The 576,009-nt window shown below is 41.6% G+C and overlaps 9 protein-coding genes and 1 non-coding gene across 14 annotated transcripts; 2 read left to right on the forward strand and 8 right to left on the reverse strand.

The window, feature by feature from the left end:
- Nucleotides 1-164,220: 164,220 nt before the first annotated feature.
- Nucleotides 164,221-172,316, reverse strand: TOMM20 (translocase of outer mitochondrial membrane 20). Its single transcript, XM_058019881.1, has 5 exons — nt 172,133-172,316; nt 166,961-167,007; nt 166,165-166,246; nt 165,736-165,878; nt 164,221-164,629 (listed from the first exon to the last, which is right to left on the reverse strand). Exons 1-5 carry the CDS (start codon nt 172,254-172,256, stop codon nt 164,585-164,587), a joined length of 441 nt encoding a protein of 146 aa, XP_057875864.1. The 5' UTR covers nt 172,257-172,316; the 3' UTR covers nt 164,221-164,584.
- LOC131082173 (small nucleolar RNA SNORA14) lies at nt 171,169-171,303 on the reverse strand. The gene has a single exon (XR_009114329.1). It is a non-coding gene; the product is annotated as a small nucleolar RNA SNORA14 (small nucleolar RNA).
- Nucleotides 172,317-173,156: 840 nt separating the features above from the next.
- Nucleotides 173,157-180,501, reverse strand: RBM34 (RNA binding motif protein 34). The gene is made up of 10 exons (XM_058020328.1): nt 180,316-180,501; nt 180,033-180,175; nt 178,717-178,936; nt 178,085-178,144; nt 177,486-177,529; nt 176,896-176,979; nt 176,615-176,678; nt 176,465-176,507; nt 175,147-175,265; nt 173,157-173,538 (listed from the first exon to the last, which is right to left on the reverse strand). Exons 1-10 carry the CDS (start codon nt 180,499-180,501, stop codon nt 173,227-173,229), a joined length of 1,275 nt encoding a protein of 424 aa, XP_057876311.1. The 3' UTR covers nt 173,157-173,226.
- A 2,236-nt stretch (nt 180,502-182,737) lies between these two features.
- On the reverse strand, nt 182,738-270,829 carry ARID4B (AT-rich interaction domain 4B). 3 transcript variants are annotated; one of them, XM_058020774.1, is made up of 24 exons: nt 270,658-270,829; nt 269,466-269,527; nt 240,488-240,598; nt 235,951-236,016; nt 235,264-235,354; nt 231,173-231,252; nt 228,797-228,888; nt 226,206-226,314; nt 222,434-222,513; nt 220,755-220,828; nt 219,784-219,929; nt 215,376-215,448; nt 214,245-214,339; nt 213,046-213,143; nt 212,573-212,840; nt 211,409-211,581; nt 201,365-201,610; nt 194,999-195,083; nt 194,067-194,259; nt 191,466-192,674; nt 189,520-189,630; nt 186,637-186,852; nt 185,098-185,244; nt 182,738-184,510 (listed from the first exon to the last, which is right to left on the reverse strand). In XM_058020774.1, exons 2-24 carry the CDS (start codon nt 269,469-269,471, stop codon nt 184,380-184,382), a joined length of 3,900 nt encoding a protein of 1,299 aa, XP_057876757.1. In that variant the 5' UTR covers nt 269,472-269,527; nt 270,658-270,829; the 3' UTR covers nt 182,738-184,379. The 3 variants fall into 3 exon arrangements, with proteins under 3 accessions (XP_057876757.1, XP_057876755.1, XP_057876758.1); XM_058020772.1 differs by having other exon boundaries at nt 226,206-226,344; XM_058020775.1 differs by lacking the exon at nt 201,365-201,610 and having other exon boundaries at nt 226,206-226,344.
- A 953-nt stretch (nt 270,830-271,782) lies between these two features.
- Nucleotides 271,783-294,679, forward strand: GGPS1 (geranylgeranyl diphosphate synthase 1). Its single transcript, XM_058020878.1, has 4 exons — nt 271,783-271,993; nt 275,842-275,934; nt 284,735-284,805; nt 288,469-294,679. The coding sequence occupies exons 1-4, from the start codon at nt 271,978-271,980 to the stop codon at nt 289,228-289,230; spliced, it is 942 nt and encodes a 313-aa protein (XP_057876861.1). The 5' UTR covers nt 271,783-271,977; the 3' UTR covers nt 289,231-294,679.
- A 2,030-nt stretch (nt 294,680-296,709) lies between these two features.
- Nucleotides 296,710-322,054, forward strand: TBCE (tubulin folding cofactor E). Its single transcript, XM_058019394.1, has 17 exons — nt 296,710-296,728; nt 296,919-297,051; nt 299,793-299,877; nt 306,695-306,883; nt 307,905-307,993; nt 308,677-308,776; nt 310,554-310,656; nt 314,693-314,769; nt 315,017-315,112; nt 315,729-315,793; nt 315,878-315,942; nt 316,389-316,541; nt 317,288-317,441; nt 317,977-318,045; nt 319,058-319,117; nt 320,465-320,556; nt 320,805-322,054. The coding sequence occupies exons 2-17, from the start codon at nt 296,952-296,954 to the stop codon at nt 320,895-320,897; spliced, it is 1,590 nt and encodes a 529-aa protein (XP_057875377.1). The 5' UTR covers nt 296,710-296,728; nt 296,919-296,951; the 3' UTR covers nt 320,898-322,054.
- B3GALNT2 (beta-1,3-N-acetylgalactosaminyltransferase 2) lies at nt 321,840-349,804 on the reverse strand. Its single transcript, XM_058019395.1, has 12 exons — nt 349,656-349,804; nt 337,525-337,672; nt 336,153-336,253; nt 334,879-335,072; nt 333,802-333,897; nt 329,190-329,300; nt 328,308-328,386; nt 326,961-327,144; nt 325,290-325,415; nt 323,099-323,258; nt 322,630-322,686; nt 321,840-322,267 (listed from the first exon to the last, which is right to left on the reverse strand). The coding sequence occupies exons 1-12, from the start codon at nt 349,747-349,749 to the stop codon at nt 322,133-322,135; spliced, it is 1,485 nt and encodes a 494-aa protein (XP_057875378.1). The 5' UTR covers nt 349,750-349,804; the 3' UTR covers nt 321,840-322,132.
- Nucleotides 349,805-360,530: 10,726 nt separating this feature from the next.
- GNG4 (G protein subunit gamma 4) lies at nt 360,531-374,310 on the reverse strand. Of its 2 annotated transcripts, none has more exons than XM_058020349.1 (3): nt 374,057-374,310; nt 367,553-367,658; nt 360,531-361,305 (listed from the first exon to the last, which is right to left on the reverse strand). In XM_058020349.1, exons 2-3 carry the CDS (start codon nt 367,646-367,648, stop codon nt 361,177-361,179), a joined length of 225 nt encoding a protein of 74 aa, XP_057876332.1. In that variant the 5' UTR covers nt 367,649-367,658; nt 374,057-374,310; the 3' UTR covers nt 360,531-361,176. The 2 variants fall into 2 exon arrangements, with proteins under 2 accessions (XP_057876332.1, XP_057876333.1); XM_058020350.1 differs by lacking the exon at nt 374,057-374,310 and adding an exon at nt 373,803-373,893.
- Nucleotides 374,311-377,813: 3,503 nt separating this feature from the next.
- On the reverse strand, nt 377,814-455,330 carry LYST (lysosomal trafficking regulator). 2 transcript variants are annotated; one of them, XM_058021812.1, is made up of 53 exons: nt 455,254-455,330; nt 441,875-441,959; nt 440,468-440,666; nt 439,449-439,539; nt 435,345-437,421; nt 432,716-433,748; nt 431,633-431,794; nt 430,856-431,012; nt 428,277-428,503; nt 427,473-427,539; nt 426,569-426,678; nt 425,108-425,531; nt 423,914-424,058; nt 422,974-423,147; nt 421,376-421,536; nt 419,801-419,991; nt 417,997-418,242; nt 416,241-416,414; nt 415,835-415,984; nt 415,075-415,212; nt 413,164-413,362; nt 411,846-411,977; nt 409,119-409,758; nt 408,499-408,676; nt 407,477-407,646; nt 405,882-406,112; nt 404,819-404,985; nt 404,194-404,346; nt 402,804-402,995; nt 402,130-402,308; nt 400,945-401,151; nt 399,507-399,683; nt 398,965-399,041; nt 397,868-398,056; nt 396,993-397,138; nt 396,808-396,904; nt 396,076-396,137; nt 395,672-395,727; nt 394,548-394,700; nt 393,972-394,216; nt 393,175-393,241; nt 392,153-392,309; nt 391,618-391,758; nt 390,999-391,216; nt 389,429-389,659; nt 388,546-388,735; nt 387,545-387,681; nt 386,712-386,810; nt 383,167-383,306; nt 382,770-382,867; nt 381,574-381,730; nt 381,292-381,363; nt 377,814-379,923 (listed from the first exon to the last, which is right to left on the reverse strand). In XM_058021812.1, the coding sequence occupies exons 3-53, from the start codon at nt 440,657-440,659 to the stop codon at nt 379,785-379,787; spliced, it is 11,415 nt and encodes a 3,804-aa protein (XP_057877795.1). In that variant the 5' UTR covers nt 440,660-440,666; nt 441,875-441,959; nt 455,254-455,330; the 3' UTR covers nt 377,814-379,784. The 2 variants fall into 2 exon arrangements, with proteins under 2 accessions (XP_057877795.1, XP_057877796.1); XM_058021813.1 differs by lacking the exon at nt 391,618-391,758.
- A 54,714-nt stretch (nt 455,331-510,044) lies between these two features.
- NID1 (nidogen 1) lies at nt 510,045-552,508 on the reverse strand. The gene is made up of 20 exons (XM_058020136.1): nt 552,302-552,508; nt 545,554-545,853; nt 544,204-544,433; nt 543,132-543,559; nt 542,091-542,240; nt 540,599-540,850; nt 539,277-539,477; nt 537,197-537,442; nt 536,089-536,232; nt 534,894-535,022; nt 531,967-532,110; nt 531,089-531,211; nt 523,150-523,374; nt 522,350-522,522; nt 520,254-520,380; nt 516,802-516,973; nt 515,871-516,028; nt 514,456-514,579; nt 513,143-513,255; nt 510,045-511,692 (listed from the first exon to the last, which is right to left on the reverse strand). Exons 1-20 carry the CDS (start codon nt 552,506-552,508, stop codon nt 511,571-511,573), a joined length of 3,768 nt encoding a protein of 1,255 aa, XP_057876119.1. The 3' UTR covers nt 510,045-511,570.
- Between the last annotated feature and the right edge of the window lie 23,501 nt (nt 552,509-576,009).

Raw genomic sequence — 576,009 nt, forward strand, 5'->3', positions numbered from 1 at the left:
CAGTGCCGTGCTGCCAGGTGGGAAGGCCAACAGCTTTCCCAGGGAAGGAAATGGGAGGGTTGGGTACACACTGGGAAGGATTAGCTCATGTGGATGCCAGTAAGGAGCAAACCTGGCAGGATTAGACACTTTTCTCCAGGCATTGGATCTAGCGTCAGGGGTGGCTTGCTGCAGCCTGTCTGCACATCACACTTCTGCTGCCTGCGGCAGGGCTGCCCAGCTGGGGCACAACCAAAGCAAACCGTGGCATGGGGAAGGCTGCTCTGGAAAGCCTGCCCTGCTGCTAATGCACCTGAACGGGCCAGCTGCAGCAGTGCAGTCCTGCCAAGTGGGATGGAGGTGCTGGGCAATGCTGGAGGACCACACTGGGGTACAGTGCCCATTATCCCAGGATGCACTGTCCAGGCATACAATCTGGTTGGGGTCATCCAGCTAGGGCCCAGGATGAGTCTAGCTGACTCAGAGATAAATAAAAGGGAATTTAAACACACTTCCCTGTCCTTTTTTAAGCAGATCCCAGAAGATGGGAAGGTGTATCTGCCTCTTTCTTTCCTGCCCCATGCTCAGAGCTCATATTCCCAGAAGAATAGCAGTATTTGACAGAGACAAGTCATGTTCACCCAGCAGAGGAACTTTGCAAAAGAGTCACAGGTTGTCTGTTCAACAGACACTGTTCTTTAACTTGCTGACCTCAGGGAACAGCCTTGCCAGGTAAGCCCTCCAAGCAAAGATGAAAAAAACCCAATAGCCTGCAGGGCTACGATTCCTCCCTCCCTTTCTGCTGAATTAATTAGCCGGGCACTCTGTCCCCTCTGGAGGAAGGCACTGGGATTTGGTCTTACCTCTGTGTTTCTGCTCTGTGAAGCAGCGTGTCTGATCATCCCGATTCGCCCTGGAACTGAGATGTGGAATTTGGCTCGATACCCATTGGAAGGAAATTTAAATATTCATGCCTATAGCAATTTCTTTTGCAGACTACTCCAGCAAGCAAATGTGTCCCAGCTGGGATACCTGCTGTGCGCAGCACGGGCAGGAGCATCTCTTTCCCTGCCTGCCTCATCTTGTCCTGCTCCGGCCCATCCCGGGGCTGCTCCTGAAGGCACCAGACCTACACGCTGCAGGACCGGCATATGTGCCAAGGAAGGCACCTACACGCCGTAGGACTGGCATATGTGCCAAGGCAGCTCCGTGTACCCACAGCAGGGCTGGGGCCCTCCCGTGCGGGGGCAGTTCTGGCTGAGTCAGCCGGAGGAGCGCTGGGGCTGCCCCGCTCCCCAGCCCCTTCTCGCCCTCCTGCTGCCCCGGAGACACCACAGGCTGGCCTTGAATCAGGCTGGCTGCTCACGGGAGCTGTCAGCATCGCTTGTGCTGCGCTGCTGGGGCCGGTGCGCCGAGCCCGGGCGGGGACTCAGCGTGCACAGCCCGGAGCACATCCCGCCTCCAGCCGAGGGAGCGCTGCGGGCACGCCGGGCCATGGATGGACGGACGGACGGACGGACGGATGGATGGATGGATGGATGGATGGATGGATGGATGGATGGATGGATGGATGGATGGGTGACCCGCGCTGCCACGTGCGGGATGCAGGGCTTCTCTCTTCCCTGCTCTCATTTAGGGAGAAACTGTTGCGAATTTCACGGACCTCCCTAGCTAAGGCAAACAAAAGGGAAATGAATTCTGAGTGGGGGAACTGACATCAGTAAATAGCGAGGGCATTGCTGAATGCGAGTGGCTGGTTGTTTTCCTGCAGAAGCAGGGGTGGGCAAGGGCAAGCTTAGAAAAGAAGGGAAAAGCAGCAGGGCAAGGGCAGGGATCTCTGCAGAGAGAACTCGGCAGATAAAAGGCAAGAGAACAAAGGCAGAGACGCTGGGGAAATATGACTGAGCAGATGCATTGCTTATCTGCTCCTGCATCAAACACAATTCCTGTGTGTAAACCAAAAGCAATGACTAACCCAGAGCCGAGGACTGGCCTGTGGGAAGGGGTTGTGCTGCTCTAATCAAAGGGCCGAAGTTAAACCATGTTAGTGAAAGCATTGCACACGTGAGCTGCTGATAGAAGAAAAAAAGTCTGGCTTTATGGCTTCCAATATCACAAACACGGTGGCTTCCTGGTGCAAAGTGCTGATCCTGTACAAATGCATGCTTCCATTTGTTCAGAAATTGTTGACAAGTGTGCTGGCTGCCTTTATGCTGGATAAGGCACAGTTTGTCTTCCAACAGGTGGTTTAATGCCAGGAAAAAAAAAATTTGAGAGCCAGAAAAAGCACATGGTACAGAAATTTGGCTCTTCCAGCAGAAATATGCCTGGGAGTTCACAAATAATCCTGATCAATCTTATCCTGGGTACTACCACTTGTCTGAATTTTCACTTAAATCAAAGCAATTTTAGTTTAATTGGCTATTTCAGTTAAATATATGCCAGCGCAAATGTTTCTAGCTCTTGGGTCCCAATATAACGAATTTTCCAAGGCAATGCAAATGGCAAGAGAACTGGTGCTCATGATTCTTAGAGCATTAACACATGCATTTGACAAACACCTGCCCCTGTTTTAGGTGTTAGAGGACTGCTGTGGTGTGTGGGGCGAGCAGAGAGACCTTTCCATGAGGTGCTGGGGCCAGGCAAGGGGTTTGGGCAGGGTGGATGAGAGAGCCATGGCAGGGAGCTGGCAGGCGGGAGCAGCAGGCATCTTCCATCCCCTGAGTGGGGTGGAAACCTCCTTCCCCGGGTTTATTGCTGCAAGGTGTGTGCTCACCTGCTCACTACCCTAACCTGCCCTCACCTGGGGTTTGAACTAGCACGTCTGGCCGAATTTTTGGGATGACTGTATGAATGTTTGTTTCTGCCACCTCCGGGAGAGGAGCAGTGCAGACAGATGTAGGCGGCAACATCTTCAAATTACAGCTTAATCCACAGCAGCTCATGAGTCAGGGCTGTGACTCACAGGCAGAGACAACTTGGCATGAGGGGCTCGCAGCTCCTGCCCTGAGTGCTGCCTGCAGTGCCTGCACTGGGGCTGCACACACCCGCCCGCCCCGCAGCACCCTGCCCTGCCCTGCCCTGCCCAGGCAGCTGTGCTGCTGCAGGAGCCAGCTGCTGCACTCTGGGCACCACAGCCAGGGTACAGCAGCAGTGCAGGCCGTGGGGACACGTGTCACTTCTGAGGCCACCCCTGTATAAATTACTGACAGTGTGGCCTGGAGACCCGCGTGTCCTCTAAATCCTCTGAACTGCATTTCCAGAGCAAAAGGAGGGTGGAGATGTGTTTTTATACCGCTGTGTTGGTTCAAATAACTGTTTTGATAAAAAAATTAACTCCCACACATCCTGCAGCTTCTTGAGGTTTTACTTTTTCTTTCACTCTGAGAGAGATTAGCCTTTGGTGACTGAAGATCAAGAATATTTCTACCCGTACAAATAAGTGTGTTGGTACTCAGAGGAAGTGGGGTTTCTGTGAAGGTCTGATTTTAGGTGAACCAATGATTTCAGCTGCATCAATGTTCCAGGCATTAAAGGCAACCCTGCATTTTAAATGTGTTGCATGCTCAAAAAAACTGTCTACCCTAGGCCAGTCCCAAGGCATGAATATTAATGAAAGAGTTTCCCCACATGAACAACATGTACTGTCACATGCCTTATGCCTGCCTCGAATTTAAAATAGCCTGGTGCAGCCATAGGGAAGTCTCATGTCACTGTAACTCCCCATCAACTGCAGGTAAATGCTGTGGGTGATACTGCTCTGCTGGGATGCATTTCCAAGTAGCTTCCAGAACAGCTCTCCTGTGGGGAATGGACTTGATCTGGGCTGAGTACAACTGGACTTTGAGGACTCCAGGCATGCTGGCTTGGGTGCACAGGGCAGAGCTGTTTGTCTCACTTTTTCCACACGGCTGCTTTATTTTTAAATTCAGCCAGGACTGAATTTCCCAAAAGGACTGCATCTTCATAGACAACAGGATATTAAATTTTAGTGACAGATTTCCACAGTGGTCACTTTTTTTCCAAAATCCACAGAGAGCAGGGTGGCTGTCAGAGAAATGTGCTGAGAACGGGTGCTGCATGTAGCACAGCTCCTGTCCCAGGGGCCCGTGTCCCTTCCCTGTCCTCCCCTGGGAGGAGAAGGGCAGGCCAATCAAAAGAAGCCTCTCTGGCATTTAGTCTGAGTTACGAAAAGCTGATAGCTGGAAAGATTCTTCTGTGTTTTGTCCTTTGAAGGGACATGTTTAGTGTCACTGCCTTGCTTCAGACACCTGCCATATGTGGTGTTGAGAGCAGCTCTAAGTGGGACAGCGAGGTTTCGTTTGCATCTCTGAGGAAACCTGTCTTTTATTCCCAGCACACTGCTCTCCTTCTCTGAGCTCTGACTTGCAAACCTGTCCATGGCTCCTGCATATCTGCACTTCACAGGCAGCATTGCTTTTAACCAGGGAGGGCTGGCCATCAGCAGGGTGGGAGGAAGCCTGCTGCTGGGACATTTCTCAAGGCACTCTTGCCTTGTCCCTTTCCCATAGGCATTTGCCCCAAGCTGGTTATCACTTCTTTGAAGACTGACATACAGTAAGTGTGTTTAATTAGAACAGGGAAGTAGGAAAACACTAATGGTGAGCAAACTGACTGGGGAGGCAAACATCACCACTTCTCCTTTTTGGATGTTCTCCCAGCTCATAGAAGTATCTCGTTGAGCCTGACTCAGCCTGTGGCGACAGATCAGCAACGACCCGCAGAGACGTCCCCCATCACCTCTCCCTCCACCAATCCCCCTGTCCTGTGCCAGCCTGCAGTGGCTGGAGGCAGTGGGGGGTCTGCTTGGGGTGGTTCCTGCTTCCCTGCTTCCCTGCAGGGGGATCTGGCTGGTTCCTGCTTCCCTCAACACAACGAACACCCTGGCCCCAACAAAAAGGGTGAGGCTGCCCTGTGATTCTGTGGCATGCGGCGAGTGACTGGCATTGCCACACTTTCATTACCTCTTTTGTATGCTGTAATATGAATATCTCTTCCTCTTCTCCTCCCTCTGCCCTCCAAAGGTTCACCAAATCTGGGAACAAGCAGTGAAGGGAGTTGTGCCCTTTGCTGCTGCCACTCTGTCCTTTCCTGCCCCCCCTACCTACCCTTGGTGGAGTACAGGCAGCAGCTGGGGGGTGGGTAGGCAGCCAGGGCTTGTGCCTGGGGTTTGCTCCCACTGGGGACACCAGGCCTCCTTCCACACAGCTGCTTCTTTCAAACTGCTTCTGAAGTTTCAGATGGGCTTGGAGGAATTGCAACCAAAGTACTTGGGAGATATTGCAAGGGGACATTTTGTTATAGTGAAAACTGCCTTCCTTCTTCCCCTCTCAAACTTCTTGCTTATGCCCAGCCCTGTTCAGGGGTGGCATGGAGGCTCACATCTGGGACCAAGTTAAAAATAATTTACATTTTGGGTTATTTTCCAGCCACATAATTTCCTTGATCCCCTTCAAGTGAAAGCACTGCATGGGAAGGGAGCAGGAGTGGGGCACTCATGGCATGGGTGGCCCCAGAGGAGAGGTGAGTATGCTCCCACAGATGCCCACTCATAAAACCAGTCCTTGGAGGTTTTAAAGGCAGGCTGCAAGAGGCTGAGATCACACCCATTAATTGTTCCCTTTGCCTGCTCTTCCCTTGCCTGATTACAGGTTGTCTAGACTGGGAAGTGCAGGTTTTGCTCTTGGAGCATGATCAGAATAAGGTGAGACATGCCATCCTCCCTGTGGTGGAAAAGGGATGTCAGTGCCTGCCAAGGAGGCTTTCTTTCTCCTTTGGCTTGGGCTGGCTCTAGATCTGCCATCTCCTGGTGCAGGGCGAGGATGGGGCAGTCCCAGCCTGCACAGGTAGGGCTTGGATCTCCAGGCCCTGAAAAGTGACTCAATGTGCATCAGACTCAGTGGTGGTGTTAAACACCAGTCACTTCAAAGCTGTTGTCAGTTGGTAAGAAAATAATTTAAAATTAAACCAGTTCTGAAACTCTCTACCACAAGTGGTTACAAGCCTGAGTGTTGTAAAACTGGACCGTTTCCTCTTTTCCTCACAACGACTGTGTCCTTGATTCCTCCTTTAGGCTGCTTTGGCAATTCTTGCACAGTAATAAAAAGGCATGACACAGCATATGTTTTGCGGCTCACCTTGCCAAACAAAATTACAATGTTAGTGTAGCTTCTTTGCCTTTGCATAATGAACTCTACAAAGAAGCTGGAGAGAGGGTAAGCATCTGTGCCAAGATAAAAGCAAAAACAAGAAGTACAAAGGTCTGGTTTAAAGCAGTCTCAGTTTAAAGTAATTCTTTTTTGAATGACTTATCTTGAAACTGTTACAGACAGTTAGGGAAAGTCATAGAGTTTCTAAATGGCTGTTATGTTCTAAGTCTGCAGCTTCATTAGCTTATATTAAGAAAAATAGATGCAACTTTGAGAGCTCACCAACGTGTCACAGCAGAGCATCATCTGCACAACACATGCTGGGGCCAGGAGGAAGTGGGCTGCAAAGGAACTGCTTATTCACCATTCCTTAAAGCTGGACAGACATTATTTGCATTTTTAATAGCATTCAGGACAATGATTATGTCATGGTAATTACACTGACTGACAACAAGGGGAATTTGGTGTGTGGGTTGAGAGAGAGTGGTGCCCAGTCATGCCACCTTTTTCATCACCTTATGGTCACCCCTCAGGGAACAGAAATGGGAACATGGACCTCACTGGGAAGTCCAATGGAAGGGAAGGATTTCCTTGTAGAGTACTCTGATGACAGAGTAAAGAGGAAATCCTTCAGCCTATGGATCTGCTAAATCTGTTTCACAAAAAAGGCAAAAATCTGCCCCAACAAGTGTCCTGCATTTATGCCACTACATACCTCTGTTAATATTGGATTCAGGCAGAGTGAGTGGTTCAAATACTGAACATTTAAGATCAGTACCTCAATAATGACAAAGATAAAACTCCCAGCAAAAGATCCAGCATGTAGTTGCAGGAAATCCAGCTAAGGGGAATTAAGGAGAAATTAAGGGGAAAAAGAAGAAAAAAAAGAAAAGAAATGGGTAAGGAAAATTTTATCATTGGCTCTGGCAGGGCACCCAAATCTTGCCTGTCATAAATGAGATCCAGTCATTTGACAGGTATTGGATCTGTTCATGATTTAATCCACTGAAATATCACCTGATTATCCCAACCCTTTTTTGCCTAGATCACCTCTGTGTTCATTACGATATTCTATGGATGACTTTTGATAGATTTGCTAACAATATGAGTTGAGTCAACAACCCTTTTCTTGGTGAGAAATAGCATCAAGGAAAATAATTTAGTTATTTTTAGATAACAAAGAAAAGGGAAATCTCCAAATACAGCGGCAAGATAAGTCAGTGCTTGAAGAACAGCAAGAGGTGGAATCAGTGTGGATGGAAATGTTGTCAAATCTGTAAAGCAGCTCTGTGTCTGACAATACCTATCTTGCATAGAGCACCCTGAGGTGCCCTTCCAGCTCTCCGTAGGCACAATTTCCATGGGACATGTCAAAACCAGCTTCATTCCCAGGCCATCTCACCACAGTCCACATGCCCCTGGAGGCTGAGGGAGAACATCCATGGCCCTGGCCCTGGAGCAGCACATCCAGGAGGTGGCCAGACCCCAGCAGGCATCTCTGGAAAGAGTCAGAGATGCTGCACACTGAGACATGCTCAGCTCATTCCCTGCACAAAGCAAAGACCACTCAAACACCAGCCCCATGTCTTCAGCCCAGCACAGCTCTGTGGGAGCACATCTCCTTGGAGGCAGGGATGGCTTTCAGGATGCTCTCTGGGGTCCACATAGAATTCATGGGTCAACTTCAATGCTTCTGGGCATCAGTGCCCCAGTTTGGATGATTGCTGCTATTTTTGTGGTGGTGGGTGTCTGGCAGTGGTGGCGCTGAGCCAGCTCAGTGCGCTGCTGCACCCTGAGTGCAGGGCTGGCTCCTGAGCTGCAATTGATGGCAGAAAGCTTCCAGTAAATCAAGTGGCTCACAAAAGCATGAGTGACTGCTTTCACATTGTGATTAAAATTACCAAGGGTAAACATTTCAAATGTTCAATAATTTACATCACCACCTGTACTTTAAAGTGCCTTTCCCCATTTCACTCCTTTAACCTTATGGGATTCTTCCCATGTTCTTGAAGCCATTTCCTTCCTCACTTCAGATGTCATTGCAGCTGAACACTCACGTAATAAATAAAAGTACTGTATGGCTGGAGATTGTGCTGGGGATGAAAAACGTAATGCCATTTATTATAAACTCATCTGGGCAGGCAGCTGATCTTAGCATGCACTCTGCATCCTTTCAAAATCCAGACAATTTGTAAAGTACTATTGCAAAATTTGGTTTATATTCCAGCTCACTTCTTATAATTCTTATTTTTATGAAAGTATTTTCAAATGCAATTTCAGTTAGGTTTTTTCCATGCTGGCTTTTCACTCTAATCAGTGTTACCCAAGTTAGGCCTCACCTTCATGGTTTAGTTTGAAAGGTTCTAAATGTAAATTTGGAACTCGTACTGCACATTACTGAGCTGTTTGTTTTTATATTTGTTAACTAGGACTTATTTACTCTCTAGCATTCTTCAGTTTCCTACAAGGTGAGCTCTTTGGTGAACTAATTCTTCAGGATGGACATGAACTGAATTATTGGAACAAACCAAACAGTAGGGAAGAGGTGGGGTAAATTGTCCCTCCAGCTACTTCTGCAAACATGTTAATAGCAGGATGAGTCCTGGGACTGACCTGTGGCTTTCAGTCCTGTCCTGGCAAAGCAGGAGCTCTGATCTGAGTAGGGGGTAGGTGCAGGGGTTTGGGCCACTGGCTGTTCTCAGAGCAGCAGTGGAAAGACTATCTGTTACCACATGCTTTTCCCTCAGGTGAGTTACTTTTAATAGATGCTTTGTTTCAGGAAACGATGAGCTGGCAGTGCTACTTTTGATTTTACTTCAGGGAAGATGAGCTATAGGTTCAGGGGGGTTCTCTGCTTCCAGTAGTGTGATTTCTTTTAATAAGAGTAGGCTGATGCAAATACACCAGTTGTCTAAGCCTCTAGGTATGTATTTAGAAAATAAATACATTACCCATCCATGTCTTTACAGGGAAGTCTTTCAAATCTTCCCACCTTTTTTTCAGTGTTTTTAAGCACTGTACAGTCTGATCCGAAGACCAAGAGCGTGACCAGGAGTGTTCTCTGACTGATGAGAATTGATTCTGAGTTAATAATAGAAGAAGCATGCATTGTGACAGCATTTTGTAAATTTGGGCTTTTTTTCTTTTTCATGAGAAACTGGTTTTTGAGACCCATCCGGGTAGGAGAATTGCAGCGTTGGCACCGTGGGTTCACCCAGTCTCAAACACTTGGGATCAGTTTATTCTCCCTGAGGTCTGAAGGCCTCTGCACTTTCCCAAGGAGCTTCCTATGACTCAAAGAGCAACCATTGGAGGACATGTCACATCAACAACTGCTAGACAAAGAACAGAAATCAGACTGCTTGCAAGGATACCAGCTGTGGATGTATCATCACAGCTCTTCTACAATAGTGGAAGAGTTGTTTTCTTTTTATATAATTATATCAAGAGGAATCAGTTACAAAGTTGGGCTCACGTGGTTGTTTGGAGCATTAAAGTCAACAGGTCCTTTAGCAACCATCCCAGCTTCTGGGCAGATATCCATGGGAGCTTTGAGAGCTCTCCTTAGTTCAGGATGCCCCAGAAAGAAACGTCATTTATACTGCATTAACTAGCTGCTACTTCACCCCTAGTACCATGACTTGATGTAGTGAAGCAAAACTACAGTGCAGGAATGAAATCAATAATGTTATTAAAATAACTTGCAGCAGTTACCAGACACCCAATCTCTCACACCTGAAGGGATGTCAGCAGGAACATGCCAGGGCCACAGACAACAGCCCAAAGCCAACTTGTCTTCACCCCGCTCAGGGAGGCTTTTCCAGAACAGCACAGAGGCAGGCACAGGGACAGTCCCAGGATGGATGAGGGTCAGCTTGGGTGGATGGCAGCAGAGAAGAGAGGATAAGCATCTCCAAAAAGGTAGGTTTTGGCTTGGAGTTTTGCGTAAGAAAGCTTTTCTAGCACTAGTGCAGCTAGAGTGAGACATTACCAGGAGCAGTGCACACTGTGCACTGGAAAAAGCTGTCTGGGAAAGATTAATCTGGTCTTGAAGGCCAGATGTGTCTTGGTTGGCCATTGAGAGGCTGGAGGGTCTGGCTCATTGATGGATGCAATGAAGACAAAACAGCTCTGCTTGGCCTGAATCTCTGTGTTTAAAACCACATTTTATTGTCAATGCATAACTGAATAAAGAAGATTAACTGTATGCTAGTAAGGCCTAAGCCTTCTTACTGTGCAAAGACCATAAAACCATCCTAACACAGACAAACAGAACTGAGAAAGTATTTTAATAACACACTTTTACTGGTCGTGTTTTACACAAATAACACAAATACTTCCACCACTATTAGCCACATCTCCTGGAAACAAGTTCATAGGCAAGTAATTTTAAGTGCTAAATATGCAGGGTCCTCTCTGTCTGGCTCTATTCTGGTACTCTGTCTATGCCCTTCCCTGAACTGACTGCAGCTGCCATCTGTCTAGTTTCTTCCTGGCCATCTTCTCTGAAAGTTTTTATTCTAATTAAAACAGGGGAACTGATTTTGCAGGTGATGGTGACAAGCAAGTGGTGTGAGAGTTATCTTGAAGTATTAGAAGTCATGATTTCAAGAAAAGGAGGCAGAAAACAAAACCCCTCAAAGACAAAACAGTGAACTTTGAGACAGACTTTAGCTAACTCGCAGTGTTAGTACACACAAGCCCAGAGGAAAAAATCCAAGGCAGAAAGAACATTTGGGAAGTTGGCAGTGCCCTAAGGAAGTCGTATGAAAGGCACATAACTACTGTGAGCCTCTCTACTGGGGCAACTTAGCAGAAGTGCAGAGGGAAGATAGTAAGGTATCGACTGGCTAAGTCATGAGTGCCTCATTAGTTTCAAAAGTGCAGAGGAAGCACACAGAAAGTGGAACTATGTCACGTTAGTGAGTATGAAAGAGCAGCATAAGCCTGAAGGAACAACATGAAGATGCAAGTGATGCAACAAACAGTGGGTGTGAAGTGTATGCACTAATAGCAGCAGGAGAGCCAAAGAAAGAGCTGGGTTTCACAAAGAGAAGCAGACACTGAGCTGATGATGTCAAATATCAACAGTGTTTGATATTTTTTCCTTCAGTTTTTGCTCAAAGGTGCCTCATTTAAGACAACCAGCATAAGCAGTCCAAGGGTAAGAATACTGGCTTCAAGAAAGAGCAAAGAGGTCAGACAGTGTCTAAACAAGTCAGACACATTCCAGCTGGCAAGCCCTAAAAGTCTTCTGCCATGTCAGGTAAAGCAGCTGAAGCCCACTCAGCATCATCAGCACAGAAGTCAGGGATGGGGCTGTTTCTGCACTCTGGGAAAGGCAAATCTAGCACCCACCACAGAAAGGGAAGGACAGACAGGAGGAACCAGGAATCAGAGACCAGACAGATTAATTTCAATTCCTGGAAAATTACTGGAAGTGGTTATTGGATAAACTGTTTTCCAGCACCCAGAAGACAACAAGCAGATGAAGAACAGTGAGTACTGATTTGACAAGAACAAATCACATCAAATCAATCTAATTTCCTTCTACAGTAGGTCTTAGATCTTGATTTTAGTGCAGCTTTTGACTTTGTCTCACCTGACACTTTCATAAACCAAGCAAAGAAGCACAGCTTTGAAGAACCTGCTATTAGAAGAGTGTACAGCTGGTTGGAAAACCAGACTAAGAGCAGTTATAAATGTTTCTCTGTCAAACAGGCAGTACATATCAAATGAAGTCTGAAGCCATCTGTTTTGTGTCTGGCAGCACACAGTATTTTCATTAATATCTTTTTTAAAAAAAAAGAAACTAGCAGAGAACACTTATTAAATTAGCTCAGGACACTATGAAGAACAAGCACTTTGGAGAACAGGAGGAGAATGCAAAACAATCCTGACAATTGAGGTAGAGGGATGCGAAGCTAAGCACCATTCAGATGGACAAACGGAGCTCTGGGTTTTTGTAGGCGTCGTCATGGACTACAAGACCAGCTGGAGAACAACCAGCACAGCAGCAGTTCTGAGAAGAAGAAGATCTAGGAATGTCAGCTCAACATGAATGAGCGTGGTCATGCTGCAGTAAAAAATGAAAGTGCTCTAATGAGGTGAACAAACAGAAGTGCAGCTTGTGACAAACAGGAAACCATTCTCTCCCTGGTGTCTGTGTTGTCAAGGCTTCGTTTGAAGTAAGCTCTGCAGTTTTGGCCACTGTAGTTCAGGGAGATTGAGCTGATAGCAGAAAGTGCAAAGGAGAGCAATGGCAATGGTCCAGAAATGGTGCTGAGTGGAAAAGGCTGAATAGTCTAAACCCAAAAAAGCCTGTTAGTCTGTACCACAGTGCAGGGGCTAGGAAGACATGATAGTGATTATCTAGTATATACACCAGAAAGGGAATAATCTCATTTTTAAGTCCATCTGGGCTACTAGAGTCTTAAATCAGAGCACCAGAGTAGGCTGCCCAGAGCTGAAGAATACCCAGTGTTAGAAGGTTTTGAGGACTAATGCAAAATCCCACATGGGGCTTGGGGAGGAGCAGTCAGGCCAGCCAGTGATTCTGCCAGCCCCAATTCTAAAAATTTCCAGGAGCGGATAGTCTTTGGGATTCAACTCACTGCTTGCATCTGAACATCTCCAATACTTAAGGCCATTTTTCAGTGGGGACAACTGAACCAATCAGAGTAATTGTATCTTTAATGAAATAGTTTTGGTCAGAAGAAGGAGGGCAGCAGGAAGGCATAAATTCAGTGTCAATTGAGCCAGTGTAATACAATGGGGTAATATCAGAATTTGCTTGCAGCCTACCTGGTGTTGTGCCATGGACAAAAGTCATATTTTTGTTGCAAGCTTTTGGGAATCTGCTGCTACAGATTTCCTCTTGCAGCTTACTGAGTGACACCATGGCTCTGAATACTCACACTCACTGTCCTCTGTTACCTTGACAGTATCCTCCTCTCTGGTGTCTTTTAGGGACTGTCCTGGTGTTGCAAGTGCTTCCTGCTTCTTGCTCTTAGAAGAAATCCTTGCCTCAAAGGCCTCTTTGGCTGTAATACCCCCAGTCCCTACAGTTCCCTGCCCTCCCTTAGATGTCTAGAAATGCAGCCCTGCTGTCCTCCAATCCAAGCCCTCTCCTTAAAGCCCTTCCCAGGGTTTTATATCATGTGATTTTGTAGCCCTCTCTGCCTACTAATGTCTTCCCCTCTGGCCTTGGTCTCTTCCCAGGACTCTCAATTTGCCACCCTAGACTTCCACACTTCATCACCCAAAATCAGTTGTACATTTGCCTGGCTGCCCACAAAGCTGAGCACTCCACACAGGAAAAGGAAACTACCTCTCAGCTCAAGTAAAATGCAAAGCAGCAGCTCTGGTAGTCCTCAGCAGTCCCATTTGAACCCTTGGCATTCCTTTCTTCCTTCACCAGATTAATTAATTTCTGTCTTCTCATGACCCAGTCTCCTACTGGTACAGCAGAATGTACCAGAATAGGTGGCTAGAATAGCAGCATACGTGGCTAGAAAGGTGCCTCCTGACCTTAAACACCCAAAGATAATCTAAGCAGGGGGGTTGTGGCACAGGTAAAAACCACACACCACATTTTTAAATAAATGCTGCAGGCTGGATCCCTTGAACTTACGGCTTGGATGTGATGGTGCACTGTGTAGAACAGTCTGACTTGGGTATGTTCCCTTGTTTTACCATTTGCTGGGTTCTTGTTAAGTGTGTACTGATTTGACACCGAGCTCCTCGCCGCAGTGTGCACTGTCATATATGTCAGATATATAAACCATTGCCTGGCTGCACTTTTGTTGGATGAGATCTCGCACGCCCCCACACAAGGCAGTGTGCCCTGCAGAAAATGCTGCAGCATCCCCAGCCAGGAAGCTCTGGCAGCAGAAATGTTATGACAGTGCAAACATTTACCTCCGTTGCAGGCGTGATAGGAAGTGACACTGCAAACAGACGTGTTTGAGCAACCTGCTCTCAAAGGTGGGGAAGGTGCTCCTGCTCCTGGCAGAGGGGGCTGGAACTGGATGATCTTAAAGATCACTTCCAGCCCAAAGCTATGATTCTATGATTCTTTGTAACTGGTCAAGGCCTCAGCCTTGGGCACATCAGTTTTTCTTTTAACCAAAAGCAGCCCTGAAGCTCTCTGCTCCCCACAGCCTGAAGGCATCTGCACACAGCCAGTGTCCTAAATGAAACCTGCATCACCTGCCTGAAATCCCCCCAAAATGTCAGCCCAGAAGCTCTGACCCTGTCTGCATGTGCATGTTGATCCTAATTGCATCCAGGGAATATAAAAGCCTTCAGTGCCAGTGCCATGCTGGAAAACATTAGAGAGAATTAACAGAAGGTCCCAAAGAAATAAAAGTGTAGCGAAAGGAAACTATACTGAGGAGCACAGCATTTGACTTGTAAGTGTTGTGGCCTGAACCATAATCCAAAACAGTCCTGAGTTTCAGGTTTCAAAAACTTGAAATTAAAATAATGAAAATTTGTCATTAAAATAATAATTTTGCTGAAGTATTCTTTACCAAGGGCAATCCTCACAGACTTGTTGATTAAGGCAAAATCTATAGATGCTGGCCTGGTGCTGCAGGAGCTTTTAAGGTTGTCATTTTTCTCTCTCACACCATGTTATCTGTCTCTTCCAAGCTTGCTTCCCACCAGTTTTGTTCCTCTGCCACCTCACCCCTCACAGACATTCCTTTTCTAAAAAACAGTGTACAAATATTGTCTCTGAGAGATGGGAGCAGAAACCACTGCACAGCTCAGGGCTGTTTCCCCATGCAGGTACCCCCTTGCATCCCTCTGCAGAGCTGTAGGGTCTCAGGCAGCATGAGGCCAGCTTCTCACCTTTGCTCTTCACTTCCAGCACCCTGTTTACAAAACTCAGTAACACCCCTCAAGGCTAAGGACTGAAACTTTGACACTGGGGGGGAGAGTTATTCATCCTCCACAGCTGGTAAGTGTGCCCACTGACCTGCATCGTGCCAGCAGGTCTGAAAGGCTCAGCACAGACACCTGGCCTTTTCTCCAGGAAAAGCACAGGCTGTAAATATGCCTCCAGGAAGGTGTCAGTGGCAGGGACATTGGCTAGCACCTATGCGTGCCCCAAGGCAGCCTCTGCTGTTATTCCAGCACTGGGGAAATTATGTAACAGCAGTACTTTTTTGGAATCCAGCAGCACCCACCCATCAGGCTGCATTGGATGCTCACATGCAAGGTTGCAGGCTGGGGTTCCTCTTCTGCTTCTGCTACCAGCACAAAAAAATTGAGATGGAAACCAACAGGAGATAAAACACAGACACAGGACTGCTGAAAAGTATCACTTGTAGTAACTCCTAGGACTAACCTTCGGTGTCAGATGAGTGGATGCCTCTCTGGAACATATGAACCATTCTGTGGGTATAACAGCAATACACTCCATAATCCCTTCCGTATTTGGCTTTATTGGCTTATTGTGCAGAGCCATTAGGATCAGGATCGTCTCTTATGAAGCTGTTAATGGGATGCAAATTGCATGAAAGATTTCTCTGCATCAATAGAAAACAACCTAGCAATACATTCTTGCATAAAAATCTGCATAAAAATCTGCTACAAAAGACATACTTTGAAAGAGGCAAAAATCCTGTATGACTAAGGAAGAAATATGCTCTTCACAGGAAAAGGAATATCAGGATTGGAACTAGACATGACCTGTCTTAGAGCTGCTTGGTACCAAAGAACAAATGTGCCTTTAACTACTGAGGTATCCTGAAGATGTGATTCACACTATATCATGAGTAGAGCCAGGTAAAGAAAGTGCAATTAATATTTTATGCACTGAAAAATGTGATTTCAGTCTGACCAAGCCTGAATCTGTGCTGAATTTAGCAAAGAGCCACGGCCAAAATCTGCTATATATATGCTGTAAATATGCAGTATATATGCTATTTGAATTAAATTAGAATTCTAAGCATCTTGCTCTAAGTACTGCATTTCTACTTTTCATGCTAAAGTGATGATTCAAGACTGAAATCTGACTTGTATTAAGGTAGAAACACCTAAAACTAAATAGCATGGAGTGGCAAGCAGTAAGTCAAGAGAAATTATGTGCTTTATCTGCCATATGACTTTGGGATTTTTTCCTTTTTGTTGTGGACATCAGTGTGGCTGGATTCCAGTCCATTGTTTCCAGCAAGCACTCAGCTGGAATGAACCTGTTATTAGTGCTCAGCCTGTGCCACCCAGGCTGGCTGCCTTGCCCACGTGGCACAAGTGGCAGAGTCCCCAGCACCTCCGTGCACCATCCCTCCCTCACATCGTGCTACGGATCTGCCTGTTCTCTCTCCAGTAGTGTGCAGCCAAAAATGTCTGGCACCAGAGCACTGAGAAATACCAGGCCAGGCAGAGCTGCAGATGTGAAGCCCCTCAAACTTGTCACAGTGGCAGTGGGCAGCCCTGGGGATACCTGCTACAATGAGCCAGGAAGACAGAGAAGAAAAGCAGCATTGCTGAAATTCCTTGACCTTTTTCTGCTCAAAACACCCAGGCACAACAGGAGCCCAGCATTTCCCTCCAGGGACAGTACTCTGTCTCAAGCATGAAAGACCTGGCTTCTCCTGAAATAACATCCAGCTCTGGCTTTGTCTCCTGCTGGGCTCAGCTGATATACATGGGGGAGCCTAAATAAAGAAGTGCTGAACTCCTTGCCCAAGCTTTTCCTCACCGCTATCTGCATTCTTTTGCATTCATTAAAAAACAAACAAACCTGTTTCCTGGTAGCAGGGAGGAAAATCACAGGGCTGGGTTATTTGGTTGTTTTTTGGTTTTGGTTTGGTTTTTTTTTTCACTTGCAAAAGGCACTTGAATATTGTGGAGAGAAGCAGCTCTGCAGGAAATAGACAGGGAGAGTCAAGTGGTTGGTAATAGACAAATGTGATGCAAAAGCAGAACAAACAAGAAATCCACGATCTCCATCTCTCAGGAATAGGAGGATGGAAAAAAAGGTGGGAAAAAGAAAAAAGAATTGGCACTGCTCTACCAGCCAGGTCTTAGAGAGGACCCAGCACACTCCCAGTCTGGCCTAGCGAGCTGCTTTGGGCAGGGTGAGTGGATGTCAGCCAGAAAGGTTGTGAAAAACAGTCCCCTTGTTTTGCAGTGACAGTTAGATCTCTGAGGGAGAGCTGAAAGAAACAACGAGTGTAGAAACCCACAGCCAGCAGCAGCAGCCGCCTCCAGAGGATGACAGGGGGACAAAGATAGCACTGGAGGCTGCGGCACTCCTTGGCACAGGGCTGGCCAGAGGCGGGAAGTGCCTCACATCCTCTTCTCCGCATTGTTCTCCCAACTCCTCCGGTGGCTGGGAAAGTTTCTTCCAGCAATTTACCCCATCCTCACCCTGCAGCTGGCCAGCCTGCCGCTATTGATTCACTTCCCCAGGCATTTCTCTTACTGTCATGTTCTTGTGGCATCAAAGCAGCCACTGGGCTCAGGCAGGGGGGTGGCGCAGACTTCTCACTGTCAGAGGAAACTTTTCCTGCATACCAACATTTTTTAACCACAGGGAATGGCAGTGGCGACAGCAAGGGCAAATGAACACTCAGCCAAGATACAGGTGGATTTAGGAAGCATTACTGCTGCTTTATGGGAGAGGCGACACCTTTCAGAACCCAGCACTACTCTATTATGTGTAAGGTCGTTTTCCTTCTCAGCACAAAAGAAAAATCATCAAACAAAGAGTCCTGGGCTCAGATGTGTAATCGGATCAAATTGTTGTTAATGACCTTCTTTGCTCTATTGTGCCTTTGTTTTCCACCCCAGCTTGCACCAGAGCAGGTAGTGTGCTTAACACTGCCATCAGGGTGACCTGACTTGGAGCCATCCTGGTTTTATTCTTCTCTTCATGAAAAGAGTGGATCCTTGGAAGAGGGCTGACATCCTGCAGGACAAGTCTGGGTCTCACTGCCAGCAGGCTACGGATGATTGCTAACGTGTCGTGTCAAGATAAGTACAGGCTGTGGTGTGGTGGACTGGAGGCTCTGAGAGAACGGCGTGCAAGCACAGAGCTTTAACGCTAAGGTTACAGCTAAACATCACCTGGGGCTGGCTGCTTAAGTAAGGCAAGTCTTGTTTAACTGCGGGAAATAACATCTTGTAATAGCAATCTAATTACGATGAACAGTACCCAATGTAAAGGTTATAGTTCATGGATTAACAGCGAGAACTGACTCTGTGAACTGGGAGCTCATCTGGAACTGGCTGAAGGGGAAAAGGACATGCTGGTAGTTAATTATTTTGGGCACCAATAGGATGCAGTTATGGAAAGACAATGATGATCCCAGGATGTGCTGGAGAGTGTGTTCAGCAGAGGAGGTGGAAGACAGAGATGCTGACATGCACAGATAGATACTGAGATGCTGAATGCCATAGGGAGTCGCCCAAGGGAACCTCCCTCCCTTCATCCCCATGTACAGGAGAAAGCTACAAAACCACAATAACATTTCTCTGTATGGCACAAGAGAAACTGATTTGCTCATGACTGTGAAGCAAAACGTCCCTCTCTGGCAGAGCAATTCTGGACCAGCCCAACAATCAGAGCACTGGGTAGAAGAGCCACAGTGAGCTTTGTGACAGCCAGGTTGGATCAGGACAAAAGCAGTGAGAGGCACTGTCTGCCAGAGAAGAAGCCAGGATTCAGAGGGCATTCATCTTCATCCCATGAACCTAGGGAAAAAATAGAAGCTGAAAATGGAAAATTTGTGTGGCTGTTTGAACTGGAAGGAAAAAAAAAAAAGTCCTACTAATGTGTCACTGCAACCCTTCTAGTGCTGGATGTAGCCAGCCTTTGATCCCAGGCCTTTCATGCACTGCTAAAAGGCACAATGGCTGCAAGTCCTCTCTTGTGGTATTGCTTACTTGGCTTAAGGGTGCACGGCAGGGTAAAGGGTATCTCTTGATGGCAACAAGGGGGAAGGAAGAAAGAAAGAAAATGAAAGATTTCATGGCAAAGACCACCAAGTGCCATGAAGGGCAGGCAGGTGGCAGACACTGGTGCTGGATGTGGGCATACTGTGGAGGTGACCTTGTGTGGCATGTTTAAAAATAGCAGATGCCACCGTACTTCCCACTCCGCAGGCTTTATGCTCCCTCCTTTGATACATCCCCTACAGCACTACATAGGTTGTAAGTAATTCAAAAACACAACTAATTACTTCAGGGAGATGTTTAAGTACCCGAGTCTTCAGCAGATACAGGACACTTACAACGCTGCAGGCATTGTAATGCAAGAGCAGAAAGTCTCCTGGTGGGTGCCTGTGCCAGAGGAACCAGCAGCCCAGCACCGGTGGCACAGGGAGGTCACCCGGCAGCAATCCCCACAATCGGGCTCTTGTGTAGGACGTGTGAGAAAGCTCTCCCTTTCCTGTCGCACGCTGCTGAGTGCTCTGGCAGCTGCAGGCCCCCTCCAACACCCTGGCAGGCCTGAATGGACAGAGCTGCCCCAGAAACACCCAGATGTGTGCTGAGCTTCTCGGGCTTTGCTGGCACACCATGTGCGAGATCAGCATCGGGCCAGGGCAGTGCTGTTCAGTTAATTTGGTTTTGTGATCTAATTTCCTTACTTTAACTCTTTTTGTCCCGCCAGCATCTTGAAAGGAAAGAAAGAAGAGATTCAAGATGCCAACATCTTCAACTCCTTTACAGTGTCTCTGTTTGATATTCGCTCCCTGACCTGTGTTTCTTGCTGTAAAAGCTCCCCATTCCCATGATTTAATGCACATGCCAAAACAAGCTGCCAGTCACACTGGTCTTAATGCAAGGTGGCTCCAAAGCCACTGCCTGCCAGCAGAATCTGGCCCTCCATGGCAAAAAGGTTGCTGTGCAAACTCAGAGATGAGCAGTATTGCCTGACTTATGACATCTCAGCCATTTCATCCATCTTGCTCCCTCACTCCAGAGCAGGAGCACACCTTTGCAAGCCACAAGTCTCTGCAGCAAGGTCCACACACATGCCAGTTGTTGGGATTCAGTTCCTGCGGCTTTTAGGAAGGACCACAGACTGGAAAAATCACTGGGCTGTGATTTTTCTCTCTCTCTGCTAATGAGAGCTTATGAAGGACCTATTTATTTCCCCTTCACTGAGAGACCCTGGCAAAGCTATGGAAGGTGACTCCAGGCAAGCCACGGAGCACGGCTTTTTGACCCCGGATACACTGCATCCATCTAGTTCACTGCTCCTCTGATTCAGACCCAGCTTCAAGCACTGAGGGATTTTCCCAAGAATGTGGAATTTTTATGGCTCTGTCACATTTTGCTACAGGCCTCCAGCTTGTCTAAGATTCCCCTGTCAAGTTCCATTTTTCAGGCTCTTTGTGCAAAAGTGATACTTAATGGAGGAGCCTCTCCAGTGTGTGCACAAGCAAGGAGTAAAGAATACACAACATACAATCCATAAATAGAGACACTTTAGGGGCTTTTTAAACATTCATGCTTTTTGCATAATTGATGACTTTCCATAACAGATATGGATGATAAACAGCTTTAAATAAAATGAAAATTTATCGTATCATTCATCAGCATTACGTTAAACTGTAAAGTATGGGAAGAATATTGCCATGTTCTCAAATGAAACTGATGGAAGTGAGAATTATTCAGGAGCTGTATCTTTGCATTCATCAGGGTTTTTGATGAGATTGCCAGCAGCCAAGAAGCTGTGCTAGAAGCTAGGAGCCAGAGAAAGAATTGTGTCATTGCATCACCACCCTAAGTCACCGAGCACCTCCTCTGCAGCTCCAAAGGACCAAAACTCAGCCTGTTGTCCAGGGCAGGACATACCATTTAGTGCTTCTCTTCTCTAAAGTGGACAGCTATGGATAACCAAAACTCCCAGGCCCCCATTATGCTCCACAAAGGAGGTGGGCACTTCCAGCAAGAGATTTGCCCCACTGAACATACATATACATATATATATATGTGTGTGAGATGCCTGGTGCTCCTTATGCTGTGAGAGAAGAGAAAGGATGATTAGCTTGGATCATTGTGTGACTTTCACACTTCTACAGTCAGCTGAGATGAATCCCACCTCTGAGAAAGACAGAGATTTGCCAAGGGATTTTAAGTCACTCCAAATTCCTTCAAAGCGGGGAGGTCCTGTGTCAGGAAAGTAAACAAAATTTCTTAGTTGTGATGGCAATGGGTGTCCCGAGGCACTTCAACATCTCAGCACAAGCTGCTGAGGAACCTCCTGTGCCGTCAAGCTTCACGTTCCCCGTGATTTTTCAAAAATAATTGACAGAGGCTCAGCAGGTCAGCTAACTCTCACAGGGTCCACCCTACTGCAGCCTGCTTGTGCAGATAGGTTTGATTTTCCCAAGTATTCCCATATCATCTCTTTGCTGATATCTTTGTTGACAAGGTCAACAAAGACAGACCATACAACCAAACATAACAAACCCAGCTTCAAAAAAAGTTAGGAACCATTAAAAAAAAAGGTGTTCTTTTTCACTACTCGCCTGCAGCTTTTTTAAACCTTTGGAGCAAGGATTTCACATCACAAGCTTGAGAGTCAAGGGGTAGGAAGTGCCTTCCCTCACCAAAGGCCAGCCAGACTGTGAACCCCAGCCCTGAGCCAAGGGCAGGAGGTTCGGGATCCTGGACACAACCACAGCTGTCACCATCTCACCCCCTGCCACCCCACCCCCTTTGGCTTGGAGGGAGCTATTTCAGCTTGTCAAGCCCTTCCTCACCACTCAGAGCCTGGCTCCTCTACCACAGCCAGTACAGCTTTTACTGCCCAGCCCCAGTGTGACACTGCAACATGAATTTCTATACCTGAAGGAAGCTGGGTTTACCATCAATCCGCACGGTTTTAACAAAGAGCAAAGTGTCCCTAACAAACTTGCTCTCTTTTATTTCATTTTATTTTTTTAACCTGAATTTGCAAAGCCTGTCCCTGACCTCGCAGGACTGCTGCTCTGGCTCCTCCCAGGCAGGCAGCCCGTGAAGCATCCTGCTGACTCCGCTTTGGCGGGAGTTCATGCCAGCAGGTCCTCCAGCAGGACCGGGGCCGAGAGAACAAAACATCCAGCCCAGCAGGCCTGGCTCCGAGCACCAGCCCTGAACTCTTGTGCAATCTTCCTTGAAAGGAATTCAACTTGGCCAAGAGCAGAGCATTTGCGCATGGCCTGAGAGCTGGATTGAGTACCATAAACAAAAGGAAACAAAAAGAGAGGAAGAGCGCTGAGTCCCAGGGCGAGGAGGAATGCAGGCATCTGACCCAGGCCAAGCTGTGCTGAGCACTGTGACAGTGAATGCCTGCGGCACAGGGGGTGCAGTGTGCGAGGGGACCAAGGAGCCGGTGGGGAGCCAGGACCGGGACTCGCTCCTGCTGGGTTGGGAGCACAGGGCGGAGGCGCTCATGGCCCCTTTGGCTCCCTACCAAGGAGCTGCAAGTACAGGGACACAAAAGAAGGGAAATGGGGTGAGAGGACAAAAAGGGACTGGAATTTGACCACAAAAATGTATTTCTCTGGGGTCAGTTCAAGGTGGTGGGTGAGGAACAGGGACACCCCTGCACCGTCAAACAGAGGAGGACAATCAGAGAATCAGCTGCAGAGCATAACTTCCATGAAAGACAAGGGGTGCTCACACCAGTTCTGTGAATGTGCTGGAGGAAAAGAGACTGCTTTACATGAGGTATCCTCAGGGATATAACTTGGGCCAATCCAGCTATTTTGACTACAAAGGAAGTTTTGCTCCACCCAGCTCAGGCACTCAGCTGGGTATAAGGCATCCTGTGTGCTGGTGATGCTCCTTGGGGGTCAGGATCGAGAACGCCCTGCTCAAACTGACCTGCTGCTTGCCCTTTGGGAGTTGGGAGTGAAGTTCCTTCACCCAAACCTCTCTCCTCCTCCTATGCAGGGAGCATGGCCAGGGGAAAGGCTCCCTGTAGCCAGGGTGTTTCTATGCCTCAGCAGTCCTACTTGGCCAGAACAACCCCTTCAGGCCATTAGTAGTTGGTGTTAAATAGAGCATCCCTGCAGCTGTGTTTTCCTGTGCCAGCCACTGAGCTCACCCTCCCTGGCCCAGGGCTGGAGAAGCACATAGCTGTCAGGCAGCCACTGCCATTGCAGCCCACGGAGCCTCAGCCCAGCACCAGGGAGGCTTTCTCCACCCAGAGACACTTTGCCCATGTATGGCAGAACCAGGCCAGTGTGGGGCAGATGGCAGCAAGAAGAGGAAAGCAGTAAATTATTAAAGGATTAAGACTGACCTACAGAGATAGAGAAGTGAATCCAAGACATCTAGTTTGCCTAGAGGAGTCAGGAGCCCACAAGCAGCTGGCACATTGGGAAGCAAGCCTAGAGCCTAGAGACAAGCTGCTGAAGCCAAATTCAGGGCAAGATGCACTTCCTAACAGCAAAGTGCATTAGGCAGTGACGAAGTTTCCCAAAGGAAGCCCCATCACTTGAATCACTGGAAATAAGGCTGGACAAAATACTGGATCATGTCCAAGAGGGGATAACTCTTCATCAGCAAGAAGAGAGTAGTGAATAAGATGAATACTTGAGTGTTTTCCATCTCCATGAATCTATGTATCTAATGCACTCAGGGCTTTTTCAATGTCTGAAAAAAATGTAAGTGCCTTTCCTGTGCCATCAGCACATCTCAGAATGGAGCCAGGATGGGGAGAGGCCTGGGTGGGAGCACACAGCCATCTTCTTTAGTGCCTAGGAGCAGAGGAGGCGAGCAGCTCTTGGGGTTTTTTGCAAGCAGGCAGGGAATCTGAGCAGCGCTCTGGTTTCTCTGCCCTCCAGCATTGCAGCAAGCCCCTTCCCCACAGCCAAAGCCCCAGCCCTGCTCTGCAAAGCACTCCAGGAGCTTTGTCCTGCACATGGCTGGCTCTTGCCTTGCTCCCTCAGAGAAGGGAGCCAGAGGAGCCCACCAGATACAGCCCAGCCTCTTCATCTGGAGTGGGTAGGTGAGGGTCACCACTGCACCGGGGTTAAGGTACCAGGATTGAGGTACATCAGTTTTGTTTCTTGGTGCCTTCTGCTTCCCATGAAATCTCTGCCTCGGGAAATCTGTTCTTCCCTGGGGAAGCCCCCCCTCCAGCCTTGGTCCCTCCACAGCCAGGCTTACGCACCCAGTGGAGGGCAGTGCCCATCCTGGGAAAGTCACTCACGGCATCATGGCCTCTCTCCTGCCAGCTGATTCTGTAATTATTTGGGTGCTGCTAATTGCTAATTAATTCCAGAGCTATGTTATTAACAGGTGGACCGGGGTGGCATGGCAGCAGTGCCTGGTAAGATCACGTACTTCACCATGGGGAAGGGCACTACAGAATTTTTGAGGCCATTGACTAGTTAACCATTAACAACTGGTAAAATCCCATGTCCCTGCACAACAAGGCGAGTCCTCTTGGCGCTGCTAGAAAATCCTATTTCTAGTGGGTTATGAAACAGAGGTTTTGATGTGCTGCCAGGTTTGATGTGGAGCTCTGGGAGCTGAACACTTGCTGCACTGTCAGCTGCCGGCCGAGAGCCGCTTACATAAAGCTTTCCTAGCAACCCCGCTCTGCCGTCTACATTTGTCTGTCCATCTGTCTGTCTGTCCACCTCTGCAGTGGAAAAACTGAACGACCCAATGAGGAACTGGACCGACCAGCTCATCCCATGCTGACTAACATCCAGTGGTCTGCGGCAAGCCTTGAGCTGGGGAGCTTTTCCATCACTGAGCAACACCTCATGCAAAGCCCACCATCCCCTTTGGGCCCCTTCCCTGCGTCTGCATCAACAGGAGGAAACAAGCATCACATCCTGTGGCCTGCGCCAAGGAAAACAGGAGCGCTGCCGGGAGGGAAGGAGGTGTGGGAGTGGGGAGGCAGCCCTGCTGCCCCAGCTGGCCTCGGCCTCCCCGCCAAGGCTGCTGCCCACTGCCTGCTGGGGGGAGATGCTGGCACATCCCTTGGGGCTCCCTTGGGAATGGCACATGACTGTTGTTTGACTGGCAAAGAGACCAGGGGGAAAGAAGAAAATGCCCAGGACAGAAGATGTCCAGAAGGCAGAAAACCAAATGGTTTTGCCTGTACACCTCTGTCCCCACTCCCCATGGCTGGCAGCAACTAAAAACCCTCCCGAGCAAAGTCCTTCCTTTGCAGGCAGGGCTTACCTCCTGTGCTACCCCACAGCAGCCCCCTGGGCCCCCTTGCACCCCTGCAACCCAGGCTGGGTGGTCGCAGCCCTGTGATTTTGGGGGACCAGCAGGGACTGCATCCCACTCCAGGGCCCTTTAAATCGGCGCCCAAGCCAAGAAGCTTTCTCTGTGGAATTTCATAAGGAAGCACATGACGAGGGCAGTTGGAAACCACAGCTCTTCGAGCACTGATTACAGCCTACTGAGGAAAAGGAGATTTTTATCTTGCAGGAATTCAATTATGAGACCAGAAAAAAAAAAAAAAAAAGAAAAAAGAAAAAAGAGGTAAAAAATGCAGTGCATCTGGCTTGGTTAGCCTGAGATTTCTGCACATTGGGGGCTTTAATTTAACAAGAAAGGTGTGCAGGCATTACCTAAATCATCGTGCTTGCTGGTGTGTGCGCGGTGGTGTTTTTTTTAACAGGGGGAAAAAAAAAAATCCACCCCCAAAGTCACCCTGCTGGCAGCTGAATGCAGCAGGGATGATGTCATTGGAACAGTTGGAGGAGAAAAGAGAAAAACAAGTCTGTGTGTGCTAATCCTGTTTGCTGCCCTAAAGGGAATGGAAAGCCGCCAAGGCGAGGAGTTCTGGGAAACCATATAAGGGTGCCAAACAAGCGCCGCCGCCAACACGGGGAACTGACATCTTTGTTCTCCCCAGCTCGGCAGCCGGCCAAAGGCCTCTTTTCGGCGCTGCAGCATGATTACACTGGACATCTGCCAGCTGAGCGCTGAGCCCCTTTTCTTCTCCGTAAGCTTTTTGCCAAACATGTAACAGTTGCCATGGCAGTCGCAAGTAAAGTAGGGAAAAAAAAAAAAAAAAGAAAAAAAGAAATATCGCGCATGTATAGATAGAGAGGGAGATAAAAAAGCCAGCAAGAAAGAGGAGGCACGCCTTGCTCCAGATGCGCCACATGTGTGGGTATAAAAAGCAAGCAAACTTATTAACCAAGGATTTCGGGGACGGAGGGAGGGCGCACGGGCTGCAAGGTGACGTGAGGATAAAACAATAAGTTCACACAGGCACACGCACACCGCAGCGGCCGGCGGTGGGCTGACCCAGTGGTCTCCTCCCCTGCTGCATCCGAAACTGCAGGCAAACAGGGTTTAAAATAGAACAACATGGTGGCACTTTCACTATTGCCTGCCTGCCTTTTTTTTTTTTTCCTCCTTCTCATGTGTTAAAAAAAAAAAAAAAAAAAAAAAAAAAAAAAAAAAAAAAAAAGAGAAGAAGCTGTTCTGAGGATGAGAAGGGGGTTATTTATAAGCTCTGCATAGCAGAGGGAAGCAGACAACCCAGATCTGGTGGCATCTTAAGGCGGAAAATCCCATTTCAGCCTCTGGTTCAGGCCAAATGCTGTTATTTCAAGTTGTGCTCTAAACAGTTAACAACCAGCCACCCAGCAGTCCAACGTTTATAGCAAGCATTTCATATAATATGCAAGGGCTGCCAGACCCTGATGGGCAGATCCACGCACATAATAGAAGAGGTGTGGTCCCCACTCGCTTTCTTTTTCCACCCTGAGAGGCATGGGCTAGTTTCATTTTACAAAGAGGCTATATACAAAAAAAGTTCACTGCCCAGTGAGCTGGAGTTCATCTACTGTTTATAATCATCTCTTCTCCCCACGCCCACCCTTCAGGCACTGGGGCAGTCGCTGGGCAATGGTGGCCGTGTTTGCAGCCAGCCCAGCCGCCGGTGTGGTCGCAGTGTGTCTGCAGGGAAAGGCCAGATAACACTGCCCAGGTGGGATGCAATGCCCAACCCATTCCCAGTGGGCCATCCTCTGCAAACCCCTGGACAGGCTACCCACCTGCCCTGAGGACATTCACAGAGTGTAGGACATCGCTGCACTAAAAGAGCATCCCCAAAATGTAGGAACTGCTGAGCAAACCTGGTCCGAGCAGTCCTGGGCAGCTGCAGCCACTCAAGGACCAGCCCACCTTGAGCAAGCAAGCACTGGGAAGGCAAACAGCCCCCAAAACAGAACTGTGAGCAGGTTGGGTCTGGCCCCCAAGAGCCTGCAGCCATTCCTCTGATGGCGCCACTGCAGCATTGTGGGCATGGGGAAGAGGTTGGCTGAAATGCAGAAAAAGGCAGCCAGGCACAGTCACAGGCAGTAATGAAGGAGACTGGACTCTCACCCTGCCTCACTGCTGCCTTCCTGCATGGCAATAAGTCAGTTAGCTACAGCTTGCTTCAGCTTCCCATTTGTAAAAAGAAAGGATGGTTTTCCTCCCTATCTCAGAGATGGGCTAAGCATCTTGAATCATTAATGTCTGTAAAGTGCATTCATTTCCTCAGATGGAAGCTCCTACTGATGTGTGAAGTATTATTAGGATTGTTATTGCTAATAAATAAGGAAGGCAGGGCAATTTTATTTCTTGATAGACTTACACAGGGCACAAGAATGCAGAAACTGGGGGAGATGTTAATTTGTACCAAAGGTGACCCCCTTGCCAGTGCTAAGCTTAAAGGCAGCATCTGTAAAACACAGAGATAAACTCCCTGGGATCCTGGTGGGTTTCCAGCCCACTGAAGACCTCCCCAGGAGTGCTGACCCCCTGGCAGCTCCTGTGGGGACAGTGGCAGGAGCTCTTGGCCACCGGCAAGTGCAGGCCTGCTCTGCAGCCCTGGCCTGAACTCCACCAAATATTGTGGGTGGCCCAGAGGGGAAAACCTGGGCAGGAGGTGATTTCTGCCTCTCTTTAGATGCCTGATGTTTTTCCTGGGGTGCATCTTATCTAAAGAAAGGGTGGGCATTGAGGCATCATAACCAGCAGTCTGAGCAAATGCACCCCCAGTTTTGCAGAACTGAGCCATAGCAATTGCTGAGCCAAGAAAAACTGTTTTCCTACACAGGCAAGGGAGAAGAGGGAGGGAGTCTCCTCTGCAGAGCAGTTCAGTACTGTGGGCTAAAGCCAGTGCCTACTGTTTCCCAGTGACCACCAAAGCTCCTCAGGCACCTGCATCCCTCGCTTAAAACATGATGAGCCACTAGGGCTTTCCCCAAGGTGGCAGAGCAAGCACCAGGGGAAACCATCACTTGTTTCCTTGGTGCTCGGGTGGGCTGTGTGGGGCTCCACACTGCATCTCAGCCCCCATCTAAGGGATAACCCTCCCACTGTGTGAGTGTTGCTAATTGGAGGGTTGTAACCTACAGAAAATTGTGCCAGCACATTTTCATATATTAGAGCATGGCTGTAAAAAAAGAAATTTCAGGGTGGTGGATTAATGTTACTTGGTTCTGGCCAAGTTAATAAAATATGGCCTGAGTTACTGCCAGGCTGCTTAATTCACTTTTATTCAAAGTGGCTGGGTAATTTCCCTGAGGTTGGCTCAGCAGGAAGCAGAGTCAGCTCTGGCTTTGTCTGCTCCTGCGTGTCACCTTCCTGGCTGGCAACAGTGGCTGTGTCCCCACAGGGCTGGGAGAATGGGGAGCAGGGGGACTTCCCTCCAGCAAGACATCGTGTCCTGGGGGCTGCAGGGTGACATCCATCATGTCCTGAACCTGGAGGGAGCATGGGCTGGGAGCACGTGCCTGCACAGCCTGCAAGCTGCATGCAGTGTTATGAATGGCACCAAAGGTGCTTTCCTCATGGCTGCCCTTCCTGCAGGTTGGTCCAGGATGGCCAGTGCAGCCATCAGCCCCACCAGCATTTGAAAGAATCATACTGCCACCCCAAAAGGCAAGCCTCAGCTGTGCAGGTGGTCAGAGGCACTCTGGCACTGGGGCTGGGCAGCAGGGGCACTGCAGCCTCCTGCAGCTGCTCCCTGCCCAGCAGGGACGAGAGGAAGGGCTGAGCATCTTTCCTCAAGGGTTGAGCAGCACCAGCAGCCTCCATGCTATAAAGAAAACCTTTCACATCTCCCCACCTTGCACTTCAGCTCCACTGGAAGTGATGTTTGCAAAGGCAGTGCTCTGCCTGTGTGAGCTCTCCTTCTCTCTGACATCCCCCAGCTGATTAGTTGCCCCCTTAAATTTTGTTCCTTTGCCCACCTGCCTGGCAGAACTAATCACTGGCACACACTGTGGTACCTGGCACTAAAAATCAGTGTAGAGGTGCATTCCTGTATGTGCTCTGAATCATCAAGAGGTTCCCAAGCTTTGAATGGGAAGCAGAACACGTTGCTTTCTAGATGGACAAATGAAATTTTACGCAGTCCACTTGCTTCTGAAACGAGCTCTGAATCATGCAGAGGGCGAGGTGCCAGGAGTGGCTCTGCTCTCATCCTGGCTCCATTACTTACTTACTGTGTGGCCTCCAAAAAACCTCTAAGGGGGAAAATCCTGGTCCTTCCTCCTCCCCACCAACATCCCCAAGGCAGGGGGGGACACTTGTGGGGGGGCACAGGGCTTCATGCACGGGGGAGCAGAGGAAGGAAATACTTGTCATAAGCTGTGATACCAGCTCCCCAGAAGAACATGGCTTTTCTGCTTTCCCTGCCTTTTGCTCCCCTCCTGGGCTCCTGGCAGAGGAGGATGCTCCCAGTGCCAGAGGGTGCCACAGGGTGCTGGGCAGTGGGGCTGGGAGCCACAAAATGAACCTTGTGAGGCTGATCAAATCTTTTGAGCTCAGAGAGGTAGATCCTCCTGCTGCACTGATAAAAGCCTGGATTCCTAGGTAAATAGAGTGCATTAATATTTATTTTAGAAAACCTGGAATTGTGATTTAATATTGTAGAAAGGGCTATTCTTACACGGCGTTTGCAGAGCTTCTTCTAATGCAATATTTTCTAACTTCAGACATGGTAACCCAGTAGGCTCCATTACCATGCTAATACTATATAAAAATGATCCTTTATTATAAATCATAGTGCACACCAAAAAGGATATAAATAGAGCCCCAGTGCGGCATTGGCATGCCTCATATTTCTCCTGGTTCACATTAAATGAGCCACTAAATTACAGTGTCCTTCTTTATAATATCATCCTCTAAAGCAGAGCATTTTTTGTGTTACACAGGGCTGCTGCAACAAGAGAAATTAGCATGGCTGGTTTAATTCAGCAAGTCTGCCATGCATGTTAGAGGCAGAGTGTTAAAATGAGCTAGAATGAGAAATTTCATTGTCCTTTCAAAAAACTCACCACTCAGAATGTGTGCTTTGTGTGGGGCTTTGCTGAGGCCTGATCCACAGGCTCCCTGCAGGGGTTTAGCTGCTCCCTCAGCTCCAGCAGCAGGGAGATGAGGGAAAAGGAAGGACACCCCACCCCATGGTCCTGCTGCTGCTCTGAGCTTCCTGGTCCTTGGATGCCCTCGGGGGAGCCTGGGGAAATTTGGTTGCCAGAGAGAGGCACCAGCAGGGCAGAGGGGAAGATGCTGCAGGGGGTGGAGGAGCCATCTTCAAACTGGTTTTGGTGTGCTGCTGGTTTGTCTGCTAACTGCACTGGAGTACTCCTGATTTACCTGAATCCAGGTGCAGGCAGATTCAGGCCCTTGCTAAGTGATGCTGGCAATTTTTTTACTTTTCCAGTTCTCACCTGCAGAAACAGGGAGATATTTTGCCCACAGGATTAATGCCTACCTGTTTGTAGCAGCCCAATCTTCTCCCTAACAGCCAGTGCTACAGAAATTCAGGGAGTTATTGTTTGTATTGCAAAATAAAAATACAGTGTTCAGACTGGGAGGGGGGATCCAGCTTGACTGTCATCTCTAATGATGGTATCTGACTGCACTGTAGAAGAAAACCCTCCTGCAGTCCAAGGAGCTGCATATGCCTTCAGGGACACATAAAGTAATTCAGGTCAAAAATGTAGGTTGTTTTATTTAGCAGACAAAGAGGTGGGGAAAGCAAAGAAGGAGAGGGAAAGAGGAAACAGGCTGCTGCAAAAATACAATCTCCATAAAGAAGTTTTCAGGATTTCCCCCCAAAATTTAAAGTGAAATGGAGATATCTGAGTTTTGATATTTCCTTGCTGGCCTTGCTAGGTCCCAGCTCAGACTGTCAGGGACCCAGATCAGTTCCCTGCAGGGCAGAGATCAGGATTAGCAAATGGAGTTAATGGCTGGATGTAGGGAGGCAAGGTCCTGGCATAAACGGGCTACCAGACCCTCTCAGGGGCAGCAGCTGGGCCAGAGGAATCCAGGAGGCCCAGAGCTGGCAGGAGCAGTTGGTAAGGAGTGAACCCAAGTGAAAGTTACCCAAGTGTTCATTCTCTGCAGAGCTGGAACGCTTCAAGGAAATGTTCAAGCCAACTTGTGTGCGGCAAGGAAATGTGTGCCCTCACCCATGCTGGGAGGCTGCAGGCTCTGTGGCCTATGAGGATGCCTAGCAAAGCAAACTGTGCTGTGAATAATCAATGGAAACTGAAGGTTTCTATTACCTGCAGTGCTCCATACTATGTGAGATAATACAGAAATGGCAGACAGCCTCCTGGAAGTGAAATAAATCCTTCAGAGTGCAGCCCTTGGCACCATACCACCTCAGCAAAAATCCCACAGCAAATTGGGGTTTTGCAAGCTATGAAAGACCCAGGCTCAGTGCTGAACTGAGGAAGCTGCCAGGACCACGTCTTGCTGCTTCCAGAAATATCTGTCTCCCCTTGGCAGGGCAGGTTACAAATCCCCTGAAGTTCAGTGTGCAGACCCCATCAGTGGGGAGGTAAAAGCAGCAAACCTCAGCTGCTGAAGCCTGAGCACAGCTCTGCCTGCTCCTCCCACTTCTCCCAAAACACAGGAGCTGCCCTATGGAGAGCACAGCCTCTGACCTGCTACAGCTGCTCAGGCACCCTTCCAGTGTGGATCCTCTTTGAGCTGTAAATCCCTGGCTGGTGGCTGCTCAGCAGATGAGCAGACATCTCTGGACAGGCACATTCACCAAAATATCGCTGCTGTCAGCAGAGTGCCACGTTCAGGAGCACTTGCAGGGCAAGGAGAGAAAAGGTGAGACTGATAGTGAAACCTTCAGCCCCGTCCATCTCTGTCCTCCAGAGCCCCTGGAGAAAGGCTCTCACAGAGAGTCAATAATTTCAAGACCTTGAGTTTAAAATTGGTCTTGCACAGTAGAGTTCACATGTGAAGCAGCAATGGGCTCACTAGAGACAGGCTGAAATGGGATGTCTTTAGCTATTCCCAGGGCAAAACAGGCTATGATCTGCACAGCCTGGACCACAGTCCCCACTCTCTTAGAGCCTGAAGAGTTTTGGTTAGCCCATGACAGTGACAAAGGAGCACACAGGAAAACCTGATGGTGTTTGGATCTTGTAATTCAATACAAACCCACTTCTGTAATTTAAGAAACACTTTATAATAGTAAAAAAAAAAAGAAAAAAGAAAGAAAAAGAGATGATGACGTATCATTTATCACAAGGAGACAGTGGTATGCTGCAGTATCCCTGAGCAAAGGATGGTGCTGTCATCATTAAGGTGGTGAGCTAGCATCTCTTACAAGCCCAATTTTTTTTCCTCCTTAAAAATTTACATGCAAAAGCAGAAAGTTAGCTATAACACTGATAAAGGAGGTCTAGTCCCAAGGTGGAATTTTTGGTCAGATCTAAAGTAAATCAAATATAACACCTTAAAAATAGCATTCTTCAGCAAAGCCCAGAAGCCTCAGTGATTTCTTTCTACTTTGCAACCAGAAAGACAACCAGGGTAGAGAGGAGGAGCAGAGAAAGAGATTAAAACAGCTTTAATTTTAGCTTTAGCTCTTGTCTCATCAAGAGATAGTATGTGACACCAAAAATGAGTCCAATTAAAAATGTTTATAACTTAAAGTTGTTTAATTAGCACCTTCAGAAGTTTCTCGATGTTTCCCCACTAACTTCCTCTCTCCTGATGTGCATACATGCAGTGGCAGCTGGTCCTGCAGGGGGAGGGTAGGGCTGCTCCAGCCATATCCCAAGCCTGGATTTTAGTCCTTTGAGAGCACTAAAAGGCACTTTGACTTCCTGGCAAAGCCTTGCTGATGAAGGGTCTGCAGAGGCCTCCAAAGGTGCTGGAGGATGCCCCTTTCACTGCCTCTGATGTTGCAAACAATCAAACGAGATGAGAGACCCAACCCACCCCATCAGCCTGGGCTAAGAAAGTTGCCCTGCAGGAACCTGTGCTTCTCTCCTGGAGCCCTGTGCTGGTGCAGGCTCTCTCCTCTGAGCTGTGTTCCCACCAGTGCTGCAGTACTGATGGCAGGCACAAGGCTGGCCTCAGCCTTTGTGTCCTACATGCAGCACCTGTGCCACGCTGGCCCACGCATGGGAAAAGAGAAAGAAACCTTCCCTCCATCCTCTGGTCTGTTTTACATTCTGGGGAGCTAATGAGAGGTGCACATTCTGCTTCCTGCTGGGAAACTCAGCCCCACACTGCTCCCCTCCAGGGCCACTCCCTGTACCAGTGCCAGAGATGCTCCCACAGACACGGACTGGGGATGGTCAGGAGAACAAACCTTGCCCAGCTCCTGTATTTTGGTTGCCATGGCAATATGCTCATCCCTGTTGGAGTCGTTTGGGGAGCACAGAGGTTCAGAAAACGACAGGGAGAAACGTGAGGGCACAGCACAGTGTGACAGTCACAGGGTGGGGAGCCTGACTATGCAAGAAGGTGAAGCAGGTTTCTTTTGGCCCTGTTCCTGTGGGAGCCCCAGCCAGCCAGCCCCAGCATGGCTTTTGGTGGCAGGTTACCATGAACCAGGGGCTGCTCAGCTGCTGCAGGGGCACAAGCACCATTTCTGGGACCTTGCACAGAAGAGTCACTTCAAACAACAACCCATTTTAAAATGTTTTTTTCCCTCAAGTCTTTTACAGAGGTAGGATGAATCAGGAATATAAGTTAGGGCATTTCCCAGCACACGAGATTTCCTCTGGCATAGAAGACTAAAGTGCTAACTGAATTTCACAGAATTGCAGAATGGATTGGGTTGGAAGGGAACTTAAAGATCTTTTACTTCCAAACCTCCTGCACAGGGCAGGGACACCTTCAATTAGACCACGTTGCTCAAAGCCCCATCCAAACTGGTCATTAAAATTTCCAGGGATGAGGCATCCACAGCTCCTCTGTGCAGCTTGTTCCAGTGGCTCATCACCCTCACAGTAAAGAATTCCTTCCTAATATCCAATATAACCCTGCCCTCTTTCAGTATTAAGTAATTACCCATGTCCTATCACCACATGCTCTTGTAAAAAGTTCCTCTCCAGCTCTCTTGTGGCCTCCCTTCAGGTACTGGAAGTGTGGAAGTTTCCCCTAGAGCCTTCATGGAGTCCTGACTCTTCCTCAACCATCATTCCTAGCCCTTTTGTGGAGTTCATACAGAATATAATTTTTGTTCACATCAATTTGACAACAATACAAAATTTGAAGATGTACCATCCAAACTAACACCACGTCTGGATGACTGAACATCCATCTGTAATGGGATAGAGAGTGGATAAAAGATGTCCATGCTGGATTAAACAGAACACCTCACCTATTAGTCTCTTTCTAACACCTTTGGGACCTGTATGTACATTGTGTCTTATGTATAAATGTGTGTTCTTAGGTCCTAAAAATAAAAATAATTTACTTATTCATTATAAATTTCTGTTTATAGGCTATACCTACAAGAGATACAGCGCCAGGCCATTAGACATCAAAGGCTGCACATTGCAAGCAATCTCAAAAGAGAAGTCAACATGATTTTTCCAGGAGCTCATTTCTCTATAACAACAGTAATCCTGAATTTACATTGTGCCTTTGATCCAGACTGCCAAAGCACTTTGTTCTCTGATGGAGAAACGACATACACGTTAGGATTCAATTTGCTCATCACTGCCGTGGATTGGGAGGGTCAGTCTTCAAAAACATTCAGCAACTCAAACAACAGTTTATACTCATAAAACCAAAGAGGAATTTTAAGTTTGGCAAAGCAAAAGGAATGATCATCTTAGAGAGAATTTTGCTAAAATAAATGGAGCTATTGGTCCTACTAATGTGAAAGTTAAGGTTCACCTAGAAAATCATCTCTGTGGCAATGTTGACCAGGGACAGTGAAAGGTTATTCTGGCTGCTGACAACCAAGACTAGGACTTTTCTCATATATTTCCCATACATTGTTACTCAGACATTAGTGAAAAATTAGCACAGCCTTGGTTCAGGGCAGGGATATTAAGCAGAAAAATATGAGAGATAGGCACAAGTTGGTTCTCAGTAGAAAGCCAGCCTCACATCCTCAGTCAGTCACAGAAGAGAGGCTAGACACTCTGGCCTTCCTGATGATCACACCATAACCAAGATAGTTCCTTTGATGGGTCCTTCTGAAGTATAAATTAACTTAACCACTTTTGATCTTGGGAAACAAGAGACATTCAGGTATTTTGATTGACACAGTCACAGAAGGTAAGGACTCCATCAGTCTTAGCAAGTAAAGCAGTTCAAGAGCAGTGCTGGTGTGCTGTCAGTCCCTTTTACCTGTGACTGAGCAGCCACAGGTTGGAGCATCTCAGGTGCACACCTGCATCTCCTCTCCCAGCACAGTGTCATCCAAGAGGAGCCCAGCTTGCATGCTGCAATCCTCTTTCCTGGTATGAATCATCAAACCAGTTGTGTGGCCTGGCCAGGAGATGTTTCCTTCATCCAAACTGAAATGCTAGTGAGAGACACCTCATGTGCCCTGGTCCTGCCTCCCAGGCTCCAGCTTTGGTTGTACTCTCACTAAGCCCAGGTTCCAGCGTGGGCCACCCTTCCCAAGCTGCAGGGCCGAAGTCTTCACAGGCAACAAGGGAGCAGAGTAGTGGTGTCTGTGCTTTGAGGGGAGCCAACACCCCAAGCTAGACTCATTGGGGCAAAGTGAAGCAAGGGAAGCAAGGTCTCCCTCAGCTGTGCACTGCTGTGGATGTGGGCCCTGCTTCTGCACCAGGGCAGACTCCTACAGCGCACACAGAGAGCCCTGTGTTGTGACAGTGGCTTTCCAGAAGCATTTGGCCTTAAACCTCTGTAAATACCCTATACTTTGGGTTTAAAGCTGCATTGAAAAAAGCCCTTTCCTGCAAGATTCAAGAGATTACCAGTCTGCAGGGCAAACAATGGATTCTATTTTGCTGCAAACTGATGTTCTTTTCTGGAAGTGGTTAACTCCAAAACGATGCAAATACTATTGTCAGCCCCTTTGACTTTCCCTGCTGACAATCTTATCATTCAGCTAAAATCCCTCTCCCACAAACCCACACTGCCTCTCAAAGAGCCAAGAGTGCTTGTTATCCCCTTCCCAGCTGCCAAAACCCTCCAGCTGCCTTATAATTACCCCTGTAATGTGCTTCTGCATATCCAATACATAGATCTGCAGCATACTAAAAATTTAAGGACAGCATAAAATAAAGAAACAACAGATTAAGGAGCGCGAGGGGCGCTGGAGCAACGACACTGTTAATTTTTCTGTTTACTTCACTGATAATAGCTATTTCTGATCCCAAACTGCTGCACAATAAAGTGGCACACTTGAGCACAGCTGAATGTCAGGGATTCATTGCTTAAGGTCAGGAGAGACCATTATGATCATCAAGTGTAACCTATTGCATAAGAGATCCATGGTACCACCCCAGTCATTTCTGAGGCTGGCCTGCAACTTCTTTCAGATTTGCATCAGATGCATCTGTTAGAATGTAACCCAGTCTGAAAGGTCTGGAGAGTTAACTAGGATACTAGGATGTTATAAAAGCCCTTTTTTTGACAGATTTTTTTTTGTTTTGTTTTTGGTTTTTTGTTTTGGTTTGGTTTTGGGGGTTTTTTGGGTTCTTTTTTTTTTTTTTTTTTTTGGGAATGGGGGGTTTGTTTGTTTGTTTGTTACCCTCATATAACATTTAGACAGTCTTTTTCTCCCCTGCATCTGTTTTGCCTCTGCTTTTTGCAGGTTCTACATTTTTCCTAAATGGAAGCACTGCAGCACTGTTCCCAAGTTACCTTATAATTTCTAAGTTATGTGAAGTAGATCACTCTGTAGTCTCCCATCACAGGGAGTGCTTTGTGGCCCTTGTACATTCTCACATATTCCCTCCATGTGCTGTCATTTAGCCAAGCTCACCTTGCAGGGCAAGGGCTCTGCACAAAGCCCTGTTCCCCCACAAAGTCACCAGAGTAGACAGTCCATGTCCTGTGTACTTGGCTGCCCTTGGCAGCAGTGTTCTCTCATCTCTAAAAGGAGATGTCCATGTCACTCAGAAGTTTTGACCACTCTCTAATTATTTTCCCCCAGCTCTTCTGGCAGGTGGATGAGGGTGCCTGGGTGAATGGGGACAGCAGCTTGCTGGAGGCAGGTGAAGAAGCCAGTTTGCATGTGTGGGTCACAGCTCCTGCTTGCCTCCAGCTATCACTAATAGGCACTGTGAGCCTTGCACTCCTTCCTGCCCTTCTCCCAGCCAGCATGAGGGGCCACCTGCCTGCCTGAATCACTCTGGCTTTTGCCAGTTGCTCAAGATATTTCCCCTTCCACATCACTGTACAAAAGCAGGCCAAATGTGTGCAGCTTCTAGGATATCTAACAACACATCAGGAGCAGGCTCTTTGTGCATATTTATTTTTGGCCCACTGATCCTAGTGCCATGCACAGTGTGGAATGGGTGAAGGAATGTGCAAAGATGGTAATTAACTGCAGAACAGAAAGCCAAAGAAACAACTGGAGCATGGCTCTAGGATCTGGATGAGGCATCTGAGAAGGGTTTCCATTTGCCAGGCCTGTTCACCCAACCCTACTTGTGATGCCATCTGGTTTCCAGGGGTATTTTATCAAACCTGAAAATGCAGAATGAGCCCCATGGATATAGTGGGAAATGAACCTCCATCCTTAGAGTTCCATGGATAAACAGCAAGCAGCAGGTAGGTATTGCTGATTCAGCAACCATTTCTGGGTTATGCTCACTCTGCTACAGGACATCATTAGAAGAGGCTGAGATATTTTGTTTTTATAGCTTTTTAACCTTTTCCTTCCCAAAACAGTGTTTGTATTTATTTTGGCACCTTGAATGTTTTGAAGAGAGGATCAATTTTAATTTGTTTAAGCATTTTTCCCCCCTAATCCCATTAAGTCAGTCTTTAATTCTTTCCAGGGCTCCCTTCTGTGGAGCTATTTCCTCTTGGAATCATTTACTTTCTGTGGATTGGGGGAATTAATGAGGCAGATGCTGCTTTCATTCTCATCACTGTAAGCCCAAAACAACTTCAGCAGTTTGCTGGCACAGGTCCAGATTTTACTGGTGTAAATGAGGTCAGAATTTGGCTCACTGTGCTTACTTTTGCTAAAAGATAAGGAGGTTACCAAAAACAAGAAGTCTTGTGCAGTTTGGGAAAGTCCAGTTGAAAGTGGGTGAAGCTCATCATTTCATTGAAAGTCTGAGTTTCTGCATTTTCCCACTGAGAGGCTGTGCTGAGCACCACAGATATTCAGGCAACACAGCACACTGGTAAGCAACCACTCCAGGAAATAAGGACCAAGATTTTGGGAATGTCAGAATTGTCTACAGGAGCAAATTGCAATGGCCCAAACCTAAGTCATGCTGAGGCAAAATTGAAAGTTAAGAAATACAGAGAAAGATCAAGTGTCAGTCAGTTTTCAGGGGTCCCACAGGGAAGGAGGAAGCAAACAGAAAAACTGAGATACAGGCAGTCAGCTCAGAGCTGACATCACAGGTCAGCATGTACTGTGGTGGATAAGATCGAGAAAGACGTAAAGGAAACGTAACTAGCACAGGTCAGGGAGGCAGGGAGCCATTCTGGCCATAGATGGGTGGTCAGAGGAAAGCACTGGCCTGATGGCTTTGTAGCAGTACCCACACAAGGGTCAGCCCAGGCTGGGACCCTCCATGAACCCTCAGCAGCAGCCTGGGGCAGTGGGGCTCCCTGCAGAGCAGCACCCTGCCTGCCTGCCTGGCTGCAGAAAGGGGAAACGAGGAGCGAGGCAGCCACGGCCAGTCAGCTCTATTTCGGTTCCTGGAAATGCACTAGAACAAATAATTAAACAAATTAATCATCAGCACCTAGGAAACAACCAGGAGAAGAGGAACAGCCAGTGCTGATTTGCCAGGCACAAATCATGTCAAATCAGCCTAATTTAATCCTGCAACAGGTCTTGTGGATAGAGATGAAGCAGGATACTTCTTGTATCTTGATTTTGGTACATCTCTGGTACCATCTCATTTCATGTTAAGTGACGTAAATTTAAAGAAACATGCACTTGAGAAATTACCTTAAGTAAGGAGTGCAAAACAGGTTGGAAAAAATGTGGTCAGAAATAAAGTGTCTTTGTAAAAATACAAGAAAGGGTCGAGTAGGGTTCGACAGAGGTCCAGCCACTGGATTATAAGACAGTGGGCATCCTTATCAGATATGTAGATTACACCAAGCTGAGAGGATCTGCAAAGGCCTGAAAGAGGACTAGAAGCAAAAATCATCCTGGCATGTTAGAGAAAAGGTCTGAAAAAAAAAGGAGAGAAGCAAAGTTGGGCACAGAGGTAGGTATAGTCAGCTGCACAGGGACAAAATGAGAGACAGATGATTAGGCAGGTGTGGAGCAGTGCAGCAATGCAGGAACCTGAAATGAATAAAAAGTGCCATTTGTCATACACAAGACACTCACCATATCAGTGCACTCAGACAAAAGCTCTGCCTGTAAAATACACAGCTGTGCCCCAGTGCTGCTACAGCACTTGTTCAGTTCAAAAAAGTCTGGAAGGAAGTGGGATGAGAGGTCTAGAAAAAAGGAATTGGAAAGAAACACTTACTCATAGGGATTGTTTCCTCCAGAAAGAAGGAAACCAGGGGAGAGACAATACTATTTCTAGAGAAGGAGGGAATAAACATCCTCCTGACAGTTCTCTATATCGGTTGGGAGTGTAATTAGAAACAAAATGCCTGGATTGCTGTGAGAGAGGTTAAAGTTAGATGCTTGGTAAACGGGAAGGCTAACCAACACTAAACCCACCTGCCCAGCAAGGATATAAAACCTGTACCCTTGCCTGTTTAAAAGCAGGCTGGAAGCTTCTGGAATATTTCTGAAATCAGCCTCTTGAGGTCCTTTCTAGCCATGTTTTTCTCCAATTTAGTGATGAATGGTGTTAAATGAATATAAATTACCTCACACGGGGACACTGACGTTCAGGCTTGGTGATGAATAGTGATCAGCGACAAAGCTGTCAGCTTGTGGGGAGGCATCCAGTAGGGTTATTACTAGGAACTGGTGTTAACTCCAATTTTATTTACCATCTTCATTAATGATCTAGAAAAAGCATTAGACAGTGCGTTTATTAAAACTGCAACTGATACTACAGTGGGGAGGAGATGCAATCGCCGGCCAGGAGTGGAAAATAACACAAAAGGACAAAAAAAAAAGATATGTGGCATGGGGAGAAAATGACCTAGCTCAAAGGACACACAGAATAATACATCTAGGAAAGATGTAGTCCAAAATTAAGACCCTCTATGGGAGAAAGAGACCCAAATGCAAGGAAACACTTTGCAGGGTTAGCATACAGGAAATTGAACAGGAGTTTACAATTTGTCACGTCAACAGAAAAAGTCTCAGTGTGGCTTTGGGCTGCATGACATACCCCAGGGCAGAGAGATAAGCAACTGTCTGATCAGTGTTGTGCAAGCTTTCTTTCTGGGTGCCTCCTGACCAGCGTGGCTGCCAGGCTGCAGGAGGAGCTGGGAAAACCAGCAAAAAATTAATTGAAAGCTGAGAACATTGGCTTATGGAGAGAGAATGACATAGGTGTCCTGTGGCAAAGCAACACTGGGCTCACGCTTCTAAGGTGTAGATAAGTATGTCAGGAAAGGTGCCCTTTTTACCAGGCACAATTATGACAGGAAAATTGGGCTTTGTATCGATATGAGACATGTTACATTAGCATTGCATGTTTCTGGTTGGCCACAGAGCAGTTTCAGTGATACAGGAGTCTCCTGGGCTCGTCCACTGCTGGCTGCCAGGGTCCAGACTAGCACAGAGCTGTGCAAGAGCTGAGGCATCACCCCAGCACCTGCCTGGGGAGGAGGCTCCTTGGAAGGGCTGTTGCTGCCAGGGAATGGCAAAGCAAAGGATAACACACCCACTTTGTGTGACCAGAGCCACACTGACATTCACTGATAACAGCGTTGCATAAGCAAATCAACGTGATGGGCAGTGTCATTGGAGAGGGAGAAATCTGTGCTGCTCAGGGGGACAAATCAGTAGAGAAAGAGATGCTATTTCCAGGTTTCTAGAGTGGAGAGTGTTACTAACAGAAAGAAAGCACAGATATAAAACTGTACTCGGCAGAGTCCTTTAGAGAGAAGATAAAGGCAAATGCTTTTCTAACTTGTGATTTTGAGCCTTTTCACTCTTTGTCCAGCTGGCTTTTGAGACGGAGGTCTGAGAGTGCAATGGTGTGTTTGTCCCAGCTGATACTGGAGCGCACAGGCTTTGAACAATAAGGCTTTGTTCTTTTGCCAAATACAGCAATGCCTCTGCTGTTGCTTGGAGAAAAAAAGGAGCAAACACATTAGGAAGTCACCGAAAATAAAATGATGGCTCACTTCAAGGCATTCAGTAGCACACTGCAGAGATGAATGAGCTCTGCATGGCATGTGAGTCCATGAGGAGGAGAAATCTTCAGAAAGACACCCCTCAGTTCCCACCACACTTGCAATATGGCAGAGGAGATGACCTTCAGATATATCCCCAGGATCAACAGGCCCCTGAAATGCTTTGCAGGAGAGCCTTGCTGCCCACAGCTTTTGCAGGGACGGTGGGCATTGCCAGCAGAGCATTGTGTGAGGGCGTACTTTGCCTTTGAGGAGCAGGCCCCACAAAGCAGATCTGGTAGCTCTTTCCAGCAGAGGACTTCAAACAAGACTCAGCAGAGTGGCTGACAGGCCAGCACTGCCAGCTGGGAGACCACAGCGAGGTGCAGGGCCACCAAAGGCTGCAGCTTGCCAAGGGCAGGCAGCTCAGCTCCTGTCTCACAGCCCAGTGCCACCAGCAACATAGACAGAGCAGGTGGGAAACGAATTCACAAAGAAACTCAAGGGGAAAATAGGAAGGTGGAACAAGCACAGCGGTCCAGAAGAATAAATTCACTGAACATACATCCTTGATTTTAATGGGGCTTCTAATAGCAGGGTGAGCCCAGCAGAGTTGGTTATCTTCCAGGAAATGCTCCCAGAAAATGTGGAACTCTGGCAAAGCCATTCCTTTCACTTGCTTGACAATGGGAACCAAGGGACCCCCAGTACAAACACAAGCAACATAAAGCTGAGCAGATGTTACCTTGAACTTGTCCTCAACTCATGACGGAGAATTAAGTGATATGAAACCACTGGAGCAGCCCAGGTGGGAAAGATTACTTCACTTGGGTATGAGCTCTTATTGGAGTTAGGGGAAAGAGCTTATAGTTGTGTGTTATATGCTGGGACCAATTACACTAAAAAATGCAGAATACAGCAAAGGGGAGGTTTGGGGAATGAGAAGAGATTTAAACTACATGGCTGTGTTAAAGCCCAGAAAAGAAGAGAGAGAGGCAGAAAGACAGGAAGAAAACAAAGATAAAGTTGTGTAGTGTGTCTTAATACAGGGTCCAGGCAAGTTTCACATGAGCTCATCCAAATGCATCTCAGGCCAGGCCAGGCTTCTCAGGCCAGAAAATGTACAACAAACACCCTGTGCCTGTGCTTGCAAGTGCTGGGAACAGCAAGAACAAAGGGTGGGCTCTTCAGCTCTTTAATTCTCCACCTTATTTTGCAGAATTGCCACATGCTGAAATAGCAAATGATGTATGAAATGAAAAATCACTCCCCAACCAATGCATATAGATGATGCAGAGAGTATTTGGCCATTACTTCTTTGCAGTAATATTTATCTGCATTAATGCCTCATTCAGAGGTAGCTGGAAATACCCAGAATGTGAGAGTAAGGGGATCAGAAGAGAGATCAGGGAGAGAGGAAAAGCAGCAAGGCAGGCACTTAAGGAGGCAGATATAAAGCCTTTCCTGAATAAATCACCAGCTCAGTTCTGACCCAGGTTATTAGCAACCACAAGGCAATATTCTAGGTCCCAATGCAAACCAGTTATCTGTAAAGAGCACATTCATTTAGTGGGCTTCAGAGGAGCCATTGCCATTTGGAGATGACTTGGAGACCAGTGAGGAGCTTGCTGTTGGCCCCAGGCCAGCAAGTGGCAGGGAGGTGTTTTCCTGTGACAGAACCCTCCCTGGCTGGCATGGCAGTGGGGTGTGGGAGCCAGCCCAGCCATGAATGGGGACAGAAGCAGGGGATTCTCCCTGTGACAGCCCCAGGCAGAGGCACATGGCCAGGGCTTGCACCAAGGGGAAGATGGGCAGCCCCAGCTCTCTAGTTTGCAATCTCCATGCAGAGTATTGAGCCCCAGAAGCTGCTGGCCACACACAGCACGGGTGTTTAGCAGAGAACATTTAGTAGCGCTGACTCACCGGTGTTTGCAGCAGGATTACATTTGGATATGCCTTCCCAAAACTGGGAGGGAGGAGTTGCACCCAGCTGAATGCCTCTTGCAAGAGCCCCTGTCCTGGCACAGGAGTGTCACCCAGCAAGATGGACCCAACAGAAAAAGTCTGTAGCAAAACCAAAACCTATGCACTCAGTCAAAGACACAGTTGGCTGGGCTCAATATTTGCAAAAATGGAAGAGCTGAGTACAAATTATAAGGTAAGAGCAAAATACCTTGCACTTTAACAGCTAGAAGCCAAGGGATCATAGAATCCTATAACATGCATTTGGGATGTTCCCTTTGCCTCCTCTTACTCACATTTTACCTCCCCACCACCAGAAAAAAGGAAGTGGAAACTACCAATAACTACTTGTGTCCTCCTAAAACTTCTTTGGCATTGACTTAACGTTTCAGTCTAGGTCCAACTTGACCTTCAGATAAAATGGAGTCAAGAAGAATTGCAAACATTCATCCAAGGACAGGTTTTGGCTCTCTGCCTGGTGTCTGAAGGCAATTTGTGTTGTCTCTGAGTGATAACACATTTAAAGGACACCAAAATATATTTCAAGATAACAGTAAAGAAGTGACCCACAGAAATTTAGCTATGAAAAATGTTGATGGGAAGGTCTGGAAAACTAATCTATTGGAATATTGGCTAGCTTGGTGGGATTCACTAGCATGCAAGATGGGATGATGCTGCTGAATTTGGAGTTACCTTCCCATGCTGCTCTTAACCTGAGAGATCTCACTGACCTTCTGGCTACCTCCTGGTCAGTCCCATAGCCTTTTAGCTGATCATTTGGTATATTCTATTGGTGGACATGAATATCTACTATTTAATGAAGAAATTTAACTGCAAGGGAACCTCAGGTAAAGATTCTGCCTTTATGTGTTTTTTCCAAGTCATGCACATGGGTGACACAATTGTGTGGGACACACATCCAAGACTCACTAGCACATTCACTCTGAGAGCTCTGCAGAAGTACTGCAGACCACCACGACTGTCCATAAGAGTCAACAGAAACCTCTAGGAGAAAATTCAAACTTTCACAAAATCAGTGCTGTAAAGAATTCATGTCTGATTGGTTAAAATCACCTGGCAAGAATACCTGACTACAAAGGGGCCAAAAAGTCTTAGACTAGATTAATTGGTATCTGTACAGACAGCATGGGACACTGAAAATGTGTTTAGTCAGCTTGAATCTTCAGCTTTAAGTCACTTATGCAATGTGGAGACTCCTAATCAAGCCACTTTTGGAAAAAATACCCTTGTAAAACATGTGATTTTTTTTCTCTACCAAGATGATGAATACCATGGAGACTACTTAGACTGTATCTCCACACCTTTTCCTCAGAAAATCCCCACATGCTTGACTCTGGGAATGTTTTTACATAAACCCAAAAAGAAAATAACTTTCACAGGTTCCATAAGTACTAGAAATTGTGAAGTCTCTTCCACACCCAAAATAGGACATCCAAATTTCACTGGCACTCCTTGAAGGGGCAGCTTGTTAAAAGAAAATTGGATAATAAAATGGTAGCATTTGATTCAGCCCTCGCCCTTCCAAAAGCTTCTAAAATATTCTTGATTTGGACATGGTTGGGTGAAACAGAGCCCCAGACGTGGCCAACCCTTTGAGTGGAGGCAGTCTGAGCCCTGGAAAGGGGCTGAGCACTCAGGAAGGCCAGAAGTGGGTGCTCACCCCCCTGCAAAGCAAAGGAGGGCTCTTGCCTGGCACCCTCCTGGCTGTCCCTTCCTGCTGCCTTGGGAGACACTTTTGGGATGCACAGAGCCCACACATCAGACACATGTCAGCAGTGTCTGGAGACAGCACACACACAGACACACAGACACACACACACACAGACAGACACACAGACACACAGACACACAGACACACAGACACACCTCATCTTGCTTGCTGTTTATGTTGGAAATGCCTGGGTTGCTAATAATATACTTAAATGAGGTATCCAATGGCCACTGGGTGACTAAATAATATGAGTGAGAAGTTATTTATTTATTCCTCCTCCTGCAGCTCTTTTTCCTAAGAGTTACCACACTCCAGCAGCGAGGAGAAATCAGAAATTTTGGCAGTGGGCAAGGGTCTCTTTATCTAGGAAAACAGAGCAACTTTAATTCAGATGGAAGTTTTGATGCACCAAGCTGGAGGCAGAGTGTGGCTGCTCCTCGGTGCAGGGCACCCAGGGCTGTGCAGAGCTGTGCCTCTCTCACGCTCAACCCTTGTGTTGCCACTGCTTTTCTGGGAGTCATGCCTGCCACTGGGGTGTGGGAGCAGGCAGGCTGCCACCAGGACTGACTGCACAGACTTTCAGTGTGCAATGACACTGCAGCCATGCACATTGCATCCCTCCAAAATGCCTTTCTCCACAAATGCCTACAAAACAGCACTGGGTGGCTCGGGATGTTTGCAGGCCATTTCTTGGTTTCCAATTGTTCCTCCAAGGTCTGAAGTGGTGGGTGAGTGGTGGGTTGGGACAGCTTCACACCCTGTTGGCCACCTCAGCACAGAGCCCAGGAGCTGTGGTGCTGACACTGGGTGTAGATCATGCAAAGGACTTCCAGCATCTGATTTATGCTGCACAGTTGCTTTCATTTTGTATTTCAGTCAGCTTGGACACTGAGGGGAGATGAACAAGAGATTAAGAATCACAGGCTGTCATCACCCTTCTCCTCCCACTGCCACTGTCCTGGTGCAATGCTCCTACAAAAAGCATCCAGACTACCTTTGGAAGCAGAAGCCTCTCTGCTACTGCCTTCCGACCTGTTTCTGTGCTACCTCCTACTATTGTGCTTGCACAAAAATTTGCACTGAACACAGGTGGAAAGACACATTTGCTCTCAGGCAGTGCAGCAGCAGATGTCAGTGTGTGGACTACATATTCCCCAACTCCTTTTCCCATGCATTCCTCGTGCTGCACGCTTCTCCTTTGCATCCAACATGTCCTGCAAGGGGCTCTGAGTGGAAAAGTCCTGCACAAGACAAATTCCCAGGCAGCTGCAGAAATTGAGAGTCATCATCCTGAGAGACTTTTTAATATGCACAGCAATGCTGGGCAGCACAGTGGATTGGAAGTGCCAGCCAACTCTGCCAACCCTTGTAGCGGCACGAGCAAGAGGCAGCAAACGGTGGCCAGGGGAGGGTGGGCTTCAGCCTGGAAGCCCATCTCCTGTGAACCTATGTCTTCTGGCTCCTTGACTGAGTGATCACTGAACAACACAGCCCCCTCTTTGTTTTGACAGTCTAAATCCCTATAAACAGAGCTCTTGTTCTTTTTTCTTTAACATCCTTTGTGGTTTCATGAAAACGCCGGATGCTGCAGAAGCTGAAGCATGAAAGGTTCCTCTCTCTATCCTGTCCTCCCTGTCCAGCAACCACACTAAAAAGAAACCACCAAAGAAAGTGCTTGCAAATACCTGAACTGACAGCCCTGGTGATGGAAAGCTCTCCAGTTATTCACAGCCCAAACTGAGCCCGGGCAGCAGCTGTGCAAGTTTCCGAGCTGGCCCTGCCAGCGCCGATGGAGGCTGGCCCAAAGGGCCCCACCTCACCACACACTTTCCTCTCTCTTTCCAGCCCTTGGCAGCTCGCTGGGGTGCAGCCATGAGGCAGTGTGGGGGTCACAGCTGCAGCTACCCCAGTCATGAGACCAGGGAGGAGGAAACCATCGTCTTCTCAAAAACATTTCCAAGCCAATGCTGCAAGCAGCTCTGTGGGTGAGAGTTAAAGCTTTTCATTGCTGAAACCTTGGGTTCCTGTTTACCAAACATTTGTTCAGTCTTTATGCATTTGAGTGAATGAGGAAACGAACCACAAAGCTGGGCACAAATGCCAAAGCCTTGCTTAAGTACATAAATCACCCTCGTGCCACTTTCTGTGCCTACTTCAGTCTTGAAAAACGAATCCTTCTCCTTAGATTTGTTGTTTGTCATGAGCTCCTGGCACTTCCTGGTTCACCACCCAGGCACCGTGAGCACAGCCTGTGCTTTCCTGGAAGCTCCATGGTTGCCTTCACAAAGGCAGAGTTGCTAGAAAGCCATGCTCTCTCCTCCCTGCCCAGTGCTCCCACTGCTGGTCCCACCCTCTGCATGGCACACACCCCTGGGGCAGTAAAGGGAGAAAGACCTAAATGCTTTCCAGTCTAAAGGCTGGGCTTACTGCCATCCTGTCCCACACCCTCTAAATAAGCTCCCAGACCTCAAATTCTCTTTAACTGAAGAGGTGATCCTTTCACCATCCCAGACCTGTTTGTTACACCCAGTTCAATCTCCTTGCTCATCAGTTCCTCCAGCTCCTTACTCTTTCCCTCTCAGGAGCAGCCTTTTCAGCCATCTCTTTTTAGCACCTTTGTGGTCAGAGCTGAGCAAACCCCTGAAACCCAGAAAACGCTCAGACCCCAGACAGGGAAGGAGGAACAGATTGTGCAGCTGGGTATAACGGAGAAGAGAGGCCACTCTGCTCATGCTGCAGCCACCCAGGCTCAGCTTCTGGATGCCACGTGGTGCTGCAAAGCCACAAGGGCACTGGCCCCACTGCGGGCACGGGGAGTTATCTGGGGACAGCATCTCTGTTCCACCTGATACAGCTTTCCCTGCATGTCCAGATGAGGGACAGTCATAAGACAAACAATCCTGGCTATTTTCTCAAGCTGATAGCACACGAGCAGGGAGAAAGAACACAGCTGTTCAGCTTCCAGCAGTTCTCAGCCCCAGGAGGTCAGACCCTCCCTCTCAGGAGGAGAGCAGACTTTCAGCTGTCTCTGACCACTGTTGCCTCTTCCTCAAAGCCCTGTTGCCTCCTTTTTGTCTCTGCACAGCTTCCTTGCCTCCTGAGAGCACCACTGGGCCATCTCCCAGACAAGCTCAAGAAATGAAATACACCCACCAGGTGAGCAGAAGGGACTTGCTGAGGCAGAGGACCATATCCAAGGTAGGGGCAGGTAGGTGAGAGGGATTTTACAAAGATTATGGCACCCAGCACCCATTTCACCTTCCCACCTCTTCCCTGAGGTGTAGGGGCATTGAAACTCCCTCTGCCTGCAGCACACCTGAGGTTTTCATCCCTCTCTGCTGTGAGTGACTTACCCTCCTGTTGAAATTCGAGCTGCGTTATGTGACATGCTTTAAAAATTCAGGATGGCGCTTGATGCTCCTTGAATTCATCAGTGGACCGTTATGGTTTGGGTAGACATTTTCATTCTTAATTTTCTGCTTTCTCACCCCACCGAGTACTTTGCAAGTTACACCATCATCTTGCTTAGGAAATGAAGATGCCCAGGACAACTCCACACCCTGCTGTGTGCCTAGAAACCCCTGGAGGATACTCTTGTCTCCCTTATCATATTATGTTGCTGTCCTTGGCCCAGGTAGGAATTCTTATCAGGCTCAGCAGAGTAATGCCATGGTTGCTCACAGAGGAGCTCCAGGCCCTCTCTGCAAGCACTTCCCCAGCCAGGCTGAAGTCTTTGGTGCCAGTGGTGTGGCTGTGCCCTCCCCAGTCACCTGGAGGAGTCACTGGGAGGTACCTGATCTGCGTGACCCTACGTACACCGCCTCTACCATGGGCTACACAACTGAAATCCAGAAGGATTTGGGCCAAAGCATTAAGTGACCCTTTCGCCTCATGCATGAATAAATGTAGCAGAGCATGAGATGGTTTGCTGATGAGCACAGTTTGCAAGGTCCATGTCCTTGAGATTTGCACACAAATGTTCCCTTCCATAACTATTTCTTACTTATTTTCCTAATCAGTGTTAAGACTAGGATTAGTTTGTGCCCTGCCTCAGAGCAGGATTCTTGCACTGCAAGTATGTGCTGTGTCCTGCTGGTCACCAGAGAACAAGAGTGCTTTGCAGCCACAACTAGCAAATAACAATGATACTTTTTAATAGGGAGCACATTTAAATGCAGCAGCCACCCGCAGAGAAAAGCAATACGTGCTACATCCTCCCTTTCCAGCACTGGGAGAGAAAAACAGTTGTAACAATCGTCACGCAGAAGTGACAACCCACTCACTGCTCACTGAGGCTGGCTTTGTGGGAAGGATCCCCCACAAGGCAGCTGGCTTGGCTCCACTCTGGATTGCTGGAGTATGAGCAAGGCCCAGCATAGCTGCCTGAGCCATCTTCCCCAGGCATTATCCCGGGCATATGCGAATATTCAAAACAATCAGGGTTGTCCACGTCCATTTCTAAGAGCCCCACTTCACTTTGAGCCTGCCCCCAGCTCTGGATGAATGGCACTTGGTGGGAGCAAGTACTACACCAGGGGCTCTGTAGCTGTAATTTCCCCAGCTCTGCCCACAGGTATAAATGTAAAAAAACAAAAGCTGCACAGCTCCCACAGCTAGAATGCATCTCGGTTCACACTGAATATTCATTTCCCAGCTTTTGCAGAAGGCTTTTAAAAACAGTGTTTGCCAGAACAGTCCCTGCCTCCTGTGTTATTTCATTTTAGAAGAGCTTGCCCTGTAGAAGATTAAGTAACTTCATGAAGTTTATAACTAACAGGTCACTTGGCTAAATAGACCAAGCCTGCTGTCCTATAGTCTCCTTCACATTTTCATTAAATCTAAAATCAGTTAATATTATGTAATATAAATGCAGTGGTTTCAGAGACTCTAAGCTGAATGAGAATTTTGAATTAAGAGTACAGAACAACCTGAAACTGTCTTTGCAAAAAAAGCCAAAACTGGAGCACCCAAGGGCTCTGTCTGGCCTCATAGAAGCATGGCATTTCCATGAAATGGCTGTGAGCTGAATAAGAACTCTAGGTATTAATATTCAAAGCAGGGCATCACATATGGCTTATGAAACACCTCTTTATGTGGATTAAAGACCTGCTCACAATGCAGCAAGCTTCTCACTCCAACTGGAGCCACTAGGCTCCAAATTCATTACCATAGCACACTTACTGGATAAAAAAAATTGGAAGGCTTCCCTTTCTATTAGCCTTCCTCTCTAACTATTAAGATTCAGCCTCATACCTGACTTGGCTAATGATGAGTCCCCAGAGAGTGAACCCAGACTTCAGAGCAGCACAATGACTTTGAGTAACCTCTGGCTCAAGGTGAGAAGCTCCTGTGGGATTAGTCCAAGTCGCAGCCAGGTGGAAATATTAAATGGCCATCATTATGGGAGGCATGGAGGGGTTTTTCTCAGCCAGTGAGGACAGCAGCTTCTTTCCAAGAATCATGTCAGCTGCTTTGTACTCTTGGCTTCTGTTTACCCACACAGGCTGCTGGATGGTCCCCAGGCAGATTCTACTGACCAGGACAACACGCTAGCATCCCGCTGGCATTGCTAGAACTCAAGTGGGATTGTAGACATTATGGACCTAATTGAACTTAGAGAAAGACCTTAATGCAGGAGAACAAAACCTTCTGTGGATGCTTTTTGTCGAATGGAAATCAGTTTCTGATGGAATAGATGATAGATAGATAGATAGATAGATAGATAGATAGATAGATAGATAGATAGATAGATAGATAGACAGATTAGATAGATAGATAGATAGATAGATAGATAGATAGATAGATAGATAGATAGATAGATTAGATAGATAGATAGATAGATAGATAGATAGATAGATAGATAGATAGAGCAAGCGTACACATGTACGCACACAAGTTTGATTTGGTAACAGTTTTCCTGAAGTGAAGCATCATCTCACACTGCAGTGCAAGTCTTTCTGCCCATGTTCTGCTGCTGAAAAGTGAACACCTCCCAGACAAGACAGAGGATTTGTGACTATGGTATCACTCAATATGCAAGCAGTGACATATAGCACCTGTTGGGTTTATTTGCCCAGCATGTGGATCCTCCAGTTGCTAGCTGTGCTCAGTGCTCCAGAAGAAAAACAGAGGTTTGAGTCTGTTCCAGTGTATCTGTCCTTATTTTCAGAAAACATTTCCCTAAGTAGGCCAAAAATGTCTCTTAAATCCTGAGCTTTAAAGGATACATTTGTAAGTCAACAAACACACGAAAAGGGTGACCAGCTGTTCCACTTTTGGAGGCACTGTCCTAGTTCTCAGAAGCCAATCTGCACTGCACCTCCCATAGAGGAGAGAGGCCAAGTGTCCTACTTTCTTGGTGGCCTATTTGTCCTACCATGAGAAAGTAAGGTGCGTGAGTGCACACATGAGAACAGAAGAAGTCCTCCCCTCTGTATGCCCACACAGAAAGCCAAAAGAGATGTAAAGCCTCCAGAGCGCTTCCAGGTTGAGTCTCAGAGTCCGACTGTTTCAGCTCAGGCTCCTGTCTGGCGGCAATGTCAAGGTGCAGCGGATGCTATTAAAAACTGGTTTCCCTGTCCTCTAATGTCACTTCCACTCTGAAATCTCACCTTGTTAACACATGCAGTTCACTGCTCTGTCTCAGCTAGTGAGAGGATATTATCACTTAGCTCTGATTCAGCAAGACACCTACATTTACACATTGCCTGTGCCTGTTCAGTAGGGCAGCAAGGGACACTCTTGAAGCTCCTTTTAACTCTATTAGGCATGCATTTACACTTAAGCATGGATGTAAGTGCTTGGCTAGACTAATGCCAAGATGAAAAAACATCAAGAGGGCTAAGCTTTGAAGTGAAAATATTTTTTTCATAAACTCCAGGGAAAAAATCTTAAAATACAAATAATTATTTCTGGAAATGCTTGACAAGCACAAAAGTAATATTCTGAGTAAGTATCCTGCTCCTCAGCAATGCTAGTAGCAGGCTGCTGTGAAAATCCAGACTTCAGCAAGGTAGTGGATGAATACAGCAGTTTTCTGCATAGTCTCCACTGAGTTTTAGCCAAACAATGTGCACTGAATCCCTAAATTAGAGAGAAAAGAGGTAAAATTAGAGAGCAAGGGTAAAATTAGAGAGCATCCCTAAATTAGAAACACCACCCACTTTTTCTCCTGCAGCGTTTACTGTCAGTCTCAATCATCTTCTGCTCCTCAGTCAGGCAACCTGGGTAAGAGGCATGGAGGAGCTTCATGTTTGCTTAAAAACTTTAGCACCAGATCCACTCTGTCAGTCACACAGACAGCAGGAGGTGAGGAGGGGGTGAGACCATCCAAGAGCTTCATCCTTCAAACATCTACAGCCGTCCGCAAAAGCTGAGTAAGGACAAAACTTGGGCTTGTCAGGCTGTATTCAGCCTCCCAGAAGTAGTTATCTCTGCTAGCAGGGTTTCACATGCACACAAATCCCTCTTTCTCTGGGTATCCATCTCATACAGGCCTTTTAAAAATCTTCTCAAGCTCAAATCTTGTATGGAAGAGTTGCCTGATCTTTTGTGGGTTACAGCTCAGTAGAGAGAGAAAGCTAACCTGGCAGATCAGATCTGCTGTTTCACACCCTCGGTTTCACACCTCTCCATTCACAAGCTGTTTTGCATTTCTCTTTACTCTGCAGTTTCAAACTTTGTAAACTTTGATCACAAGTTTGATCATAGGGTGGCTGGGATTTGGGAGCAGAAACAAGAACCTCCCCTCTTTCTTCAAAGCATCTATCCATCAATATCAGTGACTGGTTTTTATAAAAAAGGGTAACACACTTTCAGAGAAGATATAGCACCTTCTATGTTTTGACATTTTGGTTTTAGTTAAAGCATAATCAAACTTCTCAAAAATAAGAGGTTTGAAAACACTATCCTACTGCTTACAATCTGGTGAGAAAAATCCAACAACATTTCAGCATTTGCTTCTGAAAGTAGATGCCACTTGTCCTTCACTTTCTGTACAGACAATAACAGTGTGCTTATCCATCTCGTTACTGTAGCCATGAATAGCTGAGAATGGAAAAATCAACATCTGAAACTGGGTGAGCTTCTGACGCTCCCTCCATATGAGAGCTTTAACAAGACTCCCACCCCTAGTGAGTCACTAGCTCTCCCTACAAACCCTGTCTGGGACGGGAAGCGTGAGCATGCATTTTGCACACAGCAAACCCTCTGGCAGGGTTGAGCTTTCACCTGGGGTTGTGTGACGCTGCCTCTGACTCTGCCACATCCCACCTTCGGTCTGCAGCACATCTGCAGGCTCCCCAGAGCATCTGCTGGACCTCCTGCTGAAATGCCTTTGCATTTCCTGCTAACTTGGGGCTTCCTCAAACGAGAAGGATGCTTGAGAAGGAGCAAGCGAGCGCCATGTAGCACCGTTGGAGGGGCAGGAAGGCTGAGGTAAAGGTCAGTTGGTCCAATTCTTGTCAGAGTCCCCTGGCTCTGCGGGAACAGTGCAGTTAATGCACTTTCATGATGAAACAGCAGCTATTAAGCAAAAGACACATTCTGTGGCTAAGGGTGGGAGACTTTCAGAGCCCTGGACCATATGGTAAGAAAAAAATGCCCCCAGAAATTCAGACTTCACAGCAGAATGTTGTCTTTTGTGAAAAAGGCACTTGATAACATCAGGGAAAGAAGGTCACACCCCCCCACACCTTCCTTGATTATCAGCTGATGCAGGAATGCCGTGTGCTTCCAAAGGTGAGGTGCCGCCGAGTGTGGGTGACAGGCAGGAGGGGAGGGATGTGGTGGAGCCGAGCCAGGAGCCCCTCGGGGCAGCCGGGAGTCAGGGCAGCACCCAGCCCAGCCCCAGCTGGCACCAGAGCAGCAGAGACTGCCTGTGCCTGCCCTCACGCTGGCAGGGTGAGCCCCACAGAGTACGGCTTTCATTTGCTTTAAAGGAGGCATTTTTGGCACCCGGTGTACAATATGTGGCTGTTGCCCTCGTGACAACTCCATAATCTCTTCTTTCGCTTCCAGTGTTATTGTTCCAGTTTCCAAGGAGCAGCCAGAAAGAATTTACTCTTCTGGAGTGGGATAATTCCTCATCAGGAAAGAAATGAGTAGAGACAGGCTCGGGAAATTCTTCACTTGTCTATTTTTATTTACGGCGGAGTTCCTGTTATTACCTTGAACAAAAATAGCACAACAGCAAGGCTGCAGCCCAGTTTCCTTTGCCTTTCTGCAAGAGCCCATCAACACCAGCCCTTGGCCACTGCTCCCAGCCACGACCTCCTCCCATTGCCCCTCCTCTTGGTCACCAGCAGCCCCAAGGACGGGCACCAGCAGCAGCCCCACACCTCCCATGCTGGCCTGGTGGCTCCTCACTCTGAGCAGGCTTGGCCAAAACAACACTTAGAGCTCCCAGCAAATCCTGTCTGCAGCTCAGGCTCCCAAGACAGCCTGGTAGCAGCAAATTGGCATCAACACTGGCAGCAGTGAGAAGATCCCAAGAGTGCACGCTGCCATTTCCCCCTCCAGGGTGTCATGAGTTAAACCACAGGGGTTTAATATTCAGCAGCAAAAGCAAACGAGTGGCAATACCCTTCATCAAAAAGTAACATGGTGCTAAAGTACTGCTGAAAGGTGGCACCAAGAGAGGCAGAGAAGTGGCACTACCTGCACAGGTAACAGCCTCCATGGTGAGAGGATTCCAGCAAGGTTACACAACGCCCACAGTGATGCGAAGGGAGAGAAAGTAGCAGCACCTCAGTTATCAACAGATACCATCTTTTGTATCAGGCAAAGTCACAGGCTGGTTTTATACCCTTCGTCTTTAAAAAACAGTTGGAAATTTTCACGGCAAACTCGAGTTTTGGACATAATTTTCAAATCCATCCTGTTTTATCTTCAGAAAAAAAAGGCAAGATCTGCCTTTTAAAAGTCAAGGAGCTGCCAGTTGCTTCTCATTCCTCCCCAGCAAGGATGTACACATAAGACAAAATTTTCAAAGCACCTCCAGGGATTAAGCACCCATCTCCCCATCTCCTCTTGACCATCAATGGGACAAACGCACCCAACTCCCTTAAGCTCTTCTGGAAATCTCATCCTTTGATGTAATTTCAAAGGCTTCAAAGCTAAGGTTTGTCTCTTTGAGGCAGGGAGAGAAGGAGGAATGTGGAAGCATTAAAGCAATTCATCTGAAAGCCCTTTGCCTGGTTCTGCCAGGGTGCAGAGCATCACCAGGGATATCACGAGGAATAGCTCAAGGCAGGAACTCTCCCTGGCTGACCCTGCTGCTGGGATGCCCATGACTTCCCTCTCCTAGGTGGTGGAGCCAGTGCTTTTTTGCGTGGGGTTTGAAGGAAGGAGGCAGTGATGTCTCATACCCACCGAGACCAAAGCAGTCCACAGCCTGAATGCCCTCATCCCTCATGCTCATCCTGCCTGTGGCCAGGCCTGGAGTTACAAGCAGCATGTGTGCCTTGCTCATGGTAGGAGAGAGGACCTCCTTCACCTGGCTTTGCTTCAAGTACAAGCCCTTTCTTCCCTGCACATCTCCCCACCTTTCCCACATCTGTTTTCCTTGACATCAGCCAGAAAATCCTCTTTGAAACATTTTGGCCTCTGAGATAGGAAGTTGCTGCTACAAGCTTCATGAAAATGTGCAGATGGACAGGGTCTCTACAAATCCTCTTTCAAAGGGAAAGAATTATTACACATTACTGAGCATCAGAGAATTCAGTCTTTAGCTCATGGCCTGCTCTTATATAGAGTGGCTGGGTTTGAATGCAACTCTATGCAATGCAAACTATAAAGTTTTTTTCCTATGATTATGGTATTCATAGCACTGCTGGTCTGAGTAGATTCTCCAGGTGCTCATTTTCTTCAATACTATGACAGTTCAGTCAGTCAGCCCTTAGCACTGTGAGAGCCATATAAATCCACAGGAAAAAACCCAATAGTTTTAAATGGTTCTGCTTCTCATTGAAATAGACTAGGAAGCCAAAATGAAAAGTTGTGTATTGTGATTTGCACAGGGAGGGGAGAGACAGAGGGTTGGGGGGATTCCCTTGTCAATTTGTGACCGACTGAACCAGAACATCATCCCACTCTCTCCTTTTCTCTCATTAGGAATACTCCCCAGCAGTTATTTGCTTTAGTTTGGCCAGCAGATCAGTTCCCCTGTTGTGCACAGTGTTTCATCCATGCCTGGCTGGCCCCAGAAGGGAGACCCCTGCTCAGGACTGGTGGTGGCTGCAGCTGCCTGGAGCTCATCCTCCATCCTCCCATCCCACTCCTCGCAGTGATGCCATTCTCACAGTGTGCCTGTTTCTGTTTCCATTGCAGTATCGCCACGAGCCACGATAAGGATGATTTATTTTGGTTACAATACCCAGGCACTCCAGTGGAACAGGCAGGCCCCCTGCATGCCAGATACAGAGCAAAACAAGAAACGCTGAAGGTCACCTCCCTCCTCCCCGGTGAACTTGCCGTCTGGGAGAGAGCCCGTGCGAATGCCTTAGCTATGTAAATACCATCCTACGGCTCGCTAATGACCTCAATGAATCAAGAGGAGGCCTTGTTTACCTTATGAAAACCTCCCGAAATAGCACAGCAAACAGAAACATTGCCTATGCCTCCGGGGTCCATAAGCAGCCTGCTGTCCCCGCTGGTCCCACCTCTGGAGAGAGACAGCAAGGAGAAGTCCCCGGAGGCAGCTTTGCCCTGGAAGGGTGCTGAAGGGAGCTCCCGCTGCTGCATCCTTCCTCCACCAGCGACACAGCTTTCACACTTCCTCAGGGTCAAGAGAGGGAAGCAAAAAGCCTGTGTAAGGAAATGGGGATTAGCCAGCACTGCTGCTTGCTCCACTGTGCTTTGGTGCCCTCCACATAGCAAATCCACCAGAGGTGTCACAGCTCCCGCCGCCCACGGCAGAGATGCCGTGCATCCCCTCTCCCTGGGCAGGGATGTGTGCTTCTTTCACCTCCTGCGGGCTGCTGCCCTGCAGCTGTGGCTACAAAACGTCTGCTGAGCCTGGAAATCACACTGAAGCCACTGGAAGGGCTCACATCACCTGACAGGGCTCACACCCTCGGGAGCGACTGGAGCAGCAGGGGAACGGAGCGAGGGGCTAAGGGAGATGAATGGGTGTATTATTTCTGCCTCCCTGCCTGCAGTTTTATTAAGTGCAACATCTTTCATAAGATGCAAGAGCTGGTTGACATTTCTCAGCAAACGGTTTAAAAAACAATTCAGCCAAAAGTTGCTTTCAGAAGATCTTCTGATTCGAGTAAAAAGGCGCTAACTTTATGCATTTTTCTTTTTGTTTTCACAGAAAAAGTGTTTGGGTTTTTTTACTCTTTCTTATTCTTCGTCATTCCTTCAGCTCAAAAAACCCCCACAAAAATAGGAGATTAAATCTATCATTGAGCAGTAGGTTTTGGAATGATGTTGACAATCATTCAACAATACTTTACTCAGCAGGATTTTTTGTAAAGGTCCTGAGCTGCTTTCAAACTCTTCAAGCAACACTGAAAAAAGACAGGTCTCAATTCTTAGAGAATTCTATAATCAAACCTGGGATCTGGACCCAAAGTTTGCCAAAGCCTGGGGGAGGTAAATTTGGGTTTTTCTCTAGCACTAGCTGTACCCAACGCTGACAGGGACAGGACTCAGCCAGGCAGGAGGGGACCCCCAAAGCACAGCCCAGCAGGAGGGGGCAGGCAGCAGCTCCAGGCTGTGTGACACAGGGACCCTTGAGGTGGAAGAAGGAAGGTGTTTGTGGCAGCAGAGGCGGGGAGGGGATGCCAAGGAAGGAGGGGGTACAGGTGTGCCCAGGGCTGGCTCCCTGCGGGTCAGACCCCGGCTCCTGGCCCATGGTGCAACCACAGCACGAGCCAGGGGCACACTCGGGCAACACACTGGCCAGCCAGAGCATGGAGGGCATGGCTGAAATCTCTGCATGGTAGCACTGAGTCAGTACCACTCCCTTCCCAAAATCCTTGCTCAGGCAGCTGTTCCCAGGGCTGGATAAACAAAAGGCATGAGATGGGATGAGATGAGAAGGAGGCCCAGGAAAAAATAAATTACAGCTATAGAGTGTTAGTATCATAAACAGCTAATTTAAAGAGCTTAACACAAGTCTTCTTGTGGGCATCATAATGGCATGTTGGCTGCATCCATTATGTATGGAAACAGAAATGTGCTGATTCAGCTGTGAGGGCTTTTGAAGTGATGGCAGCTGAATTTGCACTGAGCCTTCGTCTGTCAATTCATCCTTTTAACTGTTTTTAACAAGCTGACGCTTCTTCAGCCTGACAAATGGTTTCTAAGACATCCCTTCTCTTTCAGCTGTTTGTCATTCACCCATGTTTCTTCAGGTACAGACCTTTTTTTTTTCTCTTTCACAGCAGAGCACTTCCTCTTCCTCTCCAGCCCATCTAGCTGTGCAGCATCACACTGCAGAAACTCTTATTTAGCACCAGAAGAAAAGAAAACAGCTGGGGAAAGGTTACCATGTCACATGCCCTCCTCCACAGATGCTATAAGCTGGTATGTTCAGCTCTCAGTATCCGGGGTAATGAGGGCAAAGAAAGAAAAGCAAAACTGATAATACAACATATATGTAAATAAGGCCCCAGGAATGTAATACTTTAATACTTTACCTTTGAAAAAAAAAAAGTTTAAGATGCAGCATGAGGTTATAAATAAAAAGAAAAAAACATTGTACATTATACTTTATAATGGCTCTGAAAGACTTCTGCATTTTTTTAACATGGCACATCTAATCTGCAGCTCAGAGAACGCACCCACAGATAATCGAGAGTTGACTGTAAAAAATCTTTTTTTGAATGACAGCTTGAAAAGTTCATGCACATTTCTCATGACAAATCCCCTAATTATCATTTCCATCAATAGACTGTTAACATATATTCCGGGCACTACAGGCAGCAGAAAAAAACCCAAGTGGGAAGCACCTGAGATTTATCATTCACATTATAAAGAGCCCAAATTTCAAGCAGAGTTGCAAAAGGCCAGCAGTCAGCTTGGACGAGGATGGAATTTCTACATCCACACCAAGACTGCCTACTGGTGTCAGTGTTACATGCCATGATAAGAGAGTTTGTAGAAGTGGCCCTTCAGCTTCATGGCTTAAGCTGAGCTCTAATTAGCAACAGGCAGGGAAGGGGAGAGCCAGTAAGGCAGAGCCTTTCTGGGGTGCTCACGCTCTCCCAAAGGCTCACCAGCTGGCATGAAAGAAAAAAACCTGCCCCAAGCTCTCCCTGTCAGTGCTCGTATGCCTAATAAGATGTGTGAACATAGCCATAAAATAAAACTGAAGTGCATTTTTCGCCACCATCCCCTCAATGAGGAGCCCACCCAATGTGCTGTGCATAGGCAATGCTGTTGGCAATTTCTCTTCAGAGGTGGAGCTTTACAAGGTGGACAATTTGGATTTCAGGAGCACATGGCCCAGCCAGCCACTAAGACAGAACCAGTCATAAAATTTAGATCCAGACCTGTCAAAGTCTTCAAGACCTGACAAAGTCTTTAAGCACATCCATATTTAAGCCTGTGTTGCAATATGGGGTTTGGCTCTGCCCATCATGAAAATACTTGCCTCCAGCACAGTGTTTTCACAGCCTGAGCATGGCATTTTCCCACCACTCTGAGTCACAGAGACCACTTTCAATGGCCTGTGTGTTACTGCGGCACAGGCAGGGTGGTTTCTCAGCTCCTGCAGGCTAAACATTCAGCTAGAAGGCAGTAACATAGCAGAGGAGTGTCTTAGTAAGGTTCTGAGGGCTTCAGAGAAATTTATTTCATGCAGAATGAGTGATGGTTCCCCAGTCTGGTCCAGTCTCACAGGCCACAGGACCCAGAAAGGCAAATGATGATTTGGAAGCAAAATATTTACCTAGCAGAGCAGGGTAAAGTGCAGCAAACCTTATGAAATCCAATACTATACTCCATATGCAGATCTCATCTAATGTCATGGCAGAGAAAATCCAAAAGTAGAGGGATCTTCTAACCAAGTTCCAGTGTGATTTTGTCCCTGGCAGCCACAGGGTCGAAAGGAACAGGCTGCTTCTCACAGTGACCTGTTTACTTTTTCTATTCATGGCCGTGCCTTTCTCTTTTAGGAGATTAGTTAGCTTTTGCCAGATGGAGTCAAAGTCACCACTGTGAATCCAGCTTTTTTTTCCTTGTTTCTTGGAAAGCACCAGTCAGTACCATGTCAAGAAAAACAAACAGAGAGGTTTGCTTAGGATCTATTTAAAGCGAGGCATCAGTGGTAGCTTCAACACAACCCTTCGGCCAGCACTGGTGTTTGTGACAAAACCGGGGCTGCTGCACGTGAGCAGGGCTGGATCATTGCAAAGCTGTTGCAGACCCCATCTTCCACCCAAGGAGGTCAGAGCCATGCACAATGCAAGCAAGAGAGCTCCTCTCCAGCATCTCCACTATCCCACACTGGCCATGTAGGAAAAGTCCTGGACCTCAGCCACTGCAAGCTGACATAAGGTCCTGAAATGTAGCAGACATGCTTAGTGATTTGAGAGAAGGATCTGAATTTTCTGTCCCTGCCAACAGACGTTGAGTGGTGGAAGATTGCTCTGACCCAGGGGAAAGTCTGTGCCTAGCAGGGGGGTGACATGGCAGCATACTTGCCACCACTGGGCCAAGAGTCAGAAACTGTCTGGAGAGGGAGTGGTGGAGCCGACCAAGGGCTGCAGAAGGTCCCATCCCAACGAGGTGTTTACTGCTGGAAAGTGCAGGCATGACCATCCCACGCTGCTGGTATAGATGGGAATCCTACACCACACACACAACACATGCCCACCTCGGCAGAGCATCATGAGGCTAATTTCATTAGCGTCTATAAAACACTCTGACACTGTCCGTGTGCAGCTCAAAGCGTTATTAAACAGCCCCGTGGAGCAAAGCCAACAGCGCTTAGCTTTTGTTTATGTAAGGTATTCTGCTGATACTATACCCCTGGGAAATAGTAACAGCTGTAACCATAGGGTTACAACAGGGGCTTCAGTACCACCTCAGCTCACTGCAGCACCTCTAAAAGCAATCTCACAAATGTCTGGTCCACAGGGAACCTCGCTCTGTCCCACTTACAAGCATGCCAGTGCTTGCCTTTTCCTTCTGCAGCTCATTTCTGTAAAAGACACATTCATAACTCCGAGCTCCTTACCAGTGAACCTAATCCAGCAAGTATCCAAGACATTCAGGAAAAGAGACTTTCATAGCATTGGAATTTTTCCATGCCAGCACTTTTTCACCCTTAGATAAATGGCTTTTACTTACAAGGCTAAAGGCTCTATTCTATTCAAAATACTCCTCAGCTTCAAAGCAGCAATGGAAATTGGCTGTGCACCTGGCCAGCTGATCCAGCCTGGAGTCAACCAAACAGCAAGAGGCGTCTTTCTTCCCTGCAGCACCAAGAGGTGCTGGGCAGTGAACAAGCAGGCTGGAGGGCTGATGTAAATAGGCTAACACTTTATAAATCAGAAGGTATTTAGGCAGGGCCTGGTCAGCACAGCATGCTGAATTTCCAGACTGGGGGCTAGAGCCTGGGATGCACCTGCTGTGTTGGATGCCAGGTCTTGGAAAAGCCTTCTCTGGAAAGATTTCTTTAGACACCCAACTGCTGCACAGGGGCAAAGCCTCTCTGAGCCCTGTCATCTATCCAGTTCACTGGAGCAGGCACTGAAGGACAAAACTCTGCAGCAACTTGGGAACAGGCCAGACCTGAAAACAGCTACACCAAACCCCCTCCACTCACAGATTCCCTCACGTGCGAGTGAGCTCTCCTGCAGATACTGGATGGAAGTGGATTTTATTTTTATCACATGGGGGAACAAAGGCTCCAGCTGATGAGACATGTTTGTCTTTCTCATGAGACAATTGTAGCAAACACCTTGCTGAAAGCAGTCTTGACCCAATTGCTCCCGGCCTTGAACAGCAGAGAAAAGTACAGAGGAGGAGGAAGGGGGGAGGAAGGACACTGCTGGGGGAGCTGGGCATTGAACACAGAAAACCTCATGTTTGCATGCACGGCAGCTTGTCTGAAGTCTAGCCAAGGGCAGCTCCCAGTTCTCTGCAGGGCTTGTGGGGGGACGCTGACACCCAGCCAGAGATATCTGGAAAGTCACAGGAGATCTGTGCCTTCCTCCAAACCCTCCCCTTGAGAGCTCCCCGATGCTGGCACCACCCATTTCTCCCCACCTTGCCCTCTGTCCCCAGCAAGTCTCTCCTGGCTGTTCAGCACTGAGCCCATCGGCAGGAGGTTGCACAATTCTTGGCCAGTGCAGCCTGACCCGAGCAGGGGCTGTTGCTCTCGCTTTCAAGAGCCACAGCCATAAAAAGAGACGGAATTTGCTGGCCCAGGAGAAGCCAGGGCAAGCTGATGCAGTGCAGGCTCCCGAGGTCAGTGGCTGCAGCTCTGTGCCGGGGGAGGACATGCAATGCCTAATGTGGAAATGTTTGTGTTTGGAGCAATATATAGTTACATTTAGCCCCTAGCAGCTGCAGAGGCTGTTTACTGTAGCACACAGACCTCAGCCTATTAGCTGAAGGCCTGACAGTGACCAGATGTGGAGAGGAGCGACTGCGGAGCCTGCAGCCCTATTTATCTCTTTGCCAAGATCCCAACAATATCTTGCCTAATAAGTCTGGCACAGAAATAATCATTTAAAGAGCTAAAAAACACAACATCCAAAGCCCATCTTTACAGCCAGAAGGGGATTTTTGTGAGGCTTACAGTCTAATCTTTCACCGTCCCAAGTGCTTCCCTCCTACTTCACAAACAGCGGGTGATTTATTTCCCAAATGGCTGGACTCAAGCCTCCCCCATGCAATCACTCAACACGGAGGCCGCACCTCTGCAGCCAAACTTGGCCACTTGCAGCAGCTGCACAAGGAGGCAGAAAGGTGCAGAATCCCCCAGCGGGCTCCTCTGGCAGGGGGATGCCAAAGCCTGCAGGGCCTTTCCCCTGCCCCAGGGTGAGATTCCCGGTGGAGAGCTGCTCCCTGGGGCGGGCAGCCCCAGCCCTGCCGCTGCCCCGCAGAGCGCACACGGGAGGGACAGGCTGTACCGTCACCCTGTGTGTCCCGGCAACACCCAGCACGCCACAGATTAGCCTTAATTTGCTGAATTACAAACAAAACAAAGCAACTCTTTAGGTGCTTTCTGAAAACCAGGAGCACTGTATCTTTGCTGGCAGAAGAGCTGGATGTTGGATCAACATCAACACCGAGAAACATAAGTTGCACTCCGCTGATTCACGCAGTTTATGACCTTGGCTGGCAGATAAGGCCATGTAGTATGATTTTCTGTGCTTTGCAGGCTGCAGGTACCAGGTGTCGTTGAAGGTCAGAGTTGAGGAAAGGGCTCTCCCACAGTCAGGAGAAAGTTAGAGAACGATTTTTATGCAACATAAGCTTGTAGATGATTAACAATTTTCTTTCGGTTAACCGAGGAGTTAATAGTTATTCAAAGCACTCCATTGTAATGGGAGTGGAGATGGGGAGATGTACTACATTAACCTTTAATCTTGGACTGTGCAATAAAAATTAAAATGGAATATGGCACATAAGCATGATTAATTCTGCTTGCAAAGGGAGAGGGTGTCAGTGTACGCTTTGCGCAGGAGTATTTCCTTCTAACAGCAGGGTGCCTCGATGCAGGTGAGGATGTGCAACAGAAAGATTACACTCAGTGATCAGTCCTGTGTTTTCTGCTTTTTTTCAAGCTCAGAATCCATTTTATTTCAACTTCCACTTTGTTAACTCTGAGCCTCCCAGAAAACTCTAAGCTTTAGGAAGTAGATGAATCTTTTCTTTTCTTTAGTTTTGAAGGAGAGAAGGGAGAAAGAGGGGCAGAACTCGGCAATTTGAAACTGTGCAAAGGCTATTGTAAATACAGCATCTGCTAGCCTGCTCCCACTGCAGCAGACAACACCAGGGAGAAGGACAGATTATTTCCCTGAAAGCAATTTCTTTCTGAAGCCCCCCTTGCTCCACCCTGTCTGCCACTCTAGTGGGCAGCCACGGGTTGAGCTTGGCACTAAAGACAGCCAGGAGTTACCCTGCCCAGGGCTCACTAGTGCCTCCCAGCCTCAGCCTATCCCAGAACCACTTTTCCTGGGCACTGCACTCCTGTGAATATTCATGGGACCACTGCCATATGCACAGAGACTTGCTAAAGTCAATGACATTGAGTTTATTTTCTGTTTGCAAGCTCAGTGGCAACCCTTTGGAGAGAAAGAGCAGCGTGGGAGACAGGCCCAAGAGGCAGTCTGTGCTCATGGTATTCCCCAGCTTAGCCATGCTTGGCTCCGGGGTTTGGTGGGGTTTCTCAAAAGTGTTGCAAAATCTGGGTCTGCATTTGTCTTTCCCCTTTTGTTCTTACTACTCTCCCAAGTGTGCCAAAAGTCCCTGGCCTGATGTCATCGGTGGGTTTGACCTGGGCCAGCATGAGGGCTGAGGGACTGTGTTTAGGAGGTTGAATCAGAAATGTTTTCAAGGCAAATTCCTCCCACAGTTCAGACACACCTGAGTGAGCCTGCCCATTTGCTTTCCTGAGGAGCTGGCACTTCCTTGTCCCAGCCAGAAGTGGAAGTGTTAAGCTAGAGTGAGTGGCTGGTTGCTTTTATGAGTATTTTCTCAGCCATGGGTGTTTCTGTGAACCACACTGTATCTCCAGCTGTCTGTAAGTCAACATGCATTTCCCAGCACTTTCTGCATTCATTCAACAGCCATGCCAGTATAATGTGTACATTAAGAGGGAAATCAGCCAGCTCATGAGAAGGCACTGGAAGCAGCTCTGCAGGCTGAAGTGCACTGGTTTTCCTGAGAGCCAAGAGGAATGACCCCACACACCAGCACACTCCTGGCCCCCTTGTGGGGGCAGAATTTACCCCTGCTCCCGACTGCCTGCAGCAAGCCAGGCCTCTCAAGAGCAGGCCTGGCAGCCAGAGAGCAGGGAGGAGAGGTGGCTATTCCCCTTGTCAAGCCAAGAGGCACAGTATGCACACAGCCTGCCAGACCACAGATGAAGGGGAATCTAAATACCTCCATGGTGTGCCCACAGATCCCCACACCACACTCTGCCTGCCTTTTGTGCAGGGCCCCTCCATGGGGAGAGCAGGGATCCAGGCTTTACCCTGCTCTTCCTCTGCCCAGGGGTTGTTTACTCCTTCTTTCTCCATAGTCAGTGCTCAGCAGTTTCAAGACAGTGTCTGTTCTTGTGCCTTCCTTCCTGACACCAAGCTGTGTTTTGGTTTCAACAAGCCCCAGTGGAGCTGAGCCCCTGTGACCACAGCAGGGCAGGCAGCTCTCAGCTGAGCTCACAGGGAGCACAGAAGTGTGTGGTGCTTGCAGGCAGCACAAACAAGGCCCTCTCCTTCCAGAGCACATGGCCAGCAGCTCTGATGGGCATTTCCTTGAGGTGTCTCAGTCCCAGTCATCCTGCTGAGACCCAGGATGGATCAGCAGACAGGCAGGGTGGGCAGGAAGGCACATCTCATTTGGAAGTAAGGCAGGTCACACAAAGGCTGCGTGAGCCCAGGCTGAGAAAACTCCACACATTCAGTGTATTTGCCTTTGAGGAATAGGGTTAAGAAAGAATGAAGTCATAAACATAAGGATATACATAATGGCATATCTATAATGGCTCTGTAATTGCCGGGCTTTTGTGCACAGTTAATCTACAACCTGGCTAACCTGCCTCAAGGTAATCAAGAGGCAGTGACAAATGTGTGCCACACAAGCCTCTGCCTCCAAACATTATACAGAAAGTTATAAAGACAGAGTTACCTGCTGGTAACTCATCCTGAGGCAAGCAGGATGAGGCCTTTTATGTTTGCTGGGGCCAAGGTGCACCATGATAGCAGGAGTTGCATCACGGCTGGGTAACGCTGAGCCAACAACGCCCCATGGAGCCACACGGCACAGGACACTGCACCCAGGGAGAAGGAGACCTTGTGCTAGCACTCAGCCCAACTGTGGGACCAAATTTTGGCAGGGCCTTTTTACAAAATGCTCCTATGTGAAATTTGTTTCCAGTGAGAACCAAACATCTGGGAGAATATACATTCCAGAGCAGACTGGGAATAGGAGCAGCCCTAGAGCAGCTGACTCTCATCTGACTGATGACAGAACCAAAGGTCCAAGTTGTGTTCCTGGAGAAAAAACAAACATTGCATTTGCTCTGCATATGTGTAGAAAGCACCTGGATGTGGTATTTGGAGGGAGGATATTTAGGAACATGCCACAGCCAGAGGAAAAGACAACAAAGTGTTGCAGCTCCCAAAGCTAGTCTGTTGCAAATTTCTGCAAAGTCACACACTTAGATTCAGGCCTTAGCCCCAAGCTGGACCAGCAACTATTTAGTAACTGTATGAACAAAGCACAGCCATGCCTCATTTAGGTCTCTCCTCAACCTCCATTTGCTGTCAAAAGTCTCAGAAGGAGCTGTACATTTTTTGGAAAGGAAGGTACAGCAGCAATAACAACACACTGTGAACAAGATGGACTGTCTGTGAAGTCCTTCAGACCCAGGGATGCTGAGGGGCACAGCTGAGTGCCTACTCAGACACACTCCAGTCACTGCCATCATACCTGTGGGCATTTGGAATTCATTTTGCCACACCATGGGAAGCAGCTGTCTCTGTGCAAGTCTCTCCTCAAGACTCCCCACATTGACTTTCTCTTCCCTGCACCTTCTAAGAGTGCAACTTTGCGTCATGAGTCATGCGTCCATCCTCTCCACTCTCCTGCTGTGCCCACATAGATGGTTGTGCATCCTGAAGCCCTGGGAGCCCCCACAGCAAGCACAACAGCGGGGCTGAGGAGTCAAGGGCATGCACACAGCCCTATCTCCCTGCAGCAACACTGACACAACTCCCCTGCACCCAGCCAGGCCTCCACAGGGTGCTTGCTGCACCTGCTCTGGGGACAGACTTATCAGCCTCCAAGGCTGTGAAACTGGTAATCTATAAAAAGTATGAGTCACTGTAAAAAAATCTCATATCCTTCTCTAGTTCAAAGTCTTTCCTAGAACTGCGCCGACTGTGAGGCCTTGAAGACAAAATTGTTTACTGAAATTAAAAATTCCCTGTTCTGGTCTTTTGCAACACCTCTTGAAATGTCAGTATTTTGCTGGGTGTCTCGCATCTAAAAAGTTTCTCAGCAGAAAAGGGACACTAACAACAGAGGAAATGGGAAAAAGGGAGCTGTGGCAGCTGAAAAGTTCATCTATTATAACACAAAGTGCACTCTTGGCTCTTGGAAAAACAACTTCTACTCTATGTGGATAAACAGACAGAAAAAAGGGCAGGGGAAATCAGATGCTTTGTATGCTTTCAGTCCACTGAGGGTAAGAAAGCAATGCCAGCATCATCTGAGCTTGAAACAGTGACTGAAGAGAAATACGACACTTATAACATCTTCAAAAAGAGGAAATTTTTGTCTCCATAGCTCAAGGGGAGCTCCATCTTCCTGGCAGAGGAGAGCACAAAGCCAGTTTGTCAGCCTGAGGTGCAAAACGTTACCAGTAATGAGCCCAGGAAACAGGCCACAGGCAGCCTGGGCTGTGGGCAGCAAAGGTGCTGGGCATAAGCAGTGCCCTGAGGGACACCTGCTTGGAGCTGGATGCCAACAAAAGCATCTGAGCCCTGCAGGCTCATGGGCCCCTTAGGGGAGAGAGCAGAGAGCTGAGGGTGGGCTGGGCTGTTCTGCAGCCTGCCATGGGCTCCTGCTGCCTAGGAACTGAACACTGATGGTGGTCTTGGAGGTATAGCATCGATGTTGGGAGAAATTATTGCCAGGTCAGAGTTTTGCATGGCTGTCACATGCCTAACCAGCAAGTTGTATCTGTAGTAACCTGTTCCATCAATTTCTGCTCTGCTGAAAAGTCAATAAAAATTGACAATACCCCATGGGGTTTTTGTTTTTTGGTCACGTATATCTGAAACGTTTATTTCCCTGGAAGAAGAAGGATAAAGTCAAGAACTTTATTCTCTACATGTAAGTGAAAAAGGCTATTAAGAAAAGCTTTTGTCAGGCAGGACACCCACTCAGCTAGCACTGTGCTTGACGAGATCCTTGGAGGCCCTGCTGTGCAGGGTGTACCAAAGGGAGAGGAGATGCCTAATGCATGCATCTTCATCGCTGCCTCTCTTGGGAGAGGAGCTGAATTCTCCTGCTCTTTCTCCCTGGGCTTATCTGTTGATGGATTACACCAAAAAAGCCCTTTCATAAAGCTCCATTAGAATGCCAGTGCATGCAGCAAGGGCCACTGAAATATTCCCAAAGCCACAGACAAAGCTGACAATCTGCAATATTTTAGCATAAGCTCTGACCCAGTACACAGCAAAACAGACGAATGGCACTTCCCCTAGGGCAGGAATCGCTTCTGAAGCTGCTGACAACTCGCTGTTTATCTCATTTCAGTCCCATTCTTAATCACTGCTTGAGATGAAACTTTTTCTAACCCAGATTCCAGCTTGAAGATCTCCAGAAGAAAGACCCTTGACCTGCCTCCTGGTAGCCTTAGCTGCTGGCAAAGCTGCCTGTCAGAGGCTGCGGTGCTGCTCCTTGCTCTGCACAGGGCAGGAGGGGCGATGGGGCAGAGCCAGGCTCTGTTCCCACCGGCCCATGTGGAGCCTCCTGCGGGCCGGCAGCGCAGCCTCCAGCCAGGAAAGGAGCTCACTGCAGCAGTGGCAGCTCGGGGCAGGCCAGACCATTCAGCTTCTTCAAAGTTCACCTCTGCTTGCTCCTGTTGTCAGCTCCAAAGCAGGAACAAAACAGCAGACGTACCATTTAGTCAGTTTTGGTATTGCACAACTGAAAGAGAACAGGAAAGCACCCCCAGGAACTGAGCCAAGTCAATAATGGAGACAGATTAAGCAATACATACACCTGGCTGTCAGAAGTGTAAGATACTCTCTCTTTAGTAATTACAGAGCAATTATGAAGTTAACAGCAATTCCAATAAGGACATGTATTTCACAATACAATTTTGTTCACGATCCATCAGGATCAGTCACACCAAGGAGATAGAACTCTGAAACCAAACTGTCCTCATCCCTGCAGGCATAATCCTTTAAATGCCAGTCCTCGGTGGGGTGGGATCTTGCACTAAGTAGCAATTAAATTATTAGTTATCAACAGGATGTAATTGAAGCTCTTCTTCAATGCGACTTTTTAAAAAATCCCACTTTTAAGATAGGTAATAGAAACCAAGATGAGGTGCAGAGTTTGTGTACTGAGTTTATGCAAGATCAGTTAATGTGTATTATGATTCTGAAAAACCATAAACAGATTAAAGCTGGGGTTCAACATATCTGAAGTCATCAGTCTGTTCTGTATGGTCTGGATGAAAATCTTAGATTTTGTGACTCTTTATAGTGGTAAAATCACAATGATCTCAGTTTATCTCACCCATCCAAAGAGTAAACAAGGAACAGAAACCATTCTAAGGTCCAGAACTGATCCATGCCTGAATTTGAGATACTAAATCAAACTCAGATCTGCTGAAGTTCACACAGTCTGGCTTGCACTGAAATCCAGTGTTGCTTCAAAGTTCTGAGCTGTGCCTGTTCTAAGAGAACAAACAGCCTACCTTGCTCCAAGTGCTGCACGGCAGCACAGGTGAAGGTCACCTGTGGTGGCACTGCGCTGCCATGGCTTGGGGCCAGGAGGAACGCTGCACCATCACCATTTGCTGAAATTATTGAGCAAGTGACCCAGGCTGGCTGCTTCCCCAGGCAGCCTGACCTGTGCCTGGACCTGCTGCCTGGGCACACGTGGCAGCAGCGCCCGCGGGATGTCCCTCGGTGCCACTGAACCGGATTTCTGAGTGCTGCAGATTCCTGTGCAGGCTATGAGCCTTCCAACATGAGCCTTCCAGCAGCCAAACACCCATCCAGACAGCAGTGACATCTGGTATTGTCCGCTTCCCCCACCTTGCTACCTTTGCAGTACATTGCAGACGAGCCCATCAGCACAGACACAAAAGAAAGGGTGGCCCAGGCTACAAAACTGTGAACATCAAGCATGGACAACCACAAGAGGAAGTGAGCACAGAGAGCATGGATGGCATTGGATGAAGAAATGTTACTAATGTGTGCATGAAACCCACTAATTCTATTCTCTAAGGGACTTTCTGGGCAACAGCAGCCAGCCAGGAAGTCTTCCATCAATACTTGCGTTACACTTCATTGTCTCTTTCTCATATCTCTTTTCAGGCTTTATTTCATTCAAGTAGTGAAACCTGTTGTGGTTTACTTTGATAAAGGTAGAGCCAGTCACTCAGTGTGTTCAGACACTGGGGATGTTTTACTATCTCTAGCTGCATCACCAGCAGGGCTGAAAAGGTGCTATTGTGGTTTGACAGCTAAGGGAATATGTGATTCTGTCAAGAGGTATCCAAATATCTAAGTGCTCCAGAAAGATTAAATAATTAATTATCAGAATTCTTGACAGAAATATAGGCAAGCATTATCCCCATTCTCCAGACAGCAAGAATACTTTTGTAACGAGCCATGGTTACAAGAGTTACCCAAGGTTTGCTCTGAGCCAGTGAACCAAAGCACCGACATTGGGAAAGCCAAAGATCTACATGTCCCAGGCAGAATTTTTACCATCACTACAACTAATGCCCTCTAACAAACTGGTAGAGACAGAGACTTGAGCTCCTGGAAGAGATGTAAGTTGCAATTTTAATACACAGAGCTCAGCAGCATTTGGAAGGTTCAGAGGGGAAACAAGGCAGTCATGGAAAACTCCTACACTTCTATCCCCTTCTCATCTTCATCCCCTTTGATCACTACGTATCACTAAGGCCTTTTGTACTTCAAATCCTTTATAGGCTGAATTTTTAGCAACTAGAGCTAAAGTAATGGTTACAAATACACATGTGTACATGTGTGTATACATGCACACACACACAGAATTGCATCACTGTTCTCCATAAACTTAGCAAAGGCTGCAATACCCCAGATATAACATCTCAGTGCCTTTCCCTCTAGTCTCCTGTTATGTCATCTTTTTGCTTATGCTTTATCTATGTTTAGATCATATCTCTGGGGCAAAGACTACATCCTTTATACATTTCTCTGATGTGCTTTTGAGATTGGAGACACTGAGTCAAAATAACTCAAGTCTCTCCATGAAGAGCATGCTACATTTTTGTGTTTTATGGTGGGTCTCTGGCAGCGAGAAACTTTAAAAGCAAAGAACTAGAAGGACAAGCCATAGATCACCTTTAAATGGCAACATTTCAGTGCTTTGCACTTGCTGTGCTCTTGCCTTAGAAGGAGCTGCACGGCACAGAACAGACACAGGCAGAGTAAGGCAGGGAGAGCTCAGCAGTCAGATCACCCCCAAACCCATTTCTGGAAGCAAGTGTGCCCTGCTGCTGATGTGTGGGTACAGCTCTGCACCAAATTCCTGCAGGCCAAGGGGCTGGACACAGAGCACCTGCACAGCCCTTGGGAGGCTCAAAGGCCATTAGACTGACAGCCCTGCACACAATGTTTTCTTCTCATTCCCTGCTACTGCATTTATTTCCCTAGTGGCTCCCTTTCTTCTAGGAGTTTTCTTTAGCCAGCTTAAAGTTAGCCTTTTCCTCTTGCCTCAGTCTAGATCTACTAGCATTACCTTTTCCTTAAAAACAAAAAATTAGCTTGCCTTGGGTATTGCCTTTTTTACAGCCAGCTTAACAAAACCAGGTGCAGCTGATGTTGTCTGCACACCATTTGGGAGAGCCCTGCCAGTGCTATCTGCCCAGAATATCAGAAATCCATCCTGGTTTGATGGCTGAGACAGGGCCTAGGTGTGACCAGTGAACCCTGTGTTTCACAAGGACCATGTGCTGTGCCAGGGAGGAGACCCTGGCAGTCCACACTGCCATCATTGGATCAGCTCTGCGGGGCCTCAGTGCCGCTCCTTCCAAGTGGGTGTCGTTTGTTTCCTCTCCCTACCACATTTAAAGGCAGCATTCATCTTGTCATATCTTGCAGCAGTTTCTCTGTGGCATGTTGCCGAGGATGATGCTGGGATGTTTATTTCACCCTTTTGTTAAAAAGGATGACAGCTTTTTGGATGAGCTTGCTGCGGTTTATAGAAGCAGAAAGGGAAAAACAAGTTGGTCCAAGGTGGAGGAAAAGAGGTACAGGCTGAGAACATTTCTGAGGCACCTGGATTTGCACTAGGAAGGATTTGCTCCCTTGTGTGAGCACAGCTCCTGTCATCAATAGTTTTGACACCATTGCCTCCCATTTTGACAGCACTGGCTCGCTCACCAAATCACTCTGCAATCCCTGTGCACACAACCTTCTGGAAATCTGTCTTCATATCTTGATGCAAACTGACATAAATGGGCTTTTCTTCACCCTAGTTTGTTTTCTTTTAATATGATACCATTGCTCAATGGAAGTTCTGGGGATTTGGGTTCACTTGGGTGTCTTCTGTTGAAAGAGAAAAGAGGCATCCAGTGGCACTGATGAAATCTGCTCTGGAACAAAGAGAGTATTAACAGTGAAGGGCTGATGTCTCCTGGCACTGCATGGGTCTAAAAGGATGCAGTAGCTTATTTACAGTGTGGTGGCTCCCCCTGCTCTGAGGAAGGAGTTTATGCTGCCTGAACTGGCCCCAAAATGGGTGGGACCTCCCATCCTCTTCCTCCTCCTCCCAGCAAGCATGAAGCTCATGTTAGCCTAGTGCACCCAGCACTTGTCATCCCCACATTTCCCAGAATGAAGGGAGTGTTGGCAACCCAACACAGACCTAATACAGTATCACTGCTGCAAGCTTAAATCTTATCCTGCCTCTCACCCCTGCTCCTGCCTTTCTGCCACCTGCCTGTGTCAGACCAAGGGCTCCTGAAGCTGTGGGGTGAATTGCCTCTGCTCATCCACCCTGTGGAGACTGAGCACTGCCCCACTAAGTCACACACAACAAACTGTTCCTGCACACAGTGTGGCTGCAGTGCTCACATCACACTCTGTGGCACATGAACCAGGGAAAAGGCAGAAAGATCCTCTGGTGATGGCAGTGTGGTTTTAAGTGAGCCCAATGGCAGCCCAGCACTGCAGCCTGAGGTCTGTACATGGCAAAGGATGCCCTGCCCTGCTGCAGTGGTGCAGCTCCAGATCTGGGTGGTGCATGGCCTTGCAGACTTATAAAGTGTGCTTAGTTTCCAGTAAAATCCACACTGCCACCATTGCAGAAAATGTAAAAATACAATTTTGATCCAGTTAAAGTGCTTAGCCTTGATCTGTTTTTCAGACAAGTTTCTCAGGGGAATAGGTCAAGGATAGGTGCATGGGGATGTTGGGAACAGGGACATGGGAGCATGGAAAAGAGCTGAGCGACAGCATTTATAAGGTAGAAGACAACCAAAAGTTAGAGGGATACAGAGACATGGGAAGGAGCTGACAGTACTAAATGGTGGAGAAAGCTATGGGGGATATGGTAGAGCAAATATATTTCAGTGGGGGTGCAGAACACAAAGGACACAAACATATAACAAAAAGGGGGTTTTAGATTCCATAGCTCATGGAACAAAGGACTTCTGAAATCTAGGTAGTTTATACATAAATTCACTGGATGAATCCAGCTACTGCCCAAAACTGCAGGAACCAGATTTATCATATAAAGTCAGCTCTCCACTTAAAACAACTGGTCACTGCCTCTCAACATGAGTCCAAACCAAACCCACAGATCTAAAATACCCTGAATCTTGGGAAATTGTAGTCTGCAGCTGGGGCCTCCTGTAAACAATGCAAACATCAGCATTTCAGACCAGCCAGCCAGCTGCAGGAGCCAAATGAAGACTATTTCCCAAGACATCAGACTATTTGTCTGGCAGTGGGCTACACTCTCACACAGCTCATGTGAAGCAGAGAGTGTTGCACTGTTCACCCCACATCAGCCTACCAATACCTCAGCATAAGGAGAAACAGGAATAAATTATTTATTACCACCATCCGTGGAGAAGATGGGAACCAGCCACCAGCTGGTCCAGCAGCCTGAGCAGGGACATGGACCCAGTGAGCAGTGTTCAGAACTGAGTATTCTCTGCTCCCACGGTTGTTAGTGTTGGCATTTGCAAGTTGGGCAGTTTACAAGACTGGGGCTGCACGCACACTGTGGGAAACAGCAACAGCTTTGGAGAGCCCAAGTAAGCAGCAAGATGCAGGTGGGAGGAAATCCCATATCTTGATGGGGGTACACACGATTAGCAGTTGCCTCTGACGCAGCTCTCCTCGCTGCTGAACTCGTTGGCACCGCAGGATAGGCATCGCTGATGCTCCGTGTGTCGGTCTCCCACTGATCTCAGTAAAACCGAGAGAAAGTTCAGCTTCTTTTAACTCCCAGGGAAGCAGTGGAGAGCTGTGTGGTTTGCAATACTCCATCAGTGGGAGGAACGCTCCAACACCCCCACCAGCAGCCACAAGGAGCCAGTTTCCTGGTCTCTGCAGGGCGAGGAGGGTGGGAGCGGGGATGAACCACTGCCGGCACTGGGTGCATCACCCTGGCTGTGGTAAACAGCTGCCAGCGTGCAGAACCAGTGACATCCTGCCTCAAACGCTTCAGCCCAACTCTGCCTCTTCTGCCCGCTGCTGCGGAGCTGCCCCCGTGCCCCCGGGCAGGCAGGGATGGGCTGCTCATCGCCAAGGGCGAGGCACCCGGGACAGAGGGGATGGGGAGCCAGGGCCATCCTGAATGTTGTCAGCTGGGAACACAGACTGGCTGTCGGCAGACACCTCACCTGGGTCACTCATCCTGGAAAGGCAACCTGAGCATTCGCGTGCCTTTATTGCCACTTACTAAGAGGTAACCCAGCTCTTCCAAATGCAGGGAGAGGGGGTGGAACAGTACACTTAAAGCAGATGTGGGGCTAGGACGTCTCGCTCTGCACGAGTGAGTTGCATCATAACAGTACAGTCTCCGTGCTCTTTCTAAGACATCTTTCCAAGAGATCTGAGAGTGCATGGCTCCAGTTGCCCTTTTGATCCTATCCGAGAGCTATAAGCCTTGTCAGGGTTGTAGCTCCTCTCGACAAGCACACTGAATTCCTATCCCGCCTGAAAAAGGGGTGGTTTGCTATCATTTTCACAAGGTGCTGACTTAACAACAGAGCCTTTGGGCAGATTGTAGTAAGCTCACTGCACTTCTCAAAGACTATTTCCTTAAGTGCAGCGAGCCGTCTGCAGAGAGGTATTGACAGTTCCTGTGCCTTTTCTCCTCTCTACCAGCCAATTTGCATTGCGAGAAAGATGAGATCTTAAAAACGGACAATTAGCACCCTTAGTAATTACCCATACTAAGCATCTCAATTAGAGGAGTGCCCGAGGGGGCCTTAACCAAAGCTGGAGCTCTGCCGTGCCAAGTTTCTTGCGGGGCTGTTCCTGCCCCCAGAAGCACACCTGTGCTGCGAGGGGTAACCCGAGACACGCAGTGCTAACCTGACCTGGTTTGGCTTTCAAAAGGCAAAACTGAAGAACAGTGACCATCAGCTATCACCTGGGAAGCAGAGCCAGTGTCAGTGCAACTCTTCTAGGAATTTACTTTACATGCCCATCAGGTTCATTTTGGGTTTGCCCTGCATGGGGTTTTGCTACTAAATGCCTTGGGAATTACTCTGTATTATGTGAAGTGCACTCCCCCAGGTTTGGTCCCACTTTGCCCCATATCTTTCCTTCTCCCTCAATGGTCAAAACTGAGATTCCTGGGTTTTATATGGAGATGACGAAAACGAAGAGGAGACTCTCTGAGTCTGAACACATGAGCAGAGGGAAACAGTCATCCCAATCTTCACAAGCAAAAGTACAAAAGATAAAATAGGATGATGTCACAGCCCACATCAGTGGAGGACCTGCAGTTAAAGTGAACGGGATTATGGAAAACTTGGAAGCAGCATCTGAGAGAAGGGCTAGGAACAATGCAAAGGACCAGGCTTTGGTGCAAGAGTAGATTGGAAAGACACTAAGTAGGTTTGAAACTAAATAAGGTAACAAAATATTAATGAATTGGCACCAACCAGCAACAAAGAAATCCATTATTTATAGGCAAGACAAATAATTATACATGCAAGGTCAAAGAAGACATTCACACTGAAGTTTCTTAAGAGAGGTGAGAGCAGAGAGTAATTGACTGTCTAGACACAGCCACTGCTGGAACACTGAAATCCTATGATTTGGATGAGTAGGAACAAATGGGCCATATTGGTCAAACACAGCTGCTTCATGCAGGGAACTCCAAAAGCACATCCACAGAGGAGATGGGTCTTGGTGGCACCAGGGTCCATACTGTGGACACCAGGCTGAGAAGTCCTGAAACCAAGTCCTGAAACTTTTCCGAGGGGACCAAGGAGACTTTCACATCAAAGGTTGGGATTCAGCCAGCTTAAGGAAAGCTACATTTGCTGTATGGATCCATACTGATTCTCCAATAAACTCTGCTTTATCAGATAGATTATTGTGTTTGCCACAGCATACTATGGTCCCAACCAGCAGAGGCAGGCAGCTCCATAGCCAGGCTCTCTGAGCACAGGCCCCTTTGTCACCAGCCCCAGGAGCTAAGGAGGAGCACAGCACACTGGATCTGGGGATCAGAGGGAGCTAGGGAAGTGCCAGAGTCCAAGGGTGCATGTAGAGCTTGCATGAAGCAGCACAATCCTTCTGGCTCATCTGACAAGAGATGACACTGCCTTCATTCTGAATTGGACATATTCAGGTGCCACCAGTGCAAATACACTTAATAAGCACTCAGAAGAAAAACAAAGAGGCACAAGGATGGACCACAGTCCCTTACATAGCAAAAGAGCTGCATTTGCTCCAACAAACTTTTTGCTGAGTTTGCTCAAAGCCACTTTGGCTTGCCGCTGCTGCCAGCAAGCCTGCTGCTGTCGCTGGAGGTGCTGGCACGGCCACCCTGCTCTGTTCCCAGCCCAAGCACCCCAGATGGCATGGGGTGAGGTCAGGCTTGGTGCTCGGGCCTGGAGACTCTCCCTTCCTCTTCTCACACCCTCCTGCAGGCACCCTGAGCAAACAGCAAAAATCCCTCACACTGGCCATTTTCCTCTCTGCTAAACCTCCTCAGTCTTCAAAAAGAGACACACACCCACAAATATGAGAACCCAAGTTCCCAAATTTCTGCAGGAAGATCTGACGAGTGTTTGTTTTGGTTTTCAGTGTGGTACGCATGCTCTTTGTGGAACCAGAGGGCATTTTCCCACTGAGGAAAGCATTTACTTTAAAGCCAGAAGGGCCCACAGTTATTTCTGCTCTCACAGTTATGAAATACTTCCACATTGGAGAGGAGAGAGAGAAAATTACCCTCAAGAATGAAAATCAAGTACACATTGACAGTTTAGGAAAAAGTCTGTTATAAATGATGTTGTGCCAGTATATTACCTTCATAAGGACTGCATGGATTTCCTTCACTTAACACTAGTTTGAAACACTGGAGGTGATTTGCTTGACATCTAAAAGTGGGTCAAAGACTCATCTCTAATCTAAATTAGATACACAAGGACAAACCTTACAGTGTTCCCTCACTGGGAACTGAGAGCTAGTGGGCAACCACACGATATTTCCTAAAACTCCAGCCCCTCTGGCAGTACAGAATTAACTGCTCCATGAATAGCAGGTTCATGATGGCACACACACCTCCATGTAAAAATGCAGGATAGGGAAAGGAAACCATACGGGAAAAACTACACACTGAAAGGCATTGGATCTGAGTATACTGTGAGCACTTGTATATCACGTAAAGCAATTTGCAGCTGCAAGAATGAGTGCAGTTAAAGGACTCGGCACAGGGTGGATGCCATGCTGGAAATGGATGGAGAAATCAGGACTAGTGAGCTCTTGCTGTGACTCCCACTGTGAAGTAGCATATGAGAAGCTGTTATGACAAGTGCAGTCTATTGGCCATCACTACCAACCTTTCATACAGCTCATTAGGGAAAGGTCACGGGTTATTTTTATTTTAATTCCCAAGGATATACTTGGTTTGCTTCACACACTTCCACACAGGATTTCAATCTACACACCCAGATCTCTTCACTCTTATAAACACAGCCATACATAGCGTGTATTCCTTCCTGCTCTTTACTTATAAAGCAAAGCACAAAGCCATAAAAAGCCTTCTCAAACTCCAGCTGTGCCACTTTATGGAAGCATTTGAAAAGTATTACTTTTAGTGAATACACTAAAGGTCTCTGGCATATTATTCCCGTTTTGAAAATTGATTTAGGAGGAGATTCTTACCACCCAGTACCTCTGGAGTGGTGCTGTGCTCCAGGGGCAGTAGCAGTGTCCGTGGGACTTCTTGTGGAGGACAATTCAATAGCACCGGGAGGCTCAAACTGGGATTAGGAAGCCTATCAGAATGCTGAACCAGTGGACTTTATCTTCAAACCAGTCTCAGTTGACAGTTGCCCAGGCAAATTCACAGACAGTGTCCTTGGTAAAGCTTTGGTCTCTGTCTTTTTATTATTTCACCTCCTTTTTATTACACAGACCATCACTGTAATGCTTCTGTCCTGGAGGAGGTCACTCTCTTGTAATAACAGGGTATTTTACTTGTTGTAGCCAATTCTGGATCTGGGTATCAACATACTATCTAACATGTGCTTCAGGATACTTTATCCCTTCTGCAGAGAGGATAAAAGGACAGTGTTGGTAAGTGACTTGTTCAAGGTGGTGCAGTAAAGCAGTGGCAGACCTGTGGTGGGGCACTGGGACATTCTGGATTCTTCCATATGGCTCATCAGGACTTTGCGTAGAGGAAAAGTTTCCTTGGTTTTCTTTTTTTTTTTAAGTTAATTCCACATGAAGAGAAGAAAGGACTTGAATAATCTAAAAAATATGTATGTCTCATTGCCTATTCCTCCCATAATGTAAGAATTTTTCCTTTTATGAAAAAAAAAAAGCCTACAGCTTGCCAAAGCAGACTCCCCAACAATTGTCCTAGCATTATAGTAAGTGGCAGCGCTTTGGACCATTGCTGGAGATAAATTCACATTGTTCAGAAAGATAATGGTTACTTGCATCTGGTTACAGTTAATTCCAGCACTGGTTTCCTCCCAGGCAACTTTCTTTCCTATTTAATGTTTGTTTAAACCTTCATTCTGTGGATGAAGTGGTTTTTTGTTAATATGATACTAATTTATTGATTTCATCACTTTTGTCATGTCTGTATTTTTCCTTCTTCAAAACACTTCAGATATATTGTTATAAGGAAGAAAATACATTGGGCAGAAAGTTTCTGTCTGTACATTTTCTTAATGTTCTCTGAGCTATGGCCTTAGAAGGTCACAGACAGGCATTCTTTCAGCTCAAATAATGTCCTTCTCAATCTTCCCAACCTCCACAGATAGCTAGGAAAACACTAAATACCATTTGACACCACTAAACTCCAAAGACCCCATAAACAGAAACACAGAGCAATGAAAAACTCCCCCAAGTATCCCAGAGCCTTCTCCAAAGGCCAAGAGATGCCTCATTTCACAGATGGGAAGATGATGAGCAGAGACACTGTGGGGAGGGGAGAGCCCAAATCAGGCTGAGACCTGCAGGGTGGCACACCCTGCTGCTGCTGCTGCTCAACACATTCATGGGGTCTCACACTCACCCTTCTCTATGCCCAAGAAGGTCCCAGTGATATCAGGGTGTACCAAGGCCTGAAAACCAGCACAGGATGGATGAAAGAGATCCATGTATATTTTGTTTCCTCTCCAACTGCCTAAGGAGTGTTCCAAGAGTGTTTTTCTGCCTCTCCTACATCCAAGATGAAGCAAGAGGGAATGATTTTTTGCATTAAAAGGTATGAAATAGTGAAGACCACTCCAATATTTCAAGGAGCAGAGAAATACGGCCTGTGAGGGTTCCTCTGCAGTGCAATCAGCTGCAGCATGTAGCCACTTCCTGGGCACGACTGTCCAGAATCCCTAGGATAATATTGACCTGGAGACCAGCTAGCAAGGCAGTGAGGACAGGCCACATCCTTGGAGAGTGTGAATCAGCAGAGCAGCATGGACTTGCACAAGCTTTGCCTCAGCTGATGCTGTGGCTGCTTGCAGAGAGGGAGGGGAGGAGGTGAAGCATGCTGCCCTGGGCAGATGCTGCATGTGGGTCCCCTGTCCACAGTGCTTCGTAACAACACCAAGGGTGGGACCCCAGTGGTGCTGGGTGTCTTCTGGGTGCAAGCTCCTTAAAAGTGACCCTCAAGCCCAAGTGCTGCTTTGCTCTTTGCTCTGCTATTTGTTTGGATGGGCACACTGCAGTAAGGTTTATGATGGGAAGCCTGTTGAGAAGCGTGCCTCGGATGAAAGGAAGCTCGTGAGCTTATGCCTTGCTAACTTTGATGTGCACGGTCCACACAGCCCTTGGTTTTCTTTTCTCAGCCCCTGGTTTCCTTTTCTGTGCATTTTAACTGGTCCCTCCAGCTGTCTGGTTAGACCTTCCCCTCCCCTCCAGCCTGCCTTGTGGGCAGAAGCCAGGGAGAGATTTCTCATTCCCAATAAGCCTGGATATTTCAGATCCCACAGCAAAGACCTGGGCTACTCCCTGCTTAACCTTTGTTTCCAGGGCAAAGAAGTGGCATTTTCCCCATTAGGGATCCTGTAAGATGAGCAGAGCAATCAAAACCAGCCAGTTGTCTGCCCTAAGCTTGGGCCATTGCTGTGGGACCACGACATCTTGCATGGCTTGGAGAGGAATGGGGCCATAAGAGGGGCCAAGGCCATATGTTTATATAATGTCTGTTCCTTTAATTGGTGGATGGAAATTTGTCTGTAGAGGTATGTAAGTATGCAAGTAAGGCGTGATGGCTGACAGTTTTCACCAACTGTTCAGACATTTAAGGCTTTTTTAAATCTATCATCTCCATCCCTTGAAGAGAGACACAAGCCTCTCTCTTCCTACTGTTTTCTATTCCGCTCCTTCCCTAGGCACTCCCTCGAGGCCCTGTGTCTCAGATTTATTTCATCTATTTTTGAAGAAGAACAAGGGGCAGGTGGTGCCTGCAGAAGCTGAAAGAGAAAAGATGGACATATCTAGCACATGCCAAGAAAACAAACATGAAATCTCTGGAGCCGCCCAATCCTCTGGAACACTGAGCAACTTGCCACTTTTTCTTCTTGATGCACTTATTTTTATGAGCTCAAAGAATAAAGTATTGGATGTTACACAGCAGCTGCCCCAGGAAATAATTCACTCATTCCATTGCTGCAGACTTCAAGGAAAAAAAAGAGCAGTGAAGGGAGGGGGAAAGCCAGTTCCTTTGCAAAATATCCAGTTTCCCAGCAGCTCTAACAGCGTAAATGAGAAGAATGTTTGGGTTTGGTGTCCCTCCAATTCTCATGGCTTCACTGAGGATTTTGGAGAATGCATTTACTCCTTTGCTAACTGCAAGAACAGATTTATCCTGCAGCCATGTGCTGAATGAGTATACAGGCCTAAAAGGAGTCAGAAAGCATAAACATTTACTTCATAAAAGAGATTCTGCAGACAGGAGGCCAGAGACAGTTGACTCTGGGTAAGCATTTGTGCTCCATTGTAAAAAAAAGTCCAGCAGCCAGAAGGAGACGTGCACACATTTCACACACCGGCCTTTGCCACAGTGGACAGTGATCCAAAGGGGCCCGGGATCACTGGCTGTCTGTTGACTGGCTGTCTCCCACTGAAGTGCAGAGGTTCCAGCATTTCCATCTTTACTGCAGACAGGAAACCAGCCCCAGCTCCGCCTCTCGCTGTGCAGTTCTTCGCCTGGACTTGTGTGGGGAAATGAAAAAATAGCTCCATAACAAGGGAAAACCCTGGAGCTTTGTGTCTCCCATCCAGATGCTGTAAGGAGATACAAGCTGATACTTTAGCCTTTCCCACAATAGGAATATCAATGAGGACTTGTCTCCTCTTTACCTGGCTGTTTATTTCCACAAAACTTGTTAAGAGAGCATAAAGTTGCTGAGATCTCCACCCTCCTGATGAATTTGAATGAAAACTGCCAAATGTTGAAAGATGTTGTCAGGGACTTTCTTTCACACATATGTGAAGCAAGACCCCGTGAGCATTGCTCTTTTGAGAAGCCAGGCTGCAACTGCAGCAGAAGGGAAGCACTATTCCAAGGGGAACATGATCACACTGGCAGTCTGAGAGAGGTTCACCAGCCACCCAGCAACCTGTATTCATTTATGGAATTTTAGGAGTAACCTGTACCCCATTAGCTTTGAGTGACCTGCATTGTTTTCCAACAAAGTGGCAGCACATTTTGATTTTTCATTTCAAATCCCAACATAGAGCAAAGGACAGAGTTGCACACAAAATGAAACATCCTGCACACTATTTATGTTTTTCCTCCAAAATGAATAGTTAGGAGGTTCAGCCCTATCTGCCAGGAAAACTAAGCACAGATGAAGTTTAAAGAGGATGTAGCAAACACCTCTGCAACATCCTCCCAGCCAGGAGCTTGCCCAGGATGGAGGGGTCTGAACCACAGCTGGGCAGCACACCATCAGATCACTGCACCACACAGCTCCTCGGTCAGTGACAATCCTCAAACAGAGCATCATGCCTGCATATGGAAGCAAAATTCTGAGAAAGATTCTGGCTTTTTTTTTTTTCAAGCCATGATATAGAATTGATGGAGTTGTGCTTGTTCTACACAATTGTAATGTTTTTGGTTTTCCCTATCTAGTGTAAATGTTGCTTGGCTGTTCAGACCACAGCTCCTGGCACTGAGGAAGACAGTTTGGGAGCCCACCCACTGAGAATGCTTTTCCTCTGCTACCTGCCAGGGTCTGACTATATGGGGACTGGGGGCACAGAGGAGCCAGTCTTTTAACTGATCACCAGTCTGCTTTTCCCTAAATGTGTGGATGTATTTGATGGGCTGTTTTGAGATCCTAACCATAAATACATTTGTATTTGTAGAGGAAAGCCACCAGGTTTAAAAATAGTAGATTTGGTTTGGGATTTCGACCATGAGATCCTTTATAAGACCTGGACTTTCCAGCTCCCAGGTGATGAAAAACAGTGGCTGATCTCAAATGCTGCTCTATCTCAACAAATTCCCAAGTCGTTTGAAGGACAGTGATAAGGAGCTGAAGGGCAGATGAATCATCAGTATTATCATTACTTGTATACCAAGTTTTAACCAATCTGTTGAATCAGTGCCCTTCAGCAGCACCTCTCTCCCTTTAGCCTTTTCTGATCTCCTCAGTTTTCCATCCAGATGAAGGAGGAAGGGTGCAAATTCCAGGCTTGATGGTAGAAAGGCTGGTGCACAGCGGATGCACATGGGAAGCAAGGGGGAAACTAATCTTCCTACATGCCTGCCCTTATCAGTGAAGACAGGCCAGCACTCTTGAGGGCATTTCAAAAAAGGAGCTTCACAGAGGTGCTCTGAACTATTCCCTGAAGGATCCTCTTTCTCTCTGCCATGTAGCCTGAGGCTTGCCTTTGTGGAAACCTCTTTAGATCCAGTTTCTTGGGGCTGATACTGAGGTTTGCTGTCAAGCCAAGAAAATCTTCCTTCATCTGCTTCTACTCAAGCAGCCCAAGCCTGCCCCAAAGGCAGTGAATAGCAGCATCCTCTGTTGTAAGGCCTAAAACCTGGATCAGCACCAATCACTTAAAGTCATAAAGAAGGATCATCCTACTTGATGAAGCAGGCCTACAGCCCAAGGAAATTGTGAAATCTCCATCCTTGGAGACATGCAGAATGTGCCTGAGCAAGGCCCTGCAAAACCTGATCTCCCTGAGAAGCTCTGAGCAGGAGTTTGGACAAGAGACCTCCAGAGCTTCCAGGTATTCCACAGTGCAGGCTTAAGCAAGAAGCTCTAAGGAAGCAGAGCACCATATGGTACAGCCTCCTCCCCATGGAGAGAGGCCTGGAACAGCACAGGACAGATACTGGTGGTATACAACACACCTAAGGAAGGCATCAATCAGCTCCTGCAGAGATGTGTGCGATGTGAAACCTGCCCAAAGCAGAGCCCTTACCAGACAGCCCACTGCCCTCAGCACTTTCTGCAGCCTCCGTGGCTGCTGTTGAAATGAAGGCAGCTATCACAGCTAACTACTGGTTCACAAGCTGTCATGTGGCCAGTAGTGAGTCTGGGGACTTAAAACAGGCAAGAATATGCAAGACCTGAAAAGAAAACGGTCCTCATGGGGCTGTCACTCTCCAACAGTTAACTCTGAAAATTATTAATTTCAGGAATCCTGGGTTTACAAGCGCCAAGCTTCATGGTTATTTTCAGTCACTGCCAAAATAAAACTCAGTTTCCACATGCATACATTTTCCTCATACTCTCCCCCCTACTGGCCTCATCAACATTTTTTATCAGGAAACTCATTATTTATACTCTTCTGGCAAGGACATTATATTTCATCAGTGTTGCCAGCAATGCCAATTTCCCTCCTTACAGTTCTATCCTAAACTGCTTTCATTTATCTCACCTTGTATTTCTCAGTAAACCAATAAAGCACAAATTCTAAGCCTTCCAGTTTCCCTCTTTTCCCTCCCACAATAGTCATTGATGTCTAACCACAGACGTCTGTGCTTCTTTTCAATAACTGCATGCAGTTGCCTATAAAATATGCACATGATAGCGCAGGGAAATTCCACACACGTTTTCTCCATCTGAAGATATACTGGTTCATACGTTACATTTATATTGGGTCTGGATCATGTCCTGCCATCATTCTGCAGGGAGAAATCCCAAGGCAGTCAACAGAGGCTTTTCAAGCAGATAAATGACAGAACTTGGCCCTACAAGCGGAATATTGTATGATATATTTCCTTTTCTGTTTGCCAAATTGATGTTAAGAAGGGGTTATGCACTTAGACAGTCATCATAAGTTTCAGAAATAATCAGCAGACATTTTTACTGAAACCCCAGAAAACAGAGCAATTAATCAGAATATCACTGCTTTTTCTATGAAGTTGCAGTTGCTCTTATTTTACTGGCATTGCATCACATAGCAGTTTTTCCACCATGGGAGCTTTGAGGTCACTATTAATTTATGGGGGAAAACCTTTTTTACTCTGGGCTTTCTGAAAATACACAAACAAGCACCACTCAGACATGACATAACTGAAGCACAGATCCAAGCCCCTCTCAGGTTCCAGTGTCCCCCGTGGTCCCTGCCAGATGTGCTGCACCCATGGAGAGTGACCAGGGACGATGCCAGTACATTGGACAAGCTGTTCTGTGGGGGCAGGTGGGCTGAAACAAAAGGCAGATAAGATTGGCACTTTGATGTATGCATGCTCTGTGCAGGAGCAAAGTCAAATTAACAGCCTGAGCTCCCCAACAGCAACGGCATTGAAGGGGAATATTAATGCAGTTACCACATCTGCATCTCATTTTCCTTCAGTGTTTCCTAGTCATACTGAGCTCACCCACTGGAGAGTGACATAACAGCATGAGCTGATGGGAAAGTGTCTTGAGATGTATTATGAGGAAAAAATATGCAGAATACACAAATACAGCAGGGACAGAGGGAGGCGAGCTGACCAAACCCTGCATTTTCCATTTATGAAAGATGAGCGGAGGCATTTTTAGGACATCTCCTGTCTCACACACGCCTGAAACAGCAGCAGTGCCAGGCCCACTTCTTAGCCATGCTCCTCTGTTAGAGTCCAGCATTGTTCCCATGGCCTTGCTGTGGCACAGGCATACACACATACACCTCCTGCCGAGGTGTTAAAGCACTAAAGGACACCATTAGCCCCTGTGGAGGATCCCAAGGTGGGCACTGCACACATGGCTGCAGAGCACCCAGAGAGCGTCCCCGCATGGTCCTGCACCAGCACAGCACTTCCTCCAGCTCCTTTGGGCATCTCCTGGAACACATCCACACAGACAAGTTCTGTGCCTTCAGGTGGGATTGAAATGGAGAGGATTGGAGCCACCTTATTCTCAATGACTGGAGTTCAGTGCTCCTTAGATTCATGGTGATAGGTGAATTGCCTTTACTTGCTTGAGGGCATCCGTGCTATCAGGCCCTAAGTCTGCTGTGTCAAAAGTTCACAAGTGGTGACACAATTACCTGTCTGTAGCAGTGGGGCTGTGGTATCTGGCAGGCAGATCATGCAATACCTTAGCACTTAGGTCAAGGCACTAAGCCTTCTTGAATTGCATGAGATGTATCTGGTTTCCTAGAGAAGTCACGGACAAAAAATTAACTGCAGCACTGGAGGTAATCTGGGGGGTTTTAAAGATTTCTGTTGGATTTTATCACACTCAACATTGTGTCTGCTTGAGTTGCAATTAACAGCAAAGCTGCCACTGAGTTTGTTGGGGCAGGTCCACAGAAATGTGAAAAAAGCATCAAGTCTTATTTCCTAGCCTACTTCCCTCCCACTTAGAAGCACATCAAAAGAAATGCTGCAGGATCTGAGGAAATTACAAGCTTGTGGTCCCAGTGCAAGTGAGAGGGGTATTGTCTTTTCTGTCCCCACTGGAGCACCATAACAGCCCATCAGAGCTACCTGTCCACGATGGGAATGAGCCCCAACAGGAACCCGAAATCCTACTCCACATCAGCAATGCCCCTGAGCTGTGGGATATCTCACAGTCAGATCTAATCTGTGCTTGAGCATGCTGGCATGGGTCCACCTACATTGGGAAGAAATGTTGCTTTCAGAAAGTGACACTTCACACCATCTTCCACTACTGGCATCCTTCATCTGGCAGCTCTGGCTCCCCCCAGAAAGGCAGACCACCAAGGACTTCTCCAAGAGCAGATACAACCAGTGCTGATCTGCAGCCTGCCTGTGTCACCAGCCTGCAAATGCCACTGGTACATTTGTTCAAATTGTGGCTGCAGACCTGCCTGCCCCAGCATTTTGCCCTCAAGAAGCAGGGTGCAGCTCTCACAGGGGGTGAGGGCCACACTCAGAAGTGTATCTGAATGTGAGGTCAGGTACAGTGTCCACCGCAGCAGGAGTCAAAGAAGATGCCAGTCTAAAACTCAGTCTAAAATTTCTTTGTTGGTAGTTAAACAAAATTGGTAGCTCTGCAGCATGCTTTTTTTTCCCCTTCGTGCTTTTCTAGCTCAGTAGAGGGAGAGAGAGGTGCCACACAAAGATTATGAGTGACAGGTTGATACAATGACTAAACATCTTTGGCTTATTTTCATTGTTAGACCAACTAAGCATAGCTAGCACATAATAAATCCGAGCTGCAATTAAAGTTCTGCAGCATTTTTACTAGATGGAAGTTCAAATTCCCAAACCTAATTCCTGTTTTAGACTTTGGTATCATTTTAGCAGTGTGACATTTTATTCTTCCCTTTTTCATCACAGATGACAGGAGCTGCACTGGAGGCAGTGATCAGATGGCTCTCCTGCCACATGGCAGCATGAACCTCAAGCAGCAGCAGCAGCTCTGTCACTTAAGAGGTCTGTAGGTTTTGATCCTGGTGGCTCCAAACACAGACTTTATCCTAACCCTGAAGGCTGGTCTAAGCTTTGTCTGGAGCTCAGAAAGTTGGTCTGTCAAATGGCAAAGTTCCCCTTAGCTCCATTCCTGGTGATTTCTTCAAAGGTGCAAGAGTAGCTTTTTATAAGTTTTAAATCCTGATGCAAGGGAAATCAGCAATTGTTTTCCTTCAGGGTCCCAGATTGACAACTATTAGCATTCAAAAATAAAATAAAGTTATGGCCAGCTGTAAAAATACTAGCTAAAGAAGTTGCAGATGTTCCTAGGGGAGCTACTGAAATATTTTGGCACTTTTGCTCTATCATTAAAAACAAAATGCGATCGTCGGTTAGGGCTGCAGCGAGAGTTCAAGTGGACAGAGGAAAACAAGAAAGCATTTCACAGTGCTCATAGTGAATGTGGGTTCAGCCCTGCAAAACCTTCACAAAAGCACTGGCAGGACTCCAGCTCCCAAACCCCACACTTTGCCGTGCCTGTGGCATTTAGGTCCTGGAGCATCAGCGGGTGGCTGCAGAGAAATCAGGATTGCAGCTTTGCTGCACCGACAGTCCCGAGCCTGGGCTAGAGACAGCTTAAAACAGGGCTTGGCACAGGATAAGGGATCACAGCGGGCAGGTAAAAGGGTCTGACAAATACACTGCTGTGGGTAAACTACTTCCAACAGCTAAACTTCTTCAACCTAGCCCAACTATCTCCACAAGGCACTACCCCACTTCAAGTTAGCTCCAATATTGACAATGGGCATCTAGTCTGAAACTCAAAGAAGACCAAATACTTTATAAAAATACAAATAGGGGCCCCCTCAGGCACCCTTGAAATGTTTACTTCTAAGAGCACAGCCTACGCCATTGTGTATTTTGCAGAAAAGTGTAAATTGCTCTGCCTTAGGCCAGCCAGGAGGAAGCTTCATTCCAAGAGTGTATAGTTCCCGCCTCCAAATTCCTACATCTTTGTCTGCATGACTCTTTCTGGCTCATCTCTGGTTTTCCTCTTCTTTCCAGATGCTGTGGGGAAACTCTAAGGATTGCAGGATTCTGCCCTAATTCCCCCTGGGGGAAAGAAACAAGATACATAGCCAAGCTGGTGAGGAAGATGCAATCAAAGCAAGTGGTATGGCCCAGAGATAAGGAGGTGAGTCAATCAGTCACTGTGTGACATGGTAGCACTGGGGGGAAAAAATGGGACTTACCCATTCATAAAAGCCTGCCTTGGAAAGGAGGCAGAGCCAAGGAGCAGCAACTGGTCCAGTGCACACTATCACCTTACTGGGAAAGGGGGAGCTCAGGCAATGCTGAGTGAAGAAGGTCCAGGTAGCAATATACACATGAACTGTGACCACAGAAATATCTGTAGGAGCCGTCTTGTGCTACCACTCACTGGTATTCTGCAAGTTAACAGCTGGGCTGACATTAATTAGAAACATTTTTCCCCTTTTCTAATCTCTAATAGGTCATCTAATCCATGCCAACTGAATTGCAGGGTTTTTCAGAAAAACAGATTGTCAAAAGCTCTTTCGTCTGCTGGAGAGGTTTGAATAATTGGACATTTCTACTGGAAAATTAATCTCTGATCTAATAGACAGCACATAGCTGAGATTTTCCTCAGTGTTCATTTCTGCCCAGACAACTGAGCACCATGCTGTATTCTCCACAAACAAAATGTCCATCCAAGAAAAAGAGGTTACTGCACTCAGTACAGCACTCAGAATCTTGATATGCCACCAACTATGCATGACAAATGCTGGAGAGGAGCAAAGCCTACAGGAGGAAAAGAGTGTGCATGCTCTGGAGAGGCAGAAGGGTCCCAGCCCACAGTATTTAAGCCCAGTTCCAAATTTTCTCAGCGTTTCTGCCTTTTTGGATGGGAGTTTGTGTCTGTGTGCATTTCTGTGAAGGAGACAAGGAGGAAGGGAGGGAGCCTTTTCTTTGTTCCCAAACAACATCTCAGCCTGTCTCAGGCTCACACACCAACATCTAACAAGCAAAGACAAACAACATCACAGCTTCACAATGCTTAAGCTTGATTGAATGACGACAATTCCACGTTAAAATAAAAAAGAACATCAGAGCTTTCCACAGCTGCATCAACATTATCTATTAAAAAAAGCATGACACTACATGAAGCTTTGGCTGTGCAAGCCAAGAACCTAAATCAGCCATGGTTTGGAACGAGGCCATTGCTGAATTCTCGTGTAAAGCGATGCTGCCATATTGCTTACTTTCCACTGAGGTTTTCCACAAATTAACAGCTGTAGCAGACTCCCAGAAAACAGCAACTCTTTCCAAGTCTTTCTTCTCTGAAAATGTTTTTTCTTCACTTTATTCTTCCCCATATGGAAGGGGAGAGGAGGGTAAAAAAAACTCAACAGCCCTATGAAACAAACCCAAAAAAACTCCAGACAGACTGTGAGAAAAATTAATCACAAAGATTGCCTGGAAAGAGAGCGGTTATCTGTAAAATTAAACCAGTGGTGGGCCCAATTTTTCTTTTTATTATACCAGCATGGTGGGATTGAGAATCAAACCCAGGAAAAATATTTCTGGAGCAGCCCTTCTGATTTATGACCATCTCAGCCACTCTGACAAGATCAGAAAACTGCTGGATTCTTTCCAGTTGAGCACCACCAAAGGCCAAATCATTCCTATTTAGGGAAAAACAAAACTTCCCTCTGGTTCAGCGAGAATAGTGTTTGGCACTAAGCACAGAGAAAACCGCCTCGTTTCAGCTGGCTTGCTGAAGTGCAGCTGAGATGGAAAGGTGATACCAGGCTGGTGTGGGTGGCTTCAGATCATACTCTTTCCTCCTGATTGCATCTTGGACATCACTAGGTCCCACACAGGGCGATGCAGAGGGATTCATTATAAATGACAAAAAAGGCTCTTAAAGCAAAAGTTATTTGATTTCTAGCATGCACAGATGGCTGTTGACTCACTTGTGAGAGGAGTGATGGAACTAACAGTCTGGCAGAAGCACTGGGCCTCGCAGCATTAGAAAATATGGATTCACAGAGCTGGTTGACTTCTGAAGATCTGTGAGCTATGGTGTAGTAAAAGGCAATCCTAGAGAAGGGGCTTTCCAGCTGGTGGAGTCCTGGGTTTTGCCTCCTTGTACCTACCAGCATGATGCAAAGATGTGGGTGTCCATGGGTTCTTGGGTGCCCACAGAGAGCAGCACAGGATGCTTTGCATGAACAGTAATATGAGGTCATCCAGGGCACCTGGCACTGTGCCCTTCAGAATCTCCTGACCCCAGGGTCACCTCTGTGCAGCTATGCTGCAGACAGACACTTCAAAGCCTCTGCCAAAGGCAAGTCCTTTTTGGGGAGGGCTGGGAGGGTGATAGCGTCGTGAGCTATCACAGAGAGAAGCTTAGAACCTTGGAAAACCAACTGAGATGAGCCAGGATCACTGGTTGATGCTGTTACTGACTCCTAGGGGGCTTACCCTGTGTGTCAGAGGCAGTAGCAGCCCCAAGGCCAAGGGCCATCACGGGGCTCTGCTGGCTCCTCTTCCCCATGTGCTGCTGGCACGCTCTGCAGGTCGCAGAGACACTCACTGCAGGCAGGGAACAGCTACTGCAAAGCCAAACTTCCTAACTCCAGCCAGAGCAGGATGTGATGGCTTAGGGTCAAATGGCAAACTGCACCACGTGGCAGCTCTCCCAAGTGCACAGCTATCTGGGAGGGACCTCATCTTACTGCCAGTCCCCTGCCCTGAGAAGTCTTTCTGACCCTGTTTTGCTCAGTTTGCCATCTGAAGGCTTGCATATTATACTGCTGATGCAGACCAAGTACAAAAGGAGCTATCAACAGCCCGTTCTCTATTCAGGGAAATCTCCAGATAAATTTTTTCCGAAGTATGAAATTAATCAGCCTGCTGGAGCACAGGATGCTGCTTCAGCTTCAAGTTCAGAACCTCTACAGTCCAGGCAGTCCAGGTTGCTACTGACAGAGTTCCTCAGATTTTCATGTCCATCTCACACCTCTGTGATCCCACTGTATTAGCCAGGTCTCATGTGATCAGCATTCACTTCACAAAACAAGCTCAAAAAATAAATATACCTATCTTATCTTTCAAATATAGCCACTGCCTATGAGTTCCCAAAAACACTCCATAACTGAAAACTGGCACAAACCTACAAGTAATGCTGGAGAACAAAGGACCTGATAATTTCTCCTGACCCAAATTTAAAAAAAAAAAACATTAAAATATCCATTTACTAGTGAGGGGTTCTGTCCTCAGTGCACTCCCAAGCCTCAGAGATGTTCTGTCATACTGTTCACTAATTGTTTTCAGTGTTTGATGTGAGTATTTTTGGCAGTCAGTTTGTCATGAATTGACACTTATTTTGTCAACCTATCTTCAGCAAAACTGCACACCCTCCCTCCTCGTAGACCTGTCAGAAACATAAAGATTACTCATTGCATATTTCTAAGAAGCTCCTGAAGCCAGCACTTGGAGTTTGCATAACAACCATTGTCGACAATCCACCTACAGCAGCTTAAAAATACAGATTTGAATGGGTGAAGAGAGGCTGGGAGTTCTCAGAAGGACAAGTCAGATTCAGGATTTTATTAATAGAACTGGAGGTGTTCTCATGAAGGCAAAAAAAAACCCCAAACCCACTCTCTTGTTATCTTAGCTGTCATCAGCAGTCACCTTTTCAAAAACAGGCAGGCGAGATGCAGAGTATTCCTGTAGATGAGCAAACAGAGAACTGCTGCAGAAAAACACTGAGAGCAAGATGGAGAGCAGCAAGCACCACGGATCCTCTCCCAGGGCCTCCTTGGGAAGTGCTGGGTGTCCACTGCCCTTGAAGAAGGGACTTCATTTATTTTTTTTTCAGTCTGGTGCCACACATGGAGGGTTAAATGCCAAACAAAGGGAACTCACCAGAAGGACACTCACAGAGCTGTTTGTGGAGAGCTGTTTGTGGCATGGGCTCCAGCGCTCTCTCCAGCAACATAAAGCGATTCTATTAACTGGAGTGCACAGCAGGCACTCACCAAAACAGCAGATGAATTGGTGCAGATCAGCAGTGGCTGTTGGTGAGGGCAGGGCACAGGACAGGGAGGACATGGGTGGCTGGCTGTGTTTCTGCCACGCTGGCACAGCAGCACCCTGGCCAGCCCTGCCTCGAGAGCTCGGCAAGGGGCAGCGCAGAAACCTGGCCACCTCCTGAGCCGGGGCTTGCTCCTGGAGGATGACAGGCTGTGGCACAACAGAGAAGGCGCTGCCCTGCCTGAAGGGCTTCCCATGCACTGGTGCCACCTTCTCTCAGGTCTTGGAGGAAAGGAGGGACATTGGGGGTGGCCACAAGAGAGAGTGGCATGGGCAGGAGAGCCCAGGGAACAACAGCGACATCAGAGGCATCATCCAGCCGCGTTAAAAACCTCCACTCCAAAAAAAGTCAACACTGACAGTCTTTTCCAAGGCAAATCCCCAGCCTGTTAGGTTCACCATTAACAATAATCCCTGCAACTTTCTCAGCCTTGCTGTTTACACAAGCGAGAGCTTTCATACATAAAACTCTTAAATGAAAACATTAAAGAGCAGCTGGCGCCTCTTGGAAAACTCATAAAAAGTCTGTTTCCAAACAGTGTCGCTTCTATACCATAAATTTCTATATTTCTCACTCCCCTCATTCCTTATTTCTGAAGACATTTGCATGAAAACAGGAACTTTGTTTATTAAAGAGTTCATCTGCTCCTGCTGTTAATTTTCCACCTGAAGCCAGAATCCCCCGGGTATGACATCATTAGCACAGCTCTGGAAATGATCATGAAGTCACAAACAGAGGGTTAGGGCTCCACTCAGAGAATAAACAGTGAGAAGACAGAACCTCTGTCACTGCCAAACCCCAGATCCTTATCCAGTTTTTCCTGGAGCAACATCCCATTGACTTCAGTGGGATATTGACCAAAATAAGGCTGTCAGCAATTCCTGTTTCAACCATTCCTCCCTTCCTGTTCCTGCCTCCAGGGCATGAGGGATTTGCCCTGTGCAGCAGGTCTGGGTCAGGAGAAGCCCTGCCCTGGCATGATGCTGATCCTCCCAGTACCACATCCCCCCATTGCTCCCTGCAGGCAGGGGGGCACCACCTCATCCCTAGATCAGTTTCTGTGAGCATTCCCCTTTCCAGCTGTGCACCATGACACGTCCTGCTTGCATGAAGCCCATCATGTGGGGATCTCATGCAGCTCAGGAGAGCAGCTGCTGGGATGCTGGAGGCCAGAAGGGAGCCCTGCTGCAGCTGCACATGGGGCTGTGGGGGAAAAGGGCTTCTCCATGCACAGCCATGGAGAGGAACAGCTGTCTAACAGTGCTGGAGTCTGGGGATGACTAAGGGCAACTGCAGATCAAGAATAAATACCTTTACAGGGAGATCTATAGGAGGGAGAGACATGGTTTGTGTGCAGAGGCAGAAAAAAGAAACAGAGGAGCTAATATGTCTCCTTGTGTGAAGATGGGAAGACAAAGTAAGGATGTCTTTTATTAGAACAGATCCAGCAATACTAATCAAATCTGCATTTTCACCTCCTGCTCCATGAAAAGCACAAGAAAATGACTGTGAGCTTAGAGAGCTTCATTAAGTCTCTTTTCACATACAAAATCTCTGACACAGATGAAGCCCTTCCCTCCCATCACCAGGCAAGAACAGCTAGGATGTAATTGCTCAGGCCAAACACTTTTTAATCTGACGCCCATGCACGCAAGGGGCGCGTTTGTCATGTGATAGCTCTCTGCATGAAGCGTGACGTGCCCGTGATGGGTCTCTGCATCAGTGCCACAGTGCTGGGCTGCTGCAGCAGCAAATAGAACCTGGCTGTACACAAACAGCACTCTCCATCCAGCAGCCTGTGGTGAGCTTGTCTCCCTGCCTCCCCACCCTGGGCCACGTCAGCAGCTCAATACCGCTGCTATGGAGCAGACACCTGAGCACAGAGCGCTGAAAATCTACATGCCTGTGAGAATGGCATGTGGCTGAGTGGGACAGAGACAGTCTGGCTTGAAACAAGGTTATTAATATTGCATGGGGAAGGTGGAGGCAGAATATCAGATTGATCAGATACAGTTCTTAAAGGATTTCTTCAGTTTATCCTTGAACTCTAAGCTTTAAAACTTTTGCATACATATTGCTACATCCTTATCCAATGCTGGTGCTGGGATCCTGAACAGTGTTTCAGAGATATTCACTATTTGTTGCATATGAGCATGTAATATTTAGTACAGCAGAGGGGAAAGGAAAAAATATATATACATATTTACTCTCTCAAATAAAGCCTAAGTTTTTCCCTCAGTGAAATCACTGTGATTTGATTGATCACCACAAAACTGCTGCATGGTTGCAGTGCTCTGTTTTCATGACCTGATTTGGGCTTGGCTGCTGGGAGATGCTGTCTGGGGGAGAGTGAGCCAACGAGTGCTACAGCTCCATGGCTCAGCACGACCACCACGTGCCTCTCCTGCCCCAGCTCTGCCACCAGGTCCCACTGCCCCCAGCTCCCTCCAGAACAGCCCACACGCACCCCAGCCTCCCATTTCCTTCAGTTTGGGCCATTGTTACAGCAAGTCCAAGTGTTTTCCTTGGCATGGGCCAGTAGTCCCATAGCACTGTACTTCCTCCACACAGAATAAGTGTTATTTAACAGGTCTGATTATTTTGGAGAGTTGTTCAGCCTCTTTTTTTGAAAAAAAGGAGAATACATTGAAACTGATTGTATTGGCTGCTTGAGCCTATTTTTTCTGGATGGTCCTCACTCTCTTTGTATAAAATGTGAGATGCAGATCCAGGCAACTTTTCAAGAAGGCACACTGCCACTGTCATGTGTGCCTTGTTTAAAGGAGTTGTCACCTCTGTCAAGATAAGCATGCAAAAAAGGGAAACGCAGGCACGCTGGGAAGAGGTGGCCAGTCTGTGCTCCTGGTCACCCCAGTACGCACCCAACTGAGTCAACAGGAATTTGGTCCAAAGCAAGTAACAACAGGAAGAGCTGATAAAGCTCCTCTGGGTGCTGTTATTTATCCCCTTAGCACACCTCCTGATAGCATAACTCTAACCTGTCAAAGAAGGGTTGCCCTCATTTCTTGATGTGGATACAGGCAGACAAAGAGTAAATATTTCAGTGCAACAGAAAGTGTGTCTGACTCATCATATCATCATCATTTTTATGGAAGCCACTGGCTTCATTCTCTTTCCCCAGCCCTTCCCTTAGGACAGTTTACTCCAGGACTTCTGCATTTTCTCAGAAACTCCCCAATGTTCTCTTTGAGAGTCAGCATTGTTAATTTTAAAGAGCAATCAGGAGACGAGCCCTCCCTTGCTCTGCCTTCCAACCCTTGTTTTACCATTTCCTTACTTTCAAGTCCCAGTGTAATAAATGTTCAAGGTCTTCCTCCCACCTGCTTCTCCAAGGCAGTTTTAAATTAGCCATGATTTCCTTCTCTCCTCAACTTCTCATTTTTTCCGAAGTCTGTACTATCAAATCCTAACGCCCTCCTTTCCTCTTTGTTATTTGAGGCAGCCCTGCTTCGTGCTCCTCATTCATGAGGACACTTCCACCCACTCCACTGAGCCAATATTCCCCACCTCTGCTCTGCATAAATGCTTTCATCCCCACATTAGTCTAGCTCTCACTTCCAGCAGTTGCTTTTTATTTCAGAGAGGGGGGTGTGGGTGGTTTTTTGTTATTGTTGGTTGTTTCTGGTGTTTTGCTTTGTTGGGTTTTTTTTGTTTGCATGTGTGTGTATGTGTGTCTATTTTATGGGTAGCCCTTCACACTTTCTGAAGTGAATACTTTCTTGGGAGGAGGGCAGATCACGGCAACAGAAGTGAAGGTTGCTTGCTTGAAAGATCATTTATTCTCTTGAGTATGAAAAAAAACCCTATTGCTGCTAACTTCAAGTGGGCCCACCCTCTTCTCCAGGCATCTTTGCAGCCATGAAAATTACAATGTCACTGGTATTAGCAGCACGAAATGGCAGCAGCTCTCTCCACCACAACTCCCTGCTCCTGCAGGGATAACAACTGAAACTTCAAATTAAATTGAGAAGTTGCCCTTCCAGCCAATGCCTCCAGCAATCTTCCCCAGAGGAAAGTGGGGCCACAGGGCTTGAGTGCAGAGGTAGTGAACCTCCAGGCTGCTGGAGTCCATGGAGGAGTTAGTGCCAGCATTATTTTTTTTACAATGAGGGTGATGAAACAGTGCAATGTGTTGCCCAGAAAAGTTGTGGATGCCCCATCCCTGGAGACATACAAGGTCAGGTTGGACAGGACTCTGGACAACCTGATCTAATTGAAGATACCCCTGCTTACTGCAGAGGGTTGAACTAGATGACTTTTGAATGTGCTTTCCAACCCAAACTATTCCATGGTTCTCTGAAATCTGTCAAGCATCCCCATGGGCAGAGCAGGCTGTGGCCCCAATGCACAAGGAGAGTGACCCAAGGAGAGTTGGCAGAGGCCAAACAAACTCCTGTAAGCTGAGTGGGAGGGCTGGTCAGCCAGGCCATGGGCACACCCCACCACAGCTCTGCCGGTGTGACATGGCCAGAAAGCAGCCTGGGCAGGAACTGGGCTGGGGTGGGTGCTGGGCTCACCCATGGATTTTCTCCTCCTGGCCTGGAGGTGGTTTCATCAGTTTGACAATGTCATCTCACTCCAGCCTTTTGGCTTCCCTGAACTGCTCTGCACCACCACCATAGCAGCCCACAGATGCGTCCCACCTCCTGCTCCCTCTCACTTCTCTGGGCTTTCATTCTCCAGACTCTTCTCAAGTTCTCACTTTATTTCTTCTGTTCCCACACAAGGATCCAGGAGCCATAAATGGATCAAGCTGTGGCAAGATCTAAAACTGTCCCATCTTTAAAAAGCCAGAAGTACCCTGCAATCTGTGAGAACTAGCCAGTCCAGCCACAGCAGTGACATATCCAGGCCTGGGATAAAACAGTTAAACTTGCCTGGTTTCTAAAATCCCATAATACTTGTGTGCACAGAGCTGTTACACTGCAATTTACTCTAAATTGATACTCCATTTATCTGTCCATAGCTTTGGCATCTTGCTGCCCCTGCACTCCTAAATCACCCTTCTTAGACTTTCCTTATTTAATTTTCCAGCTCTTCAAGCGAACCCTTCCACTAACAGTCCCTGAATACCTCTGCATCCTCACCTTTGAAAATGCTGCCCCTGTCTCACTTTCCATGCAAACATGTTAAGGCATGGAGCTGAAATGTCATGCCAGAAAAAGCAAGCCAGGTTGTTTTGGTACATGCAGTGGTCAGCATGCCCTGCTGGAGAGCCTACCAACATGTAACTAATATCCCGAGTTTTGGAGCCAGGCAAGTCCTATTCATTCTCTTGCCCAAACCACAGAGACAAGAACATCCAGCCTTTCCAGCATCTCACAAATCCTGGGATCGACGTGGACATACAGAGAGGGAAAAGCTGAAAAGCCACCAAGCTGCCCAGCGATGCCAGCATTATGATCTGGGACCTTCTCATGCTTGTAGAAGCAGTCATGCCCCTTACTGGAGCGGGGAGGCTGTGACATTTGACTGAAAGTATTTTATCTAGATGCAGTTGAGACCTCCCTCTTGAACATACAAATGAGTTTGACCCACTTCTGCTGAGATAAAAAAATCAGAGGAAAGCCTGGGGAAAATGGAATCTGAACAGAGTAAAAAAGAGACATTTACATACAAGGAATAGCTGTAGCACCAGACATCCTTTTTTTTTTCTGCTAGCTTGCCACACCACTTTGAAAAATCCTTCTGCTGCAGGCTTTATTCCTGTGGTCAGGGGAGCAAAGGCACACAGCACTGCATGTTAAGCATCTCCTGATGCTCCAGTGGTGACAGTACATTTCAAACCTACGGGGTGAAAGCCCCTCTCAGACACCAAGGCAACTCCTGCTTTGCTGTGCTTCTTCATGGGCACCAGAATGAGCACAGAAACCCATCTGCCTAGGGCTGGCATCTTTGATTTATTGATTTATTTTGAATATGTTGTTCTTCTTGCACATCTAACTCCCCCCTCCAAGGGCACAAGACCTTTGCACTTTTCTGATGACTTCATCCTTTGTACTCCACTCCCACAAGCTATAGGTCAGGGATCGGATGACGGACTTGACCCAAAGTGGCTGACAAAGGCTTCTCATCTGCTTGGCATGGCATTCAGAGAAATCGATTCACTGAGGTGTCAGTGCTGCATTGCATTCAGCAGCAGCTTCCAGCATGCCATGAAAGGCACCAGCACATCACTGGGCTTATTGACCCATTCAGCAGAAACTCCAGTGCTGAGCATCCTTCTCTGTTCCCCATGGTCTGAGGGCAAACCTTCCTCCAACCATGTGTGTCATGCTGAGTAGAAAGAATAAAAGTTTCAATTTTGCAGAGTTGCCTTCCCAACACTTTTCACAGGCACTCCTGATATTCCTTCTGTATGAGAGGAATGACATGTCTTTCCAATATCAATGGATATTTAATCCTTCTGCCGTGCAAGTTAGTGTTCAAGGAGATACTGGTCAGCATGGAGACAGGAGCAGGTACAAATAGAAGAAATGTGCCACTGCTATTCTTAAAAGACAAAGCACAAGGGGAAAGCATCTTCAGATGAAGTCATCTTTCCCTCCAGGTTGTGTCATCTTCAGGCACACAGGTCAGGCCTGAACTTCCTTTCTAATCTTGCTCCATCTTGCCACTGAACCAGATTTTATCCCTCCACAAAGTCCATCCACATCATCTTCTCTCATTACCAATACTTCCCTGAGCATCTGGGCTCTCTATTTCCCTTCTCAACTCCTTATGAACTCATTTAGCACTTTTGCTGGTTTGCCCTGTTAATAATTGTCAATTTCTCTGTTCTCTCTCACTTTTTTCCAGGCAGAAGGAGAGAACATGCCTTCCCAGAATTAGCAGCACTGTCCAGGTGTCTCTCATCAGTGGCCAAGTGTTAATGTCCTGCTGGTGTCCTTACCCCTGTGCCCTCAAACACCACCCACTGGGCAATGCAGCACTTTATAAGACCACCTCACAGTGGAAACCAGGTGCCATAACAGTAACATAAACTTTCTCAATTCCAAAAATTTGCAAAGGATTATGCTCCAGTTTTTTTTTTTTTTTTTCCATTAGCTGCTCAGTGTAGCAAAATTAAAGACCCACTTATGATAGATGACAGTAGATCAACAGTGTTCAAATGGAAGTCTACAGATGTTTTTGCCAATGGTGTCTGAATAAAACAGAGACTCCAACAAGGCTATAGTTTGGCTAAGGATCAACCAAAGATATTAGAACTTCTTGAGTGCTTGAATGTTTTAAGGCACATCCATCAATAACTGAAGACAGAGTTAGTTCGTTTCTTGAGATATATTTGAAGTAATTTGCAAAAGCAAGCATGAAAACTGAAAGCACCATGGAGATGTGCTCTGAATGGTTACACTACACTGACTGTGGAAGGAATTCAGCACAGATGAGGGAATATATATATTATGTGTGTATATACACATACACACACACACACACATGTAAAATTCAGTGTGGAGCTGGCTGGCTGGTTCCAGCTCAGCTGTGGTGCCCCAAAATGCCCCATTCTGCAGCCTTCTGAAATGACAAGCTGTCTGTTATGAAAATCACTTTGAACTTTCATATTTCTGGTCCAGAGTCTCCCTCTAGAATTCTCCTATGTATTAACAGCTTTTGCATATGGTAACTGTTTTCAAAGCCGAGTCACACACTCAGCATATCTTCACATTGTGGTTTCACTATGCAAAGTGTCTATGCTCCTCTCTTCTAGGTACTCTATTTGATGCATCCCCCTGCCTTTTTACCTCATGGGGGGCCCTGTCAGGGCTTGCTCCCAGCTCCAAGAGCATAACTGAACATGAGCCCACCCAACTAAACCGGCTGCTTGCATGGAGAAATGCCTCCCAGTCTGCGATGGAGCCTTGTCAGGTTACTGGATAAAAAAAGCCCTACATTCATTTCTCTCGCTCACAGGCTCACTGCTTAGTCAGCTGTTACACCGCCGCATAAAACCTTTGCTAAAAGAGCTGTGGCAGAAAATAGCTGATCAGTAAGTCTGAAGTGTCAGAGCTGTCTGGGTAGGTGGAGGCACTAACAGGAAAGCAGGAAACCCAGTCTGTAAGCTTAGGGCTGGGAGAGAGGAAACCATTTCCATTCAGTACAGAGATTGCGGGGCAACATTGATGGGAGGGCTCAGCCTCGGCCAAAAAGCCATTTTTTTCTCCTCTGTTTTAATAATTCCTGGTTGCTGGAACTCAGCACCCCAGGGAGGAAGTGTGGGCCAGGCTACACTGAATGCTGCTCCTTGCTCCTACCCTTGCAGCCGCAGGGAGGGGAGGCAGAGGATCTATAAACGTATTTCACACAAGTGTGTGTGAAATAACCCACATAAATCACCCTGCGAGACTTTTTTAAAATGCCTGCTACCTGTAACACCAGCCACAATTAGCACACCAACTTATTTACATGTCATAAATCTGTGGCTCACAAAGACCTGTTGTACTGACTTTTCACCACAAACCTGTGAGCTTTGGTAAATTCGTTAAATCAGACTCACCCCTTTCTTATAAAGGGTTTCAAGCAGCTCACAGCAGCATAAAGGTAAATCACAAAGGGCTGCCTTGTCCTCCCAGACTCTGATCACAGCTCTAGCATTCACCCCTTTGCAATTCCAAATCCTGATTAGACCTGGGAATAGATCCTGCACATGGATCTAAGTGTGGGGAAACAATGCACCAAAGATCTGGAGTTTACTAAACCCTTCGGAGCCCCACCGACATCTCTGAGCCTGGCAGCTGTTCCAAGGCAGCTTTCAGTTTTAATCAGAAATTATTCTCCTGACAGCCCACAGTAAAATTAAAGCAAGCATCACAAGACAAAGAGGCTCGACTTTGGTTTGCAAATTTCATGCAGGACCCTTTGGGGGTTCTAGCTTGATTCCAGGAAGAGCAAACCAGCCCCCCAGATGCAGCAGCTGGGCCCAAGGCAGCTGTGCCAATGGATCCTCACACCCTGCGGTATCTGACAGTGGTCCCTGCTTGTGTCTGCACCTCTGGCCAGCCCCACTGGTGGGTTACACTTTGCTGTGCCCAAGTACACACTGCCATGGATGTCACCGCACCAGGTTCATTCCTTCTCCTCCTCACTGACCAAGGCCAGGAGGGAAACGCATCTCTTACAAGCAGCAGGAACCAGAATCTCTCATACCAGGTGTGTGTTGTGTGAGGGAAATCAAAAGTGAGTTATGTTTGAACCTGCAGTGCCCACACAGCTTGACCAAGCCATAAAAAGGCAGCTGTGTCAGTACAGAGACAGCCAAAAGTGTCCATTTGCTCCTGTGTGAGCAGGCATGTGCTTGTAGTGTGGTCTGAGCACTGCCTGGCACACTGAACCCTCACTGCAAATTAGGGATGAGGGATTATTTTTCAGTTTCCCAATTGCAAACCAAGGCCCACAGAGGTCTTGTGAGGATAAACTGAGTTATTTGAACATTTTGAAGGCTGGAAGCGCTAAGAGCCAGACGGGAGGGAGTGGTTCAGAGAAGCAAGGAAGCAGAGCGTACATTCAGTGGAGGAGGTGCTCCAGCTAACACACAGAGAGATCCCTTGCTCCCTGAAAAGCCACTCCAGACAATTCCTGACAGAGTGCACATATTGCAGAGCCTCATGCATTCCTTTTTCCTGGAAAAGCACAGAGCAGCAGTGGTTTCAGCTCTGCCTGGGCTCTGACCACTTCGAGCACCACACCGCCCCCAACGCGCGCCCATTAGCAGAATTCAGGTCCCACTTTGCTCATTCCTTTTCCTACTCCATTCTTGGTGTCTTCCAAGGGCAGATATTTCCACATCTCTCTTCCCCAAAATAAGGCAAAATTGTTCCTTGTCCTTCAAGGGACTTAGTGTACATCACAATTTATCATCTTTAGTCAATGGGGCAGCCATCCTAACCGGCACCATCATACCAGCAGGCAAAACCCCCTAAGAAGTGCAGCAATTCATTTATCTCACCAGCACCACGCTACAAATGGGGATGGTAGGAAGAAAATGATCTGTGGGCTCTCACAGCACCCACCAAACCAACAGCATGTGGAGATACAAATACAGAGCAGCTCAGAGCTCAGCATGGCAGCCCAGTGGCTGGGCGCAGTGAAAGGGATGGATTTCCACACCCCTGTTTGCTGCTGGCTGAATGATCCCCTGTCACACATGGCCATGATCTCCACACAAGCAAGAGAAGGGAAAAATCTATGTGCTGCAGCCAGAAAATACTCTGCAGATGAAATCATGCTACCCTGAGCTAAGGAAGGTGCTAATAACAAGAAGGATTGAATGGAAGAAGCAAAAATTGAGTGTTCTGGACACTCCAGTAAGATTTCCATCTCTCCCCTAAGCACAGCAGGGCAGAAAGGCTGCAGAGTGGACCACCAGTATATCGGCATTTTTCCCACTAATTGAAGTTTCCACTCACATAAAACTATCCGGTGCTAATACATTGCACTTTCATTAAAATCACATCACTTCAGTTCTTTATATTTTTATTGTGGCATATAAATTACACTGTCCAAACAACAACAACAACAACAACAACAACAAAAAAAAAAAAAAAAAAAAAAAAAAAAAAAAGGAAAGAAAGAAAATCCATTATAAAATGAAATTCTGAAATTAAGTGCTCCATTCTAACCAGAGAAAAAAGGAACGTTTTGAACAAAATAATTTGGCCCATATATTTTTCTAAACAAAACTGTATCACAACAAATGCAATCCTACAAAGACCATTTGTATTAATAAAATGGTATTTTTGCAATAAAAAAAAATTGCTGGCAAAGTGTTCAGCTGGGTTTATTAGTGTCATTAAGAATCCTCTCACATTCTCTTATTTTTCAGCAGCTAGCAAAGAGGTACGTTCAGAATTTCATTATTTGAGAATGAGGCAATAGATAAAATAAAAAATAAAGAGCAATTTGTACTGCTATAATGGCTTCCTCTCCAAAGCTTCACAGCAGTTTACAAAAAACTCCATGATTAACCTCCTTTCTTGCAATGTAGCTATTCCCCCTTTTTATGGCCGAGAAGAATATCTCTTGAGAGAGCCTCTGTTCATTTCAAACATCTGTATTCTGAGTGCCAAGGGCGTGATTTACCACAGTTTACTGTGCTCCAAATCAGTGTCCAGGATAGGTACTCAGTATTTCTAGCAAAAAAGACCACAGGCATCTCGCATCAGCTATCCCAGACTCCTGGAATCTGCTACAGAGCTGGAGTGAATTTGGGACAGCAGGAAACTCAACCTCTGTTCCTTAGCTCTGGGCTTCTTCTCAATTTCCATGCTCCAGGGCACAAGAGGCAGAGCCTTTCACCTTGTTCTAGCCTTTTCCAAAAACACACGGGATATTTCAAATGTTTTGTTAGGCAGGAATAAGCTCTCTGCAGAAACATTGACTGAGTCAATTCTCTTTTGTCCATTTTACAGCCTCTGCATTCCTGTTGGGCGACACTTAAAGACTCAAAAGAATTCCCAGTATTTAAAAAACTTCTTATTTTTAATGTTTTCTGGTGCCAAGACTGACAGACATCTGTGCACGTATGGAAAAGGCAGGAAAGCAGGGCTGTTTCTGGGGAAGAAATGCTTCTTTCATTTCCTTCCTTCTTCAACATTGGTTGATATTAATTTTAAACCTGGCTGGCACTCCACAGTAAGGAGAGTGAAAGATCTTGTTATTTCATCCAAAAAAGTATCAAATAGGTGTAGCTGCAATTTTAAAGCAATCCTGCCAAGCCATGAAGTTCCCAAAAGGACGATGGCTTTCCTGGCAGCACGGGGTTTGCCGTATCAGATGCAGCAGACTACCAGATCACAAAGCCTTACTGCTTCGTTCTAGCCATGACCCACATTTCATCCTGTGCTTCAGAAGAAGATGAAAGGCCTTCATAATGCATCCTAAACATTACCATATGGAAAAATCTTGCAGTATTTAAAAAGGATAAGCAAGTAGGGTCCTATAGAAATACTAGGACACTATAGCATTCATTTCTAAAATCCTAGTGGGACAATTATAATGTCTCTAACTTTCTGTGGAGAGGAAGTATATTCCTGATATATTCTGCAGGCAATGGTGATGAGAGATTTTCATCACAATAAGCACAGGACAGAATGCAAAAATATCCAGATGACCAAACCTGTGAAAAATCGAATTTCTGAACTCTACCATTTTTAATGCAGGTAGGCCAGGATTCAATCTCCACCTTAACAATTGTATAATGACAGTAACTATAAGACTCAGAACCAGAACAAGGACCAATGAGGCTATTAATAATAGTAATAAATGTGGCTCTGCGTGAGGAAAACAGCCAAGGAATAAAAAACCCCATCATTTTAGAATATGTTATGTACTCTGTAAAATTCCCACTGCATTTGAACAATGCAGTAGCAATAAAGGAGCAATTGCCTATCTCAGAAAAGAGGCTGCAATCCACCCTGTGTTATCAGATGTTGCCTAGGAGGTCAGGAATGCTCCAAATGGCGCTGCTTCTCCCGGGCTCCCCTTGCCCTTGGGGCACAGGCACCAGCCGGGCGTCGGGAGCCACGGGGCAGGGACTGCCCGAGCATCCCTTGCTCCAGGAAGGATAAGGAAAGTCCATGTCTCTGCCAGGCTGCGCAGGGAAAGCAGGAGGAATAAAAACAGGACCTGTCTTGCAGGAGTGTAACCATGGCATTATCTGCAGCATGATAGCTTTCCCTGGAGAAATGGTCTGTGTGGGAATGGGGGACATGCAGCTGGCACAGGGCCCCTTTTCTAGGCTTCAGTGCCACGAGTCCTGCCTCACTGAGCACCTCTGAGAGCCAGCAACCTTCCAGCCTCCCTCCTTCCCATGCACCTCCAGCTGCCACAAGTCTGCAGATGTACAGCTGCATTTTGAACAAATACGTTTCCTTTCCTTGTACAGTATTTTCTTGGGCAACTCCGGAGAGCAAGCTGTACATTTTGGTCCTTGGTTGCACAGCTTCAATGCCCAAATCTTCCCCTCCTCAGGCAGTAAATGCAGCTATTGTTTTGCCAGTTGGTCGAGTTACTCTTTTTTTCACTCGTGTTGCTGCCAAGGTAATGCACAATGTTACACACTTTAGAAACCAGCCCCGGTTGTGTAATGCTACCCTACCACCACCAAACAGCTTGGGACTGTGTCAGCCCAGGGAAAAAAACAAGCCTGGAAGCTACAGGAGAGAAGATTAAAGCAAAGCAGCAGCATGGTTTTTAATTGTGCCTTAGAATTTCTAATCTAGTTAATGGTCCTTCCAGCCCATCCTGTGTAAAGACACGAGCATGTGGCATGTACTGAAGGAGGATCAACACTGACACACTGACAGATGCGCTTATTGGCACAAGAGACTAGATTAGCTTTTGGACTGGACTTTTTTACTTGTTAGCTAGCCAGCAGCAACTTGCTTTTTTGGAGGGGAAGGGAGGGATCAAACAATTGCTGCAGAGGAATATTAGTTCCCTGGCACTTCATCTTCTTCCATTACAGATTCTCTGCTTGAACATGAGACAATGCTGCCATTCCTTCCCCCTGACTCACTGGCAATTCTTTATCCATCTCTGGTTTGCTGCTTTGGAGATTTTTTTGGCTGGAATTTGATCACCCCCACCTGCCCTTTTATTCTCTCTCCATATTTTTCAACACTTCTGCCTCCTTCATCACATCCCAAAGCTCTGCTGTGCTGTGAAATCCTGTAAGTTAACCAGAAGTTCAATACATCCACCTCAATCTCATGCAATTCTGCTTGCCCATTTGAGGAAGATGAGGAGCGAGTGCCTCGCACCGCAGGAACGCCAGCATGCGTGGCAAAGAGCACAGCACAGAAGGTGGAAAGTGGCTGCCTGCCGAGAGGGACACAGCTAATGTTTAACTGCACACGTATGAAAGCCAGCTCTGTTCACATTCCTCAGGAGAGCTGTCCCACGGCTTCACAGAGGGCTGTTCACACAAGAGGGCAGGAGTAATTAAGGAGAACCAAATTCTAGCTGGTGGGAGAGGTGGGGGATTGCAAAAGTCCTTGGAGCCCATCCAGGACACGGGTTAGAGGTTAGAAGTGCCATGGGTGCTCTTGTTCTGACAGAAGAGAGCTGCCAGAGGTGTCATGCCCTCCTGACAGACTCACAGCTTCTCGGAATCTGAGCAGCAGCTGAGCAGCTGTGTACACAAACATCTCCCATCCAGCCCATGAGTTCCCAGACCAGTCCCCTTTGCCATCTCGCCGTAGTCCAACAACACAGGCAAGTGCAAGGGGGTCAAAATTTGAGACAAGGATGGCACTGTAACTGGATTGCACTTTTTGACAAACCTGAGTTCTTTCATTCTTCCCTACTTTCCCTTCTGCTGAGTCCTGCATTCCATGTGCATGGTCCCCAGCCCATGGGACCCTTGGTCCCACAGGGAGAAGCCACTGCTTGGACACCACATCAGTGCTTCGAGGGTGGTGGGAGCAGGGACTGTGAAGCAGCACAGCAGAGACAGCACAGCCAGGGCTGCCTGCAGAGGGGTGCTTGTGCCTGGCTGGGTCTGTGGCTCTCCTGCAGCCACCCAGCCCCAAGGCTGAGCCTCTCAGGGAAGCTATTCATGGAGCAAAGGCTCGGCCTGGGACACCACCCCTGCTTGTGGCAGCGATGCCAAGGGACACGCTTCCAGAAGCCAGCAGCAGTCTGAGGAGCCCTTGCAAACACCTGGCTCCAAAAGAGGCACACTGGCAGCTGAGCCTGCACCCTCCCATGGAAGGTGAATGCACACTGCTTCCCTAGAGCAAACAAACAGAAGCACACCAGCCAACTCCCTCCTAGCCCACAGGAGTACTGCCAGGTGAGGAAGAGAACAATTCACCCACCCACAGATGAGACTGCAGCACAAACAACCACATAGGAAAGAGGTGAGCCACTTGAAGGGGCCAGTTAGGTAGACAATAACAGCCTGCCCTGCTTTCAGCCTCCAGAGAGCCACCAGCCCTCAGCCTGGGGAACTGTGCTGTGTGCCCCAGGAAGGAGCCAGAGTAGCTGCCAGGAGCCTCATCATTCCCTCTGAGGGCTTAAATAGCTAGCATGCCTCCAGCATGTCCACACACAGGAGTCCTGCTGCTTCACTCGGCCAAACTGCTCCTTCAGTGGTTTTCCAAACACAGTGTATTTACTTTTTAATTGGGTGAGCAGAAACAACTGACCCCAAAGCTAGTGAAGAGCAGGAAGGGGCTCATCAAGTTATATGGCCCCCTTGGGTCAGCATTAGCACTGCTGCACCCAGCTGTGCTCTGGCTCCATTTTCCATGGGAGGGTTCAGGGTCCCAGCCTGCCCCCAGGGCACAGAAGGCATGTCATGGAAATCTGGCCTGTGCCCACGGAAAGTGCAGCCTCCAGTCAGGCTTGTGCTGCAGGCTGTTGCGGGCAGAACAGCACCACTGAGGAGTGTGCAGGGATGCAGCCATGCAGTGTGCCAAAGCAGGAGACACCTGCAGCCCTGAGAGCAGTGCAGCTCCCCAAGGAGGATCAGCAGGCATTTCTCAGTCCCATGTCCCAAATGTCATCACATGGGTTTTGCTGAGCACGGAGGTCTGAGCAGAGAGATGGCTGGCCCCTGGAACAGGAGGCTGGTGATGAATCCTCTATCCAAAACTGCAGGTGGCTGGCCCAGGGCACAAATGGCAGCAAAAGCATTGATCCTTCTGCAGCGAGAGCAGAGGGATGCCAGCTCCAAACCTGACCTGCAGTTCTGAACCACGGGTTCAGCTCCCTGTTCAGAGGCAGGACAACCTGTCCTCAGTCACAGCCCTGCTCGAATCCACGCACTTCAGATCCAAAACAAACAACTCTGAGTTCCTGGTAGGGCTGAGGAGCAAACAGCAGGGCCATCAGCAAGAGCCAGGTGGGAGCTTCTGTCTCTAAGCCTGAGAGAGCTGGGGAGGAGGAGGAGAAAGCAACACAGTGATGGGAACATTGCTCTCCAGAGAAGGGGGGCAGCAGGGGTGGCAGAGACTGCACAAGTGAGTTCATAACTGCCTGTCAGGGACCCACCTCTGCACTCAGGAGATGTTTTGTTGTACCAGCTATAGCTCAGCACCTACAGGATCACCAGCATGACAGCAGGAGCAGTAGGCTGCCACTTTCTCCTGGTGACCCAGGGTGTTCACTCATCAGTACACTTGCACTCACCCACATATAAAAGCCCCAGGCCATCTGCTCTTCTTCAGACTGCAAAATTATGTAGTTTGAAAAGCCCTAAAATGCTGATTCCTCCCTCAGCAGGGACACAGTTCTTCAGAAATACAAAAGCATGAGTCCACTGGGGAAAAAGGATATACTGGAGAGTAAAACACTGTAACAGTCTGTCAATGCCATGTGGGATGCTGCTGAAAGAATTTTGGAACAACTGTGAGACTTTTTGGATGCTCAAACACTGAATGAGTAAAAAAATCATCTGTGTCCTACAGAGAAACATTTTAGAAAACAAAGCAATTGGCTTCTAGCAACATGATGTAACCTTGGTTTTTCCTCCCCTTATTGTAAGTGCATTTCTGGGTGTTTGCTTTTAAAGCTGTATCCATTAATAATGTGCCTCTATATTTATTTAGAGATATGTCAAACAAGGAGCGCTTATCCGTAGCTCCAGGCAACCCAACAATTTTAATACATAAACAGCTATATAAATGAGTCTCATCATCGTCCAACAAAAGCTTCAGCAACAAAGAGCCCCATAAGCACACCATCTCTGCTCAGGATGCTCAGAATTCGGCATCCACTTCAGCGGCCAAGGGGAATAAATAAGCTTTCCAAGGGAACCAGCTTGGGTTATTACAGATCAAATGGAGGAACAAGTTGTTTGCCTTTCCTTACCATAAAAAAAAAAACAAACCCACAAATGGAAAAACATGGGCCAGTTTTTCAAGCAAGCTCGGCACGTTGCCTGCCTAAATTACACTTACATGCAAGTGCATGCAAATGTGTTGTTTCCCTGGTCATATGCCTGAACTGCATCCACATTTTCCTCAAGTGCCTTCTGGAACGTGACAGGACACGCACGAGCAACCTCCCCAGTCCTTCAGAAACCAGAGCATGGGCATGCTGGTGGGAACAGAGGAAACACCTGCATTCCTCCACAGCACAAATGCAGCCAAAATAATGATGAGTCTGAAAAAAGCCCGACCGAAGGCAAAGGTCAGGTTGATGGGACTTTGTGGAGCGGAGGGGGCTCGGCTCAGTGCTTGGCAGGAGGGAGCCTTGTGTTCTTGTGCTTTTAAATGCATTTTCCTGCAGGAGATGGGGGGGAAAAGCCAAATAAAAATAAGCAAACATTTTCAGTTTCTGCTGCAGTTCTGTAAAGGGGTGACTAAACACTGCTGGCAATAGCTCAGCCCCCACCAGAGCCTGCTGCTGCAGGCTGTATCCCTTCCAGAGAGATGGAGTCTGCCTGCCATTGAGGCAAAGGAGGTGCCCAGGGGGGCATAACATGGCACCTCTGTGCCAAAGGCAAGCAACTGTGACCCTGTGCAGTGCTAACCACTGCTCCAGTGAAAATCCAAGCAATGCACTTGCTGATACCTTGCAGGACCTATTGTGCACATCCTCCAACATGAAACACCAACAGTGATGCTTTGGCTGGCCTCGTGGGGAGGTCCTGCTTTTTCCCTGGGGAGGTGCTGCTGATTTCTCAGCTGGGCATCACCCATCACACACGGGACTGAGGGAAGGCATCAAAGACACCATAGAGGTTCAGTTTCCAAACTTGCTTTTCTCTTCCTGGATGGGAGTTACATGCAAAATGTATGAGAGGGCCACAAGAGAGAAGGGTAACAAAACGCTCAGTAGTTCAGCTTAGACATCTGAGGTTTTTAGTCCTCCTCCCTCTGCCTGTCTGATGCCCAAAGGAAAAAATAAAGTGCTTGGACTGGCCAGTTTGGTGTGAGTCCCTGTCCCTCCCTTCCTGCTCCCCCTCACTGCAGCACAAGAGGAAAAACACTTGAAAGGCTAGAGGGTGGCCTCAAGGATGTCTGCTTTGCCTCCACTCATGCCACTCTTCCTTTTGTATCTTTTCTAACATCCAAAGAGGAAAAAGGCAGGACCATCTCCTGTACCCAGGTGCTTTTCTCACACACACACAGACAAGCACATTCCCATTCAAAACAAGATTGCAGTGCATTGAACTTGTCCCTGAATGTAACCCTTCTGGCTTGAACAGCCCTGCTGGCTCCTGCCTTGGGCAAGGTTTCAGTTTCCCTGTGGCTTGATGACGTGATTTGGGCAGGATTTATGAGGCTTACAAAAAAACACAATTAAATCTAAGGGGCAATGAAGGGGATTTTTTTCTTTTTTTTCCCCTGCCTTTTCATTGCTTGCTTCTAGGACTAAGGCAAAAGTTGAATTGGCAGAAGTTCGCTGTGTTGGCTGGAGCCTGAATTTCTAGCCAAAGATGTTTTCTCCAAGTCTAGTTAAATTAATTTCCTTGAGTTTTTCAAACATTTTCTTTGCTCTAAGTGACTGAGAAGCCATTGACATTTCAGTTGAGGAGCAATCAAAATACAGGACCTGAAGGGCCAAAGCCATCCCTGCTGTAACTGCTGTGGCTGGCACTGCAGCTGCCAGCACTGAGGGAAACAGCTGAGGTGGGCATCTTGGAAGATAAGGCAGGTAGGGAGGAGAAGCTGGGTTGGGACTGGAATATCCCCTTTGCTTCCAGCAGAAGAGTCATCCCTTTGGGAAGAGACCCAGCCAGGTCCCTGTCTGACCCTGAAGGCTCGAAGAATGGATGTACCCAAATCCAACAGAAAGGAGTATGACCTCCACTGGAAACTACACATGCTGGAAAAGAAAAAGCCTGTGTCCTAACTTTGTGCTTTGAGTCCTGTTCAATAATTAATAGCAGAGTATGCTGGAACTGTGTCAGCCATGTCATTCCAGGTGAGGAAGGCTGGTGTTTTCTAGGTACCAGCTCTGCAAACCCCCGAGGAGCAGGGTGCCAGGGCAAGCAAGGGTCACACGGTGCTCAGCGAGGCACGTGCGCACCCACAGCCACGTGTGCCCAAGCAAATGCATTTCTGTCTCCTGCAGAAACTAAACTTCACATCTTGTGGGCTGATTTTCTTAATCCAAAAGCAAAGGTCAAACAGAAAGTACGTGGCTTTGGTTTATTTATGGAGAACCTTAGCCATCAGACTTTCCAAAAGCATCAGCAAATTTTGCACATCCATGTTTAAACCCCTCAGAAAGGTGCTGTGCCCTGCCCTTCCAAAGGCCCCCCTGTTCAGATGCTGTGCTGGTGGTGTCAGGAGCCAGGAGTCTGGCACAGCACCAGCCAGCCTGGCACATCCCACAGCAGGGCCATGTCTTCCACCGGGAGAGGGGACACGGTGAACTCAGACACAGTGTATCCTCTGAGGATGTCAGCTCTCTTGAATTATTTACTTATTTCTTATTACATTACTGAAAAGGAGAGTGAGAAAAAAACCCTCCCAACTTGCCTGAAGAGGAAATGAATAGGGAAACTTTGAGATTTCTCATCCCTTCAAAAAGCCCCTTGGTGAGCATGGCTGCTGCAGCTGCCCCCAGGAGGCCTCGCAGCACCTCAATCCCCATACCAACAAGGAAGTACCAACAAGGCACTTAACCACAGAGCCAGTTTCTTCTCTGAGCCTTCGGGTTGCCTCAGAAGTTTTTTAAACAAGACGCTTTCCTGTTTTTGAAACCTGTGCATCCGTATGGTTTGCAGGTTACTCAAATAACCTTATCACTGGGAGCAACGCTGGCATGAATTTCAAAACTGCTTACTGCGGTGCTCCCCTCCCCTCTCCACACATATCTATTTACTCATAGGGAGCCTTATTTACAGTATCTTCCTGCCAACTGCTGACACAGAAGAAAAAAAAGCCCTGGGTTACACATTAAGCTTTATCGTTGAAGTATTCATGCCAGACGGTGTCCAAACAGAGTTAACTGACTGACCTTAGCTCAGGGTAAGCCACACAAGGGGGAAATTTCTATCGCAATCTGCCTGCACGGGCAGAGCTCGTTTCGCACCACCAGCTTTTTCATCTCCTCCCCCCCTTCATCTGGGCTGAAAAGGCTTTTCAAAGAAAACATGGTTTTGTTTTCAGAAAGCCAAGTAGAGCTGGTTCCTTGTAAGTTCATTAAAGGAGGAATTACCAGAAGGAGACGTTTGCAGGTAAACCTTAAGGCATGGAGAGGGCAGCCTGTACAACAAATCCTGATCTAAAATCCACACAGCCCACGAGTCAAATTCAATTCTTCTGTCAAAACTGGGAAAACGAAGATGACTGCCATGCAAGAATATGCCATCCAGAGGGTCTGGAAAATCCAGAAATCAGCTTCACTGTGCCTGTTTTGCACAGCAGCTTTGGAAAGATCTGCCAAACGTAACAGTTTCATTTGACAGTCATCTTTTGGCTTAACTTCTGGGCTGGCTGGTGGCCATCTCCCATTGCACAATGAATGCCTGCAAAATTAATCATAAACTCCCTGCCTGGAACTCCCAGTGCTGCTCTCCTGAAGGGTACCTGCAGTCTGCTCCAAAACCCTGACAGTACCTCAAACCCTGTGTTCATTAATGGCGCAGCCAGCGAGGGAGGACAAACCATCACAAAAACAATCCATGAACTTTATTCTTCCACTCCCACTTCTGCAATCTGCTGGCTGAGCCATTTATCTCTGTGTACACTTCATGACAGCCACACCACAGCCGGGCACAAAGGCGCTTATCTCGACCTCACACTTCACATCCTTTCTTCTCACAGCTAACACTTGGCTGGTGAAGAAAGCTGTACAACCTGTCTTAGGAGAAAGAAGAAGCAAGAGCTGCTCTCAGATTAACCAGTCCTGATCCTCTCTCCAGTAAATTCTCTAACACCAATTCGGCAGGGGTGCAGTAAGGTTCCCTTGCTGCAACACTGTCTGCATGTTGGTTTTGTCAGCAGGGACTCACGGGAATGCAGACACAGTGGGCTTCTTGTCTGTGAGAAGTGCTGGCTGGCCAGCATGGGCACGGGGTGTGGGTGGGACATCACTGCACGGGCTCCCTGAATAAACCACACCCCACTTTACTGCTCCCATGTCCCCTTCTGTAAAATGACTTTCTCCTGCCAAGCAAGCTGCTCTGCACCAGGGAGGGAAAGCCCCTGCTCCCCACTTCCTACCCTCAGCATGCACTTGGGGAATGCCTTTCCCCGGAGCTCCTGTCCCACCACAGGGGTGCAGCCCTGCCTCTGACAATGTTGTTAATGGCTTTGCACCTCTGCTTTGCAAGAGAGGTCTCTCCATCTGTGTACTCACCAGAGTGCTCAGGCTCAGGCAGCTCCCAGGCCCCCTGAGCGCACTCGGCTCTTGCCCAGATTGCACTGGGCAGCCGCTGTCACACTCCCAGCCCTGGGCTTTCCAGCAAGGATGCGGCCATCAAATCCAGGGTGCCATCTTCTCCTTTCCCTGCCACTCTAATTAAATTGCTCATTTTAAAAAGTAAGTGAATTGCATTCCTGCTAAGTTAATTAGTTCCTCCTATGTAGTTTTCTTCTTCCAATAGACTAAATTGAATTGAGCATACAAACACCCCGGAAAATAACAAAAAAAAATCCAAACCCCAAGCAGGATTTAAACAGCTCCAGAAGGGAGCAAGAATGTATTTCCTAACATATCTAATAACAAAACATAAAGGTATAAAACAAATGTGATTAAAACCAGAGGAGCTAGCAGCACACATTTTATTGCTATGTTTTCACTTTTTATTTCTTTATAACAAGGATAAAAAATAACTTGTGCAACCTCCGCCAGGAAGTGAGTGGATCTTTGAACTCTGCCATCTGGCTAGTGGAATCTGTGTTTTTGTTGCCTCAGGTTACAGGTTAATCCTGCCAGTTTTTATTATTTGTAGAACTAGTTGGCCTCTTGGAAGCTTTTATGGTCTCTGTCACAGAGAAGATTGCTGCTGAGCAAAATACACAAAATACCGGGGTCAGTGTGGTGAGGACATTGAGCAGGGAGGGAAAGGGGGGAGGGGGGGAAGGCAGTTCTGGCTAATCTAAAATTATCCTTTTTATTACAAGAGAAGACGTTGCAACATGTGCTGGCGAATTTGCCTCACGCTGCAAGTCAGCGCAGACAGGAAGGCTGAGCCTCCCTGCTCATGGTGGATGGAAGTCAAGCCCGAGCATGCCCAGCAGCTGGGGAGACCCATGTGATGACAACAGCATCCAGCTCCATCTGGTGATGTGCTCCCAGCCCCCCCCGGGCACTTTTCCATCTAGTCTTGCAAGCAGCTGGATCAATTTACTCTAGCCTACGGCGCACTGCACAGGCACAGACTGAAGTTATTACTCATGGAAATCCCCTCTGCCTCAGTGCTTTGAACAAGGAATCAGGTAGCTTTCAACCTCCTGACAATTAATAGCCTTTGGTCGAGGGAGAGCAGTGCAAAAACGCTGGAAGGGATGGGTTTCAAAACAGCTTGCTTAGTTTCTAGTAAATTAAAGGGAGTGGGCGGTTGAGGTACACAGTAATATTATCCAGCCCAGTGTGGTCTTCACTGACGTCAGCAGGACATTTTTTTCCTTTCTTTTTCCCTCTGTCTGCCTTCCTCCTGAAAAGAGACACATGGAGGCTAACGCTGTGACAGAAGCATGGCTCGCATACCCGGAGAACCTCCAGCCTTCCATCAACAAAGGCAGAGCACAGATGCTACTCTGTTGCAAATGAGCAGCACCAAAATATATGCAAGTCATTTCAGAGGAGGAAAAAAGCTGTTGGAAACAGAAATCATGAGGACTTGCAGTATGTCTTTCTCTTCGCGTTGCATGATTAACTGTTCTGACTAAGACAACGCTCTTCCTGTGGCTAAGAACACATCCTCATCTCAGATTTTACTTGAAATAGCACATTTGACCGTGACCCCTCCCCACAACTGCTGTGCCCATCCCAGCTGAGCTCTGTGGTGTTTGCAACTGTGTTTTCTCAGTCTGACTGAACACATCATTTTCTCCGAGGCCCCTGTACTGTAGGCTGGAGGCATTATAAAAGAGCTGCCAGCTTTGCATTGAAAATATGCCAATAAGTTCAGCAGAAACATTTCACTGTGCTTTCAGGAAACGTGGTTTCTGTGCACCATCATGCACTTGCAGCCTTTTCATGAGCTGCTACTTGCATATGGAATAAAAGGTGGTTGGACAGCAAATAAAAAGATGTACGACACTGAGATGCTGCAGGTAGGAAAAACGGACCCTAGGCTTGTAAGCATCACCTTCCAGGTGAAACATAACACTACAGTGCCCACATTTACTGTGTCAAAAATGTGAAACACAGAAAGTATCCAGGCCAGGACTTTTTAGGGTTGCAAGAGACAAAGGGGACTTTTTATAACAAAAATGTGTACTGAAGCTGCTGTGCCAGGTTCTGACTCAACACAGACACATGCATACTGCTCAAAGTGGAAGATTTTTCCAGTAATTGAGTGGACTGAATGAGCTAATCATAACCCACTGAGCAAGTTTTCTTAGTACTCTTTTTGGGCAAGAGAACAGCTTTGATCAGTGTTTGCACTCATTTGACTTTTCCCCTGTTCCCAAACTTTTGTTCCTTTCATTAAACACCCGTTCCATTCGGCTCCTCTTGGTGAAAGGAGCAATTTTTTCCTAAGTGTAGCCACGGGACTTCAGTAAATATCACTGAAGCATTAAAAATCCAATGTATTAATGAAATTATACTGCAGGCATTGCCAAGCTGCAGGATCACCAGAGCGAGAGCAGGAGAAGAGTACTGTCCATGAAAGCCAAAAGACACGGTCATTCCACAGAACACTGCAGACACAGACAGGGCATCCTTGTGCAGGAGGCTGAAGGGGATGTGTGAAAGTGGAAGACCATGAATCACTGCAAACAAATTATGTGATCACCAACTGGCAAATTCTTCTTGTCCTTCTGTATCGTGATCTCCTGCTTTTTATGATGGTCACCCATGCAAATTGATGGCATCCTGCCTGCTGTCCTGAAGAGCATTTTTGCTGCTTGTTATTAAGGTATGAAACTTTACATGCTGTGAAGGTTGAGGAAAAGGTCTTGAACCAAGTCATTTTTGGCAAGAGTATGCTACAATTCCCTCAGGGCCACAGCTGTAGACTGGGCTTTGCTGCAAACACCCCACATCTCTGTGTGCCTGCCTTTGAGAACAAATCAGAGATTTTTACAAGGAAGTATCACCTGTTTGCCTTTTCTGCAAGTTGCCTACTGAGGTCCCTTTGACAACAGTGTCTTTCAGGATTTATTTGCAACTTTCATTAGGGCATTTTGGAGAAAAAACAAAGAAGGAATTAATAGCTATCCGTAATTACAACTCAGCATGGCAATGCCTGTGTGTTAATGGAGCTCATATCTCCAAGTTGCCACTCCTGAGTTTTAGCCACCAACCTCTGCTCCCTTCTTCCTGCAAATGGAAAGTCCCTATTGCTTTACACAGTAGGCAAAGACAATTACCCTCTGGACTTTGAAAGAAAAGGAACTTTGATGAATACATTACTCGGCTAAGCAACACTTTTCATTTAAAAGAAAACACTCTTCCATTTTCACACCCAACAGGTGCAGCCCAGGTGGTAGCCTGCTTTCTTCCAAGGTCTCACCAAAGAGTAGGAACGGCACCCCAGAGCCCTACCTACACAGCTTCAGGCTCTCTGACTGAGCATTTCAATAGCTCAGCTGTGGCCACAACAGCCTGCAGCCCAGTGTGCCTGGCCATGGCAGGTGAGGTTGAAAGGAAATCCACAGGCTTCTCCAGTTCTCTTTTTCAGCTATTTTTGGAGATGTAGTTGAGTCCAGGCCACACTGATCTCACAGCTATCTTCAGACAACCTTTGGTCACCCTGCCATGTGAGAGCAGAGCTTGAGCCCAGGTTTTAAGTTCCAAGCACGGTGGGCCTGATGGTGAGAAACATAGCCCAGATTGCTCAGCTTGGACTGAGGCTGTCAATGTACACTGGTTTTGTAGCAGAGGATCGATGGCAGCTGTGTCACCCTGGCCACCAAACAACCGTGGGCTGGTCATGGATCTGAGCCACTCATGCTGCAGGCAAGGCTGAAGGTGGACCTGAAGGTGCACTTGCCTGAAGGTGGAAACAAGACCACCACACAAAACAATGCCCCATCACCCCTAAACAAATGTAAGCAAAAACATTAACCATCCCATGAGATAGGCCCCTGGAAAATATCTTATGTGGCTGCTTCTCACTGGTCCTGGTGAAAAGCATACAAAGAAGGCTGCACATCTCAGCTGGCAGGCAAAGAGTCCTTTACAGGGACACCCATGAATTATTATTACCACCACTCTCCTTTACAAAGCCTTCAGAAATCTTTCCGAGATGGTATTTTTGTGACCAGACAAAGGTCAGAGTCCCTGCTATGATAAATCAGGCCTGATTCGGAGGCAGGTTCAGCTGACAGAGTCATCTGACCAGGGCAGCTGTGCACAGACCCTGAACCAGTTCCCTTCTTGTGTTTCTGTCAGGCTGGGCATGAAGCTCAGACATCTGCTAGTTCCTGAATTACAGCGAGCACGCAATAACGGACGTGCCCCACTCGGGGAAGCTTGTGTTTATTATTTTCCAAGCTTTGCATCAACTACACACACAACCAGACCGCAGCGTCCGGTCACCAAATCTGCTGCGTGCAGCTGCGTTGGCTGCTAAAATGAATGGTGACTTCGTAAGGCTGTGGCTTCCCTAGGAAAAAAAAAAATAAATAAAAAACATAACTAAAGGAAAAAATTTGCATTTCCCCATTTCTGTCTTGCCAAATCCTTCTCTTCAAGAAACTATGCAAAGTCCCCCTAGGTAGCACCGTACTTGTAAGGAGGGCAGCAGGCCCAGCCATATTGCCCACCAGCTTTGTTCATGTCCAGCAAAAATGTTTGGGGATAGTTCACAGCCACCCAGTGGGGGCCGGCACAGGCACGTATTCCCTGGGGTTTGGGGAGGATCAATGCCAACCCCAAGCCATCACAAGGACAAGTGGCCCCACAGGACTCCCCAGCATGTCCCGGGTGTCCTGCTGAGCACCACCACAATTGGCTCTTGCTATCACGCCAGCCTGGGCCCCAGTGCATCCCCTGCCCTGTTCCCAGTCCATGCCTGCCTTCTGAGGTGCTGTTTGTGCTCCTCCATGAAAAAATGCTGCCCCACTGAGTGGCCCTGGGTCATGCCCTGTGCCACCGCCTGCCCTGGCAGGAAACTGCAGCTGCCAGGCCCCCAGCAACCTGTGGGAATGCTGGGGCACCCCCCAGACCCAAAAATGCCCACATTAGGGTAGGTGGCAGCTGGGGTCCCCCCATAGCCATCACCAGCATTCAGGGTGAGCTCCCAGCCCACAGCTGTTGTCCACAAAGGACATCCCCTTCCTCCATTCCCCTGCCAGCACCACTGAGCTGCACTGCTTTGACCTTTTCAGGGAAATTTGCCTGGATGTTTTGGCTCTGACCCCTGGCAGCTGCATCAGAGGGGGAGCTGAGCCCACTGTAAAGGTCAGAGAGGCACAGCCTGCCCCTCAGGGGGGTGCTGGGCCTGCCAACTCAGCTGTTGTCTTCCCATGACCACGGCTGCTATCGCTGCTTGGAAAGGGCATGAGCGCGATCCTGTTCTTACAGTCTGGAAATCGCAAGGCCGTGGTCTCAGATGGGCTCTCAGAAACAGGAGAGGCAGGGTGCTCTGAGCTGGCTCCTTGTCAGGGAAAACTGAGAAGGCTCTTCACAAGAAGCTGCTTTTAGGGTTGATCAGTTCTCAGAGCTACTTAGTTGTGCATTCAAAGGGCCAAGCCTTGTGCTTCACCTAAGGCATTTGTGTCTGCTTGAAAAAAAAACGTAAAAAGCCCCTGAGGCTGAGGAATTTTAGACACAGCAAAAAACCCCAAAGCTTCAAGCCTGCAAGTACCTCTTCTAACCATACACAAATCGCTTCCATATTTTACAAGTTTTGAAGAGTGTGTGTGATGTGCTTTGTAAATCAGCAAGCCTGACCCTGAAGCCATCCAAAACTCATGATCAAAAACTTCTGAGTATTTGAGGTGCAGGTGACATCATTCTCCAAAGGGTTCCTTCATCTAAGTAAGAAAAAAAAGGAATTTTTGAAGCAGAACAACAGAAGCTCTGAAAACTTGCTTTCTGTGCCAGGAAACATGATGCATAATGGGGACACACACAGTCCCATCAGTACAAGTGAGCAGCAAACAGGACCTATTTTCTGTACTTATGGGACTAAAATGACCTCCAGACAAATACCCCACGACCTGTGAGGGGTAGCACAGGTAGGGAGCACAGGTAGGGCATGGGGACGTGGCTGAGGGGTGCTGCCACCCACAGACTTCTGTAGTGCCCTCACTGTAGCACTCCTGGGTTTCTGCCAACACTGTTGAACAGCTATGATTCACCACGTTGCTGTGTCAAAGTTTCTTGGTACCAATTTCAGGGTAGCATAACATCCCAGAAGGATGGGCTGTGGCCACTACCAAAATAGCTCAGGTTTGCTCCCTTAGCCCAGCAGCAGTCCCAAGGGCTGTGGCTGTGAGACCAGGTCATGCAATCCAATAGGAGCATAGCATATCTGTAGGGCAAAGCACTGGGGATTAAGGATTTTACATCCATGTAGCGCCCATTTTAGAAGGGTTGCATCAGACATCAGACAGCTGCAGTCTGGCTCTATGAACTCGGCTAGGAAGCAGACAGGGAGCTCCCAGAGAGCACTTTCCAGTTTAGTTTCTTCCACCAGAAACCCAGCCTATGTATTGCAAGGTCACCCCACAAGGTGGAAGGTTGTGTGGGAGTAACAAAGGTGTTTGTCCAAAAGTCATCCCCAGCCTGAGCTGAGCCAGTAATGCAGGCACTTCCAGCTCATCTGCCTGCCCTGGGTGCAGGAATGGGAGAGCCCCGGTGCCACTGCCCACCAGATGCTGAGTGATTTGTATGAGCAACCTAGGTAGACCCAGGCAACCTGACACAAGGCACAAGCACAAAGGATGCTGGCTGAGAAGGCGAAGGAGAGGAGATATGTTTAGGAAAACAGTACTGCAGAGGAGGATGGATGCAGTTACAGCCCCTGCCTGTGTACACTGGGATCCAGCGGGACGGGACAGGGTTTTTTGGGCCATCCCATCTCATCTGCATTTCCATCCTCAGCCCACACTGTGCTCCTGCAGGCTGTGGTGAGAGAGGAAGGTGCTCCTCAATGCACATCTGAGTGAAGGCCTGGACGTGGGGGCGGAGGCAGTGGGGCAGGGGCATGCAGCTCAGCCCAGCCTCCTCCGGGAAAAGGCAGTTGGGCGGGCTGGCCTGCAGCCCAGGCATTCACAAAGGATACGAAACCTCATCATTGTGAAAGCAGGAGGTGACAGTTCATGCTAAGGCAAGGGGCTCCAGGGTGACTTCACTGCCAGCATGAGGTACAGCTCGCTGTGTGCCATCACTCTGCAGCTCCTCAGAGCTCCCCTCCAGCACAGCGGCCTCAGCGAGCCTCCAGGAGCATTGTCCCTCATCCACCGGCCAGGGCAGCTCACAGCGTGGCCAAGGACAACCCTTCTGCTTTGAGATACCCACAGGACTTGGCATACCTATGTCTTTATAGGGAAGAACAAAGACAGGAAGATAAAGGCAAACATTTGTGACACAAAAAGAGGTGTAAAATCACTAAGGTGCCAGGTAGTTTGGAGTTCCATGGCGAGGCAGGGCCATCTCAAACAGTCAGATGCCCATGAAATGTTATTTCTGGGCACCACTTCAGAACTGACTTGGAGGGAAGTGTGACATTTACTGAGTCACCTCCACCACTTCCTGCAGCACCTGGCGCTTACTTCAAGGGCTCTCATTTAGATACTGAGAACTTGCTTGCTGTTCAGGCTGAAAATAACACCATTTACTTTCATTTTTTTTTCTGAAAAGCTTTGCTGAAATCATGATCTGTAATGCACCAGCCTCCAGTGCAGCCCCATGTGCAGCCCCCAAGCAGGATGAAAGAGCAGCTTAAAAGCTGTCAGTCACCTGGTCCTTGTCCCAGGAGGCAGTCAGCAACACATAGCTGCTTTCTCCTTGAATCCAGTAACCAGCAACAAGACTTCCGTTTTCCAAGCCACTCAAACCATGCAGCATCCTGAGCACTGATGGAGGTTTTTGCCACTTCCCCTGACTGCCCCAGTAAACTGTGGCCTCCTCAGCCTCAAACATGGGCTGCAGCAGCCACACCATGAACAGAAATAATTTTGAAGGACAGCTCTGAATCTCTGCCTTTATGAAAAGTCATTCAGGGCTCCTGTGTCCCTGCTTGTTCCTGTCAGAGCCCTCCAGGGCTCAGGATGCACAGTCTCAAAGTGCAAGCAATTTCTGAGAAGAGGAATTGAAAAGAAAAGCTAAATCTAATTTAAAAAAAAAAAAAAAAAAAAAAAAAACAAACCACAAAACCAACAACCAAACACAGACAAGCATTTCTTTAGTTTCATATCTAAATTGTTTTCACACATTTCTTCTGCTTTTAAGTACTCCCCTTGCTGAGGATCTAAAACTCTGATTAATTAATTGTGTATACACATTAAGCCTCCCTGTTTTGATATCCCATTTGTTAATAAGAAAATGACAGATTTTCCACCTTGGTATTACAGAATTTACACAACATTTCACATTCAATCCAAAAACATTTGTGGTGTTTCTTTCAAAAGTTGAAGCTGGATGAAGAACATTTTGTCCTTATGAAGACAAAACCTTTCATTAAGGCCATTACAATCACAAAGGATCAGCCACCTAAACCCAAGTGTCTTTGTTGGCAGCACATCCATTAAAACAACTATTTGAACAGGATATGACATGTGAATGTTTAGTCTGTGGAAAAAAAAAAAAAAAGAAAAAGGCAAAAAAAAAGTATCAAATGTAGAAATGTAGAAATGTCAAGGGTGAAAGAGGAACTGGGGTTGTTTGCTGTTAGAAATGTCGCCACTTGCATCACATTGGCCTGTGAGAGCCATGTGTGCAGAAGCACCATGGAAGTTCTAGGAAAGGATGAAAAACCTCCCTTTCTTGTGAAATACACTGTTTTCCCAGAGACCATTCCAATTCAGAGTCAGACAGGAGCAAATGTGCAAAGCTGTGTGAGAAGAGCTGCAAACCCATGTTGTTCTGCCCGTGCATTTGGATGTCACAGCCCCTGTGGCTCTGCAGTGCCAGGGAGAACAGTGCTCGCCCAGCAAAGAGCAAACCCACCCACTCTGCTGGTGCTCTGCTCGCTCCCTTGCTTTGGGCACACTCTAAGGGAATAGCTCATTTGTTTTCAGCCTCTCCTTGGTTTCTCTGGTCTGGGATATCGACCAAAAGGCACAGAAAAACGTCATGTGGACAATAAACTCCCTATTTAAAAGAATTAATATTGCTGCATTAAGCCTCCAGGGTCTGGGAGGATTCATACAGGTACACAACTGGACATTCAGCTCTGAAAAATGAGGCTGGACAGAGCAAGACAAAATTATGTTCTCTCCAGCTGGACATATTTTATAGCCTGACAGTCTGCCACATTAAATGGAAGAGAGGAAAGACCAGTTGGGACGTGCACCCAAACTGAAATCTTCTGATCATTCCTCTTTTTTCCCTCTTTCTGCTCATATACCCGGAGACTTTGAAAACTAGGTGCAGGCTGGGGCTGGTTATGAACAAAAACAAGGAGAGGGTTACTGTGGATATCTGTGCTTGCTTTCTTGTGGGACTTGTCAGAAAAAGAGGCAGGCTGCATTTTTACTGGAAGGGCAGATTAATCATCTAGGAAATGCAAACACAAGAGAAAAGAAATAGAGTCTGTAGAGACACTTCCAGATACATCATGCCCCTTGTCCTGGTCTTGAAGGCAGGCTCAGCACCCAAAGTTCTCCAGGGCTCTGCAAGAGTAGAGCTGCAGGGGAATGGCTGTGTGCCAGAGACAGGCACCTCCCATGCCACTGCCAAGGCAGCAAGATCCTGCACACAGCCACATTCTTCATAAAATTACAGAAAATGTTAATTTATGGCAAATCCTTCCAATTAAAGACCATAAAGCTCCACAGTTAATCAAGCTGATTAAATGAATTAAACTTGTTAAGAACAGTTTTATCAAAACATTTACATTTCTGCTGAGCAGAGATTCATGTGACTTTGAGCTGCAAAGTACACAGTTGCCATGAGAGGACTGAAAAGAGGATTTGGAACATTAACCATGTAAAAAATCAAGCCTACCACTGCTCCTCCTAGCATTCATTTAAACAAAGGAGTTCCCTGCTCCATTAATTTTATAACCATGTCAGGTATCTCCTACTTTCTGGAAAGAGAGGCATTGTTTACCCACAGTGGTAGAAAACATATGGGTCCAGAGGTGGGGAATTCATCCCCACCTTAAGAAACATCTCCAAGCCAAAGTGCTGCCAGAGGTCCTGGGAGAGCAGCACCCCTCATCCAAGCCATGGTGTAGACCCATGGCACTTGTCCAGGAAAAATGATGGCCTGGGTCCAAGAGCACCCATAAAGAAACGTGTCCATAAGAGTACACAACACACACATGTCCACAGCTGTCTGCAAGATTAAAGTAACTGAGCAGGGCATTTTTTCCTTGTATATAAGTCTGCTCAGCTCCAGACCCCACAGACATGGGTACAATGAAGGCCTTTTATGTCTAACTTCTTAATTTAGACACTTGTCTTCAGTGTCACCCATCTGAGGAGCGGTGTAGTGTTGAGAGGAACTGGACATTCAGCCAGCATCCTACATATTTCAGAAGAGAGGTTGGTGGTGACATCCCATTTACCTGTGCCACACCATGACCCACCTGCCCCATGTGTTCCCAGAGCCTCACTTGATGGGGCTGAGCTGGGAGCAGACAGCCCTGTAATAGCTGGACACAGGCTGAGCTGGTATTGAGGGTTTTCTCTGCTTATGCAGAGAGAGAGGCACCCTCTCACAACACTCCACACCTTTTTTAGGATAAATAACATGTGGGGTTTGCTGTCTATCTGCTCACTGTAGAGCAAGTCCTGATGCTAGGACTTACACTGAATGCCTCACTCCTGCACAGCTCAAATACAACAAACCATGGCCAGGAACAGGGTATCTAACCACACAGCAGCAGGCATGCCTGTCACAAATGGGTAGCCCACGTGCATGCAGAAGGCAGGTTAGTGTGGGCTTCAGATCCTTCTCAACTATTTAGCCCACCTCACTGACGGGTTTTCTTTGCTGCTGCAACATGCACTGCTCTCCACAGCAGGCAGTTTGAATGTAGCACTGTGTGTCTGCCCAGCTCTGCATCCACAATAATGTCCTGCCAACTGAGGATTTAAACAGTGAGACTGCACAATTCCAGCTAAGAAGGCAGTGAAGTGGGAACAAGCATGTTTGGAAGATCTGCAGGTTCAGCATTTTGCAGTGAGTTCTGCTAAGGCAAAGACAAACTTGGCATTGGTACTTCATCTTCTGTGCCATATGCTTTATTCATCTGAGAGTTGTTTTTTCCTGCAGGGCAGGGTGGATTGGCAGGTATGGAAAGAAATTCATTAAAATTACTTTGGTTGGTTCTTTGTGCTGGCCACCATCTCCATTTTGGTTTTTATTTCTCATGCCCAGAACAATCCTGAAACAAAGACATCCTCTCCTGGAGCACAATAAATACTCTCAAAAGGAGTGCCTGAAAGGCCATGCTCCTTGGATGAGCCTGTAAAGGCTGCAAGTTGTGGCTGAAGTATTTATAAAGAGTGGTAGAAACCAAGAGACTGATAATAAAAGTAACACATGTTAAGGACCCAAATATACTTACATTCCATGCAACAACTGGGTATTGGCAAAGGTATCATCTGCTTATGTGCAAGCCACTTGCCTGGTTTTGCAACAACAGGTTTCTCAGATGATGCTTGAACTGAGCTACCTATTCAGTTTTGCACTACTTGCCTGATAAATGGCAGCCTTTTTAGTGGAAAGACAGACATTTGATTATTTTAGGTTCAGGGATTCTGGCCAATTCCTTCCCAAAAGTGGCTGGAGTTGAATAGCCAAAGAAAATTTATGCATTTAAACTTGATGATGCTTAAACACTGCAAGTAAGAACATAGAAATGAACAGAAGCCTGAGGGGTACCAGAAATCTCCAGGAAAATGACTTTTCTGTTCAGAGAAACTGCCAGCAGCTCTTGATAGTGACCATTACAAATGTATTTCCATGTTCTATCCTTTTAAAGTATATATTATTTTCAGTTGAAAAGAAGTCTGCATTCATTCTTGAAGTCCTGTGATATTTCTGCACCTAATAGTTTCCAGGTCTGTCCATAGGCTGTAGCAAGTTTTTGTTTATCCACATAGACAAAGCTTTGAAGGGTTCAGACCACAAGAGCAGAAATCAACTAACTCATGAGCCACAGGCAGACAGGGTGGGACATTTGGCTCCCACGGCTTTGGAGAAGATTCCAGTTCACTGCCAGTTTGATGCAATGATACTGAGTAGCCACACAGACAAAGCTCTTTGCCTCTCTCCTCTCCTTAGTTGTGAGGTTAGGTACAAACCCCTTCCTATTTCCACCTCTAATGCCTACAGGGAAGAAATAGTCCAAAAAAGCTTCTTAAGAAAGATGAAAACTGCATAGACATCCTAGTAAATGCTCTTCAGGTAGTGCATGTTTCACAGGTTGGGCTTAGGTGTCATTTACAAATTATGTTGAAATTTAGTTTTTTCATATTCTAATCCACATTGAATATAAAAATGAATTGTCTCCTGCACATACAAAGTGCATACACCATTCCAAAGCTTTTACGTGTCAAAACAGTCTGTCTGTTAAAACCTTTGCCTGAGTTTCAGCAGAATGTGTTAGTGCTGAGAATAACCAAGGGCTGGATTTCTCCAGAAGGGCCTTGTTCACCACTTTAATGCCCTTCCCTTTCCATATACCCAAGCTGTCAGCCTGCCCAGACCCCATGGAATGCCCAGTGTGACTATCAATGGAGATGAATCATTTCCCAAGCTGGGGACTTAAGAACCTGTAAAGCATTTCTTTCTCTTTCTGTTAAAGGATTGTTTTGGATGTAGGAGGAGGAGCATGAGGAGGAGCATGACAGGTTTGGTTTCTTGTTATGATCTCACAAAAAAATTGCTTCTGAAATGGGGGAATGGGAAGGAAAACAGCATCTAACAGCTCCTGCTGGGACATGGGCAACGCAAGGAAACATTTGGAAAAATAATCCATAGCAGTTGCTGAAAAGGGCTTAACAAATGGAAAAGAAGAAATATCAAACTAAATGCGGGTTTATAAAATAAGAGGGCCTCATTTAGACCTGAAGAGAGGTGAAGAACATTGTGTCACTGAGCAGAAGAGAGGTGGCTTTTCTCTGCAGTGTGCTGTTGGGTCTGAGCCATCCTCAAAACGGATAAATCAACTGTAGGCACTTGTGTGTCAAAGAGGTGTTGGCATATTGGAAAGAATTCAACAATGAACAACAATCAAATAACTAAAGGGAAGATTAAATAACTAAATATTACAGTTTGCATAAGTAAATCCCTAAGAGGAAGATAAAATCATTTGAAGATACCAACAACATCAAGGAGCGAGCACTGTTTACAGAGCTCCAGATGAGGTGTAACAAGAAAGGAAGATACCTCTTCCTGCAGAAAGGGAAAATGCACACTGGAGGTTTGAGCTGCCAACCCCCTGCTAGTGACCTTCACAGCCCTCTCAACACCCTGCCAAAACCTCAGTTGGTGCAGAGGTGGCTGAGTGAGTTCCCTGGGCCACTCACAGCCACGATGGCAACACCCTTCTGCAAAGCAACCTGCCACACACACCATGTGTGCTACACACCACCAGGCTCCTGTCCCCCCATGCCTGCACCTGCCACATGGAAAAAGAAAGCCAAAGTTTCCAAAGGCATTTTCCCATCACTGAAATGCCATTTCTCCCCAACATTTGATTTAACAGCAAAGCACAAAGCACCTAGTAGGTCTGCAAAACAGCAAGTCCACCTCTGGAGCCTGCAAATGCCACATTACAAGCACAGGTCAGTACTTGCCTGTAGCAATTGGATAACCGTATGCGTGGCAGCAGGATTTCACACACACCCCTACATGTTTTCTGATGGGGCCATCCACAGAGCCAGTTTCTAATTTCCCCCTGTGAGCTCTGTCTGGAGTTAAAGTTGCTTAACTTTTCCCATTAGTGATGCCTTGCTCGAGCTCAAACACACCATGCTGGATGTCTGCCTCAGGCAGACTCTCCTGGTAATTTTTAGCTAAAATAATTCAACTGTCTCCTAGAATGAGATTAGAAAGATATATGTTAGCTTGCTCTGTTCAAATCAAGAGATCAAGCGTGTCTGGCTTCAGAGGCTGGTACTGATACTCAGCCAGGGAAGGGGGAAGTGCCTTTGCAGGGGCTCTAAGTACCCCCACATGTTGTCAGGTTACAAGTTATACAAAGCCTCACTCTGCATGTGCCTCATGGGGGCTTGTTTGAGTTTGGTAGATAATTTATCTGAGGCCCCCATCTGTTTTGGTCTTGCTGCAGGCCAGGGACACAGGTGCTGCCTACCATCACCAATGCTCAGGGCTGCCATCAGCTGTGGCCTTGAAGGTGAAACAGGGATCCTCTCATCCTGCACAGCTGCAATTAAGCAGGACAAGGACCCTTCCCCTGGGAACTGTCTGCCTTGGGCATCAAAAGATATAGAATTGTTGTTGGGAAAAAAAAAAGTATTTACATATGGATTTTAATCCTGTAGCTAAAAGCAACATTATCATGGCTCCTGTGCAGATGGGACTCAATCAGCAAGTGCTACATCAATCATTTCTAACTGCTGAGTGCTTGACCCTACAAGCTTCCCATACTTTCAATCTATGTTGGGTTTGTGTCATTTCCTTGACTTACATGGCGAACTGAAACAAAAATGCAGGAATCCCATCATGTGACATCACACTGGCTGTTGCATGACTCACTGGCAGGGCTGGCTCTGTTCTCAGATGTTAATTCCATCATGCTTGAAAAGCAGAATAACTGGGAATACTGATAGCCCAACAACCTCTGCTGAGGGAGCAGGCAGAAATGACTCAGCCTGTGCCAACCAATTCCCCAGGTATTTGATGACAACAGTTACTGCACAGCAGAAATCCCTGGGTTTGCTGTACCCCAGGTTCTGCAGGAGGTATGATCTGGTGAGGATACTCCCAAATCTGACTTCTTCTGCTCCTCCTGGTGCTTCTAGCCCGTTTTGTGCCTTGGTCCTGCTCCCATATCCACCTCCACATGTGACATCAGTTCCCCTCTCTGGGCAGGGGGCCCTCAGCCTTTGCACTGCAGTAGGGATCCCTCCCTCCTTCCCTCCCTCCCCCAGCCAGGTCCTAGCCCTAGTCAGCATCACCTAGCCCTTCCTTCATGTTTACCTCAGTATCAGCAAAGGAGCACAGCTGGGAGCACCTCCAGGCTCTGGTGCACAGCACTGCAGTGACCCTGTCAGCACAGAAAAACAATGTCCAAGAGCTGCTGCACTTGCAGCTGGAGGCTGCCATTTCATCATCTGATTTAGCTGCCAGACTTGAACAAGCATCCACTGAGCAAGTGTCTTCAGAGAATTCAGATTCTAACTCTTAAGAAGTTTCTGTTGAGTGGCTGAGATCTGAGGCACTCTTTTCCCTATGGTTTCTTAGTTCAACTTATTTCCTTTTTCCCACATGAAAAACAACCAAAGGTGCATTCCTGATATTTGCCAAATTTCAAGCCTCTCCTGTAGAGGTAAAAATTGCTAGAGTTCATCAACAGATCACTTTAAGAACATGTCTGAATATGAAGGAAAAAATATTGTTTCTCTCATCTCTTTCTTGTAAGCAAACAAAAACATTTTTTGCTGAAGCTTCCCAGATGCATTCAGCCTGAGACAGATACCCAGAACAGCTAAGTGGTAGATAGATAAAGTTTTCAGGGTTTTACAAGCAACTGAAAACTTTGTCTTATAAGAAACATTAGACAGTCTTAAAAACAAACACAGCCCACATCAAAGTCATCAAGTACATGTAATTTTAACTGAGCTTTTGCTGAGTCAGGAGTAAAGATGAACAGAAAATGAATGAATTTTATGGTAAATTCCCCAGATTTGTAACTGCTTTTGTAGTTTTCTAAGAGGACCATGGTGAGGAGACTTGTATCCTTCAGAAGTGCCTGTGTTCTGCCACAAGCTGCCTAAGCAGAGACTGTCTGGGATCTAAATTATCTTGATGAGTGATTCTCCCCAGGACCTCCACTGGCTCTCCAGGAGCCCACTCTGGAACCTGGAGCTGTATCTTCCCACTTTGCCAGCACTCTCAGACCTCCAGGGCAGGCTGCTCATTCTGGAGGGGGCACCATGAGGAAGCAGGTGCCAAGCACATGTGTTGCATTGCTCAGTGCTTGATTGGGAGCTAGACACAGAGAGCTGCTGAGCTGGCCAGGGGAGGAAGGACCTGGGATTTTTTGATTGACTGTGAAAGTGTGGATTATTTAGAGCCTGGAGTAATGGGCACCCTCAGTGAAGGATGCTGCCAAACAGAGGGAAAGCTGTGGGTTGTTATTTTGGATCAGGCCAGGAAGGTGGCATCATTTTGCAATCATGTTATGGCATGAACTAACAAAAGCCTCGGCCCATCTCCCAGTCTGTCACTGCTGAGCATTTCCATCTCTACATCACACACACACACATGTACACACTCTTCCTGCACAGGGCCATCCCATCAATGCCCATTATGGCACCCTACCCTAAATCAGGCTGCTCTTGCTCATGAAGCATGTGTACAGAATGGGCAATCCTCTGTCACCTCATTTTCAAAGCACAGGCAAAGCCTATTCCCCATTTATTTATGCAGACATGAGTAGGAAGCAGGTAGCAGGTCTGCAGACAGATGGGCTCAACCTGTCCTTCCTTCCTTCCTCTTGCCTCCCACCATTTCACAAGAATGCCCACTGCATGCTTGCACCTGCAGTGGTGCCACAGCACTTGCTGAAACATCTCTCCCCCTGTTTCAGGGATGGTTTCACCTGTGACCAACAAGCTGGTGCTGCTGTTTCACAGTGCTGCTCTTCAAGTCCCTCCTTCATAGCCAAACCACGACTCCTCATCCTTGCAGCTGGGAACCTGCTTATTTATTAATCTTTGCTGACAGAAACAGAAAGGAGTGGAGGTGGGGGACAGGAGGCAAGAGAGAAGTGTGTTTTCATTATTGTGCTTTTGATTTAGTCTGGGCAGTATAGAAAAGCTGCCCTTACACCAATGGTGTGGCCACTGCTGGGGCAGCAAGGGCGTGGACAAGAGGGCCCGTGAGCCCTGCAGTGCTGCGTGAGGTGTAGTGGTAACGCTCTGTAAAGGGAAACCCATGCACAAGTTTCCATGTGAATAATGAAAACCCAAGCCTTCTCACTCTTCTCCACATTCCAATCCCTCCTCCTGCTTTCACTATAATTCCATGTTCATCTCTCTCACTTCTTTGTACCCCTGTTTTACAGATATTGCTCCTTTGGCAAAGAGCATCCCTGTGCTGAGATGAGGAGTTTATAAGGCAGAGGGCTGCAACAAATGCCGTGTGAAGCCCAGCCAGCAGCCCCCAGCCCCCTTCTTCCCCTCCTCAGAGTTCACACGGCTTAGTATGCAAGCTTCCTGCTGCCTGCCCAGCCAGCTCACTATTCACAGCAAACTGCGCTCCTCCGCTTGGCTCCCGAAGAAGAATAAGTATAAAAAGCCCTGAAAGTCTTGCTGCTGAGCCAGCAGGAAACTCAAACTGCTCTGAGCATGGGAACCAAGAGAAATGCTGTGGCCAGCACAACAGGTATTGTTTGGGAGGAAATCCCGGCGGCAGACACGACTGCCTACGCACACACAGATATATATGTATATGTTTAGTGAGGGCTTGGCAAAAGGGAGGGTTGGGGAAGTGTACAAGGAGAGAAGAATAGATTAGCAGATATATCCAAGAAAGAATAAGAGAGCTGCTCAGCCAAGATAAACAGTTGTATCACTAGCCAAAGAACCAACCCGTTTGCCACGCATTTGAACCATGTGGGACCTCAAGGTAAAGTGATGAGTCTTGGCCTTGGTCTCTTGACCTTGGGCTCTTGACAAATCTTTCTATGTCCTGGATTTTGTTCACGTCATGAGTGAGTTTATGAGGCAAATAGCATGTTTCTCCCACTTGCTGCTTTGATTTATGTCAGGGAACATTTTTTTATCTGGATTCCCTTTGAGTGAAAGGAAATGAGGAGATGGACTCCAGGAGCACAGCTCCTGCACTCCAACCTCTAATGAGCATCCAGTCCCTGGGAACCAGAGCTGAGGCAGTCTGATGTAAATCCCCTGACACAGCAAGTGTTCAGCACCAAACAGCCAGCTCTGTGAATCTGCTTCCTGAGGCACCACACCAGCTGCTAACCATTGGCACAGTCTATCTGCAAATACGGCAAATTTAAGTGCAAAAGGAGAAGGGAAAAGGAAAAACTTGAATTACATAACTTCTTTTTTCAGTGAATAAAAAAAAGTGAACAAAAGCTGTGGTAAATGAGCTCACAAATGTCACATTCACAGGGATCACAATAAGAAGTTTGACAAGATTATGGTGATCTAAAAGTATTTTAATTATTATGTCTTACAGTCTTTCTTGACAGAGAGACTCCAAAGAAATAAACATGAGAGCAACAGGTCATCCCACCCAACTACCCAACTCAGCACCCCTTGCAATCATTCCAAGGAGAGGCAGCTGTGAAAAGCCCCCATAAGAGAATGTGTGGCCCCAAGTCTTTGGATAAACACCAAAAAGCAGTTTGGAAACCTGGCCGAAACGAGCTGTTCTCCAGAGTCTGTAACACCAGTGGAAAATGTGGCTAAGAGCTTACTTCTGCTATTAGCAGCTTTCCTATAATAGGTTTTTCCTGTGCTATCTGGGAGTTCCAGGCTACTCAAGAATTCTGCAGTGCTCCTACCCCTGAAAATCCTACCCCAGAGTCATGGCTGAGGGAGAGAGAGCTGAACTCTTACTTCCTGGGCTCCCAAATAAAAAGTCCTCCGAAAATAGAGGTATCTTAAAACTCAGCTAACTGCCTTAGTGACCCTGGCACAGGCACTGAGCAGAGATGAAGGCCTGGAGAGCCAAGCACTAGGAAAGGCAGCTGGTGGGTGCAGAGATAACCTGGGATGTTCAGAGCAGCCACATGGAGCCAAGAATGGAAAATGTGACCAGTCCTTTGTGGTGGAAGGGACAAGACTCACACGCAGGAGATTTTAGTCAGCATTGCATTTTGTCAGCATTAGAAGCTCAAAGATTCCAACCAGCACTTCTCCCTGCTACGACCACCTGGAAGAAAACAAAGCAGTCCCCTGGGGTGCAGCAGCCCCTCGGCCCCTGGAGCTGCCCAGTTTCCATCCTGCAGGGTGGTGACATGAAGCAGAGACACTCACTCCTCTCCTCACCTGTCCCCACTCAAAGAGTACATTGATGAAAGGGGATTATACTGCAGTACAGCATTCCTGCACAGCAGATGGGCTGCACTGTGGATCACTCCTGCCTCAGGAGCGTTGTGTGTACACTGCACCCACAGGCACAGCTGCATGGCTTCCCCGTGCCCTTGCACATTTGTAAGTACAGTGCTGGGAGCAAACGAGCAGCCCAGAGGCTGCGGGATGAGCAGAGAACAGCCCGTGCCACTGCAAGTGCAAAGGTCACTGAGTCATCCATGTCCTCCCCCACTAAGCACAGGGACTGAGGGTGCAGGATAAGATAGGAAAGATAACCCACCTCCCCAGGGCTCAGGAGCAGAGGCAAAGAGGTGAAACGCTCCCAGCAGCAGGCTCTCACACACAGCCTTGGCACTGCGCCTCCCTGCCGACCAGGAAAACGGGCTGCCATTACGCAGAGCCCCATTCAGCCTCACAGGCCCGTTGAGGCAGTGCTGGGCTGGGCTGCCAGCGAGGGGACACCCATGAGGGGACACCCATGGACAGGCTCGGTGAGCGGGGCACAGACAGTCCCTGCCCGCCGGCTGCGACATCTGCCAGTGGCTTCATGGAGAAAGGCCCTGTGGGTTTGCCCGTGTTTGTTATGGGAGCCCAAAGAGGAGAACAAAACTGTAAAGACAATACTTCTCAGTTGAAGGGGAACATTTCTTCCCCCATTAATTATTTCCCATGCTATTCCTGGCAGTGACCTTCACCAGGAAGGAAAAAAAAATCAGAATTGTTTTTATATCTTTTATCCGACTTCCTATACTAAAGCCTCTGGCTAGAATGACTCACATTTATATCAGCCATCACATTATATTATGCTGTATCAGTGCTGTGACCTGTCATGTCTTCCTCAGCATTAGGGTTTGCTAGCATTAAACCCGGCAATTTGCAGCTATATTTAAAGACTACCTGCCTCAGTGGCAGTGTCCATAATACCTTTGTTTCATCTTTGGAAGTAATACCATGAGGATTACATTTGAGACTGCTGGCAATCTGCCCCAGATTGAAAGGAAATTTTTCTGGTTCTGTGCAGAGAAATGTTTGCCTGGTGCAGAGCAGGCACCCCTTTTCCAACCTCTTGGGATGAAAGCACTGTTGTGCATCACTGGCCTGTGACGTACCACTTGCCCTGTTAGAGATTCCTAGCATTATTTCTGCTCCCTCTGTGCAACAGAGCTGCATGCTGAAACCACAGCCCCGTGGGGGAATGACCCTCATGGTTCCTCATCAGTCATTGGCCCAGCTTCCCCTGCCCACAATTGGAAGGGTGGAGTAGAAACTCCACTAGAGGAGTTTCAGAGACTGGTGCCCCTCGCATAGAACCTCCCAAAGACAGCAGCAGGCTGGTCCTTGTTCTCTCGTTCCATTTACACTTGGTTTCTTTCTCTGCTTTACAAACTCTGTGCTCACAAAGCATCACCTTTGTCATGAAAAGAGCATAGGCAAGCAGGTTACCTTCCAGGCTTACCTTTTTTTTGTTTTTAAAGGCATTTAGAATGCAGCAATGGCCAGTCTGCTGCCAGAACTGAAGCTGTGCCGTGCCAGGAGCTGTGTGAGTGCACAGGGAGCATCCTAGCCCTCAGCTGCTTCCAGCCTAAAAGTGAAGCGGTCTAAAGGTTAAAAGAAAAATGTCATACTAGAGGTTTTAACATAATAATATACCTGAAAAGAAGCTTGATCTTCATCCTACAGAATCCCAAGGAAAACTAGTGAAAATGTAACCATCCCACAGAGTCTGGACCCTTTTCCCTGCCACAGAAACGCTGTTACGTGTCCACCATTGCTGAAAAATCCCTGACCTGCAGTGTGAGGATGGAACAAATGCTGGCTGCTGGCTGTGCAGGGGCCCTGTTCCATCTCTGAGCTGTGTCTCATGGCATGTTGGCAGGGCCAGTGCAGAATGTACCAACCTCTTTTATAAACAAAGCAGCACCATGAACCTTGGTGTGAAATCAACTAATTTAAGAAAAATTGCAGTAAGTGTGACAAACAGCAGGAGGTAAGGAAGGCTTAAGGGTACTTCTAAAAGTGTTTATTTCACTGACAGCTCCAGAAGACATCATAGTCTGGAACTGGCAGAATGTTTGCAGCAGTCATTGTTCCTTCTAGTGCAGGTCTATCTGATTTTCTATGACACAAGACCTAACCACCGGGCTTGAGGTTGTACCACAGAATCTGAGTTCAAAAAACCCAAGAGAGAGACTTTAAATATAAATATTCAGGTCACTAAATAAATAAATAAAACCTGACACATGGAAATAAATACTATTTTTCTTTACATTTATTGTTGCTTTCATTCATTTACTGCTGCATGGAATATATTCAATGGCTTATTGTCATCTTGAAATAATAGGTATGCATTAATATCCATTGCAAAATTCTCTTCATTTTTGTACGGTTTGTTGATAGAGGAGAGGAAGCGCACAGGCCCTCCCAGGCAAGCTCTTATTCACAGGTACAAACCTTTTTTTTCAGTGATGAATGAATCCTTTCAGAAATGCTAATATCAGCATTTATACATGGTGGCCAATGTAAACAGTAACTGCTGGTTCATTATTCTTTTTGTATCCTTTGCCAATTTACAAATCTTCAGGGTTAGTGTTGAAACAGGTACTGTTTAGTATTGGAAAACAGCAAAAATGTATTTAGTAACCAAAATCTACTGATGGGAATAGATGACATAACTTCAAGGAAGGGCTTTCCTGTGAACCCCACCAGTGTGAGAGAGGAGGAGAGAGAGTAAGAAGATGGGGATTTTGATACTTGGATCATATCTCACTGCTTGCATTTCCCCAGGAGATTTAGTACTACTTCTAAAAGCAGCAGCCAAAAATATGCTTTGATGTATCTTTCATCTAAGGCTATCTGTATTGATAAACTATGTTTGTGCGGGGGAAGCACTGAATCAGATAGGACTTTGTTCCCACTTCTACCACAAGTTCTTGGTGTGTCCTTGGAAAAGCAAAGAGAGTTTGTGTGCCTGACCCCAGCCTCTCTCAGCCAAGCAGAGGAGGGACCACTTACCCACACAGCAGCATGGAAAAAAGTTCTGTGCATCACGAGATGGACAGGTCCCACCGTACTGAGTCCTCCTAAAAGAAGAGAAAACAAATTGACACTGGTCAGATTCAGGCTGCTCTAAAATTAATCATATGATTCATTAGGAAGCAAATTCTTCAGTTCAGAAATTACCAGTAACAATTTTTTCTTCTGGGATTATTGCTCACACAAATAAGTGAAATAAAGGACCATTTCAAAGGTTGTGATTAATTTCAGTGCAAAGACACTGGCTTTGCTTTGATTGCAGGGGAATGTGACTTAAATTAGGCCAGCTGACTTTGTCCTGAGGAGGACTACAGTTTCTCACATGATCTGTAGCATAGCCCAACGGTGGATGGTGACCTCTCTGGCCAAAGCCACAGGGCATTCAATTCTGCCCTAGGACATTTGCCCCAGTAAAGAGCAAACAGACTGGATGGAAATGGAGTTGTCAGAAACTGTTGAGGGCAGCTATAGATTCCAGAAAAAAAGCACTTCCTCAGATCACAGGGGATGACCATTTCTCCTACTTGCACTCTGCTCTCCCAAGTAACTGAGCACTCCTGGATTAAGCTGGGGAGACAGGGGGATGGAGGAGCAAGAAGCAATCTTTTTTGGTAAGGGAACATGTGTAGTAAATAACAGCTGCAAAGGCTCCCTCATGTATTGAAGTCATTATGATTCAGTGTTTTCCTTCCCAAAATCAGGCTTTAATGGGAAGCAAGTTTCAACCTTTCTAAAGGAGTACTCTACAATAAGCTTGTTAAGCTTGGAAAGTACTTTGGGAGCCCCTGGGATGAAAGGCGCTCTAGGAATGAAAGCTGATATTTACGATTATTGCTTGAAAGGAACAGAGAGGAACAGTAATGTAAAATATGAATGGCTGCTGGTGCTAAAAAACATATCATTGACTTGGTGCCAAAGAAGATAGTCCTAGCTCTCAAACCTGGATGACAAGGATTTAAGAGATGCAAAAGGTGGAAGAGACTCCTGCAAATAACATCAAAAGCCAACCTGATTGCAGGGCAAATAGGTGTCTTGTGGGTTTTTCTTTTCTTCCTCCTAAATTGCAGGCCATATGATCTGATCTCTCTCTGCCAGCCAAAACAGATGCTTGTTAACCACAATAAGTACTGCTGCTTTGTACGCAACAGAGGAACCTACAGATCCCTTTGGACATCAGGGGAAAAAATCCTTGGTAAGTGATCATATGTTATGGAGTGGCCTAAGTAGATTCATATCTTATCTCACTCAAAGGACTAAGAGCAGATGCACTCGAGGCTAATGCAAATTAAACTTCTCTATTTTAGAAAGCTGTGAGAGAAGAGAATCAGGCTGACAGGCTCTGCTCCTGCAAACACCTACCTGCATACTTTCAGCCTGTAAAATGCCTGCTATTGATTTTACACTGGGCATCAGGCCCCCTAATGTGGCACTCCACAGCTCCTAGAGAAGATGTTTCTCTATCCAGACCTGCTATTGAGACATCTTTATGTTGGTCTTTTGCTCTTCCGCTTCTCCCTGAGAGGAGCTAAAAGAAAATCCTTTGAGAGAAAGAATTATGAATCTTGACTTCTTCAAAAACAAGCTTGAAAGTAACTCTAGTGCATAAGAAATCTTCCCTATAAAAACCCACAGGATCTCAGGAAGTGATTTTTTTTTTAATATAGCAGAGAATAACACAGCATGTAGCACAGGCTGAATGCTAATATCATACACATTTAAATTAGATATAAGGTTATTATTTTTTTAATGAGCTACTGCAATGAATTAACAAAAAAGCCTGTGCACTCCAATTCACAGGCTCCAAATGAAGACAGGATACCTTTCACAGGCGTGCATCAAGCAGATGTGGGTTAGTGGGCTAGAAGAATTGGAGTGGCTCTAGGGACAAGGATTTTGCTAATGAACACCCCGCCAGGTTAGCAGCCCTCTGTGTCTCTCAGAGCAAGCCTTGCAACCTCTCTGCAGGCCAGTCTCCCACATTTCAAATGCGCCCCACATCAGCCAGGAGAGCAGTATGATTGTGCTCTATGGGTCTCTGAAGGCTGAGCAGAGCCCTGGCCTCACCTCAGACTCTGGATTACTTTGATTGAATGGACACTGACAGGGCTGCCTGGCACTGCAGCTGCAGCACTGGCACACTGTAAGGGGAAGAAGGTCCCCTGGCAGCTTGTGCTGCTGGGGCTGGGGTGCGGAGTGTGCTCCTGCAAGGTCCTTTCCAGCAGCCCTCCTTTCTCTTCCTGGCAGAGTCTAATGCTGATGGATCTGCACTGGAAATAACAGAAAGTCCTTGGCCTTTTTTTTCCCCTTTATTTCTTTTTCCCTTCCCTTTAGCTATTTAGGCCAACTCTGGCTAATCATGCTCTCTAACTTATACTCAGTCACTGCCATGGCAACCATTTCAACATGCAGTTCATAGACTGCCTCTGAAACACACACACCTTGATGCTTCAGGAGAGGCATTAGGAGAGGAGAACTATCATCTGCTACACTGACACATTTTTCTACATATTACCTCTGGCAGCATGAATCTCTTCTTTTAGCTCTGAATAGCTCATCACTTGTTCTGTCCCCTTTTCCTCCCACCAAAATAGGTTCTTTAAAAACTGACACAGATTTATGGAGATGAAAAAGAAATGGTGTAGGAAGAGAAATGCATTTAGAAATTCCACTCTCTGCCATCTGAATTCACTCTTGTAAGAATCCTGAAAGCCTGTGCTGTTACTCCTGCACAGGAAATCCTGAGACCTGGTTATAACACGGTGCTAATAATGCCAAGGTTGTGGGTTTAATCCTCTATATGGGCCATTCACTTAGGAGTCAAACTCAATGATTCCTGTGGGGCCCTTCCAACTCTAAAATTCTGTTTTGTTCTGTTGTGTCTCAGTGGAAAAGGAGAAAGCTTTGGGGGCTTGCTTTCTGGTTTTCTTGGACCCCAGGAGAGAGGCAGCAGCTCAGGAATAGGGCAGGTGCTTCTCCTTTCTCCTTTGTAAAATGGCTGTTCTTTTGAAGTGCAGCTGCCCTGAAATGTGCAAAACCAGTCTGCCTTCGTCCAAGTATAGAGAGCAAGATTTGAAAGCAGTGAAAAAAGATCTACCTGGAGCACATAGGTGCATTTTTCCAACAGCCACCTCTGAGGATCTTGCTCAAGGTCTGCTGTAATTAGGTTTGCTTTTGTCTAGTCATGATGCCTGGCACCCGGGCAGCAGTGAGGGGCTGCACAGGTGTCTGCCATGCTGCCTACAAAAGCACCATTTATTCTGCTCACACTTAACACAGTCTGCTCCCAGACAGTCAGAGGGGAGGCTCTGACTGCCAGCACCACAGCATTAAAAAAATCCTTTTTAGTTTCTTTATGTAATTATAGCTGCTGTGTGGAAGAACCTGATTCCATGTCTTGAATGTTTTATGTGTTTATGTGTGTAGGTTTCTAATGTGTATATATCACATGTAGTGTCATGCTGATCCTTATCAGGTGTAATTACACTATCCATTGCTTTCTTCCCATCTTCTTCTGTGTTTTTATCATTGTCAGGTGGCCACTAGCCACAAACAAGGCCTGCCCTCACCACTACCTCCTACTTGACATCAATAAGGAAATGTTTCTGCTGCTGACCAAGGGAGAAGAGAAATTCAGATCCACCCACGAGTAAACAAATATTGGCACACCTAAAGTAACCTGTGTGGAACATCTGATTTCAGTTTAAGTGGTTTCAGTTTAAACTCAGCCCTCCTAGCCAGAGTAGAGCACCCTCAAACACAGTTCTTCAAACGGAAATGTTTCCTAGGAACAAAATCTGAGAGACAAGGGTCAGGAGTCCCTAAGGCAGGTGGATATATCTCAGCCAGCAGGTAAATAATATACAGCAGTCACCTTTGCCCTGTTATTTTAGTACAGGCACATGCAGACATGCACGCTGCTTTATAAGAACTGCATACGTACTTTCCAGCAAGCATCATTTATGCAAACTATCTTCCACTGAAATCAAGACTCTGAGACTGCTGAAGTCAGGAAACATTGTGTGTTCAGAAAGAAACATCATGTACAGTCTATCAAATCTCTAGGACTCCTTGACTATGTATAGCATGCTTGGGAGGACCCAGATCCTCAGCTGTCCTTTCTAATCTGCAACCTAAAGTCAAGACAAAGGCTGGCAAGAGGAGAATATGGGACACAGCTGACTGCTTTTAGGCCAGATACTTTAATGCTAATGCATTTCTGTAACTGTATAATAATCATGGACAAAATTACAACACATCTGTGAATGGGGAATTCCGTCTTCATGGCATGCCCACCTCACACCCAACTCTTTGGTGAATCAAATTTCTGTAAAGCACTGTCCTGAATTTAGACTGTCACCACAGCTCCCTTTCCCAATGTATCCTAATGTGTCAGTCTCCCTTGGCATGTAGGCAAGGATGCACTCTCACCCCCATGTGAGAGGGGGCATGGAGTCACAAAGGCCAGAAATTAAACTGGAAGTCTTTTCCTTCTTCTGTCATGCATTAGCTAACGTGCCTGACACCAGCCAGACTGGCAGCATCTAGAGCAGAAAATCAAGCCAGTGAATCAGGCCACGAGTAGGGGAGCTCAACCATCCACCTCCAAGCTCTTGGTGTGGTCCTGGGTACAGTTTTGGTCCAGGACCAAACTGCTCTACCAAACTGTTCCCAAGCATAGTCCAGGAGTTAGCATGGCCCAGGATTGTTCCCAACAGGTAGGATTGTTCCCAACAGGTAGTCTGTATGTGACCACTTGGTTTTGGAGGGCAAGAGGGTTTAAACATCTGTCACAGCAGGGCCAGACTGTTACCCAGCCACAGAGCAGGGCACAGCTGCTGCCTGGTTTATTAGCACAGACATGCCACACCAGCCTGTGCCTCAGGATTTGCCAGACACAGTGTCCCTGCCTTGGCTGATCAGGACACACCTCTGAGCCAGCTGTGCTGGTCCTCTCCCCCACTTTTTTCCAGTGCAGTGTCAAACTAACTTTGGCTAGAGCTGCTTCAAACCATCACATCTGACACTGAAGAGGCTGAGCAGAGCAGAGTTGATGCAGCCAGTGCCATGTCCCAGCTGGGAGCTGAGCCTATCCCCAGGAGCATCTCACTCTGCTATGTTCCACCCTACCAAATCCCACCAGGTGAGCACCTGGGCATGCCTGACTTGTAGTCAGGGGGAAAGATGATGCCATGGTTGCTTGTTTCTCCACTGGAAGGGCTTCATTTTGACTTCATACCACAGGCAAGCAGAAAAGGTTCCTCACTGGCTGGCATCATAATGGCAGCAGCAGCAGCAGCCCAAGCCCTGGCATGTGGCCTCTACAAGGCACTCCTGCCCCAGCCCCAGCCTGATGTGTCTTCCCTCACTGCTCCAGCCAAGGAGGGCCTTGGATTTAACCAAGGGGGTGCCACCAGCCAAGGACTTTAATTGCCCAAACAGGCAGTGCATGAACATAGAGTAGGCTCAAACCTGGGCTAAGCATTTGCTACAGACATACCCTCAGCAAGTCTGGCACAACCATGAAATGAAGCTGGATGTCCTGAGGCCACCAGTCCGCCCTTCCTTAGCACTGTATTCCTGGGAATAGAAATCAAACCTTTCAGGGGCAGGAGAGCAGCAGCAGTCAGTGATTTTGATCAGTTTTTGTTTGATAAAAATGAAAATACGAAGGTGCCTGCATAGCCAATCTCCTGAATTTTCTCTCCTGCATTTTCCATCAGAGAAATTGACCTCTTGGGAGGTTGCATTAGCAAGCACCTCTCATTCCTCCATCCCTGCCTGGGTGGCACAATATCTCTTCACAGAACTGAGCTGAGGAAAGCTGACAGTTTACAGGCAGAGCAGAAACCTGTACTGTGCACTCTCATCTCCTTTGGAATCCAGCATTAGGCGCTGTCTTGCTTTCCAAAGAGATGTGAAAGAGATTAGGAAGAAAGTAAAAATATGGTTTTTATATTTTCTTAAGAAACATTCAGGTCTGGTTGTGTTCCAAGGGAGGGCACTGGCACAGGACAGAGATCAGGACTGGCCTAATTTGTATGTTCCCAGGCAGGTCAGGAGAGATTGCAGAGAAAAGCAAACATTGCAAAAACCTTTTGCAATGCAAAACTCTATAAACAATTGCAAATTGTTTGAGTTAAAGCAGAGAAATTGCTTGATTGGGTTTTGAACCCTTTTCCTCCTTCCTAATAACAAGTGTTTTCCTTTTTTGCAAGCATGATCCTGGAATGAGAAGTCTCATAGTTTGGGGATATGTTCACACTGGGAACGTTCACATGACCTTTCAGATCACATTCCTCCTATTTATAAGAGTATTAGTCATCCACTTGGAGAGCAGAACTAATACCATGTTTGTTAAATGACTAAATGCATGCTATGAATAACCAGAGGAGGGTACTTAAAACCACAGTTACATCCAAGAGCACACAGAGAAGCCCTGGCCAGCTAACACTCAGATGGGACACAAAAAATACTACTGCATGTAAAATACATTTGAAAAAAACTTGAAGACAGTTCATTCACAGGAAGGAAGGACTAAATTAATCACATAGCTTCTTTTCCAGAGAGAGTTCACCTAGTTATTTAGACTTATAGGAGACATGACACCTGAAGACTTCAATTTGACAAAAGTCCAGGCAGAACTAACTGTAAGACTAAGAGGGTGGATCACTACTCTGCTGGACCTTGGCCTTTACACTACAGAGAAAACGTCAGGGTTGTGGTACTGTTTGCAACTTTGTCACTGGCAAAACACGAGGCTCAGGAGCTCTGAGTAATGCCTCACATGTTGCTTAACTTAGCTTCAGGGAAAGCACAATACAAACCATGCACGTTATTAGCCCCAACACGTTTGTGAGTCTCAGCCAACATGAGCAAACTTTCTGTGCCTCAGATCTTACCAGTGGCCAACAAACTGTCACAAGCAGTATCAGTTCCTGGGTCAGGAAAAAATGGTGCTTCCCAGGCTCTGAGGACTTCCCTGCTGCACATGCAGTAGTATCAGCACTTTTGGAAGCATTTAGCAGAACGAGATAGACATAGTCAGTACACTCAGACCATTTTTGTAAAAGCATATGAGTGCATGCATCTGCCAGGAGAGGATCTGGAGGAGAGGAGAGGAAGAGTGAAAGACAAAAAGGTGGGTGGAACAGGAAGAAGGGAAGTGTAGACAGCAGACTATGTGCCCCTCTATAAAAGAAACACAGAAGCAGTCTGGGCTGTGTGAGGTGCCCATTTCTGACAGCAGGGAAAATGGAAATGGGAACAGCTCTGCAAAGAATTTACAAGAGTTTTGAATAATGATATGCAAATTATGGGCTGGAATGCAGAGTATTAAAGGGCTTTGAGTTCCCACCTGCCCCTCAGTTTAGCATTTAAGTCCAGTGACGTGCTTTCATACTCCAGAAGATGGTGTTGGGGGGTGCACTACACTTTGGCCAGACTTCCTAAGGGTGAGGTTGGGCATTGCTGGCAGGAGGTGCCCAGCTGCAGTCACCTGGCACATCAGGGAGCTGCCCCTGCCAGCACCTTCCCAGTGCCAGCCTGCCCAGAGGGAGACCAGCGCCACACCGCAGGCAGCTGCTGAAAGGTTCAGTGGGAAGGTGGCAGCTAAAGGTGCAAACATCACTTCCTCATTGCAGCCTCTGTGAATGGCCCTGCCTGTGCAACACAGAGGATGTTTTGAATGGCAGAGCACAGGCAGTGAATCATCATATAATCACTGCTGGTGTGTCCCAGGCTCAGTGTATCATCAAGCCTTCCTTTGGGTCAAGTAACCATCTGGGTCTGACTCACCGCCACCGCACAGGTTTCTCCTGGCGCGGGCCGGCGTGGTCAGTGAGCAGAGCTGATTGAATGTGCTCTCACTGTTCCACCCGTGGCCCGGGAGGGCTGGCCAGGCTGGGTGCAGCTTTCCGTGCAGACCCTGCTAGCACAGAGGGTTCCCACAGATCACGTAGTCTGTTGGGCACAAAAGTCAGGTAGCTAATTGTTAACCATGTAAGTTATCGCTGTTTCCTTAAAAACTCCTCATGGGTCAAAGGGTTAGCACTTTCACGGGCTAGAGCTGTGTCAGTAGCAAGACAAGTCCTCCAAAACACAGAATAATTGAAGCTGACAGGGACCTCAGAAGGTCATCTGGTCTGACATCCCTACAAAGCCAGGCTTGAACACTCCCCTCCTAGTCCTCAGAGTCTGAGCTGCCAACATAGAGGAAGGAGAAATCCCACATAAGCCAAGGAGCACTTGTGCTGCTGAAGTCCCACCCAGACCACAGGCAAGAAATAAAAATGATGGGAAAATCCAGCAACATCAGGTAGTAACAGAAGGCCACTGGAAAGACAGAGTAAACTGAGGGAAAGACCAGCAAAACTAGTATAGGAGAGAGAGAAGGCATGTTTGCTTCCTTTGCTGACAAGATGGAGGCAAGAAGGGTGGTATGGAGACAAATCTCCTTTCTCTCAGTTTGCTGCACATGGTAAGAAGCCACCTCCTGACACCATGAAGGCAAAGTAAGAGTCAAGGTTGTTGCAGCTGGAAGAGGGAGCAGAGTCCGGGCTCCACCCTGCCTGCACAGTTCTTCCTTTGCAGGCCTTGAGAGGGGTGGAGGGAAGGGGCAACCCTCATTCCTCTCTAGGCCAGATGGGAGCAGGGTTCACCAGGTCTCACCTCCACCCTGTCACTAATATCAAATAATAATAGTATTTAGCACTTCCATAATTACCTTTGCACTCTGATATCACAGACACAGCTGAATTGGAAGTCATTAAGATCATCATAATGAGCTTCAGTGGATCCTTTCAGTCAGAGGCATTATTTAGCTGGCCCTCATTTTCGTGGTTACATCTGAATAAGCACTCTGCATTGAGGTGAGGTTTGCCAATGAGACACTTTGGCTTAAAGGCCGTCTCCTACTTGCAAAGGCAGAATAAGTGTCATTATGCATCATGTTTCACCAGACTTCAAAATGCCAAGGAAGGTAAGTCAGCCTACAGCTGACTCCACCTTCAATTTGTAAGAGCTGCGAAACTCTCCCATGGACCGGCACGTGGGGAAGGTCTGCCATGACCCCCAGTTATGGAAGCTGCCTTTCTGGAGGCCTTCAATGCTCAATACAAGCAGCCACCACAACCTCTCACTGCAGGGGTCAATTCAGCAAGAATTGTTACTAAAGCAGAGAGGGCAGAAGGCCAGAAGCCCTGGGAGCAGCTTGCACTGGGAACAGGAGCACTGTGCTGACCTAGTGAAGGGCTGGGCTGCTGGCCAGAGCTCGGGCGGGCACGTGGACACATGGCTGTTGCTTGGCTGAGCATTGCTGGGGCCTGTGAGCAGAACTGAGTCCAGAGCCATCTGCAGAACAGGGATCTGCTGATCCTGGGTCTACTTACAGTCTCACTGCAGATTTCCTCCTTTGGCCTTTCACTAAGAAGGAATTAAGTGCCCCTTTAATTGTGGTTACTTCAGTTCCCTATTCATAAATGCAAATAAAGGCACTTATTTCTCCCATTTTTGTTTGCCCTTTGTGTTTGTGCTGTGAATCCCTTGGGAATCTACAGCCCACATATCAAGGCCTTCTAGGTGTACCTGTCTTATTAACAACAAAAGTAATGTGCTGCTTTTGTTACTGAAGTAGGAGGAAATGTAGGCACACGGAACAAACCCTTGTAATGCTATTTCTCATGTTTAAAAAAAAGAACAAAAAGGTAATAGAGTGTATACTTTGACCAAGAGCAAAGGTAAAATCACAGCAGCTGACTCAGTGTAACATAAAGAACTTAATAGAGTTGGCAACGTTTCAGCCTGCCTTCTCAGGAACATGAACATGGGAATGTGTTAAGAGTAGCATTACGTATCCAGAACAGTGTCTGAATGAAAGAAAAGAGTTAGTGTTGGGCAAAAGTATTATTTTCAGCAGCAAGAAAGTTATGCCGGCAAAGCGTGAGCACAAACTTGTGTTTATTTCTTGGTGCTCAGTTACTGCCAACATTACAAATAAACCCAATCAAGGCAGAGAATCTAAGCCTGCACTGCTGGCCCCAAATACAGCTGAAACACTCTCCCAAAGTGCTTGTGACCTAACCATTCAATCCATCCTCCAGAAGCAGGTTAAAACAGAAGACTTGGGCAAGAACCAAACAAGCTTCAGTGCAGCTTAGAAATACAATTAAGACACAAAGCTGTTTCTCTACTTCAAGACAAACTGGCTGTTACAAAAAATATTGAGGAGCAATGACATTTCCTGAGCTCTGGCTGTATCTGCAGTGGAAAGGAGTTTCCCATGCCATTTCCTTAATTAGCACAAATATGCTGACAACCCTCTCCATGCTGAAATCAAGCCATAGGTCACTAAAAAGTTGATCTATCTACGCATCCAAATTCACCACATGCTGAGCCAACACGTTGCAAAGCCATAATCAGTACCCAGATTATAACATGGCTTTGTCATGCATCCAGCTGCTGAAACAAACTTGGATGTCCCAATATGAAACCTATTTGTCCTGGAGTCAGCAAACAAGAAAAGTGCCAATATAGACATTCAATGTTTTGCAAGTGCTAGGATTGTGTGCTGGCATTTATTGGATCATTTTGACCATTACATGAATTTATAAGTATGACCAGTTGAATTACAGAAATAACATGATCTGAAGATCAGATTCTAAGCTTGCTTAAACTGAAATAAACAGGGAATAACTCATTCAGCATCCAGTAATTTACTTTGGTTTCATCATGGAGAGATCAAGGCCACAGTTACCTCTTTACACAGCTTGATCTGAGCTTTAGTCCTTGTCAACAGCACGTGCTATAGCACAATCATGCAGCAGTTGAACAGAAAAGACAGCTTGCCAATACAGTAAATAGCGTAGTAGCAGCCCTAGGGAAAAGTTTAGCAACCTTATGACAGGTATGGTTTACGCGTGTGAACCTGAGCCTTGTTCCTCAGACAGTTTTTGCCTCGTTGGTAACACAGCTGGCAGAACAAACCCCAAACACAATTTATGCCTGGCCAGCTCCTGGCCAGCTCACAGCTAATCCTGAATGGAAGCTGTGATGTCTAAGCAGTTTCCTCCTGGTCAAGCAGCCCATGTTCCGTGACCGGTTCAGTAAGGTCGCTGCCTGCCGTGCGGACAGGGCACTGCAGCGTGCCAGCGGGACTGCCTGACCCCTTCTCCCACATTCCAGCTGTCCCTGAAGTCGTGCATCCCACAGGACGCTGCACCAGGGGCTGCTGCTCTCAGAAGGCTTCTTCCAGGAATCCACCTCCATCGTTCCTGCTCTATGGCGTCAGTGCCCACATTTTCCCAGAATCACTTGGCACCAGTGTGGCTGGACAGCATGGCAGGTAGCCCTGCCAGCGTAGCTGCTGCTTGGAAAACCTGCCCTGTGCATGTAAGCTGAGCATTTCACTGGGTACCCGCTATAACTCTTTTAGCTGGATACAAGGTCACAGTTGTGAGTAACAAGAATGTCTCTTTGATGACATTGACATAAATTACCTGTACTTTCTTGCCAAATAAAAATCATAAAAAAGAACACCAGAAAGTGATGTCCCATGAAGAACAAATTAGATCCCATTTTGTGTCCCTTCACCTGTAGAGACAGGTTTGAATGTCACTGAATTCTAAACTTGTGACTATCACCCAGCCCAAAATGAATGAAACCAGGCTTATGGCTAAGTCTGTAACTTTCCTCTTGAGCTGTTTTCTTTCCTGAATTTTATTTTACTATATTTATTTATTCATTTCAGTAATTGCCCTTCAGTACCACATCTTTAAGACACAAATGCACTGTCATCTGCCAAAACAATTTTTCCTTAGGCACTGTCAGTAAAAGCACATCCTTCAAATTTATCATGACTCGATGGGACTCCTCCTGAGCTGGTGAGGCCAGAGAGAAAACTATGCCAAGGGCCAGAGACTGCAAGCACTCACACCTGGCCTTGGCTTCCATTTGAGGTACATGCAGCTGAGCCCTCATGGGGGCAGCTGGACACTTCAGTGGTTACATGGGGAAAGCAGACAGATGTCCCTGCCTGCTTGCAGAAGGACAAGAAACTGACAGGAAGCAAAAGTGCTTCCTACTGCTCAGACTGCACCCTGAACCCCTGTTGCTGTTGGACAACCTTAGTCTCCCAGGGAGAAGGGGAGGGATGGATTGAAAGTAAGTCTGACCTTCCTGGAAGAATGGACTTACTGATGCTGTGCTGGGCTGAAATATGAAACCACTGAAACTCCAGGCCTAGAGAGTGGGAATTACCAAAACAAGCCCAGCACGATGCAGTAAAGCAAACTAAGTCTCACACAGCAGCTTCCTCTTCCTATTCCTTCTCTCTGAAAGACACTCTGCACATTTTAACCACATGGCAGCAGTGATCTAGATGCCAAGAAAGCTGACAATGTCCGGCTGTGCGTCAGCACAAGCCAGAGGGACATAAATCACGCAAGGTGCAGGCAGTCAACTGATTCTCCATTGTGCTCAAGCAGTGGCAAAAGTCCCCATCCACACAAAGACTGACACACCTTTGCCTCCCACTGACCTCAATATAAAATTCATATTTGGAGAACAGAACCCCATGATCCTGGCCTCATTTGCACCAGTTTCACACAGTTATGTCCTTGGGAATACCCCATCTTTGCACAAGTGTTCCCAAGACCAAACCTGTCTCACTCAGCATCTCTGAGAACCACTAATATTTAGGTCATTCTTCACTGAAGGAAAAGAAAAACAAACAAAAGCTTGACATGGCTGGAAAGCTGCTTTTAATCTCCCCCAGTTACCAATGAAGACAGATTAAGGAGCTCACAGACAGGAGGGCAGCTTGGAGCCTGCAGATCCTTCACTGAATACATGAGCAAGCACCACACAAAGCTCCCCTGAAGTCCCACAGCTGCTGGGCCCTGGCCAGGAGGCACCACCAACACAAGGCAAATCTCCACAGTAATCTTTCTCTGGAGAGTTTCTGCTGCACTGGCATGGCTGAGCTGCTGCTTTAGAATGTCAAAGTCCTCCCTGCTGGAAATGAGAGCACCACTCACAGCATACACCTCACTTGAGCTGGCATTGGTTTCTTCCCATTTTCTAGCCTTTGCCATGACAGTTTAAAGGTTTGGGTCTATGCCTTGTTTACAAACTCAGCTCAGGACAAAAACTCCAGGTTTTAGTTTGCTGACCAAAGGCTAACAGGCCTGACCTCAGTCATTCGCTCATCAGGGGACTTACTGAAGAAATAGGAAGTGCTAAACCAGAAAATGCCCAACACTGATGGCCCAAGAGGAGTCTTGCTGCTTTTCTTACCTCATAGACAGCACTCTGCCCAATGAACATCCCACAGCACACTACACAGAAGAAATTATCTCTATCCCAGACATTGTAAAACACTGTACTGTGTTACTAGCTGGAGCAAGGATGTGGTGCACAAGTCCCAGACAGCCTTGGAGGCAGGATTACTCATGCATCACAAAACTCAGATGAAGTTGTGCTACTTGCACTGCTGTTGGGCAAGGTGGAGAGAGAGACAGACTTTAACATTTCCAGAAGACTTGTTTTAGCAACTGATGACATATGGGGACAGGATTCACCAAGCCTCCCTTGGCTCAAGAATACAAAATCCTATTTCCCCATATGCCATTTGCTAGCCACCTAGCCAAGTGCTGTTTTAAAGCTCTAGGCTTTAAATTCTTCCTGGTTAATTCATTGTATTGACCTCTGCCCTGTCAGAGGGGCAAAGACCCTTGCTTTGGGAAACCATTTTCCCACAAAGTTATCTGAGCTGGCTCTGCCCTTCCCCCAGAGGTTAATTGTGTCTACAACCAGCATCTTGAATTGATGAGATCCCAAAGAAATAAGTGGCTTACTCAGGTGGAATTCGGTAGAGATAATGGAAGTAAACACCAGCTTGATATTTGAGGAGTTTCTGTGGACAGTTTCATTTGTGCCTACTAGCCTACAGGTGTCCTACAAGCCAAGGATGCTTCAGCTGACTCGTTTTTTCACACCACCCTCGCCTGCTTCTAAAAGCATCTCTCCTTTTGATCACATGGCAGCAGGTACTCACTTGCTTACACACACAGCAGTGCTACAAGTGACTGTGCTGAACACGTGCTGCACTGGTGAGCTCTGCAGTATTATCTGTGGCTGTAGGGCCACCACCCCTCCCACACTGTCTCACTGTTCTCAGTGTAACCCCAGGTTTGGCCCTACTCAAGCCTTGGCCACTTTTCAGAGGGAAGCTTGCTCTTCCTCTCCTCCACCCCTCTGAGCTCAGCAATCAGGAATACAGAGGAAAACTTCTGCTCATTTGCACTTGGGATGAGCAAACAGCAGCCCACACTCCGTCCAGCAGCGTGAATGCCAGGTTATGTGAGGACATGGCAGCAGGACTCACATACCACTGCTGGGCCATGAGCACTTCAGATATGACTCTGCTCCGGAGACTGAAATATAAACAGCAATTTCTGGGAGGAGTGGCTCCATACAAATACTCCCCCATCTTAGTCACAGGCTGAAATAAATAAATAAATAATCAAAGCCATATAATCTCCCAGTTGGCATGCTCAGAGTCATGTGACTGGTGCCAGCCCTCACCCCAAGGTGAAACATGGATCCAAAGACTGGGCCCTGGTTTTGTGGTGCTCCGATGGCACAAAGGGGACAGGCAGCAGCCCCTAACTGGGCAGGCACAGACTTCACCCACCTGGCAGACAGCAGAGCCCAGCTGTGTGCCACCTGCTCCCAGCTCCAGCATGCTTACATAAGGGAAATACTGAGGGGGCGAGGACACGTAACCCAGAAATCCCCACGTGACCAAGTGGATCCAAAGTGAATCTGTCCCACCCAAAACCACGTCTGGGAGGCAAAACAAACAAGGGCCACTGCACAGCAGGGACCTGAAGTGGCTGGGGAACAGGCCTAAGGAAGCAGTTTCCTCTTTCCCTGTGCTTTGGTGAATGGGAATTGTTATGCAGGGAGCCAAGAGGGCACACTGGGGCAGAATCAGTCTAGACTTGCTCTGCTTCTTGTCCTCCTTCCCGCAGCATCTGCTGCTGGCCCCTGTCAGAGGCAGGATAAAGAGCTAAGCAGACCTTGCATCCGGCACAGCACCGCCATTTGTACTCCCCTGCCTTGTGAGCCTGGCCAAAGCTCCTGCCTGTGCATGAAAGATGATGCCAGTGTTAAATATATTCCTCCTCTTTGTCCAAACTAGAAATGGCTCCTCAGCCTACAACATCACCAGGCTATGTTAAAACATCTAAGTATAATCAGGAATGCAGATGGAGGTCCAAGCATGGGTAAGAAACGATGAGACTATTTTAACAGGAACTATCCCAACGGGCTCTGAAAGCTACCCAAAGTGTATCTGCATGTTGCTAATTATATTTACTGGTGGTGGTTGGCATTTTTTTTCAAGCTGAAGATGAGTCAGAAAAAGAAAAAAAAGTCCTTTATGTTGTGGTAGCAGAAGGATGTCTCCTGAGGGTGTATGTAATGCACTACTGTCACGGCATGACAATGGAAAAACTGACTGCTGAGCCAACCAAACCCCCATAAATACCTAATGATATCTCTCTTGGCCCAGATTTTCTACAAGTCGGTGCCTGAACTGCATACAAAATGACAATCGATATGAACGGATCTCTTTTCTCAACAGAGCCAGAATTTAAGAGCCCAGCTGAGCATTATATTCCAGTTCATACAAAGACATCCTTTTAAAGGTCTGTCACAATAACTTAAAGGTGGTGATCCAGCAGAAAAACTGCTAGGCTTCTCCTCACGATCTCCCCCACGCTCCAGCCAAGAGCACAAAGAACAGCTGGCCTCAGCGAACAGACAGTGTTATTAATTACAACATGGTGACACAAACAATGACTGCCTAGGTATGTTATTGGGTCTGCATTCATGTGGGAAAAGAACAACATTTTCTTCCTTTTCTCCTTCTTCTCCTCCTCCTGGCTTGAGTAGCTCTGCCACCTCGTGTACTTGGCAGGGGAGGCAGCCGTGCCAAGCACCTGGCCCAGTTACAGGTATGCGCACAGACACAGGGAGCCCGTTGTGAGAAAACCCAGCCTTAGCAAATTTCTCTGGCCATCGTCCAGCCTCTGCACATTGGGCAAGAGACTCTCCCTGGCCGCGGTTACATCAGTCACCAGCACCTCCCTCCCTCAATGTCATGGCACGGGAAGAGGCTGCCAGGGAGGGGGGGGGGGGCGGTGGAGAGAGGGAGAGTGAGAGAGAGAGAGGCAGTCGCTGTTTTTTTGAAACAGGCTGTCCAAAAAACATTACAACACCCTTGCCGGTTTCCAGTGGGTTTGCTCAGTTCCTCCCTTCCCGTGAAGACCACACAGGCTTCGCGAGGGCGTTCCGCCCTGCCGCAGAAAGGCGGTCTCTGGGGCCCACCGCTCCCGGCAGCCGCTGCGCAGCAGCGTGATTCCCCCCACTTCCTCCAGACACTCTCCCACTTTCCATCGAGGGCCACAACCAAACTCAAAAGCTGATATTTAGAGAGGAAAACATAAGCGTTTTCTTTCTTTTTTCTTTTTTTTTTTTCCCTCCAGAGGGAGACTTTTCATGCTGCTCCGCCGCCAGCAGAAGGGGAGGGGGGCAGGGCTGGAACTCGGAGCATTTGAAGCCCCTCACGGTTCCACTCGGAGCATTTGAAGCCCCTCAAGGTTCCACTCGCTCCTCTCACCTGCCTCTCCTCCGGCAGCAGGTCACAGGGGCCCGGGCTGGGACTGCCAGCGCCGGTGGGCTGGAGCACCGCTGCCGGCACGGCCATCAGCCACATCCCCAGCTCCCACTCTTGGCTACTGCCAAGGGTAAATTTAGAATGATCCTCCCAGCAGTGACTGGGAATTTTTGCAAGGCCTCAGAGCAGACCCTGGACAAAGGATGGCACTTTAGAACAGTCATCTGGGGCGTGGTGTAAGCAAAATCACCCTATAAAATAGAGCAAAACTGGCAAACTTATTGCTCCTGGCATGAATGTACTTCCATATTGATTCAACACTTGAAAAGGCAGTGAATGAGAATGAGGATGTCCTTTCTTCAAACCCTCCAGCAAATTCACTTTCGCTTTTGGCAACCTGCTGTTTTCTCACCCCTCAGCTCCCTCACCCTGACCGCAGCAGCACCTTCCTCCACCGCCAAACCCTCTGCGCTGCCTCCCCTCGCTGCCTCCTCTGCTCAGCCTCTTGCCTGAAGTCCTCAGAGAGAAAGAGCTGAAATTTTTGCCTGCCTGCCTCGGCAAAAGCAGGGAGACATTGCTGAAGTGCACTGGGAAGCCATCACCCATGCGGGGAGCAGAGCTGAGCCCCGGGCTGTGAACCTGCCCCTCAGCCCTGCCTCTCCCGGGACAGGAGCCCGCGCGGGTCTGCGCGCTGGCCACATCGGGGTAGCTGCTCTCAGTCAGAGGCTCTGGAAGGATTATTTGGCTGCAACATATCATATGACTTTGTTCTTAGAGTTACATTTTAACTGAGAAAGTTTAACAAGTATGACTTATGGGCTTCTAAAATTGGCAGCAGAAAAATGAGCTGAGGAAGTCATGGAAAAAAACCACAAGCGAGGCCATTCCATGTTATGCACAATTTCTGGGCTCTTTTTCCAATCTTCTGGTTTTTTTGGATGGTGGAAAATATTTTCCAGCTACACAGGCCTGGCTTCACTGAGTATGTATTTATGCCAAGTTTATAAAAAGCAGCTGCAGACATGGTTGAATGAAAGGATTACACTGCTGTCTGTCTTCCAGAAGGTGCTTCAGTTCACACCCTGTCCCATAGAGCAAGGCTCGCTTCTCAAATCTCCATGAATTTATGTAAGGAAGGACAAAATTTGAACCACACAATACAAACAGCTATGGCTGTGCATGCCAGTGGGCACGCATGTGTGTACACACAGCTCTCTGGATAGCTACTAGCAGTTCCTAGCCACTGCTAACGCTGGCTTTTAGCATTCAAAGTTTACCACCATTCCTCCAGCCTCTCCCCACCCTACAGCTTGGTCCATCTTCCATGAATACAAAAATGGGGAGAGGGCTTTCAGGGTCGAGACCCTGGTCTCAGTGTATTTCTGCTCCCTTCTTCATGCATACCTGCTCTCCAGCTGCTCCCACTGAAATTCAGGCTTCACCAACCTCACGTATTTTCAGGCTGCCAGCCTTTAAGGCTAGGAGGGATTGCTGGAAGCGTGCAGCCTGATCCTCTCTGCAGCACACAACACTGAATTTCAATCAGGAACCCAGGCATCAGAGGCATAACCTTAATTTTCAGCCATGCCTCGTCACAGTCTTGGCCTGATACACTAGTCACAAGAGGAGAGTCACAAATAATTCTTCACTCTCCAAAACCGAATAGCTCCAGGGGGTGGGGGGAGGATACAAACTGAAAGTAAATGTATATAAAAAAGGTAAGATAGGTGGTAAGCTGCAGATCATGCATTACAGATCTGTATCCTGCTGTTTTTTCAGTCAACTATGTTGGAATAACAGTACTGAGAACGACAGTGTTACATCAGGAATATCGGTCAAGACAATATTTCCTGGCAATTGTTTGAGAAATGCTTTTCTCACAGCTAATTTCTCCCAAGAGGCTGTGTTTTCTCTGTTTTTAGAAGGAGAGTGATTAAGAAGGAAGGTTTTCAAACCTCTGCACCCTGCTGCGGGACAAAGAACTGTGGGGGAAAGAAAGGAAAAAAGAAAGAAAAGAAAAAGGCACAACAGCTGTAATGTTCTATGAAATGATTTTGTTCTGTTCTCTTGCCGAGGTGGTGGGTGCAATCATCAGTTTGGCAGAGATAAATAGAGGAAAAGAAGCGAGCCCTTTTTCAGGAGCCGCGGCTGCAGGAGTGCCACATTGCCATCTAGCGACACGGGCTCTGCAGGCCGCAGCAGCGGGGCTCCTGCACCGGTGCCACCGCTGGCCAGCACACCTGGACATGGGAGCCCCTTTCCTTCTCGTGATTTACAGCCAAGCTTGAAAACTGCAAAACTGCTTGCTCTGTTAAAGACAGGTGAAGGAAGGCAAGGGGAAAATGGAAAAATTCCTCCATAAAGAAGTTTAAGATGAACTTGGCTTTGTTAGGAAAAGCTGGGTTTTACACTGAGGCCCAGACAGATTCTCAGCTTCCATTGCTGCTGCTACTGCTGCTGCACACAAAGCTACCACAGCTTCATCATCTTCTGCACTTATCACACAGATGTCTGTGGCAAAATGATGGGCTGGCAGAAACAGTGAGCACTACCTGGTCCCATGGAGACAGGTCTGAATCTAGACCTGATGCCCTGTCCCCAGTCATGTTGGACCAAACAGCTGTGTGCCCTGATGCTATCTGCAGTGCCAACCCTGAGAATTTGACTCCCCTGTGTACATCTGCAATGTACCTCTGCATTTGTATTCTGAAAAGAATACAAATGGTAACCTTTCAACACTTTAAAAAGGAAAAGCCCAAGTGCTAAGCCCTTTAGACAGCAAAAGGCACTCGGTCTTCAGAAGATGCCCAGCAAAGGGCAGCGTATAAATTCTTTTGTATGATCTTCACACAGCAAGTTAAAATGTAAAAAGAGCTTTGGTGTATGAGAATACTGACACTCACTGAAAGCTGTTAAATTGAAAGATATTGGCTACAGCAGACTTACATTTACCCAGAAAACAAAAACATTTCCAGTGCCTAAACCCTGTCAGAAGACACCCTCATTTTGGGAAGCAATGAAAGAAGCCTTGCATCAGGCATCCAAGACTGCCCACAAAGCTCTGCTTCATGGCACATGCCCTTCCCACTGAAATAAATGAGCAGTCTCACACCTTAAAGGCATTGAAAGGTGATTAGCAGCAGACTGTATTGGCTCTGGGGCAAAGGATGATGTGTCTAGATAATCATTAACTCTGTGTCTCTGGCCCCTGATTCTGGTGAAGCCTCACAAGAGCACAGCTACACTGCATCTGCAGGCATGTCACAAAGGGTGATATTCTTTGATATTAACAAAAAATAATGTGGTCTTCCAAGAAAAAAGGAAAATGCGCCGAAGTTCCCCCAAATGAAGATAATCAGTGTTGCTGCAGAGAACTACTCTTTCAGCAGCATGTCTTCAAAAACCCAGTGATAGTCTCTACAAATTCTTTGGTGATTACATATACTATGAGGACCTACAAATACTTTGAATTTACAACACCACGCCTGCATCAATTAATAACAGAGTTTGCAGTGTCACCCCCTGAGACCCACATCCCCTGCAACATTATCAGAAGCTGGGCAGGCAGAATTTGAACACTCAGATTTTGAAAAAGGGAAGGCCATGAAGATTCCTGAGTCTGAGCCACTGCTGGTTCTGTCAGACTGCAGTTTGTTTCTTTTTTTCTTTAAAATCAGGGTGAGATCACTGTTTTTCTTGAAAATGTGCTGCCCAAGGTAGGAGATACCTATCTTTGAAAAGATGTAAAGTCTAATGACAAATATTGTCAGGCCTGCTGAAGATCTTCAAGGGCAATGCGGCAGAGAAAACACTGCTCCCAGCTGACAAGGTCCTAACACCATTCTGGAAATAACCAAAATAAGACAGGGATTCTACAAAGGAGTAATTCTTTTTTCCTTGCTTCACATTTTATGACCAAAAGCATGGGGAGAGCACTGCCCCAGTATCAATCATTCCATCTCAGGGGATGTGTTCCCTTTAACAAACCAACATAACTTATGAGCACTCACTTTCATAGTTGCCCAGAGAAGCCAAGGTGCCCAAGTGGTGCTCAAGCTTAGTGCTCAAGCACCCACTAAGTACCAGACAATCCATTGGTTCTTGAGAGTGGCAGGGCACACCAGTCTCATCATCTGACTTCCTGAACATATGGTTACCACATAACCTGCCAGGCATGTCCTCCTCTGCTTTCTGGAAACCAGCTCCAAAATAGAAAAAGGAGGATAGAGCCAACAGAACTGCTCTAACCACCAAGACTTGGAGGGTCAAAAGCATGCTTTAGAAGGCTGCATTGTTTTTAAGGATGGGGCAGCTGCCCAAAACTGGGCTACAACTTTCTCTCTGTAAAGTACTTCTCCAATCTGCAACTGTTTTATCAGGTTGTCAAGAATTCACAGTTTGCAATCCAACATTTAAGATGGACACTGACTCACTGCATTGCCTTCTAGGCTGTTTCCCTTATTTATGCCTGCTTTAATACCTATGACCCAGCTTTCCTGCTTGCATCATGGTATCACTGAATTTCAGGCACTACAGTGTGGGCTGATTACAAAGTTTTGACAGGACAGAGTTCCTTTTAAAGTTGCTATCCAACAGCAATCTAGATTTCTGAAAGATCGCTTTTTACATTTTCAGTGCAGAAGGCATTTACAAACTGCAGGACTGCCAGCAGAGCAATTAACCCAGTGCTTGACAGCTCATGTTATTGCTTTCAGTTGGGGGGGAAGTTGTGCCTCAAATCTATTCAGTTATTAAGCCTGTAATACTTCCTTCTTTTGGTAGGTTTAATTATTTATAGGCAGATCTATGGTTGATTGAAGTCTGATTTTTCCTGATTACACTAGTAACTAGCACTGCTTAGCCAACTAGTCTAAAATTAATGTGATGTAGAAAAGAAGCAAGCTTCAGAGCTTCAAACAAAATTCAGATGAAACACCCACCCAAAACAATCACACTATCCTAAACCTTACCTTTTCCCTTCCTGTGTCACTGTCCCAATGTCCTGCTCTTGACTGCTTGGGTTTCCATGAGGAAAGGACCATGCAGAGTAAATTATGGGATCAGGAGTCCAGGCTGTGAGTTTGCAGAAGCAGAGACTTCATCTTGACAGATTCCTCAGAGTGCCACACACATCTCTGCTGATACAGAAGTAATAATAATTTCATGCTAAGAATTCTGCCAGTGTCAATGGCCAGTAAATAACATCCCTACAAAGAGGTAAAAAAGGGCCCTTAGTTGTGTCAGATGACTTCCAACAAGCCAAGGAACCTGATGTTAAAGCTCAAACCTTTAAATGGAGAGATAAATGAAACATAAACCAAATAGCAACCCCTCATGGTTATGCAAATTCAGATGTCATTATAGCAAACTGACTAGAACTCCGTTAATATGGAGGCTGTAACCTGGGGTCAGATGGGGCTTCCTTTCTTTGCATAGACAAAAACTTCCACCTCCTCAGCACTGGGAGCTGGCAGTCTTCCTCACGGTAACTTACAGGACCAGGCTGTATTATACCAGGTCAATGTGTGGTGAAAGTAAATCTTCATCACAACCAGACTGTTCCCAGCAGTAATGAAATACTGCTATGAATTGATTAGGTGTGTACTATCAATTAGAAACAACAAGGGAGAGTTTCTCAAAGAACATGCTTGCTCAAGAATCCCTTTTCTTCATTTCTCCATTTAATTAGTCATTGCATTATAATTCAAAAATTCATGCAATAATCATTGTCATTTTAATCATCAAAGCTGAATGTACATTCTTTCTCATTAAATATATTAAATACAACAAGAGATGCTAACCAGCTAATATTTCAGAGCTCCAGGGAAATGCTCTTTTACATACATGCCAAAACAGGCAAATACTGTTTTTTACAGCAAATTTCTGTATCTTCCAGGCTATATTACAGGTGTAACATGGCCAGAGTGACCTAAGGAAAGAGAAGCAGCATGGTTTTCACACAGTATCTTTTATTAAACAGCTTTCTCTAGATGTTGTCATGTGTTGAGCAGACTGAAGAATTTCTTATTAAAAAGATCAATGTTTGGAAAAATGCTGATTGATGGCTACAAGGGTGGAAAATTTCCATTTACTTGTATAGCATACATACATTTTACCCCCCACAAGCAAAGACCAGGGAGAAGAGAAAATCACTTGTGAGATGTAGGAGTAAAGATTCAGTTTGGAGCCAGGGTGCCACTACAATGCAAACAGCTGCCTCCAAGGCGTGAGAGAGACAAAGTATGAGATCAGCTCACTTCATGGCAGCTGCAGGATCACAACGGGGTGAGTAGATTTTGTCAGCATCAGCTGAAATTCAACCAGCATTGAAAATGCATCCTGTCACCAACCTATAATATCTTGCTTCTTTATTTTTTTGGTTGGCTGTCTTCCCATGGCCCATGACAGGCAGAGTCCAACTCCAGGTAAAATCTCAAGATGCAGATTTCACCTCCACCTCTCCTGCAGTTAACTGTGAAAAGTGCATTCCTTTCACTCCAGCTAGCAAAGCTCACCCAGAATAATCACGGCTGGGCAGAGGACAACTTTCCTTGCATGCCTGGCAATCAGACCCAGTTGCATTTTGTTGCAGAGTTTAAATTGTACAATGCAGCTGGCTTATCTATTTACCTGGTTTGTATTGAAAGATGGAGATAAAGAGGGAAATCCTCCTAATCATGACATCACAACAATTTAAACACACAGGTTTTTAAAAAGACAAAATTAGGTATTATCAGTTGAAACACATTCCACTGCTGCTCCACTGAGCCTGTCTTATACACCGTACCAAATCTGTCTGGACAAAATGCTGCATTGCATCACCTCACCAGACAGGAAGATTCTAAAAATTAGGATTTTGCAGGGTGAGCTTGCACAAAATGTGTGTGCAAAACTGCCCTCTGCTGTTTAGATTGAGACCTGCTCAAGTAAATGATTGTGTGACCAAATCAGTTTTTAGCTGTAAGGGTCCAACATGCAAAGAGGCAGAACCATCTGACTTCATCTGTTTTCTGCCTCCATGCACACTAGAAATTTCATACACAAAAGCCACTCACAACTGCCTTGCAGCATGGACCATCCCAAGAGATCCATAGGCTGCAGCAACACTGTGCCAGCTGCAACACTCACTCTGTTAAGCAACTTTCCCACCATGGGTGAGCACCACCAGACACCCTCTCATCCCAAAGACGAGTCAAGAACATCTCAAGGTGCAAGGGAAATGATGAAATTGTGAGAGCTCTGCAGGACATCCATCTGTCAACCTGCTAAAGACAGACCTGACCTTTTTGAAGCAGGACAGGAACTGTATGCCTGGGGTCAAAAGCTTATAGCTCAGAGGCCTTTAAGAGTTAAGGACTGTTAAGTTACAGGAATGATTGGAAAGCAGGGTAGTGAGCTCATCAAAAGATGTCCAGTAAATATTCTTTAAAACTAGCCCCTCCTGTAGGGAAAGAAGAGAAGCTAGATTTTCAAGAACACATGGAAACCATTGTACTTTGAAAAAGCTGCCCATTATCTAGTGCCAGCATGTTGGACAATTTGGTACAAAAAATAACACAGAAGGGCCAGCTGTTTTCTACAGCTTCACCCACACATTCATACACCAGATGTAGCAAACTCTGCTCTGTGAGAACAGCATTAGACATCCACATTTTCTTTGGGAAGTTTGAGTTTGGTACATGCAGAAAACAAGTACTGTTACCCAGACTAGTTCAGTTTCTGGAGAGCCTCTGATGAAAGCTGGCCCAGTCCTCATGAATTAAGCACAAATTTCAGCTCTTTGCAACAGGCTTTGGTCAGTGCACAGAGAATGCTGTAAGCTATGCTGGTCAGTGTAAACACACTAAAAACCAAACCAAAACTTGGGTACAACAGAAACCTTGAAGATCTTTTTGTTCTTTTCACATCAGCCCTTTTTATGTCCATACACTTAAAAACACAGAAGCATGGGTGTGCAGCACAACATGCCTTTGAAACAATCACTAAAAGCACTTAGTGACCACTTCAAAGATTCCCTTGATGTTTAACTCATGTTAACTGTAACACAACAGTCATGTAGGGCCACTGTTCAGCCTAAGGGACTTTAAACACACCATCAACAGATGTACAAATGAAACTTTAGAAAGATTCTTCTGAGTGCATAAATAGCTGGAGCTTTACTTTGATGATGGCTGGCTGGCCTCCTACACAGCAGGGCTGGGACTTCTCCATTTTTCATGTTAAGGGCAACAATAATATTGTGTCAGCCCCCAGGGAAAGGAAATTAGTGCCAGATGATTCAGTGTGTGCCTGACCACTCTGGTTTTGGATTTGATTCCATTATCTAGAAAACTTAAATGTGAGACATCAAAGGTAGTCCTACATGATAATGAAACTAGCTGGGTGGGTTTTTTTCTATAAAAGCTGCCTAAGAAATGTGTAACTTTGAGGACAGAAGACTTACCAACATATAACTAACAGATCTCTCAGTTTCTTTATAAGAAATCCTTTTCGTGCTGAAAACAAGTGCCTTTTTCTTGGAGAAGCACAGAAGGGAAGATGGTTCTTTCTGGGAAAGAGACTAGTAGTTTGACCTGCAGTAAAGTAAGATTACCAATTCATTCTCCAGCAGCTGTGAGCTCCATAGCAGCAATTACTGCCACACGTTTTTTATTTGCACAAGTGAGAAGAAATATACAGCACAGAAATATATTGCACAGCCAATGCAATGGCATTACTACTGCTGATGCAGAAATCCATCATTACCACCATATTTCTGATGACCTGCACTTTGCTGTGTCAAAGCAGTGTCTTTGCTTGAGTCTGAAACATCTGTGGACTGTGCATGCTTAGCTACACCTCTGTCAGCCTGCTGCTCTTGGAGCAACAGCAAATCTGCATTCTAGACAATAGCTTCCAACTCTTCACAATTGTAGTGTTAGCTTCACTGGGACACTTGGGGAGAAGAAAAAAAATTCAAGTCTTGTTAAAAGGATTCAGCTCTATTAGTCCAAGGCACTCAAAAACAGGTATCAGAGCTTGCTCGAGCTCTTACTAACTAGGTACTTCTGGGTTATCAGATATAAGAATAAATTTGCATTTTAGGCTACATTTAAACCTATGCTGTCTTAAATTTTGTTCGCATCTAACTTTGCAGGCTCAAGAAAATGAAAAAAGTTAGAGCAATATGTGTGTCTATGATGCTTATTACAGCAAATACCATTTATAGATATAATCAGACTGTCACCAAACCGTCCATCAAAATCAGAATTGACACACAGGTTTGCTGAAACACAGTTCAGGAGAGCTTTGCTGTAAGCTAAAATGTGAATTCAAATTGTCATCATTATACCAGAGAGTGTAGAAAAATGCTCAGGTTTGACAGAAGGGTGCTACTTTTATCTTGTGCTGTTTGGGTTTGTTTTTCAAGGCAGGATGGAAGATTTATTCACCTTAAAACAATGTTAAAAGGTGCACTAAAAAGATAGGCTGAAGTTACCAGCAAAACAGAAGGTAAATATGTAACACTTCTGTCAGCATAACCAACAAATTCCTACTTTTTACTCTTAAGGGTTAGAAGGGAAAAGAAAAACTCCTTGAAAAAGCCTCATTAAAAACAGAAACTTCTGTAATTTCACAGTATTTTTATTAAGTGCAAAATAACTTTATCCCTGTAAAATAAATTAAAAGGAAAAGAGCACGCTGGCCACTGTCCCCTGAAGAATATGGCTGCTATGCTTTACTTTTACCTTATGCTACCTGAACAATTCAAGCACAAAGATTAAACTACATCCAGTTGTTTAAGACATGTTTGTTGATACCAGCCACTAACTTCAGTATTTATCACATTACAGAAAATTTCAATGGCACCTCAAATCTTTGGAAATAATGTTTTCAAGGGCTTAAGGGGAAAATTCCATAGCAAACCATCTCAGCAGAATGACTCAGTAAGAGCCATTTCTATTCCCAAACCCAGGAACTGACTGCTAGGTCACTATCAACCATACACTTAACCTCTCAAAAATCCTGTGTGAGGCAATTTCTGAACCACTGAGGAGAATCTGCCTTTGAAGAAACTTGTACCAGGCTGAAATGAGACAGAGTTGGCTAGAGTGCTCTCAGTGTATCTCACTTCTACAAGACTATGCCACCTAATACCTTACTCTAGCAGTACCATCAATACTGTCAGCTGGTCTGAAAGACACCTCAATGCATTCTCCTCAAGTTAAAAATGAGTCACTGTGCCAAAAAGATAAAGCTATGTTTTTAATTGTTTCTTCTGCCACCTGAGTGCTGATAGCACAAACTCAGAGAAGAACACAGAAACGCAGAAGCCAGTCTGTTTTGACATTTAGAAGATCCTACCCATTAAAAACTTGCTTTCAGAAGTACACTTCTCCTACTCACTTGAGCCTGCTGTATAGTATTTGTCTTTTCATTGGCAAAGGAAAATTCACCACACCATATTGAAATTGTACATCTAATTCCATTAGCTTTTGCTATTTACCAGTGGGATATAATTGTCTTACCTTATCAGTGTAATTTTATTCTTAAGGCAAATGCCTTTTAAAGACTGTTAACAACCATTTGCTGTGGTCTTAAAGACTACAGACTGAAATATGTCAACTGTCTATCTTGCAACATTTCAAGCTTTCAAAAAACCCCAACTTTAGTGCTCTTAAAATGTGCCCAGGTTCTATTCCAAACAGCTTTGTTTCAGACACCTGTACTAATAGCACTTTCAAGTTTGCCAGTGATTTTGAACTGACCACTTTACATGTTTTTGTTCCTGACAGAAACGGATTTGTCATTCTTTGTGCAGCCAGTCATCTCTTACCATTGTGATCTGCATGTCCTTCTAAGGTGATCTGTTACTGTTTAAATGATCATATATTTATTTTCTCAGGAAATTGCACAAAGTTTTAAACTTAATTAAAAGTATTGGAAGACCAGCCATAACATTAAAAATAAATTTTAATGTTGTCATTTTTAGATCATTTGCTCTGACACCCAAATATTCTGAATTTTAAAGTAGTACTATAGGGACACACAAGTGCAGATAAATCTTTATTGCCATAACTTTGTTTTTTCAAAAATGAGCATTGGGTTTTTTATAGGTCGTAGTTTTATGTCTGTATATGTACAACATTACAACTGCATCTTTTAATAATAATGAAGTTAGTGATACTTTGATAACTCAACACAGTGTATTTATAAAATGAATTCTTATCAAAATACACTTTTCACTGGGATAATAAATAAAATCCTGCGAAACCCACCTACACAAAGTTAATTTTAACTCTGGTAGAACCCGATGTGGTACACAGTCCATTAACTACTATGTTTGCCCCTTTATCCCCCTACTGATGCTCATCTTCTGGGGTAAGAAAACCTTTTTCCCCCCGTTGTGGTGTGACCTCATTCAACATCATCTTCAGCCAAGCACTGTGCATTTACAATTCTCTGTAAGAAGGAGAAAAACTCATTCACAATTACATAAAATTGACAGTAGGCAACTGATTATCAAGCAATGTAATTTTACACTGAACATTAAGCAGTGTAATTACTGAACAAACTGATTAAAGTTAAAAATGGCAATCTATTTGAATAAAGTTTTGAAGTCAGTTCCACAGAAATTACAAACAGTGCAATACCTAACAAAGTCAGATAAACAATATTCTGTCAACCTCAAGTGATGACCTCTGTGTGGTTTCTGGCACTGTTCTCTTAGGAAACATTTTTGTTCAATCCTTTTCCCAACTCTAACATCTTGCATACCTGACACTTTCCAGTGTTACCACTGGGTATATGGACCTTTACCTGAAATGTAACCATGCCTGAGCTGTAAGAAGAGCCAAGAGATACCCAGCACTGAGTCTCTGCTTTATGTCAGGTAACACTGTTAGGGAGTCCCCTTGTACTTCCAGGAACATAAAACATACCATTTATTTCACAACTGACTCACCTGCAAGCACATTAACAACATCACCCACTCTGTATTCAGACTGAAACAGGAGGGTATTTTATACACAGAGCTACTAATGCTTTTATCATCAGGGAAACACCCAAGCCTCCAGAATTGTCATGGGTTCTGGTGCTAGTTAATATCTTGTGTCTAAAGCTGTCCCCAGGAGCAACAGATTCATTTTTATGAACTTCCATAGCATTTACACACACTTGTAGAAATGTAAATTTTAAAAAAAACCTCTCAAGACCCAGTGCAATAAAGTTACTGTTTTTCCAATCCTGCCAACCTGTATTTGGGAAACACTGGATCCACTTATAGTACCAGAGCTGTGGTCAGATGCCTCTGCTTCAAGAGCTTAGCATACCCTATACACAAGAGAAATTTTGTATTTCTATTTTATCCTGGTTGCTACTAATGCTACATGATGATTTTCATATTCACTTTTTAACATCTAAGGTGAAAAACAGCGCTTCTTTTAATCTAACTGAACATATTAAAAAACCAACAGATTACAAAACCTGATACTCAAAACTAATACAGTGGATAAAGTAAGTATTTAAATTTTTTTCCAAACCAGACCAACAGGGAATGCTTCACATACCTGGCTTATTGTAGGGAGCTTAGTTAGAAGCATTTGAAACACTGGTGGTGGAAGTGTCTGCTGTAGAACTTGTAGTAGCTGCTGCGGCTGCCCACACACAGCAATGGCATTGGTCAAGTGATCAACACCCTTTTCATATTCACCTGTATGACAAATCGCAATGTTTTGAAATCACCCATCTTCCACACTGTAACACATTTACACAAAACATCCACTAAGAGTGGGTTAAATTACGGTGAATCAACCCACATGAAGCTCTTCTCCTTCCCTGATGGACTTTCTGAACACATAAGGTTAGAAACAAATATGCAGATTTTCTTAGATGAATTTGACTCCCCAGAATTTCTTGGCGTATAAAAATCATCTTCTAACAAAGGTAGAGAAAAATTATTTTACAACTTACCCTTTGGAGAAAAAAAATATTATTACCTTGAGCTAGTAATTCCTCTCCAAGCTGAATCTCCTCAAGGAAAAACTTCTGAACTGCTTCAGCATCTTTCAGATCAGGCAACTATAAACACACAATAAAATTAAATCAGCCCTTAAACACCAGCTAATAAAAACTTAGCAGAAAATATTCTCAACTGAAATTAAACATGTACACAATCCTATTGTTACACTGACACTGGCAAAAAAAAACAAGTGTCACTACTAAGTTAAATATACTCAGAATGGTTTTGAAAATCAGACTCAGGTCTTATAACACTACATCACAAATCTGTAGACAGACAGCCTGAAATATCTCTTCTCAGTTTATTAAGTACATCATTTAGAAGCAAATATAAATTCTGAGGTGTATTATGTTTATAACAACCATATTTCATGAAATTGTTTAAGAGAAATCTTCTATTTTCTTTCTGGATCCATTGGTAATAATGAAAAGGAAATAAAATACTCATTGCAAAACAACCTATCAAGTTCAGTTATAAGTGTATCCCATCAGTAATTTTATGTCTGAAAAGTCCTTGTTCATATTACAAAGAGAGAAAACACCATCAAATCACACAGTGTATGTTGTACTTTGTTATATAACTCCTCTATCTGACACAAAAAAGAAACAACCATACAATTATTTCTGAATATTAAAAAAACCTAAAGACTGCATATTTGTAGGACTTTGTAATCCTGCAAATTTGTTTGTAAAAGAAATCCTTACGTAAATCTTACAAATAATACAAGTGAAACAACTTTCAAAATAGCCCTGCATTACTGAACACAGCATTACCTTGGAAAGTCCTGCTCTCTCTTTGGCAAGCTTCTGTTTCTTCCTTCCTATAAGAATAAAAACATCTTTTATTTACAATTTGCAATTAAAAAGCCCTTCAGCTTACAGTCTGAAACCATGAACAAATCAAAGTCCCTTTCCAAAGAAGAAACTGTTAATGGATTCCAAATATTGAAGATTGAGCAGAAGACTGCAACCCACTCAGTACAACACAGCATCATTCAGAGGTCTAACGAGGGCTGGCAGCAGCAGCAGCCCAAAATGGCAGCTCTTCTCCTGAGGGCTACAGCAAACAGCAAGCACAAATCCTGAACTGCAGGCACACAGGAGCAAAGAGAATCAGAGTAACAGAGCAATTATCCACATGGCTTTAACAATGAGCCACACAAGAACTGTCGGGAAGTCACGCTATCTAGCTTTGAACTGCACCACCAAGGAAGGGGAACTTCAGCAGGCCACAGCAGATACACACAGGGCACCTCCTCAGCTACTTTATAGCAAAGACTTGGCAACTAGTTAATAAGTGGCAGCATCTCACCATCCCTCAGCAAGAGCAATACTACAGCATGCACTTCTGAAACCTGAGGAAAGCAAACATTTACAGATGGAAGAAACATTTACAGATTTAACTGCCTACATAAAGGCAAAAAGTTGGTCCGCTACATGAAGTTGTACCACTTCAGCAAAATTAATGTAACTAAAATTAAAGTTGCTTTTAAAGCAGCTAGACAGGTATAAAAAGATATCTTTATAGTAGCAGTTCTCCATACAAGAAAGAATAATTATACTAATTATACTGCCAATTTCCTTGGAATAATCATTTATGTAAATCTTCAGTTCATCAACTGAAATAGTCACACCACTAAAACCTCTGAATAAAGCCTGGGGTTAAGCTGTCCTTCCACTCTTTGTCCTCAGCGTGTGCTCTGAAAACTCCTACACTTAGGAAGAACAACTGTCACACAGCCCTGATTTTTCTTTTGATACAATTTTACAAGCTGGAAATACTTCCAAATATGATCAGCAGTTTTACATGGTAATTAAAAATTTTCCCTTGTCCACATGGTGAAGACAGTCAGGAATACTATTCCCTGGTACAGTGACAACCTACCATGTGGCATTTACTGACAAGCTGTGTTCTTTGCAGAAAGGGAGTTCACATTCTAACTAGATGGAACACCCTTTTACCTTAATACACCATCTTAATAACACTTAGCACCTAGATTTCTACAACTAACCGACCTGTGTATGTTAATTTATACTATAGATGGAAAAACGTGTTGGACAGAACTGTAGTCTACTACAATTTTATAATTTTGGAGGGTTGCAATAGTAAAGAATTGCTCCTGAAAGTTAGTGCTTCAATTAGCTCACTCCAACTTTTCAGAAGCATTAATTTGCAGAAAACTTTAGCTTGCACTACCAGGCAAACAAGTTTTGATCATAGATAAAATTGTAAAGATTAAATTTTTTAAAAAAATAATATTTGATATTATTTACTATCCAAACAAGCCACATTGCAGCTGTACTGCATTCAGCAAAAACACCAAAAAGAAATACAGAGAGTAACAGCTTAACATGTGTACATCATTTTGAGGAGAAAATTGTGTTTTCTTGGCATGACTATGATACCTTCTTCTTAAAATGTGACAAAAATTCACCAGGTTAAGCATTCTGAAACAAAGAACAAAACAAAAGACATGCTGGTCACTGGAACTAATGAAAGCTTTTGACCACTGATCACACAGATTTGAAATCATATACTTTAACCTGAAAATAGTGAAGGAATACAAAGAATCACCAAGATTTTAAAACTGAAAAATGATCTACCAAACCCTTCAAGCCTGACTACTATGGAACTTTGTTTTCCTCTTTTTAATACTTTTTTTACAGGCTCTTAAAAAGTTCACTAGCTAAAACAATTAAAAAACCCAAGTAACTCTAAAGGATATTTCTGAATTCTTCCCATAGTGGTTGAGAAGAATTACTAGTTTCAAAGTATCTTTGAAATAACAACCAAAAGTTACATTTATAGTATGACAAGCAAAAGAGCAATGGCTTTGAGAGGTAAAAAACCTCAAAAAGCAAACAAACTAACCAACCCTCCCAAGTTTGTTTTTTCTCAGGGACCTTCATGAAAATGAAACACTTCCTTCTATTCTAAGGAGATAATCACATTTTGGAAAGGGAAAGGCAATCTTTTGGAGTCAGCGAATCTTTATTACCACAGAAACGCAGTGCATGCATCCAAAGCACAAAGCTGAAGTGCAGCTGTCACAGTGCAGGCACAGCTCTTGTCCAGGGTACAAGTTCCACACGAGAACCAGTGGATGACCTGTCCTGCTGGCACGGGATGCAAGGGCCCCTGAGCAGCCCCAGCAGCTTCCCAACCAGTGCCACAAAGGAGCAGAAAACCCAAAAAGCCATCTGCATTTTCAGCTCCCATCTACCTACTGCCCTCTCCTCTCACCCTGCTGCCCAGGCAGAAATTCTGGCTGTCTCTGAACAAAAACATGTGTGTCTGTATTTTAAAGCAGAGCACTGCTGTATTATTCATTCAAGAAAACAAACAGTAAACATACCTGAACTATTTTATTAATGAAATACAGCCTGGGAAGCTCAGCAGCTACAGATGTTTATAGCATTGCTATCTTTTGGTCCCAAGACTAAATAGGTACATGCCCCCCACACTAGCAACAACAAGACCTAAAAAGCCACCCAAGAAAAAAGTCCACACACAAAACCTGCTAGGTAAGATTAAAACATGTGAAAAATCAAAGACCAGTAGTTCTATACACTTTCCAGAAATTTCCAAGAAATCTTTTCCCAGAAACCTAAATCTGGCCTCCTCATTTTTATGACAGGCCTTTGCAGTGCAAACTTTGGCCCAAACCCAGCACCCAGAGATGGCAAAAAACCCAACTGGTTCTTTGTTTGTCAGCACATGCTTGACAAAACACAATGGGCAATCCACTGACACGTGGGGTCTCTTGTCCTTCCCAAATTCCGGTGACTCTGCATCACAGAGGCTGAAAAAGGATCTTACCCTAAGGAGGTTACTGGAAAGGATGTGCTGCAAAGGTGGTTTCTCCAGCTTTCCATCCCACACCCCCAGTACTGCACAGCACATGGAGCATCTTTACACGAAGAACTGCAGCTGGCTGTGCACTGAACCTGTCCTGGCCAAGTACTCTACAGCCCAAGCCTTGCTGGCTCCCAACAGTAAAATGCTGTAATACCCTGATCCCTGGCACCACTGCTGAAGCATCCATACTAAATTATCTGTTACACTACCAAAACCAACCAAAACAAATTAACTAAAGCCTTACAACTACATGCAGACCAGTGCATCACATGCAAGGACTGTAACTCCTGCAATGAAGCCCCCCAAATGACAACTGTGACCCCCTACCAAACCAAAATGCATTTGTTTTCCACTTCAAAGTTAATGTCAATTCTTAATCAGAGCAGTTCTAAGGTTTATTCAGAACATGACTGGAGAGAGGCTCAGATTATGGAAACCTGGAATCCAAAACCACTTTTTGGTGCCTCTGCAATAACCTTACATAATTCAGTGCTTCTCCTGCTGCACATCTGGCATCATAAAAAACCCCATGGCTGATGATCTTGCTGGAAATCGAGTTTGCTTGTGCAAACCAAGCACATACCAGTTAACTGCACTCCAATTTCCCAATTAATGACTTGCACTGCAGGGAAAAAAGGACTTGGAACACACACACACACACACAAGAGGTATGTGCCCAAAATCCTACACACAGGAGCAAGGGCTTGAAGCTGAAATGTTTGACAGACATAATGTGCTGTGGAGGAAGCCTTGGAAAGCAGAATTAATGCACCACTAAGTGACAACAGTGGCCAGGCAAATCCAATCCATGAAGGCAGAACCAAAGCTGGTAAACTACATTTTAATGCCATCAGGTAAATACTCGTTTTTAACCAGTCTGGTTATTGACTTTTCCATCCATAAAACTGCTGATCACATCGTGTTTACTTGCCAGGAAAATTTACCTTAATGATAACTTCTTATCTTCAGATTAGTTACCAAAGGAATAATATACATATTACCCTGACAGAAATAACTCAGTACAAAAAGCATCACCTTACTGCTCATGATTCATTTGTGTTCCTTCAGTACTCATGCCTACAACTGCATTTAAAACCCTCACTGATTATTAGAAGGTTTAAATAAATGTTGAAGATGTGAAATAATGAAGAGCCATGGGAGAAGAGCTCTACATCTTGGATTAATCAACAGTTTTCTCTGGCATTCATTCTTATCCTGGAAGCCAATGGCAGGGCTGCCAGGAGGGTTTAGAATGCAGCTGATGAAATACCTGAGAGCTGCCACCGACCCCCTCCTCACCAGGGCAACTTCACTGTAAGAGATCACACTCTTACCTGCTCGTGTTCCAAACACAAAAAAGATTTTAAAAAGTGGTAAATGTGGTGCCTACAATAGCACTGCTGGGCCTACAGGAGAGCAAGACTGGACAAGAAAAAAGGCGGGGGGAGGTGAATTGGAACCAAGCATGGATGGAATCCAGAGGCTCCCCAACACCCACAGCAAACGCTCTCCGAAGGGATGACCCTGCCTAGGACCTCCTGAGCGAAAGGAGGCTGCAGTGAGCTGGGGTCAGTCTCTGCTGCCATGCCTGCAGCGAGAGGAGCAGAGCAAACGCCCTAAAGCTGAGACATGGGGACTGAGATGAGACAATAGAAATAATCTCCGGCACCGTGCGGGTGGGCGGGCATGGCTGCGCCGGGAGGTGCTGGAGCCCCGATCCCCGCGGCTGCTCCAGAGGGACGGGCCGTGTGTGTGTGTGTGTGTGTGTGAGGGGCCGGGCGGTGCTGCAGTGCAGTGCTGGCCGGATGGCCGGTGGGGACTGGAAGGCATCTCCGCCAGCGCAGGCGGTGCTGTGAGCCCGTGTCCCGGTGCCGGTTCGGGACGCGAGAGGCCGCGGGGCCTGGGCGGGGGGGGCGGGGGTCCGGCCGGGCCCGGGGGCGGCGCTGCGGCCGCAGCACGTGCGGCGTTCCCGCGGCCCGGCCGGGCGGGAGAGCGAGCGCAGAGCCGGGGGAGCGCGGGGGGGAGCGCGCGGCGGCGGGAACGGACGGCACGGGAGCAAAGGGGAGGGGGCGCCCCGGGACACTCACGCTCCCGCAGCCGGTTCTTGAAATTGGGGTCGCTCCGCCTCTTGCGGTCGAAGTAGATGCAGTATCCGATGAAGAGCGCCCCGCAGAGCCCCGCGGCGATGGCGCTGGTCCTGCCCACCATCATGGCGCTGCCGCCGCCCCCGCGCCGCTCCCGCCGCGCGGCCCGCGCCGAGCTCCGCAGGCACCTTGGGGCGAGCGGGCACGGCCAAAGGACCCCTCCTCGCTTCCGCTCACGTCATCAGCCCGCGGCGGCCCAGGGCGCCTCCCGCAGTGCCTGCGCCGAGGCCGGGGCGCATGCGCGGGAGGAGGGCGTGGCCGAGCGCCGTGAGGGGCCGGGGGCGGGAAACGGGATCCCGGGAGAGAGCCCTGGGATCATCGCGTCCGGCCCCTGACCCAACATCACCCGGTTAGCTAGACCATGGCACTCAGTGCCATGGCCAGGCTTCCCTTGGACACCTCCAGGGATGGTGACTCCGTCCCCGCCATGCCCTGGCCAGCCCATCCCGCTGTCTCATCGCCCCTTCTGTGAAGAAATTTCCCCTGATGTCCAAACTAAACCTCCCCTGGAACAGCTCGAGGCTACGTCCTCTCATCCCGTCCCTTGCTGCACGGGAGAAGAGACCGGCCCCCACCTGGCTACAGCCTCCTTGCAGGTGGCTGCAGTGATAAGGCCATCCCTGAGCTTCCTTTGCTCCAGGCTAAAGTCCCCAGCTCCCCCAGCTGCTCCTTACAGCACTTGTGCTCCCAGACCCTACACCAGCTCCACTGCCCTTCTCTGCACCCCAAATCAAGGCAACGATTTCTATTTCATCACAGACCCCGTCTGAATGTGAGTCAGGTTTTTCTACAGCCATTGTGGGTAATCCTACACAACTTCAAAAAAAAGAATTCACAGTTAGCCTCTGCAGCAAGACCTCAGCGGGAGACAGATTCCTGGAACAGGGATAAAATCATGCAGCACCTCCTGCTGCCTTCTAGGAGAAGCCAAATGCCCCTGAGCAAACACCACAAAGGACAACAGCTGTATTAGCAAACAAAATTTATAACACTCTCACATATAAAAAACACTCTCATATACATCCATCTTCATAACACTAGTCAGCATTTTTTCTGGATTTTTTTTTCTCAAAGGATGGTTTGTTTTTCCCAGCTTTACTCCTAGGAGTAGTTTTTAGTCTTTTTGGTTTTGTGCTCTTCTTTAACGGGTTTGCTTTTTCACCAACAAAAGAATCGTTAGAGAAGCTCTTTTCTTTTTTCCTCTTCTTATCAGCTCTGTCCTTGGGAGCACGAGACTGGTCTGGACCTTTCTGTTCTTTCTTTTTGTCCGTCACGCGCTGCACTCGTATCTTTCTTCCCATCAGAACAGAGTTGTTGAGTTTCAGAGCAAGATGTACAGCATCTGTGTTCTACAAAAGCAGATAACCCCTTTAAAAGCAGCTTTACTTCCAGCTGAGTGCTTTCCAACAAAGAGTTACCTGTCTTTAAAACTGGTAAGCAGGATTTTACAGCACAGAGCACTCCCACCACTCTATTTAGGGAATTACACGACATCTCCACTCGGGAACACCAGCACCCCCACAGAGCCCCCACACTGAGGCACAGAGACTGGAAAACAGGCTGTGAAACTGCCTACAATGAAACACCAACGTCTGAGGCAGAGAGAGACAGGGAAAAATAGGGAAAAAAGGCATTGGACTGCAGGAAATGATCTAAGGGAAAATGAGGCTGGGAGACTGGCATGAGGAAGGAAGTCAGATTGAATCCAAAGTGGAGAGCTGGTATGCAAACCAGCTGCAGGAAAGAAGTCCACTCACATTTTGACACACAAGAAATGGGAGAACGTTGAAGTTATACCAAACTAACTCATCTGTCCCTGTGTTCAGTCTTTATCCAGTGTGTACAACACCTTAAATATTGTGTTTTGTATCTGCTTCCACAGAACTGGTCTTTCAAGCTGCTTCCACCTTACACAACAACGCTACCATTTCACTTCCTACCTACACACACACAGACCTCAAAGAACTGCTGAAATGAAAATAAAAACGCTCCAAGGGCAGACCCCAATGCAGGTTTTGAAGAGCTCCCTGTGCCCTGGAGCATGTACCTCAAAGGCCCACACGAACCCCAGGGGCTCACACACACGTAACCCAGGGGTCACACACGCACCCCAGGGGCTCACAGAGGTAACCCAAAGGCTCACACAGGTAACCCAGGGGTCACACACGAACCCCAGGGGCTCACACAGGTAACCCAGGGGCTCACACACGTGCCCCTAAAGGCTCACACAGGTAACCCAAAGGCTCACACAGGTAACCCAGGGGCTCACACACACGTGCCCCAAAGGCTCACACACACGTGCACCTAAAGGCTCACACACACTTCTCAAAGGCTCACACATGTAACCCAAAGGCTCACACACACGTGCCCCAAAGGCTCACACACGTAACCCAAAGGCTCACACACACGTGCCCCAGGGGCTCACAGACAGGCACCCCAAAGGCTCACACACACACCTCAAAGGCTCACACACACACCTCAAAGGCTCACACACGTGCCCCAAAGGCTCACACACATGTGCCCCAGGGGCTCACACACGCACCCCCAGGGGCTCACAGACAGGCACCCCAAAGGCTCACACACACACCTCAAAGGCTCACACACGCAACCCAAAGGCTCACACACGCAACCCAAAGGCTCACACACGCAACCCAAAGGCTCACACACGCAACCCAAAGGCTCACACGTAACCCAAAGGCTCACACACACGTGCCCCAGGGGCTCACACACGCGCACCCCAAAGGCTCACAGACACACCTCAAAGGCTCACACACGTAACCCAAAGGCTCACACACACGTGCCCCAGGGGCTCACAGACAGGCACCCCAAAGGCTCACAGACACACCTCAAAGGCTCACACACGTAACCCAAAGGCTCACACACACGTGCCCCAGGGGCTCACACACGTACACCCAGGGGCTCACAGACAGGCACCCCAAAGGCTCCCACACACGTACCTCAAAGAGGACGTAGCCGAAGCCTTTCCCCAGGCCCGTTGTCCTGTCCCTCACCACTCGCACTCCCACGACGTCTCCGCAGTCCTGGAAGTGCTCCCGCACGGCGTCATCGCGGATGTCTGCGGGCAACACAACGGAACAGAGGCCTCTTCAGGGAGACACACAGCCTTGGAAGCCTGGCCCACACCCAGGTATTTCACATTTACCCACTCAGGGAGACAAACAATACAGAATAAGGAGAGGTAGACAAATATCAGTGGTTCAGAAAAACCCCAGCAAGCCGACAATGCAGACATTATGAAGGGCTATTTGCTCTGACAGTTACTGCTTCTCCAGCTCTGAAGAGTACAATGTAAATCACAAACAACTAAGGCAAACACTGAAATAGATTTTTCAAATTAGTTCATTTATGCTTGGAACACAGCAGAAATTAAGAATTCTGCTATACATTTTTGTAGCTCCTCCTTATGCCAGAATTTCTTTCTAAGAATTAATGCTGATGATAATGAGCTTGAGCTGGCAGTTCTTCAACTCTTCATTGACTGAGCCATGAATTTGAGCTGAATGGGGAAGAAGGGATTTGCAGTTTCCAACCACAGCTGCTATGCAATTATTCTGATAATGGCTGGGTGTATGAGCCTTTTTCCATCTCACGCCTAAGCAGACAAATGTATGTGCCATCACAAAAATACAGGTTATTTTCTCTTTTTGTATGGGTATGCTTCATGGAATCCCCTGACATAGACATAAACATCTCTCTGCTGAGGTTGAACCTGAACTCAACTGTACAGGTTTAACTACAGCAATGGGAATCTCGACATGCTGAGAAAGGTCCAAACTGCTGAAGTAATTTCAGAGCATAGCAAATCACAGAATATATTCTCAGCTGAAACTGCCCCACAAGGATCATCAAGTCTCACTTTTAGCCCTGCCTGGACAGAATCACTCAGCCTGCAGTTCACAGAAAGCACCAAAAGGAGAAGCCATCACTGTCCATCACTTGGAATTGGTTCACCAACAGATACTGGTAACCCTTGAACAGTTTAGAGAGCCATGGCCTATGCAACTTAGTCATATTTATTTAAAAAACACAAAGCAACAACAAGAACTAAAAGCACTTGCAGTGCTGCCTACAATAAAGGAAACAAGGTGCAGAACTGGACAGAAACTTATAACCTCTTCAGGTGTTCCAATTAACAAATAAAAATTACCTCCAGCAAAAGGTATTTATCCACCTAATACCAAGAAATAAAAAGCCTAATGTCAACCATTCCATAAATGCAAATTAATGATGCATAGCAGTCCATTTCAGGCTTACCATATGAAAGATTTCCCAAGAATACAGATCGTTTACTGTCGTGCTGAAGGAAACAAGAGAGAGAGGACAGTAAGTTATTTGTTACAGAAAACAATGAAAACCCCACAACCAAACCAGAAAAGGGAATTTCTAGCCAAACATGTTACTTACTGAACTGGTCTTAGATGCAGTGTCAACTCTGATGTGAAATCCACTAGCAATTTCTGTTCCATTCCTTTTGTGGTCAAAAACAAAAGGTTTTAAAAATGAAATAAATATTACTTAATTGACAATGTCACTGCATAGCAGTATTCCAAATGCAAAGTTACTTTTAAGTTTGAACAACATTTTATTCTGATTCAAGCAAAAGAGGGGAGGTTGTTTAAATTTAGCTATAAATCTATGTGAACTAACATCTTTAACAGGGTATGAGGAACAAAACTGAGACTTACTCCTTCAGAGCCTCCTGGGCATCACATTCTTCCTTAAAGACCACGTAAGCATTGACAGACTTTGCATTGGGGTGCACCTTATGCCTGGAACAGGAAAAGGACCCGTTACTGCTGAAATCCTGCTGATGCTGTGCAGTGCACAGGCACTTCTTGCTGAACACATTCATGCCTCTGCTTGTTCTGGCACACTAACAACTTCATTTCCCTTGCAGGTCAAGCTACCCCTGTACAGGCAAGGGAGTCCCACTGTTGTTTAGCTCTTATATGCACCCCACATCTTGTTTAGCTCTTATATGCACCCTGAGCAAGCTTCCTCAGCCCATAAACACATCCAAAGAAATTAAAGACTTTTAGCATCTTCCTCCTTCCTAAAGTATAAGAAATGCAACCTCAGGTAACAAATTACAAGTATACATGGCATACAATTCTTTATAACTCGTTGAGAAAACTTAATACACACAAAGGTAATGACAAAAGACAAAGAAACACAAAATACATAAAAAAGACCTAATACAGACAAACTTTTAACTACCAACACTTAAACATTGTTTAGGACTTGAAAAATACAGAAAAGTCACAAGGGAACCTACTTGATTGCTGCTACCTTTTTGGATACAGTATCTTCTGCAGGAATCTTAAAGATAAAAAGACTTGAGTTAGGTGGGCCTAGTGTTAACCTATCACAAAGAGTTTTCCCTAAGACAAAGATGAATTCAAGCAGGGGCCACCCAAAGCAACACAGCCAGTACAGTGAGCAAATGACAGAAGTGGCTGGATCTAGAGATGGTCTAAAAAGCCCACAGAGTTAAAGAGCTTGCCTTGACTTTGTCTGACATGTTTCTTGAGTTCTAAGAGGGTTACTGTCAACTATTTTAGTGAGTACCCTGATTTACAGTAATGTGTCTTTGCTGTATGATTTAAAAACAGGTGAGCAATGCCTCAGCCAAACCAGCAATAACGAAGGCATTGCACCTTCAGAGAACAAAGATCTGATCCTGGATCAGCTGCTGCTACAGGAAAAGTGCATCTATGGTGCCCCTGGGGTAACATCTCCAAGGCTTCTTTTAATAGCAAAACCCACATGCCCCAAACCACTTCTGAATTAATGAGGGTACAAGCCTTACAAATACTACAGCCTTTCAACATCAACAAATAATTTTGTTATATAACACTAAAGAGAGAAACATACCAGGGACCGGAAGCGAACAGATTGGATTGGTCCATACTTCTTAAAGAGAGATGTCAGTACCTAAACAGATGATATTGCAAACACTCAGTACACTTTTCAAACTGGTAATGAGAATTATTTTTTAGTACTTATAGGTAATACTGTTCTTACACTGTTTTCCTTTTACTTATAGGAGGTCCCTTAACGGGCTACTAACAAAATGCAAGTAATTTGTAACTGTTTCTGCGGGTTTTGTGGCACCTTCTTCTACAGATTGCCAAAATGGAAGTCGTGCCTTTTACTATGGAAGTATAAATTTAGCATGCTTTATGTAACAATCTGAAGCACTGTTTGCAGATAAAATTAGAACCAGAGTAACTTCGTAAATGCAGTTCTCATTTATTCAGTCATTTTTTCATTGACAAGGAACTGACCAATTCTACTCAGGAAAGAGTTGCTGTATCCACTGCTGCAGGAACTCCAGGAAACCAGAGATTGTCTCTAATGGGTTCTAAGAACAAGCACCATTTCCTACATTCCCAAAAGCAGTTCCAATCACAAGTGTGTGTGACTTCCAGGTGGAAACATCCCCTCAAACTGAGGACTGCTGCAACTCCTTTCATTCCTTTAGCAGACAGAACCCACCCACGTACCTGAACAGTGCAGCTGACAGGCAAGTTTCCAACAAACACCGTTCTTCTCTCTGCTGTTTTATCAGCCACCTGTTTTCTCTTTTGCTGTTTTGCAGTAGCATCTGTGGCTGAATTAACAACACTTTTGGTGATGGCTTGAGAAGCCTTTTTCTTTTGCTTCACTTTGCTCTGAAACAATTTTTGATCCTCCTCTTCATCTGCCTGCTTCAAAGCATTCTCCCTGACCAGAAATGAACAGGCAGGTTACAACTGATGGGAAAAAACCAGGGGATTTGGGGTGAAAGAACGGAAGCCTCCATGATACTTTAAATTACATTTGAGAGCATTATGTTCAACTCCAAAATTTCAAACATTACTTTGTTTATTCTGCATTAAAAAATGTATCTGACTATTCAGTAACATGAAAAACTATTTGCTGGCCCCAGGAGACTGCATTCACTATTTACCAGTACTTCACGATTAAACAATTTGACAGCCTTTAAAATTGAAGGGAAAAAAATAATCTTTGCATTATGTTGGAACTTAGAAGAGATTTAGTCATTTTCATTATGCAGGAGACTCAGAACAAACCCCTGGAATACTGCCATGCACTAACAAGTCTCGCTCTATCCAAACCTGCCAGAGAGCAGGAACAAGGGGCAGATCTGAAGGAGCCTCTGGAAGGCTGCAGACACAAACACAGCAAACAGGTTCCATGGGCCCAGGGACAGGATGAGGGGTGAGCCTTGTGCTACAGTCAAGTTCCCTTCATTATCCGAAGTGCATCGTAGAGTGAGCAGTTTCCAGCCTGCTCTGAAGCACCTCGCCTCAGGTTTCTAAGAGAACAGACAGAGTGACAGAGAGGTTCTGTGTCACTGCAAAGGCCCAGAGGACACGGACAGCTCTGTGCCTGGCACCTCGCTCCTGCTGGAGCCACCTCTGCTGGATAAAGCCAAGGACAGCCAGAGAGCATCTCCCCGAGCCAGAGAGAACTAACTAGATCCATGTGTCTCCATCTCCAGCCACTGGACCTGATGGCTTTCTAGCAGGGCATCTGCACTTCACACACCTAGCGTTTCAAGAAGCTGCACTACCTTCTTCCTTCAGGGGAAAACCAAAGAAAACCTGCACAATCTTAAAAATAGTCTTAAACACCAAGCTGAAGTTGAGTAGTAGACGAGAAGCTGCACTACCTTCCTCCTTCAGGGGAAAACTACAGAAAATATGCACAACACCAAGCTGAAGATGAGTAGTAGACGAGAACTTCGTTGTTTCATCGAACTCCTATTAAAATTAATGTAGATGCTTTAATTTTACTATAAAATGGTGTCACTCACCTCTGTGACAGTTTTTTCTCTGCCTCTGAACGTTCCTTTTTTCTGGCTTTCTTTGCTTTTACCGGAGGCTCTTCTATGTTGGATAAGCTCTGGTCTTCTGACACTTTCTCCCCTTCTTCTGCACGCTTCCTTTTCTTCTTTCCCTTTAAAGAAAAGGTAAGAGAAACAGACTTGAAGGACAAAATTCCAAGAACGCCCTGAAGTTACTTCGCACACTACAACTTATTCGGAGCGCCGCTGCCCGAAGCCCCCGCAGCTGGGCTCACGCAGCCCCGGCACTCACCGCCGGCACAGCCACCAGCACCGGCGGCGCGGCGGAGCTGAAGAGGCGAGCGAGGGGCGCGGCGGGGGCGGCGGCCGCGCCGAGGCTGCCCGACACCTGCCCCACCACGTACGGCTCCTCCCGCCCCTCCTGGCCCTCGGCCGCCGCTCGCTGCCGCGGCGCAGCGCCGCCCCGGCGGGCCCGCATGGCGGGCACCGAGCGCGGCGGGAACGGGAGCGGGGCCGGGCTGGGCCGCGTCACTTCCGATGCGCGGGGCCGGGAGGGGCTCCCGGAGCGCCCCCGCTCCCGCCTGCCCGCCCCCTGCACAGGGGCACCCGGGAACATCCGGCATCGGGAGCAGATGGACACGGTCTGAGGCTGGCCCAGGGGAGGCTGAGGTTGAACATGAGGAGGAATTTCTTCACAGAAAGGATGATTAGATATCGGAATGGATTGCCAGGGAGGTGGTGGAGTCACCATGCCTGGGTTTAAGGAAAGACTGGACGTGGTCCTTAGTACCACGCCTGGTTGACGTGGAGGTGTTTGGTCGTAGATTGGACTTGATCTCAGAGGTGTCTTCCAAGCTAAATGATTCAGTCAGGAGAGGCTGTCTCACTGATTTCCCACCACCCTCAGTTCCAAGGGGAGCTGAAGCAAACCTGACAGCACTTTGGCTGTCTCATTACACGTTTGATGCACTTTTTGAGCTGCCACTGTAAGCAGCTCTGTTGGAATCATCATCCATCATCCATCTGAAGGCTAAACAAGCATCCCAGCTGTTGAAAAGGAGAGAAGTCTTGGGGTCGACACATGCACCATCATCCCTGCCTTGCCTGCTGGATGCCAGGAAAGGTAGTGACCCTCATGGATAGGCTCAGCCCAAGAGAATACACAAATCCTTGAAAAGGGGCAGGTGGCTTTTCCAATCTGCTTTCACACAGAAGAGCAGCACTGTAGTGACACAGGAGGGGCAGAACAGGCTCAACCATCATCCAGTACATTTCAGAGACTTGTGACCACTGAAACTTGGCAAGAGACATACAGGAGGCATACAGCCTCCAGGAACTCTGCCTGAGAGAAAGTTCAATCCCTGTGCCAACAGGAAAATTCCACAGTGTGATGGGAACTACCCAGTCATACGTATGGATGGGTACCAGTGCAGACTGCCAATAAGGGGCGGTGGGAGCACTGCAGAGACTTCAAATAAAGCGTGTTTTCCTTCAGCACATGTCCATCTCAGCTATCCCCAACACAATCAATTGTGGGACACACCAACCTGCATCTGTCCCTCAGCAAGGTGTGGAGAACACAGCAGGGGGTGTCTGCCTTGCTTTGCCTTTGGGATCATGGTCCAAGCAGGTGCTCAGGAGTACGGGCACAGCCCAGCAGGCAGTGCTGGTGGCAAACTGCCTCAGCTGCAAGCGGAGTGCCTGTGCCAGGCAGGGAATGCACCCACGTGTAAAGCTGCGTACAGTACGTGCCCTGAAAATCAACTCAGATTTGACCCACTGGAACATGGGATAAAACTGCCTGGCTAACAGTCTGCCAAAGGTATCTTCCTTTGCTACTTACGGGGATACAAGTGGTTCCATGAATCTGGAGAGCACCATTTACAGACAAACTTCACAGGAGAGGTGCAATGTAACACATTCAGACAAATGTTTTGAGTAGCCACTAAACTGCATCAGAAATATTATGAAAATTAAATAATCTTTGTATCACAGAAAATCAAAAATCCTATTTATGCAAAAACTTGACTTGGGAGCAGGGAGCTGACTAATGATCCCTGTTTTAAAACGGTAAACGAATCCCCCCACCAGATCATCAAGTCAGTAACTGTCACATCAAAGCAAATACGCTGGCACTAAAACTGAGAGCTGATCAAGAACTAGTAGTGAGTGAAAAGCTATATTTAAATCTTGCTTGCCCAGATGTAGTTCCCAGTTACATCCATTCCCCTTACGTCTACTAAAACTGAAAAGCAGAACTGAACTACCATGACTCTGATTCCACTAAACAGATGAAAATATCCTCTTAGTAGCTTCACTGAAAATATTAAAATTACTCCTGTAGTCTTGGATCATCGTAATTTTTAACACAGTTAATGTTTCCAAAGCTTATTTATCATGGGTTGTTACTGTCAGTCTCATCAGTAATCTGTCACTTTGCAGGTGTATTTTGGTCCCCTGAACTACAGCCAGTAGTTTGTTTCAGCTGGCTCTGCCTTAATGATGGGCCATGCTTTCGCCTTCTGCTGAAAAAGAGGATGGATTTGAATTAATCACTAGGAAGACAATAAGGCAAATGCAGGTGCTCTATCTTACCTTTCTATGTCCATTACAGCGTACCAAAGATCATTTGCTGAACTGATTCTGCAGCTTGATGTAACTTTCATGAACACGCTACAGTTGCTTAAATTAACTGTTAGAAACAAAATCAGGGATTCACAAACTATGGCATTTTATTTCAGAGGCCTTTGCTTACATTTGTACAATATATTACATAACTCTCCATTTTCTGCAGAACCTAATATATATTTTATAGCTTTTTTCTATAAGCTTTTCCTTCAATGTCTGTCAACAAATTTTTACAGTCCTGTACAATTCTGAATACTTTGAAACCATTTTCAATAAAATCAGTTATAACCTTAAGCGCACACTACGAAGACTGAAAATGCTTTTCTTAGAAAAGTCAAATGAAAAGGATTCTGACACTCTAGCATCTACAAACAAAATGCTTCAAATTCTTACATGTTGTATTGCCAGAAAACAAAGAAAAACATGCCAGCCCCTATTTCCCCAGGCAAAAGAAGTACACAGAACTACAATTAAAACAGTAAAACAATCTGTACAATAAAGTACTGTGTATTAACAGTGCCAGGTATTAAATAGCTCGAATGAACACTTCCGCAATATACAAATGTCTTACAAAGGTATAGAATTGACAGGAGAGAGCTTGGGATCCATCCAACATAAAATCAATACAAGTGAAAATATTTTGAAGTTGGTTTTGGAATTTGTACAAGGCATTTAAAAAATTAAACATCTACCACTCGGCTAGCTAGTCATTTTAAAAACAACTACCCTTTTGTGGCAGTGTTGGTATCAGCAACCACAAATTATAACCTCACACCTTGCTCCCTCTTGAAGTCCTCTCCTAGAAGCTCGTAATAAAATAAGCATTACAAATGAAATATTTGTTGCTTTAAGGGGAAAAGAAACATTTACAAGAAAACACAAAAATATACCTGTTATAATCCATTATGAATAAATATACACTTTAAACTGGCTGAATACAATCTTTATACATTAAGATTTAATACAGTTTGTTAGCCATTTTCTTTCTTTTTCATAATGTATTTTATCAAAATTAAAAAAAAATACTGTTTTATAGAAAAATGGCAAAGTACAGTAGTTTCATTCCAATTAACGGGTTCTTAAAACCCAGAGTAACCTACTTAAGCCTAATTCAAACCTGTAAACATTAGTCAGTCTTTTTTTTTGTCTTTTAAAAGGAATCCTCATATTTGGTTATCAGGACTGATGTCAGACATCCTACTAACTGCAGGTTTTGAATAGATGTGCTTGACGTATACAATTAAAGCCACTATAAGGTGACTTAGCAGTTAAAAAACAATTAGCTTGTACAAATGAAAATATTTTCAATATTTGTCATAAATAAATGGAAAAATATCAAATGTTCCAGCTTTAACAAAATACCAGGGAATACAGTAAGCCTTACCACATTGATTTAGATCACCCCAACAACTATATACTTATTGTCCTGTCTCTACAGGCAGTGAACAGCCTCCATTTGCCACAGTGGAAGGCCTTCGAGTCACTGGACTTACAATTCCCAGACAAGTTGGAAACAATTATTGCTTGAGGAAAAGCAGTTTGTTGTACTTTTTCTTCATAAAAGTGCACTTAAGTGCAAAGTTAGCTTGTCAAGAAACAACTTTAAATACAAAATAGTGCTTGTCTGAATTTTGTGCCACTGTGCAGTATAAAAAAAAAAAAAAGGAAAAAAAAAAAGAGTGGCCCTCAGCAGCCATTAAGTGCAAAGTGCTTTGGCAAGTCCTGCTGTCACCTGCACTCAACTGACATTCCATTCTGTGATGAACTTGACATAGATGGTTCTGCTAACGTTAACATAACTGCAGCCGTAATGGAACTAGAGGAAGGTGATGAGGAGGAAGATGATGTAGTAGCAGCACCTGTGCAGGAAAAGGAAAACACAGGTTATAGAGATTCATAAATCAAGCAATAAACATGTTTTCCTGCTCAGCAGCAAGCACTGGTACATACTGACTCCAGCAAACAATGCCTTGCAATGGAAAAGACTGGTTTCTTTTCCACTGCCTGGTTTGTGTAGCAAGCACTCAATTTATCTGCTATCCCCTAAAGTCATGGAATAAATCCCTTATCCCAAGGGGAAAGCACTAACTAGGCCCACAAGCAACACTACAGTAAATTTATCTGTAACTTGAGGAAAAATTAGAAGTTATTAATACCCTTTGTTCACTGCTCAGAAAAGTTTATTTTCTGTACATATTTTCCTGCATGAAGTGGTTCTTCCTTAAGAACATTCAACAGATTGCACACCTTGGTAACACTCTTCCCTCTCCACAGTCACTGGGTATCCGATCCTCCTAATGGCCATAAAATACCTGCACACAGCATCTCCCAAAACCCAAACAAAACCACACTCCTGAGGACACACATCTCCCAGCAAATTACCCAGTACCTTAACATAACATGCAATTAAGCCCTCTAAAAGCAGAATTTAGTTTCCAGCACTCACTTTCCCGCTCTTTTTTCTTTAAGCGCTTTCTTCTTCGGTCAATGGAAGCCACCTCAGATTTCAAGGACAGGTAATGTTTCCTGATTTCTTGCAATTTTTCTTGGAGAACTGTTATGCGCTCAGCACTAGTCAGATTTTCCAAGTCAGCTGCAAATGAAACAACCTCTGTTAATTATTGTATTGAAGCATTTCCTAACACTTCTGGATGTCAGTGAAGTGGAAGATACTCCAATCACAGTGATGTGCTTTGGGCTAGCAGACAGCAAAACTAAGAAACAACAGCAGCAGCAGCTGCTCTTTATCACCCCAAATTTGTTCACTTTTTGTTATTCTTTGCAAGATACCGCCATATGCTTTTTGGGGACTTTTTAAGGAACTGGGAGAGGAAAAAGATGCACTCCCTTCTCCATCAGAAGGAAAAGGATAAAAAAAAATAAGAGAAGGGATGAAAACATCAGGGCCAAAAACTAGCTTTGAGCATGCTGCTTTCAGTCCTTGCTGGAGGCTCAGTTTGGCCTGAAACACTGGGAAGGTCAGCCTGGCCTGACTTGTCTTGGTACAAAACAAGCAGGTTACAACAGCAACGTGCACAGCTGTGGGGCGGTTCTGGTGGAGCCCCTGGCATACATGCCATAAGGAAAAACCATACAGGACAACCATGCTGGACATGGCCAGCACAGGAGCTGCCCCTCTGGCTGTCTCCAGATGGGAGATTTCCACAGCATGGCACACAGCAGTGGGTAGCAAAGGCAGGAGAAACCCCTGGCTCAGTCCAGGGAAGCCACACAGGACACACTCCATTCAAAAGCATTTAAGAATCATTTGAACTACTGTGAGGTGCAAAATGCACTACACATCAATCTGTAATGAAGGCAGCACCAAAGTCACAACTATGTTAGGCTGTGGGAAAATGAGGAAAGCTCAAGTGTCTGATTCAGCTACAGCAGGAAATGTGTCAAAGAGCACTCCATAGACCAACTTCTGCCAAGCAACTTCAGCATGTGGAGTGTAGCCAGGGTAAAAAGAAAGGAAGGAGCAAAAGCCCCTCAGATGTGCTGCACCAGGAAAGTGCTCAATGAATCTCAACAGGGCAGTAAGTGACAACAAAGACCTTTTACATTACATACTCCTGAAGAGCACTAGAATGCAACTTGATTGTGAAGAACAAACTGGGAAAAATACGTTTAGAAGGAGACTAATGCTGACATTCAGGGCCGACAAGGAAATTTAAAAAAAACCCCCAAAACAGCAAAGTCAGATTCAATTGGTAAGCTGCACTAATATAAGGGAATTGATAAGCCACTGATCTGTTTTTCAGACAGGCAGATAGATAGGGTCATATAGGATTATGCAGGATCCCTTCCACACTGCTCACCCCTAGCTGGACCAGTAGCTTGACTGAAACAGAGTGGAAGTTCTTAATCCTGGAAATAGCAAACATGTGCTGGTTCAATAATGCAAAATGGATGGGGAAAAATTACTAATTAATCACCCAAGTGTCTGAACTAGAACTAGGTATGTTTTCAAGAAAATACTTACACATCTGAAAGCTCCACTTGTAAACTTTGGGCAAACGATTATTCTGTTCTTTGAGATCAGACTCCTTCTCTCCATTTTTACCACATTTTCCTGGAGACTGTGTTCTTGTGAGTGATTTGGTTTGGTGAGATTTCATACCAGTAGAAACTGATTTTGCTGACTGGGACTTGGACACACTTTCACCAGCAGATAATTCATCACTGTCGCTGCTGTTTGCTGAAGAAACAAAAAGATACTGTTACAAAACAAAGCCCAAACTAAAGCTTGCCAGAAGCAATCTCTGTGCTGATTTTCATACAATGGGAATTTATTTGACCCAAATCCTTTACTTTAAAACAACAGAATCCATCCTGGTGTGGCAGCTTGGCTTGATGCTCTTTGCATCACTGAAGCACAACCAGGTATATAATGGGGACAAAATGAACCACATCTGCCTGCTCATGGGGCTGTACTTTTTCTAGGAGTTCACAAGACTGATTGTTATGGCCCATCTCCTGTTTACCTCTTTCTGACATCAACTTCTAATGCGGTATTCAATATATAAACTTCTATCCCATTTTAGAGCTAACAGTTACAAACAGAATTTGACTGTATTTTTAGGACACATATAGCAGAAATCAGAGCAAACACAGCTTTTTCTTAGCCTTATGTAACCTTTATGTTCATTTTCCTCTACTAAAATCACTATCAATAATATGAACATCTGTGATGTACTCTACAGATTTCTCAGACATGATGATACAATTTTTTCATTTTGAAAAAATATCTTTTGCTGACCCAAAATAGAAGAACTTTACCTCATGCTGAAAAAACTTTAAAGCAACAGGCCAAACTGAACACGGGTTTTTAATCAAATCACTCAAAGGGGAGTAACAAAATAATCTATCTAAAAGACAAGGTTTATGAGTAATGATTGAAAGGCTGAAGTTTTTTAGCATTACTAAAATAAAACTAAGGTGAAAGCAGGCACAAGCAACTGTAATTTAACACAAGTCTAGCAAAGCAGTGGAATAAAATGCCTAGGAAATCTGCAGAATCTCCATTGTTAAGAGTTGTTTATAAAAACACATTGAATTTATATTTATTAAGAAAAATGTATGCCTCAGTTGTACCTGCCCCAGGTGATGACAAAATAAGCCCTGAACCTTTTGGCCTTTATGATCTGGTGATATACACAGGAGCAGCTGAATACCCAAGACATGTAGTGAGAAAGAGCTTGACCAGCTGCTTGTTGGTGTTGGTTTAATGTGGCATTTACATTCTCTGAACAGAGAGATAATTCTCTCAGGTTTTTTCCTAGAGAAGCACAGAGAGGAGAAAACAATTCTTATCTCTACTACTGCTCCTGTTGTTTTGCACATGTGGAATGTGTTAGGGAGATTGTTTACCTGAAGTGATTTGTCAATTGGACTCTGCTGAGGATTGCTTTGTTTCCTTGGCCAATCACTCAAAGCTGTGTCCTGCCTGTCTCGAGACAGTCACGAGTTTTCTTTAGTATTCTTTGTAGTACAGTATCTCTTTAATATAGTATAGTATTAATGTAATATAATATAGTTTTAATAAAGCAGTTGTTCAGCTTTCTGAATCAGTGGAGTCAGATGCCAATCACTCCCTGCATTGAGGGCACCCTGAATTCAATAGTTTAATGCAAAGGCAAAAGCTGAAGCTGCCACACAAGCAGGTTAACAGATGCTCTGGAATTTTGCCAAAAGCTTTTTTTTCCTTCAGCTGAATCACATTTTGTCTATTCATTTTCCTTATTACATCCAGTAGTGCCTGAAGTCTTAACAAAAAGAGCACACACTAATGACTACATGGTAGTAGCTTTGAAGTATCACATACTGATGAAGACAGAGGTTGAGAAAAAGGGGTAAATTCACCAAATCCAAGGGAATAAAGGCAAGGCTTAAAATGGCGTATTGGTTCTGCAAATTCAGTTTGTTTGGTTACTTTAATTTCTGGGGTGAGGGTAGGAATAAGGATTATGAAAGGAGGAGACCAGTAAAATGGAATTAAAAAGGATGAGAAAATATGAAGAGGAGATCAATGAACATGAAAGACAGGTAGGGTGGAAGCAAATACCAGACTAGCAAGACTTTTAGCAAAAGCTGTTAATGGAAAGAGGGAAGGGAAGCTGGGGGAGAGAGAGGAAAAAAAGGCATGGCATATGCTTTTTATCCTTTCTTTAACTCCATTTTTTACAGTTACGTTCCAGGCTTCAATCTCTAGCTGTTTCCTGGTATTTTTTTATTAACAGTGAAATGAAGCAGTAATTGATCTTGTTGTCTCCCAAACACCTGTGCATACAACCCCTAATACACCTCTGCTTTTATTAAGCTGCCCTTACCCAGTACTGTAGTTTCTATTCCAATTAGCTTCTACAACAAAAAAAAAAAACCTGCAAAAGCTGCATTTTTTACTGTAGATGTAACAGCACAGGAAGGAAACAAGAATCTCTATTCTTCTGGAATTATTCTCTCATTTGCTACAGGGTAGAGAAATTAACCTCCAAAATCTCATCTTGCAGGAAATACAGAGTATAATTTCCTTCAGGTCCCAGTCTCCCCTCTAAAGCAGGCAGCTGTCATGATACAGAGATACCTGTCCCAATTCTACCATGTGTAAAATACTCACTCTTCTTTTTTTTCCTGAATTATAAAATATTAAGGAGCTCTTAGAAATAGCCCAGAAATAATACAAGTCATTTAAAACCACTCTGGTGTTTAGGTAGAGCAGTTTCTTCATTTAAACAGTGTTAAGAATTCCCTAATGAGAACATTTTGTCCTAATGCATTCTTTATTAACTGACTTCATCTCCTACAATCAGCTGAACAAATGACACGCTACTTTAACACCTTTTATTTCACACTAAGCTGTACTTACTAGTTTTACTCTTCTTTTTGTTGCTCACAGGTGTTTTGTGGCTTCTTTTCTGCTTTTTTGAGGAGCTGCCTCCTCCCTGAGCATCTTTAAGTCTTTTTTGGCCTGTACAGACTATAATTGGGAAAAGAAAAAAAAAAGAAACAGAATTAAATAAATGCTTGCACTCCTCCCACAGAATACTTCAAAGCTTAAGTTTGTAGACAACAATGCAACTGTTCCTGCCTATGCTTAATGCAGCTCAGTCTTGTACTTATACTGACAAGAGGAGGTGAAAGACAATGGAAGGCAGACGAAGTTTCTTTGCAGAGAGTGCACATGTATGATGATTCCAAATTACTTTCCCCTATGCATCACCAGAATTTCTTTTGAACCACATGGGTTTACTATTTTTTAATACTGTAAATTAAATATGAATACATTTATTAAAAAAGTTATCAAGACCTACTGGGGCAAAAAAATGTTTTTAAAAGTTTGCTGTACTTGAAAGATGTGAGAAAAAAAACCAAAGCCATAATCTGTGATCAGTCATTACATTGACTGAAGGTGTTAAATAAGATCTTAGATCATGTTAAAAAAAAAAATAAAACAACAAGAAAAGAAAGGCAAACAAGGGAAAAATTCTACTGGTATTTGGGACTACAACAGGAAAAAGTTAAAAAGAAACATGGAAGGATTATAGTACATCTAGTAAAAGAGAGTGTTTTAGAACTTCTTCAAACATTGTTTCACAACCATGTGACTTACAGATTAAAAATGACCCCTTGAATAAAACAATTTAAATTAAGGAACCTAATTTTCTGAAACAGGCAACATGCTGACAAAATCAGAGAGGAACGTTAGGTCGAATGCATTTAAAAATACTCTTTTACAATCTTGTAAACTTCTTTCAAGTGGCAATATAAAAAACCCCAAGCAACTTCAGTTCTAAACCTACACAGCTTTAATTAGCAAAGCAACGCAGGTTTATTTATCGAGAGGTACACACTGACCTCTTCCAAACTCTCCCCTTTAAGGAAACACATTTTGTTGTATACTTTCAGAAGATCATTTCCAACAGAACACTGAAGGTAACACAAATTTAAGGGCATTTGGAAAAAAAATAGCTAATTGCTAGCCAAAATCCACTGAGCTAAAAAAACCCACTTCTGTCTCAGGTTTGTACACAAAATGTATTTTCTTGCTGTGTTCATAATTTTTAGCCACTGTGACACAGTGAAAGTAGCTGCACTTTTGATGAACTGCAAAACAGCCAGTCACTTTCAGAAAAAAGCTTTTGGATCTTGCTTTGCCAGCAGTTAAAAAGCAGGCAGCAGTACAGCGACATCATGTGCACAAGTTTTTATTATCCTCCACTCTCTAGTGGTTTCAGGAAAGGAACTTCAATCCAAAAAATCACATATGAAAGTGAAATATAGCTGAAAAGGTCAATGCTTTTATCAGCTTGTCTTGAATCTTATGAAGTTAATGTTCTAGAAAAATACAAATTAGAAATGACTGCCTAAGCACCCTAACAGCAAGAGGGCTTTCTCCCCCAAAACAAACAACTTACAGAGAATGAAATCTTATGCAAGAAAAGCATCTCATGCTTCTAAGGACAGTGCTGAAACTGCTTCCATCTTGCTACAGTAAGTGTTCCTTACACAAGGTATTACAGTTTGCTTTGGGCTTTTTTGCCACATCCAGTACAAACTTCATTCTTTTATCCTTTGCCCCTTGGTGAAACCATCACAATTTCAAACAAAAAGCCAATAAACTTGCTGGCAGATTACATTTTACTCACGAGATGATTATGCCATTTCCACACATCTGAAATGGACAGCAGGCTACTACTTCCTGCAACAACTAACTTCCCTGCACCATAATCAAAACAGAATGAAAACACATCAGCAATGTTAGAAATAAGAGCTGGTTAGGTTGGAGACAGTTCTGTTTGCCCTTTCCTTTACCTTTTTCAGCATGCTCTGGCTCTGGTTGATTACTACTACTGGAGCTGACGCTGGCATCAAAACCTGTTGGAGAAATATTTCCCTCAGACTGGAGGTCTTGCAGCTCCCCTGCCACACTGTCCACCTCTATTGTGCTATCTGTTTCACTTTTGATGCTTCGTATCTCTTCTTGATTCGGTGGCAGCGTCTCAGAGACAGTGACACTGGACTGATGTCTACTGGACTCTGTCACAGTTACAGAGGAAGGTGACTCAGGAGTTGTAGGAGGCGTATTTAGCACGGAATTGCTGCCGCTGCTTGGAAATTCAACCTTCTTCTCACCCACTTCAGTCGGTTTTTCCTCAACAGGTTTAACATCCACACTTGCTGGCAAAGACTTTTCAAGTTCACAGTTAGGCAGAGAAATGCCTTCTTCTGCAAGAGTCTGAAGCTGCTCCTCTCTCACAGCATCCTCGGGAGCAGCGTGTGGAGGAGAAGCGGCAGCCTCAGTGTCAGAGTCTGAGAACAGCTCCTTCAGCGTCTTCTTCGGCCACTGCCCTTGGATACTTGACCACACATCTTTTCGATCCTTTGCTCTGGTGTTCTGAAGTCTTTCATCAGAGTTGTTTAGAAGCTTTATTCTTTTCTCTCCCACTTCAGAAAATCCGGAGTAGAAAGTACTTGTCCGTAACGATTTCCTTTTCTCCTCTAGTCCATTGTACTTTTTCGTTGGAGTGATTTTCAGTTTAGATTTGTCTTCCTCATCTTCGTCTGAGGAGCTGTTACTGCTGTTTTCTAAACTAAGGGAGTCTTTGTTTTTGGACTTCTCATCCTTTCTGTTAGGTGACACGGTCTTTAAGGATTCCTCTGCAACACAGTGTCTTCGCTTACCACGCTTCACTTGTGGTTTTGCTGTTTTATCCACCATCTCCTTCTTCCCATCCTTTCTCTTCTTTGTGGCTTCATCTTCTCCATCGGAGTCACTAACTTCAGATAACTCTTCCATCTCTTTCCGCAATCTTTCAGGAGACTTGGACACAGACTTGGGCAGCACTGCATCTGTAAGAGCTTTAGTTTCTTCTGGGAGGGATGAACCGCTCTGTTCTTTCAGACGGAGTTCACTTTTATCTTGGCTCACGGCCTCGGGCTGAGAGTCCTCCTTGCCATCGGCATGAACATTCGGGGCACTTTGGTCATCTTCTTGCTCACTGTCATCAGAACTTTCAGAAGCTAATTAAAAACAAATCCAAACAAAACAAAAACAAAACAAGAAAAGTTTGTCTTGATTCTGATTACAAAGAATTACTGAGAAACACGAAACAAAAAAAACAACTAAAGAAAACTGTACAGATATGAAGACATGCTACAGAGATCTAGCAGTCTCTCTCTTAAATGGTACTTCCTGAAGAGCTCAAAAACTCATGGTATAATGGCTAGATTAGAAACTAGGAAGATTCTCTGTTATACATCTCCAGGAATTTCTGAACAGGTAGAGAAAGTATAGAGTGCATTAATCCATAAAATACGAACTTCTGCACCCAAACCAGTAACTGAAGATGCCCTTACATATTTCTTATGGGTGACAAATACTACCTTTATCTGCCTTTTTTCCAAAGCTCACAACACAGACATCATTTTCCCTGGAAAATCCAGAGTCTAAAGGACAGAACAACACCACACACACTGGATACTGTCTAACAAACCAACCAACCAATCTGATCATCAGCCTGGAAAAAAGGAAGCGAAAGCAATAAAGAAAGGCACTTAGGGAAACAAACGGACAAGAAGAATGTAGGACAACTGCAAGAAAATTCAGGGTCAGCAACAAAGAAACTGAGAGAAGAACAAAGATATATAATCCCAAAGGTATCAACAGCAATCTCATCCAGCGCAAAAAGATACAGATTCAAGGAGAAACTCAGGAATTGGCTCAAATATATATATATATATATATATACTCCTTGATTTGTAAAGTTAATTACAGATTAATTATCACACTAATAGTATCATCACTAATTGGTTTTTGTTTCTCATTTCCTAAGGAAAAGAAGCATTATAGATTATGCTGATTGTTATTCTACCAACAGTTTTGGAACTCAGTGGCCAGTGTCAGCCAAGTTCAAATAAACTGGAATGATAATTACATACACACAGCTTCCACAAAAGTTTGTGGTTACTCAAACTACCTATACCATACATGATTTCCTTCTCTGGAAGCATGCTCTAAACTAAGAATGAAGAGATGCAAGTAGGTATTAAAATGCTGCTGTAAATGAGTGGGCAGGGGAACACAGTGCTAGCAACAGACACGCAGATATCAATAATGGGTACTATAGCTTAGGTAAATCAAAATTAAACATTTAAAAGTTAGATAGGAAGCAAAAAGCTCTATATCAAACAAACAAACAAAAAAAAGGATGGCAACACAAAAGGTAATGACCATTAACACACTGAATTCACAGAAACTTCCAACACTGCTTTTGTCCACGGGTTATTTCTGAAGATGATGGTATAATTAGCCACATAGACTCAAGCATTTAGTTGCATCAGTTATTCTATGTTGTCATTTACTCCTGTTTAAAGGCCATTTGCAGAATTAGAAAAAGCTTTAAAGTACAGTACCTTGTAGCCCATTAATGATAGAAGTAATTTCTATTGATTTAACTGGAGCTTGTTCAGTATTTTTGGCTTCGGTGCTGTCAAGTTTGGACCCAGTCTCTGGTGATGCGCTGGTGTGAAAGGGGGGTTTCGACAAACGTCGCAGTTTGCAAGGTTTAGGAGAATACTTCTCTTCCTTCTCTCTATCAGTTTTATTCTAGGTGAAAAAAAGACATAAAAACTCTTCTGATTGGAGCACACATCTTATAATGGATTACAATTAAACCATGCTTACAGTTATCTTAAACATTCAATCTGTAGAGGAAAGCTCTCCTCTTTGTTTCAAGGACTACAAACACCTTCCTACACTTCATGCCAAGACCTTTCTACTGAAGACAGGGACTTTGTCAACAATAAAACAAATGGGAAAACAAACACAACTAGTGCTTGAGGAGAAGTGGCACTGCAGCATGCCAGGCTCAGCAGTGGCAGAAGGAAAAGCTTCCTTGCAGCCCACTGTCCAAGAAATATGTCATCATCTAAGCTTAAATATCAGTTGTGGAAGAATTAATTTTGAAAAAAATCTTGGCAATAAAATTAGAGTCCCATGCACATGGACTAGTCCATAGATTGGCACTGCAGAATCAGAGAGATCTCAAATTTCACCCCCCTCAAGCTGGCTCCCAACACTGACGATAATCTGTATCCTCCTCATTTGATTTCTGTACATTTAATTAAAAATTCAGGAAAGAAGGAAAGGAAGCCTCCCCTCCTCACCTCAAGGAGCAAAGCCAAATTCATGATGAAAAGACTTCCATGTTTAAAAGGCTATCAAGTTGCTTTGCCTGATAAGCATTTGTAGGCCAATCAAAAGGTCAGGAAGGGAGGCAAGGATTACTTAACTATGTATCAAACTAACACAGGGAGCAACAAGAGAGAAAAGGGAGAAAAACTACCTTTATTTTCTTTCGATGCTTAATTTTTGGTACATTTTTGTCAGCTGGTCTCACTATCTTGTCTGCCTTTATCCACTCATCATACCTAAAGAGAGAAAGAAATCATACACATTTATCATTTTAAGCAGGTAATCACATCACAGTAGAAATTTAACTGAGGAAAAACAGAATTAGCAGCTATATAAAAACAGAATTGGAATTTGAATCAAGTAATTTGTGGAATTCTCAAGTCTGTGAAGTTTCAGCTAAGGTTAAGAGCATTAATGTCTTTTTACACTGAGGGGTAAATGCAAAACCTATTTTCCAGTCTGCACAGAACAGCAGAAATCCATGTATGCAGGTAAAAAAACTACCTGAATGAGAAATCTGTACTGACCTCTAAAAGGTATATTCCTATTTACACACTATAAAACCTTAACAATGAAATAAACAACAATAAAATAAAATAACAAAATAAATCCTTTCAACTACATAAAATGTGACCAGTTAATAAAAATAAACTCTTTTGATCCTGAGTGACTGCAAAAAGTTATCTGGAGTGAGTAATACTTTGGAGTCACCAGCTTTGAGTCACTGACTTCACAGGGACATTTTTCAGTTCCCTTTCTGTTAAAGGTTTCCACTTAGCATCAGAGTGATGCAAGACAAAAATATACTAAATAGCACCAATATATTAACAACAGGCATCTTGTTATTCAAGACTGGACCTGTTAAGTACAAATCCAAGACCAAAGAAGTACATTCTTAGTAAGAATAGACTGTAACTATGGTACTGGGCTTGCCAGATTGTGTATTTCTGAAAAAGTCAAGAGTCATTTAATATTTTTTTTCCTCCCGATAACAATAAGCTGCTTTACTACTTAAACTGTAAAATCAAGAACCATATGCATAACAAACAGTTCAATTAAAAATTAGTTGGTATTAACTTTGACCTGAATGTACATATAAACAAATTTTGATCCTTCTAGGTAAATGTAAAAATAGAAGGGAAAAAATCAACTTTAAAAACCCAAAAACTCGTACAAGATGGAGTTGAGCACAATCACCATGCTGGCTTTCCAGCTGGGCTTACTTGATCATAATTTTGATATATGACTACTGACACAGTCCTAATTCAGCTTCTTTGCAATCACTGTCAATTATATTCACAGTATTGATATAAATTAAAGATATTTAGTGAGAAACATGCAAGTTTCCAACATGCTTTCCTACATATTATAAGTTATGATCTATAGAAGAGATTTCAGAAGCTAAATACTGTATTCTACTAACTTAAATGTGACATAATAATGGGTGAAAAATGAAATAGCAGCAGTCTGAAACACAGCTTTCCAAAACAAATTTTTTCTGCTTTTTCAGTTCCAGGTGACAATAAAAACCACAAAATCTCACAGCAGACCACGCAGACTGTGATACACCACAACTGTCTACACTGCTGCAGACACCACTGCCATTGTACTGTTACACTGTCATTAGCAGGTGAAATGTCAGTAAACAGGTTCAAAACTGAAATACAATTCTGCAGAGTACTTGCTCATATGGAAAATCCCATGTTCTGTGAGACTGGGAAATCTTATTTGAAGCAATCTTTCTTCAAGACAAAGACATGTTTTGCCCAAGGAATACCATGAAGTGCCTGCCAAATGGACTTTGTGACCCAGAGAAATGCAGGAGTATTTTATTAGATCTAAATACATGCAGGAAAACAGCACTAGGACCTGACAAACACATGGTGAAAAGTGAGGATTCTGACAGTGTCCTTTCTGCCTCAGCCACATTGCTAGAATACCAAATTTGTATTCACTCATTCTTATGCATCTCCAATAAGAAATTAATCTTCCTCCTATGCAAAGTCTGTGCACAGCCCACACTGTCTGAGATTCACAGCAACTGCAGTGCCTGCTGGGGCAAGAGCTGACAGACATGGGGGCACACTGAACCAAAGGAGAGAAGTGCAGCATCTGAAGAGAACACCTCTGCATGCCACAGAGTCCTAAACATCACAGACTAGAAACAGTGGTCATGCAAGCCCTCATCTCAAGCAGCACAAATTGAAACACCAATGTGTGACAGTCACAGTTGCTGGCCAGAGCCCATCCTGCTTTACTCCTGACTGCACCCAAACCAGCAGGCAGACCCTGCAAGGAGGCCACAGAAATCTTCCATCTTCTCCAGGGACTCAGCTGCCCCACACTTCACACTTTTGCATCACACAGCTCCTTTCACTACTCACATATCAGATACATATGGTTTGTCTAAACCTAAACTGGACCCCAGGCTCAAAGAGATCCTGCAAAAAAGATACATTCCAAGCCACAGCTGACAACCTGACCCTAAATTACATTCTCCTCCCCTGCAAGGAGGAGAAGCACCCTGAAAGCTGCATCTAAAATGGGGTGTGTGACTCAGACTTGAGCCTCTTTTCAGAACTGCACCTGCTAACATATGAACACTTACTTCATCACTAATCTTACTTTGGACAGACTGTTCACAAAACAAAATTAACCCAAAAATATTAGCAAAGAAGTTCTTCAGCTCTCATTACAAGAAGCATGTACTTTCAGAGAACCTGGGTTGTCTTACTGCAGTGCTGTCTTTCACATGTACTTGCCTCACCACCCTAAAGTGAGCAGATGAGAGTGGGGAGGAAGGAGAAAATATGGGGAGCTGCTCCTAAAAGAGGTGACACAGATGTCTTTGAAAATCAAGACGGGGGATTTAATAAGGAATTATTGTTTACTTATTTTTTTAAACCAGGCTTCATATGAAATCCTGGAATGTTTTCATAAAGAAAATCCCCTTGCCTTACCAAAATGAAGACAAGGAAGAGCACCTTGCATCAGAGTATGTACTGATACTGTTACATTCACAGGCACTACTTGCAAGATAAAATGCACCACAACACACACTCAGAGGCTGCACAGTTGATCTTCCACACCAGTACTAGAGGAGAAACAAGGAAGAAAGCACACGTGTCCAGACTAGAATTATAGTAGCAAAGGTAGCCCTTTTCTCAGAAGGACAAGTGACCTCAACGAGATAGCAAGTCTTGGCAAATTCACTGAAAATGTCCGGTATACTATCTGTAGCTGCTAAAAGGGGAGAACTATTTTTTTTTTCTGTGATCAAAGAAAGGAGAAAAACTAGTCTGATACTCAAATACTGAGATATTAGATGGTGATTCTAGCTTGCCTAATTTCTTTTTCGTTTTTTTTTTTTTAATAATCCCTTCCTTGCCCCTCATTACTCTCCAAGACCAGAAATTTTGCTGCACATTTAATTTCAGTGGTTGACAGCAAAGTAGAAAATTTGTATATGAAATAATCTTTCAACAAACTTAGACAGAAATCAGTATTTTCACATGCAGATTTCTGAAGGAAAGAAGTGTTGAAAATAATAAGTCTTAGCTTTAAACATTTGAAACATTCAAGAACAACATGTCTTGTGATATTGTACCATGACACACGGTTCCATCAATCTAAATGCTTTTTAAATATGCACCCTCTAATTACTGGGAATACACTGCAGAAGAAAGTCACCTCAAACACACAATGAACTGTTCTTTGCACTGGGAGCTGAAGATTAAAATTACAACAGAAGGAACTGGCACCATAAGCCCCAAAGAAGTTTAAGTTACATATAAAGCAAATACGTATTACACGTAATTCAGAACATCACTGTTCTGTCAGAAGTTTCTCTGTATTTCTCTGGTTTTTCTGGTAATATGTGGTAACATAAACAGGTCCCTCTAAGAGGGTAGAGATTTCTACCATTCCCTTTGACTACAAGTCCACTGAACACTACCATTCAGAGACCTTTAACAGGCACACACATCACCTGAATCTCAGAAGGTAACAACAAGATCCTTTAGCATAATACTGTACAGCTTCTCCACTTTCTATTTACTCTTAAATAAAAGTTCCACAGTTCTTAATGTCACTGTTCCAGAGCATTTAAAAAAAAACCCAACTAATGAGGATGAGTATCAAGTTTACCCACCATCATTCCAAGTACCCTAAGGAATGTGAGCATGCCCACACAAACAGTTATTCTGAATTCCAGACTGATACTGAAATTACCTTGTGATAAGAAACATTAGTAGCTATTTAGGACTTCTGCTCCAACTTATGAGTTAAAAGAACAGGCCATTAAATGGCATACCTGACCAAAAGGGGAAACAGGAAATTCAGCTTTAAGGAGCAGAAGAATGATAGAATTAAAAAAACTCTGGATGATGAGCAAATCCTAGTTCAGTACATCCCCTTACTGTACACAGAGTATTTGTCCCTGCTAAGTAATCTACAATGAATAAGGAGAGGAGGGAATTGCTTCCTACTCAGCTAAGGCAGTTGCTTTTCCAGGTTGTCACTTACTGAAAGCCAAATCAAGCTGTTACAGCCTACAAGACTAATCCTCACAATACTAAACTGTCAAAGTGTTTAGATGCTGGCTAAAGCTTACACACACTGTCAAATCCATAAATTTAAGTAATTTTACATGTATGAAAAAAAAATTGACCACATTTAGCAGAGTCCATGCACAGTCCCATAGCTAAACCTCAATCACTCATGTATTTTTCAGTGAAGAATCCAACTCCCCCCCAGACCTTTTCAAAGGGCTCTTCTGAAAACCAGGTAAAAATATAAACTCAAGTCCTGCTGCCAGAAAGACCAAACAATCAACAGTCCTTACTTCTCAAATGAGTTCAAGTTAACTGAAAGTGCTTTTATTGTCAAACATATCCTAGTCACAGAAATAATGCCTCTGACATCAATCTGCAGATTTGCTTAAAATGCAGCATTAAAAATTTAGAATCTTGATTTCTCCTTTAAGAACTGGGGTGCTGGAATCTCCAAGGTGAAGAAGACTCATTTCTGACTTCTCATTTCTTCAGATTTGAAGCAGAACTGCTCAAGTAAAATTCTCATCATCTCACCTCACAGCACGGATAACGGCATGATATTTGCTCCAAAGAAAAATAACTTCTATGCTTACACGTGAATTCCAAAACAAGAGTTTAAAAGCAAGAAACCTCTTGGAATGGTACACACAGTAGTCTTCAGTGAGTAGGATGAAAATTTCGGCAAACTGCACTCCAAGGGAGTCCTCCTCAATAAGAACTGGACCAGAACGCAAGTCACACCCCAGCTCCCACCTTGAGCAGGCTGCATCTCCCCTCATCTCGTGACTTCACAGCCCACTATGCTCACAGATGTTGCCTGAGGACAGTTTATGTCAGATCCTATTCCTGTAGATCAATGTAGATCAAAATTCTACAGAAGATCGGTACCAAAACTGGCAAGAGCAAGATTCCTCCTCGGCAGCAGCACCTGGAAATCACCAGGCCTTCATGCAAGGAGGTGAATTCAAGGCAGCAACAGAAGCACTGCACTTCTCTGTTACCTTTGCTAGCAGATCTTGCTAGAACTGAATAAATGGCATTTGTCCTGCCCTCTTGGCCAGAGGCAGGATGACAGATGAAGGTTATGAGAACCTCAGCTTTCCCAGAAAAGGAAAAATAAGAAAAAAGTACCTCAGACTTGTCTCAGACTTGTCGAGTTTTTTTTTTTTACAGACAGTAATAAAGTTTAAAAGGTAATATTTAAGGACAATGAGCAATTACATGGAAACTGAGGAAAGGAGCAGATATGTTTATAAGCCGCTAAAAAATTTTAGTTTTCTCCATTGTTTTCAAAGTTGCTTCAAGTTTTAAATAGCAAAAACAATGTCCAAAATAGCAACAGAAATACTTCAACTTATTTCTATTAATGCTAGACTGAAGACAAAAAACCCCATATGCTCCCACTTGTATTAAAGAAAGCATAAGAAGCCACTAGGCTAAGAAGAGTCTGGCTGGGGAGGAGGTGGGGTAGGGAGGATAGATATAAGATCAGATGAAATGCAGTTACTTGCTGTGCACTTATTTGCCACTAAGAATCTTGTTGTTTTCCAGTTAAATATCCTGTACACCAGCAACAGGGTGCTGTTGCTGTGCTTCCCTGACAAGAGTGAGCTCCCTCAGCTAAATGCACTACTCAAACACTGAATCAGAGAAAATCGGCTTAAGAGAGCCAGAGGAGGAACCTGAAAAGAGAGATGTATCACTTGCATGGGAAGATCTAAAAGTAAGATGGGGACCAAATGAAGCCTTCTTTGAACAAGTGATTTTAAGATGATTTTCAAAGTAACTAAAGCCCTGCATTTATATAGTGTTAAAAATCTAAGTTTCATACAGTACAACGACCTTCACAGAACACCAATACTGAAAGTTTAGGATTCCAGATGTCTATTAATTTAGTTTTTAAAATTCATAAGTGTATTTGAGAAGTAATTCAAGAAGTAATCACTAACTAAAACTCAAGTTACCTCACGTTCCATCCACAGTAGTGCACCAAGTAAAGGACTTCTCCACCTTCGATGTCAGAATCTTTAATACTAGCTTCATACATTTTTTGATTTTTCCCTCTTCCATACCGCACTTGGACTTTCATGCCTGGTGGATAGCATTCAAACTCTTCTTCCTCATTGTTATTGTTGTCTTCTTCCTCCTCCTCCTCTTCGTCCTCCTCTGCTTCTTCTTCATCTTCATCTTCTTCCTTATTCGTGTCATCTCTTGAAAGGTTTAAAAAATTGTAGAGTTAATATGAGATACTTCATAAGCTTTTCAGTTCCAAACCACATATATTGATAAATATTGTGGATGCATTAGAGAGTGGGAAACAGGAGGCTCCAAATATGAGAAACTGTACTACAGCTGAGTAATATCAGCAAAATAGGATATAGCAACACACACAAAATCCAGTGACTGTAAGGTGCAAAAGTGACTAAAAGAAAAAAAATTCATCAAAATCTTTATGAGTAGAAGTTGTTCAAACTCATCTTTATGATTCTTGCATGCAGTCTCTTTGTTTAAATATAATTTTCTCACTTAAAAATTCTTTTCAATATAGAGAAAATTTCCTAAATTATCTTTTTTAACCTACAAGTTTTACAAATGCTTCTTGAAACTTGCTTCTCAAAAAAACCCTTCTTTTATTACAATACATGAACCCTATCTGAACAGCTTGAAATTATTGTGTCCCTAACCAGATTTTGGACAAAAAAAACCCCAGCACCTTATGTGACTGTATTAGCAAATTAAACAACCTGTGCTAATTTATGACCTTGTCACTCCTTGCCAATTACACCAAAAGTATTCTAAATATGTCAAACTTGCATTTAATTGCTATATAAATACACAGGCAGGTGTTCACTGCTTTCAGAAGTAAGCTTATTTTGAACGCATTTTTAGATATTTTGGACCAATTTTCAGAAGCAGTAAGAACCTACAAATCTTCCTAGTTTCAGTCAATGGTAGCTACAGGCTGCTCGGTTATCTGAAAATTATCTGCAATCAGCTTAAAGAGGCAGACTAGATTAAAGAAGTTAATGGGGGAAAACCTTCTAATCTTAATTAGACTTATAAAGCAGCATTATTGGCCCTTGTACCATTCTAATCACACACTCTGTGCAACACAGAACAGACTTAGTTGCTAACTAAATTCACAACAACTGCAGACTGCCAATAATTAAAAAACCTGAAAGATGGAAGAGGTATGTTTGGATATCTGGATAAGAGAGAACATAAGCTCCAAGTCTGATTCACACCAGTATTTTAGTTAAGCCTACAAACAGAGAAGTCTGTATTAATAATCTAAACCTTTCCATAACATTTTCAGTAGAAAATACTCAGATAAGCCAAGCTACCTTCTCTCTGCAAAAGGATGCTCCTTTGCAGATGTAAAACTGCAGTATTACTACCGAATGAGCTGGCAAAAAGTAATTCAGGACAATATGCTAAATTCAACTGTAGTACAACCACACTGATTTAATAAAATTACTTCAGAAATGAATGTTGTCACATATATATATATATATATATATATGCAGAGACACACTAAATATACAAATACATATATATATACACACACATGTGCATACACACTGAGACAAAGGCTAAAGAAATCCCTATTTGTCTAGTACACCAAGTCCCAGAAGACATATCTATTCACGTATCTATGGCATGAACTGTACAGTATAATTCTAGAAGGACAATATTTTAATTTTATTTTTTATGTATATATGTATGTATATGTGTAAATATACACACACACAAAGTCTCAGCCTTCCAGGAGATATACAGACAGACAGACAGATATAGAACTATATACTTTCAGTGAACCACTTTGCTAGTGAAGTTAAAACCATCAGGGTTAAAAATGCAACAAGAACAAACAAGCTTTGAAAGCTCACTTATGGCAAAATTTACTCCCCAAGGAAATCCGGAAAAAAGGTGCCCAAAGATTCAGATGAAAAATCCCTGAATAGAACTCCACAGCTAACAACAAAAAGCACCAACTAATAATTTAAATTAAGTTATACTCTCTGCTGCACTAAACAAAAACCACTAGCCAATTTCAGTACAACAAGTATTATAATACAAAAGTTTAAAATATGGGATCAGAAGCAGAGCCACCACCGCTCCAAGAACAAGAAGAGCTTTTGATTTTCCATTACTAAGTACACTCCAAAACTGCAGTGAACTGAATTCTGCCTTTCTACTTTTTTCTCTCCAAGGTCTAGGGGCACAATCCTTAAATGCTGTCTGCAAAGTAAAGTATGCCTATGCTGGAGATTCAGGGTTTTCCAGACCCTGGTAATTATGGTGCCAGTGGCTTTTCAAAAGCTGAACAAATTTGGAGCCTCTCCCATCTTGGTGTTCCAACACATCCTACAAAGATTCCATGAAAATACCAGAAATTGGTTCCTTCTGGAAGAGATGTGTGAAACCATCATAGTGAGTAACTTGGATGGTCAAGGAGATGGGAACAGCACGCTGAACACAGGTGGAGGGCATGTCAAGAAGCAAAAGCAAAATGGCAGCAGAGATGGCTGCAATTAAAAAGTGTTCTAAGGAGTGACTTGGTTAGCAATCATAAGCTTGAGGTTTTTGGAAACCAAACAGAAGCAAAGAACGTTCATCATTTTGGAGCAGAAAAATCCAACACACTCATAGAGCTCCTGGAACAAAAAAGCAACAAAAAAAACCCCAACACAAAACCCAAGAACACATACCAACAGTTGCATGGAAGATATTGTCTTATAATGCCATAAATAGTTCAAATCTGGCAGTGCAGACAAAGGAGAAGCTGTGACTGCCACAAAAGTGAGGTTTCTAAGAGGAAATTGTGATTGTAGGCATCCAGTATGCACAGTCATAACTTCATTAGTCCATGTATGTATGCGTGAGATCATTGGATTTTCTTCAATGCTGTTTAGTCAAAATCCCATTTGGGGGAAGGGCAAAAAAAGAGAAAAGAAAAAGAAACAAACCTCTTGGCAGCAGACAGTAATTGTCAACTTAAAACGAGTACCAAGCAATATCTACCACAAAGCTGCAACAATTTGAACAACCCCAGCAGCAGCTGATGAAACAAGGCAGCAGCAGATGTACAGGAGACACAGCAATACAAGTGTAACTCTGTTCCTGAATCCAAAGTATTACCAGAAAGCTTATCAGGACTCAAAGGCACTACAAATTACAACCACAGACTAAAAAGAATACCCTCACCCCATCTCACAAGGACTGGGAACATAAACATTCAGAAGCAAGAAATGAATGAATTAAAATGCAAAACTATTTGTTAATAAAGTAAAACCATTAAAATATTTAGAACATACAAATATTGCTTATCATTAGTTTCAAAGGACAAGGCAACATCCTCAAAAGGCTAAAACCACACACAGTAGGTCACTCTCAGTCAATATAAAGATTTAACACCAACAAGCCCATGATTAAGTGTATTAACAACCGGACGTGGTTAACAAATGAAACACTGCTGCTCTCACACCACTCAAGAAAATGCAGCATCATGCAAATCTCCTTCAGCCCACACTCTCTGGCACTAAACACGAGCTGTTACAAAGCCAAGGTGAAACCTATGAAACAGTGTGATTTGGAACATTACATCTGCCTCCCAGAATTCCTGTTTTGCAGCAAACCTAACCCTACTCCAGTACACTTCCCCTGATGCACCAAACTGGTACACACAGCAGGTGAGGTGGCACATGCAAGATTATTTTTTCAGGGGTTATTCTAAAATTTGAGGAAGCAAGATTATTTCAATTATTGGCTTAATTAAGTCATTACAGTTAATTGAATCACCAGCAGAAATAAACTCTAGTATAATTGATACTTCAAGATTAGGAATTAGCTTCTATTTTAGTTTCCTGCTTATTTTTTTCCCCTTTTCTCATCCTAGAGCATAATTTAACCTCTACTTTTCATACTACAGAGCTGAAAGATGTTCAGTCTCTTTTCAAATTGCCAATCACAGATGTGATGGTGACTTAAGGTCTGAAAGATGTTCAGTCTCTTCTGACTGAAAGATGTTCAGTTTCTTTTCAAATTGCCACTCACAGATGTGATGGTGACTTCAGGTCACCAAGTGACCTTAAGTTTTAAGGCAGAGAGGTCACTGAAACCTTTACTCATGCCATGATAATGGAATCTCATCTTTAATTCAACAAAATAACACATCTCCAAAAATCACCAGTATTTGTCTACCCTCTCGGTCTGGTTTTGGCTGGGATAGAGATTTTCTCTCCTTGGTAGCACAGTGCTCTGTTTTGGATACACCAGGGTGGGAGGAGAGAGTCAGTGGTTGCACGCTACATGACTGCCAGTTGGTTTGAACCACAGCACCCCTGAAGTAACAATGAAAATCTGAAAATAAAAGTCCCAGGGACTTCTGTCTGCACACAGAAAGCTGGAATAAATGCAGTTGGGGTCCCTTGTCCCAAGGCAAGGGGAAGGCACTGCCTTGATCTGAGTCACACCTGAGTGTAGTACAGTCCACTTCAATCATGCAGCACGTTGGCTGTGATCAGTGTGCTCCTCTGCTGCCAGACAGGTGACAGGACCTCACGTGATCACTTCTCATCACTCAGCCACGTGCTGAAACATTCATCAAAAGGATAAAAAGTGGTTCCAAAGTCTGACTGAAGAGCACAGCCCCTCCTGTTTTTACAGCACTGGTTCACATTCGCCTTGGAAGCATCCAGTATCTGATGAGTGTTTAAAGACTCTCCCACACATGTAAGCCTTGGTGACAGCCACCATGGTTAATAACCTACACAGTGACCATTTGCTGTGTAAAATATGATGGCAGAACCACTTTTCCCAAATCAGATGTCTCCCTTCCATTCAATACAAACAGCTAGTACACTTACACTGCCACTCTACACTTCATTATTGTGTCATCTGCAGCTTATTGCTTTATCAAAAGCAGTCATTACATGTATGTATGTATCAGTCTGGATTCTATATTAAGAAAAAACAATCAATTAGACTGTTTCTGAAAACATGACTATGCAATGAACTTCTTTCCTCATACAAAGCCAGTTGAAATACATAAAAGAACACACATCACAAATAAGAGCACTGAAATATATTCCTATAAATAAAACTACTAAGTATGGTTCTTACAGGCATTTTCCTTTAGCATACACAACAACAGTTTAAAATTCTGAGCATACGTTTACACTACACAAGCACTGAACATGGCACATTGTTCTCCATTCTCCCAAGCTAATCAATTCCACATAAATTCGAATTAAACTGGAGAAAGCTATCTCAATATATAGTTCTCAACTCTTCAGAAGCTAAGAGATATGCCTTTTATATCAAATATTCTGCACTCCAAAAGATTCTAACCTTCTTGCTACCATTTCAGATCCACCACCACAATGATGTGTCATTTCAAGAGATAAGGACCTGAAGAAAACATTGTCTCTAACAATGTCTTTCTCCTATACATGAAATGAAGCTTCTGACTATTATATAAGCCCACTGTAAACTGCTTTCAGAAAATCCCTAACTGGTGTTATCAGAAAATTTAACTCTTGTACAGAAAGTTTCAGTAGCAGCACAGGCACAGCAAGTAGATCTCTTACTCCACAGGGGCAATACCCCTCAGCAAAATCCTTCACATGAAACCATGCCCATCTTGACTTAGTTTCCAACTACTGTTTTTTTATTCCTAGTCCCCTCCTACGGCTTACAGGAGGGAAAATGTTACTACTGCATGAAAGATGCATGTTAACAGCTTTAAGATTAAGATTTTTCCCTTGCACGTGAATGAATGGCTGATAGTCTTAAACAGAATTAAACCAAAGACTAAATGTTTAGCATTTTCACCTTATGATATTGTCAAAACATGATGCTACCAGCTACCAGAAAACCACACCATAAAGACCTAAACCATCAGTATCAGACAACCAGAAGTGTTTAGGTTTTTTAAATTCCTTAAGGACATTTGTTCGTGCATTCCTTGGAGAAAATAAAAAAAATTAAACCATTTTCAAGAGCAAGAAACAAATAAATTCAAGAAGTTTCTAAGGCCAAAGAAGGGCTTGTGAAAATGAGTCTGATGAGCAAGAACAAGGCAAGATCCAGAGATGGCAGCCTTTCCTAGTGTTAAGGCAGAACCTCAGCAACAAGAAAAATACAAGAACAAAAGCTCTTGCTATGTCTATGTACTGGAATTGGGATTCCTAAAAGAATTTTGCCCAGGCACCTCAAAAATCCGAAGATTACTCATATATAAGTCTGCTGCCAATTTTTGTTGAGAAGCAAAAATTACCGAGATTCTCAGCATTTAAACTTTCATTTCAGTATTAAGTTCTTGATAGTGGTCTGTTCCAGGTGCCTCAGAGCAAAGTGTTAAAACCAAAATAAAACACAAAACCAACAAAAAAAAATTCTCAATAAAAACTCCAAAACCAACATAGAATTAACTATCTGGGGAAAAAAACATCTTACTAATATTGGTTGTATAGCAATTAACCTACACTTTCATTTCCAAACTTCACCTACTATGAAATTTTTAAAGATTTACCTGTCATTTTATTAGCCTGTACTAAAAAACCCATACCTTCTAAAATCTCCACTAGGCTCCTGACCTCCATCTCCTTGGAACATATTCAATTGTTTATACTGTTCATTGTGTAGAAAAACAGTTCTGTTCCCCATTTGCTGACTTTGACTCAAGTGTTCAACAAGTTAAAACAGTTGATATTATTGGATGCTACAAAGGAAACAGCACACCAACCATGCAATGCTACATTTGATTTCCACAACATCAAGTTTGTAGGAACTTCTGAAGAAGAAGGATTTTGAAATTTCTTCTTTATTCATTGGCCAAGTATAACTATTTTTTGCATGTTATGGAAAAGGATGATTTACAAAATCAGTTTTGTAAAGGACCCTCTGGGACAGACTGGCTTTTTTTAAAACTTGTTTTAATGATCACAAGTTTTACAACCTGTATTGAGCACAGCTATCTTCCCCTAGTCACAGGAAAAAAGAAAACATAGAAAAAAGCGAACAAGAGAAGCGTGTACAGAATAAAGGGCAAAGTGGCCTTTGAATCTCTACTCTCAGTGCTCACAGATACACAAGAAACTGGCACTCTGGGGAAGACAGGAAGAGAAAGTTCAGCCTTTCTTCCTCTTCATCATATTGTTAAAGTCTGTGTAGGTGGAATCATACAATTCAAGTGGTAGCAATCTCAAGTTTGAGATGCATGGGATTGCACTGAGAAACAAAACTTGGAGAAAATAAACAAGCCTGGCTTCCAGCAGTATTTCCTGAGATTTGGAAGCTGGGAATTACATCCAGTCCTCCCATAAGAAAGTCAGCAAGAAGAAACCCAGAAGTTTTTCTATCCTCATGGTTCCTTGTGTCTACAGAAAAGGTACATGAACATGTCCAAAGTCCTACAGATATAAACACAAAGAGAAAACTCTAAAAGTTTCCCTAATATAACATTAGATTTAATTTGTTTAGCTATTTTGTTAGGACTGTGAAGGACAAATGGTCCATAACTTAAAAAAAATTATAGGAAGGCATTTTAAATACACCAAATAACAAAAGTTCAGTCTGAATTTCACACTGATCTATTTTGATTACATTTCAGGTATTGGTGTGTGTGATTAGTTTTCTACCTAAAAATGCCTGCTTTCATTTTGCATTTCAGTTCAACAAAGAACTCCAACCACAGTATTTCCACTTTGTATAAGTTCTTCCACTTCTAATCCATGAAGTTGGGTATAGGGAAGTACAACATTTAATACGATGCCCCATAAATTTCCTTTAAGCCTTTATGTTAGCACTTAGGATGACAGTGACATTTTTAAAAACTCTTTAAAGCTGATACAAGTGCATTTTGTACTCCCTATCTATCTGAGAGGGTAGAAGGGAAAAGTAATCATGCTAACAGTGCTACTACAGTAACACTGCTTATAAATACTTACAATTACCTGCTATAAGTGTTCAACTGTTGTAATTTAAATTATCCCTTCAAACACAGCATACCTCCCAGCAATGACCACATCACCACCTACACCTCTTTTTAGAGTTATTCTTTCCATTCTAAGCAACTCATTACAATCTTCCATGAGTCATAATAGCAAAAATACTAGTTGGAAGACTTTTCCACTCCGATGAGTAAGGAGGAGCAGAGGGAAAAGAATTCACTCAATTGCTATCAGGTGAATTGGGAAAACTTGAAAGGAAATTCTCTACAGATTTTTGTTGTTTTCATAAATAAAAAACCAGGAAGACTAATAACATTTTTGATGCAATAAATTATGCAAATTGACATGAACTGGGGTTAAAAACACCCCAACTTAAAAAAATTAAAATAAAGGATTACTGAAAAGCATATGCAGCTTTTAACTTTTCATGTACCATTTACTGCTGCAGCATGGTAAGCATGAAACCACCATACTTTTCAGGTATATAAATAAAGTAACATCACAAACATACACACATACAAATACAGAATTTAGAGAACTTTAAAAACTGCTTTTCTCTGAGCATTGCAAAGTTTTCCATCTATTTAGCTCCATATTTTGAAAGCAGCATTGTAAAATCAGTCTTTAATAATTCTGAAAATCTTGCAAACCTGTTAAAGTACAACTCATCTAGTTCACATTAAACATAGCAAATGCAACAAAGTCCAGCAATTAGTATTTTAAAAAAGAAAAGCTTACATAGGACACAAACAAAATCATATCCATAAAGAAAAGGCTCTTCAACTGAATTCAGGTAAACTTGGTTTTTCTGTATTCTGCATTTCTGAGTTACAGAAATCGTCAATGAAATCTCACTGAAAATATTCAGGAGGATAAAAAGCTTTAACAAAAGGATCATTCCAGAATCCACTAAAAAAGTCAAAATCTAAAATAAAATAACTACTACCAATAAATCAGAAATTAATATACTAAACCATGACATTCTAGCCACAATTTTTAATGGGCCAGAAGAAGCATTAAGAGCTAATAATATTTACACAGAAGATCAAGACAAGACAGATGATCTACTAATCAACAAAATTGCTGGAAAGAACAAAGGAATTACTGGTCAGGCAACAGATGGTATTAACTACAAAAAACCCAACAAAACCCAACACATCCCTGATAAACAGATTGCTGTGAAAGTATAAGGAAGTTTCATTATCTGCTTTCCCTCTTGTAACAGCTTCTCCCTTAAGCATCTATTACTGGGTTTTACTGAAGACAAATACTGTATTAAAAGCAATCTATGTGACCTCTAAGGGGAATTGTTGTGTTCTTAATACCAGAAATCATACTGTATGAGAGTTTTAATTGTAAGAATACGAATTGTTAACACACTGGGGATTAATGAGGACTATGTTCTGGTTGTAATTTTTTTGTGTGGCTGCTGAAAAACACTTGTGAGATTTTCCTGCATTGAAACAGGAAAACCTGCCCATTCCATGAACCAAATGATAAATGATTTACACAGACTCACTGATTAGATGGCCCTGAGCATCCCTATTATTTCCATCTCCTACTTTCAAAACACCTGTCTGAAGGTCTGCACAAGAGACTCCTGCCAGTACCAGGCCTATTCAACAGCAAGGCTGTTAACTGAGCAATGCAAGGTACTTCCATCTTTTCCCACGTTACACACCCCTGTCCAAAAGCAAAAGCTTGTGGCAAACCACAAGTTTGCCTTATACTTGTACCAAAATCAAGTATGAAAATACTCCTGGCAATGACCGCAATATTTTTGTATTAAATCAGATAGTGACCTATGCTTTGTATATTCTGCTCTCACTCAGCTTACATTTAGGCCTGGAACCTATAAAGCTTAGGGTGCCTTTTCCTTTAAAAACAGATCAATGAACTTCAATGGCCTAACCACAACAAAGTTATGAACACATTGGTCTCTGGAAGATACAAGTCTAATTAACAAAGGCATGTCTGATTTGAAGTTCAAATTACAAGACTAAAATTTAAAAAACGCCTATGTCTCATTTGATTAGAAACAGCATAACTTACCCTGATTTTTCTTTTTCTTCAGCATCTGCATTTACTGTAGAATTTTCCATTTCTTTTATCTTCTCCTCTTCTTTATCCTCCAATTTGATTTCATCTTCAGTTTTGATTACATTTAAGTCCTTTTCTTGATCAGGCTGAGTAAACACAGAATCTGGCAAATTTTTTTTGTTTCCCTAGGACAACAAAACCTTTAGTCAACTCACAAGGTGAAAACAAAGGATTTAAGAAAAGGCAGACAAAACACACCGAAGTCATAAGAGCAAGACAATGCTACGGTGTGGGGCTTGTCCTAAAATTACAGCATCTCTGCTGCTTTTCCTTTTGAAAGTCTTAAGCTAATCCTAACAGTTTAAAGCTGCAGCCAGGGTCCTAGCTTGTTTTATCACAATGATATTGGCATGCAGCTCTTAGACCTGGACTGCAAAGCAATCCCAAAGACAAACACTTCACAAAGCATGTTTCCATTTGGGATGCAGAAATACTAGTACTGGTCTGTGTGAGATTCCTCCCAGAGAATACCAGCCCACATTACAGCTGTGTTGCACACTGACTTGAGGAGCCACACTGCTTCCACAGCAAACTCCAAGGCCTGTACAGTGCAGCACATCAGTTTATGGCCCTGAACTTCCTCTGCTAAAGCCACTGAGTCAACAGTGGATTGTGAAAAGCTATAAACATTTGGTTCTCTGAACCACTAAACTATATTAGACCATGTGTACATAATATGGCCCAGGTCTTTGTAGAGCTTCACTGGTTTCACTGGAACACCAAAGTAACAGCAGTATTTATAAGTATTATTATGAGTATTTACATAGTTAAATGGATGATGAAAATATCATCAATATAGTTAGCTGTGAGCATGCATTACCCAGATAAAGATAAAGCTGGATACTAATTAGTCTCCATTTCACCCAGGAAACCCTCAAATAAATGAAATGTTGGACCTGTTTTCTAACAAGTCGGACATTTTGACATCATGACCCCCAAAAACATGCACCTAGGGTAAATACAGCTCAAAGGTCTTGTTCTGAATTAGGTTTACAGTGAGCTTTTGTCTTATTTTAAATCCATCATAGAAATTTCCATCTTTATATTAATTCATGGTTATTAACACACCAACAGACTTTATAAACAAGATACAAGATGAACTTTAAAATATATTACCAGAATAGAGGGCTTATCATTTTCTTTACTTTCATTATCATTCTCAGCTGACTTTTTTTCTTCTGGTTGTACTACTGCTACTTCTTCCTGCTTGCGCTCGTCCTTGTCCACTTTTATCTCTTTTGCATCCTGCTCTGGATCTTCACGCATCTTCAATTCTTTTTCTTTTTCACAGTCTTTACAAGGCTTGTTTGTCACTTTTTCTGGCAATGCCATTTGAAATTCAATGTTAGCTGATGTACAATATTCTTCAAAACCATAAAGATATCTAAAAAAAAAAAATTGTTTGTGATAAGCAAGTTTGACTAAAGAAGGAAAATCCAACCTAGAGAAGATAAACATGGGCAGGAGGTTTAAAGCCTTAAAACTGCATTATAAACAAAGAGTTACGGATTTTATGTTTATTACCCCTAACACAGCATCACTTCAGTTCACTGTAGTTTTAGCATAAACTACATGGCTTTATCACTTACTTTCTGTATGCACATTTAACATTATATCCTGCAGCTGAATTTAATACAGGGATTCCAAGATCTTGATAAACTTGCTTCCACACTGCTCCACTTTCAATCTGTTAAAGACAATGAAGTCATTGTTTTTGAATTAATTCACTGACAAAAACACTAAATTGATAAAGTTTACAGCTTCAGAAAATAAATGTAAGTAATTTACTCTGATCTATAAAATTACTATTTATCACACACACAGTATTTCACTGTAATGCAAACTGCTGTCTAATGTAATCACTTTAAGCAATTTAGCATTTCTGCAATGCAACAAGCCACAGCAGGCTTTCCTCTCCAGGTGGCATTAAAACAGAGGAAAGAAAATATAGCTATCAGAAAAATCAGTACATCATCTTTTCTTTTTATTTTATATTTAAAGTAATTCTTAAGCATCAGAGCTAGAATTTTAATTAAATTTGAAAGAATAAAAGAAGTCAAAGCATGAGCAGTACTCAGCCCTGGTAGTACTGCACCAGCCACAGTGCCTACCAGTCTGTCATTATGTCCTTGGCATGCCCTTTGGTGACAAAGACCCGTGATGTGCCCATTTCTAACCATCTGTGAAGGTAAAGCAGATGTACTGCAACACCCAGCACCACATCCTGTCCTGCCTGTCAGAAAGGCATCACTGCACAAACAGACCTCCTCAGCTGGCAGGCTACATTCATGGGAAGCAGTTCAAAGCACAAACAGAATCTGCTTGGCCATGAAATCAATGTATTTCAATTACTCCTCCCAAGACCAGTCTCAAATTCTTTACACTGCCCAAAATAAATAAAAATGAAGGGCCTCACATCAGGCCACTAAATTGGTTGTCTTTGAGATTTTACTGAGCAGTGACTCCTTTCACACGGAGGTAACAACTTTATCAGACAAATGTTTCTTGAAGTATTACAAAAACACATGTACTGGCTGATTTTTTTTGCAGCAATAATTAAACATGTTGAGTAGATGTGTAATTTGTTTAGCTTCTAACTAGTTCTGGTTCATGTTAAAACATGGCTTTTAGAGCTACAAGGTGTCTTATGCAGTCATAGTAGAAAACTTATACATCTAATGGTCCTGTGCTATTTATCAGTACTTCACAGAGTAATAAATTATTTCACAATAATAAACAGCATCCTCAGGTTTTATGGCTCTGGAGTACTCATCATACTAATACTCACGTTATCAAATCCTCCAAGCTTGTGTACAAGTCTGAATAATTTGAAGAGATTCAAATTTCTATATCCTAATACAGGTCGTTTGTTAATGGGAGTCCCTGGGTAACAAAAACAGTTGTTAGGGTGTTTTGAAATATTTTTTTCAGAATAACATGAAATTCACATCATATGCACTATTATTAAATACAATATTTTAAACTCCATCTCCTGCATCTGGTACTTTCTCTTCATTAAACTTAAACTCTACAGTCTTACTGAACTAGAGGGAAAATGGGTTCTGTTATTTAATGCATATATATAATGTTATTTAATGCATATATATACATTCTTCCATACATTACTGAACATGCAGAAATGATGCAAATTTTCTTGCTAACATATTTTTATTTCATCCACTGAAACAATTACATCTGAAACTGCAATAGTCCTTTCACTGATTTAAAAAAACCCAAACCAACTCTCAACAGGAGCAAACCCATAATGCTTCAAGAGCTGAAACTTCCTATGCTACTGTACTAGTAGTAGCTACCACATTGTCATCTCTTGTGAACAGTTTAACTCATATGGCAATAAGAAGATGCTAATTTAACCAGTTATAATAGTAATTTAAATACAGATACCCTCACTCCTGCCTTTTCTTGCAATATATAAAAACCTGGTAAAGATTTAACATAATGACTGATACTGGCTTTCAAAAACATCTCAGTCTATGGATAATGTTCATGCACTCAAGTTAGCAGGATTCACAAAAGAAAATTAGCACAAAGGAAATGTATTTTTCCATGACCTAAAAGATGTATGTGTCAGTATTTTAAATTTATTAAACTGAGAATATAAATTATTATGATTGAAAGTATTGAATGTTTGATTATACACACTATAAGTACACTATAGCAAACACAGTACAATATATGCAAAACATAATAGGATAGATATTTATATATATCCATTTATTTCTGAAAGCAGAAATCTGGGACTGCATTTTAGGAGATGAGTCAAGTGACAGACTCATCTTCCAAATAGAAGGGAAGACAGAAGGCATAAGTACAGTTTCCCTGTTTCCAAAACTGTACTGCAAAGCACTACTAGTTTACAGGCTCGATTTTTTAAAGTACTGCTCGTTAAAATGCCTACCTCTGTCTTCCATGAACTTGTACAATTGCTGAAGAAAGTTCTCGCGTTCTTCAGGAAACGGCTCTATTTCCTCCTGTTTAAAGCAATGCATGAAAGAAAACTGTCACCATTCTCAGTTACACTCCTTCATTAAGAAACATAAGGCAGTGATAACTTAGGTTTAAATGTTTAAGTTTGTTTTACTGTAGTCAGCAACAGGATATAGCACAGAGAGATACATGCTCTCAGCGCTATGCCACATGAAACCAAGTTTTATAAACTACAGTGTTTCAAAATACATAAAACATTGACTGTAAACATACATCGAGATTGGATTTCTGACTGATCACTGAAGTATCGTAAGTGACACCATAGATCAAGAGGTGTTCTCAATTTCGTCCATTTATGCAGAAAGTCTGGGAGACAGCGCTAGCAATGATCAAGAGATTCTATCAGAAATGTCAGCTCTATTTCTACTGCAGTTAAGTGACTCCTTGGTTCCTGGACAGACTACGTCACTTTCAGAGGTGAAGTCAAAGAGCAAATGGTGCTTGCACTTTCTTAGGAGTTCTAATCCACTGCACTGGCAAACCGCAGCCAATGGCACTGCATGCGAACTGCCATGGGGCACCAGCTGGGCGCGTGCTGAGCAGGATCAATCCCAGAACTGAAATAACAATGGATATTTTGGAAGTTCAGTTCATTGCACTAATAAACCTTTGTATTAGATTTACTTAGATTAATAAACAGTGCAGTTTCATAAAAAAGCACTATGGCTTACTTTCTAACACCTCATAATTTCTTTGGAAATGGGGCTTGTCACAACTAGCAGCAATAAGATATTAACATTTCAAATTCTGATGACTGAGCTACTGCAAAACAATACACCAAATATGAGTTGATTAATGTTTAATACTACCCGTGAAGTTTCCAAAAATAACTAGTTATTCAGTAATCTAAAGCAAATTATTTTTCTTTGGTGTATTTGCATTCCATGTTTAGAATTTCCATTCTTCAACAGTCTCCCTTGCGCTAAATATTAAAGCTTCACCTACCCTGAAGCAAGGGGAAAAAACATACTGTCTTTAAGGTCACACTAAGACAGTTGAAAAAAACAACTGAAACAGAGTATCATTACTAAACAGAACTGGGAAAAACAAACACACACAAAAAAAACCAAACCTCAAGCCCTCCAACATCTACTGAATCTATTTAATATAGAGATGTACAGCTGAAAATAAGGTCAGGAAAGGCTGTAACTATTATCAAGGAGTAGGGTTTTTTCTTATTCTGCACTTCCTCTTACCCATTAAACGCACGTGGATGACATCAGAGCAAACAGGCAAAAAAATTAAGAACCAGCATTCACAATATGCTGCAACAGCTACCCTTCAGGTATAGTTACCAACAGAAATGCAATGAAAATACTCCAATCTTGCAAAGGCAATGCAAGAGGAAAGTCTCTGCAAGGGGCGTTACATGATGGGCATTTGACATCCAGTGTACCAGCAGAGCTCAGAGCAGGCAGCTTTGATAGGCTGGGTAGAGAACTGCAACCAATATACTAGAGAGCCTTTTCACAGGGCAGGGGCACTACAGATTGGCACATCTAGCCCAATTCTTCTCTGACAGGTACAAGGTGGTGCTGCAGCTCTGCATGTAGTTCAGATAAAAGCCTAGTTAAGAACATTCATATTCCACAGGCCATGGAAAACAAATTACTTGTGGAATAAAACTCCAAAACTGCACAATTCTTTTAATTCTTTTTTTTTTCCAACTCCCACAGCAGGTACTTGGAACAGACTTTTACAAGCATTTGCTGGATCATGGAAAACAGATCATGAGCAGCTACTTGGGTTTCTCATGTTCCTCATCAGTAAGAAAAAACTTGCCATAACACATTAGTCTCACAGAACATTTAGGGGAGGGGTGACAGGGGGTGACAGGCGTCACTGAACAAAACCTTCAGGAAACCCAACAATATTTTGAGGAAGGAATGTTTTATTTTTAAATACAGGGGGAAATAAGGTAAAGGTGATGAAGAGGCTGAATCAAACACTCCTTTCCTACTATACAATCCAATGCCTGAAGGTATCCTTCTCTATCCTACATCTCTAATGTGATAATTCACAGAGGTGCCAGAATGGCAAGTCAAGGAACACTCCTTAATTATTTTTCCAGTAGAGAACAAAGTAACTTTCTACAGAAGTGTGCTAACATGGAAAGCCTAGGACCCTGCATGCCTCTGAAAAGCATTTACATTTTCTCAGAATCTCTACAGAGTCAGTATGTATTATACTTTACAAATAGTATCTGTTAATAATCTCTCAATCCACTCAGACAACAAGGTTTTCTAGATAATGCTTTGAAGCAGGCATATCACACTGTCCTATTTGCTTATTTTCAAGTTACACAACCAGAGTGCTAGCTGGTCACTCTGCAGTCCCTAATGCATCTATCTATGCTACAAGTCAAAACAAAGTGGCTTCTACACAGGATAATAAAATCCAGGAAAACAACAACAAGTTTTTTGCAACACACACAGTACTATAGTACAGCACTGGGAGAGAGGTCTTTGACATCTCTTTTACCTACCGTCAGATTTTGGAAAGCAAAGGAAGGCCATCTTCCAGTCTCTTCCATTAGGGGGGAAAAAACCCAACAAAGCAACTACTTTTCTCAGAAGATAAGTACAGAGGATTTGCATGTCAACTCCTATCTATATAGGATGGAAGCATGTATATAGATAGATATGAGATATAGAACAGCATCTATGTATGTATATACAGAATGGAGTGAACATGTATATGGCACAGACATATCTATTTTTGAAGTCCGTGGTGACATCTTTAAGAGCTTGGGTTTTCTGTTTTGTTCTGGTTTACAGGTAGTAGGACCACAAGGATGGCCTGGGGGAAGCCATCATGTCCTGGGATGCAGTAAAACAACCTGCAGGTGGCTAAAGTCCCAAGAGCAGGCCCACAGGTCCTGTTTGGGAAGAGATGCTGCTTGACAACCAGGAGGATACAGGCACAAAATAACAAAAAACAAGAGAAAAAGTTGCAGAAACTGCTCAAATATGGGTGGAGAGGAGACACACATGCCACTGACCACCAAGGAGAGCTAAGAAGAAAAAAGAGAAGTAAAAAAAAAAAACCAAATAATTTGCCTGTTTTAGAAACTTCATAGGTCAACAAATGGCTGAAATCACTGTTTACTGGAAAAGATATTATCACAAGAGGTGAGTGATACAGTAGATTCTAAAATATTTGTCTGAGATGAAAGCTATATGTCTAGCACATGGAAAGATTAGCTCAAACAAACAAACATGCAACTAAGAGGAGCTCAGGAGAAGGTGTTGAAAGAGTACAAGGTCAAGTGTTTACAAATGCTCTAGCTAAAGGCTCTGTATTTTTCACCTAAAAGTAGTGCAGGAATGATCACTACATAAAGATGATGTGTCATTCTGCATAGATAAAAACCTATCTACATGCATCATGTTCATAGCTGGACATGCTGACAAAGTTCAGAAATTGTATTGAGCCCAAGGAACTATTCCTTGCTTCTCAAAATACTAAGCAGAGCACTGACTGCCCCTTGCAAACTTTTGATCAGAGCTGGATAATCTTCTGAGTGCTTAAAGAGGAGGCAAAAAGAAATTATAAGCATGGAGAGGTGGCAAAGTCATAACTTCACACTTTTGCAGTCTCCCAACATATTTTAAAGAAATGAATGACTAGAAGATGATATACTATTTTCTGTTATGCCAGAGCCACAGTATCCACAGAGGATGGACTGAGGGAAGGACCCTAACAACCATTTAAGACCCAAACCAGTTCAGTTTCTTCTTCACAATTCCCCTACTAATAGGAAATTAAGTCTGCTGCACTACTGGTACTTGCTTGAAAATTAAGAGAACAGCTCTCAAACCCTAGTGAGAGAAAAAAGTGATTATGGCAGATACAGATTTAGAGTACCACAGGAAGGTACAGAGAAGTAAAAGGTTCAAAAGCCTCTCTTTCAGCCTCTCAGCCAGCTGTGAAATGAAATTCTTTCCTGGTCTTGATTTTTTTTTTCTGGACAGAAGGCTGGGGGTAAAGAACAGATGAACAGAAAACCAAGCATGAGGTGGTGACTCCATACTGCAGGAAAAAAAAGAGAAGAAAGGTGGAAGTGGAGTGCATGGGGGCTAATGCCTTGATTGAAAGTTCTGCTTCATTATACAGGGCAGCCAGAGAGATAGCATGGAGTGGAGCAGTTCCTCAGCAGATCAGGGAAAGAGCCAGTTACTCAATAATGCCTATGTTAACAGTGCTGCCTATGTTAACATGTTATATGTCCCCTAATGTTAAAAAGGCCTGCTTAAATATGTATGTCCCTGCTAATTTTTATCAGCTGTGTAACTATGCCCTTTGCTAACTTCACTTGCCTCTTCCTCACTGCTGTTATCCTCTTTTTCTTTTTCATCTTCTTCCTCTTCTTCAGCTTCACTGCTGGAGCTGTCTTCTTTCAATTCTGTTTTCCAGTTACTAGGAACAGTTCTGGTTTTACGGAATTCAAGTGCTTGGTCAAAAGCTGTAAAAGAACCAGCCTTTGTTAGCACTGCAGGAAGTATCAAGTTTGCACAAATATTTCAATTAAAAAAACAGTAATGAGGGGTGACAGGCAAAAGGAGAAGGAAAGACTGCTAACTAACAATTCCTCTCCACATTCAAAGATCCTCAACAACCACTGCATGTTGTTCATCCTTATTTGTCTTATCCAGTCAAACTGGCCTAGTGTTCTCTGTACATCAAGGCACTCAGAGATATTACCAGTATTTTTACCTTGTTAGTGTCTACAGACACAAACAAGGATCTTCTGCACAAGGCATATATGAAAATTTAACTGAGGAAACCCCTATTCAAGAGGTTTACACTGCAGTTTATACGTATCAAAAAAGGAGGGCAAGAAGGAAGAAATAATCACAAGCTAACTCTAAGAGTTTCATCACACAAGCTTAAACTTTCAAATGCACCCACAATTCCAGATTTTCAAAGCTCATAAAGGCAACTTACAACTATTAGGGGCACTACTGTGAGAATAATTCTATAAAGTTCTAAAGCAAAAGGAAAAATACACTGTATAGAGCCAATGTGTGCATGTTTGGCATGTCTACACTTAAAGCCAGTGCAGAGCAAGTGGGGTGTTGTTTTAGGGGGTTTTATTTAGTAAGGCTTTATTTGTTTGAAAAAAGTTCCTCTAACTTTCCATAAACATTCTCCTTCAATACATTATTCTATAACAAAAGATCCTGTATTGGGGGATCTTTAATACATGAATCAATCTGCCATAGATTTAGAGCAATTCACGTAACTAAGCAAATACACACAAGTGTTTCTCACAGGAAGTTATTTTTACCTTGTTTTAACAAAGCGTCAGGCTTTGGTGAAGTTTCACTGATTTCCCGGACATCTTTTCTTGGCACAGAAACACTGGAGAATTTAGAAAGTGTTAAAAACATTTAAAATATTTTAAAGGTAAACTAACTATACAATGCAAAGCTCCCATTAACATAATAATACACTTACTAAACACACATAAGAAGCATACAAAGTATATCTTGACAATTCTGTAGTGTTACTCTGGTACAGTGTTAGTGTCTGGATTAAACCCAAAACTTTTAATTAAATTGATTAAACTATATGCATTCATTGTGTGTTAAAGAAAGCATGCTACTTCCACAAACAGGTAGTTTCTGGAATCTCCCATATATGTAATACTTTAAACCCTCACATTAATCTAACATTAATTTAGAACCCTATCTTGCTTAAAGAAGTGTTAGTGTAAATTGTCAATATGAAATTAAAGACTTTCAAATTGAAAGAACAAAGCACTTTCTGATTTCTACTTTGTCTACAACCAGGGAAGCAAATCTGAATTGCAGCTCTGGAGGACAGGGGGGTGGGTGCTTGTGTGCACACATCTTGTGTGTCGCTATAGGACACGAGAGAACACAAGCACACCACCGTTCTCAAGGTGAAGGAAAAAAGGGAAGTTTTATTCTCTGACTCCAATATTTATAGTTTTACAAAAATGACAGTGGATTGGAAGGTGACAGTGACACCTCTCCAATGACACTGGTCAAACCAACAGTCCATCAACTCTCTCCTCCTCCATAAAGGAATGCAAAACAATGAGTTATTTACAGAAAGTGTGTGAGAAAGTTCACTACAATAATGTCAACATCAGAAGGCTTAGAAAATCTTAAAAAACCAGGGTGACACTTGTGTGTGTTCCTTGGGTGATGTGCACTGATGCCTGAAAAATTATCAAATGGTAAAGCAATACCCTAGACTTAGCAAGTAATTAAACCACAACAAAACTGTTAGAATATTTAAATATCCTTCTTGCAAAACATTGTGTTGAAGTGAACCAAGCACAATAAATAGCTGCAACTTTTGAAATAAAAACTAAAACCTAGAAAAAGAATTCTACTGTTGTGAGTTTAAGAACACAAAGAACTTTATTTTGTTGCAAATACCAGTCTGGTTTCCTATGTTTCTCTATCCTTTTTCCTACTTTGAGTAGCATTAGAGCTCTTTGCAAGGAGCATGATAAGATGCAGTTGTAGCCTAGACTGAGATAAACATATGCCTTAGTACCTTCCAACAGGAAAGAGGATTTCTGTGTGTGCACGTGGTGTACGTGCAGGCATGCACACATCCCCACTGACCCTCCTGGAGCTGGATAAGCTTACAGCCACATCCCTGAAAAGCTCTGCTCTACTCCAACCTCAGCAGGAAAGAGTTTCAGGCCATTCTTGAAGTCATGTAATACTGCTGGGTTTCCCACAATTTTAACAATGGAAGTAAAACTAAGACAGATAGATTTATGCATCCCATTAGTAATAATGACAAAGTTCAAGACTAATTTCATCACCATGTAGGCTGTTAACAGTTTTTTAAACATTAGAAAAATCTTGGCAGGAACTCACTGAGCTTACTGATGTTATTAATACTTTAACCAACACATCTCATATTACATTTCACTTGAGGTACAAATTTTGCTCAATTATCAAACTCAACATTCCTACTCACAATTTGCCATCCTTGAATGAGCGAACAAGAATATTGTCTTTTTTCACTGCAATATCATCACTACAATCTGGACAAACCACCTGCAAAGATATTACAATTGCAAAGTTTAGAGAGGAAAAGCTAAAACAAGAGAGTAACAGTAAATAGCAGTGCTTCTCTAAAAGCTTTTGTGCTCATTTCTCATTGGCAACCCTGAGATGAGAGCAAGTGAGATCCCCCAAAACACAGGAGCAATGACCTCCTGGAATTACTGAATGCATGAGGTCATGCTGGCTCCTAGAGGGAAACTGATGGCTGCTGCCAGAAACATAAGAACAGCATTCTGACAAAATGTCAATCTGTCATGCCTCTACAGCTTATTCTCCTCCTCATCCTAAAAGGACAGAAATTTCTCCAAGTGCTGCCACCTGACTTAGAGACTTCTTCTGAAAACTTCTGGAAATGGCAAAGAGGTGATCACACACAGTGTCAAAACCAAAAGCTAACAGGATTTATGAAATGCAATTTTATAAGAGAAGACTTACAAGTAATCTGCATGGGAGAGAAGAGCACCTCAAGTGCAAGTATTATGATAGCTTCTTTAACTCAAGAAGTAGACTAATCAAGTCTAGCATTGAGACAACATATTATTTGTTGCACTTTTAAAAGCTATTTCAGTTAAATCAGGATACAAGTCACTAATAAAAAAGCATCAAGAATTTAATAAAAAATTATATAAATAAACGTATATATTCAATTGCCAGAAAGTGACACACAAAAGCAACCCCTCTCCATCACTCATCTGATATCTCATCATGAGCATTGCTCCCTGAAAGTCAGGAAAATTCTGGCTGCTACAAAATCTCAAGCAGCAGCAAATGACTGTAGCCCTAAGCTATCCCAGGTAAATACCTCTTCTCTCTTATCCCAACTTTTGCCTTTCAGTCCTAATTTTCCAAATACAAAGATACTAAATGGCAAAAGTTGAGTTTTTCCCCCCACCTTACATAGGTCACCACCTACACAGCATTTTAGGAGCTAAAGTCACAAGTTCCAAGTGATTTGGAAATAGACTTACATATCACAAAGCACAGGCTAAATATGGTCCTCAAGACAAATAAAATTCAACAGACCAAGTTCCAAAATTCAATGCATTCTACAAAAAAATTACTTTAGGAAATGACAACTTTCTAACTGAAATTATGCTTGAGATACAGCTTGCAATATCAGGGTAAAAGACAATGATTATCATCCTCTATTTAAAACTGACAAGTGCAAACTCCTAGCTCCTTAAAGATGGAGAAAAGCTCTTCAGGCTTTAGCAACTGCTTTTCTAGAAGCATCAAGATTTTAGTCATCAGCAATCCATTCAGAGGTTGGAAAACACCTTACACCATAACCCCATCTAGTGCCTTTACATCAAGCCACATCACCACAATTTTGCCTGAATCAAGTTCTCAATTTCCTTGCAAAACAAACTCCACTGGAGTCAGAGGATGAAAGAGATGATCCTGTGTAAACTCAATTTTCTGAAAATGCTGCAGGCAGATTTCCTCACTGCACCTTTCAAAAGCCTTTAAGTACACATTAAAACTAAACAATACTATGAGGCTTTGAATAAGACTGAATCACACTCTTTGACATAAGGAGCAACTGTCAGACCCTTTTACAATTCTAGTTAGTCACTGTACTCCCCCCTTCCCCACAGAACTTACAAAAACAAGTGAACAAAAACCCCACCAACCCAGACATGTATGCAGAATTAAAACAATGCAGTCAATCATTGAGTCCTTAGAGTAATTTTAACCAAATTCAGATTTCTACACTTCTAAATTTGTAAGTGATAATCTATTTGGTTATAGGAGTGATCTGCAAAGTACTTGGTTTCCACTGCTAATCTTAATTGTTACCTGCTGTAAAGGTTTAGATTAATCCCTGAACTTGTTTTCACCTAATAAACTTGCACAATGTCCTCTGTGCTTATACACAAAGTATCTGTACATCATATCATTAATAAGAAATAATGCTGAGATACACATTCTTCCGCACATTAAACCTGAATTTTCATTACGTTATTCATGAAATTACCATAATACAAAGTTAATGCAAAATTTATCAGTAATAAGATAAGATTACTTTGTTGATACAGTAGAGGTAACCTGCTTACAAGGTAAAAAAATCAAGAGGCATAGCTATTGGAAAGGGTATTATAACACAAAAAACCAAGCCAAATGAAAAAAGGCAGCTATTTGAGGTATAAATCTACCCTTTGGCACAGCTTTTCTGGTTAAATGCACTATGATGTTTGTTTGCAGAGCTATAAACCTGATTACAAAAGTAAGAGTTAATCTAGGATAAGCTATTTCAGAGTTAACAAGCTTCACCCTCAAACTTTATCCCCCTACTGCTTTTCATTCGCTGCAGGAAGCTTTCCATGAAGAAGAAGCTATTCCAATCTTCAAAAGAAATACAAAGAAACAATTGTGTATCTTTAGTATATCTTTGGAGCAGAAGCAACAATTCAGCTCCTCTTTAGGGTCTGACCCACAGCTGTCATGAGCAGCACCACAGGAGCCACAGGCAAGCCCAACCCCTCCCAGAGAGCAGGCCATGGAAACTGGTACCTGGCATGGCAGAAAGGCAAACCCAGCAGTGTGACATAAAACTGCTCAAGCCACTTTCACTGCACACTTCTCTGAGTGAACTGTGAGGCAGGTAATACTGCATCCTCCTGATGACAGCCTTCAGCAAAGAAACATCTCAATTTTTCTTGTTTATCACCGAAAACTTCTGTTAAAGCTATCTCCTGCAAACATGGTACATCCTTGCTGTACATTCTGCCCTCTCCCTTGCAGAAAATACTTCAGTGCCTCTTTCTCTTCCACAAACTTCACTAAAAGAATTCCTACTGGAAAGCTGCTGGACTGCATTACAAGGCACAGCAGGTGACAAGCAGAAAGCTGCAATTGAGAGCTACTGCACATACTAAGAGGAGTTAAATGCTACTGTGCAGCATGGTTTCAAAAGCAGAGCACAAGTCTCCCTGAAATTAGATAAATGTTAAGCTTTCATTGTCAGAGAGGAATTAATCAAATATTAAAAATAAAATTAAAATTTAAAAGCATGGTTCTAGAAGGTGCCACATATAGAAATATATTCATTTTCAAATCAATCAGTAAGCCTACATGCAATCACTAGACTAGCTGTGGTATTTTTTTAGAAGTTGATTTCTTAAAAAGTGTCTTTAAGCCAGAATAAAGAAAGAGAAAAATACTGGTACTAAAAGGCTACAATGTAATTTTAAAGTAAATTTATTGTCAATATTTCACTACCTAATGTAATGACCAAGAAAAACACATTTGATTTTATTATCCAGCGTGTTTTTATTGAATGTTGAAAAATCATGTCTATGTAATCACTAAACTTCCCCTCTCTCTGTACTTTATATTTCCTTCCTTGATAAAACTCAGTTATTTGGAAAATTGATATACAATAGCCTAGGAAAAAAGCCCTGAAATTCTAGTCCAATAGTGATCACTGAACACACTGCCGAGCTAGAATTAGGTCAACAAGCTCTGGCTGTTTGGAAAAACTAAGGCCATGTTAGCAATCCCATTTTTTAAACAAACATATCTAGATATATTTCCTTTGACTGTTATTGTACAGTCCAACATGAAAAAACACATTCTAAAATTCGAACAAAAACCACCAAAATGAAGAAACCTCACACCTCTCTCAGTGCCTAGAAAAAGATAGAAGCTGTACAAAATTATAATAAAGATGAAACTCTTACCAAAGCTGGAAACCACAGAGCTTTCTTTTTATCCACACTGAAGCAGTCCACACACACAACTTTTCCTAGTAACTCATCACTTTGTTTCCTATCATCTTCATCTTCATCGCTGGAAGAGGATGAAGATTCTTCTTCAGGACTAAACAACAGAAAGAGACTTAAAACTCAACTATTCAACACTTGCTTATTGTAATTACAGGAGATCCAAAGCATATTATCAAAGAGACACAAATAACAGCGACTTGAATTGTCTGTTAGGTGTTTTGGCAAAAAAATGAATATTTATAATATAGTATCGTAACAATTCAAACATTACAAACTCAGAAATGCACATTTACTAGTCATACATGTAAAACCCAAACAAAACACCACCATGCACCCACAAGGAAGAAGACAAATGCACTGTCAGGGTATTCAAAGTGAAACCATTCTACCCTACAAAAACACTCTCCAAAAATACTGTTGTAGTTTTGGACCAATGTTAAGCTAAACTGTTTTGGTTTTCCCTCTAAATCTCTCAATGCTTTTACTTTAACAACCACACAGAATGGAAAGCTATTTTGGGAGAGGACAAATTCTGAAAAAGAAACATCAGATACAAAGATAAACAGCAAAGAGAAAGTCTGTTTATCCTTAAACAGTTCTTTAAAGATGTGCAGTGAACCATTTCTATGACTTTCAACTTCACATTGAATGAAGTGCTGGAATGTAAGTAGATGGGCCAAGATGCAAATGCATTTCCATTTAAAAGGGTTCTGGCTCATTGTTTTGACTGTTCAAGTACAAAGTTGCACCTGGTTTTAACCATATGAGAAGTCTAAATACATAAACTAGTCCAACTAAAATTACTTGCAACCAAAAAAAAACAAAAAACCAGAAAACCCTCTCTTGATGCTCTCTATACATCCTTTTTTAATAGTCACTTCAAAGGTTAATCCTCAGAAAATATACAGCATCTTCAATGAGCACCACCACCATCACTTCAAAAGCTATCTTGCATTTGTCACATAACTGCTTTTGAGTACAAAATTCAGTACTAACAAAAAACTCAGTTACCATTGGTGTAACAGAAGGTAACAGATGTACAGTTTAAGGAGAATTTCTTTTTCCCCATCTTGAATTTATGTTATTTCCAGTTATGATAATTGTTTTGGTTTAGCATTGTTTTATTTTTTCCCTCAAAATGTCTTTTTTTTTAAAGTAATGGCTTCTTTTAAAATGTATTAAATCCTTTCAGGCTGCTTTCTGGGGCTCAAGAATCTCTTGTAGGAAGAAAAAAACCGCAAAGACTAAATGAGAAAGCCAGAACTATTTTGGAGAGACTTCTTCCTAACTCAAATTGCACAGATACTGGTATAAGTGTCTTTAAACTCAGTTAACTCAGTTTTAACAACAAGATAAAGATAAGTGTGATGCTTCTGACATAATAATATCCTGTACAACCCTGTACAATATCCTGTACGGTCAGAGACATCAAGGATGCTACAATGACATTCTCTGGGTAATACCAGCTTTTTCAGCTTTTTCCTTCACTACCTCACAAATTAATAACTCTAACAATTTTCTGAGTAAATATATAGCTCCTCTACATTTACAGAGCAACATTTATTTCAAGCTACTAGAAGGTGCAAAAACCCAAGCATGAAAGCCACTACACCTAAAAGCTTTAAGCAAAAACGCAAAAAAAAACCCACATAAACCCACACATAGACACAAAAACCTCACAACTCACTCACAAACAATAAAGAATAAGCACTGGACTATGTAAAACTGCTTTATCAAGACCACAGCTATCAAGAATTTCGGCACCTAAAAATTCTTGAACTTTGTTTTTTAATCAGTAAGCTTTGTTGCAAACTATACTAGAAGCAGTGAGAAAAAAACTGATGCACAGGAAGTTCCACCTGGATATGAGGAAGAACTTCTTGATTGTGCAGGTGACTACACACTGGAACAGACTGTCCTGAGAGGTTGTGGAATCTCCTTCACTGGAGATGCTCAAGAACCATCTGTACTCAATCCTGTGCCAGCTGCTCTAGGATGGCCCTGCCTGAGTAGGGAGGTTGGACCAGATGCCCCACTGTGGTCCCTTCCAACCTGACCCATTCAGTAATTAATACTGTTCATCTATTTCTAAAAGCCCCTCAGAGACCCTTCAGAGACTGAGAAACCAAAGGTCTACAGGAGAATTCTGGGACCTTCCACAAAGACTTCCTATCAGCTGGACAAGGACTGCATTGTAAATATTTTGCTTGAGTCCAACATATTTACAATACTACAGAGATGTTTGTCAATACAATTCACTGTCACATTTCCATTTGGGATGCCACCTTTTTTTTCTTTTTTTTTAACAAGAAAAAGCTGTTGCCTATACCTGGTGCTACTTAAAATATTGATTACATGAAGACTTGGAATGCTTGTATGCAACAACAGACAAGAACCTGAGTTTCAAACTGAGTGCTAAACAACATTTTTCATCCAGCCTCCTGCTTTTATATAAGAGCCTGAACATACAAATAATAAAACTCGACACATAGTGAAAGCTTCAGAATTGATTACACATAGCACAGATATCAAAATATTTAACTTACATATGATTGGATCTCCTTCCCCTGTTTGTTTTCTTTCCTATAACAGGAGTCCCAAAGTGTTCAGGATTGGTGAGTGGAAGCTGATCTAATGTCTGTCAAAATGAAAAAACAAATATGCATATATATAAGAAAAAGCTGGCATAAGTTATTCTCCAAACCACCTGCTTCACTGAAGCAATTTTTGTCAACAGAGACTTTCTCATTACGAAAGAAATACAGAAGTACATCATATATGTCACTTTTAGATTTTCTAAAAGGAATATGTTTTGTTTTGCAGGTTTTTTCCAACACTTTCTCTGCACCTCTGAATAATTAACTTTTGTCAAACACACACAAACAATTCTTCCCAGAATTCCTGCCTTTGGATGATCAAAACACAGAGAAATAAGGTATTCTGCTCACCTGGCATTTTCCATCTCTACAAGGTTAATTTTCTGCCTATCCTATAATTAGACTAAATACTGAATCATTTACTAAAAAATGCTTGCTGCTGCTCAACAGCAGCAAACATGACAACTTACTTTAATTTTTTGTTAGTAATTCATACTTTGATATGTAAGAGAGATTCTAAAACAATTTTAAAGAGGCTGTTATATTGATAATTGGGAGGGTGCTTATTGATGCTTTATCAGCCTCAAAACAAAAAGAGAGGGAAAGAAAGAACTTTCCCTCTTCAGGAAGAATCCTTCAACAAACGGAATTCATGGACATGCAGTATCTTCTCTCCTTAAGCCTGCTGTTACCTGTTTAAATGATAACCCTTCCTGATTTGAAGGCAGCTGGTACACAATAATTTTTTGTACAGCCACTTATTATTGTTCTTTGAAAGAAGGCAGAAAGCCTTCCAAATTAAATTTAGTCCTCTGACTTCAACTTCTTTGTCATGTATGAATTTTACAATGTGCAACACCAACAAGCACCTCGGAAGTATTCTGTCTCAAACAGAATTGACTGAGGGACAATAAAACTGGCTTTTTAGAATCTAAAAATAAATGCATGACTATTTCTGAGTGTGGTGGACATCCTAAAAGACTCTATACCACACTCTTGGGAAGCAGTATCAGAACAAGACAACTGTGGGGCACTGGCCTAATTACAAAAGAAATTTGAGATGTAATTTTCCCTGCTGTGTAGCTGTGCAATCACAAGGTAATTATTAGAAATGTACAACATGTTTCATTCAGAGCTGGTGACAGTGAATTGCAAATCAGTGACTTCTGGCAAAACATCAAAAGCTTAGATGAAAAAAAAGATGATAAAAATAAGAAGTACCAGTCATCTGAATGTAAGGTTACTTCGAATGTGACAAAACAATCTGAACTACTCTCATTCAGCCAAACAGGTCACAAATTTTTCAACCCATGCACTCTAAGGTAATACTTCTGAAACCATACAAAAATACTATTTACAGAACAGAAGAAATCTTATCTTCAATTGTGCTGATCATTAATAACAAAGAATTAGTTGAAGGAATACCACAATCCTTAAACTATAGTATTTCCATAGGAATCTAGATTTAGGCATCTAATTAGGCTCCCACCTTTTAACATATGTTTAATCCTGATTTAGGATTCTAGGAGATACCTGAATCTTCACAAGAATGCAGTATGCAAACAACAAACTCAGCTGACTGCAGTAACAGCACACTTATGTAGAACAAAAAAAACCATCTTCAGCAGCTGTCCAGTAAACAAACATGTTTACATAAATCTGCCCATGCGTCCAGATTGTCTTACATAATATGAAGGAAGAACTCTCACTCTGAAATTCCAATTACTTGGAATGTACTACAAATGTTTGCATACTTTAATGTGTAAATCACCTCTAAGACATCAGCCAGCTTCAAAATTCTGGTAGCTGTTGTCAAATAAACAAGTAACAGCAACTCATTATTATTGGCCATTTGAAAGAAAAGCTTTTATGTTTCATTAAGTGTTACAAATTGGGTTTGACCATCAAAAATGCAGCAGAACTTTACTATGCAGAAACATCTACATTAGTTTTTTGTGTAATAAATCACATTACTTTTCATGTCATAAGTATACTGTGATTTTTTCATCACTAATACAGGTAATTTTTTATATAATGCAAAGTAGTTGCATGGTGTTTGTGTGATCTACAATCTACAAATTATCAATAATATAGAAATGAAAAAGACAAAATGCTGATTTTGTTTCTTAACTTATATAGTTTGGTGGAATCTAACTGTATTTCTTCTTTTTAAAAAAGAGTACGTCAGACCCCTGTGGACCACACTTTGCATAATCCCCACTTTTAGTAGCATGGATACACAACATACTAAAAACTGAGGTAATAAAAGTATCACTTTTAAAATTTTCTATATAAAAAGCTGCAATATAAAAACTCTTCAATTACCTCACTCTCAGCAAAATGTCTTTCTCCTTTTAAACACAGGGAAGAGCGTCTCAGGGTCTTCTCATCACCATCATCAAATACTGCCACCAGACAAGAAATGAGGAAAGAAAACATTTCTTTTTAACTCATGACAGTAATAAGCAATGCATTTACAGGTCAGAATATATTCCTGTAGTCAACCCTTGGAACAAACCTATGTCCAGATAATGCTGCAGGCCCAATAAAGCATTTCACAGACTGACCACATACATAAGCTTCTCTCTCACCATAGCTACTTTACACTTGCATACCTTGAGCAATCAGTAGTTGAGCAGACAATTCATGGTGTCATGAAATGAAATTCAACACACTAGAATTCAAAACCTTTCTAACATTAACTATTTTTAAAGAATTTAATTACACAACTCCTGTGATATTCAAGTGGAAGCTCTGCTTACCATGGAGAAACATAATTGGATATTTATAGAAAAAGCTGCAATTTAACATTGTATGGAAGTTCAATGCCTTTCTGTACTGACTTCATGCAACTAAGCTACAGAACAGCAGCAATACCACCCTAAGAAGATGACAATAGTCAAAGTGCTGACAATCATCAAACCCAGCTCTACTGACAGAACTGTGCAGCTCCCAGTTTCTAGACTTTTTGCTATCTCTGCTATCACTAGGTCAACTGGAAACAAGCTCGTAATACAGTTCATTCAGCTACATCCTTTAAAATCCTGAAATGCACTGCACACATTTATGGTGGGGTCTTCAGAACCTGATGAACTGGTCATATAAAAAGTAAGCTTTTGTCAAGTCTTCTGCAGGTACTTAGAAGATGGAAACCTGATGACAGATTTAACTCTTAGGTTTTGCTTGCACTGTTCAGTGAGACAAGACTTTATCTCTTCTCCCCTCTTGAGCAATGATAATAATTACACTCTTGCCCCTACACAGCAGCGAACTCAAAGACATTTGTGGGTACAGAAACAACTCCAAAATAACATTAAAATATTTCATTTAAAAAAAAAAGTTTCAGCAACTTCTTAACAAGTCTTTTTCATTTCATTAATTCATTTAAACATCCTCTTCTCCCCATCAACAGATCAAAGTTACAGCACAATAGCTGTTGACCAGCAGGATTAAAGAGATTAATTTAATTTCTTGCTTTCCAATGGAGGGGGCTCTGTTCTTCAATGTTTACAATTCAAAGGAAAATATACAAAAAGCAACAAGGTACATCAAAATTCTTGACTAATACTTACTTGATATTAAAGAACCTTTTATTTAATTCTGTGAATTTTTCATCCCTGTATAGAATCGAGTACTTTTGATGAAAAAACTTTCCCTTGTAACTACAATTCCCCAGCTTGGACTACAGTAATTGTTGAACACAGGTCAATTGAGACACAGTATCAGTTAGAGATGCACATCCCTCACTTCAACATTTGTTGAAAAGTATCAATGGCAAGAACTGCACACAAACCACTTAGATTCGGAACTGCATCTCAAATGGTCAGCACATAATTAGGCCCCCCTTTGGTTAAGTGAAGTAGAAGTCAGCAGGTTCCTAATCCACTTTGTGTTAATTAACAAAACAGTCTCCTTACATAATGAGAGATTAAAAAAAAAAATCTATCCACTTCAGGAGATAAGCTGACTACAGCAGAGGTAAACCTATTCTGAGCTAGGCAGGTAGCCACATAACGTGTCCTATGTGGTAATCTGCTTGTGGCCTCTTCCCTGCCACAGGGAATCCTAATCTTGTTCCATAACATGAATACTTTCAGAGGAAAAGCTTGACCTCCCTGAAAGACTTATGTGGCCAGCATGACACATATGGCTTAATGACTGTGACATTCTGATCTATTGGAACATCCTGAAAACAATCTACTGAGCAGGCATCAGGAGTGTAATGTATTTAAAATCACATATTCTGAAACTGCACAAGAAAAGCTGGGGGAGAAAAGATACAACTTAACGCAACCAAAATCACTTCAAATTGTAATGACAAAAAAATGCAGAAAGGGGTAAGACTACTTTTGAACATGCATAGTTCTGCATTTTTAGTAAAGCAAATAATCCTGCCATTTTCTTTCCCCCCTCATAGTAAACACAGACTTTAAGAGACATTTATATGAATGACAAAACAGTATCTAGTTACCAGGACTTTAACACCTTGAGTTCTTTGAAGATTTTTCACAGGGCAGACAAAACTAAGGACACTTATGCATGTATGTTTGTTTGTGCATTTACATATATATATGCCTATTAAATTTACAAGTTTTATGCATATATATACATACATATATATACACACCCACACAGTGCTATACTTATTTTAAAAGACTATACATACTAGTTGGATTTTTATAAAAATTTAGATTTAATTTTTGCTGTTCTTTGGTAGGAAAGCAGTAGCACAAAAAAAAAACATGTAAGCAAACTGATGTACCATTTCTATTCAGACAACACCTTAATACAAGACACACAGGGACATTCAAAGCAACTTTGCCCATTCTTCAGTGTTAAAAGAGGTCTCAAGCATCCCTCAAAGCATTATTCCTCTCCAGATACGGCTGCAATGGCATATCTGGTCTTATGTCACTTTTGGAAAGGTACTACTCCAGATGGATCTATGCCTTCACAAAGTTTTTCACCAAATCATAGGAATTTTATTCACAAAATCATTAACAGTGCAAATAATTAGATGCTTCTCAGCAAGTGCTAGGACAACATTAGGTAACTGCTAGTTAAGATGAGTGCAATTCTGGAACCTGGTAAATGGCAACTATATCCTACAGCAGGACTTTCACTCAGATCTGCAAAGTCATCACTGTCAGTAAAGGCAATTCTCGTCTCATTCCAGTCACCCTCCTGACAAAGATTATTCTAATCATCCACAGCTAGAGTCAGTTCTCCATCAAAGTGCATTACACTGCCAGCAGTGTGAATTTTACCAATTCTGCAAGGTCAACATGCTTTTGTTTGCTTTTATCTATAAAACACAAGAGTTGAGACTGAAACCCGTATTTCTTCCTATTTCCCAAATTCAGGATTTTTGACAGACATTTCCTTTGACTGCAACTCTGTGACATCTACCTTCAAAATTTAATATGCACAGCTTCCTATCTTATTCTTCTTGCTCAACTGCTAACCTCACACTTTCTCAGAAACATAAACAGAGACATACAACACAGCTCTAACACCATCTATACCATTTGCTTCTTAAAAGCTCTCATATCTGATCCACTTCTGTATTAATTACCAAAACGCTATCTATAATGTTAATTCTTGTCTTTGTACATTATGTTTCACCCCACCCTAACCCAGTCTCACCTATACTAATAGATTCTACTTCTCCAAAAGAAAAACAGACATATTTTCTTCAACACTTATCTGTAAGGTCTTACCTAAATTTATAGCTCTATTCCCTTCTGAAAGGACTAGGGAAAATAATGTCTTTCTCTAGTTCCTCAGCATCACTTCATTAACAATAACCCATACCTCAAAGGAACTAAGTCTCACTAAAGTCTTTTCAAGTTCTAGTCTTCAACTTCCCATATCTACCCAGGAGAGGGCTATGTAGTTTTTCAAAAATCAATACACTTCCTGTATGTAAATTAGAAAAAACCTCCACCCTCTACTGGCTATAGAGTATGTGGTATATTACCAAACATCTGAAATATCACATTATAATAAGCCATGTGTATTTTAACAGCAGCTGTTGTAAGGGCTAAGTCTGGGAGTGGGGAAAATTAGGTGTTGCAGCTTATGTTTTAAAAGCACTACTTCGCCCTTTTTTAAGGACCTGTGACAGCATACTTTACTTGAGAATATTTAACAAGAGTATTTAATATCTAAGAAGCAGTCACCAATTATAGAGCAATTCACTACATCTTTATTTGGTGTCCCAGTTTCAGATCATAAAGGGCACAGTTTCTTATAAAAACCCAAAATAAGAAGTTTATCTTTAAAAATTTTTCATAGAAACTCTGAATACCTAAGTATCTCCAAAAAATCTCTCTCACCATGCTTAGGACATGTCCAGGTCACAGGCTTATTTTTAAGTCAGAAGTTTTAGTCAAATACATAAATCTTTCTCTTACCTACAGTATACCAACTTGCATCTGTTAATTTGTTGATAACTGCTTCCTGGTATGTTCCATCTGGATTCTTCACTTCCACAACAGTTCCTACCTAAAATAGAGAACTCACTTAGCACTGGAGACTTTCTAACACAGGCAATGAAACAAACACTTTTGTGTCAGCAAACAGAGATAATTTCTAGCCTATTCCATGTCAAATATAAAATGTTTTTCCAATTTCACTTGAATATACTTGTATCCCTCAAACTTCTTTTTTCATTCCTTTAAAATAAGCCAACTAACTGAGCTGATTATTTCCTGCCAGCAGGTGGGGAACAAGAACCAATTTGAGTGATGTCATTCTCTTGTATAAGAGCTTTCCCATCAAATCCTCCTGCCGAGTTCTCCAAAGGAATGGTGACTAAAAATCAGTGCCAGCCATACTTCATAGCTTTAAGGCAAAAAGAACAAAGAGGCTTTTACCAGCCTGTGCTGCATCCCCTTTAACTACAAAGAAAAAATCTAATATAAAGAGTATACTACCTCTAACTTTGTAGCATCACCTTTTATGCTTTGTGATCCTATCTAGCCTGTGTAATAAGTTGAACCTTCTTCTCTCACCCCATACCATATACGCACATTTATATCAAATACTGAAAAGGAAAATGTTTTTCAAAGCATTAGCAAGATATAAACCAAATTTATTACCTTTAAGGGACCCTTAATGTGGTCGTCTTGCACTTCCACTGTTGAAGAATCATGCCTAAAGGTTACCTAAAAAAATATAATTCAACTGACAATCACTTGATATAACTGAGCAGCATAAGCACATGCAAACGTCAATAGCCCTTCTCTTACTCTCATTTTACAGTTAATCACCATAATCATCCCACTTGCTGAAAGCTGTCTAATTCATATCTTATAGAAATATGAGGGGCTAATTCCTTAGTTATCAGATCTCCTAAAATATTTTTCTCGTTCACAAGAGAATCATTATCTCTAAAGGAAATAACAGTCAAGAGTATAACAAAATTGTCTAATGGTCAAAATTATCTCTGGAGTTCTCTTAAGTTATTTGAATGCCTCTAGTACCACAGCAAGAAAGGAGAAAGTTTCAAGACTTCTGAGTACAACTTTAAAGAAACACTTATATTTCAATGCTTTGAAATCAAGCAGCTTTAGCACCTTTATCTTTTGCTGATAAAAGTACATTTTCCACCTCATGGTTGAAAAGACTCACCAAAGTACAGGACACTGCTGTCGACTAAACAAAATGAACAACTCAAACAGGATTTCAGTTAATGTCAGTCTAGCCTACACACAGAGTTAATTGGAAGAAAATGTAAAACCAGCTAACTTTTCTGTCCTTCAAAACTGGAGTTAGTAAATCCTGTAAACATATTAAATTATTTTCCCCTGACATTCCCATAAAGATACAAAGGCTGTTGTCTTTAATCCTACACACTGTGTCCTCAGGAAAAAAAAAAAGGTCTGGAAGTTCAATGTATGATTAAGTTGTCTGTACCTGGTGCTACAGACATTCACCTTTTGTTTCATTCCCAATTAACTTGGTTACACTGAAAGTCATAGGATTAATTACATCTGAAGTTTTATTTCCACTCCGGTTTTAAAATTGCAGGAAACTGAGAAAATTCTAGAATTACATGAGCTCCAGCTGTGTAACACTAGCTCTCAACTACAGCAATCCTATATCAAAAGTCTGCACTTGTTTCACAAGTGTACCCAGGAGCACGTTCACACTGCTGTTGAGGGTTGCACTGTAGCACACAAGAACAGCAAAATTTCCTTCAGAACCACATTGTTCTCTAACATCAACTCTCCTTCACAGCCTACTCAGAGAGGAGATGTTAAGGAGTTTTGCCAAGAACAGCACCTACAACCAGGACTAAGGACCATCTATCTTGACCAATTGGAAAACAAATGCACTAAAATGCTACACTGCCCCTTCCAGGTGTTACTTCAATGGAATAGTCATCAATCCTTCTTGTAGTCAGAACTACAGCAACACATACAGTTGTGAGAGTGTGTTCCTTTTAGACCTGCACATCTCACTTGCTCATGGCAAACATTTTGTCCATCACACAGAAAAATCATATCTTGTAACCAAAAGGCAGACAAAGGATTCAGGCTAGGAATTAACTGAGCAAGGACTACTCTTCTGAACTTCATCCTGACAGATATAGGTATTTAATTCCCTCTTTGCAGGAATTCATCTAGAAAGCTAAAACTCAGTTAAGATGCAAAATAATCTGAAACCAAGGATCACTAGTGGCTCTTGTAAAATACCCAGTAAACCAGTTCTGATTAAGAGACATCTGGTTTTATTTACTTTCTGTAGTTATCTTAAATGTATTTTGCAGCAAAAAGGAACTCTATCCACAACAGGAGTCAGCCACAATGTACTCTATGAAAGGTAAACAAAGCAAACTGCTATTGTGTATTCCAGAATGGTTTGTCTTTTTAAAGATGTCTTGGGGCTTTGACTCTTTGGGGGGAGAGTTTTGATACCAACAGTTTTTGCTTCTTCAGATATTCATATGCTCAAAAAATACTGGTTATTAACATAAATATTCAAACTCCAAAATCAGACTGTGACACTGTTGGCCTTTCTTGAAGAAAAGCAATGTCAGTAGGTACTAGTTGTGGGTTTTAATTCTCACAATAGAAACTTTCTGTCTCAGGCAAAAGATTAAGGCATTCAGCACATCATCAACTTGGTTTGACTCAGCTAGAATTTCTTTTTTCTGCACTATCCCTACTAAGTCCTATTACAGCAGAAGCTTTACTTATTTCTGTTTAATAAAGACCTACATAGAAAACAGTTTCTTCTGAAACTTCTGTGCGGGGTGCCCAAATGCAAGTGGTGGTGGATGATTTTGGTAATTGTTTTAGGAGATGCTGCCAAAATAACCTGGCTTAAATAAGTCTCTAAATAAACCTATAATAAATCTGATAAAGTAGACACTCCTGTAACACCCAGAGTCTTGCCCTTGAGTCAAATTTGTACTGCCTTCAACACTTTTGAAAAGTGCAGGCAACTCTGAAGTTCTGCTTTCCATGAGCAAGTGTGCAATGCTGTTATATGTTACTGCAGAATTCTGTACTGTGTACAGAATTTGCCAAAGACTACTAAACTGCCAAATGCAGTCCCTATTGACACTGACATTATAAGTACATAGCACATGCATTAAATTGAATGAAGTTTTAAATTATGCTGTAAGGGAAAGTTGGCGTGAAGGTATCTCCTCAAAATATTCTAGGAAGCAGAATTCAACAGAAGAAAGCACATAAAAGGAGATATAATTAAACATATTTTACTTGTCTGAAGATTACAATACTCCATATCGAAAGAATTTTGTTGCAATTCTACTTTCTCAGCAGAACATCTAGTTATAAACTTAAATTACTGCTTTACACTAAAATTGACTTTCCTTCTGCTCTAGTAGTTCTAGAAGACTAAGGCATAAAATATTAACTGGGGCCAAAAGAAACCCATTCAGCAAGTAAAAATAATGCAGCAGATAAACTACCAAAATTTCAGACAAAGCACACCTGCTAATGAGAATATTTGTTAGAGCTAATATTGGGGAAAGTATGCATGTGCCAGGAAGAGCTAAGCAGATTTTCAGAGAAAATCAGAGGGTCACTGCTAAGTTTAAGAAATACACATTCTTGGTGGAGAAAAAACCAAGAATGTAAACAGATATTGTTACAGCACCTACACACAAAAATCTCAACCACATTACTCTAGAAAGCAACAACAGTACTGGGGCCAAACTGCTCTAAGCAATACAGTAACAGTGAGCACACACACACAAAACTGAATCCAGAGGGCTTTGTAAAAAATCTCCACAAACAATTCACAGAAAAATTATGTCAAGATATTTATACAGAAATATCTTGACATGGGATAATGTTGCTGAAAATCTTGCAGTGACCAAACTTCAAGCGATAAACCCATAAGAAAATACTTAGCACTGAATAATAAATAGCAAGTGGCCATCTACAGAGGTGGACTGAAAGTCCCCCAAAGAACTGAAATGAGTCAAGATTTCACTGATCCAGGCACAACAAAATTCCTGTACTTAAATACTGATGCTTAACAGCTCAAATAGCAATACTTAATCACTTAAACCCAATGGTACTGTAAAGCATAGACCAGCTGATGCTATTAAGAGTTTTGAATAATGAAATGAAAAGACCACTGATTTGCTCTTCTGGCAGACTTAAGACTAAAATCTTCTTGTTGTATTTAACATTATTATCAAATAAGTGACAATAGACCTTCCCACTAGGATTTATGAAAAGTGCCTGCACACTCCCTCAGACACACTATAGGCAAAAATCAGCCACAGCATGAGGGCAGAGTCAAATAATGCACACTAGTTTACAGTGTGCAATAGCCTTTAATAACAGGTTATTGCCACTCACATTTCACATATTTTTCACTTAAATTTACATTAGATATAAGAAAAATATTCTGCCACTATAACTCTTGAAGAGCAACAATCTAACTTGTATTTTCTAGGTGGTTTTGATCCTTGTTCTGCAATGTTTCCATATGAGGTTAAGAGGCAAAGCAGAAAACTAGTACCTCCTCCCAGATCAGTTTTTAGGGCAACATTATCCCAACAGAAATATACAGCCATTTTGCAGGGTATTGCTCTCTTTATTTCTAGAAATGATACTTTAAATTTTCAAGGAATGTTAAAATGTGTATCTTGCAATCTCTTTGCAGAATTTTTAGTTGTCCTACATGTGGCTTATATTGATTCAGTCATTAACTAGTTATCATAAATCTTGCTGCCAAGGCTAAATGGCAGTGGCCTGTACTCCTCAAGTAAAAGATACCCTATTAAAGCCTCCATTGAGTAGTCTTAGCTATTTTCTGGCAATATTGTCCCATATACCATATATAAGCCTACATTTGTCACATTTTAATCAATACTTTAAGGTCAGCCTATGGCATTGAAGGTCAAAAACATGTAGGTGATAAAGTAGTGACAGAAACAGAACATATTTATTTGTGTGGGAGTGGGGGAATTCCCCCCATCCCAATAATAATAAGCTTACTGTTATTTCCAAGACTATAATACCAGCTTCCAAGGACAGGATAGCCTCTCAGCTGTCCTGAGACTAAAAAGAAGTTTCACATCGTACCATTATGAACATTAATCAGTTTTTTACCCCTCCTCAAAAAAGTGCTTGCAGGAAAACCACTTACCTTGACTTTGACAAGCCTTTTTGCTGTCTTGATCTTGGCTTCACAGAAGGCTCCTCTATACTTTGCACTCACATCAGTGCCCACTGTGAGATAGGGAGGCTCATCAATTGCCTGGAACAGAAAGGAAAACAACAGTTTTTTAATACTGACCACTGGCAATACAGCCACCATAGTCTCACCAATTTCTCTGGACAAAGAACTTCCAAACAGCCCAATGAAACTTAAATTGATAGCAGTAGAAACAAAGAAGGTTTGTTAGCTTAACAACACTAAGCTAATACAATGTAAATCATTACAATCTTATAATATACAATCTCCTGATATAAGGTCATAAACACAATAAACTGATACCACAGTTATCTACAACAAGCACCACATAGGCTTCCAGCCTCTGCACCATCTGAAGACTTAGCAGGTGATGAATTCTACTGCAATGGTGAAGACCAACCAAGTGTTCTACTGTCTCATCAATTGCCTCAAGACCTGATTAAGTCGCATGAAGACACTGATGTTCATTTCCCTCACGTAATTAAGGTTCATTTTTCATTAGTAAATAGAACAACTCTGACGAGGTTTTGCCTTTTTTTTTTTTTAAATAAAGTAAATGATAAAGGTGATGCTCAACAGGAGAGTAGCCCACGGGCAAGGCAAGGAAGGAGATGACAGAGACTAAACACAAAATGAAGGTTAAGGGTCCAGACAAAAAACATGGTTTTGTGGCATGAAACACAGAACAGGTGACACCCAAACAGGGAAATAAGAAACAGAAGAGGTGGGAAATAAGGGAACATAGGTCAAATCAGTATACTGAGTAAGATCATGAAGGTACAGTTCCTTCAAAGGAAGTCCATCTTCTCTCACACAACTTCTCATAACATAATCTGGGTGAGGAGATTCCAGATAAATGAACCACTTATGAAGCATCACTTCATAGACTCTGGGTCAGAAGAGGGAAGGCAGAAGGTGACACACAAGAGGAGTGAGGTTTGTTTTCAAGAGCTGCAAGGCTCCATAGAGACCCAGACAAGAGCAAAGCAAAGAGATTTAAGCCCTTATCGAAGCCAAATTGTGTTTCTGTGCCCCTACAGATTCAAACACAGCTTACAAGGGGCATCTCTGGCACATACAGATTCTCTGTAGGGAAAATATAGAGATAAATCTTCACAGGCATCAGAGACTATTTGAGACTGAGGTGCTTGCACTCAGCATCAGATAATTCCTACTAGCTGCTCCCAGTTCCAATACATCAGAAGGCATGGAAGTGTGTACTTGAATGCTTCAATGCACCATTTTTCAGACATTTAAGCTCCACAAAACTTGAAATTGAGAAACATTAGATGCTACAGGGTTAACCCCTTACTAATGATGCTTTTTCCAGTGACTCTGTTCTAGCCTCTCTCTCTCTCTCTCTCACTGGCAGGCAATAGAATATATTTCTGAGTAGTATAAAATTGTTATCAATCTGCACTTTCTAAGATCACCAGAAGCATGAATGCACTAATGAACCCTCCTCTCTCTCTCCCTGTGTGTGTGGTACGTGACTGCATGCAGAGTAGTAGGATATATTACACTGTGGCAGTATATCCGTGAACACCTATCCTTTCCTAATCCAGGCTTAATGCCAATAAAACTCTGCTGAGATTAACAAGGAATCTGTTAAGCATGTTGGGATTCTGAAATTCATTTCCCCCTTGCTTGCCCAACATTAGGTGCCTTTGAGGCAAGCTGCCATGCTTTCCTCTTGCTGCACTTGGATGGGTGCTGAAAGAGGGGCTCAGGTGGTGATAAATTTGATTTTGGTCAGCACTTGCACTGAAGTGAACGAAGAAGTGGCTGTTTCCCACAATATGAATCTGAGCAGAGGAAAGCAGCAATGTATTCTCCTGCAAAGACAGTAAAGCTCTGAAAGGGGAGCATCCCTCCTGCTCCACTGCACTCTGTATAGTGAAGAAACTCATTCACCACTACAGGGGTGATAGCATTTCATGCCAGTTCATCTTCCAAAGTTAAAAGGAATTGTAAAGTACTGAGATTATTTTAACAAGAGCGACAGACCCCAGATGGGTCCACACAGATGCACACACTACTATAAACAAAACTTAAAGAGCTGGTTTGTCAGTGTAGGTCTATACTTCCCTATACAGACAAAAGAATTATCAGAAACACCAATCCACAATGTCAAGATGAACTTACAGAAATATATAGAATACTTTTTCTTCACTGCTATTGACACTAACTAAAACAAAAAAATTAATTTTGAGTACCAAGATAATCTGAAGCTCTGGTCTTTGTTTGAAAATTTATGGCAGAGGAACAGGCAAGTCAACAACCAAACTTCAGGCAGGACTTTAAATTCTCATAAGGATTGTAATTATCAGTATTGTGATTACTTTATCACTACTCTAATTTAACAACTTCTTCCAGAAAGAATATTCATTAAAAGAAACCAATATCTGTAAGAACTTCTCTTACTAACACACAAGTTAATTTCAATCACTAGCCTAAATCCTTTGAAATTACACTTATTCCTGTCACTGAAATCAGTTAATATTTACTAGTCTAGAGAACTAAAGAATAGCAACATATGGACTATTTATTTACCAATGTAGGTATGTTTACTAGACATACAGAATTAAGAGTGGGTTTTGAGAGAAAAATTATGAAATTAATTTCTTTAACTACCACTATAAATCATTATATATTCTAAAGCAGTATCTGAAATCTTCAATGGATACATACTGGATTTTTTCCTGCAATTTCATTATTCCATTGAAAGACGAATCACATGGGCCTTCTCCCCACCCAAATCACTTCACTGAAATTTCCAACATACTTCTCTCATGGTGACAGAGTAACAACTGAAAGTGGCAAGTTAAATTAGCAAAATGTGATGCATCATAATGAATGCAAACTAAAAAATAAAAGTAATTATCAGAGTCTGGCATCAATTTAAGATAATTGACTTTGTCATACTCACTAACTCTGAGTCACCTGTTCTCAAGTAGGTTTTATTCAACTCCACCAACATCAAAGAGATTGAAAATTAGTATACAGCTATTTTTACCTTTCTGTTATCCCTTCCCTGCTTTGTGCTTACGTCATTTATTAGATGCCCTTAGCTCAGACTGAATGCATCTTTGCCTATTTAATTTTGACGTGTTTTATCAAGATTTGTTTTTATTCCTTTTTTAGGCTTTTCAGAGCAGGTTTCCAGAAAATAAAAAAACAACCAGTATGCCAAAATACAGCGAGAATTTGACAGTTCACTAATCCAGGAAAAGGTATTGCAAGCATACTGAAAATATTTTAACAAGAATAATTGCAGTGATATTTAAATGGATATGGGGGGGAGGGGGGTCTATCCAGTAATACAAAAAGTTCTGAGCTTCCTAAAATTCTTGAAGGCCTCTTAAAATAAAACTGTACTAGTTTAATTTGTTGCTGTTTCTCGGCCTTTATTTTACTTTAAAAGATAATATGAATTGGCATTTACATTTTATATGTGAACACAATCACCTACAGTTTATAATCTGAAGATAAGAATCATCATTTCAGGAGCATATCAGTAAACTTCTGTCAACAATCAGTAAACTTCTTACAATCAGTTTACAATCAGTAAACTTCTGTCAACAGCAAAACTGAAACTATGCCCAGCACACGCCATCATTCATGCATAATGAGATCATGAACTTCTTTCATTCCGAGCAGCTTCAATGCACACCCCAGGATATCCTGTCAGTGTTTCTATGTCTCTAAATGTACTCTTTGGAAAACCTCAGAGTTGACACTGGAAGGAGCAAAGTGAAGCTGATGGCAGTATCTCGGTTTGTTCGTTTCCTTGTTTAACTACTGCCAGAAGACTGGCATTGAAGGTCTTCACGGAGACCGCCAGCAGAGGATTCCCAGAGGAATCAGTATTGTGCATGACTGGCGGAGGCCAGGTTACCCAAGGGGCGACACCGGGAGCCGGGCGCACACGGGCACCAGGGGAGCGCCGCACGCCGCGGCCGCAGCCAGGCGGGGGCCACGGAGAGGCTGCGTGGGAAGAGATCGCGATGAGCCCTTCACCAGCACCCGCTGCAGGGCTGCTGCGCGCTGCAGGGCGGTTCGAGCAGCGCCCCGAGGAGCTGGGGACAGCCGGGCCCGTGCTCCAGCTTCGGCAAGGCCGCCGGAAGAAGGCGCTCCCGGGTGAGTTGCTCGGCCCATTGCGGGGGCCAAGCGGGCAGCAGCGATTCTCCGGGGCGCTGCCGCTTTAAGGGGAGGGGCCGGGGCCGGGAAGCTGCCAGAAGTTTCTGGCTGCCCGAGCCAGCGCCGAGCGCAGCCGCCCGCCCTCGCCCTCTCCCCGAAGGCGCCCACGGCTTCGGCAGATTAAGCGCGGATTGCCGTAAACTAAATTTGTCCCCTTAAGGCGATTGCCGGGTAAATCTGCACGCAGGGCTTCCCGGGAGCCTGGCGCCGCTGCAGCCGGGCACGGAGCACCAGCAGCGCCGGCTCCCGGGATCCAGCCGGGAAAAGGTGCGAGCGCTGCCCGCGGCCCGGCAGTGCAGCTCCTCCGGAGGGAGCGCCGCTGGAATGCGCCTGGCCTTGAGCAGCCTAAATCAGCGGCCAAATCGCTATAAAAAAAAGTTCCGGCGCTGTCTTGGGTGAGCAAGAAGGGATAAAAAGAAAAGCATTTCCTGCAGTTTTGCACTTTCCATCAGGAAATCCAAACTAATAGACAACCGCCACGCTACTACTAGCACTTAATTTTGTTTTATTAATGGGAGTAGGATGAATAGTTTCTCTGCTATCTCAATTCACAACTGCTGGGCGCGCAGAGGAGTTGCAGCACGGGCTGCCGCAGCTGAAAAGCTGGTTTACCACTTAAATAAGAAGCAGTCTCTAGGTGACCAGTCAGCAATTTCCACCAATTCAGTGGCGGAATTTTCTTTGGCAGGAAAAGCAGGCTGCTGGAAGGGTTCTGCTCCAGCCTTCGAGCTGATTATACCTGGAAGGATTGATAAATGGCTAGATGCCCACATCATAAAACATCCTGCACATCTTCTGAATTTGGATATTTACATGGGTATAAATAGTTCTGGTGTTCCATGTATGAGGGAGAAAACACACAGAGACCTCTCCTAGAAATACCCATGTGAAATACCCATTTTAGCACTGCAATCTAAAATGGTAGCATCATGCTTTAACATACATTTTAAAGCTGTAAAGAAGTTGGTTTTCCAGCATTTTTCTTACACACATATATTTTTCCATCTACGTGGGATGAAATCATCCTCACATCTCTTCTTTCAACTGTGCTGCATTACTATATTCAAATTGCTTTGTAGAGTCTGTCATGCCATCCAGCAGCTGATAAAATTGCTTTACATTGTGCTTTGCCCATAAGCACATCTACTACGGTGTATGTGTGAATGTATTATTTCTATCTCCTCATCTGTATTCTTCTGCACTGTGCGCAGGATGTTCCAAGTAAACCACATGAAAACAAGATTAAGTATTCATCTAGAAATGTAGCAGACGTGGTTACTAGGAAAGCCTGCAGGACTGCTTTTGGAGTAATATACAAAGAGAAAAACCTTTCCTCAGTCTTTCATGTATGTGAAGTCTGAAGAGCCAAGATTTTAGTTTGCATTAAACATTCAAAATTCAGCATTTATCTACTCTACAAGACTTGAGTCAAGAAACTATATTTTTAACGAGCAAAACCCATGCCAACTATCCCACAATGAACGAAAAGAAAGGGCTGGTTTTCAAAATTTAAGATTTGTTTAATTTCACTAACCAAGGTTCAGGGGAAGCTTGTTAAAGACTCAAGACCCTCTCCTCCTGACCCTGCCCGGCATCCAAATTATTACTGACTTTCAAAAAGAAACATCACAAGGCTCAAAGTCTTATTTCTTTGCTCACCCACAGTAAGCATGAGGAGCAGTGGCAAAACTTTTTTCTACTGCCTATGGTATTTTGAAGTTATTTTTCCAAGGCAAGTATTTTCTCGATGTTTGTCTGTAGTCCATAATTTAAGATGGAAACACAGTTTGCAAGCGGAATTGTTACACGCATACTTGAGTATTCCATCTACAGCCATCCCAGTCCCAAAATTTAGTAGGAAAACCCACCAATAATGCCCCACTACTTGAATCCAAAACCAAGCCAAATCTTAAAGTCTTCTAATGAAGAACAAATATTTCACATAGCTGGAACCTTAAATTCCCTTTCCATCCTGCAGAATTAGTAGCTACCTCAAAGTCATTCAACAGGCTTTCAGAAGCTTCTGGGGCAATAAAGGTATGAAAAAACTCAGTTTTAAAAAACTTTTTTTTTTTTTTTTTAACAAGAGTAAATTCAACATCTCCTGGACACGTTCTGAAAAAAACATTTTCATGAACACAGGTGAAAAAAACACAAACATATAAGAAATGTCCTCCCCCAATACTAATGCATTTAACTATTTAACTTATAGATTATTGCCTTACAGACTTTCAAACTGCAGTAAGTTCCAGCCAACAGCAGAGATCCACCTACACACTGCAGAATCAATCCTTTAATAAGCAAAATCACAGTGTAATTAGGAGTGCAAGATTTTGCTTACAGTTCAATCTGCTGTAGTTCAGATGATGTTCGACTTTATAGTAAGACATAGCAGACATCTTCAGGAAAAACTATTATTATAACACTTCTAATATATTCAAATTTGCAGATAATATCTTTATAGTTGATTTCAAATACATTTCTCTTGTATTTTCAGAACAGCAAAGCTAAGAAACTTCTAAAACTTTCCTACAAACCGTATCACCAAGGCACACAATTCCTCAATGGCAAATGAAGTATTCAAAACAAAGACTGAAGCTCAGAAAATAAAAAATTCCTTTAAAAAAAGGAAATCAATTGGCCCATCATCCACCTTCCTGAAATGAGAACACAACAACAGGAAGCAGGAGGAATTTTTCAGAAACTTGCAAACTACAAAATAGAATAAAAGGCAGTGATGTTTTCCACATGAAAAGGGAACTACATGAAAGCCCAAGCGCAAGAGTATGCTTTGAGCATATTTTCTTCTGGCTGAAAAATCAGATTTTTACCTACTTTTTGGTTTTGTTACTGTTGTACATGTCATAGAAAGGCAGAACTATTAATGTACATATACATAAATTTATGAAGGAAAATGGTTCAATTTTATCAATATTTGCCCACAAATCAAAATGATGGTAGGAAACATCCTGACCAAACCAGACATTTACAAGTTAAAGGAGGAGGGAGGGGAGTTCTTGTAATGAAACCTATTGCCAGTTTCAATTTAAAATCTACAAGAAGTTTCAAGTAACACCTCACCAATCTTGTAAGCAAACATTATACAGCACGTAACTGTGGCAAAATATCATTGCTGTCTACCCCCTTAACCAAGCTGGAAATTACCAGAGCTTAGTGCACTCATGTCTGGAAGCATTAAGCCAACTTCTGACAGCTTCAGCCTTCCTTACAGGGGCAAAGCAGGTATTTTCTTCTATTTCAAACTATTCAGTTTGATCAGCCCAGGGCCAAGCTTATTTAAAGTTCTTAAAGACTTGAATGGGTTCAAAAGCTGATTTTCCTCCCCAAATAAAAGTGAGCTGTGGAAAGGATTTACAGGTTCTAATATCATGAAGGACCAAGAGAAACAAGAAATTCAATTCTTTGATTTATTATATCTGTATTAAATGCAGAATGGATTTACGTTATTTTTACTTACCCATGTAAAGTTGAATGTTTATGGAACTAATTCCTTTTTTTTTTTGAACTATAAGTTGATGAATAAAATTGTAAAAATATTTTAACTCTACTACGAAAATGAGAAGTAACTATTTAAAGATTTTAAAAGTTAGTCTATCCTAATCATTGCCAAAGAGCAGCTCAATTCTCCATCCAGAAATTTACTGAGTAGTGTAACTTCCAAACATCTAAACTGTAATTACCTCATTTCCTATTCAAAATGGCATGGCAAATCCAGAAAGGTGACTATGCTTAAAAAAATGACAGCATTTGGGGTTTTTTCCCCCTACCATACTGAACAAAACCCAGTGAATTCTGATTCTGTTCCTGATTTGGTCACAGACTTGCTGCACCATGATGTGGCCCAGCAGGCTTGTACCAACTTTCAAGTCTGCAGAATGGGGGTAATGCACACCTTACTCAAAGGCAAGTAAGTATTTGATGTTTCTCTAAAGTACTTTCAGACCTAAGAATGGAAATCTGTATTCTTTCTATCAGTATAGCATATCACTTTATAAAATGTTTTATTTAATAAAAACACTCCAGAACTGCTGATCAAGCTCTAAAAATAATGCCAATTCTTTACAGTAGGTCTCTTGTTCTGTATTGCTGAAAGACTATATATTTTAAATGCCTACTCCTGCTGTTTATCCCCCTAAATATAAAATCTTTCTTGAAGTCAATTATTGCCATAGCTACCAGATTGCAATTTTTTTTCTGTAAGGTTTAGCTAAATATTAAATTATTTAACATTATAGCTTAGTAGTGTAAAACGATACAACTTCCTTAATTTTGGCCAGACTATTTTGTACATTTCAAGCTTGAACAGTTTCTACATACATACAGATAAAAAAAGTAACAATCATTTGAAATAAGGAGCTTCTCAATGACGACTTTGAATCACAAATATTTTAAAGACTTCTTTCACATTTCCTGTGTTTTGTTCAAGAACCAAGATTCATTCTAGCATGGAGAACTGTATGTCAAAAAAAGGAAGCAATCAGTAAAGTGTTTGTTGTTAGAGGGCAAAATAATTCAGCAAAAATATGTTCTCAATGCCTGTTTAACACTTGAACTAAGTTAAATTCAATTTTTACATTGATAAGCACCCTTTTGCCAACTAAAAGCTTCAGATGTTGCGTAGGAGCATTATTTAAATTATTAGGTCTGGAAAATTTGCCTCTTTTTTTAAAATGTGCCACAGTTCTCTCTAGAGTTGCTGCTATGAAAAACTTTGGATGTTTCAAAGCACTGAAAAGAATTATATACTAATGATATGCTTGCATTCCAAATGGATTGGAACAAAGATCACTTGATAGTTTAATCAAACAGACCAGTCCAGACTGTTCCTGAGCAAAATGATCAAGTGACTATGTAAAGTCTGAAAAAAACAACAGTCAATGAAATCTCAAGAGAAAAAAAAAAACAAATAAACCTATTTTTAAAGCAATTTGATAATTCTTGGGCATTATTTCTATTTCCAGTCATGGACAATTTAATTACTGTTTTCTTTTTAAAAAGTTAGTTGCACAGTAAATTCAGTATAACCATATACAGAACAGGAAACTCTGTGTATGTGAAATGACTTGTCTGTATTCTAGGTAACTGATAATGTTGGCATTTTAGTTGACAGAAATATTTTTGGATAGTAAAACTAGCAAGAGCAAGATCAGTGAACAGATATAAAATCAGATAATTACCTAAGAATGCCAGGGGTTTTTTCACTGAAATTGTGGCATTTTAAGATTGTTTATTATCATAGGTTTTAAAAACTATTTTCTGTTGTGTAAAACTTTAGAAACAAATTATTGTTAAATTGAAAAACTGAACCTTAAAAAAAACACCACCAAAACTCAAAACCAATACCCAAAAACCCCAACCATAAACTCCTTTTTCTGCAGACATAAATAAAACTTCTTGCCTTGGTTTATTTCCATTGTTTGTACAACACTTTCTAAACTGGCTATAAGGAAGGAAAAGGGGGGAGGAGTTATTTTTGTTCCTAAGTCAGAACAGAAAGGGAAAGCTGAAGGAGTGATATACAATTCAAAATCCCAGAGCAGAATGAGATTTCTGAAACATTGACCCAAGTCAATTCACTAAACACAGCTATGATTTTATTTGTCTGACAATGTTTAAATATGTACTGATAAAGTTATATTCCAAAATTCTTAGCACTTAAGATGTTATTTTGTATATTTGTATGAAATCGTGATTGCAGCTGATTTGTAATTTAATATAAAGTACTTTTTAGAATAGCATGTTAAAACTTTAACGGAGTAACACATTAAATCATCACATTAGTCTGGTAAAAAATTAACGTGTAGCCTCTGGATTTGGTTTTCGCCATTGTTGCTAGCTAGGAGAATGATGGAGGAGTACACAAAAATAATGCCAAACCTACACACAACTGTCAGACAATACAAAACAAAAAACATAAGTACAAAACAAAGTGAAAAAAGAGAACTTTTCTTACTGAGAATCAATTCTTCCTCAAGACACATTTTTTAGTAAGTTAAGCCCAACCAATGTGCACATGAAGCCTATGCACAAATCCAGGCATTCAGGAACTAAGAACTTGTGCACTGTGCTTCTGGAGACAAAGTGAATTTGCAGCAGGGAGCCGACTGTACACAAGAGTGTACCTAAAGTAGGGTAGTATAAAATGTCTAATGTCACAGCAACACAAGAAATTTTAGACAAGAGAGTGGATTTTACATCTGCCATGCTCTCTCCAACACCGTGTAGTAATTCAGTGTAAAACTGCTCCTCAGGGACAAGACACTTAGAAAAGAACCATGAAAATTAGTTTAGGAAATATCTACAAAGAGACTGAAATAAGTTTATCTAACCACTTTATTAAATGTTAAGTTTCAGTGGATGAGATTGTTGGGAAAAACAAACAAAAACTTAATTACACATAAAGGGTTACCAAGGTCGTTCCTCTCAGCAGGATCATTTCAGCTGTATTATTCATAACAGGTGTCTGTAACTCCCATTCTTACATTTAGGAATGAATATCCTGCACTCTGCAGTGCTTACAGGCTTTTCTCATCTAAACACTCCTCGCTACTGTTATTTCTTGTCTTAACAAATGGAGACAAGTGTACTTCTGCTTAGTAACTTTCAAGAGATGCAACTTCTTAGAGTAATTCTATTTCTAAAGGGAAAAAACTTATGGTGTAAATTTTATGTAAAAAAAAAAAAAAAAAGCATTTATATTTACCTATAGGCCCTGTATTTGGAACTGTCCCTCTGGAGTTTGATTTAATTACCTCACATATTTCTCCTAGCTGGCGCCTAAAATTGGACACAGGTATGGCCTAGTTAACTGCAAGAGAGGCAAATACAATTTCACACAATTTTCAAGTAATACTTTAACATTCCAGTACGGCATTTGCCTTTTTGGCAGAAGTATGACATTGCCTCATGTTCCATTTATTTTTTGGCTATTTTTCTGAGGACTGCCCCCTCAGGAGGCGGGGACAGCACGCAGCAGGTTCCATTTTCAAATGCAGTGAACTACAAATGCGGCACGTACCACACCATGAAACTGGCAAGTGCTGATGGCTCCCCAGCCCAGCCTGCTGGCTGCCTTCAGCCCCAGACACTAAAACCTTACATGAGAAGGCAGCAGAGTTCTCCATTCCATGTGCTGGGAGCCTTGACTCACTGAATAAAGCACCAGCCTCACTCCTCCAGAGGATCTGAGCTACTGCAAATTCATGACATGAAGCACGTTAGAGGAAATGAGATGCCTGAACGAGTCAGGAGTGCTTGCAGATAGGTTCTGAGCCAACCAGCCAACAGAATCTACCCTATTTTACAAAGCACTATTACCAAATTCTTTCTGCCTAGGGGACAGAGCAGCCAGTGCCACATGCCCACATTTATAATACAAAGGAGACTTTCACAGTTCCATCACTTGCACTGACAAGTATCACAAACACTCCCAGGTTAGCTGGTCCTTCACTGGATTTGGCCTAGTGTCAGACTCAAGTCTCTTCCATTGCAAAGGAAAAAAACAAACAATATTGCAGGGACCTTTACTCTTATAGTCTAGGGCATTAAACATCCCATAGTTTCAGGATGAACAGAGTTTATAGGTTAAAAAAAAGGATGTTAATATGCTGTGTAACTAGTTGCTTGAAGAGATCAATAAGATCAATTAAAATACTCCGTCACTTCGAACCTTTAAATCAACAGTCTTACTAAATACACACTAAAAGGATGATCAAGCAGCTTTTGAGGTAGCAGTTCAAACTAAGCCTAATATGGCTATAGATATTCACACTTAAATTCTGAATCAACAAGGAACTCCCACAGCTAAAACAAACTATTTTCATAAAAGGCAGCTACAGAACATGAAGTCTTCTAAACCATTACCTGTGCTTTTCACGATTCTGTGAATTGCCCCATACACAAAACAGCCTATCAAAGTAATCAGAAAAATCACTCAGTCAAAGAAATACCAGCTTTAGCACTTCTGATTTGTGCTGATGTATGTCAAAACTCATTTTTCCACCCCCAGGCACTTGTGCGATGTCTCAGACAGACAGGAAGTATGCACATGGTTTCATCTCTGCTTGGAGCTCAACTTACCACAATACTAATTTTAAAAATACTCTGTACACAACTCCACTCAGCAACAATCTGTTCACTTCTTTAGTTTTAAAAGCTCAACTGTTGCAGTCAGTCCCCACTTCCTTTCAACAAATAATGTAGGCCAAAGCTGGCTGCCTTGCCTTGTACTTATATTCATTGCTCTGAAATCCTGCAATCTTGTGGCTATTATAGCTGTGTGGTTTTTAGCCTCAAAGACATCCCATTATAATGGCTTAGAATTTCATAATGCATTTTTCTTAGTGCTTACAAAAACCTGGTAACATAGTTTGTATTTAATGCAGTTTCTTACTAGATTTCTGAAAAGGCAGTTGTCATAATGTTTTATCTCTGCAAAGGAACAGGTGGAATAGGCCCTTTAGTTAAATTCAGGAGGGGAGGAAGAAAAATGGGGACTACTAAAGGGAAAAAAAAAATCTTATTTTAAGTGAGAAATTACTAACAGAGTTTCTGCTGTATTTGCAACCAAAATACACAACTACCTGTATAAGAATCAAAATATGAATGTTTTGTGTAGAATTATGAGCTGACAAGTGGCAAGAAGCAAAACAGCCTGATTGCTACAGAACTGACAGGAAACTTCTAAAAATGTAAGTGCTTTAAAACCTAACTGGTGCAAAAGTATGTAGCTTCTTTATGGTAGAAATCTAATCAAACAGAACTGTTCTAAATGCAAGTCACACTCATTTATTTGTTTTTTCCTGGTTCCTCTGAATAATCATCAAGATGGAGTTTTGATCATTATGCAAAGTAAGAAAATCAGTTTAGTAAAAAGCCTTGAACCTATTCACTCCTCTGAGAAAGCCAGGAATGCTAAGATAAATATTCTAAAATCTCTGTCTACCTGCAGAAAGCAAACAAAAAAAAAAAACTAGTGACCAAAAATAAATCGAATAAAATTAGTTTAAATAATCAAGTTGGTGACACACACTACCTACTGCCAACAGTAGTTCTTCATTTCTGAAACTAGGAAAGGTGAGGGGGGGAATGTGTACTGCTAGATGCTCACCACCAGCAGTTAAAACAGATGGTGTGTTCTTTCATACTTCTTTTGTGAGTTACATTAACAACTCAAAGTGTAAAAGGGGAAAACCTGGGCCCTACAAACTCCAATCCAATGAATGAAGATGCCTCTCTCTGTGCATCCTTCCTTTTGCATCTGTTCTGATACACATTTGATTAGGGACTAAAGTGCTTCAACTCATAAATTTACTTGTTTCTGTTACTTTTGCTAAATTGCTATTCTTTTACTTTAGTACATTGTATCATTTCACGGCAAGATCACACAGCAGCATTAACAAAGTAGGAGCAGATAACTCAATGGGCAAATTGGCAGCCTGCCCCACACCATAAGATGAAGCAGTATTCCACAATAATTTAGAACTCGTAAGATTCTTGCAAAAAAACCACAGAAATTTCAAAACTTAGAAAATAATCCTCTTTTCCTGTGGGTGTTGGATAGCATTTTCTATATTTACCTTTTCATTGCACACACTAGCACTTAAATTTCTTCTTTTTCCAAACTGCAAAAATTGAATGTCTGAGGCCCTTAGCTGGATGGGAAAGATGACATTTACCATCCTAACGTTTTTCTTTAATATCTTGATAGACGAGCTGTCTCATCTTCAAATGATCTGAGTGTCAAACAAACAGCTTTTGGTCAAACATCTCCAATAAAACCCTGAAGTGGCTTTAAACTGGCTGAAAGCACTTCAGCACTGGAGTATATGCAAGGTCAAACACAAGTTTGTATTCAAAGTCTAATCTACTTGGATAGCACTCAAAAAAACCAGTTAATGTTAAGTTTTCTATCCAGCACACATTATTTGCAAACAAAGCAGATTAACTGAGCATTCACTAGGAATGCTCTAACTTTTGATTTTTATAGAAAACTTGTAAAATACCATTACCATTAGATCACAGAAGAAAAGAATTTTTAATTAATCTGTGTTTGTAAAATAAGAAGTCCAGTTATAAACTGAGAACTAATTTCAAGATTAATTTCAGAAATTTCAGAATTTACCTCAAAAGAGGCACTTTACTTAATTCAATTTATAAATGGGATCAGTCCTGTCAAAAATCACAGCTTGGTTGGCCTTTCCTAGAAAACGTGATATTTAAGGTGACTGGACTACAGATAACTTGTATCAAGATGATGACCCAGTGCTGAGGCAGTCTTTGAAAGTCCTTCAAGGAGCAGAGATGTACAATAGAACAAGAAAATTAACCAGAGCTGTACAGCTGGACAAGCGAGATTTCTCCCAAGTCACTGCCTTGCACAGGGCAGCCCCATTAGGTTCAACAGCAATAACAGACACTAACTAAGGCACACGTTAATCAGAAAAACTGTTTCAGCTTACACCATACAAAATATGAGAAAACATTCTTTCAGTCCTCTCATGGTCTTGCATGGATATAACACAAGGATCCCTTTAGCGCTGTTTGACACAGCACATGCACCTGGAAGCACAGCAGTGACAGGAATATGAATATGGAGACTTTCTGCCCCTTCACAGGGCCTGACATTGCTATTAAAAATATCAACTGAAGGAAGAGTCAATATCACTGCAAAGATATTTTCTTTCAATTACACCTCAGGCATCTAGTTTATTCTGATAAATTCAGACTTGGTGGAGATAGAGGCATCTAAGTCTCCATTTCAGACCATATTCAGTTAATAGCATGTAGCACAAAGATACCTGACCTACACAAAAAACTCCAGTTCTCTCTACCAACTTGCCTTTTGCTTTTCTCCTGGTTTCTCCAAACAGGTTGTTTTCATCTCAGACAAAATATGAATGCACGACTCAGATTCACTAAGATATTAAATACAAGCAACAGAAACTGAAGATGCACTTTAGAACAGGCAAAGGAGGTTATCCTCTGCTTTCCAATGACTTGCTCTGAAAAAATATCCTCAGTTTCTCGACTGGCTTCAGGAGATTTAGCATGCACAGACCAACAATCTTGTCTTCCTTTCTAGGTCAGTGCCAGCAATAACTTTTAAGATTCTCATTTTGTAAACTAGCCAAACTAAAAATACTTTTCACTAAAAATACGTTTTGGGTTTTGACAATGTTTGACTTCAACTAGATACACACTAATCCCTACACTTCTCCTTAGTTTTCAGCGTTAAGGGAATCCTTCTTTGGAACATTTTGACAGATCTTCACTCCTGGTCTAAACTAGCCATTTATTCCTCATCAGTAACCTGCTATGTTATTCTTGAGTCTCCAAGGGAAACATTACACAAGAGCTAACAAAACACATCTCAATTGGATAAAATAACTAATACACCAAGAGTGCAATATTTTTGGCTTTAAAACAGTAAGCCCTTATATTTGGCTTTCCTCGAATTCCTGATGCCACAATTACGCTTTTGAAACATCTAATAGAATAGAATTGTAATGATATTCAAAGGCAAGCCAGCCAACAAACTGAAACTTCTAAAGAACTGCAGGTAAATTCTAGATATTAAAATGGATACATATATGTTCATGTTTCTCTAAAATTAAGTGTAAACTTGACCGCATAAATTTTTAGAAGTAAAAATTACAATTATTACCATTTACAGGTATTTCTGTCCTGGTCACTTTGATGATACAGTCTAGATGTATTTTTTGGGTGTCCTGATGATAATCATTTCCTTTGTGGTTTTTTTTTTTCTCCCCTTTGCATTTAACAAATACTTATTTTTCTCTCCAAACTTCCTGTGAATAAGGTTCTACTTTCTAATAAAAAAATATTTTACATTACATAAGCTAAGATACAAATAGCATACAAAAACTACATGCATGCAAAGTATCAAGAGTGCTTCGACCTTAGTCCATGCAGAGGCTGTATTTTCTAACAACTGAAGTACAGTCTTACAATCTTTGAATTGACAGTAAATTATACTGCAATACAAATATCTATCTCCATACTATCTTTCTTTTATGGGAATACGGAGCTCTATCTTTCTATAAAGGTATTACACCTTCCAAAAGAGTAAAAACAATTCTTCAGCTTCCTCTTCCAGTAAAAAAAAGGAAAAGCTGAAAAAAAACCTCTGGTAAAAATTTAAAGCAACCACAACTATTGTATGTGCAAAGAAAAAGGTAACTATATATACACAGATAAATAAAATTATATAATAAGAGTTGCATGAGCCAAAGTTTGTAAATGTTCTGATTTCCCCCTAATATTCTAGTGAAGCTATAGGTCCCTGAATAATGAACAGGACTATTAACAACAAGATTTCTTAACTCTATCATCAAATCTCCTTAGAAACAGGCAACAGAACCCACGGCACTACATTAAAGACAATGAGAGCCAAGACACAAACAGGGTTAAAGAGAAGTGAAGTACTGGCATTACTACATGCACACTTGCACTATTTAGGAGCAGCCAAGCAGCACAAAAAACAATTAAAATTAGGTTTTAAATTTAAAATTAGGTCTGCCACTACAGTAAAATAGTTGGTTAAGAGTACAGATAGCTTCCAGTCAAGAAGAGCAGATTGGTTAAGATTTTAGCTATATAACCAGTTATAATCACATAACCAATTATCTGGGTCTGAAAGAGAAAAAAGCCCCACTTTATTTTCTGTTAAATTTCACATTTCTTATCAGCACCTATTGGGCCACTGCTGTCAGGTGAAATATAGACATTCTTGCAGAACACAGATGTCTTAACTAAGCTGGACACTGGTTAGCTAGGGCAGCAAAGAAATTAGAACCACAAATAATTTACCAAGGAAAACTGCACAAAATTATTATAATGCTCATAAGCAGACTACTTCTACTATTGAATAAACTTGACTTTCACTTAGGTAGTCCTCTTCCAAAAAAAAAAAGTAAACATTATTTTCCACAATATACTTGTCTTTCAAATGGACAGTTCCTCAAACTATTAAGTAAATTGTAAATCCTTTCCTCACACTCCATGTTGAAAAAACCAACAACTTATTTGTATATCTCCCTTTCCCCAGATTAATAGAAATAAATGCCTCTTCTGGATTAAGGCATATGTAACTCAGTACAATTCCACATGGGTTAAAAAAAAGTGAGGACTAAAGTTTCAAGTCCACAGGTTTTATTTATCTTTTTTCATCATAAACACGATAGTGTTTCTTTAATAATATATTCTTCTGTGAGCTAGTTTTACAAGTATCCTAACTTGTAGGAATACAATTCGTAACTTACATAAATTTAACAAACATAAGCACACATGCAAACTTCTCTCCTATCTCGCTTTATTTTTGGAGAATACTACTGGCCAAATAGTCTTGCATAGTCAGTAGCAAGCATATTAAAAGAAAATTAATAATTTCTCTTCCTCATTCCTCTCCCCAACAGCATTCATCTTGCAGACTAAGAGTTCAGTATTTAAGTTTGTGAAAGGAGGTTTGGGGGGAAAATGCAAAATGTAGTCAATGTGGCAACTATTCAGGACGGTGATGCAAGATTTTCCATCAGAAAATACCCACAGCCAACCAAGCCTGCAAGCATTAAAAATAAAACAGATATTAAGAAAACAGAAATACCCAGCTGAAGACAAGTTTGGAAAAGATTTGTCAAGTGCTGCATAATTATGAAGACATGTTTTAGATGCATGCTACACAGAAAGCGCAAGTGCCACTGTAGAAATATAGGGAGAAAGACCAATATAAATGCAGTTAGTATTTAGCTAGGCTACCTTTCAGACTTCAAGGAATTAAAGAATCTGAACTACTTGTTTCATACCTTTTATCCAATTTATCCACCCAGAATACTTCTGTTTCTTTGGCTACTCATTGCTGCACCTGTTTCCAAAACATCTTCAGCTGGCTTAGCCTGTGACTAATGGCAGCCTTTTCCAGGGAGTGACTATTTAAAGAAAGATACTTGCTCAGATTCCACAAAACTCTTCAACATATTAAAGAACAGAGAATAAATTTTTGAAGTTGCATAGGTAGTGTAAGAGTCTGTTCACTGCTTTCAAGTGTGCTGAAGCTATTATGTAAAGCCCACTTTTTTCTTGGAAGTCTTTAAGCCTCTTATACTAAAACCTTCATTTTTTTAGCCTCTTTTCAAAAAGTAACATTTAGGATTACTCAAGTGAAAGAGAAAAAGTCTACCTTAAGTTTTACTTGATAGTCTTTTGTATGTCAACAATTCTAATGTTACTTTCCACATGAAACCTTGTTCCAGTCTCTAAAGCTGAAAAAGAGGCACCTCAAAGAGGTCTTCAGTTCCAAGACACAATGCAGGAATCTCAATGCCTCTCAATAAAATATCAGTGTCTCCATCAAATCACCAGGTTACACTATCAACTTCATATGCCAGTGAAATTCTAATTATGTGTTTGTGATCACTGTTTTTTCCCTAAGTCTTAGGAGATAATTGAAGAGAAATTCTGAAATACTTGGCTAAAGGACAAATCTAATCGTCCAGTACTACCATATGACAAATCAGCCCAATGCAATATTTATTTTCACAGAAATACTGTGCATCACCCTGCTAGAAGAGGAATATCCAGTTAAAGCATCCAGTTAAAGCTAGAAGAGGAATATCCACCAGCTTCACTAAGCAACTGATGTGCCCATGTACTACTTGGCTGCAATGTTGTTTCAGTGGACACACAAACTGTTTGAAGAGAAACTGCCAGAAAAAAAGGGAAAGATGGTGCAGTTCCTTTAAGACTAAGGAGTTTTTTGTAAATACAAGTTCCATCTGCACATCACATTCAAGTATTGAAGTGGTTTGGGGTTTTTTCCCAAGTTCAATCCTGAGCGAACATAGTAAAGATATCCAGCTACAGCAGTAAGATAGCAAAGTTCTCAAACTGTATCTGGATTTGTCTGGAATCAAGTACCTGGGGAGGAAATGAACCATTTCCTTTTGAGTTTTGCTTGTTTGTTTAATATATATGTATATTTATACAAAGATCTTAAAAGCTGATTTGTTTCCTCAAAACTCCAACTAAGTAAATACAATACACATAACTAGAGAAACTTGATGAGACCAGCTTAAGTATCATGGATCATTTCTATTCCACATAATGAATGCTATGTTTAATATTTATTGTCAGACCATAATTAGGATTTCACCATTTTAGGATTGCACCAAATTAGGATTACACCATTTCAAATGTTCAAATAAGTGCAGTTGCAAAAGAAATTACTCCCATGACAAAAAGGAAGATCGTTCTCTATTTTAGCGTAAAAAAGAGTACATAAAATTTTACTGAACTGAAATCAGTGTTGCTTGAGCCACAAATAAAAACATTTCACTAATTTAAAGTTGACCTACTACCAGTTGAGTTGCTCTCTAGATGCTACCAATGCCACATCCAACACCAGTGAAAAAGTCTGCCATAGCAGGACATACACCTCTCTCTCTTATATATATTATTATTACTATCCTGTCACCAAAAGAGTATTTGTCTTACAATACAGAATGTAACAAAAGCAGTTTATTCACTTTACTTGCATCTAAAAACCTAAATCACCATGCACTGGCAAGTGCACATATATATACGTATGTACTTTTTAAATGTACAATGTATGAAATAGAAGATTTTTTTTTAATAAAATGTTTCTGAAATGTTTATAAATGAAATATGTTAACCTTATCAATCCAACATTTTGGCTTGTATCAGGCAAAGTAAAATGAAATCAGAATATTAGCTCAACAGCCAAAGAGCTACTAGCAAAGAAAAACTGAATTAGTGTAGACAGGCATCTAATATACATACTAATACTTTCTGGAACTTCATGGTAAATTATTCCAGGGAACACACTTGGCAGGAGCCTTGGAAGTCCAATTCCAAAATGGACCAAGAATATCAGAATATATTTGAAGAGTGACTTTGCAGGTTCCAACCCATGTATCCAATACACTAAGTCACCAAGTGACACAATCTTTTGTACTACTCAAATTTTAGGAATGTAAATACTGCACTAGTACTCTGTGAGTAAAGGAAAGAACCCAAGATTAAATATCTTTTAAATTGTCCAACTTTGCAGGAAAATAGGCAGGAAATTCTGCAAAGAAGACAGACACACCACAGAGTTACCTAAATCATGTCCTATATGTAAAGGTGTGTGGATTATCATTGTAAAGTTCTGGAAGAGCACCTCAGGATGAATCTGCATTTAGAAAATGGAAATCACTCAAAGTTGAATTATTGTCTCCATTTTTGTCCCTGTTCCAGGCAGCAAGGTATTGGTACATATCAAACTCTCATTTTCAAACACTACTGCAGTCTTACTTATGTTTAACTATTTCATTATCTCCCTTGATGCCCATCTAGCAGGGCAACCTTCAAAAGAAACTGAAGTGGAAATTTATAAAATTATTGCTATGTTTTCAAAAATGCATTTATGTTTATCGAAGTACAAAGATTAAAAAGGATATCTATTTTATTTTTAAGTTTAGTGATATAATTTGAAGTTACATTCATTTAATACTGCAGCAACATCTATCTTTCAATAAGCAGAGCAATAAAATAAGTTTAAAAAGTGAAAACATATTTTCCATTACAAATTCCTGAATTCTGAAATGCTGGTATAACATGTACTCATTTTGAAAAATGTCTCAATCCCTTATTATTTCTCCCAGGAAAAGAAGTTATGCCAACGTAAGTGTCACAGCATTAACAGGAAGATTAACTTAACACTTCTTCACTTAAATGCTGATAAAGGATATTGGAAAGTCTCTTCTACCATTTTAAATTAACATATTCTTTGAAATCTTACAAGAATGTATTCCACATTTATTTTAAAGAAAACATGGAGTGGAGTATTTTAAATGTACAAATGAGATTTGGTGCTTGCAATCTGCTGTTAAGAGGATAGCTGAAAATAGGAAGGAAAAAAATTATCACAGTGAATCAGGTTGCCCTGCCACAAATTGAAACATTTTTTTTTCAAATCCAAAGAGAACATGAAAAAACAAATTACTCTCTACTACATTATTTATTACAGCTGAAACCTTGCATCAGATACACTTGGATCTGAATTTTGCTGAAGTCAAATCCCATTTCTCAAATCCCATTTAGAAGGATTGTCTTAAATGATGAGGAATACTAAGTTAGAAGGACACATAAGAGAGAAAAGGGAAAGGATCACAGATAAAAGCTCAGCTAGAACACCAGTTCCTAGAAAGGAAGATAACATATCATCCAAATATCTGCATCAAGTTTGTGGTAATAAGCAGAAAATGTCACACACCTCACTCTACCATCTCCAACTGGCATTAACACCCAACTGTCACCAAGTCTCCACTTGTCTACCCATAAATATACAGGCCTTCTTAACACATACAAAAAAAAATTGAAAGTTTTACTTCGATTCCCTTCAACTTCCTTATCAGAGTGATGTAGTTTCTCCCCAGATTATCATTCCCTACTGTTTTAGTTTGGGATAAAGGTAGCACAATTGCTTACATCTTCCATCCATTGGTAGAAGTACCTATTGTCAAAATGTCTTATAGGCATATAGAGATTGTCACCTTTATAGGATAGAAATCTAATATTTATAAAATCTTTCTACAGAAAATTATAATACCAACTGTTTCTCTAATTTAAGTAGAAAGAAACATAACTGCTATTAATGGTATTCTTTCCAAATGCTGAAGAAGAAATTGAAGGAGGGAAAGCAAAGCTTATACTGGCCTCAAAAAATGAGGTTTTTCATCCGATATCATCTTTTCTTTAAGACTCTCCATTTTTTTGAAATCAATGTTTATCATATTGAAAATTAAATTTTCTTCATTCCCTTCAAGACACAGCATCAATTCAATTAAATCTTTTCACTCAATATTTTCTAGAAAATATGGACTTCAAACCTGTAAAGAAGTCTGGTGTTCTAGGTCTCAAGAAAGCACAAAAAACTTTCTGTGGCAATTTCAAAACTCTCTCAAAAGTAGAGAGTTTACAAAATGTTTAGCCTAATGACTGTAAACTGCTAATTTGGCAGAGGGATAGGGAAGGATGTGTGTTCACATGCAGTTTAAACCAATCCTAATCAGTCTTGGTGCAGTTCTGCTTTTGTGCTCTTTCTTCCTCTGCCAGGCATCAGCCAGGGCAGGAACAGTCTGCAAGTGAAGAGTACATGTATCTGATTGTTTCTAATTTCAGCTTAGTTCCGTGTACTCGGGCACCACACAAATTTACTGCTAGCACAGAAGACATTGAGAATAAACAGCCAAGAGTGGAAGAAGGAGACAAGACTGCATTCTTCCATGACCATAAAATACCTTAATTTGACAAACTACTTATGAAACAAAATCCTTTGCTTCAAGTTGTTGGGGGACAAACCAACAGATTAAACAGTAAGGACAGCAAACTCCTCTGCCCAAGAACACTGTTATTCACATTAGCCCAACCTGCATGATCTGCTCTGCAACAAAGCTCTGTAGATGTCTGCATTCACGCTTAGCTTAAATGACAACTGATGAATGCTGTCTCTAGCTACTCCTTAAGGAGATCTGTGTAAGTCACAATCAAAGACTACTTAAACTGGGAGTTCTGGATGCTAAAAAGTCTTTTCTTTGGTGTACTGACCACCATCTCCACTCTAGAGCAAATACAGGCTCACAGACAACAGCAAAGGGAGCAAGTAACTCCCTATTAACTGGAATGATGCCTTTTCCCACTGCTTTCACTCACAGTAAGAAAAATGTCTTTTCATAGTTAACACAATTTTCTTCATAGTGAAGACAGGTTCAGGTACCCCCAAAATAGTACTCCATGTTCAATTAATTAATAGATACTCAGGAAGTCACTGTCACACAAGTGGTCACACATAAAGCTGCTGGCTCATCTCAGTCCTAATTTTCTACAGGTAACTCAGCAACACCCTCCACCACCCTGCTCTGACATTCTCACAACTGGCTTTCAGAGCTCACTTACAAACACTTCTTGCTAAACAGGTCATGACTGCTTTATAGTCTGCCAAGCAAAAAAAAACCCAAAAAGCCAAAAAAAAAAAAACAATAGTGCTCTCTTTATTGAATTTCTCCCCTGGTTCAAACTAATCTTCAGAAGGAAAATAGATGTCTTGTCAAGTATTGAATATCAAAGTGGCTTGCTGTCTTTTCCTTACTTGAATTCCCTGAAATATCCCCTCATCTGGTCACCCCATGTTAACAGAAAAAAAGAACAAAAAACCCAACTACCCAGATTTATGACTTTCCATCAAAACCTTTTAGAATAATTATGGTAACATATATTAAATCACTAACATTTAGTTTATGCATAGGGCTAAACAATTTTTCTCAGTTCCCTGGAGGCCTTTTGAAGTCTTCTAGAAGTCTTTAAAAATCCACTGCATGCACATATCCAAGCAAGACAGCAAGCACAGTAACTGGACAACATTAAGTGCTAAGTGGAAAAGGCAAAAAGTAGTATTTTTTACCAAAGCACATCAATTAAAAAGCAAACAGCCACAATACCTGACTTCTCAACATTTCTCAACTGTGACCTGAATCACATTTAAGGCAGACAGTCTGAGATCCATGGTTTTCAGCTTTGTACATTCAGTAAAAACAGCTAAAGGGCCTATTAAGTAGAAATGCAGAGAATCCAACTGTTGCATTTCACAACAGGTAATGAACAGAAAGTGAGTTAACTACTTTCAAGTATGAACTGATAAATAATCAAGCATTTGGATGGCTGTGTATAAGGTTAGGGTGCCAGATAAAGTTAAGCCTAGGTTTTTCTGTAAAATTTGTTCCCTTTTTCAATGAGGTCACCTCAAATTCCCTTTTATTCTTTAGCCTATTATAAAAGTATATATTTCTAAGGAAAATGTGTGTATCTGTACAATTTAAACAAAATATCTGAAACCAATTTGTGACAACAGTATCATTTCCACCTTCTCAAAGTTAGCATTATTTTTTTCAATTTACTCAATCAGCAAAGCATTCAGATTAAGTATTTTATACTGACAGTAAAGCTTAATATATCAAAACCTTTGCATTGTGTTTCAAAGGGCTTTTCAACTACAACGCAGAATTTCTTTGAAAACAGACATGCAATGTGTATCACAGCATGCTTCAGTTCTGCTTGTACACAATACTTGTTTTGGATTACAAAGTGAACTGAATAACCATCCCAAAGTGTTCCAGTGAAGATATGCACATTCATTATTCTGCCTGCTAACATTTTCCTTAGACAGTATGCTCATACAATAGTCATGCTACCGTGAGAGCATTGATCCAAAAATCCTTCACCAACTTTGAAGATAATAATACAGGCAACTTAACTGTAGTGATGCTCATAGTTTATTACAACTTCAGTCTTCTCAGTGTAAGACAGCCTTTCTCCCACTATGTGGTCTAATTAACTTCAAGCCCTTATAAACCAATACAACCATTCAACAGCCACATACTACCCATGCAGATTTGAGTTCAAGACTTCCATGCTGTTTAGCCACTGTAAAATATACAAAGACTAGCATGTAAAAAGTGCAAATAAACAATTTCAAAATAACATAGATTATTCCAACGTGACTTGTAATTGCTTGGTGCAAGTGGTGTTTGCTTTCCTTTCTACGTAATTATGCAAGCACGAGGAAGTCAATAACTGCCTCTGATCACTTGCTCAAACTGGAACATCAGGAAAGAATTTAAAAAAATAATTTTTCACAATGTAAAAACAAGTTATAGAGTAAAACCACCTCTTAAGACTTACCTGCTCTCCTGCCTCCATCACAAAATCTATTCTAACAGTACTCTTCCCTTAGCAATCTCCACCTCTGCTGCAATTCAAATAGTTAACCAGAAAGTGAAAGGTCACTACATTCCACAACTGGTTTCCAGCCTGCATAAGACCAATGGGATTTTCAACTGACTTGTGCTCAAAGTTGGAAATTAGTGGCTGAAAAGTTTACTAGATGTTTCATTTTTGTCTTCAGCCATACTGGCAGAGAATATGAGCAATGGTCTGGCACACATTAAGGGAAAGCAGCTACGGCATCAGTGTGCACAAGGGATCTCCCTGGGTAGCTGGAGAGGTCACTAGGACAGACTACTGAAACAAAAATATAAATTCAGGAAGAATTAAAACCCAACCAAAACAAAAAATCTACCATAAACCATAGGCATGGCTTTCTTAATTCGTTAGTGTGGTAACTTTGAGCAAGCATCCAGGAACATCTAGGATTACCAAAGACAAGTATCAACAACCATTAAATAGTTTGTACTTTACAGAATGAAAAACATTAACATGCAAACAGTATCAAAACATTTAAACAATCATTTCAGATCTCTTAATTCATAGAGCATTGCTCTAGCTTCTGGGACATCTACTCTTTTGATCCCAACTCAGCAGTGAACTTTTTAACTACAGTGGGTATATTAACTTCATTCACATATTTATATATCAAACAAATGCCATGATACATATTAAAAATCTCATGAGCATTTGCAGCAGTTTCTAGTACAAATCATTGGTGAAACCAAGCTTTTGTTTATTTCTCTCTTTAAAAGCAGACGCTTCGCTTTCAGGGAGTTTATTTCTTGATTCTGGAGCTAAAAAAAAAGCACTCTATAAGAATGCTTTTACATATATTGCTACCTACTTAGTATGTAGCCATTTGATGGAATGCAATTACTTTTTAAATCATCAAACAGATTCTACGTTCTTCTGACATACTTAATGCAAAAAGGCCTTATACAAAAGGTGCTAAATCAACAAAAACTTCACAACATGCAAGCAATCCCAGCCATTATCTACACAACTGCACTATCAGAGATCAATCAACACAGGAAAAAGCCTGATTTAGTAGAACATCACAACAACAAGCATAATTCTATTAAGACTTGAACACTTCTTGTGAGACATATTTCAAAAGTACTTTTAAGTGGTCTTAGCAGTCCATGGGAAGACTACTTGATAGGCTAAAGTTACTGGTTTATACGAGGGGCTTTATTTCCTTGGATTAAGTTGGGTTATTACAAGGAGAGCAATGATACCAACAGCTCTGGTAAGCTCTTAGCAGGCAGCATATCTCTCTTGTGTCAAAGCATTGTGAAATGCAAGAACACAAGTGACTTACGGTTTTGTGTCAATACAATTGTTGGTGCTGTTCCTAAATATACCTCACTGTGCTTTACAAAGAAAGATCAACATTTCATCCATACCACACAGGTGGGGGAAAGGAGCCAGTAAAGCTAATTGAATTGTTCAGCTTCACATAAAGAGACAAGGTATCGACAAGGAATCCAGTTCTAAGGCTCTGTGCATCAGAATCTACAACGCTCTGCACTTGAAGGAATGACCAAGGCATAAATCAAAACAGAGGCCTCTATCATGCAGTCAGAAGCAAGTCTGCAGCAGCAGACCCTAAGCAAGACTAGGCCTTAAAGCATTAAATCCTCTGCATACTGAAGTGTCCTTGAGTATCCAAAGAGCATGTTCTTTGGATAACTTAAAAAATAAATGCACAGAAATATACAGTCATATTTAAACAGTATCTTGATCTAATCTAGTCAATGTTACCTTGAAGCGATACAAACAGAAAGCTAATAATTCTCTTAAGCATTCTCCCTTACTGCTTCTTATTGGACTGGCTTGTATCCTTGTAAGCTTAACTAATAAATTACAAATTTAAGCCAGCCAGAAGGACTGATCCACTGGATAACTCCTATAATCTTGGTTAAGTTGTTGAATCTTAGAAATTTCTTTGGAACCACAATACTGTTAAAAGTTTCCCTGTAATAACTAAAGCTTCAAAGTAATGACTTAAGAGATTAACCTCCCTTAACACTACAGGGCACAGTAAATAAAGTACTGGAGTTATCTCAAGTATATGTAAGTTTAACACTAGACACACACAAATTGCAAAGCTACAGACTTAAACACCTGAACACTCTGACAGAATTTATCCTAACTTCAAAAATAAACATGCAAGAGTAGCACAAACTTTACTGAAGACTAAGTAAGCTCTGAGGGTTTTAAAAAAAAATACAGGTCTATTAACAGGTTTTTGTATTTGTTACTCTAAGTTTAATCATCTGTTATACATTCAATTCAGCCTGAAGTGGATCTGTATCACTGTTTCACAGAACACTTTGCGTTCTACTTGTGATCTGACCTCCTCATGCTCCCAGCTGTCTATCTACATATTAATATGGCTCTAAAAACTCAGTATCTGAACCTAATCTCTATGGTAACTGTAAGATTTGTTTATATTGAAAAAGAATATTAGAAACGTATGTAAATTTAACAGTCATTTAAATAAGTTTTTTCCTTCTGGGGAAAAAAGCTCCCTATACTGCCTCCTATTTATCTTGCTTCCATCTCCAGTATCCCCACCAGGCAATGAGCCACATTTGGAAACCTCCCATCATACAACTTCAACAGCCTGTTGTTGTAAATTCATAAATAGTTTACTTTCAATAAGACAGACGTGTGCAGTATTTTATATCTTAGCACTTGCTAAAGAAAAATCATAGGGCAATTAAAACGTGATTTTTAAAAACACTGCCATAAAGTCACCAAAGTAAAAAAAAACATACTAAACCTTTAACAGCTATACAGAAAGACTTCACTGCTCAGCAAGTCAGATCAATCCAGAAATTAACAGAGTCTATTTCATTTACCATTTCTAGCAGTGAATATAGTACTGGGTGCACACTTTACATAATACCTATTCACAGACAGTAGGCAAAAACTCTTGATAGTAGAAGAACCCACATACAGACTACTCTTTTTTATTAACAAATACCAAGGAATTGATGCATCACAGGTTTGGAACAATTGTTTTTTTTAAGATTTATATTATTTTGAAATGAGATTTACTGCTGCCCAGCAGGACTGGGAGCTGAATTACACGGGGGTGACAGTAACATGAATGGCAGTTTGAGCAAGACATATCAGCAAAATGGTAAAAAAAGCCCTAACAAACACAGTTGTTAAAAACTACTTTTAGGCACACAGTTCTTGCCCATACACAGAAGAAATCATTCTATTCCACCAAAACGATCTTTTTTGCTATTTAGCTTGCATAATATACCAAACATCAACCGTCTAGAAAGGTCGAAGAGAAGAAAAATGCATGACAGTGAGGTACATGAATACTACACAGCACCGAGAGGAAATTAGAACCTCTTTGAAAATCTTTCCGCACCTTACAGCAATCATTTCACTGCGGAGAATCGCTCACTTGCACCCTCCCCGCTCTCATCAAGATTACTCATTCAACAAAACTCCTATTGACGAATAGAAAGTAAGTAAATCTACCCTCTATTCAAGTAAACAATGTTGTAGAGCCAGCATTTCCCCCACAACGTTACTTTCTCGAGCAGGGTGACTGTGCCCTGCTCCTCCATGAAGCGAGCTCAGCCCAGGCAGCCATGTCCTTATTCTCCTACAAACAATGTTTGTGAAGGAGAACAGCCCCTGCTCGGGGAACTCGCGGCTTCCCCCAGCATAACGCGGCGGAGCAAAGCCCGCCCCACGATCAGCGAACGAGCCAAGGCACCGAAACACGGCAGTGGGGGCGAAGCTGCCCGCAGTCTGGATCTGCACCAGCACCGAGCCTCGCACCGGGGTCGGGACAGATGGACTGACAGATAGGACAGCATTTTTCCATGCAACCCTCCCTCCTTTCCCCTCCCAGGCACACAAGCGAGTGTTTTACCTTCATGATGAGCTCAGGCTGCGGTAAAAGCCTCGATCGTGGCTGAGCGGCCGAGGCTGGACCTGGAATTTAAAACAAAGCGCTAAGGCACCGCACCAGCCACTCGCACCGGGCGGGGGGAGGGGAGCCAAATATCGGGCGGGGGCGCTGGGCTCCTCCCGATACTGCCCCTTTCCTTCCCCGGATCCCCCCTTCTCCCGCTGCTCACCCCCTTCCCTCTTTCCTCGGCCGCCGTTTCCCCCCGCGGCTCCCACACGCCGCGGCTTCCCCTACACTCGCTGCCACTGACGCCATTTCTGTCAGAGGAGGAGAAACTTGCCACAACAACAACCCACCCCCGGCTGCCGCGGGAGGGGGAGGCGCCCCGGCCGCCTCCCCGGGGCGCTGCGCCCCCTCCCCGGGCACCGGGCGGCGGGAGGGCACCCGCGGGGGTCCCGGCGCAGAGAACACCCCCCTGCTCGCTTTACCGCGGGGGGAGAGAGAGCGGAGAGAAGGAGGGCGAGAGGGAGGGAGGCTCTTCCTCCATTGTACGAGGAAGAGTGCCCGTGTGCACGGCCGTGGAGCGGGGTGTCGGGAACAGTCCCCCCACCCCGACAGACACACACACACGCTTTTGTAGGGGCTGCGGCTCCGGATCGCGGCGGCTCCTCCTCCCTCCGTCTCCCCCCCTAAATAAAGGAAAGCGCTGACTCCGCCGCAGGAGTTTCGGCAGCAACAGCCGCAACTCCCCGGCTCGGCGCAGCGGGTCCGGGCGGGGGGAGGGAGGGAGGGAGAGCAGGCAGGAGGCGGCGGAGGAGGGGAAGAAAAGGAAGAAGAAGAAGAAAAGAAGGGAGCGGGGACGGGGAGGGAGGAATGGAGGGGGGCGGGGAGAAAGGGGCCCGACCTGCTCGGCGGGGACACGGAGCGTGTGTCTGTACGAGTGTGGAGGAGGGGGCTCCGTCCCTCCCGGCAGAGGGGCCGGAGGAGAAGCCGGCGGTCCCTCCCCCCGGCCCGCCACTGGGTGTTTGGGGTGGGGGGGAAGACGAAGCATCGGCGAGTCCCGCCGCAGTCTCGCTACCAGGAGAAAAACAAGCGCCCCCCTCCCTCCCTCGCCACCGCACGCCCGGCCCCTCGCCCCCACGGGGCCCCCCGCCGCCTCCCCGCCAGCCGCCGGCGGGGCACGGGGGCTCCTTCTTCGGCTCGGCGCCCTCACCTTTGTTCCGCTGCGACCGCCCGCCCGCTACTCCCCCGGCCCGAGGCGGGGGGCACGGAAGGGAACTGGGCGAAGGTTCCTCTCAGCTTCGGACACCCCCGGCCCCGCTCAACGCTGCTGCAGCGGCTCCGCTGGCGGCGGCCCCGCACGGCGCGCGGAGGGGCCGATCCGTCCTGCGCGGCCCCGGCGGCGGTGACTGCACGGCTCGGTCCCCCTCCCCCTCCCGCACCGATGACTGACTGACGGGCGAACGGGAACGGCCACGCCCCCTTCTCCACCTCCCCCATTGGGCCGCGTCCCGCAGGGCCCGCCTACCCCGCGGCCCCATTGGCCTTCGTGTCGGAAATACTGACATCATTCTTCTCCACTTCTATGGAAACTGAGACTCGGCGCCGAGGGTGCTCATGGGGAACGCAGTTCCTGCTCGCGGTTAGCAGCGTTTTTGGCAGGCAGCGCTGCGCGGCTCAGTGGACAACAACTCCCAGAGCGCACCGCGCACGGGGGGCGGGACACTCCGGAGAAGGCTAACGAGCCGAGGGGGCGGAGCTTGCGCGTGCGCGGGGGGCGCTCGGTGGCGCATTTTCCCCCCAGAAGGGGAAGGTGGCGCCCGGCGGGGCGGAAGGAAGGAGGGGGGCGGCGCTCCGCTCTGGGCTCTGCCGTCGCCAGCACCGCCACTCCCGGAGCGGCGGCTGCTCAGGGGCGGGGTTTCGCCTGCCGCCGGCGGCGGCGGAGGAGGAGGAGGAGACGACGACGACGACGGCGGCGGCGAGGCGAGGTGAGGTCAGGTCGGCTGCCCTGTTAGCTGGCTGTGGGTTGTGGGGGAACATTGGGATCCGGGCGGCGGAGAGAGAGGTGGGCGCCCCTCTCGGAGGGGCCGGTCCGAGCCCGGCTGCAGGGGAGCGGGTTCTGCGGCCGCCCCGCCCCGCCCAGGAGGGGCTTGTAGGCTGTCCGGGAAGGGGCCGGGGGAAAGGGGGCCGCCGGTAGTGCTGGGCGGTGCCGGCGGTCGCCGCGGCGGGCGGAGTGACTGACAGAGCGCTCCGGGGCCGGGGCTGCGCTGGGCTGGCGGCGGGCGGCGCTTCCCGGCCCTCCCTGGCGGCTGAGCCCGACAGCGCCGATCAGAAAATGGGGGTGGACGGCGGGCGGGGGGAGCGATGCGTCCTCGGCTCTCGATCTCCTAAAATGGCGCTGAAGAGCTGGGCCCGCTCGTCCTGGGGTTCTGGAGGCAGCTGAGGAGGCTGCGTCTGTCGCGTTGAACTCCGAAAAAAGTGAACCTTATTTCCGTCGGTCCGGCTGTGGAGGGAGTTTGACGGCAGCAGCTTCATGTTCTCTGTGAAATGTGAGTTTGAAGGCAGCGCTCCAGCTGCGGCCGCGGGTTTTGCCGACTCATGTTCTGTGTGCGGGTCAGGCCGCAGCTCAGAGACCCTCCCTGTCTGCGGGCCGCGACTTCGGTGGCCAAGGTATTGTTCTCGGGCTTCTGCAGCATTCCTGCTCAATTTTTCTTGGAAGTCCCCATTAAAACGGAACCACGATCACAGGGGTGCTCGTGTCGTTCTGACGTTAGTGTTGGAGGGGCACTATGGAAAGCTATTGTTTACTCAGCTGCATCTCGGGGAGAATGTGTGGTCTGCCACTGCCCTTCCACCTGCGGGAAGCGTGCCCGCCCACAGCTTGAATGCGAGGTGTTGTTAGGTGTCAGCCTGGGAGGGGTTATAAACAGGACTCTGCTAATTAGAGTGGGAATGTGGACTGGTGGCCCAGTGGCATTTGGATTAAGACTTCTGGTAGTCTCTGTTTGAAGCAGTAGGTATTCATTCACTATGTTTTCTGTGTATTCTTTTTGAAACTTTGCTTTTCACTCCTACTTGCTTCCCCTGTCTGGGACTTCTTCTCCCCCGCTGGTTGCAACGAAGCTAGTGTCTCAGTGCACTAAAGTCTGTGATGGAGCTGATTTGAGAACCTTCTGAATGGTTCATTTTATACTGGAGCTCTTTGCTTTTTTGGTAGTTGTCTCTTATTTTCGCTGTAATTACACTATGACTGCAGCCCCTGAGATGATGATACTTTTTAAAATACCATCTGTATATTTAACCTGTACTATTTCAGACTATTCTCCCTATTTGGGAGGAGGGGAAGAAAGGTCTGCGGAGTGGAATGGAACAGAGTAGCATGAGAAGCTGTTTTGCAAAATTCCAAAGGGAAACTTTTTCTTGACATTTGGCCTGGAATTAATCATCATTAATCATCAACTTTCATCCTCTCTAGAAAGGTTCTAGACACAGATCACAGCTTCAAGTATACCTTTAGAGTAGTTCCACATTATGGAGGCCCACGTCACCATTTTATCTTCGTGTCATGTGTGTTTTCAAAAAGGTCATCAGAGATAAGCTCTGATGCAGTCCAAAAGGCAGCTGTTTGGGCTCTCTGTTGTGTGTGGCTGTTCTTCTTGCCTATGTGAAGATATAAGAAATAACTGGAAAATTAACTTTGTCGTGCATATGAATTGAAATGCAGCAAGTTTGTGTGCTGGTTTATAAGGTAAAATGGCCTTAACTGCTTTAATCCTATGAATAAACATAGATGTAATCAATTCTTACACTTTCACTAACAAAAGGCTTTTGGTAGCCTTTCATTTATTGTTTAACTGCTGGCTTTTACTTTTTAGTGGGGTATGGTGACTTGAGATCTTGTGTGTAAATGACTGAGAAGGGTAACTTCCATAACAAATCGGTCAGTCACCTCAGCAGGAAACCCTTAATATCAGACATTTTCCAAGTGTGCTGTATGTGATAATTTTGTGCAAAGAGCAATAATATTACACATGTGGTATCATGGTATTTTTGCTTAGAGGCTTTTGTAATGAATTTCATTTACATGTTCCTTTATCAAGGGTCCCCTTCTATGTGTCAGTTTGGGGTAGGTTCTGTTCACTGTTTGTGTGCCAGTGGGTGTGTTAAATGTGTAGCTGTCTGATGAATAATCAGACTTTTTTTTTTTTTCCCTTGGTAAATCCCTGGTGGGGATTTACCTAGAATTTCATTTAATGGTAAAATAGTAGTATAGAAAATTTTAATTATATTGATTTGAGATTTGTTACTTTTGTTCATTAGATCTTTTTTTGCCTTTTATTAAAAGAAAAAAGAAAGTAAGAATCTCTGTACTTGTGGCAGAAGTACCTAATTTTCTGTTGATATTTAGTATTTCAGGTGAACTCCTATTAGTTTGGTGCAGAAAGATGCAAATATTTAGGTTGATGCTGTGCAATACTAATGAATTTCAAGTTAGTTGGGGATTCTGAATGTTGGCTTGCTCCCTTGTAGATGAGCAAGAGACCTAAGTCCCTGAGGGAAGAGGAGGAGCTTTAACATTTACTTGTAAGCAAGAGCTTTTCTAGGAGAGCACTTGCAATGCTAACATCTCTCCTCAGCCTAGCTGGGCAGCTGTGCACTTTCAATTCTGTCACCGTCTGTGTGGCTTTTTGACAAGTAATAGTCACAGGGGAGTTGTTAGGTTGATAGTATATCCTTATATCTATCTCCACCAGATTCTTTCTGCTTAAAACATCTGGGGTAGACTCTGAAAGTCTTTGATTTTACCTCCTCACTGAAGTCCTTTGAGACTTACTCTTTATATATAAGGGTACAGTTTGACAGCTGCCTCTCAGTGGCAGTGCTGGTTGAAAGCACCTCAGTTACAGCAACAAGCTGACAACAAAATAAGGAGTCGAGGGTGTCAAATCTGATTTTGATTAGTGTGTGGCCTGGCCTCTAGTTGTGCTGGCACATGGATAGGATGGAGAGGCTGTACTTCTTATCATGGCATCACTGCCAAGAAAATATGCAAAGCTTTGTTAAAAGGTGCATCCTTATGAGTATTTTGTTGACAACTATATTTGGTTACCTAGCCTTTCTTGCTCCTGAAGTGCCAATACATTTGATGAACACATAGAGTGAAGCAAATAAAGGAGTTGATCTATGCCTAAACTTGGAAAATCAGTTCCCCAAGTACAGACTGGTACAAATGCTTCTGGGTGTGGAAGGTGGGAATGGGAACAGACAGGACTGACTGAGCTATACTCTTCCAGCTTCCTGTGCACCTGCTCCATGGCAGAGCTTGGGAAACTGAAAACTGCTTCACTTACAGTGAGCATTGTTTAGCAACAGCCGAAACATCAGTGTGTTATCAACAGTATTCTCACACAGAGCCCAAAGCACAGCACTGCAGCAGGTACTAGGAGGAAAATTAGCTCTAGTCTAGCCAAAATTGGGACATTAATTTACATAACTATTCGCTTCCTCCAGCAGGAAAGAAATAAATCCTTTGCAGGATACTAGCAAAGTATCTGAAAAGTGATGCTGAAGTAGCATGAGACTTAATGCTACTGCTGCAGTTCCTGTCTTAAAACTACCTGAGAAGAATTGTTTTGGGTTGCTACATCTGCAGTGCAGTAAGGAAGGGTAGAGGTGAAAGGATAATAAATCTATCACAGAAAACAGTTTGAAAAAAAATGCAGGTGGAGGTGACCTGAAGTATGTGACTTGAAGCTAATCAATGAAAAATTGTTGAGCTCTGCAGGCCCTGGATCCTAAAAGATTATTCATAAGAGTCTATTACATTTTATGGTGTGTGGGAAAGTGTGTAGAGCTGTCAGTATGTTTGAACAGTGGTAGAAAAATTGTGTATTTCTATTTTGACTTATAACAAAAGATTGAGGAATTATATCAAAAGACTGAAGCTAGTATTCTTCTTCTTTAGGTTGCCTTGGTCTGAGGTATATTTCGTGCTCTTAGACATTTCCACTTTTGAAATGTCTGATGTATGGAGATAGCATTTAGCAGATAAATTGTGTGAGGCTTTGTATGAGTGTCTTTAAAGATTTGCAGTGGAGCTTTGAATGGTAAAGTTTTAAATACTTCATTGCCTAAGCAATCTACTACATACAAAAAAGTAAACAAAGTCTAGGAGTTGGCTTTAGCTTCATGATTAATTAAACTGTATTTAGCATGTATTATATGTGTTTCCTTGGTAAATGACATAGGGAAACATTTTGTATACTGAAGGTGTCATGCACAAAATTGGAATATTTGCATCTAACCTGTAAGTCAGCTGACATTTTAGTTGTATGCATCTACTGCTTACTTACACATTTTTAAATCTAATTAGTGTTAATAACACTCTCTTTAACAGTGAACTACGTCTTAGGAAAGAAAGAAATGGATGGGATGGATGAAACATCTAAAAGAATCCTAGAGCCATACCAATATTTGCTTCAACTACCAGGCAAGTTTCTTTGTACTGTGTTGTTTTAAGTATCAAAATTGTTTTTATAGCAACTTTTGTCTTGGGAAGCACAAGCCACGAAGTTTTTCTATTCTTGATTTGTGGATTTAAGGATAATAAAAAGTAATACTTTTCAGTGTTTCTATTTTACTTGTTCTTTTCTTCCTCTTTAAAACCACCTTTTTTTGTGAGATTACAATACTCTTGTGTCTGTAGTAATATTGCCACATTAATATTGCAGTTGTAGTAAGTAACATTGCAGTTACTCTGTTCTCCAGAGTAGCTGACTTTATGCTTTTAAAAATGGATAAAGGCAGGTACTGAAGACTTGATCCTGGTTTTAAACTCAGGGCTGACGATATTTTGTTCTTTAGTTGCTTCTAAAGCTCAGCTTCTTGTTGTACTGAATTCAGTGGGTTGTGGGTTTTCTTTTGGTTGAGGGGGAGGGGTGGTATTTGAAGGGTTTTTGTTTGGTTAGGGTTCTTTGGGAGATTTTTTGGGTTGTTTTGTTTTTTGTTTGGTTTTGTTCTGGGTTGTTTTTTGGGGGTTTTCATTAACCTGTTCCTCTCGTGTAATTTATTCTCCTCGGTGCCTGTAGAGACAGGTGTTCTTATGGCCAGTTTCAGCTGTCCCTATTCATGGCTTGTTTCACCTGTCAGAGGTTCAGCCAGTCCTTGGGTACTATCAGGTCACCAGCAATACATTCACACGAAGTTTTCAGTCTTGCACAATGTAGCAGAGTTCAGGAGGCAGTTTGAAAGCAAGCTGCTGTATGGATATGCCCCTTGGAAGCCTTTTTGACTAAACAATCACATTGCTTTGACTTTTATTTGTACACCTAAAGTGTAAGAAAGACCATTCAGGCTGTCAAAGTGACTAATTTTGTAAAAATAGTGGCAGAACAACTTTGGCATTGGAACTACTGCATAAATGCCTGGTTGCCCTCTGTCCAGCTTATATTGCCTGCTGAAGGAGTTAAGGAAGATAGAAAATTTGGGTAAATATTAAGGAAATATTTCTGATCAAAATTATATCTGACCAGGGTAGAAGACCTTCTGCCTAGACAGGCAGAGTACTAAGTGGCTTTTGCACATCTCTAGCAAGAGCTGTATATCAGTAGGGTGGGTCCTCAGAGTCCTAATTCATTATACCTGAGTATAATGAATTTCATTATTACCCTCTACAAATATCCATGATTTTCTTGCCAACATTAGTGATTTCATTTGACTTGGCAGTTAGCACCAAGCTGAAAACTAAGAAAAGGAAAGAATTTGGCAGTTGCATGCCTTTTTAATGCCAGGAGGCTTGTTTCCCATTTCCTCATGTGTACTCCTTCTGGCTATGTTGAACTGGGTGGTGGTCTTTCTAGAGAACTACCTTGAGAGTGAGTCTGTGGTACTACAGAGAGCTTTCTAAGCCCTGGTCCTGAAAAAATTTGCTTTCCTCAAACATAATCTTTAAGTCTACTTTTTATATTATTAGATTATCTCATTAACCAAGGAATGTTGCAACGCCTCTGCATCTTTAGTTGCTAATTATTTTTAAAGCTATTGTAGACACCAGGAAGAAAATCTCAGCTTCTTAGTAGGAAATATACAACACTCAATAAGTGCCCAAAAAATCTTCTATGGGCAAAAGTGCTTGACTAAAAGCTCTTCAGTTACCTTTCACTTTAAATGATGCATCTGCAGTATGTTTACCCTTCCCACCTTGATTCCTGTGGCTAAATTCCTTTGCTTTGTGAGTTCAACTGTAATAACTCTCTACTGGTGGCTTATGTAACTCTACACTCGCTGACAGTACAGGTGTGTTATATCCTGTCCTGCTAAAGAATCATAAATCTGATAGTCCACTTTACCATGTCCACTTTTTGTTAATTTAGTGTATATTTTGGGGAAGGCAAGAGATAAGGTACACTGCTCTCTGTGCTGTAGTGGTGGTGTGATTCAGAAGAGAAAACTTTCATTAAACTAGGCAAGTGAAAGTGGTGTACCTGTGGGAAGCGTGTACTGAGGAACAGGTGAAGCAGTGAGGGGTCCCAGTCATAAACAAACTGTGTTTACTGTGTTTGAAGCACTGGCTTTGCCTAAGGTCAGCTATGCCAAGTACAGATCAGTGGGAGCCAGTTACATGTGTGAATCTTGGAGTCAGTGTGAGCACCAGTGCTCAGTAAGGGTGGAAAAATTGGGCTTACAGATGCTGTTTCTGCCTAGAGTGGAGCTCAAATGAGATGCCTGAGCTAATACAAGAGGCTCTTGTTGAAAGAGGCAGTTTCATTCTATTCTCTTAGCCTCTGGCAGTGTTCTCCTGCTGCTTAACTTGTGCCACTTCTGAGCCTGCTAATCAAATTGTTAGGTAGTATCAATCACCTAACCTGTTAAAAACTTGCCTGGTTAATCTCTTGTCTTGTTAGTGAGCAGGCAGGGAGACAGGAACAAGAAGCTGTTTCTGTGTTGGATCAGTTTGAGCTCGGAGGGGCTTTGCAGAAAGCTTGGCTGAGTGTCAAATATGTACACTATTGCTCTACAGTAGTCCAGTTCCTTATCTTGAAACACTAGTTACACTCTCCAAGCAGTTTAGTAACCTATGGTTGAATGAATGTAGATACATATCAAAGTTTGTTTGCATAAAAAGGGATTGTATAACTGTATTCAGGTTGGTAGCAGGGAAGGGAAAAAGCCTGCTAATGTTGTCAATAGTGTAAGAACACAATTTTTTAACTGCGAAGTATTAACCACTTAGTAGAGGAAATTGATTACTCTGTTTCCCGTTGCTGAAATAAGACTTTTGGTGGCAACACTCTCGGGGTGATACTTAAAGTAACCTTGTATATTTCTTTGACTTCGAACAGGATAGGGAAGCTACTAGGCTTAAGGGATTTTTAGTATGGTGCTATTTTAACTACTAGTATGGTAATTAATGTTTAGTGTGGTAATTAATGTTTATTCCTTCTTGAGCAGAAATTATTGCTTGGGAGAAAAACATAGATTCTGAAACAGTAACTTTTCTTGTAAAATTTCATTGTAGTGGAACATTGCCATACTAGTTTTTAGCAATGTTCTGCTTAATCTAGAATTTTGTCACTTAGTATCATAAAGTGCAGGACTGACTTTCAAAGATTCTGTTGAGGTTTGTTCCAAAAATGTCTTAATTCACACACATGGCGAATCTTTTATTTTTAAGAGTCTGAGTTAACAGCAGTAGCTGATACTGCAGCACAAAGGAGTATATAGAATTTCAGTTGTCATAAACTGATATGGTTAATAGCTTGCTGTTGAAAGGGGCAGATCCTGATCCCGTTCATGACTGTGCATCTTCCCATTGTTGTCCTGCTGGTCTTGGCTGCAGTCTTTCCTGCTCTTGTTTAGCAAGCTAAACAGTCAAGACTGGCTTTGTTGTTCAGCTTTTTCTGCTGGGTTGTTGAACTTGATCAGCCTGGTGAAGGAGTTAAGTACCACAGGCCATGATCCCTACCACTGGCACAACTACCCTTGGCAGATCAGGGGCCTCTCCTTGGGCCAAGTTCCTGAGGGAGGCTGCACCTCTCTGTACTGTGAGCTGCAGGGATGCCTGAGGGCACCCACTAGCTGGAATCGAGTGATGTCCCTGCTCCTAAGGCTGTGTAGTTGTGGAAAACCTATGTCACCAAGCAAAGGAATGGTGGAAGGGGGTCAGCAGGCTTGCACAGCATCATAAATAACAAAAATTACAAGACTCTACAGATTCAAGAGTCTGAAACCTCCAGGTATATCGACAGGGGGGCAGAAATAGTCTCTGCTTATCCGGTTGGGAGATGGATACTCCCTCAATGCTGAAGGCTGTTGGCCTCTGACACCAGGAGAGAGAATCCTGTTCCTTGAACAGATGTGCAATTGCCAAATAGGTTCAGTGCACTGGAAGAAGACACATGGCTGGAAGCTCTTTATGGGCCTTTTATAACCTGAATGATTCTATGGTTTTATACAACAGCACCTAGGGCAGCAGCAAGTGGTGAGACTGAGCAGATAGTGGAGAGATTGACTCCTGTAGGGAATAGAGCCTTGTGGTTTTGTTTTAGGGAGGTTTGCTGCTTCTAGATACTCCTGATAGGGATGTGAGGGAGGACTGCCAAGGTGTGTTTCACCTTTAAATACTTAACCTTACAGCTTAAAATACTTAACCTTATAGCTCTTCTATTTGAACGCTAATGGGTATAGCACAGGGGTGCCTGAAGCTTATCAAGCAAGACTGTGTGGCTTTTGGAATGAGGACCAAGGCCACAGGAAGCCAAGTGGGTCTTCTCTGTGATCCTCACCCCTTTCTCACCATCGGGGGATAAACAGATACTGCCTGTCTACAGCCAGTTAATTTCACAGCTCATGCTGACAGCAGAGCTTTGGCTCTTACAGCTTGAGACCTCCTTTGCAGAGCAAGGACTACCTGGAGGAGATAGCATCCACCTGTCCAAGTCAGGGCAAAAGTAGAGATTACAGTAAAAGAAAATGACTGCACACAGTCAAGTAAGGAATCTGTGAACTTGCAAACAAAGCGTATAGGCTGATTTGAACAAGACACTTAGTAATCTACAGATAAGATCTGAAGGTAAATCATCCCAGCACTCCAAAAAGGAAGTACAAACAGAACTTGATAGAGTAAGCTCTTGCTTTTTCTGGGCATCTGCAGGACTGGATGCTTCTCTGAAGTATGCATTTATACAGTTGCATACATTATTGGGAGTAAAAGGGAGAAGGTAGAGTTTGGATGCAGCTGTAGGGCAACAATTTTATTGTGGTATAAATACACAGCTAGAGTGCTGCAATGGATGCATGTGGATGGCCTAGGAAGACAATCTGAAGTAGCAAGGAATGGGAGTTACATTTTATGTGAAAGAACAGTTGAATTGCATGGAGTTCTACCTTCAGTCAGATGAGCCTGTTGAGAGCTTATGGGTTAAATTTTGAGTGCAGATCAATAGGAGTGACATTATAGTGGGAGTTTGCTACAGACCCCCTAAGAGAGAGGAAGCAGATGAGACCTTCAGACAACTGCAAAATGCTTCATATTTACAGGTGCTGATTCTTATGAGAGACTTCAGTTACCTCACAGTGTGGTAGAAGAAACATCACAGCAGGACACAGGCAGTCCAGGAGGTCTCTGGAATGAATTTATGACCTCTTGCTAACACAGGTGACCATGGTGCTGGTGTAGGAAGTCGTTATGCTTGGCTTCCACTTAAAAAGAAGGGAAAAGTGGTTAGGACAGGCTGGAGGCAGCCTCAGTTGCAGTGACCGTGGGATGGCGACATTCAGTATTATGAGAAGGAGCAAGGCACAAGTCAGGATCACAATGCTGGGCTACTTAACCCTATTTTGAGCAGAGGAGTTATGCTAGAGAATTCTGTCAATGACCTCAATCACAAGTAGCTGCACAGGTTAAAAGTGTATGTGGTTGCTCTCTGCTTCTCTTCATGCAGTTCACTTATGCTGTTTGTAGTGTTCTTGTAGCTGCTGGGAGAGGTCTGCCTGGAGAATTTATCCATTTAGTTTTAATCTATCAGAGGATGCAGCTAAACGTGCAAGTGTACAGTACAGCTCAGGTAATACAAGAGCTTTCTTCCTCCAGAAGGGCAGTGCCCCTTCCCCTGACCCTCAGCATCTCCTGCTCACCTTGTACTGATTGTGGCAGATCCACTGCAGGAGCTGACTCAGTACATAAAGCTGGCAGAAAGCTAACCTAGCAAAAAGCTGTGTTCTCTGCTGGGCTAATGAGTTGAATTAGCTGTAATGGGGGCTAGGTTAATAGTCCCTCTGCTCTTTCCCATGCTGTTCTAGCCCTTTCATGAGCCTTCTTTGTAAGTGGGGTGCTGCCTTAAGGGCAAAATTTGTGCTTACTTGAATACAGCAGAAGTGAAGAAGCCCTGACCAGGAGCCTGTCCAAAATGGAGGTCTGTAGTTTTTGGGTCTGTGCCCTATCATAAGGACAAGTGTGTATATAAAGAGTAAGTTGGCTGATTTTTTTCCATTTTTTCCTTTAGATGAGAAGCATCTCATCTGAAGAGGAGGAGGGAATGTCCTCAATACAATATCTTTAATCTAACTTGATATTTGTTTGGAGGACAAAGCTTTAGCATTCTTAGCTGTAGAAGGAATTTCTCAGTGTTTTTCTCACCTTTTCCACCCAGCATTACTAAGGAGAAAAGCTTTCCATAGTTGCTATTTGATTTGGGTATTAATTTGGGATCTTAGGCAGATTAAACCAAATGCATTCAGCAGAGCTTTGATAAAGGCTTGGTGCAGTAATGTCTATTATTATAGCTCTATACAGTTGGTAGAGCTTCTAATTTGGGGTGTTAGACCTCTATTCTTCCATTTTACAATAGCCTGCTTAGAATAATTACAGAGCAGTGGAATGTGACAGTGAAGAAACTGGATAATTCTGGCAGTGCTCCTTTTAATGTCCTAGTGTCCCTGTATTGTTGTCTTGTCTAGTTCAGGGAGAGGAGGGATATGGCAAGGAATGGAATCTTCTGCATCCAGGCCTTAGAGACAGGTATTGGAGGGGTTTGGTCTTTTGCCACCACAATCTTGCTGCAGGCATAAATTGTGTACAGAAAATTGCTGTACTATTGCATAGACTGGGTAAGAGTGACTTCAGAATCAGATAAAATAGCATTTATGTAGCCATAATGTTCCTTTAGAAGACAAGCAAATCTGCATCTATAAAAGGAAAAATAGGTGTCTCACTATACAGGTAGTGTTTTTTCCTTGAGTAGTCGGTGTCTAGGAAACCTTGCTACTCAGGGTAGACAAGTCTAACAATTCAAATGCTGCCTGTACCAAGGAACTAAAGTGACTTAATCCTTTGTGCATGTTATAATCCATTCAGAGTGTGTGCTAGTAGTCAAGTTCCTCATGATGAAATAATGCTTGTTGCTGAACATCCAGCATTCTTTAAGTGTATTTTCTAGGAAATCCATTCAGAAAAACAGGATTAGCTGCCTAGTATAAAAAGAAAAAGCAGGGGTTGTCTGTATCCAAGTAATTTAGAAGAGAATAAGCATCTATAGATAAGGTATAGATTAGGTACAGTTCCTTAATGTAATATTCTCTGACTGATTTTCGTTATGAATGTGGTGAAATACTTGTTAATCCTTAACTGGTAAGCCATACAGTTTGGCAAATATTTATAACAGTTATTCTCAAGGGGAGACAAAACAATCCTTCCGTTCTGCAGAAAACTGTTAGTGTTTAAAACCAAGCACAGACAACAAAAATGGAGAAAACAAGCCAATGGCAGTGCATGTCCAGGTAAGAATGCCTGTTCACATGTGGCAGAAACAGAGGACAGAGCTCCTGGGGGGAAAAAGGACCATTTTGTTAATCTTGTCTAGTGAGAACCAGAAGATGGTGGTGACAGGAAGCTGTGGAAATCATTGAGAACTGAGACAAAAAGTGCAGACTTATGATCCGGGGAGGAAGGTTATCACCATTGCTACACAGCCCAACTCACAAAGCTATTGCTTACCTGGTGGGGGCTTAATTAGGAGGGGAAAAATTTTCAGTCCAGTTTCTCCAGGGTCTATCACTGCAAGTGAATTTACCCATACTTATTATTCTGTTCTGTATACTCTGGCTACACAGTCACAGAGAAGCCTTAGGGAGAGATTCAAATGTTGACTTTTCTTTGGTGCTATGGGCAAGATGGAATTATCAACATGAGGACTAGTATTGCAGAATATCTCAGTTATGTCTCAGTACATCTTGAGTCAAGTAATATGGGTTCCATAGGTGTCTATGTTGCACTTGCTTTGAAGTTTATTTAAAGCTTTTTCCAAATGCTTGTTTATGTGAGCTATATATACAAATATACAAAGCTGTTTTTGTAAACCTGTCTTGCAGTTATTCCAAGATATTATACATAGCTGAGCTTCTCAAAGTTCAGAGCAGAATTGTTTCAGTGTGGATAGGGGATAACTTTATTTCATATTGAACATGACTAGATGCTGAATAGATATTTGTACATGAAAACCAGCAAATTACTAAAAAAATAGACATCAGTAATGCATAGGCATATGGTTAACTTCTATTGAAATTCACTCTGTCATGTAGAAAGTATCTGGATTGAACAAAACAACATGATTTAATACTAAACTTGGTCATTTGATGTTGTCTTTAATTGCTATGAAACAGGATGACTGCCTGGCTCCAACAAAGTAGATTTTACCAAAGCAGACCAAATCCTATTTGTAGGTAGATTTCCCGGGTATAAGATAAATATCTGAATTCTTGGAAAGTTCTATTCTGTTCAGAATGTTCTGTTCAGATTTTTTAGTGTCATTTAGTAAGTATATGAAATGTCACTTTCCTGTTTTACAAATTTACAGTAACAAGTAAAGAATAATACTACAGGAGAAAGACCTAAAAATTGACAGAAATAGCTATTCAACAAATACCCATACTTTCAACTAAGAATGAATCATAATTGAAACTTTTTAATCTTAAAATTAACATGCCCTGCAAACTAGCTGATCTGTACAGGCTACCAACATGGTCGGGATCCCTTACTAATTAAATTGTGAAAACTAAATATAGTAACCTGTAAATAGGTGCTTTAAATATTCCTGAGAAGTGTTTAAAACTGAAACTGCTGCTACTTGGTGTTTATTGAATGAGGAAACAAGCCATGCACTGATGTATTTGTGTCGTCACACTGATGAGTTTTTTAATCGGGTCTCGAATCAGCTCTAGTTGTTAAGACAAACTGTTGTGCCTAATTATGAACTCTATTATTTTTATAAATGCCTATAATATTTTTATTTTAGGTAAGCAAGTGAGAACCAAACTGTCACAGGCCTTTAATCACTGGCTGAATGTTCCGGAAGATAAAATACAGGTACTGCCTAATTATTTTTCAATTGTTTTAAATTTTTTTTTCCTTCCAAGACCGTTGGTAACAGATTATTCTCTTGCATAGCATAAATTATCAGAAATCTTAAATGCACAAATTTCTGAATATGAAGTGAACTTTCAGGAAAACAACTTCAATGCAAAGCTTTTACTGTGATGTAACACTAAAGAAATTATTTCCATGTCTTACTGGAATAGTTCCTTCCAAGTGTTCAACCTTTGAAGTTGTACATAAGTAGCTATCATTGTTACCCACTTAACTCAGTTTTTAACACTGAGTTTTTAATAACTTACAAAACAAGCTAGACAACTACCTGGTAGACTTCACAAATATAGTGTTTGAAAATAAAATATTGAGATTTTGATACGAGAATATCAAAGGCAGCAATTACATCCCTCTCAGTTTTAGGTTTTTAAAGTTGATTTATCATTTAGTCTGCAGTCCTTACTTTCTAATGGGAAGGATTGTCTAGGAATTCTCGTAGTCTTTTCTCTTGGACAAAGTGTGCAAGATGCATGGCTGTGTATTTAAACACTGTGCATTTTCAAATGAAATGTTACCTGCCTTTTTAGGTTAGACTGCAGTTTTGTTAAACTGCTACAGAGTGTGCAAAATATTTTCTGTCCAAAGCAATATCAGGAATTGATATAATTGGTTGTGGTTTTTGACACCCAGCTGGTCTTTTGTTAATTTCATTAATTGTAGGCAGAAGTATTCTTTAGCATTTGTGAAGGAGTCATTTTTAGGGTGGCTTAAAAGTGACACTTCATAGCTCTCAAGCAGCAAAGTGATTTGAGTGGTTTAAGAGGCTGCATTTCATAATCTAGGAACTCTTCCATTTTTCAGCCTATTTGTGTAACTGTCTAGCAAAATTTATTCTTTCAGCTAGACAAGAAAACAAATAATATAGCAACCTGTGTATTGCATGTATGGGTTTAATCTAATATCACAGATTGGAATAAGCCTCTGGAAGTTATCTAGGACAACCCTGTACTTAAAGCGGAGCTTGCTCTGTAGCTGCTTATGGCTTGTGGGAGCCCAGCTGAGTTTTGAAAATCTGGTGATGGGGTTTCTGCAGCTTCCCAAGGCCTGTCTTCTCATGCTGACCCCCTCTCATTATAACAAAACCTTCCATTGTATTCAACTAGCAGGTTTTTATGTCGCAATCTGACTGTTGCTTCCTGCTCTTTTGCTGGGCACCCATGACATTGTGGTCCATTTTTGTTTAGTGCTAATAATAAACTGAAGCTGCGGTGCCTCTGTGTGAACAGAAGTTACCAGTTCTGTCACTTCAAACTGATGATCATGTAACTGCTATTGAAAACTTGGACCACTTGTTTTGATTGTCTTTATGAAGAAAACCAATGCTTTAATGTCTCCTTTACTACTGAAGTTGGTTAAGTGGCAGGAAAAAACAAGATCCTGTCATCTTTTAGTGTTCATCATGATGCAATTATTGCAGCTTCTGTGCATTTTAACGAAGGATGGTTGAAGTCTGGAGGACCACCTCTGGTCATCTTTTTGACCTCTCTCATGATCTCTATAAGATGTCCCTTGTGTCTAACAGCCTGATTAATTTCCAGCTATTTGTATTTCCTTTATTAAAAATTTGAATTCTGGAATTCTTTCTGGGGCTTTTTTCTTACCTTAGATTATTTGTCTTTGTGTAGTTTATTTAGATTATATCATTGAGGCTACTATAATTGAGGTTCCTTGGTAGTTTTTTTTACTGTTAACTGCCACTGTTTCACTTTTTGCCCCAACCAAGTGATCTTTTCTCCCAACACTTACTGAATTCCTTTTGGTGCTGCACTGAAACACTTCAACTTCTCGAATTAGAGAACACTGGGTTTGTCAGGTGAACTTCTCCCTGAAAAGGCACTGAAATGGCCTAGAAAGAGTCAAGCAAGTTCTAAAGTTGTTGCAAATAAGATGGAAGAAACCTGTGTGTTGGACTGATAGTGCAGCAGATACTGATTATATAGGTGTAGGTTGTAAGAAAACGTAGCACTCTCTACTGGGTCTTCAGCTTTCATTATGGAGACCAGTCTTTTCATTTCCTCAGGCCACTTCCTGATGTCTTCTAAAATAATCTTTTTCTGATATCTGAAGTGTTTCACACCTTTCCTTCACCTTGGAAGCCCTTTTGACACTATCTTAAGCTCACAAGGTAATTTGATAGAAACAGAGTCAGGAAACAGTGTTTCCTTTAAACCTTACCTATGGAAGCTGCAAGAGGTCGTGAAACTGCCCGTGATATGAAATAGGTCAGCAAGAGAAATCCTAGAGTAGGCATATCCAGTGAACTCACAGAACACAGGGAAATGTTCCTGATAGTACTGACAATGAGATAATGGAACAAAAGTATATTCAAACAAATAGATGTGTAAAGTTGCCTTCAGTAAGTACTCTATCCTTTGATTTCATGAGTGTTTAAATAGGCTGTTCTTGCAATTGTGTCTTGGGAAAGGGATTAAATTCCTGGGGTTTGAGTTTTAATCTTTGGGATAATGTTCACTGAACACCAGGTGGCTTGGTGCTCAAGAAAATGCTTACAGCAAAGTCTTTATTTTGTCCTACAGCACTCACCAAATAGGACCATACTGGATATTTGCTGCCATTTTATGGTTGTCTTAGTGATTTTTAACAGTTGTTTTGATGAATTTTGACTGAATGCAATGTTTGTAGCTAAGGAGTATAATTGGTTCATTAGCTCTAAAATCATATCTTAATCAGATGTGTTTTGCAATGAGTTTATACAGTGTGCAGTTTTATGCGCTTAAATTTATTTCCATTTAAGCAGGTCCTGAATATACCTGTTGCTTGCATGGCAGCTGTGGAATAGAAGCAGCATATAGTGTTAAAGCTCTTCATTTTTTGATGAGTTGTTAAAGTTCTGTTCTACTCAAATGTAGTCAGCTACAAGCCTAATGTTGTGAACAGTTTATTGCACACCTCAGGTGCTGTGTGATACTGGTCTACCTAGTAACAAGCAGAGTGTAGGAAGCTTCTCAAAAGAAATTGTGGCTGTTGTCTTTCTGCCAAGAATTTTCCAAATGATGTTTCAGAGGGAATAGTCTGTCCCTTAAGAGCTCAGTACTGAATATAACCACACAAAGTGTGGGAAAAGAAACATGAACTCTCCACTTATCAAAACATGGTTCACAAGAGAAATGTGATAATGGATGATACTGCCACTCTCAAGAACTGACTTTGGGAGATTCCAGATTTGTAAATGTAAACATTTAAAAACCCTGTTTATTTTATTTTCCCCTAGTCATGTTTCTAATAACAGCTATTCCAGGACTCCTAGCCAATAGCTTCTTTTAGAACTGTAGCAACAGTGAAGAAGATCATGCAAGTGGAAGCACTTCAGGGAGTAACTTTGAATCTGAAAACATTACACATAAGACTATGTGATCCAGGGCTTAGAGCAAACTGGATGGTGAAGAGAAGCATAAATCTGAGCAAACTGGATGGTGAAGAGAAGCATAAATCTGTGCTAACAGTAAAGGCAAGTTGCCTGAAGAGGAACCTCAGTGATAGAGAATATAGTTATTTTAAACATTATCCATTTTAAGTATAGTCTCATAAAAGTCATGGTTAAATTACAGTAACAGACTTAACACTTGTCTCTTCTTGTCATAGGTTATCATTGAAGTGACAGAGATGTTGCACAATGCAAGCCTCCTTGTGGATGATATTGAAGATAACTCAAAGTTACGACGGGGCTTTCCAGTGGCACACAGTATCTATGGAATTCCATCTGTAATCAACTGTGCTAATTATGTTTATTTTCTTGGCTTAGAGAAGGTTTTAACCCTTGATCATCCAGATGCTGTTAAAGTTTTTACTCGTCAACTTCTGGAACTCCATAAAGGTCAAGGCTTGGATATTTACTGGAGGGACACGTACACCTGTCCTACAGAGGCTGAGTATAAAGCCATGGTACTGCAAAAGACAGGCGGGCTCTTCGGATTAGCTGTAGGTCTCATGCAGCTCTTCTCAAATTATAAAAAGGACCTAAAGCCGCTCCTTAACACACTTGGTCTCTTCTTCCAAATAAGAGATGACTATGCCAACTTGCACTCCAAAGAATATAGCGAGAACAAGAGTTTTTGTGAAGACTTAACTGAGGGCAAGTTCTCATTCCCAACCATTCATGCAATTTGGTCGAGACCTGAAAGTACTCAGGTGCAAAACATTTTACGTCAAAGGACAGAGAACATAGACATAAAAAAATACTGTGTACATTACCTTGAAAATGTTGGTTCCTTTGAGTACACTCGGAATACATTGAAACAGCTTGAATCTGAAGCCTATAAGCAAATTGAATCACTTGGGGGAAACCCTGAGCTTGTAGCACTAGTTCAACAGCTGAGCAAAATGTTCAAAGAAACTGAAAATTAAGAAATTGACTTCTGTGTGTCTTTTGAAAACGGGAGAATAACCAGATGGAGAGTTGTGATAATCAGTCTTATGTAAAACTTCCTCTTGTAGCCATGTTACAAAAATTACTGTTAAAAATAACTAGTCATTGAGTTTTGAAATATATACCTTATTATCTCTAAAGTCTTAACTGTAACTGCTTACAGTTGACTTTGTTAAAGCAGATGTACTAGAACTAAAACATGTTTTGAACCTAAGGGTAATAGTCTTGACAGAATCACAGGCATTTTTTCATACCTAAAATTCTCATGCCCCTAACCAGGCTATGAAAGGATTTTGGTTGAAATTCTGTGTTAAATTAAATCAGCTTGACATGTGTATATTATGCATTTTAAACAATGCTCTTGTAAACCAAAATTTGTGTTAAAAAAAAGACAGTACTTCAACCACAATTCACATAAAATTGTGTGATATTTCTAAGTCTGACTTGTGAAGATCGGGGGAGCAGTTTACTATGTCCTAGAGTGAATATCCTATCCAGCTTCTGTGGATATTTTCAGGGGAATGTGAATTATGAAAGATACTATTTCATATGCAAATAAGACATGCTCAGTCTGAAATTGTGACTTGATAAAGATTTTGCAGTACCTTAGAGAAAAGATTTCATCACATCAATGAAGTGTAAATTTGCTGCTGATTCCAGCTCTGTAGTGAGTAATTTTGCTCACCTGATTTTAGATTTTGAAATTGTCAAACATTCTGTAGCTAGAAACTTAAATCTATGCATTAGAGCTCATATATGTAACTGCAAATAGCAACATAATGAGCTGCTATTAGAAATGGAAAGGGATTCATACCAGGTAACTTTAGGACACCATAATTGATGCTGGTCTCTTTAATCTCTGCTTATAATTGAGGGGCTTCTCCAAGACTTTATTCATAATTCATATTTCATTTCTATCCTGAATTGCTGTTTGGAGGCATGTTCTGTATCTCTCCAAAGAGACAAGAGCTGCAATTTTTTTCTTGAAACAAAGTACAGTATCTTGTTTTACAAGCTAAAATACCACTTCAGTTTTGTTAATTGCTTAAATAGAGCTTTAAAATTATAGACATACCAAAATAGAACTGGGACTGAGAGCAAGATTTAGGGGTAGGGCTGATAAGTAACAAAGTTCTCTGCTCAGAGATATATATATATAAGTATAAATATATATATATATAAATGTTAATAAAATGTAAGCAGAGATGTTTGGTTTTTTTCTTCCCTGGGCTGGCTTTAATCAGGTTCAGTTCCCTTAGTATTCACAGGTATATTAAGCTTTGCCTTGGGGTAGCAAGGTAATGGTTTGGATCAAAGGTAGGACTGGTGCTATAAGCTGTGGTGTTAGCTCAAGCATACTCTGAAATGGACAGAGGTGCTTGGCTTCCGATGGCTAAAGGATAGTTTTATGCAGGTGTTCATTTACTGCACCTGGAAAACAGGGAGAGCTATGATCTTGGCTCACTGAGAAAACTAACTGAAGAAGGTTGCTGTAATGTCTTCCCTGGGCAGCCTTAATATCTTTCTGAAAGTGATCAAACATGGCAAAATTGGGGATGACTACTTTCAGGCTGAAATATTATGTAGTTATGGATGATAGCCTGTCCCTTTTATCTGCATGCTGAGGAGAAATCTTTGATTAGACACTGAATAATAGGCTTTTCACTGAATGGAATTGGTTGTGAGAACTGAATAGCTTAAAGTTGGTGAAAGGTGTCTTTAATGTTAATCAAAGAGAATTGTTATTCCTTTTTCATTACTTGCAGTGCTTAGTAGGCCTGTAAGTTTTTAATGTGTTATGTGAAAATAATATCTGCAGCAAATTACATTTATTTTGTGCCATGGCTTGGAAGTTTCTAAGCACTGTTGCAGTTAATGTTGAATAGGGGAAAGCATTGAAAAGATTATTGTTGTCAGGAGAATCTCCTAGTCTTACTGTGAAATGTATCCTTGTGCCTGTTCGGATATTGTAACTGCAACACAATGCAAAGTGCACTTAGTGCCATTTCATTTCTGTTCTCTTGCTGGGTGTAAACAGTTCTGTACAATCAGACTTCCATAATGAAGTAGCTTTTCTTACTGTTTGTATAAAGCTTTTCTACCATCTGAGATTTCTGCTATGTCATTGCTCCTTTTTTTCATTCTGGCAATTCACCCCAGTATTTATTCTAATTCTATATCTTGTGGCATGTGCCATCATTAGGAGTAGGTACATGGATGTTTTCCAGTTGCAGACCATTTAAACCACAAATGGGTAAGAAGGGAACAGTTGGTCCAGCTTTCTTTTCCCAGGTTACAAGAGGCCATGCAGCTCCCTCTTCTGCCTTCAAGGTGTTTGATGGCAGCATTTAAAGCATGTGCTGAAGGCATATCTGGAAAGGCCCACATTGTTGCTCTTCACTTTGGATAAACAGGATTGTGAGAGCTGTTCTTGATGGTACTGGGGAGTCGGAAGAGGCTGGGATATTTCCCCTTCATCTGCTAAGCTGGTAGAGCATCTTTAAGTACTAAATGCCAGTAGTAATGATGTCCCTTAGTCAAAGTAGATTTTATTTTTGGTGCCATAAGATCAGTCTGTGCATTTTCATCGATACCCTCCAAGGTTATCACTGGTTTAGTGCTAACTTAACAATGTTATCACTATTAAGTGATGCTCCTGAGGTTAAGCAGTGTTAAGAAAAACCCTTCGTTAAAGCAGCATGGGAGTTCTTGTGCACAATTAGTTGTGTGAGTGCCCCTCTGTTGCTATGCCTCCCACAACACAGGGAGTAGGGATTTTTCCTGATCTTCATAAAATATGCACTGTTGTAGAATGGCAGTCCAAGTTGCAAGTGGAGATGCCCACGGGGAAACAAGGGGGATGCTGGTTTCACTGTCAGTCCCTTTGAGCCAGAATCATTCCCCTTATGTTCCTACCATTGCCAGCAAGCTGCACTTTGATCAGGTTATCAGTGCATTTCCTGGGGATTTAGTTCTTGCAGTTCATATTAAGAGAAATGCAAATACTCATCAGTCTGGAGCATTCCCCACTACCTCAGTCTGTTTTCTGATTTTGTGTTTGCTTGGATGTAAATGAGTACTGTCATCTGTCTTAGAGTAGCCAGCCATTGGATAGGACATTGGTCTTTACTTTTTCATAGGCTTATGCTTATACATACACCCCATCAATTATGATGAAAATTACATGATTTCAATACCTTCCTGAGAAGATAGCTGTCTCCTCTCCTTTTGAACTCAGGCTGTTCAGGTACCTGCTCAGAGCAACTTTGTATGTATCAGCCAGTTCTTGATATAAACAACATAGAAATGTTAATGGGAAAAAAACTGTTGGCTGTTCCTTGTTTCTGCTTTTTTGTTAATTTTGCTAATCTGGCTGCATGTGCTATGGAAATTTCCTATATTAATGGCTGTTTTTCTCAATTATTGTTAAAATGCTAGTAAGGTATAAAAACGTGGGGTTTGTGAGATGGTTTGCATTTCTAATGTAAAAATTGGTTTGAACTTTAATATGCCTTTACCACTGAATTGCACCAGGCTTTTATTCATGTGCAAGAGCCACGTGGGCATCTGTTGCTCTTCTTTGTCTCATCTTCATCATTTTACATTTCAGGTTTGGTATTTACTGTGCTCTTTGTATTATTTGCTTAGTACTTCCACTGTAATTCTTCTTTCAGCTATATTTCTATTCTGCTGTTAATACCAAGCACACATAATACCATCAAACTCGGTTTTGATCCTGGACAAACATACTAGTCTGGGTCTACTTTTGAAATGTTGACTCTTGGCTCATAATTTGTCTTCGCAAAAGTAATCCAAGATTGATCCAAGATTTTCTGCAACCTTGAAATGCCTGAAACTTTTTTTCCAGGAAGCTGGAGCCTGTAACATCTTATATGACCGTAGATTATTTTTGTCTCATGTAGGTTGAGCTACTTTCCTTGCCCTACCTGTTTGCTTTCAAGGTCCATTTTGCTTTGGTGGTAATGCCTGTTAGGTCTTTTTATGAATGAACTTAACTCACTAGCCCTGAGAGAGGGAAGTTAATTTTTGTCCAGGTTAATGAATTATCCCACTCAGCAAGAGCCTGATGAATGCCAAAGCTGGCTGGTGGACAAAGGCCAAGGAAAGGATTTCAGAATAAGAAAACTCATTTTGGCCTCCTAAGGCTGTCTCATGTAATTTTGCCTTCTTTACAGAATTTATTTGGCTTAGTTACGAAAAGCCTAAGTGTGTGGTTAGTTTCCCTGAGCATCCCAAATAGACTGTGAGAGATACTGAAGTTAAAAATTATTTATTCTGACAATTATTTATGTAACTTGCATATATCATCTAAAGATTTTATTAAAGGTACAGATAAAGTAATGAAACAATGTACTCTGTTTTATTTTTCCTTCTCTTGACAATTTTTCTGTTCTTGAAGTCAGGGAAACATAATCTGCCATGTGCCTGTTTGAGTTGATTGCTACCTCACACTAACACCCTTCCTGAAAAAGTTTTATCACAGCTGAGCATCAGCATTCAACCTTTTTTGCAGCACTTATTTTAAAATTACTTTAGAGGCACCTTGTTGAGGTGTGGCTAGGAATAATGTATGATTCATTAAGTCACTTCAAGCATATAATCTGCAAAACTTCTAATAAAGATGCAGGTTAAACCACATTAACCCTGGTAGTGTTCCTCACCTGTGTACCCTGTGGAACAAGTACATTCTCAGTTAACCTACTGAAAAGGTATTTACTGATTATCTGTTTAGTACAGCATAGAGAACCATGGCAGATACACCAAGAAGGCCTAACGTGACACTTGCAGGGAAAGCACTGCACAGCCTGACATGAATTTGTGTAGAACACTAACTCTGAGGTGAAGGGAAATCACAGATAATTATCTGCTTTTGAGCTCCTGGAAAATGCTCTACTCATTGCTATATGGATTACATGCTGACAGTTAAGCAGCTGCATCATCTCTTGCACACAGTAGGTCATTTTCACTCTATTCATAATGCTGCAGTTGCTATTTCTAGAGCATAGAGTGTAAGCTACTTAATCACTCAGTAATTACTGAAGTCTCTAGAATGGCAAATGCATACATTTTTTTAATGTATTTTGAAATACATAAAAACTCTTTTATTCTCTTGTGATCTGTGTTACTCTACAGCGAACTTCTGTTGGCTGAGGGAGGCATAACCTTTCACTGACTGGAGTTACTAAAACCAGGCTGACACCAAGCCTGTGTGAACAGTTGGAGGGGAAAAAAGGTTTGCAAGGAAAAAAACCCCAGAGTTCTTTAGAAGTAGAATTTCCTATAATTGCAGAGTTACTATATGAAGCATGGAACTAACTCAAACAGTTTTTCTGTGGTTTTGACTGAAGAACCTATAGCTAACTGCTTTCTTTTGGGGTGGGATGGAATATACAGGTCAAAGTAAAAGCCATACAGAGGAATTGTCATTGCTACTCACAGAAGTGTAAAAACTGTACTATAAACCTAATCTCTTACCTTTTACACCAACCAGCCTGAATGTTCAATAAATTCAGAAGCTAAATCCATTTTTGCTTAAGTGTTTATAAAATGCCGAAGTTGTAACTTGAGGTAATGATGTGAAAATGTTAAATTGATCTAGTTTCTTTGGCATTGGGACTGTCCTGTTCCTTGTCAAGCAGATCATGAGCTATGGCTGTTTGTTGATTACAACACCAAAACAAGAAGTACAAAGAAACGGAAAGAACAAGCAGTAAGTTTTGCTATTCTCATTATCATCTTAGAAATAAACATGCATGTAGATTGTGAGAATGGCTGCATCACCTGTCAAACTAGGGATAAAACAAGGGCAGCTGGGGTCAGAAGGAGCAAAAGAAGTATTTTCTTGTTTTCAGTGCCTTTCCTGTCAGGCATTACACAAAGTGGAGGATGCTCTCAGCTTTGACCTTGGAAACAGTGGGGGAGTCAAAAGGAGAGCAAGAGGCCTCACTGCTCTCATTTGTACCACTTCCACATACCTTCAGTTACATGGCTTGAAACTGGAATAGATCGTTCCAAGAGTGCCCTCTGTGGGAGATGAATGGGCTTAGGAACCCAGATGAGACAGCAGCCCCACCAAAATGGGGAAGAAGGACTGGGGTATCTATTTTTTCCCCCAATTCTGTTAGTTGGCCTGAAATAACACACTACCTATGGCAAGGGAGGACTATGAAATAAAGGCACAGAGTTCTTTGCTGGGCTGTCCCCTTTGTGCAAGAGAGTAAAGTGCACCCTCAAAGCCTGTTAATTGAAGATGCAAGCTATCAGCATGCTAAAGAATATACACATTATCCAGATTGTTTTGATTGGAATGTACTAGTGTTACCAAATAGCCATATCTCATTTCTGTAGTCAGTATCACAGCCTCAAAGTAAAGAGTACTAATACACTGCCTGTCAAACAGACAGACAGATTTCATGTAATGGAGCTGTAGAACTGAAAGAGCTGATGTTGATTATTTACTGTCATTACTGCTCCAGTCTTGGTGGTGCCAACATTCAAATGATATTGTTTGCATTCAGCTGTTATGAGACACTGAACTATGAAACACAAGAGATTTAAAAAGGTAAAAAACCATCAATTAGGATACTTTGATTTTTATAAACACAGCTCTTAGATCTTGCCATACCTATCTCTGTCAAATTGAAGAGCTCTTACTCAATTTCTGTTCCTCACCGACTGGTACTAGAACACACTCAGGTCTTTCATTTTTTGCTGTTAATCTTACGCACAGGGGACATTTCGATTTTCCTGGATCCCCCCCGGGATATTTCCCCCAAATACTGAATGTTGAAGTAAATGCAGCAGCAAATGTAGCAGCGTACAGAGGAATACAAGCGTGTGGGAGTCCGCCTGGCGCGGGGGTGCTGCGGGGGAGCTGTGCTGCTCGGCGAGCCGCCCGCGTTCTCCTCAGCTGCCGCTCCGTGAGAGCGCCCCAGCCTTGTATTACGGACTGGAACCATCTCTTACTCAGTGTCAGTTCACCGGTGCCGCAGGGCTTTGCCCACGCCGTGCTGCTTCACAGCACGACAGCACTTCCCCCGGGCGCCCTTCCTCTCTCCTCACCGCCCGCCGCAAACTCTGCGGCCACTCCCCGGGAGGCGCCATTCCCGGGGACGGGCGGGACACCCGGCACCGCCCCGCGGGCCCCGCTCGCCCAATCAGAGCACCCGCCTCTCGCTCCGCGGCATGCTGGGAGCTGTAGTCCGGGGCTGACAGGCCGCGCGGCGGGGCCACGCTGGTGAACACCATTACCCAGAAAGCTCCACGGCGGCGACGCCCGGGCCGTTTTGCCCCTGAAGGCGGTGTCTCGAGCAGAGTAGAAGGCGGGGCGGGCCAATAGCGGACCAGGGCAGGGCTGCGCCGGGGGTCGCGGCCAATTGGAGCGCTCCGAGAGCCGGCAGGGGCGGGGCGGCGGGCGGCGCGGGGCGGAAGTGCGGCAGCGGAGCGGCCCCGGCGGTGCGTGAGCGGCGGCCGCGGCCCCGCGCGTGTGGGGCGGGGGCTGAGGGCGGCCCACAGGAGCCGGCTCGGCTCCGGGAGCGGGGAGCGGCACGGGTGGCGCCGGGCGGCAAAAGAACAGCTCAATGTACGGGCGTTGTGAGAGCAGCGGCTTGCGCGTGTGTTAAGGGCGTTCCTCCTGTGCCTGCAGGTCCGGGAGCAGCCCGGTTCCCGCGGCCCCGGAATGGCTGCCGGGCTGCCGCCCGATGCGCTGGGTCGGCGGGTCGCCTGTGGCACCGACTACGGGACTGTGCGCTATGTGGGCAGCGTGTCTCCTACTGCAGGTAAGCGCCACACAAGTAATAATCTTCACGTTTTATGGCTGTTCTCATGGTTCTACTCATGTTCTTTTTCATTAAAAAAACCCAACAGCGTCGAGTAAAACGAGGCAATTTACAATTTGATTTTCCTCATTGTTCTTGTGTAAATGTGGTGACTTCTAATCTGTGTGAGGTTTTTAGGTTTTTTTCTTTAAAGAAGTCAGAGTTGTGAAAAGGAGTGTAAGAAGAACTTCACAGTCTTTTCCCTGATCTCTGTGCAGACAGTAGATTTCCAGACCAGGTGATAACATATTGTGTTGGGTTTGTGTGTCAAGGCTCTGAGAGTGGCAGGGGCTACAGGGGTGGCATCTGCCACCAGAGAAGCTGCCAGAAGCTTTCTCCGTGTCCTACAGAGCCGCTGCCAGCCGGCTCCAGGGTGGGCCTGCCACTGGCCAAGGCTGAGCCCGTCAGTAATAGTAGTTGCACCTCGGTGAAACCTTCTTTAAGAAGGGGAAGGAAAAGAGACTCTTTGCACGAAGGTAGCTGTGGCCAGAGAAGAGTTGAGTGAGAAAATGTGTGAGGAACAGCCCTGCAGACACAAGGGTCCGTGAAGAAGGAGGGGAAAGATGTACTCCGTACTCTGGAGAGGAGATTCCCCTGCAGATCTGCTGAGACACACGCTGTTGCCTGGCAGCCCAGGGATTCAGAGATCCACCTGCTGCCCATGGAGGAGGCACACACAGGTGGATGCCTGAAAGGAAGTGGTTACCACACCAGAGCAGGCTCCTGGTAGACCTGAGAGATAAGCCCTGCTGGAGCAGGTTTCCTGGTAGGTCTTGTGTCCTGGAGTAGCCTTTTCCTGAAGGACTAAGAGTTCCAAACTGGAGCAGTTCCAAAGGAAGCATGCTGTAGCCTGTAGGGAGGAGTTATGTTGGACCACTCCATGGAGGACTGTCTTCTATGGGAGGCACCTGCCCTGGAGCAGGGGAAGGACCACCCTCTTTGAGGAGGACGCAGCAGAAATAAGGTGTGATGAACTGACTGTAACCCCCATTCTCCAGCTCTCTATACCTCTCAGGGGAGGAGGTAGAGTGCAGGAAAGAGGGAGAGCTGAGGTGGGGTTATTTTTAAGATTTGTTTTACTTCTCATTATTAGGCTACTCTGATTCTGCTTGATAATAAATTCAGTTGCTTTCCCCAAGTCATGTTTTGCCCATGACAGTAAACAGTGGGTGATCTCTCCCTGTCCTAATCTCAGCTCATGAGCCTTTTGTTGTATTTTTTCTCCCCTGCTCAGCTGAGGAGGGGAGTGACAGAGTGGCTTTGGGTGGGCACCTGGTATCTAGGCTGGGCCAACCCACTATAGATGTTCAAATTTATGGGAAGATTCCTGATGCTTGGAAGAAGACCAGCCTTGCATACTGTTCCAGAAGAGGCAAGGAGGATGACCAGGAAATGTAGACTCATTAGCCTCGCTTCAATTTTGGGAAAGCTGACATAGCATGTTTCCTTGGAATCCATTTCCAAGCCTGTGAAGGACAAGATGGTAGTTGGGAGTATTTGGTACTTGTAAATAAGAAGAAGTTGTGCTTGGTAAATGTAATTACTTTCTACAATGATATGACTGTGAATGTGGATGAAGGGAGAGCAAGTCAATATTCCTTGACTTCAGTAAGTCTTTGAATAATGTCTTTGTAATGAATTTTATTTGGAAGCTGAAGAAATACAAGGTTAATGGACTGTTAAATTATTTGAAAGCTGTCAAGTGAAAAAGTAATTAAAGACTTGATATCTGTAATGAGTGAGTACTACCAAAGTAAATTCTGGGGTGTGTATTGTTTCATGTATTCCTCAGTGATTTGGGTGATGAACAGTGTTCACCCTCAAATGGCTGCTGTGATGCGAGGTAGAATTGCAATCCAGGTCAAGGTTTATCAACTTGAGGTTTGAACCCAAGAGATTCAAGGAGGATAAATTTCTGCACCTAGTATGGATGAGGGAGTATTAGTGACTCAGAGAGTCTGTTGCAAAGGGCTTGGGAGTTAGGTTGGATACTGTTATGAATATGAGCCAGCAGTGACCCCTGTAACAAGCAGAGATACATGTTGTTCTGGGCTGCCTTAGAGGGAAGTGATGAGCATGGCCTGCTAGTTAAAGGAAGCTGTTGTCCTTCTCTGGGAATGGGGTTCTTGACAAGGTTACCCTTGGAATAATGGATCTGCTGCGGAGCTATTCCAGTTCCAGAGGGATGCAGACAAACCTGAGAGGATCTCATAGGTCTTCTCTCTTGAGGAGTCTTGGAAGGCTACCAGGGTGGTGAAGGGCACTGACCATACACATGTGTTGTGCAGAGGTTGTGGGATCTGGGCTTGGTTAATGTGGTGAAGAGAAGAAAAAGCGCCATCCAATGGCTTCCTGCAGCTGTTTGACAGCTGGCTACAAAGGGGGCAGAGCCAAACTCTTCTTACAAGTGCTAGATTATACAGTAAAGGGTAATGGCCACAGCAGGAAAACCTTTCCCATTACCTTGCTACGCTACAATGCAGCACTGGAATATGCTCACCAGATGGGTTGCAATCTTTCTCTCCTCAGAAATTTTCGGGGTCTGGCTAGGTAACAAATTACCTGACTTTTTTTGGTGCTGGTGATAATCTCCTGCTTTGAGAGAGAAGGTTAGGCTGAGTGAGCTGCAGAGGTTCTTTCCAGCTGTGATATCTATGGATATGGTGCTGTAAATTTGAAAAAGTATCAACCATTTTTTTCAGGAATTTGGCTGGGCGTGGAATGGGATGATCCGGAGAGGGGAAAGCATGATGGCAGCTATGAAGGAACACAGTATTTTACATGCAGGTGAGTTGGTTCACAGCATTGGCATGTCATGTGTGGTGGCAAGATGCTCATGGGAAAAGGCCCTTTGGCAGTTTTTAGGGCAAACCTTTCTGTTATCAGTTGGCCAGTATTAAAAAGATCATAATTCTGAGTGCTCCGACTAGCTAACCCATAGAGGCTCCAGCACTGATATTTATCCAGTTACAGGTATTAGGGTATAATAAATACTTAAAAAATACAAGTCATGTTTTCAGAGGTACGTTATAAAAATGAGACTTTTGGATGTTATTATTATTCTTAGTAGGTTTTAGATCTTTTACTTTAGTTAGAAATCAGTATTTCCTGGTGACTTTCATTAAGTAATTCTGAACTGAAATATTGGTCCATATTAAGTGTTTCAAATACAGTTTATATTTGAATTTAAGCTGACTGGCATATATCTTGTTAATGGAAAATGCCAAGTTCCTGTTAATGATTTGGGTTATATTTGTATCACTAAGGAATTGTAAATATATTCATTGGATTTAGTATATGCAAAACATAGTGCAGCTGTGTGGGGTTTTTAAATATATGCAGGCATTACTTTTAAGTGAAAGGGTTTGAGCACTTAACATGTTTGAAATTGTGGAATACAGGACTCTAAGATGGATATTAACTGCAGCAAGTCGTTGATTTCTATGTCAGGACACATGCAACAGCTAAAAGTTTATAAGTTAAATAGTAACTGGATGAGTTCATAGAAGAAAGTCATCAATAACTCTTAAATACTAGAGACTGCTAGCTCAGTAAGTTCCTGAGCATAGAAGTGGTGAAGGATGAGAGAACAAAATCTATTCTGCAGAAAAATAAGAAGAAAACACCACCTGTGAGGACTGGATATTTTTCCCTTGTATCCCTAGTATTTAAATAATAATAAAACAAGGCTTGAGGAGGCTAAACACACTTAATACAAGAAAAAAAATCAACATTGCTGGATTTTTTTGTTTCAGCTAAGGAATTGGAAATTATGGTTTCAGCACAACCAGTCTTAAATTAATATATTAGTGGAAGTTGCTTCCTAAATGTTTTGAATTTACTTGAAACAGTTTCCAAGTTGAAGCTAGCTATGTTCTGCTGCAGGAGAAAAAAAATTAGAAATAATTGGCTGACCATTCCAAATCTCTCGGGACAGAAAAAGCAATTGAACATTTCATGCATGTTTATTCAGAAACTCGATTGCTTTACATTTGTGTGTGTATGACATTTATATACATGTGTATAGACTCTTGGGTTTTTAGTAGCCATTAGTGTGCTTCCAGGAGATGAGATCTCAGAACCCTTGATTCTTGATGTAAGAATCAATGTTTTGAGTGAAGCTCAATACCCATAACAAATGTAAATGTTGTGGTCTTCAAACATGTTGTTCTTTCAATACCTGTTCTTTGTGCTGTGCTAGTTTCCAATCAGAAGAGGTCCTGCTGGATTCTAAGGGAATACATAGTTCCAGCAGTCCACCAAGACACACAGACATAACTTCCTGTGTGCAGACACATTTGTAGTTCTTCTGTTGACTATTGGGAAAATGTAGGCAAACTTAAGTAAGAAATAGTTACCTTATTTTAGCAAAAGGGTGCTGAAAAACAAAACTGAAAACATCACCTAAACTCCCACAACTGAAAACATCACCTCTTTACTACTACTGATTAGGAGGGCATAATGTTTCTTTGTAGATGAATATACACATCTGAAAAAAATGCTGTATTTTTCCCCTTATCATAAGTGTCCTTTGCCTACAAGCCTACTTTGCTCACTCCTTGAATTCTGATAAGCAGAAGCAGCTGATCAAGTAGCTTGTGCTGTAAACAAATGCAGTGAAAGGACATTTTGAAATTAAGGAAATTTTGAAAATAACTGCTTTAAAAAATACATCTTTCAGAGTGACATTTGAAAATAAGACCATAAGAGGAAAATAAAACTGATTTTGAGATTCTCATTACCAGAGAATCTTCTTTCTTTTCAAGTCCTTACTTGAAACAGTAGGTCTGTTTACAGCTCTATGTGATCTCTATAGTAGGTTTTTTGAAAATATGACCTCAACTTTTATATTTCATAAAAGGCAGTACATTTATCTGGGTCATTATGTGGTGATAATTTAACTTCTTATGAATATGAGTACCAAGGAACAAAACAGCCATGCTTCAAATTATGCTGACATCATGAGCATGTTCATCAGCCCAGTATCAGCTAGAAATGGCAATGCACAATCTAGTGGTGGTTTTGTGTTCAGTTTTTCCCTGATAATAGGATCTTGTTTCTTAATAACTGAGGAAGCTACTATTTTAGCTGTCAGTTGCAGTAGTGTATAATGTAATTATGTTCTGCAGTCCTTCAAGAGAAATGAGTAATCAAGCCTTAAAACTGTGTTAAAATTTGTATGCAGCTTTTGAAACACGAGTGTGCTTTCCAACGTGTTCTGGTCCCACAGACCCACTGACACATTTGCATGCATGTGTTCCCCTGGGAAATGTGGGTTAAAAGCACACCTTCCTCCCCTGGTTGTCCTATTCTCGTTGCATGATGATTCAAGATTATCTGCTCCATGAAAGATCTGTTTATATTAAATTAGGCTATTTTTTCTTCAAGGATGACACATTCACCTCCAGGAATATCTACCTAGAGAACAAACAAACTCTTCACATACAGGAAAGAATATCATTTTAGTGTCCACGAAAAAAAAATTATTTCCATTTTGCAAAGGGAGAAAGCATTCCTAAGATTCCTGAGAAGGTTTCAGTTAAGAAGTTTTGTTCATCAGAAACTCGTGCTCTTTGCTGCCAGTAGAATTGTGTTGAAACAAAAGGCTGTCCCTAACTGCTGCTCAAACATGTACTGTGCACCAGCAGAACCCCGAGATGGCATCTAAAGCTGCAGATGTCTGTCTGTCTTTCCTTGTTTTTTGAAAGCCCAGAGTCAAGTTTCATGTCTGTTTAACTAAGGTAAACTTTCAAGAACTTGAAGTACTTGCTCATGCTTGCAAGGCTTCTCCTGTTCAGTCAGGAATTTGATACACTATGGCAGGTTAGTGTTAGATGTCATTTATAAGCATTGTTTGGTGCCACAGCCTCTTTCTAAAACTTGAAGGATTTTCTTTACTGCTGTGTGTAGATTCTTCTAATAGAAGTTTTGTCTGTTGAACACCTTCCCCTAGAGGGAAGAGATCTGTTCAGATCTGTGTAGAAAAGACATTCATGGATTCAAACAGCTCCACTTTATGACACCTTATGAGCCTTGTAGTGCATTTGCTGCAGTCATGGTGGTAATTGCCTGGAGTTGATCATTGCAAACAGACTGTACTGGGCACAGAAGCCCTTTGATCCATGTTTACTGCCTAGGCTGATAAAGCTGACATCTCTCTCTGTGGCTCAGAGCTTCTGCAGTCAGACAGCTCAAGTGTGTAGCTGTTATGATTTGTGTACTCCTGCATTTTTCTTCAGTGCTGAGAAGTGTGTGTGATATTTCCCTAGCATATGAAGAGCCATCATGTACCTGTAATGATGAGCAGTGCCATCACTTTGTTTTACATTAGCAAAGAATGATGCCAGATTTCCTCCTTATTCAGTGGAAGCTGACAGCTAATCTAAATTTTAATGAATATCCTTGAAGCACCCTGGGTATGCCAGCAGATGGGTTGTATGCTTCAGGCTACTGAATCATGAATAGGAAGTGTCCTAGAAGATGACTTCTGAGATTGGGGTCAAACTTCCTATTTTAAAAGTCAGTAGGAAGTGTCAGTATTAACTAGAGCCAGCGCTTGCCAGAGCCCCACTTGTGCATATTCCACATTTTCTGCTTAAGGAAATTGGGCCATATCTTCTACCACTCTATTTCCTCACAGTCTTTTGTTCTGGCTGCAAAACAATTTGCATACATGAGAACAAAATCTCTGTTCTCAGACTTCTGAGTGTTCATCTTAAGTCAGGTTGATCAGTAATCCATAGGTGCTTCCATCTCATAATATGCATGCTGGATGACTCTTTGGATTAGGATTTATCTCTTTAATTCCCAGTTATGGAGATTGATGGCTAATAGGTGTGTATATGCATTAGTCCATGTGTTGTACATTATTTGTTTGATATGTACATGCAGGTTGTACAGTTCATATGTCCCCACTGTAACTCATTTCCCTAAAACACAGGCAGTGTGTTTTAGGGAAAATGAGTTACAGTGACCTCTCTCCTTGAATGCACAATAATTTTCCCTGAAAACAGGTTCCTATTGCAGTTTCCTTTCCTGTCTTTTGTGACAGCTCCTAAAAAAGTAGATCAAATAAATAGACTGGAACTGAGAAAGAAGCTTAGGCTTTGGAATGGATTTAAATATACATTAGGTAACTTATAATAGCATGCAGAATAACGGGAAGTGATAGCAACAGGAGAGAGAAAACCTATGACCTTTTGATCAGGACAAAAAGAGAAGTGTCTTGAGAGATAAATACACTAAAATTTTCAATTTTCCTATAGCTTTATATGACAGGGCACAGGGTAGCTAGCTAGGTTCCTCTGCTTTTTTTTTTTTTTTTTTTTTTCCCCCTTAGGATAAACTAGTTCTTGCACAGAAAATGAAGAATAGAAGTGGTGACCAGACAGGACAGAAATGGGCTTAGGAATGGATATGGTGATGGAGAAACCCAAAGGTCTTGGCTATGACAGGGATAAATGGCATGACAGGATGAATGCAGAAGTAGCTCTGGTGAGAGGGTTGAGGAGAGCAGAACTGTTGAGTGTAGAGGGATGGTAATGACAAAATCATGGTGATAGGAAATTGGATAGTTGTTGTCAGAATAAATTTACAGCAGGACCTAGTGTGAATTACAGATAGACAGGAGTACAGGGATTTTTTCCAGAGCCACAAGCAGAATCCTGCACTATCTACCATCTTTGAAGCTGTTTGACTTAATTAAATGCAGAAGTGATATATTTGGAGGCAAGAGATGTTCTAGTTCAGGTCGTAAAAAGGCAATTTATTGTTTTAAGAAGAGGTATTAAGAAAGAATCACATCATTTTTACACTAGAGAAAGTTCAATATTTAAATCAGTCAAGTGTTTGCAAGCTATGAAGAATTTCAAAGGAATGGAAGAAATTACTTAAGAGAAGGTTACTGAATTAAAAAGGTATTGAAAATGCTTATCAAACATGAAAAGTTCATACCAGATTTATATTCTTTAGTAATTTGCCTTTCTTCTTCTTTTGTAATCATTGCACTCTAAGCATAGTCATTACAAAACTAGACTGAAAATATTTTGAAAGTAAATATTATTGAGTTTCTACCGAGGTCCTTCTTAAGGATATGAGAGAAGAATGAATGAAACTGGCACAGGAAACTTCCAGCACTGATTTTTTAACAAAAATATGAATACATGGTGTCCAAACTATTCCATCTACTTGTAATAGGTTCATAAGCTTTGGGGCCTTTAGTTACTGTTTTTTCTATGAGAATTTTGAACTTTGTAGCACTGGTGGTTTGTATTATGATTTGCTAATTAGACACTTGATGCTCGCATGCTGTTTTGAGAAGTTTTATTTACATGAGTGATGTCTTCCTCCTGGTACTTTGCTACCAAAGCCTGTTGTCTTCTCAGCTTGATGGCAGACAGATATTCATAGCTACCAGTTTTCTTCCTGATGTTTTCTGGCCGATGCTCCTATCAGATCCTCACCATTCCCGTAACTTGTCTCTGCTAGTTCTTCCCTGATACTGTGTTTCCTTGCTAACTTTGCTAGAAAATGTCAAAGCAATTGCGTGGTGAGACACGGGAATGCAACAAAGTTTTTTCAGTGCTCTAAAAAAGCCAAGAAACTCCACTGGACTGACTTAAATATGCATTATTGGTTGGATATTTCTGTTCAATATTCAAAATTGTTACCAAGTTGGTATCAGGATTTTTCAAAGTTTGAGTTTGTAGAAGAGTTCTGAGTGCTACAATTTGCATGTTGTGTCATTTGTGAGCATTACTAGTGAATTATGCAAGTCAAATACAATGTGGCAATCACTAGTCTGAGTATTCCTCAGGCTTTGATAAAACTCCGGGTGCATTTATTGTATGATTTAAGTAGCTTTGTGTCTATCCTTAGGTAGAAACTTCTTTTTTTGGAGAACCTGACTTCATAATGAGTTTGGAAATAACAGAGCAGTTATTTTTTGTCACAGACATATTTTATGAAAAATCCTTTTGCTGGGATCTTTTCTCCTGAGAAGCTGGGAAGCTTCAGCTTCTCCATGTTTTGTTACTTTGGAATGTGATTTGGAGAACTGTTTACCCAGCATGTGAAATTGTTTTTACTTGATGACCAATCACAGCCACCTGTGTTGAGGCTGTAAGCAGCAATTTTATTATTCATTACATTCCTTTGCTAGCCTTCTGGTGAAATCCTTTTCTTCTATTCTTTTAATATAGTTTTAATATATCATTTTCTTTTAATATAATATATATCATAAAATAATAATTCAGCCTTCTGAAACATGGAGTCAAGATTCTCATCTCTTCCTTTGTCCTGGGGCTCCTGCAAACACCACCACAATATTTAATAATGGTACTGACACTGTAATTTTGATGTGTAATTTTGATTTTAGGGAGCTAGTGCTCCAGTCCTCATGGTATCTCACTACTTCCATCAAGTACTGTCAGATACTCTGAGTCTTACCTGGCTCGCTGGGAACAGTGATGTTTACAATTAGTCTGTAGAATTGCCTTTTGACTGCTTTGGCTCTCAGTACTTCTGTTTGAAGCAGTAATTAATTAGTCAGTGAATGTTAAGATAACAGTTTATATTTCAGCTTTTCCTGACTGCTCTATTCTAGGCATCCTAAAGGAGGATCGTTCATCCGGCCAAACAAGGCAAATTTTGGAGTAGATTTTCTTACTGCAGTAAAGGATCGGTACGGATTGAATGATAAGCAGGATGTTCAGTGTGGCACAGGGAATACAGTAGTAATTGGAACGAAGACTGTGGAATTTATTGGCATGGATTCTGTTGCAGAACAGCAAAGGCAAGTGTCATATATGAAAATCTGAGATACATTATTAGTGATTGATCAATCAAGTAGTATTTCAGCTGTAAGGACTGCAATGCACATTAAATTGTTGTGTCTAAAAGCAAGCCAGACTGCACTGTGGTGGAGACAAGAAATCCTCCAATTGCCTTCCTAATTTACAGGTTTTACAAATACAAACTGGGATTATGTCATGTTTAAATGCTAACAGTCCTCATTCAGGTTTCATAAAGAAGCAGATGATGATATCTGGTGAGAAATGAGCGATTAATTATCGTCACGTTGGCAGTCATCATACACATGCATGGTCTTTTTGAAATAGATCTATTTTAATGTTTTCTTAATATTGTACGGTGTTTTGTAGTCTTTGTTTACTCATATCACAAATTCATTTCTAACCAAGAGAGGGAAGACAGAAAGTCACTGTACTGCTAGTGAAGAAGTTTTTCAATCAGTTGATGTCATGTTTATGTACCTAGAAGGATAAGAAAAGCAGTAACTTCATGATGTGTCATAAATTGCAGTTCTAATGGCCCCCAGCAGAAGAGATGTATTAGTTCAGTAGGTGGCAGTCTCCTTCTGAGCTGATATTCCACAACTATTCTCCTTTTCTCCCAGAGCATACTAAGCAGTCAAAAATATTTCTAATAAGTGATACAAAGACTGCCCAAATAACTCCGAACCTCTTGAAAAACATGTTGCAAGAAACCTTTTTAACTCGGAATCTCTAATTAAATTCCAGTTTGCACAGCTATATTTAATCTGTTTTACCAACTCTTTATTTCAGCTGGAACTATGGTTCAACCAGACTTATGTTGTAGTAGTGATGTAAAGGCAAAAAATAGAGATGTATCTCTTTTTGAGTGCGAATGACGCTGCAGTGTGGTAATCTGCACATTGCTAATTCCAAAGGAGATACACATGAAAAGGGTGTTATGGAGTTGTAAAAACCAGGCATTTATGTAACACACCTATTTCTGTTTGAAGATTACCTAACAGAATGTTCTTTCTCACGTAGACAACTGAACAAACTGGTGGATATCTCGGTGCGTGAGTGTGCAGTGAGCCATGCTGGTCAGGAAGAGGAAATCAGCAGAACATGTGCCAGTATCCTTTTCTTGCTGTATTGCATGATGCCACAAATAAAGTACATACTTTAGCATTCCAAGTGTTCACGTCACTGAATGATACTTGTATCCTTTTATTTAAAAAAACCAAAAAAATTAAACCTGAAGTTTATATTTAAAAGTTTAATGTAATGTTAAAAAGTTAAACAGCCAGGCGCCTACAATTTTTGAGAGGAAATGCAAATTATGCATTAAAATAGAAGTGTAGTCATAGGTTGTTATTGTGACTGCAGTTTCAGAAGGCTCCAGCAATGGTTTTTTTAAAAATTCCCTAGAATAGATAACCATATAGAAGTAGAACTGATATGTTCTGTAGACACCAGAGGTTTCCATTATATAACAAATAATGTGTTTAGTACACTGCATGCGGTGGCAGTGTTACAAAACTACAAAGCAGTTTTTATTTGTTAATTTTTAAGGACTTATAAGAGTTCCTGTCAGTATAGAAATGAATCCATTTGAGGATTTGTGTGGTTAAGCTCTTCTGTAAAACTATAAGCCATTTCCATATCAGAAATCAAAATAGAATTTGCTGTAACTGAGCAGTACCATCCCTTAGTGTAATCTTCTTCTCTTTGATTCAAAACGAAACCCTAATTCTAATTCTGAAAAAAGGAAGTTCAGTTTTGAGATAAGTTTATTTTTCTTAACAAGAAATTTCAGACATGAGGCATATAAACTTATCAAAAAATCTGATATCATCTTGGGAGACAGTAGTAGCTATTGCTTCTCAAGTTCAAAATCTGGAAACACTTAATGTCAGGTATAAATATTCATATTTGGGTTTCTCTTCCTTTGGGGTGGGAACAAAAACCAAGAGTCTCAGGATTCAGCTTTCTAAATGTAACTGGATACAAGAAGACTCATTCTAATGGGAGCTAAGATTTTTTTTGGTTTTTTTAAATCTTGTTTTTAAGCAACTGCTGAAGTTGTGGGCTGTAGTGTGGGCTATATTTTTCTGACATCTGTATTCAAGAAGAACCCTAGGAGTTCAGCTTCTGTGTAAAACTAAGTTCTGGAGAACATTTTCTTCAGAGTTTTAAGATTTGATCTTTGGGGTTTTTTTATTCTTGATACATTCTGGGTGCTCAGGCAGGTCTGCATTTAAGAACTCACTTTTGTTTAGCCAACTGTGTCTTGACACTAAACTTAATTGTCCATAATGCTTTGACTAAACCTTAATTATCCCAAATCTTTGTCTGTTTCTGTCCTAAAATGATGCTGATAAGAAATTGTTGAGACCATGGTGACAGATCTAGGGGAAAATTTCCTGTACAATGATGACATTGGAAAAGGAAGGAAGATATTATTAAATAAAGCTGTTATTAAATAAAGCTCCAATTCTATTGAAACAAGAAAATTCATAAAATAATTCCAAAATAAAGAACATTTCTAGTACACACCTATACACAGTAATTGGCACATGCCACAATAATTTTCTGGTGTGAAGTAACACAATGGATTAAGTAGCAGCCTAAATCACCAGGTTTTTTTATTTATTCTTATCGTTATTGTGACAAAAATGTATTTTTAAAGTAGTTATAGGTCTTCTAGTTTCTTCAATATTTAGCAATGAACAGCTGTTTGCAATCTGGGTGCTATTTGTAAATCTATCTTTGCTTGGAGCATATAATGATTTATCGTTATCAGCGTGCATGAGAATACAGAGAAATTTATTTTAATTCACCCGGAATAATTTTTTCAGTTTTTCATTGTTGAGAAGCGTACTCTAGACTGAAGGGTCTTCAGAAGTTTTTTGTAAAAAAATGGAAAACAAAATGAGATTGATGCTGGAATCTGATGCTTACAACTACAAACTGATACAGTCTGAATCAGTTTTGTATTGTTTTGACCTTCTGTTTGCTTTAAAAAAGAAAGAAGGTAAATCTGTTACTGATTTTTTTTGTGCATGGAATGTTGGAAGAATAGAAGTGATAAACCATCCACCAGCTTTTATGTGGAAATTTTACCCCTAAGTGTGTAACTGTAAACTACATTGAGAGATTTTTATGAGAATATGCAGGTAGATTATGCCTTAGGAAAGAAATAAAAACTTCTCTTTCAGGGTGAATAATGAAAACTGATTTGAAGACTGCAGATTTGAGGATCTTTATCTTTTCTTCTTTGTAGTGATACTTGCTTATTGAGAGGGGATTTTACCTACTTTTGTTTTTCTGGGGTCTGGATAGTCATGTAGGCTCCTCATTTTCAGTCAACACTAAGGAGCTTAAGCCCAAGCTCTGGCTTTGTTTCATTTAATATTAATGAAAATCATTCTTTTCATGTTGAAAACTTAGTGAAAGAGGCCACAGAGGAATAAATATGCATTCTTGAATAAATATGCATTCTGGAAGCAGGAAAATATATTAGGAAAGAGTATGTTTGAACATAACTAGAAATATATTTTATTATATTTTAAAATATGTGACATCTTGGCAGTGATTTTAATTTTTGGAGGGTATAAATTTCTTTAATGTGTAGCTCCAAACTAATGACTTAAATAAATGTGATTATTCATTATGCATTTTTTTTTAATGCAGTGAAAACAAAATGAAATTTCCATCTACATCAACTTTTACATCCAGTGCATTTTCAAACTTGAAGATTCTGGCCCTTAATCAAACTGAAATAACATGGACAGAGGTAATAGCCTTTCCTGATCTTTTTAAAATTTAATTTCATTAGGTTTCTGAGGCAGGGGAAGCACAATAAATATTTGTGCATTGTATTGTTCTACTGAAATCAAATCATCCTTAGAAAAGGTGCTGTTGGGTAACTGTGTTAGTTACATATTGACTAATGTACTTCCTACATAATGAAGGAAGTGATATTGGCATAGGAGTCTAATAAGAAACATTTTACTTCATCTACATCTGTAAATTGCCAAATCAAAAGAAAGCAGTTGGAGTACAATATAGCTTCATGTCCCAAAGTTTTTTTTAAGTGAAAACCTTTTGGTTTGTGGTAGCTGTGAAGATTTACGTGTCCTTGTCTGCATGCAATAGAACAAATACAAAGAGAAAGAAAATATTTCCTTATGATGAGAAAAACATTGGTTTGGCCTCACTTAGCATCAGCAGGAGACTGATTGGTACCTTTGCCCATACTGATGGTTCTTGAACCACATGATGCCTGGTTATTGGCAGCAGAGAGCTGAGGAAAAACAAAGCTCTGCCTTGTTTCAGGCACTGAAACATGTGCACACTTAAATGACTCTCTCCTGGTATGGTGTCTTATTAGGAATGAAGTCCTGTTGTCAGCTGTAGTTAGCAGTGGGCCTTTTTTCAGAGATGGGGCTTAGGATGTGCATCTCAGTGTCCTGGTACTTAGAACAGCTTCTAAATTCCAAACTGTTATTTGGATTTCTCGGGGTCAGATTTTATAATACTGCATTGTAAAGTTACATGACTTTTCAGATTTCAGCTGCTAGCTGCTGACCAATAAAAGAGCATTTAACAAAACTGGAGCTTGAGTAGAAAGAAGCTTCTGCATTCTCTTGTCTTGCAGCAGGACTAGAGGAAGGTCACTGCTGTGTTTTTGTTTAGTGTCCATTCACTGTGCTCTTAAAACTGCCTGTGGGATTTATGGCAGGACAGTCAATAATCCTTCCACAGTAGCAGCAACATGAATGGTGAAGCAAATGGAAGAATTAAGTGGCTACAAACACTTTAACTGTCACCTAGTGCTCCTCAGGGTAAATCTGTGCATTGTGGTGTTTAAAATGTTGGTACCTGCCAGCAGCTGTCCTTCATCCCTCCATGGGGTGACTGAAAGGCTGCTTGGAGCCACGGCTGCAGATGAGTTCTCCAGGGCTAACTCAATGGCAGTGAGAAAGCCCCAGCTTAGCCAGAGCAATTTAAAATTATGCAGCTTTTGGGTTTTTTGTTTTTTTTGAAACTCTGCTTTAGCTGATGATTCGTCATAGGCCATAAAGACATCTTTGGTTCCAAAATCTGTTTTATAAATTTGTTCCGGTTCACTCCCTGTAAGTTAGGAGACATAAGCCTGTGCTTCAAAGTGGTGTTCCAGGGCAGTCAAACAAAAGGGGAAAAATAAAGGCATGTGCCTGACGTCAGTACTCTGTGAACAAACTACTTGAAAATGTCACTGCTTAGGCTCTGAGGGGAGTTACTTGACAATTCAACTTTCAAATAGAAAATAGTCATGAATATAATCCAAGCAAATGAGAAATACATTTAAATTGTGGATGGCAATATAAGCAAAAGTGTTAGGAGTGTTTTCATTTTAATGAAAGCAATTTATGGTGAACAGCATTTCAAAATTACTTGTTGTTATATGTAAGAATATATGGCATTGAGATAGTTATAATTGGATTTTTTTAGTTTGTTCCTCTGTTTTGAAGTATTTTTCACAGGAGAGTGACACACTTAACTGTTATGCAGTAATACAGAGCTCCACATTCACATGCCTTGAACATCAGTTTTCAGAAAGAATTCTTTCATTAGTATATGATTTGCATATATCTAAATACTTCTCAGATTATTAGTATATCAGGTATACTAATAAAGTATATAATAAAGATATACTAAGTAAAAGAGCTTATTACTGTAGAATTGTTGATTAATTGTTCAAAACATAACATATAACTTTCAAGGGGGGAAAAATGTCCTGTAAAATGGCTTAAAGTTAGCAACCATTGACTTAGAAATTGAATTAATGCATCTGAGTGTAATGAATTTGTATTTATGGCTCCAAACCCTTTCTTTGTTATTCAGCATTTAAATCATAATGTTATATTTGTGATTCTGTTTTCAAACTAAGATTTTGTATTTATAATATAATCTACTATTATACAGGGTAAAAGAAAAATCTGGGTTAGAACAGAAGTGCAGGATCATGCTTCTGGCACTAGCAAGTAGCAGCAGGTAGTTGGGAAAAATTCTAGGCAAAGGGTAAGCACATGGTAAGAGCTTCTTAGAAAGTAATCTGGAATTGTGTGGCTCTGTGAGCTCAAGACTATATACCTCTAATTAATATTTGTGGATGTTTTTGTTTCATGATTTATCTGACTGTATTAAGAACCTATTTGAAAATTTTGCTGTGCATATCATTTAACATAAATTCAACCTTTTTTGGGTTCTGATATTGCTGCCTGGTAATTTCATTTAGTAAGTCCAAATGGTTTATATGAAAGTACCTGAGAACAGCTATTCTCCATTTCATGGTTTTAATTCCTGTTTAGCTTCTTTGTGCCTTTCCCAATTATATTATTTGCTTCCTGGGATAAACAGACTAAAGGTACAGGAACATCATGAACTTACATGATGACAATTGTTTCTTGTTCTCATCTTTATTTCTTTTGCAATGGCTGTTGCATTTCCATTCTTCTGGTTTTGAGCATAGTGGCTCTCTTCTGGGTATTTGTTACCTCCCCATCAGCTATCCACAATGAGGCCCTAGTCTTTCCTAGGGGTTAATTCCATGTCAGATCTCTGAACTTTTGTTTCTGAGGAAGCTATTTTAAGCAGTAGCTGGAAATTTGGCAATTTGAGTTTTTTGGAATCGTGCTGTGACCTACCATTTAGCAATTTTCTAGTCATATTGAAAAATCTTCAGATACTTCAGGTTTGTGCAGTTTTGTTTTTTTTTTATTCCATCCAACCATCCCAGTGCTGGGCTGTGGTGGAGCAATCCCTGTTACTGAACATGCACCTCATTTCTCTTGACTCTGCAGGTTTCTTGTCATGCTTCTTCATCACCAGTCAATACCTATTTTGGTCTGTCTTGTTGACATGGGGGAACACTATCAGATTAAAGAGATGAAATATCTGTTCCCTGCTCTTGCTTTGGAACAGGAAAAGTTGTTATATCTGAGTTTGTGTTTGTGTGTTACAGATATGCCAGCAGATATGATTTTTCATATTTTTGGGGGTGAAACAGTTGAGTTCCAAGTCATAGGCTGCCACTGGAGGAGCTCTCAGTGTTTACCCTTGGCATGGTGTCTCTTATGAGTCAGTTGTGTAGACCTGCAGCTGGATGGATTCATGCTGTGTAAAGTTAAATAAAGCTGTGTCAAGTAAAATAATACTTTTTATACAATTTCAAGGCATAAGATCTAATACAAAAGTATCTTTGTTAATTTTGTAGCCCTTTTTGAATTGATTTATTTTCTTTAGAGTACTTGAAAATTTCAGGGTGTATTGAATTCATGCAATTCTTGGCTTTTAGTGGGTTATAGGCTGGCACAGTCCCAAGACAGAAAAGGCTTCAAGCTCTGAAAAATTAACATATTAAAAATATTCTATCAGATGTATTATGTGTATTAGCTCTACATAGGTTCTGGAACTTCTGCACATATACAGAGTTTGTACAGCCAGTTCCTCACCTCATCGTAGGGAATACCTGGTCACTCCAACTCAACTGAATAAATTATTCAGTTTCCAGGTCACTCAGTTTTCAGTCTCAACTGTGAGGGTGGCCACAAGCCTGGGACTTAGAGTCCTGTGACTGCAGAACCCCTCTGATGTCATCTGTGCTGGCAGATGCAGGCACAGGGGAGCCATCTGGAAGAAAGGGAAGACTAGGAAGTCTTTAATAATTGTTCCTCTGGTTTGGAGAGCCATAGCTTGTTCTGAACACATTCAGAGCAAATTTGCATGAAGTATAATTTCTGAAATATTCCCATCTTTTGTAATATTAAATAAAGTTTTGCTCTTAGGTTCTTCTTTGTGCTCAAGGATGGCCAGTACTTGAAGAGTTGTACCTTTCTTCTAATAATATTACAGTTTTGGAAAGGTGAGTAACATGAGTCAGTCAGTTAGCCACTGGTGTACCACAAAGTTACACAGCACATAAAGTTACATTCCTGTAGCTATTACATCACCAAAACAATAATTGATGCAAATTTCACATGATGTATTTCAGAACATTTATAAACGTGCACAATTGTGTGCATGCAGTTATATACTTATGAAAATAGTGTTTTCATTGGCCATTAAGTTTAAATGTTCTGGTTTTGTGTTTGTTTTTTCCAATATATCAGGCCTGATAATGTCCTGCAGACCCTGAAGTTGTTAGACCTTTCAGACAACCAGCTACTGGATGGAAATCAGCTGCATTTCATAGCACAGCTCCCCAGGTAGCTGTAAACAAATTTGCTGGAAATTCTTTGTCCTAGATATTAATCTCCGTAGTCCTTGTTGGCTGAAATGTGATAGTATTGATGTTGCATGAAAGATTCATGAGATCTTGAAATAGAGGCATTTTGCCCTCTTGAGGAGAGTAACTGCATTATTTAGTTGAGCTATTTTAATATAATCTTGCTTTTGTTGTATAATAAGACATTCTTCAGCTGTGTGTTATTAGGTTTTCATTATACACTTATGAAATGAAAGTGATTTACCACACTTTGCTAATTTGCAGAATTACCATCTTTCCCTGTACACCAAAACAGCAGCCATGATTTTCAATAGCCACAAGCTATTTTAAAAAAATCATTTAGAAAATCACACATTTTAAATCCAGGACCCATTCTGAAAGTTTGAAATTGTTGCACTTACTGAAAATATTATTCCCTGAACATGGCTGAAGTCTGGGTACTGCCTGTGAGGCTGCTTTTCATTTGTCAGGGATGCTGCACCACAGCAAAAGCTGCAGGTCTTTAGTAAGAAAAGAAAAAAAAAAATCAGTTTGTATCTCTTTGCAAATAATTTCCTGCGCCACATACAGTGATCATTGTGTCTATTAAATTTCAGATTAGAACAGCTAATACTTAGAAACACTGGTATATCTTCTGTACACTTTCCTGATGCTGGATTTGGTATGTAAAAGAAGTAATTTATTTATAGTTTTAAAATTCTGTTAATTTAAAGTTTTCACTGTTTTCCTGTTACTCTTTTCCTAGGATGCAAAACTAAAATGTTTCCTTCACTAAAACGCCTTGCAATAAATGACAATAAAATATCACAGGTAGGTTAGATTATGATGGTTTCACATTTTGTAAATAAATGCATCTTTGTTTAAGAGTAACTTTAAGTTTGCTTTTTAAAATTTCATTTTATGTGTAAGATTCTGAGGTAACTGTTGAACAATTTGTTCAATACAGAGGCATAGTTTTAAAATGTAAAAATATTTCTTAACGTTAAAAAACACGTTTATGTTATGGCAGCTACCTTATAATTTCTCTCACAGAATTTTAATTATCTAAAGTTCAAATTTCTTGTTTTGGTTTGTTTTTTAAATAAATGGAGTGCTGTTCTTTCCTTAGCTACATGAACAGGATCCAAGTACTTGGTTCAGATGATCAAAAGAATTTTTCCAGTCATGTTTGTTGTTCAGGAGAAATCAGTGTTACCAGGTATTTTTCTGAAATGAAGCTACATATTTCCTCAAAAGACTCTCCCCTTCCATTTCAGTGGTCATCTATCAATGAGCTTGACAAACTGCCAAGTTTGCGGGCACTGCAGTGTAACAATAACCCCTTCGTGGACACAGAGAAGAACCCAGAGACCCTGAAACAGCTCATTATTGCCAAGATAAGCCAGTTGGAGGTTTTGAACAACTGTGAGGTGGGTGATCCTTCAACAAATTGCATGAGTCTGGCAAAAACTTTAAATCACTGCCTGAGGAATTGTTTTCAGTTTCTTTTAAGATTATTGATTGTTTGGGTGCAGGAAAAGTAAAGTGCCAACTAATCCATCCCCTTGTTAGTGGGGCAGTCACAAGCTCAGTGCAAGACTGAGCCCTATTTATGAGTATTGCTAACTCAGTGGGGACTTGGACAAGATGGGTCAATGGTGGTTTTTTTTTCAGTGCCTGAATAGTGTTGAAGTTGCAGGACTGTTAACAAAAACCATACTCTTAAAAGAAAGAAAAAATAGAAAAAGCAGCATAGTCTGATCTGTTTCAGTGACAGCAATACCAACATTTGCCTTCTGCAATAGAAAAATATCATAATCCACACCAAATCAAACTTTCAGCAAATGTTTATCATAAAGGAGAGCAGAAGCAGCATCTGATCCATTGCTACACAAAACATCCTTGCATCACCATACACAGCAAAATCTTTGCTTAGGTATTAATTTATGGTTCAGTGAGTACACAGAGAGGCTTAATGGCTCTAAAATATACTGAATATATGGATCACTCAGTATTTGGAGACATGGTTTGTAAGATTCTTGGGAGCATTGAAACATACTGAACATCAAATAAGACCAAGGAGTCTGTGGCACTGATTAGATTTTGTTCTCTGGAAAGTTATATAATCATATTATAAGTTATAATCATATTATGTGCCATTCCTGTGTCAGTACAGATCCTTCCTGCTGAAAGAAGAGGAGCAGAGCTTGATTATCGCAAAATATTTGGAAAGGACTGGCTAGAAGCTGGCGGCCATTGGAACCCAGAGAAAAACAAGCCAAGTGAAGAATTCCTTGCTGCCCATCCTAGATACCCAGCACTTTGTCTTAGTAAGTACAAGCAGAGCACAATAGCATTTCCTCACCTCTGGCATTATGGCAGCACTGGTTTGGTCTGTTTTCAATTTCTCTTCCCCTTGGGTGTTTTTCCCATGTGCCGCTACAGCCTTAGGACAGCCCATGCATTGGCAAGTCTGTGTGCCAGTGAGCTTTGCACAGAACTGCATCCTTTGGGGCATTGCTGCCTCAGGAACTCTGGCTCCTAGCCTCAGAGACCCCAGCACCTGCGTCCGTCCGTCCATCCATCCATCCATCCATCCATCCATCCATCCATCCATCCATCCATCCATCCATCCATCCATCCATCCATCCATCCATCCATCCATCCATCCATCCATCCACTCTCCCATAGGTGGGAATGTTAAGCAGACACCCCTGTCCTGGAGCTGGCCGATGCTCGTGTCTGCAGCACTGTGTGGTGCAGGAGCCACCATGGCTGTGCCGAGGGAACTCCTGCCTGATCCTGCACCACAGTGGTTCTACTACTTTTCTATTTTTCTTAGTTCTTCTGTTTTTCTTCCAACAGAATATGGAGCACCTGAAGAAGGAGAACTGAAGGGACAACAGCCTTTGACTCTGAAAAATCAGCTCCTGAGTAAGAGGCCAGAAATGGTCAAAATTGTTCTTTCTGCATTTAGACTATTTCATGAGCTTTGTGTCTCCTAAGTGTAGATGAAGAACAAAAAGTTCCAGCTTGTAATTTTGATTTTCTGAACTGTCTCAGTGAGTTTGACTGAAAAGCTGATTCTGTGTACTCTCATTTTCCCCCTCAACCCAAGCCAAATTACTTTCTCAACTGAGATTTAATGGAGAACAAAGGTTATTGATACTCCATTCTGATAGTGTGAATGGCTTCTTTACAAAAGACATCTCAGGCTTTAATCTCAGCTGCTCTGTTTTCTATTTTACCTTTTTTATAACTTCTTTAGGACAGACAAGAAAAACATGGGTAGCTTTGGTATTTGGAGCTCTACATATTTAATCTAGGTTACATCCTCGACTTGCAAATTCATGTAGCTGTGTTTCCCAGCTGACAGAAGAACTGAAAATTTTTACTTCATGGGCAAAATAGTATTTTAAGGCATTACATTCTAATGCATTTAAGTGGAAGAATAAATAGAATAAGGAATCTTATTGGCTAGACATAAAATAAACCTTTATTTAAGTCTCTTAATCTCTGTAAAATAATTAGGCTAATTATATCCTGTGAAAGTCTTTGTATGATGCTTTTGAGAGGACCAAAATCCTGTTTTAAACTGAATAAGCAATTTCCATTCTACTGCAGGTTATTTAAAAAAAATGAAATAGAAATTAGGCATTTTTAAGTAAATACTCATTTTGACCAAAATATCTTTAAGCATTTAGGGAGTCACCTCTACAATAATTTACCGAAGATGAATAAAAACTTGGTTATTTTCATTAATTAATTTTTCAGATAATGACTAAATGTTATCTTAACTGCTGAGATGCAGGCTACCTCCTAATTTTTGAGAGATCAGGCTGAGCTAAGGGAAATAATTTGTAATAAAAAGAGACTAGAAAGACTATGCTTCTGCCAGAACAGGGCTTATTGTTCTTTCACTAATGCCTCACCCTTCTTCTTTAAGCTTTGACAATTAAGTGTCCTGAGAAACCTGAACAGAAGCCAGTGGAGAAAAAACTGCCAGGTAAGAACTCCTGGCTTATATTCAAGTAGTTGTTTCATTGCTCCTTTTCAAACAACTGTATTAAAGAATGGCAGCTGCCTCTGGCTTTGTCAGCTCCTGAAAGCTTTTCCTCTGTCATATAAAGAAATGACAAAGACAGAAATTATTTGAGAAGTCATAATTCTTCTGGCCTTCATACTTACTTTCAGTCCAGTTCAAAGATGAAAAGTTGATGCTTTGTTGGGAAGTTGATGCTCTGCTGCTGGTTTCATGTTTAATATTCTGAGGCAATTAAAGGCCTATTAACAGGGATGATATCTGGTGGATGTGTTAACCAAGTAACCAGAACATGAAGTCTTAAGAGGCAACCACACAGTGTGTCAATCTAGATATTGAGGTCTAGTATCTAATCCATGAAGTTAGAAGTCCAGTTCTGACCTCCATCAAATTCATCCTTTGAAGTTTTAGTGTCTGTGGTGATACCAGAATGAATAAGACCATTCTAAATTAAGCTGATGTTTTGGAAAGATGTGTCAGAATGAAGTCTGAGAGAAAAGAAGAATTCAAGCTTTATTCTAAAATAAAAATCACATTTATTATCACAACTTGCATAAAATCAGATAGATACAGCTTTTACAAAAATGTTTGATAGAAAAATATTTGTCTAAGTACAATGTGTGGTATTACAGGAGTAACTCGCTATTGCTGTGCCTTTAGATAAAGCTTCAAAAGAAGTGAAAGTTCAACCAAAATACTGAGTTTATCTATTGCAAACACAGGTATCACCTCTGGAACAAACTACATCTACTCATTCAAGATCCATTACAAAAAAATACCCCTTCCTATAACTGACTTCATAATATAAACAACTCTGCTGACAACGTGTTTGGGACTAATAACTCAATACCATTCCTAAGAATGTCACTAGTTCCACCCTGCTATTTCCTTACTTGTGCTGGGAAAGCCAATTCCTGGTAATGCAAAACTGCAAGGAACAGTTGCCAGATGCAAGTAGTCAGAACCTGGCTGGTGTGTGTCCCAAAGGTCACTTAGTTTAGCATGTAGAAATACAGACTCAGAAAAGGTAAATAAATTATGAAGCCGTAACATTTAATTTGGTGTATGGGATCAAAGCGCTTACTGTGTAGCAGCACATCCTGCCCTGTCCACCACAGGTGAAACCATTTTCCACTTGACAGTAGCAGATATGGTCTCAGGTACCTTAGACATTATTGCAGTGTTAGAACTGAAGCAGCAATACAGCCTTTCACTGTTGCTATAAGCAAGTAAAGTGAAACACTGGTACTTTGCTACAGCTCAGTGGCAGCAGCATTTTTCTAATAACTTTTCTTTCTCTCCCCTCAACAGAGTCTATGACTATTCAGAAGGTCAAAGGACTGCTGTATCGCCTATTTAAAATTCCTGGTTCAGACCTGAAACTGTCCTACAAAAGTTCTAAAGTGAGTTAAAAACAGATACTGAAAAACAAAATATTTCATGCTGCTAAAGGTCCATAGCATGTTCTAAAATACTATATAAAGAAATTCATTTCAGTTGAGGAGAGCTGTCTTCATGCTGTCATTTAGGACCTAATTTCATTTCTGTAATATGACAGATTCTCCCTGACTGCAACTGCCTGCTATTTGGTTTATGAAGGGATTTCAGTGTAAGTCTGATTAGGTTTTTTTTTTTTGCTTTCTCATTCTAGCTGGAAGGAAAAGAAGTTGAACTAGATAATGACTTAAAGCCTTTGCAGTTTTACTCAATAGAAAGTGGAGACTGTGTGTTAGTACGGTGGTAAAGAAGGGACTCTCTTTCTGGACTGAAGGAAAAGCTGACACAAGAACTGCAGAAGAGAGACAGACACACGGACAGCTTGTGCCTGAACAGACATACAGGTGAATATGAGTTTCACACACGTGGCACCAAAGGGCTGTACAACTGTACTTTCAACTCCTCAACTTGATCATCATCCTCCATGAAAACATCTGCTCATTTGTCCTACTGGAGAGCTACCAAACTGCTTAAATGCTTCCATTAAATAAAACTCAAGGTCACCCTTTTGCCAAGATTTTATACTGCCTTCCCCCAGCAGCAGTGAGAATTTGCTTCACTGAACCGAGTACAGGGTTGAGTTGTGATCTCTTTGCTATCAAGACAAGATCAGTCCTGCACTGAGAGGCCACTTCCTCTTTGTTTTCACCTACATCCAACGACCTTATAGTGAACAAAACCCAGCAGTAATTTTAGCAGTATCTACCTTAGATGATTAAGGTCAAAATCTGCCAGACCTTTCTTCTACCCTACAGTGTTAACATACCACATTATAAATAAGTTCTCAGCACACTGCAAGGCATTGCTATTTATTTTACAATCTTTAGCGTGCTGTTCCTCAAGCTTATTTTACTTTCACTTGTGTACCCTCAGATTCATATCTAGTCAGAATGAGCTCTCAGAAATCCCTCCTAAATCAGGCCAAGTTTGCAGTACTTGAAGATTTGGTATAAGCAAACCTTGATTTTATTTTTATCTAAAATGACAATGATTGATATAAACAAACTAATCACAAATCCCAGCCCCCATTGCTGTCCCTGACCCTGCACAGATGAGGGCAGCCCCTCAGACAGCACAGAATGTGCTGCAGCAAGACTTACCAGCTGCTGAGCACAACTCTCACAGGAGCCTGGAACAGCCCTATACTGAATCAAATCAGTAGTGCTTCAATTTACAAAAGACAGGCTAGTTGGCATTCTTAGGTGCATTTATTAATTACAAGTAGGTCTTTGACTTTATATAAAAAGGATTTTTTTTTAATCTTGAACATTTTGGTTTTTGTCTGATCAACATCTATACTATAGAAAATGAATAGTATCAGTCCACTTGTAATTATCAAAAGGGATGTGCAAATATTGTTATACTTTAGTTGAAACCCAGCATTAAAAGGTACCTTAGTATTTCTTATTGTTCCAGGAATGAATCCAAATGTACACTTTTCCATGATCATTATACACTACCCTGTTTTCCAAGGCAAGTCCATCATCTTTCCTCACATCTACATGGATCTCCACACTGTTCCTTTAATCTCCAGAGCTCTCCCAGCTCCTGGGGCGAGTACTGGGGGGAAGACAGCATGCCACTCTCACACGTCTTCTCACACAACCAGAGACCATCCTGGCAAGAGAGAGAGAAATATTTCAATAGTTTTTCTTAGAAAGTATGTAGTCTCCAACAATCTTCACTTCCAAGAATCAGGTGTTTATTGTTTCCAGCAACAAACATTGCACACAAAGATCCCAAACTGATCTTCTAGACCTATTCAGAGAACTTGGGGGTAGGGATGGAGTCTGCAGGTGGTTTGTGGCAGTTTTGTGGTTTTTCTTTTAAATACATCTTTAAAAGAATTTTTTCCCCTCTGGATTTTAATTCAATGGTTATTCCAATTCCAAAAACCCCACCATTTCTCCTGTTTTATGCTACTTGGAACAGCAGCCATCTCCTCTTTCTGTAAGGTCAGACGATTCCTTCAGACTTACTTGATACCGCTTGGGTCCTACAGCTGCCATCCAGATGCCCATGCTCACATCTTCACCCTGAGATGGAAATAAAAAATACAGACATGAGCACCAAGAAAGCATAAAGCATGACTGTGACCTGGAATGAGTTGCATCATCTACAAGCAGTAAAGAATGGTAACTACAAAAACCTACGCCAGGCCACTGCAGAGGTGCTAAAATAATCCTTCCACCTTTCCCATAACAATACACTGTTCTTACAGAAACAGAGTACAAAAAACAAGATTACACCTCCAGAGGTTTTCAGTCCCAAACATCTGTGCTTTGAATTAGAACAGGCACTAAACCTAGCAACCAAAAACACGGCAAAAGCCCACATGAGCCAGGAGAACCCAACACTAACACTTGAGCAATATTCTTTCTGACTCATCCAGTACATGTGGTTCCCCAGACCACTTCAACACAGAAAAACTGAACTAATCTTTATTACCTGGTACGTTTTTAATCTTTCAGAGTTGCTTGCCAGCCACTGCACAATGTCTTTGGAGATGACATAGCCAGACCCACAAGCAAAGGCTGGATATGCAGGACTTGGATACTCCAGTTCTTGCCATTTCCCAGTTCGATCAACTGCCCAATTTAGTCTGAAACTGAAGACATGTTAGACATGAGATGTTTTTAGAGAGGCCTCTGTGGAACCTATGAACATTGATAACTGAAGTAATACTGATAAACAACTGAGAGAAAGAAGTAGGTGATCCTAATTATAGCTCCCAGTCTTATTTCTCTAGGGCACAAAGCTGAAATTGTAACTGTTGTTTGGTCTCAATCTTGGATAAGAGAAAGTTTTCAAAACAGAAACCAAAACAACACTGACAGTCAGGTCCTCAGCATCTATGCCTTGCTGTTGGGTTTTGAACTAGGTAAGCACACACATCCTTACCTATTTTGTAATGGGCACATCTGTCTCCTGCTAATTAACCCCTTTGGTTAATCAACATGACACAAGGGCAATGCCTCCAGCAGGCATGCAGACAGTGATGTTATGCAACCCATTTCCCTGTTAAAGCTAGTGGCTGCTTAAAAAATCAGGAAGCAGTACTACCTTCTCTAAGCTGTTTTCCAAATGAAGCTCAACAAAGGAGATGTTCAAAGGCTGCCATCACTGAATTACAAAAGAACTCTTCCTGGCAGTGGTGTTCTCTAAGGAAGGCTTTATTCCCTCCAGAGGCCTGCAGGAAGCAGTCTCTGGCTGCAGAGTCTCCCCAGACGCTCCCAGCGTGGCAGAGCTCGCTGCGGCGCTGTGCAGCGCTAGGGACCCTGCCAAACTGCCACGTGAAAGCATCCTGCTTCCCTGTTTGGGAACCAGCTGCTATTGCACTCCTCTGGCCTCACTAACACTTCATGCAGCCACAGCTAGGAGACATAACTGTGTCAATGCAGCAGGGTCTGCCCCTGTTGCACAAAGAGGTTCAGCATTGCTGATTTCCAGTCATGAGCACAAGCAGCTGAAAGCTTCAGTGAGCTACTAAGAACTGTCACCTCAGACAACAGCCCCGAAAGGGAGGAATCAATCACAGCTGAGTGGCAGGTATGTCATCAGATTCTGCCCATTCTCAACTGAAACTGACATATTAAAGCACAAAGTAAATGAAAGTCTCATCTGACACCTGAATTCACTTTAGGCACAGTACCTTCCACTCCATTGAATCACAGCACAAAGAGTTCAAGCCCCTCCAGACTGAGAAGCATCTGCTTTGATAATCATTTTATACTTCCATAGTTATTTCAGTGTTGCTCCCTACATATCACACTTGCCTGACCTGAAGACTGTGACTATTAAAGAATTTACACCAAAAGATGTCACTCCTAAGATCTTTGAGATAATCACAAGATAACCAACTATTTCACACACTTGACCACACACCTTATTAAACTGCTTTATAAGCAACAGGCAGGATCAGATTTGTGGAGCAAAGCAGCAAAGGCCTGTTTTTCTTCAATGAGCAGAAGGCAACAGGAAGGCACATTGTACCATTATGCTATATGGAATGCTGTAGTAGCACAGAGTTCCTGCTATATTGGATTTCATACCAGAGCTGCCATGCATTCCATGGATGGAAGGGAAGATATGGGCTATTTTGATCCTCCTGGTTGTTCACGAGTTCAGTCAAAAATTTATTACTCAGATCTGCTATTTCATACAGCAGAAGTGGGTAGCAATGCCTGAATTCCACAGCTGTTACAATAAAGTACAGACCATAACAGAAACTTTGTTTCTCTCATTTACCCCACTTCCTCAAGCCCACAAGAAAACTCATAGTGACATTACAAAAAGTAGTATTTATAGTTCTGTACTACGTGCTTTTAACTTCGCTATATTGCTGTAAAATTCTTATTTACTTAAGTACCATGACAAAGATGTCTACAACACATTTTAAAACCAGGCAAGATATTCAGCAAGTTTAAATCACTGTAAAGGCATACTCTGGAAAGTTATTGTAAAGGACTGATTTCTGATTCTGAGATTCAAAGTTTAACACATACAGAAGTCCTGCTTTTTACAGGCTGGCTTCCTTAGGCATAGGAGGGGAACCCACATTAAAACATACTTAAATCACTAAACCATTCATAAAGAAATGGTAACGATCTCTTAAAGGTAATTTTAAAAAACAACTTACTTTCCCCACCAAATGTTTGGCCTGTCCAATTTTTTCTGCATTATCCTGTTAAAAACACCTTCCAAATCAATGTAACAGTCATCATCCGTCTTCAGCAACAAGTCAAAACTCGTTGATTCCACTGTCCTGTAGCCAAAAAGGAAAGTGATGAGATGCTGAGCTGCACACCACAAACTACAGACAGCATGCTCTGCAAGGGGTTTTTGGGATGTGGGGGGGGAGCAAGAGGGAAGGAACACCTTTGCTACCCTTGACTTTTAAGTTTTCTCTATCGACCAAGGCTGACTGCTTGTCCTTCAAAGGAGATGCAGCTGTGTCCTATGATGATCTTACAACATGGACTTGTGTATGAGCAGAAGAAAACAAATTTGAAGTTTTGTTCTCCAGGACAGATGGTGGATTTACTAATGAAAGCATCTTAAGCAGTATTGACCTCAGAAGGATATGAATCCCTGATGCTGATGGCAGCACAGCTGTTAAAAGCCATTGGCTACATATCAGTAGCTTACTTTCAGGATAAGACAGTCAGTTCAAGGGCAATGAGAAGGTTGTAGGTTGTAAAAAACATCTGTGGAAACAACTCTGTCCGTACTCTTTCTCTGTAAATGCACCCTTCAAACATGAAAAATGTTATCTTTACCTGTCTGAAATGCTTGAACATGACACACATAAAATAACCAAAACAGCTTAAGATTCTAGGGATCATGGCTGGGTTGGTTACAAACATTTGTAAGGATAACTTCTTACAACAAGAAGGGTATTTTTAAAAGCCTTTTATTACTAAATCTTGAAAAATTGCAAATCTGTAAGAAATTATCACAAAGATCTAAGTGTTGACATGCAAACCTCCTTTTAGAACTGAAAGCATGTTCAGTTTTTCAGTTACATTCATAGCCATGGAATTTGTGACATAAGTGCATAATCTTGCAAGCAACTAAACTGAATTTTGGATAAAGCACAACTGTCAACTGTATTTCTTACTCCACAGCAGCATCAATTAACTGAAACAGTTATCTCAGAATAATGAAATCACTGCAAATTTAGAGGTAGAAACTTACTGGATTAACACAGACTGCATTTCACTATGAAAACTCTTCCTATCAGCCTTCTGTCCCTGCTGTACACATGCTCCCAATCCTTCCCCTCCACTCAGCACCAGTGTGGCCACATCTGGACAACATGTGCAGTCTTAGACTCCTCAGTACAAGAGGGACATGGCCATACTGGGCGGAGAGTCCAGCAAAGGCCCATCAAGATGATTATGGGACTGGAGCAACAGCCACGAACTGAAACACTGAGCAAGTACACAAACTGGCCAAAAGCCATCCTTTAAAATACTACAACTGCTAGTTTTCAGTTAGATACAAAGGAAAAGAAATTACAGGGAGAAATGAAAATTTTTACACCTGGACTCTTAGAGCAGAAGCCTGTCTTGCCAGCTTGTGCAGATTTGAAGCACCAAGGGTCAGCATTAAAAAAACAACAGGCACTGCCATTTTACTCACTACATGCATGCAAAGTGCTGAGACAGAAATACAACTTAATGAAGTAAATCACATAAGGCATCTATTTCATGGAACCTATCAAGTAACATGATCTGCTAGATCATCTTGCACTACAAACAGCACCATTCCGAAGAGAAAATAAGAAAATACTTTCTTTTCTACTTACCATCGGTAGAAGTTCAGCAGTTTGGAGGGAACGTTTCTGTAAGTGTCAATCACATCTACAAAAACAATGTCATCATACATGCTGCTTTCTTCCTTCAATAAAGCATCTTCCTTCTCAAGGTTTTTAATGTGACTTGCAAACCTTTCTGGGCGAGTATGGAGGCTTTTTAAAAGAGCATCACCTTCTGAAAGAAACAGAAAGAACCATTATTAAATAAAGATGCATATTATTTCACATTTCTCTTGGATCATACAGGGCACACATTGACAAAATGAATCTGAAGAAGCATTCAAATTAATGGGGTTATGAAAATCCTACAATTAATTTTAAAATTTCTACAAAATAGTTTAAGTTCAGAACAACAAATATTTTTTTGTATAAGGCCTGACATTAAAACATTAAAGTAAAAAAGTATTCTCTTCCTCTTCGGTAATAAAAGAATTCAACTTTCTAAGGTTCCTTTATATAAAGATCAGTCTGGGACTTCACTATTTCTCTTACTGTAGAGTAAAAAGGCCACTGTCAGTTCCTCCTAAGTATATGTATTTAGCATAAAAAATAAACAATGCTATGCTAAATATAATCAAATAGGCATTGCTTTGATGTAGCACCGATGATCCCTGCTGAACCACACCACATAACTGCAGGTAAAAGCTAAAAATATATTGCAGATAAGGAGGTAGTTTGTGGTACTGAAGAAAAGTTTGTCAAACAAAATGGAAGGGCTTCAGCACACACCTCAATTCAGGCTCCTACACAGCAGACAAGACAACAGGACTGCCCAATTGTATCTGCCAGGCCTAGCTAGAAAAACACAGCAATAACACTCAAGGCTTATGTTGGACCAATAAGAACACATTGGTTCCAGTACTATGTGGTCAAAATCTTAGAAATTGGAAAGACCTCCACTAAAATCTCAACATTCTGCTGAAATAGGTGCAAAAGGACAACAACAGGGATGGGAACTGTTTGTCCAAATTGTTAAACATTGTGATACAGTACCTCTAACTGCAACAGAACTGGAAAAAAAGTGTGAAAAATATCAGGGAAAGATTTCAGTACATGACATTTTTTAACTCGATTTTGGGTAACAAAACACAAGAAGGAGAGTCTAGATAAAAAGACAAAGGAATGCAAGTCAACTGGAGTGGCTGACAAAAGGCAAGCAAAGGAACCACATCAGAACATTGACTTAAAGCATAAAAGAGCCAGGAAGAGAATGTTTCTGCTAAAAAAAACCTAGAGTGACTAAGTTCATGAAGGCAGCAGAAATTATACTCAGCAGTGTAATTTAAATTACCTGTTTTACCATCACATCAAATGTCATGCTACGTTTTGTGGCCTTACCTTGAATAGTGTAGATAAAACCACCTGCTATTCCCTCCACTCCTTCTGTGAGTTCATGTGGCAGTGACCCTTCCCCTGCCTGTTAGGAACAGATTAATTGAAATTAACAGATTAATTCGTCTCTCATTATTGATGTGTTTTCCCCTCTGATTTCAAGGTGTGAAGTTTTCTGGCAACTAAGAATGAAATTAATTTAAAGCTCTGCTGCTTCAGGCACTGGCATAATCACAGAACCACAGAACATCCTGAGTTGGAAGAGACCCACAACAATTATTGATGTCCAACTCCTGGTCCTGCACAGGATCACCCCAAGAATCACACCATGTGCCATGGAACACTAAGACTAAGATTTTTAACTAAAGTTTTGTGGCATTTTTTTAAGTTTCACCCAGAACTAGCAGTACCACTGAAACTTTCAGGAAACTAGTTTCAAAGTTGACAGCAAAATGCAAAATTATTCTGGCTAAATTACAATGACACAGGATGTTTAGGCAAGCAACAATGTGACATGAAAAGAGACACTGCCAAAAAGCAAATACCCAGACTTTATCCCATCAGTTGGTATTTTAGCACCTGTGAGCACAGGATTCCTTTAGCACAGGATTTTTGACCCTGTGATGACATTTTGCCATCTCTGATATACTGATACTGCTTCACATTCTCACAAAAACAATGACAGCTTTACTCCTCTCAAAATAAAATGCCACTTACAAGTGTAATTTTTTTGCAAGAAGGCAAAGCAAAACTTCTTTTCTGAGACAAAAGGAGAAGCCCAACTAAATTAATGATTTACACAGAGAAACACAGGAAAATAAAATGCTAAATTCTCAACAGTTATAGGAAAAATAGAAACATGGTGGAAAGGAAGGTGAGGGGACTCACTGTAATGACTCTGAAAACACCTCCTCCATCATTCACCATCACTTTATGAAGGTTTCTTGAAACCAAGCCCTGAAGATCCTGGCTCTCCCACACAATGGTACCTTCAAAACTCTGGTAAGAGAGCAAAATACAGTTATGCAGGTATACAAAGACTTTTTAAAAATGGAAGTCAAACAGATTGGGCCCATTAAAATTATTTTACAATAGTCAACTTCACACAAGATTTAGCTTGAGCGCATAACATAAATGTTTTACTTACACTTCAATAAAAATAAATTACACATAAATGAAACAGATCTGTGAAACTCAGTAACATGTAATCAATCTTTTAAGACTAATCATTAAGACTATATTAACTTTTAACAGGAGCATAGCATAAAAGACTTTGGCTTTCTAAAATCATCAAAACAGCATTTAAAGGTGACCCAAAGTGAGTTTTTAAAAATCAAATGTAAAATCTGCGTTACAAAGGGAATACATTAAAACAGATTTGGAAACAAGCTCAGCTTTTATCGTTATCTGCCAAACAGAGATCAGAGACTGGATCCTGACACCAGCAAAACTCAAAGAAAAATACGGCCACCTTTATGGCAGCAAAGGCATGACAAGCTACTGTAGGACTCACAGAAGTCTTACCTCACATCTTGGCTAGTAAGGAAGAAAAAGACAAGTGAATAACTTCAAAATTTTCTGGTTCTAACAGTCAAATTAGGCTATGCCACTCCATGTTTTACATATGTATATAAATATAAAATATATATATGTGTGTGTGTGTGTGTGTAAATTCTTGCATTTGAAAGGACTTAATCTCAACTTTAAAATGACAACCCTTGAGAACATGCAAAGGAACAGACGGTAAGTGGTACAAGTAAGAGTATTGGTAGAATCTTATTTTTAAAAAATTTTAAAGCAATTTCTCCCTTATGGAAGGTAGGGTTGTTATACTCCTGACTCCCAGATGAACACATTCCATTTTGTCTCTCCCACTTTTATAGGAAACACACTGGTTGTTAGTGTGGGTGTTGGAACAGAAAAACAACTTGTTTGTCCATGCATCTCTGTTGCTGTAGGAAGTCTGTTTACTTATACCAACCTCTAATCTCTTCCCCATTTCATCTTCCTTGTACACTAGAAACCTTCTCTAAAAAATCCTTCAGCTACTGAAACACCTTTAAGTCTAGATTATAGTTCAGCTTACTTTATTGCTTTCTTCTGGAAGTAGGTCTTAGGATCTGCAGCAGCCTCAGTGTTTAATGACAGCTGTGTGTGTACTTCAGAAGTCTCTCATCTATTATTTAAAATGCCAGGTTTATAAGCTAATAATGGAGCTAGCCAGTGTTTATTCAAGCCTGACTTCCATGCTCAATACCTTCCCCTTGTTTCACAGAATCACAGAATAAGCTGAATTGGAAGGGACACATAAGGATCATCCTATCCAACTCCTGACCCTGCAGGATCATTCCCAAATCACACCCTCTGCCTGCAAGCATTGACAAAGCTCTTCTTGAACTCTTGGCTTGATGCTGTGACCACTTCCCCAGGGAGCCTATTCCAGTGCCCAACTACCCTCTGGGTGAAGAATCTTTTTCTAATATCCAGCCTAAAACTTCCCTAATGCAGCTTCAGGCCATTTCCTGTCCCTGTTCACCACAGAGAAGAGATCAATACCTGCCCCTCCTCTTCCTCTCATGAGAAAGCTGTAACTGCAGTGAGATCTCACTTCAGTCTTCTCCAGGCTGAACAGACCAAGTGACCTCAGCTGCCCCTCAAATGCCTTCCCCTCAAGGCCCTTCACCATCTTCATTGTCCTCCTTTGGGCACTCCCTAACAGTTCAATTTCTTTCTTACATTGAAGCTGCCCCCAGCACTCGAGGTGAGGGTGCCCCAGTGCAGAGCAGAGCAGGACAATCCCTCTCATGCCTGGCTGAGGATGCTGTGCCTGAATGCAGCATCAGGACATGGCTGGGCCTCATGGCTGCCAGGGCACTGCTGACTCATACTCAGCTTTCTGCTGTTTGCTTAATTATTTCTCACTTATCAAAATAAATGAACCAATATTAAGACTTTTCCTAGTGGCTCAATTTCTCTTTTTGCAGTGACTGTCATCTCCCATTCCAATGTTTTTTGCTGTAGGGATTGGGCTCTAATCACACTTCAGTGTCCTCTTTATAGACACAACCTCTGGAAAGTTGTTTAGTGAACAGGAGAGTGCTTTAGGAGCAAGAGTCTTTTCATGCCTCAGCAAGCAGAGACATTACAGTTTTCACCACTGACTATTAGTGATACTGACTTTAAATGTACCAGGAGTCTTAATCAGTCACTACCAGTGAACCTCGGTGTAAGGTGTCCTAAGGCTGCAAGCTATCATTATTTTCTAGGTTGAGAGACTCGTAAGCAAATTTTCTAATGGCTTTAGCCCTCAGCTATCCTTACTCTAAGCCAGTTAATGAAAGCTGAGGCCTGAAAATGCTTCAAGCAAAAACATTAGTGGCACACCTGAGACTACATCATCTGTTTTTCCCCATTGAAATTCCAGCCTTGTTGCTGCCAGAGCGCAGTGGCATTTACAGTGAATACCGAACAAGTGAACTGACATAATGCAGCCCTGCCAAACTCCTTTCCTAATGTTAAACACTGCTGTGCCTTTTGTTCCTCCAACTACTCCCCATCAGTAATACAGAATATGTGCAGTAGAGTCCCATCTTCATGCAAATGGCCCAAGGCTTTTTGACAAAATAAGTGCACTGCTAAGACCTGTCTGTAAGAGCCCTGTTTGTTTTAGTTATCTGCTGGTGCTTCTGCTGTTCTGTGCTTTCAGTGGTTCCAAAGCTGAATAATTGATTCTGTCTCTCACAATCTGGCCTGCCAGATGCTTATTCTAATGCTGCATTTCCTTTCCTTTCCTTTCCCCAAGACAAGCAGAAAGAGCAGCACTTCAGCTGCAACATGAATGAAGCTTTTCAGCAGTCTGTACAATCCATTGCTTCTTCAAGGTGGAAAGACAGAGAATAGACACTGTCTCAGACAGCATCCTGTGACAATTAAACAGTTCACTAAATTTAGTGCTCTCAAACAAGCAGACAGGAACACGTGGGCACTGCCACCTCTTCTGAATCACTGTGTGTGCTTCAGCATCCTGAGCATCACAGGAGACTGCATGCTGTGCCTAAGCCCTATTAATCTACGTTAGAAACATGGTGTTACCCTGTAAGCATTCAGTGCATGACACACATCAGATTAAGGGAGCCCACACAAAGAAATATATGAATACTAATATTCTTTCTCTCAAGGAAGCATTTCCCATCTGCCTCTCAGGAAAACTGCAACCATTTATAGCAAAATTACAACTGCCTGGAATTTTAGCATCTCAAAACAAAGTCTTACAGGGGAAAGGCTCACCTGATAGACTACCAAATTACTGGGTAATCAATATTCCTTTTAAAAACGTAAAATAAACCCTTAATCATTTTAGTATGAAATTAGATTGCCAAAGCATATGCACAAAATACTGCAAGTGGTCCGCTCACCTGAAAGGTCTCCTGCCAGCATAACAACCTGCAGAGTATTCAGTAAACACTGTCTAAGATGATAAATCAATCAGTCAGCTGCAGATTCCCCTTAAAATTAATAGATTTCCAAATGCACTCATTAGTATAGAGCCAGGGGAATAAATCAGGGAATAAACTGGCCCAAACTGTCCTCTCTTCCCTCTTCAGTCTTTTCTTTCTTCATTCTTTCATAACACAATTTCTTTAGTAATAAAACAACCTAGACTTGAAGACAACTTACAGAAACAGCAGCAAGAGTCCAGGAAAATATTTAAATTAAGGGAATCTGTCTAAAATGGTAGCTGAGATACCTAGTGAGAGATCACTAGTCCACTGAGACCAATTCCTTGTACCTGACAGGGTCTGCTAACTAGAATTCTCCTTCACCAACCTTTATTCATTAAACCTTCACTGTAAAATCATCACAGTATTTTCCTAAGGGTATTCTGTTCCTTTTTGCAAAATCATCACGGTATTTTCCTACGATATTCTTCTTTTGTGTTAAATCCTCTTCCTTCCTATGCAGCCACAAGTATGTTCCATATCCCTATACCAAAAACAAACAACCCTGTCACTGCAAACATAACACACAATATCCTGATGTTATGTCCAAGACATCAGATGCAGAAACCTCTTTTCCAGCTGTTCCCTAGAAACCTGTGCCATCCTCCCCTTCCTATCTTGTGTGCTAATGTCTGATAAAGCAGAAGGGGAAAAGAAGCACCACATGTTCTGCTGAACTCTCCCACAGAATCAAAGCAGGTACAGTTTGCAACCAGAAATAGATAAGTTTTCTGAAGTTGCTACTATTTGACAAAGTAATTTTTTATCAATTTATATTTTCCAGGCTTATGCTTTATAACTAGCTGTGATAATAGGATGCTGTAAAACAAATATTGGATTTCAGCATATCCCTGCAACTACTTACCCATTCTGGGATTCTGTGAACTAACATTCTAGAGGTTTTCACTCGCCCTTTTCTGCCTCAAGCCAAGGCCACTTTTATCAGTCAGTCTGCCCAGATGACTTAAAAGAACTGCTGGCAGTTCTGGCACTGCACATACCTCTGGCAAAATGAACTGCTCTACTGGCTTGTACCACAATCTGTTCACCTGCACTCCGCAGCTCGGTGGACTAAAGCGAGCACTGAAGATGGCTTCCTGTGAACAACGGGAAATAAACAAGATTAAAAAAAAAACACAACACACATTGAAAGTGCTACTGCATTATACAGGCCATAAAATGGCTCTTCCATAATAACAAATTACAAAAAGATTCTGTATTGCCAAATTCCAATCTTCGGAAAACAGTTTCCAAGCTCTCTTATGATACCAACTTTTCTCCCTTACTGGAAGTAAAAATCTAATGCAAATAAAATTATCAGACTGAACATTTAGGAACTCTACAATTTAGGAAACATGAACTTGATTACAGTATAACTTTATTTTTTTTACGGCTATTATAAACCAAACTCCTTGGAAGTTCATCATGGAAGTCATAGTTTACTGTAGCACAGGCAGAAGTTTTGAAATTGGCCTATCAAATTGAGATAAATGTAATCTATCAAATACAACAATATTGCTCAAAATTTTTTTTCCTCCAAATCACAAAGCTATTCTATCAAGCCCATAACAGCTTGGGACTGGGGGAAATTATCAATGAAGTTTGATTATTACCAGTAAATTGTATCAGTTTCTAGAAATCTTAAAATGCCTTGCCAGAAAACAGACAAGAAAAAATTACAGCTGTCCTGCATCTCTGCTTGAAGACACTAAATATACGTTTCTGCAAGCATTTTAAATATATTAGATAGCTTAATTTTTATTCCTTAATAACCATCAATATTTAGAACACCAAATACAAACAAAAAAATGTGCATTGGAATTAAATGTAAGTGCTCTTTCATAACAGCATCTAGATTAACACATAGCACTTGGGGAATTTCATCCTTTTTTCATCCAGGATGTGCCTTTATATATGTATATGAGAATTTAAAATGCAACAGAAGAAAAATATAATTCATAAACTTGTCAGTTAAGTATTTCTCTTCTAACTCACCAACACAGCATGTCACTTTCTTTAAGAACTTAATGCACAGAAAAGAGATATCATGCTTTCAAAAAATAACTACAGCACTCTACCTCATGTTCTGCCTGGTAGAGCTTTACAGTGATGTTCCTCTGGAATCCCACCCCATCAGCCTCATAAAACACCCCGAGGCTGGTGATGACAATGGGGTAAAGCACACGGAAGTTCACACTGACAATTCTGTCTTCAGACAGCACAGAAGGGATGTCCTCAGGGAGACTGAATGCTTCAATTTCCTGATTCAAAACTGAATGAAAAGGAAAGGCCAGAGGTAAGGGGAGAAAAGTTCATAGTTCCTGGACACACACAAAGCACACTGCCTGCATGCAAAGCATTCTGGTTAATTAGCATGGCTAACAAGCGCACAAGGATAATCAAACACTGGAGTGAAAGAAAATACAATGGGCTGCACATTGCAGCAAGAAAAAGTTCAGTGATACAGCAATCCGCAGGCTAATAGCAATTGCAACTCAATGCCTACATATCCACTGGGCAAAGATTAGAAACACAATAAATCCACAGCAGGAAGACAAAAATGCTATTTGACTGCATGAATACATGTATATTAGCATAATAAAATAATTATTCATGTATCAAAATGGCACACACCTCCACTTAATTCAGCTGTCTGCTTTTCGGCATTATCGCCTACCTAAGCCCTGAGGTACCGTTTATACTCAGAAACAGAGGATTTGTCATTCAAAGAGAAAGTAACAGAAATTACATTTTGTGTTCAATCATGGCTCAGGTACCTAGCAGTCCTTAGTTAACTCGTATTAAAGAGCAAGAATGAAATAAAATCCAAAAGGAGACAGGAAAAATATACAATTTTAGTTAGGAATTTTTGTATGGTATTTAAATTTTTCCTCCATTTTACATTTCTTAATTGTTTTCTCTCTAAAGCAGAATCAAAAACCAATCAGCCAGACTTGCTTAGAGAATTCACTTTGTCACCAGAGAAGTCCATGTGACACTCAAGACTGTCACCTTGCTATTTTATTCACATTTGACACTATGTCAGGTCATTTTGCCTCTCCAACTTCATTTAACACATACTTCAGGTAAAAATGTGTTGTACATGGGAGAGACTGTCTGGTGACACAAGAAAAATGCGAATCCATTAGAAGTCAATGGACTGCCCTTCACACGCCCAGAAATCTCTCCCTTTCTGGCCTGCACATAGTACCTACAGGAAGGTTATGCAACAAGTTCTAGGAGGTATTTGTTTTCAAGACTAGCTGTCTCAATGAAACTCCTCAAACCACTCTCAGGAGAGATGACTAGCTCTAGTTCAGACCACAGAATTTTTAAAAGTCAACTTCTATACCTGGGTTGCTGATGTTCAGAAGTTTGCAGGAGTAGGGGTCTTCTCTGTCCTTCACTGGCACAGCACAACCATGCGCACCTATTATAAACTTCACAAGGACACTAAAATAATTTGCTTTTATTAACACCAGTTCTCTTCCCTCCTCCCTCCATCTTCAATAAACTTAATTTTATCACTGTGACCTGCCTTTCACAGGGTTAAGATTTTGAACCTCTTAAAAATCAGCAATGACAGTTGGTATGCAGAGCAACCACATGAATCCCCTCATAGGAGCTCAATTCCAAATCCACAGTAACATTTTACATTATGAGGTCACAAGAAGATTGGCAGCTAGAAATGAGATAAAAGACAGCTAGCACACTAAACAGAAAAAAGACCTAAGGCAACACTGAAGGATCCCAGAGACCTGCCCCTGCTAGCTCGGGTTTGTTAGTTAATTCAAGATTGTTTAAATACTACGCATTCAAACGTCAATGAAAAAAATAGTAAGAAAAAAGACACATAAGCATCAAAGGAGGAACAAGGATTCCAGACTGTCTGTTACAATGAAATATTTCAGCTTTGGGCTGTAGCAAAACAAGAGGTTCCTCTCCAGCTCCAATCATGGTTATTCCTTAGTAGGAAGACATCAAGTAAGCACAAAGAGCAAGGATCCACCTTTGCCTATCTTTTCACCTAGCAGCTAAATGTCCTCCCAGAACTCCATATAAGCTATGAAAGGTCACTTTTTAGATGACTGAGGTGGCTGTGCTGCACTCCAGGCTGCATGCTGACACAAATCTGGGAACAGCAAAATGCTCTCAGTGCAAGGCAGGTACCAAGGTGTGAGGATGGCAGCAGCATTTCTGGGGACAAACTGCTGCAGAGTTTCTCAGCAAAAACAGACCTGTCTGCACATGTCAGGTCTATGCAAGCAATCAGGAAGTGCCACTCACACTGCAGCAGTTTGGTGCACCTGGTTCAGTAGGAAATAAACCTGAACTTTACAGTTGAGGCTGTTTGCAAGAGCTTTTGTGGTTCTCTCACCAAATGCAATCCTGCCTGCTTTCAAAAATCCTAGATTACCAAGGATTCAAGCTGCACACCATACATTGCAACACAAAAAACAGAAAGGATTATACATCACTAATAAACAGTGGCAAGTAATTGCAAAAGCAAACAGCAGTGTATAAAAAGTAGTTACAGCCCCAGGCAAGAAGTATTCTTATATACTATTAAGCAGACTTTTTAAAAAATCTATCAGAATACAAGATGCTAAAAAACAAACAAACAAATAAACTAGGAAACACTTTAAAACAAAAATTATTAAATCAAGATATTCCAGCATGACAGCCCTGCCCCCCTGGCCAAACCACAGAACAGTGAAGGTTACCGTTGGCTCAGGGCAGGATGTTCTTTCAGGTGCTTGAACCAAGTGCTCCTTATAACCCTGCGGAGCTCGTGATTGTGCCGAGCTGACAAAACCCCCACAACAACATCATAGTGCTTCAGCTTCCATTGAGGAAAGAGGGACAGCGGACCTACAAGGAGAAAGTGACAAGTATTTACTTTATGCACATATTACCACAAGCCTGAGTTGCAAGCAATAATTAATTCCAGCCTTCCAGAACTTAAAGGGGGCTTACAAAAAGGAGGGTGAGCAATGCAGACAGTGATAGGACAAGGGAAAGGGTTTTAAACTAAAACAGGGGAGACTGAGATTAGATGTTGGGAGGAAATTCTTTATTCAGATGGTGGTAAAACACTGGAAAAGGCTGCTCAGAAAAGTTGTGGCTAACTGAATCCTGGGAATTGTTCAAGGTCAGGTAGGATGGGGCTTTGAGCAACCAGGTCTGGTGGGAGTCATCCCTGCCCATGGCAGGGGAGTTGAAATTAGATGATCTTTAAGGTCCCTTCAACCCAAACCATTCTGAAATTCTGTGATTAGAGGACATCTCAAAAGCAAGAGAACTGAAACACTAAAAACAAGCAGCAGTATTACTTTTGTATTCTTGGTTCAGAATCAGAGAAACATTTTCAATACATCAAAACCTTCACTCACATGCCCATTTTCCCTGTGCTTCCTAAAGTTGCTGGGACCACCTTTCTGCCTGACAGTTTCAGTGTGGGATCTCAAGGACCATTATTTCTAACCTTTTGAAGTGGAATACCACTCTGCCTTCACACAGGGTGTTACATCCCTACACAGGAATGCTCTGGCTTTATTCAAAGCTGGATGCCACTGCCAGTACTTGTAATCCAGGATTTAGCTTGTGCTGTTTTAATTTAGAGATCATGAAACCTGAACTTGATTTCAAGCAGGATTATGACCAGATAGAGACCTGAGAAGCTCTGATTTAGAGCCTGTAAACAGTCAGGCAAGTAGCTAAAGTGAATTTGCTTCGTTTAATCTATCCGACATCCTAGAGTTAAGACAGATTTGTATTTAACTTTAGCAAAGGATTACTTCCCTCTCATCTCACTATGTTTTTCACTGGGCTGCAGATAAAGAAAACAAATATAAGTGGTGAGTGCACTTTAAACAACTGCGTATAGCACAGACAAGATTTTTTAGAATCTACTTAAGAGACTAAAAACACTGCCAAGTCTGTATTGTGAACTCCCACTAGAAAGAGTTGATTTATTATCCAGACTCCACCTTCTGTACCAGCACTCCCTTTCTCCACTTTGAAGTTGAATAGATGGGTTCTTTTACATTGCTCACTAACCCAGGACCTCACAGCATGTGCCACAAAAACTGCTGTGCCAAATCCCAGCAGACATCCATCTAGCCTTATATCCCACTGTCAGTGTTCAGCAGGCAATGGAGAGGCCATGGTCTTGCTCTGTTCCATGCTGAATCAATATCAAGATTTCAACAAGATTTTTTTGTTGTTGTTCTTTAGGACCATTTCCAAAAGCCAAATAAAACTGCTCTGGAATTGATTCTCAGAACAATGCAAAAGCAGAAAAACTACAGTGATGTTTCCACAGGTAACCTTTCCCATTCTATTTCCCACTAAATATTTTAGTTCTAATAATGCAAACACTGATTTTCTCTAAGAAGGTTAAGTTCCACCATTATTTAAATGAAAGCAGCTACAAGATTATCAACTACTTAAGCTGAACATTAACCTATTAAGAGAAGCTTCCATCAATTTAGGCTCAGAACAACTTAAAATCCCAAGCAATGAGCCATTAGTTACAGTCTTCATTTTTTCACTGAAGTTACTGTTGCACCTCTTACAACAACAACCATAACTGAGTTGATGGTGAGGTTTAGGAATAAGATTTGTTTGCTACAGAGCAGCAAATCTAGTGCCCTATAAATACCTGAAGAAACTTTTAAGTCAAACACACTGTTCAATCAAAATACCAATTTAGTTTTCCTCTATACAGGTAAATATAATTTATCCAGAGGCTCTGCATGTCCTCATACATAGCCAGGTCATTACATAGCCAAGAATTACCAACTCTCCAAGACAGCAGAGCTACATGAGACAGACATATGTTTATAAAGTACAACACTATAGCAAATCCCTGCTTACACATCCCTTTTTTTCCCTTGTTCTTCATCAATCCTTTGATTATTCTTCAGCCTTAATTCCAAGCCTTGCAGTATAAAGTTCATAGGTCTAATATGACAACTAGACTTGTGGACTGCAGATGAGGTACTGTTTGCACAGATTTCTTTTTTAAGACATCACTTTTAACAAGAAGCAGAACCATCCCACTAAATCAAAATTAAAGAAAAATAAAACTAAGGGCACAAGTGACTTGACTCAGAATAGCATAAGCTAGCTTGAATGAATTAAAAAAAAAAGGCAAACTAAAAATAAGCTACTCAAATCAAATATACTTTTAATTAGTTTCTGTTTTAAAATGAGTGAAGCTTTTCCTTATGAACCATCCACATGGGAACAATGTTAATGTCACAGATGCTTCAGAATTAATATCCTATTACTTTCTGAACAGCATTGCAGTGGTCTATATTCAGAAGATTGTCTGTCTTCTCTGTCCCAAGAGTTATGTAATTTTACTTTTAAAACCACTGAAAATGAAAAAAAAAAAAGCAAGCTTACTTTGACAAAACAGACAAAACATTTTTTTGCTTGTTAGTAAAGATTTCTACTTCCTATGGAAAAATAGGAAGAATGCTAAGATTTCAGGAAAATAGATTCATATGCGTTTCTCTGAACTCGCACTATTTTAAAAAAGGTAGATAAAGTGAGAAGTACAGGGAAAAAATAGAGCTATTATTAATTTATAAGAATAATTCCAATATGAGCATAAATATTTTCTGATGCAGCCTAATTTAAGAGAAAACATTGCTGATCTCAAAGTCAATAGTGACAATTTAGACAAGCAATCAATACTTGCCACTGAGGACCAAAGCTATTTAACTTCCATGCTATTTCTGTGCACTTTTAGGCCAAAATTTTCAGTGTTGGACTGTATCATATCATATACATTGCTCTCACCTGGAACTGCTTGTGCAAGTCAATTACACCTCTATATTTTCTGATTTCAAAGACAAGAAAAAAAACTAAATTCTGTAGTTTGTGAAGGGGGTGAAAAAAAGGAAAAGAAAAAAGCTACACATTAAATTCCATTATAAACCCTAAAAGTGTTGCAGACCAAAGGTATGAAAAAGGAGAGGAAGCTTTCCAACCCAGAGGTCCCTGCCTACCTTGCTTTTGAACCCTTACTTATTCCAAGTTGCACCTTGGTTGCATTACTTACCCCAGGACTTCTCAGTAGAACCTGAGATAAATACACAAAGCCTACTTGTTAATCCACAGCAAAACCTACAAACACATGAAAGCAAGCAGCTGCCAGCAGTACTTGTGTCAGCTCTAAGCTACCAAGTCCAGTCTGTCACTACCTTGTGTCACATTGTTCATGGTAAGCTCCTACTGAAGCTTTCTTGGGCTCTGCTATTTGTAAGGACTGGCTTCCACACAATTCTCTGACATCTGACCACACTTGTACTTTTATTGGTAAAGATTTTCACCTCAGTATCAGCTTCAGGAGGCTTTCACAGGATTCTCAGGCACCAGTTTTCATGAAATGGGTGAAAGTGGGGGTGAGGCTTGACTGAGAACCAGCAACAGACCAAAGTTTGGGAGAGACACAGGAAAAAATCAACAAGTGCATATGTAGAGTACAAAGCTGTGCCATTAGAAGACACAACTAAAGATGCAGAGGTGTGTGTCCTGCTGAGCTGGCCATGGAAAGAGGTCACCACTGACAGGCAGTCTGCTGACCCTGCTCAGATTTTAACCACCTCAGCAGCAGCCAACAGCTCTTGAAGTTTTTCAAAACCCCAAACTACAAAGATGAACATGCACCTCTTCTTCCCATGAGACTGATTCTCAATAAAATGTCAAATTAGGCTGTTAATTATATTTGCTTCATTATAAGGAGATGAAAAGAGTGAGAGATCATTTAGCTTGATTTTGTCAACAAACACAGTCTTGCTAAACATATTTCTATTGATGAGTCCCCAATCAACTACTAAATTTGCCAGTTATTTTCAGTGAAATTTGACATAATATGTAGTCCATAAAGTGACTAAGTCTCCACATTTCATGCAACTGGAGTGGACAGAGAAAAGACTCATTAGTGCTGCACTGAGAAACACAGCAGTGTAGGCTTACTTGCAATATCAGGCACCAGAGCACCTCCACTGGACACAGCTAAAATAAGTAAGCTCCACAGAAAGCTGGGCTTTGTGTCTTCTGCTACCAATGCAGCTTTTTTTCTTTTTTTTTTCTTCCTGAATAAATCAATGAATGGAACTAAGTAGGCCAAGCAGAAGTTATTTAGAATATTCCCAACTAATCCACTTCATAAGATAAGCAACAGTCCTCCAAAATAAAAAACCCCACACGTTTTTATCTCTGCCTATTCCTGTGATTTTGCAGCCATATTCCTGAGGTTTAATACTTTTTTCTTCTCTGCTGCTTTGCTAAAGATCCAAACAAACACGACGGAAGGAATTAACTCAATATAAAGATTTGTATTCACAGAATGCTGACACACACAGAGAAAAAGAACAAACCAAAGAGAAAAGCAGCTCTCTCCCCCTTTTAATCTACTTCACTTAAAGTAATCTGCTACAGCTCATCTGCGTTACATGTTTTGCTGCAAGCAGAGCTACCTGACCTCCCTGCAGTGCCGACTTCACCCCAGAGCTACAAAGTGCCAAGATGTGCACCCCTGGTCTCTGCAGCGCTCTGTGAGGCAGGCAAGCTTTTAGACAAGATTTACAGATTCAAAGAACAAAACCTCTGCAGGCAGAGGTTTCTGCTTGTTTTACATCAACAGCATTCCTTAGAAGAAATAGGACAGCAGGGTCCTTCTGAGTTGCCAAGTGGCAGTAGTAACAGTGGTGGAGTGATGATACCCTAAAACACCTTAATTATATAATACTTGCACATTTCTAGACAAAACTGGGAACAATGGCTAAAATATCAGTAGAAAAGTCAAAAGAAACAAAGTGAAATCTTTTTTCAGCACAAACTGATGCCTCCTTTTCTTTTTTTATTTTGTGGAGGGAAGGGTTGGGGTTGTGGCAGGGCAGGGGAAGCAGAGTATAGCACCTTTACCTGATGAAAATCAGCCACCAATCCCTGCTGCCATGGAGCAAAAGTCTGCTCCCAGGGAAGGCTACTTGCTCTCTTCTGGCTGTTCTACTCTGGGCAATTTACAGGATAACTGCTGAAAACCTTAATTCAGCCAACTCTGGCAGAATTGTCCTCTTTGCCCCCTGTTCCAGTGCCAAAATACAAAAATACAATGCCATGACACTCATCAGCAGTTCGCAATGTCTCGGACATCTGTCTACAGAATAACTGAAAACCCTAAAAAAAAACCTCAATTAATTTGGAAAATAACATCAGCTTATTTTGTGCCCATCAAAAGTTAGGGGATTGTTTTATGTTGGGGGTGGCCTATCCATGAATAGCCATGTCATACAAAGATCTTACAGATGAAGGGTGGGGGACCACTGGCATTTGAGGCAGGACTGCACATCTCCTGCCAATGCCAAACCTGACCTGCTGAGTTTCAGTTGCCAAGGCCCCCAGTCTGTAAGTCTTTACACGCCTACAAAAGATGAAATAACTTTGTGACCAAGCAGGCTACTCCCTGACAGACAGGGCTACCAGATTTCAGACAACATTCTTTCTTAAGAAATTCCCATATTTTAGCAAAACTTCACCTCGTAGCTTGTTCCCACATTTTGGTTCCATTAGGCCAGTGCCTGAAGAAGTACATGCTGTGCCACAGGACAACAGATGGCATACAAGCAGACTCTAGAAAATGCTGGGCTTTAATCTGTTGCATAATTGTTCACTAGTAGAAGACTGACTCTCACAAATCCAAATGGGCCAATTTTTAGCTGCCACCCCCCCCCTCAGAAACGTAACAGGAATAACAACTTAAAGGGCAGCAGCATCAGCAAAGCAGCAGCAGATTCCCCAGAATGTGTGGGGCTTTCTGATTAGTCCCTGTAGCTGAAGCCCGACACTGAGTAACTTCCTACTCAATAAGATTTGTGCCATCAATTAAAACACACAATTAGCAATGAATCCACCTGGAGTGCTAAAAGCAGGTCTGTCTGTTCCTTCTCAAGTTTCTGAGGTCATTTTATAATTAGCATTTATCTAAGACTTTTACAAAAAATTAACTAAGCTTCCTACTCATGAACTTTCTTTGGATAGCACTTGTTTGTAACCAGTTAGACAAGGATTTCAATTAAACCTAAAAGCATGTTCCTGCACAAATCTTGCTCAGAAGTGTGAATTACAGTCTCATTAACTGATGAACAAAAAAAAAAAAAAAAAGCAGGAAGCCACTGAAAACAGGACACTAAAACAAAGGCCTTTGGTATCAGGATTGATCCTATTTATTTTTTTCAAATTACTAAGTAGCTCCTACAAGAAGTGTACTCAATCTTCTGTGACACCAAGGTAAATGTGATCATGAGCACAGGGAAAGTCTGAACACTGCACAGGGAGAGACACAACTGAGGGCCAAGAATGCAGGCAAACTACAGGCCTTTCACAAGGGGTGGTTAAAAGGAAGACTTTATTACAAAAGGTACGTCCTAGAGAGGAAGAAAATGGATTGAGTGAAGACTGGAACACTGTTTACATTTAAAGCCATCTGACCTAAAGATAAAAAACCAAACTGTTTTCTAGAAATGTTTTCTATTTCTGGAACTGTTTTCTATTTTCCACTACAAGTTAGAAGTACCTGAAGTGCTCGAGTTAAGAAAGCAAAGGTTTAAAACAGACACCTTTGACCCCTATGGTTACATGCTGAAGACATACTTGAAGGAGGACAAAGACCCTTTTGACTGAAAGGCTTAAGAATTAAAGGGCATAAACCAGGTGCAAGTAGTAAGGTCAGGCTAGAAATGAGAACATAATTTTAATCAGGACAACAAGCCTCTGGAACAGCCTCTTCCTATGACTGCCAGGAATCCAAGTGAACAGACAAAAAGCCACCCTGAGCACTCACTAAATAAATGTAGGCTGTCCACCTGCCATTTTATGACAGAAACCAAGAGCTGCTTAATAGAAATAGTAAGCACAATTGATGGCTGGGATTGTCTATTCCAATCTTGTGTGAGTGAGTCAATGAAGCCAAGGTAAATAATCACTAAAACAGGTTATCAACTTTTTGACAGATTTCCATTTGAATGTGTGGTGATGATTATTTGGGAGGGTAATTAAACTCCTCAAATACAGAACTGCTGTTCACTCTGTCTTTGACCTCTACTGGTAGCTAATTCTGCAGCTGTTGAGATAGCACTCAACTGTTGTACACAACTATACAGAAATACCAGAGAATATAGAAATTACACATTTTTATGTCACAGCTACTGCAAAACACTGCCCCAAGATAAGATTTACTTTTTATTCACACCAGGGATTCCAGGTGATAGGTAGTAAAGAGCAGCTGGAGTAGTAAACAAGGAAAAAAAATTACTCAAGAGAAACAAGACTGGCTTTATCAGGCACTACCAGATCCTCTTAAGTAGCTTCAGATTCAAGAAGCCTTTTAAGAAATTTAATAAATTTTAAAACATTTCTTTCTTTTGTATACGAAGTCACTAATGTTCCTAAAACTCTCTGAATAATAACAAAAATACAACACACAAGACATCTGAGGTCCCTTGGCTCATCCTTTCTTCTGCCAAGGCAGCCATACCTACACCTTGTACATTTTGTGGTACTTTGAAGGCTAAGAGACAGATTCTTCCTTAAATACCATGCAAGGATTGGGCCTACAAAAAGACAACACATGTACAGTACTGAGCGTTTTCCTACAGATGACATATGTTCTTATTTTAGCGGAGGCATAGTTATTCCTCCCCTCAGCATGAGCACATTACTCAGTAGTAACTTTACAATAGCATTTATTTACAACTAAATAAAGCCTGCACAGAAACCATACACTTGCTCTTTCAATGTTAAAAAACCCACTTCCTAAAAATCCTAGTTCTCCTAACACTATCCAGTGCAGCATGGTTTTACAGCAATGAACATCAACTCCAATAACAACTGCCTGAAACAGGGGAACTCTGAAGAGCAAAGCTGCTTCTCTCGTTCCCCAACTTCCCAGTTCCTCCCCCTCCTCAGGGCTGCTCTACCTCAGGAATTCCCATCAGCCTCTCTGGAATGAGCTGGGCAGTGAAGTGTCCCTTGACTGGAGCAGGCACCAGCCCCACCATGGGTAAGGCGAGGGTGACACTGCCCATGGGGAGGAACTCCTGCTGCCTGACCAAGGAGGGAACGACAGCAGCAGTAATCAGTCACCCCCGGACAGCCTGGAACATTCCTTACCTGAACTGTACCCTGAGTGGAACACACTCCATAGTCACTGGATTTTTGAAAATTCCAGCAGTTACCAACCAAGGCTCAGGGTTGAAATTTATGAATGACTAAAGCCAAACATCTGAAGAACCCTAAGAACTGGTCCTGAGTGAAGCCTTTGGCTCTCCTGTACCACAGCAGGCTATGCAGGATGTCAGTGACTCCCTGAGCAGGATGTCTCTCGGAGCTCACAGATGCTCCAGTTTGCAAAGTTCTGAGGATCAGCATCCAAAATTGATAAGAGGGCCTGGGCTGAAACCTTACATTCCTTGAGGCTCAACTCTTTCCCACTGAGAAATGCCAAGATATTTGAAGTGAGTGTTTCACTGAACTCCAGGGGAATTTTTAACAGGTATACTTCTATACATTGATACCCATAAATCCCTGTATATAAATATATCTCTTTCTGTCAGTGTGCATGCATGTGTGGGCTGACTTAGATACTCTTCTGCCAGTGTAGCATGAATGTTGTTGTCTGGGATGTATAACCAAGTCACTGTAGCAATTACAGTAAATCCAATCACTTTGTAAATGTTAAATTAGTGAATTATTAAGTGCTGCTAAATCCTTTAGATCATTGACTAAGTCTGAGACTAAGACTGGACCTAGCTGCACCTCAGCTCCATGAGGAGTTTAGAAAGTAAGGGGGTCCACTCTGAATCTCATGACTCAACAGGAGGGTCTCCCTTACCCTTTTAAAGCATCTTCAGCCTCTGTGCAAATCATTCTAAATGAATTCTAACTTGATTCTTCCTTCCTTTCTCAATCCATGAGGCTATTTTTTCTTTTTTTTTTTTCCTCCCCCGGATCCTCCTCCCCGTCCCACTGCAGGGCTGGGGAGCAGCAGGAAATCAGTGAGTTGGCTGCAAGGTTGCAAGGTGCTTAGTTGTGAGCTCAGGTTAAATTCAGAGGATACCTGGGTTTGCTACTACCTTTGATGGTGATTTTTTAAGCAACTTAAACCACTCATTTGTGACAAATTGGCATATTTGACTGGATGTCAAACAGAAGCACAGATTACTTAGGAAAGCACAGAAGAAGTCCAAGTTTCAAATTCTCAGAAGAACGGGGTTGTGTTAACTGGCATGATTGTACAGCTGTGAAATGCCAGCTGAAGGTGGCTGTCAGATAAAGGATGGAAAAGGAATTATTTACAAAATGCTGGGAACCTGGTTAGAAGCTGCTTATCAAGATAGCAAGAATAACAATAAAAGGGTACTATACCTAAAGGAAGAAATAAAACTCCTAAAGGCAACTGAATTAATACTGCCTTTGAAAATGGAGCACCTGCAAAATCAGTTAAAGGAAGAAAATTAGAAAAAAAAAAAAGTTGGAGGAAAACATCAGATTTATGTTTATGTGGGCTTTCCATCCTCCTGACATTGTATAGGTTAAGAAATTAATTGTACCCCCTGAAGAATGGAATGGGAACATATGGGATGACCTTGATGGCAGCAAACTGATGAAAGCTGATTCTTTGCTTCCCTCAGATTCCTACAAACATGAGCTCAGACCCATCACTAAAGCAAATCCTGTTGGCCCTCAAAAACTGACAAAATTCCACACAGATACAGGAGCACAAATTTCAATATTAATGCAACAGGATGCTGAGAAGCTGGGTGTACAGCTTGGACGGCACAGAGTTAAAACCACTGCAGTGAATGAATGGAGCAGGTGTTATTCACCAAACCAAGAGTTTGGTGAATAATAATTTATTAAGTTAAAAAAGTTAATTTATGGCTCTGGGCGAGAAGCAAATGTTGCCTACTTGCTTTGCAGTGGAAGATCACAATGGAACTACTTTGCCTTTTGGTCTTTTGGTATTTTGAATATCCAAGCTTGGTGCCCAGCAGTCGGCTGTGTGTGGTCCTTTGGTTCAATCCTGCCCCTAAACCTGACAGAAACCAGGGGGTACAATGCAAGTACTTCATGCAGTCCCTGCACTCCCAGTCCAAAGACTACAAAAAAAAAAAAAAAAAAAAAAAAAGAATAACAACAATTAATGGATACTTTGAGGTACTGGAGGAAACATACACCTAGATTTCCTATCATTTCTCACCCTCTGTACTCACTTTTAGGAAAGGAAAATCACTTTGTAAATTAGTCATTGATTAAGTGCTGCTAATTCATTTAGATGCAAACCTCTGATGAAGCTGGAGACCAAGATTGGACTTAGCTGCACTAAGCTCCATCAGGAGTTTGAAAAGCAAGGGGATCCACCCTGAATGTTGCGACTCAACCAGAGTCAACCCTTATCCTTTTGAGTCTTTGGTCTCTGTGTAAATCATTCTAAATTAATTCTAGCTGGAGCTTCCTTGGGACACTTCATCCATGCAGTAAGCAACAGAGAGAACCTCGATATACAAGTTTCTTAAGCTGCTCTTTTACAAATTTGTGTTACTCCTACTTTTGCTAATACCTTTAACAGTGAATATTTAAGTGACCTAAACCACTTATTCACACCAACACCAACTGAGAAACTTCTGGATTTTCTTTAGAAATGTTTACTAGTGGAAAATACATTTACATGGGAAAGGCCATCACGAGATTCCACACTGCTACTTGTAACTCCAAATTAATGCTCTGAAGCTCTGAAATAGCACTGTCAAAAATTAAGAAAACCAACTAAGCAATTCAAACGTGCATCAGGCTAGAAGTTCAAAAATTTTCTCCTTTTTTTTATAAAAGGAAATTGTTTCCTTCCATTTCTTTTATAATTCAAGTGTGACAGATGCTGATGTGATATGCAAAAGCCAGAATACAGACAGACACCTATACAACCCTGCAGCTTCAGACTATGCAATAGTGCAATTGCTTCTTGCCTATTTGCACTATTAATTGCCACTGGCAATCAGCAGACTCTCGTTTCCTCGCAGCTGTGCGCACCCTGCATGGAAACAGGCACCAGTTCAGAGTGTGGGTCCATTAGTGAACAGGCTACTGGGTCACTAAGCACTTCTAAGCACACTCCAAGTAAAAAAACACCATTACGTGTTCATGTACAGTATTTTCTAATATCGTCAAACAGCACCTGTGGGCAGCTGACAAAAGTTTCTGTTCCAACAGATGTCCGCTTCCTCAGGCATGAGGATCTGTGGCCTGAAAACTACACCTCATTTTATAAGGAGCACAAGGTAAGCCCTCAAGGGTCGGATTTCACTTGTGTTGGATGATACCCGCTCCTATGAATAGCTTTCTGCAGCACAGGGGTTTTAAATCCCGCTGAGGCAAACACGACGCAGTGCGAAGAGCTATTCCTAGGACCGGGAATGACGCGACACGAGCGGGATCGGTGGGAATTTCTTCCCCACGTGCCTCGGTGGGAGCGGGAGGGCACCGGCGGCGCTCTGAGGCGGGAGCTGCAGCCCCGCTCCCGCGGCAGCCCCGCACCGCCACCGCGCCCGGTGCCCCCGCGTCGGGCGGCGGAGCCTGCGCTGCTCTCCGCCGCTCCACGGTTCGAGACGCTCCCTCCCGCCCGACGAACCCCGCGGGCACAGCATCCCCTCGGCTCTCCCCTCGCCTCAGCCCCGTTACCTGCCCCGCCAGCCCCGACCTCTCCGCGCCTGGGGAGAGAGGGTGGAGGAGCCCAGCCCGCCTCGCTGCCCCAGGCATCGGCCGCCGCCCGCCCCTCTCCTACCTGCCGGGTGGGTCCCGGGGCAGCTCAGCAGCAGCCAGAGGTGCAGCGCGACCCCGACCACACAGGGGCACAGCAGCACCAGCCAGTTTCGCATTGGCCGCCGCAGCCGCCGGCCCCTTCCCCTTCGCGCCGGCCTCTCCCAGCGGCGCCGGCGCGACGGCCCGGCTCGGCCGCCCGCGGCTCCTCCCCGCTCGGCCGGGCCGGGCTCGGCTGCCCCGCGGCCGCCGGGAGCTGCAGTCCCGCCCCGGCCCGGGCGGGCGGCGGCGGCGCGGGCGGCGGCGGCGGCCGCCTACAGCCCCCACAATGCCGCGGGGCGCCGAGGGAGCGCGGCGGCTCCGCGCGTCTCACATGGCGGGGGCGCGGGAGAGGGGCCGGCGGCGGCGGCGGCGCGTCCCCCTCACGGAGTGCGGCTCTCCGAGACCGCCCGGCTGCCCCCGGCCGCGGGGGAAAACCCTCCCCGGGAAATCGCTGTTCGATAATCCGCTGAATGCCCCTTCTCAAAAGTCGCTGCGTTAGGAACAAAATAGCTTTCCAGAACAATCCTTTACCCATTCAATAAAAAGGAGAGAGCGCTTCGCCTTGGCAAAGACCTACTGCGGCGCTCGCCAACTGTTTGTGGAGTGTTTTATTCCAGCAAGTAACATGTTCTTGGGTTGAAATTCCGGAAGGGGGGGTGTGTTAGACAATCAAAGTGTCCTTAACTGCGGCTGGATCACGGCCAAGAATCCTTAAATTCGTTATGAAATGTCAATAATCCGAGCTCGGCTTCACCTGTTACCTTCAGCCACCGCTGTGAAATTGGGTGCCTGAGGACTGACTGCAGAGCTCTGTCCTGACTAGCAGGGTTTAAATACGATCAAATGAAGGAGAGCACACACAGTATTATCAGCACCTTGAGAATTTACTTGTCTCTGGTCTCCTGCACACAGGTGACATGGAGAAGTTTGTTTCCTCAGACTGCCCAGGACAAATCTACCTGGAAAAGTGATATGGATAAATAAGCAAAGGTTTCTCAGAATGAGAGTCACGGAACAGGTCAGGGTGGGACCACAGGGGATCATCTGGCCCAAACCTCCCTGCTCAGGCAGGGCCATCCTAGAGTGCATGGCACAGGATTGTGTCCAGATGGTTCTTGAACATCTCCAGACAGGGAGACTCCACGACCTCTCCAGAAAATCTGTTCCAGTATGCAATCACGAGCACAGTGAATAATTTCTTCCTCAAGTTCAGGTGAAACTTTTTGTACATAATTTTCTGCTTTTTGCTTCTTCTTAATATACAAACTAGAAGATTATGTATAATAGCTGTAAGGCCCAAATGAATGACTGCTGGTGCTAGTCTATTAGAAGCACATTTAATTAGTAACAGAAACTGATCTGTATGAAGTAGAATGGAAATGAATTATTTTTTTTTACAAAAAGAAGACTATATTTTTTTAATACCCAAGCCATGAGAAGTAGCTGGAAAATGCCTACAGTCCTTTCAAACTGCTTAGTTAAGATTAATTTTTCGTCAAGTGGAGTGAGATACTAGAAGGCAAACCAATGATTTTAACCTTTATATATTAGGTTTACAAGCAGAACTAAAATGTCTTGGAAATACATCCGTTTTAGTTTGCAGCATACTTAAAACATATTTAATATGCAACTGAGTACTTGTCAGCAAATAGTAGTACTAGGGGAAGAATTTACACAAAAAATGCTATGATTAATCCCTATTTACATTTTACTTGTCTTTCAGCATGTTCAGCTGCAGAAATAAAAACAGGTCCATCTATTAATATTTACTTAGATTTGGCTACATTCCTTGTACCCAATATGTTAGGCTCTCCCCCCATGCCAGGTGATCTATGGGAATTGATCTTAATACCTGCGAGTGATTATTTCTTTGCAGGCAAAACAGAGCACCTCATCCTTTAATATCTTATTTTCCCTTGGCATTACCTACCATCTTCAAGGATAAGTAACTGTATTACATACAAACCAGGAGAAACCTGTTTCTCTGTATTATACAAACAGGATATCCAGGTCAAAAGGATGATACATGTGCATTTTTGTAAGTCAGGTAGGAAATGGTTACTAACACAGTTTAGTTGTAGGGGATTGGCCTGTCTTATTCCGTTTTTCTGTTGCATCTCTACAAGATTTTGAAAGCCAAAGATTTTACCTAAGCCTCCCAATTTCATCACAATCTGTATGATACTGTGTGCACCTGGATGTTAATCACGAGGTGACCAGACCCAACCATTAACCCAATTTCCAGAATTTCCCATAAGTAAAGAAGTTTCAATTTGCATTCTTGAGGGCTTTTATGAGGACTAGCATTTTGGCAAAGCAAGCTGATATTGGAGTATCTAAACATGGCTTCAAGGCCACTGAGTTTTAAGCATGCTTTTAAAAAATTTTAAAAAATCAGATTTTTTCCAAGATTTAAGAATCATGAATATGTATACTATGAAAAGAAAAATTGACCTGGAATATAACTTCTAGATAGTATTAAATTACTTTTCTGAAAAAACCTGAAAAATTTGAGTTTGGTTATGTTTTGATTTGGGTTATAAGAACTCTATAAAAAATACACCATTTTCATTATGCTATTTCTGAGCAGATTTCCTCTTCTGACAGTACAGGCTCAAGGGTACCTCTGGCACACAAACTGTAGTACAGGCACAACATGTTGGCACAAGAGCTGGAGACAGAAGAGACAGAAATTTTATTCCCCAGGCTGCTTGCAAACTTAAGAGGCTTCTGTCAAATTTCAGAGTCCCTCTGATAAGCATCTTGTGTCTGACACAGAGAGGACATGATGGGTACCAGAGCTGCACCCATGTACCAAAGCCTGCCAGTCCAGAGCATTCCAGGGTTATTTTAATGTTTGTTTGCCTAATTGTTGCCCTGAGTGGGCAGCTGGGATATTTTTAGGACAGCAGCAGCAGAACAGAAGAACAAGAATCAGTGTGGAGCTGTGTACATTTTAGCAGAGTTCCTCCCCAGGGAGTTGTGTTTTATTGATCTCTGCCCTCTCTGTCTGAAAGCAGAGGAAGGTCTTGTGAGAGACTCCCTTTTAGGGCTTTGGGGCTTAACTTTCTCCCCAGGTAGCAGTAACACTGATATATTACTTTTCACAAAATCTTTATGCCTTTAGTTTTTTAAAGAAAAAATATTAAAAGAGATTACAGATCAGGGCGTGAAGGGCTTTATTAGTTTAAAGGGTTATAAATTTGCATCCCAATAATGTGTTTTATTCTTTTTCCAGTGTTCATAATCTAAACAGATTCACTGTCCATATTGAGGATTTATCAATCCTTGCCTTACCTTGCTTAGGGTCTTTACAAGGAATAGATTTTTCTTATCTTCCCAAACAGAAGAAATGTCTTATTGCTTCCCTTTTCAGCTTTCTGATGCAATGAAGTGCAGATGCAGAGGAGTTCCCAGATTCCTTTGGGAGTACCTAGTGTTGCTCCATCCTAGGAGCAGGATCTGACATTTCACTTGTTAAATTTTGTCCCATTATTCACTTCCAGTCTATCTAGATTCTTCTGTAAAGCCTCCTACAGAGTCAACAGCACCTCCCAGTCTGGTGTCACCAGCAGATGTGTTAATGGTGTGCACAGCTCCTGCATCCAGGTTATTGATAAACATCATGAACAGAATTGGCTCTAGATTTGAGCCCTGAGAAACTTCCCTGCTCACCAGGCAGATGTTGCCCCTTTCACTGCAACCCTTTGAGCTCTGCCTGCCCTTCAGCCAGTCTTTCACCCAATACATGATGAACCTGCTCATCCCACTGTCAGACAACTTGTCCAGAAGGGTGCTGTGAGAGACAGCATCAAAAGCCTCACTAAAATCCAGAAAAACTACATCCACCTCCTTCCCTTCATCCAGCAGGCAGTGACCTTACCACAGAAGCAGATCAAATTACTTAAACAGAACTTGCCTTCTGAGAGCCCATATTGACTGTGTCTGATGACTGCATTATTCTTTAAATGCTTTTCAGTAGTACACAGTATAATCTTCTTCATTTTTCCACTTAACACGTTATGAATTAACTTCCAGTTAAGGAAGTTTTGTTTAAAATTATTTGTCTATTATTTTGCTAAGCCCTTTATTATTTTAATTAAGTTTTTGCATCTTCTTGTTTGTTTGGAGGAGCAGCTTTAAGTTGTGCTGAATTAGGTAACATTTATCCAAACTTACCAATATGGCAATAATAAATTTTACAGTCTAAGTTGACTCCTTGACATCTTCATGACAAGCAGAAGTAGAAATGGACTCAAAAACGACCCATGTGGCAGCAGCTAAATCTTGACAAGCACATCTCAGAGAGCAAACAGGAATGTCTCACAGACGTGTGGAACATCAAATATCCAATAATCAGGCAGCAGCCAGCTGGTGGGGTTAGCTTCTTCACATGCAGCTAGAATACACTTATTTTTAACAAATGGCACAAAGACTTCAGGATGCATGTACAGAAGAGAATAAGGTTTGCAGAAAGTCCTACAGATATCGACAATGGCAAATACACTTTTTAATCACAGGCCTGGTAAACAGATAAGATGTTGGGGGATTGCAAAGCACATTTGCCACAATATTTTTTATCATTTCATTATCTATCACTGGATAGATAATATTCAGGCTGTATTTAATTTAAAATCATTTACATGATCTCTTGCTATTTTCCCATCATGGTGCTTACCTTACCCTAGGATGGATGAGCTCTGCTGGAGAAAGCACCAGGTGGCTGCTTCATTTGTTGCAGCAAGTGCAAGGTCAGTGAGGTGGGAGCACAAAATAGGGGTTACAAGGCTAAGGGTCATTGCTGCCTGGGAGAACTGACAAGACCAGGAAAATCACAAAGCTAAATCTTTCATGTTAATTTTCTCCCCACGTAGTTTCTTTGTGTTTGATGTGCAAAAGGCATTGCGGTTTGTAGAGCTGAGGACTCAGAGCTGATGGCTGAGTGAGATGCTGAAAGAGCTAACTCTGGAGCAGCAGGTACTCACAATCTGCCCAGGCTCTGCCTCAGCTTCCCACTGTAAGATGCAAATAGTTCCACCCTCATATTCCTCCAGGATGCTGTGGAGATACTTTGTGAAGCAACCTGTGATGAGCACCACAGAGGAGCTCATCGGGGAACAGCTCTACATGGAAAGCAGAATTTGTGAGTAAATCAGGCCCGGGGCTACACAATGAATAACAACACCAAAATAGTACTGACTAACTGCTCATTAACTGAGCACTGCCTATACTGTGCCTTGTGGGAATTCCTGCAGTGGCAGCTGGGATAGTAGTACATACAAATGAGAGAAGCAAATGGAAAATGCATAAACAAGTGCTTAACTTGGCCTCCTTAATGATCTTTTAATGTACTTTTTTTCGTTTATCCAGATTCTGTTTATACATTCACACCCCTGTTACAAGTATTTGCTTAGCTGGTATGGACAGAACTATAAACAAATGTAATCACTTTTATGGCACTCTAATTTGTATTTCATAGTTGCTTTTTGAAGTAATTTTCCAGAGTGTAGAGCAAACTCTCAATACTAAAAGAGCATCTGAGGGGTGAGAAAGAACACATCAGAAAGGCTGCTGTCTATAACATTCTTTATGTTCTCAAAGTTTCTGTCAAGGAATTTTTTCTCGAGAATCTTAGCACCTGAAGTTTTGTCACTTGATCTTTTAAGGGTATGACTGACATGTTCATATCAGCACTGCAGGTATATATAGTGGAAATCTATTTATGTGTATTCTGTTCTGATGAGTAGGATAAAAGGTGCTATGCTCTCCAGGGAGGAGCCTCTCAGACAAGAATCCACCATAGTGAACAGCTTTATCCAAGAAAGTTATGGATAAAAAGTCTTGTGAGCCACACTTGCCAGAGACAGATTGTTACACAGTCAATATCTTTAAAGTTACTGCTATTTGAAGTAAAAGCTTTTTTAAAAGTCACAATGATTCTTTTCTATAAAGTATGGCTTATTCCATCCTTTTGCTGAAAAACTGTGCATATCTTTAGAGTATGCCACGAAGAGAGTGAAGGGCTCAAGGATGCCACCTAAAGCTCAAGGACACAGGAGGGTACGGTGCAGAGAAGCTACACAACAAATATATTTTGTGGCATGGGTTATTTTTTGAAACACATCCTTATGCCATGCCTAGTGTATTCTCCCTAAAATGCCATTCTTAGCATAAGCAGTGGCCTAAGCTCTGTTCTGGCTGTGTTTTGGCCCAGACTCCAGTAATTGGAGAACAGCCCCCACCCCCAAAATAAAAAGCCCAACAGGCAGGAGTGAGGTTTGGGTGTGAAGGAACAGAGCAGCAGTCAGAGGGAGCTGTTGGGTGCTCTCTGGGCCGAGGACTCACTCTGGCCTAGAGCTGAGCCTTTCTGCTGTTAGCAGCTCCTCACCTGCTCCAGGGAGCCAAGGGCACAACTGGTGTCTCAGCAGCACTGAGGAACAGGCATCTGAGTTAATCTGGAAAATGAGCTCCAGCTGATACACACAACGACTTCCCCAGCTTTTGAAGGCCAGACACCTGACCTGTTTAGCCAAATAATGTATTTGTCTTTTGTCTTCCTAAACTGAGCAGTCTGGAACTGAAGCATGAGGTCTAACTGCACCCCAGCAGTGCAGCACTGCCCCAGTGCCAGGTGAAACCTTACACAATGCAGCCCACAAAACCAGGAGTGCTGGCTCTCTGTTTCAGACAGTTTGTGTATTAATTCAGAATCCCCCTTTTGGCCATTACTAGTTGGTATTGGAACTTTTTCATCTCAGTCGGCTGCTTATCACTTTATCAGTAGGTGGCAGTAATAGACAAGCCTGTGCAGTTCCTACTTGCAATTGGGATTTGGGAAAGAAAAGACCCAATTTTAGGGTAGAGCTGCTCATTTGTTTGTTCACAAGCGTGAGTGGTGTAAATGTACTTGACAAATTCAGATGCACATCTTCCTCTAACAGACAGAAAATTTGTTCCCATACCAGTTCTGGTATTTATGGCTGTACTGAATTTAATACTGCTATAAAGATGGATTCAATTAGATGCAAATGTACCTTTTTACCTAGAGATTAAGTGTGCAGGTGCCTGTAAAATTTTATGTAACACTTATTCTGGTAAATTTGCCCACTATATTTCACACATTACTATTTAAGTCAGTCTAATGACTTTAAGTATTAGTTTTCAGTAAAAGAAGCCTGCATTTCCTAGGAACCACTCCTCCCCCAAGTTTTCTTTAGTCTCCTTGAAGAAACAAATCCATATTCTGGTGCAGACCCAAAGGATAGCCATAATTATGGCATTTTCTAGGAAAATTATGTATACAGATTTTTATCCCTATATAATGAAGAGATAGGAAAAACTGTATAATCAGGTCCTCTCAAAGCACATACTTCATTACTCCTTTGATATCAGAAATCCAGCTGGGTAAATGACTGCCTTATTGAAATTTAGGCTTTGATATGCAGCTTTACAGACTGTTGTTCCCAAAGTGTTCTTTCCTTCTGTTGGAGCTGATCCTGCTGTAAGTCACTGCAAAAATGCCTGATTACAACATCCTTATGAATAATTGTTTACCTAAGTGCCACTGACAGCAAAGGTTGTATTTATTTTAACCTTTGGTATGATGTAGAATAGCTTAGTTTAAACTTCCCTCCATATATTTCTCCTCCTTTGGCCATAATTTCATAGGGGTTAGCTTAAAAAATTTGCCTATCAGCACCAGCCAAGCACCCTGCTACTAATTTAATACATGATATGGGAAGCAAAGAAGGGGAATTTAGTATATAATAGAGAGGAGGAAAATAGTTTTTAAGGTTGAAATGGTGGCATCTTAAATTCAAAGTAAGCCAAGGAGGCTAATCTCATGGAGGCAAAACAGCCAGCCCCACATGTGCTGCTGAGACATTACAATTTACCACCAATCCATTGGGAACTCTCATTTCATCAGAGCAGCAAGAGTTGAGATATGAAGAAAGGATTACTTATAACATGTCAAAAACCCCCTTGAATCCAGTTCTGTTCTGGAGTTCTCACTCTGTGAGATGACAGCCCCAGCTCACACAGTTAAGAGAGAGCACCCATTACTTTCTGGGCCTGAACTACAACTAAACAAGCCTAATGGCATATGAGATGAAACACAGAGAGAGCAGTACAGCATTAGGATGGCAGCAGGTCTGGTTTTGTTTTCATTAAAACTGGTAGCAATCAAATCAGACCATTTGATGAAAATATAAACTCATTGCTTCAGCCTACAAGAAACCATTCTATTAGCTAAATCCGTGTTTTGAATAGTTTTTTTTTCTATCATTCTATAGTTCATGATATAATATGCATTCATTATTTAGAAAAATGTACAAAATCATTTGGATATTTTTGTGTAGAGCTGAGGCAAGATGTTTAAGCATGAAACTCAAGTATCAATAGCAGATTATCCAAACCACCTCAAAGGTCAAAGCAGCACAAAATATAACAATGACAAAGACGTCTTATGGTTTCCTGGGATTGGAGGAAAATATATTCTTTAAATGTTGATTTGTGGATCAAGCTGGCATTAAAAAAAAGTGAACCAGACGATGCCATTCTCTTCCAGACAGTCAATTTTTTGATGGTGTTCTTAAGGAAAGTAATATATTTGTATGCAATCCAAAGGTGTTACAATTTTATTTGAAGTGCTGATCTTCCAAGTTCACCTCACCCTCTTCCCCTTCAAATTACTAATTTGCCAATAGTATATCTTCATTTGAAGAACTGGTAAATAAGGCCCAAAGATATCAGAGAAAGATGTTCTGTGTTCCAGTAAGGAATAATGCTTCTATAGTTTAACCTCTTCAAACACACTATAGACATCTGCTAATGTAAATATGGACTTTATGGTATTCCATGTACTTCTTTTTTTATAAATTAGAAGCATGAAATCACCTGAGTAGATGCATTTTATTTTTTTTAACATAATGAAATTTATGAATTGATGAAAGAAACCACAAACATGGGAACTATCTATTTAAAACATAACTCCAACACATTCACAACTCCTTGAAGAAAGATTTTGGAGAAAAAACCCGAAGATCAAAAGAATTCCATTCTCCCTTTGTGAATAATAATTCTGGAGTTTTGTAAAGGAATCTCTTAGAACCAGAGACCCTCAAAAGCACTGAAAAGTTTCAGTCTCAGGATATCAGACACTAACCCTAATTGGAAACAGAAAGCAAGCTGTTTGCAATACTGTAATAAGCCGTGGCAATTTTGTTATTTTAGATGGGAATGTTAATGATGAGCCACAAATGCAAGTTGTTACAAAGCCTTTGAGAATAAAGCTGGATGCCCTATATTCTCCTCCCATGCTGCTCCAGTTAAAACCATACATGCGGAAGGACAAATGAAAATGTTGCCATGGTGATCAGAGCAGTTACCAAATCATGTACACTGTAGGAAGGATTCCCTAAAGAACCTTATTAAGCATTTTGTTGCTCTTTTTAAATAAGTATTTTCAGAAAGCCCTTTTTTTTTATTTTGCTGTCAATGAAATAGCTACTCAGTTGGCTAAACCCTATTTCTCTACCCTCAAAATAAAAACACACTATACATTAAGAAATAGTTTTGTTAAAAATTAGGAATGGGATTCTTAAGCTGAAAACTTTGAAATAGGAACCAAGGATAAGCCTACCAAAAATAAGACCTGTTCAAGATACTTGAATGATTTGCAGCATAGGGACATCAAGGCTGCTAAGATACTGATGTCTCCAGCTGCCTAGTTCAAAAACCAAATATTTGAATGAAAGACATCCCAAAAGCCTACTGGTTAAAAGGAATATGGGTATGTAGGGTTTTTTACAACATTGCATGTGAGACATGAGCAGCAGAAGCACCATCCAAAGTCCCCTGTCCTGTGTGCCCAGACTAGCAGTGAACACAGCTGGGTGAGGCCCATTATCCAAGCCAAACAGCAAAGAAAACAAAACCTGTAAAATGCAGGCATCTTATATTTCCATGGCACAAAACAGTGCAACAGACATCGATGGAAATTGCTAAAAATAAGCTGGAGAAGGTACATGCACTTTGGGGGAAATGCACGTGGCTTTGTTCACCAAGCAGCCCTTTTCAGCATCTAAATTCAGCATTTAAGAATACCCCAAGGCCCTCAATTCCTCAGCTAGTTTGTTGCCTTGCAGGTATTTAAGATGTTGATGGAATACAAGTTTGTGCAGAGGAAGGGAGGAAGCTTGATCTTTTATGGGTGTCTGTTCAGAGTCTCAGCTCAGACTGGTGCAGCTCTCCAGCAAAATTGTCTCCTGCCTTATGGGGCTGGCTGACACCCTGAACATATCAAGGTACTGCACTGAGACAACTGTCCTAATGCATCAGATTGAAAAAGAGCTTTCATTTTTTAATAAGGACAAGAAGAACAAAAAAAAAAGTCTCTAAACTTTCTAAACTAGTAACAGTTGCTTCCATCAGGTGCCTTGTAGGAGCCTAATTTTACTTCATGAAGAAGGCAGTCTTATTTCACATCTCATTCTTTTCCTCTCACTGCACTTTAAAATTGAAAAAAAAAATCTCAGAACCTCCACAAATTACTTGCTGACAACTTAACTAATCTGTGGCCACAAAATGTACAAACATAGTGGCTGTCAACAGCACAGTGGTCTCACTGCATATCCTAGAAAAACATTTATTTACCATTACTCTACCTCCCCATAAAGTCCTACTCTCACAGGCAAAAGCATGCAGAGGGCTGCCCAGAAAATGTAATTCCCTCTCCCTGTGCTGTTCAGGGCAGTTTTACACGTCCCACTAAAACTCTCAGGAACACTTACTTCACAGTTTAGTTTACTTTGTAAATAATTTAAATCATTACCATTCAAAATAAGATACAAGCAACCACATTTTTCTACATTTTTATTGATGCAATCCTGATGCGTAACTATACATCTTCATTCTGCTCGTAGCTACAATGGCACTTTATCAGGATTGTTTTTGTAGTCAAGAAAAAACAGTCTTCAGAAAACATATTTATAGACACCACTTACTGTATAAGACCAATCACTGTAAACATTGTAAATCACTGGGACTTTTCCTAAGTAGTGCTACTTGAGGAAAAGGTCACACTACACTCTTTAGATAGAAATTTGTAAAGGCAATTGAATTGAATTCACCTTCCAAAGAAAATAACAATGTTAAAAATAGCTTCAAGAATTGATATGACTCACTTAGATCCCAGAAAAATCTATTACTGGCAAAGATATCTACAATTTGATACTGTACTTGGTATTTTCACTAAGACCAAAAGAATATTTATGAAGTACTGAAATTAAACTTGTACATTGCTCTGAAAGATAAGCATTACCTTGAATTTTTCTTTTTTTAATTTTTTTTTAATTTTAGGAGGGTTTTTAGCCAAAATTGCACTATCTTCCAAAAATATTGTAGTTATGGGGTAAGTGTTGACATCTGAGGAAAAAAATGCTAAAAGCATGCAACACTGATAACCAAGTTTTAGCAGATGACATTTTTAATTGAAAACTGACTCAAAGGATAGTACAAAAGAGTTTCTTCTCCCTAAAGGGATTTTCAGATGCAGGTACAGGAATAATAAGGGGATCTTCTCCAATGTGTGCATCACAATATGCCAATAAATCTGCTGCAGCCTTGGATACCTAATAGAAGAGAAGAGAGAACTACTGTAACACTTAATTCTGAACCAATCTGAATTGCAGAAATATTTTTCATAGAACAAATGATAATAGAAGCTATCATAAAACAGGGAGTAGATTGCTTTATCCTTTAAATATTAGACACATCTCTCAATTTGCTCTTCCCAGGCCTAGTAATCCTTACACACATTTTATATCTGACATAGTGACATAGGTGGTATTGATTGATATCATCCATGTCGAGCTGCCCCTCTGCATCAGGAGGAGGTCAGGAGCACACAGTCATTAAAACATTTATATGATAACCACCCATAAGCAATAAGGATTCTCCTTGAAATGTCTGTTTCTGTAGAGAAACCTGCTTCAGCTTTTACTCTCATGCATTGGTTTAAAGGTTTTCCACACACACTCTACCCTCTGCTCCTCCGGTTGCAAAATAAAAACTTCTTTAAGCACATGACCGTGGGATTAAAAAGAAATAATAAATCAGGAACAAAACTTGAACATCATGTGTCATAGCTCTCATTTAAGTTAAATACTGCTCTTTTCAATGAAGCAAGACTAATGTCTTCTGCTTAGTAAATTACTGTAAGTAGTCCTTTATTCACAGCATTCATTTAAATTTTAGCAGTATATTAATATTCTTTAACTTAATATTTTTATACTTCTAAAATAAATAATTTTCAAGTCTCCAAATTCAGAACATGGGTTTATACTTACTGAAAAGTCTATAAAAATACAAACACATACAAAAATGTAGCAGCGTGTTAAATATTTGCAATGCAAGCTATTTTGCAGTAAATGAAAAATGAAATATTAAACCTTGTAATTTTTGCAGCTTTGTGCCATAAGAATATTGGTGGCAGTAGGCCAATAGTGACTCATTTATTTTTTCAAGAATTTAGAAGGTATATACAATTTTTTTTGTTCTGATCAGTCAGTAAGATATTCTCAGCTATCTTTATCTCTTTGCTTTGGTGAATTACTGGGTTTTCAATATTCTGATAGTTGAGAAAATGAATTCTGGAGTCTTTACAAAGAAGTCTTTTCTCTGAGCACCATGACAGCTTGTCCCCCATCAAACACCAGGGTCAGCATGTTTGCACAACTACAGTGAAGTGAAGAAACAAATCCCATTTCTGGTATTTTTCTAGCAGGCGTGTCCCCAATGTTTGCTTTAAGCTTCCCCACGCCCTGCTTGCTTTGACATGAACCCAGCTATTGTAGGCTTCAGATTAGATCTATGAAGTCAATGGGTATTGAATCAGAATTTGCATGAAATTTGAATGAACTTCTGAAGATGGTTACAGACTTTATTTCTTTAATTTCTGTATGTCTTTGTAGGATGCTTAAACCTATGGAGAACCTGTGGTTGGCACCCCAGTATAGACTATTCCCCCGATGGAGGAAGTAAGAATGTTAAGGTTATTTAAAATTAGTTTGTCTTTGAATTGGCCTGTAAGACAAAAGGGTGGCAGAGACACTACATATGAACAGAAGACTGCTGGGCACAGGTGAAACAGAAAAATGAAAAAATCAGAGAGAGATTCACAAGGAGCACTGCTTCTCACGAAATAAGCAAGTAAAACAAAAATGTTTCAATATGTTGGAAGTTACAGACCTCAAAGTATAAAGCATTGCAATGATTTTCCTGTAATGATCTTGTTAGTTTCATGCATGGATAAGCAACATCAGCCCAAGTACATTGCTTTTCATTCAGTGGAAGAGAAGTACAATTTCAGACCACATTCTTGGGAGGGAGAAACCCAATAATATAATTTCCTGTTTCTGTACATATTACTGTGCTTTGATATGATATAACCAAAAAAAAGGATGCTTCACTAGTAAAAGCTCAGCATACATTTATGTATCTAACTTGTCCTGTAACACTGGTAAGAATGTTGTGATGCAGAGTAACACATTCACAGAATCATCTGGGTTGGAAAATACCTTTGAAATTATCAAGTCCAGCCTTTGACCTAAGGCCACCTTGTCAACTAGACCATGGCACTTGGTGCCATATCTAGTCTCTTTTTAACTCCAGGGACAGCAACTCCACCACCTCCCTGGGCACCCCACTCCAATGCCCCATCACCCCTTTCTGTGAAGAGAAACCCTTCCTTCAATGTCATACTGTTTAAGTCACATTTTAGTTTGCTTTTAAGCAAACCATAGTAAATTTTATTTAAAAACTAACCTGAAACTGAGGAACATGATCTTTGTCACAAACTAAACCTGCACTAGACCATATATTTTCATCGTTTAAACAAATAAAAGGTTTTGAGAGGAAAAATCCTCCCACTGGGATTACAGCAGTCATAAAAAAAAGTGAATTATAGCCATTTCTTCACTAAAAGCAGAGTAACTTAGGCCTGCACAGTGGAATAATGACCATTCACAACAGGGAGTTAAATGAGCCGATCACAGTCCAGGAGCAATGAGAACAGGAGTTCCTGCGGCTGTGAGCGGCGTTGGCAGAGCCAGACCTGTGGCCCAAAAAAGAGCAAAATACAATATTGCCTCCAGCAAGTTTCCTTCTCAGAGTCATTGTTGGGAAGAGCAGGAAGGCCTGTGCCCTGAGCATGGCACAAGGCTCCAGCAGGGATGGTGCTCTGGCCCAGCGGTGCCCCACAGCCGGGGCTGTGCTGCGCACACTGATGTGTGATCGTCCCACTGTGCCACGGAAGGATGGAAATGCAGCCCAGTCTATCCTAGCTGTTACTCGCCTTCGGGGTTATTTGTAGCTCAATGTTGCTGGACAGCTTCAAAATAGCTTTTCCTAAGAATTAAAATAAATGCATGGGATTTGAATATTCAAATGAAGCGAACACATTTATCATGTCAGCTTTCCTACGCAATACGGCTTGGTCTGCAAATTCAGAGTAATTTATACATATTGCAGAAGTGGCTAAAGAGAAAAAATCAGACTCCAGTTTGATTGATGAATTCTATCAGAAAGTTAACATCTCATTTTTAAAAAATCCTTTAAGGTGTATGGATTAAAAGATTGAATATATATGTATCACACTGATCTCACATTTTGTAGAATTACTTTTACTCTCACAAAAAACCACATCTGGTTATCAAACTAACAATAGGGAAAAAAAATCCAACAAATCACTCAATCCTGATGCTTTAAAGAATTAAGTCTCAGGAGGACTGTGAAATTTTACCATTATATTTCAGAATAGCAGAGGTGATAAAAACTGCCAGAGTTAGTACATCCTGTTGGCTGCACTAATAATTATAAGCTTCAGTGACAGGGCAAAATGCTGCAATTACAATGTCTTCTGCCTTGTCATGGATTGTGACTAATTACCATCCTTGCTACAACACCCACTTTGCTTATCCTTTACATCTAAAACAAAGACACTCACACACATTTATTGGCATTCTCACTGTTCATCTCCCAACACTATTCAGGACCAGTTAGGAATACTTCTTATCTTCCTTAGGAAAAAGAAAATGGAATGATGACTGATATGCCAAGGGTCCTAAATGTCAGAGCACTCTTGCTTTTCTGCTTGCAAGGAGAAGATTAAGTAGTGCTTTACTCTGAGGACAACTCTGATAAGCACCAATAGTAACTTTGCTTTCTCAATTTTACTGCTAGCATCATTAGAAGACACATTATTCTATTAGACACGAGGCCACTGTTCACCTGATTTACTTTGGTGTTTTCTAGCTTGGAATCTGGGTTTCCAGCTTCCTACTTCTCCTTTATAACTCTAGCTGTTCCTTTGCCAGGTAAGACAGGTTCAGTTATGATCCTTCTGGCATTTCTATGGTTTAAAACCCACAGTAATCCTCCTTCCAGCTACTGATCAGTACACCAATAAATCCATCCTCCTCTTTCGAGTGTCCTGCTCCTTTCACACCTCAGCAGCGAGTTGTCTTTGTGGAAGGAACCTCAGAACACAGCCCTTCTTTGCTGCTCTGACTGGCTAGAGGACTTAATAGGACTTCTTAAATTAGTTGAAAAATCCAGAACACAGTGGGGAGTCAGCATCTATCAACATACTTTTAACTACAGCACTTCAATTGTGTAGACCCAACTCCTGCTGGTTAAAGCAGCTACTGTGCATTGGAAACAAAGTGCCTCTCTAGCAGAAAAATAAACTGGAGCTTCTGATTTTCCCAGTCAGTAACACAGACACCTCTTCCATGTTAGCAATGTGGTCTTGCCTATTGTGGCAATAACAACTTGGCCATGGCAGTTTGCAAAAGAGGGTTTAATTAAATTATTTGGAAAGCCCTGGTATTTTGTTAAATGTCTAACTAGTTTAATCAGATGCAAAACACTAAGAAAAAAGGAAGTAAGTTCATTTATCTACCTTTACAGTAATGATCTTAGAACTTAAAATCTCCTGTTGAAACCACTGGAAAGTCCCTTGATGAAATTTGACTGTGCTGAAACACACACTTAACTGATTGAAGATTAAAAAGCCAAGCAGATTTTGAAGGAATAAAAAGCCCATCAACAGCTTCTCAAAATCCCTCATATGCTTGTTCAGAGAAATTCTAGAAGTTAGGGCAATTTGAAAAGTTATATTTATGTTAGTGTAGGAGCCCTCATAATTCTGAAACATGCCAAATTTTCTTTGGTGTGTTTTTGGTCCCAGGCTGTTTCAAAAAGTGAAATAATTGCACTTTTAAGCTACCTGTTTTTTAGGTCTGCCACATTTGTAATAACTGTGTTCACTTTAATTAAACTCACTGTAAAAATAACCTGTGTCCTTCTTGCAGCTATGTCTTTCTTGCACATGTAATTAAGAATGTTATACACCTAACTAATGGAGCTATTTGCAAAGCTGACCTAATGATGTGCGACGTGACAGTTACCACTGCATATATAGAAGCAAATTTAAGGCAATCTACTAAGAATCAGCAATTTCAAATGCCAGTAAACTGGGACAATTTCAAATACCAAACAACTTTGATTTTGATCTTTCCAACCCTTTCCTTTGCCACCCACACCCACCCTTGTCAGTTCTGTTCCTGCAGCTACAGCATGACCTCAGCTGGGACTAACCAAGGCAAACCTTCTTTTACTGCAGGAAGCAAACACCTGTCCCTGTGAACAGGTTTTGTGATGAATTTGTGACACTCTATGAAATAGAGAAACTACTTTTGCAAATTCAGTGGTCTTACAAGACATCATTAAAAACTGCCACAAAACACAGTGACTGAAATGTCTTTTATCATATGAGCAAGATTGACCACTCATTTCTGAATTATAAATATTACTTCAGCTGGTGAGTCTGTGATCTGAGACTATTTTAAAAATCATAACTATATACTACTGTCCCCACAGCACACAGGATGGATGGACAAACAGCCTGAGTTAAGACTACATGAAAATTTCAATGTACAACATTTTTAAATTGTCCTACTGACTTAATAATGTCAGTTACAGTTTGTAACAACTCAAGTTACAGTTGTTTGTAGAGAACTGGGTAATTTCAATGCATTACTTTTTAAAGATGGAAAGACTAAAATCTTCCTTGTAGAGACTGGATTTTTTATCAAAATAATTATTCCCTATTTTCAGAGGAAGAGAGCAAAACAAATGAGCATTGCTTTCTTAAAAACTTCTATGGCATTTTTAGCTTCTAGGTGCTTGATATTTCACAAAATTTTAGCCTAGTGGAAAGCAGAATGACATGCACGAATAATCCACGGGATTTTTTGGTTAAAAAACTGAAAACCTCTGTTTAATAGTGCCTTTAATGATAATATTTAATTCACAAGAGGCATGATGGAACCAAATCTTCACATACAACATGTTATCAAGTGTGAAAATCATAACTGCACGCTGCAATCATACACTTTTTTGTGCAATGGCATCTGCACTAAAACAAAACAAAGCAAAGCAATTCAGCTTGTCTCATCATTATCCAAAAATTTTGCAGTATCTTAAAGACTTACTCCAAATCTTAAAGGAGAAAAACCAAGAAACCAGAGCTGCACTTTAATTCAACTACAGGTGACAAAGAAGAGCACCTGTGCACCCACCAGCTATTTTAATTATTTCCCAAAATACCACTTTTGACAAACATGACAGACACACAGAAGCAGACATGAAGCCAGGCTTTGGAAATCTCTACACCAGAACCCACTAGAGTTGGTATGTAACTCACTTGCAGTACTGAATATTCAACACAGATTCTTGATTTCTGCATTATTAAGGGCATGCTGTAGCACAGACTATTCAATTAATTCAAAACATCAACAATAAGTCTAAGTTTACCTTTATTCTATCCATGTATGCTTCCATTTTTAGTTGCTCCACAGCTTTCCTGGCTTGAGAAATACTGGTTGTACTGTTTGACACTAGTTCCTTCATTTTGTTTTTCCTGGAAGAGATGAAGTTGAGACCATTTAAAGAACAGGTAGCAAATGCAGCAACCACAGAGAAGGCAGTTGTCTGAACTCTAACCAGCCCTTGCCCACCACATCAACACTGCCAGGCTGTTGGTCACAAATACAAAGCAGACACCATTTATTTCTCTTCTCTTGCTCCATGGCACTTTATTGCATTACATATTTGCATCCTTGATCATCAGCACTCTGCCTGAATCCTGCAAATGACACACAAATGCAGAGCACACGACCATGACTTCAGCGTGAAAATGGTTGCCCTGGTTCACGTTGCCAACGCAGAACAGCTGTTCACAGACAGACTTTGCAGGCATTGCACAGTTTGGCTCCACGCCCCAGTTACACCTAGGAACATCAAAACAAGCTCAGAAATGTGTGCAGTGGAAATTAATGCCACACCACTCTCACCAAGCATCAGAGAGAAATTCTAAGATAGAGAATGAGTCAGAATTCTGACTATCGATAAAAGAAGTTTAGAAACGAAGGAACAGATTAAGAAGAAATAATGCAGAGGTATCTGCATTATATTCTGCTTAGACACCCCAGCAAAGTCTAAAGATGACTACACCCAGTACAGTATGCTGTACAGTACAGGATGCTTTACTTTTTAAGAGATCTGCAGCTCTTGGGAGGGGACATCCAGGTAAGGTATGGCAGCCTTTGGTTCTGTGGCATTGCTCCTCCCTGAGGGATTAAATCAGCTCAATATCCAGCAGTCCTCAGCACTGCTACCAAATGAGTCAAGACATCCACATTCAGACCCTGACTTACAATATCTGTGCCAGAGGTGTCTGCAGGTCAGACCCCCTTGTGCTGACAGCTCTTTGCAGTGCTGGCCCAGCACACGGAACAGTCACTGTTTGAAGTCACTGGAGGCTGGACTAAGGCCACATGGAAAGATGCTGGGATACAGGTGACCTGGACAGGTCCCAGACTAGCTGTACTAGCTAGTAAGATGGATGCTGAGGTTTCCATCAGGCAACACTCCCCTGTAGTCCTTAGCACAAGGGCTACCTGCAGCCACATTGGTCTGGCACCAAGCCTCAGCAACCAACACCAAGTTCAGCAAAATGCAAAGGACACAGAGTGTGAGAGGCAGATGGGACACAGGAGAAACACACAAACACACACACAAGGAGGCATTTTGCACTGCTGCCAAAGCACTTTTAGGCTCAGGCCCTTCAAAATGAATACTTCCAGCCTATTTCTGGATACCTAGAACCAAACAAACTTCCCTTCTTGAACCTTGATAGCTTACCTGATCCAGCCACTGGGGTGTGAGATACAAACAGGAAATAAAGTAGGGCACTGGAAATGCTCTTACAAAAAAATCTGTATGTACAGTCAATGCCCCTGTTAGAGTCAAGGGAAGTACACAACCCATAGTACAGAAAGAATGGAGGAATAATTTCTTAACTGCTTTGATTTTACACAACACAAATGCTCAGAGACAAGGCAAAGACAGCTTCTCACAGCCTGGTATGAAACAAATTGTTTCTAAAAATCAGTAACCCGTGCTGTAAAATAGATGGTGTAATACAAATGCCATGGTGAGCCATGCTCAACACTAATTTGAAGAAACAATAGAATCTTTTTCTTTCAGGTATAGTATAAGTCAAGGCAGGGAAATGCTACTTCAAAATATATCAAAACAAAACAAAATAAACAAGAGCTTTAGCATATACCAAGGCAAAGAACAGGTTTTCTGCATATGCATGTGTCATTTCAATGGAACAAGTTTCCCCCTTGTGTGCTCTGATGAAATAAAATCATGTCAGAACACAGCAGGTTCTTTGTCTTCATCTTTGTTTACAATTTTTAAACTCATACTCCTTACAAGGCACAGGACTGAATACATGTGGAGGAACTGGCTTTGCATAAAATGCCATGTACTGTATGAAAATCCACAACCAAGCCACAGCCTCCAATCCATTCTGAGATGTGTTTTGACTTGCAGTGGAAAGTCAAACAGCAGAAAGGGTACAAGACATTCACAAAAGGAGAAGGCTCTGAATTACAGCTCATCTCTGGACTTTTTGATTGACTCAAGCCCCTCACTTTTAAGTATCAAGCTCTCCATAAAAATTAGAATAAACACATTTAGCTTTGTTTACAAAATTATACCCCCACAAGAGTGAATAATTTAAATTCTATCATCTCCACATCTACCTTACTAGTGATCCCAAAGTCAAAAATGTCAAAGCTAAATCAAGTCAGAGGCCTTTCTACATTTGCTACAAACATTTAAATTAAACTGAATTAAGCAACTGCAACTCCCTGAACAGTCCAGAGAATTCCAGATCTCCCACACTTTTCTGGCAATTCACTCACTCATACTGTAAAAGCTACTCTAAAAAACATTAGAGTAAGACAATTTGAATTGTCACTAGCTACAACAATGTTGGCAAGAACAGTGTTCATAGTACTTCCAGCCAGTGTTTAAGCATTTACAGAATAAGGATTAAGTCCATAGTAGAATTGTGAAAAGGCTATTAGGCATAAAAATGCTTCTAAAAATTCAAACCATGTTCCTAAAGCAATGCCACAAAGATAATATATCCTTACCTATATTCTGGAACACCAAATAGGAAAATTTAAAAAAAGAAAACATATATCTTGACTAGTAAAGCATTTCACAGTATCAAAAAACAACCAGAATATGAGACTTCATTAAAAAAAAAAAAAAAAAAAACAACCAAAACCAAACCAAACCAAAACAAAACAAAACAAAAAAACTTTAAAACCAAAGAGAAAAGTCTGGCACTAGGCATTTCAGACACGGGAGAAAATTTCCACTTATCCCCAGCAAGAGGTTTGTTTATACTCTGAAGCTCTGAAGCACAAACACTTGCTCTGTTCCAAATCCTGTTCCAACCTTGGCCTTTACATGCATTTAAATATTTAACTACTATATTTCTGGAAGTGTTTAGCATCCATTTAAGTATTTAATTTTCTACAGACAGATATGGTTCCATAATGTTGTGAGACTGACTTCTCCTCACATACCAAGCTACATATACCTCTAATTTCTCTTACTCTCTGCAAACACTGTACATATCTGTGCATCATTTAAGGCCCTATTTCATATGGTGTGATGCAATGAGAATCGTGCCCACTTTCAAACCAGGCTGTGATAATGATCCTTGTTGCAGACAAAACTTTGTATGACACTTGATTCTGTTCTCCTTAGGACCTATGATAATAACCTTAAGCTTAATAGACTTCAATGAAATAAAATTGTTACTTAGAAATACAGCTCTGGAGAGAACAGAAATTTTAATTACAAGAGAATCTGCTACACACCCATGTCCTGGAATGAGGAAGCTTCTCCTTCAAACACCCTCTCGCAGGATGTGTTTCATCTGAGGCTGCAGCCTGACAAATGGATCTGATCCTCTCTCTTCAGATGACTCCTCTTAAACTGTCCAAGCACTCTCTAGGCCTTCAGTCCCACAGGAAGGAACATTTATCTTTATACTGTACCTGGGTGAGCAGTCTACAGGATCAGGGAATGGCTTATGTTGGAAGGCACCTTTAAACATCACCTGGTTCAAGGCAATGCTATGATCCTGCAATGAGCAGGAGCATTTTCTACTGTAACAAGTTGCTCAGGGCCCTATCCAAGCTGACCTGGAGTTTCCAGGGATGGGCCATCCACCACTTCTCTGGGTAAGCTGTCACAGTGTTTCACCACACTCACAGTAAAGTTTTTTCCCTTACATCTGGTCTTAATCAGCCCTCTTCAGCTTAAAACCATTACCCGTTGTCCTTTCACAACTGGCCCTGCTAAAAATTCTGTCCCAGTTTTTCTTTTAAGCCTCTTTTTATTACTGAAAGGCTGCAGTAAGGTTTCCCCGGAGCCTTTGCTTCCCTAGGATGAACAATTCCAACTCTTTCAGATATTCCTCATATGAGAGGCGCTCCAGCCCCAGATATCGTGGTGTCCCTCTCCTGGACTGGCTCCAGCAGGTCAATGTCCCTGCCGTGCTGGGGACCCCCGAGCCGGGTGCGGTGTGAGCAGAGGGGCAGAATCACCTCCCTTCACCTGCTGACCACACTGCTTTTGATGTTTAAAAGCAGCAGCTTCTCCCCATCATTTGAATCACCTAAAAACCCCTGGAACCAGAAATTCTGCGCTGGGTTTGCAGCTGCTCATTCCTGGCTGTTTTTAGGTTGGATCAATGCAGGCACACACACAGGCCCCGATAGTCGCTGTAGTTACAGTAACTGTGCTGAGGAGCAGCCTCCGTGCAGCCTGCATGTCACTGCTGCAGCCAGCGTGCCTGGATTGTACGGGAGCCCATTCAGCCAGAGTGTTTTTGTGCAGCACACGAGTTCATTGACCTGGTCTCTACTGATTCCTTTCTTTTAGGGGAACACTGGCTGGGCTAAGAGAGAGCAGTGACAGCAGCCACACAGCCTTTTTTGGCCAAACAGTTCCTGCTGACTGCACCCCACAGCAGACAGCCCCTTCCTAAAGCATCACTCCTGAGAGCTGCACAGCGACAGCCTCCCAGCCAGCTGCATTTGCTGGCGTTTCGTTTCGTTTTGTTTACCTTACCTCATCCTTTTCTGGGTGCACGTAACTCATGTGTGCCCAAGTTCTTCATTTCCCAGGCTCCTAAAAATGCTTGTGAACAGCAGCTTTTCCTTTTTTGTTTTACAGTGAATGATTGTACCTAACAGCACCTCAAAGGCAAATTTATCTTATTATAATGCACAAAGCTGCATAAAGATTTGCAGGTATAGCTTGATGCTGCATTGGGGTAAGGAGTGCAACCTTTGCTTACTAAACATTACAAATACTTAGTAAAATGCAGAAAAAGTCTAAAAACTTGAGTAACATAGGAGCAAAATTGACTTTTCAAGCTCAAGGATGGATTTCTACAAGAAACAGGGATGAAAAGCTGCATTTCCCCCTCCTCTAGCTCCAAGTACAATCTTACAATGCCATACCATAAAAGTGACCTCTGGAACTCAATCTGAAAAGTCCTAAACCAAATTGCTGCCTTAACCTAAAGTCAAGGACCTGAAATTTCTAGATTAGAAAACATGGGGTTGACAACTCCGAAGAACACCTCCCACACAAGCGCTGCACTTTGTGGACCACACAGCCCAATAGGAAAGTTAACCTAATCAATCATTCAACTAAGTCCCAGTGACATTAGCGGGAATTATCCCTGGGTAACGACCTGCAAATCATATCCTAAATTGAGGAAAGATCGCCACATTTAATTATCCACTTGCAGGAACATAAACAGCAACATTTACAGCCTCACAGCTGTTCGATGCCAAACTGGTATACTAAAGAAATTAAAAGAAAAAAAAAAAAAGGAAAAGAAATGGAAAGAAACTTCCCCTGCTACCTCAGTTCTTTCTCTAAGATTTACAGCAACTGATGTAGCTCTGTAAAGAGAGGCAGGGTAAGGAATCCTTTTCCTTTTCTATCTCATGGCTGCACAAAGAAATACAAGAAAATTACTGCAGCTTTTCACTCCATCTCCTAAGGAGAAGCTTAGTAGGACAAGCAGAAATTATTAGATTAAAAGCAAGAACTATTGTTCACAATAAGGAAAGAATGCAATTTTCATACTATAAACGTGCTGACTTTGAAAATAACTTTTCCTCCTGTAACTGCAAATCAGCAAAACTCCAGCAGCTTAGTTCTTGTCTAACATATCCAGTACTGTATCAGTCCAATTGTCAAGTTACAAAAATTCTTGCCATCATACCCAAATTTTTACTCATAATTATAATCTTGCTTCTCAACATTAAAAAAAAAAAAAAAAAAAACAAAAACAAAGGAAACAATGGCTGAACTAATGTGATATTTCCAAAGGACAATCTTTTTGTGCAATATTATTTATCATCGGCTTACAGGTTATGTGAACATATAGCCCAGCAAACCATCAGAGATTTCGTAAGTCTGAGGCAGAAAGATTTTTCCTGGCTACTGTTTTATCTCTTCAGCTAATTTTGAAAGACAGCTGTGAGCTTTCAAAGAAATACACAGGAAATTTTGATTATTCCTTTTAAACCCCGCTTAAAAGGCATTTGATAAGAATCATGTCCTACAATGCGCAGGGAGAGCTTCTCGGGGAGGCTTGGCACTGCATTACCTGCAGGGCAGAAGCGTTTTTAAGTTGTGATTCCGAGTTTTCTGTCTGGCTGCACTGCCCTAATGGCTCTGCTGTGCAGCAGCCACAGCAGCGCACATCAGTGCTCAGCGCCAGCAGCAGCCGGGCAGCGGGAGCTGTTCCTCGGCAGGGCAGCCAGCCAGCAGGGAAAGCGGCCGCTTCCTTCAGCCTTCGCCCGGGCAGACAGGAGGAGGAAGGAGCAGCCGGCAGGGATTCCCTCCCTTCCCGCGGGATACCTGGCTCGGGGCGGGCTCTCCCGAGGATGCTCCCGCCGGTGCCGCCGACAACGGAGCCCAAAGCCCGGCGCCGACTCCTGCGGATAACCGGGAAACTCCGGCTCGCCGCCGGTCCTTGCCTACCCGCAGCAGCCCACGGGAGCACCGGGATGCCGGGCGGAGCGGCCGAGGGATTCCCAGGACGCCAGCGCCGACTAGGAAGCCCCGCGCGGAAAGCCCGGCCCGCCCCGCGCTGGCCGCCCCTCCCGGCACCTTCTCCCGCCCGGGCCCCCGTGCACTCCCTCCTTCCTTCCTTCCCTCCCTCCCTCCTTCCCTCCCGGCGTCCCTCCCTCCCTCGCCGTGAGGGCGCGGAGGCCGCGGGCAGCCCGGCCGGGCACATGGCGGAGCCGAGCGGGGCGGGGCGGCCGCGGCCCCGGAGCCGCCGCCCTCACGCTCCGCCTGCCTCGCCCCCTCCCGGTTCCCGCTGCAGCCGCCTCCGGGCCCGGCCCCTGCCGGCGCTAGGGATCGAGCGGTCATCCAGGTATTCTCAAACAGAATCACGGACCACAGAAACGAAATCGGTTAGGTTGGAAAAGACCTCTGAAATCATTGAGTCCAACCTTTGATCGAACACCACTCTCAGTGCCATATCCAGTCTTCCCTTAAACACATCCAGGAACAGTGACTCCAGCACATCCCTGAGCAGTCCATTCCAAAGTTTAATCACCATTTATGTGAAGAAATTCCTCCTAGTGTCGAGACTGAACCTCCCCTGGTACGGCTTGAGGCCATTCCCTCTCATCCTGTCAGTTGTGACCTGGAAGAAGAGACCGGCCCCCGCCTGGCTAAGGCCTCCTTCCCGGTGTACCAAACACTAAGGTCTCCCGAGTTTCCTGTTCTCCGGGCTGAACATCTCCAGCCCCTGCAGCCACTCTTCACAGGACCGGAGTTCCTTTCACCACGTTAATTTCCCTTCTCTGGACACGCTCCAGCAGCTCAGCATCCTTCCTGAACGGAGGGGCCCAAAACTGAGCGCAGAATACTCAGGGTGCAGCCTCACCAGTGCACAGCACAGTCACTGCCCGGGTCCCGCTGGCCCCACTGCTGCTGGTCCAGGCCAGGATGCCATCGGCCTTCTACAGATGGCTCGTGTTCAGCTGGGTGCTGACCAGCACCTCCACATCCTTTTCCACTGGGCCACTTCCCAGCCACTCTGTTCGCAGCCTGTAGCCCAGTACCTCAAACAGCAAAGCCCAAACAGCACTGGGGTTTGGCGTGAGAGCCCACAGTGCCTGTCCTGCCCCCACACCAAAAACCAGAAGGATGATGTAAGAGCCGGCCATGAGGAATGGAACTGCTGTGGGAAAGGGGCTGCTTACACTTTGTTAGGGCTAGTATGTCAGAACCACACAATTCAGCTTCATAGATCAATTTTTATATGCATCTCCCTATAAAAGCTGTATGGTTCAGCAGCATTTAAAAGTGCCAGTTAACATCTTTAACTGAAAATTTTGTCCGCTGTGATAACCCGTTGGTAGGATCACCAGTCTCATCAACTTTTTCCCCAGTAAAACAGCTGTTCCCTCTTGAGGGGTGTATGTTTTCTCCTACCTGTCCTAAGCACATTTTCTCATTCCATCATAATGGAGCAGAACTCCCAAGTAACATTTGTTTTCTGTATGGAAGAGACCTATTTCTAAATGTGCTTTGGAGCAAGGGCAGCCTCCTCTGAGATGGAGTCAATAATGGCACTTGGCAGAAGGAGATGCAACAGGAAGAAGGTAAACATCACTAAATATAATTAGTAAGTTCACAAGCTTCCCATAAGTAGAGTTCCAGAAACTGATGGAGACTTCATTGGCCTGTGCTGCTGCTCTTTCATTCATGTTCAACCACATCATGAATCTACAAAAGGCCCCATTCCACACACAAAGGATTTACATGCTCATGCTGTTAGACAAAGAGCATGTTAGATAGCTCTAATCATGAGGCCATTGTCATCAGAATATTTTTACCACTGGATTCTAACAATTTTATGACTTAAGCTAAAATATAAAGGTGGGAAATGGCTGTTTTAAAAACATATTTTCATAATATATTACACAGATTTTTTTTAAATTGCCTTCTTTTAAATCTGCAAACTCTTAACCTTCCACCACAATCAGGAGTCTCTCCTACAGGTTCTGAAAACAATACCCATACAGCCAACAGAAATTTCTATTCCTTAAATTTACATGAACTTGGCCCTAATGAGTCTTACATGGGCTTCAGTCAATTCCATTAGAGAATAAGGATTTTAATCTTTTTTTCCCCTGGCAATGCTAGGTTAAAGCTGGAAACAATAAGCAAGCTCCTGTTTTACTCAATTACATTCTGTTGTGTAGTCCAGAACAGTTTAGGGGCCTAATCAGAGCAGCCACCTTTCATTTTTAATATTTTTTCAAAATTATGAAACACAACAGAGCCTATTACAGAAACTCCAATAGAAAATCAGTGCCTTTCTGACCCCACTCCAGAGCAGTAATGGCAAATAAATCTCCAAACAGCAGTCAGTAGTTTGTAACTTAATACAGCAGCAAAATAAAAAAAAGTGTCTTGATGTACAGAGGTTTAAATATTCCAGTGGATATTTTTCAAGCCAAGCAGAGCTTTTAAACAGTAATTGTTTGATTGTTTTTTGATAAGAGTAGCAGCATACAGAAGTGTGACTTCCATTTTCATATGCAAGGAAAAAACCCAATACAACTTTAAGTAAAAGGAGGCATGAAGAAATTAAAAGGTAAACTAAAAATTTATTAGTAGCAAGCCAGGTGATATTTTCCCCACCACTCCATTGTTATTTTTTACTATTATATTTTTGCTTAATTCAGTTTTATATGGAAGAGAACAAGGAAGAGTCCTATTTCTAAATGTCTTTGGAGCAAGGGCAGCCTCCTCTGAGATGGAGTCAATAATGGTGCTTGGCAGAAGGAGATGCAACAGGAAGAAGGTAAACATCACTAAATATAATTAGGTAAGTTCACAGGCTTCCCATAACTAGAGTTCCAGAAACTGATGGAGACTGTTATTTTTTTCCTTCTGTTCATTGCTATGGGTTTGTCTAAGCAGTGGATCTCTAAATGCAAGATCAGAGTTCCCTTTCAGTAATGGGTTGGAGACTCCCTCTCCCACCCCAAGTGAACATCCAGCTATTGCCTTCCCTTCCCTTTCTCACCATGTCTCTCCACTACCAGAGCAGAAAGGTTGGGATTTACCACAGAATCCCACAATCAGGTAGATAGGCCTTGCCCCATGAACATCTCCCCAGCTCTGGCTGGCAGCAGAAAGAGCCTCACATCCTTTCAGATGCCTCCCCAAGATCCCAGTCTTCCAATTTCCACCCATCTTACTGAGAATCCAGAGAGAATTTGCTTTTCTGCCTTTGCTGCTCAGACAGGTTTTCAGTGAGAAGACAGATGGAAGGAAGGGGAATGTCTCTGCTTTGAGAGCCATCATTTCATCCAAATTCTAGTCATGCATCCTATGGGAAGGAAGGACACATACACACATGTGCAAAGTGATATAGATAGAGTTTCCCACTTCCCATCTTACACTCACCACCTTCAGTTTGACAGACACAGGATGTAGTCCATAAATGGAACTTTCCCACTTGATGATTTTTAAAATATGAAAGACAAGGGAATCAGCAGAAACTGATCTGGAGCAAGGCATGAAAGATTCCCTAAAAGAAGAAAGTTGCAACTAAGCCAAAAACATGTTTCTAATTATCTCAAAATGGTTTGATACAAAGATCTGTTTATTACCCAACAATGTGACAGTGTATATACAAATACAGTGTGGAATGTGACATTTACAGGAAATTTAAGTACATCATGCACAGACACTATTGCAATGTTATTTTAATAGTTCCAGAATATTAAGCTGAATAAATATTCCTTGCTTCAAAAATCATTTTTACTTTTACATAAAAATATATAATATTGCACTCTTTACAAGGCCAGCAGTTTTGCATATTGGTTTGTAACAAGTGGAATTCTACTTTATAAAAAAATAAGCCTTTGTGAGCAACACCCCAAAACAGGGAGCACAAAAGCACCCCAAAACCACAATGTTTGTCTTTTTTCTCTTAAACAAAGCACATCACATCAACATGAGCCAGGAAGCTTTTCAGTCAGTACTTGGACCTTACATTAACATTTAGACAGAGAAAAATAGGACTAAAGCCATCCCGTACAATGCTGCTACAATAATATGCATTTTAAAACTCAATCCATACAATATGCAGCCACTTGCTTAATTGAACCAATTGTGTCATGAACTATGAGAACATTTTTTCTTAAGTTTTTCTAGTTTGAAAAGTTCTTAAACTGGGAAGTCTCAAGAGTTTCTGAAGAGTATTTGGAATTTTCAAAAGAAATGTAAAGATTGCTTGTGTGTGTGTGTGTGTGTGTGTGTCACCTTTGTCACGACCTGACAACTCCATGTGAAGTGTTCTGAAAGCAGATGGGCCTTTAACATGAGAAGACACAGCCGTTTGAATGGCAATAGCAGAACATGTCAGTGATAAAAAAGCAAAGCAATTTAAAAGGAAAATGTAACTACATCAGACTTGCGTAGCATTTTTGCTTTACCATTCGCATAACTAGTAGGCACTCAGTCATGATGCCAAGTTTAGAGGTCTTCAAATCCATCAACTGAAATACTAATTTGTCATGTGGCCTAAGATTTCAAATTTTTTAAGCCGTTCACAACAGAGGCTTATTTTTCCCCCTCATAAAATAGCACCCAGGAATACACAACAAATTTGCACAGTGTATCTGTGTGAACCTTTCCAAATAATCTGATGCTTATGAACATTGATTATTCAAGCAGTTAGATTCAAACATTTTACAGTGTATTGAACCTCAATGACACCGGAACAGGAGCACATCTGTTCCTTCTTTAACACCCCTTTTTTAGAGCTCTGGAAGATAAGCTGTGTGTGTACATGATAGATGTTCTGCCACAGAACTGCGATAGCCAACTAGCACAAAGTTAGGGAGTTCACATTGCCTTGTGATCTAACCACTGTTTCATGATGCCATGAGGTATCTACCCATCACTAAGACAAATATTTTATTGTTGTCTGTTGCAAAGACTATTACAGTAACAGAGAAGATGGCAAAAATTACAAATATAAAGATAGCAGAAATTCTATTTTTAGCATTACAATACCATAAGGTGGTGCAAAAAGCACCTACTAAGTTCTTTGCTTCTCAAAAAAAGCAATTTTAAGTGGTCGTTGATTTTTAAGTTTCGGACTGCTTATCCCAGAGCTAACCATATCACACTCAATTAATCAGATATACATATGCTGACATTTGAATAGATATTTACAGAACTTGATGCTGCTGATATTTTACATACTAAGAGGGGGAATAAGCATCATTAATTTTTTTAAATACTTCTGTCCAAGAAGTGATTTAAAAAAATACCATTGGTGTTTTATATTGCAGCATTGAGCATTTCTTAGTCACTTTGCTGGCATTGGATAATATGACCAGAGCTTCCCGCTGACCTGGATATGCTTCAAGTTTGTGCATGCACATATGCAACCTTACAACCACCTTAGGCTGCTCTTTTTAAAAACCCCACCTATTCAGTCATTCTAGAGACATTCAAAGTACTTCAAAGTCCAGTTAAAGAAGAGCTCCTGTAGCCTATTTGGTTAAAGTGCATCAGAGACACGAGCCAGCAGCAGGCCCTGCCGTCACCCCGCCGCGTAGCTGCTGAGGAAGGAGTAGAACATGGGCAGCTTCAGGCGCTGCTGGTCCTTGCGGCACCAGGCGATGACGTTCCCATCGCTGTTAGCCGTGAACAAGTGATGGCCGTCGCAGGAAAACGTAAGGCTGCAAAACAAGGAGAGAGCCTATCTTTATACCAAATGGGGCTATTTATAATGCTGGAAGGCATTAAAAGCCCACGAGAGTTCAGCCAACAGAGATGAGCTGTCAGGGGAGGCCCAGTGCCTACGCTAACACAGCCATATGTTTGCATCTATCTGCTTGTCCACCTGTACCCAGACAGGCTGAACTGCGGCTTTGGCCAGCATTTCAACATCCCCTGCAGTTTAATACTCATTTCTTTGCAGTGTCACAGCAAAGGGCAGGACTAGTAGCAAAATCCTACCCTCTTCCCTTCTCTTTCTGAAAGGAAAGGTTTTCCTTTCCTTTCCTGCAACAGAGCTCAGTGCCCTCTGAACTTGCACTGCTGACAAAGGCAGAAACTAAATCCATCAGATTTCATGGCACAGAACAGGACTTTTGTTCAGATGGGTATTTTTTGAGCAGTAACAGGGCTAGTAAAGCCTTTCAGTCATGCCATGAGTAATGTTAGAGAGCATGAAGGTCAGCATCCATTTACTGCCACATTTAAGCAGGAAACTTTAAATTATTCAATAGCTACTAAATCGTTATCTACAAGCTTTGTGAAATATGCTGCTTAAAGGAGGTAACAAAGACAATAACTGCTACCAGACAATCATCTTAATTTCTAAAAAAAAATGGTAGTTTGGATTTTAAAGGGTATTTTAACAAGAGTCAAAACACAATTTTTCAGAGTCATTTGTTACTATGCTAACATTAAGATAAAATTTTGGCATAACTCTAAGACCTTTTGCAGACTACTGTACCACTGGGGATATCAAAGAGTCAATCCTTTGACCACCTTCTGAAAACACTTTGGCACGAGAACTCTGCTCATCTAAATCAAGGGGACTCTGAGAAAACTAACTACACAAGCACTGCAAAATGGCAGCTTGCAGGCTACTCTGAGTGTGCCTCTTTCTCCAAAATTTCCCTCCACCATCAGAAAAAATGGAAAAGGCAGTATTTTCATTTAATTTTGAGGCAGAAACACTGTATATTTAAATCTGGCATAGTTAAGATTATCTCGTTTTAACTCGGATTCTGAGGAAAAATATTGAATTTTAAAATAAGAGGAGGAGTTATTGTTCAGTTTTCAAGGGAATCCTGCTAATTCCCATCTGCCAGCAGCAGAATGTAGTTATTACTGTCATTACCAATACAGCACACTTGTGCTCACTTTGCTTTCATGAATAATTAGTAGGTTTGCATCGCTCTTTTTAGGCACAGGCATTTGCCTCCTATTTTCATGTTCAGTACTCAAGACTATTTTGTTGTGGCTTTGTTTGTTGGTTTAGGGGTTTTTTTCCAAAAGATAAAAATGCATTCATTGTACACTTAGGATCCTTTTACCTTACAATAGGTTTGGCTGACTTCGAAAATGTTATTTCGCGTACCGGCTTCAAATCCCACGTACTCCACAGTCTGAAAGAAAGAGCCATTTTTCTTCACACTTGCTTTTACAAATACTTCAGTGATAAACAATCTATTTAGCAACTGCTAAGACTGGGAGCTGAGTAACAGCTTGTCCGCCTTTTTTAAAGCCAAATACCAGCATGATGTTTGGCTACATGCTCTCAAACTGTAAGCCTAAGTGATAGAGCATTTTAATAAATAAACATTTCAAATGCTCACCTTACAACTCCATTTTCAAGGCCCCCTGCAATCACATTGACAGACACACCTTCAGGCTGGTTAGAGAAAGCAACAGAGCAAATACTTTCCCTGCAGTGCACGTGTCCAACAAGATCACCATTAACTGTCCAGAGTCTCAAATCACTGCCTCCTCCAACTGTAACAGAACATAGCATGGGACTATTAAGAAAATAAATCTAGATCACAGTTAAGTCGATAATATTTAAATATTCCATGGTAAAGAATTCAACTTCTTGAGAGGTCATAAGTTTTAAATGACTGAGTAATGTCTGCAATTACTTCTCTCTCTCTCTCTGAGACAGGAAGCACACAAACCACCAAGCCACTGCAGTGATTTAGAAGCCATCACATCCTATTTATGGAACTGCAGTGATTTAGAAGCCATCACATCCCATTTATGGAATATTTTACTTACAAAGCACTACGTGAATTTACTTTTAATGACCACTAACAGGGAAGGCACTAAGATGGAATTCATACTAGCTGTCTAAGCAGTTAATTCTCATACCTTAACTTGCATTTTAAGCAAAATACTTAAATAGCAAGCACAGTTCTCTTACCTGGTTATCTGGCATTATTTGATTATATCAACAAACTAACAACCCAATTACTGTTTTTGTCTTGAAAGGAATTGTCTTAAAAGGAAATATTATGTCCCTTATACTAATTAACAAATAAAATGATTTGCATAAAAAAAAAAGGTTTTGTGAGCTATAGAAATGGACTTGAAAGTCTACAAGTAAGTAAAAAAATCTAAATGTTAGTTTTTTGAAACTGCCACAATAACATCCCCTTGTCCTTTAATACCCCTTGCCTGTACTCTGTAGTACATGGTACTTCCCCAAAGAATAGTACTTTTGACAAAAAAAAAAAATCTCTCTCAAAATGAAAGCAGCCAACATCACAAAATAGGACTCTCCCAGGCACCTTTGCAATTTCACATCTTTTTATTAAGAGACCAAGCTGTTGGCCTTCATACCTCTACATTCAAGCACCTGCCTAATCACTCCTGGAGAAATTTGTATGTTACCATGTAAAAAAAAGCAAAATGTTGCTCCTGTATGACCGAATGCATCCTCAGATGATTAATACACACTCAGTAACTAATTCAATTACAACTCTCATGATTTATTTCATCTGCAAGTCAAAACAGCTTTCTTGACTGACAAACATACCTGAATCACAAACTGTTGCAATGTCACCAGTGGTTTCACTTGCTGAAACTGCAGTCACAGGACTCTTGTGTCCAGCCAGACTCTGGACATAGCACAGCCTGAAGAAAACAAAGGGAAGAAGCCTAAATTTCAGACTCAAATGCAAAAAAGGTCATTCGAGGAAAATCTTAAAACTAGTTACATTAATTTCAATCAACATTTTGCTCAATTATGGTATTTTTCATATTCACAATAAAATTTTAGCAGCTTTTAAGAGAAAAAACTGTAAGGGTTTGACTTCCCAATAAGATATACACAGAACAAATTCAACTAACTTCAAAGGGGCAAAGCTACCCAAGAGTGGGAAAACCTGTATTTATAAGAAAGCTATGGGAAAAAGTTATATATATACTTGTACCTGTTCAAATCCCATATAATGCAGGTTCCATCTTTGCTGACACTGATCATTATACTGTATGGTTTGCACACAAATAAACTTGTTATTTCTGCTGTGTGTCCATACAGATGGACTTGTGATTCCATTTCTATCTCTGAAGGCTGAAAAACAGCAAGATAAGAAACTCTCAGGAAAAAGAAAATTGCTATCTCTTTTTCTAAAAAAGATAAGCCTAGTTAAAGTCTTAGATTTCAAAGAATGCTTCCCATTGTTTTAATTTTAGCATCTATGTTCATGCTTTATTATGTTTAACACTTTATAATGTGATAAAACATAGCTATCATTGATGTTCAAGTTTTTACTTCAAGTGCTTCAGCTTCAGCAAATATATTGATGTAATCCCATGAACCAGAATGAAAAACTACTGTAGCACTGTCTCAATTACACACCTTGAAGTCAGCTGATTTGTTTTCTGCAAGACTGCTCTTTCCATACAACACTGAAATGACAGTTCTCAATGTTTTAGCATCTAGTGAAGACACTTGGAAACATAAAAGGAAAGCCCAGCTTGGAAGTTGTCACTCTCCATACAGCAAGTTACTAGGAATTTCTCAAGTTGGTGCCAAGTTCTTCAATGATAAAGTTGGAAAAACATGCAGGAAGTCAAGTTTAAATACAGAAATGGCTAGGTAAAAATTAAAGCAGCAAAATTTAACACCAAACAACAATTTTTATTCAAGTTATATAATTTGAAATGACTCAGACTTCCTGAAAACTGGCAAAGTTGAAGGATCTTAATCAGAATGCTAATGCTTTATTTAAGACAACTTGCTGTACAGGGATTAGAATAATCTTGGTGAAGGAAGAGAACAATTTTCTGCTGGTTTCCTCACCCATGCCAGAGCATATCACCTGCATTTTTGTATGAGGGTACAGGATGCCTACCTATAGCAGGTCTACAAAAAAAAACCCTTGAAAATTCAGACAAGTACACACATGCTTAAGTCATAGGTTGTAGAAAATATACATTTTTCACTAAAAGAGACAATCTAATCTATGTAGTACTGCACAAGGCAATGCACAGTCTGACAACAGAAGGACCTGCTAGTTTGCTCTTGCTACTGAGCATCTTATCCATATAAAAGACATTTATGAAAGTACCCAGGTATCATTCTCAGTGACACCTCACACATAAAAATCCTTCTTTAATCCTTTCTCAGTTAAGAGAAAAGAAAATTATACCAAAAATTTCTATGACAGCAACAAACAAGACTTGTGTTTTTATGAAGAACTGATTTTGATAACCTTTTTACTGTGGTTCTCCCACTTCTTTTAAAGTGTTTCCTCTTAATCTGCATTTCAACACTTGAACCAAAAGCAGCACCCACCTTTTGCAGCTTCTCCCTACCACACTAATAGCAATGGTTTATTGATTTTTATAGTAATAATACTGCAACAAGACAAACTGGAATTCTCAAACCAAATGTATTAAGCTATATTAAGTTCTAATAAGTCATGAAATAGGTACTTCTCACATCTGAAATGTTTTCCCCTTCTTACTTTTCCCCGGCTTTTAGGTGACAAGCCCTAAAATGGTATCTAGATATGGGAAAACATGCATTTACATATCTGTCTTTAAACAGCAGCTCTTCTGCCTACAGGACTTGAGAGGGGAATTGAAATTCTTCCCACTTTTACCCAAACAGGTCCTCCAAGTGCACTCTCTGTTGCAAGACACCTCTAACAATCAGCAAGTGAAGGCTGAAATAATGTGTACAACCAGACACCTGTGGCTCGGGCTCATGCAGGTGTGACTGATTGTCAGCACAGATCAGAGTCAAAGCAGTACTTCATGGAGTTTTCACCATTGTAAGGCAAGGAAAAACAGAGCACCTGGAGCACAACATGGAGCCATTTTTGAATTCTGACAGCATGCCTTTGACAATTAACAACACTATGTACTTCATGCCCATGCATTGCATTCATACAAATGTGAAACAGGGCAAAATATTCACGTTTCAAGTACTGCATTATAACAAACATTTCACTTTATTGCTGATCAGCTTACAAGATGGATACAGAGCAGATGTCAGGAAGCACATTTGCATTCCCTGCAGCCCTGACTTGGGTAACTGGCTCAATGACAGGAGTTACAAAATTGACACAATGTCCCTCTGCCTGGGGCATGTAAAACTGTCAGTGCTGAGAAATTCAGCAAAGATGGTCTCAAAGAACATCATCTGTGCAGATGAGCAAAAATCACTTTTTTCTAGGAAATGGAAGGAACTCAAGAACCATAACCCCACTAACTAAAGTTTCTTTTCAGCTTTGCAGAAGGCAAGTATATTCAATTTCTAGTTAAAAAATAACTGGAATCCAAGTCTCAGTACAGGTTATTTACAAGTTCACTATTCTGGGAAGCAGTAAAGGTGCCTGACTTATGATCCAACTAAGTAAAGCTTGCAGGCTTGAAGCTCTGCTTCATTTCCTGAACTCAAAGTGCTGCTGAGCTTAGGATGTATGAGTGGCAGACCACCAGAAACTGGAAGAAAGCCAAAGGGAAAAAAATGCTAAAAATCACTCTGTTTATGTTCTTCCTAGTCTAAGCATCTGCTATTTGCCACTACTGAAAACAGAAAACTGGGTAGGCATAGCAGACCATACCAAGGTTCTCTCCAGCTCATGCTAATGTAGGGACTCAAGAGCATCAAGGAGTACAACACCAAATATATTTGCCAATACCTGTGTCAAGCTACAACTAGGAAATCACTTCAGTTCAGTTGTTGCTATGGGTAATAATGTAGACACACCTAAAACGAGCTGTTAGGAAAATCGTCTACTCTTTGTTAAAACTATGGAGAACAGCAGTTACTGCTAAACAAAGAATGGAAGATTCAGATGGAAGCTTGAAAACTCAGTCAGAATTAGATTCTTAATTTTGAGTTTGATTTATGCTATTTTTATCAGCAAACAGTATCAAGGGACTTTCTACTACTCAGTATTTTCCACTAATAGATTAAGTAATGCAAGCTACTTTCTGCCTTCCCTACTCACAACTTTGCCCCTTGGAGAATATGACAAAGTAAAGAGGCTTGATGGTTAGTATATATACACTGTCTGAGAAGTCATCACTTAAACTCTGTAGTTTAAGAGCCTTCTGCACTTGAATTATTGTTTACTTTGGGGAATTGCATTCCACAGGTTCAGTTAAAGCACTGAAAGGCTCTGTCTCCCACACAGAAGTTACTCCTTAATGCAGGGAGCTTCACTGTGCCAGAGAGCTTCAGTTCCAGCCCTGTCCTGAACACAGTCAGAGCTGTACATGTTACGCACTCAGGTGGTGAGGACTGACTAAAGCCTAGCTGTATGTAAACAGCAGCTTAAGAAAAACAGGCAAACAAACATGCTGAGATGTCAGAGGAGCCTTCAAAATAAATACTAAAAATGCATGTAATTTTTTAGTCATTATCCAGAATACAGCTTTTTCTCATTTTTCCTGTTAAAAAAAAGACTAATACTGAGTATACTAAATTCTTTATTTATGAATTATTTCCATTGTAACTTACTGTATTGCTGGTGAATCTGTTCATATATGCTGTGATGACACCAGACTTACTACCTGTGAACAGCTGACAACTGTCTGGCACCCAAGCACAACTTGTTACCTTGAAAAGACAAAACAAAACCAGGAAAAAATTAGAACAGAACAACTATTCTAACTGCTGTTCTCATTAGGCCACAGCATTTGGTCAAACCGATTCTTTATTAGTTATCCTATGAAAAGACATGTAAAACATCTAAGCTAAAGAAATCCAAGAGCTAAAATATAGCTATTCTAGGTTGTATTTTTTACTATGTCAGAAACAGAGTAAAGAGGGAGTTTTATGTAGCCAGGAATTCATAGCTAAAGGGCAGTGCAGACTAGTGCACACTTCAAGATCATCCACCAAAATCTTTTTGCAAGATCTTACCAGTCACTGGATTGTGACAGAAATTATGTAGCTTTCCCTAAAAATCTTTTAGACAATCTTTTTCAAATGGATCCTAAACTAGAGTGGAGTTGTTCTTCCAACATGAAGCACCTATACTTTTTTTCTGTATTGATTTTTCTTGGGACAAAACTTAAAACTTGATTACATTCACAGCAATATTCTATAAGAAGGAAAAGATACAAAAATCAAATTGATTCAAAAGGAATCTTTAGCTACTACAGGAAAACAACAAGGAACAAGATAAAACAATGGAACACATTCCAAAGCAAATAAAAAAGATTAAAAGGAGTTGTGACTGGATGCTCATCTCCAAAAAAGGCTAAAGCAAGAGTACCCCACTGCCAAGTCAAGCCACCACTTACACCACCAATATTAAATTGAAGAGGAAGAGACTGATTTTGTTTTACCTGATGGAGCTGAGAGCTCTGTATAAAATTGACTGGAGGCTCACTTTGCTTGCTCTTCAGCCGTAAGATGTTATCAGCATAGCCCCAGCTCAGGATGGCTGACCACTGAATGTCAGTGCTGTGCATGCTCCTCACGCCTGAGGGAAGGCACACAGCATTGTGTCATGTGCACAGCAAGACTCAACCACTTACACAGTCAACGCAAGTCTCAGGTTCATGTTTTATCACAAATTCAAATATAACCTCCCCAAAGTTTCAAAAGAAGGTATTGTCTGCAACATATTATAAACAAATGGTTTTCAGAGACCAAATGAACATTCCATCTTCTCCAAAGACAATTTGCAACCTGGACAAAACTTTTTTGAAGAAGAGATGCATCTTTTGAGAACAGAGAAAAAGGGCAGATAATACCACCTAGAGAAACAAGTGCTTGTTACTTCAAGGAGAATGTTACTTATTTTTGTTGACTAAATGTGATTTATTTTTATAAAGCCTGCACTAGTATATGCCACCAAGAAAACAAAAGATCGTGAGAACTTGTTTGTACATTCTCAATAAGAATCCCTCCAAGAAGTTTAACTGAAAGCAGAAGATTCTTCACCTCTGCTTTTTTACTGTTAACTTTTCTCATTGTCTGCCTCTAAAATCCATTTCTTAAGTTTTCCTTTCTGTTGCCACATGCATTTTTTCATCTCTTTTTCAGTTCTTGGACCCAATCTGTTGGCAAGTTCTAAAGTTAAATTCTCATGCTTCAGCCACTTCAATGAAAAATATGAATTACACAATGCCTCTATTGTAGTTTTGAAAATTATAAGGAAAATCCACCCTCCAGTAAAGATACCACACATGTGGAAGCTGTTAATGGAATTATAAATTAATCTTTGGCAAAAGCAACTAAACTTGGGAAATTTGCTAGAGAACAATAGTAGGATTAGATTTAATTTTTTTAAAATTCATTTCACATATATTGTGCATATAGAGAATAAAGCACAAATTCATACCTTGCTCCTTGCTATATATCATCAAAAGGCAGAACTTGCTGGACAAGCCACAGATAGCCTTAGTTGGTAAAGCTTGAAGAGAGCCAAACCTTTCTCCATGTGGTTGGCTAAAGCAGACAACAGGGTCTGGAGCACTTGGGGAACCAACATATTCTCCCCACTTCAAGCCCTTTATCCATGGTAATGGACTCTAAAACAAGCACAGACAAGGTTCAAATTACAGAACTTTCAGAAAAACAATTTCATTAGTAATGTAGAATGATTCATGTCAGTTTCCTGTAAGCAATCACATGGTCAGGACAGCTGAAGTCTTTACTCCAAAACCACTAGAGAGACAAGTTCAAAGCACTTTAGTACCATCAGTTAAACTCTTGACTTTAAGGTAGTTCTACTGCTTCTTTAAAGGCATAGGCTGCAAGCTTCTAGTTCAGGTAGTTTAGTGAAAAATACAGATCTCTAAATCCAAGGATGCAGTTTATGACTTCAGGGGAAAAAAGGTGCTTGAAGTGAAGAAAGTTTAATTGTCCTACGGGCAGTAAAAAAGTTGAGGATGGAATGGAAGAAAGCACAGTATGTGTTTGCTGCTAGAGATCTGCACACAGATTCCACAATTCATCATGGAAACTATAAAACTGGTTAACTGAAATGCTTTCCTACACCTATTTCCCAAAACCAAGACAAACTCAGATCTCAGTTTACACAAAATATCACCAAAGCATGAAAGTAATTTTCACTATCACTTCCTAATTTTTATGTATTTTCTTTACAGCATAATGTAGCAAGTAGCTCTTTTAGGAAGAAAATTCTAAACCAAGGGTACAGGGTACAACAATTACAGCACATGGATATTAATTAAACCATCTTGCAATTGAAAATTACATACTGGGTAAATGATTTCTTTAGTGTGTTCTCTGGTTTCTCTGAAAGCAAACTGCACTAGCAATCCCATGGCAGCAGGAAGTTCTCCTTCCATGATAAGCCTGGATCCAGGTCTACTAACATGTGCTGTGTGAAACAGCTGGCGGGGCGTTTGTCCATATGTTTTTATCATTGTTTCAAGGGCTCTTCTCTGAACAGGATCTTCAACAGCAGAAACATCCATCCCAAAATAGGTCTATAGGCAAAAAAAAAAAAGGAGAGGAGCAAGAATAAGCTCATTGGGTTTGTCTTTGGGAAAGATTTTGCAACACATTCACACAAATTCAGAGGCAGACTCTTCAGCTGTTTGCTTAAGGTGTGGATGAGAAGAGATCTCACAATGACTGTGCCGACTTAAGAGCATAACCTTGTCACCTCCTCTTTATTGAAATAAACTACCACTTAAAGGATACTCATGTGAGCTGCTCCTACATATGTCCCACGACTAATTTCTGTTGAAGGTTTTTTTTTGAGACCTTTACCAATCTGTGCAAAACTGGAAGGGTTGCTGATGATAAACAAAAGAATTAGAAAGAGCTGGAGAAGTTTATTTTCTTTACCATTTTTTAATGAGCATATTAAAGCTCTCTTTTGGGGTAGAGAAGGAGAAAGAAACCTCATACTTCAAGAGAGTGCAAATTATTTTCTTCTATTTGTCTTTTTCCAGTCTCTCCAACTGTGGATCACACACTTTTTCTCAACCACACCAAAGGCCTTGACTTTTCACTTTAAAAATAATGAATGTACAAACTTAATATTTGAAGCTCATGGTACTAAGCCAATACTGAAGCTCAAAAAGAGTAAAAGAAAGGGAAGTATTTGGATGGCTACTTGACAAAGCCATCATTGCCACACACTACCATTTTATTAGCTTTTCCAGTCACAGAACAAACACTAAAACCAGGAAACATTTGAATGCATTTACAACCAGAACTACCTGCTGAGCAAACCTTGTGATAGAGTAAGGATTGAAGCTAAAGAATGCAATTCAAGATATACACGTTGCAATTATGCAGTAAAACTCTGCAAGTCCTAACATTAAATGAAGACTTATTTGAAATTAAATTTACTATAGAGAAAAGTGCTCATTAGAGGGACAGAACACAGGACGTGTATGAAGGCAAACACCATGAGCTCAGGACACACACAACTATTTCAATCCTATCAAAAGCTGCAGCAGCACCTGCCTAAATTAAAAGCTTTTGAATTAGGCAGAAGAAGATACATACAGTTACAACAATCAGTACTGCAAGCCACTGCACACAACTATCCACAAGGTCTAAGCCCCAGATCTGATCATGCCCCACACCTAGCTCAAGGCAAGAAAGAGGAACAAGAATTCACTAAGTATCACAATACCCACTGGGATCTTACAGTTCAACAATGAAATTGTTAAAGCCTTTTCTTATTCTTCAACATCCCATGAGCAAGGGATCTTGTTTCATGCTTGATGTTGTCCAAGCAAGTCAAACCAAACTTTGCCCCATTAAGTTACTAAGGACAATGAACAAACATGCTGCTTAACAAATACTTACTGCAGGATGAAAGACATTAATAGCCTGAACAGAGGCCTTGCCTTTTTGCTTATAACCAAACACCAAGTCAATCCAGTGACAGATTGTCTGGGATACATGATCAGACTCCAAGGCCTGACGATGAATCAAGATGAACAGACGAGGATCGTTCCGGGCCCAGGGTGGAAGATTGACATGGTTAACTCTGTCACCATTTTGACGCACTCCAAAATCAAAGCCTAGAAACAGGGGAGTGAATATTCCAACATTTTAGTTCACAGTAACTTCAAAAAGGTCTGTAGGGTTCTACAGACCTCAATGATTAAGCATGGTGATTAACAATCAACAAAGCAGCATCATTAACAAGTCTCTCCAAAACATATTCAGCTGTACATATGCATTTGAATGGAAAAATGAGAAAACAGCAAACTCATTTGCCCTGCTGACAAAATTAGGGAAAAACTCAGCTTAACTCCTACATAACAGCTTTTTTAGCATACCCCACAAATTTGTGCCAGATTTCTCCCGTACATCTACTACTTAGCATATTCAGGCAAGGCATATAAATGTTCTCAGTTTCAACCCATTAGCTCAATCATACAACTCTTTTGGGTATAGTTCTGTTGTCCTTTTAGTATACCTTCTCTGTTAACTAGAAAGTCGGGAAGGTAGAAAAACTCTGGTATAAGCTCCTTTACGTCAGTCATTGATTCATACGAAGAGAGGCGCCAGGTTGTATTGGTAGAGTGAAAAGTTCTGTCTGGGATGTCAAAACTTTGATCTGTAACGAAATCCAAACTCAATTGTTACATTGATGATGGACACCAACAGTTGCACATCTGCAACTTCATGTTGTTAACTGCTCTCTAGTCAGCTGAGAACATTTAGAATTCTCTGATCTCAATTGCTATGTGTTACACATCGACTGCAAGTCAAATAGAGGTCAGCTTTTTATGCTACAGAAACTAAGGAATAAACATCAGATGACCAGATTTATGGTGTAGCTTGATAATTTCAATAATAGATCTACTGTTAAAGCATACCACATTAAATTTTACCAGGCTCAGCTATCTGGAATTGGAAAACCTATGCTAAATAGGGTAACATATAGCATTCCCAAGTTATTGGAACAAGGCCCAGATGTAAAAGGCAAGTAAAAGCAAATGCAACCTTACCTTGATAAGCCAAAAACATTTTAGTGAAAGGTGGCAGCCTAACCAGGAAATGAAGTACAGTTCCACTGTTAGAATAATGAGATCCATAGTGATATGGTTGTACAGGGGGCATTGGATCATCCTCTCGTGCTCCTTTACGGTACTCTTCTTCTAAATACTAGAAACACAGGAGAGAATTAAAAAAAAATCCCAAACCTTCTCCTTAGATGCATTCCAACAACAAAAATAAATGCTTGCCTAAATTGTTTAGGAATAAACACTCCAACTTTTCAGAAACATACATTCAAAAGCGATCTGGAATCAAACACATTTAAGTGTCCTAAGACACACAATCACTTTTACAACCCAGTTAGGTATTGAAGTCTTCAGCCAATTTAAATTACCTACTTGCCATTATTTATTACTTTTCCTTTTCCCCACTCCCCTGTCTTGTTTTCTAACACAGTATTTGCAAATAATATAGTAGACCATGGTGACACAGACAAGTTTGAAAGTCCAGATGCAGATGCTTTAATTCCCCAGTATGTTGCTATTTCCTACAGCCTTTAAAACATTTTAAGGAGAAAAAAAATTAAAAACACCTACTATTTTCATAGAAGAGCATGTTAAAATAAAGTGCTTGAGTGAAAATAGCCCTTCTGTTATCAAACAGAACAAACAGCTACAAATTCCAGCACAGTAATGTCAACTAAACAGCAGTAAATTATCTTCCTGATCTTTAGGGATCTTTAAATGTATACAAGTTCCCACATAAGGTGGTATCCATTTAAACTCCTCAGCAGTATCACATGGATGGGCTAAATGGATTTCATGCTTCAGGAAAAAACACAAGTTTCAAGCATGTCATAAAACAATTCCTAGGAGATGTTTCCTGGAAAATACACTGGAAGTAAGAGCTCTGTGGCCATGAAATACTGTATTTGTGGTTTCTTCTTCCCCAACAGATATATGTTATAAAAACTAAAGCCATGTTGTCATTTATACATGGGAAAAAGGCAAGAAGAGAAAGTTATCTAAATTACCTTGTAAGTATCCACATAACGATCCTCTTTTTCTTTAGACTGCACAGCTATTGGTTTGACCAGGTTCCTGCAACAAAAGCAGTAGTGATATGTTGTAACTTTATTACAATATATTACAATACATTACAATACAATATTACAATATTGATTCACATCGTTAAGAATAACACCTTTAATATAATGAAAAGGCCAAGAAAAACATAACACTTTTCAAGAAAGTGCAGAAAATAAAAAAACAACTTTTGGTTAGTGCTAAAGGCAGACTCAGATCCACAGCACAGTAACAGGCAAGAAAATGCCAAGCACATCAGTCAAATCAGAGGCATCCTATCAAGGCAAAGACTTAGTGCACACAAATGTTAAATTAGCATAACAGAAATTTATTAGGGTGGGACAATTCACTCAAGTCCATTCAAATGAAGATTGTGATTTTGTGACTGGCCAAGTAATTCACAATATTATTTCCTTTTCTATTTAATTTTTGCTAATTGGTCTGGAAGTCTCTCATCATAGGAATTTAAACAGACAGCTTCTACTTAATTCTGTGAATTATACATAGCCTATTAAGACAGTGTAAGTCCAATACACTGCATTTGAATCTACACACCTGTTTTATTTAAATGTCCCAGGCAAACCAGCCACTTACTGTAAAAACCCAAGTTATTAGAAATGAGGCTTGTCCCTAAACAATTCCATTTGTGGGTGTGTGTGCAGTTTAGTACAATGAAGTTAAAAAGCTATGTAAGGATCATCAGTTCAAGTATTTGAAAAGAAGAGTTCCAAACATTTCATATTACCTATATACCGAGGGATCATTTAGGTCCAGCGTTTCATTGGTGTAGTCAGAAAGTATAAAAGGAAATACTGGATATTGCATGAGATCATTGAAGGAACGACCTGCATGTTTGTTTAAATGAGTCAGATATTCAAAGTTAGTAATCTGTCCTGTGCACCACAGGTGGGTCAAAGCAGTAATGTTTCCATATTCCAAAAGGTTAGGCAAATTGTTAGTCAAGATGTTGTGGTACACATCATCACGGACCTAGAAGAAAACACCATAGATTTAATCATACAATTTAGAAGTTTAAAACTACCAAGAGTAAGTTTCTCTCATTTTGTATATTTTCAGATATCTGCTGTAATCAAATAATGCCTAGTATCACCAAGATTCTTTAATGTCTTAATATATCAGAGATGTGTCTTACAACATGCCTATCCAGAAGCCTAGCTAAGCCAAGTTCTTTCAAAGGTATTAAGCAGAATTTAATTAGTCTGTGCAACAGGTCTCCTTAAAAACCTAATGCATGAATACAAATGTTATAAAGACACAGTAAAATGCTTTGGTGTATTACTCTGCATTAGTGCCACAGTACCTTTGTATTATCGAAAGCCAGGAGTAAAGTTCTGCCATTTGTTAAAAAGATTTCCACAGCATTGTCTCTTAACTGCCACCAGCGCTTATGAACTTCCTTGATTTCCTCATAGGTCCAAGAAAATGATGCTGGTTCAGTTTCTCCATGAAAACTCTGCAGAATTTGCAATTTAGAAGTTAATTTTAAATAGTGGATTTTCCAAACAAGAAACCCTTCAATGCAGCCAGCTTATAACAATACAGCATATCATAAGGCAAACTTTAATTTTAGTGCTATGCTTTAATAAGTTGTTGTGATTTTCTTTAGCTGCTTTCCCCATCATCTACTCTCCTCAACAAAGTAGGCAGAACAGAACACATGCTCCTGAGCTGCTCCAGTTCCCTACCCAGAACTAGCAAGCACTGCTGCATTTTCAATGGCTCTTAAGCTAAAAATATTGGAAAGCCAATCAGAGCAAGCAAGGACAAAGCAGCTGGTAGCATCCTAAACCACAGGAACAGTCTGTTCAGTAGATGCAAGGAAGAGCTCCATAAAAGCAGTTTAAAGCTTTAGTCATATCTTAATTACTTTTACATGTTTGTTGGGTATATAAACAATTTACACATTAGTCTTCGTGTATCAGAAGGATTAGCTCAGTTCCCACTTCTTCATGAAACAATCCTCTTGTATAGGAAAAGGGAGGAGCTAGAACATCATATATAATGTAAAATTCAAGAATGAGATGCTGTGGAGCACAGCACAATTCATAGACCTGCGACTTTCTGCACTTCAGTGTTCCAGCTTCCACTAAGGCAAGTTCTCAGGCACAGATCAAAGCAAACTCTGTGCACTTTGCTGATGAACAAAGATCAAAGCAATGCACTGCAAGGTGCAGAAGTCTCTCACATCACCTGTTCCTCATTCCCTCCCAGCCCCAGGCCCACATCTTTCCTGTTTTCTTCTATCACCACCACTTCCATAGCCAGGGTCAACAGAAGCAACACAAGCCAAACTAATCAGTTTGGCTAGCTTTGTCCAGAGATCTCTAACTCTAGTACTACTGCCACTGAAATTGCTGAAAAAGAAAGCTACTCATGGCCATAATTTGGAAACATTAAAGCTGGACAATGTATTCTAACACTTACCGAATTTTCAATTGTGTCTGAAGCATTGTCTTCAACAAAATACATGCCACATTTTCCTGCAGCAAGAAATAGTTATGAAAAGGTAAATGATGACAGTAGTAATGAGTTAAGATTGCTAAGAATAGCACCTGGGGCAAGATAGTACTTGACAGATATACAATTTATGATTCCACATCTTTCAGCAAGTGGTCTGCAGATCTTAAAACTTATTTGCAGTTCCAACAGCACTCATGAAAACATCAGAGAAAGCAAAATTGATCTATAAAGTATGTAATCCACAAAGTCTGGAAACATATCAATTACTTATTAAAATTAGCTAGGTTTATATATACAGCAGACTCTTTACTGCATTTATACAGTAAATACACCAAAAATGTATTTATAAAAATGAAAAGTCTACTTACCTAGCAACAGTTCTCCAGCAGTCTCTCTAGAAGGTGCTACACTTACACATCTTCGATTAACTCTGAAATATTTCCAAGTGGAAATGCTTATGGATTATGGAAATGCCTATCCTTATGGATTTATGTACCTTTTAGCAGACCTAAAACCAACATAAACTAAACAGCCTCCAAGGTTCAAGGTTTCTCCAAGCTGTAGCTGAAGAAAACCTGTCCAAGAACATGACTAATGGTTCATATCCCAAAGAGGGAAAGAAATAGAACCTCAACTTTCTAGACTTGCTTATGAGTGTATTTCTACTTATTTCTTTGCATGTTCTCTGCAGTTATTTTATGCGGTATTAGTGCCTGTAACAGGTGGCAAATTGATATAACTGCAGAGCTGAGTAATGCAGTGATAATAGCAGAGAGGATGGAAAGACAATTTGCTTTTGAACTCTGATGGAAAGACCTACCAGATCTTAGATATCTAGGACAGACAGTGCTACTAAGCAAAAATAAGAGATCTCATCAGGTTATCCCACAGGTCCTATCCACAACACACCAGATGGTATTTGATAGCTGTAGTCTTTTGCTTTTGAGTAAAGCAAAATGCCTAGTATTTTTGACACTGGTCTCATTTCCCACTTGATTTTTATAAAAAACGTTTTTAAGACAAAAAAATGTTTTTTAGATAGCTGTTTCATTTGACTGGGAAAAGACAGGAAAGAGAAGCATGTGTTATCCAAAACAAACCTTATATGTTCACTTGCAGCTTTGTCCTTTACAGTAGAGGAGTGAGAAGAATGTGTTTTGTCTTCAAATAAGTAAGACAATGGAGTTTTTATCACACCTATAAAGAAATCACAAATAATAGGGCAGTAAAAGTCATTACAAATCAGACATTAGGCTACATTAAACACTGACAATTTTTTAATTACCTTCCTGTTTTTGCCTGTCTGGGAGAAGGTATTTGTTTGGAATAGTTAGGTAGCACCTCTGCAAGCGGCGCCTCTCTCTGTTGGGGCCCTCTGTTGGATCCAGTTGCCAAGAAGTTGGGTAATAGACTGGGTCATACCAGAGTGCTCTGACCAAAAAAAAAAAAAAAAAATTAGGAGTTTGGCAGCAGAGGCAGTATATATGCTTGTAAATTCTGCTCTTTAACAAGTAGAAAGACAGAAATTGCAGAGAAGTACACTGGGGGATTATTTCTGAAAAAGTATTAAAAGACTGAATTCTCTAGTTTATTATCATGAGCTATTTCACTGAATGACTTTTCACAAGCTGCTACTGTAAGACTGTTCTTGAAATTACTCACTCTAACAAAAACAGCAATACAATGCATCCAATACTAATTTGAAAACTCTGCTGCTGCAAACATGAGATAATACTAGTTCTGCAGTGGTGAAGATACCCTAATTTGGTTTCTTATCAACACTAACATCCTTTGTTCTACACTATTTAGTAAACAGTATCTAGATGCTAATGTGAGTAACATTACACCAAAAATGTGGTTTTACTCCATCTATGTTGTGCAAGATAGGAAAATTTAGGACACACTTCATTGTATTAGGCACAGCAAAATATATATACTGAAAAAAACTGTCTAAATGGGATAGAAATACTACTTGGCTACTGACCCTAAAAGATAGGATAAAAAAATAGTCAAATCTTTCACAAGTCTAACTATCAGATGGTTAGCAAAAGTAATTCTAATTTTAGTATAATCTCCATTTCATATGCCTCTGGTTAGAATGAGAAGCACATGTCAGGCATCAAGTCTCTCTCCCTTTTTCCCCAAGATGAGAAAACTCACCGATCATGCGTAAGCTGCTGAACAAGTTCCTGCCAATGTCTGCTGGCACTCAGCTCTGCCTTATACATCCCCCTGATGTGCTGGATTACTTTCTTCCTTTCCATTCCTTGTGACAGTGACACAGCTTGTGTGATGTCTCCAGCTATTTTAGAAATGTCTTTAGACTTTGTATCTAGACGCTGAAAGAGACTGAGGAGAAGAGTTGTGTTTTAAAACGCAAAATAAACACACTGAAAAGGGAAAGACCAAAATCCCTCATAAAATACAATCAGTTTGTCAGTAGATATGTAGAGTTCTTGTTACAGCAGATGCAGAATAACTTAGCCTACATAATGAGATTCATTAATACCTTCTGCTTCTTAGCCATGAAAAAAATCTTTTGGCCAAAGACAAGCCAGTCAGAAGGTCAATGGCTATGTGTTAACATGCTTGACTAATTAATGTATAGTCATTACAATAAAAATCTGGGGTAAGGACATTAGTTTACCACTGATTAAATTTTCTAAATCATTCAACATAACAAAGTCTTAATACTTGTCTGCATGAACTTGACTAAGCTGACCTTTACAGCTACTGCACTTGCCTACTTTCAAGCACATTGTGTGTATGTCTCAAATCTGATTTCATGGCATAGCCTGAAATTTAAATAAATGGAAAACTCAATCTAACACCATGTACTAAAACTTACAATTATGTCAAGGAGCAGTAGTCTACATAGCTCACAAAAATATTCAAATTGTATACTGAATACAGTATTTAATTTGTTGAAAATCAGGGTTAGTCGCAGAGACATTTAATTGCACAGACCACAGCAACAGGAAAGCTGATTGGACAGATGCAATAGTCATAAAATTAAGGGTGAAATGGCAAATGTGCAAAAAACTAAATCAGTATTGAGGTTCACACAATGCCATTTATTATACAACCTACCAAAATGCATATGCCTTTAATATAATAGCATACTTAAAAGCCTGAAAGCTAATGATGCTGTCAATTTGAAATAAACCTCATCTATAATCACACAGGCAACTTTGCAATGGGAAGTGCTGAACAGGGAACATTTCTTAAAGTTCTTGCAGCCCCTCTAAGGTACTCACTTCTGCCGATTATTAGCCATGGTTTTCTCCCAAGCAGCTTTGTTTACACCTTCTTCCATCTCATATTTCTTCTGATCCTGAATGGAAGTTTAACACATTATTTTCTTTTCTCAGATGGACAAAATAAGGAAAGGGAGGCTAAAGGGTATGCCAGTTTTAAAAAGGAAGAGTGACAAAACTGTTCAACTGATACCTTCACAGCATTTAAAGCCAGCAAGGCTTCATTTCAGTTACTGCCATTTTATTATATTTATATATAACTCTTCTCTTCACAAGAAATCAAAAATTATTTTCTTGAAAATAAGAGATACTAGTAGCTTATTATAATTTTCCTCTGGATTAAATATGTTTAACCAAGAAGCTTGTGAGCTTGCTGTGAAGAGTTGAGAGTATGTGACAGAAATATTGAGAACCCAAATAGAATTCCAAAAGCATAAGCCATCCACCACAGAACACCACAATCTGCAGTTAAACTCTGATCCTATATAAGACAACTATCTCAAATATACCCAGTTTTTAAAGCAAAGTTTTTATTCACAAACCTCTTTCAAAGCTTTTATTAACTCTGGTTTTGGTCGTGGGCTCAGGGGAATGCATTTATAGCCACAACTTTTCAGTGTATTCATTAAGTCTCCTGCTGCTCTTTGTTGTTCTTTGGTCATTCCATCTCTGTGATTGTGCATTAATTCATACAAATAGAGCACTAATTTAGGCCCATGCTAGAAGATGAAAAGAAGGAAAGAGGAAATTGTATTGTCATGCTCATTTCCACAACACTGAGCAATATTTTCCCCTCCACTTTTATTCCCTTTTCTAGTCAGACTGTGCAGATTTCTTCTAATTATTCACAAATTTAAAGAAAAAGACAACTTTAATGGTTAAACTTTTATAAAACTAGAAAAACATGCTGAATTTCATCCTCACATGGGAAAATTTGCCCCAGCATCTTGTGATTTTTCAAATGGCTTGCAAGAAAACTGTTTCTTCCCCCAGTGCTCAGCTCCTGCAGCCTTATACTTCAGGAAATACGTGCCAGAGACTTCTAATTTTGCATGCCAAGAACAGTACACCTCATTTGATTAATCAAATTAGAGATGACAGATAATGAAGTTAAGCAGACATAAGTCATAAATGCACTCAACACGACACTCCCCACAGAAGCCACTGCTAGTGCATCAGCTCTTTTCTACCTGATAAAACTTATTCATTTGAATAATGCACACGTGATCAGAAATATGTGAGTGCCATAAACTAATCCAATAAATACTTTCCCTCCTTAGTATACAATGACTCAAACTGAGGCATGTCTTTTTATTTCATTCTTGCAGCTCCTGAAGATCTCCAACTGCAACATTCCTTCCTGATTTCTCCTTGTGACTCAAATAAATGACTGCTTTCAAGCTTGCACTAATATAGCACCATTAGAAGCTTTCCTCTGACAAACTCAGAAAAGCAAGGAGAGCCTATCCAGCTTTTTAACTTAAGAACATGGAATACATAATCCCACTTGAAGATCTAATAAAGGCCAGGTAAGAAAAGAGAGAGTACTGCTTTGGTTGAGGATTGACTGCTTCTTAAAATCTAGTTGAAATCAATTCTTAAAAGCTTCAGGAAGTCTGCAGTTAAGAGTTTCAAAGCAAGGATAATTCCTTCCTTAATTTGCTTTTTTAGGGCACATTAAGTCCTAACTTCCTCAGTAAAATCCTTCATGTTAAAACTACTATCACCTTTTGTCTCTGCACAGCACAGGGGATATGTTTGATGCAGAACAGCACCAACAAACCCAGACTTAATTTTATCTATCCTCAGGATAGTACAGCAATTGCAGAGGTACACCAGGTGTTTTGTATGACAATTGTCAGTCACTAAACATTGTACAAGTAGCAGTGAACAACTTGCCACATACATAAATAATCATAAAATCTAGACAAAAATTGAATATAGGTTTTAGAAACTTCTCTCAAAAACTCTTGAGCTTACTTGCAAAGTTGGGCTGAGACAGTCACGCAAAATCTCTTGCTGGTTTACTTCGTGTGCCATCTCCAAAGCCTGCTTCCTCTCCTGCAGAGGACTCACAGGAGACAAGCTATGCACAAGAAGCCTCCCAAGCTGCGTACGGAATGTGTCCTTACATAGCAAGAGGATTCTGTTCCACTGCTGTTTTGGAGTGCTCATTCTGCTGGTGCCCTAATAATGGAGACAACTTTTTAATATTGCAGGATTAGGACTTTCTTCTACCAATTTTTTCAGATTATTATGATCAAAATGCAAGACAAAATTTTATCTACCAAAAGAAGTGTTTTGGTTTACTATAGTGATTATTATTATGGGTTAAAAAGCATTCTAGTAAAACAATCCAGAAAGTGAAAATTTTGATGTAGTGAATTTAAAAACCAGAGGGTTTCTTTATTACTCATTTTAATCAACAGCCCTTTTACATTAATCGCCAGTTTTCTGAATGGATTACTTCAAAAAATTAGAAAACAAGTATTAGAAGAAGGTGTGTTTTCACAAGAGAAAGCTTGCCATCTTTGAAAAGAACAACAAATATGGCACAATGGAAAGATAATACACCTATCAAATGTAATTTTTCTGAGCTAGAAAGAAAATTAGGTAGAACTGCTTTCACCAAGATGACCTAAGGAAGAGTAATAACACACTTTGTATTACCCAAGCAAAAACTGATTGCCTTGGAAATGCTGACAAGCTAACACCTGTATGTTAGAAGATTTTCACCACTTTATTAAGAACTGAAAAAAGAGAAAGCTCTCCTTCCCAATTCTAAAATACACTATAAACATATTGCTCAAAAAAATCTCCACCACCTGTGGATGCACAGAAGATCTGGTTTTATAGGCTTCAGCAAACCTAAATGTTGAAGTTTAAGAGACCAAGCAAATTTTCATAGTACAAGAAAGTCTATTTAAGTTCTGTGTTCTTGTTCAAGAATAATTTTGCCAAATGTAAAGGTAAAAATCACAATAGATCCATTTTTTATTTTATAACTGCAAGTAAATGGGAAGCCACAGTATTTAATGCCACAGTTGGATGGACAAAGGCAGTAAGAAAAGCATTTATGAACAGAATACACTATGAACGAAAGTTCCTAATAAAGGAACCTTATGAATAAAATATGCTTAACGTGGACAGCATCTAATTACTTACAATGGATACTTTGATTCCTTCCACCAACATTTTGACCATTTCTTTAAGAAAAGGATTTATTCTGCTAGTTAGTTCTTGCTGGCTTTCCTCTTCGGGAACTTCCAGCTGGGATGCCGAAGCTCTGCTTTGACTTGTATTTTCTGTTATACCCAGTACATCAAGGCACTCTTCGGTAGAGGCTTAAAATTCAAGAGGTACATATTGATCAGTACCATCTCAAGCAAGACAATCCTACAAACCTTTAGTTGGCATTATACCAAATACTGCCTTTACTGATATATTTACCATACTTTCACTCTCTCTTGCTTTTGCGGAATTTGCACTAGCTCTCAAAGTCATCAAGTCTTGCTAACCAATGTAACCATTTCATGGAAAAATTGCATTTTAAGAGAGCAGATGCTCCCTTTGGCAGTTAAATCTTCATGTAATAATTCAGGCAGCTAACACATGAATGGACTAATGCAGAAATAAAACAGCTTGTTCAGTTCATTCAGATAAAAACATTATCCAGATTGCCAGTTACATAATACTGAGAGACAAATCAGAGAACAATGCTTTATGGATAAATCCACTAAATTCCTGTCAATAGAACAACTTTCCTCTCTAACCCTTCAGCATTCCAAAAGCAAGAATAATTTTTCATCAAAACAGAAACAGACAAAAAGAAATCCTACCTAAATAAATGAGCCTGTTAACAGCCAAAACAGTCAGCCTCTGTAACCTTTGTGCAAACTCAGACTCAGTGGCTTGGACAGGATTTTCTTGGCTCATTCTCCGCTGCATCATCATGTTGAATTCCTCACTTGCTAGCGAGCGCATTTTCACCAGCAGAGCATCAGACTGAGCAAGTGAAAACTTCCTGGAACCTTTAATGAGAGAAGCATGAATAGAATTCTACTAAAATGCATGAAAAGTCCATCACTCAGTAACTACTTTAATCAAAAGATTTCACATAATTTAATGAAACAAACATTTGAAATGTATCAGTATCAAAGGGAACATAAGTCTCATTGGGTGTTTATCTCTTATTTTTAATTGTTAAGGCTTTTTGAGAATAAATATATAAACTTCAAATAATAAGTAATACCATGAAATGAGTTAATTTCAGGATCAGATTTATTGTATGACTTCCATACTTTTAAACATGGAACTAAACATTCAAACCCACTAGTCTTATTCCTGTTTTTATTGTATAAATAGAATAAAGGATTAAAAATTAGTGATAGAACAAAATCTTGCATATTGCAGAGTGGGTTCATCAGCAGAAATGACGAGCCAGACATATCAGCAAACACATTTTGTACCATACCTATTGGCACTAATAGAAACACGGTATCTAACTCACAAGAATATTCTTCAGAATTTTCTTGAAATGAACTGGGAGGCCTTGACCGTACTTCCTTCTTTTGGAAACAACTATTTTTATTTACCTTTAGTGCTTTACCAAGTTCACTATTATAAAAACATTTTCACTGTACTGAAAATATATATAAAATGTTTCACTAGGTTGATGGAGAGAGGGCATCAAAAGCTGACCATGAAGAGAAACATTCCCATAGTAAACAGGAAATAGTATGTGTTTGCCAGATTATTAAACTGTATATTTTGTGAAGTCTTTAATGCAGCTTTATTTGTAAGAGACATACAAAATCAACTTACATCCAACTCCAAAACCTTTACAGAAGGACTGACTAGCTATCAAATACAGGGAAAGTACTACTGCTAAAGCTAGAACTCAACACAGGTTTTAAAAACACCACCACAGTGGCACTTCTAAGTATACATTTGGAGTGGCATGTATTTATTTCAGGATGGTCTCTAATGAAAAGTTGTGCAACAAAGCAACCCCCACATTATGTCTGTGTTAGTTACAAGCACTGCCTTGATTTTGGCATTAACTTACTGCAAGGTTGGCTATTACAAGCATTACAAATTACTTTAAAAACATCTTTGCTAAGCAACTTGTGAATTTAAGAGAATCCCCAAAGGTGGTAATACCATGGAATCACCAAGCAATACATACAGGAAGGAGCAAGCACAAGAATGCCACACCTCGCTACTCACCCGCGATGCCTTTGCGCTTTTGGAACATTGTGCGATGTGGTGCCGAGGGCGCCGGCGCTGAACTGGCCTGCTCCTGAGCATCCTGGCTTGCTGTGGTCCTTATCAACTCAATGGCTGCTTGAAGAACTCTCAGCTGCAGAACAACTGCCATATCTAGAGAGAGAGGCATACAAAGTCTACATGACATCTTCAGGAATTTTTACCAGATATTTGTAATAAGTCAAACCACAACATGTGTCAAGAGCTACAAAACTCTAGATTCCACAGGAGTCACACAAAGTCACTTTGCTATGCCACAGATACAGACACTACAGAAATTAGTTGTCATAGAAAAGCCATTGAATTTGATTACTCTAAAACAAGCTAAGTGAAACTGTACAGCATGTTTTCATTTAAATATCCTTAAGGAACTTTTGCAGTCACTATTTTTTCAGATTAGCAGTACACAATTCTTGACCACAAGGCAGACTCCTAAGGGAAACAACTAATTTGAGAACCACTTAGAAGAGAAAGATTCATCACCAGAAAACTCCCCCTTCTCCCTCAGCAGGAATATTAAACAGAAAACTGGGGAAGGGATTTACTTTTCCAGTCCCATGACCCCAAAAATTAGCAGACAACTTACTTTGCATCCTTGCATTTTTACTATTTTGGAGATGACCCAGCAGCACAATGAGGTCTTCAATAACACGAAAATATTGAGAACCTGAGGAGCTGCAGGCATGAATTGCAACTGCTACCAGCAGCTGTTGTATATCGCATGCAAGTAACTTGTAGTCATTCAAGGGAATGCTGCAAACAAAGTTGTAGTTACCAGAAACATGACAATTCTAGTAGATTGTAACTCTTAACAAGACCCATTATTCTTCCCCTTGCTACTTCTGCCAACTGTACCTAATATTTTGTTGTACTTCATATAAAAGTGTCACTGTTGAAGACTAGAACACTATAACTCAAGACATTTCTTTAGTGTTAACTTTGGCAGATTGGATGCCTGCAAATTTTTGAGACATTCTAATGTTGAGTGCAGCACAGTATTATTGGAAAAGCAATGATGTATTACTATCAGATTTTTAAGTTAAAGAACAAGTCTGAAAGCCTATATTTCTCAAAAAAGTATCAGGACAATCTCATTTTGTAATCATGCTGAACAAAAACTATATTGAGGTAAAAAGGAAACCTTTCAATTTTTTCAGGATACCAACTAATGAAATAAAATAACAAAACCCTGTCATTCCTTTGTTCCCTGTATAATATTTTTAAAGTACATAATCTTTATCTCTAATAAAGTCATTGAAAAATCTCAAATATTAAATCATAGGCAGTACAGGAGAGACTTTTCTTCAGTTTTGATATTGGCCATAGAGACAGTAGAATGTACCATTTCCTGGGCCTTTATCTTACTATTCAGGTTTATTAAGAAAAGCATTGAAAGTGCAGACAGTGACAATCTCACATTTTAAAATGTCATTTCACTTGAATGTTTAAGGTATGGAAAGAACATTTTATATTCCACTATTTGAACTGACTAAACATTAACTTACAGGTATAAAGTTGAAAACCTCAAACCCAGTATTTTGTACATGCTCTCTAACAATTTCAAAAAGTAGAAAAAATGAATACAGTAATTTCTTGCTAGCCTTAAGGCTGTGCCTAGAACATTTGACAGCAACAGAAACAATACTCACTTTGTTTCCAGTCCGTTGAGAGCAGCCAGTGTATTACACAACACATAAAGCAAACCATTATCAAGCAGCAGGTCTGCAACTTTTGAGCAGGAATTTATGATTTGCAGGAGGAGACAGAAGCAGTTATGCAGCAGAACGTTATCATAGAGGGAATTCTCTATTAGACCCAGAACAGGAATGACACACCATTTTCGAAATAGTCCAACGTTCTTGACATCTTCCAGATCAAATCTGTTAGCAGAAATATGAGTAAATGGCATCCTAAAGAACACTCTGATAACAAAAACAGTACAGACAACTGGAATACCATTTATGTATCACATGCTTGTATTTGGCAAAGATGTCCATGGTAATTTCCTACGTTTCATTGTAGCAACAATAGCTATCTACTAAAAAATCCAATAAGAGAAAAATAAACTTTTCATTTCAGCCACAAAGAAATGACGTGCCTAAAAAGTAAATCTGATGCTTTAGCTAACTACCAACTGCCTACAATACAGACCTCATGAAAATGGAGGAGTTTTTAATCAGTGTAGAAAAATGGTGCATTACCCTTCCAATGTCGCTATTATAACTACTGCAGACACTATGAAGAGAACAGACACAGCTTGTCATCACTGTAACAATAACAAACTGACTGGTAGCAGGTTTGATATCCCATTATCCATTGGTTTAATTAAGTTTGGCACCTGGCTTATAGTGATTGCAGAATTCAAAGCAGTGCTTCAGACCTTCTTTTATTTATGCACTAAGAAACTACATTACTCTCATGAGGTTATCAGCCCTATAATATGACTATTATATACAATCCTAAAAACCTGAGACATTAGACATTGGAATTATCTTTCCAGCCCCATAATAAATCCTGAAGAAGTAACAGTTCTCTGCCTTGGGACAAATTAAGCAGCCATGACTAGATATTGCAGTTAAACAAAAATAGCTTTTGAGTGGTGAAGATCAGGTCAAAAGGCAAAAGTAATTTGGCTACAAAGCCTGAAGAGGCAGTAATTCATAAGGAACTTTTTGCAAGATTTTTCCAATGAATATATTTACTCAGGTGATTTCTGTACAAGCATTAAGTAGTCAGATTAATTCTAAAAAATATCATTTACTTAGATAGCTGTCTGCTTAAAGGTAATCTCCTTTTCTATCAATATAAGATGGCTGTTCAGTTCATGAAAATGGTATATCTTTGGGATTTTTCCCTAAAAGAGACAGTCATTTAAATTTGGAGTCAAGATAAGGAAGTAGCTGTGGCATCAAGATTTTTCCTGAATTACTTACCAAAATCCAAGAGAAGTCTAGTGACAGAGAGAGTTAAACTGATTACACAACATTTGAGTTCAAGGTCTCTGAGGCACTCAGAGAGTCTGAGTGTTTACAAGATCCCTGCTGAGAGCCTCCCTCAGATGAAGTTGCTTACAAACAGCTTAAGGGCCACACAATAGCCCTAAGGATTTTAATACATTTCAATGTTAAACAAGCAAAACCTACCAAAATAGTCTTGAATAGTTTTTTTATGGTTGTTGACCAGCAAAGTGCACTGCTTGGAACTCACATATTGTTACAGCACTTAAAAGCACAGCATTACTTACTCTTCATCCAAGCCAACAGAGCGGCCAAAAAGCATTTCCAAAAAGCATTCCACAACTTCCTGAGTCCCCTGATGAAGATACAGCTGGTTGGCTAGCAAAGAAAAGCCACGGTTCTTTAAGAACTTTTCCTTCTGCTCCCTCCTTGCTCTGTTGAAATATGCATCCAACAACTAAAAATAAATGCATAATTATAGTGTAAGAATGAAACATTTAATATAACTGCCCTGAAAGTGAAATTATTGTCTGTCATTTAAATTTTTTAAATTCAAGATTGCAAACATCAATTATACCATCAATTATATATTTGATGATATATTTTTAATCTGAACACACTCACATTTTTCATTAAGTTTGGGGCAGATGAAATCAAACAACAGTTAGCAAATGCACACATAAATACTCAAACTTTTTATATTTGTTCAATCTTACAGTTCAGTGTGCGTACAAATGCATGCCTGACATTCATTCTCAATAAAGCCATACTGTCTTTTTCTTTCTCAAATTAAAATAGAAATCTACTCAAAGTTTTTTATCTACATAATATAATCATACAGAAACACTGTCCTTAATACTACAAAAATCTGTGAAAACATTTCGAAGCCTCAAGTCCCTCTTCAGTCCACAAATGTGTGGATGACTCTCAGAATAACTCAAAGTCAACTCTTGTACAAGTCAAACCAAGGTGCAAGCACTTTCACACATTGCATCATGTTTTGTGTCACTGACTTTCTGCATTGTTGCTTCCATTTACAATGGTAATGCTATCAATAAGTTCTTAAGGCCTTTGGCTTACATTAGAGACTATATTTATCTATTCAAAGAATCTGTGTTTTTGTTGCTTTGTAATTTGCTTGGTTTTGTTTTTATTTTTTTTTAATCTGTAGGGTGAAAACTTATCTTAAAACTCAAATGTAGAAAACTGAAGAAAGGTCAACAAAAATATTAAAACCCCACCACATTTCCAACATGTTAACCATACTGGTTGACATCTTTTTAGGAGAAAACATTTGATATAGGCTTACTTTAATGACTCCTTGTTGTATGAGAGGAGATGGGTGGTTCACCAGAACTATAAGATAATCAGGTTGGATAAGTTTGTCCATCACATCATCTAGCATGATATCAGGTAGGATTAGGAGAACTCCACGCAAGAGATCGTATAACCCACAACAGATAAGCACAAGATAGTCTTCTGCACAGCTGAAAACAGAGGAATATGTTTCACCGCAGCAGGAAAGGTTAAAAAATGCAAAATTAAAATTCTTGAGGGACAGAAAGAGGGTTCAGGTTAGAAATTTGGAAGGCATCATTTCTCCAATACTCCTAGCCACCAATCTTCATTAACACTTATTTTTAGATGGCAGATAGTAAAAAGAATAATCTGACCAGAACTACTTTCTTTTGTGAGCAGTTCCCACTTTTACTGTACATAGCAAAAATCCTGATTTTAAAAATTTGTTATGTAAATACAACAAAAACTGAAACAACAGAACATTCTATACACTAAAAGCTTAATACATTTGTGTATGACAGTCACTGAAAACATTCCATTAGTTTTCAGACTTTGAATTTTTATGGAATACTAATCGAGCAAGAACTGTGAAATTAAAGCTCATGTTAACTTATTATTTTCTGTGCTTACCTGTCATCAGGGCTTTCAGATGGCTTTGGGGTATTCTCATTAGGTGAAGAAAAAGCGAGACTGTCCCAGTCTTCAGGAAGAACATTCTTGTCAGCAAAGCTTGGCCAGCGAGCAATGGCTGATGATGCTCCAAGAACAGAGAATGCCAACCCCAGCCCTGCAAAGTGAGCCTGTCCCTTCTGAAATGAAGGCAGGCCTTTCAGATGGTCTGGACGCCGCAGTGATGCCTCAGCTGCACCACCAGCAGCAGCTTCACTACATTTCAGGTCTGTATCAGCTTCTTTACTCTCCAATGCACTTTCAGATAACTCTGCTTCTTTTGCAATATCTTCAAATGTTTCAGCAGATGTTAGCTCTGAGTCACAAACTGTTTTTGCAGACTCACAGCTGCTAAGGAAGAGTTCTTCCTGTACTCTCTTCATGGTTTCAGAACTTTCTACAAAACCAATTCTACCCTGAAGATCAACGTAGTCACGCTCACCAAGGATCTGCAGGTCATCAACACTGCCTCCCATTCTTTCCTTCAGTCTTTTTCGATGAACTTGGGGTGAGGAAGTAGGTGATGCTGGTAAGCTTTTAGAAAGCCTTCTAGGTGCCTGAGAGCTTATCTTCTGCTGTACACTAGCCTTGGAAGTGCTCCCTAGAGAAATAAGGACATCTTAAGCATTCCTTTCACACTAAAACCCAGCTTTTCTAATAATGATACACTCTTCACCTATTTAAAATTGTTGTGACCCAAGTTAATTTTATGTGCAAAACTGACTCAATGCCTAACATAACTCAGATTTGGGTAATCAAAGTAGAGATATTAAACTATTATGCAGCCATATATTTAGCAAGTCACAAATGTGAAAGAAATAAAATGCAAAGTAATTTTTGCCAATATACAGGAGTTTTTAGATTTAAGTTACAATCCTTTCACCTAACCCTCAGCAGGAACTATTACAGAATCACAGAGGGTGGAGGGCACATCTGGAGGTGTCTACACCAGAATTCTTGCTCAAAGAATGGTCAAATAAAGCAGCTTGTTCTATCTGGAGCTTTGTGTAAGAGGTCAAATCTGCAGTGTTTCAGTGGACATCACATTTCTACTCAGCAACTCTTTTGCACCAAGGTTTTACACATACTTCAAATTTAGAACAAATAACTACATGTTTTAATTAACAGTGCTTGCTTTTAACTGCACATTTTGACATAAAACAGTCAAACTTTCAGAGCATATTACAAGTCTTTAACAAAATATAGTTTTGAGAGAGAAAGATGTCTGTATACAAGACTGGTAGAAGCAGTTACCTGTTAGACTAGGAAAATGAGATTTTTTCATTCACAAATATTTTGAAAACTGCATCAGTTACTATTAAGGCAATGACAATGCATTAGGAATGTATTTTTTATGATAAATCTATGAAATATATGAAAGAAATACATGAATGTATATTCACACATACATGTACCCACAGAGCCAGACCAAGCTGGTCTTCAGCAACAAGGGAGATCTACACAACTGTAGCAATCTTACAGTCAAGCTTTCACACACATCAGCGGGTAGTACAACAAAAAATTGCAAATCCACATGCAGGTAGCAGTTACCTAACACACATACAATTCTGCTATTTTATAGAATCATACAGTGTTAAGGTGTTGGAATGCATTTTTAAAATCTTCTAGTCCCAGCACCTCCTGTGACTAGACCAGGTTGCTCAGAGCTTCATCCAACCTGGCCTTGAGCACTGCCAGGTTTGGGGCATCCACAGTCTCCCCAGGCAACTTGTTCCAGTGTCTTGCCACCTTCACAGTGAAAAATTTCTTCCTACCACCTAACCTAAACTTCTCCTCTTAATTTGTACCCATTACTCCTTATCCTATCACTATTATAATCCCTGATTAAATATAAGAGTATATAAATTAAACATTTATTTATATAAATTTGGAAATTCAAATTAAGAATCACAATCACGCAAACATTTTCACAAAAAATTATGTTGAGTATTCCTCTGGTACACATGAACAGTCTCTGTTCAAAACCAATAATTTGGTAATACTGACATAAAAAAAGTACTAAAAGTACTTATTTAGAAGAATGAGTTTTCATATGTTTTCCACATGGGGAAAAGGACTGATTCCATACACAGTTTAGTCCTGTGATATGTTCTTCATACCACTTTACCGAAAAGCTAAAAAGTTTGAATAAAGTTGTTTCAACTGAACTAGTGCTTAAAGACTCAATTTCCTTTTCCTACACAAAACAGCAAAAAGATATCAATTGTAAAAGGTATTACATTGTGATACCCAGAATACAGCCAGTCACACATGATCTGAAATATATGGGTGGATGTTAGGGATTATGCACAAAGGAAAAAAAAGTATTAGCTTAGTGCTCTCTGCCCAGATAAGATAGCTGCTTAAGGCTGACTAGTTCAGCTGTTGCCTGGTCAGGGCACTCTCATACATCTCTAGGTCTGTTTAACAAATGAAATGCTTCTGCTTATCTGGTGCATTTCACTGCCTGAGCCATCAGCCTGGCAATTTGTTTCAACTTAAGAATGAAGAGCAATTTAGGTAGCATGTTCTGTTCCATCCTTCTTACTCTGCTGTTCAGGCATCAAGCTCCAAGGGACAGGAGGAGCTTTTTAAGAAATATCTGTGGGAAAGTAACACTTTTGGGCACTCTAGTCATTTACCAAAGGATTGTGTCTTAACATTCTTGTTTTTCCAGAACTGTTTTACCTTCCAGTGGTAAAGCTGTAAATCCAGTTGGAGATGTAATCACAAATGCAGAATTGTCTACTGACTTCCCACCACTGCTGGAATTTCTCAGGTACCTAAGTGATTCAACTTTCTCCTGGAAAATTTTGCCATCTAGAAAGAAAAGATAAGGGGAAAAGTTACATAAAAGCTTTTAATGTTTTCATTGCTGATAAATTACACTCACAGCAGTGAGTGGTGGTTGCATTTGGAGCTGATCACTGGAGGCTAATGAGAAGTTCTCAAGTCTAAAAAACTGAGAAAAAACACTTTTTGGTTTAGTGGTATTACTTCAAAATTTACTTTAGAACAACAAAAATACTACAATATACTATAACAACTACATTTAAAGACAGTTATACAAGTAATGACAACTGACTTTTTGTCATGTCAAAAACAGGTGGCTGTTCTCAAACAGCCTAAAAACACTTCAGGTACCAAAATAGGCATTCTCCCCTTACTCAGAATTTTACAATAGTTAGTATTAGAGGACAGATACAAGTGTGCTGCCTTTGAAACTGATCACTAAAACTTGAGGTACACAGGTATTTGCAAAAGGAGAAAATATTTCAGACTTGGATGATGCTTTCCATGTTTACCTAAGTTATAGCTTAGGTTGTACAATGCTAATATTAAAGCACGAACTATACATTGTTTCACATTTTTAAGAAGACAAAGAAATATTTTTTAAAGCTCACATCCATCATTTGGCCAACATGACCATCCAGTATAGATATATTAGAGTAGCTCTGTTGTTCCAGGTCTGCTCCCCTCAAGCCCCACAGGCACTGCCAGGAGTTTGTCTGCAATGAACTGATGGGGCTTGGCAATGATGCCTTGCAGCGCAAATCATCAGTTGCAAAAAATGCTCCATGTGTCCTTTATTTTTCTTGGAATGTAGTTACAGGAAGCAAGAAAGTACAAGTGGAGAAAGGACCAAATACAGATTTTGGAAGAAGTTCCATTTACAAGTAAGCTGGATGTTTTTTTCTAAATTTGCCCCCAGACAAATGTCCACACAGGCAGCTAAACTTAAGCATATCATTTAGCAGCATCAAACTTTATGAAAGTTAAAGGCATAACCACCAGAGAAATTATCTATGGCTACAGACAGAAGAAAGCTCTCCAAGTAAAGTCTAACTGTAACCTGTTTCAGAAAAGTAAAAGTAGTTACAGTATTAAGTTCCAACAGTTCAATAATTTTTAATACATAGTCATTAAAATACAGGGAAGTTTTTTTTAAATATTAGTTTATTCCCAGATTTTTATCTTATTGTTTATCTAACTGTAGCATATTTACCTATGTGCAGGGAAAAGTAGAAGTTGGTAGGATTGTGACAAACATATGTATTAGTGGGAGGGTGAACTGCTAAGAGGAAATTGAAGACCAGTGTCAGCAATTCCAGGTCTGGGGGAGAACCAAGTACTTCTTCAATTATTTTCACAAATGACCTGCAAACCTCTCGAGGCAGGGATGCAAGGTGTCCCTCTTTATGCTCCTAGAAAGAAAGAGTAGTACAACTGTAAGCTACTTGCAATTTTAATTTGACAAACTGTCTTTTTTTTTAAATTGTCATGCTGTATTAGAACAGACAAGAAAAGAAGCTCAGCTAATAAATTTGTATTTTTTAATTATGAGAGAAGCTACTGTACATCCTGGATGTTATCTCAGTGCATCATGAACCAAATATTACATATGTTATGCAAGTTGATTTTTAGGAAAATGAGCATACTATACTGCCCTGCCATGAAATGCTGGAACTTTAGAACATGAATCACCATTGAAAGTATTGTTTATTCTCATTGGATTACATATTTGCAGAGAAATTAATAGTTGCCAATAGCAGTAATTCAAATTTATTAATACATTTCTGAGCAGGACCACACTGAGTCATCTGTATTTCCACTTCAGTAGCCATTTTTATGAACATACACATTTGAGATGAATTTATTATTATATTTATAATTTCAGCTTAATCAAGCATTTTATATAGTTCAACAACAGCTACCTGAAAAAAATTATTAAAAGAACATGGATTTTAGAACAAAACTTCAAGAAACTTGTGGGAAACTCTGCCAAAAGGTGAACATGGTGATTATCTTCTTTCTTTCCAACTTCACTAAATTTACCTCCTTTTTTGATACGCAAGCACCTTAACTGAGACTGCTATGAGAAAAGATTAAATGAAGCTAATTTAACTAAGTTTTTCCAAAGAAAATGGCTTATATAGTTTCACCTTCATTCCATCAGTCCCCACAAAATTGCCAAATCATTGACCAATGTGAGTGGTTTTTTAATCAAGAAAAAACTTTTTCCCTAATATGCAAAATTACAGGAGAAATATTACTAAACATTCTGTATCTAGGAATTTGCACTAATATACAATTTGAGAAGTTAACTAGCAAGTTCCAAAAGTAGGGAACACCACATAAAAATGAAGAAACTAAAAATTTCCAGATACTAATATGAAGAAAATATTTCTGTAAAAAAATCATTAAAAGAAGAAAAAATCCAATAAAAAATTTTATATGCTGAAGTGAGAAACTCAGAGTAAAAAAGAATGTAAGGCAGAAAATAAGAGTACAGGAAAAGGTGATTACAATACTTATTTTCACAAACGGATACATGTACTATAAGCAAGAAACCATTTCAAAGTCATGTTCTTAACAAGTGTCTATCAAAGGACTGAAGCATTTCTCTAAAGTCCTTTCTGGCATAGCTATTTCCATGCCAGGGAGGAAGCTACTACTGTACCAAAATTTTGAGATGAGTGCTCAGACTGAGCACAGCAGTCAGGCTGCCCCATTAGTTGTGCTGAGATACAGCACAGACAGCTTCACTACCTGCACAGTATCTGGCTTTCAGTAACAAAGACAAGAACCAGCAAGAGACATCTCAGGTACTTCTGTATAAAAGGGACAGTTCATTTCAGCTCCTGGTGTATGCCTGTGCAAGCAACCTAGAGCCTAGATACCCAAATCACACCACATGGTTCAAGCTCTTGTTCCTCCTGCCCAGCAGCAAATGGAGCACCCAGTGGGGAACTGAACCAGTTTACAGCAACAATACGTGTACAAGATGGAAGTAGTCTGGAAGCACAGAGGACAGTCTACTCAACTTTTGCTACAGAATTTAATCCCTCTACCCCACCTTCCCCAAATAAAAATGACTATTTGCCAAGCACAAAGTAGGATTTCAGAGTGGAAGTACCTGCAGGACCTGACAAGTTAACAGGAAGTGATGGACCACTTGAGCTTTCAATAGCTGTTTAATGTTAAACATCTGCTGGTGATGGTTAGCTCTGATAAGGATTTCTAGAGCTGCTAATAGGGTTTCCCAAACACCTTGCTGAAAAACAAAAAACAGGAACACAGCTTCAAAAATATATTTGTGAGTCTATATACTGAGGGAGAAAAAAACCAAAAACAAACACAAAGTCAAGTTAGTCTTACACCCAAGATGATGACTAAATGAGTGCAAATGGTCAGGTCAGAACAAGTTAGAAAGTAATCAGTAAAGTCATGCTTGTACAAAATTCAGCATGTTTTAATGATGAAGCTACAAAAAAAAAATACTTGTCTAAAATTAGTTTTGTACTTTCTTAGCTATATTAACCCTAAACAGTTATTTCCAACAGTTTAATTAACTCCAAGAGAAAACAGGTCCTCCTTAGTTTTTCCACAAAAAATTTATCAATTCAAATAACAAATCATATGCATACAGCACATTCACAGAATTTAACACACTAAGGCTACCTCCATCATTAATCATAGGAGACTGATATTACTAACAGCTATTCAAAGAAAACAAGGAACGTTAATTTTAGAAAATCATAGTAATTAACTAACTACAACTACTCTTCATTTACTAACATGTAACCGGAGAGATTAATTTCAGACATGACAATACTTTATTCTTTTTAAAATACTGACTTTTAAATCTGAAGTATTTCCAAAATTAAAGTACTTACCTTTGCTTTAGACCATATCTTCCAGTCAAGCAGCAGCTTTTCTAGCAACTGGACATCTTGAATAACTGCAGTAGAATCTGAGTCAAGCTGGAATTGCCCATTTTCATTTACATAGAGAATCTCATCACTGCAGCATCCTTCAAGGAGAGTCTTAAAGAGGGGGGAATTTTTTTGAGTATCAAAACAAAGCATTACAATTGTTCAATCCCATTTATAAAAATTAAAATATTTAAAGAGACAGCATACTCTTGATAGGGAAAACACATCTACCCGGTCAACACGAATCTTGCTTCAAATCACTGTTCTGCCTTTGTAAAAGCAGTGTCAAATATATAATTAAAACCTTAGAGGTTTCTAGATTTGTCCTAATATTGAACAAAATATCAGGTTTAGAAGACGACTTTACCTTCAGCATGCAAAATCCAACAATGCATTTTGGTTTGATCAACACCCGACGAATCATAGAATAACCATTACAGTTGTCCATCTCCTGTATTCTCTGTTGATTGTATTTTGTTAAAGACAGTATAAGTTGTAGTGCTAAAGCTTGAGTGTCTTCACAGCTGCTAATCTCTACTACCTGAGGAAAAGGCAAATTTAATAAGACAGTTTAAGTCGGAAACATCTATAAAAAAGCTTTGTTGCAGTCCTAAGTAACTTAATCCATAAGCAACTACTTAGGGATTAAATCTCTTCTAAAGCATTTGAGATTATGTACATAACCTTCATTTTTTTCTGTTTGTACATTGAGATATTGTCCTTGAAGTGATAATTTCTACTGTGCTAAATTATGATCTGCCAAGGAAATACAAGTCCCATTACAAGAATCCCTTTCAAAGAAAAAAATCTGTTCTAAATAAATTTTAAGTAGAAGGTACTTGCCATACTACAAAGTCACAAGGTTGTGAAATACATGAGCCACTAATAAGAATCAACTGTTTGCCCTGAAAAAAAGTTTGTTTTATTTTTTTAAGTGTTTAAGCTATGAAAAAAGGTTCCTGAAGTTCTGGACTAAGTCTAGATGTAAATGTCTAACATTGAAGTTTTATTTTATCCATAAAGAGACCAGCAAATTTATAGATGAAGACCATGAATCCTTTCCCCCTCTTTGCTTTCTACAGTTCTTGAGGTCCAAGAGCAACTAGTATTTTTACCAAAAGAATACAAGAATGAAATCTCACATTAATGGGATTTCAGGTCCTATAGGTTCTCTTGACATGTACCTGTTAATTCTGCTGCACTTACACATTTATACACCTGGATTATAGGACCTGTATTGTCTCACAGCTGATCTATTGTTTGCTTGCCTTACTGATGCAAACAGTCTCCAGCAGGATCTATAGCAGATACTCAGCATAAATTTACATAATCAAATAACATGGATTAGGATTTTCACCTCAGAGCTCACTATCAGTGCTGAAATTACAACAGCCAGTGTCCTTATAACCATTATCTAATGTGCATTTGTTACTACTCTCACCATATCTCTCAGAGCAATATGAGAGGTATATAAATTAGCCAAGTCTTAGGCCTACAGTAGTATTTTCAATTAACTGTAGTACTTCAGAGACTGCTAGCACAAATATTGCCCTCTCCATGTACAGGTCACAGTTAAGCAGTAACTAAGTTAAGGCCTTACTATTTTTCAAATAGCCATTTTTCTTAGGATAAGCCTTTGAAGACAGGTGAACAGTTATCCCCAAAAAGCTCTCACTATTCACTAAAAAAAAAATAAAGCTTTGCACACCATGTAGTTTCATATTTATTCATGCTTGCATTGTGAATATCCTGTGGTTAGAGATATGCAATGAATTTCTCAAAATGAGAGAAAAAATATAATCAGTTCTAAAGCATCCCTAAAGATAGTCTCTTTTGATATTTAAAAGGCCCATTTCTAAATCAGAATGTAACTCCATCTTACATACTGGCAATATTATAAAAGCCATAATACAACAGAGTTATAATTATATTTCCAGTTTAAGACAACCTGCATGATGCAGTCTTATGCTGCAGGTATTTTCCACAATTTTTCTTCAACAGAAAAGCATCACATGCAGAACAGAGCAAGGCAGCTAGAATAATGTGATTTTCTACTCAAGATACAAGGAAAATTTTATATGGGAGAACACATACACAACACCCTACTCCTCCAGTCCCCTTACCCTAGCAAAGAGGAAAACAAATGCACCAGTGCCTCCAATTTCATGTAGTATGCTCTGAAGAGTTTTATATTCAACTGGCTGAAGTGCTTTCAGGTGATGAGAGTCCAATGCATTGCTCTGAACTTCTTTCAGACTGAAAGGTCTCTGAGAAGGTACAGTTTTCACTTGACCTTTCAGTCTAATGACAGGCTCATATATGGTGTACTGACCAGGGCAGCTCGTGGTATAAACAACAGCAAGACTCTCCTGAAAAGAAAGGAATTTAATTTTTTTTCTAGAAATTTAACACAAATCTCCCCCTCACCCACCACCAAGGACACAAAAAGCCAAACACAAAAGTCACCTAGCAGCAAGTAGTAACAACTTTGGCTGTTCATTTCTACTTTACCATTAACATGCACTGAGGTTGCATGTGGATGCATGTACACTAAAAAGCAGCAGGATTCCCAAATTTTAGCAAACTCATGCAATAGCTAAAGCACAGAAAATGAAGAAAACACTAAGAAATTTCACCAAGGATCCCCCTCTCATCACCTTAAGAATTACATAACTGTTTTGCATAAAAAACAAAGTTACTCACAAATTTAAAATAAAATGAGCATATAGAGGTACATAGAATAGAGACTTTCCTTTTCTAAAATGGCAAGTTCAAAATAATATTGGTGTTTTTTAAAATATTTTCCAGCTTTTTGTTTTAATTCTATTCTTTAAGCAGTTTTGTCATAAGAGAAACTCAACACAAGTTTCATTAATGAAGAGACCTAAACCAAACCCAAAGCTCCTACGGAAAGTAGCTAACTTTTTTTCACAGAAATGTAAAATGATCTTTTTGGAAAGTTATTTAAAATAGAGAAATAATTTCATTTAAGGAGCTTGCACTCTATGCAAAAGTGCCAAGATCCATTTATCACTTGAGCACATGGTTCTTCCCTCTGCCTATCTCCTTAAGGCAAAATAAGCTTATAAGTTGCATGACTGATTTTTTAAGCTCTTATCCAATTCATTTCTTCTTAACCTACTCAAAGTTTAGTACCATTGTCTACAGGGATCACATCCAGGCAGAATGAGCCTTTGCCTACAGCTACAAAATGAAATCAGAAAAATCCCTCTAGTGGGAACAATTCATACAGCAAGAATTACTAGTGTATGAATTCCCAGAATATAGCAGGCTTCACTGATAAGCAAGTTTTGTTTTATTGTTCTGCCAGCAATAAGTATATTTACACCTGCATCTGGCAGGGCTGTTTCAGGCAGGAAAGATGAGAAAAGCAGTATCTCTCAGCTGGAAAATGACTTTTCAGCCAAACGTGATGCAAACTTAATTCCTCCAAAACCTTCAAGGAATTTGGATTAATTCTTTTGCTTCCTTAAAGCCAGATAAATCTTCATTTCTCCTCTCAGTTTTAATCTTAAAAGGTTAATTTAGCATTCCTTGGCTATTTTTACACTAATGGAGGGAAGAGCTATGTATCCATCGTAAAGCTTTTGGAGGTACCTGTTTATCCACTATGATTTAATGTACATGAATTAATGATTTAATGGGTGTGATTTAAATTATTTATAGATGCTGGAACATCTAGAAATTTGCAGAACCCAACCTAAAGCAAGATGAAATGGTCACCCTGTGTAGAGGTCAGCTCCCATTAAAATAAGTAGGAAGAGCCCCACAATGATCTTAATGAGAAGAGGATTTGATCATCTCTGTTTTGATCAAATTAAGCACTTTGGGAAACAGTAGGAAAAACATTCTCACTTTCTTAACCAGTTCTAAAAGATTAAGGAGCATTTTTAAGTAGAAACTTACAATTAGAGGCCCAACATCCACTTCCTTTTTTGTCATGAAGAGCTCCTTAATTTGTTCACATTGTAGAATCTCTTTACTTATGTACTTTGAGCAGTCAGTTAATGTTTTGCCATATTTACAAGGCATTACAGATGTGAAGTCTGGGCCACACGTGTATAAGTAAAATGCTTCCTCTGGTCCAATATTTGCACCTAAAATCCAGAAAATACTCTGTTAATTCTTTACTATACAATAAAGCAAAATTCATACATTGGCTAATAGGATTAGAGACTTTACAAGGAACGTCACCAACTGGATTTTTTAGGTTCTGATGATGAAACAATTAGTGCAGCCTAATGACTGCTATTAGCTACAGCAGATCAGTGATTTCTGACATATCACAGGCCAGATCAATTCAGTGGCAAAGGCAACTGAAACCAAGTCAGGAAAACTACCCGCATGAACTGAAGATCAACATCTCTGAATAATTTCACTTTTTAGAATTAAAAAGTCATCTATCCAAGCCTCCTCAAAGCTTTCAAAGCATAGCAAGTTTACAGATAGCAACAAAATGCTGCATTGTCTTGGAGACTTGGGCTGTGACTGAGCAGGATGCAACAGCAGCTCACTACAACTGACAGAAGGGGAAAAAAGCCCATAGGAAGTAGGAGACCAAATAAACCTTCCTGCCCTTTCTGGGCAGCACATCTTGGGTCATCTGTGACCTGAGAACACAAACTCCAAAGAAGCATCCGGAAGGACTCAGGTCTGATGTGTGGGTGCATGATAACTGTACAGCAGCAAATCCAGGGCTCTCTGGATACAGCAGTTACACAGGTGGCAGGCAGGTGGGAACCAGACCATGTAGATGCTACAGGTTACATTTATGACAAGTTTCTCATCTATGGCCCACAAATGCACATCTGCACACACAGGACCTGCATGCATCACACATGCTGGGCAAACTGATCTCACTTGTGGAGCAGTCCTGACTGGGCCACATCATCTGAAATGCCAGGTGACAAAGCAGCAGGGTTCCAGCCTTCAGCATTAAGCAAACACCCAGAAGTACTAGATAAGACCTCCCAAGGACGGAGGAGAATTATACATCTAAGAAATCCCTGAAGTAACACTACAAGTTCCAGAAATAAGCTTGCTTAACTCAGAGCATTCAGTGGTTCAGATTTTGTTAGCTTTTTAATATGCTTAATGCAATTTTAAGCTAGCAAGTTAGCAGGAGGTAAGTGAAATCCATTTTCCAGGTAAGAGACTGAGTGCTTGAAGAAAAAAAAAATACAGCAAATATCACTATCTTTCTATCCCCTACCCCAAGGTATTATTTTTAAAAATTATAAGAAATTTGCCAATTATGCCACTAAACAGAAAGCAAGAGAATATGGCAGAAGGATACATTAGGGTGTCTCCAATACTGAACATTTGCCTACATTCTCCCTGATTTATTATGCTGCTAAAGGGTGTATTGTTGTTTTTACTGTAAAAACTTGGCATGTTAAAAAAGACATTAAAATAAGCAATTGGTTTTGGAGGGGAAAGAGGAAATGAACACTTATTCAAGGAAAAAGCATACAAAAGTACCATTAAATAGAAGCAGATTTCCAAGATCCCATCTACCCGACAATCGGAGCAGATCTTCTTGGGATGATGTGCAATGGCCAATCATGCAAAATGTTTTGTTGCTGTCAGATGATAAGCTTGTTTTCCTTGGTAGTGCAAAATCTAAATTAATCTCACATTGCCTAAAAACACATATAAACAAACAAGTTGAAATATTAAGAACTGATCAAAATTGCTATCTAAGATATTCAGCTGAGGTTTAAAATTCATTTAAAATTCAGCTGAATTCAGTAGGCGAGAAGCCATGCTGTCATCAACAATAAATTACTGAAGTCCTCTTCAACTTCCAAGCACCTTAAAACTCAGTAACATAAGATATATGCATTCCAATATTGCAGAGAACAGATGAATAGAGTCCCAGCTAAGGTTGCCATGAAATCAAGTTTTCCTAGCTCTGAAATACCTTCCTTCTTTCCTCTGACCTCAAAGAGGAAATGGTATGTAACACTCTACACACTTCTAAAATACCACAACTTTTCAATCATTTCTACTATTCCAACAACTCAAAGTCCTTTGAGCAGGCTAATGCACATCATAAAAACTGTGGTACCCAAAGGCTGGAAAACACCAAGTTGAGGATTTGCTTGGACCAAGAAACATTGACAGAACTGGTGAGCTGCACAGCCACAGGCAATAAGCCTGATGCTTTCAGAAAGCATCCAATTAACTTTAAGTGCCTTTACTTAGACTGATTGGACTGTAAAGGTCATTCAAAGCTTCCTGAAAGAGCCTAACTATTAGCAAACTAGCAACTAAATCTGTATATAGAGAGGCCTCAACAGCTACACATGGGGAGAACACTGCAGTATTTTTAGATTTCCCCTATATCTCCATATTTGGACTTGATTGAATACCAGCATGTACAGACTTAACATAGCCTTCACAAATTGTACTTTAAGAAGAAAGGCTAAAGACCATGATATTTAATAAATTCTAATTTCTCTAACCAGTGAATAATTCATGCAGGCACAGGCTCACTCAAGTAGTATCAGGTACTCACTCACACTAGTATCAGGTACCTAATTTAGGAGCATGGACCTCAACTTGGCAGTGGAAGTAGTGCTTCTCACCATCAGTTCTTGTCTGAAATATTTTTTTATCTTCTTCCCTATTCATTTTTCTCAGTGGAAAAAAGTGACTGCCTTTTCTCCTACTCCTCTTAATTCCTACTTCCAACAGTATTACCTGACTTATACCACCTTAATTTGGATTCAACCAGAAACATCATGCCTACTGCTAACTTCATGCCACAGCTTATTTTGGATCTTACTCACAATCTTGTAGTACTTGCCTCTTTCACTTATTTGTGATGAAGAAAAACACTGATGTCTGAACTGGTCCATGGTATAAACTGAGAATTCTTAAAGTAATCCATTAATATTCTGGATATCTCAAATATTCCAAAAGACTCCTAACAGTGTAACATACTCCCTCTCCTGTCCTCCTAGAAGAACACTCGACCTTAACTGCAGCTTGCACCAAAATATTGCAATGTTTTCTTAAAAGAAAATGTCTTTAAAAGAAGATAAATATCTAGGTACAACTAATGTGTTCTTTACCTCTGACCAGAAACCCAGAGCAACAGCTTTCCATGGAAATTTTTCTTGCCTTCAGGCTTCTGCAGGTATTTTAATGCCAAATGCTGCCACCTGCCCACAAGGAAAACATTCCCTGGAGATTCAGCCTGTGCCAGCAGACCAGCTTTCATCTCGTCATTTGGATCCATGCACATACTATGTAAATAACAAAAAAGAAAAAATGAAGGTGTGTGTTTTCATATTTTCATTTTAAGCCCAAACCTGCACATTTTGACATCCGTTAATTTGAGATTGTGTTCCTTAACTTTGACAGGTAATTTTTTTGATCACAGTTCTATTTTTAGAGTACTCAACATAAGGTAGAGAAATCATCACAACTCTTTCACCTTTATTATTTAACTTGTCTGCATAAATCTGCTTACATTTAAGATAAAAAAAATCTTTATTTTAGAGAAAAGTTGAATTCAATTTACTGAAAAAATGCAGGTGCTTTGAATATGGAAATAAAGTGTTCTAAAATTGCAGTTTTAGACATTTCAAGGATACTTAAGGATTATTTACGAGAACTAAATTAGTGCTGAAATGTGCTCAGAAGATTAAAACAAAGACTGTCCCAAGTAAGTATTACACAGCAGCAATTTTCACAGCTGAGGTGTGAAAACCTACAGCTGCAAAAATCTTTTCCATCATCTCACATTTATTGTGTTATTTCACTAGAACTCGAATTGCTACTTTGTGGGCAGTTAATTATAAATGACTACATGAAACATGCAAGACCAGAGCTTAACAGTTGAAGCTGATAAACCTATAGATCTGTATCCAACACACCTACTTGATGTGTGCAAGATGTCTCTACTATAGAAATAAGTTCTCTACTCTCCATCAGTACTCTCTGTAAGTTGCTACTACAGGTTACAACACAATATGTCCACAGGATTGCTTCTGGACTAATACACCATACCGAAAAATGAATGCTCCAGTGTTCAAGTCTGCCCAAACTTGTATCATCAGAGCTTTGGAACCCAGTGAAATGATGTGAATACAGCCATCTTCAACAAGTTTGTCTCCCAGGGTTACATATTCCATTCCTACAGACTTTGTTTCTTCTAGAAAAATAAACATGTTGCAATTACAACATAATACAACAACAATGCCTTTCACAGCATGTATCAAGTGTGAAAAGAAACTGGCTTTTGTTTGGTTGAGGTGGTTTGGTTTTCTCAAGTGGGTTGACTAATAAGCTTGATTCTCTTTAGACACCTAGGTCTCAAACAAAAACAGAGGAACTTAACACTAACTCAGCACTTTATATGTTTCTGTTTGTAACATATAAATCCACTGAGCTGAATACACTCTAACAATGATGCTTTTGACATATCAGATTACATTCCTATGTTGAACTATCAGTGTGCACCAAGAAATCTTCAGATTTTTCTTCACAAATCATCCTACCCTTCAAGCATGATCAGTATTCTTACTTTACCAAGCACAAGCACAGACCTAACAAAAGCAACCCTAGTGATTTTCAAGGTTACAGGGTTGGGTTTTCCCTCATTCTATTTAAATACAAAAAAGAAGGAAAAAAGAGTAAATTATTCCAAGTGTTGTGAATGGAACACATTTTAAATAAGGAATTTTCCCTTTACAAATTACAATCCAAAAGATTCTGCTTAGAACAGTTTGAGAGCAGTTGAGTCCCTACAAAAGCACAGACAGAAAATACTGTTGGTATTTACATGGTGCACACACAAGGAAAGTTAAGAGGAGTTAAACTGAGTCAGCCTGAGGCTTGATCATCAATACATGAAATCAAATAAACTCGAGCAGCTGTTTTCTATAACTACAGCTGCAGCATTTATTATTTTCATCATAACATGAAGTAGCATAAATGTTTAAATGTTACTGAAGTTACAAATTCAATGAGAATAATACATTTCTAAGGAAGCAGGCATTAATCTAATTCAAGAACTAGGGGTGGAAATGTTGCATCTCTAAGTATATGGTACAGTAGTAATAAAAAAATCAGAAATACTACCACTGCTGTTCAATAGCAATCATAAAATTTCAAACTTTTGTATGCAGTACATAGATTGGAATACTTGTAACTAGAATCCTTCAGTGCTACCTAAATAAAAACAAAATACTATATCCTCACCTGTGCTGTCAAAACTGTTCTCTCTAACAGCTATGAGTCTGCTTCTCCTCTTGACTTTTCTCCCCTTTTCTGTTGTATTTTCTGCTTCATGAGCATACTCCAGACGAAACCACAGGGAGACACTGAAGCCATCAGACATGTGTGGCCAACAATTTTGCCCAACTAAAGGCAAGTGAATTGGGGCTACATGCCAAGAAGAAAGTAGCTGGTGACTCAAGTTTTCACCATCTGCCTCTTTTTTACTCTGTGACAATTTTGCTCTTTTCAGTAGTCCAGCACTTTTATTGTTGGAAGTGCCAGCACATTTTTGTGAGGAATTGCTGCTCAAATTTGTGCCATTCAGCAAAGGAAAGGCAAGGTATTGTAATGGATTCATATAAATATTAGTGTCTACAATCTTCAATACACCCTTGAGTAGTACCTCCTAAAAGAAATAAAACAAATAAATGAGAAGAAAAAATAAACTGTTTACATCATGTAGTCAAGTACCATGTAAGTAAATAGAAGCCTACTCCTCATTTAAACTTGGACTCATGTTTTACCAAGAGAAGTGAGTTTGTACATCCAAACCTAAACACATTGGCAAAGCATCAGGTAGCAACTTCAACAGACTGTGGGCCAACAAAGCTTTGGGGATTTAGTCTGGGCAGATCAGATTTCAAGTTACCCTGCTTAGGAGTCAGCTGAAATACAGCAGGTGGTCATTGCACAATCTTATCTCACTCCTGTTATGTGCATAAAAAGATATCACCTTTTACCCTGTGTTTTAAGGCTGGTTAAGAAAGCACACACAGGCCATGACTTTGTTACTGCATAACCAATAACAAAACTAGCTAAGCCCTTAAGCCAAAAAGTTTTCTTGTTATTTGGCTGATAATTACAGGCTACCATTGAAAATTTGACTTGTGACTCTATTGTTTGGTTTGGTATTATTTCACACAGCCCAGTAATTTTTTTCCTTTCTTCCACTTGTATTTTTCTACAGACTCTCACAGAAACCAACAGAGTTATTTCAGCAGTATATCCCACACAAGCAGTAGATTCCAGCATCAAACCAACCAACTTAGGACACAATTGAAAGTAATTCCTGCTGCTAAAGCATTCTCCAAATAGTGAGATGCCTCATAACTTTAAAGAAATTGCTTCTAATTTTACAGTATTATTGTTCTGTCATCCATAACCACAATATCAGTCTCCTTGAGAAGATCCTTGGTTTCTTGTGCTGAAGAGAGTTCCCAGGACCACCACACCGTTCAAAACCCTTCTCTTCTCACTTCCTCCTTCCTTTTCCAGTTTTGGGGAGGAACTATTTCTACAACCAAATTTTATTGGCTTTAATCAGTTCAAACATTGCTGTGCATCTCCTTATTTCCCCAAATTATTGGGCACAAAAGGATTTTCTTTTTGCTTCATTTTTCTCATTAGACCTCTGAATTTTGCTATGTGTTACTCCCTACATACCGTACAAGGTGTCTTCTCCAAAAATATCCTCAGGAGAAGAGTCAGCTCTTCTGAACAAGTCTGTGAACTCATCAAGGAAACCAGCAGATCTACCAGCACCATCTGACATGCTAAAAATAAGGAAATAATAATATTCTTGAAATGGATTTTTTTAAGTTTTAAAGACTCATATTCTATACTATTATGAGGAAAGATTAATTTCTAATTGAAAGTGTTTTTCAAAACCATTTCAGATTGAGGAACCAATAAAAATTACAAGATGAATTCTAAAGAGGTCCAACAGTACTTCCTGACACTATAATTCAGAATTTTATTGAATCAATCAGTGCTATTCTAAATTTTGTCCCAGGTCTGCAAAACAGAGTGAAAGTCTGAGAACCAAGTGTCTGCCTGGCAAAGGTTCTGCCCACAAAGCCACCATGGATCCAAGTCCTGGGATGGGCTTACATCACCTCCTGTTGTGAAGCACCCTCAATACATGAATCCACCTTAGGGCAAACATTTCATCTGCTTCCACATTCTTGGATTAGCTAGCAGCTTTCCAGTTAGAAATAAAACTCAAGGCATTATCAAGATCTGCGTTACAAAGAAATGGGAAATACAGGCTTACATTGTGATGGAATGAGAATTCATCACCTGCTATTTTTTCCCAGCAGTGTTTAACACTGTCACACTAGTGTTTATGGTTTCAATTGTCATTTTCACATCTGCCAGTATTTCTTTATTTCCACTAACTCAGAAATAACCCTATATTTACACTAAACTTTCTTGCAAGTTAAAAAAGCAGCTGCATAAATTCACACGCCAATGAATTTCCTTTGTCAATTTTGCATTTGCACTGTTTGACTGTGTATACATTAGATTTTAAAAACCAATATTTAAGTTACTTGGACCTTTAACTCACCATGAAAACTAGATTCTGTTTGTGTCAATATATTCAGAAATCCTCCCAAAAGGTGTTTAACAGCTCCCTGTACAAAAGAATAGGTAAAATGAATATCTGAAGAATATTCCCCAGCTCAAAGAACTAAGAAATAAATTCTTGTAATCGATTCCTGCCTGCTATTGATTTTAATGATAATTAAGATTATTTGAAATAATGGACTGTGTTTATATTTGCCAATGAACAATCGTTCGTGTTCTGTACAGTTCAGTTGCAGAAGAGAGACTTTGAATGTCAAATCATTAACTTTTGCAGGAAGGATACCCATTTTAATTGTTAAAAAAGGCAACTGAAAGAAACTCCAAAGGATCATGAGGGCATGACCATTTGCACAACTAACTTCTAATACAAAGTTATGAAGAAAAAAGCATGGAATATTTTTCAGGTGCATGATTCATGGCTTCTAAAAGTACATATTCAATAAAAAGTTGAGAATGCTTACATATACATACATACAAGCAGATATCTGCCCTTTTTTCCTTAAGGCCCTGACAATCATAAAATCTATCTGTAGGGATTGAACAGTCTTGATAAAAGAAAGACACCTGAAAAACTCAAAAGCTTTGTAGGACAGATACTTTTAAATAAATTACTTAGCTCCTGGTAACTTAAATGCAATGCAGTTGACAATATCAGTCATTTACACTGTTTCACATCTTATAAAATCCCATGAAAAGTGTGAATATTCAAGATCACTCTATTACGTATGATAAAATTAAAAATACACAACCGCTAAACTGCCACCTCTGTTAATAACATTTTTACCTGTTCTATAAGGACAGTGGCATTCCTCTCCTTCTGATTGATGATATTCAGGCAGCTTTGGAATACATGAGCAAGCACATCCAAACTTGCATTACCAGCTGAGAGCAAGTTTAATTCTAACATGCAAATTTCAGGATAGATTAATTCTCCTTGATTGATGTTTTCAGCCAGGCCATTAAAGTAACCTGAAGCACCAGTACATCCTGGTTCTGCCTTTGCGTCTGCTCCTAAAAAGAAACCACATGTCTCTTACTGAAACTTACTCAGCTGAATACAGTTGGCATATTTAAGCAGAACTTCCAAGGACATATCTCCAACCTTCTCACAGGTACAAAACAGAAATAATCACTAGGTTATATGCAATTTTCAGAGATTAGCATAGTTTTATATTCCACTTCAGATTTTTCTATTTTCCTGCCAACACAGAAGGACAAGGATGCAGTTTCTCACATTACATAGTCTTAAACTATCTGGCTTCATTTCCTGGGAATTGAACACATACAGAAATGGCAAAATATGCAGTTCATGAAACACAACACTAAAACCATTGCAACAGAGCCCCAAGCTTCTACACAAACTTTGAACTTACCAAGAAAGGAGACAAATTTATATAATTTCATACTAAAAGGCTGTATGAAGCAATTTTTTATTTAATTCTGAAAATGCACATGACAGAATAGTTGCATGATAATCAAGAAAAAACCCCAAACATGTAAGCCTCCCCGTCACATTTCAGAGAGACTTTAAAATAAATTATTTAAAATTATTTGGTACAGACACATGTTACATGCAAGTGTATCATGGAAGTTTTTCAGATTAACTTTTTAATTCAGAAATGCTTTTAAAATATCATAAATCTATTGATAAAGCCTAGTCACGCAGGTAAACAGCAGCAGTTTGATGCAGTTCTATTAAAGGCTGTAGCTGCTCATGCTGCATCTCATACCAGAACATAAGCACCCAGCTGTGCTCAGCACAAAGGAAAAAAAATTAAAGCAAATTCATGTTTAAAGTTAATTACACAAACAGAATACAGCAAGATACGTGCCCATCAATTGTTTAGAATAATGAGATGTGTTGTATAACAAGGGGGCTATCAAGTCAAATGAAGCATGTGATTGGGAAAAGCCAAATAGTACTTGACAAACCTGATTGCCTTCCACAAGCCACAAACCTGCAGGGTTGATATGGAATGAGCAGAGGATATCTACCTGGATTTCTCCAAGGCTTTCCAAAATTTCCCACAGACTCCTCCAAGATAAACCGATGCATTAGGGCAGAGACAGGGGGTCTGTGCAGTGGGTGGGCACTGACTGCCTGGCTGCACCCAGAGGGGGTGGTAAATCCTTTTTAAACCCCCACTGTCACAAGTGGGGTCCCCAGGGATTGATATTGGGCCCAGTGGTGTTCAATATCTTCATGAGTGATCTGGGTGATGGGATCAATCCACCCTGATGGAGTTTGCCAATGATACCAAACTGAGTGGGGAAGTGGGCACTTGGGAAGGGAGAGCCATCCTGCAGGAAGGCCTGGACAGGCTGTAAGAGTGGGCTAACAGGAGCTTTATGAAGTTCAGCAAGGACAAATGTAATGTTCACAAGGGAAAATAGAACCCAGGAGCGCAGCACAGACTGGGATCTGCCTGGCTGGAGAGCTGGGGTCCAGTGGGCAGCCAGCTCAGCATGAGTGAACATGTGCTGCTGTGGCAAGGTAAGCCAGTGGGATGCTGGGCTGCATCAACAAGGGCATCATCAACAGGGATAAAAAACCTTTATCCTACTCTATTCAGTGCTTGTCAGGCCACATCTGGATTGCTCTGTTTGGTTATGTCCCCACTACACAAAAAAGACAGGAGGGAAGGTTGAGAGAACTGGGACTAGGCTTGCTCAGCCTCGAGAAAAGGCAGCTTAGAGGATTTCTTATCACCATTTAAAAGCTGTCTACAAAGAAGGTAGACTCCGTTTTTACAAGAAGTCACGTGGACAAAGCAAAGGGTAACAGGTACATGTTACTTCTGGGGAAATGCCACATAGACACAATGAGAAAGTTTTCCCTAATGACAAATCAGACATTGGAAAATATCTCCCCAGAAAAGTGGCACATTGGGTACTTTAGATTCAGATGGACAAGGTGCCAGGCTACCTTGTCTAGATTGTGCTTTTGTGAAAAAAGGCTGGACCAAATGATCCTTGGGGTCCCTTTCAATCTAGTATTCTATAACACAATTAGACTATTTAATTTTCACCAGACAGTTACAATCCTAAAGAAAAAAAATTGAGCACTGATTTTCAAAAAAACTACTGGTGCATATCTCTGGAGTTTCTAGATCACAATAATACGCTTGAGCAACATGACTTTAGAGCAAGAGTCACATACACCAAAACAACCAAGACAGAACAATTTCTGTAACACTCAGTAAGAATACTTGTCTCTCCATTTGTAACTCCATCCTACTGGAAGAAAAAGTTAATTATTTCTATCTATTAAAAGTGCTTGCACTGTTTTGGTACATCTCAAAAGACAAACAAGCTTTGCTATATCAAAATACAGCTTTGTATATTCAGAAAGTTCCCATTTACCTTCATTCTTCGTTTCACTATCATCAGGATTACTTTCACTATCTGCTTCATATCCTTCCTCTTCAGCAAAAAGCTTAAGACTACAGCATTGTGATTCTTCAGTTTCTTCAGAAATTTCTCCAGGTTGTGACACAGGCTCCTTCTCAATGTAATGGGTCTGTACAATACAGCCAAATAGACTGTCATTGGTCAGAAAAAATATCTTTGGATCAGAAAAGCAAATAATTCAGAACTGTCCAAATGCCTATTTTCTCTAAGCCCACTGGGGAAAGAAACAAATTAATCATACACTTCCAAGAAACCTGAGATATGTTAAAAATACTTCATTATCCTGTAAAAAAACTGAATCTGCAAAGAGGGATTTTTCTTACTAACTACCTGATCAAGTTTTATAGTAAATTTAGGAAGCAGAATTAAAACTGTTTCTAAACCACTATCACCATCAGCATGCACCTTGACATTCACTCAAAGGTGAAGAGGTGAAGAAGTCTACAGCCACTAAGGTCACTCAACATTCCCATTTGAAGCCCTTCCTATAAGAGTTCATCACACTGTTGTGAGATGAAAAAGCATGACTCATTTCTGAGCAGTAATTGTGGGGACCATATCAATAAAAAGCATTCCACTTTGGTACAAGAAGCAGAGATTTCATCTTCAACTGTCACAATAATCAAACACATCTAAACATTTCCTATCAGGTTTAAAAAGACCCAGAGAACAAATCCGAGAAAATCTTGTATTATTCAGAATGAATAATAACAAGCTGGTGTTTCATACCTTTTCAATTTTTTCTTCAGAATGATCCAGATCAGCAGAAAAAGTGCCCAGCGCAACACGAAGCAGTGAATCAAAGAGAGGCTTTGCCAAGTCCGTTTCTATCACTTTTGACTGAGCAAGTTGCTCTCTTATTTCAAGTAAGATATCATCCACACAAGTATTCTGTGTTTTGGGTGAGAAAAACATTTTGATTTGTATTACTATTTCAAGCTAAAAGAAATACTCTAGCTCTTTCATTCAGGAGTTTCTCCTTTGACCTACACTAATCTGACTTCTCATCTAAAACCACCAGATTTCATCCAGTCTCTTGAAATAAAGATTCATCCTATATGTCATGACAGATTAAATTGGAACCTGCACACCGAAAAAATCTGGCAAAATGCTGCTATCTAAAATTTGCAGGTGAAAATGCTGTTTCAAAAATAAACATTTTTGAAACAGCTTCAGGTATGCTGTGCATTCAAACCACATCACATTACTAACAGTTGACAGAGTGTGACATGTCCAAGATCATAAAAACAGTGAATGTTCAAGACAGAAATCCAGTTTCCAGGTCTTTCCTGCACTTAATACCTCCTGCTTTGCAATAAATTGTCAAGTAAAATTCAAGACAGTAATTAAACATTAAAGAAGAGTGAAGGTGTCTTTTGTAAATTAACAACTTCTTGTGGAATACTGAATTATTCCACCTCTAAGGCTTAAGAAATAATTTTCTCAGGTGTCCTTTTAGTATCTGTGCCCTTCAGTAGTTTTTTCTCAAGCACCATGCTCTGCTCAGAGCCATCCTCAAAAAACAACAAAAAACAACATGAATCACTAGGTACAGTGGTCACATCTTGCCTACACAGCTTTCCTGCAGCATCCCTTTCACACACATTCTCCATTGAATACTCTTTCTGAAAAGAGTACTACTCAAGCAGACCACTAAGCTCATTATTTAGCTGTACTCTTTCAGTACTATAAAAAAAATGGTACCATAAAAACTGCATAAAGTTTTTACCTCCCTAGAAGAACTTTTCACTAAACTACTGTTACAATAATATGAAACAAATAGGAGCAAAGGAAGGTAAAGTTGCACAGTACCTGGTGAAACATCTCCACCTCTGTCTTCTGCTGCATGGTGCTTGCACTGTGTAGGCAGATGGTCAGCAGAGCTTCTAGAAGTCTGATACCTTGGAGTGCCCACTCAGTCTCTTCTCTTGCAGAAGTCCTTATCCCTTCAAGATTGGCAACTGAAGTACCCAAAGCGTGTTCCACACTCCCAGGGCTGTCACAGGAGCTGGAGTCAGGCACCAGGTGCTCAGCACCAGCAGGATTGCCAGAACTATCAAGCTCCAATTGTGTCACCTCTCTGCTTTTAGCCAGCTGAACAGAGTCATCTTTGCTGAGGAGCTCAGTTCGAGGACTCCCATGTGAACTTCTGCTGCTTTCACTCAATACTCTCTCCCTCTTTTCTTGCTCTTTTTCCTTATTTTTTGCAAGTTTCTGAATTATCAGGATTAGTAATCTCTGGCACGCTTCAAAGCCTCCAAGTCTGTGGAACTGTCTCTGGAAAACTGAACTATACAGATAGATGCAACGACACATGGACCAAATATCTGCAGCCCTATGAATATGTTCCAGAGAGGGCAAAGTAAGGCTTTCCAGGGACAGATATGGTAATTTGTGGCCTAATGGCTCACTGGCTGTACTATCATATCCTGATGTATCTTCACACTCATTAGCTGAATCCAGATCACCATCTGCTTCTTTACTTATACATAAAAAAGCAACACAGAGGAACAGGTTAATTGTGTTGACATGAATGTCTTGGCTGACAAACTTTTTCTTTTTTGGGTAAGCCTCCTTCAAGCCAGCATAAAACTTGCTCAGGCTTTGAGGAACTTCTGAAACAGCATGCTGGCTACCAAGAGAAGTGGGCAAGTCGGACATAGATTCCTTTTGTTCACTGTTCAGGCCTTCCAGTTCTGGTGTGGCTTGGTCTTCCTGCTGATCATCAAGGCAGAGTATCAAGGTCTCTAACACCTTCAAAGAATGGCTTCTTAACGTATCTAAGTAATTTAACTCAATCATTTGATTCACTCCATTACAACTCAGAAACAAGTCTCTAATTATTCTGCAAAAGAAAGCATAAGAAAGTTACTTTACAAAGCACCCAAAACCTCATGTAAGTCAGCAATTGCTATAAATTACTGTAAATTAAAGAGAAAAGGAACTTGTCTGCAGCACTCTAGGATCCTAACTCAGCATTGTCCAGCTTGTAGTGGAAAACTGAACTTTTTTGTGAGATATAATGTAGGAAATATCTCCCTCTAAAATGCAGACCACAAAAATATATGATGCTCAAAACAGTAAAGGTGGTTAATTAACTCTATTTATGACATTCACTCTTTAGTGGTATTTCCTTGCCCAAATTTTTTATTAGCAATTGAAGCTATTTCTCTGTTTGGTGATTTCACCAGAAAGCAGTGATTCCTTCTTAAATGAACTTGATGACACATTCCTAGCTGTCTACTAGTTGCATGGATGATGAATTTCAAATAAATTCTGGAATACCTTTCAAGCATAAGTTTTTGTGCAATTGTTATGTCAGCATGTCCAATATCAAAAAACTTTGCATATATTTGCTTCCAAGTCTATTTTTTCCTTCTTCTACTCTCCAAGTATTATATTAAGTTCATACAAAACTTAGGGTAAGGAACTGTGAGGTTTTTAGTATGCTATATTTGCTTGTAGACATCCACCTTACTTACCTCCCATCCCCTTCCCACAGGACCAGATTTACTCTGATCAAGTTACTCTAGAATGAAACGGATAATTTACTTATTTATTCCCACCTTTAAGCCAGTGAAAAAAAGGACATTTTAAACTTCATCTAAGCTTTATTTCTCTTGCCTCTTTGCCACTAAGTACACTTTTAAAAATTAATAGCTTCTGATACAGGTTAGGTTAGAAGTTAAAACAGTATTAGATAATCCCTTTACATAAACTGGAGTACTTTTTGTCTTGGATAAACCCACTAAATTGACTTCAGGACTCCAAGAGAAATAAAATCAATCTTTCCTGGACAAAACCACACATTCATATTCTGAAAAACGTTCCATACATTTATTAAACAATTATTTAATCAATTTAACAATAAATAAAAAGTATCTATTGTATGCCTTGGGAGAATGTTTGTGCCTTTTTTGTGTTTTGGGGTTGTTTTGGTTCCTGTTCTTAAACTGTGCTTAAATTAACACGATATTCTAAGTTAAAAAACAGTTATTGCAGGAAAAGTAAACATCAAGCCTTAGTTTTGAAAGGTGGTTTCTATAGTAACCATTCTAGAAGGAAAAAGGAAACTGATAAGAAAACTATGTATTCTAATTACCACAGAAAAATGACATATCGATCTGTTAAACATTCCTGACTAATTTTAGAACAAAGAATGAGGAGGCAGAGAGCATGTCACACTGGAGACAAAGATTTTATTTGCTGCTACAGAGTTTGGCTTGTAAAGACCATAACTGGTGAGTAGAGAGCCCTCACTTCCTACAGTTTATGAATCTAGGCTTGTATCCTGTTACTCAAGCATTTGTCTTGTTGCCACCTGCGATAGGCAAACACCACCGACAGTACAAACAAAACTTGCATTCCAATCAGTAATAAATACACAAAGCTCTGTATCTAATTAGCATGTTTCCCATTAATAAACAGAAAATCAACCAACCTGGATTTTAGCAACAGAGGGAGCATCTGCAAATAAACCTGAAGCACTTCAGAAGGCAAATCCTGGCTATGGTAATTGCACATGAGTTTATCAGCTGTACTCAGTCCAAGCTGCTGCTGAGCATGGCAAGCTAGCTCCACTCCTCTCTGCAGCACAGGATTGTAGATACAGTTATACAGTTTCCACTGGACCACTACATTTCCCTTTTGAATTAAGTGGCAAATATGGCTTGCAATCTGTGCGCCACGTAGTTTGTCTTCTTCAAAAATGATGTCCTGATAAGCCTCCAGTGCATGCCATCTCAACAACATATCTTCAGATCCAGTGCTAGGCAGAATTCCCTGAACTCTGCAAGAGGAACTAGATGTGGGACTGGCATCACTGGCATTGCCCTGCAAGGCATCTTCTAGCTGAGTGAGCTGATCACAGTCAACAGTACATATATTGCATGACGCCTGTATAATTTTTGGAGAGACTTCTGCTCCACCCAGTTGATCCAATATAAATTTGTTAAGGATGTTCAGTATGTGCTGTTGAAAATTTTTTAATATTGGCAACTTGGAAGCATGGATCAACGGGACAATCACAGACTCTGGGTCCATACAACAACATATTCCTACATTATGTACACCTGAGAGAATCTCAGAACAGGTACTGCTCAAAGAAACTTTCTGCAACAAGTGCAAACACTGGTGTGCACAAACAGCAATGCAACAGCATCTCTCAGGATAATCAACTTCTCCATCAGCAGTTTCAAAAGGATTTTTGGAAGCTTGGTTTTTAAAAGCAGATACAGAGAGTCCAGAGAGATCTCTGTGGTGATTCATGAAGTGAGAATACTCACATCGTCTGTGCCGCTTTCTTGTACACATTGATTGATGGAGCTGCTCTGATTTCACTTTTTTGACGGTGCTGATTATTTTCATGATGCTGTTGACCAGGGCTTTCAGATGCTCTGAGGCTTCCCCAGGTACTCCCTCATTCTTCATACACAGCCATTCCATTTGAAGCACCGTTACTTCAAACAGCTTAAATCCCTGCTGCTGTATGAACTCATGAACCAGATCTATAGCTTGGCTAAAGTAGAACGGATTGGAGGCTGCACTTTGTAGGCAGCAGATCAAAATCTGCAAGACCCCTTCTATAGCCTCAGGTAAAAGCAAGGCTCTGTGACGATATCTAGAAAATATATAGTCCTCCTGAACCAGCTGCTGTAGTGTTTTCTTGTATCCTGAAGCAATAGGGCCAGGTTGCTTTTCCAAGGAAATTCTGATTTTTAACGCTGCTTTAAGTAAGTCTGTTATATTTCTTCGTAAATTGTCAGGCATTGTTTCTGTATTGCTGATGTCTAAAGACATAAGACGGAGAACTGTTCGAAAGAGCATTCTCTGGATCAGAGCCACAGGTTCTTCCGTCCACCCTGCAGAAACTACTTCATTTTCTGTGTTACTACTAACATTACAGGAGTCCCCAAATCCTGATAAGAACTCTGTCAATGTGGGCACAACGCTCGCTGAAAGAGCAGAGCTGTGATTCAAAGCAATATCAAATTTGCACACTTTCTCTAGGAGAGACAGTAAGACATGGCATAAGTCAAAAGGAGAGTTATTCATGTTGCTCTCAGACATTCCTGCAGTTGGCTCATTCAAAATTTCATGTGCTGGAATAACTTTGCTGGAACCTTCTAGATTAGGGGCGTCGGTGTTAGAACCTGGTACCACTTTGGGAGGCTGGCAATCACTTCTACCCCCAGGGTAGCTGTCCCTAACAGAAGAGGTTAAAAAGGGCTGCAGTAACTGGGAGCGCCTGTGTTTTGTCATTACAGCAGTCTTTTCATCAGAATTGCCTTCGGAATCCGAGGTGGACAGCTGGGACCTCCTCGCATCACGCACGGAGTAGCGGTGCGTGGTTTTGCGGAAACGGCCACTTCTACGAGATCTAAGATTGAGTTTTGCAGAGGTCTGAAGAGATGAATGAGTGCTTCCATCTAAGTTTAGTTTTTCCTGAGTAGATTTCACAGAACTTGTATTATTCTCTTTGGTCAGGCAAATGTCTACTCTAAAAGGTATATTAAAATCTATTGAAACAGAAAGATAACAAAGGAACATTAGAATATGTAAAGCATTTTCCCTTATTTTGTAGTTAAATACTTCCAGATTTAAAATACACAGCAAATTTGTATCTTAATAGGTCATGGTTTTGCATGCACCTGTATCAGACATTTTCAGTATAAAACAGGCAGCAACAACTCATGTTTAGGGCTGGTTATTTTTAAAGCCTAGAAAAATTATTTCATTTTCTATTTAGGGTTAAACAAAAGTGTGTTAAAAGGTTTCCTAAAACTTTTTGTTGACACAACTATTCTCAAAAAACCATTCTCAAAAAAACATGTCGCCAAAGTAGGTGAAAGGACTATCTGGTAAGCAAACTAAAGGGAGGAAAAGGACTTTTTAACTTGATGCTCCATTGTCACTTTTTGCAGCTCAGCTGGGTGTGGTAGCTCACAGCCCTCTTAGCATGCATGGTGACATTACCAGTGTACTAGTAATAGTAGAAAAAATATATTTTTCTACTTATTGTCAGCGCAAATATTCAAGTATACAGACCTCAGTCTTTTTACTTCAGCATTAATTATTCCAAATACAAGCAGCAGAAATAAAAGTATGGGATTTTAAAATAGTCAGGGACAAAAAGAGACAGAAAGGAATAATGTTTAGGGTCCTGAACATTCGTACAAAAGCCAAAACAAAAACGCCAACTTTTAAGTATGCAGTACTTGAGTCAAAGGGCAAGCACATTTTGAAGAATAAAACAGAAGTACTACTGCTTCATTTCTACCAGTAAACTCCAATTAAACTCTCGAAAAAGCAAGCAGAGAAACAACTGTGAATGTTCTTGGATTAAGTCCATTGTTATTTTTAAGAAGTGACAGAACTGTAACTGGATGCTTTGGGCAGTAAAATACCTACCATAAAACAACTGCAAGTATCCTCTACCCCATAAATTCATTATTTAGAAAAATGTCATAGTTAACAACATCAGCCCCCACCAGCACAAAGCCCCAGAAGCCCACATAATAACTATAAACTTTATTTAAGCTGAAAGAAAAGGTGCTTCCATGTACAAGAACGACTGTGCCATGCTGTTCAAAAAGTCATTGTTGTGATACTTAAGAAACTAACAATCTGCTTTGAAGGCAGGAAATTATCAGGAGTACTTTATCAAAGAAAGGATATTACCAGCACTGAAAGAAAAAAGCTGCCTAATACAGGGCAACTTGCTTCAGCTGAAGAAAAACCCTGACTTAGTGCACAACTGGATACATCATGCTTACTCTTTCAGTACTAAGAGAGGGTAATTTGTAGAAGTAAAAGCTGTGCATTATGTAGTGTATAAACCACAACATCTTAAAACCTATTTACACAACAGCTTTTTAAACAAACCCTGGAAAAGCCACTAAGCTGTCACAGAATAACCAAAACATTTCTTTAATTCCATCATGATTACAGGAGCACAAAAGAACGATGCATCTCAGCAAGCAGGAAAGCTTATTACATAAAACCTCTATGAAACTGACCCTTTAAAGACTCCAAGTCTACAAACATTAACAAAAGCCTTCCATTTGGAGGAGTTGCAAATAGCAAAAAAAAAAAAGCCCAGGAAGAGTTTTGGGTATGAGTCCTTAGAAACTCTCTCAAACAGTCAGGCAACTTCATTTACTTCATTCTCTTTGTTTTACCCTCTGGGAGGGAAAAGAATACATCTGACAAATATAAGAGCCCAAAACAAAACAAAAAGTCTGACTCAGATCACTGCCATTTCCTTGTTCAGTTTTTACACAGTGACAAAAGCATCGCCTTTCACACTGACCAAAAGTCTTTACGTTCTCTGCACAATTTTTTGGCATTTTTAAAATTTAAATTCTCTGCAGATTCCTCATCTTTGTTTCATGTCAGAGGATATGTACTACAATAAACTACTCTTTAGCACAGAGTCCTCAGCTCTGTAGTAAAACTTCAGAGTAGCAGTTTTACTACATTGCTCTGTAGTAAAACTACAAATCACTTCCTTTAAGTGTTGAATACTCTAAGTGATAAAACATACCTATTGCTTTTTCTTCCTGGACAGGGATTTTCCACACCAAGGGCAGAAGGGACAGGAGGAGGGTCAGAAGTTCTTCTCGACAGGTCAGCTCCTATGTCAGGAAAAAAATAAAAGAAAAATTAAAAAACAAACAAACAAACAAAAAAAAACCCAACTGTACTTTTAAAACATAGATTAACCTTCTTTATTTTACCAAGCCATTCAGCATTCAGTTCCCTATGTCTTTTTGCTATTTTAAGCACTGAAAAAACAATATCATTGACTAAAGCCAGTCAGAAAGAATGATAAGTAATAACTATAGAATGATAGATAATAAAGATCTAAGATATTTATTATACCTCTAAACTGTTTCTATACAAATGCTCACCTAATCCCCCTTGTAAAAAGAATTACTCAAAAAAGAAAATCAGAAAAGTCAAAAGCACAAAATAGTGATTTAAAAAAGTCAACAGGAAGCCCCAGACAAGTTCGAAACTTTGTTCTAAAAATGTAACAGCAAAAAAATCAAAACCACAGAATAACCACCAAAAAACCTCCACTCCTACTAGGCTTCTAACATTTACATACCAAGAACTTCAGAGCAGGGAAGAACTGTAGAAAGCACAGAATTCAAACACAATTGTTTTATGGAATGCTTTGCAGCACTATCAGAATGATTTCACTCCTAAAGATCAATAACTTTCAAACACAAAAACCTGACTCAAGCATTTTGACACTTCACATGATTCTGGGACATGCAGCTCAAGTCTCCTTCCACTCAGCCTACACTTGAGCTTCACACATGCCTTAGTCAAATATGAACTGGCAAACAGGTCTATGATTATCTAGTTTCCCATTTTCTGCTCCTGCTGAAGGACAGAATGCAACTACAACATACCTTTTTGAATTTCTACTCTTCCCAATTAACTCACACACTCTCCACAAAAAGTGGAGAGAAAGAAAACCAGTACCAAGAACAGACAAATCCACACAGCCAAAGCTCAATACAAAAACTATAACCACTTAAGAGAAGCAACTACCTGATCAATTATTGAGTTCAGAGTGGTAAGCAAAATAAACCCACGGCCTTGAACTAAGTATTGTCCCAGTGCTGCCATATGAGTTTCTTCTTCTTCATCCTCCTTGGCTTCTGTCCTTTGTACCACGGCATTGCACAGTCTGTTGACATCAGTCAGGAATTCCCGTGCCAGTGAGTTACTGGCACTGCTCATGTCTGAGCTGTAAGAGGAAAGGACAGAAATTAACTCCATCAGAAAATACATTCCTTACAGACAAAAGACTGGGGGGAAAAAGGGAAAGATACAGGAAAGATTCTTCCCTGTACCTCACCCCCTCCAAAAGACAGTGTCTGCTGAACTGAGCAATCAATATACCCATGTAGGGTAGAAAGAAAAGAAAAGAACAAACATACAGAATTTCAGTGAAACTTTAGCTAACAGCCCAGCACCCCAAACACTGATTTCATAGATCTAACAAGTAAAAGCCTGCAACACAGCATTTCCTCACACTGCATAAATGAAAGTTAATGACATTGTTCCAGCTTTTCCTTGTAGTCCCTATGCAAGCTTCAAAGTTTGTCTGCAACTAAAAGGTCTTTGACTTGAAGCATAAGGGTAAAACACATAGCACTTACACAACATTATACAGAAATCCTATTCTTTAATAGTTTATTTGAACAAATAGCATGTTATGTATTCCAACAGTATACAGATTGTTTCAAGGGGAAAATAAAAAAACTACTAAGTACAGATAATTTTGGGAGTTGCAAAAGTACAATGCTTTAAATTTACAACTAAACCAGACAGTGTATTCCTTATGGCACAACTGAGCAGGTAGCAGTCAGTACCAGTGTGTGCTTAATTCAAGAGACAATTCTGCTGTCATTGTTCTGGAAAAAATACCAAAAACATTGGCTCTGCTTCCCAGACTGATTAATTTTGCTTTGGATGCTCAGCAGTAGTACATGGAGAAACATTTAACTCAAACAAGACATGAAATGCAAGACTCAGCAGTAGAAAACTCTCAAGAGGATCACAGAAGAAAGGAAAACAAAAACAATAATCAGTGATGGCAGCTATGCAAACAAGATCATTTAATCCACACAAACCTCACTTAATGAGTGCTACAGTACATTTAACTCCTTTTATTTCTGTATAAACAGCTGCAGTAAAAGCTTCAAAAATCAAATACTTTCATCATATCCAAGCACAGAAAGTGCAACCAAAAAAAAAGCGCCAAATAATTTTCAGTGTAACATTTAAATATAACAGATGGATTAATATGTGAATATTAGGTTAAAAATAAGACCTTGGAACTAAAAGCAAGTTTGTTTGCACTAATGGTACAGAAAGCTCCTTCTAGTAGCAAAACTGCAAACACTTATACATATAATGACATTCACTGTAGAAGTAGTGAAAAATTCTTACCAGAATCACTTTGCCAGCTTAACACATTTATCTCCTATCTGGAAGAAGAAGCAAATATATTCTGGAAATATCACTCTTGGATCACCTGTTTATAAAAAAAGAAAAATATCATGGTTAATATGATTTTTTAAAAGTTCTTTTATGGCAGCTATTTGAAATTTAGAAAGAGTCCTTGAGGGTTCTTTTGTGCTTTAAAGCCCCGGTTTTCACTTTTAGTTTAAGATCATAATAGGATTTCAGTTGTGCACAGAGAAAATAATTGGCATACATGAGATGAGCTAACATAATAAAATCCATCAGTTTGTAAATGAGCTAGGTACACAAGTTTAAATAATTCTTTCTAGAAACAGTATGAGGTTTTAGTGATCACTACCTGCATATATAATATTTGAAGAACTTGCAGCTCCACGTACAAGTGAGGGACAGAAGGAGAACTGAATTATGCAGTCAGGTGCTGATGTAAATGCATCTTAAATCTGTCCCAGTCTGTCCTGACAGAATACCAATTCTCTATTACACTCAGCACTGGGGAAGACGTAGTTAATAAATATTGAAAATTTGTCAATGGGAAACTCATCAATTGGAAATTTATCACTGGGAATGCAAAGGGTAGTAACCAAAAAAAGCCTCAGAAACATTAAACTACTAAAGGTCTCTAGGTGAGCCCTCAAAAGACATTTATTACATCCACAGTTACATTTATTACACCCTAATTGTGAGGAAAAAAACAAAAACACAACAGAGGGGGACAGGAAAAAAAGGAAAGAAAAACACTAAATTAATTGGCTTAGTATTCTCAGATGGCAAGTAAATAAAAACTTCAGCTTAAAGTTATGATGAGAATGAACATTACATGACAGACTTCCTTAATGAAAGAGACAAACACTACAGGTTACCCAGGCAAGCACCTAATAATTGGCCTCTCTTTGACCACTAGGAAACGTTTCACCCACTGACTCACAAAAAACTAACTTACCCATTCAGCTAATTGTCACAACTTATTGAAATAGAACAGTTTAAGCAGCTAGTGGTTCTGCAGTTGCATCAGAGTAACAAATGTAGAGATAAGCTGTCCATCATGTTTTTGTGTCCTTCCAGCTGAAGCCTCAGTCTCCAGGTTTCCTGCACTGCTTCCTTGCTTACATGGATTTAACATACATTGCCATATTCTATCAAAAGGGTGGATTTCCAATATCAGTAGCCAGATCAAGTAAGATTTTGTTGCCATTAACACAAAAAGACATTAGGCATATATTCTTACCACAATAATTTAATATAGGATGGGCAAGGAATTAAGATGCTCTGATTCTACAGTGCAGAAAAAAAATTGCAAAGAGATACCATGCCAGATAATGGGGCACTTCTTTTAGGATTTGTTTCAACAAGTGCTAGCTAGTTCTTAGTTGTACCTATTTATTTTTCTGCAATGAAGCTTTGAAACACACTGACAGCACAAACATATCTTTGGAAGCAGTTAATGATAAAACCTAACTAAGCTGTATGAGAGCAGGAAGAAATCCACTAGAACATTGTACACAGTCCCAGTGAGATGTTAACAGTGTAACAGTGTCAGGGCTTCACATAGCCAGCTCTTAGGAAAAAAAAAAAAAGGAGCATTTCCTTTTGCTAGAAGAATATGACTATCATATTTCATAAAAAACACGTCTACTACATAGTATTTATTTATAATAGGAAAAACCCACTTAACTGCAAATAATCTTATATTCTCCTGCCCTTTTCATGCCCATTTTTGCATCATGCTCATAATTCAACTTGTATCATGTCTGCCTTCTGGCCCCTTTCTGCCCCACCTCTCAAGGAGCAGTCACCTGTTTACTGTTGTGGTAGAAATCAATTTCTTGTACCTGAAAATTTTCTTTTCTAAACTTCTTTCCATTTCTATGAAGTTGCTAATCAACTGAGCATCTTAAAGTGTAGGACTGTCTTGTACTTCAGTGGACTTTGAAAGAAAATATCAAAATTGTCCTTACAAGGATGGAACTCTAAGACAAATTTAGCAATCTTGAATACTGAATCATTAACATACTAAACTTGCATTGTGCTACTTATTAGATGTTATCTCTAACAACAGTAGTATTTGTGGAAAGAAGAAAATGCAACAAAAGCACAGAGTCAGAACTAATACTCTCTATACTAAAGTGAACTGGGCCTTTTCCTTGGTTATGTTTTCAACAATACATTGCCCAGAAAGGCCTGGAACATCCAGCAAACAGCAGCATCATAATAAAATACAGTACTAATTCAAAAGCCCATAATGCTAGTTTATTACTTTCAGAAACTGTTGCCCAACAGCTACAGCACAAGTGAAAGAGAACAATATAACATACCGCTACAAGAAGTTGTTAATTTACCTTCCCTAGTTTTCTGTTTCAGGTAACAGAGAAACATTGACCGGGCATGGCATGGCTACAAGTCCTTTGAAGTACAGACTGCAATAAAGTTGCTTTTTCAGCAGCTATTAAAACCAATGCTTTGAAAAAGCCCTTGGTTTCTATCAGACATTGGGCAATCAAGTTTTTTCTGGCCTCCTGTTGAAACCTTGTAGCCTTTTCACCCATTCTCTAGAATAAAGTACATACATACATATATATATAAACACACACATATAAAAATACATATACATATATAAATACACACACATATATAAATACATATTAATATTTCATATATACATACACATATAAGTAACCTCTGGGCAAGAAACACTACATTTAGTTTATACAGTATTCATTTCAAGTAGCAAATGCTTATTCCAGCCTCATTGCTTGTACCTAATGTTTATGCTCTGGAGAGTATAATTGTTACCTTTTCAAGGATTTTAACATTTATATATCTATCATTATTAAATAAAGATTTAGTCTGGAGTTAAACTTTCAACTTAAGCTCAAGCTTCTGTTAGCAGAGGACACATACATATTGAAGAGCAACAGCATGTTATTAACACTAAGCCACTCCACAAGAGGCTTCTGCTATTGTAGCAAAGATTGTCAGGGTTATTGCAGAAAATAAGTTTAGCTTGTTAGTAGCAGACAGCAATTTTGATTATCTGGTTAAAGAAAATAACTAACAGACTAAGAATGAAATCCTCTGTGCAAACTGGGGAGGAAAAGAAAGTGCACGAGAGCATGCAACAGAGCATATATCCAGTGTGCCCTGGAATGAAATAGGAAGTATAGTGCTGCCTTGAAATCTGTACATGGTGGGAAAATGAAGTGAAGGCTCAAAGTAACATGTCACCAAAATCAGCATTCTTCCTTTTCTGTTCTTTTGGAATGATTCACAACTTTACACAAGCTGGATAGAAATACCCAGCTGATGTTGCCAAAATAGGTTACACAGCAGGAGCAACACAGAGAAAGAAAACAGGAACCTGCAGTTTAAGCAGAGCACCTCAGAAAGGCTGAGACACTTTGATGCTTGGCATTCCTGATGCAGGCAATCAGCCAAAAGAATAGCTTACAAAACACAGCCAACGTTTGCTAACCACCCAACAACTCGGTCAAAAATATAAGCAAACAAGAGCAAAGCCAGGATCTTTTAAGTTTGATTTATTCTCAAAACAGACATACCAGGCAACACTCCAGCTCCACAGAAGACCTCCTCTTAATATTTTCAATCACTTTCTACTCTGTACTTTGCTATTATTTATTAACTATTTGCAGTTACAGAAGCAGAAAACCTATTACATACTAAGGCAGTGCTGCTCCAATCACGACATTGCACATGAAAAAACAACTTCTTAACATACAGAATTTATTATAAGGCTGCAGGTAGCTGTCAGTCTTTTTGGCACAGTGCTATTTCTGACGAAGTTCTTGATTTCATCAAGGAGTTCAGTAACTAGCTTTTAGCCTTATGCTTAATTAACTAGATCAATATTATTTCTGAACAAGTTATTCAGAGTCTCCCCCCAAAACAAAGAAAAAGGTGAAAACCAAAAATGTTTGGTATGTTTGGATAAATAACACATGCACTGTCCTTTCTACAAGCCAGGGAAGTATGTCAAGTACACAAGACAGTAAACAAGTATTATTTTAATGAACCCTCAAAAGTATGGTGAGACCATCAGAGTAATGATGTTTCAGAATACACAAGTCTGTTTATGTCTGTGTAATCTTCACATTGCCACTTTATGTACTAACTCCCATCTCATTTGAGAAGGATGTTTGTCTTGCAATACCTGAAGCTTGAGAGTCCTGCTTCTCCAAGTATTATAAGCCTTCTATAAGTATGTTGTTTACCTGTGTTCTACCGCCATGGTATTAAAAATTTAATCCATGAAGCTCAGCGCTTATACAACCTGAGAATTAGGAATTTTCTACCTCTTGTGGATGTGCAAGCATTGTATCTTACACTGAAAAAAAAAAAAGCTTTAAAGGAATTATCTGTGCTTACTGAAAAAATAGTCCATAAAAAAAAAATAATGCATTTCTATATTGTGTGTGGTTAGGGAACACTGACACGATGGCTAAACCAGCCATTCCCCATAGAATAGGAATGACAAGGGACGAAACCAAATGAGATTAGACAAATAATAAGCCAGGTTTGTTCAAATAAAAGAAACAGCTGCTTTCCAAAATACCTATCATATACATACATACATATATATATATATATATATATATATATATATTTATAAAATCAAGTCAGCAAACATATCCAAGGGTACAGACACTTTGAGATACACAGAGGCCTTACAGCAGGTGCAGGCAGGTCACCTCAGAAACAGTTTCAGAGCTGTCATCCCTCTGAGCAAGACCCAGACCTGTGGTGTACCACACAGTGACATAAGAAAGAAAAAGCCAAACCCTTGCTTACTCACAAATTATAATTTCCCATCGATTTTCAGGCCTCAGGTTTTTTGATAGTTTGAAATCAAACTCATGGGTAATGTCTTTGGGCACAAAGATTGTTTCAAACTACACTTCCAAAATTTGGTCAATGTATTCTTTCAAAATGTAACCTATAAGGTATTTGCTAGCATTTAATCAGCTTCCTGTGATATATTGTGACTTGTGTTTATGTCTGCTCTCCCCAGCATGACTGTTTCAATTGTCTAGCATAACTATTGGTGAAACCAGCTCCAAATGATAGAAACATAACTCAGAGGTATCTCAGATTAACATGTACACATTATTCTTGTTTACATACAACAAAACATACACACACCTCCCTGCCCCCCACAGTGTTCAACTGTTTCCAAAGTGTCATCTTTGGATGACACTTTGGAAATATTTTTTATTGGGACATTTTTTATTGCTAAAATTCAGCAGGTCCTCATGTTCTGCCCTGAGTTATGAAGAACAATATTCCTTTACAAGTTAACAGATTATCAATAATTTCATCCTTTTGAATCTGGGGGAAATACCACTGAGACAGAGCTAATGGCAAACAATCCCACAGGCTAGCTGCATATTAGACAAGTGCTTTGAGACAGTTTCTCAGCTTCATGTGGAATTTTATTTAGTCATCAAACAATATGAAACACCTGTGAATACATTCTTGTCAAGCCTGAAATGAAGCAAAAAAAAAAAAAACGAGAAATGACTCATCTAACAAGATAAAAAGTGCAACACTAATGAAAGACAGGCTCTCAAACAACCACCTACACTCAAGTTACACATTAGCCCTGTACATATGCTATACTCAAGCTTATGCTAAGATTGTGGTCTTATACTATCCAAAGTCATTAACTACAACATAGTTGTTAGCCAAATTAAATCCATTCCAGTTCATTTATAATTTTCATATTTCAGGCCACTGCATACAGGCATGGAGAATAAGCACTCCTTAGAAGAGGCATGGGCAAAGCTGGAGGCCTTCAAAGATAATCATTGCAGCACTGACTCAGTCAAAAACAAATACACCTGCTATCATGGACATCATCTAAAAAGCACTAAAGAACACAGTGCTTTTACCAATACCACAAAACGTTAGCAAGGTTGAAGACTAGGATTTCTTTCAGATCTTATCTAAAGTGTCAGAGGCCAACACCTCTGCAAACGTACAATACCAAAGGAAGGAACTGACAAATATTCCACCACAAGGTAGAATCTATGAAAGACCAGTACGTTCCTACAAACGAAAAATGAAGGATGAAGATCATCTGTAAAACATTTGTCAGTGGCAAGGCAATACTCCTAAGAGAGCCTTCTTCTGAACACTAGTCAGAGTCCTAACAAGGTTTCCCCTAAATTAAAATATATACATGTAATACTTCTAAATACCCTCTTCTATACTTTAGGTTTGGTACTGTAATCACAGACCAGACTACATGTAAGCCTCAAGAGTCATGGCTGCACAGTAACAACTAAATCTAAAGATCAAGACTAACTTCCATAGACTCTGCAAATTGAAAGGAAAGCAGCAGTCGTTACCATGGCAGGTAAGTCACAGCTCAGTGCCACTGTCTCCAGTGCTAAGCCCACAAAGACCAGCCCTGCATCACCAGGCAGACTCTGTGATATGCTCATACATTAATCCACAGTACTGGAGATAGTATGGCCTCTGTGACTGTAGCTGGGACAGCACTGCAAGCACACAGATCACTCTGCATTTCAAACAGCAAATGTGTGCTCAAGTTGTGATCCAGAAGATCATACAAAACTTTTTGTAACTAATAATCTTATACACTTTGATTGTACCAATACATGGAGAAAGAGAAGAAGTAAAGATCTGAGCACTCTTGAGTGCTTGAGGCACTCTTGTTGAAGCAATATGAATGAGTAAAGCCTATCCTAAATGAAAGCTTAGTAGTGAGAGGATTAAAACTACAAAGTGCTTAAGATAAGTTTTGACATTGCGACTAAAGTACCCACTAAGAGCAATTAAATAAGAGGGGAAGATCAATTATCAGAGGGGGTTTTTTTTAAGCCATTAAAGGGCTGAAGACTAATTCCACTTCTGAAGCTTTAAAACTGAGCAGTGAAGTTGGTATTTTCTATTAGCTGTCACATGCAGACAAAACAGCAGGTAAAGCTTCTAAAAGTGGCAATTTAAAAAGTTACCCAAATATCTGAGAGCAACACCTACTGCTATTCCTGTTAAGCTCAGTATGCCAGCTTCTTTACAAAGTGAAAACAGCTTTGGGATGTTAGGGAAGCAGACCCTGTATTTCTTCCAGGCTTTACAGCAAAGGGGAATTTGTTTCAGCTGCCCCTCTTGCACTGAACTGGACTCAGACGACGCAGTCAACATTCCATATAACTACAGGCAAAATGACTCACATCATCTCACTTTACATAGCTTTTCTCCAATGGAATGCAAATAAGAAACAACTAGGATTTTTAACTGATTTTTGAAGCTTAAACAGTACTCCAAATTAGTCAAGGAGTACAGACTGTAACAGAAAAATTATAATTAATAATTATACTTTACTACATATAATAATGACCGAAAATACAATGTTTCCCAGTATACCTATTACTAGATAGGCAAACATTTAACAAAATGCTGAATCACCAGAGTAAACCTTTAATCCATCCACAATGCAAAGAAAAAAATAGTGCCAAACTAGGAAGTCCCCAATTATAAATGTGTGTCACTCATGAATACACCAAAGAAAGATTTTACACTACTGAGATGCACGAAGTATGCCAGATGAAGGTGCATATGTAGCCAAGTAGTATTTTCAGTAAGCAAACATCATATGATAATTTTTGTTGCAAATGCTAAGGACTTAGCGGGACTCCAATAATCAAATTGGCTTTGTAACTGATGTAATTTAGGCTTCTAAAAATAGTTCTGGAGTAATTAGGAGTACCTTCTGGAGTGGAAAATACACCCACACATTCCCCCCAGCATTTCCTCTAGATATTCAGACACATGAATTCAGAAAACTTCTGCTTCCCTTTGATCTTTCTTTAACTGAAACATGCAAATAAAAAATGAAATGACACATGGCTCAAATCTCGCCGTATCATTGGAGATGCAAGTAATACAAAGAAAAGTGGTAATAATCATGTAGCACAGTTTCACACTGGAGGGATTTCACTTTGTTTTCTCTACAGCAAACCATAAGAACATTTGATCTCAGTTCTTGGAAACTAGGACTGTTAAACTCTCTTGCCTTCCAACAGAAAGACCAGCACTTCTTTGGTTAATTTTAAGACTATTTCAGTGTCTGTTTAAACTGGTGAATCAAAACTGGACAGAGGTCAACTTTCAAAATCTTGTAACAATTACTATAGTGCTGGATTTTTATCAGGTGCTGCAGCAGAATTATAAACTATCCAGAACATTTCTTGCTCTAAATCTTAAATATTTTCCTTACTAATTCACATTTATCCAGAATTAAGGCATTGAGAGCTATTCATCTCTTCAGATTGCTGTTTCCATTACTCATTCCCCATCTTTCAGTTCATACACTAAGGTCTATCAAATCAGTAGCTTACTGAAGTTAACACATCTAGTTACATACTTTTTGTCATTTATTCCCCCAAAGAACATCAATCTTTGGTAAATGCTTCCACAATACTACAGAGGAATAGATGATGTCAAGTGTTTGCTGAAATAAAACTGCAGAGTAAACATCAGTTTTAATATTTCCAACAAATCCTTGCATTTGGCACTACTTGACAGTAATTCCTCCTAGTATTTCATTTTCTCAGTTTTCTCTTGGGAGAACAGAAAGGTTTTTCTCCACTGTCAAAAGCTGAAAAAATCAGAAACTCCCTCCTCCCACCTCGAGGTTAGTACTTCACGCTCCTGTACTTCTCCATGGAGCATGGTGGTAACTTCTAACTGAAGCCAAGGAGCTCAACTTTCAGGTGCAGGAAAAGAGAGCAAAGCATTCATAAACATGAGAATTAGCTGAGATTGTCAGAGTGGTGGAGCAGGCATCTGACAGACACAGTCTAACAGGCACGAGTCTTCCACCATTTTTCATAAACCACTATTCATGACCTGCCTTCCACTTCCCACCTTTTAAATTATCCAGGAAATGCAGAAAAGCCCTTCCACAATGTAAGTGAGAGTAATTTCCACAGTGCCTCTGCACCACATGGCTCAACAGCCCCATACAAACACAAGTGTCACAGGGCAAGCCTCAGGTGCCTGCAGGAAGCTACACAAGCTGAGAAGTGCAGAAGAAAACCCTTTCAGTGCTTCTCACAGCTTGGTCACTGCAAAACCTCACCCCACAGCAAGAGCAGGCACTAGGGACTTATTTATGGGTGAGAAGTTGACTAAGAAGACAGAGAAGCAGAAGAATAGATGCCCTGGCTCCTTTCTAACACCCCAAAATCACAAAATCCTTGAGGTACAGAATATGAAGGAAGATTAAATGTGCAGCAGTGACTAAATAAAAAAAAAAAGCTAGGGGAACTTTAGAGAAATATCCAAAAGAAAGATACAATAGAAGTTCCAGCAGGTACATGCACCAAGATACAGCACTATTCCAGGACTTCACCATCACATGGATGACAGGTTTACACACCTATCCCTTCTTCAACATATATAACCTAAGTAATTTCACAGCATTTTTTCCATCTTGCTCTCTTACTCAGCATCATATTTAATCTGTATCTTCACACAACACAGTTACCAAAAAACCACACTGAGAAGATTCACACTTCTACTTAAATAATTGGTACAAAAAAACTGACTTCCTAGAAAACGAGATTTTAATCAGACCCCAGGCTACAAACACGCATCAAAGAGCTAACAGCTTACAGCAAGGAAAAACTCAAGACTACACGTAGCCTTTTCCTTTCCCATCACACATTCCAGAATCACTTCCGTACAGAATGCTCCATCTGGAAGCAAGGCTTCACCTTGCAATAATATCCAAGTCCCTGAGAGAAATGATCAAATGCAAGATCTGCATGTAAACAGAGGAAAAGAAAACCTGATCTGGCATACCACGCCGCTTTATTAGTTCTTCTCACCAGACCATGACAGCTGAATCAAAACACTGTTGAACCTCAGCGAAAGCCCCCATCTCCCAAAATGCAGCTAGGGTAGAGTTATACAAGACAGCTCAGCCCACCTGATGACATATGACTGGCAAAAAGGTGCTTGTGTTCTTCCCAGCAACTCCTCTCTTCCTTTTATCTCCAGCACTGCACTCATCCAGTTTCCCCTTGTTGTGGCCCACCCCGACAGCTCTGCAGAACACTAGCTTTTGCAGCTGGATTTGTGGCTGTGGAATTGCCATACTGAGGGATCAGGCAGTTGCCACTGTCAGTGAAGGGAAGGCTGCAGGAGGGACATTGCCTCCTTCAGCAGTAACAAGCTGCTCAATCATCTTAGCAAGCTCAGACAAACCAGTCCAAATCACACAACAGAAGGAACCTCAAGTCTCTTCTACCTGATCTTGTCCCAGGTGTACCATCCTCAGATCAGAGCTGCCACAGGAACCAACAGCTGCAATGACACCAGCTAATACTATCTAAAGGCCCATGAACCTTCAGCAAGCAATAATTTGCAAAGTACCTGATAATCTCACAACCATCTCTGAACTGGAAAAGAAAACAAAACCCAAAGTAACCAGGCATATATGCATAAAGGCCTCCCTCCACTGCACATTACAATCCTTTTCTAAAAATATAATCAAATTTTCCAATAAACATAGCAAAAGAGATGGAGTAATGACCTCTCATGCAATAGCTACTACAGTTCTTAGCTAAGGAGGCCAACAGAGCCTGACAACTCCTCACAAAGGAATAAAACAAGTATTAGTGTGGTCCTGTCAATGACAGCTACAATGAAAAGAAATGAAATTCACCCACAGAACACAAGCAGGTGTGTTCTGGACAGCACTTCTGGGTGCAGCAGAATCCTCTTACAAAATAATCATTTCACCCTACATTCCCTCTGCTCTTTTCTGCCCTTAAAAGACAACTATCAAAATAGTTTTGCTTCAGACTTCCTCCATGGGCAATATTATCTTATTTGAAAACAGACCACCATGGCAATGGCAAAATTCTGCAAATACGAAGGAAATATTAAATGACCAGCTGTAAGGGTGCACAATTTCATGCTATTAAGGAAGCACCATGGTCTATTTCAGAAATCACTGACAGGAGAAATACAGAGCTGAGCTTCCTGGGGTGCTTGTGGACAGAATCACAGTATTTGCTTATGCTCTTTGAGCTTGACTGCAAAGAAAATTATATGAAAACAGCGACTTACTTTCAGTAAGTGTTATGAATGGAGTTTCACTTTTCCAGTGTTTACATATCCAGTGTCTAACTTTCCAACACATCCCATACTATTGTTCAAAGGACTCACAGACTCTTTCCCTACTATCTTAAACTGCATTAACAACTGATGTGGTGACACATGAAAAACCTAGCAGGGACTATGAGAAAGGAGGAAGCAAAAGAAGCATCAAAGGAGAATCTTAATTAAATGATTATTAACCTTACAGAAGAACTTCTTACAATCAAACATTTTTGACAAAAAGCTGTCTTTGAGTATGGTTAAAAAAATTCACAGGGCAAGGAGAAAGGGAAGGCAGGAAGTGAGTGACATCAAAAAAGCTCCTCTTAAGAAATCTGTATACAATCTTATAAACCAAGTGACAACTGATTTCCTTTGGCAACTGCCTTTCATTTTAGAAGTAAAGCATTGAAAACTATATGCTTTTAGCTTGCAAGAGTCCCTGTCCAAAGGACAACAACTAGGAAAAATTAAATTAAAATGCCCTAGGAAAAAGATGGGGTTTTTTTTCCCTTACCTATGATAATACATGAAACAATATTATTTTTCATTCACTCTACTCAAAACATCCACCAGAAACTTTCAGAGCCAGTAAAGCACAAATTTCCTAAAGCACCTGAGAGGATGCTTTCTCCTTTGCACTGCTGGTCTGGAAGCCTACAATACAGGCAAAAAGGAGACTCAGGAATATTTTCCCAAGTCTTTATCACACTGTAGCTCCATTATGATAAAAGCTCTATGCAGGCATGGTCTCTTGTCCAAGCAAGCAAAATCTGATCCTTCCTTCAGGATAGGTTAAATGTTCCAGACTCCTCTTTTCTGCTACTGGGCACAAGATTATGATACATATGACTAAAACAGATAATTATCCCACCACCTCATCAGCAACAGTACACAAGCTTGTGTCATTAGCTCCAAGTTCCCTGTAGACCCTTGTAATGAAGTCTTACTGATTCACATGGCACTACAAGCAAGAAGGGAAAAAAAAGAAGAAAAAAGTCTGCCATCCAGATTTTCTTCTTTAGCCAGTCCCACTTATAACCACATTAGACGCTTTTCAAATTCCTAGGACATGACATTCAGTCATCTGATCTTCTGTCTGAATTTCTTCAATTGCTCTGTTTTCTCTTACACAATAAGTTTTATTTTCACTTCCAGTGATGCACTTGCTTTTCCCTTCTCCCTTCACTGCAGATGTCAGTAAAACGTAGCTCTTCAGTTCCTCTGGGGATATCAAGCAATATCTTATTCTTAGATTTTTGCTTTTCTCTCGGAGAAGCATCTTTGAATATTTTCCCCACAGTCAGACAACATGTAGAAGAGTTTGCATCGCGCCTCTGTCCACCCATTTTGACGCATGCTTTTGAAAATGGGCAGCTCAGGTGCTGAAACGCTACGACTCCCGTGTGTTCCACGTCCGCCAGCGCTATCGCGTTTCCGTGCACAGCCCTCACTTGCTTTTCTTCAATTCTTATCTGCAACAAACGCCTCGCTGCCAGCGCAGGCTTTGTGTCCGCGGCTCGCACAGCGCTGCCCGCGGCAGGCAGCGCACACGGACCGGGCCGGGCTGGGAGGGACCGCAGCGGGGCATCCCGAGCTCCCTGCTCGGGCAGGGTCATCCCAGAGCACGTGGCACAGGACCGAGTCCAGACGGTTCTTGGACACCTCCAGGGAGGTGCACCACCTCTCTGGGCAATCTGTTCCAGCGCTCGGTCACCGCACAGCATCCCGGTAACCCGGGAGGGGGCGGAGGAGAACCCGCACGCCCCGTCTGGACACGCACACGGGCCACTAAACGTCGCCTTTCGGCAAAGGCCGAGGCCTCACGTCAGCAGGGGCCGCTCAGGGCCGCCGAGCGCCCGCCGCCCGCCGCCCGCCCCGGGAGCACTCGGGCCCCGAGCCCATGGAGCCCCTCCCGCCGCCGCTGCCCGGGAGCCCCGGGGCGGGCCGGGCCCCGCCCGCGCCTCCTCCGGCGGCTCCTTCCGCCTACTGCTGCCGCCGCGCCGGGCTGCCCGAGCCGCCAGCGGCATCTCCAGGCGACGGCGGCGGCAGCGCCACTGACAGCCCGCCCCGGCGCCGCGGCTGCCGGCCTCGGCCCGCCGAAACCCGCGGGCAGGGCCTGTGCTGAGCGCCCCGCCACGGCCCCGCGCCGCCAGGCGAGCCCCCCGCGGCGGCGGTGCCCGTCCCGCCCTTACCCGCTCCTCTCCCCGCCAGAGCCGACGCGCCCGGCCGCCCGCTCCGCTCTTATCCCGCTGACAGCGTCCCGGCAGCCCATGGCGGGAGGTTCCTGCCCGGCCCCGCCGCGCCGCCCGCCCCCGTCTCCCCGGCAACACAGCGCCCGCCCCGCCCCGCGCCCGCCGCCGCCTCCGCCGGGCCGGCCGGGCCGCCGGGACAAGGGCGCCCCTGGAAGTGCCGCGGCGAGCCCGGGACTGCCGGCTCCGCCTGCTCCTGCGGCCGGGCCGTGACAGCGCCCGCAGTGCCACACGGGCAGCCGGCCGGCCTGCAGCTCCTGCTGGGGAGCCAAACGGGCAGGAGGTCCCCCCTAACCCGGTTCACTCCACCACCGCCGCCGCCACCCTGCCCGGCTTTAACGTCAACATTAAAATCGTCCTTAACATGCGTGTCACGTATCCGGGGCCATCCGCCCGCTGGCGTCCGGCGCTGCTGCCAGCCGCTGTCACTGCAGCGCTGCGCGGGCTCACCGAGGGCTCCGGAGGGCTTGCGCTCTGCTCCGGTGTTTGCTCAGAGGAAATCCTTGGAGCCGGTTCACGGCTGCGGAGCTGGGCTTTGGCACTTGGCTGGAATGCCCAGAAGAAAAGGTTGTCCTGAATGCTGTTCGATCTGACAGAACAGGTTCGCGTAGGCAAATAAATAAATAGTGAGTCTTGACTGAATGTCACTATTCTCGTCTGCTTCAGGAATTCACCTTGCACGGCCACAGCACTTCAGTAATTTTATGAAAGTGAGAGCAATATGGTACAGGCGATGTTAATAAGAATATGCTTCATATATTCATGCATGCCTAAGTTTGTGTAGGCATGAATTGAAATCTTGGTTCTTGAAATCACAAAAAATTGTACATAGAGGGTGAGCAAGCGTGTCCTTCTCACCATCCTTATGCCTCTCCCTGGTGCATGGGCCTCCTACTCCCTGACCTTTGCTGCCTTTTCTGGTGAGGACTGTGTAATTGCATTTTGCTTATCATCCCAGGGCCTGCTGGCTACCTTGGTGTCATATTGGCCTTGCAAAACTTAAGCCAAGCTGCCTGCAAGGATTACACGGATGGACAGAGACAGATCTTGGGAATGCTTCAAACAGCAGGATCCCAGGACCCACGTGCCAAAGTAAGTTTAGATACACACGAGGAAACAGCAGTTAAGTCTTGCAAATATAAACTTCAATCTGCCTGTACACCCTGCTTCTCATACTTTTTCCCATGGCATCTACTTATGGCCACCTTTTATCTTTTTTTTCCCTTGGCACCTGCTTTTGGCTGTTGTCCGTGTTTGTGCTCACCTCATTGACAGGGAGCAAGCAATCTCTGTCAGATGGGTACTGGGCTAAACAGATCTCTATTCCAAGCCAAGACAGCAACTTCCCTGCAAGGACCAGCTGTGCAGACCCCAAAACTGTGCCTTTCTCTGGGTATTAAGCACCTAGGCAACACTTCTGCACTCAAAAATTGCTTAAATCCCTCAAGAAAAGCAGTCCTAGGCAAGCACCCCTGGTAGTATTCCAATAGGACAGCAGGAAGGGAGAGGAGCCTGGCACTGCTTTGCTGCTAAGCAAGGTTACACAGCAGAGTGACATAGCTGCAGGTGTGGGACCCCAGTGACACCCCATGTCCCTGTTTAGGTACTCACCCACCTTGAGAAGCTCAGAAAGATAAGTGGCTTTCAAAGGCACCCAAGCGTCTTCAGTGGCCACAGAGAACTTAAAGGAAAAGTGGTTCAATCGATGTCCTGGAGTTGCTAATTCAGGCAGACTAAATCCTACTTTTAAGCCAGTTTATTTTAAACTGCTGGAGAATTTAGTAGGATTCAATCCAACCCATCCCATCTGGCACTGCAGCTACTGGAGAGGAAAGTGAGCCAAGATTTCCAAACCCAGGCTCAGGAAGTCCTTGCCCTAATAATGCTCACACAAATATCCTCTCTACTTCCTGCAGCTGAGAAGAAAGAGAAGTCTCTTCTACCTCAGAACCAGGACTTCCTGTTTACTGACAAGTAGAGATACCACTGCTTTATCTTTCCCTCAGATCTTACAGTTGCCAGATGATGAATGCATGTGTGTGTCCCTTCTGCTGCTGGCAGCGTCCTAAAGACAGAGGTTTCTATTGACCTCCCACAAAACTCCTGCCTGCCAGTACCTCCAAGGCTCTTTGCTGTTTCCTCTGCTGCTGCCCAGTTTTCCACAGAAGCAGATCTAGGACAGGACAAATGCAGTGCTTGATATCTGCACATTATCTACAGTTTCTCAAGGAGACCAGTGAAGCTAAGCAGGCTGTACACTGCCTTATGTGATTGTACAGCAAAACTCTCACAGCAGCAAGGAAAATGAAGTCAATGGCCAGCAGCACATCAACTCACCCCTGGAATATTAGATTTTATAGTGCAAAGAATATGAACATAGCATAAATTTTACTGAAAATAAGAGTTTTCAGGAGAGAATTGGCCATCACATACAAACATCTGAGTAAATCTTCACAAGGTATGTACTAAAATCTTTAGAAGGGAGGTACGCCATAGCCTGAGTAGAACTGCACTGAACAGTTACCATGTGTGTTTAAAAAAGATTATAAACTGTTTGGACTAAAAATATTGTTGAGAAAGGTAAGTAGGGGCAATTACAGGTTTTATCAGAATGATAATGTTTTTCTCACTTGAATGCTTCAAAGTACAACCTTTCAGCCATGCAGATTTTTTTATAATTACAATAATTAAAGATTCTACACAGATACAACACTATGCTTGCTCTTCATTTTCAAATCAGAGTTTTTCAGTTAAGTACCAAGCATTCTGAATTCATTTATATCAACATAAACTTGTAGCACCTCCATGAAAGTGAGTAGAATGACACTAGTTCATACTAGAATAACTTCAAGTCAAGCCTGGTTCTTCTTAGTGTCACTGGTTTCACTGATGACTCTCTCCATCCTACAAACAGTATCTGAATCTCACTTCAGCCTCATTCTTCATGGGTTTATACTATAATTCTTTCTCTTCTGCATAAATGGAGACAATAGTAAGATGGAAAACAAGCAAGGAGTAAGAACAGAGGTGGTATTTCCCTACTGTTCTCCTGAGCAGTAGATTAAGTCCACAGCATTGAGACCTGCACAGATCACACTGGTACTCAAATTCTTCATTGTGTTGCACTAATGTTCACAGAGAGTGGATTGATGTTAATGGTTCCAAAATTTTAGTGTTCAGTGAGCCACTGTTCATTCCTGGAATTTCTTAAGTACCCACTAGACATTTTTCAATAAAGGTCCATCTACTCTCATCATAAAGCTGAAAGCCTTGCGAAAATAATGTAATGTAAGGCCTAGATTTTGTTAGCCACTTTTACAGTCTCATTTTCTCTCCTTTCCAATGAGTATTTACCTGTCTTGGAAAATTTACCAGTGTTTTAATGATATAATGAAAATAATATTTAAAACTATGGAGTAATTAATATAATGTGTGATCTGTGTTAAGTCCAGGATCTTAAATTGGAGTGCTTTGTGGAAAGGGCATCTTTTGTCAGCTGAGATGAGCAGCCTTGCAGCAGGGAATGAATAAGAGTCTGTTTTCCCAAGGAAGCACATTACAGTGAACAAAGTACAAAACCAGTTTTGCACTTAGGGAATCAAGAAATGGTTTTAAAAAACATTAAAAAACATACTAGTCTTTGTGTGGGTCTATCTATACCATGGGGAGAAACAGTCTGTGAATATCTACTCACTTCCAGATCAGTGTTGGAGGAGTAAGCTGTTGAATGAATTCAAGGACAAAGAAATACAGGCTGAACACTCTTCATGTTTGCATTCTTCATGTTTGGCTACAGTGGTATAGAAAGACCAGAGACAAAAGAAAAACATTATCTAGTAGGTAGAAAGCAAAGGTGAAATTAAATGCTTCCAAAAGTGGCTTAAAGCACAGGAGTTGTGGGAAGTCTTCCCTAGTTGTTTGTAATCCTTGTTTAGGTTTGCCTACTGCAAGCAGGACTTGATTTCCAGTCATGTTTGATTTTTCATTGCAGTTATTCCTGGTCAGCACACTCTGACACCAGGATGTTTTTACTCATGGTTCTAGGGCCTATTTCCTAAACAGAACAGGAGGTAGCCAGATAGCCTGGTGGAAATATATTGTATGATCCCTAAGCTTGTTCCATATCTAATGTAGATGAAAGAATTAAAAATTACTTGCATTATCAGTTTTTAATCAGTGAGTCTACTTTGACCAGCCTTGGCTTTTCCATTTAGAAGGAATTAATCCAGTTTAAAGTTTACTCAAAAACAGCTGAGGTAAATCACTGGCTACAATGTATGTTGAACTAGAATTAGATTGCCTTTAGTGAAGTGAGTTTGGATGATGTAAGAAAACTTGATTTATGCAGAAATGATTGAAGCTAGAATAATTCCCACTACAAAGGAAAGAAGCCTAATAAGAAATGCAAATGGTTTAAAAACATAGACAGGACCTTGAGTCTCAATTTGCACCTACTCATGGCTTGTAAATGCATGAATTACACCAGATCATGGTCTCTTACAGTTACACATTGTCATGTGTCTAAAAACATCTGTTCTGCAGTAAACAGTCAGGCAAAGGATGTGTTCTTGAAGCGAGTCAGTTCAAGAGGTGAAACTGAGATGAAATCTCATTAAAAACATGTCAGACTGCAGTTTTCACGTGTCCTTGTTAGGCTTACCATTGTCTTTAGCTGGATCTACAACCCATGGGAAAATGCTGTCTTCCTAATCCACTGAAAAAAGCATATCTGCAGTTCTCAATAACACACATGCTTTACCTTATATTTTCCCAATCAATGAAATTGTGTAATTCATAGAAAGTAGTATTATTTTTTAAAAACCTCTTTTTAGTAGTGGAAAAGTTCTAGCAGATTTTAATTTTCACCTGTTATGCACAATTTCTGAGTTTTTGCACTGCTCTTCTTGAAAAATTAAAATTGTACTTTGGAATTTAGAATGGGTAGATATTTTATAAAGAGCAAACAATACAAAAATAGGAAATTCACAAAAGCATGCAGAGGCCCCTGAAGGTGATCTTGTTTCCAGATGTGTATTTCTGTCATAATTTGCTTATCCATTCATATCCTAGTAGAGGTTATCCCCAAGAATTTGTTAAGATAAAAATCTATTTTTTAAAGGAGCAAATCATCAGAATGGTAGTTCTGGGAACTGCCGTTCCAAACCCCATCAACTCTATGGTAGGGACGATAGGAGTATACATTTGTTTGGATAAAGCTTAGACAAGCTTTCACGTTGAATTCTTTCACCCTGTTTCTCACACTTCCAGTGTATCTCTCCTTTTCCTACTTGCCAAAAAGAAAACCCTATTTATTTTGCCTAGACACAGCTGGAACAATCTGATACTGCTCACTATTCTAGTGACAGCTAAACTTTCTTCATTGCTGTTTGGTTTGACACACGGGGACAGTTTCTGGTTTTGTTTCAATGCAAATACCTCCAGTGTCCTTTTCACTGTTTCAGTTTCCTGATGGATTCCAGTCTCACCTTCAAAAGAGCCAGTCTGGGTCACAGCAGACCTGTTCAGCCCAGCATCAGCTGCCTGCAGAAGGCTGCATGAACAGGACATGTATGCAGTGACACTTAGTACCTGTTCCAGCCTGCAGCTGTCTGCAGTTCAAGAGCATCCTGGGACAGATGGGGTGTCTTCATGGTTTATAGACCTGGATTCATTTTTGTTCCATTGGTTTGCCCAGGAGCTGTGTGACACCCCAAAAGCCTCTGGCGCCCGCCAAGTCCTGCAGTATCCTAAAGCTGAATTACATGTCTGGTGAAAAAGCACCTCTTTCATTTGTTTGGGACTTTTTATCCACCCATTTCTCTTAGTTTTATCTAGTTCTTCTGCTTTGTGAAGGAGGGAATAATAACTCTGTGGTTCTTCTCTCTACGTTGCTCATATTTTTGAGACTCCTAAATCTCTCGTCTGCTGCTTTTTTTTCCACACTGAAGAGTCCCTGGCTATTTAATCTTTCACTGTGTACCATTTGTTCAGCTTTCTTGCCCTTTATAAAACTGTTTGTCATAACTCAGGGATCTCTTCTGCCCGAGCAACAGACTTCTCTCTTCATCACTTCTCTCTCCAGACACAATGTTAGGATTCTTTTCTTAACATTGATTTTTTTTCCTACCATTTTAACCCAATAACTCATAGCATGAAATCCCTTTTTTCCTGGCTGACTTTCATTTTTGCTGCCTAGAGGAATTTGCCATCTCTCACCTCAGACTATGCTTTTTTTTCCAGATAACTTCTATGTCAACAAAACAATTACAGGGGCAGATTTCTGAGACTTCACTGGGGACTTCCATCTCCTTTCTCTGCCCAAAAATCTCCATCGAGCTGTGAGATTTTTTTCCTATAAAAGTTATATCAATTTTTCTTCATAGTATCACTTGTATTTATATACCTGCTAATTACATTATATATAATATTTTTCTACCAATTTGTTAAATATTTCTGCAACTTTTTTTTAAGGCTTGGCCTCTTTAAATATAATGAGTTTCAGTGTAGTCAGCGTGGCATTAGAAAGACTCAGCAGCAACTTTGTCTTTCACAAAAATAGTCACTCTATATTGATTAGTTTTTGTTGTTTTTTTAAAGAAAACTACATAATGCAGGTCAACCACATAAACCTATTAATCACAAGACTATGAATAAATTATGAGGCAAACATTACAATTTTTTGCCAAACTGACTCTGACTTACTGACGTATTAATGCTACATAAAAACAAACAAAGAAAGCTGTTTAAAATATTTCTGTATAAGGCTGATATTGCATTTCTCTCTGTGATTTCTGATTGTCAATCTAATAGTTCTGTTTCCAGTTCAGCAAATAATTTCTTAGTGACTTTCCTTTGTTGGGAAAGGTAATTCAGCAAAGATAAATGTTCAATATTTGCAAACACTTTTTTCCTGAGCATCAGGTATCTCCATCTTCAGAAGACATAACTCACCTCCATGCACAGAATGCTAAGCAGCCTTCAGGGTGCTGGTAAAGCAGACACAGAGCAATCACAAGAGTGCTTTCAAGTACTCCTCTGGTGCTGGGATGGCTCATGGCTGCCTGTTCCCCATGGAGGAGGTGCAGGTGTGGTGTCAGGGGAGGTGAGGGGCTGGTTCAGTGCCTGTTCCCCAGCAGTCACAGTGTTTGTGGGTGCTCATGTCAGCACTGCAAACGGGACGTTTCCCTAGAGCTGCTTTAAGGGGGACAGACTGTTCCCCCCAGCTCAGCAGCTCCAGGTATTTGGAGATGTTTGGTTCCCTATTGGTACACATGCCAGCTTCACATTATCCATGAATGTCAAACGTGCTGCAGTCAGGCAGCCCAAGTGGGTAAAGTCTCTTAGGTGTAGTGGATGATGGCTGAAATGTAAGTAGGGGGAGGCCTGGCAGATTGTCTGTATCACACTTGCCCAATCCCATGATGGCAAGTGCCATGTGCTTATGATGGTGGCAGCAACCACAGGAGAGCTGCAAACACACCCTGTGTCCCATGCCACCACTGGAATGCTATCCTAGGCCTTGGAAAGCAAGTCTTATGGCAACATGGTACTCCAGAGAGACCTGAATCTGACAATGGAACTCATTTCCTAGACAACCTTAGAGACACTTGGGCCAAAGAACATGACATTAAGTGGTTGCATCACATCCCCTGTCATGCACCAGTCTCTGGAAAGATCTGTAATGGTCTGTTAAAGACTACACTGACAGCAATGGGACATTCAAACTTTGGGGTACACACTCAGCAAAAGCCACCTTATTAGTCAGCACCAGAGGGCCAATTGAGATGGCCCTGCCCAATCAAAACATTTTACATGCTGTAGAAGTGGATAAAATTCTTGTAGTACATGTTAAAGACATGCTGGGAAAAACCTGGAGTAGTCCTACCTCAGGCAAAGGGACCATGGGACACTTTTGCCAAAAATCCTGGATGCACTTGGTCGGTGATGTGGCAGGATGAAGAAGTGTAGTGTGCCACAAATGGATTTGACTTTGGGTGAAAATAAACAATTACACAGTGTTGTAACTACCCAATGGTAATATTATATATATGGTGGCTGTGTGTGCATTACCTCACTGAGCATCTCATGGCATCAATCTCAGCCACAAGCATTCTAGGGATCTGAGCCTGACTTCCCTCTGATTGTCACATTCACACCAATGAAGAATGGACTTTGATAAAACAGAGCAAGTGCAGCAGTGCTGGAATGAAAACTGACTCAAATGTGTACCATGCAACAATCCAATACCTCACACATGTTTCCTGCTTGAAGAACTGTTATCAAAGATGAAGGCCAAAGTTAAGGAGTAGAAGAATTCCATAAACTTTTTTTTGTGTGTGTGTACATTTTATGAACATTTGTCAGAGGCATTTCATAGACTAAGAGAATGATGTTTGTGTGTATACCTATCAAAACAGATGAATAGGGAAAGAGATGGGATATTGAGCAGTGTGAAACTTTGCATGATATAATGGTATGGGAAAAGGGGTGCATATTGTCTTGGTTTTGGTTAAGGTGGAGTTAATTTCTTCTCAGTAGAAAAGCACTGAGCCTCTATTACGGTGCTGTGTTTTGGATTTGTAATGAGAATGGTGTTGATAACACACTGATGTTTTGGTTTTTTCTGAGTGGTTTATCCTGAGTCAAGGACTTTTTTATTCCGTTCTGTCTTGCTCTGCCAGTGAGGAGGCAAGCAAAAGGAACGGGGAGGAAGCACAGCTGGGACAGGTGATCCACACCACAGAATGTCATGTGCAGTATATAAACTGGGGGAGTTACCTGGAAGGACAGCTGACCTGGGTTCGGGAAGGGGTGTCTGGCATTGGTCAGCAGATGGTGAGCAATTACATTGTGCATTTCTTTGGGTTTTTTCCATTATTATTATTATTATTATTATTATTATTATTATATTTCTTTTCAATTATTAAAATGTTCCTATCTCAAGAGAAAAGTTTTACTTTCATCCTCCCCATTCCTTTGGGTGTTAAGAGAGAGGCTGTGTGGTGTTTCATCTCCAGCTGGACTTAAAACCATGACGCAGCTTCAGCTCTGGCACAGTGGGGGAATCTGACAAGAAGAATGATGATCCTGGCAAGCGAAAGGGTGCAAGAGAGCCAGCATGGATGGTATGCAGGGTTTGCATTGCCTGCTTTGGAATAAACCCAGCACATGAAGTAGTCTCTGTAATAACACTCAGCCATTGTGCTTTTCTGCTTCTCTGTCTCCAGATTAGCATTTTTGGGCAGGTACTAGCCCTGAAGACACAACAGGGCACAAAACATGCTCTATTTCAGGCACTGTCACTCTCTCAAGGAGCAGGAGACTGTTCCTCAGCAAGACCCTCTCTTACAGTGTTCTGTCAGTTCACCTCCACACTCCTCTTACTAAGTTTTCAGGTCTCCCTCCAAGTGTGTTAAGCATTGCCTCAAGCCACGGATTTACTACTATAATGTCCTGATCAGAAAGAGACAATACTATTGATTCAAGTCAAGGGGGTGAGCCAGTTTTGCAGTTTTATGCAACTCAGTGCAGCTCTGTAGTTATTTAGTTGCATTGAATAATTCAGAGGGTAGGCTGTCTGAAGTGCAGCAGCCTCTTTGTTTCCTGTGAAGGGAAGGGTGACGCATGCTTGGAGGGCTTCAGACACCTCTCCAGCAATCGGCACAGACTTTTTCAGAGACACATACATTCAGAGACTACCTCCCAGCACCCATCCAGGCCCTCTGCCAAATCTTCTCGTTTTCACACTATAAAGCAAAATCCCGTTCACAGCTTTGTTGGTATTACTCCACTGCTGTCAGCAGAGTCATTCCAGAGTCACACAGGTGCAAATGGGTTTGATGCAATCTTTAGTGTTTTCCTAACCCAGCACACACCATCCTAAACTTTGTGCCCTACTTGATCAGTGTTTCTCCCCTGCCTGCTGACCTAGCATACAAGCTGATGCACAGATGCCAAACCACAAACACCAAAACATGTGTGACTCAGGTGCTAATCCTCCCTGAGTCCTCACGCCAGACCTCACCAGAGACTTCCCTGCTAAGCTGCACCCCAGGCAAATGCCCCAGCCACCTCCACTCAAGTTGATTTTCCTGCCCACCCTCACACACCACTACCACCACCCCATAGCAAGAAGAATGACCCTCCTTGGGGAGCTTTCTTCCTCTCAACCATTTTCCCCATTTCCTTGCAGCCTCCCTTTCCCTTAGAAATTAGACATCACCATAAGGAATAAAAGCCGTTTAAAAACCTGGAGAGCATACCTGGTTTCCTCAGAGACTTGCTACTAAAAAGCAAAGGGAGAGCAGCACAGAATTACATGGGCATCCACCTCCTGGGTGCTCCTCTTTTAGCATTTGACATGGACCCAGCCAGAGGGAGGTTGCTACATCTGCACAAACTGCTGCAGTGGAACCTTGGGTTTTCTGTCAGACTGCTGGATGAAATCACAGCTTCCTTGCTGGTATGCTCTGGCTCCTTTTCAGCTTCACACAAGCAGCTGGTCCTGCAGAGGCTTGGAATTCCAAAGTCGCTTTGGTTTGCTTTTCTTTGAGTTGGTTCTGCTGCTGTGTCTGCAGTGCTGCTGGAGAAAAAAAAAAAAGCATATAGGGAAGGAAGGAAAGAAAAAGGATTCCTGCAGGCTTTTACTGTCAGTGGTGCAGGAGGATGAGTAAACAGTGCAGACAGCTACAAAGACTGTGCTAAGTGGTGCAAGAGTCTAAAAGCTTTCCAATGTGCCATCCCATTGTGTTTGCTTGAGTATTGTATATAGGCATATAAAGAGGGAACAGTGTGGCCTTAAGGCCACATTAATGAACTGAGACTGCTGAGTGAAAAACTCAAATCTCTGTCCTGTTCTGCCAAAAAGACTCTCAATAAGCACTCTGAGCTGATCTGCAAAAATTGTTTCTGGTCTCCAAGAAGTCATTTCTCCAAGCACAACAATAGCAAAAAATGAAAATAAAAGGGAAAAGGGTGCTCAAACCACACAATTCAAAGTCTACATACACCTTTCAGAGTGTACAGTTTTAGATGTCTCCTTTTGAATTTCCAACTGCAGGGATGGCAAGGCCAGGATCCCCTCATTCTAGTCACACTGAAGAATTTATATTTCTTATAAAATACCAAATCACTTGACCTAAATGTGTGCAATCCCAACTGTATAGGCATCAACCCTCTTGGGCCCAATACTGGTGAGCAGATTTCAGCAAAATGTGAAGAGATCCAGAGCCACAAACCCTTTAAGACAGTGATCTGCCTCAGCACTATGAGTGTGCTAAGGTTTCAAAAACACTAAAGTCACTAAATCTTTACCCACCTCCCTGAAGCTGTCAGTGTAATATTTGTGGGTTTATGAAGAATTGATGGTTGTGACTGCTTCTTTGAGCTTTCCTGACACATATGACCATGCTGATCTACCTACTAGTCTTAATTCACTGAATTACCTTTATGGCTTCTCCTGTATAATATGGACTTGGGATTTGCTGGGCATATTAGTTTTTTACTTTCTGCATAGCCACAGCTACATCTCAGGGCACAGTTTCACTAAGCTCAGGTGCTGGAACAGGAATGCTCATGCTTGTCTGATCTTGCAGTCAGATGGATCAGCCCACTGACCCAGATGAAAAACAATCTGCTGGTTTTCTAGGGCAAGTTTTCCACTGGATCAGCTTGTTGATCTCTGTGATGGCACAGTCACGAGTACTTTGCCAGCACAAGGCAGGAGGGGGACTTGCACCTGCAAGATGAAGGATGGTGCCATTCCTTTTGAGTTCAGTCTGCATGAACACCTCTTAAGCCTCACCATGAAGGCAAAGCTCACCACACACTCAAACAGCACAGATCCTGGCTAAGTGCAGTTCTGTCATGCTTGAGTCTGTATTTATAGTCACCAGATATACCACCTTAACTGCAGAGGATTTACTACAAAATTATAGTTGTCTGGGTGGTAACTCAGGCAATTTCTGTGCAAGGAGCAGCTGGTATGAAGGAAGACACAGGTCACTGCCAGTGCAATGTTGTTGAAAACATGCAATCACTATTTAATTTGACTTCTCAGCATTGCTAAGCTTTTGGAAATTTTCCAGATGTAAAAGTCCTTTCTTTTCTTACACCAAGAGGAAGCTTCTTCTGAATTTCAAGGAAACAAAATGCAGCACAAGACACTACGAAATACAGCAAAATTTTCTGTCTGACACAGAGACCAAAAGCAATTCCTGAATTGGTGCTGTAATACCTTCAGGTGACCAGGAAATCTGTTTGCACATCTGTCTGGACATTTCTCAATCATTTGGTGGCATTTAGAGTTTTGCTTGGAAATCGGACATCTGCAGTAGATAAATGGACCTTGATCTTTGTCTTAACTTACTTCTCCCTACTATAAATTAGACATGCTGTTGAAATAAAAATTCTTATATGGTAAGTGGGGAGAGATACTAACCTCCAGAAGGCACCTCTGTCCATCCAGCAGATATGTGGGATGAACTGAACCCTGAAAATGCCCCTCTCCCTTCCTCACCACTGAAGGCAAGAGAAGACAAAGCCTTAAAAGCACTCCTCTAGACTCACTAAAGAATGGATCTGAACCAAAGAAAACTTAGATTCATGAGGATGAAATGGGCTGTGAGGATAATCTAGAGCTGTGTGTGTCAGGTGCTGTCTAAGCAAGGCTCAGGTCTGTCAGGAACTTGTGCAAGCCTGTTTTATTCCAACTTCCTGAGCTGTCATTAGCCTGTGGAACTGAGGCTGCTGGGGGGCACCAGGGCCAGTGCAGCTGTATGGGGGTGAGGAGAGGGGTCTTTTTTCTCAGGTGGGTGACTTGTGGGCAGAGATGGCACACTCTGAGCAGGAGTGCCTCTGGGAGGCCCAAGGCCAGGGTAGAGTTGAAATCCTGCTCACCCTGAGTGTATGCCCACCACACTGGAAGACAAGCACAAGCACTTGATGAAGGACCAGAAGTCTGCAGGACTTGAAAGTCTGGAAATGCTCTTCTGGCTGGGAGTGAGAGCATCAGGCTTGCAAGTCTTTATGCATCTTGTACAAAGTCAATTTGTCACTTGCTGGCTCCAGGCCAGGTAGGACATAAATCTCACCGTGAGTACAATTTTAAGCAGACATTTCTGCTCAGCCAAGAAGGCAGGTGTGTGTGATTTGGGGGCAGAGAAGCCTCAGTGCTGCCTGCACTCAGTGCTGAGGCAGTGCCATTTCCAGGGCCCCTGTGTGTCACCGCTGACGGCAGTGCAGCCTGAGTGATGGAAATGGCTTCCTCCAGGCACAGCAGGTTTGTTGCTATGCTATTTCTGAGCCCTCTGCTTACTTCTGTTACTGGAAAGGACTTACGTTTGTTTCTAAATCTGTGTCTATTGATTAGCACTTGGCAACTGGCTGCACAGCTTAATATAATGATCATAGCTCCTGCTTCTTTTGTTATTCCTGATGCACAGAAAACTGTTCTTTCTTTTTTTAGTTGCAGGGTATTCTTGTTGGTTCAGCTTAGCACTGTACATACTTCACAATCCAGGGTATTTGGGATTTTCTTTTGAAGCATTTTATACTGGCAACGAAGAGAAAACAAAATACATAATATTAATTTTGAATGAAGTTGTGACTAAATATCAAAACATTATTGAGGTGTTAAATACCACATAAATTGTCAGCTTTTACTGCACTAAGTATTTGATTGGCTCGCTCTATTACAGAAATGCTTAGTTTTCTCACAAGTGTATTAATTACATTCACAAACAGTACTGTTCCCTCGTGTATGTTTTGGCTGAAAAATAAAATTAATCAGAGGTGTCTGTTAAGATTTGCCTTTAACAGATACTCATTGCAAATATCACATTATAAAATTACCATTACCTGATCAGCTACCACATCTTCTCTGTGCTGGTTTCTTGACTGGACATTACAGTATTTGTGATTATATCTCTAAATAACTTCCACTTAGCTCATGCATTCCAGCTCCTTTCCTGAGGAAACTGAGGAAAACCTGGTATCAGATGTCAGTTATTGGTTACAGTAATTTGTTCACACATTTTCTTCAGCAATTTCTACTAACTTTCATCCTGGTAAAAGAGTGAATCAAAATCACAAGTAATATTACATGTGGTTACACAAATGGTCAGAAGAAATTCTTGCCAATGTTTGCTGTAGATGTTCAGTCAGATGCTCAGCAAGACAGCAACAATAGCTCCAGTGTAGTTCAGTAGAAAAAGATTATTTGGACCATAATTGTGTGCAGTGTGTCCCCTCATGTGATATTCATGCCCCAGCCCTACATGTCTCTGACATCTGCATTGCCACAGATTGGGTTAGGTTATGGTTCTTCAGGACTTGTTGGGGAAGAGGATCAGACTAAGTTCCTGTTGAGGTTTCTTGGGGACCTCATCTATCAGCATTTCCAGGAGTGCTGCTGTATACCATTCACCTCTGCTTCCAAACACTGCAGCAATGCCCACTGCAGGTCTCCCAGCCACCAGCCACTGTCTGGGCAACACTGCCTAGAATAAAATAGAAGCTTCCAGATGGCCACCGCTGTGATCCTTTTCAAACTGGCAGAGCTGAGGTGCAGTGGTGCCAAATTCCTAATGAAGACTCAGATGGACTCATTTCCCCCTCCAGCAGTTCTACAGTTGCTAGTCTTCTCCAAGACCCAAGAACATCAGTTTTTGGTCAGAGTCTGTATCTAAAAGAGGTCACAAAGAATTGTTTCAGGTGCAGCATGGAGCCATTGCAGCAGGCTGCTGCTCGAAGGTGTCTGATGACAACATCATGAATTTTAGAAGTGGTCTTTGAGGTTTTGGTTCTTCCTACACAGTCCTGTCAAGTCCTGAAATGACCAGGAAATGAAAGCTGGTCACCTTCATCTGTCTTCTAAAAAATAACTTTAAACTGGTGTTGGCAATAGGGGACTGAGTGGAGTAGCCCAGCAGACTATATGTGCCATCCTCTCCCACTGAACAACAGTGTAGGGGGTCCCTGTTTGAAAACTTAGGAAAAGCTGCTGCTTCAGGTGCCTGAGACTGGTGTCCAAGTCACCATGACTGTAGACAGAACTCATATGGACACCATGGAGACAGAAGAAGGACTCCTGCATCTGGAATGATGCCTCTACAGTGCACAAGTGAGATCAGTTTTTCTTACACTGCTGATGCCTTACCAGCTCAGCTCTTGAATACATGTTTTTCATAAGGTGATGCTGGAGACCAGAGGCTCTCCTGTGGCATGCACTCTACATACCAGCTGCTTTAACACATCCTGCTTGTCCTGAACATGCTCAGGAAGTCCTGCTCTTATACTTTGGATGTCCCCAGAAGCCTCACCTCAGTAGCACTAACACTGTCCCAGCCAGCCACAGCAATGCTGGCCCTTTAAGAAAGCTAGATGTCTGTTCCTGTTAACACAAAATCTTTAAGAGATGAATGAGAAAGATTACAAAAATTAGAAGATAACACTAATGTAGATAGCTGATGCTTTTTTAGCAGCAACATATAATGATTTTTAGTCATCCTTCAAAGGATTTTAATCTTTATCTTGGCAGGATGGTAAACAAAACCACAATCACAGGATATACAAATGACTCATCCCAGGGGGTTCTGCTGCTTCAGCTCCAGTGTAATGCTCCACCTAACACACAAAAATGAAGAATTTAATTTAGGAGGCAAGAAAGGCTAGGAATGGTACCTTTGGCTCTGTGCTCCAGTGCTCTCACCACAGCCTCCCTCCCAACCCTGTGTACAGTGTAACAGCTCCTACAATCTGCCTCCACAGCTGTAAGAGAAACACAGTGAACTCAGTCACAGATGGAGGCTGTCATTGCAATAAAATGGCTAGAATCAAATCATCTTGATGATCATGCCTACATTCATTTTAAAAGAAGGTGCTAAGAAAGTTCCTTTCCTTAACTCCTCTGTGACCTAAAATAATAAGAAACAGCAACACATATCCTTAATCTGAATATTTAAACACTTTCCAACAAAAGAGAGACATTTTTGTCTCATTTCAGACTAATTTTGTTTTAAACAGAAGAAAGGACGGTCTTGTGATTATAATCAAAGGCTACAAGTCAGGAGATCAACATTAAGCTTTTCAAAATTTTTCTCAGTAGTTTTGGTCTCTGTTTGCCCTAGGAAAGAATGAGTTATGGACTTCCTTAGCTTACAGGATTGTAAGAACTTTTAAGAATAAAACCCAAAAATGCTGGATTTAAAGTCTGGTGCTTATATAAAATTTTGGTTAACTAGGGTTAGTTATATTTCCAACAGAAAACCTGACTAAATGAATGCTCTGCCTGTGTCTAAATCAGTGTGGCTGCTTGTCTTAAAAGCAAGCTTGGAGTAAGCATTCAGTGCTTAATGATTGACCCCCCATGGCTCACCTACGAGATGCTGTTTTCAGGTCTGGCAGCACCAACACAAAAAAACCCCACTGGCCAAATACATTGCAGACTGAGATTTTGTGTAGCAATGTGACACAGAAACATCGTGTAGTGTGACTCATGCAATCTTGTCAATCTGTTACATTTACAGTGCAGTACTGCCTGAGGTTTGGCCTTGGTTCAGGGTCCCATTGGGCCAGGTAGTACAAATAAATTATCTCCTTTCTTAAAGCAGGCTTTGGAGCCAGAGAAGACCTTGCTGCACTCATTGCAGAATTATGTGCTTCGTCTGACAGTGTGGGAATTGTAGAATCATAGGGTTGGAATTGGACTTTAAAGATCATCTTGTTCCACTCCCACTACCACAGCCTTTTACTTTGCAAGGAGAAGTTTACTGGGAGAGAAACAAATACAGCAAGATAAAGCAGAAAAGGCTGCTGCTTATAAACAGCAGTGCTGGTCAGAAAGTAGACAGCCCTAAGAATGAATTCTGGCTGCCTCAAGCTGTTGGAAACTTCTGAGAGGGCAGGCCGTGGCAGGAAATAAAAAAGCACATTGAATAAATCACTTGATGCTCTGATTAAGAGGCATGGGACTGTGTATCATGTGATAGTTAAAGCCATAAGCTCCAGCCTTTAAGATATTATTTGGTACACGAGCAGTCTGAATGGGCAGATGGCATTCATGAGCAGGATTACTATTTCTAGCAGAACAGGTCAAACCAAGTCACTTAGAAATTGAATTAAAATGCAGATTGTTATCTCTCAATATCTTCACAAAGGTGTGTGACTTAAAAGAGAGCTAATGAATTGAGCTCATTATAATTGCATCATTTTCAGCAACAAAAACATTCTGTGTAGTAAAGTTTTGCCTTTGTTTCCTTTTTGTCAGCTAACTATACACTCATTTTACAGCATGAAATTTGCCTCCAAATAGGAATGGACGAGCTGACTAGTACTGACCAAAAGTATTCATTTTCCTCCACTACAGAATAAGGCCACAGGCTGAGTGACATCATGTCATGAGTGGGAACAAATGCTGCACACAAAGTGTGGTTCACTGACAATAATGTCTATCCTTAAAAATAGTAGCCAGACTCACTTCTCCATGGCCCTTCTGTTAGCAGGCACCTTCATGAGCTGCTGACTGCTCTGAGCCAGGGCTTCATGCAGGTTCCATGGGCAGCTCAGAGATGAAACTCTGCCTCGCAAAGGCACAGAATCACAAAGATCAACCACGTGGTAGAAGTGCCCACATTACTTCCTATGGCAACCTCTGATTGCTGGCTGGACTGAAGCGGAGGGGAGGAGGAGCTGCTTTTGCAAACAGAGGTTCCACAGGTTCCTGTCTCCTTACAGTGAGGGAGGAGAAGTGACAGTGATTGCTGGGTAACTGCAGGAGCCAGGCAGCTGCTTGCAGGGGTAGGATGGCAAACTGGAGCAAGATCCCTGCAGAGGACCTGCAGAAGGTGCTTTGTAAAGGGCCTATGGGAAGGAGACATCCCTCTGTCTTTTCTATGTGAGCATCAGCTCTCTGGGACCATTTCTCACAGACCTGTTCCCAGCACTCTTTTTTTGCCATAAGACCTCCCCAAATCCCAACACATTAACAGAGTGTTAGCAGGAAAACATCACCTAGCTTGACTTAATGGACATGGAACACATGGGAATTTCAAATGCTCTGCTTTGTCTTCCTGAGCTGGAGTGGTGAGACCCTGCTCAGCTCCCTGCAATGTGGCCAGATGCCTCTACAGCCCTGGGGCAGCCTCCAAATCTCCTCAGCTGATGCTGGGCTCCCAAGCAAGCCTGGTTAGTCTCACTGGAGCCCATGCCTTGCCCAGAAGCCTGCAGACGATGAGCAGCAGCCCATGGCAGCGCGTGGAGCTGGGTGAGAGCAGCAGCCCTGCAGCTCGCAGGCACAGGGAAGGCGCTGCCAGCCCGGGTCTCCCAGGGCTGCTTGGCAAGCCGGGCCGGCTGGGGCTGTTGGAGGAGGCAGGCAGCTCCCTCACCTCAGGCAGAGGAGGAGGCAGCAGGCAACAACCTCACAAGCCAGAGCAGAAAGAGGCCACCAGCCTGGGACAGCTCTGCCTGCTTGTGAGAAATGGGGCGTCTCTTCCCTGCTCCACCTGTGCCACCTCAGCATCATCACTCCTGGGAGGGTGAGGAAATTATACCTGAGGCTTCCACCAAGCCTGTAAGGGCATGGACAAGAAAATACACAGTACCTTGCAGTACTGGCTGTGGGAGCTGCAGGGTGGAAAAGCCATGGAGCTGCAGAAGAGTGAGAAGGTAAAAGAGAGAGGTGAAGACTTCAGGAAGTTTGTCACAGAATTAATTACTCCTTGGAGATGATACTCACCATCAGGCAGCTCTCATATGAGATGCGACTTCAGCTGGGCCTTCAAAGAGAACAGGGGCCAAAATCACCTTGTTACATCCCCAGGACAGAGGGCAGGGCTCTCCTCATACAGTGGCTGGGCTGGCTAAGCAACACCAAAAGGGTTCAGATTGCATCGGGACGTTTGTGTGGTGGGCACTGCACAAACTCACAGTGAGGCAGTCTGTGCTGCAAGGGGCCTGCACTGCAGGTTGTAAAAAGTAGAACAAGAGAGGAGAAAACAGACCATCACAATTTTATCTGGGAGAGGAAACCAAAGCTGAAGAAGGTAAAGCATGGACAAGGAGAAAGAACAGGCAGTGAAACTGGCTGGAAGCGAAGAAACTGGGAAAAAGGAATGGCGAGAGGTTGGGCATGATAGCCAATCTGCAGAGAAGGTAGACAGGGACACAGTACAGTCCAGGAGCCATGCCAGCCAGCTTTGCCTCCCTGCTTTTGCTCCAAATGCCCTCCCTGCATCAGCCAACTCTGCCTGTGGGGTCAGAGAGGCTGGTATGTGCAGAGCAGATGTTGAGCTGTGTGATCCTGAAGAGAAAGATTGTGTAGAATCAAAAGCATACCAATGTCTGTGCCAGAAGGTGCAAAAGCAAGCAACTATTTTGGCTGACTGCTTGATACATAAAAGATGCAATCTCGGTCACAATGTAGGGGTATAACAAATTTTGCAGTGACACTTTTATTGCAAGCCTCAGACTCCACTGCAACTAACCAAAATGTGCTTTGTGTTTCTTCTACCCATGCCCATGTATAAATATAATATGTGTGATCAGAACACTTGTGAGAAATGCCAAAATGAGGACTTTGGAAAGTAAAACTGTATCTCTAACCACAAGACAAGCCCAGCATAAGCAGGGCCTTTAATGTGCCTCATTCAGGTGCAGGGGCTGCAGAGTTGGGGCAGAGGGGCTGCAGCAGTTTGTGTCTCACAGGCACCTGCTCCTTCCTCTCTGGGTTCAGTCTTTCAGCCATGCTGGCAATTCCTGGCAGCTGTGGTGGTGTCTGTGCATTGGCCAATGGCTGCCCTTTCAAAAGTCTCACCTAAAGGACAATTATTGATTCTATATTTCTTGTGTTTTCCTATTTTTTCTTTCTTTTTTTTGTTTTAAATTTCATTTTAATAGATTGGAAAGCAAGGTATGGAAAGCAAGAAACATAAGGAAATCAGTGACATTCCTTTCTGGGTCATGGAAACCAGAAAGGTTGCCAGTTTGTTGGCAAATATGCAAAGAACTGAATCTAAGCACATTCATTTGATGTTGCAAACAGGATTTAAATGCTGCATTAGGCTTGTGACTTCTCTCTTGACTTCTACCATCCATAATTCATTATTTATTGCATGTGACTCATTCGTTAAATCATATGCATTATTTCTGCTACGCAGTGAGTTTATATAAAACTGGTCTGTTAAAAAAATCTCCCAGAAATATCAGCAAAATGGAACACCTTTTGCAAATGTTGGTAGAAAATAAAAGAAAAACAAAAGTAGGATAAGTTGAAGGAGGATGGTTCTTGTACAGATAAAACATCTGAAAATATTTTATTTTCTTTTTCACTTTTTATTTTCTTTTCATTGTCAAGCTATGCCAATTCAGCAGGGAGAGACTAGGCACAAGGGATGCAAAGGTTATGTCTGATAAACTTCTCTTTTATCTCTTTATGGTCTCAGTTTCTGAGCTGTAATTTGAACTGGAGATCAAGTCAATGTAACAAAGACACAAAACATTAGTCAGACTTCAGTAGGCACAGGGCCTGAGATTCAGTTTCCAAACTTTCCAGTTTGTTGCTAGCATCAGATGTCATAAGCTGTACCTCTATTCTTTTAAAAGGGTTCAGTGGTCTCAAGGAAACATAAGAATACCAGTGACAAATTACAATATGCAGGCAGTTAGGTTTTCTTGCTCTTTTTTGCCTCCTCCCTCCATTTCTCAGATTTTTTTGTAAATTCAAGCTTGTCTCTTCACAAGCACCCTTATTTGACAGTGCACAGCAGAGAAGCAGCATTTGACAGTTTGGCAGAGAAGCAGCATTTGACAGCCTTTCAGAAAGAGAGGGAGAGAGGGAAGGGAGGTGGGAAGAGAGGGAGAGAGAGAGGGAGGGAGGGAGGGAGGGAAAGAAAGTAGTTTGGGCTTTGCAGACCATATATTCACCACACAGGTGAACCTTCACATAGACTGAGTGTCATCACCACACCTTAACAATGGAATGATCCAGGGAAGCCTTACCTTAGTGTAAGAATGCACCAGGCACCATTCAGCAAGATGGCCAGCATGCAAATGAAAGATAAATAAATGACAAACTGCTACAGCTTCAGCTTGCAGAGTGTCAAGTAGCTCCTGGAAAGTCTGTAGAACTTTCCACTTCAGGTAGTTTCCGTGGAGGCTGAGAGATTTCAACACGGGCAGAGCAGGTCTGTCACTTTGCAGAGATCAAGGGGAGTGAGGAGCTGCAGAGCCCCTGGGCTGTGGGAGCTTTGCCCATGTGAGCTACACACTCGGTAGATGTGGCTGTGGCAGTGACTCCTGCAGCCCATTGTTTTTCTGTGGCAGATAAATGGAGTTCCCAGGCACTCTAGAAGCATTCCTGAAAAAATCCAAGGTCATCTCTGTCATGCTTAAGGATTGAATTCCCATTTTTAAGTTTAGCTGTCCTGAGGAAAGCCCTCCTCTCCTCCATCTCCACTGTGCAAGCAGTGTGTGAGCCTAGAGGACACTTATGGTATAGATAACAGAGTCATGCCAGTACAGTAAACTTTGTTGACATCTACTGTGACACACAAAAGGAGAAATCTCTACTTGTTACCCCGGCTTTTAATATCTGTATTATGTTATACCAGATGGACAGGTTTCATTGAGGAGATGTTTATTAAAGCTGGTGTATTTATCTTAGTAAATATTTACATCTATGTGCTTCCATAGAAACTGTGTACATGACAGAGTAAATTCAGTTTAAAAGCCCAAACAGAGCACAGGAGGTGGCAGAAATAATTCTCCAGGCCTCAGCAGAATTCACATCTCTCCCTTTTGCCAGTCTGATACCCAGTCACTTACTAGCTTCATTATATAAACATATTACACAGATGTTGGTGCTTTTATGTTGCTTCTATTCAAAAGGTCTATGTGAGTGTCTCTCAGGTTAGGGCTGAATCATGTCCTGCCTGCACACCCCCAGGGATGTGCAAAGCCTCCAGTGTCCAGGCTTGCCCTTTACTTGTGTAGATGCCACCATGGGATCTGGACTCCAAGAGCAGTGGGCTGTGGGGTCAGCCTGTGACAAGGACATTCCCCTGCACTGCTGCAGGCTGTGGCACTGACTGTGTGCGACACTTCGGGCTGAGAAGCTTGGGAGTTCACTAAGTAGAATTGCAGAGAAAGGAGAAAGCAGTCACTAAGCATGAGGAGTGCTGAGGGAGAGAGAGATTTAACAGTGCCCAGTGGAGATGCCTTACTAAACTAATACAAACCTAATAAACAGAAGAGCTGCTAAATATCAAAAGGAGTTAAGCAATGAAAAGTGGCAGAAAGCCAAGCTGCAATACTGAGCCTCTTAATGCAAAGAGAAAGTACTCTGCAAACACACAGTTTGTAATACAAAATGAAGGGACAGATAATTTCAATAAGATTTTCATTGTATTAATAACATTCTGTGCATTTTTTCTGACTGAAAGTATTTATGTACATCCAGTGCATGAAGGATGATCAGAGAAGTGATGTTGTCTTAAATATATTCTTTGAAGTCGAGTGTTTCTTCCTTGGAAATAAAAAACAGCCTCTAAAACTATTTAAAAATGCAAGGGAAACTCCTTTCCAAAAATCTGAACTCCAGGGCTATAGTATGAGGAGAACATGGAGTTATTTTCAGGAAAAAGAGAAAGTGCCACAGAAGAGAAACATTACACATGCACTTGCCTCTCTAGCTCCTGAACTCCAGGGTACTGGGCCCAAGTCCCTGGTCACCGTGGTGACAGACAGATGTGAAAGCTCCCTCTGAACAGACCAGCAGCTGCTGCTGTCAGTGAGGCCCCAGAGAGGCAGTGAAAGGTGGGAGACAGTGGCAGCCTTTCCCCAGCCTGCAGAGGAGGATGCCCATGGTGGTTCAGAGGCCTCTCGAAACCATGACCTGATGCAGCAGAAACTCTGCTGCAATGCACAGGCTGAGGCAGGGTGAGCACAAAAGTGGCACAGGGAGTGGGATTGTCCCTGAGAAGCTGGTCTCATGCAAAGGCAGGGAACAAAGGAGGCATTAATATGCAGCCACTGGCGCTTCAGACAGCATCCATAAGCAAAGAAGCCATTTTCCTCAGAGGTGGGGCTGAAATGGAGGAGATGACTGAGCGCCATAGGGCCACATCCCAGTGCAAACCAGATCTCTTTTCTGCCTGTACTCCTCATGTTTAGTGTTTGCATAACAAAAGTGTCCAATCAGCACAGCAACATGCAGGAGCCTGGGTGTTCCTGAGTCAAAGACTCTTTGGCACAAGTTATTGCTCTGATCCCAAGTGTGGGCGGGCAAAAATGAAATGAAGTCCACCACAACTGGAGTGAATTTTACCCCTATATAATGCTGGGTTTTGGAAAGAATAATTTGAAGTGATACTCCCCTGATTGTATTCTTTGCCCTGTGAGTCAGGAAGCTTGCACACTCTGCCCATTTTTCCCTGGGATATGTCTGTGTATCCATGTGGATATCATGCCTCATTTTGCAAATTGCTCTAGCTGCACTTTTGGGTAAATATATCATTAACATTTTTCCCAGTCTTGTTACTGACTTGGCTAACCATTGACAAAATCATCCTTTTTACAAAGCCCATAAAAACTTCTAGTCTTCAAAGATGCAGGTGATGAGTTGAAGACTCCTGAAATGTTGTTCCATTTGCACATGAGAACTAGAAATACTTAACCCGTTTCTTTGTGCAAGATTTCCATACTTCTGGGGCAACTCTTTTTGTACCCCTACATAAAACCTCAGTAGGTAGAGAGGGGCTTTGGTACCATTTTTATAAACTGTATTTGTGCTTCCCCAGCTTCCTGTGTACTGCTGGACAGGGAAGAGGTCAGAAATCAGTTGATCACTAGCTTTCACTGTAGAAAGCAAACTATGGCAAACAGCAGGCAGGCTGGTATGAAGAGATCTGTCAAGAGATGACTGGGCTGTTTTCCTAAGGGGAAAACCATCATGGTGGAGATAACAGAAGGTCCAATAACTAAGAAGTGATTTCAGTAATTCAAATTTTAAAGGAACGTACCATGGTAAGCAAAGATGTATAAGAAGACACATCTAGAAGGAGGGAAAGCAGAAAGATATGCTTTTTCTGGGAAAAGCAAAGTCTGTTGCATGGATACTCCTGCTCTTGTAGACATCATTTGAATTTTGACTCAGCCCTGTAATCAAAGGGCACTGCCAACTATGTCCAGTGAATTAACAAATGTTGGCTTGTCTGGAAGGAAGAGCTGCATCACTACAATTATTTCTGATGGCACTATTTGCCTAGAAGGTATGTGCCTTAAAAAACACTCCTTGGCATGTCAGTGGAAATGAGTAAGAGCTTGACTCGTGGACCTTGTCTTGAGGACCCACCTCATGAAGAAGCTGCATTCTGTCTTGCTTAAGGGTATATCTGGGGAGACTGTTTTGAGAAAAAACTGTGACTACTTCTTCCCTGAGGAGGAACCAATACAGGCTTTCATATCTTATGATCATCCAGATCCATTTCCCAAGTCCTCAAAAACGTTTTTCTGTGTTGTGTGGCAATGACTCATGGACTAACCATCCAGGGAAGGGAAAAGTCAAACTTTGGGAGAATCTACATGCCTTATGGCTGTGGCACTAATATCAAAAGGGAGTGGAATCTTCTTCTTTGCTCCAGCCTTCTCATCCTTCCTCCTTTTTCTGGCCCTCATGGCTGGCCCAGCTCCCTGCTCAGGCACAAAAGCAGCAGACAGCGGAATGGAGAGCAGGGGACTGGGCAGTTGGAGGGGCATGGAGAGGAAGGAAGCCCTCTCCTTCTGCTGGCAGGGAGGTGTTGTAACAGCTTAGTCGCCATGTACAGCTTTGGGTGCTGAGAAATGTGCAAACGCTTTGGTAAACATTGGTGTGAAACAAATAGTTGGGGTCACAGGGAAATCACTTCTCTCTCTACCTACCCTCAGCTGCCAGACTCCAAAGTAGCACACCAATTGTGAAAGAACATTGACTTTCAAGTTGCAGGCTATGTTTTAAGTCCAAGATGACAAACCTCCATAAATGTACTTGTAATTTGCCTTCAAGAGAGGAGGATGTTCTGCCACCGAGCGACTGTACCACATATGGTTCCTGACCCTGTCTCTCTCTCTCAGAGGGAAAGCAGGTGCCTTTTTCATACAGTCTGTGTTCCTAGCCATAAAACAGGCGAGGCATTTGTCATTCAGAAAAAAATGAAGAAGGTTGAAGTCAAGAAAAGAAAACCAAAGTGATAAAGGTCCATTTTACATCTAGAAGATGCAGGCAATAAAGTCATGAGTCACCCTTAACAAATTCGTCTGCAATTTTGTGACTAATGTGTTAAATTATATAATTCACAAATGTCCAGCCCTTTAGGATTTTACTAAAAGCTATTTGCTGATTTAGAGAAAGAGATAGCAAAATGAAGTGAAAAAACAGGGCCTTTTGGAGAAAGGGAAGCGATCAGCACTAATGGATTTATTGTGCAAAAGCCCACGTGGTTGAAGAACTGTGCACGTACGCACACATCTGGCTGCTTCGGCTGTCAGTAATCACGAATGCAGCTTGCTGATGCCAAACAAAAATCTGCATAATACAGTAAGTTATATGTTCGTTTTTCTAATCTAGATCTCAATATATTAGCCACAACTGTAGCAACAACAGAAAACAAACAATTAGGTTTTCCAGGAGAAAGTTAAATTTGTACAAAGTTAATCAAAGTCCACACCAAACAACTCAGGTAATAGGTTGGCGGAGCTTACCTACTGAAGTCACAGAGGCACTGCTCCAACATTTGCAATGAAAACAGCTGGGATATCACTGCCAAAACAGAGGAAAAGTCGTTCTCTTTCTGATCCACATCAATGGCCCCTGAATATAGATCAGAAGCGCGTGCACCTTTGTAACTGCATATACTCAGCACATTGCAACACCAACAGCACTTAAAGAAAATGTAACCTCAGAGTCAGAGGTGCATAACGACCAAATTTCTATCTCAAAACACCAATGAAAACTAAAGTTGTGAGGAGGGCACATGTGGTAAGTGGGTAAGAAATCATCAAATAGTTTCACTTCAGGAAAATAACCTAAATCTCTTCCCTTCTCTCTTGTTCATTAGCACCCAGTACTTTTCATGTTCTAGGGCTGTTGTCTCAGCCATGTCAATTTGGATTGGTTCACCCCTGGTTTCATAATATTTAATTGTCTTTCATAAAACCCAGCTCTTGCATTTATGTGGTCAGTGAAGAAACTCCACTTCCCCTTTAAAAGTTACTCATATCCTCAGAGTTGCAGATTGAAACACAGAAAATGAAAGTGCTAAAGTCTCAGAAAACAGAAGGCTAAAAAATAAATTAATATTCAGCATTTTCAGAAACATTATGAGTTTTAAAGCAATTTTTTTTTTTTAATAGGAAGATTGATTCATGGCTTTTGGGTCTCTGGTATGATAAGCATAATTTTACATAGCCTTCTTCCCATGGCAGTGAAGAGGAGCTAAATAATTCTCAGTGTTCTGAGGCTGGTTAATATCACACACAATACAGCAGAATTTTACACCAGAAAGATAGCTGATGACACATATCTATTTTATAAAAAATGAGACTTTACCATAAATATATGATTCCTTAAAATTCCACTTTGAAGATTTTAACCTTTGGTTAGTGATTCTAAAGTATAACACTCTGTCTTTAAAAATCACACTCTTAAAATGCAATTGTGGGAAAGCTGTTGGGAAAAAAATAGTATGTTTCAAAAAATTATGTTAAGAAGGCATTCTGTTTAGCAATTATTAAAAGTAATGATTTCCAACTAATTAAAAAAATTCTTTACATACTGCACTGTTCTTTCTTGATTATAATCTTACTATCAATAAACCAGGAAATGCTACAGAAAAAAAATAAATAACACACTGTCAATTTTAACAGGGAAATTGTATTTTCAGTTGATTATTTGCAAGGAATGGATTAGAAACCTGTTTTTAAAGGAGAAGTGAGATCATTTTACACAATTCTTGTTCTTCTAAGTAGAGGCACTCTGTGGAGGCATGTCTTGCAAGCGTGCAGCGTCTGGTTCTGATAACAACCCTGGGCACCCAGAGAATCTGCCAATTTTAGATCACTGTGGTACATTTAACACAACAGGACACATCAAATGAGAAGCAGGATATATTCATCTCAGCACAGAGTGGGTAGGTTGAGATGAGTTAAATGAAGCTCTGATTCTATACACGGTACATTTAAACTACATGTTGTGCTTTGAATATAAACGAAATCTGCTTTACCCAACATTTATGTAACATTTTTCCTCATTAAGAATTTATTAACAATTTCATCAGCACCGACATCACAAGAAGGAGCGGCAAAAAACCACCCAAGTCCATTTAAAACCATTAATTAGTTGGGCAATCTGATTGTTCATTCACAGCAGCTGTTGCCTCCTTGGGGTTTCAGTGATCAGCTGTGGAAACAAATGCACACTGGAAAATATTAAAATAAGAGAAAACTGGGTTTTGATTTTTTGTTGGTTTTGTTTGGTTGGTTGGTTTTGGTTTTGTTTTTTAAGGAAACAATCACAAACAGTCCTCAAAGGTGGAAAAATTCAATGAAGGCATCAGGTACATAAATCTGCACAGTCAAAATTGAGTTTAGTTTTCCTGAGGAGCATTTAGAATGCTGAAGATGTCTCCTGCTGCTGCGTGATTTACTTCCCTAATAAAGACCATGGAGTACTTTTCTGAACCACAGCCATGTGGAGCTTTACTGTATACTGCAACTCTTTGTTTGATTCATAATTATCCGATAGGATTTGCAGCTTTGGCCTCTGCTCCCACTGAAAGCAATGGGAGCCATGTTATTGATTCCCAGGAGGTGCAGGTGTCAGCAGCTTTTCCATCCACAGCAACTACATACATGCAAGAACATGCCTCTTTGGGCTCCAATTACTTACAAGTTAAATGTGCACCAGAAAATAGTGCACCTTTATCTTCTCTTTGCTTCCTGCTGCCAGTGAGGGCAGGCACTGACAACACTGACTGCAATTCCCCTTTTTGTCTTAAGGCACCAGCTCCTACATGGCTGCTACCTTTACAGAGAACCAGGAGCTGTTATAGGCCCTGTGCTACTGCCTAGGTTGAGGGGACTTTTGAACCAAGAAGGTTTCAAATCTGAAGTCCTTTGAAGGATAATGACCTTCATTTTCCCTTGAACAGAGGCTGACTCACTCAATTCTTTTGCACACCATGACTGAGTTATAGTGGTAATTTCAGCCAAACACCATTAGCCAGCTAGAGTAAATCTCACAATGTCAATGACATATCTTGCTTTTAATCTAATTTTAGAAGTGGTCTGCTCATGCAGTCTTTGCAGTCATGTCTTAGCTGGTGCAGGATGTATTGATGAGAATAGATTTTTTCATGTCTGTTCCAGAGGGAAGGTGAGTCACTATAATAAAATCTAAGGCTATCCTTCCCTCCCCTCACATGATCAAGATTCCAGGAAATCTTTTTTGTCATGCCTCAGTAGTAACTGCAGATCAACCACTGAATACCTCTGAAATCCCATCTCTTCAGATAAGGCCATATAGCTGGTGAGTCACATTTTCTTCAAGCGCCTCTAATGAGCAGGGTTAGAATACAGTCAACATATTTAAAAATAAAGTAAGTTCCAAAATCACAACCCTTACTTACTGACCTAATTTCTGTGACAACTTCCACAGGGAAAATGTGTCCACTTGTTCCTCCTTCATCACAGAGTAGACAGAAAGAACTGTTTCAGCCTTCAAAGGACCAATGACTTGTTCCCAGAGTTATGGACTGCAGCTTTTAAAAGCAAGCTTGTGAAAGATGTTTGCTGATATTACCTAATTTTTTATTTACTAAAATCAGAGGCTTAGAGACCTTGTCGGTTGGTGGCTTTTATGAACTCTTAGTTTTAAATTTCCCCTGATCTTACAGGCTGAAAAATTTTCAAATAGTAATTTTTAATATAAAAATGTTCCTAATTATTTTGAGAATTAAAGTGCTGAATATACTATTTTGTTTCTTTTTAAACAGAGAAATACCCATGAGCACGATTATAGATCCTCTTCCTGATTTCTGCCTAATAATGTAAATTGGCTTTGATCTCTCCTAGCTTCTATAGGTAGCTCTGCAGGGGTGGATATTGTGTATTTTTACCAATTCTGTATGAAATCTGTGAGTTTGTTTTCTGCAAAAAAGAAATCAGCTAATTATGATTTTACTGCTTTTTATATTTGCATGAGCTTTCAATTCTGAATTTTCAAATTTACTTGGAATGAAACACCTACTGATACACCTATTGTGTACAAGAAAAACCCACCACCTCCCTTGTAGATCCCTGTCCTGATTCGGAGACTGTCTAGAAAAACTGTCTCATCTTTAGTCCCACTATTTTTCTGTATTAAAAAGAGAAAGGAGACCCACTTTTCTTTCAAAAGGGAAATTAATCTTAAATGCATAATACACTGTTGCTACTCTGTTGTGAAGAACTGGAGGTTATTACAGTTTTTTCACATGCTCTGATACAACAGCTTATGTTGCTACCACGATTCTGTTACACACTCATCAGACTTGGGGTTTTATTTTACAAATACATTTGCTTCCAGTTGCCAGCCTAACCCCTGAAACAGGATATTCTACAAGTGCAAGTTGCAAAGAAAGCAAAGAAAGTTAGCATTTTACTCTCAAGCAAACAAATAATATTAGGCCTTAACTAGTGTGAGAAATTTTATCTTGTAAAAAACACTTAGTTGTTCAAAGTGAAAAAGAATAACATGTAATCACAAGAGGGGATGCCATTCTTTGGGATATTGAAGAGAAGGAACTAGACCTATAATTTTTCCAAGAATATTTTCTTCTGACAGTTCCCAGTGACCTTGCTAAGATACTGAGAGGAAACCTACTCAGTAAGAGAGACAAACATTCACTTGAATACTTTAAGTATTCAAGACAAACATATGAATACTTTAATATATCCCCTTGCAGGGATAAATACAACCTCTACTATTTCAACGGAGGGGGAAAAAAAAGACAACCACAGAACAGTTTTCAATGAAAGATGTCAAAAAGAAACATCTACTCCAGGTATGCAACCCTGTAATGGTGCAAATTCCCACTGAGTTTGTTGTTGACTGGATAGAGGGAAAAAGAAAGCAAGGGGAAAGAGTGAGCACAAGATTTTGTCAACTAGATTTCTAGAAAATTGTTGATGAGGTAGGAAGACCTTTGACTGTGAATTGTGCCTTTAAACCCAGCATGAGGATAATTCTGCTCTCTGTGCACCAGTTAAACAGAAAGTCACTCACTTCATTTCATTTGACTGATTTAGACAGCCTCTGCAGAGAGCAGGAGTTGATCAAATGTGACTCAGTGTGTTTGCCTGCTGCCGTCAGCCCCAGAGGAAAAGTCTCACAGCTGCTGAATTTCCTGGAGCTTCTGAAGAGCTGTGGTTGGTAAAAAGTGGCCAGCCCTAGAAATGAACACAAGATGATTTATTCTAGGATTTCACAAAAGATAGTGCAAGAGAGGGAGTGCAGTCCAGAGGGGCCAGTGATAAGCAGAGATACAGATGTGCTTGGAATGCTCTTCTGAGAGGTGCAGGAACAGCACAGAACACAGCAGCTCATCTTGCAGCTATCTATGAGTTCCCAGGCTTGTCCTCACAGACCTAGTGGTTCCATCACCAAAAGATCCAGCTGAAGAGGTTTCCTGCACCCAGAGAGTCATCCCTTCCTCTCCTGTAGAAGGTGATGCTGTCACCAGTACAGGTTCTCTCAGACACAGTTCAAGAGTCCAGTCACACAACCCATTGAATCAGCTGCAGCAGGGAGGGAGAGAGGAAAATTTTAAGGCAGATTTGTCATCACATGTTTGCAACATGAGGGTACAAACTGAGCTGCTCTGCAGTGCAAATCTGTGCAGCTCTGGAGTCTTACTGCATTGACATTCAGATTTGACAAGCTAACTCAGGATGAGTTCTCGTGGACAGCAGTTTATTTGGATTAGTGCTGTGATGGAAGCAGGATCTGCAGTGCTCTCACTGAGCTTTCTTTCTTGAGCATGAAGTACATTGTGGGGACGACACCTATTTTAATAAAGCATAAGATTTCTTCTTTCTCTTCCCATATGCAGTGAAAAGTACTTGCTTTATCCACAGGCTTCGGACTCTATTTTTACTTACTGTGAACTATTAACTCTTCAGGTTTTAGACATTGTACAACAGATGATCCTATTAAATGTGTTATGCCCAACAGCGTGAGCACTGTTAAATGAAATTATGAAGGTCTCAGACAAAAAATAATATTTAAATACACGCCGTAGGTCATGCTAGTAAACTTTTGGATGTGGACTGATCACTACACATGGAGTTACACAGAGCATTTAAGGAAGTAGAATAATAACCTGATTCTGCTAATCAGTCAATTTCTGTGATGCATGGAGAGGCTGCAGCTTTATACTCCTGCCTTATAAAAGAATCACTTTGCAAGATGTACTGAAATCAAAGATGTCATATATATTGATGCAAAAGAGAAAAGTATCATGATATATGACCCATGGCACCATGTATAACTTGACATGCATTGGAAAATGAAGAGCTTCTATGGATGACTCCTGTGAACAGCACTTGAAATCACGACACTGACTGATTCAATGTACATGAAATCCACCACCAGACCCTAAGAGTTGCCTTCTGTCTCTTTTCAAATGTCAAACCATTAGAAATTCAGTGTTCTGTTCTAGTGGAAGCACACAGAGGCTGTGGCTCACAAAAAGAGGAAAGCTTCTTCAAGCTCTCAACCATCCATTATAACATAGATGGAAAAAACAATTCAAATTCTGAAAAAGTATAAACAAAACCTTGAAATGCTAGAAGACTTTGCTTTCACAGGTGTGACATATTATAAACATAATAATAAACATAGCCCCCAGTGCTTAGTCAGACTTCTGTGAGAAGGTGCAGTGACAATGGAGAGGAAGTCCAATGGCTCTAGGCAGGTCATAAGGGCTAAAGGTGCCATTATTTATCTGGTCTTAGGGGTGTCCAAGTTGAGAAGTAGTAATCTAGCTCTGTTTAATCTAATTACTGCATCTAAATTACTGCTTAGATGTTGAATAAATCCTTCCCAGCAAAGAAAAAAATATATTTTTGTGGTTTTTTTCATACCGAGCAACAAGCTCCTCCAGCTCAGTAGAGTTTGACGAGTAATTTTTTTCTGGCCATGGTATTTCTGTGGTGTGCACATCTGCATGTTGACCATGAACTCGTTTTCTGTCATTGAAGAGCAAAAAGGGGGTAACCGCCCTCTCCTTTTTCAAATTTTATCTCTAGTAATGGGCACACAGAGTTGGACTATCTGTGAGCCAGCTTGCTCTCAGCCACAAGAGGAAGCAGAAGGAGCAGTCCAATACTCTAAAGAAGGAACAGAGAAGATATAGATAGTCAACTTCTATGTAGATAGTCAACTTCTCACAGCCACTATAAGCATTTTGTGCCTTGATACAGGCACATGTTGCTGAAGAAATCCCCCAAGACCACTTTTTAAATAAAAACGTGTGAGTTCACAGCTAGTAACTCTTTTCTTCATCTCTTTGTTTGCCCCATACCTGGGTATACCATCACTGACATCTCCTCACTACCTGCAAGTAGATTTGCACACACTTTTAAATTGAGGTTTCAGTTTAATATCATAATAAATGTGAATTTTTAGATTTGAGGCAATGTATGAAAAATCCTGAAACTTCAGCTACTGGCAAATCATGATACTGCTCAGGAAGGAAGTTTTTCCATAAGGTACTGAGCCAAATTTTTAATGGCATTCATAAATGAAGGAAAGAGCCCTGTGATTCAGCACATCATTATTAAATGCATGTCTGACGGCATAAATGCAGACAGACACGTTATATATATTGTGAAAACTCATGTTTTCAGTTCAATATGATAGTTTTCTCCAAGAAAAAATGAACTCTAAAATATGTGATACCTGCTGCAGACACAAATGATGAATAATTTCAGTTAGCAAAAGTCATCCAAAGACAACAAAAGCCCTTCACTGTTTTCCTCCCTAAAGATAATAAGCATTCTATTAATATTTGGGACAATACAAGGGAAATGTCTGTATCCAAATCTCTGAAGATTTCTCTTTTAAAGATGGTGATGACTAAATTCCTGAATTTTTAAAATCACTTTACAGATTTTATTAAAGACAAACATTTTATTTAGAGACAAAGTCTCTTTTCATAAGTGGCATGACAGTGAGCAGCAACATGACCAACCCACCCCCCTGGCAGCAGACTGTAAACAGAGGAAGCTGTTGGCAGTGGCTGACCTGACCTGAGGAGAAAACTTGTGAGTCATGGAGCCTTTGTTCATTTGAAGATTAGGTTTGTACTCTCCGTGAGAAGGATTCTGCCCCATCCTTTGCCTCAGGAGGAAAAATGAAACATGAGCCTGTTGGAGCATGAGCTTGAGAGAGGTCCTCGTGCTAATGGTTGTTTTAAGAAGAAATTATACCATGTGAAAGTGGTTGACTGCAACTTTTTTTTTTCATTTTTCTAGAAACTGCTTTTTAGTTCTCAGTTTGACACCTCCATATGCTTTTTGAAACATGGAGATTTAAATTTTTACTCTTGCATTCTACATCTTGATCAATGGCTGCTTGGCTATTTTGCACTGAAAGTTCCCCAGTTCCATTCACACTGAAAATTACAAGTTTAAGTAAAGTATCTAAAGTAAATTATCTAAATCACCACTAAGGTTTAGAAGGCAGAACAGAAGAGCTTTCTGATCCCTCCCAGCCTGTGGGAATTTTGTTCTTTTTGAGAGTTTGCTATCACGCTGGCCTGGGGGTCAGTAGCTCTGACAGACAAAGCCAGCACAAGGGAAATGCTGAATTCCCCAGACTAAGAAGTGGTGAAGTTTTTCACCCTTTCCAGAATTTTACTGTTAAATAAAAGCATTCAGAGTAAGACAGCAAAAAGGAAGTGGCCACTGCAAGTCCCTTCAAAGACAGTCAGTGACTGTGTGTGTAGCCTGCCTAAAGACAAGTCTTTACAACGTGTGTCCTTCCCACAGCAGGAGAGAGTGCTGTGGCATTTACCTGCTGTCAGGTCTTAGGATGGAAATTTAGTAACAGGGGTAATCTTGTTTCTATACAGACAGCAAATACCTGGTGATAATTCCACAACTGTTAAAGGTTTCCCATTACCCCAAAGCATACATTTTTGGCTTTTTCCCTCTATCACTGGATGACTTCAGAAAGGTTGTGTCATGGGTAAGCAGATTTTTCTGTACTATCTTTGAAGTCAATTTTAACATTTCCATTTTTCTCTGTGTAGAAATTACAAATAGTAAATTTCTACTGAAGTGTTTCATCTCCTCCACGTTGAATTTTTAAAAAATAATGCGAGAAGGTGGAAAGACCAAAAGCCCCCCAGTGCTTTAGGAGCTAAGCCAGTCCCAGTTCCTAATGCTTGGGAGAGAAGATTGTAATACAAATGAGTTATCCCCCATCTATCTATTGCTTCTTCCCCCTGTCAGGGATGGAACAATGGAATAAAGGGGCAACAGGGTTGCACTCAGTATGGCAACACTTAGGAGAGGCTTTGTGAATGCCTCTCCATATTGCCATGTGAATTATGGTTTCACTAACTACTGGGTGCAAATCAGTGTCAGTGACATCACAGAGCCCTAAACGATGTCCATCAGGCTGCCTGCATCACATCCATCTCCTGCAGACACACCATCTGTTCCAGCCGAGGGTGCTAGAGGCTCGATTCAAAGCCTATTGAAGCTACTGGAAAGATTCCCGTGAATCTTTGCCTCTGTGACTCATGCAGAGCTTATACAATGCACAAAATGTCAGCCTCACAAAGTGCACTGTGCAAACACAACAGCTAAAACCTAAACAAAACACAGTGAGAGCACTCAGCTCTCTCACACCAACGTATGCCAGGATTTGGCCTGCTAAAACCATCCCAGCTGCAGTCCTGTATAGCAGGAGCACACAGGAGGAGGATGAAACTCTGAACTGCTGCCTGTTACTGAGAGGACTTTAGGAGACAAGAAAAGTCTCTTACAGACAGAGCCAGAGGAATCAATTCTGCCTCTTGAGTGATGCTGCCATCAGAGGGGATGATGTGCCTAAAAGGAAAACATGGGTCCCAGTGCCCGAGTAGATCAAACACCACAGGAGAAGTGGGAGGAAGGAATCTCTGAAAGAGCAATAAGGCCAGGCAGAATTCAATGGCAGTGGGTAAAATGGGAGGATGACATAAAAATAGTCAGCTGTACTTATAGATTTAGCTTGTCTTCTCTAAGTAGGAATGACAGTGTTTTTCTCTCTCAAGATTACATAAAGGCACCCACTTCCCTGCACAGAGCTTCCACTGAAGTCAGTGTGAGTCATTTGTGCAGGCTGCTGAGAAATACATTCCCAGGAGAGCTAATTATTGCATATATCATAATGAGCTTGCAGAAGAGGCTTTATAAACATCTGCCACTGTTTCATTAGCTCCAGTTGAGGAAACAGAACAACTGTCAGCCTAAATGACATGGCTTGGTATTTTCCACAAATTCCAAAAATAGGGCAGTGAAGGGCAATTCCTGATAACACATTGAGTTTTCAAATTTATTTCAAGTAAAATGCATATTTTAAAAAGCATTCTAATTTTATCTCCAGTCCCCCATTGGAACATGCAATTGTTAGGATCTCTTCTATACTTTACGTACAAGAAAAAGAGACAACCAAAAGGCCCCCCCAAGCCCTGATTTACTCTTGGACCTGCACAAAACAAAACACTCTACCTGTGCTAATTGTTCAGTAGAATTCAATGAGGTAAGAAACATAAAATTTGAATGTATAAATCCAGCAAAACAGAAATGAGGTTTTATTAAGGACAATGCTTATGTGGTTATGAAGTCTGTTGGCCTAACATTTATGGCTAGAACATGTCCTGTCTGCAAAGTCTTACCTTTATTATACTTACAAACCTATAAAGCATGAGTCTGCTTGTGATTTAGTTAAGATCTTTGAGTGATCACATCCTTTTATTGATAAGTACTGAGCATGAGCCTTATGTATTGCAACTGAGATGTCTGTCCCATCATTAGCTACAGTAGAAGTTCTATGGCAATTCCAAGCATTTAGATCATAGAACAGATGCAAAGTTTGTTCTTGCTTTCTGATTCCAGAAGGAAGAATGAGAGACTGCAGGCAGGAAAAAGTAAAAGGACTTCAGAAATCAGAGAGATGGAAAATGAGGGCAAAATCTCAAGCAGAACACCTAATCCTGAAACTAAACTCTGGGATTTGCAGCAGAATCTTTCTGGATTAGTGGTTCTTTATATGCCTCATACTCAAGAAATCCCTTCTCCTGAGGGACTTTTCTTGGTGGGTGAGAAAAGCAGTTCGCAGGACACTTTCTCCATATGGTTTGTGACATACTGAGGCAATAACATCTCTCATTAGGTGCAGCCTAATGAAAAATAGGGTTCTGATAAAACCTTGCACTCATCTTTATTATCTTGTACCAGACAGCAGCAATTCAATAAAAACAGTAATTAATAATAAATATTTAGCAAAAAATGAGAAAGGGAATGAGGATTATGTGATTTTTCCCAGGCTGACAATGTTTCTCTTAGCTGATCAGTTTACTGATGAAGGCCTTTCTTGTACATACTCTCCTGATAATTTTTCAGAGGAAGATGCAGCTACACACCTGTCCCCTGTACAGCTTGCCTTTTAGGCAGTGTAGCCTAATGAAGGAGCCCTTATTCAACAGAGCAAGGCAGCAGAACAGATTGACTGGCTCAACAGCTATTAAAAAAAATGATCAAGCTGATCTACTTAGCTGTCATGAGCTTCAGCATCTGGACAGCTTTTTATCTTTTTAACACTTCATTGACTTTTATAAAGTAACAAAACATTCAAGAAAGAAATGCAACAAATCTGGAACATGATACATAGAAAGAACAGAAAATAGACTCAAGGACAAAAATGGCTCTGGATGCCATATTTTACTGATAATTGCTTTGGACTGAGCCACATTATCTTGAAAAAACATGGAACTGAACAAAATATACTATTTGCTTTTTGTTTTGTAAGAACTCTCCCTGGAGTCCTTTCTATATTCCTGTATTCTGACTGTGTACCAGTGCAAGTGAGAAGTTACTCCAAAGGAGCCAACCAATATTAAGTGGAATAGGAAAAATGAGAATTAAGCTCAAAAAAGCTGTATCTATCCCTAGGATATCTCTAACACAAGAACTTATGGTGTCCTTCCAAACACTCTTCATGGGTGAGAATTCCACTCTACTTCCATTTTGTCACAAACTAAGAATCCAGCAAATACAGAAAGGCATTTTCCCACTTCCAGGAAGATTTCTAAGTTAGAGCAGGTTTGGGCAAAACTCAGATATGGCTTTCTCCTTTAAATAACATTAGTAGGCCTAAAATGTTCTCATTTAAAAAAATTCTGGAATAAAAAGTATCATATCATGGAATAAATTTTATCTGTAATAAAATGATACCTGCACTGTGTAGCAGGCATCTGGAACCCTTTGTTATATTTTTTTCTGGTTACCAATCAACATGCCTCGAAATTACTTGGGAAAACTTTGTCATCAGACATTATCTGGCCACACTGGAAGAACTCCAAAACCTATCAAATATAAACCACAGTCTGCACCTAGTATTTTACCCCTGTATTTATAGAACTGGGATATGGAAAGATTTAATCAGGGAAAAAACCCACACTCTTATTATGGCTTGACCAATTTAGAAATGACAAAGTCTATACTCACACTGCTCAAAGGATTGTCTGAGGTGTCCTGTTTAAGGGAAGATGCTGCAAGATCAATTTCCCTTTTTGTGCCAGTTCTTTTAATTATTTTTTTCCCTGCGGTTTGCTTTCTCAGCAGAAGGAATGTAAAGACATAGGACACTCAACTGAGCTGGGCATGCCTGTGATGAAGGATGAAGGGACTGGGTGCCAAAAGCTTGTACGCAGTGCAGCACTCTTGGAGAAAACCCTGTGTGAGAGTGCCATGCTGTGAGGCACTGCCTGGGTGAGGCTTTTTCAGGACAAGACACAGCACAGTGGGTCCCCATGTTCAGAAAAAACCTAACTCAAGTTGGTTGGAATGCAGAGAAAGATGCTGGGGATTTAAAACTATCTTATAAGAGGAGACTAAACCAGCTAAGCTTGTTTCATTTTAAAAAGTCTGTGAAGGCATATAATTGCTTTTTGTAAAATCACTGGAAAGGGACAGTGAAGAAGGGGAAAGAAAGGCTTAAGATTGGCATAATGTTGGCACAAGGACACATGGCTGTAAACCAGTCACATTACAAATTTAGGCCGGAGTTTGGGGATTATTTCTACTCATCAATAAAGTGATGCACTGGAACAGGCTTCCTGTCAGGAACAGTAACTGGAAAAGGCCTAATCAGTTTTAAGATGAAGCTTGATAAATCCTTTAAAAGGATAATATGACAAGGGTGCCTACAATGGTAGACAATTGGATTCAGTTTTGGAAGATTTCTCCAAGCTCCCAGACAATTGCTAAATGCTATATCAAATTTGCTAAAGCCTGTGCAATATAAAGCCTAGAAATATGTACTTAATTCAGCTCTTGGCTTAAAAACATGGCTATTTCAAAGTATCATATATAAAAATTATTTTGCATAGAGAAGGAAATTTTATGGCACAATAGTGTAGAGACAATCTTAAAAAAATCTCTGATATTCTCAATTTGTATCATCTCTTATGTCCAAATACTTAGATGACCCTATTATTGTAGTGAAACCTTCCGTCATTATTTTTTGCAAGGTACTAGTAACTACCCTCATTATTTTGCGACTATAATAGAAAACATAGAGGGCTCAATTAATTCATTAATTAATAAAGCATGTTGTAATGCCCAGAACTACTCCATGAGAAAGTTCTTTTGAATCACTATGCTCAGAATTTGGAACCTCTCCCTGAAACACTGGAGTAGGAAAACAGCTAGGCCATCGACCTCAGAGTGACTCAAACCCTGGCTTAATGACCAGGCATGACCCTCTAGAAGATGTTTTCAAATATTTTGGGGGTTTTTAACCACATTGTCATTCAATTGGCTCAGCTACATCAACAGCCTGACAATCCCTCCTTGATAAAGGAAAATCCTGGGAGACTTGAAAGGCAAAGGCTCTCTAAAGATGGGACAACATTCTTTACAGCAGCTTCCTGAAAGGCACAGTGGTCAGTCCTGAAAAGGTATCACAATTCCTATCCTAAGGCAGATTTTGGTGTTTTTTTCCCCCCCCTATGACTGGAGAAAACAAGAGGGGGATAAACACAAGAAAAATACATTTTGCAGAGATTCAGTGATATCAGATGAGCCACCGACCTGAACCTTCTCCCACAGGTTCCAATGCTCCCCTGTGTTCTGGCTGTGGGCAGGTGCTCCATGCTCTGCCAAGGCTGGGGACACGTTGGTAACTTGTGGCCTTACATGGCAGCTGGTCCCAATGGGCAGCCAGGCAGATGGACTGACTGACAGTGCTAGGAGAAAAATCAACATTTTGGGGTTTGTTGAGCATTTACTGGAATCCATTTTCACAAGTTGCTTTGTTGGAACTTTGTTTCCACAGGGAGCTAGTTAATGAGAGGATCACTAACTAGTCCCAAGGTTACCACTGGCAGTTGCTGGTACAGAGCAAAGTTTTTTTCACAGGTCTGAGTTCCTTTCTGCCTGTTTGAGTCTCCCAGATGGTCAATGTTGAGGTTCATTTGTAATGTCTGTGGTTCAAGAAAACTAACAGCAATTGCTGTTAGTTTTTATCAATGTATATTGATATACTGCAATGATAGAAAAGAACTAAACTCTAATTCAGTTCAGCTTTTCAGAAGAGCTTCTGTGAAGCACAGCACTCTTCAGGGACCCATAAACTAAAGACTGCATAGGACTGAGATACCTTAATGCAGAGTCATCTCAGTAGCAAGATAGCTGCTGAGAGCTCTGAGACAGATTGATAAAATGATAGCAGCTTCCTCAGAACAGCTTTTCTGCAATCACCCACAAAGTCTGTTTGGGACAGTGCCATCCCAAGGGGTGCCTCATCAGCATCTTTGGCTAGATTATGGCTTGTCTCTTTGTTCTGCTGCTCTTTTATTTGCAATGGGAAGAAAAAAAAATTCCATCTGGTTGTTAATCTTTCTTTTGTTCCATATTCTACTTACATTTTACTTTCTGAACCCTCTGTACTTCCTCATGTTACCATTCAAACTCACGATCACCACAGGTTCTGCAGGGAACGCGCAAAGTTACATTCCTTGGCCGTCAAGGAATCACAGCAGAAGCTCTGCGGGTCCAAAGCCTGTCCAGCTTCGCCCTGCTCCAAGCTCAGCCTGGCCGGCCCTGCTGCAGGTTTGGCAGGATCCCAGCCGTGGAAGGCGTTGTGTGTCCGTACGCTACCACCTAGTGGTACCTGCTGCTCCCGCACAGGGCCGTGGGACAAATCCCACACAGCCTGCTGGGCTCCCAAACCTCATCTCACGTTTTCTGGGCAAGTTTGGAGCAAAGGCATCGCTGGGCATCTACCCAGGCACGGCTCCTGCAGCACCTTCGGGCTGACAGCGGTGTTTCCCTAGGCTGCTATGAACAGCAGCATTGATTCTCACCATTGCTCTTTTATTCAAATTGGCTGTCTGTCCATGCAGAGCTCTGCCCAAACCACCCACCCCTCCTGCAGCACACAGGGCTAAGTCTGTGTCTGAGCAGAGACCTTGAAGGACTGCCTCAGTAGAACCTGCTGCTCTCTGGAGCTCAGCTGCCCCTCCCAGGGTTAAGCAGCCAGCTGGGATGTTGATCTGTGAGATGGATCCAAATTTCAAAGTGGTTTTGGTCTTTTTGGGCAAACTACAGCTGTGGCCATCAGCTGCCTAGGCAGACACCCTCTGCCTGCTCTCAGGAGCAGGACCCTTCAGCCACTGTACACAACCAACATAAACCAGCTCAGGGAAAGGAAAGAAGGAAGGAAAAAGCAGACACTAGGGCACAGCTTCAGCTGAAGAAGGGCTCCTTGTTTAACACAGCACCATCAAAGTTGTTCTACCTCTACTCTGATTTTCAGGCCCTGCACTAGAAGGTGTGGGAAACGTATTAGGCTAAAGACATTGTAACATTTTAATCAATACACGTTTTTGAAAATTTGAGAATGTTATGTTTTACTTTGATGCTATGCTCGCCCTGAGAAACCAGACAACAAGAGTGCTTAAAAACACCCCTCAAAACACAGCAATGAAGAACATCCCACAAAAAGTGCTGCTGTAAGACAAAATCTTACATCTGATTCTGCTCCCTGATTTATCAGTGTGAATATGTGTTGTCATCATATTGCACAAGTCCCACACCTTCTTGGTGATTTCTCACAGGCAACTCCTCACAGCACTGACTCCTCCTTCCTCACAGCACAACCAAACTCCAACTCTCTCCTCACCCAGCTAACCCACTCTTTTGTAGCACTCATCTTATTGGACACAGCTGTGGCCTATTAAGGGCAGGCCTGTTCCTAATCTTCGGTGATTAGTACAGCTGCAACTCCTCAGGTGTGAGACTACCTTCTGCACTATCTTTATTTTCTTACATTCTATCCCACCACAAATATGCCATTGCAGAGCACTCATACTTCATGCTGAGATGAGGCATGTGAGTACTGACCTTAAATATTTCTCTGACTGAAATTCCCCCTTTGCTTTTTGTTTGCTAGTTAGCAGATTTTACAGTTGAAAGTACAAAAGAAATGTTAATTATCCCACCAGCTTAAATATGTGGTGAAAACATGCAATAGTGCAGAACTCTATCTAACCTCAACTTTCTTTGGAAGAAAAGTGGACAATTCTTTGCAAAAACTCTTGACATTTTGTTTCAGCTGATTTTGCAACTTAGCAGCTTTTCACCAACAAAGGATCACAGCCCACTAGTTGGGGATTGGGGATTGAGGTATGGGATGATTACTGTTTAGCAGTCCTTTATGTAATGTATTTCTAAAACTTCCTGTTGCCTCTCCTACGTATTTCTTGTCCTTGCTCCAAAAACATTCATAGGCTAGTTCTATCCTAGAAGAAGGCTGATTTCCTACTTCTCTTCCTGTACTTTCACACTGCCTCCCAGGTTACCTCAGAAAAACCTTCCTCTTGCAAGTCACCAAACTCACAACTGGTACAATTTAAAAGAATGCCATTCCCTAATGCATCCTGCTAACTCCAACCCAATAACAGAGGTAAGCACCAAAGACAAGGGACAAAATTTTTACCTGGTTTCTGTTCATCTGGCCCAGCTCCAGCCTGCTGTTCAGGCTCACCGACCTCACCGACACATCTTGTTTAAGCCTGTAACCCTCCATGGATGGTGCTGTAATTTTTCTGATGTGTTTATCTTACATGCATATGGGCTAGAATTTAAATCAAACCACATCAAAGTTCCTCATTGCCTTAAGTTTGAGAACCTTTTTCTAGGCAGCAAAGGTATGCTCACAAAGGCGTTTCCCAATCATTAGTTTAGAGAAGGGCTGTGAAGGGTTCAATGAAATGCAGAAGGACCCAAAAATTTCCCATCTCCTGCTCCTCCATCTTCATGAGTCAGGACTTAGCCCCACAACCCGTGTGAGAGCTTGTTCATTCAGGAGTCTCTTGTGTCTAAGTGAGGAACAGACAGTCTCACTGAGCAGGCAGCAGAGCTGTGGCTCATGACTGTCCCTACCAATGGAGCAGCCATCATGGGCAGGTCCGCGCAGCCTTTATTCTCCTCCTGCACCTCCTCACATAGGACCAAGGCTGCATCTGCCCTGTTTCTGACAATTGGCAATTCTGTAGCCCTTCTCATACTCATGGTCTAAATTTGATCCTGGCAACAAACCCACGGTATGAGGACCTCTTATTTTCCCAATTTTAGAGTGAAATAAATGAGCAAGTCACATTTTCTTTCTGTCTCAAAATGATCAACAGAAAAGCTTTGAATGCAGAGCTTTGTGCTTAAGCTTTGAACGTGGCATGCTCAGCGCTCTCACACTTGACTTGCATAAGAACTAAGACACATAATATTTCTGAAACTGCCAATTATTTCTTTTCAAGCCTGTAAAAGTTTCACCATGCACAGCTTGCAATTCTGCACACCATTCAAGCAGAAAATGCACCCACAGGAGATCACAGAGCAGAGGAATCAGACAGATCCTTATCCAATCCCCAACAAATGCTGCAAAACTTTAACCCACGTCATGAGCCCCTGACCTCTAACTCTAACAGGCACTAGCCACCAAACCTTTCTCCTCTCTAACAACTCCTGCTCAGTAGGTGCTAATACTCTTAAATTCAGAGTGGCTACTTTTAATCCATAATTGAAGAATGCTACTCATATTTCATACCTGTGCCTTAAAACTGTTTCCCCAGGGCTGTTAGCTCTAACAAATCACAGCTTCCCACAAATCTGAGTTCTTTCAAATAACAGGGAATGCCAGCAATTGAGCTTCTCAGCCAAAAGCAGCATCAAAGACAACTTTGCTAGAGCTGCACAAAACCAGGCAGCTGCCAGTGAGATTATGAAGGGAGGATGGGTTTAGAGCAAGCTTCCTGATGCTGGGCTGGAAAGACAGAGAGATGGTGGTGGCTGGGTGTGTGAAAACTGGCAGCTGTGTAAGACTGCTGGTGTATCAATACTTCCCAAGAATGTAGAAAAGGTCATTCAAAGTGCTGGCAGCAAGTCCGGGCACAGTGCTGATGTGGTCCCTGGGTGGTCCCGCAAGGACTGGCTGAGGATGGGCTTTCACAGGTGCCTCAGGAAAAAGTGAGGGAGGAGAAAATAAAACATTGGTGCTGCAGATATTTTGTTCTTAATGCTAATGGGATTGATTAAACCATTTGTGTCTCCTGTGTAAAGGAATGTAAAGCTATGTTTTAAGGGTTGGAATTTTTAAAGTTATGCTTGAGCTATACTTCATAAAGGTTTTAAATTTACTTCATGAGCTACACAGATCTCAATTTTACTTGTGGTTCTTTTGAGACCCTGGATAAAGCAGGGCTACATCTACTGGGATTTCTCATACAGGACTGTTGATGCAAGATCCCTCATTCCTTCTGCTTTTATGTGCATAACCTGCCTAAAACATTTACTTCAAGACAGAGGTTAGTGTCTCAAAGTTTCTGCACAAAGCCTAAAGCTCTGCTAGAAGTTAAGGGTCCTTTCATAAAAGGGAATGAGATCCAGCTGTGAAGTTTCAAATTTCAGCTCCTCTTCAAACATGGTATTTGGACTGGAGTTCATAGTTCCTAAATTGCTCTTCCCTGTTTGGATGCTCTGAATTAGCTGGTCTGTTCTTTAGGACAGCTCTTTTTTGTTCTCAGCAGCTTTGCTATTAAATGACAATTTAAGACATTTCCAAGCAGTGACCTCGCCTTTCACTTAGGTCTTGAAGAGAAAAGGATTGTCATAGAATGAAGTCAAGGAAATACATTGCTGACAGGCAACATCTATTTCTGTTGGGAGATAGGTCCAGTGAGAAAGGCATAGACTTTGTATCAGCTTCCTGTGCTTGCAAGAAATACATATTTTAGAGAGGAAAGGGAATGAGTTTCAATTTTACTATTCTTCAGTTTTACCTTATTTTGACAAGTATTTATCCCCGAGACCTTGCAGATCTCAAGAGAAGAAAGTACTAAGTTCTCAGCTTTAGTAACTACTAGCAGTACATAACAACTCAATAATGAAGGCTGAGATTTGTTCTCTATTCTTAAATTAGGCTTTATTATGCTATGAACAAACTAAGACAAGGAATCTACACTATCAGCCAAGAACCTCCACAGCTCATCCATCATGCTGTGCTAGCCAACAGAAAATGAGTTACTCAATACCTTATTTGCAGTGTAGAAGAAGAAAAAAAAAAGTAGTATCTTGTTTACAAAAAATGGGCAAATGGCACTAAAGCCTTAACAAATGTTTGCTTGCATAAACCATATCCAAAATAAACACTGAATTGCCTTTTGCTGTTTTAAGACACTGCACTATCCAATAACCTTAGAACAACCAATACATGAAGTTTTAAGCAAATATTAGGCTAAACATGTGTTGCAAATACTAAGCAGTACTTTCCTTGCTGAGTTGTTCTACACACTACACTCAAATAGTTCATGCTTTTAAATCAGAGCTGACAAAAGGAAAGAAACCAAAGCCTCACACCAAACCCAACACCCAACTCACACTCAAATAAAAATCCTATGCACACTTAGGAACTAACTGGTTTTAAATGCTATACTGAATTCCACACATTGGACTACTCCTAATCAAGATACTGATTGATTACATGCACTAGAAAATAATTTCAAATTGTAAATACCCTCTTGAGGGCTGCAAATTACTAATAGATTATTTGACAAGAAACTGACATTTAATTTCCTGAGGTTTTGAGTCAGTACAACAAGCAAATTTTTTGTCTGTGGACACAAAGATCTTCAGAAAGAACCTTCAAAGCTCTGTGAGCATTTGAATAAACCCTAGAGGAGGGATCGACATGATTGTAATCAGATTATTTTTGATCTTCTGCCACTAGATGGTGTCCGGTTACCCGAGCTGCAACCACAGCCGCATTAATCAAAAAACAAACTTCAGACTCGCTGAATTCTTGTGCTTACAGCTTTTGCTGATGTTTTGGGTAAGGTATTTTCAAAGGAGGTTTGGCCTTTCAAGTCTTACTTTTGATCTCTGTATGGTCTTTTAAAAGGGAAAAGATGAAGTCTTTGATGAGGATTCTTGCATAAGCAGAAACAACAAACTACAGAGCACCTTAACTGAACCAGGGGAATGTGAGCCAGGCTTGAGCAATGCAAAATATCTTTCCTAAAAGTAAGGGGGAGAACAAAAAGGAGAGTAATGCAAAGTCCAGAGGGCAAAAAACAGCACCACTGTCCAACTTAGCGAGCATCAGAGGACCATAAAAGTCGGTTTGAAGAAAAATGAAACCCTTCCTGCATGTGCTGTGCAGCTTGGTATTTGTGGTGTTTTACCTCTCCTTTGAGAGGAAAGCTGCAAGGAAAAAAAAGGGTATGAGAGCACGGAAGAAATGTGGGGTCCACACTTGAATGTGTAATGGCAAAGGGCATTATCTGGTTTACCCGTGTAATTAAACACAAGGACAGAGAACTGCAATGCTTCCCTCTGCTCCCAGATCTGCTGATAAATAAGGCACCAGGGGGCCTCAGTCATGCACGGACAAGGAAACCACGTTAACTCTTTACTTGCTGAATTAATACACTTCAAAGACTTCATTTAAGCACGACAGAAGTAACAGAAAAGGAGCATTAAAATTCAGCTACGTGGAAAATTGCAGTAAAATGGCTGGAAAAGTGACTCGAGCTGGGTCCTTATCTGTGCAATGCAAGTTTCAAAGTATGGTTCCGTGGTGGAAAAGTAACAAATCCCTCTTACTGCTATCAAAATGGGGAATGGAGTGATTTAAAATTGAGTTTTTAAAAAGTGTATTTGAGACTCTTTGATCAGCTCAAGTATTGAGGGTGTTGGGAGCTACCTGTGCTGCGTGTGAAGGAAGTCTAGTCAGTGATGAAACTCATGAGTTCAGGGATGTTTAGCCATAATTTAAGAGAGCCCTCTTTGAGGTTTTCCTCAGTGATGCTGCACATACAAGCACAAAGCAGACTCTTATTCTACAAGAATATTACAAATCAGTGCACCCACCACAATTTCTTTTCACTGATGTCAGTCAGGTTGCATGTAGTCTCTCCCACACATCTGGAGCTTTTAACTTAGCACACTTGAAACCATTCAACAGCTGCCTGGCAATAAGATCAATTCAAAGTAACATTTTCTACAGAATTACTTCAATTTTGCTTTCTTTTTTTTTTTTTTTTCTCTAAAACACAAGAATTACAGCCATTTGAGCACTGTAAGGAGACTGCACAGCAAAGTAATAGGGTTGTAGGATCCAATTACAAGCAGCCTAAAAAAACCCCAAACTTCTCTGATGTCCAATCTATTTTCCATTTGAGGCAGCTGCAGCTGGATGCATCTTGGGAGTTCAAGGCAGCACACTGATCCAAGATACAAAGAATAAAATACTGTTCTCTTGCACAACTCTGGGAAGCTTCTCAAGTCATGAAAACAAACAGAAAACTGTACTTGAAGGCTCTCCCTTTGGAATTAGTGACTTGCCTAGCCACCTGAAATGCTGAATCAGAAATTAATGTAATTTAAGTGATACTGGGCAGCTTTGCGTTAAGAAAATTATACCTGAGCCATGTGCAATGTTATAGCTAACCTGAATATGATAAACTGTAGCTAGATGGCTATTTACCTGATTACACTGATACAGTACTTAAAGTTTAAAACATTAGTCATGTTTTACAACTTGATGGTATACATTGGCAGTAAGGAATAAATTCTGAGGTATACTGCACTCAGAAATATTTTGCTGAATATTTCAGCATCTCATGACTGCACTCACTGTCTTCTAAACATTCCATGAGACCAATGGCAACCTAGAGCAGAACAAATGCAGAATCTGAAATACAGAGCGATACAGAATATGAGATGTCATCTCCAGCATAGCCTGAGAACTACAGCAATAGTTCTTCATTTTCCAAACCCATGATTGTACTTCAGATTTCTATATTAAAATCATTATTTTGTTCATATTATGCCTTGTTAGTAATTGAAATGAATATTTAATCTAAATGTGTTTCATAAGGCTCCCTTTCCTATGACAACATTAATCCCGACTTCAACATAATAGCAATCATTTGGATTAAGGTCCTTCTTGTCCTACTGATTTAGTCCCCATCCTGCATTTGCAGCACATGTATCTTTGCAGCAACTTCTGAGGGCTGTGCTCTTGACCTTCATCATTCAAGACTGCAGCCTGACAGGTGAACTGCTCACCTGATACCTATGTCAATAGCCTTGCTTTTAACCACCTAAATTGTGGAAATTTTCACATCCCACCAGTGAGCTTAAAGCTGCTGATATTGCCTTGTGCCAAATATTTATAAGCAGACAGTAATTTGGCACAGAATGTCTCTTGACACTGAATAACGCTGTTAGCCATCAGTGCTCAGTGAATTGCACAAAAGGAATGAGGAGCAGATCCAGAAGGGGTCTTACTCATCAGAGCTGTGGCATTGAGACCCTCATATTCCCTCCTGCACAGTCAGTCACCACAAGGTCCAAATTTCACCTGGTGCATACACAGCTCAATAGTTTGACCCTGTCTAGGGCCCAGCAGAACTTCAGAACAAACATCTCTTTGTGTGTCTCACAGCGCCCATCCCAGTGAAGCTCCCTCTAAGTACTCCTGCCTTCCTGTATCCAGAAGCCTTTCAGCTGCAGTTTGACAGAGAGAAGACTCCTGTGTTTGTGTCAGTCCTTCTAAAGTTGAAGTTTGGTGGATTGATTCCCCTCTCACATGGGGTATGAATACAACTCTCATTTTTCAAGGCTTCTCTCCTTTCAGAGGACAGGGGTTGTAGTTCTAAGAATTCAGTTGAGGACCAGCAAATGCCCAAATAGCTATTTTGTGTGCTGGAATAGGGCTCATACAAGACAGAAATGCCAACAGCCATGAAGAATAACATACTTTCAGAATGACCAAGAAAATAAAGGACACCAACACTCCCAGCTTCCAACACACATACTCCATAAAGGCAAGCTTGGTGTAAAGTCTTTTCACCACCTAAAGGAAGGGCCTAGAACCAAACCCTTTTGGGGAAATGACAAGCAATGGCCACTAGTCCCATTATAGGAATTTCCCATTGGACTTGGACTGAAGTGGTTCAGGGCTGAAATGCTGCCCAGAGAGGCTGTTGCATCTCCATCTTTGGGGATTTCAGCAGCTGACTAGACAAGGTCCTAAGCGATCTGCTCTTACATGGAAGTTGTACCAGCTTTGAGCTGAAGACTTGACATGCTCCTTACAGAGCTGCCTTACAATCAAAATTTCTCCATGAATTTTCTAATAATGCATATAGTTAACAAACTGGAGAAATAGTATCATGTGTGTTGGTAATTTTATTTGCCTTTTGAAGCCAAGGTTATTGAGGGTCATGTGTATAAAAGCTATGGTTCTAGAAGAAAAAAATATTCTGGATAAAAATCTGTGAAAGAAATTCTTCCTGTGTGTTTAACTGTTGTACATTTGTTTCTTATTAAAATAATGTCCGAAGAAGGGTTTTTTATATAAGAACATGCTCATTCTCCTTTTATGATTCTTCATTAAAGTAAAAACCAAGCTCAAAATGAAAGAAATAAGAATTGCATAACTGCAGGAACATAAATTTGTCACAGCACCGGAGAATGAAAATGAAGCTAAATTTTCTTGCTCCACAAGTAATAGAATAATATTTCAGAACAAATGTGCAGTCTACAGAGGTTTTCAGACCCTAATGTCATTTCTCACAGGCAGTCAATCTAACAGACAAAGTAAGAAACAGATAAGTATGAGTACCACCAAGTTATCCTTGAAAAGCTTGGATTCCAGGGAACACCCAGTGAGGACTGAACTTTCACAGGGAGGACACAAATCCCACAAGAGAAGCAATTTCCTCCTTTCTGTCTTAATCAATGGGTAACATTAAAAATATATTTACTGGTGAATTCCAGGCTCCAGGTGCATAAAATTAATCAGCAAAACATACCAGAGAGATGGGTACCACAGGCAGCTAGGGTAAAGCACATGAAGAACACAGACATCTATCATTACTGAAAGTTTGCCTGCCATGACAGAGCACAGACATGTCTGTCTGGAGGAGATACATCAGGCCAAAGGTTTTTGGCCCAGATATAAATACACTTTATTTAATAGATACAGAAGACCATATCAGAAGTCATCCTCTGACTTATTAGCTGAGTGTAACCATACAGAATCTAGCAGACATGTCAGGATTTAGGCTGAAACGCCTATAAAGCAAAACCCATGGGTTCTTCAGGTTAAGATCAAATAAAAATGCCAGTGTACAGGCCTGTCAGTACAGAAATCTATCTACAGAAATCATATAAGCACAGCAATTGATTGCAGTATATCAGCCTTGTACTGTTTTCAAGAAATCAGTGCCATGGTCACATTGTTACTTGGGAAGCAAAATCCTGGCAGGATACTCTGCCTAGAAGAGGATGAAATGTGTGGTTTGCCATCTTTCATACGTGTATGCTTGAAATTACAACAGACCACTAAAAATAAATTATCAATTACAGTGCCATCCCTTAAAAATACACGAGATACATTTTCTCAAATGTTAATCACTAATAAGACTGCCTGTAATTCAACACAGGGGGATAAATCTCATGCTTACAAATGCATCAGTGGGGACCTCTGGATTCAAGCTGCTGGATAGGTTTGAGCTTCTTAGCACACTGGTTCTTTGCTGCTGTTTGGTATTAAAGGAGGTCCCTGTAACACACTTGCTGTACAGTTAATATGCACAGACAGTCATAGCTAGAGGACCTAGTCCTAGAAAAGGTGGTGTAGGTGGGTATTAGTTGGGAGTACCAACTTGAGAGAGCAGCTGCACCATGAAATGCCAGGAGTGGCTCACCAGGGCTGTGTCAGAAATGAGGGAAGTTATGGTCAGTATCCTGCTCTCCCTATGGTTGGGATCTGGATGGACTATTACTGTCTTCTGGCTTATCTGGTTAGGTGTCTTACCTGCAGAGAACAGAGATGTGAAAAATAACACCTCCTGCTCTTGGGTTTTGCCTTCAAACAGAACAGGGTCCAAAATCAACAGTGCCTGAAGTGCCTGGGATAGTATGGTTCTAGTGGGAAAGGAAGAAACTGGAAAGGTTTCTGAAATCCAGTGTAACACAGTTACTCTGCATCTGAGTTTCCCACCCAGCTGAACTGACTGAAAACCCCAAGTACACAGTACAACCATCATCTTGCTAATTGCTTACCCCACCTCCCAGACTTCTGCATCCACTGCCATAAAACCTTCAGTTGCCTTCCACAACATTTTCCCTTTCACTATAACCCTGGGAAGATTTCCCCAATGCTGCTGTGCAAGTTACTGGGTAAGATCCAGAATTACCATGTGCCACAGCCCACTGACATCTGTACAGCTGACCAGTTTCCTCATGCCAAAGGCCCTGCGCTACACTGCTCCTCTGTGTGCTTCCTGTGTGTTCCAGACATCTCATGGAGTAGGAAACACTGCCTGCTTGGAGCGAGCACCACCACCACAAACCAAATGGATTCTGGTGAATACTGAAGACTCAGAAGCCAAAGGCTGAAACACAGCATATCCTGGTTATTTGTGAGAATGGCAGCTTGTCCCCATTCATCAGCTCCAGAATCCTTCTGGTCAAAAACCCCATTAAGTTACTGCAGTCCCAACTGCTTTGCCACAGAGCAGCAGGGAAGCTCATTCACTGCATTCCACTGCCAGCTGAGCCTTTCGTGTCATGCAAAACCCCAGACTCAACAGTATCATCACTATGTACATTTGTAGGATGCAATACACTGACCTTTCACCAATTTTACTGTCATGCTGTCCTAAACTTATAAATAAGATAAAGGACAGACTTCAATTAGGCTGGAATTTAAACAAAGAAAGTGATTCAATCAGCTCATAAACAATCTCCTGCCACACCCCAGCTGGGCACTCAGGTTCTGGAGGCAACATTTCATTCTTACAGACAGGGCAAGCACGGGTCTTCTCACAACTGTATTCCCTATAGCCATACCTGTTTCACATCCTGTTGGCTTTTTGTTGTTGTTGTGTTTTTTCGTTTGTTTTGGGGCTTTTTGTTTTGTTTTTTTGTTTTTTCCTTCCCAGAAAATTCTCCAAGGAATACATTATTAAATACTACACAAAAGCCCCCAGTTTGCATTTAACCATAGGTTAAACTGATGCATTGTGACACTGCCATGGAGGGACCATTATCCTCTAGTAATCATCTGTCATTCTTAATCATATGCAGGCAAGTTAAAAATCTAATATGTTGTGACAAAACTGTGCTAGTGGATAACTGCAGAGTAAACTGTTTGTCAGCCTGGAACAACACACTGGTCAGGATGCTGAGCTTCAGAAAGCCACACTGAATTTTCACCATGAGGAAGATTATTTGCAAGTTCAAAAGTGAGTAAAGTTGGGGTTTTCAAACACCCTTCAGATGGAAAGGTAGCCAAACCATCCAATTAAACCATAAGGAAGCCACTCCTACTTTCAGTAGTTTCACTATTTTGCTACTATTATAAGATTGGTAAACATAATTAATAATCCTATTGGTAAGTATTTTCATGTGTGCTGCAAGATCTGAACAGATGCATTTAAGAAAACATTTAACTTACCTCTGGAATAGCTCTAGGAAGTATTTTGTCTTTTCTTTAAACATTGAAGCAATTGCTCTTCATTCCTGGAAAACCTGGGAATCTACAGATTTTTGTAGCAAAAAAACCCCATGAACTGCAGTTACACAGAATCTTTTCTTCAACCAGAGACGGATATGACTACCAGTCCCAGCCAAGAATAATAATAACAACATAATTTTCCATTAACATATACAATATGTTATATATAAGATATATAAACTAATGTTATATTATATATAATATGTTATATATAACATCCATTTCCATTATCTCTTTAACCTCAAACAAAATGTAAAAATATATCTGAAATCGACTTGCTCCTGAGGCAAGTCTAGAACAGTTGAACAAGAACAGTTAAAAAAAGGACAGAGTAGGTGAATTAGACCCAGGTCAGTAGGAGAAAACCCTGTCTTATAGAAAGATAGCATTAACTCTCTGGGGTTAGAAGAAGGAAACTAAAACTTCACATATTCAGCATCCAAAATACTTGTGAACTTTGAAGTGGAAAAACATGATAGACACAGGAAGAATATCCTCAAGTGGACAATGCTAAATATGTCATCAAAAGTTGACATTCTTGGCTAGACTGTGATTAAAATAAGGAACTCAACACCACTGATCATTTTCAGAGGCCAAAGATTTAGCAAGATTCACTGAGAAAGCAAACAGATAGAGGAATAGAGAACTCTGGAGTGCCAACACACAGAGACTACCCAAGCACCAGCAGCACAGCTGGCTATTCAAGGCCAGCCAGTTAACAAAAGGTGTGAAGAAAACTTGAGGGAACTTCAGCAGATGCCCATCCTCAAACAGCTCTGTTGGGGGTTCTCAGCAAAGGCAACCCTTTTTCTCTGCTGTTAAACACTGCTTTAAAGCTGGGGCTCTCACCCTGGTCCTGGTCTGAGCCGTGCCACAGCCAGGAGCTCCATTGCTTCAGGTCCTGGCCAACTTCCCAGTGTGGCTGTGGGCCTGTCTCACCACAGTGCACTTGGCTGGCAATCACAGATCCTGGTCACTATGCCCAAACCTGATTGTGATCTATGATCCCGACTCATTTTCCCAGCTTGACATCAGACCTACTCTTTCCACTGCAGATTTGCTTGGTGTTCTGGCCCCTGGCTGAACCCAGCTACCCTCACTGGCACTGTCAGCCTCACCTGGGGTACAGTGGGACTGGTCCATGACTGGAAAGGCCACAGCTACTACTGGCCTCCCTTCCCTGAGGGAACAGCTTTGCCCTTGCTGCACACTGGTGTTGAGCTACAACAGTTGAATTTAACAGAAGCATTAGCTGAGAAACAAAACATCATGCTAGAGCTTTTTAAAAGTTCCTCATTTCTAGGGACTGGAATGCTAAAGTTGTGCAGACTTTTAAGTTTTGCAAACTGCCACATCTACACCACTGACATGGATCTGCTGAAGCTTCCCCTCGTTTAGTGCTACCTACTCCCAGATATGATACCTGAGGCTAAAAACTCAGTCCACAGTAATACTGTTTCTCTCTTTGTGCTACAGACTACTCAGACTCTCACATATCAACACGAGAAGTTCTGCTGAGGTATATTTTTCTTGACATCTTCGTCATTGCTGATTGATTTGCATAGAATTAGCTGACTAGCGTTTAGGAAGTTAACAACCATCATAATGCAAGAAGAAACATAAATTTAAAAATGCATAAATCAATGCATAAATTCCATGTGCAGTCCCCAGAACAGATCACCAACAATCTCCTGCTCTAACTCCAAATGCCACCCTTTGGATCCCAGTAGTATTCTCCTTGCAAAGCACCCTATCACCCAGAAACCCAGTACCATTTGAGCATAGGGATAAATTCTACCCCATTTTATTCTTGTCCTTGTTCTATATTTTCACTGTTAAAAGTCTGAAGTATGGGATAACTGAATTATGCTTACTTGATAAAAGTTAACAAGAATTTACAAGCAGCAAAAAGATTCAGCCAAAACAATCTGAATTGAAGGCCCTGTATTCTTCAAGCACTCTCATATGTATTTGCTTTGAAGTATCCTACTGCTTCCCGAACACAAAGCCCCAAAAGCAGTTTTTTCCCACTGTGATGCTGCATCTTGGAAGAGAAGTACCATATGAGTTAGCTAAAATCCAGAACACAACAAGAAAATATATTTGAGACGCCACATATCACTTCCTTCTGCAGGCATGACATTTTTTATAGAAAATAAAAACCAACCATTTTTATTGACTGTACTGCAGATACCTGTACAGAGTGTAAACTTTAATATTTCACCAGATATGTGGATACTTCTGGAGAAAGAGTTATCAAGCACCTTCATTTCAACAAATTTTTGATATTTACAGTAAAACATACCTGATTAAGTGTATGAATAGAATGAATTATGAGTTATAAAAAGTTATACAAAAAGATCTTTAAAATGTTTATATGCTTTGTTATTTTACGATAAATATACAATTAAGAGGAAAAAGTCACACAGTTAAGACTCAGAACTGGCTCTGTTGAAAACTGTCACCATTGTGTGTGAAGAGGGAGTGAGGAAATGGGGATGTTAGCTTACTGCTCTGATCATGACACACAGTGAAATGTGCTCTGGCAGGAGCCTCACAAGCCCTGTTTTGCTCTGCTACAGATTGGTTTGCAGGCAAGCTTCCTTCCCAACACAGTGGGGAAACCAAACTTCACTTCCAGATTTATTCTGCTAATTTGACATATAAGTATGCGTTTAGATTTTCCCTCTCCAAACTTACTGGTGATGATGAAAACATCAACTTCACTTTGATTTTCAGATCACTGTTTTTGCTGTTACTGAACACTGGCACATAATGGGGCATCAGCATCTTTTTTTCTTTAAAGCACCAAACCAGAGGTGAGCTTTTTGAAAATCAGATTTTAACTGCCATGGTTTCTTATGGTCCCTAAAAAGGCATGGCATGGTTTGCTAAAGAAGAAAGATTGCTAAGATAGAATTCAGAGAGCACTCTGAAGCTTATAGGATCAAACACAGAAATACTATTTTAAAACCTCTCAGAAAACAAATGTGACTATCTCTTTAAAACCACTTGTGTCCCAATGAATCAACATCCATTCTTTGATGACCTATCAGCAATTGTTCAAAATATCTAAATTTTGTTCAGTGGATTTTAGGGAACTACTCAGGAATCCACCTCAAACAGAAGAAAGATAAATCGCTTAAAATCTAACAAATATTCAAACTTCAAATATATCCACTAAACTGTGTTGATTATCTATAATAAATCATGTGCTGTAGAAAAGGATCACATGAGCCAGGGTGAGAATTATAATCCTTACAACACATGGATAAAATACTTCTGTTGTACAGAAGTCAAAAGTTGAGATTCAAGTTTTTGAAGTGGAAGGACTGGTAGTGAGACGGAATGCGGTTGGGCAGTAAATATGTGCTATTGCTGGGTATTCACCCTCATCTGTTCAACCTTGGGACCTTCTGATTATTTCTCAGCTAGAGATAATCCCAGCTACATATATGATGGGCTAACCATATCACTTCTGCAGAAAACTGCTGCTCACTCCAAGGTACAATTCAGTCTCAGGATTTGAGTAGTTCCATTCTCGTTACTCTGTTCTGTGTTTTGTTACTTCAATTTTGCCAAGAGACACATCCTCCTTGTCTGGGGCAGATGCAACTAAGCCCTCCACATTTACGTTTAAAAGCAAAGAGATAATTTTAAAAGAAATAAGGTGAATTTGGATCCAACCTGGGCAGCTCTGTCTTACTTAACAGCTACAAAAACTGCCTCTGTGTGTGCGTGTGTGTGTGTGTGTCTGCATATGTGCATAGTGGCTTGCTGTCAGCAGCATGGAGCACTTATCTTTAGGGCCTGATTGTGTTGATAGGAGTGAATCGTTTACAGCACATTTGCAAAAGGTGTCTGCTGCTCTAAAGCTTGTTTTAATGCTCAGTTTCTTTCTATACAATCTACTCCAACTGTGTTGTCAGGGCAGCGGCAAGTGCGGCCTCCTGGGGTAGCCAAGCAGAGGTGAGTACAACCACCATTATTCACCGTACAGTAGTTATGTCCTGGAAAAAAACAGAGATGCAAAACCTTAGAGAAAAGCAAATGCACACCCACAATAAAATCTGAAAAAGACATGCTCACGAGATGTTAAGATTTACTGCTACACTAGGGAAACAAGCCATAATGAGATTAGGAGTGGAAGAAAACTTTGCTTTGGGGAGATAAGAGTCACCATATCCCTTGTGTCAACTTGACATTCACATGAAAGAAAGATCAAGATATCAGAGTGAAAGAGGCAGCATGAATCAAGTGGGCTGTTCCTAAAATACCCTTCATAAACTGGCCATGTGGTCACAGATAATAGAATGAAAAGAAGTGAGTGAGTAAATAGAGAAGTGCAATGTGGGGACAAAATCCAAAATGCTACAGAACATCATCCTCAGATACCAATCGTACAAAGACAGAGGAATGATCCATGAAAACAAACACAAATGAATTGGGAGGTTGGGAAAGTGTTAACAATAAAGAGCGAAATGAAAGAGAAGTCAGAGCCAGAAGCAGTGCATTAGAGAGGAAAGGCATCCATCCAGAAAATCACTTGAAACAGACATAAGACAGAGAAAGAAATTACACCAAGATTCTGAATATTATAGGTATAAGCATATTCTCAGAGCACACAATAATGTTAAATTTTACACTCCCTACCAAAATGGATCAGTGAATTAACTAGTAATAACAATATAACTGATTTCTTAATTATGACATCTGTATCTATTTTTGAGCTCTGAGCCAAAACCTCCACTAAATTGTTTTTTACTGCATATATTAAGTAATTTGAAGAGAAACTACCCAAAGTAAAAATAGCACAACTCCTATAATTCCAGCCATATTGTAATGCAAAACAGCAAATGCTTTCTCTTGTGATTTGCTGAGACTGCACAGTGATACTTCTTCATAAAAGCCAAGTTATATTTCAAGGGTATCAGTTTCCTCTCTTCCTCTTTTCAATAGCATATCTGGAAAACTTCACATTCAACAGAGCAGAAGGGCCAGCTCAGTCCAGCCACTCTACCACCTGCTGTTTTCTGAATATTCCATTTTGAAAAACACTGGATCTTATTAAGGACATCTGCAAGACCATAATATTTCTGTAGTTTAAACTTAATAAGTGAATAAGGTCCTAGCCACGAATATAGCATTCAATTTAGAAGATGATACATTAGCATTTCTGCCAGGTCAAATGCCCACCTTAATTATACACATCCTTTGACAGAGGGTAGAACAGGCCCCTTCTGCCCCTCCAGTCCTGGTTTCATGTGGGAACTACAACAACTGCTTTTATGGAAAAGAAACTAGGGGTCTTTTCATTTCTTACTAAACAGAAATCTAAGCACTAACCTAAATCTTCACTACCCAAATCAGTTCACAGCTTATAAACGGGAGCTGCTACTAAGCTCATTTATACAGTAAAGTGTTACACAGCTGTAAAAACTCAAGAGTCATCTGGATTACCTCCTGGGCACTGAGCAAAGGCTGTGGTGATTCCATACAGCCGTGAGCGCTTGTGAGGCTGGAAGTTATCATTTTCTAATGAAATGGTGCGATCCACTGCTACAACAGCATCCCTGCCATGTGCAGAAGAAAATATACAGAAGTGAGATGAAAGTCAAAGTATAGGGGAAAACAAAACAACACAAAAAAAAGCCCCCCCAAAAACCAACAAAAACCCCAAACAACCAGTCAAAAAAACAAAACCAAAAGTGGAGAAAAATCTGAAGTCGCTTCTTTTTTACAATTAGGAAGAGATACCAGAAGTAAAATCCTCCAGGACATCACCTTTCCTGGACAAGCCTAGTATGTTATGACCTTCACTCTAGGCAGAAATTTATCAGGGAGACACCTTAATAATTTTGAAGGTATTTCCAGTACAGGACAATGTACCTCTACTGGAGGGATGCATGTGTTAGTAGTTTTGGCACATTTTTCACATTCTGCTTCTCTGACAAGTATTGTGGTATAGCTGACATGGCAGCTATTAAGCATAAAAATTACAGAAAATTATGTGTTTTAGGTGGAGCCTGATCTCCAGAAGGAATATAGCTAGTGATAAGCAATCCTTCCTTCCTAAGTATAAAAGGGCAGTCAAATGACAGACCTGTAGCATTCTGTTCCTCAAGCCTGCTCTAGAATAGAAACTAACATCTGGGAAGTGCTAACTTCGAAATTCTCCCACAGTTGTAGCTACTGCTTCTGCAATTGATAGAAGCGTTTGGGTGAGTTTTCTGATAAAGCCCATAAAACCATTTATATCAAGTACAAATATTTATTTTAAAATGCAGAGACTGGATTTTTTTCCAGAAGTTAAAGTAAACCTCTAAGTCTTGTTCATATGGCAACATTTTAGAGCATTTGCAATAAAGAAAGTGTCATCAAGATAGGAACACTTTTCCCCCCTTAGTTTTGATTGAACATTCATATAATAAAGGGCATAGAAAGCTGAGAGTGATGAAATGTCTGCCCTCTACAATGCAGCTGCTGTAAGAGAAACAAGTTACTGCCCACTCCTTTCCCAAGGATGTTCAGTGTTAAAAGCATTTTCTTCAAGGACAAATCACTATGCTAAAAAGTGAAAACTCAGTTAACTGGCAGCATCAATAGGTCAGTTCTACATATCCACTCCACCCTGCATCAGCTATTGCCAGGAAAGGAACAAAACAGGAATGTGTGAGAGGTCAGGCATGAGAAATGCAGCATATACTTCAGTTTCTACCGGGGAGAAAAAAAAAGATAAAAGTACTCCATAATTTCTTTAGCAGATAACATACCTTCTCCAGTCTGTATAATATAAATTCTTCCCATAGCTTGTAACACCAAAAGGATACTGAATCCCTTCAACAATCTTTCGTCTACCAAGCTGATTAGGGTTCATGCATTCCAGCCTCTTGGTACCTGGATGTAGTGAAACAATTAAGCCTTTGAATCAGAACAAGAGAGCTCTCATCAGGGATGAAAGACAAGCACAAATATGCAAGCATGAACAGGGTGGAAAGTCCTGGAAATCTTTCAGTGTGCCGCTTAGTCAAAGCCTTCCTCCGTGTCACATGTGTGCATGTGCCAAAAACCGAATGGATAAATACTCCAGTGCTAATGCTACTCAGCACACCACTGAAGTTAAAGAAACACAGATGTCCCAGGCAGCCATGGCCAATGCTCACAAGCTGAGATTCCTGCCATGGATTCCAGAATCTTTGGGTTGGTGTGGAGGCTGACAGAAGGCTTCCTCCATTCTGGAGGGATACTTCAACCATTTACTTGGTTCTCCTCCTCCGGAAGACATTTTTGAGATGTTTGGTGAGCATGTTCCTGAAATACTTGTTAGGCTGGGCCATGAAGGTGAGACTGCAGGAAGAACATCTAACTCATAGATGCAAATAGGGTGCAAAAAGGTCTACCTGCAAAGACACTGCAGGCTGGGAACACTGCTAATGAATGTAAACAGTAAACACCTGGAGGTTTTTCCTAAGTAAAGTGTTTCAGAATTAGACAAAAAAGGAGAAGATGCAAATGTGAGAACAAGACTGGAAGAGAGAGAAAGTAACTAGAGATAGCAGAAGGTTGAAGGTTGGACAAAGTGTTTTATAGTGAGAAAGAGAGCCTAGCTATTTTAATTCATCCAAAATTTGAAAGGTGACTTGAAGTCTAAAAGCACCTCCACAGGAAGACATCCCTGCCAGAGTCTACAGGGCGAAAGACAGAAAGATCCCAAAAGATAAAAATTAAATGACAATTAAAAGCACACTTCCCCTCTAATCACTGTCACAAAACTAGCAATGGGTTTGTGGCAGAACTTTGATCCCTTGATCTTTTGTGTGCATTGCTTTTTCAAGACTTGCTTCAGTCAAATATAAGCCAGACTTGGCCTCAGGTTACAGGCCTTGGAACAATAGTACCAGGATGACATTCTGGATGGCAGATTAGATAAATCTGTGGTTTTCCCTAGTCTTAAACTAAGAACTTCTACAAAGCCCCAAGCGCTACGTAAAAGAAAATAGCCACATACAAGACAAAGACATAGATCTGTTGCATTCCTAGAAAGTTTTGTGATCAGATTTGAAATTCTTCAGCTTGCACACACTCTCATGTGAACAGCAATGAATAAAGCATTAAAGCCAGAAGCTATGGCTGTGCATAATTTCAGGATTGACTATTATTACAAAGAAATATTTTAGCCCTCCTTTACCTGCATCTACCCAGCATAGCATTGAGGAATAAGGATCAAATGTCAGTCCATTTGGTAACCCAAGATCATCTTTAACAAGAATTCTTCTATTTGTGCCATCCATGTATGAAGTTTCAATTTTAGGAGCTTCTCTGTTCCAGTCAGTCCAGTACAAGTTTCTTAGGAAGAAGAAAAAGGCTAGAGTTAAGACAGGGACTTATCTCAAAAGATTGGTGTAATTAAGAAAGTGCTAAGAACACATAAGTAACATACAGCCCCTAAATCATTTTAATAAATAAGAAGGGCCATATTGCACTTTGATATGGAAGTCAAAAAAGTGCAGTAAAAGCGTAGCAAAAATACTTCCATCAAAAACAAAAGGAGCAAGCACTGACATAGGAAGAAATGCTTTCCTTCCATTGTTTAGCTTATGATCAAAATGCTGGCCAAAAAGACTTAAATTGAAACAGTTCTGAGGACCGCTCAAAATGTGCATCCACATTTCGAGTTCTTCATCTCACTTCCCATCATGTCTGCTCAGGCTAAAGCAAGAGTATTTGGCATACATTTGGGACCCATGTGAAACAGTATTTTTCTTTTCAGTGTACCAAGTAAGCAACAATGGAATCAGAATAGTTTATCCTCAGCAGAGATCCCCAGAGAGGGCCACTAACTCTTTGATGTTTTACTATTAATAGCCATTTTTTAATGGTAGGATGTTTTTCCCTTGGATGTACATTCTGTGCCTAAGAATATGCACGGCCCCTCAATGGCATCTTTGTTGTTTACTCCTTAACACACACACAATTTACTATAAGATGGAAGTCCCTGATGCTTGACCTGAACCCAGAGCCTTACTCCAACACTGGGGTTCTGCATGGAACACAGGTCATTAAATAACCAGATAAATAGAATCAAGCTTTGCACATGTTTCTTGACAACACATCCATACCCTCTCACAGGATCCACGACAATTGCTCTGGGGTTCACCAAACCAGTGTCAAAAAGGATGCGACGCTGCCGCCCGTCCAGCCTGGCCACTTCTATTCTATCCAGCTGAGAGTCAGTCCAGAAGATGTTGCGACCTAGATGATCTACAGCTATCCCTTCAGGGCTTCCCAAGTCTGCAGGAGAACAGAGAAAAACATTCCTAGGTATTATATTTATTCCAAATACACTCTGTCAGCCTCAATGCTGCATAAGTATAACCTTTAGAAGAAATAAGTTTTCTTCAGTGTTCTGGCTGTGGTCCAACAAAAGCTACTTTATATCAATTGGAAGAGGAACATGCATTTTACCTGGAAGTTTAAATACACAAAACTCTCATAAAGACATAAAATGAGAAGTTCCATGCGGAACAAACTTGCCACACAAAGAAATTGTACTTGGAGGGGCAAACATAGGAGTTTATAACAGAGAAAGGAACAGCAGACACTGTCAAAATCTTATTCTACCATACTTAGAAGGCCATAAAATGGATTTTATAACCCTTAATATTTCTCCTTCCTTAGTACCAGCATACATGACACCCCTCTGACAACTGAATTTATGCTAAGTAGTGATGCAGCAATTAAACAAATCACACTCTAAACACTAGAGACAATGTTATTAACTAACTGATGCAATCTAGATCCAGTTCTTTGTTTTTGCAGAGCTATTCTTTTTGGAACACGTTTTAGCACAGTATGAGCACAGTTTTTCTTGAACAGTTAGTGTTCCAAAAGCAACAGGAAATAGCAGATAATGACCTTACTGCTCTAGCATCAGTAATTTCTAACTTGGATGCCGAAAAAAATTATAAAGCTTAATTCAGCCACTATGAGAAACTGCTCTGTTTTTTTCAAGGTTCCATTGAAAAAGAGCAGGCAGGCTGTGAGGAATTTAAGGAAGCCAAACACAAGTTAAAAAAAGTCTATTTTCATTCAATTTCAGCTCCAAAAAAAAGCAAAGAATTTTACATGGTCACTCCCCAAAAGTGGCAAAGCGACCCTTTATACCAGCCAGCTGTTTAAAAAAAAAGCACCTTTCAAATGCTGATCCACACACTGAATGGAATGTAGCCCATTAGCTTTCTTTTAATTCTCAGGTTTATTCACTGACAGCCATTAAACAAACATTATGTGACATAAGCAACCTTTCTGGAGAAAAGGCACTTGGCCCAGAACATCGGAGCCTAGGGCTCTCTAGACTTTGCTACTGTGGTGTTGCTGTGAGTAACGGTTGCACAACAGTTCAAGCATCCTCTGCTCTCCCACTCAAGAGGATTGCACTTTATCTGCACACATGACATTTTAAGTTTATATTAATTGCTGAAGAAGTGGAAAGGAACAAACAAGATGTAGCTCATTGTTTCTGACTCACAGCTCATGGCTGGAGGGGAGGGGTGATGGGCAAGAAAGTAAATTTTAATCAGGCATTTCTTTACTCCTCCTGAGGGCTCTTGGGCACACTTTGACTCAGTTATACTGACTTCACATTGTTGGTCTTTATTTCTCTAAGTGCTTCTTGCAGTCAGCTGCAAGAAACCACCTCACATATACTTCAGACCCTCAAATGATCCTACTTCTTTCCTTGCTAATGGCAGAGTCTGCTGAGGGTGGCCACATTTTAAGTACAACAGTCCCCAGTGTCTGGGATCAGAAAATTATTGACTAAATGGTAATGGAGGAGCTCCCAGACTCTTTTAGGAAACAGAAGACAGTAGCAGGCAAAAGATTTGCTGTCACTGATTCCCAGGAGCCCCTGCTCCCTGACTAGTTTCCTTGTTTCAATTTCCTTATGTCAGCTATATGTGGGAGATTTAGAGAAGTGTTAAAGTAAATGTCTCTTCTGTGTGGTAGATAATGAGCCAGAAAAAAACTATCCCCCATGGAGGGTGGGGTAAGGGAATATTTCAAAGCTTCATTTATCACCAGTCTTTCCAGAGGCACAAATATGTTCCTGCTAATATTGTCATCAAGCCCTCTGTCCCTGAGGGCAGGTTTTTACAGACATGCACAGCTGATAAGACTTTAAGCAATTACTGCAAAGGAAAGCTCTGCTTCCTAACCTGCAGCCACAGCTGCAGAGCTGAGAAAGCCTCCACAGCTGCAGGGATAAAGGAGAACTGGATGGGACTCCACAATTAAATAGTGTTTCTGCAAAGCAGCACAACTTGGATCGCAAGAGCTTTATAAAGAACCAACCAAAAATGTAGTACATTCCACAGAAATACACATGAACTGAAGAAAGCAGCTGGAGCTCACAGGAGGAAGGAGGCAAAGATCAAAACAAAACAAAAAAAATTCTCATAAGTCTTCTGAGGGGGAGGCATTTTCCTATTTCATGAAATTTGAAAGTTTCAGTTTGGGTCTGCATAGAAGATATGCATTTGAATGCTGAATATCAATACTTTTTGATCTGAATCCTTATTGAAATGTCCATTAACATACAAAAACTAAAGTGCAACACCTCTCCTGGTCTCTTCAGGAAAAGTATCCACATCCTATGCAACCAACAGAACAACAGAATTCATGAGAAAGCTTCATACACACAATATTTTTTTATAGCAGATAAAACTCATGAGGTTTCCATGTGGCATTGAAACATCTTGAATTACCTTAAATAATCAATCAAATTTAGCTGAAAGCCTTCACAAATAATTTTCAACATTTTACACAAGAATTTTAATGCCTACACACGCTCTCATTAGAGAGACATTCATATCCATATAAAGTTTTTTGCAATAGTACCTTTCCTCATTTTTAAAAGTGCAGATTCTGAAACAAAAATCATTAAAGCAAAAATCTTTTCCCTGCAGAGTTTCTAAGTTGCACAGGCAAGCACAGGACTGCACTGCAGGTTTGAGTCCCTATCATATTAAATACTTTGGGATGGAAAAAGAAGTCTTACAAAATACCTCAGCCATCAAGTGGTATAGAAATATGAAGCTCCATAACTGCTGGTATGGTTAGGGATGGCCTTAAGCTCTCCCTTTTTCCTTCCTAGGACAATGCTAGGATCCAAGCCACCCCCATCTATCTGCTGTCCCTAAGAACCTGACTGGAATCTCACAAACTTACTATTCCAAAGCACAAAGTCTGGATGTGTAGAGAATCACTGTCTAAAGAAAACGAAATCAAATTTATTGCAGACCTTTATAACTGGCTGATCATTTTTCTAAAATAATTTCATAAGTTTTTTAACAATGTCTGCAAAGAATTCAAAGTAAAGTGACCTCTTCCAGTACCTTGACTTCACAGGTGTTCTAGGATCTTGAGGACATTAGTTTTTAAAAAGACACCCTCTGCTGATATTCCATGTTAATGAATAAACACAACTCTTAGCTCAGGCAACACCTAGGAAGTACATATTACTAAATTCAAGTCTAATACTGTTCCTAGAGAAAGAATTTTCTGTGGTTACCTGTTTTGATTATGGTTGTTGGCTCCCCACCATGCAGGCTGGCCCTGCTGATCGAGGGGCCGCTGATGTCTGTCCAATAAACCACCTTGTCCACGCAGTCATAAGCAACTCCAATAACAACTCTGTCCTGTTGGAAAACAGACAAATTAGATCAGCTTAGGATAAACAACAGTTACTCATCAGCAGTATTAACTTATGCTTTTAAGTCTCAAGCCTGAAGAAACAAAATTCTTGAGGAAAGGTGGGAAATGGGGAGGAAAGGGCAAGTAAATAATTGGGCAACATCGCCAAATATCTCAGAAAAATACTTCAAGTTCAAGGTCCCTTTTAACTCTCAGACATCATTCACCATTATTTCAAAGAAGCATTGATACACTGAAGAGCTTGTCGGACTTCTACAGCTTCACCTGCATACCCATCTAAAAAAAGTTCACATTGACATTTTACTGTGTCACCCCTTCCTGTACCTTTTTCCTCTGATTAATTCCCTTTAAGGGGGAATAATGACTTCCATAAAATCTGGCTTGCGCTAACATCAAAGTCATGCCTTATGGCTATGCTCCCTATTTGAGTCCCTATTTGACTCAAAAAGTTCTGCAAAGTAAGAGTTTAAAATAAAATTTAGCTTTAACAAGTACTACATAAATCATTGTGGTGGAAACAATATTCTAAGTAACAAGAAATATTTATATGCAATTTTGCAGGCAGAAGGAAGGTAGGACTAGAGTTTGAGTTGAGTTCAAACTCCCTCCCCCAGGCAAATCAAAGGGACTATCAGGGTAAAGCAACAATTGCACATGGATTCCCAAGTCCGTCACTGTTGCTGCTTTTGTAACACAGCTTCTTAGAAAGATGTTCCAAACCCATGAATTAAAACAGATGCACTTATTCATCACTATACATAAATTCTGTGGGTTGCAAAGCAGTATAAACACCTCTGGTACCACTTTGCAAATGCACAACACAGACAACACAAAGTCAACAGTGCTACTACAGACCTAAAGTTTCTTTTCAGTTGAAAGTTTCAAGAAAGAATTGCAACTTATCTCTTGGAAGTTTTTTCCTCAAGATAATTCTAAGTAATTAATTTAAGTTAGATAAAGTAACTAATGAGACTAGGTGACAAGTATTCAGAATGATGTCACATTCAGCCTTATTACACCATTTTTTATACTGCTTTTAAATTTTTTTTATGTTATTGCAGCAGAACTTTACATAAGGGACAAAACCTTGATTTTGACCTTACCTCACAGCAATTTATGGTACTATTTAATGAAGTGAATCTGTGCAACGTAGCCAGTATTTGATTTATTAACTACTCGGTATAATATATAAGGAAAAAAAAAAGAGATCAGTATGCTACTTTATATTGCCATTTATTATAAACAAAGCAACACTGGAATGAAAAAAAATCCTAGGCCTTGGGCAAAACAAATGAATGTGATGAAACTGCCAGTGAAAAGGGCATGTGACACAGGTGGTGGAAAAGAGAGCTTCTCAGCATCAGGAATTCATTTTCTAGGAAAAAAGATCTCAAGATGGTAGTAACAAGCATGGGAAAAAGATCTACCACCCACTGGGCTTACACATGGGGAAGGAAGCAAGAAAAAGAAGAAAGAAAAATATATGTGCAGCCAAGAAGTGGAGAAAACTGACTGAAAAAAGCCAGAAATAGATTAAGACTTAGGAAAAAACTTGGAGGGAGTAGGAATGGAAAAAGGAGCCTCTCCACCTACTGATACTGTAGGTCTCCTAAACTTTTATACCAGAGTCAGAAAGTTTATAGAAGTGTGAATAGACAGTAGTTTATATGAAGGCATGTGCTGCTGGAGGCATGTGAGATTAGATTTTTGTCTTGTCATCTATTGTGAACCATTCTTTAAAAGGAAATTATTTTTTTCTGTACCATAGGTTTAAGATTTTTAACTAGTCAGATCAGGAAATTTCAGTATCAAATCAGCAGGATACTGAAACTTTAATGAAGAGTAAAAATTGTGTTTTCAACTTATATTATCAAGGTATGCAGACAAACAGTAGCTTTCATCTTTGTCAGGAAATTTTCTAAAATTATGGACTTAATATAGTAAATTACTTACTGGAATATGCAAGAGTGCTTTTGCACCATTTTTCTTCATACTGTTTCCCTCTAGTGGAACATGTTCAATTTTACCACTTTGGGCAAAAAGCAAGTGCGTTCCTGGCGGCAGAGGTACCGTGTCTGGTCGAACAGAGGGCCCAACAACAACAGGGGGAGCAGCTGTGCTCAGACCTTGTTAGCAGAGAAGGAAACAGATGGGCAAAAAATCAGTCTGTACAGCACAACAAGGTTCCTTATTATTTGCAGAGACACAATTACAGTCAGACTTCTAAGAAGGAAACAGCCTTATAAGCAGACATTAATAACTATAATCAGATGCAGAAAGCTTCTGAAATTTTCCCCTTGGCTGAAAGAGAAGGAGCAATTGACATAATAGGTCTTTTCATGTTTACCTCTGTAATTGCTCTTTACTTCAAATGTTTAGAAAAATCTATCTTATTTTGCAGCTGAAGTGAGGAAGATGTAGGAAGGAACATCCTTCATTTTCTGAGGCAAATAAGCCATTACAGTTCCCAGAGGGCAGAGACTATCTGGGCCTCTCACCATTTCAAGGCAAGGAAGAAGCTAGAAAACCACCTTTTTATTCAGAAGCTTACCACAGCTTCCAGATACTCTGGCTGAAGGAAAAGCGTGTGTTGGGGTCACTGAAGGGCATGAGACATACCACAATGGGACAGCAGAAATGTGCATTGCTCCAAGTCAGTGCCGTATCTCGGGGAAGGACTAAGCCCCACATTTGGGAGACAGTGCACTCAGATGGAGAGATACTCTCAAGAACCAACTGCTTCAGCCACTTACATGGTGGTCGGACTCCTGGACCGCTTCTGGTGCCATCAATCTCATTTCCATCCCTATCCACACACCAGCAATATCCACTGCCAGCATGGCACTGTGTGGGTAGGTAATTCCCATGCTCATCACACTGGGGAATGAAGTGACCAACTCTTACATCCCTTGGGAAGAAAGCACCTCCACTGCCAAGAGCTACTTCTCGTTCATGCTGGCATTTGGTCTTTTCTACTTCTGGGGAAAAAACCAAGAGAACAAAACAAACTCCAGTGAATATTTCTGTTTTGGTTAATAATTACAGTCCATTAACAGTTAGCATACACTGACCAACTATACACAAGAATTCTTACCTCTAGTGGAACATGACACTGTTACAAACCTTGAAGGAACGTGACTTCAGAATAGCTTCAATCAGTCTGCCCTACATAAGTGTGACACATTTGCTTTAAACTTATTTTATCTTTCACTGCCTAGTTAGAAAGAGAACAAACAGGTCCCCTGCATCTTCCTTCATTGAAGGGCCATAAACAGAAGTTGGAAAACACCTTGAAGCAGATGAGCAAGAACATTGTCTGACTTTTGACCCTGCTGTCTACTCACTGGCAATTATCCATAGGCCCTAAAATGTGACTAACTAGACAGACCCTACAGTGGCTGAAGGTTTCTTTGTAATGCTAAAAGTTGAGATTCCCTTCAAAGCCACAAGAGAAAACCACAACATGAGGCAGATGCCAAACTCTCTACAGATCTTAGGAGATGAAGCAATTAATTGCTATGATGTATATTAGGTTTTTAAAGTTTGGTTATGAAGTTTGAGCACTCATTTGGTTCTTCGGGATCTAAGAAAGAAATTGGAGGGAAAAGTTGTCCACTCCGTGGTGAAGCACAGAGAAACATACCATATACATAGGCTACGTCACATGCATATATATTACTGCAGAGACTACAAAGGAAAGGATGTTTTCAGACATCAAATCAGGACATTCAGGGATCTGGCTCTTAATGTTTCAATTTTAAAAAATAGTCTGAACTAAAATTACACCTTCTTATTATATTATCTATCATGCAGTAGGGAAAGTCATCTGGATCAATATATCTTCTAGAAGCCAAAGAACATAATGAAATTAAAAGAATGCAATAAAAATAGTATATTTCCTTCTCCAGACAAAGAAATCTGGCTTGGTTTTACCACACACTTGAGATCCCTGGGAGAGAAAGATGTAATTATGGGAGAGTATCCTTTCCCTGTCAATGATTTCTACAGACATTTAGAAATACTTAGCCCAAACTGTCTGCTGAAGTGTCTTTAACACTACAATTCCATTTACTCCTTTACTTGTTTTTACACTGCCAGGATTAGGACAGGATTAGTTTTGTGTGGCTCAGACCAGACTGACCCCAGCTGAGCAAAAAGCTAATCCCATGCATCTACAGACTGTTGTGGTGTAAATCTCTGTTCTGTAAAAAAGAAGGGAGGTTTTTATTGATATTTAAACTAGTTATGCAAGCTTTGGACAAGTTTCATGCACCTGGACATAATTAGAGAAATATAAATGACTGGAGAACAGCTCACTGAACAACTGCAATATTTGGCATCAGTTTTAATGTGGGTGGTGGAGAGCCTTGAATCAACTTACAAAACCAGGCCCTGTGGGAAAGCCTCCATTATCTGTCTCAGATTGTTTTCATGTATTCAGTGTCCTATGCAGTATGCAGGTAAAAAAAATGTTGATTCCAGTAAACAGATGGCTTTGCCACAGGTTTTTTATTCTAAACTTTCATTAAAGGCAGCGTTCACAGAAGAAAACAGGGGGAACAGTGAGTATTGGTAAACTACTCCCCATGCATATTTTTGTCCAGTGCAGAAAAAAAAAATCCTAATTTCATTCCTATCAGCTTTGAGAAACACAATTAACTCCTCCTCAGAAGGATATTTTAAAAAGGTAGAAACCGTTCCTTTTCTTCTTTGCATTAGAAACCCATAAAAATAGGGTATATATCAACAGGTTACCATTTTTTACTCAAAATTCTATGTGAATTATGGAAAGGAGGGTGTATACAATCCCAGGTAGGACCCAGTGGTTACACAAAATATATTAGTGTTATCAGCAACTTGAAATACCACTATCTGTTCTAATTTCAAGACAACGTTCACATTAATATCTGCAGATTTTACTCAGGAATTCTGATTGTATTTTTTAAGAGAACTTATCTTGCAGTGATCAAAACCAATCTCACAAATGGTCTGCTTATGCCCCTAACAACACTAAAGTCAAGACACTTGTCAAACAAAATAATTTTCAATATTAGCATTGAAAGCATATGGTTGGTTCTTTCTAAAAAACAAATCAATGCTGAATTTTTACTTAAATAAAAATATTTGCAAACACCCTGTTGTCACTCAATTTTAGGAATAAATGTGTATTTTACTACTTTTTTGCTCATGAAAATCCCTTATACTAGTGATCACTTTATTAACAGTATCAAGCACAATAAGTAATCGATGTCAAACAGACATTCTGAAAAGAAAGAAAGCCAGGGTTACCATGTTCATCTATGCTGAGTCAATAATTTTAACCTGTCTTTCAACACTATATTTTGACTCCCTAATAAGAATTTAACCAGTATTAAAACTTATAAATCAGACAAGTGACTAAATTAAAGGATAGTTCAACCAAGCACTTGGAATCCATTCTCCATTTATTTCTTCTCATCTCTGGATCACGGCCAGGATTACTATGTTTACAGCTAAGAGGCACCTAAAGAAATCTGAGTTGAAACCCAATCCAGTGTTGTAGCCTGTGCAACAATGAAGGCACAATAATATTGGATACAGATGACAGTGGGTTGGGATAAATAGTCTGCTTACACTGCTTATACTGCCATACCTTTTAGTCAGTGACAGTAGGAGAAGATGCTCTGATTTTGCAAGTTTTAAATAGCATTAAATAACTTCCTGAAATTAGTCTAGCTATGACAGAGTTTGAAAGATGAGATTGACATGACAAATAAAGCACATTTCCTGCCTTGATGAGCTAACAGCAGAAGCTGGACAAAATGAGTAACAAGAAAGGGCTCATATTTAGGTAGCACCAGGGCTACTTCTTAAGCCAGCATCCAGACACAAACCTAAGAACCAGTAAATTTCCTTCACTAGAGCAGCCTAAACGTTCTTTCTTATGAGCCTGCCTTTAATGTAAGTACTGCAGTATTGCATCCAGTCAAGACTCTTTAAAGATACAGAACAATTAGGATTAGGAGAGTTCTCTGATCTTGTGATTGGCATGAAGAAAAAGTCCATTAAATACAACTGGCAGTGCCAAGAGCAAATAACACCTACCTGGTGTAATGGTGCTGTTACACCTACTGCACCTGACTGTAGCAAATGGAAAACAAGCCACACCTGTTTCAGGCTCCATATACAGGGATAATTAGCCCTGATTTTCAGGAGGTTCTTACCATTCTTGAAACCCATATTTGAAATGCAAGGCAAATGATCATGTCAGTGATGATAAAAATAGTTACACCAGGACTAGTTCATTCTGCCAGAGAAGAAACAACCAGTAAAAGCAGGACCTAGGTAATTGTTGGTGATGAAAATAAGCAGAGGGAACATCAGCTTTTCATTAACAGCAGGATCAAGTTACAGTATTTTTCAGTGTATGAATTTAAACATTACCAATCAGCATTTGCTGTAAAAGTAAGTAAAACCCCATTCTCTCTACATTTTGCTGCAGTTGATGCTTGACTGCAGAAGGTAATACACCAACCTAACAGCTTTGTGTTTTCCTATGGTGCACTATTTATGCCCACAGGACTGTATGATTTTTGAAACAAAGCACTTAGTTTGGCAAATAATTAAAAACTGAAAGAAATAATCTGAGTCAGAAGTCAAGAGTCATGAACTAGTGGTATCTTCGGTAAATTCCCATATTGCTTTAGTATTGCTTGCAAATTTCCCTATTAAGAAATTTAATTCCATCATTTGGATTCCAGAGGAAGATATACAACCATAGCTGGCATCATTTGTAGACGTGACACAGGCCACATGAGAAGGACAGGATGTAAATGTAGAGTTATGCTTCTTGGAATAAACTTGTGTAGACAAGCCTCTAAAGATTAATCTATCTTTCAAATTACAACCCAAAAAAGCTATCAGCAGATCATAGCTCGGTGATGTAAGGATTGTGAGAGGGTATAAAAAATAATTCAGCATATACACAGGGACTATACAGGCACAGAGAAGAGTATTAGGATGGGGAGGTGATTTAAGAAATGCTGCATCCAGCTCTGGCAACCACAGTTCAAAAGAACAGTGAGAAATTGAATGAGTGTACAGAAAAATGCTCCTAAGACAGAAGCTGTAGAGCAGAACAGAGAGAATTAAGGTGCAATGAAGAATTTATGTACTGTGGAACACAGCACAAGTCAGACTAAATACGTAGAATGGTGCATCCTGAACCTCAGCTTTGTATTGTATATTATGAGTATTTGTATTTTATTGTATTTTGTATTTGTATTTTTTGAGTATTAAACTTTTTTTCAGTTGATTAATGAATTACCAGAAGAAACCTGGAATTTAAAAGTCAGTGAAATAGATTATGGATAAAAATGAAACTGTAGTAGCATGAATATGGAAAAATGAGATGAAAAACATACACGTACATATTTCTCACATATGTGAAGAAAGAAACAGAATGGAGAAAAAAGCAAATTAAAGCCATATACAAATACTCAAGGAATTTTTTAGCCATAGATGATTGCTTTTGTAGCAGCCATGTAGAAAATTATTTATGGATTTCTCTTAAAAAAAGATGGAAGCTGAATAAAAGGATGAGAAACTGAGATGTATGGACTTCTCTTATTCACTTATACTGACATTTTTAATTGCTGTCCTCAGATACTGGAGAAAAAAATTTAAAAACCCAAATGAAAAAGCTTCCCTTTGTCCCTTCATTTTCCTTTGTAATTCCTCACTTACAGTTTTGCCCTGGTAAGTGTGTTTCTCATGTGAAACCAGTTGCACACAGATGATCAGACAACAGCTCTTAACAGTTCCTAGTTCCAAGAATCCAGGCTCGTTTCTGTTTAGTAAACAGTGTCTGGGGTCTGCAGGGGTAGAAACACTCAGACATCTGGTTTTTTTGAAATGGAAAAATGAAGCGTGAGGAAATAATGAAGTACAGGCTTCCTTAATAGCTGGGAGCAGCAGGACATTCCAGCATCATTAACTCTTTCATTAACATGCCCGTTCGCTCCTACAGACATTCCCATGTCTGTGATTCAAATCCATTTTTCTTGTTAGTCTACTTGTTTCAAGAGTTGCCATTGAGACTTAACAGTAGGTTTCATACAATAATAAAGACACTAAACAAGCAAGTAATTGTACACATGGGTTGGAACTAAGAACAGCAAAAAGAACTGAGTATTTGGATGAATGAAACTTTCCATGCTATTTACAACCAGGAAAAACTTCAGTTACTACACTGAAGCTTATTAGATCAAAACCTCAAAACCTTAGTGTGTAAAAAGGGGGAGAAAGGGTCTCTAATTACAGCTGAATACAATACAGCCTTCTCTGCAATCTCCATTCTGAAGCAACTCCAATGCTAGAGTAAACTCAACTACTTTTGTGAGGCTTCAGACCCTGGCAATGATTAACTGATGGATCTATCCATTCTAGAAGCACTAAAACTTTAGCAACAGATGACACCCCAAGGGCAGCTATTGTTCTATTAACTCTAAGAAGGGGCAGTCACTAAGTTGTAAACATTGCCATTGCTGCAGACTAGCTCAGCAACACAAATACTTTATACTTCAGTCACAATTCAGCAAAAGTGAGACTTCTTATGTACTCTTTTTTTTTTTTTTTACTGCTCAGAACATTTAATGAGCAGAGATAATTGATACTGTGTTTCTAAAAGCCTGTCTTCTACTGGTAATACAAAACTGTATTAAAAAGAATATCAGTGAGGCATATATGAAGACTAACAAAGCCTGGCAGCTTTGTTAGTCTTCATATTTGTTAGTCTTTGTTAGCAAATCTCCACCCACTAAAACAGTAGAGACAAAACTCCTAAAAATATTTTGTTACTGTTATTAAAATTGTGACATGGAAAAATCCCTATTCAAGACAATTATGTTAAGCACAGAATGTGAAAAAGTGTACAGGATAAGAAGGAAATAAAGTAACTACAAAATAATACCATGTGCTTAGCAGTTGAGTAGACACACTAACCACTGCATAAGAAAAGGTGTTAAGAATAACAAAACAACCCTCTACTTAAGCAAATCACCACATACACTCAGAAGAAATTAATTGTGTCCCTCTAATAAAGTTAATTGGTAGATTGCAAATATCAGTCTACCAAACCACCTGTTTCATCTACAAAGGGCATGTGGCAGACATGAAAGCAATGTTTTTGCCTCTACATTTCTGCCTGAAGAACTGGAAGCTTTAAGGTTTGATTTGCTTCAAGCTATTCACATCAAGTTTCTTCTCCAGTAGAAATAATTTTGTTTTTATCAGCTTGATAGTTAGCTAAATATTTTGACACAGGTCATAAACACCAGTTAGTTCCTCATTCATCTAGCACTAAAATGAAAACACACATGGGTAATTGTGCATGAAATGTTAGTTAAAAATTATATTAAAAGATGGACAACATGGTGAAAGCTATGCCTCAGAATTAAACACCAGAAATCCTCCTGGAATTTACCTATGATATAAAAATCTACAAGCACTGGGTGATTTCACATAACATGTTACTGTGCACATGGTGAATTGTCATGCAAATATGATTTAAAACTAGAATCATCTTTGTGATGTTCTTTTCTCTCCTCCATACAATCCTTTGTCTTTTGATTTCAAAAGCTGAGCATCCAATTGTGGGGGAAAAAAAAGGTCAGAAATTCAGAATTAGGGAATATAGAGGCTAAATAAAAATATTAAGCCTCAGGTAGTAACATCATGCCACACTGACAAGCACGTTGAAGCAAGCACCTCCACTATTAAAAAATAACAAAACAACCCAACCAAGACACCCAAACCCTTTCTCTCCTTCTGGCTCTAGGATATTCTTGTTTCTCTTGACTGCACAGTTTGAGTTTCAGTCTCTTGAGAAATGCCCACCAGCAAGAATCTTAGAGAAGACGAATTTGGTTTGAATATACTGAGAAGTTAGGGTTTATTTCCTGGCTGAAATATTCACCATCTACAAAACCTGAGTGCTGTCCCATAGGTTTGCCATGCTTTTGAATGAAAGTAAAATAACAACACTATCTTGTGCTACAATATTCTTTCCTCTTTTTTTTTTTTTTTGTAGCACACCTTCAAGATGAGTTTTATACCTCAAGCTTCAAAGTACAATGGAGAAACACAAGTGTGAGGGTAAAGAACTTCCTCCTAAATAGAGAATAATCTGGATAAATACAGAAACAAGTAAGTGCCAGCTGGAAACTGTAGTCTTTCTAGACCACAGGCTGTATGTGGTATGTAGGCATCTAGATCTTACTGCAGACAAGAGCCTCGTGACTTTGGTCTCATTTTTCACTTTTCTCCTGTAAATATTGCATTCATTTGCCAACAATTCCAGATATTTTATGGTAAGCGATTACTGAGTATGCAAACCAAATCACCCCCACAGTCAAACCTTTACACAAGGCAACTTCAAAAGATAGTATCAGCTTGGGGCTGAAAACTGCTGGGGATAGAATAAACAAAGCATAAAATGGGACATTGAACAGGACATCATGAAAAAGTGATAGCAGTCAAGATACAGTTTTGACATAAGCTTGGTAAAGTCCTAAACCTGAAAGACTTGGGAAGAACAAAGACAGCAATGTGGAAGTAGGCACTGTGTTTCAGAAGGGAACAAAATTAAGATATATATCCTCCAAATCCCAAATTATATTTCTGGTCCAACTTTCAAGAACTATAGAATTTTACCTCCTAACACACATCGGAAACCATCCCCACGATAACCTGCCTTGCAGTGGCAGCTGAAGGACCCGGGAGTGTTGTAGCAGAAAGCATCTGGATGACAGTGGCCCTGTTGACATTCATCTACATCTGTAAAAGAAAAGATCAATCTCAGGTGACTGCTCCTTCTGATGGACAAATCAGAGTGATGAAATTAAGTACAAACCTATCGCATTTTCAGGCTCCTATTTTAGGGTAACTGATTAGACATACAGACAGTTCTTGGGAAATACATCTAGTAGAGAAATGCAAGGGAGATAAAAAAAGGGGGCTGAAGAAGGGGAAGGGGAAGCATGCCTGTATTTTAGTACCTCTATCTCAGCAAATCCCAGGATTCCCCTATCCCAAAGGGTAATAGACATTATTAACTCACACAGTATTTTAGACATACATGTCCATATTTCCCGAATAAATGACTTAACATAGCAAGAGAAATAGGATTTGGTTAGCCATGTTTCCAACATGCAATTAGGTAAAGCTCCCCCACTGCACTCAGACTGACATGAAACAGAATGCAATTTTTTTTTTAATATATAATCAGAGTATTATGTTTCACCACGTTTGTAATTTAAACCAATACAGTGCAAACACTTGCAGCAGACAAAGGTCTGCAGCTGCAGATTCCTGCAGTTGTCTCATCTTGGACCTTCTATGAATCAAACATTGAAGAGTAAATTCAAAAGTGAGAGGAGGAAAAGAGAAATGCTTAATAAAAATTTCTGCCTCAGGAACGCAGACTAAGAAATTTCTTACTTGAGATGACAAGTAGACATAGGACACAGCAAAGAGCAGCCCAGCAGTGCAATGCAGAGTATCAAAGTCCCAGAATAAATGATGCTACCCACCCTGACAGGCTCGCCCATCTCCGGAGAAGCCGGGGAGGCAGGTGCAGATGTAGGCAGACCCTCCGGTGTACACACACTGGGCACGCTGAGGAATGTCACAGTTGTGTGTGCCCCTCTGGCAGTGGTTTACCTCATGCTCCACAGCTGCAGGTTAAATGTGTTAGAGAGGAGATGAAAATCTGAACTCTCCTTCTCAGTCTAAGCCTCATAGTAAGTTCATACAAGAGAACAACATCTGTGAAAGATTACAGGAGAGAAAGGAAACAAGGAACTGAGGGGTTTTTGCTTGGGGATTGGGATTTCTTCCTTTTTTTTTTCCTCTGAAATCTCCCCTTTCAGTGGTGTTAAATCTTATTAATGTTTTACAATGAATTGACTGTCCTCAGCACCTCACAGGTGCTTGCTAATATAGAAAGGGGCAGAAAAGCTACCATAGTGACAGATCCCAATACCCATATCAGCTTTGGTTGTGAAAAGGACTCTTGAATGAAGAAATGTAAGGCATCTCACTGAGCTAACTCACATGTTAGCTAAGTGGCCAGTTCACTGCATTGGGAATTATTTAGATGACCTGCTACACTAACCTAGTACTGACCCAGGGCTGCTGTCACTTGGCAACAAATAGGAGCTGTGACTCACTCAATGGGAGATAAAAACATTTGTCAACTACTGGAGAGATCTGGGACCAGACCTGCAGCTTTTCATAACTTTCTCATGTTCACAGCTGTGGCTCTCAAAGCATTGCACTACTTTGCACATAAACTGTTTTAAGAAATTGCTGGAGCTCTGTCTATGCTTACCTATAACATCAGAGAACAGGGAAGGAAATCATGGTACTGGAAACAGGAAGAGGTAAAATACTACAAAAATTTTGGGCCTGAAAATAGGGTGTCCAGTGTGTACATCTAGGAATAGAGTTCCAGCTGCTCTAACAGAGGCTGCTATAACACTGAGGCTGTCTTTACACAGTTACGACAAGGATTTGAAAAGGGGCCAAGACATGAGTCTACAACGTTCATTTCATCACAGCACACAGATGGAAACTACCACAGTGTCAGCAGGGAAATAACAAAAATCTTCTATCAGAGCCATATCTGAAAACACTCATTTTGTCTGTTTCTCTGGAGAAAATGACATCATTGTTAGAATCATTAATATCTTTATTTGATGAAGTAAGTTTCAGATTAAAAAGAAATTAATTAAAAACAGTATTATAAATAAATAAGGTAAGAGTTGGAGCTCAAAGGGAGTCTCCAAGTCCTACAAAGAGGAGGACAAGATTTATTTACAACTCTCTTATAAAGCTACTTAGTGAATCACACAGCTGGTATGAAAAAAAAGGGCTGGTTCCAAAGGAGCTGAGTCAGAGCTGCTATCCCATAGCAAATTGCAAAAGCACAGAGGGTTGCTTTTGCCCCTTTTGGGGTTCATATTCTTCATAGGTTATAAGACCCTCGACTGCGAAAAGATTATCATGGCATCTATTTTCAATCAATTGGGAAACTAGAGTTTATCTTCCCTCTCTTTAGCCTTAAAAATGCAATTTGTTTTTAGCTGAAGAAAGGGATCAAACTGAAATCCTTCAAGCTGGGCAAGGAATTACTTAGCACTTGCTAAAAGTGGAACATCAGCTTCATGGGAAACTGGTAGAGTGAAGCTGGTGAGGTCATGGCTGGAGGGAAGAATGTTCCCTTTTAGCTCCAAGTCACAAAACTTCAGTGTTGGACATAACGGAAGGAACATAAAGCTACTCTTCCACATCTCACCCTATCCCTTCCAGTGGCCTTGGTAGAAGGAGCTGCTTTTTCTGACTGTTCTGTGAGAGAGAATTAGGGTGCACTGTGACTTAGGGAACAGACATGAATTGTAATTCATACTGGAGCAGAGAAATTTGGCTTGTGAGAGAGTGTAATACACAGCATGCAAAGTCACAAACTCCAGGAAAGTAATGCATCTCTCTGCTGTAAGATGAAGGCTCCTCACTCTTTGCTGAAAAACAGTTTTTGCTATAATGAGCAATGACCTGGATGCATTAGCTGATCAAAGGGTAGCTAAACTTCCACCACAAAGCTGTCACAACAGAAGCAAAAAATCCTCAGCTGTTATCACTTCTTTCCAAAAGTAAAAGGAACTTCCAGCCATACTGGTAGAGTGTGAATAGATTTTTTTGGTACAGAATTACAGATTGCAAAGAAAAATTCTAACAAGAAAAGAAAAATCTCCATCCAATCCTGACAATTGCAGCTCTAGAGGTAGAGTCACTATTCCTTTTTTGTTATTTGTCATTATCTCTCTTCCATCTACCATTTGTGGATTCCTTTTTCCAAAAGGAATTTCTACAACTTGAGTGAAAAACAGGGCAAAGAGGAAAAAGAAAATATATCCCTTGTTAGGAAAACCTTAGTCTAGCAAATACAGATTAACTCAGGCTTCCTCCAGAAAAAAAGTTGTTAAATTACAGAAAAATAAACTAGTTTAGGCGACAACTACTGAATTTGATATTTAATGGTCCATTAAAAAAGAGCTAAGAGCCAAATTGCAAATATTTTAACAGTGAAGTGATCTGCAGCTACAACTCTTTTTTCTCATGATAAATTATCACTTCAGAATAAGCTGCAATAGCCAAGACACATTGGTTTAGAGCTGTACACTATCTTGTCCAAGGGATGAATTTGTAACTGAAATCTCATCTGTTAAATTGAACTCTGTATTAGACATAAGCAGCAAAACACAAATCCCCAAAAAGTCCAAAGCACAGCACCTAGAAAACGCAGGAAAACCCAGTAATCATGAGCTGCAGTACAAAGTCCTGAACCCCACTCACGCTAAAGATCAGCATAGATCATGAAGCAGTGTTTTCTATCCCTGTGAGGTGGATCACAGCCCAAGGGCTGGTGGGCAGTGCTTTTCAGAAACATGAAACTCACCAACACAAGTCCGCCCATCTGCCGCAAACTGGTATCCCCCAACACACTCGCAGCGGTAGGTTCCCGGCTGGTTGTTGCAGTCTGCATTGCTACCACACAGCCCTGGCTGCTCTGAACACTCATCAATATCTAGGGTGTTGAAAGGATCTCAGTTATTACAAAAATGCATTTAATATGGATGCCAGAAAAACAGAAACTGGGGAACTCTAGGTTAATAACAGTCTCCTGTACTTAGGCCATGGCTTGGACAGACCATGCCTCTTAAGAGATATTAATAACCTGAAAATAAGTTTTGAGGTAACTGTGACCTCAGTTACATGGCACCAAAAAGAAGAAAACAAAGCAGGAGAAGTTATGTCATGGAGTAAGAAGGGGATACCACAGGAAATTGCAGAAGAAAGAGAAGCCAAAGAAAATGCAACCTTAGGTGAGCAGAAGCAATGATAACTACTACCATGAACTCTAGGAAAGGCTTCATTATCCATAGACATCTCTAATCCACTGCTGCCCAGCTCACAGCATCAGAGGACTGGAAGGGACAGAGTGATGCCATCACTGTGCAAGTTGATTAAAAGGTTAGAGTGGAAGGAGAGTTGTGCTTTGGGTTTTAAAAGCCCCCAAAACTTTTTTAGGTAATAGGGATGACACGTTTCATTAATGCACATTTTTCTTGAAAACACATGTTAGTGCTGTGCTTTGATTGCAAGGCAAAAACCAAATACACTAGGAATACAGAGTAGAATGAACTGGGAAATATGAGTCTTTTGGAACAGAAATGGATTTTCAAAGTAGATTGTAAAAGAGATTATTTCAATGAATTGCACATATCTGTGCTCTCTCTGCATGTGCATTTCCTATTTCTCATCTCCCTTGAGAACTTTTAACCCAGTTGACTCATTTTAACCAGAGCTTGCATTACAGTAAAGTTCTCACAACTAAGTTCCCACATATTTTATAAAAAGATGAACAGGGTGGGAAAGATGCTTTGCAAGATAGGAAAACATACTCTTCAAGACAGTCAAACCTGCTTACTTTGATTATTGAGATACATAGCCCAGCAACCCTCTAACCTTAAAATCAGCCTCTCAGGGCAGTTCATTTTGCTGGAATGGCTAGTCCTGAGGGTCAATATACCTCAAGTAATATAAATTCTACACTAGCTTTCATTTTGCAATGTATTGAAGTGTTTTGATACCGTAACAAACGCTTCCATCTCCGCGGAAGCCAATCGAACATTCGCAGAAAAAACGATTCCCAGTTCCTGGACGGCACACGGCGTTGGTGTCACAGTTATGAGTGCCAGTGTAGCAAGGATTCCGGTTAATATCAGCAGAACCATCTGCCAAGAGAGACCATATTTAGCCCTGATGACTCTGTCCAAGTAATAGCACCCAGCTAAGGCCAGGAATGAGGTTCCAGGTTTAATGCGTTTCCAGGTTTAATGTGCTCATAATGCACATTAAACAAGGAAACACATTTTTTGCACCAGGAAGAAAGGGCCTTGCAGGTGATATCTCAGATATGTATTTAATAGCACCTGTATTCCTTGTTACTTGTACAGAGGACTAGTGAGTTAAAAAAGAGCCACAAAAACCTCTCTAAAGAACAAGATAGAAAGAAAATTCATTTTGCAGTCACTGACACAAGACTCAAAACACGATTCCTAACAGCTTGGTTTATTCATTTAATTAGCGGAACTTCATTTTGTAACAAACAAAAGTGAACACAGCCTGGTTTTATACTCATCTGGTGTGCATTTTCAAATAATCTCTTTGCTTTCTTTCTGTTATTAGTGGAAGCTTGGACAGCTCATCTAAAAAATACCTTTCAAAAGCAGCCTACAATTCAAAGACAAATGCTATGTTTCAAGATAAATTATAGAAACTCATCCATGGTAAATCTCATTCCCCTCTTTTGCTCTCTTCTCTCTTTTTGGGGGGACAATGTCCCGCCCTAAAAAATGAATAAAGGAACTACAAATTAGGTAAAGATGAACAACACACTCCATGCATCCAAGTGTGAATAGATTCAAGGTGGTGTATTGAGAGTATTTCAAGGAATTAGACATAAACCCCAGTGAATTTCAACAACACAGCATCACTTAAATTCTCAAGTAAAAATACAAATTTTCAACATTTCCATTCCTCTCCTTCACTGGTGGATCTGGACTGCTACTAAATAATGAAATTAATTCATGTAACTCATTAACACCCATCTAGGGCAGGCTAAAAAAATTGATGACTGCTCTTAATTGCTTACAAAAGAGAAAAAGCAAAATTTGTATACCCATATAAAATACGTACCACTGATGGGGCCAATGGAATTGCTCATGGCGTATCGCAGGATCTGCTCGTCCCTGTTGTACAGGACAAACACACTGTCCACCGAGAGCTGCTGAGTGGCAGGAGCAGAATGGGGGGTGTCATCATGGATGCATTCATCAAAGGAGATGGTCTGGCGCCACTGGTAGGCACCCGTGTAGGTGGCAGCCACTCCATCCCTTTCTGGCTCTGTCACCGTGTACTCCCTTGAGGACGATGAAGTGATCACTGTGACATGACAGCAAACACACTCATCAGAGCAGAGACCAAAAGCACCCTGTCAAATGCTATCTGTAGACTTGGGATGCAGTTTGTGTAGTGCAAATGGGAATTTCAAAGGCTAGAAGCTGCAAAAGGGGATGTATTTCCATGCAAAGGAACAAGCATTGGAGTATACTTACTCTGTTCTCAGGGCTCACAGTTTTTAGAAATGATCAATTTGATATATTTTGACATATTTAAAAATTTCAACTTTACTTTGTGGATTTCTAAGCAATGAAAGGAAAATTCAACTCAGCAAACTCAGATTGCTTTAGGTTCTTTTTAGATCTCCAAGCTAAGGAGAGTGATCTCAGTAGCCTAAACTACACCCACTTTTTAGTTTATTGTAGGCTACTAGCCTTGGATTTTAACAGAGACCAGAAGAAGCTGCATGTCTGAGAGCTCCTGCATGCTTCACAACAGTTTTCTATACTAGGAAAAATTGTGAACAAAACTCTTCAAAAAGATCTGGGCTTGTGGATCTTCCCACTGTAGGAAAGGTCCTCAGAACACCAGTATTTTTTGTTTGGACACCAGAACACACCTATATCAATCCACTTGCAGCAGTTGGCTAAAGCTGGATTTCTGCTAAGTCCATTAGATATGCCACAGGACAGCAGATTTGCAGCTGTTCGAGTCCTGGTAAACCAAATCCAGCATGAAGGAAATCTCCCTCCAGCCTCTGACTTTACCTCCATGGGAACAGCATTTCTGCCAAGTAGACAACTGTTCTGTAAAGCAGATACTGCCCAAACTCTCAAGTTGTTCAGCACAAAGCAGAAGCTTCCTGCTGCTTCCACTTCCTCCTCCTCCCAGTCCAAAACAACAGGCAAAGCACAAGCAGGTTCATCACTGGCTACCAAACTCAGATATTAGTGAGAATAAGGCAGTGATGATGTAACCACACTATTTTCTAGCTCTAGCAACCAGAAGTGCACCCTTGGAAAAAAGTGCAGTATCTCCAGAATTCATGTGCATGTGGGTGCACCACAGGCTGCTTCATCTGTAGTATTCATCTTTTTGACAGCTGGGCTGGTTGACCAACAGCAACACTCCAACCTCACTTCTCCACTTTCTGTATTGAAACACCCATCATTTTATCCAGGAAGAGGAAAGCAAAATAAGCAAAACAAGATTGCCCTGTAAATAGTGAATGAAGAATGGTTCTCTTAGGAAACCTAGGATCTGTGATAAAGGAATTGAGAGAGAGGACTACTGAAGAAACAATGTGGGAAACTGATAAGGGAATTGAGAGGTAATTTCCAATTGGTTGTTAAAATTCAGCTCAAATAACACTGATAAATGCTTGCCAGAGTCACTGTAATGAAGATCATGAGAGACATAGCGGTAAACAATGGGTTTAGTCTCATCAAAGATCACAGCTAATGTCACAAAGATCACAGGTAATGTCACTTAATGATATTACCACAAAAAGCTATATGCCAGTACAGGGCTGTGGACTTAGAGAAAAAAACCTTTACCCCAAGTGTACCCCTTGTACACTGCCATCAACAGCATTAATAAAAGGTCAGCAAAAAGGGAAATCAAGAGTGTTTTGCAAACAACAGTTCAGAGAAAATTAAATCTGTATTTTTTTGATGAAAATATTAGAAGTATTTGCATTGTCCCACTCAAAATCCACCTTCTTTTGAAACCTTTTCCTAAGGGACAAAATGCAACTTCCTAAAAGTCAAAGGGTCCTAAATACACTTGTTATAAAGGTAATAAAAGAACGTTTTTCAGATTGTCCTAATCTCTGCTTCGTGCACTTTCTCATCATTTCATTCCTATGGAACCTTACCAGAACTAGAGGTGTGGTAGAGTTCGGTGTAGGGCTCTATATGGACTGATGCCCCAGATGGGATCTCAGGTATTCTGCCCTCCATTTCTGTGCTGATGGTGAGGTGACCATGTTCATCAATGCCACTGAACTTCTGCTTTACAACCAGCTTCTCATTGTTGCCAAGAAAAGTTACTTCTGTTTGCCGTGTAAACTCACCACCTAAAGAAAGAGAATTGGTTTAACACTAAACTTAATAGAGGTTTCCAATTCCTTCTATTCCAAATATTGCTTCTAATAGATAAAATATAAATTACTACTGTCTGCAAATGTTGATGTAGCATAATTGCTAATGTCTTGTTTTTCTAATGAAATAACTTTCAGGGGCATACTGATAATATACTTGGATACTGCAAGCAAATTTTTTTAAGCACTGCACATAATAAATCATAAATCCTTGCCCTGAGGCATTCTTTTTAATAAAACTAAAAAGAAGTTCTGACTAAGCTAATAGCAGTAGGTTTTATCCTACCATTTAAAAGGACATTTTAGAGAAAATTTCCATTAGGAGTACAGAGAGTTAAAAAAAAATCAAAATCCAGTACATCTGTTTGAAAATCAAAACCAAGTGGAATGTATGTTGTAAATTCCAGAACAAGCTTCAAACATACCAAATCCAAGAAAATCCCAAACCAAAAAGTTGTGTTCAACTGAATTCATATTACAAGTCTGTAAAGGATCAAATTTTCAAGAGAAACACATGTTCTGCTAGGACAGATTGAATCTACAGCTTGAATTCACAGCAGCATAACCAACCAGATTTGGCCTTAATCTCTTATGAAAAGCTCGAATTATGAGCAGGGGTTTCCCTCAAACTAGCTAACAGAGTCATTTGCATGTCATGCAGCAGCTGTTTCTGTAAAGTGCTTCAGACCCTCAGGAGGTCAGGTTACTGTTTCTCTTTTGCTCTGTTGGTACAATCAGAGATTTAACCAGTTAAAGCTCTTGAAGATGTAGGAGAAGCTTTTTATAGTAGCTATGTACACTCTAGTAACAATTCCCCCAACAGATCTTTTTAAAAATCACTTTCTTGAAGAGAAACTGAAGTCAATCTTCTCTCTAACACACTTAGTTGTTGTACACTGACAGTAAATTAAAAGGGCCACTGTCTATATATTGTAAACAAGAAAAAACAGTAAGAAATTTGATTAAAAAAAAAAACATTTTGCAGCTCAGAACAGATGTGTGTTTTCACCCTATATTGATTCTAAATACAGATTTCTTTTCTATCAAGATAGAGGAAAGCATAGTAATTTTGAACATTATTTTAATTTAGAAGTTACCAGTAATGCTGAATCCATTTTTATATCCTTGCTGTTCCACAGCAAACATCCATCCTATGATACCTCCAATAGAGGCGAGAGGTAGTAAAGAATACCCCAAAGTCTCTGGGATTGTGCTGATAGCAGTGTAGGCACGCCCTTGGTTCATCACAACATAGGAGTGGAGGTCAGTGTTCTCAAACACAACGGGGATGGGGTTGTTTCCTACAAAGATTCTTCCTCTGACCTTGCCGTTGACTCTCTGAGGAGAACCTGGCAAATCAATACAACACATCAGAACCAAATAACAGCATTCTCATACTCTCCAAGGAACATGTCCAGAGTGTTTGCAATGTTCAGTGCTTAGTGTTGAAATAAATAGCAAACAAATACTCAGAGTTCAGACAAGAAATTGCCATGTGCTCACTTGCTTATGTAGACACATGCAAGTGTCTTGTCTTATGTGGATGATTAAATGGTCAAATTTGCCTGAAGAGATACTCTTTATCCTCGTTGAAAATTCTGTCTGCAAAGATACACTGTAACAGTGTTATGAAGTTATCTGGCAATAAGCGGCAGACAAACTCCTTAAGATCACACTTCATATCAATACACACTGAACGCAAATTTGTTTATTCCCTATTAAGAGACTAATGCCATTAGGCATTAGAATAATTTACCTGTTATTCTAATCTATTACATTTCTTGGCTCTGAACTACTGGCCATTTTGAAGACTGTCAGTGTTATACAGAAGTAGCTATTTTGGATTGCTAATTTTCTCCTGTTTATAATTTCCTACATGGAAGTTTTAATTTCATTATCACCAGATCCTTCTTTTCTTTCTACAGAAAACTTTCAATTCATAAAATTGGATTAAGTATTAGGTTTTGCTTTCCTGGTTTATAAAACACAGTCTTGCAGTAAACTATTTGAGTTGCTGAAATGCATCTGTGCTCTGAGCCAAATCACTATGAGGATTACAAGTGTATACATAAGAAATTCCTTTATGGATTTTACACGGGAACAAAGTTTAAATGGGTATTTAACAGAAATCAGGCAGATCACCCTTTAGTAAAGCAGCTTAAGAATCAAAGAGGAGCCATGCTCTTTGGTTCAATGATCAAAGTTAATTTGTTCATCACTTTGAACTGTCCATTTCTAGAGTGAGGACCATATCAGATTATAACACGTTGGAACTTCATTACTAATTCTAGGAAATACCACTGGACGCTATGTTTTCTTTTAAATTATGTCAGTTACAGAAGTTTATTTTTTCAAAAGTCACATTAAAATGCATAAAGCCTATAATTGACCACTGAAAATAATTTTCTTCACTCAAAAAACCATTTTAAAAAGTAGAGCTCACTGATTCAAATGCCTTTCACTATATCCCAGTGATAAGTCTTTCAAAAAGTTTTTATCAGGTCTTTTCTGGAACTGAATACAGATCACCTCATTCAAGAGCTCCATACGTAATTGTTGCTTATGTTTCTAAAATTTCAAAGCAGTTACCTTCTGCTACACACTGTCTGCCATTTCCTTTGTAGCCAGCAATACAACTGCAACAAAACCCGTTGGGATAATCCTTGCAAATAGCGTGAACAGAGCACTGGTGACGGTTGTTAGCACAGGTCTCTTGGACATCTGTGTGGTAGCGAAACACTGTGGAAAATAAGACCAGACATTTATATTTCATGCAGTTACTGTGGTATTCACATATCGCTGGACTGGTTTAAAAGTATCTCTGGGTTCACTTGACCAGATTTTTATTTTCTCTTTAAGGAAAGCAAACTACTGCAATTGGTATTGGTTAACCTCGCAATATGCAGAAAACTACCTACTATTTTGTAGTAAACCTCAGGGCATCAGCTGTTGAATTATTTAGTTGGAAAATTGTTTAATTCTGACTTCAGCAGATCTACATTAACACAGATCAGTTAAAACTCCTGTCAAAGCTAAACACATAATTTTATTTTGTCCTTGTTTTTGAATCAAAACAAAAAGGGGACTTTAGAACAAAACATAACACTACAGTACCCAGGACCATGCAGCAACTGATGCACCCTATAATCCTAACTGTTTTACCCTGTTTGTAAGTGAAGATCACAATTCTCACACCTGCTTCAGGAAACAATTAACATCTGGGCTGTCAGTCACACTCCTCTGAAATTTCTAAAAATGCTTTATTAGAACTCAGAACTGCTAGTTCCACCCTTCTAAGACTTGAGGCCATGAAACCCTAGCAAAAAAAAAAAAAATTACAACAGTTTCTATTCCTAACCTTTATTAAATCATCTGTATTCAGTAACACATCTGAGAAAGGTCTGTGAGCTTGACTAGGGAACTAGTTTACTAGACTGGCAAAAACTGCATCTGAGGTGACATCCAAATTAACCACCTCAATAAATAACACAAACTTATGATGTGTCCAGATTTTCAGATATTAAGCAAATGCAAAGAAAACATTGGTTTTTTGGTAATTCAATTTCCTTCACATGTCTTTTTTGCAGCCTGTCCAGGTTAGAAGAAGCTCAACTGCACAAAAGACCTTACCTATTCCAGTTTCATCAAATTCTTCCACATCTATGACTTGAGGTGGCTGTGGGGGGAACTGCTGGATGCGAAAGTGGCGAGGTGGAGCTTTTGCTGTTGGGAAATTTTGAGGACTGTAAAAAGAGTCAGTTGAAGGTGTTCCTGTTACATCTTGGTATGAAGTCAGAAAGTCTTCTGCAGCGAGCTGAGGAACACTGTATGTGACAAGGTGCTGATCCTCTTCAGTGCTGTCCGTGCTACTTGTGATGTACTGCTGTGTTATTTCAGTGGAACCATAGTCAGACATAAAGGGCTTAGAAGTCATCTCCTGGTCTTCTTCGCTGGGCTCTACGCTCTCCAAAATATTGCTGATTTTGGCAGGCACGATACTGTCAGATGAGCTGCCAATCTCAAACACCCAGATGCCCTGCTTCCCAGCATTGCTGCTTCTGTCAAATAGAAGCACAGGCCAAATAAAACAAGCTGTGTGGTATTTCTAGCCTACACACAATGTTATCCTTCACTGAAAAGTGTCAGGACAAAACTGTCTAATGATCTTACCTACATTACATACTTACCTACAGGTACAGTTTATTCAGCTGTGGAAAACCCCTGACAGTTTGGGTAACACTTTTTTTTTTCTCCACAACCAGAGCTCTGTTGAGAATTTCTAACTTTCTTGTCTCCAAAGAGGACGAGATCAGAAGGAGATTTTAGGGCCACAAAGATCTTGCTACCACTTACTAAAACTTTCTAGCTCATTCCCTTTCTTGCTAGTTCACTCTTTCTTTCACAAACACCACTCACAAAAACAACCTGCCCTGGAGAGATTATGAAGAGTTGAAGTCTAAGTGGTACTACTTACAGAAGAACTAAGTATACTGGAATTCCTACCAGTAACAATGGGAATATGGATTTTAACAAATTACACCAAAGTCCTCAACAGGGTGGATATTTATCAGTGGCAGATCTTGTGACTTCTCATGCAATGGCTAATGGGATCTTATTAGTTCTCATTGATTCATGCTACAATTAAGAAAACCATGGAACTCTGATGTTTTCTTGAGGAGTTTAAACAAAGAAAAAAGCATACTTGACAAGGTTTCTAATGCTGTCTTCATCTTCAGCAATGACATTGTAGGATCCTGGCTTTTCCCAAAAATAGTAGTTTGTAGAGGCTTGACTAAAGCCAACGATAGCAGGAATATTTTCATTGTCATTCTTGGAGTATGTGCTATAGAACTGCAAGCTATCTTCTGGATAAAGAAAAATAGCATAGGAACTGGAATCAGAAGAGGCTAAGACAGCCTGGAATGTGTTTCTCTGTGGAAAAAAAAAATTAACACACCTTTACTCACATCAAAATAGTTAAGAAAAAGTAATTTTTTTTCTTTTTAAATGCAAAATGAAAATCAGAATTTTCATTAAAAAGAAAAAGTTATCAAAAGTAAATTAAATCTGTAGGAAATAGTCAGATAGGCTGCCCAAAGCATAACAATTTTAACTTCTGTAGTGCTATAGGATGCTATTTCATTTCCTTAAAATAACAGAAGTGACGTGCTAGACTAAATAAAAAATTCTGTAAACAGAATGTTTGAAGTTCAAGTTTCATGTTGCTCAAGTAATTTCCCACAGGAACACTCCTGCCTGCTGTAGGAGCCACTGGGACAGCACCTCAGACATCAGCTGCTCATTGCTATCAGGGTGCAGTATTGTTACTATAAACACAATGCTTGTGCCAAGTTCAGCAAAAAAAATTAGATGTTGACATAAAAAGATGTGCTAAGTAATGTTCTCATCAACTTTGATAACTATAATACAAAACTTTATCAACTTTGATAATGGTATACAAAGTTACATGTCCTTGCAGGATAGTACCTGCATGGTTTAAAAAGGAGAAAATGATTTGTGAATAATAATAAAAATGACCTTTAGCTGTTTCTTAACCCAATACTAGCTACAAAACATGAGCTTTTGCTAAATGCAATATCATCTATTCAAATGGGTTTAAGATCCTACTAGTCCATACAGTTACCTGATTTTACATAGTTTGGTGTCAAAATTACTAAAGTCTTCTGAAAAATACAAGCCAGCAGGATTATATTTCACAGAGAGAGGTCAGGATATTCTGGTTCAGTTATTATCACAACACATTTAACATTCAAAGTAATAGTCATTAGGAAACACAAATAAATCAGCTATGTAGTTTCAAGCATTACCTTTTGAATTAATAAAACATTATTAAAATAAATCTCAAGTAAAAGTTGTGGAAACTTCTATTTTGCTGCAGCCTTTCTGACGATGATATACATTATTAGGTCTGCAGAATTAATTTAAACACACAGAACTTCAAGTCTTCAAAGCAAAAGGTTAGTGTTACAACACTGTAACACTTTAGCTGAGCATGTGTCCAACATGACTTAAAGCTCTGATTAACATTCACCTTTTCTTCCAAAGCATGATCTTCTCCTGCTGCCTGGGAAGGAGCCACAAGCTTCCAGGTAACAATAACAACACTGCTGGGATCAAAAGCAGCCTCAGGAAAACCTCTTTTGATATAGTCTGATGCGAGTTGCAAGACATCCGAGGATGAATCTTCTCTGTAGTACACATTTCCACGTCCATCTGTTGTGTCCAGGTCAGCCATAAAAGGAGCAATAGCCCCAAAACTCACTGGGAATTGACCAAGGTATTTTTCTTCACTTGCGGGTTCATTCACTGCAATAATCCCATTAGTGGTAATCTAACAAAAAGATGAAAATTATAACACGAATACTGTTCATACAACTGCCTCCCACACATGTGCTCTAGATCACATTATTTTAATTTTAATTCCAACAGAAATTGAATCAAAAGTCAGTTTTGTATTTAAAAAGTCACTGTGGTTTTTTAAGCTTGTGTGTTTTTTATCCCATGCCGGGAGTCCTGAGATTTCAGTTGCCCAAAAACAGAGGTCAACTGTACAGATAGAACAGCCTTTTTTACCTAGATAAAGATTTTAGCTATTTAAATTTCAGACACCTATTGTCTCTTCTAACAGGGACATACATAACCCTCCCACCAATGCTTCAGAAGCTGATAGAATTTCTGAGCCAAGAATCAATTCACACATAAATGCCAACCCAAAAAAACTGCTCCATGCTTACGTATTGTAATAGCCTGGGTGAAAGTCTTTTGGGAAGACACACAGATTTCTCTTTGCCTGGCCAAGGCTACTTTGGTTTTCACTTCACCACAGCCACCCTCCTAGGAACTTCTCTGCTACTCTGCAAGGATTACAAGCTGCTGCTCCCTCTGAAGACATGCTGTGAGCACAGAGCACAGCTCTTATACCAGAGGCTATAGAGCCCAAGAGACAGAATTTCCACAGCAGATATAGGCCACACTCTAAATTCCTTTACAGCTGAGTGCCCTGACACACTCTGATAGGAAAATGGGTCTAATACTTGAAGGGGGTAGGGGGAAGGAATTTACATATGTAAGTGAAACTCTTGGTCTGCAAATGCATAGGTACTGACTCAGGGAGATGGAACCCATCATTGAGATGAGGATTCACAGTCAGCCACCTCTGACTAAAACAGAGACAAATACATACATACATAGGTGCTAGGGCACATCCAAGTGTGACAGCCAAACTCCACTGGCAAACCAGAGCTGGCTCTCACACACACACACACCAGCAGTGAGCAAGACTGCAGGTGTCAGGCCTTGAGGGTCTGCACAAAGCGCTCACACACAGCTTTTTGTGCCTGGCCCTTCCACCAGCTGTGCTTGGCACTGACTCAGCCACATACAAATCCACCTCCAAGTCTTGGACTACCTGCTAACAGGACACACCTGCAGGCAGCCAGGTGCTCACTCTAGAGCTGCTGCCACATACACAAGGGACTCAAAACGGGACAGAGGTCCCAGAACTGTCACTATAAGCTATGAAATTAAAACTGCAATCTCCCACAGAAAGGATTCTTGTAAGTCCAAGAAGAACAAACTGTTGCTGGATCTCTTTGCACAGTCAAGATACTGTCAACATGATAAAATCTTTACAAACGCCTAGAAGTGGGTCAGAACGGCTGCTGACTCAAACTCCAAGGCCACCTAGCCCAGTAGCCTGCCACTTAGAGATTCAGCAAAAGAAGACATGCACATATTTCTCCAGTGTGCCTCCAACTGCATCCACATCCAGGGATTCCCTGTGGTTTGACTGTTTTTCCTCAGTGGATGTCTTTCTCATATTTGTTGAGTCTTCCCTTAACACATACAAACTCTGTGCATCCACAAAATCCATAAAAAGGAACTCCACGGATTTGTGACTCAGGTCTCCTACTTTTGTTTGTTTTCAGTCTGGCTTCCACCTTCATTTGATGGCCCTAATTTTTGTATTGGGACATACAAAAATCCCACCCAGTCTCTCCCACTATGTAATTCCTCCTCCAGAATGAAGACCCCCAGTCTACTCATGCACTCCCTGGCTAAGAGCTGCTCTCTGTCTTGAATCACTCTTTATTGTCTCCACATATTTCTTCAACCTTTTCCACTCAATTTGGTAAACAAGGAGGCCAGTGGGAGCCCACACATATTCTTCACAGAGAAATTGTGGTCTGTGCAAGCCCATCAAGGATGCTGGCTACTTGCGCCTTGGCAACATCTTTAAAATCTGGACCACCACTGCTGCTACACACAGTAAATCAGAAAAAGCGTAGTATGATCATGATACAGAGCACTCCTCCAGACACAAGAAACACCTGTACCTTGAACTCTCCTTTGGCTATCCAGAGGGTCAGGGCATGTCACAGACCATTGGTCAGTCAGCTTGGTGTATTACTGGATAATGCTTATCACAAACCCTTAGCTAAACTTGGCAAATAGTTCCCACAGTAGATCAGAATTTATTTTAAAAGTGGCTCGACATATGCTGACTGTATTTTCTGCAGATGTACAATTTCATTTGTAGGTAGAGTGTAAAATATTAAAAAGTTAAGATCATGTAAAAAAATTGGTGAGTTGGCTTTCTGCATGAACAGTATATCTAAGGTATATAAGCATTAAATAATCTGTGCAAACATGTTGGGCAAGCAGGTCATGTTAGAAAGGGGGAGAAGAAGCTGAATGTGAAAATTTTTATACTACTCATTCATGACTTGACAGTGTCCACAGACCCTATAGGTGAGCTATAGATCTGAGGAATAAAAAACTAAAAAGACAGCATGGGTTGCCTAATTATAGACCCTACAACTGGAGTTGGATCTATAAGAGAAATCTAGTCCAGAAAAGTTCCCAGAACTCCTACAACATCTGTACACACTAGAAAAGGCTTCATATTCCTGTAAAGCAAAGCTAAAACATGACCTGAACACAAAAACCCACCAATTATACTATACCACTGGAAGACAGGATGGAGAGTGGTGGACATTACAGTCTGCTTGCTAAGAACTTTTAGCAAAGAGATGCACTCCCTCTTTAAAGTCATAAATTTAGTGGAAGTTTAAAGTTTTCCTTCTGCTTTCTTACTTTTTTTTTTTTTTCACAAACAGCCCTGCCTTCTCCTAAATCCTCTTGTGAGAGATGACTGGAGTTTGAGGTATTTTAAACAAATTCCACGGTGTTCATCAGATCTGGTGTGTGGAGATTTTACAGCTTCATGATCCCCCATTTATGGCAGGGATTAAAATAGCATTAAGAGAAAATACAATCAGGAATAGTTAAGACTGCAGAATAAAGAAGAAGCCAGAAGAAATGGCCCTCCTCTTTTCACCTCTTAGTGACATGCATCTAGCTATATCTTTCCTATTTGCTAAAAAAATGTCATGTAAAAAGTAAATTTATTAAGGAAATGCAAACCTCATTTTAAAGGAAGTTTTTAAGTGACACAGTTCAGCTTTAAGGCAATGTTTCTATAACCCAGAAAACATTTGCAAGCCATCACATGAAAATAAATAAACAAGCTGCTCAATTTGTGCAGAGATTTTTAAAGCAAAAAAAGATATTCATGAATAATGAAAAAAATGTTTTTAGCTTTCAGATTCAACAACACATTTATATTGACAAAGACAGTGAATACTCCTTTAACTTCACCCTGCTTCTTTCAAGGTCACAAACATAGGATTAAGTGTAAATCCCAAAATAAAGAGAAGTAATTTGGGGTAAGTACTGTGTTCCATCAAAGCATCATTCCTGTCAAAAGGGAAAGGGGGGAAAAGAGGCCTCAGGTGGGCGTTGTCTAAAGACAAGCTTTAGAGTAGTCTTTCCTTTTAGGGTATAACACTATTTAAATTGACAGGAACTAACATAGATGTATTTTTAGCATGTTAAACTTCTGGATTACACACATAGTTAACATACATTTGTGGTTTGTAGCAGAACCAAAAATGCACACACACAATTATAGGTCCACCTTGAAAACCAAGTGAGAAGAAGAATTCAAAGTAAGGAGTATTTCTGTTAAAAGAAAAATTGTATCTCTGTATGTACAACAAAAAAATTAAAGTTTCTAAAAAATGAGGCACTTTTTCCCTGTTCAGTGACTAGGCATTTTATGGACTTGACTATTTCTGCATAAAAAAAATGTTTAGAAAATTTGAATTTATTTTTATTATAAAGTGAAGTTACTTAAAGCAACAAAGCTTTCCATACAAACATGACCAACTATTAATTTAGGGAGTTAATAAAAGTACGGATTAAAAAAATTGAACCAAGCTTGCATTAGAGGTTTCTCAATTCTTTTCTAATGGAGGTAACCCCTAATCCTTCAATTTTTCCACACCAGTGAGTTTTAGTGTAAACTGAAAAAGCCTTAATAGAAGTGTGCTATTAAAACAAATGGAATAGTACGGGTTAGTGATAGAGTTCAACACTATAAATCCTACAGACAAAAGCACCATATTGAAGATTACAATATGTGAAAGTCTGTTTCCACTTATATGAAATAAAAGTGCTCTCTTCTGTCTGTGAGAGAAGATTTTGTTGCCAGGGATTTTATGACAACTTGGTACTAAACAATCACTTCACAGAATGCCTTGTCTTTCTATTCATGTGTGCAGCCACCTTAAACAACTCAGCTTCTCAACTGTTAAAAAAGGTAGAAAGAGAATCCACATAAAATTTCTACAGAAAATTATGTGCACTAAATGTCAATTGTATCAGCTTGATAATATTTACTACCAACTAGCAATACATTGGATACTCCAGCCAAGCAAGATTGTAGAGCTTCATAAATACACATTGCAAATATACAATAAAGACGTGTATTGTGAAAATGCATTAACAACTGCTCAGTACATTTCCTTAACAGGTATGCTTCTCCTCTCCCTATCCCCATGAAGTCTGTACTGTGCTTCTGTTCTGCAATGCCTGCACAAAGTTCAGTGCAAGAAAAAGCCTCTGCATAGTGTATAGACCGATACTGAAATGCCATTCATTAAAACTGCCCATTCTTAGTACTGAGAGATGCTGGCAGAGTCCTGGAAGTGATTTGGAAATAGACACTGCATGGCTATTCTTTCAGGCAAAAACTAATTAGAACTGTTCCTGTTTGAGGGCGGGGCTAGTAACAAGGTCATTAAACTAAAGAAACCTAGACTGGTAAATCAATTTACTGCTCTTAGAAAACTCTGTCCTGTCTCTGTGGCTTACCTGACATGATACTTGTTATCTTTGCTTCTCTGTGGCTGAATATACAGTCCACTATGTTTCAACAATATTTTTGTGCTTTTAAAAGTGTATTTTTTATGTGGTTTGACTAATCAGTGACCAAATTAGAGTATAGAAGGCAAGACAATGAACTAAGGGTCAAACTGAAGTCTGAACTCCGCCTAATATTTTATCTCAGTCAGCTTCAGTGAACAACACCCATTTTCCACACAAATCCCTCAAAATTTTAGATTTCAGATATGATGTCAGGATTTATCTAAGTAGTGGCAGTATGGACAATGAAAAGGAGTGTAACTTAAGTGTCAGCACTAATACACCTCAGCGTAGCACAAGCAAGTTATAGCTTGAGTGAGTACCCATGAAACAGACTCAAGTGCATGGGAACTACATCAAATTTTGAATGACTGCAATCACATGGAGCTCTAGTTTCCCAAGTGTCTCCATGTAGGTTAATCCACTGAATTGTCTCTTAGATCCATGATACTAAACCACACTGCTTTATCTGACCAGGGAGGTGAGATGACATTTACCAGATTAATACACTAAACACATTGTGCCTTCCCTACCAAAACCTTTCTAAACATGCTGCTCAGCATGTTCAATTGCTAGCCTAGGTGGGGCTTAAGGGGAAAGAGGCAATGATAAAGTGTGCAGTACTCTTGCAGTGTTCAGAAGATATGCTGCCATTTTAAACTGTTCTCCTTATGGCTGCTTTTGAGCAGCTCTGCCCCAGACAATCTGTTTTAAATCAATCCCACCTTCAAATACTGAACACCCTCCATCAGCTATACACATGCACACAGCACTCTGGGATGCAGATCCAGCTGTGAGACACACACACAAGGCTGAAATGTGCTTGCAGCCCAAAGCCTGCAATTACTATGGATATGGACTTCCTCCTCTTTGATCGCTCTTGTTGTCTCCACATATTTCCTCAACCTTTTCCACTCTATAAATTTGTAAACAAGGAGGCCACACATATTCTTCACAGAGAAATTATGGCCTGTGCAAGACCATCAAGGATGCTTTAAGAGAATCAAAGCAACGAACACCTGAGAGTGCCCAAGACATTGCGGAACAGAAAGGTCTCCCAGCGCTTAGAGGTGCAAGTCTCCAACAGGTTAGGCTGCTGGTTGGACACCCCATTTCAGTTTTGTGACTCTGGCATGCTGAAACACACAAAGCAGACCACAACGAGGGTGTTTCTGCGCTGAACACTCTGTATGAGTGCAGAAAACGCCTGGGGATGGCATTCACTCCTGCTAATCGATTGCATTTTCTTTGCGCTCCTACTATCTGTTGCATTGTCTCCCAGCGGAGGCTGTGCACCTAGAAAAATCTGCCCCGGCCATAGTGTGAGAAGGGAATTAACACGGCCCGATATCTGACTGAACACAACTGGAACAATTAAGCTCTTTGGACCGACCTCTGACCTCGACACTCACGCAACCCACAAGCGCCACCGCGCACCCACCCAAAGCTCCCCGAGGAGTGCCCAGGAGCGGTTCCGACCCGCGGGCAGCCAAAGGGGGCCCCACACTCACATAGAGGGAGCGCACGGCCGCGCCGTAGAAGTGCAGCGCCGTGCTCAGCTCCAGCGCCGCCGAGTGCACATCGTCCCCGGGCTCCAGCGCGGCATCGCCGCTCTCCTGGCCGTGGGGCAGCAGCTGCAGCGGCTCTGCGGGCAGCGCCAGGACGGGCAGCGCCAGGGCCAGCAGCGCCCAGCGCGGGCAGCTCGGCGGGGCGCGCATCCCGGCGGCTCCCGGCGCCCGCGGCAGCTCCGCTATAAGCGCGGGCAGCGGGGCCGGCGGAGCGGGGGGGCCGCGGCCAATGGCAGCGCGGGGCGGGCGGAGCGGCGGCGCCGGCACCCCGAGCGGGGCTCAGCAGCGGGATCCGCCACGGGGAGCGCTCCCGGCCCGGGGCTTGGCCCGCGGGAGCAGAGCGGGGTCCGGCAGCCCGCCGGGACCGACCCTCGGAGCGCTCCGGGGGCGCGGGGATGGGGACGCTCGGCCGCTCTCGGGATCAGTGTCGCCTCTGGGGCGCGAAACTCGCGGCGCTGAGTCGGTGCGGGGTCGTAGGCATCCGGCAGATGCTTTCAAAGCACCGCGGCTCTCCGCCGGAGCCAGTGGGGTTTCTGCGTTAGCTTGGAAAATGTCTGCTCAAAGGGACTCCAGCCGCCGCAGTACTTCCCAACAGCCAGAGCACCGAGAACAAATACCAAAATCAACATGAAATAAAAATATGAATCCCCATGCTGTCTTCTGAAATAATTATGATACCAGGTGCTCATTGTCGGGGTAAATGAATAAATGAATTGGAACGTGTTTCATAAATTTACACCATCCATGTCAGAATTGCATTTGGTTGTAAAACAAAACTAAAAAACAAGTAAAACAAATCTACAAACAAAAAAAATAATTGTTGATGATATGAAATACAGAGAAAAAATATGGTATATGTAAATATTTTACTTCTGACTATGTCTTCTTGTTTTATAGTGTAGTCCTGCTTCCTTGGAACACTCAGAAGCAAGAGAAGAATGGTTATATTTCATATATTTTTCCTAAAGCTACCAAGCAAGGACAGCAGTATTTAGAGATTAAATTTTGGCCAGTAAAGAATATGCTGTGATATGTCCATAGAAAGTTTACAGCAGATAACCATCTAAGAAAGGCAGCTGAAATGTTACCCACATACTTTTTGCATGGCTTTTTACTTTAAATGCTTGCGCTTCTTATTTTCTTTGTAAGAAAGTGTGATTTTGCATTTGGCAAATTGCAACAGCACAAGACATTCCTGGGTAGAGTTATAACCATGCCAGCCTAAAGGGGAAACACATCTAGTCACCATTATTACTAACATCTATTTACTAGGGTTCTGTATGTCAGTGAAAACAGTCACTGAGACAAAGTAACATGCAGGTCCAGGAGGAAGATGAGTCTGCTCTCCTTGAGATACTCGCTGTACTTTCACCTGCAACTTCCTTCCATATTTTCAGAGCCTCTAAGACAGTAACTGGTGGATTCATGGAATCCATGGCTTTATATATCCAGGAATATGTGGCTAACCACTGCCACAAGAGCAGCCTTTTGGCTGGATCACCTCCATATCTGAGCACAGAGGTACAGACAAAGATGACTCAACATCCAGCTAAGGTATCTTTCTCCTCATCTGACAAATCAGTGCTCAACCACAAGACAACTCTAAGTTCTTATGTTGTTTGTGTGCCCTGGCATACCACCAGCTGCCTTCACTACAAAATCATCTTCCTATTACAAACCTGCCCCCCATCATAAGCCCATTTCCAAATTTGCAGAACCAGTTCTTGTGCAACACAGTTCCATAGCAAAGAGAAAGCCTTAATTAACCCCCACAGTAACATATACACATTCACAAGAGAATAATTTCTATTTGGCTTAATGTTTTCCACATCCACATTTACTAAAACAGTGAGACTCAACAAAAGGAAAACATAACCAAAACAAGAAGAAAATCCTGAGGGGGTAACATTTTCCTGTCAAATTTATATGATTTCCTAGTATTATATCCAGACGTTGAAGGGCAGGGACTACTGAGAATCTAGAAGCTTAGTGTAGTAAATGTGAAATAGATTTGAAGGCTCAAGAGTTAAGTATCTTCATCTGCATGTTTAAAACATGGGGTAATAGCCATGTTAGGGTAAACCCTTTGTCCATTAGTCAGCATATTGAGATTGTTTAGTCTATACTTACCTTAAGAGGATTGCAATGTTTCTGTTGTAATTGCAAGTTTACCTTCTATACAGCTTCCACTGTGAGGAGTTTTAAACACTGTTAGTTCTAAGACAAGTAAATAAACTTCCCATTGTCCTTTCTAGCATCTTCAGTAAGGACCTAAAAAGGGGATGGAAAAGCACGTTTGCTTATATTGTAATTAATTGCGAGATGTTGGTAACGCCAAACAGAGTGGAGAATGCAAAAGACTCCAGCAAAATTTAAAAACAGAGGGAAAGTATTTAAATGCAAACTGGAATGTTCCAATTGAGAAAGACCTTCCAGAAAGTCTTTCATAGCTGGTAAAAACCAAGAACTCCATATTTCCATTGGATATTAAATCAATATGGCAGCAGTTTACAAAGCAACAGTACTCCCTGAGCAGCCACTGAGAACCTGCACAACAAACCTGGGTTCATTTTGTTACAAGGAGGTGACTTTTTCTGAAGGTGTATAATGACACTGCTTTTCCAGAGATTGCTTGTGAGATCAGAGGTGTCACAGAAAATTCACCACTGGAAAGAATTCAGACTGAAACCAAAAATAAAGATCAGGGGACAAAAGGAAATTGCTAAAGAACTGAACATATGTACTTGATTAAATTATAATGAGGAGATTTGATTGAGATCATGCTTCAAAGATACATATCATCTTCAACTCAAATATCTGAAGAGGGGTACCAAACAGGTGGAGGAATTAAATGGGTGAGTTTGAGGATTAAAGGTGACTAGGACACTGAAATAACTAAAAGAAATAACTAAAGAAACCATCTATCAGCAAATGCTTCCTTACCATGGGGTCTATTTTCAGGTAAATCACAGATGAGGCATAGTGGAAGCAGAATGATAGAAATCTTTGAGAAGTCCACACTAGGTTGATCAGATCACTAAGCAATAGACCTTAAGGAACAATTCTGCATTTAACAACAAATTGAGACAGTCCAACAGATCTGACTTGAGGTTCTATGTTCATACAGTGCTAAAATAGCTCACAGATATACACACATGATGTCATCATATTGCAAAAGTTCCATAACTCCCCAGTGATTTCTCATGGGCAACTCCTCACAGCACTGACTCCTTGTTTCTCACAGCACAGCCAACACACTCCAACTCTCCTCACCCAGCTAACCCACTCTTTTGTAGCACTCATCTTCTTACTGGACACAGCTGTGGCCTATTAAGGGCAGGGCTGTTCCTAATCTTTGGTGATTAGTACAGCTGCAACTCCTCAGGTGAGGCTACTTTCTGCACAATATTTTCCTACATTCTATCCGTCCACACATGCACACGTATGTTTGAGCACTTCACTGTCTAAATGTGAGGAGATTTGGAAAAGAGGGTAAAGATATGGAGAAGCCTGACCTTCTCAAGCCCTTCCCCAGGTTTCATTAACAGAGAAAACAGAGCTAGCCTTCCGTTTGCTGGCATGACTGGAGTAAGGAAAGTAATGCCCTGGGCCTCCCACGATGATATTCTGCTGTCCAATGACAACAAAGCATTTTAGTGGCTGGATCAAAGGACAGAGTAACCATGTGGTCATAAACTGGAGACAACTGAGTATTTGGGATACTGGCAGGAAAGAATAGTACTGAGGTCTGCTGAGAAGGAGCATTTTTTAGAGAGACAAGGTCATGGGAATCAGAGAGTCACAAGCAAAGGCAAAGCTCACAGGAAGATCATGGAGTGCACATCATAAATTTAAATCACTCTGTTTTAGAACTTAATGTTCATTGTTCACTAGAGTGGAACACAATGAGACTCCTTCTGTAACTCTACATGAGCCACTATCACCAGGCAGGGCACACAACTCTTGAGGAGCATCTTCAAAAAAAATGCATTTTGTAGTCTCTACAGAAAGAAACTAATTCTGAGGCACTCTTAGATGCTTTTGAGAAGAGGTTCACATGAATGGCGATATTAATTCTTGGCCTCTGCATTAGAGCAGAATATAGCAGATTGTAGAGTCCCTTCTTTTTCTCTCATGCAGAACTATTGCAGGGCAACAAAAGGGCAGCAATTCTGCAGGACAATCTTCTTGGAAACTCATATCCTGTTCTGGAGAAGAGCTGGGCAAGAAAGGGGATATGTTAACCCTTGGCCAGTGACCTGGTCAGCACAGGAGAGCTATGCTGCTGTAACACAATGGTACACGGCAGCAGCAGATTCCTGCCCTGGAGCAGGGCAAGGAGAAACAGAAGTTCTTAGACCCTTCCTAGGTCTGGTGCAAGGAGACACTTTGTATTTCTGGGGTTCTCTTAATTTATTTCTATCTCTCATTATTAGAGCTGGTAACTATTTTAATAGGGGACAGAAAAATACTTCAAAGAAGAAGTAATACTTGTACAGAGTTATGAACACTTTTTTCATCCCAATTTAATATCTAGGAAAATTTAGATGGAAAATGGAACAGAAAAATATCAGCACTGTAAAATGGCTAGACAAAAAAAACCAGCCTTACAATCCTCCCACCTGATATGTAGTCATATGTAAAATATGACTTTTTAATATATATATTTTCAAAATATCCTTCTTACATCCTAATGTTTGATCTCTTTCCAGAACAGATTCTCTAATCCAGTAAGAATTCCAGAACTTCTCTGTAGTAAGAGAGAATTGTAACAGGGCCAGAGAATATATAATTAGTCTCCTATTTAAATATTCAGCTCAGCAGTAACTACTACATCTACTTCAACTCTTACTGTTTTGTTATTATCTAAAGGTTTTGGCTTTATGCCATAAAAGTCTCCAAACAGACAATAAAAATTACTTCAGAGTTTTAAAAAATGCAGCGAAGACAGGAAGACAAAATGTACAATCATTTTCTCATACACATAAAAACCAGTTACAATATGTAGGAACATTGTTTTTCAAACAATGGGAATGGGATGTGGAAAACCAGTTTGAATGGGACAGGAAGACAGCTATGGAAAAGGTATCATTTACCACCTATCTTCTCCAAGACTAAGGAAATAATCACTCTGACCCACTGATAATTGTGTCAGATTTCGGAACAGAGATATTACACACAGGTAAAATACATATCCTTGTAGTCTGGCAAAGTATTTAGTATTGTACTAGTATTTAGTACATCTCAAGTTAAACCATTGTTTCAGATTGAATGTGCACCCAAACCAAAGGCAATGATAAATGTTGTGTTCTCTTTTATGTGGCATCCAGATTTTTACTGTGAATTTCAGGTGCAGATGTAACACATAAAAAATAAATGCCCATTGAGTATCAACAGCAAAGCTTCTAGATGACAATCAGAAAGTAAAGAGAGGCCAAGCACAGATCTGATGCTTGTGGAGGCTGAAAATTCTCTAACAAATGGTTACATCCTCAGCTTTTCTACAAACATTCAGAAAGGCTAGTAAAGTCTGAAACACTGACACAGTCTTTCCTGTGACAGCCAAGCAACTCTCTCACATCAGCTTCTTGTGTCTGCAGAGCAGCCAGCCAGCCTCACAGAGCCTGGCTCTGCCTGGATTCTCTGCCTGCTAGAATAATATATCTTGCAACAATTGTCATTCAGAAAGAGTGTATGATTTCTCAGATGGGTCTAAATGTTCACAACAATTCAGACAAGACAACCTGTTTTCCCCCATGATTATTGAATGGTGTTTTTTACAAGGAAAACATCTTATATGTGAAACTGATCTTTCTGGAGTGGAAACCATTGCCCAAGTTTGTGAAATTCACTCAGGAGAATCTATCATTACCTTAAGTGACTGTGAGTATAACACAGAAATTGACTTTCATTCAGGATAGGTGGTGCAGTGGTGCAACAAAGGCCAACAGTTTTAATTACTGCTTTTTACAAAAGGACCAAATTAGGGAAGAAATATTTAATCAATATAACACCTATTCTCATAAACTGCATGGTCTCAAAATTAGGTTGTGGTTTATCCTTACATGTAGATGTATTTGTGAAAGCCCCACAGAGAGGAAGAACAAAGTTCCCCCTAGTTCCATGCTTGGCTAGATGAACATTAGGTATTCATATTTCCTTTAATGAGGCTGCTCGTAAATGTTTTCATTTTTTGTTAAGGTCTACTGGGAAAGAATATTCCTTCATCCAAAAAAGAGGATGTAAACATTGCCTATGTCTCCTGGTCAGCTGCTCAAGGTTGGCTACACCAAAGGCTTTTTGCCTTCTGGAATCCAGTCAGCACACCCCAAAGCTTCTTATAAGTTACTGAAATTTAGCTGTGATAATAAATCATAATTTTCTGGGGGGGGGGGGGGGGGTGAGGGGGTGGATGTGTGTGCTTAAAGGTAAAACTTGCCTGAGAATGGCTGAATCATAACCTTTGACTCCAAGAACATTGTCAACAGGCAAAATTTTGGAGTGACAATTCTGCCAATCACTCCACACAAAATGTTAAAAAATTGATGGATATCAATACAGTAGTTTCATAGTTTATTTTTTTAATTATTTTTCTTCTTTTTTTCTTCTTCATAGGTTTTCCAGTGTCTTGAATTGAAATTTTAGCTATGAGGTGACATAAGTATAATAACTTATTCTTAGATTAGACATGTGTGAATTCAAGAACTGACTGTACATTTTCAACCTGAAGACCTAATTTGTGTGCTTGGGGGCAAGTTATGTTTAAAATGTTGGACACAGAACATGTAGATGGTTGTAACACACCAAACATTTCAAAGCTGAAAGAAGATTATTTTTTTTGCTCCTTTTTTAAACTGTGTAAAGACTGTGAACTTTACCCTGACTTGAAACAGTCCAGATTCAAAAAGACCCAGGAGTAATTCCATGAATTATAGCTATTTATCCTTTCTGACCCAAGGATTTATATTGCTGTTCACTTCACTTGGAATCTGAAGACTAATAGAAGCAATGGCCCACTCACTTCTTCCCAGAGTTTAGTGTTTTAGAGTAGGATGCAACACTATAGTTTTGCCACAAAGCAACAATAAAACACAGGGATCTGCACTAAAGTCACTCAGCACAGAAACAATTGCATTGCCCTAGGGAAAAAAACAGGCTTGATTTGCAAACCCTGGGATTGATGCAATAACTCATTGACTGGAGAAGTGACAGGGTGAGAGCACGAAAAGTCTTTTCTACAAGAGGTTGCTAGAAACAAAGTCCTTATGTATCTACATTCCCAGCTGAGAGAGGGACAGAGGGTGCTCCCTGAGGCCAAGTAGCAAGGACTGGATTGTGTCCAAGCTACTAACCCCAGACCTCACTGGAGTGTCCACCCTGCAGGGCATTTAGCCCTCAACCTCTGCTGGGCTACTGCAGCCCTAAGACACGTCTTTTTTCATTCTTCCCCCTCTCGCCCACTCGTGTTCAGTGTGTCTGAAATAAAATGAACCATTACAGAGACCAGCAGTGGTTTAGTTAAAGCACAAAACTAAGGGTGTGTCACATACCAGAGCCTGTGACATGAGGGAATGTGCAGGTATCTGAAGTCGCAAAGCCTCTGAGCTAGCTCTGGAGGATGAGAAAGGACAAGAACAAAGTCTGGTTGCAGATTGTGTCTGCCTTTTGAGTGTGATCCTTGGAGCAAACTGTTGCCAGACCACTCTGTATTTTGTCATGGGAAGAGCCTTTTGGGGTGGGCAGGAGATCAGCTAGCATTTGGGCAGATATTCAGGTGTTCAGTGCATGAGGGAGATCCTTGGCCATCTCTCATTTAGGAGTACAGAGGTACCTGTGTACCTGCGTCAGAGGTGGGTTTCTAACCTTGTCAAGGGGGAGAGACAGCAGACTGTTACAAAAGAAAGGTAACAGCTACATCAAACCAGCAAAAAATGTAAAAGCTACACTAGCAAATGAAAAGTTACCAAAGGCTTTTCAGGCAATTACTGGTTCTTGCTCTGCAGTCTTTATTGGACCTCCAACTAGACGACCTCACCTGTCCCGCCTTCTCTCCCTTGAGCTCTCTGAACCCATTGTTAACTTCCTTCTCCTTTACCTTTTCCCCACAAGGGCCTTTAACACTGTACTGGTTATCTGTATCTTAGTTTCCTTCTTTATATTTTTTCAGAAGAGTCTTTTTATTAACCTTATGGGATCTTAAGGCTGACCCTCTTTATGGCTCATTGACCAGTTCTCATTCCTTGAGTTCTTTCTCAGAGAAACTCACGCCCGTTTCCCTTTAGTTGTAAATCTTTTATGATTCCCTCAAGCTTCCTGCATGAAAAACATCTGAATGTTTTCCAGCAGCACAGATCTTTCAAAGTTACTCAGTTGCACAGTTCTGCCAGCATGGGTTGTACTTATTTACAAGTAAGGCCGCTAAACTTGAGGAAATAACTTAGGAAAGAAAAGGTATTATCCAAAACAAAACTGTCTGGTCCTTAATTCTCTATTTTTCTTTGAAATAGATAATAATTGTTGATTATGATTTTATGCATTTAATGCATTTGTGCCTTAAAGTGCTCATCCTATCCAGCAACACATCCATCCTTAGAGCCATTAAATACAATACAAAATTCTCATTTAGACACCCTTATTCAACTTGTCACAGCTTGTATAGTCCAAAAATAATTAGAGAATAAATTGTTGAAAACAAATAATTGGGAAAAAATATGTACTACATTGAACAGAAGTTTTAACAAAATTATTGATTTTCTTTTTATCATCTGAGGAGGAAGAATAACTTCTGAAGAATGAGCCACAGCATTTGAACAAACAAGAGCATTGTGCTCTTTCTGAGGGAAATCTGCTGTTCTTGTTTCTTCCATTTAGTAAATAAAATTCAGGGTTTTTAAGTACTCAGACCAGGATTTTGTCTTATCCAAAATAATTTTTTTTTCCTGTGGCTTATTCCCTGCAATAGTGATAAAACATAAAGCAGATTTTCACACAGCAATCACGATACAATATTCTCAAAATCATGATGTAAGAGTTTCAACAGCATTTGCCATTTGTCTCCACCCTTCCAAATTTCAAGACCTTTTTATATGATTTAAGAAACATTTATTGTTATTCCACTTTCCAAAGAGAAAAATTCAGGTATCAAAGAAATACAGTTCGTCCACCTGGCAAATCAGAAGACACACAGAAAACTCAGTGAAGGTTTCCTAGCAATCAGAAGCAGCTTTCTAAAGTGGAGCAGATCATGTTTCTACCCAAGAAAATCCAATTTCAGCAAATTATCCTCTCTATGAGTATGCAGAGTGTGAAGTTGTGCAGTTATTCCTAAAGCTCACAAGCCTCAGAAAAAGCTCACCAACTTGAGATTCTCTGTGGGCTACCACATGGCAAAAATTAATGAAAAAACCATCCCAAAGAAAAATTAGGAGTCAAATTTTTTACAGTGAATATGTAACAAAGGATTCTGTTGCTGGCTGCCAAATTCAGCCCCATTGGGGAGGATATGACTGACAAATTACAGCTTAGTAAGCAGGGAAAGATACAAACACTTATGCAACAATTTTCATTCTGTGTGGTAGAGGAATTATCTGCAAGCTGTTTCTGTTCTCTGTAAATTGTGCCATTACTTTGAAAACAGGATGTATGCTTCAGAGTAAAGTAAAACAAACAGATTAATTCAAGAGCATAAAGCCACCCCTGACAGCGCAGTATTGTTCAAACAACCGTCTTCTTCAAGGACAGCAAAATACAAAGGTAGGACAATTAGAGAGGAAATTCTGTTTTGTATGATTCTTGTCTGAATAAAACCTTACCTTTGAAGTTTCCAGAGCATCGTGTCCATTTTGCTTGGCAAACTACAACCAAGACTAAATTAGTTTTTTTCCTTGCTGATGCTTCTTTCCAGGTATTCATCAGCATGCCCTGCATGCTTCATGCATCTCCAAGTGTTCTCCAAAACTTGGGAACATTTCTGCCTGAGTATTTGCAACCTTGGGGCTTATATTCAACTGCACATAAGTTGCATGTACAGAAGAACTTACAAGTGCATTATCCTTATTATTTCACTGCCATTAATGGTAATAACTTTTCTACTTTCTAAGATTTCTGAACATTCCCTACAGTGTATTACAGTTTTCAGACTGACTTAAACAGCAATCCCTCCAGATTGCTCAGCCTTGCCTGAGGTCAGGACATTTTTCATTTCCAAACAGCCGATCTTCTCTGAACATGCTTTTCCCCTCTTGGTACCAGACATAAATATTTGTTGCATGTGCTGCTTCAGCAGAGTAACAACTCAGTTACTCTCCCAATATCTGAACCAGCTGCTCTCAGCTGCTCCTGCTGTGGCAGAGCCAGACCCAAGACTAAGGGGAAGCCTGTTGGACTCAGTAATCTTATCCCATACTTTCAGGTCTTTTTTCAATTAAGAAGGAACAACCAGGGAGAATAAAACCTGTATGTCAGAAAGGAGTCAAATGAGAGCAGGATGGTGGGAAAGCAAAAGAGAATTTGAGTCTTTCAAGTGAGAGGATACAAATATTAGGCCTGTCACAACCAGCATTTGTTTGTGCAAGTTGCCCCAATGACTTAAAGAAGGGGGCTGGTAATGAAGAAAAGCACAACTTGGGCTATCCAGTCCTGCAGGCAAAGAAGCAAGACGTGGACTGCTGCCTAACCATGTGTGCACTCCCAGCCATGCCAAATGAAAGCCAGGGTCTGCTCATCCTGCTGGTCTTGGCACCCTGCAGGATAAAATGGATCTCTCTAATGGATCAAAGATTTCTCTTACCTCCAGCAGTGCTCGGCTAACACAAGTGAACTCTCTAAATGAGCATCTGCTGGTTTTAAATAAAAGAGAAATGCTGCCACTCAGTAATAACGAAGGACGCTTGAAGAGATGAAAGGAATAGTCAGGCCTGTCTTGCTAAGCACAAGAAGGGCCCTGGTACTGGTGCAAGGAGTAAAAACTGGGTGAAGTTAGTTCCAGCCAAAAAGAGAACAGCACAAGAACAGCACAGATGCTAAAAGGATTAAACACTGTGTTTATAAGTTATCCCTTGTCAAACTTGACTCCTGCTTCCTAGGTCTAGTAGTTTATTTCTGTCTTCAGAATCTATTCAGTGAGGGTTAAAGACTTGGTACGGCAGACTTTCACAGCTGGTAAACTGCAGCTATAGCAAAGCAGAAGCTGAAGGCTTCAGCAGCTTTTTCCCTGGCAGATGTCCCCTACTGTAAAGCCAACCAGTAAAGATTCAAGCATATGCTGTTCAACACGAGTGGGATACAGTACAGGACACTTTTCTCACTGTTATACTTTGCAACCTCCAAAAGGTGACTTTGAAAAGTTGGCATCAAGATTGCTTGTGAACAGCCAAGAATCTACAGTATCACAGGGGAGTGAAAATTCACCACAAAGGATGCACTACGCAGCCAAAGCCTAGAGGAGACTGAGTGGAAATCTCATTGTGGTCTTCAACATTCTCATGAGGGAAAGAGGAGGGGCAGGGACCAATCTCCTCACTCTGGTGATCAGTGACAGCACCCAAGGAAACAGGATGAAGCTGAGTCAGGGAAGGTTAGGTTACATATCAGGAAAAACTTTTTCACCCAAAGGGTGTTTGGCACTGGAAAAGGCTCCCCAAGAAAGTGGTCACAGCACCAGCCTCACACAGCCCAAGAAGCATTTGAGCAACATTCTCGGGAACACGATGTGATTATTGGGATTTCCTGTGCAGGGCCAGGAGTTGGACTTGATGATCCTGATAGGCCCCTTTCAACTCAGCATGTTCTATGGCTCTATGCTAAAGGATGTAAACCTCTGTTGTGCAGTTCCACAAAGATATTTCAAAATAGAAACAAGCAAACTGAACCCCCTGCCATGACAGACTGAGTGCAGTGGCTGTGCTTGCAAGCCTTACACTTTGAAAGTGAGACAACCACAGCCTACCCCAGCCTTTTGGAGCCCTCTGCTGCAGGCTCCTTCTCTAGGGAAACTGTTCTCCTCACGCTCCCAACCCCCTGCGGTCACAGACGGTGCTCACCGTCACTCATCATTGACCATTTCACAGATTTTCGGGGCTGTGGCGGGTGGCAGCTCGCACAGGCCGTGCTGGGAGGGAGCCGCAGGACCCCACGCTGGCACACGGTACTCCCAGCACAACGCTGCCCTCGGCTTTGTGGCTTTTCCATCGTGCTCGGTGCAGAACAGCAACAGCAGCACCCTCCGCTGGCCCTGCCGTGAAGGCACCCGCAGGGAAGGGGCTGATCGGAGCTGCTGCTAGACCTGTTATGGAAAATCTAGAGAAACACGCCTTTTTACTAGACTTATTAATAGGTCATGCCCTCTGTAAGCGGCCCCCGGCTCCCTCCAGTCACTAGGCACACACACGACGTAAAAGCAAGGTCAGGGACTGTAAACCTTATGCACAGAAAGAGCGCTTAATTTTAGTGCTAATTACAAGAGTCATAAACAGTGTTATAATATATGAAAATATGTATTCCCTAAACAGACTAATCTTAATTAGAACTTTAGTTAAATTACCAATCTTATTTTGGAGCTTGTAATTAAAAGTTAATATCTTTAATTTTTTAATGTAATTATTAAAATTATTATAAATTATTGCCATTTATTTTCCTCCAAGATTTCTGGACATTGGATATGTGCAAAATTCAATGAAACAAAATAAAGGCACAACCTATGCCAGTGCACTGAGGAAGGCCTGGTGTCTGTGTGCATGGCAGCTTGCAAAAAATGTCTTTAGAAGTAGTGACTGATTAAGCACATTCAAAATATTTTAACTTGTTCTCTTTTTCTTTTAAGATCACCTTGCAATCACATTAGTGATTTAAAAACATTTATTCTGTGCAATTACAGAAACTCTACTTATATTGAGGTGTCCAATAATAAAACCATAACGGTCCAGGTTGAAAATTATGGTCTACCTAAATCAGTTCATAATCAGGTGACATAATTTGAGGGGGTGAGAGGGATATTTGCTTTCTGTTTAGCATATGTGCATTCATGCAGAGCAGCAGTGGTTCCAAGAGCTGGCTGATATGGATATTTGATTCTGATTACTCTTACGCAATTGTGTAACCAAAACCACCTTGACTGAAACTGGGAAAGGTCATTAATATTTCCCTACTGTAACTACATGGATGTGGATATTTATATGGAATTTAAATGGATAGACAGCATTTGAAATACCCTCTCCAAGTTCATGTAAGTAGCTAGATACTGAATACATCTGCAGTGACTGGAGTAATTCTTAGCACAAATTTCTGGACACCCTAACCATGCGTAAGAATTCTCATTGGATTAGATCTTTAGCCAGTATATCATAGAAAAACGACTGAGATGTGTATATAAAGCACCTTCAACAAAGATAGGAGTCATATTTTCTCCCCTAAGTAGGGGGAGAAAATCAACATTAAGCGTCTGTGCCCAAAAAGACAAGTGGTGGCACTGTTAGTAAAGTTACTTACTCCAATTCTGGTAATGTTCAAGCTTTTTTTTAACAAATTGTCAGCGTGTGGGTTCCTAGGAGTTTTAAAATGTACTGATTTAGTATTAGCAAGGCAAATTTTTAAAAGCTCCTCATAAAATTGCTTAAATTTAAAAATATTAAAAATTAGGTTGATGGTAATAGGAGCAAAGAATATGTAATGAAAGCTAACACACTCAGACTGCTAAGTTTATATCAGTGAAATCCCTCTGAAAGGTTAGAATTTGTTAGTACTGAGTGTTCTGGATTTTCAATTACTTTGCATATATGGCTATCTATCTCAAAAATTAATAGAAACATTTATATGTCCTTAGTAATCTCAGGTTTTATGGTGAATTTTAAAAGGCTGATATTTTTCCATGCTCTCTGTCTTGCAGGAGAAAGCACAGAAAGCAAATTTTGGGGTTTTTTCCAAAATATATATCATGCCTTCTACCATTTAAATAATTTTTGATATACTGCTATAAGGGTTTTGAAAAGAGGATGCAGTGTGAAAACTAGCTTCATGTTTTCATTTTGCTTTAAATAGAAATTACTTTTTTTTATTAAGTTCTGTAAACTTAATAAATAAAAACTATTTAGATTTAGTCTGTCTTCTGAAAATACTTGGAAGACTGAATTTTTCTTGTGTTACTCACTTACAGAGCCCTGTGGGGGAAACTGACCATGCATCTTCCCTACTGTCTTCTGGCTACCAAATTACACTCTTTTTTAATGCAAACTATCTGTGACATTAGTATTTTGCTACCCTTAATTAACAATTATTGAGAAATGTAATAAAACAGATTTGGTACGATTGTAACCAAATTATAACCAAAGCTGCCTGTTGAGAGACAGAGGCTTGCATCGGCTACCTTTGAAGATGCAGTCCTGGATATGAACCAACCTTCCTTTCTTTCTTTCCTTCTTTCTTTCTCTCTCTCTCCTTCATGTCTTTAAAATTTTTTTAGCACAGAACAACAGGACACACAGCAATGTAAAATAAATGGCCAAGTGCCATATACCTTGAAGGACTACAATTTTATACCTGTAGTTCTCAAAACCCCCAATACTTAGCAGGATATATGCTGGGACAAGCAGTCCCAAGAAGAACTGCCAATTACTTTTGTCCCAGCTTTTGATTTTAGCTGTCACTGACGCTGTTGGCTGAGGCCTCTTTAGTACATCTCTTGCATTTAAAACTATAGATTATGTTATGCAAATCTGAAAACATTTCATACCAGTTAGTAAAACTCAAATTCAGCTGCTCAGTTTCTTTCATTAAGGTAGATTGAAATTCTGTATATTTTTTCTATTCATTAATCACATGGCTATACCACCTTTCCTTAGCTGAGATTGTCATTACTTCTTAAAAAAATATGGGGCAACAAAATGTGGAAAATAGCCCAAAACCCAGCAGTTTCTGATGAAACATTCTCTGCAATGACATAGTTAAGATGAAGCAAATACAGCTGCATGCAGGAACACACCTCTTAGAACATTTTAATAGCAAACACGATTGAAGTCATTTTACTGCAAAGTTGTCCATTCTATAAAAGGATTGGAAATTTGCCATTGTGATATTCTGTATTTTACTCAAAAATAAACCACAGTCAGCACAGCTGGAGGTGATAGAAGTATGTCCAGGCCAAATACTGCCTGCTGTCCATCCCAGCTGTTAAATCTCTCCTTTCACAGCATGTACCACTGGATAGTTTCTAACCTCTCCTCTCTCCAGAATTTCTCAGCTCTCCCTGTACTTACAAAGAGATTTGATGCAAACCCTCATTTTACCAAACCTCAGCTCACATATATGTTAAACCTTACAGCCAACCATATCACATTTTAATAACTCTGGCTCTTCCTAAAACATTCGTTGTGTTACCATTTTGTCCTCCTAAGTAAGGACCCTGCAGGAAAAACTTTCACTAAGGTAAATTGACAAAACACTTGCAAAGGTGTCCAAAACCTCACAGCAACAACCTTAATTCCATCATGCCCTAATATTTAAGTAGTTAATATCTTGTTACTTAATGCTAAGACATTATAAATTATTACCTAATTATAAATTATATTTAGTAATATATCAAGGATAACATTAATATAGCTATATAATGTGTTTTTCTTTTATAGTTATCATTTATTATAAATTTATTGTCAAATATTATTATTAAGAAGTTATAATTGTGGTAGTGCTGGTTTTGGCTGGGATGGAGTACATTTTCTTCTCAGCTGATAGAGTGCTATGTTTTGGATTTAGTACAAAAATGATGATTAATTGTTTGCTGGGGTTAAGCCACAATAATGGCCAAGATGCTTATTTAATATAATAAACTTACATAGAAGTAGTTTTATGAAAAGAAATTAAAAAGACAGAGTTTTTTGCTATCCACATGATGGTATCATCAAACAACTTGCTTGTGAGAATTTTACAAAAAACCCCAAAGGTTACAAAATGTCACTTACTGTCTCCAAGCAGAATTTCTCTTTCATGTCGTTCCTGTAAAAACATCTGCAACTCTGTTTCTTCAAACGTTCTCCTTTCTCTTTTCTTTTTTTTTTTACTTTTCATTATTTTCTCTTTTTTACACTTTTACCGCTCTACTCCACCCACTAAGGCAATTTTTTCAGCTGGGCCATTTGAAGTCTAACGCACCCAATGTTCTGCATGATAAAACAAACATAAATTGCTGGCATGATTATTGCACTCATGAAAAGATCATCTTTTATTTTACAGTGTTTGAAACAAATGCAGTTCCGTTTATGGACATACAATACAACCTTGGCGTTTTTCCCCCAGGAAAACCAACATTTTTTTAAGCCAGACACTATTTTTTTTCACATAAATGTATTTTAATGATGTTAAGGACGAGGAGATAAACCTCAGTCTATTTCTGCCACTGAGGCACAGTCCACAAGCAAGTAAACCCTGCAGAATAAATCAGGACAATGCTGGTTACTGCTTTGCAACAGGGATAAATAGGGAAAAGCTGAAGGTCGGGACAGGAAACCGCCTGGCTAAATGCAGCTGGCTGGGGGACATGAACCTGTGTGAGAACCTCTATTCCTCTTCCAGGGGAGCTTTATGGAGAAAACAGGCTGGCACTGCGGAAAAGCAGCTGCCCTCAGCACACGCTGAGCTGGAGGGGAAAGCAAGCAGCTGCAATCTCTGTGTCCATCTCAGGTGGACAGAAGAAGAAGAAGGAGAAGGGAAAAGAGAAAGAAAAAAATCAACTAACTAAAAACCCCAAACCAGAAAGCCCCACCCTAACAGAGCCGGAATTCAAGCCCATCGCCGAGCAGCCGATGAAGCTGTTCCCGTCTCTCATCGCCCACGAGGGGGCGCGGTGGCGCCGGCGGGCCGGGAGAGAGCCCCGGGCGGGGCGGAGGAGGGCCCCGGCGGGCCGGAGGAGGGCCCCGGGAGGGCCGGAGGAGGGCCCCGGGAGGGCCTGGGGAGGGCCCCGGGAGGGCCCCGGGAGGGCCCCGGGAGGGCCCCGGGAGGGCAGTGGCTGCGCCGGCCCCGCTGTGAGGGAAGGGGTGCGCAGGAGCCGCCCCACCGCTCCCCGCATTCCCTGTCGCGCTCCTGAGGCAGGGACTGCTCTCCTGCCGCCACCTCTGGCCCTGTCCCCACGGCTCCGGGCCACACGGAGCGGCTCCCAGAGTAGGGGGCTCTGAGCCAGCCCTCCCTGTTCCTTCCTGTTGGCAGACGGGGACAGAGGGACGGTGGCTTGAGGCGAGAGCCTTCTCCGTAGTGTCCTCACCTCCTCTCCGCTGACAGAGATGCCCCTCGGAGCGGGTGGGGACACAGCAGACCTGGGGGCAGCAGATGGCAGCCTGTGGCAGATTAGGTGCCAGCTCTGTGTCGCTCCTCTAATCGGAGCTGGAGGTGCTGCCGGAGTGCTCTGCCCTCAGGTGTGCACTGACAGCTCGGACAAGTCCCCTGCCAGCAGGGAGGTCCCAGCACAAACACACGAGGGTCACACATGGGATACGGCATCCAAAGGATCCATGTGCAGGGCAAGGAAGGGCACTTGGCTCAATCTGACTTGTCGAAAGTTGAAGCAAATTTGCTTGCAAAAGGTTTGTTTACTACTTGGTTTTAGCCCAGGAAACGCAAATGTATCTCGGGTCTTCCCAGATGTGCTTAAGTACAGATTCACTAGTGATCAAAGAAAGCTCATCTTGTAGGAATGCATCTCTGAGCTGTGAATTTGACACATATCTCAGGAATTCTGTTCTTTCTGCTCAGTTACATCACCTTACAGTGGCAGACAAGATCCTTTGCTTCCAGCTACAGTAGCTATCCCTCTCCACCCAGTTTTTATATCCCAGAAAGGCTAGACTGGAGTCCTTCACCAACAAAACTGTCTTCATCAATGCTCCAAGGACAGCCTTTCTGGCTGTCCACGGACAGGCCATTTCTGCAGCGGCCACATTCAGAGCACAGCCGTGGTAACGCAGTTTCAGAAACTGAGGGAGCACCAAGCTGCTCAGGCCTGTCTGTGAGCACACTTCCCAACATAACCCTCATCTTCCTCTGAGCTAGCCTGGGTGTCAGCACTAACTGGCATAGATTTAGGACACTGGAGTTAAAAATCCTCTTGAGGCTTTAAACTGAGAAGGCGTAATCGAGATTCTGGACTTTTGCTTCCACAGCTGAATTCTAAGCTGCTTGAATGAACAGATAATCAGAGCTGAATCAGGTGATTTCTAACATGGAGGGGTTTGTTGGCTGTGAGCCAGAGGCTTCATATTGTCTAAGTATCAGAAGCCAAGGGAAGAAAATTAATTAACTCACTTTCCTGGATGTGGCTAAAATAATCCCTTTTCAAATGGACTTTTGTTATTTACCTGTCAAGATTCTTGTGAAAAGAAGAAAGAGGACATGTTCCCTGCTAGGAAATGCCACAGGTAGTATGAAATGCCCAGCACTGGACCAAGTAACCTTTAGCACTCAAATCTCCCTTCCTCTTTTATCAGCACACATCTAATCCACATCTTTTTCCCAGCCAGTTCATACACAACTGACAGATCTGTCTAAGGGAATCCCCAGTGAAGGGAAATGCCCAACTGCTTTAGTTCCCTTTTGATGGGTTTTTCCACTGGAGGCTGGGAATGGGTGCAAATGAGTAAGTACAGTGTAAACTGTGAGTCAAGGAAAGCAGAAGAAGACTAGCAAAGGAGAGGATATATTCTGCTTGAGCTAACAAGGATTCAAAGTGTCTTTCTGGGTTATGGAGACATCCAGGAAACTGAAAGCTGCAAAGAATGATTTAAACAGTGAAAAGCAACAAATCATTTTTGATTCTTTTTAATCTTAGATCTCAGTTTGCTGAGTCTTGCTTTAAATCTCAAGGAACAAGCAACACAGACAGAAATTTCAGGGTGTCCAGGACTTTCTTACCAGTCTAGAATCCAAACTACAACTCCAAGCTTCACACTGCTCCTATTGCATATTGCACAATGGAGAAGTCTGCAGGACAGCCTGAAATCAACATTCAATCAGCCTAATAGAGACAAAGCTCAAAAATGAGACACAGGCACTTGTATCCAGATGCTTCTGTTTTCAGAATTTGTCCCTTTCAATCTTCTATTCACTGAGTAATGTATTTTGGAAAATTTTCTTCTGGTCAAGTATGGGCTGAAATTATGAAACCACACTTTTCTTGCTTTAAAGGTATTTGCATTACTCTGATTAGTTTGTGTGGTGAGCTCCTGCCCTCAAAGCGTAAGTATTACTTTATGTGAAGCCAATGGAAGCTTTGGCTGCCCTAAGGATTATGGGTTAAGGCCCTGAATTTGTACTGTTTTACGCCACTGTATGACCTAAATGAGATTAGAATAATAAATCCTGATTTTTTATGAGGGTTTTATTTAGACATGTTTTGAGTATGAGGTCTGTGTCAGGATTAATAGTGAAATGTAACATGCCCAGGCACAGAGAAAGCCCAGCAATGAAAGGACATTTTTTTCCCTTGAGAAAACTGGTTCCCAGCCCTCTGTTTGGCTTTTAACAGAGTTACTAAATGTTGAATGGCAGAGAGACGCTGGATCCCAAAGATGGTGACGTAGACCATGACTTGGAGATGAGCCCATTCCAAATGAAGGACAGAAGTATCCCATCAGCAGTATTTTGCAAGCCTAACTACGCTTATGCTCTGCAATGCAGTAGCAGTGAAAAAGCTTCCAACAAGGTTCTCAGAAACCAAAGACAAACGAGAAATTACAGGTTCAGGATTTATTAGCTAATTCATCCGTCATGTTGAGCAGGCACTGGTTTAGGTGCTTGCCCTGTAGTTAAATCAGATTGCTGAACCCGTCCAAAGAAAATGTCCATTTTTTTCAGCATCCTGGCCACCATGTCTCATCAAGAAATGTGACATCTTGTCATGTAATGCACCACATTGCATTGGCCTAGGTATTAGATGCAGAAGGTGTGTGCTTACACCACATAGTTAAATTTCTCTGTTCTAATGGTCACATTACACAAGGCTTCAGAGGAATTTGTCTATTCAAAAGATTATTTCAAGTGAAATGAGCGGAGTGCACGGAATTGAGCTCATAATTTTGTGGGTCACAAAATGAAAAAAGAGGAGGTGTAAGTGTTGTGACAAACTTGGGAGAATTAAATAATCATGAATTCCCATGGTATCTCTACCCTTTGCCTAATTAATACTCCCACTCCCCACCAGATACTTGGCAGATCTTGTTCAGCATCAGATTTCTGTCTGTTTTGGGGTTTTTTTGTGTAGAAATAGGAAGAATTATTTGCTTCAAAATGTTGTTGTTGTTAAGTTTTGTAATCATAGGCCTCATGGGGTGCAGAGCAAAAGAAAATGTTGAACAAGAATACCAGTTTATTTTTGTTTGGTTTGGCAAGAGGCCTGTCTATCTGACAACCTCTACTGGTATATCTCAGCTGGGGTAGAACTGAATAGACAGTCCTCACAATTTTGCAGATAACTTTGGGAGAAAGCAACTTTTGAGGAAGGACAGAATTTGAGGTCCAGGTTTGAACCATGAGAGCCTGGTAGTTATAAGAAACACAAGCCTTCCAAGAAGTCATGAAGCCTCAAAAGAATTTAAAAACTTGCCCATGTAACTAAGGACAAGTTTTCTGGACACCATAGTATAAAATAAAATATTAAGATGCTTCCATATCTAACAAAATCTTAAATCCTTTATTTTCTTCCCTTCTCAGAAGTGCATTTTTCTGCAAAACCCTTTCTAAAAGATTTTTAGAACTACACAGTAATGAGAGTCTATAGTTGTAGAGTGCTAACAGTCTTGCCAGCAAATTCATTAACTGCAAGTGACATCATAGGTGAGAGCTCAGACCTCTGCACAGGAGCAGGGGCAGCAGTTCAACTTGCAGAACCCAGACACTTTATGTAAATTACTTTTGTTCATTTCAAGTCAAATAGCAGTGGGACCACCTAGATAAGCAACTTTTTGAACACTGGCAGTTCAGTGAAGTTTCTTTCTTTGACCAATGGCTCTTAGAAAGAAAATAATAACGCAAACAGATCATTTGGAATTGCCCAACATCCACAGACAGCAGCAAGGGCTGCTGAAGACCAAGAAGTGGCTGAACTTCCTAAGCACTGAAGAGCTGCATGGGAAGATGGGTCCATTAAGAAGTTTCTTATAATGCTGCAATGCAGAGTTGCACAACCAACCAACCTTGCTCACCTATGTCAAGGACACTTGTCTGGGGCACAGTCTGTGAGACCACTGTTTTTGCTGTCCCTTGGCAACACCTGACTGAGGCAGCAGCTTCTTCTTTAGCTGTTTACAACACACAAAGCATGAGCTGGCAATCACATCCAAAGGGCACTAAACCAGCAGACTGTTGAGTGGAAATGGTTTCCTGCTCCTCTGTACATTTTATAGAATAGTTCAGGCATGTGGCAGTGTTAAAATCCTAGTGGCTCTTGCTGAAGGAATGCAATGGAAGCCTTTACCCCATGCAGCAGGTTAAAGTCCTACAGCACAAGCTGTGAAGAGCTGTTATAGGTCACTGATAAAAAGCAGTAGAGTGCTTCTGGCCACTCTGGGTTAATGATGGCCACAAGCACAGTCAGAAAGCTTGTGCTGAGAGCAGAGACATGGTGTGTAACCCACTTAATTTGTTATTGCTACTCTGGCCTCTCAATAGTGTATGTGTGCACTGGGGTTGTAAGGACTGACAGACATACAAGGCTAGCCTACCTGTGGAACTAGGAAGGCTAGGAAGTTGTTTTCCTTGTCTGCTAGGAGGAAGTATGTTTCAATATATGGGAGATGTTTTCCTGATCTGGGAGATGGAGCATTCTGTAGTATGTATTGAAACATCATTTATTGTGTCTTATTTGTTATAAATATTTTACATATTTCTAAACTCCTGTTCAGGCCTTTTACCTCCCGCCATCTATTCTTAATGACCATTACAGCCTGAGTACAGACAGCTTCTCTGAAAAACTTGCTTCAGCAACTGTCAGTTTTCTGTGTCCTACCCTGGTATTGAGTAAATTTTACTCTTTATTTTACTCTTTTTTCCCTTTCCTTTCCTTTCCTTTCCTTTCCTTTCCTTTCCTTTCCTTTCCTTTCCTTTCCTTTCTTTCCTTTCCTTTCCTTTCCTTTCCTTTCCTTTCCTTTCCTTTCCTTTCCTTTCCTTTCCTTTCCTTTCCTTTCCTTTCCTTTCCTTTCCTTTCCTTTCCTTTCCTTTCCTTTCCTTTCCTTTCCTTTCCTTTCCTTTCCTTTCCTTTCCTTTCCTTTCCTTTCCTTTATTTTTTTTCCCAGGAATTACGCAGGATCTAGGAGCATGTGCTAGTTCAACATTAAGTCCAAGTTTATTTGCACTGAAGCCATATAATTCTTTTTCTGCAAGCTCTAACATATCTCTGTAGATGTACAAGATTTTTAGTGTCTAGGCATTTCTTATCCTCTCTCATCTCTCCCATATTCACTCTGTGCTCTGTACATTTCTGTATGTAGTCAAATCAACCATCACCCAGTGCTGAGTATCACCCTGCTTCTGTAGGCTGTTTTTCTGGGATTTTCAAGGCTGCCTGCTCCTGTTAAGAGTCTTAAAATCATATCTAGAAACTTTTATCAATGACCAGATTTACAGGAGCATTGGGAACCCACAAGTCCTTTTGCAGTCAATGAGACCTGAGTTTACTCAGCACCTTGAAAATCAAACTGCTGAAGTTTCAGTACCTAACCTTGGATTTTAGAACAGAGCTTTAAGGGTTGAGGGTGGCTATTTCTAGGGCAGAATGGGGTTCACTTTGAGATATTTTTAAATAGATATGCAAACTTTTGTATATTTTATTATATTAATAAGCACAATTATGATAATTGTCTTTTTCAACAAAATAGTAGTTTTGAACTCCTCTTAGTGCAAGGCATTAATAATGGAAATCCCTATTTTCATTGATAGTGTCAATTTCTGCATATCATGTACACTGTGTTAGTTCATTACATGGACCCTTCCACTACAGAAGTATTTTTTTAATTTCTCACCAGACATGTGGGGTCTTCCCTGGGGATTGGTCCATGTAATAAGCACTTCTTGCAATCAGCTTACAATAAATGATAGAGAAAAATGTGTCAGTGCTCCAGCCATAACCAAAGTAGCTTTTAAAATCTTGTTCTTGTACGGTACATGGTGCTCTACATGACCTAGAGATATATGAAGCATTTTGACCACACTTCAAATGTCTAAACCACTCAGTTTCAGTTCTCAGTTCTCACCCCCATGAGTCAAACCCATCAGCCTGCCATAGCACCTATGAATTTATAGATTTCATCCCAAGGGCATATCTGCACACTTGTGAGAAGGTGTGGCCGGTCAGCTGTTTCCAGAGTGATGGCACAAAAGCAACCAAGAAGAAAAGAACCTGTAGCTGCATGCACGCTTTGGTGAATTTAGATGTCTAGGAGGTTTTATTTTGTTCCTATATATGCTAGGTTTGGAAGTCCTGATGTACCTTTTCTCCTATTCTAATGAAGCATCTTATAAGAAAAATAACAAACTGAATATATTAGATTTGCTGTGCCAATTGTGTAACTCTTTATAAACACAAAGCTTTCTGCAATGGCAAGCTGAGCTGTTGCAGCTTAATACAGCACTTTGAGTTTCAGGAGTACTTGAAGGTGTTTAAAATGATTTCTAACAAAATG

This window comes from Melospiza georgiana, chromosome 3 (assembly GCF_028018845.1).
Source record: "Melospiza georgiana isolate bMelGeo1 chromosome 3, bMelGeo1.pri, whole genome shotgun sequence".
In the NCBI taxonomy this organism is placed as follows: domain Eukaryota; kingdom Metazoa; phylum Chordata; class Aves; order Passeriformes; family Passerellidae; genus Melospiza; species Melospiza georgiana.

Excerpts from the sequence above, each read along its gene's own strand:
- TOMM20 (XM_058019881.1), bottom strand. The coding sequence starts at position 172,256 with ATGATGGTGGGCAGGACCAGCGCCATCGCCGCGGGGCTCTGCGGGGCG. Across the intron at positions 165,879-166,164 it reads AGAGGAATTACTAGCTCAAG|GTGAATATGAAAAGGGTGTT; the intron begins GTAATAATATTT and ends TTTGTCATACAG. Across the intron at positions 164,630-165,735 it reads AGCTCCCTACAATAAGCCAG|AGAATTGTAAATGCACAGTG; the intron begins GTATGTGAAGCA and ends TCCTTCTTACAG.
- RBM34 (XM_058020328.1), bottom strand. The coding sequence starts at position 180,501 with ATGCGGGCCCGCCGGGGCGGCGCTGCGCCGCGGCAGCGAGCGGCGGCC. Across the intron at positions 178,145-178,716 it reads CTGTCAGCTGCACTGTTCAG|GTACTGACATCTCTCTTTAA; the intron begins GTACGTGGGTGG and ends TCATCTGTTTAG. Across the intron at positions 176,980-177,485 it reads AAAAAGGTAGCAGCAATCAA|GCATAAGGTGCACCCCAATG; the intron begins GTAGGTTCCCTT and ends TTCCTGTTCCAG.
- ARID4B (XM_058020772.1), bottom strand. Across the intron at positions 213,144-214,244 it reads AGCTTGGAGGATTTGATAAC|ATTGAAAGTGGAGCAGTGTG; the intron begins GTGAGTATTAGT and ends TGTCTTTAACAG. Across the intron at positions 189,631-191,465 it reads GCCAGAGCATGCTGAAAAAG|TCTGTACAGGCCAAAAAAGA; the intron begins GTAAAGGAAAGG and ends TCCCAATTATAG.
- GGPS1 (XM_058020878.1), top strand. Across the intron at positions 275,935-284,734 it reads ATATTTGCTTCAACTACCAG|GTAAGCAAGTGAGAACCAAA; the intron begins GCAAGTTTCTTT and ends TTTTTATTTTAG. Across the intron at positions 284,806-288,468 it reads TTCCGGAAGATAAAATACAG|GTTATCATTGAAGTGACAGA; the intron begins GTACTGCCTAAT and ends TTCTTGTCATAG.
- TBCE (XM_058019394.1), top strand. The coding sequence starts at position 296,952 with ATGGCTGCCGGGCTGCCGCCCGATGCGCTGGGTCGGCGGGTCGCCTGT. Across the intron at positions 317,442-317,976 it reads ATACCCAGCACTTTGTCTTA|AATATGGAGCACCTGAAGAA; the intron begins GTAAGTACAAGC and ends TTCTTCCAACAG. Across the intron at positions 319,118-320,464 it reads AGTGGAGAAAAAACTGCCAG|AGTCTATGACTATTCAGAAG; the intron begins GTAAGAACTCCT and ends TCCCCTCAACAG.
- B3GALNT2 (XM_058019395.1), bottom strand. The coding sequence starts at position 349,749 with ATGCGAAACTGGCTGGTGCTGCTGTGCCCCTGTGTGGTCGGGGTCGCG. Across the intron at positions 333,898-334,878 it reads TCTACCAGGCAGAACATGAG|GAAGCCATCTTCAGTGCTCG; the intron begins GTAGAGTGCTGT and ends CGTTGTTCACAG. Across the intron at positions 322,268-322,629 it reads TAGGACCCAAGCGGTATCAA|GATGGTCTCTGGTTGTGTGA; the intron begins GTAAGTCTGAAG and ends CTCTCTTGCCAG.
- GNG4 (XM_058020349.1), bottom strand. The coding sequence starts at position 367,648 with ATGAAGGAACTAGTGTCAAACAGTACAACCAGTATTTCTCAAGCCAGG. Across the intron at positions 361,306-367,552 it reads CATACATGGATAGAATAAAG|GTATCCAAGGCTGCAGCAGA; the intron begins GTAAACTTAGAC and ends CTCTTCTATTAG.
- LYST (XM_058021812.1), bottom strand. The coding sequence starts at position 440,659 with ATGAGCAGTGCCAGTAACTCACTGGCACGGGAATTCCTGACTGATGTC. Across the intron at positions 404,347-404,818 it reads TAAAAATGCAAGGATGCAAA|ATATGGCAGTTGTTCTGCAG; the intron begins GTAAGTTGTCTG and ends CTCTCTCTCTAG. Across the intron at positions 391,759-392,152 it reads AATGTTTTTGGCTTATCAAG|ATCAAAGTTTTGACATCCCA; the intron begins GTAAGGTTGCAT and ends ATTTCGTTACAG.
- NID1 (XM_058020136.1), bottom strand. The coding sequence starts at position 552,508 with ATGCGCGCCCCGCCGAGCTGCCCGCGCTGGGCGCTGCTGGCCCTGGCG. Across the intron at positions 542,241-543,131 it reads ATTTGATGAAACTGGAATAG|TGTTTCGCTACCACACAGAT; the intron begins GTAAGGTCTTTT and ends TATTTTCCACAG. Across the intron at positions 531,212-531,966 it reads AGATGGGCGAGCCTGTCAGG|ATGTAGATGAATGTCAACAG; the intron begins GTGGGTAGCATC and ends TTTCTTTTACAG.